General features: G+C 43.6%; 3 protein-coding genes and 2 long non-coding RNA genes across 19 annotated transcripts; 2 read left to right on the top strand and 3 right to left on the bottom strand.

The window, feature by feature from the left end:
• Positions 2,402 to 53,345, top strand: RP1L1 (RP1 like 1). Its single transcript, XM_021073064.1, has 5 exons — positions 2,402 to 3,019; positions 7,449 to 7,590; positions 9,564 to 15,001; positions 28,222 to 28,321; positions 53,221 to 53,345. Exons 1-5 carry the CDS (start codon positions 2,411 to 2,413, stop codon positions 53,343 to 53,345), a joined length of 6,414 nt encoding a protein of 2,137 aa, XP_020928723.1. The 5' UTR covers positions 2,402 to 2,410.
• PRSS55 (protease, serine 55) lies at positions 65,761 to 76,058 on the bottom strand. Of its 2 annotated transcripts, XM_021072645.1 has the most exons (4): positions 74,891 to 76,058; positions 74,565 to 74,724; positions 72,467 to 72,609; positions 65,761 to 66,347 (listed from the first exon to the last, which is right to left on the bottom strand). In XM_021072645.1, the coding sequence occupies exons 2-4, from the start codon at positions 74,704 to 74,706 to the stop codon at positions 66,027 to 66,029; spliced, it is 606 nt and encodes a 201-aa protein (XP_020928304.1). In that variant the 5' UTR covers positions 74,707 to 74,724; positions 74,891 to 76,058; the 3' UTR covers positions 65,761 to 66,026. The 2 variants fall into 2 exon arrangements, with proteins under 2 accessions (XP_020928304.1, XP_020928303.1); XM_021072644.1 differs by having other exon boundaries at positions 74,565 to 76,058.
• On the bottom strand, positions 124,718 to 508,901 carry MSRA (methionine sulfoxide reductase A). Of its 12 annotated transcripts, XM_021072637.1 has the most exons (9): positions 464,700 to 467,099; positions 463,712 to 463,786; positions 461,376 to 461,484; positions 458,815 to 458,876; positions 351,717 to 351,785; positions 316,192 to 316,311; positions 257,446 to 257,550; positions 231,860 to 231,966; positions 124,718 to 125,490 (listed from the first exon to the last, which is right to left on the bottom strand). In XM_021072637.1, the coding sequence occupies exons 3-9, from the start codon at positions 461,471 to 461,473 to the stop codon at positions 125,326 to 125,328; spliced, it is 726 nt and encodes a 241-aa protein (XP_020928296.1). In that variant the 5' UTR covers positions 461,474 to 461,484; positions 463,712 to 463,786; positions 464,700 to 467,099; the 3' UTR covers positions 124,718 to 125,325. The 12 variants fall into 12 exon arrangements, with proteins under 12 accessions (XP_020928296.1, XP_020928290.1, XP_020928299.1 ...); XM_021072631.1 differs by lacking the exons at positions 463,712 to 463,786; positions 464,700 to 467,099 and adding an exon at positions 507,776 to 508,514; XM_021072640.1 differs by lacking the exon at positions 461,376 to 461,484 and having other exon boundaries at positions 464,700 to 466,730.
• On the bottom strand, positions 445,624 to 452,918 carry LOC110256635. Its single transcript, XR_002338417.1, has 2 exons — positions 451,198 to 452,918; positions 445,624 to 450,036 (listed from the first exon to the last, which is right to left on the bottom strand). It is a non-coding gene; the product is annotated as an uncharacterized LOC110256635 (long non-coding RNA).
• Positions 506,597 to 553,028, top strand: LOC106505903. 3 transcript variants are annotated; one of them, XR_002338414.1, is made up of 4 exons: positions 506,597 to 507,512; positions 524,844 to 524,900; positions 544,475 to 544,580; positions 551,783 to 553,028. It is a non-coding gene; the product is annotated as an uncharacterized LOC106505903 (long non-coding RNA). The 3 variants fall into 3 exon arrangements; XR_002338416.1 differs by lacking the exon at positions 506,597 to 507,512 and adding an exon at positions 516,270 to 516,414; XR_002338415.1 differs by lacking the exon at positions 524,844 to 524,900.

Genomic DNA, 576,716 nt, shown 5'->3' with positions numbered 1-576,716 from the left:
CATAGTGACCCAGAGTGACCCTGTTGGAGGACGCAGTGACCTTCAAGGGCTCTGTAACCCTGGAGGACACAGTGACATTGGGGTATATGGTGATGCTGGGTGACACGGTGATTATGAGGACATAGTGACAATAAAGGACACAACGACATTGGGAGACATGGTGACGCTGTGAGGCACAGCGACATTGGGGGACAAGGTGACACAGTGATGCTAGGAACATGGTGACTCTAGGGGATACTGTGACCCTTTTCTCCTCTTAGTCCCTCAACGAAGGCCAAGAAGGAAGCTCATTGTCACAAGTGAAATTAAAAATCAAGTGGGAAGAAAGTTAGTCCTCTGGGAAGGCACGCCCAAGTGACAGCGTGTGGCAGCTGCAGGATGTTAGCGGGAGGGCTGAGAAAGTAGCTTATGGGGATTAGTTGAGAGGGAGGAGGCTGAGGAAGCTAATTATAAAGTTTGTGCCAGAGATGAGAGAAGATTATAGGGCCTCTTTGTGCAACAAGATTTTGAAAATGAGAGAATTCTTTCCCTGAAGATGAATGGGACTAAACAGTGAGTAGAGGTAAACCAGCAGATGTGGGTGCTGGCTGTGCAGGTGAGCGGGGACTGAGGGCTGTAGCCGGTCACTAGAGTGTGCGTGGTGACACAGTCCTGCTTGGTCTGAACCCTGTGTAGTCAGGGAAAGTGCCTCGGCAGCTGCCTGGCAGGCCTGGGCTCTGCTGGGTGGCTCTGTGAAGTGTGTCATTAGTCATCGGAATCTCTTGGGTCCCTGTTCTGTCCCCAGCAGGGGGCTGGGCACCCTGGGGAGTATGGGTTCTGTGCCCTATGTCTTGGGTAGTTGGGCAAGAAGGACACAGGCCAAGGTTGTGGGAAATGTCCAGGAACTGTGCTAAAAATGGGGGTTGCCCTGTGCCGGGGGGCTGGGGAAGGTTCCCCTAAGGAGGAAAGCCAAGGCAGGGTGCAGAGGATGGAGGCTGCCCTGCAGGGAGCCTCCAAGTCAGGCCGCCTGGTCAGAGTGGAGGATCCTGCAGGAGAGAGGCAGGAGCAGAAGCAGCGGGGCAGGGAGGCAGGAGAAAACTGGGTCATGGCGTAAAGGCCTGGGCTTTTTTTTTTTTTTTTTTTTTTTTTTTCAGTGGCCGCACTTGAGGCATATGAAGTTCCCAATCTAGGGGTTGAATCCAACTGCGGCTGCCAGCCTATGTCACAGCCACAGCAACGCCAGATTTGAGATGCACCTGCAACCTACACCCCAGCTCATGGCAATGCTGGATCCTTAACCCACTGAGTAGGCCAGGGATGGAACCCACATCCTAGGGATACGAGTCAGGTTCGTAACCTGCTGAGCCACAACGGGAACTCCCAAGACCTGAGCTTTTTCCATGGACACTGCAAACCACATGAAGGGCTTGGAGCATAGGAAATGACTGGTGAGAACTGGGTTTCTGGACAACCTGGCCAACAGGTGCACAGAACAGAGTCCCACACAGTGACCTGGGCAGGAAGAGCCTGCTGCAGGTTTTGCAAGAGCCCCAATGCGACCCCTCCATGGTGGGAATGTAAGTGAAGAGTTGGAACAAATGGCCTTGACCCTACCCGTCTGGCCTGTGGTCCTATCTCCCAAGTCAGGGGCAGCAGGCTGTGGTACTCACCCACAGGGTTCATTGCACAGCTTCCAAAGACTCTGGAGGGATGCAGGAAAGGGCATCATTTTCCTATTAAGGCAAATCACCCCATGTAATGGAGAGAATGCAGAGCATGAAGTGGTGGCATCCTTGATTCTCCTTGTCTGTACTCCACCCTGAGGGCTTTGGGACTTGGGACTCTGCTTCACCCTCCCAGGTGGCAGCTGGAGGATGTGAGTGCAGAGAGTTGGGACCTGCCCCTGCCCGCCCCCCAACACACATGAGACTTTGAGAGAATGTGCAGGATGCCCGGGTCTCCTGATTACTTGCCCAGTATACTCAGGTCCCTTTATTCAGCCACCTCTTTAGGACATAAACGTTACACTATTCAAAGGAGTGCAAGGTGGTAGAAGAGGGTATGAGGAATAGCAAGAAGAAGGGAAGGAATGAAGGTGTACTGATGCATAAATTCTCCTCTGTATGCATGAATGCATCGAATTGTAACCGCTACGCAGGCAGGTATGGCTGCATTTTACCAAAACGCTGACTACGTTATGAACCTCCTGGGTCACACAGGCAGGGAGTGTTGGGGGGATGGGATTTGAACACAGATCTTCCGATGCCCAAACTTTGGCGATTAACCTGCCTCTCCAAGGTTGAGAGGAGCAGATGTGGGGTGGGAGGGAGCAGCTCTGTAACAGGCGAGAGGAAACACACAGTGCCAGGTTGCTGTCGTGTCTGAATTTCCTCTTCCTCTGATCCATTTCAGCGGCCTGGCCCTCAGCACCATGAGCAGCACCCCGAGGGATGCCCAGGCCCCCAGCCACCGTGAGTGCCTCCTGCCTTCTGTGGCCCGGGCCCCCTCTGTTACCCAGGTCCCGCCGGCCAAGAAGATAACCTTCCTCAAGCGAGGGGATCCCCGGTTTGCTGGGGTTCGCCTGGCCGTCCACCAGCGCGCCTTCAGGAGCTTTGGGGCACTGATGGATGAGCTCTCTCAGCGTGTGCCGCTCTCTTTTGGGGTGCGCTCCGTCACCACGCCCAGGGGCCTGCACGGCCTCAGTGCCCTGGAGCAGCTGCAGGATGGTGGCTGCTACCTCTGCTCGGATAAGAGGCCCCCCACGACCCCCAGCGGGCCATGCTGGCCACGGGGAAGAAGCCCTTCTGCCTCACATTCGCAGAATTTTGAAGGCCGCTGTGAGGGTCCAGGAACACCCTCTTCCTGCAAAAGTCTCAAAACCCCGCGGAGGATAACACTGGTTAAGAACGGGGACCCTCGGGTCCAGCAGACAGTGGTGCTCAGCCACAGAAACATGAGGAACCTGACAGCTTTTCTCAGCAGAGCCTCGGATCTTCTGCACTTTCCCGTGAAGCAGGTGTACACAACCAGTGGGAGAAAGGTAAGATGAGGGATAGGTCAATTCCTTAAAAACTTCTCTGGACCACAGCTCCAAACATATAGCCGGAACCAGGAAGTTATTCCTTAAAAAGAGGCACGGATTGTCCTGCTACTAATTAAAGGTGAATAAAGGAGTTCCCTAGTAGCCTAGTGGTTAAGGATCTGGTGTTGTCACTGCTGTGGCTCAAGTTCGATCCCTGGCCCCGGAAGCTTCTGCCTGACCATGGGTGTGGCAAAAAAAAGAAAAAAAAAAAAAGAAAAAAGGTGATAGAGTGGAGACATTCAGTTAATAGAATGAGCAACTGCTTTTCATATATATATATTTTTTTCTTTTTTTTTTTTTTGTCTTTTTAGGGCTGTTCCTGTGGCATATGGAGGTTCCCAGGCTAGGGGTCTAATTGGAGCTGTGGCCGCTGTCCTATGCCTGAGCCACAGCAATGCCAGATCCAAGCTGCGTCTTTGACCTACACCACAGCTCACGGCAATGCCGGATCCTTAACCCACTGAGCAAGGCCAGGGATTGAACCCGCAACCTCATGGTTCCTAGTCGGATTCATTAACCACTGAGCCATGATGGGAACTCTGCTTTTCATATTTTTATCTACCATTTAATAAGCTCTTGGTCTATACCTTTCACACCTCGATTATTTTTTTATCCAGTCCACTTTACAATCTATTTCAGTGAGAGTTCAGTGTAGGAAAGAGAAAAGACTAGAAGTGCCTTAAGTAGAAAGCAATTTAATGCAAGGCATTGGGTGGGTGGAGGGGTGCTTACAAGTCTTTGGAAAACTTGGGAGAGGGTGAACTCCAAGCTGGGTCTGAAGAATGGCACCTAGCATCCTGCAGAAAGCTGCAACCTCTGCTTGAAGCTGCTGTGATTACTGAGCTGGGGACTCCTTCTCCGTGGTGGAACCCTAGCTTCTAAAGCTAGATCAGTATGCCACAGCTGCACCTTGATACCCAGGAGCACAGGCCACTGCTGACCTAGGGCCATCACCTCCCCGTACCCCTCACTTGCTTCCCAGCCACAACCATCAGAAGCAAGATGAGTTGGTGTCTACCTCGCTGTCTTCTCAGTCTTGACCCATTTGATGGAGACTCTGCTCAGCAGATTGCAGTTCTCATTCTCACTATAAGAGTCCATCATGGCAGCTATTGATGGTCAAAGTCCAGCTCTCAGTTAGCATTGCACCCTATTTTCAGAGGTGATCAGTCAAGAATCTGTGGCATTACTTTGTGTCATGCGCTCCCAGGGTCCCATTGTCACCAAGACACTGTGACAATGTGCCTTCAAACCTAGCCAGCTCTGATAACTAATCCTTGAGATGTCTATTGCCTGCAATCACCTCTGATACCATACCCTGTACCGCTCTTAGTTCAGTGCAAAAAAAAAAAAAAAAAAAAAAAAAAAAAACAAAAAAAACCCAGAAACCTCTCTAGGAACCTTGAGGATCAATGAATTACACACAAGAATTTTGTGCTTAAAGACTCATTGAAAGGCTGGAGGAGCATGGGCTGGGTTCCTGGAAATGATTCTCAGAACATCACAGAGCTGGCCTGTCTGGGTAGATACCTCTGACCCAATCAGGATTGTGGTTCCCTGGAGGATGTCACTAATGATTGTGCTCAGTACCATCCACTGTTGCTGTGATCCAGAGTGAGGAAGCTTACACAGGAAGCTGGATCACTGAGTGTGGCTGGAACACTGAGTGTGGCTTCTGCCATTTCGGTTGCTCCTGCCTCTTTGCACCTTTGACCTTTTTTTGCTGGTGGCAGCAGTCAGAAGCAAAAGGAAGATGGCCTCTGCTTTGCTATCATTTTTCGTATCTTGTTTAAGTGACTAACTGGTGGAACCTGTTTTACATTTATCACTCTAGCTGCAAGAGAGTCCAGGAAATGTGTTCAGAGCTTTCTAAGTTCTGCAGTGTTGGAAAGTGAGCAGGACAGAGGTTGACTAAGCTAGGGAGGGCATAGCATTGACCAGAAACACTCACCAGGCAGTTAATATTAGTACCCCCTTTGGATAGATAAGAAGATTGAAGGAGGTGTGGGAGGTGAATGGATTGGGAGTTTGGGGTTAGCAGAGGCAAACTATTATATACAGAATGGATAAACAAGATCCTACTGTATAGCACAGGGAACTATATTCAATATCCCATGATAAACCATAATGGAAAATAATATGAAAAAGAATGTATATATATGAATAATTGAATCAGTTTGCTGTCCAGTAGAAATTAATACAATATTGTAAATCAACTATACATCAATAAAATAAATTTTAGCAAAAGAAAATTGAGGCACAGAGGTTAAGTAATTTGTTCATGACTGCAAAGCTGGCAAATGATAGAGGCAGTATTAGTGATTTCATAGTGGTGATGCAAGAAGCCTTCTAAATGATGGTGCATTTACTATATACCAGCGTATGCTCCCTGCAGAGTATACAGACAAATGAAACTAGGTGCCTACCCTCAATTAACTACCTTTTAGTGAATTTGGTGAGAGGGGAAAAAGCAGGTCCAAAATAAGTTAATTGGAGAAAATATTATTAGACTTTTTTTTTTTTTTTTTTTTTTTTTTTTTGCTCTTTTTAGGGCCACACCCTTAGCATATGGAAGCTCTTAAGCTAGGGGTTTGAATTGAAGCTACAGCTGCCAGCCTATGCCACAGTCACAGCAACACCCCATCCGAGCCATGTCTGTGACCTACACCACAGGTCATAGCAACACCGGATCCTTAACCCACTGCAACCTAGTCAGGTTCGTTAACCACTGAGCCATGAAGGGAACTCCTTATTAGACTAATTTCATATAGACTTACTGCAGAGCTATTAGAATTTCTGTAAATAAAACAATTTCATTGCTCCCCAGGAAAAGCTATGTCATGATTATCAGTTTGAAAGTCCTTTGCTGGATGAACACTGTTGTTATTGATCTTTTTCTTTCTTTCTTTCCTTCTTTCTTTCTTTCTTTTTTTTCCCCATGGATCCTAGACTTCTTTCTAGGAAGGGCACACTAGCCCTCAATTCTTTTTTCTTCCCTGGAAAGTTCTGGTTTCCTAGAAGCATGGCTATATTTATAAGCTGATAGACTTGGGTCATGTTTGTATTTTTGTGGTAGGATAGAGATCTAAATCAGAAATAAATGACCTAGTAGTTTGAAACAAACCTCTAATTAACCAGGTTGCAAGATCTGATGTCCTGCAAGTGTGCGTGTCATTTTGAGGGGAGAGGATGCACATGTTCTCTTTTCTTCATTTCCTTGTTAAAGAGCACACCCTTTTCATTTGAGAAACTGACAAAGAACTGATTCTGTCCTTTAAAGATGCTGTGAAATCCCCCAACACTGCTAACTACAATGTAATGCTCTACATTATGCAAACCCTCTGATAGGCAGGGGACCTCAGGGCCAGGTGAGATTTTCTGAAAAGCGGGGAGCTCCGTCCGACCTGGAATGCAATCCAGCACTGATAGTGCCCATTCAGCTCCCAGCCCAACCTCCTGCTGGTGGGTGTTGAGGGAGGTGGGAGGAGGATGACGCAAGTTTTGGGGTGGGAGCCTCAAGAACCATGGGAGGAGCTTGGAAGGGAAACGTCGTCTGTGCCTTGTCCTCTGCTCCACCGGGGACAGAGGTAGAGGCCCTGGGCTTGGATTAGTCCGGGAAGCACAGATCAGATCCAAGAGAGGACTCTGCCTACAAAAAGGCTGAGATGGTGAACCAAATCTCCACACAGGAGCCGGAGGGCCTTCTGTTACGGTTGATTTAAAACATAACATGGTCCGGAGTTCCTTGGTGGCCTAGAGGATAAGGATTCTGCGCTGTCACTGCTGTGGCTCAGATTTGATCCCCTGGCTTGGGAACTTCCACATGCCATGGGAGCGGCCAAAAAAAAAAAAAAAAAAAAAAGAATAAAGAAGGCAGTTCTTTAGGATTTCCCTGGTGGCTCAGCAGGTTAAAGATCTGGCATTGTCACCGCTATGGATCAGGTCACTACTGTGACTTGATTCAGTGTCTGGCCCAGAAATTTCTACATACCGTGAGCATAGCCAATAAAAAAAATAAATACAAAAACAAATACATAAATAAAATATATCCTAGATGGAGGAAGTATGGGTGGAGAAGCAAGTCAAAGGCTTCTGGAAGTCTTTTGCACCTAAGGTATCCAGAATAATGTCTACACCACAAGCCTCCTACCGGGTGGAGGAAAGGGTGTGGGTAGAGAGGAAGATGATGGCAGTGTGACCCCAGCCAGTTATGGAGGTGCGATGAGGAATGTCTGGGATTTTCCCTTTGGGTCAGAAATCTGGGATGAGATGAGCAAATATCAGGAAAGGGACCAGAGAGAATGGATTCAACCTCTACCTGCATCTCTTTGGGTGGAAGGGTGTTCCTGCAGGCCAGGCCTCCTGACCCCACCCTCTCCTTCCCCAGGTGGACACGCTGAAGGCTCTGCTGCGAAGCCCCTCGGTGCTGGTATGCGCGAGTCACGAGCCCTTCAGAACTCTGGCAATGGAAGATGTCCGAAGAAATGGAATGGAAACTCTATCTGGGCAGATTTTAAGGAACAAAAACGGTGAGTAGGTTTGGGAGTGTCCCAAATCTTATTTGCACTGGAGGGTGGCTCAATAGGGCTGGACAGAGCTCCTCTCTAGATAATTTAGAAAACTTGCCTTTGGCCCCAAGTCTTGGGCATCCCAGTTGTTTGAGGATCTCTCTTGCCTTTTCCTCCCCTCATCACCATCACCCTTAAATGGGCTGGATATTACCTGGGGTACGAGAGAGAGGAGTCTGGTATTTAAAGAGAACGAGGATTAGGAGATCCTGAATGCTAAGCTTCTAGGACCACAGTGGATATGACATTACGGAGGCAGTAGCCATGGGTATATGATATTTGCATCTTTCAAGAGTCATGACTCTCTCAGGCAAGAGTGGAGACAAAACAGACCAAAATAAATAACCATCTATCATCCACCCATCCATCTATATAGTCAACCATACATTCATTCCAAAAAGCCTTGGTGCTAGAAGTAGCCTTGGCTATTCTTAAAAAACACATTATTGCAGTTCCCTGGTGGTGCAGTAGGTTAAGGATCCAGGATTGTCACTGCTGTGGCTCTAGCGACTGCTATGGCACAGGTTCGAGCCCTGGCCCAGGAACTTCTTTGTGCCATGGGGGAAGTAAAAAAAAAAACAACAAAAAAACCCACATTATTTTAAAAGCATGATTAACAAATACAGAGTAAAAGTTTCAGCTAAATCTTTGGTATGACAAGGGGCAAATTTGGGGAAGTAAACAAAATGATAACCTTTGTGAAAAGCAATTAAGAGAATGATGATGGCTTCAGTGATTGCCACAAGTCTGGTACTAAGGATGGAAAGACCCATCAGCCACAGCCCCTCTTCTGCAGGAGCCCCCAGGCTCACTTGGTGTCTGCGGAAAAGCGGGGCTTGGAAAACCTTCTTCTGCCCAGTTGGACTTGAGGCATCTGCTCTTTTGCTGGCACAGCCTTAACCTGTGCCAGTCCCACCCTCTTGCCAAGCATTAGCGCAGGAGATGAAATGAGAAAGTCCTGAGGGTTCCCGTCTTTCTTGAGGTCATGTCATTCTACCCCCAGTGACTCCCTCTTCTTCTCTTTTCCATGGCTGCTATATAGGGACCTACTATTGTATATCCAGGTCCTTCTTTGCAAGCATTTATCAACCCCAAAGCTTGATGAGTGTTAAGATGATAAATCACCACTGATAATTGCAAAGCATTTTACAGTTTCCAATCAGGTGTGCATGCAGCAGCATATTGATTTTTGCTTCTGTGCTGGGAGTGGGAGTGAGCAGGGCTAGGAGTTGGCTCTGGGCACTTTTGCTCTGCAGCCAACTCTGCTGTTTATGGAGAACCTACTTTGTGCCAGCAACTCTGCAAGAAGTTTTTTTTTTTTTTTTTTTTTCTCTTTAGGGCTACACCTGCGGCATATGGAAGTCCCAGGCTAGGGGTCCAATCAGAGCTACAGCTGCCAGGCCATGTCACAGCAACAGCCACGCAGATCCGAGCTTTGTCTATGACCTACGCTGCAGCTCGTGGCAAAGCCGGATCCTTTACCCGACTGAGTGAGGCCAGGGATTGAATCCGCATCCTCATGGATACCAGTCAGGTTTTTAACATGCTAAGCCATAAGGGCACTCCCTGCAGGAAGTTTTATATGCACTGCCTTGCATCCTCAAAACAAACCTCCCAGGTAGATAGCATTACTCTTACTTTACAGCTCGAGAAAGAGGCTCTGGTAAAGACTACACCGTTAGGAAGTGGCAGGGTTCACAGTGAATTCAGACTTCAGGTCCATCTCACTAGGCTATGCTGGTTCGCACCCTGGCAGCTCTGTGAATATGAATTCTAGAATGGTTTCTGTCCTCCCTACTGGTTTTGGAGGTGGCAGGCATGTACAGATTGTGACAGGCTTGTGACCCACCTTGATCCTTCTGCACCGAAGCTCCTCCCACCCTAGCAGCTCACTCTCTCCCTCTTTTCTCTTGCTCGTCATCGTTGTGCACCAGGGAGCTGGGGGCCCAAGGCCAAGCAGAGCGTGATCCACGAGCGGTCCAGGCCGGCCAGCAGGCCCAGGCAGTTTTCCCTGCTGTCAGAGAGGTCTGGGCTCAGCGACCCCTCGGTGTCCCTGCCTCCTGACTGCATGGACCCTGTTCCTGACAGGCACCCTCAGGACATGCCTGTCCACCTCAGCCCATTGGTGGCCGGTGATGACTTTGAGAAGAATGTCCGCATGAACGAGGATGGCAGCCTGTCTGTGGAGATGAAAGTCCGTTTCCACCTGTTGGGGGAGGACCCGCTGCTGTGGTCCAGGAGGGTCAGGGCGACCAGCACCCTCTCGGTGGCCGGTGGGGAGCGCCCCGTCCTGGGGGAGGCAGAACCCCTTGGTCATGTGTGGAAGGGCCACTCTGGGGACCCTTCAGAGCCTGGGGCACAGGGACTGGGGTCCTGCCAGGCAGGAGGCGTGGGGGCCTTTGACCGAGGCCGGTGGCAGCAGGGCTCTGGATATGAGATCTGGATGAATCCCCTGTTTACCTCCCAGGGGGAGCGGGCGGCCTCTCCGAGGAGGTCTGGACAGACCCACCACGCCTGCTCCAGGGTTCCCCGGAGCCAGGGGGCCATCATCAGGAAAAGAAGGAGCAGGGATAGTGTCAGCCCTGCCTCCAGTGACAGACCCCCCGAGGGCTCTGAACCAAATTCTTCCTGCTGCTCTAGGTCCCTGGAGGATGGCGTCAGCAACTATGGCCCACATCTGGCCTCCAGGGCTGGTGAGGGCACAGGCCAGGGTGCCACACCGTGTGGCAGGGAGCACCATCACTGCCTGAACCCTGGGGCCTGTGGCCTGGCAGATGCTCCTCCTGACACCTGGATGAGCGCTGGGTCTCATGAGGAGTCCAGTGAAAGGGGTGAGCCACCCCAGGCCTCCCCCAGCAAGAGTAGCAGGGCCACGACTTCCTGGGGGGCCACCCAGCCGGGAGGCCCTGGTTCCCTCACCCTCACCGTGAGCCCCTCATCTTTAAGGAATGAGGATGCAGAGGCAGAGGAGAGTGGGCCGGGCACCCAGGACAGGAGCGGGTCTGGGGTGAGTTTGTCCTTGTCTCCAGGCCCAGCTAGCTCTGGGGACAGGGCAGGTGGCCGGTCCCCAGCTTCTGCCCGCGCCTCAACCCTGGGTGGGAGCAGAAAGCAGGAGGGCAGAGCAGGCGCCCTGTCCTCACCCAGCATTTCTGGTCTCAGCCAAAGGGCCCAGAGGGGCCGCCCCAAGCAGCGCCACCACCCAAAAGACCCCCAGTGCCCACTGGACTCTCCTGTGTCCAGGCCGGTGCCAAGGCCGCCCAGCAGAGCCAGGGCCTGTCCAGAAGGCCCAGCCCCTGGCCTTTCTGGAAGCCCCAGTAGTGCCAGGAAGCCAGGTTCCTGGTTCTCTGCCTCTCTTCACTCCCAGGACGCGCGGGGGCTCAGCAGCATTGCCATTACCCCCGTGAGCAATTCTGACAGCACTCCCAATCTCTACTCCCCAAACTCACCCTCCGCTGAGACTGAAGGGGGCCCTGGGTTCCAGGCGTGCTCACCGGCTCCCACACCTTCAAACACATCCGGCTCTTTCAACTCCCACACTGAACAGGCAGAGGGTGACAGTCCCAAGCCTCCCTGGCCCTTGGTCCTGCCAGTTGAGAGGCCTGAGGGAGGGAGGCTGGGATCACACCGAGGCAGCTGCTGTTCACAGCTAAGCACGTGGTCACTGGCCCACAGGTCCCCTGGGAAAACACAAGCGCTGCCGGCCTCTCGGCCTGGGGGCTGCCAGGGGCCCTCCTCCAGGGCCTGCCTGGCGTGCAGTAGGTTCTGTCCCATGCCCCCCATGCCACGGCCTTCTGGCAAGAGGCATCCTCCCCGTGGCCACAGCCAGAGCGAGGGCAACCCCAGTGCTGATGGAGGGGTGGGCGGGGAAGGGGAGGGGGAGGAAAAGCTGGACGTGTGTCACTCTCAGGCCCCCAGCTCTCAGGAAGGGCCCTCAGGGGAAGCAGTCAGAGCCGTGAGAAGGGGCAGCCCCTGCCGAGGTCCCAGGCTCAGAAAGTTCCAGGGGCAGGATGCGGATGGAGGGGAGGGCCTGGAGGAGCAGGCGGAGGATGGTGGCATGATGCTGGGTGCCCTGCCCCGAGCCTCCCCGGAAGCTGTGGTCCGGGCCTGGCTGAGCAACATCCCAGAGGAGCCCCTGAAATATGAGATGGTGGATGAGGGCGAGGATGTGGCTGGGCTGGACCCTGAAGGCCTCGAGGGGGACCCAGTTTCCACACGCTCCCCAGATGACCTGGAAAGTTCAATTCAGGCCAGACAGCCATCCCTGGCAGAGGCCACCAGTGAGAAAGCAGAACCAGATGGAGTGCTCCCGGTGCCTGGCAGTGCCAGCCCCACATCAGGAACAGGCCTTCCTGGCAGCAAAGTCTCAGAAGCCCCTCCAGAGGCTGAAACAGGAAAAGGGGCAGCTGTGGACCATGGGATGGGCCAGGGCAGGCTTCCCAGCACAATCTCTGCCTCCGTACAGATCGTAAAGGTGCTGAAGGGCTCTGAGCAGGGCCGGCCCAGCAGCCTCCCTGAAGTGTCCAGCTCAGAGGGCAGGAGGCTTGGCCGCTCGGCCCTGGCCCTCATCACCTGTCTTGCCAGGCTCCACTTCTTTGATGATGACCTTGGGTCTTCCACTGGCCAAGTGAGGTTCCTGGACTCTCCCCGGTACCAAGAGCTCCTGAGCACCTTCCAGGCCTTATGGCCGGGGAGTGGGCTTGGGCACAGGGACCTGGTCTCTGGCCTCCAGGAGCTCGGCTGGTGCCAGGCCCTGAGGGACCTCAGATCACACGCTGCAACTGAGGACTTCACGCCAACGTCCTCCTCTGGTGTGGATGTTGGCAGTGGCTCTGGAGGCTCAGGGGAGGGCAGTGGACCCTGTGCTGTGGACTGTGCCCTGGTCCCTGAGAGGATGGAGCTGCCCTTAAATGTCTCCTGCCAGAGGCCTGATTCTGGAACCTCCGTTAACCCAGAGGTTCCAGGAGACCATCAGCCGAGTGGCTCTTGTGACACCAGTGAGGATGGGGCAGAAAGGAACAGCGGGGAGCAGACATTGGGCAGTGACCTGGCTGGAGGAGCTGAAAACATAATGAAAGAAGAGGGGGTACAGTTAGAGGAAATACAAGAAGAAAAAGAAAGAGCGGAACTGCAAGAAGAGGCTGCCAAAGGGTGTCCAGAAGAGGGAGGATCTGTGGGAAAAGAACTGCCAGGGGCGGGCTCTCAGAATGGGGCGGGGGCTCAGGAAGATGCCATCCTGCAGGAAAAGGAGGCAGGAGGCCTTGTCTCGGCCACGCTGAGCCCTCCAGGGAGGAGAGAGAGCCCGACAGAGCCCCCTGGGAGCCTCGGTGAGAGGAACTCGGACGCCAGTGGGAGTCAAAGTGGACCCAAAGCTGAGCCTGCTTTGGAGAAGTTGCCCAGAGCAGCAGAGACAGGCGGTGGGCAAACCCAGGCCAAGCTCCACCAGGGGGCTGGCGAGAGGGGCACGTCCACAGCCCGCCGAGGGTCTCTAGGACCTGACGCCCTCTGGGTGTCCAGGCTGCTGAAGAAGATGGAGAAGGCCTTCCTGGACCATCTCGCCAGTGCTACGGCTGAGCTCCGAGCCCGCTGGGGCCTGCAGAGCAACGACCTGCTGGACCAGATGGTGGCCGAGCTGCAGCAGGACATGGGCCGGCGGCTCCAGGACAGCACCGAGAGGGAGCTTCACAAGATCCAGAGCTGGGCCGGGGGCACGGCCCTGGGGCTGCCCAGAGAAGCCCTCCGCTGGGAGGCATCCCTGCAGACAGAGCAGCGCAGATGGCGCCTCCGGGGCCTGCACAACCTCTCTGCCTTCTCGGAGCAGATGCAAGGCTGGGGTCCTCTGTCCTTCTCCCTGGAGGATGTGCCAACCTTCAGAGGGGCCCTGGGGACCCAACTTGGGGAGGAGGCCGAGGGGGAAGAGTTCTGCCCCTGCGAGGCCTGCATGAGGAAGAAAGCAGTTCCTGTGTCCCCAAGGGAGGCGGTGGCGGCCAGCAGCGCACCCATCAGAGAGGCCTTCGACCTGCAGCAGATTCTGCAGAAGAGGAAAGCAGGGTGTGCTGACGGGGGGACAGCAGAGGTGGCTCCTGCCAAGAGAGGGATGGAGCCCCTTCGGAGGGACCCCTCAGGGATGGACACTGTCCAGGGATCAGGCCAGGGCCCTGGGGCAGAGGAGGGGGACAAGGGTGAGGGCAGCCAGACCCTTGGCAGAGACGAAGGTGCCCGGAAAGCAGAGGAGGCAGCTACTCAGGAGAGGGGAGGGGAAACAGAGCCCTGTGTGGGCAGCGACCCGGAGCAGGGCGTCGGGAAGGAGGAAGAAAACACGGACAGGGGCTCTGGGGCTGAGGACACTCAGGAGGGCAAAACCTCAGGAGGAGGTGATCGTGGTCCAGGAGAACAGGATGCTGGTGCCTGCACCTCAGAGGCCCAGGAAGCTGAAGGGGAGGAAGAGCCAGAGTCAGGACGAAGTCAAGGGGAGAGAGAAGGGGGTGCTCGGGCTGGACAGTCAGGTGAAGCTTCTGGAAGTAGCAGCCCAGACCCAGAGGGGAGGCCCGTGCTGTCCCCAGCCCCAGAGGCAGACACTCCCTGCCAGAGGTCAGGCCCAAAGTCAGGCCTCTCCTCCTGCAGCACGGCATCTCTGGAAACCTGCTCCCAGCTCTCTCAGAAAGGCTCTGAGGACGAGTCTTCAAGCAGACACACCAGGAACATGGAAGATGAGTCCAAGGACATCCCTGATCCAGAGAAAAAAGTCACAGGCGTGCATACAGAAAGCTCCACTTCTGAGCAAGAAGGGACCCCCTTGGGCTTAAGGACCCGAGAGATAGAGACAGAGGAAGACCAGGCTCCAGAGCAGGAGGAAGAGGAAGACCAGGCTCCAGAGCAGGGAGCAGAGGGAAACCAAGCTCCAGAGCAGGAGGAAGAGGAAGACCAGGCTCCAGAGCAGGAAGAAGAGGAAGACCAGGCTCCAGAGCAGGGAACAGAGGAAGACCAGGCTCCAGAGCAGGAAGAAGAGGAAGACCAGGCTCCAGAACAGGGAGCAGAGGAAGACCAGGCTCCAGAACAGGGAGCAGAGGAAGACCAGGCTCCAGAACAGGGAGCAGAGGAAGACCAGGCTCCTGAGCAGGGAGCAGAGGAAGACCAGGCTCCAGAACAGGGAGCAGAGGAAGACCAGGCTCCAGAACAGGGAGCAGAGGAAGACCAGGCTTCAGAGCAGGGAGCAGAGGAAGACCAGGCTCCAGAACAGGAAGAAGAGGAAGACCAGGCTCCAGAGCAGGAAGAAGAGGAAGACCAGGCTCCAGAACAGGGAGCAGAGGAAGACCAGGCTCCAGAGCAGGAGGAGGAAGACCAGGCTCCAGAACAGGAAGAAGAGGAAGACCAGGCTCCAGAGCAGGAGGAAGAGGAAGACCAGGCTCCAGAGCAGGAGGAAGAGGAAGACCAGGCTCCAGAGCAGGAAGAAGAGGAAGACCAGGCTCCAGAGCAGGAGGAAGAGGAAAGCCAGGCTCCAGAGCAGGAGGAGGAAGACCAGGCTCCAGAACAGGGAGCAGAGGAAGACCAGGCTCCAGAGCAGGAGGAAGAGGAAAGCCAGGCTCCAGAGCAGGAGGAGGAAGACCAGGCTCCAGAGCAGGGGGCAGAAGAAGGCTCTGACTTAGAAGCCAAGAAAGTAGTGCAAAGTCTCACTTCCACCGAAACTAGTTTTAAAACCCCCCCCAAGGACAGGACTGATGGCTTTGGCCAGGACGACTTAGATTTCTAGAGATCCAGCTGCGAGATGGTCCTGAGTCTGGAGCTTAGCCCCCTGGAGATGCACAAAGGACAGGGGCAAAGATCAAGGACTTGCCAAGGACACAGCCATCCCACACTGCTCGGGTTCTGAATTCTGGGGCTTCCGAGACCCCCAAGGCCCATCCACCCACTGCGTGAGGGAGGGTCATCTCCAATCTGCCCTGTTTCTGGTGGTCCACTCCCCCTCGGTTTGCCTGCTGAGCTGACGATGGACTGACTGGCCACGGTCCAGGAGAGGTTTTGCTTGTGTTTGGATTTTGCCAGCAAGGGTTTCCTTCATTCTCCTGCCTATCGATCTCCAGCTATTTTTCTCCTTGGCTTGTCTTGGCACTGACCTCGCTCGACTTTGAAGTGCTTTTTTCTAGTCTTGACTATATTTGGTGACTCTGCAGATATGAACACTTAGGAGAAGAGGATAAATTCAGGGTCATTGGACAAAGTTTGTTTTCAGCCCCAAACTCCAAGTGTCTTTCCTTAATTCACATTTTTGTTTTGTAATGGAAAAAATTGGAAAAAGAAAGAAGGTACAACAGTCACTCACAATTCCATCCCTCAGGGATAGCTTGTGTCAGCTGTTTGATGTATTTCCTTCCCATTATTTTTCTAATTATTTGGTAGCTGTGCCATCCTTATAGACTTTTCTAACTTAATATTATAATTTGTTTTATTTAATCTCAAAATCTTCATAGCTTATTTTAAAATGTTTGAATAATATTTTTAATTCCTGAATAATGTATTTTGAGACTATAAAATGCTTTTTTAACCTTATCCCTATTGTTGACCATTTAGATGGTTTCTGTTATTTTTTCTTATATATACAGTTTTCCCCTGAACTGCAGATGAATATCTTAAAGATTTTCAGGCACGGGATGACTGGGTCTAAGGATATAAACTGTTTTAAGGCTCTTGATAGCTTGCTGCTAAATTGTTTTTCTAAAAGTCTGTATTAAATTAGATCACCTGGCTCACCACATTCTCATATTTGGTAGAGTCATTAAAAATGAGAAATCTTAGGGAGTTCCCTGTTGGCTCAGTGGGTTAAGGATCTGGTGTTGTCACTGCTGTGGCATTGGTTTGCTCCTTGGCCCAGGAAATTTTGCATGCCTTGGGAGAGGCAAAAAAAGAGAGAGAGAGAGAGAGATCTTTTGCTAATTTTATGGGCAAAAATAGTACCTCATTTTGACATGTTAGTTATATTTGATTGCTAATGAGATTAAATAGCTTTCTGGTTTTTTTAAAAAAACTATTTGCATATAAATTATGCATGTATGTCTTTTTTCCATCTTTTAACTAAGACAGTCTGTGCTGCAGAACAGGTACTGTTCACCGGTTTTTAAAATGTCAATGTTAATAATAAAAAATAAATAAAATAAATTAACAAAAGAAAACGAAGCAAATGTTGGGTGTAAGCTGTGTCCTCATGCCCAAGGTCATCTGCTCTGCTCTGTTTCTGAGTGTTGGAGATGTTCTTAAAAAATTTGACATATTTTTAAAATTTCTGTGGAGGTGAGTTTTCAAAGTTTTCATATTGAAAATATATATGAAAAAGAGTATATGTATACGTGTATAACTGAGTTACTTTGCTGTATACCAGAAACTAAGACAACATTGTACATCAACTATACTTCAATTTTTAAAAATAAATAAAACAAAATTTTTAAAATATGTAAAATATGTATATGTGCAAAAGTATATATATATATATGTGTGTGTGTATGTATATATAAGTGTGTATGTATGTGTGTGTGTGTGTGTGTGTATACTTGTATCTTAACCAGAAGCCCCAAATGACGCAGATTGCATTCTGAGCTTGGTTTAGATATGGTGATATGCGGGCTTATCCAGAACTAGTCACTATTAGTTGACAAGGAGCATCCACTGTGTACCTCTTCTGTGACCTGAGGCCCTCGGTCATTTCCTAAGAGATGTTCTAACCCGTTTGCTTTATCACCTGCTACGTCTCCAAATGACAGAGACAGCTACCCCTAGGACCTACTGAGATGGCACATCCCTAAAGTGGCATGTCCATCTCTGGTTGAGAGAATGCAATGGAAAGAGCATGGGAACAAAGACTTGGAATTGGATGACCAGGCTCAAGTCGCAGTCATACTACCTCAGTTTCAACATCTGTGAAATGGACCGAGTAATATTTTTCTCACTGCATTGTTGAAAAGTAGATGCAATAACATACGAAAACCCCTTACGCGTATGTTGGGAAAATGTCAGTGTTTTAATTAGAACTGCTAAGTTTTCAACAACCATTATATGTCAGATATTGTATGAAACATACATGACCTCATTTGATCTCAGCGTGTCTGTGAAGTGAACAAGTTGACAGTTATTGCCATTTCACATATGAAGTAACCAAGATAAACTTGTCTAAGCTCACACAGCTAGTTCATGGCAAAGTCAGGATTTAAACTCAGGTATTTCAGACCTGAAAGTCCACAACTTTTTCCATTGTATCATGTTTTCTTCATTTGATTCAGGCCCCCTAAATAAATCACTTAACTAAGGGTGATCAAAACTTTGAATGGATTTACTGCAAAATAGTTGACTTATTAAATCAGGTGGGATTTCTTGTTCAACTGATTGCATCATGTCCTTAGTGATGTTCTCCTTAGGTAGATGCTGGGAACTCAGGATATCCTGGTTTTTTAAAGCTAAGAGTTGACTTCCCATCATGGCGCATCAGAAGCAAATCTGACTAGTATCCATGAGGATGGGAGTTCAAGCCCCGTCCTTGCTCAGTGGGTTAAGGATCCCGTGTTGCCATGAGTTGTGGTGTAGGTTGCAGATGCAGCTAGGATGCCCTGTTGCTATGGCTGTGGCGAAGGCCGGTGGCTGTAGCTCCAATTTGACCCCTAGCCTGGGAACTTCCATATGCCACACATGTGGCCCTAAAAAGCAATAAATAAATAAGTAATAAATATTAAAAAAATTTTTTTTTAATTGCTGTTAATGGAAAATTGTGATTTCTTCTGACTTGGAGGTGAAGTGTTTCAGGGCCATCAGCTAAGGTGGAGCTTTGGATGTCTATTCCCCACCCCTCTTCTTTGTAGCAACCGTACTGCATGGCAGGGCAGAGGCATCAACATTTTCCAGGTGACAAGATACCCATCTTGAAAAAGTGAATTGCCTGACTCACATAGCTGGCTATGCTGAGACCTGACACCAGGTTTTTCTCTGTCTCTGACTTCATATTCCCCTGTCCCCGAGCTAAGAGGCCCTGCAGAGCAATGCAATGAACACCAACCTCGTAACCCAGCCCCTGCCCCCCTGCACGGCCACCAGCCTCCCCTCACCGGCTTCCAGCACCCAAGTTGGACCCTGAGACCGAGGGGCTGCCTCCAGAAGGGCTTTCTAACATGTCCGGGGAAAAAGGAAGCTGTCCTTGGTCTGCAAACTCTCAATACAACTATAGCTTGGACGGGCACGTGTCCTGAGAGGTTTCCAAACAAATCAGGCTGGGGAGGTGGTTTTCCTTCACTTGAAGGACCATGGAACCTACCTAGAGATCATCATTAAAATGGACAATTCCTGGATTCCCTGCTGGCCCAGTGTTGTCACTGTTGTGGCTCAGCGTCTATCCCCAGCCCGGGAACTTCCTCATGTTGCTGGTGCAGCACCCCCCCCAAAAATGGATGGTTCCACTTGGGATATTCAGATTCCGTGTGTCTGACAGGGGTCCAGGAAATGCATTTTAATAAGCTCCTGGGAGTGCACCCATGCATGGTCTCCCCCTAAAGTTGCCTGGATTGTATGGCTGGACCAACCCATCAGGACTAGGGGTCCTCAGGGAGGCTGAGCACATTTCACCAGCCCTGCCAGAGCCCTGGGCACACACGCGCACATATACACACACACACACACACACCTCCCTGCCTACTGTCAGCAGCCTCATTAGCTAGTCTCCTGGAGGGACAGTGTGGGTGAGTCAGAGCCCACCTTTCTCCGTCCCCTCTCCTGAGAGGCAGTGGGGACAGGTGAGGAGATTTCCTCCACAGGCCCCCAGAGGCATGGGGGGCGGTAACCCTGGCTGTCTGTGGGACTCACCTGGGGCAGATGCACACCTGGGCTGCAGGGGCCCCCGGCTCACGCTCACTCTCACTCAGCTGCCAAGTGGCCCCAGCTTGGTTAAATGTTCAGACCTGGCAGGGGGCACTGTCACAACCCAAGGCATTCAGTTTGTTGAGGAGAAGACCGACTGAAGCCCCCACAGGTCAGGGGAAGGCCTCGCCCCCACCACTGCTGCCCCCCCATCTCAACTCACTGCCACCGCCCCGCCCAGAAATCACTGCTAGGGGCCAATTTTCCAAACACTGGGGCCTAGCTTGGTCATTGTCTCCCAAGATGGTGGTGGCCCAGGGACCTAATGATGTTCCCGACCCAGGGACAGTGTCACCTCCCCATGCCCCTCACCAACCCAGCTCTGGCTCCTCATCCTTGGCCTGAGCATTACACCAGAAATGCCGGTATCTTCTCATGCTCAGCCCAGTGCTTGCCTCCTTCCTTCACCTCCCTGGAGGCCCTCACCTGCTCTTGCTGTGTCTGCTCCTATTCTGGTCTGGTGACTCCCCATGACAACCTCTGACCCCCTATTGGACTGCTGATGTGCTTCTATGTGGTACGTCAGCACTTGAATCTTTGTCACAACCCTGCAAGGTTGTCGTATCACCACTTCAGAGGTGAGTTGCTCAAGGACATGTGGCTGATAGATGCTGAAGCCATGATTTGAATTCAAACCTGACTCCCCTAGGCCTGGGCTCCCTCTCCCATGCAGCCAGGCCCTGGGCCCCAGGCTCTGAGAGACCCCTCTCTTCCCTCCCCTTGGAGCCCCACTGCCAGAGCCAGCCAGGGTGGCTGCCCTCCAAGGGCTCCACCTCTGCCCGCCTTGCTGTCCTGCCCTTGGCCTTCTGGGCCTTCCAGGTTTACACCTCGTCCTAGCCAGTGTCTCTGCACCCCAGGACCCACCCTCCTTGGCAGCATCCCTGGTTCTACTCCCTCTCCTCCAACACCACTGGTCTCTTCCTGATCAAAAATGGGGAACGTGTGGTTTTCCAACTGCAGGCAGCCTGGGGAAAGCACTGAAGGTTTTGTTTGTTACCACAACTGGCACCGCCAGTTATGTGTGCAGTGCGGGGGCCAGCATGAACGCCCTGCACATTGAAGGCCAGTTCCTCACAAGGATGGGTGGTCCCACCCCAGATGCCATGGACATTACCACTGCTGCATGTTACTGCTGAAGAGACCCAAATTCGGGAATGTAGTGGCTTCCCCAGAGGCACAAGCACAGGCCTGGAGAAGACAAGCATCCTTCCCTTTCCACCGCATGGCCTCCCAACATTCCAGGCTGACTCGGGAGCACCCTGCCTCCAGGTGAAGGGATGAACTGGGGGACCTCAGAACTCCAGCCTCACTCCAGTTCAGGGAAACGTCAAAGCTGGGATGCACTGCCTGCCACGTGCAATGGATGGAGGGTAGGTGGTGACTCATTTTCTTGGAAAAGGCTGAGCCCTGCTGCATCCTATTTCGCTCTAACCCAATGTGGTGAGCTTCTCTTTGTCCTTGAGAGACAGGCCTCAACAGGACAGGCAGCCCCAGAAAAGAACCAGGGGCCAAGAGATGTCTTTGCCAAGGTCTTCTGTTCCTCTGTTCCGCCATCCAGGAGCAATGGTCTCCCTTCCCCGCTTTGACCACAGTCTCCCAAGCACACCTCACCTTCCCAAAGGCATATCAGAATCAGAGCCAACAACAGGTTCTGAACGTAAGGGATGAGGGTGAGGAGAGGAAACACCTGCAGGATAAACTGGCCTGTTCCCTCCCGGGTCCAGGGCTCTTCAGCTCGGCTATGAAGCTGGCCTTAGAGACAGAAATTATAACTTACACCGAGAGGTTCCCTGCCATCATACGTCATGACAGCAAAGGCTCATTGTTTCACTGTGATAGGATTCCCTCAAATTACCTGGACCCACATTTTGGGGCATGCTACACCCCAAGACTGGTGACACTTTCGTTCTGTGTCAGCTGCTGAGGATACAGAGATGAAAGTACCGCCTCCATGAACGCCACTCCTAGACCTGCTGTGGTCCCTCCCTGGGATCATCGGTCAGCGGTGCTGCCCTCCTGGCGGACAAGTGAAACAGCAGTGTTCCTGCTCATGTGCCCACCCATGGCAGTGACAACAGGAAACCCAGATGGTGGCTGAGAAAACTGGAAGATGGTTGTGGAGGTGGTCCCAGCAGCAACCACACAGCAAAAAGGCTGGTGTTCGCAGTTTTTTGTTTTGTTTTGTTTTGTTTCTTTTTTTAGGGCTACACCCGCGGCATATGGAGGTTCCCAGGCTAGGTGTCTAATCGGAAGTGTAGCTGCTGGCCACAGCCACAGCAACACAGGACCTGAGCTACGTCTGTGCCCTTCACCACAGCTCACAACACCACCAGATTACTGACCCACTGACCCACTGAGCGAGGCCAGGGATTGAACCCTCATCCTCATGGATACTAGTCAGATTCATTTCCGCTGAGCCACAGCAGGAACTTCCTGTACACATATTTTTATATAGCCCTTACCTAAACCTGTATGAATTAACTGAAATTCACCCTTCCTTTCCCCCATTCCAATTACACACCCAGGAAAAACATCCTGTAAAAAGAAGGAAGGGGCAGAGGAAAGGAAGGACAATTACCCCAAACTTCGACTTAGATTTGCCTAGACTCTTCAGCAAAGAGGCCAGGGATCAAACCCGTGTCCTCAAGGATGCTAGTTAGATTCGTTAACCACTGAGCCACCGTGGGAACTCCTATGTTAGTTATTTTGACAGGAGCAGTGGCAGACTGGGTCTTCTCCAGGCAGAAAGGATGGGAGCCAGGATGCGGCACGTTTGTCCCGAGCTGAGGCTGGGGGTCAGAAGACTGTCAAATGGGAGTGACACCAATTAAGAGAACCAGCATCAGGCGGTGTCTGTGGGTAGTGGATGGAGGGCAGGGAGGATACTGAGAGTTCCAGAAATGCTGCCTAGTTGACCAGCGGGCTCTGATGACTCCCAGGCCAGTGACCTGGGAGACACTTGTTCCGAAAGGCAGAAGTGTTTTCTTAGAATGGAAGAGGGTGGGAGTGGGCATCTTGGGACCTCCTTAGGGACTTCCAAAGAAGGATGGTGGGACTTCGGCCAGTGTGAGGGCTCAAGGAAGGCCAGGCCTCAGCCAGCCCTGCTGTCTGCACCAGGGTGGCCCTGGCTCCAAGGCCCAACCAGCCACCAGGTCCCCAAATCAGAGACTCAGGAAGGGGTGGCTGAGAATCTAAGAAAGGTGAGGGCTGCTGTAGGGAGGGGAGCTGCTCGACGAGGCAGAGAGAAGGCAGGACTGCTGGGACCCCTGTGATCCTGGGGGAGGGGATCCAGGCCACCACAGGGGATGTGGACTTCTCCAGTCTGTGTTCCCACCTGAAGCCATGCACTGAGAAGGTCAAGATGGCCCTCCTCTCTGCACTTGGTCCCTGGACGTGGCGCTGTCCCTAACCAACAGCAGGGTGACCTGGAGCACTGGAGGGTCATTCTTGGAGGTCCTCAAGCCTCCAGACCTCCCCTCCAGCTCCAAGAGCCAAAGATTCAACCATGACAAAGGAGCCCAAAGGAGAAGGGATGACTTTCCATCTTACCCAGAGCCACTTGGCTTTGGTGACTGGTGACAGTGAACCAGGGGAAAGGCACTACTGTTTTCAGAGTCTCTGCGTCCTAGAAGCAAGAAAGAGACTTGGACCTGGAGGACCTACCCCTTGCTCCTCCAGGGCTCTGCCATTTATACCTGCGTCTCTGGAGCCATAAGAGCACAGAGGTCCAGCGAGGTCTCACCCTGGCCTGAGATCACACAGCAAGTCAGTACAAAGCCAGGCCTGGAAGCTGGGCTCTCAGATTCACAGGCCTGAGTTGGCTCCACAGCCCCGGGAGCCCCCCAACTGTTCGCGTGGACGGTGAGCCGGGCAGGGAGGGCGTCATCGCAGCCTAATTAGAAGCTGTAGAGGAGCCAGAACATGGGGGTCGTGCTCGCAGATTAGCCCCCCTCCATAGATCATAGGCATGCCAAGGACATAATAAATAATCTGCCCAAAGGTTTTAAAGGTAAAAATCAGCAAACCATTAATAACGTCCCGGGCACCATACATCACGCTGAAATCTTCCCATTACGCCGCTCCCAGAGCCGATCGCATTTTCTAGGCGGGTTTTTTTCCCCCTCCCTCTCCAGTGTATTCTGCTGCACCTCTGAAGCCCCTCCCCTGCAGCCCGTGGGCCAGGAGGGAGGGGAGCGTGACCTTCCTGTTCAGGATTCCCCACCCCAGGTCCTTGCAGGCGTGTGGGTGGGGGCAGCCCTTCCTTGGGATCCTGTGTTTCTGTGTTTCTGCTCCACTTGTTCTTCCTTTTAACAGAAGGGGTGGAGCTCGCCTACCCCCAGCTCTAAGTAGGAATAACCCTTTGCCCTCTCTCTCTGAAAGGCCAAGGATGCTTATTTAATTGATGCAACGGGGATCACTTTAAATAAGAGAAGTGCTGACCTCGCACTTTCCAAGCCCTGATGTCCTACGCTCTGTGGCCAGGGGCAGGGAGCTCCGGGGCCCAGGTGCCAAAATTTGGGTGCTTTGGACCTGCTTTATAATTTGAGGGTTACCTGTGGTATCAGGAGCTGTAAGGAGGCAAATTTGGAAGAAAGAAGCCGGGCCGGCAGCCTGATGGCCTGATGGTTGAGGCACGGGGATGTGGCCACAACGCGGTGGAGAGTCAGGCGACGCGTCTAGCGTTGGTTGTGTCCCCTCCCTTTGGCCTCAGCTTCCTCAGCTGAGTTAGAAGAGGCAGCTCTCGGCAGTGGCTGTGTGCTGCCCTCCATGAGTTCTTTGAACGGCTTGAGGTTGAGTGGTTCCCCAAAGTCTGTTCTCCAAAACAGAGACATGGTTTCCTGGATGTAGGATGTACCTGGAAAGCACAGGAGGACCTGGCTCCTTGTTGCCTCCTGGGAAGGTTCCCCCAATGGGACCACTGGAGGGAGGGGTGCTCTTGGGCTGCGTGGGGAAGTGGCTCCTGCCTGGCTCTTTGGTCATGAGCTGAGCTGAACTGGTGACTTGAGAGCAGCCCCGTCCCTCCTCTGGGCCCATGTCTTCATCTGCAACGTCCCTGGAGACCCTCCCAGCTCTGACCGCCCCCCCCCCCACTGGTCATTCTGCAAAGCTCTGCAGCAGTGGGGGCTAGGGACTGCGGACCCCCAGCCTCGGCTGTTTTTGACCTTGGCTAAGACATACACCTCTCCCTGGCTCAGAGGTCTGTCCCTGTCCCCCTCAATTCCACAAAGTGGACCACCAGACCCCCCCACCCCACCCCCACCACCATGAGGGGCATATTTCACAAAGCACAGCCTGGTTCCTTAGGCCTTCAGAACCAGGCCCAATGAAGCAGCAACACAAGGTCTGCTGTATCTCTTTGACGGATGGGGAACGGAGATGGGCCGGTGAACAGGAGGATGGAGAAATCCTCCAGCAAAAGGCCACTTGTGGAGAGAAGCTCAGGGTGGGACGGCCAGGAGCAGGGTTTGAGGGCCACAGGAGATGGATGGCTGTTAGGCAAAGACAGCCCCTCTCCATGAAGGACGTTAAGGAGATGAAGTCCCTTTCCCTAGAATAGCTCGAGGTTGGCTACAAACCCTGCACACTGAGAGCAGCTCTCAGCTGGAACCACATTTTACAAGACTCGGATTCCCCAGGTCTGGTGAGTAACATTCCAAGTCGATTCTAGGGGTAACTTGAGGCTGGGCCCCAGCTGTCAAAAAGGAGGCTTGGCCCCATGACCGGCCCCTTCCAGCCCTGGCGGGCACTCCTGCAAGACCAGCAGTCCCTGTAGCTGAAGGGACTTCCGAGAACAGACCATTTCAGTCACCTGTGTCCCAAAGGGTGCCTCCTCCACCCAGCACAGGGTCCCCGAGGTCACATCGGTTGATCCTGTTGGCAGAATCCTCTGTCAAGTCTCCCTTTGTATCCGCAGTGTGCCCATCTGCTGCACCCTGTTTACCAATTGTGTGTTCTGGGCAAGTTACCAATGTCTCTGAGCCTCAGTTTACCCATCTATCAAATGGGTATAGTGCCCATCTGCTAAGTGGCTAGGAGAATGAAATGGTGTGATAACTGTGGGCGTGCCATAGTGAGTATTTAATAAATGAGTTATTCTTGGGACAAGCTGGAACTTAGCTGTTTTAGGGGGTACAGAAGCCTACTGGGGTTCAGCTGGAGGAGAGAAAGCACATTCCCACTGGAGGGGAGTAAGTTGGAGAAGGTTTCCCAAAAGAAACAGCATTTGACCAAGCACTTTGACAAAAGAGCAGGGCTTGGGTGGGAGGACTTGGGAGCTGGGATGAGGGCTCCCCACCCAGGGGAGGGGACGGAATGGTCAAAGCCTGGAGGGAGATTGACCATCACAGAGGGTCCAGTTTGACCATCACAGGCCCATGGGGGAGGGCTTGGCATGAGAGCCTGGATCCCTGGCTCCGAAAGGCCTGGTCCATCTGTCACCCCAGGCTAAGCTCTGCTGCTGAGACGTCGGCTCTGATGATGGAATGCACTTTGCCTGCCAGCCATCCCAAGAGACCCTGGCCCCCCTCGGTTCCCATCACCGTGACAGACCTCTGGCCCCCTCTCAGGCCTTGATGGATGGCCCCCACGCTGGATTTCATACATCTCCGTCTTCTCCAGGAGCTGTGACACAAGTAATTGGTGTCACCTCTGTTGACTGCATGCCAAATGCTGACAAAACAGTCCCTAACAGGGCGCTCCGGGGCGCTGCCCTTGATTGTGTAGGCGAAGGAATGGCCAGGGACTGACCCAGCACGGCCCTGAGCTCTCAGAGGTGACCCAGGGAGAGACAGCGGGCTCCATGACCAGTGGGGGCCAGTGAAAGGTGTCCCAGCCCCAACCTGGATGACGTGCTGGGGTGGCACAGTGTTAGGGATCCATGTTCGCCCCCAAGGCTGCACTGGCGGCTGACATACAGCTCTCTGGTCACTGCCATCTTCATACTCCTGGGTGGCAGATAGAGGGGGGAACAGGACTCTGGAGGAGGGGCCCTGCCTCCCTCCTCCCAGCAAAGATGCTGCCCTTCCCCAACACAGGTGATGAGTCTAAGGTTAAATGAGTCTCATCTGTAAACACAGGCCTTGGCGAGGGGAGGTGTTGGGGGCTGCGCTTAGGTGGGAAAAAGCCAGGTCAGCTTCTCAGGACCAGGCAGACCTTGCATCAGGCCAGGCCCCATCTGGCAGCGCTGGGGCCTTGGCCTTTCTCACCTCCAGGGCAGAGAGAGGGAGGGGCCTCCCAAAGGTCTCATCCTTCCCAGGAGGCTGCGGCCCCACCCAGGCACGGCACGCGGCTCAGCAGAGGCCTGTGTGAACCCGGAACTCGCTCTCCTGGGAGTGGCCCAGAGAACACCTGGCTACCGGCCCTCACCAGGGTTCGACCTAGAGAGTCTCGGCTAGTAGGGGGCTACAGGGGTGGAGGGGCATATGTCCACTTCTCTCCATCTTCTAGAACCTGCCCTTTATGTCTTTTGTCTTTTTTTTTAGGGCCGCACCCGCGGCATATGGAGGTTCCCAGGCTAGGGGTCTAATCAGAGCTGTAGCCGCCGGCCTACACCACAGCCACAGCAACGCAGGATCCAAGCCAGGTCTGCAACCTACACCACAGCTCATGGCAATGCCAGATCCTTAACCCACTGAGCAAGGCCAGGGATCAAACCCGAAACCTCATGGTTCCTAGGTGGATTCGTTTCCACTGAGCCATGACGGGAACTCCGAACCTGCCCTTTAGAATTTTGCCTTCAAATTCAGCTAAAATAGTAGGCAGCAGGGGCCTGGGACATGTCGGCGGCCTCCTTGAGGGCCTTTCATGACTGGCCCCTACTGCACCTTGGAAGGAGTTCTGGGACACAGGGTCCTTGAGCCCAGGAAGCTTCTAGGGACTTGCTCTGCGTTCTCTTTGTGAGGACTTTGGAAAGGCTTGGTCTTTGTTTTAGTATCAGAAATAACATTTTGGTGGTTTTGTTTGGTTTTTGCTCCTCCCCAACAACCTGTGACGGGCCGTGTTTCTCCTTTGTGGTAGCATCTGCGTCCTTTGGCTGCGTGGGGACCGCACAGCAAGCACTGCTGGGTCCTCCCCCTCTCTCCTAGCTCCATTTTTTTTTGGGGGGGGGGCTGTGCCTGCAGTATGTGGAATTTCCCAGGACAGGGATAGAACCTGCACCATAGCAGTGACAACACTGGGTCCTTCACCCACTGAGCCACCAGGGAACTCCCTCTCCTGACTCCACGAAACCTCCCTGCCCTGACTTTTTCCCTCAACTTCCCTTATTTCACTTTAACCTGTGACGTTGTCTGTATCTTAAAGGTTGTAAGTCCTTCTCAGTGTGAGGTGGGGCTAAGCAGTGACGAAATAGACTCAGGACCCCTGGTCTGGATTTAGGAAAGAAACAATATTCCTCCAGGCTCATCATTCATCCCCAGAGCTGCCCCTCCTGTGGTCTCCAGTTCTGACTTGGGGAGATGTGGGTTTTACAGTCTACTCCCTTCGCTCCACACCTACTACACACCGTGGGCCATAGACAAAATGGCGATGGCACCCAGGCCATCTCGGTGGCCACTCCTGGCTAAGGGCAGAGGCAGCCCTGCTCAGGATGGCCTGGGCAGCACCCCCAGGGTCTCAGCCACAGAGATAGCTCAGTCTAAATCTCAGCCAAGCCTCAACGTATTTGTCTATCTGCCACCCCCTGGCGGGTCTTCCTGTCATTGGCAGGCCTGCCTGGGTGTCCTGCCTGTGCAGGGGGGTGGTGTCGATGACCACCACTGCCCCCCCCCGCCCCCGCTGGGTGTGGGACAGACCAGAGAGCTGGAGAGTGAGTTAGAAGTCAAAGGCCTCCTGGGGTCAGCGCCGAGGTCATCCCAGGAGCCACTCTCCTCGTCCCAGCTGCATGATGCTGGCTCTGCAGCCCAGGAAATTGTGGAAGTCCCCTTCCTGGGTTAATGGTTGGCGTCTGTGCCTGCCCCTGCCCCACCCCTAGAGAGGGAGGGGTCTCTTGGGTGCAGGAGAGCAGAAGAGATGCCAAAGCTGCACCCCCTCCCCCCCAGCTCCTTCCCAGGGCCCTGGGCTCCCCCCACCATCCCAGCCACACAGCAGTCTCCAGCCTGGCCCCTGGGACCTGCAGATCCTTCCTCCATCCCGCCTGGCCTGGGAGAGTCCCCACGGCCAGTGCATTGTCCCACTCCTACCACTTTTCCTCTGCTGCATTGTTCCTGTTATCAGCATCCTACATGCCACAGCGGCTGCACAGGAAAGCTCGACTGCTGCTGAGGCCACGGCTGGGGCCGGCGGCCGGGGCCCAGGTGTCTTGCTGGTGGGGCCGCCTGTGTGGTCATGTCTCCCAGGCTTGTTCTGGAGACTGTCGGGGGTTGCATGGCATGTGGCCCTGCTCTCCTTGGGGTGATCTTGCTCCTTGGTGCTTGGGGGGAGGGGTGGGGGACTCTGAACCCAGCCCCCCTTTCCTGCTGTGATATCTGGAGGCTCACGCAGCTCCTCCAAGTCTCTCCATCAAGGCCAATACCCCTCACAGTCAGAATCTCCACGTCTCAGTTTCCTTCTCTTTAGGTGCAAGCCTGCCTGTTTTACTGACAGGACCAAATAAAGGAAAGGAAAGTGTGTGGAGTGAGCGGTTTAGATGAGAGGAGGTGTAATGAAGTGGATCCCATCCAGAGTTTGGGGGAAGACGGGGCTGGCGGAAGGAAGTAGGAATCCTGCTTTTGGACTACACTGGGCTGAGCATTCTAGGTGTCTCGGGAGAGAAAGGACACCCAATTTGATTTGAATTTCAAAGAATGATTTGTAAAATATAAGTATGTCCCGTGCAGTATTTGGGATATACTTATACTAAAAGATTATGCTTCATGTATCTGAAATCCAAGTTGAATTGATCGTCCTGGCACCCCTACATAAGACTGCCTTGGGGGTCCAGAATGCTGCAGGGAGGTCTTTGGGATGTTCAACAGGATTGGGAATGGGGAGGCAGGGGTCCTTCCTGGATCTTTCTCAATCCCTAGAGTTTCTCTGTAATACCTTTTCCAGAATCCTGTAGGAGACCTGCCGCTGGATGTAGCTCTCCATGGCACAGGAATGCCAGGAATGCCCCGAGCCTGAGGCCCCCAGAACAGCCCAAACCAGACATTTGGGCTCAGGGTTCTTTGCAGTCTCCTCTGGTGGAGCCACCTCATCTGGGGATGTGGGTACAGACCGGGAATCCAGCCTGGTAATCTGAGTGGACCAAGGTAAGGGCCCTGGCAGCACAACCAACTTTGTTCCCACTAGCGGGGACACCTCGCCCTCTGCTGGCCAGTGCTGGTATGACAGGGCGTCTCTTCCAGGGCTGGGAGCATTCCCAGACAAGCCACTTTCTCGGTTTTATCTTCCACTCTTCCTTACCTGCTCTGTTAGACTTGGGATTGTGGCCTTTCTGTAAAGAAAGATTCACCTTTACGAATCTATGTTGTTGAAAGACTGTGTTTATTTTGCACTTACCAAGCAGAAACTTGGGGAAAAGAAGATGTAATGTTCCCTAATTTTGCCTTCCGGAAGAACTGGAGTCAGAAACTTCTAGAAACAAAAAAGTCCTCAAGAGTCTGTGAGGTAATGTCTCTCAGAGTCATTAATAGCAGTGGGAGCAACAGGACGGGATGACCATGCTGAAGAGCCTCCCAGCTCCTCCCAGCTCCTCCCAGCCATAGCACTTTCGACGCCATTTTCATTCACTGAAGTAGGAGCACAATTCTAAAGTCTCCGGCTTGTATGTTCACTCTTTGCTCTTCCCTTTTATTGACATGGATACTTATATGATTCCTGTGACTCCCCTGTTTTAGCTCAAGACACCTCCAAGGGACCAGAGATCTCAGGACAGAATTCTCTACATGGTATTCAACAAGCCAGTAACGCCATTCCTACAGATAATAGCCAGTGAGTGTTATGAGAGGGGTGTGTTAACCCCAGCCAGGGAGTACTTTTACTTCAGCTACTGAGTACAGGACAATGTAGATACTTGTTCGTCATCAAGGTATTTATAATCCAAATGAGAAAGTGACATCTTTGTAAGCATGAGCTTATAGCAGCTGCAAGAATTTATGACATATGAGCAGGGAAGACCCAGGTTTCGTGGGGACCTTAACAATTTGGGGGCTTCTTCAAAAATAGGACAGAAATCTCAAATGCATGGGAGTGCCCGTCATGGCTCAGCAGTAACAAATCTGATGAGTATCCATGAGGATGCAGGTTTGATTTCTGGCCCCGCTTAATGAGTCAGGGATCCCGTGATGCTGTGAGCTAAGGTGTAGGTTGCAGACGCAGCAGGGATCCCAAGTTGCTGTGGCTGTGTTGTAGCCCGGCAGCTGTAGCCCCAATTTGACCCCTAGCCTGGGAACTTCTATATGCCATGGGTGCAGCCCTAAAAAGCAAAAGAAGAAGAAGATTGCAAATGCATAATTTGGCTCATAAATGAGTATTTCTTCAGAATGAGAAAATTAATTAACAAATTTCATATTTTAATAGGTTTTTTTTTTGAGCCCTTCTAGATTCACAGCAGAATAGAGAAGAAAGTACAAGGATTTCCCATGTATCCTCTGTCCCTACACATGCTTACCCTCCCTCGCCATCAACACGCCCCACAACAGTGGTACTTTTGTTACAACTGGAGAACCCTCAGTGCCTCATCATCATCATCACAGTTGACACTGGGGCTCAGCCTTGATGTTGTACCTTCTGTGGGTTTAGACAACTGTACAATGACATGTATCCATCATTACAGTGTCCTAGAGTAGTTTCACTGCCCTAAAATCCTCTGTGTTTCACCTGTTCGTCCCTCCCTTCCCAGGCCTCTGGTGACCACTGATCTTTTTACTTTCTTCATAGTTTTGCCCAAGGAGTGAACTTTTAAAAGATAAAAAACACGATTGTCAGGAAACCAGAACAGTGATAGGCAAGCTTTCGGCTCTGCATATTTGTGTGTCCTCTGCTTGGGGCATAACTCTGGTGCTGGGAGCCCTCAGACATGTCTCCACTGAGGCACAACCTCTGGCCTTGCATCTTCATCTGGTGGCACTGGTGGGTCACTGGGATGTGCCTGGAAGCCATTTCTACACCGGGACAGTTGGCCATGTTTAACTGCACAGAAGCAGCTAAAGTGTGTGTGTGGGCGGGGGGGTGGCTAGTATGATGGAGGGAAAGTCAGAGTGGAAACAGACAATAGTCTTCACCAATCTGTGATTAAAATAGCTTACTTTGGCAAACTTCACAAACCCATATACTGTTTGGATCTAGGTGGCTAGGGCACTTGCTAGCCATGAGGGGCCTGGAGGCTTAACCTTTATTGGCTCCAAGGTAAACCTCCCACTGTGTAGAGACCAAGGCCAAATCTCAAAACAAATAACATCAAGGTTATCCACAAATGTGGCTAATACTTTGAGAATACCACTGGGGACATCTGGTTATTTTCAGCATTTAAAGTGTCTTGAAGGCATTTTTCTAAGAGTGATTTTGATTTTTGCCTGTATTCTGTAGGAACCAGGCTCCTCACTGATAAGCCCAATAGACAATCAAACGCTCCTTATTTACCATTTAGGTTAAACTTAATCTGCAATGTTCCAATCAGTCCCAATTTTTGCTGTCCCATCCCTACCCTGCAGCCCACCCCAAGGATGTTACCATGGTAGTGAATGCTGGGCAAAAAAGAATAATAGAGGGAAGGCATCTTGGGGAAGCAATTCATTCTCCAGCAATATGAACACGAGGTTCAAAGTCAGTGGAAGAGAACAAGAGGAAATGGAACACAATGGGTGCAGGTTGGTTAAAGGGCTTCTCGACAAGGAGGTCGGCTCCAGGGGACTGAGTCCTGAGTAAGACAAGGAGCTCTTTGTGAACTTACGACCTCCTCCTTTGGTGGGCTGGTTTGGACATGGTTTGGAGGCGACAGGAGAGGCAGCTAGATGACCACACTCAGGGCATCAGAATTTTTTCTCTTGTCCAAGGCTTGTGCTTGGATTTTTGGCAGACAGCGCCCTCTACCGCTAAAGAGCTTTCCTGACAGCTCACCCTACAATGGGAGGCTCTGTCTCCAGGGTACCCCCAACTGGGGAGTGGAACAAGGAGGGAAGGATGCTTTGATCCATAAGACACCAAGAGCCTTCAAAGTGGTTTTACTTTCAGATTTAGATTCGAGTATGGGGTGGAGATTGGACTGCGTGGCCCTTAGAACTCTATCGGTACCAAGATACAAGAATATTCACGTTTGGAGTTCCCGTCGAGGTTCAGAGGTTAACGAACCTGACTAGTATCCATGAGGATGTAGGTTCGATCCCTGGCCTTGTTCAGTGGATTAAGGGTCTGGCGTTGCTGTGAGCTGTGGTGGGGGTTGCAGATGTGGCTCAGATCCCACGTTGCTGTTGCTGTGGCTACGGCGTAGGCTGATAGCTTCAGCTCCAATTTGACCCCTAGCATGGGAACCCCATATGCAGCCCTAAAAAGACAAAAAAAAAAAAATTCACATTTGAGCAATCTGCAAAACACAAATTTTCTGCCTCTTAGGATCTGATGGAGTGGCTGGTGTTTTTATCTTACCAGATCAGTTCTTTGCAAGCAGAAAGGAAGACTTCTGTAAATTCTACCCACCCTCCCACCCACCCCAGAGCTCCAATTTTATTTAATTTAAGAGAAGTCAAGACCATTGACTGGTGTGTTTGATGTAACTTGGACTATCTTCCCAGGAAACTTGAACTTTCTTCTAAAGATGTTTGGAGGGGGCAGTGTGCGTGATGATCTAGAATAACCCAGGCGCAGCCATCTGAGAGCAAGTCTCAGGTCCAGTCTCTGGCACCTTGGCTTGCTGGGGCTGGGGCCCCCAATTCCCTCTCCCTGGGCTTCGAGGGGAATGCTCACTCTCCCCGCTGCCCCTCCCTGGGGGCTGGGGGGTGGATCAGCAGCCTCCCCTGGTGCTCTTCCGTGGAGGACCGGCTGCTTGACCCCAGGCACTTTGCCTGACTTTCTGGTCCTCATTCTCATCTCCTATCAGGTGAAGACATGGATGAACTCGATGATGTCTACAGTATCTGGCAGCCCCTCTGGACCCCACAACCCTACCTCCCTCTCCCTTAAGCTGCCACCGGGCCCCTCTGGGGAGATCAGTTGCACCGTGAAGCCAAGCGAGGGTCCTGGCAGGGTTTGTTTAGTGCAGAGCCTCCATACACCCAGGCACCTCCTGGCTGCTCATGCAGCCTGTGCTTTAACATTGGAATCCAGGGTCCACCTAGCCCTTCCCAGGATGAGAAGGAGCGACATGAGGGAAAACTGTCCCGCTCTGTGGAGGGGAGGTCCACAGTGCACGCACGCGCTTCCCCACCAGGGATCCCTTGACAAGTTGGCTCACTGGTTGCTTTGGTTACATCAGGCAAAATGCTTCCGATCCTCTGTGTTCATATCTTCAAAGTTTAAAGATAACCGGGAGACCCAACCTGAAGGGACCCAGGGTTGTTCTCCATCTAGAACTGCATCCCAAGGGACTGTGAGCTCACAGGGTCCTTGCAAGTTCAAGGGGGCCCTGACCCCACCAGGAACTTGGCTGAGGCGGCCTATGCCCTCCAGGAGCTCCCAGCCAGGATCTAAACACATGATTCTCTGCTGTGCCAAGTCTCTTCTATGAAGGAGGCAAGTCTCCATGGAGACATCAGGCTCCATCTGATTTTTTTTCCTCTGTGCTCCTTGGCAGCTGAGGACCAGAGGGGAAACTGATAAAATCGAAAATGAATCCCTGATACTCAACTAGGTGCCTAGAGGGGTTCTTGAAAACTCCTGTGGGCATGGGAACCCTCTCAGAAGATGACAAATAGTAGTGGCACACAGCAACAGGGCCTAGTGCCTCACTTTGATCTTCCATTTCCTCCATAGGGGTCTTGGCGCCCGGGTCAACGCTGACTTGAGCATTTGTTCTACTGTTTGTGCCTCACTGTGAAAACACAAACGCCAATTTCCTTCTGAATGCAAGGCACCAGGAGAACCAGGGGGAAGCTCTCCAGGGACAAGGTCCTGTGTCTCCCCTCCCCCTCCCCACCAACTTGAGTAAGCTTATGCCTGGGGAATCTTGGCACCCTGATCTGTGTTGAGGTCCAGGTGGAGAACTTGGAAAGTGAAAAGCCAAGCTTAGTATCCTGTGCATGCAGTCGAGCACTCACGTGCGTGCGCATGCACGCACGCGCGCGCTCGGACACACACACACACACACACACACACACACACACTCCACTCTGACTGTAAATACAGGATTCGGCCTATACCAGAAACAATAAGAGCTGGATTCAATGAGGTTTCCCCGGCAAATGGAGTGTTTAGGGTTTTGTTGGGATTCTATTGTGTAGATGGGAGTTTCTTAACACAGTAAGACAGCAAGCAGCTTCCTGTTATGGAAACAGCCAAACCCTGACATTCAGAAAGTCAATCTATACAGCAACTGGATAAACAACCCAGATAATGATCAGCCATCATCGGCACAATAGCCAAAATGGGATTGCTTGGAGAAAAGAGGCTGGCGCCGACCCAAGCAATACACACACACGAACACAAGCCATCTCCTGCTGAAAGAGCCCTGTTCACCGTGCCCCAGGCTTATGCACGGCGCCCAGTACTCAGACAGACCCAATGCTATTTATAGGCTGCTTTTTGACAGCCATGTGGCTGGCGCCTTGAGGGACCCTGTGAAGGCCTTCTGGGTGCCTCCCCAGGACAGGTGTCCCCTGACTTTGCGGGCACTGAGACAGTGTCTGCTCCTGTCCCATCACTCGTGGGAGTGAGGGTGTCCAAGCCCGTGCTCGAACCCGAGTCTTCATTCACCCATCTGTAAACGGGGCCATTTCAGCAATGAGTTCAGACTTCTCTGTTTCCTTTGAAGGCTGCACGAGGACCTTCTTATTGCAGAAGCAGGGGCAGCAAACATGGCTGCTATATGCTATCTGAGCACTGGAGTTCCTGCTGAGGCACAACCGATCACTGGCATTTCTGAAGCCCTGGGACACAGGTTCGGTCCTGGGCCCGGCCCAGTGGGTTAAGGGGATCCAGCGTTGCTGCGGTTGTGGTGTAGGTCGCAACTGCAGCTTGGATCTGATCCCTGGCCAGAGAACTTCCATATGCTTTGGGGTGGCAAAAAAGAAATAAGAGAAGTCTGCGTGCATGGGGCTCAGCCCCAGAAGCAATTGCCATCCGCTGCCCGCCTCCTCTATCACTGAGGGGACCCTCCCCCTCAGTCCTTATACTACCCGTGTCCAACTAGTTCACTTGCCCTGGGCATCATCAGACTAACACAGGGAATGACTGGTCCTCTGACTAGGAGCGCTGGTGGTCACCCAGTGTCCTGACCTGGAAGGACTGCCTCTTTTACAGCCAACTTCTTTCTGAAGGAACATGTCCACCAGGTGACTCCATCCTTTGGGTTAAACTAAAAGGTGGGGTGCACAGCGAGTGGGGACACTGCATCGGGAGCCCCCATCAGTGTAGACAAGGCCTGAGAGGAAGACCTGGGGCCATGATAGTACCCATGGCTTTCTCCCATGCCCTCATCTCATTATTCGGGAAGAGAGAGCTGCTCAGACAGGCCTGGAGGTCAGAGGGTGGCGTGAGGCACTGCCAGGGCCTGGGGTGGACACACCAGTGTCAGGAGGGACAGGGAGGGCTAGTCTGGGGTGACAGGGACTCTTAGAATTAGTGGGACAGAGGGGCGGACAAAATGAATCAATCTCTTGCCTGTAGCATTAGATTCTGAGATCTAAGAACAAAGGAATTATTTTTGGAGGGTTTTTTTTTTGTTTTTTTGTTTGTTTGTTTTTTCTTTTTAGGCCTGCACACATGGCATATGGAAGTTCTCAGGCTAGGGGTCTAATTGGAGCTGCAGGTGCCGGCCTACACCACAACCACAGCAACGCCAGATCCAAACCACATTTACCACAGCTCACAGCAGTGCCAGATGCTTAACCCACCGAGTAAGACTGGGAATCGAACCTGCATCCTCACTGATACTTGTCGGGTTTGTAACCCACTGAGCTACAATGAGACCTCCACATTTAGAGTTTTCGAAGGGCAATTACATACTTTTCAGAGCTGGCAAGGAACGTAGAGATCATTCCAGGCCAAAAACAGAGCCTGAGAGAGAGGAAGTGTCTTGGCCAAGGCCGTGAACATGTAGAGGGCAGAGCTGGAGTGAGAACCCGGGCTTCCCAAGCAGGTCCCGCTTCTACCAAACCCCCAAGTCCATCCCAGGGAGACAGTTTCCTGCCTGCAAGTGGCAGGAGGGATGCCCGGCTTCCTGGTCGCGCCCCCCAGTGCCCTGCCCCTGTGACCTGCAGCTCCCCTTCCCTGCACCCAGGGAGGGCAGGGGCACAAGGTCAAAGGCCAAAGAGAATCTTCAGGCTGAGAAAAATCCATCCTAGACCTCAAAGAGCACAGCACCTCCCATTTCTACAACGCTTTGCCGCATATAAAGCCTTTTCATGTCTGTAACCCATTTAACCATAATCCTACATTCAGAGGATCCCCTTGTCCCATTTTACATGAAAGAAACTAATGCCCATGGGGCTGGGAACCTTGCTCAGGACCATGGGCCCCAAGGGTCCTGTCATCAGGGTTCAGCAAACTCTTTGCCCCAAACCTAAGGCTGTTTCTGTTTATCTCCCCAAAGCTGAACCCACAAAGCCCCCACCTGAACACCACACGGATCCAGTGACACCAGGGAAGAGGGTTATCTCGTCTGCTTCTACGCATTACAACTGGTCGTTTTGACCACGGATACCACCGTTCAGCGGCTGTGGGCTCAGACTGGAATCTGGGTGTCTGTGGATCAAAGTCCTTGGGAGTCAAAGAAAATCTGTGCTGCCTCCAGCCTCCAACGTGGGGAGTCTGGCATGACCCACGATGGCCCGCATTGCTCCACGGTGATGCATCCACTGCCTTCGATGCTTTGGAATAATAAAGAAGCGGCCTGAGCCTCTGGCCAGAAGAAAAGGAAACCGCTCTGTCCACCTCCCCACCCCCCAAACCCAGATTATTTGCTGGACCACAGCTTCCAGCCCCTCGTTGACCACAACCAGCCCTGCAACTTGGAGGTTCTACCCTGGATGTGGGCATCCCAGCCTTAGTCTTTCTCTCTCCTTACAGGGCGTGGGACCAGGGCAGCATCTGGCCCCTATGCCTGTGCCATCCTCCTTGCTCTGCTGACCACACAATTTGGATCCTGGTTTTCTGTGTGGCCTGCAATTTCCTCTGTGGTGTTGGTGGCAGGTGTGTAAATCCAGTGCCCCCTGTTGAGGCAGCTGGGTGTCTTCATGTGCGTCTCCTAAGAGCCCCAAGAAGGCGGGTGAATGGCTATCATGCACAGCAGCACAGTGCACAGTGAAAGCTCACGCAGGCTTCGTGTTGCCCCGACTCCATAGCGAATCAGTGGAGGGATCCGAATGGAAGCCGAGCTCTGCGTTGCTGGAGCCCAGGCCCGGGATCTTTCTAACACACTGTGTGACTGATCCCAGGGTTTTAGGCCCGGCCTGGACTTGACCTGAGGAAGTCCCTGCTCTTCCAGGTGAGCCAGACTTCTGACGTGGCTTCTTCCCCACTGCTGGCCCTTGGAATGACCAGCCCCTGACTCATGGGATCCCCTTGCTCACTCCTCTTGACCATCCTTGCGTGTGCTCAGGGCCACGACTTTCGGTGACTGCGCCTGCCTTTCTCAGCTTTCCTTGGCATTGACAATGTGGAGGGAATCATGAGAAAAAATTCCAGTCAGGGCAAGCCAAGTGATACCAAGACACCTGTAGAGAGGCCTGAACCTGAGCTTATGCTGCCAGGCTCCCAGTTCTCGCTGCTGAGATGGAACCTCCCAGGGCAGGCACAGGTGGGCCTTTGTCTTGCCGAAACCACAGCATGACCTGCAGTGATGTGAGATCACTTCCAACGCAGGCCAAGAGGCAGGTGCAGGAGGCCTCCTTGTCCCTTGATCTTTCCGTGGTTCCCTTTGGCCACAGAAGAGTCCTGCCCATGTGGTGATCAAGGCCTCTGTGATCTGACTCCCCCAGGCCCTCCGACTGCGGGTGAGGCTGCAGTTCCCCTCCAGCAGCCCTCCTCCATCCTGGCCCCTCTCTCCTTTTCTTTGAATCTTCTTCACCCTCCCAGGCCTAATGCACAGGATGGCTTCTTGTGACCCTGCTTTGAAAATGGGGAAATGGGCCAATTCGATCCCTAGCCTGGGAATGTCCATATGCCACACGTTCGGCCCTAAAAAGACCAAAAAAAAAAAAAAAAAGAAAGAAAGAAGAAAGAAAGAAAAGGAATTCCTGTCATGGCTCACTGCAAACTAATTCAACTAGTAGTAGTACCCATGAGGATGCAGGTTCAATCCCTGGCCTCGATCAGTGGGTTAAGGATCCGGCATTGCCATGAGCTGTGGTGTATGTAGGTCGCAGACGTGGCTCGGATCCCGCATTGCTGTGTCTGTGCTGTAGGCCGGCGGCTACAGCTCCAATTTGACGCCTTGCCTGGGAACTTCCATATGCCATGGGTGTGGCCCTAAAAAGACAAAAAAAGAAAATGGGGGGAGGGTCAGTAGGATTAAATAATTTGCTTAATGTTACGCCACTTGAGTAGTGAAATAGGGATTTCAAACCAATATTCTCAGGCTCCAAAATCAAGGCTCTTTCTCCTAAGCCCTACCTCCCAGTGAGGGAAGCGTGGTTTGACAAGTACGGGAGGGTGGGGGAGGGGAGATGGAGCTCATGATTTCCCCTCCCCCACCTGCTCCAGGGCAGGAGATGCAGGATGGATGGGAACAGGGTCATTGATGATGCCAGCAGGTGCCTTTGCTGTCTTCACTGCTGACCGTAGCGGTGTTTATTGAGACCCTGTGATCTATCCATCACTCCCCGGGATCTTCATCCCACCTCACAAGGTAGGAATTGCTACCTCCGTGTCAGAAGAAGCCTGTGCTTAGACATCCTGCTCAAACTGGGCATTTCCCTACTGGGTCTCCTAACAACTGAGTGGGATGTGGGCACTTATTTCTATGTGACCATTGGCAAATTGGGGCTCAGAGAATTCTAGCCACTGGCTGTGGTGCGTGGTGAAGCTGGGAGAGTCAGGCCTGATAGCTGCCCCCATGGGGCTACCCTTCCTGGTTGAGGGAGGATGAAATGGACCCTCCGATGGGAGCCCAGCCCTGACCTGACACATCAGAACTGCAGCTTCCATGTGACCTGAGTGGGTTTCCACTGTCTGGCTGAGGCGGGGGAGGAGGGGGAGGCGAGGAAGGCGTGGGTCCAATTACAGGAGTACAGACTTCTGGAGGAGAGTCTTGAGAGGAGCTGCAGCTGGAGGTCTGGGTGGGCCCGGGGACCCCGTGTCTGGGGCCTGGGGATATGGAACAGACTGGAGGAGAGAGGCTGGCGGGGAAGATGGGTTTCCTGCTCTACTGGGAAGCTTCATCTGGCTCGGATCCCAGGCTTAGCAAGTGAAAGCCGGGGCCCTGACTGGACCTTGGGCTAGATCTTGGGCTTTGAAGCCTCCAGAATAGTGAGAAATAAATGGGTTTCTGAAGCCCCCAGGCCCACGGTGACCTGCTACAGCAACACGAACTGCCTGGGAGCCCAGGCTTCTTCTGTCTGTTTCCTCCTTCCCCCGCCCCTGAGGCAGCAAAGTCATGGTCTTTCGGTGGCCAGATTCCTCCTTCCAAGTCCATTCCATGACTAAATTTTCAGCCCTGGGAATGGCTGTTTTGTCGCTGGTTCAGCCACCTCACGGCCCTGGCAGCAACCACAAGCCAATTCAGAAACCCAGGTGCAAAATTACTTCTGCCTGAACCCCTTGTGACCCCAACCCACTAGTTCCAACCCGCCAATTTCCACCCCCCCCCCCGCCCCCTGCCATGCCACACCCTTCCAGAAAAGCAGGTTCCTCAGAAAGAGACCCATGGCCAAATCTAAGTCCCCAGCCCAGGAGAGAGGGGCGGGGAGGAGGGTGGGGTGGTTCTGGCTTGTGCATATAGAGCTTTCTGGAAAGTGAGAGTGGGAGCCCAGTCTGGAAATTGCAAAACTGCAGGTGAGGTGGTTTGGCTGGAGGAAGCGTGAGGGAGGCAGCGCCTTGGGAGATGGGAGGAGCTGGGGTGGGAAGCGGGGACGGAGCCCAGACTGTGTCACACCAGAGTCTGGCCTCTTTTCCTACCTACCTCTCCTCTGCCCTGTGCCTGGTGGCCCTGCACCCATGGCCTGTGTGCAGCTGAAGGCTAGAAAAACTCCAGCAGAGGCCCTGGGCCCACTTAGCTTCCCAAGGAGGTGGAGGAGGACCAGGGCCCCGGATTTGTTTTAAGAAAAGCTAAAGTCTAAAAAAAAAGGAGTTCCCGTCATGGCTTAGCAGTTAGCAAACCAGACTAGCAACCATGAGGACACAGGTTCAATCCCTGGTCTCACTCAATGGGTTAAGGATCCAGCGTTGCCATGAACTGTGGTATAGGTCACAGACAAGGCTTGGATCCTGAGTTGCTGTGGCTGTGGTGTAGGCCAGTGCCTACAGCTCCAATTGAACCCCTAGCCTGGGAACCTCCATATGCCACGGGTGTGGTCCTAAAAAGACAAGAGGAAGGAAGGAAGGAAGGAAAAAAGAAGAAAGGAAGAAAGGAAAGAAAGGAAAGAAAGAAAGAAAGAAAAGCTAAAGTCATCCAGTCCTGGGCTGGTTTCAGAGGCCCACAGATTTCCTCAGTTTGCACAATAATACTGTGATGCTGCCATGGTTGACAGTGCTTTGCAGACCTGAATGTCTTGGTTGAGGAAAGAAAAGATGGCCTCTGCCATTACTAGTTATAAGAACTTTGATGCACATACGACCCATGCACTCCTGTGAGCCCCTCTGCTGTTACCTGCCCATTACATACACCCTTCGTACAGCATTATTATAGTTACTAGACCCCAAATTAGACGTAAGGTACAAAAGCATCGAGCTCTGCATTCTCTTCGAAGCTGCTTCTCCGTGTATCGCCAATATCACCCTGCCCATTCTCACCAAAGTCATCCTTGCCCAGGGAATTGAAAATGCACATTATCTTGAATACTGTGATGCATGACTCTAATTATTGATACCCGAAGGCCTTAGGTGACTGATGATTAAGATATCAATCAGACACCTGAACTGACCATGGTCACAACGTGCTCTCCAAACACTGGCGACTGAGGGACTGCTCTGCTCCCAGTCCGTGCTTCATCCACATTTCCTGCTTGGCTCGCCCATCTGTCCTGCAGGTGGAACCAGGAATTGGAAGGATTGGGGGTTTCCAGCTGGAGTGTCTTCCTCTGGCCTCAGGGATGCTGCCCGGCTAACATGTTCTAAGGCCCATGGGGTCAGCTGTCCATGGATTCCAGGCAACGTCCATCCCCTGGAGTTGGGCCATCCTAGCAGGCTTCCTGGAGGAGGTGGGCCTTCCTACTGGTGGTGGGGGAGAAGTGCCCGATTCCCTGCACAGGGTCAGGGCCATGGCCGGTCCATGATTTCTTTTCCATTGGAAGGTGTGTGTTGTAAACCATCTACTGTGTAAAGAGCCAAGTCATTGATGATGTGCTTGTACCTCAAGAGATTACACACCCTGCATTTCAGAACGATAAGACCCCTCCTTGCTGTGGCTGTATCTCTATGAACCTGTCCCATTAAGATGGTTAAAGCTGCATCTCTATGAATCTGTTCCATTAAGATGGTTAAAGTGCCGGCCTGGGGGCTTCCTCAGCCCCCGGGGTCAGGCAGGTGGGTATTCTGTGGTCCGAGCTGTGCAGGAACACACCTACTCCACTGTCCCCCCTTACACCAGGCTGACCTCAGTCATCAGTGACCAACCCCCCGACCCCCTAGCCCCCCAGGTTGTGTGGGCCTCTTCCCGTCTTACAACGTGACCTCGGATAGCAGTGGATGCCCTAGGAGGACAGCGTGTTCCAGCCAGCCTTCTCGTTTGGCAGCTAAGGGACAAGCCAGGGGAGAGGGTGACATGCTCAAGGTCACAGGGCAAGTGAGTGGCCTGGAGTCACCTGCCTCCAGCTGTTTCCATGGGCCTGTGCCTTGGGTTGACGTTTCCCTGTCTGTCCTCACGAATGGGGGTCCGTCTCATCGTCTACCCCCCATCCTCCCTGCTGCTGGGACTTCCCAGCTTCTGGCCCATGTCCCTTGCCACATCTCTCATCCCTCTTGGAACTACATATCTCCACCGGCCCTGGGGTCCCGCTCATAACTTCACTGCCCCCTTCTCCTCTTTGTCACCCCTCTCCCTCTCCGTTACTCTAAAGCCAAGCCCACAGCGCTGGACCCGGTCACCCGATCCCAGGAGTCCAGGCCCGAGGTGGCCCCAGTGGGTGCGCGAGGTCAGGGGAGGGGAGTGGGGGTGGGGTCTCTCTGGGGAAGATTTGGCCCCCGAGGCCATCCCTGCCCCCGAATGAATAGAAGTCCGGCGGAAACACCTGGTGGTAACGGAAATCCAGGACAACTTTTATTATGCCTGTTCACAGGTCCATTCAGACTGCATTGGGGGCTTCCTATTTCCTCTGCTGGCACTTCACACTCATTCACAACAAGAAAAGCCATTGTGCTCCTGAGTTATGGGCCCAGCGTCCCCATGGGGCGGGCATTAAACACACTGGCCCGGAGGCTTATTTTTAAAATTGTACTCCCTGCTGAATTGCAGCTTCTTATTTTTTCCTCCTCCCACAAAGAAAATTCTGGAGGGTAGTGTTTCTCTCTACCACAAAGGTGAACAATAACTCTGAAATCCATGTCTGAGTCTTTTCGGAGATGATTCTATAGGATCCAATTCACTGGAAAGCCTCCCCCCTGGGCTAGATTCTAACCCAGTTTTGCCCACACATTGGCTGCTTGGCCCTGGGTGAGAGACTTTACCCAACGCTTCAGCTCCCAGCTGTCAAATGAGGGAGTGGGCCACACGCAGGCAATACCAGGCCTTGCTTGACTGCCCTTTGCAGATACTGCTTTTTGCACAAATTGAAGTTTGGTGGCAAACCCGTGTCGAGCAAGTCTTAAGGGCACCATTTTTTCCAGCAGCCTCTGCTCGCTTGGAGTCTCTGTGTCACATTCGGTAATTGTCACAATACTTCAAATGCTTGGTCATTATTATATCTCTGATGATGATCTGTGACCAGACGTCTCTGATGTTCCAATTACAACAACATTACCACTCACGAAGACTCAGATGATAGCATTTTTATCAAGAAAGCATTTTAAACTAAGGTATGACTTTTTTTTTTCAGACATAATGCTATTGCACACTTATAGACCACAATATAGTATAAACATAATTTCTATGCACACTGGAAAACCAAAAGAATTGCATGACTTGATTTATTGTGATATTGGTCTTATTGTTGGAGTCTGGAACCAAACCCACATCTCTGAGATGTGTCTGTACTTAGTGTGAGTGTTGCAGGAGTGAATGCGTGTGGGGTGGACACACGGGGACAGAGAGGGTGAGAAGCAGGACGAGGGGTGATTCTCAGCCTCTGAGCTGCTGTGTGCAGATCCCAGGGGAGGGGAATTTTCTGTGAGACTGGAGGACCTTTGGGGGCCATGGGTTCTGAGGAGGGTCCAGGTGAGCTGTCTCTGCCTTTCGAGTTCTGATTTGGGATTTTGCTAGTTTGGGGGCTACTGGGATCAGAAAGTGGGAAAGACAGCAGGTTGGTGACCTCGACTTCGTGTCGACCCCAGACTTCGGAGGGTTTGAATAAGAGGCAGCCTTGAGGTGGGACAGATGAGCAAAGAGATTTCTAGAGACAGGGAGGGGGAGGTGGAGTTGGAAGGTCCTGACTCTAAGCCTCAGGGCCGCTGTGAGGGCCCCTGGGTGGAGGAGCAGGGTGGGGGGCACTGCCACACCCACTTAACTGTGCCCTGTGTTTTACACCCCTTGGCTCACCTATCATGGCCAAAGCTCCCCATTTACATCGCAGGATGTCAGGGGTCAGAGACTTAAGTTCCACATTGCTGAGTGGCTGAGCCAGGATCCCAGCCCTGGTCCCACTACTCCCACACCCCACAGCCAGCATTCCACAGCCAGACTGCGCCGGGGGAATGGTCTGTACCCCACTGCCAGAGGCCACTGTGAGAACCACACAGAGGAACTCATGGGAGTGTGTCTTTGGGCTTGAGAGCAGCGTGCCGTGTGTTAAGGGTTTCTCAGGACACCTCGTGTTGATCCTGGGCAGAAGATACCCCCTCTCTTCAAATCTTAGAGAAAAGCAAACAGATCCACATGGAGCCAGGAGGAAACCTTTGAAGAAGAGATGGGGAGCAGTGGGTGTCCCCACTTGCTCCTGGGTAAGACCAGATGCTTGCTGTGCTGGGACCAATGAACCCTATGGCCTGAATGGCAGCCTCCACATTCCTGCTGAGCTCAAGCCTTTTTCTCACCTCATCCAGGGCACTCAGCCACTTGCAATGCATGAGGACACAGACACACAGGCACACACATGCATGCCCACACACAACAGACACACAGGCAAAAACATACATGTACCCCAATGTTCACTGCACCACTATTTACAACAGCCAAGACATGGAAACAACATGAATGTCCATTGACAGAGGAATGGATATAGAAGATGTGGTAGGAGTTCCCGTCTGGCTTAGTGGTTAACACATCCGACTAGGAACCATGAAGTTGTGGGTTCGATTCCTGGCCTTGCTCAGTGAGTTAAGGATCCGGCATTGCCTTGAGCTGTGGTGTAGGTCGTAGACGTGGCTCGATCCTGCATTGCTGTGGCTCTGGCGCAGGCCGGTGGCTACAGCTCCGATTCAACCCCTAGCCTGGGAACCTCCATATGCCTCGGGAGCGGGCCTAGAAATGGCAAAAAGACAAAAAAAAAAAAAAAAGACGATGTGGTACATGTTTACAATGGACTACTACTCAGCCATAAAAATAAATGAAATAACGTCATTTGCAGCAACACAGAAGGATCTAGAGATTACCATACTGAGTGAAGTTAGTCAAATGGTAAAAGACGATCATATGGTATCACTTACATATGGAGTCTTACAAAAGGATACTTATTTACAGAACAGAAACAGACTCACAGACTTTGAAAATACACTTATGGTTACCAAAGGGGACAGGTAGAGCAGGAGAAGGATGGCCTGGGCATTTGGGACCAACACATGTACACAGAGCTACACTGAATGGTTGGCCGGCAGGGACCTCATGCATAGTACAGGGAACTCTACCCAGTATTCTGTGATAATCTATGCGGGTAAAGAATCTGAAAGAGAATGGATGCGTGCACATGTTTAACTAAATCACGTATAACTGAATCACTGCTGTACAGCAGAACGGATCACAGCATTGTAATCAGCTGTACTTCAGTAAAGCTTTTAAAAGTGAAAAAAACCATGCATTGCATATACCAGGAAGTTTGGGGGCAAGAGGCAGGCTCCCCATCTTGGCTTTCTCAGAAGGGCTTGGGCTTACTCTACCCTTTGTGTGGTCCCTGTGGGTCAGAATTTACAGTCTTTCTGGGCGCAAAGAACCCCCTAGATGTCCCAATGCCATGCATCCCTCCTTGGCTGCAGCTCTTCTCTCAAAGCACTAAGCATTTCCCCAAAGTGGACCTGACCTCCATTCAGCCCACTTCTGTCACTGTCCCGGTCACCATTGCTTTTGTACACAGGCCTGACTGAGACCCTGACCAAAAGGCCATGGTGGTCAGGGTGGGCTTCAGGCTACCCCAGAGCCCAACAGGTTATACATCAAAGAGACATCTTGGTGGGGGCATGGCTCTCCAGACACCAGTTCTCATCCCGTTCTTCCATTTCCCATCCCGCCATCTTTCCTCTCTATTTGTTCTTCTATGTCCTTAGCTGATTGATTATTCACAGGATCAGTGACTTTTTTTTATTTCTTTTTACTTTTTAGGGCCACACTCGTGGCAATTGGAGGTTCCCAGGCTAGGAGTCAAATCAGAGCTGTAGCCACTGGCCTATGCCACAGCCACAGCAATGCATGATCCAAGCCACTTCTGCGACCTACACCACAGCTCACGGCAACACCAGATCCTTAACCTACTCAGAGAGGCCAGGGACTGAACCTGCAACTTCATGGTTCCTAGTAGGATTCATTTATGCTGCACCACGATGGGAACTCCTCCTGGCGTGACCTTAGAGAAGGCCTACTCCAAACCCCCACAATGGGCTGCATTGTGTCCCCCCCGTAAATCCATATTCTGAAGCCTAACACCCCGGACCCCAGAATGTGACTCTATTTGGAGACCGGGCCCTTCAAGAGGTGGTTGCGTTAAAAAAAGTCTTTAGGGGAGTTCCCGTCATGGCACAGTGGTTAACAAATCCGACTAGGAACCATGAGGTTGTGGGTTCGGTCCCTGCCCTTGCTCAGTGGGTTAACGATCCGGCGTTGCCGTGAGCTGTGGTGTAGGTTGCAGACGCGGCTCGGATCCCGAGTTGCTGTGGCTCTGGCGTAGGCCGGAGTCTACAGCTCCGATTCGACCCCTAGCCTGGGAACCTCCATATGCCATGGGAGCAGCCCAAGAAATGGCAAAAAGACAAAAAAAAAAAAAAAAGTCTTTAGACTGGGTCCTCATTCCATATGACAGTGTCCTTATAAGGAGAGGAGATTAGGACATGGACACACAGAGGGAAGACCGCGTGAGGACATGGGGAGAAGGTGGTCGTTTACACGCCAAGGGGAGAGGCCCCAGGAGAAACCAACCCTGCTGACACCCTGACCTCGACCCCCACCCTCCAGAGAGGTGGGAGGAAGCACTTCGGCTGTTGACCCTCCCAAGTCTGCGTCACAGCAGCCTGAGCAGATGGACACATGCCCAATGCATGGATGAGGCGCTGCCGACCATGTGAGGAGCCGGGGCTGCCAGGTGTGTGCTCAGGCGTGGGGATGCTCTGGGCTCCGAGAGGGCAGGGCCACTGTCTTTCTTGCATTCTGTCATGGTCCCCAAATGCATGAGCAGGAGTGAGGACTTCCCCTCCAAGCACAGGGTAGAGACCTGAGGGTCGGACTCTCTGGGACAAGATCCATCTGTGGGGCAAATTCTACAACCAAGGGGCTGTGGTGGCTGCAGAGGCAGGAGCCTCTCAGAGCCCTTAGGACCAGTTGGGGCAGGTTCCCCGGGGGCCAGTGAGCAGTTAAAAAGTTAGACCGGGGCCTTGGAGAGGCACAGGGTCTGGGGTGGGGGGCGGTTGGTAGGAGGTGACAATTTAGGACAGGGAGATGGTTCCAGAGCAGGGAACCAGCTGGGAGTACCTGCAGTCTGCAATTTCCTAAGCTGCAGCCGAGGATGAGAGGAGAGAAGGAGGGCGGTATGAGGGACCAGATCACGGAAGACGGGGTTCTAGAGATGCAAGGAGGACCAAGCAGAGCGGGAGGGAGACACCAAGAGTCCTCCAAGCTTTGATCTCTGTGTGGAAGGAGCTTGAAGCTCCCATGGGATCGCCCCTGTCTGTAAGCTTTGCCCTAGGAAGGAGAAGCCTCATCTTGAACTTCTGGAGTCCAGAGCCCTGGGTTCCAGTCCCGGCTCTGCCCTGGGCTCCCTGAGCTGGTCCCAGAGTGAGCCTTGGCTTCCAAACCGTGACACTTGACATCAGTGGTACCCAGGCACCTTCTGCCAGCCCTACATCCAGGCACTGTTTTTTTTTTGTTTGTTTTTTTGCTGCACTCACAGCGTATGTAAGTTCCCAGGCCAGGGACTGAATCTGAGCCAGAGCTGCAACCTAAGTCACAGCTGCAGCAACCCTGGATCCTTAAGCTGCTGCACTGGGCCAGGGATGGAACCAGCACCTCCAAAGAGACAAGCCGGATCATTATCTCACAGTGCCACAGCGGGAACTCACAGCACCGCTTTTAGAGGGGGGCTCTCAGCTTTGCCAGGGCCACATCTTCCACCTCCAAGATGGGGAGCATCCTTTATTGACGTGACCTAGGCTTTTAGTAGCTTCTATCCTGGTCCCAATTCTGCCCTTTTAGTTACTCAGAGTAAACCTTGCCCTCGGCTCCAGACAGGGCGCCATAAACCAGGGAACCCCTGTCCTGGCGCCTAGGTCGTCTCTAGGCCAGAATTCCCCCATCCACTTAACTGCCCTGCTCCCAGCCCTGCATCCAGGCACTGGTCCTCTCCTGCATGCCCTCTGGTTTGTCACTGCTCCTTTGAAAACATATCCTGCAGCTGGTGAGATATCAGCCTTTGGAGGGGACTCCCCAGCCCCCACCACCCCATGCTATTGCTCTGCAGCCTCTCCCCACATCCCAGCATCTAAATCTGCTTTTCTCCCAAGCCCTTCCTGGGACCCTGGGTTTCCATCCCCAGCAGATAGATGAATACACCCCCAGGATGGGGCCTGTTGCTGTTGCAGAGCCCGTTCTCCCACTAGGCTAAGGGTTAACAGAGTGGGAGTCTGCGAGGCCAGGGTAGGAAGCTGGCTCCAAGAAAGGGGAAGGATATCTTGCCTTTTATCCGGGTTACAATGCTGAAAGTGAGCCAGCTGGGGGAGGGGCTGGAGGCCGAAAAACAACCACCCCCAAATGAAATTCTGAATGGGCGGACTCCACACAATGTGTTAAGGTTGTGGGGGGGAGGGGAGGGGGGGCTGTTGACAAGCAGCAAGGTCAGGGTCGCCGCCACTGCAAGTAAACAAGGGCTCACAATGCCCTTCTTTCCTCCAGAGCCGCTCCTCTCCTGGTCGGGTCCCCTGGGTCCCCGGCCTGCGCTGTCCCTCATCCTTGCCGGAGTCTGTCACTGCAAAGCCACTGCTACTTCCTCAGGGAAAAGCCCGGCCTTTTGTGAGCCCCGCTTCCTCCTCCTGTGGGAACCACTTCTGGGCCTGTGACAGCTGCTTCGAGGCTTCTTTCTCAGGGGCCGAGGTGGGAAGGAGGAGGGGTGCTGGTGACAGGGCAGGGGGGCTGCGACCTGTCCGGGCTGGGATTGTCATCACGGGGCCTGGGGAGAGAACAATGGGGGGAGCCTGCCCCCCCCAAGCCCGAGGGGTCGGTGCAAGCGCCGCTTCCTCTTCCCACAAGGCTGCTCCTTTGTGTGTGTGTTTATTGGGGGGTCAGGGGAATTCTTTTGTTTGCTTTTGTTTCCCTTTTTTTTTTTTTTGGTTTGCCCTTTGGATAGCCCCTGGCTGGGGAGTGTGGAGGGGGGTGACACCCAGGGGGGGCCTGGGGAGCTCCCTGAAGGAGAGGGGGTTCGCCTGGGAATGGGGCAGCCTTGGGATGTGGGGAAGGCAGGGGAGCCTGGTGAGGAGAGGAGGGTGGGATGCTGGGGTGAAGCTGGGAATTTCTGCTGGGCAGATGCAGCCTCTGGGCTGTACATGCTGTATGTGCTGTCCTTTGGATAGTGAACCTGAGCCCCTGGGCATGGGCCACACATGGGGCCACATGTGCACTTGCTGAGCAGGAAGAGGGTGTGAGGCCAAGAGCTCTGTCTTGGGGGGACCACAGTCCGTGGTGACCCAGAGGCTTTTTGTCTGCCTTCCAGAAATGGGTCCCAGGAAGCCCCGGTGACCTCCTCGTGCCATCACTGCCCTGTCTGCTCCCCATGGCTGGTGCCGATCTGGTGGGTACATCTAGGTCACCCAAGGGAGCCCAGAGAAGCCGCATCCCTCAGGAGAGAAACTGCCTTGACTATGGTTCCCTGCAGGAGCTCCAGGGTGGGGCTCAGGACCCTAGAGAGACCCCCAGCCTCAGGGGAGGGGTGGCAAGGGTCACAGGGACAAGGGTCCCCACTGCAGGAGTCACAGGGACAAGCACCTTGGCCACAAGCTCGGCCTGACTTGACCCAGGACAAAGCATTCTGCAATCATTTGTTTGCTCCCTAAAAGGATGATGTGGGGACTTCTCCCCAATCACCGGGCCTCTGGGCCACTGCAGGATCAGGAGACACTGTTCCATCGTCTTGGCTGTTCCCTTCAGCCCTTCTTGCTGGTACCTAGGTCAGCACTGTGGGGTTATGTGTATTTCCCCGTCTTAAAACAAGATGACCGAGGCAAACACCTGGCAGGAAAGGTTGTTCTCAATCCTCTGGGACACGTGACCCCATGAACACCTCCAGTGCGGTACTCCTGTTACTGCATCCACCCACCCATGATGCTGCCAGGGTCTCTCCTACCAGACGTTGAGCTGCCTCAAAATAATAAGAGTGCACTGCCTGTCATGTTTCCCACTGCAGAGCAAAGCACTCAGCACTGATCCAAATCAGTTAACAAAACCAATGAGTGAGGGAGTGCCTGCATTTTAAAGCCAGGGGTGTTTCTGTCTCTCAAAGTCTTGTGAGGAAAGCGAACAAATGAAAAGGAGCTCAGTAAGAAGTCCCGTGTGCAGGATTGCTTCCTGTGCCTTTTGACCTTCAGCGATGAAGCATGACCTTTACTGCTTGTTGAGCACAGACTGCTTTTAAAGGATATCCTTCCACTGCCCTCTCAGAAGGATGGGGGAAATTGGATGGTGCTCAAAGCCCACCACTTTCAGGACCTTCTGCTCATGCTTTGAAGAAAGAAGACAGTAAGGGACCAGTGGCAGCAGGGGGGACTTTCAGAACAGTCCTGGAGGGAGGCTGGTCCATGTTGGCTGATGGGGCAGGAGAAAGTCTCAGGGGAAGTAGCCCATTTAGAGTCATCCAAAAGTGAGAGAAGGTAGGATGACTGAGCAAACACCCTGCCCTCAAGCCCTCCTTCCATGCCATGCAAATGTGCGCATACTCATCACCACCCCCAAACATGCATGCATACACACGCACATGCAAACATATGCACACACAGCACATACACATACACATATGCACACAAAAACACACATATGACTCTCTTGGGAAGTAGATCATGTGGTAGACACAGGTATTAAACGGAGGGCTGCTTCTTCAGAAGAGATTAATACAGAAAAAGCAACAACAACAAGATGCAATATATTGCCCAGGGTAAGAGGAATTTAGATATAGCAGAGTTGTCATCAAATAGCCTCAGGAACAGGCTGGGTGGAGAAACTGTAGATAATCCTGATTCAGAAGTGGAAAGGTAGAGGATAGGTCCCTGCACCCCGACTTTCTCCAAAAAGACCAACAAAGAGGCTCCAATTAAGGGAATCTTGGAATCTATATCTGTTTTGGAAGTCCCAGGACATTCTAGAATCTTTGCTATTTAAGCCAAAACAGACAGATGCCACCAGGTGGCGCCAAACAAGAGCCTGTGCTGGGACAGACAGCCTGGGATCCAAAGCTCTCCCATTTGTTCATCCATTTTGTAACACCTCAAATTTGCATTTTAGGGGCTTGGGTTTCTCAGCATCCCTCACCCCTGCTTATGGCCCCATGGCAGGGTTTTCCTGTAGTGATTCTCTATAGGATAATGGTTCTCTTCGGGTATCTGAATTGCCTTGTGGTTTTTAAAGTGTTTGCATTACTGCACTGCAGCAGGACTGACAGCTAAGCAGGAAGGGGTCATTATTTCCAGCTTGCAGAGAAGAAAATCGTGGTTTAGAGAAGTTAGAGAGGGGAGCAGCTGGCTGTGTTTCAACTGTTTCATGGCCCCAGGCATTCTATCTTCCTCCTCTTTATTGCCCAGAGATATAGTTACACTGTGTAAAGGCCCTGAGTCCTGGGTTTCCAGAGATCCGGGGGTGAAAAAGTGTGTCCCTGCTGTCAGGGAGTTTGGGGGCTGATCACCTCTCTGTGCCTCCTTACACTACTGCTGTGATAGCACAAACAGCTGCCTCCTTCTCCAGGCTGCAGCCACTCCTCACCGTCCTGTCCCAGACCCTCACCTGGCTGAGCCAGCCACAGCAGGAGCTACAGAATCAGCCTGAACACACTCCTGAAGCACATTTCTTCTACTTCAAAACACAAAAGATGTATTATGCAACAGAATGCAAAAAGGCACTGAATTTAAAACAAAACAAAACAAAGCCTGAGGCTTCAAAACTCCCTCATACATGTGGAGCCCTCTGCGTCCAGACCCCTGGACTGGTCTGCTGGGTCCCCTGTGCCCACATGTTGTGCTTCAGCCTCTGCCTTTCTCTCCCTTTTGGCGAAAGGACTTGGGCAGGGACGTGCTGGATTTTCAAGGCTCCCTGAGTTTATTGCAGCCCTGGTTCCACCCACAGGGCATCCTAAAAGGTCCATGCTGATGTCACTGGTTAGGAAACTCCTGGAAGATACTAGAAAGGGACTCAGAGCAAGGAAACTCACACCAGGAGGCTCCGGCTGGCATTTCTAGGGCTTCCACTAAACAGCTGGAGGGTTGACCTCCGACCTGACTTTCCAACCTTAGAAAGAGGGGCTTCCCTCAGATCCACCTGGCTCAACAACTGCCGCATCTGGCAGAGTTTGGTGAGCTTCTGTGCCACCCCAGAGTTCAGGGATGCCAGACCCAGACTCTGCCCTGACCCTGTCTCACCCTCCCTCACACTGGAAATCCCAGCAGCATGGATTCCTTCTCCGTTCCCCCAGCTCCTGGCTCATGCAGGCCTCTCTCTTCTCCCTCCTAGACAGTCTCCGCAGTCTCATACTGGGCCCCTGGGCCCTGGTGCTGCCTCTCCTCCACCACTTTCCACACGGTAGTTCCTGGGTGTGATCTTCTCACTCCTGCTCAAGACCATTCAATGGTTCCCCACTGCTGCTTCGGAGGCCTTTGGGGTCCTAAAGCACAGGCCCACCTGGACGCTCCCCCACCCAGTCTTCTGCTCGGCTTTAGGCCCCGCCTCCGTGGAGGCCCCGCCTCCGTGGAGGCCCCGCCTCCGTGGAGGCCCCGCCTCCGTGGAGGCCCCGCCTCCGTGGAGGCCCCGCCTCCGTGGAGGCCCCGCCTCCGTGCCCTCATAAGGTGATGTCATCCTCTACTCACTTCCCTTTCTCTTCCTCCAGACCAGCACTTAACAAATGTTTTCTATAAATGGCCACACAGTATATACTCTAGGATTGTGGGTCATTTAGTCTGATGCGGCTACTCAACGCTGCTTTATGGCACAAAGCAGCCATGTATAATATGTACACAATTGAGTGTCTGCTCCAATAAAATTTATCTGCAAGGAGTTCCCGTCATGATTCAGTGGTTAGCAAACCCAACCAGTATCTGTGAGGACACTGGTTCAATCCCTGGCCTCGCTCACTGGGTTAAGGATCCTGTGTTGCCTTGAGCTGTGGTGTAGGTGGCAGATGGCTCAGGATCCCACATTGCTGTGGCTATGGCTGTGGCATAGACTGGAAGCTATAGCTATGATTCGACCCCTAGCCTGGGAACCTCCATATGCTGAGGGTGCGACCCTAAAAAGACAAAACAAAACAAAATAAACTTGATCTACAAAAACAGGCAGCAGACTGGAATCCGGGGGAAGGCACTTTGCAGCTCGCTCTGTGAATGAACTGTCTCATGGATTCCTGGGTCCCCAGCACACTGCCTGGAATGTTTAGATGATTCATAAACGTTTTGAATAAGTGTAGGACCAGGAGGGCTGTGTGTAGGGGTCAGTGGGGGGAAACGTGTTTTTTTGTGGTCTCACACTCTGGCACGGTGAGCAGGCTCAGGAGGTGGGGCTCCACTCTGTGCTGCCAAACCAGGGCTTCTGCCTCCAACAGCAGCACCCTCCAGCCGGCTCAGGAGGAAGCCCAGGATTTGCAGATTAGTGCTGTGTGAGCCGTAGGGCCTGGTTCACCAGGGAGGGGGGGAAGCCCCCAAAGTGACCCAGCTTACAGAGCGAGGGGAAGCACTTGCCAGCTCCCAGTACTGAGTAGAGCTCCGTGGGGGCCAGGATCCCTCAAGAATATCTGTTGGCTAAGACTGCTCTGAGTGAGTCCTCCTTCGAAGGCCAACCTGGGGATGGCAGCCATTGGGAGCATGGGGAAATACAGTGGTTCTGGAAAGCTCCAACCAGTCATCAGACGAGGAACCTCATCTTCCTTCTCACGCTTCAAGGCTGTTTCTGCTGCTCCCCTGGCCTTCCTGCACCCCAGCCTGTCCAAGCACTCATTTGAAGAAAGAATGAACTTTCTTCCCAGACACTCTGTAGACTTTTTGCCTGAAGTTATGCTGCCACCTCGTGGCGATATTTGGGAATTGCATCCCCATCCTTGCCAATCCCACTAAGCCTGAGGGCTGAGGTCCTGCACTTCCAAAAGTCCTCCGGAAGAAACCTAATGGAGTTTTCCTCATGTTGCAAAACTCTGTGAAGCTCGACTTGTAAAGACACCTGATAACATCTATGGTGCCCGTTTCCCGTAGAGCAACATGGTTTTTGTCCCTCTGCCTCCTTCTCCCCTGCCCCCCAGCCTTCCCACCCTCGCCCCTTTCCTTCCTTCCCTTCACTGGTCGGTGGGTCTTGACCTTCATATTCATCTGTTTGTTCATTGTGTCTGTCCCTGCCCTAGAACCTAGGCTTTCTGAGGGCATGCAGTCCTAACCCTCACCCTCACCCTCACTGTTCTGCACCCCACCCCCATCCCCTGTGGAAGAGGCTCACACACAAAAAGTCTCCCAGAAAATATTTGATGATCTCTATGTGACCCGGACCTCAGGTTTTTTTTAACCTGTAAATGAGGGACTTAGACTAGATCCAAACACAAGACTTAAAGGGAGGGTTCGGTTTCCGGCACCTGTACCAACTAGTTGTGTGACTTTGCTCAAATTGCTTTAACCTTTCGGCAACTTCATCCTCATCTCATAAATAATGCAGAAGATCAGGTAATTTCTAATTCAGATCCAGCTCTGATATCCTCTTTTTGTAAAAAAAAAAAAAAAAGTAAGCAATTATATACTTATAGAAAAGTAGGGAGTACAGTTACATAATAAAGCTTTTCCTTCCTGGTCATTTGAGAGCAAGTTGCTGACCTGATTTTCCATCAGTGCGGGTGTGTCTACAAGCAAGGACATTGTCCTCTATAACCAGGAGGGTAACACTGATTCATTACCACCATCATAATCCTCAGACCCCGATGAGGTTTTACCACTGATCCCAATAATGTCTTTCATAGCGAAAGGATCCCTTCACAACGACATGCTGCCCCGAGTTGTCCTTCTGCTTTGTGTTCTTCTGGCTGGGGCAGTTCCTCCATTTTCCCTCCATCTCCATGACTTTGATACTTTTGAAGATTATGGTGCAGCTATTCTGTAGGTTTGTTGAGGCCGAGGGACCCCTCGTTGGACCCTGACCTGCCGTGATGACCATCCTGCCCCATGGGCACGCTGTTGTCCCATCCAGGCTCTGAGCGCCCTTCCTGCCCCACATGGGCTCTAAGACCTCTCGCCAGGCTGCCCTTCTAGTGAACACCCTCCTCGCCATCCCCAAGCAGCCCTGAGACCCCACCGCTCCCCTGTCCCTGAATTGAGGACATGACAGTGCTCCAGGCCACATCAGAGATTTGGGGTAGAATTGGCCAGGAGGAGAGGGAAGAGATGGGAAAGCATCAGCTTAAGACTTCCGTCTTGAGTGTGTCCCTGGATGTGAAAGGTGCCTGCCGAGCAGGGCTCAATAGGAGGAGAGGGGCCAGGAGGCCCCAGGACTTGAGCAGGGGCTGTTGTGGTGTCAGGAAGAGGAAAACTAGCAGCTGAGGGCGCTGGGATGGGTTTGGCACATTCCACGTTTCCGCCTTGGGGTCCGCAAAGAGATCCCACAAGAGCAGGAGGGGAACAGGTCTTGCTCTAGGAGGCATCTCCCCTGGCGGTGTGTTCTGAGTGACAGCGAGGTGTGAATTGTGAGAGAATAAATAGGGATGTGACAGAGAGCTGGCAGGTGTAGCTTGGGGAAGCCAAATCTCTGTGGGGCAGGAAGCAAGGGACGCAGGGCACACACAGCTGTCTGGGTGGCCCTGGGAGCCACTCCGTTGTGGGTGTGAGAGCCAGAGGGAGCCCCATGCAGCTCAGCCTGGGGCCTCTTCTTCCGGTCAAAGCTGTGCAAAGTTGAGAAGGGCTGCCAGTGGGTGGTGAGTTCCCTGTCTTTTGTGGCATTCGAGTTGAACAGAGAACTTCAAGGAGGCTCAAGTCCAGACCAGGGAGGGGTGGGGAGGAGTGGGAACTTGTTGGGGGCCCACCTCAAAACTGAGGGCTTGTCACTCAACTTTTTTTCTTCCACATGCCTGTTCCCAGAGCCAGGAATCTAACACTTGCCACAGCTGTAACCAGAGCCACAGCCATGACAATGCCAGATCTTTAACCTGCTGAGCCATGAGGGAACTCCTTGTCACTCAGCTTCGCCCCCTAACGGTACTGGGTTCTCCTGAGTGTTACCTGTGCCATCACAGCCCGGTGTTGGCCTAGGCCATCCACGGGGCAGTCCCCCATTTCACAGGCTGAACCTGGGGCACAAGGGCTCATGCTCTTGGTGCTGAGCCCTGAGCCTTGGTCCAGATGATTTTGGACCTGAACTTGCACAGCTGTCTAGGCTGACTCAGGACAGGGGAGCCCAGGCCTGGCCTGTCCCCTTGGTGTGGGCGACACGGATCTGGTTCTGCTCTCGCAAGCGCAGAGGGAGGCTGCCACTCCTCTCCTTGTCTGTTCCGGCAGCTGCCCACACAGCATCTGAGCCCCTGGGTGATCTGGGGACAGCACTTTGGAAGGATGTTCCACAGGGTGGGGGTGGGACACGGGTAGAGGATGGTCCTTCCTGTACTCAAGCAGAGAGACAAAAGCCAGGGGCCAAAGACAGAAAACGCCTCTTCCTGGGCCTGTTCTGATGTAAAACTGCAGAATTAAACAGGCACTTTGCACCCCCGGAGCCATGATGCCCAATTAAGCTGTTCTGGGGCCTGAGGGCATTTAGGCATTTTGTGAGTTTTTATTGCTCAAGACAATGAATAATACATAAGTCTGTACAGTCTCAATTCAAATGATGACTCATGAGTCACACCAAAGGCTTCACGCCAGCCCAACCCATATTCCAGTGTGATCCTCCTAGACTTTAGAAAGCCAGGAACCCCCTGTGGTTGATTAAAGTTTGGAGCTTTTAGGGAAATATTTCTCAAAGTGTGGAACACGGGCCACCTCTGGTCTGTACACTGCTTGCTCCTGGCCCATGAAGAGCTGAGGACAGAAATGGAGAGGAAATGCTTAGAAACCCTCAGAGCAATTTAAAGAAATGATTTTATGTGGGTTGCATCTAACAATAAAAGTTTGAGCTTGTATTTTATATGTTCATTTTTTGTTCATTTTTCCAGTAATTTAATTTGATTGTATTTTATGAAAGTCATGGTTTGGGATAAGTTAGAAATTTAAAACATGAGCCCTTTAATGAATCTGACTAGGAACCATGGAGTTGCAGGTTCAGTCCCTGGCCTTGCTCAGTGGGTTGAGGATCCCGCGTTGCCGTGAGCTGTAGTGTAGGTCGCAGACGTGGCTCTGATCTGGCATTGCTGTGGCTGTGGCATAGGCCAGCAGCCACAGCTCCGATTAGACCCCTAGCCTGGGAACCTCCATATGCCCGTAGGAGTGGCCCTAGAAAAGGCAAAAAGACAAAAAGACAAAAAAAAAAAAAAATGAGCCCACAAACTCCATCCTCCGAGGGTCTGAGTTGCGTGGGTCAAGGCCATGGCCTGTCCTGCTCACCTCCCTGAGTCTGCAGAACACAGACCAGCCCCCTGACCTTGATGTCGGTTCACTGCAGAGTGAAAGGCAGTGGTTCAAGCCCACCTAGGACACTTCGTTCACTGCAGGACTCTGGCTATGTGACTTGTTAGCTGGTGACCAAAGCTGACCTCTTGGAGCCACAATGTCCCCTGGAATCTTGCAGACCAGTGACCAAATTGGAGTGCCTGAACTCAAACACTGACTTTGCCAGGAAGTCACTGGGTGCCCTTGAGAAAGTCACTTCCCTCTTAAGTGTCAGGTTTTTCATCATTTTAAGGGCCCTACGGTTCCTTCATTATGGGCTCCAACATAGGCTCTGGGAACCACTGAGATGCCCATTTCACAACAGCGAACTCAAAGCCAGACTTCTAACCCAGCTGTTGTAGCACATGGAAGACAATTTCTTAATCTAGACACAGAAGAGCCACCGGCATCCAACACTCGCATTTTCTTACACCTCTACTAAGGTTTAATTTACTACAACAGGCTACACGTAATTGATGTGTCAACTGTGGTGAGGTTTGTTTTTTGTTTTTTGCTGTTTTTTTTTTTTTTTTTCCTTTTTGGCCGTTCCCTTGGCATGTGGGATTTCCTGAGCCAGGGATAAAATCTGCGCCACAGCAGTAAACAGAACCATGATAGTGACAATGCCAGATCCTTAACCAGCTGAACCATGTGGGAACTCCGACTGTGGTGAGTTTTGACATATGCCTTCGCTTGTCATTGCAACCAAAATACTGAACATTTCCATCACTTCTGCAAATGTTCTTGGTTCCCTTTAAAATCACTTTTACCTTTACCTCTGACCCTAGACAACCACTGATCTGCTTTCTGTCCCTAGATAGATGACTTGACATTTTCTATAATTTTATATAAATAGAATCATATAGTATGGACTTTTGTGAGTCTTTTTTTACTCAGCATAATAATTTTGAGATTTATCCCCATGGTTGCATGTATTAGCAGTTTGCTCCTTTTTATTGCTGAATAGTATTCTGCTGTATAGACATACCACAGCATTTTTATCCATTCAATGGTTGATGATAAACGTTTGGGTTGTTTCTAGCTTTTGCTATTATAAATAAGGCTGCTATAAATGCTCATACGGAAAGTCTTTGTGTGAATATGTGCTTTCATTTCTCTTGGATAAATACATAGGAATTGAATGGCCAGGCCAGAAGGTAAGTATATGTAAAACTTTTAAAGAAATTACCAAACTCTTTTCTTAATAGGTTGCACCATTTTTCAAATCCATCAGCCTTGAATGAGAAATCCAGTTTCTCTATATCCTTGTCAACACTTGGTACTGCCAGTCTTAAATTTTAGGTGTTCTAAGTGAATGCATAGTGGTATTTCACTGTGGTTTTAATTTGCATTTCTCTGATGACTAGAAAAGTTGAGCATCTTTTCATGTGCCTAGTGATTGCTCACAAATCATCTTTTGTGAAGTGTCTGTTAAGTCTTCTGCCTGTTTTTAAATTAATTGAATTGCAAGAATTCTTCATATATTCTGGATAAAAGTCCTTTATTTTCTCCCAGCCCCGAAATGTGGTCTTCAGTTTTATGACTACATACAATTTCAAGGAATTTTACAACCCTCTAAAAGGTCATCCATGAGCCTAAGTCTTAGTCATGGCCACTGAGGAAGAGCATTTGCTTTCAGGTTTCATGCCTGGCTAAAAGAAAATGATGCTGGTGCCAATGGCAGAAATAGGCTCATTGAAAATGGAGCACATTTTATGAGTAAGATAGTGTATATGGTCTAAAACCAGTTGAGTTTTCAGAGTTGGGATTAAAGGTTCAGACCAACTGAGTTTTCAGAGGTGGGAGTAAAGATAAATAAAAAGGTTTAGCAGAAAGTAAATAAACGAGATTTCTTCTTTCTTTCTTTCTTTTTTTTTTTGTTTTTTTGTTTTTTTTGTTTTTTTTAGGGCCAAGGCATATGGAGGTTTCCAGGCTAGGGGTTGACTCAGAGCTGTAGCTGCTAATCACAGCCACAGCAATGCCAGATCCGAGCTGCATCTATAACCTACACCACAGCTCACAGCAAAACCAAATCCTTAACCTACTGAGCTAGGCCAGGGATTGAGCCTGTGTCCTCATGGATGCTAGTCAGATTCATTTCTGCTGAGCCATAACAGGAACTCCGATAAATGAGATTTCCACTGTCCTTATCTAGTGTCCAGAGAAACTATAGCCAAAGGAATGGGCTTGGTGGATCCATCACAGAAGCCCTGGTTGACTCTGTTGAGAGAAATGCCAGGCAGATTGTTAGAGGTGGGAGGTTGGGTGAATCCTGGCTGAAGGCAGTACACTGAATGAGCCCTCAGCTGTGTATCTAGAGAGGACCAAAAAAACAACAAGAGATGGAGGACTGAAGAATGAGGGAGTGAACAGACCAATCTGATGGAGAGAGGACGAAGAGGCGACATCGGTGGAGGACTGACCAAGTGCCTGCATCGCTGTATTTGGCTATTGTGACATTGGCCAGGGACATGTGTATAAAAGTGGACTTGAAGGAGGTGAACGAATCTCCAGTGATATGCATAAGAAAGGGGGTGCAGATTCTCAGGAGGAGAAGTGGGTGGGTAAGGGCGTTTGCCTATGGGAGAGGCAAGAATGGGGTGGAAGACCAGGCAGGCTGAGAATTCCAAAAGGAGGAGGGATGAATTTGAGCAGCCACTATGAAATGTGCATGGGGGAAAGAGAGCAGTTACAGGAGGACTTGTGGGCATTTTCATGTGGATCCAGTGCCCCCTTCTGCCTTCAACATCTACTAAAGACCTCTGACGCACCTCAGAGTTTCTGAAGTCAGATCTGTACTTATCCTGAATGCTACAGCAGCTGCGACTGGCCTCAAGGCAGCCCTATTTTGTTTGGGTCACATAAAGCTTTGATGGCGAGGAGCTTGGAGACATTGTCTGTCTCCTTTTTTGTTTAGTAGGTGTTAGCACTTCCTGTGTTCTCGGTGTCAGTTAAGTGTTATTGCAAGAAGCCTGTCATCACGGCTTGCCTGTAGGATGAGCATAGGGGAACCAGAGATCTCTAAAGGCAGCACTGAGCACTGGCCTCCAGCTTAGATGCCTGCTCCTCACTTTCATCCTTTCTTCTCCATGTGACCACACGCCCTTTCTTAGGTAGCTTATTCCGTCCTCTCACTGCCCACATGTTTCCTTCCATATCCATCACTCTATTCACTCCACCAATCCTAGCAAACCATTTCCATTGTTAACTTTGCTCTAGGAGATGACTGCAGCCTGCAAACCGCCTACGGCACAGAGACTTCTGGAGTGCTGTCGGAAGTGTAGAATGTTAGCAACACCCAATACTGGGCTTCCCTTCTGTGAGATTTGTCACACTGTCATTACCTGTCCAACGCTGGCTTCCTTCCCACCATGCAAGCTCCAGAGAGGCATTCCCCACGCCCTCTTTGATTAGAACTATCTGCCTGTATGTGGGTGCTTACTAAGTGTGTGTTGACTGAATGACTTATTGATTGACAGCATCTATGTTCCCGGAGGAAGAGCCTCAGTTTAGAGAGGAAGGGGGAGCCTCCTCCCGCCTCCCATCCTCTGCCAGGATCAGGGATAAAGAGCTGACGTGCTGCCTCTACATTCTTTGCAAATGGAAAATCATGGGTTTTCACTCTGCAAGTCTCTCTAGAGAGTCCTTTTACCAGCGAGGACCCAGTTTAAACAAGTTTAACCAAATTCATCAAAAAGGGAGGGATGCCTGAGCCCAGGAATCAGACCTATGGGCCATTGTCCTTGCCATGGACAGTGTCCAGAGGCAGGGTGGCCCAATGGCCCATCCACTGCCATCTAGATCAGACCCGCTGAAGGTGGATATAGCCTGATCACCTCAGAGCATGTGACCTTGGGCCAGTCCCTCCATGCCTTTGGGCCTTGGTTTCTCCCATCTGTGAACAAGGCCCAACCGTAGGACTTCACAGAGTCATTCTGAGGATTGATGGGGATCTTAATATATGTAAGAGTATTTAAAAGCCTGGTTGGGGGAGTTCCTGTTGTGGCTCAGTGGAAACAAACCTGACTGGTATCCATGAGGATGCAGGTTTGACCTCTGGCCTCGCTCAGTGGGTTAAGGATCTGGTGTTGCTCTGGCTGTGGTGTAGGCTGACAGCTGCAGCTCCAATTCGACCCCTAGCCTGGGAACTTCCATATGCCATGGGTGTGGTTCTAAAAAAAAAAAAAGTAAAAGTGTGGTTGGTATATAGGAAGCATTATGCATGCACAGCCATAATTAACAAAGAGGTCTGCACAGTGTTTCCGGTGCCGGCTCAGAGCCGCACCACTGAGACTGGAGGCCATGGAATCTGAGACTTTCTTGACTTTAGCAGCAAGGGAGCAGCTGAATTAGAACCACTGGGGCTCCTAAGGTACCAGATGGGCTTGGTGGGACATGCCTACCCCCAACCTGACTCAGCACCATTCACTCTGAACGCTTTCTCTTCTCTGAGCCTTGGTTTCCTCATCTGAGCAATGGAAGTGGCCCTCTTGCCCTGCCACCTCTACAGGCAGCAGGGGTGGGTGAGAAGGTGCTTTTCAACAAGAGGAATACAAGGTTTCACAATTATTTTCCGAACAAGTGCCATGTGTTGGGGGGAGCAGGGGATGCCGACAGTTCTGAGTTGGAAATGCTCCTCCTGCAAGAAATTACCGAGATCTGCTTCTTAGGAAAGCAGGTAACCTCGAGTGGCGGCCAATAGTCCACTTCATTGGCTCCATCTGCGGCGGCAGAGCGCCCAGGCCCGCAACACCGACGCGGGGGCAGCCGGGAAGAGGTGGGACATCTGCTGGGGGGCGGAAGCGGATGCGGCATTTATAGTCAGAAAGCAGTGTCAGGGTTTGCGCTTTCTTTTCTAAATTCGGCATGTTTGGGGAGAGAACTAGAAGGAGGAATACTGATTTCCCCCCAGGAGAGGAGATGGCAGGGACGGCAGGATACATGGAAGCTTCCTCCTGGCGCCCCATCCTTCACAGCCTCCCAGACTCTGGCTCACCTGTCACTTTCTGGGTCACCCTCCCGACCAAAACAAAGATGCTGCCAACGTTCAAGATTATGGTGCATGTCTCAGAAGGAGTTATTCCCCCACATCTGTAATGGCGTCTCTGCAATAAGAGAGGCGCAGACTCCAACACGGTTCTTTGCGAGGCGTGGATACTGGGGTGCGGTTTTCCCAGGGGGGCTGATGGCCACATCTGTGCTATGAGGGGCAGCAGAGGCTGGACCAGGGCAGGGCAGTCCCCCTGCCTGCTCATTGGGACACACAGTCCAGCAGATAAGAGGCCTGGGAGAGAGAGAGAGAGAGAGAGAGAGAGAAAGGGGGTGGGGTAGGGGGAAGGGCAAGAACAGTGCTTCCACCCAAGGCTGGCAGGGGCCCTAGAACAGGACTGGCCTGGCTATCAGGAGCCAGGTCTCTGAAGTTCACCTCTGACAACACCTTCCTGGTCTGAGAAAGCCACACCACTGATCTCGTCCTTAGATAAGTGAAGGGAGCTTACCCCAAGGTCCCTCAGTGTTGCACTATTCATATCCAGGCTGGAAAAGTCTTTGTTGGGGCAGGTGTCCTACGCATAGTGATTTATTTAGCAGCGTCCCCGGCGTCTATCCCTCAGGTAGATGCCAGTGGTACTGCCAATCCGGTTCCCAGCTGGGACAACTAAAAAGATCTCCAGACTCTGCCTAGTATGTCCTGAATCTAGGGACCAGGGTGGGGGAGACTGGGGCAAATCTGGGTTGAGAATTCACAAAAATAATTTCTATTTGGGAATTACCCCTAGTGGGACAATGAACCTTTAGCATTTTATCAACAGATACGCAAATCCAGATTCTATGAATAATTCTGAGATTTCTCTCTCTCTCTTTTCTTTTCTTTTTTCTTTTTTTTTTTTTTTTTGGTCTTTTGTCTTTTTATGGATGCACTCACGGCATATGGAGGTTCCCAGGCTAGGGGTCTAAGTGGAGCTACAGCTGCTGGCCTACACCACAGCTCACTGCAATGCTGGATCCTTAACACACTGAGCGAGGCCAGGGATCTAACACGCAATCTCGTGGTTCCTAGTCGGATTCATTTCTGCTGTGCCACAACAGGAACTCCTGAGATTTCTTTTGACCTTAATTCTGCAGGGTGAGAGGCAAAATGGTAAGAGGTTTGGCCCTAGGTCAAACAGCCAGCTTATTCGAAAAGAGGCTGAGCCGGCTGGCCACCCACCATGACATAAGGTTACACCTACCCATCAGTGGAGTGTCTGCTGAGGTTTGTGGTTGTCTTTTGTTCTCTTTTCTCTTTTTTATACTGACCAATATTTTGGAATTAACAGAAAAACCATCGTAAAACTCATGAAAATTGGATGTTAATTCTGGTAAACTGAGGCACAGGAAAGGAAACCACTTAAATAATCCTGGTCAGAACTAGCCTACTGGTGTCCCTGCCTCCAGCGCCGTGTGGCAGCAGCTCTGTTCCCAGAGTTCAAAGCCAAGCATTCGGGGCTCCCTGTCCAGTTAGCTCCCAGTCTAGAGCTGTGGTTCCAGGCCGGGAAGGCAGGCCACTGGCGTCTCTCGTTCTCCCAGCCCCGTATCACAGCATCTTTAAGTAGATGTGACTGAGAGACTCGTCTGTCCCCCAGCCAGTCCCCACTCACAGGATGGAATCTCTCCTCCAGGTGTGGAGGCTGAGAAGACGGGGACCCAAGTGCATCCAGCCCTCTGGCCTTGGCCTCTGTTGGATTCCCTGGGCTCCCACCAAAGATGCAGCGGCTATTTAGGAAGAGCCAAGCTTTGAAGAGGAGCTTAGACTCTTCCATGACTTACCGGCTGGATGGTGCTTCTTCAGAAAAAGATTCGTAGTTCTCTCTTTTCCTATTCTATCCCTATCCCTCCAGTGGGCTTAAAACAACAATCTCTGGACATCATTTCTTTTATTTATTTATTTATTTTTTTTTTAGGGCTGCACCTGTGGCATATGGAGGTTCCCAGGCTAGGGGTCTAATTGGAGCTGTAGCTGCCGGCCTACATTATAGCCACAGCAATGCTGAATCTGAGCCATTTCTACACCACAGCTCATGGCAATGCTGGATCCTTAACCCACTGAGTGAGGCCAGGGATCGAACCTGCATCTTCATGCATACTAGTCGGGTTCGTTACCACTGAGCCATAATGGGAACTCCTGGACATCATTTCTTCAGGAGCTCCTGAGAGCCTGGGATTTGGCTGACTAGGAGGTCGGCCAGCCAGAATGTTCACCATCAAAGGGCATTTCCAGTCCCTAGTCCCTTTTCTCTGTCCACAGCACCCTAATTTCTATGTCAGGCATCACCAACACCCACTATCAGTGCACAGAGTTCTGGGTGGCTGGCCCTTGGCTGGCTCCTAGAGTGGGCATGCGACTTGGGCCAAGCCCAGGAGAGTGCTACTGTTGGCCACAGTGACTGTAGCAGCAGTGGGCCATGGCCTATGTGTCAAGAGAGTGAAACCATAGACTTTTGCTGAAATTATCAGGATTAAGTCTCTTTCTACTGAGGCTGCTAAGCTGGTAGGATGCAAACTGAAGTTACTAGTGCTCATTATGGCCACTGCTTAGAAGTCCTTTTGGGGAAACAGTTTCTGTTAACATCTGCTGAACTCCTGGATTCAGCCATGCCTGCAGCCAACTTACCATTCCAGTTTTTTTTTTTTTTTCCCTGTCATGTACCTCTATAAACAACCCTTTTGGCTTTAGATGGTTTGAGTTCAGTACCTCACCTGCAATGCAGAGCGTCCCTAAAGGGACTTAAAGCCCAGTCCCTAAACCATGGCTCCAGCCTGCCTGACTTCTGGTTCTTTCTGTTATTGGCTTCAGTTCTAGCCTTTAGCTCTAATCTGTAGTCAGTGTCTCTGCTGGTGGCTCATTCTCACACACCTTCCTTGGTTACAGAATAGCATCTGTTTTATTATCCGTAGAAAATGGCCTTTAACAGCATGGAGAGCAGAAGGCAGAGCTGGAGCCAGAATCTGGGGCTCTCTGGCTCTAGGAATTGTGAGGCCCGGGAGCTCTTTGGTTTCTCTTTAAGAGAGACTCTTATTTTCTTGACACTATAGGGTCTTCCCTCCATCTCAGTCACGTTCTTGATCCAGACTGTATAGTTTTCCAGTGAAGTGTATATTCCCGGGGTGTTCTTCTGCCCACAGCTCCTCCCCCAGCTGATGATGCCGACCTGGTACCATCTCTTGTCAGATTGCGTGGTACAGGCTAGAGGCCCCCCGCTGTCACCCTGTGGACAGAGAACACAGAGCAGTAGTGAGTCCCATTTTATTTATTTTTTTCCCTTTTCAGCCACACCCATGGCATATGGAATTTCCCAGGGCAGGGGTGGAATTGGATCCGCGCTGTGATGTACACCACAGCTGTGGCAGTGCCAGATCCTTAACCCACTGTGCAGGGCTGGGGATTGAACTGGTAAGCCACAGAGCCAAGCTATATCATTAACCAACTGTGCCACAGTGGGAACTCCCGAGAGTCCCATTCCAAACTGTCCCTTTGAGGCAGAGCCCAGCTCATTAGTAGAAGAGGGTCCATCAATCTCCCCACTCCAGACCATGGAGGGGCATGGCGTCATTGCCAATCCGTGCCCATCCATCCTGGCCCCATGGTGGGGGCGTGTGCCCCCCTCTGTCAGTCTGGCTCTGGGAATCTTAGCATGCAGGGTAGAGGGTGGGCTGTGGATGGGACTGGACTGGAGAGGGAGGAGGAGGGGGAGGGTTTGGTGGGAAAATAACTCCCTAAGCATCGAGGAGAGAGGGAGCCAGAACACAGGGAAAGTACTGCTTAGAGGAAAGGGCTGACCAGCTTTGGGGTCTTAAATCAGAAGGGACAGAGCTGTAAAGGGAAGGAATAAACACAGGATATAAGGGGTGCTGTTAGGGTTGTGGATGTGAATTGGGTCTCCCTTGATTTCTTCCTGAGAGTGAGAAAGAAGGATTCCATTTTCATTTCTTTGGTGTGGGTGTTTGCAGTGGGGTAGTGAGCTAAGCTTTTCTGAATGTGTGTCCCCCTCCAGGGTTGAATCACACGGGCCTACGACATATATATATATATATATATATATATATATATATGTATATATATATATATATATATGTATATATATATATATATATATGTATTTTTTTTTGTCTTTTTAGGGCCCCACCCACAGCATATGGAGGCTCTCAGGCTAGGGGTCGAATCAGAGCTGCAGTTGCCGGCCTACACCACAGCCATAGCAACATGGGATCTGAGCCATGTCTGCAACCTACACCGCAGCTCACAGCAACACCAGATCCTTAGCTCACTGAGCGAGGCCAGAGGTGGAACCTGCATCCTCATGGATACTAGTTGGGTTTGCTACCACTAAGCCACAACAGGAACACCTAAATTATTTTTATTATTATTATTATTTTTTTTTGTCTTTTTGCCTTTTCTAGGGCTGCTCCCGCAGCATATGGAGGTTCCCAGGCTAGGGGTCTAATCGGAGCTGTAGCCACCGGCCTACACCAGAGACAGAGCAACTCGGGATCCAAGCTGTGTCTATGACCTACACCACAGCTCACAGCAACGCCGGATCCTTAACCCACCGAGCAAGGCCAGGGATCGAACCTGAAACCCCATGGTTCCTAGTCAGATTCGTCAACCACTGAGCCACGACGGGAACTCCTAAATTATTTTTTTAAGTTGAACATTTTTTTTTGTCCTATAACATTAAGGGATTACAAAGAGGAAGAGTGCTAGAAAAAGTAAACCACCAAGTTCCATTGTGTTTAATTTTAATTTGTATTTTAAGCACAGCATAATCGTATTGCCGTTACTTTGAACATATTTAAGTGTTTTTTATCATAAAATTACAATTTTCCTTAATTATGTGATTATGTGTTATTTTCAAGTTTGCTACATTTAAAAGTGTGATTTTATTTTTAAGGGCAATTATTTTTAAACCCTAGGGGACTTTCTGCCTGGCTTATCTGTTTTCAATGTGATGATAATGTTATATAATTTCAGAAAAATGTCCTTGACTGGATCACTGTCAGCTTATTCTTAGCAATAGAAAGCTTTCTAAACAGAGAGCAAAGCTTTTCACTTCACGATTTTTTAAAAGGCTTAAAATGATAACAGCACATTTATTTATAGCACTCTTAAGTAATAGATGATTAATTTTAGAAGCTTTCATTAAAGTACATTTTGATAGGGGAGGGATTGGAGCAAAAATACTAAACTCCAGATGGTAGATCCAGCCATTGAAGCAAAAGGTACAGAAAATGTCCTCCAAGATGTCACTGGGTTATTTCAAATGTTGCCGCAATTGGCTTTGGCCATTTGAATAGGGACTGGTGTTGAATCAAAGAGATTGAAAGGACAGGTGTAAATACTGATGGGGCCTGATTCTTATATTCTTGGGTGAGCAGCAGGGGGGTGACAGCCTGGGACAACAGCAAGTCCCCATGCATGGCACAGCCTCCCTTACTGACCTTGCTCTGCTTGCTTCTCCACGCTCTTCCTTTGATACCTCTGGCTTCTGAAATATTCAAAGTTCCCTGAACCACAGTTTCCCCCAAAGTATCTCTGGAACGCCCTCTCTTTACAAGCCTACTATTAAATATCGTTTCCCCGTTTCTTTCTTTCTTTCTTTTTTTTTTTTTTTTTGGTCTTTTTAGGGCTGCATCTGTAGCATACGGAGGTTCTCAGGCTAGGGCTAGAATTGGAATTAAGCTGCAGGCCTACACCACAGCCACAGCAACGCCAGATCCGAAATGCGTCTGTGACCAACTGCAGCTCGAGGCAACACCAGAACCCACATCCCCATGGATACTGGTCAGGTTTGTTCCCACTGAGCCACAATGGGAACTCCTGTTTCCCCTTTTCAATTGATATTGGATCCCTGTCTCCTGCTCCAGTATGAACTGGTTGATCCCTAGGTCTGCGGCGTGGCTACGATCCGAGAGATTTTCACTTAACTGTTGTTATTGAAAAGCTTTCTCCCTCTCCCCCCTTTTTTGGCTGCCCCACTGGCATATGGAGTTCCTGGGGCCAGGGATCAGATCTGAGCCCCTAAGCCGCAGCTGCGGCAATGCTAGATCCTTAACCCACTGTGCCAGTCTGGGGATCGAACCTGCGTCCCAGCACCCCCAAGATGCCGCTGATACCATTGCACCACAGCAGGAACTCCTCTCTTTTCTAACTTTGATATCATTGTAGATTGATGTGTAGTTGTAAGAACTAATATAGGGAAATCCCATGTGCCCTTTACATATTTCCCCCAATAATACCATCTTGCAGAATTACATATATTATAGTAGTACCGCCAGGATATTAACATTGATACAATCAACACACAGAACATGTCCATCATGACAAGGATCCCTCATTCATGCTGCCCCTTTATGCTACATCCACTTCCCCCCAAGCCCTCCTTAAGCCCTGGCAACCACTAACCCTGTTCTCCCTTTCTATAATGTCAAGAATGTTATGTAAATGGAGTCATAGAGGGTGGGACCTTTGGGAGTTGGCTTATTTCACACAGCAGACGGCTCTGGACACAGCCACGTTTTTGCAAGGATCAACAGTTTGCTTCTTATCACAGCAGCATGGTATTGCCTCCTGTGGATGTACCGCAGTGTATTTAACTATCTGTGTCTTGAAGGTTATTTATTTCCAATTTTGGTCTACTGTGAGTAAATCTGCTGTAAACACTTCTGTACAGGGTTTTGTGTGAACCCAAGCCTTCGTTTCTCTGGAATAAATGCCTAAGAGTAGTATGTGCTAGGTTAGGGCACATTCAATTTTTAAAGAAACTAGAAAATTGTTTTCCAGAGTGATTAGACTTTTAAACTCCCCCCAGCAATGTATGAGTGACCCAGTCTCTCCGTGTTCTTGTCAGCATTTGGTGTTGTCACCATTTTTTTTTAAGCCATTCTGAGAAGTGTGTAGTGATATCTGATTATGGTTTTAATTTGCATTTGCTTGATGGCAAATGATGTTGACATCTTTTCATTTTCTTATTTTCCATCTGTATGTCCTTTTCAGTGAAATGTCTGTTCTTATCTTTTGCCCATTTTTGAATTTGATAGTTCGTTTTTCTATGTTGAGTTTGAGAGTTATTTATACATTCTGTGTACAGCTCCTTGGTTGGATATATCTCCTAATCAGTAACTTGTCTTTTCATCCTCTTAATATGGCCTTTCACACAGGAAAACTTTTTAATTTAGAAGAGGGCCAGTTGATCAATTTTTCCTTTTTTAAAAAAATTTTTTATGGTCACACCTGTAGCATATGCAAGTTCCTGGGCTAGGGACCAAATCTGAGCCACAGCTGTGACCTACACCACAGCTGTGGTAACTGGGTCTTTTAACACACTGTCCTGGGTGGCGAATCAAACCTGTGCCACTGCAGTCATATTCTTAACAACCCACGGCACCACAATGGAAACTCTGATCAATTTTTCCTTTTATGAGTTATGTTTTTGGTGTTATTCTATGTCCCAGAGGCTTTCTATGTTTGTTTTTTTCTTAAAAATTTTCAGGAGTTCCCGTCGTGGCACAGTGGTTAACGAATCCGACTAGGAACCATGAGGTTGCGGGTTCGGTCCCTGCCCTTGCTCAGTGGGTTAACGATCCGGCGTTGCTGTGAGCTGTGGTGTAGGTTGCAGACGCGGCTCGGATCCCGCGTTGCTGTGGCTCTGGCGTAGGCCGATGGCTACAGCTCTGATTCAACCCCTGGCCTGGGAACTTCCATATGCCATAGGAGCAGCCCAAGAAATAGCAACAACAACAACAATAACAACAACAACAACAAAAAAGACCAAAAAAAAAATTTTCAGAGTTTTACATCTTAAGGATGTGATCCATTTTGAGTTAATTTTGTTTGTTTGTTTGTTTTGTCTTTTTAGAACCTCACCCACAGCATATGGAGGGTCCCAGGCTAGGGGTGGAACTGGAGCTGTAGCTGCCAGCCTACACCGCAGCCACAGCAACACCAGATCCGAGCTGAGTCTGCGACCTACACAACAGCTCATGGCAACGCTGGATCTTTAACCCACTGAGAGAGACTAGGGATAGAACCTATGTCCTCATGGATACCAGTCAGAATAGTTTCCAAGGAGCCATGACGGGAACTCCAAGTTTTGTTTTGTTTTATTTTTCTTCCTAGGGCCGTACCTGCAGCACATGGAAGTAGCTAGGCTAGGGGGCTGATTGGAGCCTATGCCACAGCCACGGCGACACTGGATCCTTAATCCACTGAGGGAGGCCAGGGATGGAACTGCATCCTCACAGAGACTACATTGGGTCCTTAACTTGCTCAGCCACAACAGGAACTCCTGGAATCCACTCTTTCTTACTTCACAGCCCTTCCATAAGACAGTCTTCTCATCTCTCTGCAGAACGTTTAACACCTGCACTTACAGTTTTGCAACAATGACCATATCCACTGCCCAGCCAATGAGTAGGACTAAGGGGGCTCAACAGAGTGGTCTCCCTCAGGGTGGGTCCCTGCCATCCTTAGAGTCAGAGGAAGCTAATTTATGAGGACCCCCCCCCATGCCTATTTTTTCTAGCATCAATCAAAAAATGCTTTCCTTTAAAAATTTTTTGTGTTCATTTTATTATTATTATTTTTATTAATCTTTTTAGGGCCACACTGCAGCATATGGAGGTTCCCAGGCTAGGGGTGGAATTGGAGCCGCAGCGAAGCAGGATGCGAGCTCCATCTGACACCTACACCACAGCTCACAGCAACGCACTTAACTCACTGAGCGAGGCCAGGGATCGAACCCATGTCTTCATGGATGCTGGTCAGGTTCGTTAACCACTGAGCTATGACGGGAAAGCCTGTGTTCATTTTATTAAAGAGAACTTAAGCTACCAGACTTTGGCTCAATGAAACTCATATGCACACTGCAGTGCATTATGGTTGTTTACCCAACTGCCTGCCCCGGAGACCATGGGCTCCTTCAGGCGAGAAACCGTGTCTCATCAATGGTTGCATCCCCAGGACTTAGTATATTCAACACAGGCAGCTAATATTAGTGAAGTAAAACAATTCCTTGCATGCATCTCAAAACCTCCTTGGCTTTGTGTTTTTTAAAAGTCTCAGGCATGAAAAAAGTCTTGGGGTCCTCCTTGGAGAAACCAGAAGTATTTATGTAGGGTCGCGTATGGACTCCCAGGCCTGTGCGGACTCCCAAGGACCTGACAGGAAGTATTCCTGAGACTGTATTTCTATTCCCATGTCTGATCCTGCTTCCTGCCCATTTTGCTAACTCTTATTGTCCATTCCCAGTGGAGAGAGGACACCTTTGCGCTGGCAGCTCCAAGAGGATGGAGGCCCGTAGGGGTAGGGAGGGGGATACACCCAACTTACCTGGCAGGCATCATAGCTCTCGTTCTGGTAACCAGCACACAGCATATTTTTGGTAAGTTTTGGAAATTGCTTTAAACACTTTCCCCAGTCCACAATGGTCATGGGCACTTTCATCAGCTCAGTTTCCATGGGCTCTTTGGTACCTGAGCCACAGAGAAAGCCCATTAGAAAAGTCACTGAACAGCAACCCCAGTGCCAATAATGCAACTGTGTGTGCCCTAGGCCACCTGGCCCATACCTGAGTCCCATGCTTGTGTCCCGCCAGCCACTCATCCATTTTTCTCCACATCCTAACAGAATCTCACCCCCACTTCCTTCTAGTAATCCCTTGTAGTTTACTCACTCCACCACCCCAGGCTCTTCCAAACAAGTCCCCATCTACTTGAATTATCCTTCCCATTCAAAATCACAGTCCTGCCTCCAAGACTTCCAACTTAGAGTTCCTGCTGTGGCTCAGTGGTACCGAACCCCACTAGTATTCATGAGGATGCGGGTTCAATCCTTAGCCTTCCTCAGTGGGTTAAGGATCCAGCATTGCTAGGGCTGTGGGGTAGGCTGGCAGCTGCAGCTCCAATTTAACCCCTAGCCTGGGAACTTCCATATCCTGCAGGTGTGGCCCTAAATTAAAAAAAAAAAAAGACAGCTTTCAACTTGACTCCTATAGTCCTACAGACTTGACTTCTTGGAACCTGCTATGGCTCACTTCTCAGCACAATCCTGCCCCTTCAGCATACTCGCCTATCACTACTTTCTATTAGGCAAGGAGGACACCTCTAATGTAGGGCTGCAGAAACGGGGTTTGCCATCCCAGTGAAAAAGCTTCTGGTCCCCCAGACAAAGGTAGGTTGGCTGAGAGTCCTTACAGGAGTGTCTGCCAAGGGCTCTGCTGGACTGCCAGCTTCCAGGAATTTGTCTGGACTTCTCTCTGTCTCATTAACTCTGACTACCCCGAGATTTCAAAAGCCTTCTCCTTACTGAGTATTTGTAATCTTGCAGGCACCCATCTGCCTCTTCCTTACTTCTAAATTTTGAGTCGTGCCCGGAGCCCTGAACTGGTGTAACATCAGCTGCCTCCTAGTTACCAAACTTCTGAAACACCTGTCATCTTTCAGACCCCAGCTCATTGCAAAGCATCTCTAAGGACCAAGAGTCTTGTTCAGGCCTGAGCTAGTGCTGTGCTGTTCCCATCCCTCCCCTACTTATATGCTCTTGGTTTTGTTGAGTTTTCTTTGGGGACAGTCCAGCGGGGCTTTCAGAATCCCTTTATGTCCTGGGACAGTTCCTCCTATTTTGGCCAAGTGACAACGTAACAACAAGTAACAACAGATTCATTTCTAAGAACGGCTGGGCACCACTCCAGGACCATCAAAAGCCTAGGCCAGGGCAGGCATCTTCAATGCCTCTAGGGACCAGGTGGGAAACATCAATGTGTGAAGCAGGGAGATATGACAGGATAGAGGAGAGAGCCCCTGGCAAACTGGAGCATTTAAATTCAATTAAACAAATAAGACTGCTTTGTGCAGGCAGGATAGGACCACACCCAGGGCCTGGCTCACACACCTGGCATCTAGGCTCGGGGCCTTGCGGGGGATGTTTCCTTGGCACCTGGAAGAGGCTGAGATCTGGCCTTGTTGAGTTTCTTCTCCTTCTTCTTCTTCTTCTTCTTCTTCTTCTTCTTCTTCTTCTTTTTTTTTTTTTGCTTTTTAGGGCCGTACCCTTGGCATATGGAGGTTCCCAGGCCAGGGGTCAAATCAGAGCTACAGCTTCCAGCCTACGCCACAGCCACAGCACTCGGAATCCAAGCCTCATCTACAGCTCACAGCAACACTGGATCCTTAACCCACTGAGCAAGGGCAGGGATCAAACCTGCAACCTTATGGTTCCTAGTTGGATTTGTGTCCACTGCACCATAGCGGGAACTCTAGGCCTCGGTGAGTTTCTGGTGTGCAGGGATTTGTTCTAATGCAAGCCCCCTCACCCTGCTCCTTCCTCACCCTCTCCCCCCTCCCTCTCCTTTAGGTTTACTGGTCCATCTTCAGATGCCCTTGCTGTGGCTCTTCCCCCAGCTGCTCCCAGGAGATGCCGACCAGTTACGTACCAGTTTTGATCTGCCCCCATCCTGTCACCCAGCATTGGTGCCACGTGGAGGGGCCGGGCTGCTTGGGCATGCAGATGGGTTTTTTCAGGTTGTTGAACGCGATGGGCGTGTCCAGCAGGAGCAGGGCGATATCATTGTTCATGTTGCTTCTTTGAAAGTCCTTGTGAAGAATTATCCGAGTGACTCCCTTTATATCCAGGGATGGGCTGATTAAGCTATTGGTTCCCAAGACGACTCTCAGTTCTCTTAGCCTCAGGGCAGAGGAAGAGGAGAAAATAGGAGGGAAAGTGACAAGGCAAATAGATTTGGTTGTGCCCCCCACTAACCTCAATCCCATGTAGTTCAGGGGCCTTTCAGACTTGTCCAACTGGGGCTGTTGCTCAGAGGATGTGAGAATTTGAAAAAAGATAGAGAACGGGGGTGAAACAGCCAGTGTGGCTGAATACAGCACCAGCATCGTCCCAGGGACATAAATGAGATGCTCCAGCCTCATGGGGCAAAGGCAGGACTTAGCTTTTGGCCCCCAAAGAGCCTACTTGGCACAGATCAAACTAGCCTTCAGATAGATAAGGATTATTATATCAATTTGTCTACCAGCAACTTAGAAATTCTGGAACAGAATTTTTTTTTTTTTTTTTTTTGCAACACACACAACTGACCAAAGTTTAATATTCAGAATATATAAAGTGATCCTATAAAACGAATTTATTTGTAGAATAAAAAAAAAACTTGAACATACACTTCAAAAGAGAAAATATACTAATACACTTGAAAATATGCACTTAGCAGCAGTAACAAAAAGTGCACATAACACTACAATTATAATCATCTTTCATGCCTACCAGAAAAGCAACAATTAAAAATTCTGAAAAGTAGCAGGGATTGGTGATGATTTTAACACTTATACACCACCGGTGGAAATCTAAATTGGTGCGATCCCTTTGGAAAATAGTTTGGCATTTTCTAATGAACTTGAAGACACACAAGCCCTGTGATTCCACATCTCTCCTAGGAATAAACTCTTGTACACATGCACCAGAAGACCCGTGCAAGAATCAGGAACCGAATTTCATCTAGACCTGCCACTGAAGAAGCAGAAAGAAACTTCAGTAATAATTCAGGACTTTCCCTCCAGGCAGAATGGCCAGGAACTTTCCAACAGCCAATCCTTAAATATCGCATGGGAGCAGATGCATCAAGGCTCCTACGCCCCGGGAAAACTTTCCCCAGGCTTTTGATTAATTCTTTAAAGTTCCTCTTTCTGTGTATCTTCAAACTTTCTTGAGGTGAAGTAGCAGAAAGCACAAGTGCTGGAACTGGATTTAAATCCTCTTTCTGTCTAGTAGACGTGTACTTTGGGGGAGTCACCCAAACTTATTGGACTTCACTTTCCTTTTCTTTCTTTATTTTTAAAAATTTTATTATTTTGGGTGGGGGGGGCACACCTGCAGCATATGGAGGTTCCTAGGCTTGGGGTCTAATTGGAGCTACAGCCACCCACCTATGCCACAGCCACAGCAACGCTGGATCCAAGCCACATCTGCAACCTACACCACAGCTCATGGCCACGCTGGATCCTTAACCCACTGAGTGAGGCCAGGGATCGAACCCACAACCTCATGGTTCCTAGTCGAATTCGTTTCCACTGTGCCACGATGGGAACTCCTCCTTCTCCTTAAAATAAGTGTACTCAGGAGTTCCCATTGTGGCTCGGCAGATTAAGAACCCAACTGGTATTCATGAGAATGTGGGTTCGATCCCTGGCCTCACTCAGTAGGTTAAGTTGGTTGCCCTGAGCTGTGGTGTAAATCACAGAAGAGTCTGGGATCCTGCAATGCTGTGGCTGTGGCTTAGGCCTGAAGCAACCTCTGATTTGACCCTTAGCCTAGGAACTTCCATATGCCTTCCATAGGGCCCTAAAAATAAAAATAAATAAATAAATACATAATAAAATAAGGGTGTTCATTTTACTGGCCTCAGGGTCATTGTCTGATTAAATAAGTTAATGCAGGTAGTTTCTTAGCAGGTCACTGGCATAGAATTAGTCATCAGTAAATTCTCTACTTTCTTCCAGTCTCCTGGAGTGCAGAGAAAACTCTACAAGGAGCAAGGAAGTCTGGTGTCAGACAGCCCAGGAGCCCAGACTTCCAGAGTCAGGAGGACTTCCTCCTGGAAGGACTTGAGTGTCCGAGGAGAGAGGGACAGACCGAGCCACAGAGGCTCCTGGACAGGACAGTGTGTGACCTCAGGGAAGCCATAGTTACTGATGCTGGCTGACAACCAGGAGGGCATAGCTGAGCCAGCCTTGGGTTTACAGCCTCCTCATCCCCAGGGGTGGGGGGTGGGGATGGGTGACCCAGGAATGACCAGCCCTAGGAGTACCCTCGGCAGCCTGGTCCGGCTGAGCGTGGGGGTCCCCTGCCCACCCCCCCCATTCCTGCCCCGTCAGAAGCAACAAGGACACGGGTTCTTGGTACTTACACAATCTCCTCAGACAACAAGCAGTGAGCCGCGGAGATAATCCACCACTCGCTGATGATGGCGCCACCACAGAAATGTTCATTTCCTGCCTGAATACTCACCTGCCATGGAAACTCACCCACCTCAGCCTCCGTGCCCCCTATAATTCTGGAATATTGAGCTCCTCCCTCAAAAAGCGGTCTTTCACCACATTCTGGTAGAAGGGAAGAGAAAGGAAGAGAAAAGATACAAAACTCAGTCAATATCCATAGGAGGCCTTGAAGTAGCTATCATTATACCCATTCTAGGGATGGAGAAGCTGAGACCACCCACTGAAACACCCTTAGGAACACGAGTAAGCCAACAGATGCTTCATATTTGTTGCAGAGTCTGAGACGTGGGTCAGAAGGGTTGGCTCTCTCTCTTCCAGACAGGCTAGTCATTTCCCTGAGTTTGTTTCTGTTTTCATCCAAGAGAAATCAGAGGAAAAGACTTGCCCAGGGCCAGAATAATTGTTTGGCAGAATAATGCCCTCCCACCAAAAGACGTCCATGTCCCAAGGGACTATACCCTGGAACTTGTGACTATGTTACTATACAAGGCAAAGGGACTTTGGAGATGGAATTAAGGTGACTAATCAACTGAATTTAAAAGGGGGAGATTAGCCCAGTAATTTGAGCAGGCCCAATGTCATCACATGGGTCCTTAAACACGGTGAAGGGAGGCAGAAGAAGAGAGATGCGGCTACAAAAGAAAGGCACCAGGAGAGGCAGTGTTGCCAGCTTTGAAGACGGAGGGGCCACAAGCCAAGGTATATGATGACTTTTTTTTTTTTTTTTTTTTTTTTTGGTCTTTTTGTCTTTGTTGTTGTTGTTGTTGCTATTTCTTGGGCTGCTCCTGCAGCATATGGAGGTTCCCAGGCTAGGGGTCAAATCGGAGCTGTAGCCACCAGCCTACACCAGAGCCACAGCAACGTGGGATCCGAGCCGCGTCTGCAACCTACACCACAGCTCACGGCAACGCCGGATCGTTAACCCACTGAGCAAGGGCAGGGACCGAACCCGCAACCTCATGGTTCCTAGTCGGATTCGTTAACCACTGCGCCACAAACAGGAACTCCTATGATGACTTTTTTAAGCTAGAAAAGGCAGGGCAACAGACTCCCTTCTGGAGCCTTCTCCAATAGGGAACGCAGTCCTGCTGACCCTTGATCTTAGCCCAGGGAGACCCAGGTTAGAGTTCTTTCCTGTAGAACTGTAAGAAGAGAAATTCTTGTTGTTCAAGCCACTAAGTTCGTGGTAGTTTGTTACAGCAGCAAGAGCAAACAATGCACACAGGAAACCAGAAGGGTGGCTGGGAAAGGGCTGGAACCTCCTGGAAGCCCTGAGTTATTCTAGGTTAGAATATTCTGCTCCAGGCCAAGCACTGCTGTAGCCTGGGAGCAAAAACCACAGCTGCCCGTGGGGAAGAGAAACTTGCTTTCTGGACAGAGTCCAGACCCAGCCCCTCATCCCCAGGAAGAGGAGCACACAAGTATTTGCTGACTTGCTTGTGTTTCTTATGTTCTGGAACAAGCAGTGAGTTTGAATTCAAAGAGCTTAAGAACCACCCTCCCCTTTCTTGATGCTTCTTTTCCAACTATCCACTCAGAGGTTTTAAGGACCTTGTAGTATGGGTGGGAGGAACCCAGTGGTGGTATTTTTGGTTTAAAAATAAAATGGAGTGGTGTTCCTGTCGTGGCACAGCAGAAACGAATCCGACTAGGAACCATGAGGTTGCGGGTTCAACCCCTGGCCTTGCTCAGTGGGTGAAGGATTTGGCATTGCTGTGAGCTGTGGTGTAGGTCGCAGACGCAGCTCGGATCCAGCGTTGCTGTGGCTGCGATGTAGGCCGGCGGCTACAGCTCCAATTGGACCCCTCGCCTGGAAACTTCCATATGCCTCAGATGCAGGCCTAAAAAGATAATCAATCAATCAATAGAATTTAAAAAAAAAAAAAAAAAAAAAGGAGTGAAAATGTATTGGTATGTGTCCATAGCCTTCCACTGGCTGTTAGAAACACACAAAGGCTTTTCCCAGGACTTTTAGGTCTGCAGTTTCTCCTTTATTTATCAAACTTAAATATGTGTTTACCACGTGTCAGGCACCGTTACAAGCTCTAGGGTCCTACTGCCCAAGTCTAAATCCTGGATCTGTGGCTTATTTGCTGAATGACTTGGGAAAAATGACTTACTCTTGCTTTTCCTCCTTTTCTTCATTCCCCAAACAGACATAAGCTAATACCTACCCTATAAAATAGGTTGCTTTTTTTTTCAATTTTTTGGGGTTTGTTTTTGTGTTTTGTTTTTTGGCTCTGCCCATGGCATGAGGAAGTTCCCAGGGCAGCGATCAAACCTGAGCCACAGCAGCGACCCAAGGCACAGTAGTGACCATGCTGGATCCTTAACCCACTGAGCCACCAGAGAACTCCTACCCTATAAAACAGATGTACTGATTAAATGTGATAATGGGTGCTGAAGTGCCCAACACAGTGCTTGGCACAGAGTAAATCCTCAAGCCAGGTTAGCTGTCACCTTGTACCAAAGGCCCCCTTTCCTTGATCTTGAGAGCCCACACCTCTGATGTGGATTGATGCAGACTTACAGACGAACGCTATGAAACCCTAAGCCATGATGGAGGCAGTGCCAAAATGGTGAGACGAGATTCGGGCTGTCAGTGGTGTTTGGACCCGCTCACAGGCAGGCAAGCTCTGCTGATTTTCTCCCCACACCACCCACTGCCCCCTATTCACCCAGTGTAGCCAAGGCCAGGCCAGAATGAAGCCAGGGATACAGGAGACCATGTGCAGACCGGGAAATGCAGCACTAGAGTCACACTGGGGCCAATCCCAGCTCTACCTTTTCTGTGCTGTGTGACCCTGGACCAATCTCCAACCTCCCTGAGGCTCAGAGTTCCTCATGCACCTGTAGGGTTGAGAGTGGAGAGCCCAACGTGATAGTGTGGGCATTGAACTGGGGAAAGCACTTGACTCCTAATAGCTTCCTTCTGACCTCAGCCACACTCCCCCACCCCCCTGGAGAGAAATAACCAATCAGGAGCTTTGAGGAGCCCCACCTGCCTGCACACAGGGGTGTGCCCAGCCTCTGCTCTGCACCTGCAGCTCCTGGAGTCCACCCCTGTTCCTCTGATGCATCAAAGAATCAGGCTGATGCTCAGCTCCTTCTGGGCCTGTGTTTCTGGGCCCCCCATCATTCATTCAGGGGTAAAGTCTTGGATTTCAAAACCCGAAACTTAAGGTCAGCCAGGTTGAATTTGAGGGTGGGGCCAAGAGAAGGAGGAAGGGAAGTGGGAGGTGGTTTCCAGGGGGGCGGCATGGAAACCTGAAGCTCCTGCTCTTGTGAGCCCACCTTTCAGCAGCCAACAAGCTAACCCATGAGCTGGTCCACTGCCTCTCTCCCTCGGCCCCTAATGCTCACCACAGAAGGGATGGGAGGGAGTGAGCAGGGCTGCCTGAGGGCCTGGCCCTGCCTGGAGAGCTGCTCTGGCCTCGGACTGGCGTCCACGTACCAAGATGTGGGTCCTCGGCCTGGGCCATGAGCAGCAAAAGTGACCACAGAAGCATGGCCCTCATCCTGCTCATCATGGCTGCTGGCCTGGGAGGTCACGGAGGCCGGGGCTGAGGGGAATGATGCTGGCTGGCTGAGGAGGCCTCCCCCCTCACCAGCCAGTCCCGCCAGCGATGTCACAATGGGCTGTGGTCTGAGAACTTGGGTGGAGTCATGTAGGCTTCTCTTCTGGCTGGTTTGCATCCCAGAGGGGCCTCAGCCTTGCGGCCCTTGCGGCCTTCTTGTCAGAGCTTCCCTTTCCACCGGCCTGGGCATGACCGCGCTTCACGAGTCCTCTAGTGGGCATCTTGCTGTGCCTCTGTCATACCTAGTGGTTTTTATCCTCAAATGCCTCCTCTTCCATGAAGCCTACACTGGCAAGGGTCCTCTGTGGCTGGGGGAGGTGGGGGTGGGTGAGGAGGGGGTTGCTGCCCAGCTGGACCCTTGGGAATGGGGAGGCACCCCGGGAGGCCTGGAGGCCTGGAGGCCTCTGCACCTGGAAAGGCTGCGGTCCGCATGCTCACGTCATTCTCTGCTCAGGCCTCTGACCTGGGCTTCGGGCTTGGACCCGTAGGCTGGGTTCAGGGGTCCTGGCTCCGCCCCCCTTCCCGACTCTGCCTGGAAGGTGACAATCCCTGCTCCCACTGCTTCGGGTTTATTCCACCTGGCCCCCAGATCTTCAGGGAGGTCCCCGCCCATTTCTAAAGATGGAAAGATCAGACTTGGAGGTGGATCACCCAGCCCGTCTCTGCTCACATCAGCCCCTCAGACTTCGCTATTTTTCCCGCACTTTTAGCCCCCCGACTTGGGTGGACATTGACTTGGGTGGGCTCCACCCAAGCATTCTCAGTACGGTCTTCCTGCCCCTGGCCAGGCCCAATGATTGGACATGAATCAGGTGCTAAGGAAGTTCCCAAAGTGACCGCTGGTCATTTCCTAGACTAGCTGTGTCTGCTTTCAGCCCCTCGGTTTTCTCATCTGCAAAAAAGGGGTAATAACATTCAGAGGAAATTGATGAGGCTCAAAACAAGATCATTTGACTTGGGTTGGGGACCTTCTTTACTACCCCAAGGGCATGGCTTCAGCTACTTTCTGGGAGGAGAAATTATTTTGTCCCCAGGACCTGGCCCCCTGAAGGCAGCCGTTTGACAGCGTCAAGGCATGGCCCCCCTGCCCCGGGGGTGGGCCGAAGCCTGTTGTGCAGTGGTCCCCACCTGTTCCAAATGATATCTCATCCACCATGGCCTTGATCAAAGGCTAAGCCTTTCTTTACCTGCTTTTGGTAAAGGTCCCAAAGCACACCGGATCACCTGACCCCAGTCTTGCCCCGGGAAGCTCTGGATTTTCCCTCTGTTCTTCCTTTGGACTCATCCCTTGCTTGTGCCTAGACCTGCTACCCACAACCAATACTGGTGGTTTCTCCTTTGCTTGGGTTCTAGGGGTGGGCTATGCATGGAGGAGCCTGGACCCCATGTTTCACTGAGAGGTTGGCAGATGACAGTTAATCTCACTGGCGGGGCAGCAGAAATGACAGGCACACCCACTCTAAACTGCTGCTCATTTTCTTTTTTCTTTATTTTTTTAAGGCTGCACCTGCAGCATATGGAGGTTCCCAGGTTAACGGTCAAATTGGAGCTACAGCTGTCAGCCTATACCACAGCCACAGCCACACCAGATCCGAGCCTTCTACCTACACTGCAGCTCATGGCAATGCCGGATCCTTAACCCACTGAGCAGGGCCAGGGATCGAACTCACATCCTCGTGGTTACTAGTTGGGTTTGTTACTGCTGAGCCACAATGGGAACTCCTCATTTTCTATTTTCTTTGGAAGTATCTGGACAAAAATCACAGCTTATCTTGAGGAAGTCCCATTTCTTCTGGGTCTGCATCCCTCTTAGTAACAAGACTTGAGCCCTAGCTCCTGTGAAACACTCATCCACTGCCCAGCATTTTTTTGGCTAAGCTTCTACATGATACCAATGGACTGAACTGGTAGAGGGACAGACCTGTGGGGACAGAGCCACCATGCACAGCCACAACCTCAGGGGGCGACATTCCTGTAGATGTCCGTGAGAAATGCTTCCCTGGAACTGGGCAAACCTGGCCCCAGTGTGGAGAGAGACTTCAGGAATGTAAGGAATCTATGGAAATCCAAAGAGGAAAGCAAGTTCATGGTGACATAGGGTGGCCCAGGGACACTGTCTGGCTGACACTTCTGAGTTCCTCAGGGTGACATTATCCAGGTGACTTTATTTTCCACAGTCCTGGCCAGCTGATCTCTAATTGTGTTTTTTTGTTTGTTTGGTCTTTTTGCCATTTCTTGGTCTGCTCCCTCGCATATGGAGGTTCCCAGGCTAGAGATCGAATCAGAGCTGTAGTCGCCAGCCTACACCAGAGCCATAGCAATGCGGGATCCAAGCCACATCTGTGACCTACACCACAGCTCACGGCAATGCCAGACCCTTAACCCACTGAACAAGGCCAGGGATCGAACCCGCAACCTCATGGTTCCTAGTTGGATTCATTAACCACTGAGCCACGACAGGAACTCCAGATCTCTAATTTTGATATACAGCCTGTAGAGTTTGTTGGGTGCAGATCTGGGTTGCCAGATTTAGCAAATAAAAATATAGGTTGCCTACATAATCTTTAAGTTCAGATAAAGAACATATGTTTTTAGTACCAAGTACCCCATGCAACATTTGGAACATTCTTTTTTTTTTTTTTTTTTTTTTTTTTTTTTTTTTTTTTTCTTTTCTTTTTACAGTTGTACCTGTGGTATATGAAAGTTCTCTGGCAGGGGGTCAAACTGGAACAGCAGCTAAGGCCACAGCCACTGGTGTGGCAACATCAGCTCTGAGCTACATCTGTGACCTATGCTGCAGCTTGTGGCAATGCTGGATCCTTAACCCACTGAGCGAGACCAGGGATCAAACCCACATCTTCATGGAGACAAGTCAGGTCCTTAACCCAATGAGCCATAATGGGAACACATCTTAAGCAATTTTTTTTTTTTTGGCCATACCCTCCGCATGTTGCAGTTCCTTGGGCCAGGGATTGAACACGTGCCACAGCAGTGACTAGAGCCACTAGGCCACCAGGGAGCTCCATTTGGGACATTCTTTTTTTTTTTTTTTTTTTTTAGGGCCACACCTGTAGCATGTGGAGGTTCCCAGGCTAGGGGTTGAATTGGAGCTGCAGCAGTCAGCTTATACCACAGCCACAGCAACGTAGGATCTGAGCCGTGTCTGTGACCTACACCACAGCTCACAGCAATGTTAGATCCTTAACCCACTGAACGAGGCCAGGGATTGAACCCACAACCTATGGATAATAGTCGGATTCGTTTCCTCTGTGCCATGACGGGAACTCCAAAAAAATAGTCATTTTTTTAAATCTGAAATTCAAGTGTACCTGGTGTCCTGTATTTTCTCTGGCATCTCTAGTTGATTTCCAGCTTCAGCCTTCAGATGCTGATCCAGTGGGTTGGGGAGGGGAGGGAGCCAGGTCTCAGCAGTTTAACAGCTGCTTCCAGATCATTCTGGAGCACCTTGAGAAATATCACTTATGCCAAGGGTAGAGGGTTTCTGGGATCCCTGGGAAGCTGGAGATTGGAGTCTGACTGAATCCAGGAAATCTGGAGCCAAGAGAATGACTGGCCACCTGCTAGGTTCTGGAAAGGGTGCTAATGTGGCCGGACTGCCCTGAACCCCCAGAGTTTGTGCATTTGGGCTGCACAGGGGAGAAGGCGCTGGTGGTATCTGAGGATCCACCCTTGGGACTTCCTGGAGAAGGCAGGGAGAGCTCAGAAGCAAGAGGCTGGGGAAGTGTGCACAGGCCTGGGGAGTGCAAGAGAAAGAGGCCAGCAGGGAACTGTGGCAGGGCCCTTGAAGACGCCACCCCAGGGGTCAACCAGAAATGCCCCCCGAGGCCCAGAGCACAGGAAGCTGAGGGTGGGGCCAGCTCACCTTTCCCTGACCCTGCCCTTGACTTTGAGCCCTGGCAGGACTGTTGCACTTGTTCAAACATGACGATTGCATTTCCATCGCATTCCTCTTGCCTTCACAGCAGTGGGAAAGGTTAGGCTTCCCTAAAAATTTCATAATTTCTACATTTAGAGCAGTTTGCTGAGCAGCAACCTTGGGAAACTGACTAAATCTTCCAAGCATGCCCGGGCAAGTCACCCAGCTCAGGGAGACAGCCTCCTGGTACCACTGTGTGACCACCCATCCCACCCCCCAGTGCTCCCGACAGATATGCCCTGTGACCATAACTCTTCCTGCCGAGCCAAAAACTGGCTTCAGAACCTCTTCCAACATTGGCATTTACGCAGCTGTTTCCAGGCAGTCAGACAAAGCCTACCGGCCTCATTGGACTAGGACCTTATGGCTGCAAGGGCCTCACCAACATCTGCACGACAGCCAGACCTTTTGTCGGATACATTTGGCCACCTTTCATGTTCACACAGGGACTTGCTGCTCCTGAAAGTTGTCCCTCTGTTTCTACAGCGCTGCATTATTTAGGAGGTGGTCTCTGTGTGGGTTCTGGCGTCAGACATACCTAGCTTCAATTCTGCTTCTAGAAAGGACCTTGGGAAAGTTATTACCCTTTCAGAGTTTCCCTTATCTCTACACAGGGGATATTATTATACAACAGGTGTTATTCTCTTTCTTTTTTCTTCCTTCCCTCCTTTCTTTTTAGGACCGTGCCTGCGGCATATGGAAGTTCCCAGGCTAAGGGGTTGAATCAGACTAGTAGCTGCCGGCCTATGCCATGGCAGCACTGTCTCCGAGGCAAAGCCGGATCCTTAACCCACTGGGTGAGTCAGGGATCAAGCCCCCATCCTCACAGTCACTATTTCATGTTCTTAACCTGCTGAGCCACCAAGTTGTATCATTATACAACAGTTGTACCATTATACAACAATCGGGGTTGCTGTGCGGATTGGCCATCATCACAGTGTGTCTTAGCTCTGGTTGCTACACCAGCCCTGCTCTAAGGATTGGGAAATGGGAGTAAATAAAAAAGAAACTATTCGAATTCCCATCATGACACAGGGGAAAAAAATCCAACGAGTATCCATGAGGATGCAGGTTCAATCCCTGTCCCTGCTCAGTGGTTCTGGGATCTGGCGTTGCAATGGCTGTGGTGTAGGCCGGCGGCTACAGCTCTGATTCAACCCCTAGCCTGGGAACCTCCATATGCCATACGGCCCTAAAAAGACAAAAAGAAGGAAAGAAAGAAGGAAAGGAAGGAAGGAAGGAAGGAAGGAAGGAAGGAAGGAAGAGAAAGAAAGAAACTATATTTCCTCCCTAAGGTTATAGTCTAGTGGTTAAACTCTAAATCCTGAAGGTATAGACTACATCAGATGATGCTAAGTGCTACGGAAAAAAACAAGCAGGGAACAGGCATAGGAAGTGCAGGTTAGGGAGGCCACAGGTGTGGTTTTTAACAGAGTGACTAGGGAGGTCTCACGGACAAGGGACAAGGTGACAGAAAAGCCCTGAGGGAAGAAGGGAACAAGCCTTGCAGCTAACTTGGGAACCTTGTGATATTATGATAAAATGAGGAATATATGTTTTGATCTTTATCCAGATCTACGGCCAGAGCTTTTAAACCCTTTGTAGTTTCCTAAATGATAAGAATAGGAACATCTGCGCTTTTATATATATATATATATATAAATATATATACACATATTTTTTTTTTTCCTGGCTCCTGAAACAGCTCTGAAAAGATAAAGGTGGAAAGAGCATCTTTTGTTGTTCAAAACAAGCCCCTTTCAACTCCACCTGAGTTTGTGTTAACGAGGTGACTTTGGAAAACTCCAAGGACAGGGCCCTCTTGCCAGGAGCACCAGCTGCCTGATGAGAGGGTTGGAACTTTCAGCCTTACTCCTGACCTCTGAGGAGGGAAGAGGGGCTGGAGCAATGTGTGAGTCAGTCTTGCCCATGTGATGAAGCCTTTGTATAAACCCCAGCTGAAGGGGTTCTGCGCGCGGCCGGGTTGGTGAACCCACGGAAGTTCTGGAGGGGGGTGCACCCAGGGAGAGACTGCAGCTGGGCCCCCAGCCCCTACATTGTATCCCATGCATCTTTTCCTTTTGCCTTTTCCTGAGTTGTATCATTTTAATACATTACTAATAGTAAGTAAAGCAGTTTCCTGTACTCTGTGAGCAGTTCTAGCAAGTTATCAAACCTGAGGAGGGGGTTGAGGGAACCCCCAGTTTATAACCAGTTGGTTAGAAGCACAGACAACCTCGACTTGCAATTGGCACTGAAGTGGGGATAGTCTTGTGGGACTGAACCCTTAACCTGTGGGGTCGGCAATAACTCCTGGCAGTTAAGTGTTAGAACTGGGTTTAACTGTAGGATACACAGGAGTTCCTGTTGTGGCTCAGCAGTTTACAAACTTGACTGGTATCCATGAGGACAAAGGTTCAATCCCTGGCCTTGCTCAGTGGGTTAAAGGATCTGATGGTGCCTTGAGCTGTGGTGTAGGTTGCAGATATGGCTCGGATCCTGTGTTGCTGTGGCTGTAGCGTAGGCTGGAGCTGTAGCTCCAATTCAACCCCTAGCCTGGGGACCTCCATATGCTGCGGGTGCGGCTCTAAAAACCAAATAACAACAACAAAACACCCAACTGCAGAACGCCCCATCAATGTCCACTGAAACTTGGAGAAGTGCTTGGTATGGAAAAACCCACACATCAGGTATCAGAAGTTTTATAAGACTATAGGGAAACAGGAGTTTCCCCTGTACACATGGATTACAGCTGTGTCAGGTTGAGGATACATGAATCACTGGATGCTCCATTCCGTCCTTCTTTGAATAACAAAGACTGTGGTTGCGAATGCCAGGAAAACGGGGTGGTGACTGTAGGGTAAGGGAATCTGAGTAGAGGGAGGGCATTTCGTGGCTGTGGTTTATTTAGAGGGTTTTAGGGTGGGGAGGATGCAAACAGAGATGGGAGGAAGATGACCATGGGGGAGAGCAGGCAAGGGATAGATCAGTTCCTGAGGCTGTGGGCGGAGTGAGAGAATCAGAGGCCACGGGGAGGGATCACCTCGAATCAGGAGGCATCCCTCCTCTTTGGAACATTCTGGGACCATACTCCACATCAACACCCTCTCTTGGTTTTCCACCAGTGCTTCTGGCCATTGCCAGCCTCCTTTTCCAGCTCGGCTCCCTCTAAGTGGCTGGAAACGCTGTTGTTCTTACAGGCTGAGTTCCCCAAGGCCCTCTCTGCTTTTCTTGCCACACATTCTCTGTGGGCAATCTCCTCCACTCCTGTGATTTCAGCAGGTGGATGGCTTTCCAAGGCAGCCTTCCACCCCTGAACTTTCAGACCCGTACTTAAATCTGCCCGCTCATCCTGTATGGCTTAGTAATCATAGTACCTCTATGTGCAACTTCTTCGGTCTCTCAATTACATCCATTTCTCTGTAATTCCACTGTTACAAGCTAAATTGTGCCTCCCTTAAAATTCATATGTCAAGGAGCTCCTGCTGCAGTGCAATGGAATCATTGGCATCTTGGGAGTGCCTGGACTCGGGTTTGATACCCGGCCTGGCACAGTGGGTTAAGGATCCGGTGTTGCCGCAACTGCGGCTTAGGTCACAACTGCAGCTTGGATCTGATCCCTCGCCTGGGAGCTCCATATGCCACACGGTGGTCAAAAATGGGAAAAAAAAAAAAAAAAAAGTTGAAATCCCAGCTCCCAGGACTCCAGACTATAATCCAATCTGGAGATAGGGTCTTTAAGAGTTGATTCAGTTAAGGAGTTCCCTGGTGGCTCAGTGGGTTAAGGATCTGGTATTAACACTACTATGATGTGGATTGAATCTCTGGCCTTGGAAACTTTCACATGCTGCCAGTGCAAGAAAAAAAAATGATTAAGATAAAATGAGGTCTTCAGAGTGGGGCCCTAATCCAAGACTGGTCCCCTTATAAAAAGAAGAGACCTGGGTGTACACCTTGCATGGAGACATGACCACGTGAAGAGGCAGCAAGAGCATGGCCATCTGCAAGCCAAGGGGAGAACCTGCAACAGATCTTTCCTTTATGGCCCTTGGAGGGAAACCAACTCCGTAGGCACCTTGATCTTAGGCTTCTCAGCCTCCAGACCTGGGAAATTTGTGAAGCCACCTAGGCTGTGGTCCTTCGTTACGGCAGCCTTGACAAACTGCCCCCTCTGTGTCCTACTTCGGGCCATCACCGTCTTTCGTCTGTATTACTGGAGCCACCTCCTAAATGACAGTCTCTCTCTTCTAGTTTTATCCTCTCTAAAATAATCTCCCAGAGTAATCTTTTAATGCACATGTGTCTAAGCCACCCGCTTTTATGCCACCGCTCTCTCTGTTCACCTCACAATAAAGGGTTCCAAATGTCCTAACAAGTCACAGCAGGCTTTGAGATCTGGTTCCAGAATATGAAAACTCACCCAAAGACCCAAAGCTCTTTAATGCCCAAGCAGCGGCTAGAACACACGGCCCTTCAAGGGGCTCAGGGTCCTGGGTGGGAAGAGTGGGTGGACAAGGGTGCCCAATATGGCATGACTTTTGTCTCCACGGCAAAGAGAACACAGAAGAAGGAACACAAAGGGAAACTTGGGCTGTGCAGATGCCACTAAGCCAGGCTGCTCTGCATCCCCTGAGTCTCCCTAACCCCAGGCTTACTGTGATGTCACTCAGGACTGGCTCTGCCATGCATTTGTGATGGTCCCCACTGAAGCAGCTGCAGCTGGCCTTTTGTCAGCTTGGGCAGGAGGCCCAGGTTGGGCAATTCTGGACTGGGATGAAAAGAAAATGCTCCAACTTCTAATTCCACTGCTCGTGGCACTTGAGGGATGTGCCCAGGAAGCTCCAGGTCTGTGCCAGGCTGAGCCAGAGCAGAGGAGGGGGCAGGCCTGTAACCTGTTAGCTGGCTCCTGCAGAGTTGATGGAGAGGCCTGAGGGGGTGCGGAGTTAGAGCAAGTGGCTCAGAAAGGAGGAGATTACCACTGATTAGTCAAAGTAGATGTATGGGGCTCAGTGAACATGGCATTTAAAATAGCCCCCCAGGGCCTGGACCCTGCATTCTGGAAGCAAAGGGAACTTGGAATTACAACCAGCAAATGCCTTTGCTTGTCCAGTCTCCACTGCCTTCTTTGTAAACATGCCGAGGATCTTTCTGGGCCCAACACTCTGCGAGAAGCAACAGAATTTTGGTGGAATAAGGGCTCTGCTCATTTAACTCCCCTTATTAACTAGGTAATCTCATAAAGTGGGAAAAGTTAAAAGGGCTATTGTAAGAGTGAAGGAATTACTATGGCAGTTTCCGAAGTACATTCTATTAGAAACTGCGCAGAGAAAAACCCTAAGGTTAAACAAAATTTGGAAATGCTCCATGCAATACTTTTCTCTGGGATACAGTGGACATGCACATATTAAAGGTTTCAAGAAATCTCACAGTCAAAAAATGGTTTAATTTTATTTAACTTGGTATTTCTTTTCTTTTTTTTTTTTTTTTTTTTTTTTGTTGTTGTTGTTGCTATTTCTTGGGCCGCTCCTGCGGCATATGGAGGTTCCCAGGCTAGGGGTTGAATCGGAGCTGTAGCCGCCGGCCTACACCAGAGCCACAGCAACGCGGGATCCGAGCCGCGTCTGCAACCTACACCACAGCTCACGGCAACGCCGGATCGTTAATCCACTGAGCAAGGGCAGGGACCGAACCCGCAACCTCATGGTTCCTAGTCGGATTCGTTAACCACTGCGCCACGACGGGAACTCCTAACTTGGTATTTCTGAAATGTACCTGCCCACAAGACTACCAGTTACCCCCACTTCCAGCCTTATAACATTTTTTTTTTTTTCGGTCTTTTTTTGGTATTTCTTGGGCCGCTCCCGCGGCATATGGAGGTTCCCAGGCTAGGGGTCGAATCGGAGCTGTAGCCACCGGCCTACGTCAGAGCCACAGCAACGCAGGATCCGAGCCGCGTCTGCAACCTACACACAGCTCACGGCAACACCGGATCCTTAACCCACTGAGCAAGGGCAGGGACCGAACCCGCAACCTCATGGTTCCTAGTCGGATTCGTTAACCACTGCACCACGATGGGAACTCCTTTATAACATTTTCTATTTATCCTTTTGAAAATTTCCTGTTCCCATGGTTTTCCCATTATTCCTATCTCTGTGGATTTCATAACTTGATTTGCAGACATTTTTGATTTTTTTTTTCTTTTTAGGGCTGCAGGTACAGCGTATGGAAGTTCCCAGGCTAGGGGTAGAATCAGAGCTATAGCTGCCGGCCTACACCAGAGCCACAGCAATGCCAGACCCGAACTGCGTCTGCGACCTCCACCACAGCTCACGGTAATGCTGGGTCCTTAACCCATGATCAAGGCCAGGGATCAAACTCGTATCTTCATGGATACTAGTCAGGTTCATTACTTAAAAAAAAAAAAAAAAAAAGAAGAAGACTACCTGTTACTTATTATCCATATGCTTATCTTAAAGTTAAAAATATACTCCAAAAATGTTTTCTTCTTCACCTTTGTCCATCAATTCCACGATACTCAAATTGTCATACGTCATGTGTGAACTTGTGCACCATATATGATTGCCTAGTCTATTACAGCAGTTCTTGAGGAGATGCAATCTGTGGTACTATTCCTCATGTACACTTGCAGCCTGGTTGACTTCTGATGCGCATTTACTCTTAGGAATCCATGAAGGCCCTCACCATCAGTGGGCCCTGGAGTCCACCTCCCCACTCCGCAAGGCTTCCAGAAACACGGCCCGGCCTATAGGATGACTCTCCACAAATTATTCCCACAAATTCCCTTCTCTTCCTACATATTGGCCTAATATCTCTTCCTCGACATTAGCTCTTCATTATCTTTGCTGTCTGGTGATTACAAGCAAGTGATATTATGACACTTTGTAGTTATCCCTGGCCAATTTTCTAGGCCATCTATACTGGTTTTAGTTTTTCAATACAGTTAGGTGTCTCTATTTTCCCTCCATCTCTGTTAATTCCTTTTCATTTCATTCTTCCTTCTTATTTCATAGTTTTCCCTGTTTTCTCCAATGTCCTTGCTTGATGCAGGTCTAATCTGTTTCTCCCCTCCTGGTAATTAGCTAAACAAACCAAAAAAATGTATATTTTGTACATTTTGTTTCTCTTCACTAGAAACTCACTGCTGTCTTTCCCTTTAAATATAAGCTTTATATTTGTAATCTTTTCTCTTTATCCGGGTGCTGGATGTTGATCATTTATAGTATCTATTCAGTCTGCCTGAGGAGAGTGGTGAGGGAGTTGGGATCACGGCCAGGCAAGATCTGGGAATATTTTAGTGGAAAGCTTCCCCTCTGAAGGGGGCCAGAGCAGAAGGTGAAGTTCCATCAGCTTGAATAAAATCTTTTCATGTGTAGGTAAGGGTATCCTTGGATTTCAGGAAGTTCTCTCCTTTGTTGTAATCTTCTTGCAACTCCATGCCTTTTTGACTTCCTAAATTGAAACATACTTTCTTCTGCAAAGAGAGCTCTAGTCTCTGCTGTGAAGTCGCCCCTGACTTTAAGAAGCCATGTGCAAGTGTGGGGGTGGGGAAAGTATCAAGGGATTGATGGTTCTCTCTAGCTTGTTCTGAGAGAGGTCAAGTGCTTCAAAGAAGGAACCTCTCTGTCCGTCCCTTCTCCCACCTGGGCCACAGGCTCCTGTTCTCTGAGCTGTGTGTCGTAGTGGGACCCTACGGTTTTTTTTTTTTTTTTTTAACAGTATTCTGCACCGCAAGGAATGCTAGAATAGGATGTGTATATTATTTCTCAGTGTCTTCTTTCTTCTAATAAAATTATAAGGCCGTCGTCTGAAAATCTTCAAAGTTTGCTACTTGAGTGCAGTTTTTTCTAGTTTTATTATAATGATTTTTTCCCTTTATTTATTTATATAAAAGTCCTGGCATTCCCATCATGGTGCAGTGGAAATGAATCCGACTAGGTTGCAGGTTTGATCCCTGTCCTTGCTCAGTGGGTCAAGGATCTGGCATGGCCGCGAGCTGTGGTTGCAGACGGGGCTCGGATCTGGCGTTGTTGTGGCTGTGGTGCAGGCCGTCGGCTACAGCTCTGATTAGACTCCTAGCCTGGGAACCTCTGTATGCTGCTGGTGCGGCCCTAAAAAGACAAAACGACAAAAAAATAAATTAAAGAAAAAGTTCTTCCACCAACGTTGGGGAAGGACTCCTCTGCCACATTTGGTCTTTTTGGTCTTTTTAGGGCTGCACCTGAGGCATATGGAGGTTCCCAGGCTAGTGGCTGAATAGGAGCTGCAGCTGCCAGCCTACACCATAGCCATAGCATCGCTGAATCCTAGACACATCTGTGACCTACACTGCAGCTCACGGCAATGCCAGATCCTTAACCCACTGAGCTAGGGATCGAACCTGAGTCCTCATGAATATTAGTTGGATTCATTTCTGCTGAACCATGATGGGAACACCAACCCTGGGGTATTTTTGGAGTCCTCTTGACCCTTTGTAGCTACTCCTCTGTTAAGGTTTAAAATTGTTGATATTTGACTTTCCCTGTTCGAACCCTGCCTGGTTTCTGTTTCCTGAATGGACACTGCACATCTTTGCACTTCTCTGCTGCCACCCTGACACCTTTAGAGCTTCCTCTGGATCTGCACCCTGACTTCTCCAGATCTCACAGCTGTTCTTGAATGTAAGGGACAGACATTAAAGGAGGTGTCATTTGCTGGTGTTGTCTGAGATCTGCCCCCCCTGCCCCAGCTCACTTTGCTCAAGCCCCATCACCACCTTCGCTGGGAAGACACTTGGAAGAGAGATGTGAAGGATTTCTCTGTGCGTCTCAGGCACAAATGGTGCTTTCTGTTCCCTTTCAGATGAAGCTCAATGTGGCTACAGACCTGAGTTTTCAAACTCATCACTGTTACAAGTTCATGAACTATTTGAAGTCCAGGAAGGTGAGTTCCCATGGCAAGTGAGTATCCAGATCTCACAGAAACACCTCTGTGGAGGCTCAATCATACATCGGTGGTGGGTTCTGACGGCTGCACATTGCTTCCCAAGAACCCTGTAAGTTTCTGAGGCATTGTTTTACTTTACAGCAGGTTTCCTCAATGTAGTGTCTGGGCTGGGTAGCTTAGGGGGTGAATGCACAAGGCTTGTGAAACCATAGGTTCTACACCAAGTTTGTTCCCATTGGCTTTGTACCAAGAAGTATTTGCTCTCTTTCCTAAGTCATCCATATCCAAAGGTTGGCTGCAAGTTGTGGCCATGTATTAGAAAATGAGTAGACGTTTTCTCTTTCCCTGCTTGCCATCTGTGTAGACAACACAATGTATTCATTCAGTGTACACAAATGGGCTACCATGTGCTATTCTTTTTTTTTTTTTTTTTTTTTTTTTTTTTTGTCTTTTCAGGGCCATACCCGTGGCATATGGAGGTTCCCAGGCTAGGGGTGGAATCGGAGCTGTAGCCGCCAGATCTGAGTTGTAGCAATGCCAGATCTGAGCTGTGTCTGTGACCTACACCGCAGCTCATGGCAACGCCAGATCCTTAACCCACTGAGTGAGGCCAGGGATTGAATCTGTGTTCTTGTGGATACTAGTCAGATTCGTTCCCACTGAGCCACGATGGGAATTCCACCATGTGCTATTCTAGGTGATGGCAATAGAGTGGTTGACAAGACAGTCAAGATCCCTGTTGCCAAGAAGCTCACAGTCTATTCTCTTGGGTGGATTCATCCTACCACCGTTCAGTAGGGAAGTCTCCCTGGGCTGACTATTCATTAGATCAGGGTTCTGCCTGGGTTTAGACCCCTGACACCTGCCACTCTGATCCTGCCACTCGTAGGCCACTGCATACCCAATGCTTTGGCCTTCTCAGTATTCAGCTGTAAACTCTACTATATGTCTATAAACAAGAAATACAGCGTAACTATGATTATAGTTTGGAGTTATTATATTCATTCTCTAGATTAGACATGACATTGGGAACTATCACAGTGGTCATGGGATCCAGGAAATTCAACGATGTCCACTCGGAGAGAAAACAAGTGCAGAAGATAATTATTCACAAAGATTATAAGCCATCTCACCTGGACAGTGATCTCTCCCTGCTCCTGCTTGCCACACCAGTACAATTCACGAACTTCAAAATGCCCATCTGCCTGCAGAAGAAGGAGAAAATCTGGGACCGGTGCTGGATGACAGAGTGGGTGACGGTTCCTACACATGGTATGTGCCTTCCTTCCAGAACCCACAGAGTGCCCACACTTAGGTTCCCCAGGGCTAGATAACATGATGCTTTGGGAGACTTGGGTCTGGATTCTGGCCTCACTACACTAGCTTTGAGATTCTGACCTAGCTCCCTCACCTTCCCTCATCAGGAGAATGACAGTCATGCTGTCCTCAGATAAGGTTTGTGGATTAAATTAAATGAGATGATACACGTGAGGTCTCTAGCAGAAGCCTGGAACACAGAAGAATCTCAAAACCTGAGAGTGAGGCTAATTTTTTTGGAGGTCAGACTGTAGAAAGTTTGGATTCTTCCTTCCCGGGCTGTTTTACAATTGCATCTCCACAGCTGTTTATCCTAGGATGAAGCTTGAGGGGACGACCATCCTGACATAACTCTAAGACAATGATTCCCCAAGCACAGTCATCCACTCCTTTCCCAAAGTCAGGCTGGGTGGACAGGGATGGTGGAAGTGTGATGGGGAGAAAGCCAGAAGCTTCTCTAGGCTCAAGGTGTTCCCTTCCCATAGGATGGCACTTCTGGGTGTGCCATTTTCCTGGTTTCTCCATTGTCCTGGCAGCGAATGATTCAGAAGTGGGGCTGTTCTGAACCTCTGCACAGAGACAAAACATGGCTGTGAGAGATGATGGGGTCATGGAGAAAGCTCATTCCAGGTTCACCTGGCAGGAGCTGGGGTAAGGGTTTCGTTGGCTGCTTCCAGAGGGGGCAAGCCTCCCAAAGGGGAATAGAGAAATAAGCAGAGATGAAGGAACCACTTATTGGAGATGCTGGAGAGGAGACTGAGCTGGGTGTGGCATCAGGGCAACTCCAAGGCCTTCCTAGCCTGTGAGTCTGTTATTTGCTGAGTGTTTGCATCTTTCAGGAGCTTCCACCCTGACCAGGTGCGGGCCCGTCACTCTCAGCGCTCGGTCCAGTGCTCATTCTCACACTAGCTTCCTCACTTTGCCAGACCAATATGACAACTTAACCATATACCTGCAGAAGCTGAGAGTGGTGCAGATTACTTGGAGAGAATGCAGCCAGAGGGTAGACCAGCTCTCCAGGAACATGCTTTGTGCATGGAAAGAGCCAGGAACCAGAGGCAGTTGCCAGGTAGCCAGCCCTTGCCTTGGCCCCATCCCCCACATGCTCCACCAATTTCCAGGTTCCCAGGAGGGAACCCAGGAGGGAAGGCCCTTGCCCACACCACCAGGACCCTCTCACCCTGCCCTCTGGCTAGACGTGCTGTTGATCTCTGCAGACTGTTCTTTCTCTCTTTTCTCATTCTCAGGGAGACAGTGGGGCACCTATGGTCTGTACTGTCCATGGAAACCAGAGGCTCTTCCAAGTGGGTGTCTTCAGTTGGGGCATAAGATCTGGCTTCAGGGGGAGGCCTGGTATGTTTGTGTCTGTGGCTCAATTTCTCCCATGGATCCAGGAAGAGACAGAAAAGGAGGGGAAAGCCTATACCATCTCAGAAGCCCGGAGACACTCCCTGCCTTCTTTGCGGTTCCCCTTATGGTTAGGCTTGGGGTCTCAACTGCTGCTGACCCTCCTTCATGTCTACTGCTGATAACGCAGGTCACTAAGCATCGGACCCACACTCTCTTCTCCTCCTTCTCCTTTCTCCCTGCCATCCTTACATAAGCATTTATAGGGCATTGACTAAGGTTAGCCCCTATGCCAGATCCTGGAAGATAGACATGGATTCACTTTTCCCACATCTCACAGTCTAATAAAGGAAGATTAAACACAGCACTGAAAAGAGATACAAGGAGTGCTGGGGGTGGGGGCCAGAGGAAGAGACAGTGACCTTGACAAGGAGGTCAGGAAGGCTTCAAGGCAGCATTGGAAAACTGACTTTGAGAAGTTACTTCCAGGAGGAGTTCCCATCATGACTCAGTGGAAACAACTCTGACTAGTATCCATGAGGACGCAGGTTTGATCCCTGGCCTCGCTCAGGGGGTTAAGGATTCAGCATTGCCGTGAGCCAGATGTGGTTTGGATCTGGCATTGCTGTGGCTCTGGCGTACGCCAGTAGCTGTAGCTCTGACTGGACTCCTAGCCTGGGAACCTCCATATGCCTCAGGTGCAGCCCTAAAAAGCAACCCCCCCCAAAAAAAAGAAAGAAGTCACTTCCAGTTTCCGGACCTTGGTTTCTTCATCTATGAAGGAGATCTGATCGCAGGGACCTGAAGGTCTTTTGTTACTCTGATTTCCTGTGTTGCTCAGTAACTTCTTGGATTTTGCTCATGGCTCAAGATATTACCAAGCTGATGAACAGCTCCAATCCCACCAGCTCAATGCAGAACATGGACCCAAAGACAGGCAGCTTTAATCAACTGGGCCATTCAGAAAGGAAAGTCTGTGGTGGACTTGAGATCAGGGGTTTCTTGTTCTGTTTGGAGTTGAAAGTGGAAGATTATGACTTGGGACTTAGAGACTACATTTGTCTTCCTCCCCCCTCAATAAATCCAGACAGCATTAGGATAATGAGATGGCTTGGAGGAAGCCAAACATCTGCCCTTTCGTACAGTGGGCAACTGAGTGAGGGCCACTGTTGGTGGCCAAAGCCCTGTCACCAAGAAAAAAGGGTACAAATTCAAGGACAAATAAGCAGGAAGGTCCTTTTGCAGAGAGCAAACAGAATAGCTTGGGTGGCTAGACCAAAATACAAAGGATATGAATTTGTTTTTAGACAACTGCGGCACAATATTTAAAGATAAGTGCTCTCAAGTGCAGGCAGAGGCTAATGGCAGGGCCTTTTCTGGGTCCTTTCTCAGCTGCATGTGTCCGGCAGAGGGATGATGAGAACTAGAGGATGCAGAGGAGATAATCAACTGCATGCAGCCCCACACAGGAGTCTGTGAAGAGGAAAACATTCATTCAGATACCCTGTGACCACTGAAGGTGTAGCAGGCCCTGCAAGGCCACAGGAATGTCGATGCTACAGGTGGTTCAAGTCTTCAATGTGTCTGTCAGAACTGAGCTTAGGCATCTTCTCACAAGGTCCACTAGTGATTAACTTCATGGCATGTTATATGTTTGGATTTTCCTGAGAAATAGAAAAATGGAACCAATGGCGTGCAGATTAGATCAACAGACAGAGAGACATGTGATCGATATGGAGGAAGGGAGGGAGAGGGAGAGATTTAGGGATTTATTTTTAAAAATGTGGCTCACTGAATTGTGGATGCTGGGAAATCTGAACTCTATAGGCCAGACCCAGGGAAGAATTGATATTCTTGAATCTGAAGATGGTTTGCAGGTAGAATTCCTTCTTTTTCAGAGGAAATTCTGAAGAAAAAAAAAGAAGGTAAAAGGCTGGAATTGCCCTATGTCACTAAAACACTACTCTTTATTTCTTCATTTATTTATTTATTTTTTGCTTTTTATGGCCACAACCGTAGCATACAGAGGTTCCCAGGCTAAAGGTCCAGTTGGAGCTGCAGCTACTGGTCTACACCATAGCCACAGCAACACCGGATCCGAGCTGCATCTGTGACCTACACCACAGCTCATGGCAACGCCAGATCCTTAACCCACTGAGCAAGGCTAAGGATCGAACCTGTGTCCTCATGGATACTAGTTGGGTTTGTAACTCAGTGAGCCATAACAGGAACTACAATACCATTCTTCTTGATATCCTTTATCCTACAGGTGGACAGACTTGTGGTTTCTTTTCTCTCATGCTGTTAAGAGAGGCTTCTTTGTTTTTCCAGACCTCCTGAGCTATTTTGTTTTCCTTCTTTTGTTCTTTAATGCCTTCCTCTTGGTTAATTGAGTCTTTTTTATGATTCCATTGTATCCTCTTTCTTGGCTTACTAGCTATAATCAACACTAGCACCACCCTCAGAGACTTGATATTAGGTTGGACATTCCTGTCACATCCTTCTTCAGTTTACTGGCATGGCCCCTGGGGAAAAAAAAATCCAGATGAGTCAGGGCAGACGATGATGTACCAACACACATTTTACCAACTGGTAGCCCTTATGTGGCAGCATTATTGCAGTGCATACTCTGGCACATGGTATGCAGCTCTTGACCCGGAAAATGCATTCTTTTCCATTTCCTCTAAGAAAGATCAAAATTGGTTTGCATTGACCTGGAAATATATGGTAGTCCACATCCACTGCTTTGCCCCCAGGACTGAGTTAACCGCCTTGTTCTCTGTCACAATATAGATTACATAAGTCTACTGTATGAATGTCATCATGCTTCTCAGACTGGGCAATAGGAAGTGGGTATCTTGAATGCCCTGAAGGACTAATCATTGCAGAATTTGGAAGACAAGCATACAAAGATTCAGAGGCAGGACATCTTGGTAAAACTTTTAGAGGTCCAATGATCGGCATGGTGAGATCAGTGAACCTCATGAACATCAGCTCACTGCCTCACTTTTGTTGCATTATAACCAGTTGGCCAGAAGTTGTGCCGAATGGAAAACCATATGATGAATATAACCGGGCATAAGTAAGCTATGTGTGGTGGGGTGGTGGAAGCCTTGTAGGCAAAGCAGACACATCCACGTACAGAATAAATATCTATTACTATGATGAAAAATGACTGCCACTCCACAAAGGCAGAGGTCAAGCATAATTAACCTTCCATGAGGTGGCTTATGTGTCATGTCGTCAGCCTGCAGATGACGACCAGTATTTAGTTCTCAGATGCTGATGCTCCTTATAGAAACGTATTTTTCTTTTTTTGGTCTTTTATTTTTTAGGGCTGCTCCTGTGGCATATGGAGGTTCCCAGGCTAGGGGTTGAAACAGAGCTGCAGCTGCCAGCCTACACCACAGCCATAGCAATGCAGGATCCGCACTGTGTCTGCAAACTACACCACAGCTCACAGCAATGCTGGATCCTTAACCCACTGAGTAAGGCCAGGGATTGAACCCAAGTCTTCATGAATAATTGTTACACTGAGCCATGACAGACACTCAAGAAATGTGTACTTCAATACCTAATTTAACATGGTCCTCAGGATTCACTTAAGGGATGGAGTTAGTGGATGGGTTAGCAGGTCACATTTAATAAACCCATTTTGACATTCCTTTCTAAGACTTGGTGTGCCTTCTTTTTTTACACTGTACAAAAGAATTCCACTTAATGTAGGCCACTTTTGGTCCAGGGTTTTAGTCTGTCAACTAAACAAGGAGAGCCATTTCTAGCTGCTCCAGATAACTCATTTGAAATAGATTTTCTCTCACTCAGATTGATAAATTTGGCCCAATCACATTTTACTTTATCCTTTGCCTAACTCTCTTAGAATCTCTTCTTGAACATAATCCTCAGGCATCTACAAATACACATCAGTAGAGTGTTGCAGTTTTTTAATGTGTATAGTATCTTCTCCTGGGTCAGATTTGAACTGATCCCCTATAAAGTCTGTTGAGATGACTGTTCCTGTGGTTCCAACCTTCATGATAAGGTGGTAGGGGTGGGTCATGAGGAGAATCAGCATCTCCTGGGAAAGCGATCATTTCAGTGACATCATTACAAAGTCTTCAAGGAAGAGGAGACCTGCCTCCCCAGAAGGGGGTAGAATGGCTGCATGGAATAGGAAAGGAAGCTCAGTGGGATTTGATATTTTAAAGTACACTAATTCTGGAGTTCCCGCTGTGGCTTAATGGGTTAAGAACCCAACCAGTATCCACGAGGATGCAGATTTGATCCCTGGCCTTGCTCAGTAGGTTAAGGATCCAGTGTGGCCACATCTGAAGATGTGACTCAGATCCAGTGTTGCCGTGGCTGTGGTGTAGGTTGGCAGCTGCAGCTTCAATTTGACCCCTAGCTTGGGAACTTCCATATGCTGCAGGTGTAGCTGTAAAAACAGTTAAAGAAAAAATATTAAAAAATAAAGTACACTAATTCATCTTAATCCTCCCAAATATTCCACTGCAGTTTTCTTGGTCACCTTTTTCTCCAATTAATCACCTTTCATGTAAGCATCTAAAGAAATTGTGAATTCAAGTTATGTTCTCATTCTGCTACTGCAGGACCAAATCTGGGTCGGATTTTTGATACAACAAGTAAGAGATTCTTTTAGGGCAGTTGTAGAAACCTCTCTGGCTTTTGGATAATGCCTTTGAGTTGAAAATGTAAAACCCCAATATTGTCGTTGCTTTTTTTCCCTGTAAACTTTCCATTACATTTGGTAATGGTAGTCCTTGTACTTATCTCTTCCACCAGAAAATTCTATTGCAAAACCCACTTGTTCTCCTTTAATAGGATTCCAGGAATGACAGGTAATAATTTGAGAAACTGTTTTGACATGGCATACCACGGTCTCCCAGAATCCCATTTTCCACCAGTGACGAGGTCATTATTGCCTTCAAATCAAATCAGGCCTGACAAGAAATCTTAGGTACCTATCTTTGCAGTTGCATTTCCTGAAATCACATTCAACACCAAATACTATATCAGTCAGGATTCTATCAGGAAAATAGAAAATACTCTGTGGATCTCAAGCTGAAAGGGATTTACTACACACAGATGGATGCTTCCAGAACCATTAAAGGGGCCTACGTGCCAAGACCAAGAAAAACGGTTGCTTGCTTTCAGAAGCTTAGTAAGCTTCAGAAATCACAGGAACTCACTGCCAAGAATCTTATTATGCTCTTCAGCATTAGCATAACAATGTGCCAGAGGATTCAAAGTTAATAGCAAAACCTCACCACTGTCTTGTGCTGAAATCTACATGCCTCTGTACAGCTCCCAGTCTCCCGCCTCTTAAAACTTGCCTGAGGATCTAAATTTGAAGCCTGCTGGGTCTCTGGGAAATGTGACCAGCTTTCAGCATCTACAAATCATAGGACAGTTTAGAAAGGCAGAGATGGGGCTAAATATCAAGTTACAATATCTGGCATCTTGATAAAAGTGGAAAACAGAAAGAACAAGTCCCTCAAATAGTCGCTATGAGGGTTAAATAGCTTGCAAAGTCCTAAACACTGTATATTATATGTGCATAATTTAAGTGCTTGACATTTGATGTTGCTGAGTCATCTACTTCGAAAGATGTCCATCCTGCACAAGCATATTCCTAGCCGTAAGATAAGCTACTAGCGCAACGACCAGATAAGGAATTAGGCTTGTGATGGTCCACCCCCTCTCCCCACCCCCCAGGGAGGTCCCTCTCCCAGAAAGCCCCGGGTAACCTACAGATCTGCTTGAATGACCAGCTTCTCCCTTCCTGCACCCTAATTCTTGGTGTTATGCTTTATTTTTATTTATTTACTTATTTTTAAAGATTTTTTAATTTTTTCCATTATAGTTGGTTTACATTGTTCTGTCGGTATTATGCTTTAAGTTAGTCAATAAACATCAACCTTACAAATGCTTTCTCAGGTCAGTCTCCCAAGGCAGAAATAAAAGCAAAAATAAACCAATGGGACCTAATCAAATTGACAAGCTTTTGCACAGCAAAGGAAACCATAAAAACAAACAAACAAACAACCTATAGAATGGGAGAAAATAGTTTCAAAACGATTCAACTGACAAGGGTTTAATCTCTAAAATATGCAAACAACTTATACAACTCAACAGCAAAAAACCCAACAACCCAACTAAAAAATGGGCAAAAGTCCTGAATAGACATTTCTCCAAAGAAGATATACAGATGGCCAAAAGCACATGAAAAAATGCTCATCATCACTGATTATTAGAAAAATGCAAATCAAAACTACTATGAGGTACCACTTCACACCAGTCAGAATAGCCATCATTAATAATAAATGCTGGTCCACCAACAACAAATACTGGAGAGGGTGTAGAGAAAAGGGAATCCTCCTACACTGTTGGTGGGAATGTAAATTGGTACAACCACTATGGAAAACAGTATGGAGGTTCCTCAGAAAACTAAATATAGAACTACCATAGGACCCAGAACTCCTACTCCTGGGCACATATCCAGACAAAACTTTCCTTGAAAAAGACACATGCACCCGTATGTTCATTGCAGCACTATTCACAATAGCCAAGACATGGAAACAACCTAAATGTCCACTGACAGACGAATGGATTAAGAAGATGTGGTACATATACACAGTGGAATACTACTCAGCCACAAAAAGAACAAAATAATGCCAGCTATAATGGAAAAAATAAAAATCATTTAAAAAAATTAAAAAATAGGGAGTTCCCGTCATGGTGCAGTGGTTAACGAATCCGACTAGGAACCATGAGGTTGCGGGTTCGGTCCCTGCCCTTGCTCAGTGGGCTAACGATCCGGCGTTGCCGTGAGCTGTGGTGTAGGTTGCAGACGTGGCTCGGATCCCGCGTGGCTGTGGCTCTGGCATAGGCCGGAGTCTACAGCTCCGATTCAACCCCTAGCCTGGGAACCTCCATATGCCGCAGGAGCGGCCCAAGAAATAGCAACAATAACAACAACAGCAACAACAACAAAAGACAAAAAAAAAAAAAAAAAAAAAAAAAAAAATTAAAAAATAGTCAATAAAGAAGGAACCCGGGAAACCCTAGCCACCGCAACTTCAACTCTAATAAAAGCAGGTCCAGGGTCTGTTTCCTTTCTGTCTCTCTCTCCCTGCACCCTGGCTATGGCCCTCCAGCCACGCTGTGTACCCTCCAGGACCTGTGAGTGATAAATCTTGTTTCTCAAAGTTACCTGATGGTTTTTGCTGAAGTTCATCCTGCAATCACAGTAACAACCACAAGGGCTAGCCCAGCCATAATTCTTGGGGGGAGATGTCTGCAGGAGCCTGGCTACAAGTAAAATGGTCCAGGGGAGTGCCCCACATTCCTAGCGGATGGCATCACTAGCAGCAGGCTGGGACCAAGACAACATGATGACAAGCCTTACTGGGTAGCTTGCTACCTTTATCTGCCCCCAAATAAGATCCAGCTCGCAGCTTTCCATGTTATTTTCTGGGAAGGAGCCTCAGACGATCCTGGGCGGTTATTTTCCACTTGTCCCCATTTCACCACTACAAATCCACTGACTGTCCTTCCCCAAGTCCTAGGAGGCTGGCTCCTAAAGACTGGTCTTCTGAGGGATCCTAAATGTCACTTGGCTCAATGGTGGGGACACTGACAGGCACAGAGCAGGAAGTCCTTTCCCGTTGAGGCCACAGTACTGCCAGTGGGAAGGTCTTTCCTTGACCCAGTTCCTGTGGCATCTCTCCACACCTGCCGTGCACACTGGATTCCAGCAACTATGCTTTCTCCCGTGGTCCCTGTGGCTGATGGCTATCTTTAGTCTCTGGAATGCCCTCCTTCCCTGGGTCACTCTATGATGCCCACGGCTCTCTGTCTCTTCATGAAAGTACATTTATGTCAACTTTCTTTTTTTTTTGTCTTTGCCTTTTCTAGGGCCGCTCCTACGGGCACATGGAGGGTCCCAGGCGAGGGGTCGAATCGGAGCTATAGCTGATGGCCTATGCCAGAGCCACAGCAACACAAGATCCGAGCTGCGTCTGCGACCTACACCACAGCTCACGGCAACGCCAGATCCTTAACCCACTGAGCAAGGCCAGGGATTGAACCCGAAACCTCATGGTTCTTTTTCAGATTCGTTAACCACTGTGCCACAACGGGAACTCCATATGTCAACTTTCTGAGTGGAGTTCTACTTCTTTCTGGGACCCTTGAGGACTGCTCTGCTCAGTCACCTTCCTAAACAAACAGCCTGAGCCGAGGTTTCCCAACCATCAGACTCCTTTTTTTTTTGTTTTGTTTTTTAGAGCCACCCCCGAGGCATATGGAAATTCCCAGGCTAGGCATTGAATCAGAGCTGCAGCTGCTGGCCAACACCAGAGCCAGGGCAGCGGAGGATCCAAGCTGCATCTGTGACCTATACCACGGCTCACAGCAATGCCGGATCCCTGATCCACTGAGCCAGGCCAGGGATCAAACCCTCGTCCTGATGGATGCTAGTCAGATTCATTTCTACTGCACCACAACTGGAAGTCCCCATCAATCTCCTTGAGGCCACCTCAGAGGGCTGGATGGAAATTCAGAAAGTTAGGACTGGGTTCAGCACAAGGTCAGGCCACAGATTGATGCTAAGACTAGACCTGCCCCTCTTGGCAGACCTGACGACCTCACCTCCAAGAGCCCGAAGCTGTCAGCAAACAGCGGTTCTCTTCCCGAGACACACAAGGTCCCACCTCGCACCCCTGCCCAAAATGGAACAGGGTAAAAGCCGGGTCGCGTCTCTGTAGCCTTGTGCTCAGATGCCGCGAGCCGCCTGTACCAGGAAAGAATTAGGGCACAGCTGAAATCCAAAAGGGAAAGGAAACGGCTGAGATCCACGGGGAACAATGTCTGCTTCTTAATCCGTCTCCTGCCCCAAATAGCTCCGCTCTCCTCCCCCGGTGGTGTTTACGGCTATTTCTTTCCCGGGCAGCAGATGCCACCAGGCCTTAAACTAGGTCACAGAGGGCAGCCGGGAGTCGACCAGGACCCCAGGCCACATCCTCCTGTGACCTCACTGGCCCGGCTCCGGGCCTGGAGTGGCAGAGCCCAGACCTGGGCGGCCCCCTGGGTCCTGGCAGGGTCCTTGCTGCCCAGAACCACAGTGAGCAAGTGGGGATCCCCATCCAGCCTGCGACTGGGTGGAGGGGCCAGCACTGGGCATCTGTGGCCCTCCCTGCCCCGTCCCCCGACCCGCGGCAGCCCCGCCCAAGTTCCCTCAGGGACCATCCTCCCCAGGGCCGCCAGGGAGCCCCAGCCCTGCTGCTTCCCCAGGAAAGGGGGCGGTTTCACACAGACCCACAGGGCCTGACCCAGGGCTCCAGACACAAGCACAGGGGTGATGGGGGCCGGGCCAGACACGGTGTAGAGGATGGAGCATCAATTACAGTCAGAAACAAATCCGGATTTCAAACCCCAGCCCCTGAGGCACAGGAAGGGAGGTGCCTGCCCAGAAAAACCCCAATGGGAAGTGGCCAAGCCCAGGCCCCAAGGACCCCTGCACACCCCAGCCACCTGCCTGTCTGCATCCCTACCTCCTGAGGCCCATCCTTCCCGGGATCCCTGCGCACCGCGTCCTGATGGCGCTTTTCTCTCCACAGGTTCTGTCTGAGCACAGCTTTGGCCTCATCACCACCAAGATGAGCAGGGCTCTGTGGGGCTCCTGGGCACAAAAGTCTTTGTCCCCTATAGCTTTTTAGGAAATAGACCTCATTTAGCCTCCAGGATCTTCCCTGAGTTGCAAAGGGCAGGTGCAAACAGTTGATCATCAGGGAAGGGAGGGGATGCAGAGACCCAGGAGGAGCAGTCAAGAGACAATAATGCAGCCTTGGGGCAGGGTCCCGGTTCCTCCTCAAGGAATATACATAACAATATCGTGAGTGCTTCTCCAGCACTAAAACCTCCAACAAATGGGAGATGTTAATGAAGCAGTCTTCACTCTGGAAAGGAGAAGGACCACCAGAACTAGTCCTGGGACCGCTTAACACCAGCTTGGAAAAACAGTACAAGCTTGCCTCTACCCTGATCCTTATCTGTGGCCCTGTTTTCCACTCCCAAACTGTAAAACCACTTCCTATTCTCTCAAGGGAGGGCAGTCTTTAGGGCATTAGCCTGCTGTGACCCTCCTTTGCCTGGCAAAGCAATAAAGCTATTTCTTTTCTCTTTCACCCAAAACTGTCTCTGCATTCGTATTCACCACCGGTGGACAGAGACGAGTTTGGGTAACATCAGCAGTCCCTGAGCAAGAATCCAGGGGGGTACTGTGGCCTCGGGAGCACTGGCATGGCCTATCCGCTATGTATTGATTATGAATTTGGAATTCACACGTTGGAGCCCCAACCCCTAGTGGACTGTATTTGTATTTGGGCCACTGAGGAAGAAATTAAGGTTAAATAAGGTCATAAGGGTGGGGCCCTGATCCTATAGGATTAGTGTGTGTGGTCTCTCTCTCTCTCCAGGAACCCACCCTGAGGCCACGTGAGGACACTGAGAAGGCAGCACCTGCAAACCAGGAGGAGGGGCCTCACCAGGAACAGGATAGGCCACCACGTTGATCTTGGACTTCCAGCCTCCAGAACTGTGAGAAAATAAATTTCTATTGTGTAGACTCTCAGTCCGTGGTACTTTGTTAGGGCAGCCTGAGCAGACAAAGCCAGAATTAAAAAGGAATTTCTCCCCACGTGGTCAGCCTTGAGGGCACAAGAAAAACACTTTCAACAAATGAGCCATTTTTCTGTGGATTCGAGGTGGCTTGCTTTCTTTCTGTCTTCTTAGGGCCATACCTGCGGCATATGGAAGTTCCCAGGCTAGGGGTCTAACTTGAGCTGCAGCTTCTGGTCTACAGTACCACCTGAGCAAGGCAGGATCCAAGCCACATCTGTGGCCTACATAACAACACAGCTCACGGCAACACCAGATCCTTAACCCACTAAGCAAGGCCAGAGATCAAATCCACATCTTCACGGCCACTAGCTGTGTTCTTAACCTGCTGACCCACAACGGGAACTCTTCTGGGTAGTTTTTGAAGTGCACAAAACACAAAACCATGTTTAAAAAAATCTGTTTTTTGAGATAAAACTTAAATTTAGTAAGTTATATTTTGTATGGTGTACGGTTCTAGTAATTCTAACAAGCATAGACAGCTGTGTAAACACCACCATATTTAAGACATAGAACCCTTCGCCACCCTAGAAAGTTCCCTGGTACCCCTGGTAACCCATCCCCTTCCCTAGACCCCAGCCCTTGGCTACAACTGTTGTGCTTTCTGTGCCTGTCTGTGCATCATACAGAAGGTGGCAGTTGTGCACAGCTTCAGCCACTTGGCAAAAGGCATTCCAGCCCCAGGCTGTGGCTTGAGTCAGTGGTTTAGTCCTTTTTATGACTGAGGATTATTGCTATTGTCTGGATGGACCACCGGTTATCCATTCATCTGATGGGCATGTAGGGTGTTAGCTTTTATCACTTATGGATAAAGACACCATAAACTTTGGGTACAGGTCTTGGTGTGGACATGTGTCTTCAGGCAATGATGTTTTGATAAAAATGTGAATTCATCCACATATGTGCTGACAAACTTGGGGATTCTTTGGGGTCTGGATGAAGCTCATGTCTATGCTGTGCTCTCCTGTTCAGAACTCTGGGGCCAGCTCTGGAAGCCATGTAGTTAAGCCAGGTGACATTGGGAAATCTTTACCTATGCCCTTGTTCCACCTCATATGAACATGTGCCTTCCTGTGCCCCCAGATTTGCACACACTTAGAACTGCAATGAAATGTTTTACTCTATTGAGCTCAAATTGTGCTATTTTCCAAAGAATAAGAAGATAAAGAGGTAAGGAGGCTTTGGCTCCCATTTCAGGCCCCCTTTTGGCAGAGAAAAGATAGGAGTTAGGCCAATGAATTCTAACGCTTTGCTTACAGCTATGAGAAGTGGAGTAAATGCTTGTTATGTTAAAACTCTACATCCAATAACAGGAACTAACTTCCTAAGATTTCATCTGCTTTTCGCTTATTCTGATGGGATACTCCCAAGAGTTTTTAAGATAAATTTTAAAGTCTTAAAACAGCTAGGGAAAGAAAAGTTCCCGTAGTCATTTTTCCCTAAAATGGAAATCCATTATGTATAGAATTTTGGAAAATATTTACACTTCCAGCTCTTGCCAGTCTTTAGTAATAATGTTTGTTCCCCCTACACCCGCCACATGCTTGGTGATTTCTCAGGAGTATTATTCAGTAGCTGGAGAGTGGGGAAGACTGTATTCGGATTCTAGCTTTCTTCAATAAGTTGACCCCTGTCTACTGCTCAACCTTGCACATTATTCCAGCTCACATTTTGGTTCAAACCATTTGAATGTTCAATGTTAACAATGTTAGACTTTGGTTATAGCCAATAGCAATAGCCAATGTTAGACTATTTGTGAGCTACTAAAATGGCAAGTCTATACGGTTTAACTTAAAACTTCCTACAGTTCCCATACCTTTGCACACATTTTCTGCCCACCTAGAAGGCCACATAGGTTTCCTAGGTGAAAAAGTACCATAAATTGGGTGATTAGTACAACAGAAGTTTATTGTCTGGAGCTCTGGAGATCAGAAGGTCAAAATCAAGGTGTCCGCAGGGCCACACCCCCTCTGGAGGTACCAGGGAGGCACCTGCTCCAGACTTCTCTCCCTTATGGCAGCAAAACCCCAGTCTGCCCATGGCATTACTCCTGTGTGGGTCTGTGTATCCATATTCCCTGTCTTATAAAGACACCAGTCACAATGGATTCGGGGCCACCCTGCTCCAGGATGACTTCATCTTAGCTAATGACATCAGCAATGACCCTGTTTACAAATAAGGTCATATTCTGAGGGTACTGAGGTTAAGACTTCAACAGGTGGATTTGAGGAGGGCACCATTCAACCTCCGACAAGTGCCCTCCTGTGCCTCCTTAAGGCCAATTCTCTTTGTGGTTTGCCTCAGCCCAGACAGAGCTTCTTTCCCCTAGAGAATCTTCCCAAATGGCCTCTTTCCCCACCCACCACATTCCCATGCTCCTCCTGGACTGGCTCAGGTGCCCCTTGGCAGCTCCCAGTGATACCTTTGTTCACTGTTTTAAGGTTGAGGCTTTGCTCCCACGTCTCTCAGATGGGTGTCAGCTTCTAGGAGACAGAGACCAAACGTTGTTCACCTTGCCATCATTCTCCAAGCCTGGCATATACAAAGTTCTCCACAAAGTGCTAGCTAACCAGGTAGAGAAAAAAATGAATGGCATCAACAAAAGCCACCCATAGATCAAAAGCTGATCTATGAATGGATTTTGTACTTTAGGCATGTCTCGTTCAGAGCAACAGCTAGTCAAAGTGCCTTCCTTTGCTGGAAGACAGGAAATTAGTAGAGAAGTAAAATCATGAGCTTGCCATGTCCTGAATACACACATTATCTCATTAATCCAACAATATATTGATGTAGGTTTTATTATTATCCCCATTTTACAGATGAGTAATCAGAGACTCAAAGTTCAGTAGCTCCCCTAAGGTCCCACTGGTGATGTGAGCTCTCTTCTGTAGGGGCCTGTGCACCTCTGCTGTATCACCTGAACTGTTTGGACGAACCGCCTGATCCCTTCTCCTGGGGAATGCTTTCAGCTCTTTTGTCCTGATGCATTAATGAATCTGAGATGCCCTGGGTTTTAGCCCAGCTGGTATGGAGTTGTCCCACTCTATTGCTTTTGTCTCTCCCCACCCCCCGGTGCCATATCCCAGAGGACCAGCTCATGGAAATCCTCAGGAGGTCCTGGGTCTAGGATCCCCCTGGCTGCCTTGTCTGCGCCGTGCTGGCTCCGCCCAGTCAGTGTCCTCTTGTGACCTGGGCAGTCAGGCTGGGCTGTGAGATAGCAGGCACAGGGGGCGAAGCCCTGACTCCGCCCCTCTGAATTGAACATGCCCAGTCTCACCTCAAGCCCCTCCATCGGTGAGTAAAGACCAGGGTCAATGACGGGATGGAGGGATGGAAGAGCCATGCTTCTGCTGCGGGTGGCTCTGCTGCTGCCCTGGCCGCACAGCTGCCTGGCATGTAGGTCTCTCGTGGTGTTCTCGGGCCCCGCCTCCCCAGGGCTCTCGTTCCTCGCTGGACAGAAGGATCACTTGAGGAGCTTGTTTGGAAAGCAAGTTCTAGGATGCTGATTCTAGAGTTCAGGGTGGGGTCTGAGGAACCATACTTCTAATAAGGCCCTTCCGGTGAATCTGATGCCTGGACCAGACTTTCAGATCATTGCTCCCCAAACACCCTCAAATTTAAAGTTACGTATGGAGCAGCCTGGTGTGTGTGTGTGTGTGTGTGTGTGTGTGTGTGTGTGTGTGTGTGTGTGTGTGTGTAGCATCTATCAATGCCTTGGATAGACTCTCTAAACCTATTTGACGTCAACCTTAGAGAAAACTCATCCAAACCACATACCATCATTTTAGCCAAATGAGATTAGCAAAGAATGAGCAGCAGATGTTGCTGAAATACAGACATACTGTGCAAGCTCTAAGCAAGATGCATGGACAACTGGGCTTTAGAACAAGACCCATCTGGCTGGAAACTCCCCATCCTCTTCTCATAAGCTGAATGGTCTCGAACAATCACATGATCTCTCCAAGATTGTTTCTCTACCTGTGAAATGGGGACGGCAAAACATAGCTTAGAAGTTTGCCTGCATGATTACATGTCTTTACACACACACTGCAGAGGCGGCTAATAGGAAGTGCTCAGCAAATGGCTGTTATTATATAGCAAAAAAGATTAATATACTGGGGCTTTTTTTTTTTTTTTTGGTCTTTTTGTCTTTTTGCTTTTTCTTGAGCCACATATGCAGCATGTGGAGGTTCCCAGGCTAGGGGTCTAATCGGAGCTGTAGCCACCAGCCCACACCACAGCCACAGCAACACGGCATCCGAGCCTCGTCTGCGACCAACACCACAGCTCACAGCAATGCCAGATCCTTAAACCACTGAGCAGGGCCAGGGAACGAACCCGCAACCTCATGGTTCCTAGTCGGATTCATTAACCACTGCACCACGACGGGAACTCCGGGGCTTTTAAATTATTAACCCGTTTGACTCTTAATCATTGGTAGTTTTGTTTAAATGTTCACAAGTTATGATTATTTTAAGTATTTTAAACAAATTTCCCAGAGATCCAACATTGCTTTAGTGTACATTAATGCCAGCATTCCCTTGTTGGTTCTGAAAATTCCACACTTGCATGTGAGATTGGGCTGCAGTTCATGGCAAGGTGTGGTGGTCCCCTGGGAAGGCCAAAGCATGTCTGCCATGACAGGAGCAGTGGAGAGAGGCAGATGCTCTTGGGTATCGGCTGCTTAATATCTCTTTGCAACTTCAAATGAGAGGACATCTCTATGGGCTACTTACTCTCCCCCAATCCCAGGCTTCCTGATTTAGGAACTTGAAGGACAGCTGCCTCCAGGGGTGTGGAGGAAAAGGCATTTTTGAACTGAAGTTCCTCAATTCCCTGATCACCTATACAGTCATTGCTGGGATATCACCATTGACATTAGGTCTTTGTCACTCATCCATATCTATCCATTTATTCAATAAACATTAGAGTTCCTATTGTGGCTCAGTGGAAATGAACTTGACTAATATCCATGAGGATGTGGGTTCGATCCCTGGGCTTGCTCAGTGGGTTAAGGATCTGGCGTTGCTGTGAACTGTGGTGGAGGTTAGCCCATGTTGCTGTGGCTGTGGTGTAGGCCGACAGTTGCAGCTCCAATTAGACCCCTAGCCTGGGGACTTCCATGTGCCACACCTGCAGCCCTTAAAAAAAAGCAAAACAAAACAATATATATATTTTGGGTTTCTACCACACATCAGTCTCTAAGGTGGGTGATGATGAGATAAAAATTAGCCAGACATTATTCCTGCTCTCAGAGACTGCAGTTTAACAGGGGAAATAGACTCAAAGTTTTTTATGTTCAATTACTGTTGTGAGTGTTCTGAGAGGAAGGTAGGGCCATCAAATAAGAAACTTATACTCAGGGTAGCTTATATAATCTTGAAAGGCAAGGAAGATTTCTTTCTTTTTTCTTTTTCTTTTTTTTTTTTTGCTTTTTAGGGCTGTGCCTGAGGCATATGAAAGTGCTAGGGCTGGAATTGGAGCAGCAGCTGCCGGCTTACACCACAGCCGCAGCAATGCAGGATCTGAGCTACATCTGTGACCTACACCGCAGCTCATGACAACACTGGATCCCTAACTCACTGAATGAGGCCAGGGATTGAACCGGCCTTCTCGTGGATACTAGTTGGGCTCACTACCACTAAGCCACAACGGGAACTCCAAGGAAGGTGTCTAAGAAGACTTTGTATTGAGCTAAGATGTGAGGGACACACAGGAATTAAACAGGCAAAGAGGAATCGAGACAGAGAAGGGAGGAGCCTGTCTTTCTGGCAGGATCATGGGGAAGAGCCCCAAGACAGGAAGGAACAGGGCACTTCCAGGGAGCTGAGGGGCCAGGGAAGTCAGAGGAGGAACCCCAAAGGCAGAGATAAGTGGAAGCAAAGGTGGTGACTAGGGGTGTGGTGATGTGCACCGGTGTCAATCAAATGTGTAGTGATGAGGGGTGTGAGTGATGGTGATGTGCTGGGGACACACATGGTGGTGGGGTTGTGTGCCGGTGGGGTTGTTGGCAATGGTGATATGTGCTGACGGTACCATGTGGCTGGTGGTAACAGGTGGTGTAGCGATGATTTAAATAGATATATATATATACCTTTCAAATTATATTCTTCTGTGAAATTTTTTGAATGTCATTGACCTTTCTCTCCACCTAGAAGTGTGGTTAACATTTAAAAGGCAGTTTGCTCAGTGGTTATGAGAACAGATTCTGGAGCCAGACTGCCTAGGTTCAAATCTTAGCTCAGTCATTTATCAGCTGTTTGTTCTTGGCCCAGATGTCCTAACCTTAAACTTACCTTCGTTATCTCCCTTTTAAAATGAGATGATGATAATTTCAACTATCTCATGGGGTTTGTATGAGAATTAAATTAATTTAGACAAAACAGAATGGTGCCTGGCAAATAGAAAGCACTCGACTTTTTAAATTCCCTGATGTCAATTTTTCTCACTACTCAAATGATATTGGAAAACCATCAGAAGCTGTCAAAACAATCCTATCACATAGGAGATGCCAAAATTTTTATTTCTTTCAAGGTGCGATTGGGATCATCTTTAGATAAAATTGGATGAAAGATGGTGCCGCTAATCATAAGAGAAAATGCAAGAAAGGGAAGTTCCTGTTGTGGCTCAGCGGTAACAAACTAGGATCCATGAGGATTGGGTTCAATCCATGGCCTTGCTTAGTGGGTTAAGGATTCAGCATTGCTGTGAGCTGTGGTGTGGTCACAGATGTGGCTCAGATCTGGTGTTGCTGTGGCTGTGGTGTAGGCCAGTAGCTATAGCTCTGATTTGACCCCTAGCCTGGGAACCTCCAAAAAAAAAGGAAAAGAAAGAAAAAAGAAAAGGCAGGAAAGGAGGGGCTGATCACTTTCCCTTGGGCTTCCTTACTGAGGTACAAGAGTGAGATCCCACCCCCAAGGCTTGTGGTCGTGTGCCCCTGCCCACAGGCCCTCAAAAGGGAACCCTCCAAGAAACACAGCTGTGGTGAAGGCACTAGCCATGGCGCTCCATAAGCACAGTCTCACAATTGCGCTGCCCTTGGTGGGCATGGAGGGTACCATTTTTGTTTGATGGATTTCCCACCTGGTACTAACCTGGCTAAGCTGATGCTGTCTGTGTGCTGGGGGCTGAGGAGAAGGCATCGTACTGAAGTTTCTTTCAAGCCAACCAGCCCTGACCATCGGGCCCTGGGTCTTTCCTCCTGCTTCCTTCTTTCCGCTCTTAGTGAAATGTGGCCAAAGAATAAAAAACAGTTCTGAGAAGTCAGACACTTCGGCTATCATAGGCGGGGTACCTGCAGACATCATAGATTTCCCATGGCTGGTGCGTATCCTTGACAAAGGGCAACATCTCTGTGGAGGATCAATCCTCAGTGAGTGGTGGATTCTAACTGCATCCCATTGCTTCAAACACAAAAATACGTAAGTGTTGCAGACAGAATTTTTTTCAAACCAGTGTGGTAGACTATTTGCCCCTACATGTTTATTATTCACATTCATCAGCCATAAAACAAAATACCAGGAGGGAGATGCCTGTGTGGTTAAATATCACACTTTGCAGGTGGAAAGAAGCTGTTCACCTCCTAAGATATTGCACATCTTGTGTGGGATCCAAGCTGCGGAGCAAATGCTCCTCGGACTTCTCAGCATTTTACTAAGTGCGGGTAGCCCTCCTGGTCCATCTATGCTTCTGGAGAGCCCTTTCCTAAGCATTTGCTCCCACTCCGGGGTGGAGAGGTGGGGTTGACAGTGACCACAGAGTGGGGGTATCTAGAATGATTAAGCCCTGAGGGCAACGCACCCAGGCTGGCCTCGTGGCAGAAAGTCCAGTCTGAGCCCAGTCCACAAAATTGCATTTTTTTTTCTTTTTGGGGCCACATGCGAGGCATATAGAAGTTCCCAGTCTGGGGGCTGAATCAGAGCTAGAGCCGCAGCTGCTGGCCTATGCCACGGCTACAGCAACGCCGGATCCTTAACCCACTGAGCCAGGCCAGGGATTGAACCCACATCCCCACGGATACTAGGCAGGTTTGTTACGGCTGAGCCACAATGAGAACGCCCCCAAATAGTATTTTTGTGAAACTTTTCACGTGTCTGTGATATAGCCAGTCTGCCTTTTCTTCCAAATCAAGGTCAGTCCCTCATTTACTTCCCAGACATTTGTTAATGAAATTTACAAGTGAATTGGTCCAAGTAAGAGGCCCTTAGGGCCGAAAGCTGGGTGGCCAGAGGGCAGGCCTGGCACTGGAGTCAGCCTCCTCCTCCCTGGCTCTGTGCCAAGTGCAGACCCCAGATTGCCCCCCACCACTCCCACCTCCATGAGCCCTCAGGCTCACACTCTCAGTTATTTTCTCCTAAGGCTCACCTTGCATCCTTCAACCACTTGCCTTTTTTTTCTCTTTCTTTTGTTTTGGAATAAGATCTACCTTGGAGGTCACAGATGGTGAAGGAAATCTTGACACCAAGAACTTGACGAAGATAAAAGTGGACAAGCTAATCACTCACCAGGATTTTGACAGCTGGTTCTTCACCAATGACATCGCTTTGCTCTTGCTCAAATCCCCATTGAACCTGGGTGTCGAGAAGGTACCCATCTGCCTTTCAGAGGTCACTGACATGAAGAGATGGAGAAACTGCTGGGTGACTGGCTGGGGCACCACCAGTGAGTTCCTCTAGCCCAACCCAGTGTAGGGGAAGGGGGGGAGGCCGGGGGAGGGGGCGGCAGGGAGAGGCACCCAGGCTGAGCCTTGCAATGAGAAGCAAACTCTGGAGACTCTACTGGCCCTAAGAAGTCTGCCTGGTGGATATGGGGACTGCCCGTTCTCACGGAAGGTCCTACCATGAACCTGCTCCTCAGTTCACATAGAAGCCATCCTTCCTGGTTCATGGAGGCTAAAATCATACCATATTGTGAAACAGAGACCCTCAACAGGGCCTCAGGGAAATCCCAGGCAGAAAGGCTTGGAGCCTGGGGGTGGGGGGGTGGTGACATGGAGGAATTTTGAAGGACATACCGATGGGCAAAGGGGCGGGCAAAATGGACTGAGCTCCAGGAAGTCCAGGCTGAGACCAGCCAGAGCAGCTCTGCTCCAACTGAGGGGGCCAGTTCTGCTTCCCTGTGATAAAGGACTCTGTGGCCAAAATATATGAAAACCCCAGATCCTGGCCAAGGAGGAGGGGATCAACTGAATATAAATTTTTCCTTCTAGAGTCAACCTGTAACCTATTCCTGCCACTTTGCCCGGCCAACCCACTAAATGGTGTCATTCCATTTTTCTTCTGTGAATGCACATTCCCCATAATCAGCAGAGCAGGAAACAACATATTCCACTCAGTGTTGCTCTTCCTAGGAGGCCCCCAGATGGCTCTCCATGGATTCCTACATGGTCCCAAAGCTCAGAGCTGTGTTAGAATTCCTCCATGGGAGTTACCCTTACAAGCTTTTTGAGATCTTCAAAAAAGGTCACCTTCTTTTTCTTTCTTTCTTTCTTTTTTTTTGTCCTTTTAGGGTTGCACCAACAGCATATGGAAGTTCCTGGGCTAGGGGTTAAATTGGAGATGCAGCTGCTAGTCTATGGCACAGCTATAGCAATGTCAGATCCTTAACCCACTGAGCAAGGCCAGAGATCAAACCTGAATCCTCAGGAATACTGGCCAGGTTCTTAACCCACTGAACCACAGTGGGGACTTAAAAAAAAAAAAAAAAAAAAGAGGCCAGTTTCTTTCTTTCTTTCTTTTTCTTTTTTTCTTTTCTTTCTTTCTTTTTTTTTTTTTAATCTTTTTGCCTTTTCTAGGGCTGCTCCCGCAGCATATGGAGGTTCCCAGGCTAGGGGTCGAATCGGAGCTGTAGCCGCCGGCCTACACCAGAGCCACAGCAACGTGAGATCTGAGCCACATCTGCAATCTACACCACAGCTCACAGCAACACCAGATCCTTAACCCACTGAGCAAGGACAGGGATCGAACCTGCTACCTCATGGTTCGTAGTCGGATTCATTAACCACTGAGCCACAACAGGAACTCCAAAAAGAGGTCACCTGCTTAACTTAGAGTTCCTCAGGTTTCCTATATTCACATATTCACTGAAACGCCTTTATTTATTTATTTATTTATTTATTTACTGTCTTTTTGTCTTTTGAGGGCCGCACCCACAGCCTATGGAGGTTCCCAGGCTAGGGATCTGATCGGAGCTACAGATGCCCACCTAGGCCACAGCCACAGCAACATCAGATCTGAGCCTTGTCTGTGACCCACACCACAGCTCATGGCAACACCGGATCCTTAACCCACTGAGCGAGACCAGGGATTGAACCCGAAACCTTATGGTTCCTAGTCGGATTTGTTTCTGCTGTGCCGCGACAGGAACTCTGAGATTCTTTTATGATCCAGGCAGTGTTCTAGGTCCTGGGAATGTGGCAATGTGCTGAGAGGAAGATGTCCTCATCTTCAGGAGCGAAGTTTCTAGGACTTGGGCTCACCTAGAGCCCATGGGCCGTGACCTGACATGATTCAAGCCCATCTTTTTGTGCTATGGGTCCCAGGACAGAACTTATCATCTTGAGTTCTCTACATCCTTATGGATTTGAGTGAAACACATTGTTGGGACCCTAGCTGGAACCTGGCACCTTCTGCAGGGCAAGAAGATGGTTCACGGAGGCTAAAATCCAGTAGAGACCTAGTCCTGGGTCTTCATTCAGAGAGGGTGGGCTCAAGGGTCCCCTGGACCCTCCTCCTCTCCCAGGCCAAAGCTGGGTTGTTTCCTGGGCCATAGGGCATTTCCCTTGTTGTTGAGGTGAAAAGCCATGATGTGTGTGGGTGCTTGACCTCAATCCAAAGAGACCCCGTTGAGCTCAGGGTCCTCTCCCTCTCCACTTCTTCTTTGGCTCAGTTCCTAAGCGAAGTGCAGATGCAGTGCTACAGAAAGTCAACATCCAGCTGATCGACTGGGAGACGTGCTTCCACATGGTGCCCATGCTCACCAAGAATATGCTATGTGCTGGCGACCTTCGAGGTGGGAAAGACGCCTGCCAGGTAAGCAGCTTCTCCACGGCTTGGAGATGGGCTGCCCCAGAAAGTTGGCCAGCTTTGCCAGCATAGGTGGGTCCCTTCTTTCTCCTCTGGATAGGAGATGGATTAAAGTTGCAGAAGCGTGTTCTTTCAGAGGCCAGGAAGTCTGCAGTCAAGGCATCGGCAGGGTTAGGCTGCCTCTGGAGGTCCCAGGGAAGGGTGTTTCTTTGCCTTTTCTGGTTTCAGGTGGCTGAGGGCAATCCCGGGCATTCCTGAGCCTGTGGCTGCATCACTCCCGTCTCTGCCTCCAGCTTGTCCCTTGTGTGCGTGGGTCTCCTCTGCTTTCTCTTCTTACAGGGATATTGGTTGTTAGATTAAGACCCACTCTAATCCAGCAGAACTTCATCTCAATTGAATTAATTATATATGCCCAGATCCTATGTCCAAATAAGGTCAAATTCTGAGGCTCCAGTGGGACAGGAACTTGGGAGGGATGCTCTGTAACCAAGGGGACGCTGTGCAGGGTAGTGGTTAGGGCTCCAGGCTCCCTTAGCCTCCCTCTCAGCTCCTCTACTTACTGCCTGGACCTCCCTCTGTGACTGTGCCTTTTCAGATTTCCTCATCTGTAAAACAAGAATACTAAGGGCTGTTGTGAAGATAAAGTGAGTCAATCACAAAAGCATTTATGGGAGCTTACATCATAGCTCAGTGGAAATGAATCTGACTAGTATCCATGAGGACGCAGGTTCAATCCCTGGCCTTGCTCAGTGGGTTAAGCATCCAGTGCTGCCATGAGCTGTGGTGTACGTTGCAGATGAGGCTCGGATCTGTCATTGCTGTGGCTGTGGATCAGGTTGGAGGTATCAGCTCCACTTGGACCCCTAGCCTGGGAACCTCCATATGCCACAGGTATGGCCCTAAAAAGACCAAAAAAAAAAAAAAAATCACAAAAGCATTTAGAAGAACATAGAGCAGATGAAGGTCATGGTAAACATTATGAATATTGTTTTCTCCATCACCATCTCTCCCATCATCATTTGTTCAGGGCTCAATAGCATATAAAGTGCTTCCACACATACATCAAAGGAATGTGAACTAGGAAACAGTTCTATTTCAGGGGGGAAAATGAGGACCAGGAAAGCTGACCGTCTTGCGGAAGACACAGCAACGAGGTAAATTATAAACCCAGAGTCCCAACCCAGGCACACTGACTTCAGGTGGGGAAAGCTTCTTTTGGGCTCCAGATCCAGCAGCCCAGCATGGCCAGGCCCAGCTCTGCCTGGTTCGACAACCACAACAATGATCACCACTGAGTACAGGCTTGCCATATGTCAGGGCCAGGCATAGGGTTTTGTCATGTCCTTCCCTTCACACAGCGGTCCTGCAGGAGAGGTACAATTATCTCCACCAGCATCAAAATGAAATTTAAGTTCTTTTTTTTGTTTGTTTGTTTTTTGTTTTTTGCGTTTTCTAGGGCCGCTCTCACGGCATATGGAGATTCCCAGGCCAGGGGTCCAATTGGAGCGGCAGCTACCCACCTAGGCCAGAGCCACAGCAACGCGGGATCCGAGCCACGTCTGCAACCTACACCACAGCTCAGGGCAACACCAGATCCTTAACCCACTGAGCGAGGCCAGGGATTGAACCCGCAACCTCATGGTTCCTAGTCGGATTCATTAACCATTACACCACGATGGGAACTCCGAAATTTAAGTTCTTAACTGCACATCTTTCACCTAGATCCCCTCATCTCTACAGAAGTGAGTATCATTTTTTTTTTTTTTTTTTTTTTTTTTTTTTTTTAGGGCTGCATCCACGGCATGTGGAGGTTTCCAGGATAGGGGTCGAATTGGAGCTTCAGCTGCTGGCCTATGCCTCAGCCACAGCAACGCCAGATCTGAGCTGCGTCTTCCACCTACACCAGAGCTCACAGCCATGCTGGACTGCTGACCCACTGAGCGAGGCCAGGGATCGAACCTGAATCCTCATGGATACTAGTCAGAATCATTTCCACTGCACCATGATGGGAACTCCTAATTCTTCATTTTAAAGACAGATCTTGGGAATTCCCAATGACTTTAAAGAAATGGTTAAAGAACCCTTTTGGTTCCAACTAAGTTGAGAGGCACAGCGATTTGTTCATGATAACAATCTGGCTGAAAAAAAAAAAAAATCACGTAAACCCATATATCCTATTGGAGGGGATGTTGTTTAACTGTTTTGTATTTGGATTTTTGGTGTATCATTGAATGATGCTTCTTTTCGACTTATTTGTATGTCAATATTTTCAAAAGTAAATCTTTGTAAGCTGTGAGCTATGGGCCACCTGATCCTATGTCTGTACCATAACAATGATGTGTACACATTGGCATTGGATGTGGAGAGTTCCATTTGACTAGGGAGTTGCCTTTGCTTGGTTGGAATTGGAAATGGTGTTTATTTCACTTATTTATTCGAGTGCATGGTAAAGAGAGTTCCAGGGATATAGATGGGTGCACAGTGAAGAGGAATTTTACCTCTTATAATTGTTCTTTTGTTCATTCCCCAGAGAACCCACTGCTTCAATGTAACTGTATCCCACCTGAAATATTCTTCTCAGACCCAATCATGTGTGTGCGCACACTTACATATTACATTAACTTATTTACATAATTATGCATATTATTCATGTTCTTTTTCCGTATCTCAGTTTTCTTTTTTTTTTTTTCCTTTGAGGGGCATACCTGTGGCATATGGAAGTTCCCAGGCTAGGGGTCCCATCAGAGCTGTAGCCACTGGCCTACGCCACAGCCACAGCAACACCAGATCTGAGCCACATTAGTGGCCTACACCACAGCTCACGGCAATGCTGGATCCTTAACCCAATGAGCGAGGCCAGGGATCAAATCCACATCCTTGTGGATACTAGTCGGGTTTGTTACTGCTGAGCCACAACGGGAACTCCTATATCTCAGCTTTATGATTTTTTAAATGAAGATACATTATCCTTTAACAGAAAGTTTTAGATGGTCCAAAAAATTTGGGGGGCATGAAATGTAGTATATTCCTTATTCTCATGTAAGTGATGTCAGCCCACTTGTGCTTATTTGCCAGTCTCTTTCAAGACATTATAAAATTTGTAAATTGTTTAAAATTTGATGTTTTAAACCACAACCTAACATTTTGACACAACTTTTGTATTTTCTGCTCCTGTATATACAGTTTGTATGCCTGCTGTCTTCAACCAACGACCTATTATAAAGCATAATGGATTTGGGGGTTTGGTTTTTCCTTTTTGCTATTGTGACTGATACAGAAAGAGCAAAATGATAGCTTTCTGGGAAAATTGGACGAGTTCTGAAAAACAACAAAAGTGCTTAGAGGCAAAATGGATTAGAAAACCAGTCGGTGGTACATCAAAATGAATGCATAGGACTTTGCTGCTGCTGCTGCTGTTGATGACGGATATTTATTTTTGACCAAATTGTCATTCATCACCATTGCTTTTGACCAAATAGTTTGCTCTCTCTTCTGACAATCAGAGAGCTGGGGGCACAGTCATGAATTTGGAGAGCCTAATCAAAATTAAAAACACCCACTCATCAAAAGATGCCATAGGGGCTTTGCACCTTGTGCTGGGTGCTCACACCTCTCTAGGCTATAAGAGCGACTTGCTACTGTCCCTTCCACTCCCAAACAACTTTTCTCTCCTAGGGTGACAGTGGGGGGCCACTGGTTTGCCAGAAAAAAACCAACAAAATCGTATGGTACCAGCTGGGTATTGTCAGCTGGGGAGTGGGCTGTGGCCAGGAGAAAAGGCCTGGAGTGTACACGAAGATGTCTAGTTATCTGCTATGGATTGAGAAGGAGACTGCACTGTCAAAAAGGCCATACAAGCATGAGCCAGACTCCGGGTACAGTTTGCTTCTATCGCCCTGGGCCATCTTATTACTGTATTTTGTGATGCTTCTATGCTGCCTGTGATTAAATACTGTATTGCCTCAAACCAAGTGTCCTTCTCAGTTTGTGGAGTCAGGTTAAGAATGGGGTGCAGCTTTTGAGGAGGAATTCTCACATGATGAGCCATGCTTGAAATAATCACATACCTATAGGAGTGCTTCAAATATACCTGGGACCCACTTGAAGGCCTATGGTTCTCTGGGGACATGGAGGCAGGTTACCAACTTCAGCTTGCAGCCTCTCCAAAGGTTTCACTGGAGCATCTTTTTATGGGGAGGGCAGGCCAAGGATCTCTGAAACAGAAAGCCTGTTCTTCCCACTCTCACAAGCAGGTATGTTCCACAGCTTCTCTCATTTTCCATTTCTTTGGCTCCTGTAATGAGAAAAATTCCAACTTCCTCCTTTCCCTTCATTTGCAGCTCATCCCTGAGACCCACAGACTTGGTCTCCAGAAAGGTCCTTGTTCTTGGTCCTCCTTTGATTCTACCTGGTTCAGAGCTCTAGTACATGCTGCTTTTGGCTCTCAGAGATCATGAGTCACAATGCTGAGAGATTCAAGATCAGGAAGTCACTGAAGTAGAGATGTCCTCGCGATGAGGTGGCAAAAAAACACACAGCTTACTGGATTGGTTGGTTTTTGTTGTTGAGTTGTATGAGTTTGTATGTTTTGGAAATCAAGCCCTCGTTGGCCCAATCAAAAAATGGGCAGAACACCTAAACAGACATTTCTCCAGAGAAGACATGCAGATGGCCAGTAGGCACATGAAAAGACACTCAACGTCACTTATTATTAGAGAAATGCAAATCATACCTACAATGAGTTATCACCTCACACGCTGATCAGAATAGCCATCATTAAAAAGTCTACAAATAACAAATGTTGGATAATATGTGGAGAAAAGGGAACCCTCCTACACTGTTGGTGGGAATGAGAATTGGTGCAGCCACTGTGGACAACAGTATGGACGTTCCTTTAAACTAAAGGCAGAGTTACCATGTGATCCAGCAATCCCACTCCTGGGCACATATCCAGAGAAAACTCTTAATTCAAAAACATACATGCACCCCAGTGTTCATAGCAGTGAGGCAGAATATTAACTTAGTGTAGGAACATGGGCTTTGATGCATTCTTTGATATGGCCATTGACTAACATTTGCGGCTTAAGGGCTCCAGGGAGTAACATCCCTACAGGCATTGTTTATTATAGGGAGTATACCAATGTCCAGATGGACATTAATCCCCAATCCCCTGTGACTCAGTTTATGGGAAGAAAAGGGCAAAGAAACTCTGAGACTTATGTGACATATCCACCCCTAAGACCCAACTGGACAAGGACCCATATAGGTAATTGAACAAGGCCAACGGGAGAAAACTATATCTTTCTGGACCCCACATTTGTCCCCCCCCATCTTTAAGGGATAAAAACCCCTATAGGACAATGGAGAAAGGGGGCTCTTCTCCCCCCTCCCAGCAGCACTGGGAACTGTCTTCTTTCCTTCAATAAAAACTTTGCTTGCTTACTGCCTGAGTGTTCGCAGAGTTCATTCTTCAACTGCCACGAACAAGGACCCAGATTCCGGTATCATCTTTCCGGTATCATCAGCACTATTCACAACAGCCAAGACATGGGCACAACCTAAATCTTCATCATACAGAGGAATGGATAAAGAGGAATGTGGTACATAAACACAATGGAATATTACTCAGCCATAAAAAGAATGAAATCATGCCATTTGCAGCAACATGGATGGACCTAGAGATTATCATACTAAGTGAAGTAAGTCAGAAAGAGAAGGACAAATACCATATGATATCACTTATGGGTGGAATCTTAAAAAAATGATACAAGGGAAGTTATTTATAAAACAGAAACAGAGCTGCAGACATAGCAAACAAACTTATAATTACCAAAGGTGGAAGGGTGGGAAGGACAAAAATAACATTTTTAATCCGATTAACTTGTCCTTAGAAGAATCTGCCTACCTCTTCCTACCTCTCTGAGACATTTCTCTCCACTTCCTTATTCACACTCTTCCAGCCCCACTAGTCTTTCTGTTTCTCAAACACTGAAAACTCCCCCCTGTCTTGGGCCATTTTTACGTCCTAGTTCTTCTATTTGGAAAGCTTTTCCTTCGTGCAACCACTGTGGGGAAGCTGACAGTGATCAGGCCTATCTACCCCACTTCTGTAATCTCCAGGATGCCAAGAGGGCAAAGAAATGCACTCTATCCAGGGCAAACAGTGTCTTATTTCTTCATCCGTCTCCTGCCTCCAGAGCTCTGCTCTCCTGCCCCATGTTTCCATTTCTCTTCTGCATCATTCAGATCATTCCCTTCTGAGCTTACACCTCACAGAGGCCTCTCCTGAGCAACGCAGCTAAAACAGCTCTGAACACAATTCCACAGCCCCACACACGACTTAGGAGCTTCTCCTATTTGCCATCTTCATCTCATTTCTCAGAACCACTAATTATCTTATTTATCCCTGGGTTTACCTGTTTATTGTGTCTGTCCCCCACCCCTTGTCTTGCATATAAAGTGTCCTAAAGGTGGGGATTACAGGTGTCTGTTCTCCATGTGGAATGGTCCCTGATGTGATGGCTGTAATAGGCGCGTGGGAAACAGCTATTATTCCTAAAGTTCCAAGGAGCTAGATGTGTATGTGTTTTCCAAAGATTTCAATCAGATTTTCCATTTGGGGGGAAATGATTCTTAGGCTTTTTTACCCCCTAAGCTCTTTGAGAGCTCTAAATTTATCTTACAGTACTTAGAAATACCCTACCTAAACAAGTAAAAGACAGATGAGACCTCAGTTTGTATGATTAGACTGTAGATTTTTATTAGAACAAGCATCTCTCATAGCTGTAAGCAAAGGGTTAAAATTTGTCAAGCTAACACATCTTTTCTCTGCCATGAGGAGAAATGAAAAAAGGGAGAAAGCCCCTTACATATGAATAGGATCAGTACAGCAAAGTATTTCAGGGAATCATCCATTGCAGCGATAAATGTTTGCAAATTTTAAGGCACTGGAGGGCAGGAAGGCAGAACTCGGCTAAAGGATGCCCCATCCGGCCAGCGACCTCCCAGCTTGGTTCCACAGCATCTGTGGCAGGCACCCAGGCAAAAGAAGGGTGGACTGACTATTCATTTTCCTCATTCCGACATCACATGATCCAAAACATTTCACAGCTCCACTCCCACCAAAAGTTATTGGAAGAGAAATGATAGGTTATCAATTTGCCACCGCCTTTCATGAAATCATACCTCAATAAAGCAGATTTTTATGGCTGCCTTTGTGTACTTCACAAAGCCCCCCTCCGCACAAAACTGCCCAATTTGTTGGAAGCGGTTTTTTGTTTTGTTTTGTTTTGTTTTGTTTTGTTTTTGCCGTGACTTCAAGAGCTGATGATGTGGGGAGAAATTATTTTCTAATTCCCAGTGGGCAGGCCACGCCAGTGCCCCCGAGGCCGCAGTACCCATCTGGGTTCTTGCTCAGGTACTGCTGGTGGTAATCCTCCGCGTAGTAGAAAGGCTGTCCCTCCCGGATGTCGGTGGTGATGAGGCCGAAGCCGTGCTCAGACAGAACCTGTGGAGAGAAAAGCGCCATCAGGACGCGGTGCGCAGGGATCCCGGGAAACACTTGGGACGGGGGGCGGCAGTCGGGATGCAGGCAGGCAGGTGGCTGGGGATGTGCTGGGGTCCTTGGGGCCTGGGCTTGGCCGCTTCCCACTGGGGTTTTTCTGGGCAGGCGCCTCCCTTCCTGTGCCTCAGGGGTTTGAAATCCGGATTTGTTTCTGGCTGTAATTGATGCTCCATCCTCTACACCGTGTCTGGCCCGGCCCCCATCACCCCTGTGCTTGTGTCTGGAGCCCTGGGTCAGGCCCTGTGGGTCTGTGTGAAACCGCCCCCTTTCCTGGGGAAGCAGCAGGGCTGGGGCTCCCTGGCGGCCCTGGGGAGGATGGTCCCTGAGGGAACTTGGGCGGGGCTGCCGCGGGTCGGGGGACGGGGCAGGGAGGGCCACAGATGCCCAGTGCTGGCCCCTCCACCCAGTCGCAGGCTGGATGGGGATCCCCACTTGCTCACTGTGGTTCTGGGCAGCAAGGACCCTGCCAGGACCCAGGGGGCCGCCCAGGTCTGGGCTCTGCCACTCCAGGCCCGGAGCCGGGCCAGTGAGGTCACAGGAGGATGTGGCCTGGGGTCCTGGTCGACTCCCGGCTGCCCTCTGTGACCTAGTTTAAGGCCTGGTGGCATCTGCTGCCCGGGAAAGAAATAGCCGTAAACACCACCGGGGGAGGAGAGCGGAGCTATTTGGGGCAGGAGACGGATTAAGAAGCAGACATTGTTCCCCGTGGATCTCAGCCGTTTCCTTTCCCTTTTGGATTTCAGCTGTGCCCTAATTCTTTCCTGGTACAGGCGGCTCGCGGCATCTGAGCACAAGGCTACAGAGACGCGACCCGGCTTTTACCTGTTCCATTTTGGGCAGGGGTGCGAAGCAGAGCCCCAGCTTGTGTCTTCGTGAGGGAACTGACCAGTCTTTGAGCATCAATGGTCCATTTAGGATGAAGTTCTCAAATCTGCAGTCCAGGGAATCCAATTTCATATTCAGCATGAGTCGCTGCCACAGTTTTTTCCTGAGAACCTTCATATTTTCCCCAAATCTGCTTCCAGTCCTCTGAGGCAGAATGAGGCCGACTGAGGATCTGAGCTGAGGGCTGTACAGGATGGGACCCTCACTGAGGTGGGTGGGCTGGACCCCTAGCTCAGAGCTAGCCAGTTAGTTTCTTTCTTTCTTTCTTTTTTTTTTTTCTTTTTAGGGCCACACCTGCGGCATATGGAGGTTCTCAGGCTAGGGGTCGAATCAGACCTGTAGCTGCCGGCCTACACCACAGCCACAACAACACAGGATCTGAGCCGCGTCTGCGACCTACACCACAGTTCACTGCAATGCTGGATCCTTAACCCAATGAGCAAGGCCAGGGATTGAACCCATGTCCTCATGGATACTAGTTGGGTTCGTTAACCACTGAGCCATGATGGGAACTTCCAGCCAGTTTCTTTACAGGGGTTTGAAATGAGAACAAGGAGCTATTCTGACCTCAGGTTTGACAATTTTTTGTAAAGGAGCAATCATCAAAGGATTAGCAAATACCACAGTCTTTGTTAATTTCAGCCTCACAACAGCCATCTGAAGGGATTACTATTATTTTCATCTGTATTTAAAAGTGTGTGTCCCACACTGCATCTTGACCCCTGACATTTTCAGCTGGCCCTGCTATGGCATGGGCTGCAAGCCGGGAAACTATTCCCCACATCCTTCTGCCAGCTGCAGCCCAGTTTAGATCCCACCAATGGGAGAAGCTCATGTGGTGCTGGCAGGTGAATCCAAGGAGAAGACAGGTGCCACTGTGAGGGTGGGCACAGGCTTCCGCAGAGAGCAGGCCTGGGACTCTGCCAGCCCCTCCTGAGAATTGCAATTAAAGACATAGCAATGATTTTTAGCAATTTCTATTAACTTCTTGGCATCCTGAAATCCAGTGGTGCTGTTCCCTGGCCTTCACTCCACACAGCCTGTAAAACGATTCTGGAAGCACCAAATTCCCTTTGCAAAACTTGCCCTGCTGGAAATACCAAGAACACTTTCCATCTCTGTGACTGAATGCTAGTGAACACAGCGTTAGTTCATACACATCCTCTCTTCCTGCCACCTCCTCACTGCCTGCCCGGTCTTCTCTTCCTCCCAAATGGCCATCCTCCTGGTATAAATAAGGACAGCCTTCTGGAGGCACTGGAAGTCAGAGCCGCTGTCTGCAGAAGCTTCTTTTCCCAAGACCGGGAGGCAGGCACCAGTGAACTCTACTACCTGGCTCCCCTCCCCCTCTCCTGCCAGATCTCACCCACCCCTGCCCAGGACCACCCCAGGGTAGCATCCTTCCCTGGAGGAAGGCAGGCCTGGGGAGAGGGCAGTACCAGGCTCCGCCACAAGATGGCAAACGCTTCACCTTAATTTTCGAGGAAAGAATATAAACAGACATGAAAACGCCCAGGAGACAGAGCCACATGCGGCCCTCCTGCACCTCTCACTAGGCTAGGCTGGGACATTCTGGCCACGTCTGCTCTGTGGGGGATGTCACCCCCATGCTGAGGCCTTACTGAGTACAGGGCTGTCCTCAACTCTCACTCTGAAACTGGGGAGAGGGGACAAAAGCCCACAAAAGAAACTGGATGTAAAATAGAGGCCGTGGGAAAATGAAAAACCCTATCTGGCTTGTATATCTCTCCTTCCTGGAGCCCAGGCCCTCTGCTTCCTCCCTGGCATCCTTAGGAGAGCAAGTCATACCCCCAGCCCCTCCCAGGGTCTGCTTCCTGGGAGGGGCACACACCCACCCACCCACCCTGAAGCTCAGCCAAAGCCAGTGCCCAAGTCAGCAGTTTCACTCCATTGGCAGCTTCTGGCTGACCAGATTGCCATCAATCAAAACTTCTGGGAAAGGATATAGTGACTGGCATGGCTTTTAAATAAAACCACTAAAAAGAAAAACACCATTTCTTCTGAGCTGAGCAGGGGCACACGCATGTCTGATGCGGCATCACGCAACTGAAGCTTCAGCCCCAAGGAGGAGGGGGACAGGCTGCCTGCCTCAAACACCAGAGAGGACCCTGGGGCAATCGGAGCTCCAGGCTCTGGAGCCATGGAATGCCCCACCCCTACCCCGAGTCCATCAGTGACCTAGGAGGGTGAGATCACGGGACCATGACGTGACATGGACAAGGAGGGTACTCAACAAGGCCGAAGCCTTCATGAGGCCCAGTCAGAGCTGCACTGACCCTTCCCAGATCTGTGAGGCTAAGGGAGGCAAAGGAGACAAAGAGGTGACACGATTAGGTCTGATTTGGTCCAATTACCAAATGTGCTTATGCAAATAGTGGCCTCTGGATGGAATGATTCTGGCTTTTCAGAAGGGCTGTGGCACCCCTGTGCCGTGTCCTTCCCCAGACTCTGCAGCTGTGTCGAGCTGTTAATGGCTTTCATTATCTAGTCCTCTGTGTCCCCCTCATCTGTAAGGTAAATCACAAGTGTCTTCTAACTGGCAAGGAGGTTCCTCTTCGTTTGCAACACAAAGTGGTGAGACTACTGCTGAGTTCTGTCTGCAGGGAAGGGAAGAGGAAAGGAGCTCGGTTTGGCTCCTAAGCATCCAAAGCTTTACCTCTTGTCTTCTGGGTGTGGACAGGGGGCCAGCAGCTGGTTAGAGATGCAAAATCTGGCCTCCTCCCCAGACCTACTGAATCAGACTCTATGGTTTAAAATCCTCTCCAGGTGAGCCATATGCATGCTGGAATTTGAGCAGCTCTACTCTGGTGGATAAGCGTGGTGAACGGCATTCATGGTCACCAATGGCCCTTGCCCTCCCTCTTGATGTCAGGTTGCCCATGAGACATGCTCTGGTCCCTGGGTTGCAAGTGGAAAGGATCAATGTCATTTCTGGGCAGAAGCTTCCCAGCACCAACATGGGCTTCGTACTTTCCCCTCTGCCACAGTGGCCACCACTCTCCTGCTGGCCCTGGGTTTGAAGGCAGTGATGATATGGAGCAGAGTCCCCACAGAGAATATTTTCTTTCGTTCTTTTTTTGTCTTTTTGCCATTTCTTGGGCCACTCCTGCAGCATATGGAGATTCCCAGTCTAGGGGTCAAATTGGAGCTGTAGCTGCCAGCCTACGCCAGAGCCGCAGCAATGTGGGATCCAGGCCGCATCTGCGACCTACCCCACAGCTCATGGCAACGCTGGATCCTTAACCCACTGAGCAAGGTCAGGGATCAAACCCACAACCTCATGGCTCCTAGTCGGATTCATTAACCACTGAGCCACAACGGGAACTCCACACAGAGAATATTTTATTTCCTCTGTTATAGACCTTGGTTTTCCCTGGTTTGGGATGTGATGCTAAAAGATCCTGGAAGATAGGCACAGCTCATGTGAGCCAGCCACAAGATTTCCCTGCAAATAATTTTGTTTAACTCTGACTTCACTTAATTAGCTTCAGCGATCATGGTGGGGCATTTGCTATGCCTTTGGACTATGCTATGCATTAGGAATTGAGAGGCCGAGGTCCCTGGTGACTCAGAAGGTTAAGGATCTGTTGTCACTGCTGTGGCTTGGGTCACTGCTGTGGTGCAAGCTTGATCCCTGCGCCAGGAACTTCTGTGTGCCATGTGCATGCCCCATCCTCCCAAAAAGGGAATAGAGAAGTGAACAATTCCTGACCTGAAGGAGCTCTCTCTAGAGCAGGAATAATGATGGGCATATGAGCAGTTACACCCTAAGTACCTACTACTATGTAGCAGGTGCTGGCCAGGCAGGACCAAGGAAGAAAAGTTCCCTGCAGTCAAGGAGTTTATGGTTTAGATGCAGAGTCAGGTTACATGAGAAGGATGAGGGTACAGAATAATGGCCAACATGCGACAAAATGGGAGTCGTGTCCACAGGTTGGAGAGTGAAGAGGACCACTGTCCACCCTCAGGAGGTCTGAATTCTGCTAGAGGAGTCAGGTCATACATGCACGTGAAGCCAGAGGGAATATGCTGGAATCCTGGAGGTGCAGAGTCCATTGAGGTCACAGAGGAAAGACCCACCAGTCCAACTGGGAAGGTGTTGGGGGGGGACCCTGAGGTGGAAATCATATGATGGACAGTGGTGAGGACAGTCGATGGCCCTGCTCCAGGCACACGGAGGGAGGGGGCCATGAGGCACAGGTGAAGGGTGCCGAAGGGCCTGGACAGGGCCGTGGGGGAAGCTGAATAGCAGGATGAGATGAAAGCAGATGGGGGAGAGGCCTTTGAGGCACCAAGTTTATGGTACCTTTTTCTTTCTTTCTTTTTTTTTTTTGTCTTTTTGTCTTTTTGTCTGCTGTTGTTGTTGCTATTTCTTGGGCCACTCCCGCGGCATATGGAGGTTCCCAGGCTAGGGGTTGAATCGGAGCTGTAGACTCCGGCCTATGCCAGAGCCACAGCAACGCGGGATCCGAGCCACGTCTGCAACCTACACCACAGCTCGCGGCAACGCCGGATCGTTAACCCACTGAGCAAGGGCAGGGATCGAACCCGCAACCTCATGGTTCCTAGTCGGATTCGTTAACCACTGCGCCACGACGGGAACTCCTATGGTACCTTTTTCTGTTTCGCTCCTATTTAAGGTAACCCAGCTCCACGCTCTCTGTTCATTCACTGCCCTTGATCACAGGGACGCATGGGACATTCTATGGGATTAAAGGGACCACTGGACCCAGACAGAAAGATGCCTCTGCAGTTCCCCTGCTTGTCTGCAGGCATGTCTTTAGGACAAACTGAGCCAGGTGAGGACGTGGGGGAAGGAGATGGCTGTGGTTCCTTTTCCCATGACTTAGTTGTCACCCTTCATTTCCCCATACCTTCCAAATTCCATGGGTGCAAGAGTCCTTTCCTGCCTCTCTACCTCATGCCTTGAAAGGCGGTGTCCCCACTACTGTATATAAAATAGGTAACCAACAAAGATCTACAGTACAGCATAGGGAACTCTGCTCAATACTTTGTAATAACCCACAAGGGAAGAGAATCTGAAGAATATTTTTTTTGTCTTTTTATCTTTGTTGTTGTTGTTGTTGTTGCTATTTCTTGGGCCGCTCCCGCGGCATATGGAGGTTCCCAGGCCAGGGGTCGAATCGGAGCTGTAGCCACCGGCCTACGCCAGAGCCACAGCAAAGCGGGATCCGAGCCGTGTCTGCAACCTACCCCACAGCTCACGGCAACGCCGGATCGTTAACCCACTGAGCAAGGGCAGGGACCGAACCCGCAACCTCATGGTTCCTAGTCGGATTCGTTAACCACTGCGCCACGACGGGAACTCCAAGAATATGTTTTTATATATCTGAATCACCGAGCTGTATACCTGAAACTAAAGCAATACTGTAAATCAACTATACTTACGTTAAACAATAAAGAGAGTTCCTGTGGTGGCTCAGTGGTAGTGAACCCGACTAGTATCCAAGAGGACACCAGTTTGATCCTTGGCCTCATTCAGTGGGTTAAGTATCTGGCGTTGCCATGAGCTGTGGTATAGGTCGCAGACGTGGCTTGGATCTGGTGTTGCTGTGGCTGTGGTACAGGCAGCAGCTGCAGCTCCGATTCGACCCCTAGTCTGGGAACTTCCATATGCCTCAGGTATGGCACAGAGAGAGAGAGAGAGAGAGAGAGAGAGAGAGAGAGAGAGAAAAGAAAGGTGGAGCCCCATCAGGCTGGGCTGGGTAGCAGCCCTGGCCTGGAAAGAGAGAAGCCGAGTGGGCCACTCCAGCTGCAGGCCAGGGGTAGCTCAGAGCTGCACGCTAAACTGTGCCACTGCATACTTGCTCTGGCTTATGCAGTGCCTCCTCCGCCCTTGAGGTGACTGACATCAATCATACATTCAAGGACCAGCAGTTCCTTTGAGGTCTGCTGGCTTTGAAAAGGAATTCAGACGACTTTTCCTATATGAGTTTTCCTTTCATGGCTTTTAGTTTTATAGGAAATGGATCTCTCTCCCTCTCTCTCTCTCACCATTTTCTCTGAATGTATCTCTAAGGGGTTATAATCTGCTTTTTCATATCTGAAATCAATTAACGACAACCTCTGTTTTTGTTATATCCTTAGCGTTTAGTATACAAAAGAATCCACTTGTCACTTTTCAAGGAAGCCAAGGACACTGGCTTTCACCCTGTGGATGAAATGCAGAATTCATTCAAAGGAAAGATCCTTCATTCTGAAAGGTTGAGTAGAAAAGAACTTAAAGCAAAATGCCAGCTGCTTAACTTTAGAACATTGAGTTTTAGCAAGGCAAAGGAACTTTTCTGAATACCACCATTTCTCATTTATGTATGAATTTCAGAGATTCAGAGCCAGCCACAGGAAAGGAAATTTGTCCCAGTTTGAACTGCAGATAGCATGGCCGTCCCGATTTGCCCAGGACTGGGGCTTCTCAGGATGCAGGACAGTCAGTGCTAAAACTAGGAAAATCTGGGGTCAGCTGGGCTGGCCGCTCACTGTATCTGTAGAACAGGTAAAGAATTTGTGCAGGTTATACCACAAGCACAGGGCACTTGTTTCATCCATCTGGGCCTCAGTTTCCCCACTTGTAAAATGTGAGGATTAAACTTGGAGGTCACCTTCCTGTTACCCCTGTTCTGTCTTTGAGATGTGTATACCACAGCCTTTTCTTTCTTTTTTTTCTTTTCACTTTTTAGGGCCACACCCACAGCATATGGAAGTTCCCAGGCTAGGGGATGAATCAGAGCTGCAGCTGCTGGCCTATGCCACAGCCACAGCAAATGTGGGATCTAAGCCGCCTCTTCCACCTATATTACAGCTCACAGCAGCGCTGGATCCCGAACCCTCTGATCGAGGCCAGGGATTGAACCCACATCATTATGGATACTAGTCAGATTTGTTTCCTCTGTGCCACAGTGGTAACTCCCTACCAGAGCCTTTTCTGAACTGTACTTCTTTTCTTTAGAGAACTATTCTATTGAGATGTAGTTCACATACCATAAAATTTGGCCTTTTGAAGTTTCTACTTCAGTGGTTTTCAGCATAGTCTCAAAGCTGTGCAACCATCACCTCTTTTTTCATTTCCATTCCTCAGACTGGATAATCCCAGTTAACTGACTTTCATTTGCTCACTCTTTGTTCTGCCAACTCAGCCCCTTTAGTGATTTTTTTCCCATTTAAGTTATCATACCTTTGGACTTTTATTTAGTTCTCCAATTTCTATTTAGTTCTCTCTTTTTATAATTTCTTTCTTTTTTTTTTTGTGTCTTTTGTCTTTTTGTTGTTGTTGTTGTTGTTGTTGCTATTTCTTGGGTCGCTCCCGCGGCATATGGAGGTTCCCAGGTTAGGGGTTGAATCGGAGCTGTAGCCACCGGCCTACGCCAGAGCCACAGCAACGCGGGATCCGAGCCGCGTCTGCAACCTACACCACAGCTCACGGCAACGCGGGATCCTTAACCCACTGAGCAAGGGCAGGGACCGAACCCGCAACCTCATGGTTCCTAGTCGGATTCGTTAACCACTGCGCCACGACGGGAACTCCTCTTTTTATAATTTCTATCTCCCTATGATGTCTTTCTTTGGTGAGGACTGTTCTCATATTTTCCTTTCATTCTTTTTTTTTTTTTTACGTTTCAGGAAAGGTTGATTTTTTTTTATAATGATTTTTATTTTTTCCATCATAGCTGATTTATAGGGTTCTGTCATTTTTCTACTGCACAGCAAGGTGACCCAGTCACACATACCTATATACATTCTTTTTTCTCACATTATCATGCTCCATAACAAGTGACAAGACATAGTTCCCAGTGCTTTAGAGCAGAATCCCATTGCTTATCCATTCCAAAAGCAATAGTTTGCATCTATTAACCCCAAATTCCCAGTCTTTCCCACTCCCTTCTCCTCCCTCTTGGCAACCACAAGTCTGCTCTCCAAGTCCATGATTTTCTTTTCCGTGGAAAGGTTCATTTGTGCCATATATTAGATTCCAGATTTAAGTGATATCATATGGTATTTGTCTTTCTCTTTCTGACTTACTTCACTTAGTATGAGAGTCTCTAGTTCCATCCATGTTGCTGCAAATGGCATTATTTTGTTCTATCCTTTCATTCTCTAGTCATGGTTTCCTTTAGTTCTTTGACCATATTTGTAATAGTTGACTTAAAGTCTTTGTCTAGTAAAGCTTACTTTCATGTTTGTTTGTCTCATAATTTTTTCTTGAAAACTGGGCATTTTAAATAATACAGTGGTAACTCTGATCAGACTATCCTCCCCTGCGCTTTGTTGCTGCTGTTGATTTGTTCAGTGACTTCTTGGTCAATTTCTGTAAAGTTTGTGCTCCCTGTCATGTGTGCCACTGAAGTCTCTGCTTAGTTGGCAAATAATCAGCTAATGATTGGTTCACAGGGTCCCTTAAACACCATGAAGCAATGAGAGACTTCCCCCTTTGGCCCTGTGGGTGTGTTGGAGGAAGCACAGCTTCTGTGCTTTAGAAGTTTTCAACTCTGCCTTTTCTCTCTATTTGTGCAGGGCCCTCAGGTCAGCCAGGGGTGAGAGAGCAGGGCCTTCTTAGGTATATTCATACCACGGTCTGGACATCCATTCACCAACTAGAGGACATCCGGGTTGTTTCCAGTTTGTGGCTCTCATGAATGAAGCTGCTCTAAACATTTGAGTATACGGTTTTCTATGGACGTAAGTCTTAATTCTCTTAGGTTAAAAACTAATAGGTTTCCAAATAGGTTGTACCAGTTTGCATTCCTACCAGCAATGCTTGAAAACCCTTACTGCTCTGCATCTTGCCAGCATCTGGTATTGCCATCATTTTTAAATTTAGCCATTCTAACCCATGTGTGGTAGTTTTTCAGTATGGTTGTAGTTGGCATTTCCCTAATGACTAATAATGTTAAGCATCTTTTAATGTTCTTATTTGTCTTCTGTATTTTTTCTGTGGTGAAGTGTCTGTTCAAATCCAAGTCTTTTACTCATTTTTAAATTGATTTTTTAATTATTATCGCTGAGTTTGGGAATTCTTTATATATTCCAAAGTTGCATTTTGATTTCAAATGGACAACCCCTGCCCTAAAACTCTGGTATATGCCCACTGAGCATCTTGGCTCTACCTCTGCAATGTGATGTTTTAATATTTTATACTGTATATGATATCTATATCTCTCTACATAAACACACACACACACACACACACACACACACACACCTCCTTAAGCGATTTTCTTTTTCACTTTAGTTCAAGAAACACTTATTGTGTCCCTGTGAAGGTATTGTTCAAGGTATCAAGGAACCGGAATTGACTAGCGTGGGGCCCCAGCAATTGAGGAACTTTCATTGTTCAGAAATGTGGTCTTAAGTTGGATTAAATTAAGAAATACATAAGAATGACTGCATGTAATACATCGGCTTTTTGTGTGTGAAAGTAGTTATTTGTTCAAACAGCTGAAACATGTTCATTATGACTTTGGAAAGCCCATTAATTATCATTAGAAAAATCGTTTCTTTATTCATAGTCAGAAATATTCCTCAATAAAGCCCCTTGCCTAAAGGAGCATAGATTCTGAAAGAATGCCGTTTGCATTAAAAGATTCCTGCGGCAATTTTGAACACTCCTGCATTCTGAGCTCATGAAGTGTGATGAAAGCCAAGGCATGTTCTCTTCAAAGACAATGCACACCCACTCTGCACATCTTAGCACACACCCTTTCCCTGCCGAGAAGTCCTGTCCACAGAACAGCTCAGAAAAATGTTCCATGTAACTGCTGTATGACAACTGCGCTGCAGAACTGCTGGAAGAATCTTCCCGAATGCAGAGAAAATGAACTTTCAACAGTAACTTAAAAAGCGATTGCAATTTCTTAAAATCCTCTTCCACTGAGTTTAAAAAATGAGACTAGGCAACTTTATTGTTTTTTTATTCACTGATTAAGACAATAAAAGTTGTGCTCATTTCAGTATTAAGAAATTAAAACCTCCCTTGAGATTTTCTCTGCCCTGGAGTAGGTTACATCTGTCAATTGCAAACAGGCTGGCCAGCTTGCAAGCAGAAATTCTCCCTGGGGCTGCAATATGTATAACCTCACACTGCATTGTCTGGGGCTAAAAATGAAATGATTGGAATTTTTTTATTATCAAAGAAAACTAAAAATAGGACTGTGAAATAAAATGAAAGCTCTAAGAGGAAACACATTTAAGATATATGTTGCTTTAATGCTTTCGCTTCTAGCCTCACATGGTAGAGAATATATGATGATGCTAAAGAAAGAAAGAGAAGAAGCTTTTGTTGGTTTCCTCTAAGGCTTAAAGATGACACAGTGCAAGGAAATGGGAGGATGACCCCCAAGAGGCTGTCTCCTGTGATCCTGTCAGCGTGTGGTCTAGAAGCTCTAGTTGACGAGACTGCATTGCTTTCTAGTTTGAGGCAACCGCATCCCAACTTCTAAGCTGGCATCACTGAAGGACCCTTGCCTCTTCAGTTCTTCTAATTGCTAATACAACCACAAAGGAACAAATAAATCCCAAGTGGAGATAAGACAGAGGGGTCTGGATTAATGAAGACTCACTATTCAGGCTGTTTAAGCTTCTTAGCAATGAAGTACAGTTGGGTTTTTTTTTTTTTTTTTTGACAAAAGAAAGGAAGGGAGAGAAGGAGGGAGAAAAGACATGGGAATGGAAAAATGAAGGAATCTGAAATAGGCTATCGGAGTCCTTTGCCAAAGCATAATTTTACTTTTCTTCAAGGCTCAGAACCAGTGGAAGAACTGGAACTCCCTCCAGACAAGATGGCAGGAACATAAGCTAATTATACAACTTAAATGTGGTAACGCCACCACGTAACCGGCATACTTTCCGGTTAAGGCGACATGAGCCCGTGTTACCTGGAGGTAAGACAATGGCGCCGTATAGTTAAAGCAGCACTTTGTATTCCTAAGTATCAAAAATTGCTTATATAACATCTCCGGGCTTCTCAAATAGGTCATGTTTGTATAGACATTAATGACATGAGGGGCCTAAATTCTACTCCTGGCTCTACCAAACCACATGACCTTGAGGCTTGGCCATCTCATCTAAAATGGCGTTAAGTCATCTCCCTCTCAGCGCTGTTTTGAGGAACAGATGAGATTACATATGTGAAACAACATACTTCATTCCAGTAGCAAGGCTCATACTGTGTAAGTTCTTTTTGAAGATGTTATGGTCTTTTTTGAGCCCCTGCATTGTCCCACTGAGGGAAGTGGCACTCTGAGATTGTGTCCAGAGGTGTCCAGAGAAGGTGGGAAAACCAGTCTACTAACTGGAGCCTCATTTCACCCTTTCCTGTTTTTCCAGACACATCTAACAAGCGACTTTGTGTTTTACATGCCACGCAGATTTTGGAGACAGCCCTGGACCAGACTCTGAGCCACAGTGCTGGGGCTCAGCCCACACATGAAGGATGAATGTCCCTGTTGCTCAGTGGCGCAGGGCACTGGCAGCCCATCGGGAGAACATGGACAGAGGCCTCGGGGGACAATCTCTTTCCCTTTGATGGACTCTAGGAAGAAATCCTGATTTATGCCTATGGAGACACCAGTGAAAATCTCATGTTTCTGGCAGACTGGAAGTAGAATGTGTAGGGTGGGGAGAGAGGTGAAGAGTTGCTGAGAGCTGACATCCTTGAGCCCTTGAGCCCTTACTCCATGCCAGGTACCACCCAGCATGCGTTACATATGCTGGCCTCATAGTGGCCCCTCTGACTCATCACAAAGAGGGGGAGGTGGGATTTGAACCCAGGCAGCCCCACTCCTGAGCCCCTGTTCTGATCCACTGCTGTTGCTGCCTTCTTAACTAAAAAGTATTTCAGGTCCACTGTGTGGCAATATATCTGGCCCAGGGTAGAATATTAACACGATCCGCTTTTAATATGATGGAAGAAATTAACTTCGTCTAAAGCCTTGATGTTGTGTTTATTACATATTCCCCCCACCCCCCTGCTTTTTTTGGCTGCAGCTGTGGTGTGCAGAAGTTCCTGGGCCAGGGATTGAACCCATGGCCCAGGGATATGACCCAAGCCACGGCAGTGAGAACGCTGGATCCTTAACCTGCTGAGCCATCAGGGAAGTCTTTACATCTTCCCCTTTGACTATCACTATGAAGATGTAAATTAAGACTGGTCCAAGTGAATGATCCCAAGAACCTCAGTTTTTGTACTTCTCCCAGAGATATGACCGTTTATCTCTGGCTTTTATTCCTACCATTAAACTAGTTCCCTGCTTATGATGACACAGATTTTCTGCTGTGCTGCTGATCTCAGGATTACCCCTGAAACAAAATGAGAATCTGGTGTAGAAGCTTGTCAGTGTGTCCACTGCTTTATAGAAAGAATTTTTAATTTATTGACTCTTCTTTGCAGTCCTATCAATCCACTCAAAGAACCTCTGCATTGCTAGAGTAGCTTAAAGATTTAAGTGGTCCTCGACAAAACTCGCAGAGTGGATATCAGATCAGGATTCAGGATGCAATCATCCTAGGATGCAAAGTAGGCATTAAAATAGAAAGGTAATGAGCAAGTAAGACTTTTGATAACAATACGAACTACCTTACATTCCAGGTACTGTGCTGTTTAGACCAAGGATGACTCACTCTCTTCCTTCCGTCCTTCCTCCCTCCCTTCCTCCCTTCCCTCCTTCCTTCTTCCCTCCCTTTCTCTTTCTTTCTTCCTTTCTCTCTCTCTTTTCCCTCCCTTCCTTTCTTCTTCCTCCCTCCCTTCCTCCCTTCCCTCCTTCCTCTCTCCTTCCGTCCCTTCCTTCCTTCAGCCACACCAGTGGCATATGGAGGTTCCCAGGCTAGGGGGCAAATTAGAGCTGAATGCTGGCCTATGCCACAGCCACTGCAATGCCAGATCCGGGCTGCATCTTCGACCTATGCGGTGGCTTCAGAAACGCCAGATCCTTAACCCACTGAGTAAGGTCAGGGATCGAACCCACATCCTCACGGAGACTACATCGGGTCTTAACCCCCTGAGCCACAAGGGAACTCCTCACTCTCCATATTTCTATTCCCTACCATTTCCTTGGATCCAGACCCTTCTTTTTACTTGCTTACTGACTCCTGCCTCTTGCCCTCCCAGAGCTTCAGACATAGCTCAGCCAAAATGGAGCCATTCTTCTTCCTCTCCCAAAGCTGTTTCTTCTTCTGCTCCCTCTTTTGGTACCCGACACAATCAGCCACCTACTCCCCAACTTACACATTTCACTGCTGTTGTCAACTCTCTCCTCTCTGATGTCTCATAGCAAATCATATTCATCAAGCAAATCTTGACACTTGGACCTGAATGGGTGACGAGTCCACTCCATCCTCACTGGCACTTCCCAGGCTTGGCCACTGCCAACCTTGGCCTGAAGTGTTGCCATGGCCCCCATCTGGGTCCACTGATTCATGTCATGACCCTCGGATGCATCCCTCACTGACTGAGCGCCCAGGGGAGCTGATGAAAGGCTGGCTATGAGGGTATGGGGGTGTTCCGTCAACCTCCACATTGCGAAATACATATCACAGTCACAAAGGACACAAAGAAAATGTCACACCTGACAAGGTAAGACTCAAGGCATCCACAGCATGAACCTCACCTTGGTTCCCTGAACTGGATGTATTTCAAGGAGTTCTCAGTTGGCCACAAACGTAGGTCCAAAGGAGATGTTTTAAATAAATATTTCCCGTGTGCAAATCAAGGAACAAGCACACAGCAGGGGAGACACAGCTCAAATGTACAAGAATAACCCCTTTTTTTGTTTGGGAGTAGGCTGTGGCTTAAATTATGCTGAGAGGGCAAAGTGGGTGTCTTGAAGATAAGTCAGCAAAGTATAGCGGCCAGCACGGAGGAGATGCACCAACTCAGCCCAGGCTGCACTCTCTGACGTTCTTGAGCTAAGTTCTTGGGCATCAAGTGCCTTCCTGCTCTTGGGCATCACCATGCCACCTCCCTTTCCTGTGTCTTCACCCCCTGTTGGGACACCCCGCTTAGCTGCACCACCTGGCCAAGTCACTCTCCTGTCTGTAACTCAACTCCCTCATTTCTAAAATAAAAGTGACAATATCACTTCATAAAGGTGTTGGTTGAAAATTCACAAAATTCTTTTTAAGAGGCTCTTATTCTAACTTTCCAGATGGATAACAGGGGCTCAGAGAGGTTAAGGATCTTGTCCAGGATCACACAGCTAACAAGCTGCCATGACTGTTGGGTACCACACTTGGCCTTTCGGCTCCTCTGGCTGAGCACGTACACTGCTTTTCTCCTGCTCCTGTTGGACATAAAGGGATGAGGCCTGTTTCTAGTTCCAGCCTGGCCCGTGGGCACCAGGCTGTTCCCGTCACTTCACAAAAAATTGGATACAGTGAAAACCACTAACATTTCTCCTCCATGATATGAAAAGGCAGGGAACATGGTGCTTGGTTCCTATTGTCTTATTTTGATTCTATTCAGTTCACTAAAAATGCACTCACTGCAGAGAGTCTTGCCTGTGGATAATACTGTGAATAGCTCCTCTGTCACCCTTTTGTCCCTTATGATCCATCACGTATGTATATGTGTGTGTGCGTGTGTGTGTGTGTGCGCGCACCTGTGTGCATTTTGCTTAGAGTCACCTTTAAATCTTGCCACTCCACCCCCATTCACATCATTTACTCCAATGCTTTGATCAGCATCAGGTAGTAAAAGTCTGCTCTAAAATAGTTATGGATATTGGGTCCTTAGGGGTCCAAGTTTCGGGGAAAGAAAAGTGACAGCTGAGGTGTCAGGGTGAAAAGAAGAAAGAAATGTGGGGTATGGAGCTCACATTTTTATTCTCTCTCTCTCTTTAAGAATCTGGCGCAGAGAGCTCACCTCCTTCCTGCCAGGGATGGAACAGTAGTGACTTGGCAACAGTCTCAAGCCAGATGTCACCCTCATCTGGTTGCCTTGGCTGGTTAGCTATTTGGAAAGAGCAGCCCAAACACGGCACAGGCGGCTCCTGCGAAGCTGTGGGCAGCAACACAGGGGGATGGCCCAGCAAGGCCCTGGTCCTCGGGGTGGGGGACAGGCCAGTCAGCAGGCAGCTCTCTGCTCAGGTGCCAAGGGGCCCTCGGAAGCACCCACCGCTCATTCCCCTCAGCTCCCTCTTGAGGGTGAGCCCCCAGCACCGGGCACAGATGGGTGCTGCTGTTTTACAAAGATGAGGCTCCCAGTGCATTTGGGATCCCCATGGGGGTCCCATCCTCTCCAGGACCACACTCCAGGATGCAGATGGAGGGAGCAAAGCAGGGCGCAGCCTCTGCTCTGGAGTGGGGCCCTGCAGCTCGGCCTTCGTGAGCCTCATCCAAGCTGAGCCCAAAGCCTCGAGGGGCGCCTGGGGAAGCAGGCAGAATCCTAGGCAAACACACCAGCAAGGAGACGCGTGACTGCAGGACAGAGTAGGGAGAAGGCTGTGGCTGGGAGCAGCCATGTGCCACCTCCAGTTAGGGGGCCAAACACTGAGGGGTCTCAGATGGAGGGGGGAGGCCCCAGGGACCAAGCGTGTCCTCTGGAATGATCCTTCTGCCATCACCTGAAACTCAAGGCAGGCCCTTAGAACAAAGCCGTGCGCTCAGACGTGTGTTTGTACACACATCAGTGTGTGATGGGAGGGCGGCATGTGGTGAGCCCTGCCAACAAGCCCATTTTGGTCACCATCTGCCGTGGAGAGCCCGAGCACCTGTCGGAAACAGCTGCTGCCGGCAGATCGTAGGTGAGGGAGGGAAGCAGCCCCGCCCCAATGGCCTGTGGCAGGAGCGCCAGTCCTGCCCCCGCAGCAATGCCAACGTTTCACTTTGAAGCCCATCCTGACTCAGGGAGGGGGTATGAGATCCCACACTGTTATAACCTCCTCACGGGAAGCGTGAGAGGAACATCAATGTCCTTGGCTCCCTGGCACCAGGCGTGACGGTGACTTGTGGGAGGCCAAGGAGAAACGCATTCAGGATTCCTGCGGGGCAGAGAAAACGTTGCGGGCAACTCTGCTCTGGAGCTGTGAGCCCAGAGGCCCCCTGGCCACTCTTGGTGGAGGAAGACAGCAACTTTCCTGGCCCCAGTAGCCGAGAGATGTCCTCTCTGTGTAAGGGGCCTGAGGGGGGCTGAGGGTAGCTGACAGCTAGAATGAGTATCAAAGAGTGACACGCCCAGGATGCGTCCTCTGAAACATCTTCTTTTTTCCTTTTTTTTTTTTTTTTTTTTTTTTTTTGGTCTTTTTGCCATTTCTAGGGCCGCTCCCATGGCATATGGAGGTTCTCAGGCTAGGGGTTTAATAGGAGCTACAGCTGCCGGCCTATGCCAGAGCCACAGCAACGCCGGATCCGAGCCATGTCTGCGACCTACACCACAGCTCATGGCAACGCCGGATGGTTAACCCACTGAGCAAGGGCAGGGATCGAACCCGAAACCTCATGGTTCCTAGTCGCATTTGTTAACCACTGCGTCACGATGGGAACTCCTCATTTTTTTTAAAAAGTTGCCTAATTGGCTTTATTACAGAGTTAACCTTACTTTTTTTTTTAGAGCCACACTCTGGACACATGGAACTCCCCAGGCTAGGGGTTGAATCGGAGCTATAGCTGCCTGCCTACACCACAGCCACAGCAACGTGGGGATCTGAGACATGTCTGGGACCTACACCACAGCTCATGGCAATGCTGGATCCTTAACTCACTGAGCAAGGCCAGGGCTAGAACCTGCATCCTCATGGATACTAGTTAGGTTCATTACCATTGAACCATGACCGTAACTCCCTGAAACATTTTCTTTCAGGTAAACAAAATTAACTTACAAAATTAATTTAGTAAATGACACTAAAACCTTTAATGTTATCAGTTTTTATGAAAAAGCTTTCCAGAGTGAGTTAGGTACTTCCCTGCCCACAGGGTTTTCAGTGGGTCTATCATTTATTTATAGCTTGTTACTTGGATCGTAAGCCTGTGGAATCGAGTAAGGCCTCACCCTACCTCCTCACACAGCACAGTGGGACTTCTTGTTGGCTGGTTGACCTCATTTTTCTCCTGGGGTGTCACACAGAGAGGCACCTTGCTCCAGGAGTTGTCACGTCTGCTCCTCCTGGGCTGCTGGCTGGTGTTTCTTTCTGCTCAGGCTGCCAAGCTTCCAGAACCTTCTCTGGTGCCTTTGGAGGGCCTTCTTCAAACCAGTCCTGAGACATTGGAATTAGGAGCTTCTAATGTGCAGGGGCTGGTAGACAAGGATCTCCAGCTTTATTTGGATGCAGGCCTAACCCCAGAGCCACGTGGGGCAGGGGCCCTGGCTTGAGTAGAGCGACTTGGTGGCTTATTTTTTAGTTGCTCAGAAGCTGTTCTCTCTTCCGGTAAACCAGCCCGTTACTTGGGGGGCACATGCTCTGTCTGTGGGTTCAGTGATCAAGGATGTGGTAGGGGTCTCCCTGCTTCCCAGAAACAAACTCTTCCAAATGGCAAACTCTTCCACAGGCTCACCCCCAGTGTCAGGGCCATGCGGTGCAGGGAAAACCCAACTCTATGTTTAAACCTCAAGTCTGGAGAATTCCCCACGGACTCCACATTGTGAAGCAAAGTAACTACAAATACCACCCCAAACTAACACTCTATTACTCTTTTGAAAATAGTCTGGTGACCCACAACTAAGTCCTTTGTGAAAGGGGCACCTCCTGACACAGTGTGACCACACCTCTGTGGTGATGCTGCTGCTGTGGCTGGTGCTCCTTCACCACCTCTCTGCCCATGCTCCCCGACACCCTCCACCCTCCACCCCATGAGCGAGACTCCCTCTTTGGAAAAGATGGTTTGGTGCCTAGGCTTCCAGCTGCCTCCACATGTGGGACGGTACATGAGGGCGACCTGACAGCTTGTTCTCTGCCATGATGACCGACTTGGAGCTCTCCCTCCTGGGGAAGCCTGTGGGGCAGCGGAGGCTGTGAACAAGGAAGAGAGCAGCTGGCTGCACAGAGGATGCAACCCCACTGATGCTCCCTTGGCATGAGGAGCCTGGAAGGGCTCTCTCCCCCGTCCAGTCAGGAGCTGGGATGACAGCCAGGACCCTCCAGGAAAGGCCACCCCTCTAGGGCTTCCTAGTGGGAACAGCTCCTTCTCAGCCCACTGTGCAGGCATGGTGGGCGTGAACCCACTGCACAGCCCTGGGAAAAGGGGACTGCACAGGGAGTGGGCAGAAGCCCTGAGCCACACCATAGCTCAGACTTCACTCAGACCAAAGCCAAGAGCCTCCAAAATTCAGGGGCTGTTCTACTTTCCTTTTTTTTTTTTTTTGATATACATAGCATTTATCATTTTGAGCATTTTAAAATGTGCAATGCAATACCTTAAGTATACATTGTACTTAACATGTTATCTTAAGTACATTCACATTGTTGTTTAACCATCACCTCTAGCCATTTCCATGACCTTTTCATCTTCCCAAGCAGAAACTCTGTACCCTTAAACAACAGCTCCCCATTTCCCCTGATAACCTCTGTTACACTTTCTGTCTCCATTAATTTGTCTATTTTGGCTCAGAGAAGTGGAATCATGCACTGCATTATTTCATTTAACACAATGTCTAGTTTATTTCACTCAGCATAATGTTTTCAAGGTTCATCCATATTGTAGCACGTGTTAGAATTTCACTCCTTTTTAAGGCAAAGTAATATTCCATTGTGTGTGAGAATGTGTGTGTATCATATTTTGTTTATTGATCTATTGATGGAAACGAGTTGTTTCCACTTTTTGGTTGTTTATGAATAATGCTGCTATGAACCTGTGTGCTCAAACATCTGTCTGAGTCACTGCTTTCATTCTTTTGGGCATATATTTAGGAGTGGAATTTCTGGATCATATGGTACATTTAACATAGTGTTGGGGGTATAGTGGTGAGCATAGCTGCCTTCCATGTGGTACATTTAACTTTTTGAGGAACTACCAAACTGTTTTCTGAAGTGGCTGCACCATTTTGCATTTCTAGCAGCAATGAATGAGGGTTCCAATTTCTCCACACCTTCATCAATAAATGCTATTTTCTGATTTTTTGATAATATTCATCCTGATGGGTGTGAAGTGGTTTCTGGCTTTGGTTTTCATGTGCATTTCCCTAATGGCTAATGAAGTTGAACATTCTTTCATATGCTTATTGGCCATTTGTATATCTTCTTGGGAGAAATGTCTATCCAAGTTCTTTGCCCATTTTTTAATTGAGTTGTTTTATTGTTGTAGAAATTGAAAATATATATATTTGGATATTAATCCCTTACAAGATATACAATGCAGATAGGCTTTCCCATTCTGTAGGCTGTCTTTTCACTTTCTTGCTTGTGTTTTTTGGTGAACAAAAGTTTTAAATTTTGATGAATTCCAATTTATTTATTTTTCTTTTGTTGCCTGTGCTTTTGTTGCTATAGCCAAGAAATCATTACCAAATCCAATGCAGATCTGCATTAAATCACTGCAGATTCAATGAAGATTTTCCTCTCTGTTTTCTTCTAAGAGTTTTATAGTTTTAGCTCTGAAAGTCAGGCCTTTGATTCATTTTGAGTTAATTTTTATGTACAGTGAAAGGGAACATCATCCTTTTGTCCTTGCATTCAGTCAAAACCCAGTTTTCCCAGCCCCATTTGCTGAAAAGAATGTCCTTTCCCCATTGAATGGTCTTGACACTCTTGTCAAAAATCAATTGACCATGTATGTGAGGGTTCAGCCCTCCTCTTTAATACTGTCCCTTCCCATTTTCTTTCTGCCACCACATGTGTAACGTGGCTCCCCTGAAAGGTTGACAACCGCCCATCCCCTCCGTTTTCCAACCAGATCATTAATGCCTCTGGCGACAGCCCCCAAAGCAGGTGCACCACTGAGTCAGCACAGACCAACATAATTCCCTCTGTTCTCCCACATCTGTTCCCACTCCGTTTTTCCTGTCTCAGGTCCAGTGCCAGCCTCACAGGGAAAATTGTAATGTTAGCTCTCTCCAGCCTTCATTCACTCATTGTTTATAACCCACCACCCCCAGACTGGATAGGTAGTAAGTCCTCTTAATCTTATTTCTGATTTTTTCCCCCTTAAATCTATCTCTTCCATTCTTTCCACCACTGTCTTACTCCAGGCTCTCTTTCTTTTTTCTCCTGTAACCCATCTCCCGATCCCCACTTCCACCCAGGTCCAGCCTAGCCCCCACACTTCCTCCAGGGTGATCAAGTAACAACCTGGCTGACTTGGTCTCTGCTGCTTAGGGGTTCCTCAAAGATGCCCCATTTCTGGAAAGGCAGCACAGCACTCCTCCACCCTAACACACCCTCACACACACACACACACACACACACACACACACACACACACACCCACCCGCATCAGATGCACTGGAAATGCTGTTGGTCCCTAAATATCCTGTTCTAATCCTCATGCTTTTGATTGTTCCTTTCCTCCTGTCACAAGAGTCCTTGCTCCCTTTGTCCACTTTATTGTTCCAAAGCATCTCAAATATCGCCTCCTTTGTGAGAAGTTCCCCCGAGACCAAGTGAGGCAGAACTTCATTCATGTGTGTTGCACGTCCCTTGTGGTTTTTTAGCTACAACAATGTGGGGAATAATCCACGCTCCTTCCACCACCATCGCCAACTCCACAACAATTTACTGCAGGCTTGTCCTGTTCCAACACTGCAGGGTCACCTGTAGACCACTTCGCTTGGTAATGCCATCCTCGTTTGCCCTCCTGTCCATTTCTCCCCGGGACAGTGAGGGACTGTCCTCTGTTCACCTTTGCAGCTGGCACCCAGCAGGTGCTAACACTTATCGGCTAAATAAAGGCATGACTTCAAGTGCCTGCTTTAAAGTTCCGCAGCCCTTGGAAAATTCCACCGCTTGGGCAGCTGCTCACGTCCTCTGTGCAAATAGGCAGTTTATCAATCCCAGGGTTGGCAGCAGATCTGCTGAGCCGAACCCAGTCCTCGGGCCTTCTCCCAGAGCCGTCCCTCCACGCGGCTGAAGCCACATCCGGCTCTCTCGACAGGGGCTTCTGCCAGGGAACGGGGACAGGCTCCAGGCAGCCCCACCATTTCCAACGCTATTTGAAAAGCAAATTCAGAAGCAATGGTGGTATTTTCCCCCTTAAGAACAAGATGACTCCTTTGATATAATAAGGTTAAAAAAGAAAGGAAAAACCTCATCCTGCTTTTCCTTTCAGCTGAATTGGAGAAAAAAAAAAAAAATCCCTAAATCTCCCAGTTCCAGCTGGCAGACCGCTGGACGCTCGGCTTCCGAGAAGAAGGGGAGCGGAAAGATCAGCCCTCAGCAGCTGAGAACTTATTTTTGGCTGAACAGCTGGTGGAGGACTTGCTGGCAGCAGGCAACGTCTCCCTGCACCATGCGCAGAGGCACCAGCGCCTTCCCGGCAAAACCCTGTCTGGGCCCGGGCACCTGGCTCGCTCCTTCACTGTCAAGTTGGACCCTCTCAGGGAGGAGGCAACCCCGGTGACCAAGGGACCCTTCTGGGAGAAAAGGGGGCTCGGCCCCCAACAAGAAGGCTCAGGAGGAACTTCACTGCTGGCCTCAAAGGAAGCCCTCTTTTGGAAAAGGGAGAATACCAGCTCTGTCCTGCTCTAAATCTGAGACCAGCACCAGCAGGTGGGATCCCAGAAAGGCTGGATGTAGCCACTTCGTCACCAAGAAAACCAACCCTCAGACAGAGGTCTCTGCTGGTGGAATGGAGGCCCCAGAACCATTCGAATAGAGGCTGGCCATTTGCCAGACATTTTATAAGAGGGGTCTCTGGACGGAATGAAAGGAATTTAGCTTCCTAAAGCTAGGAAGGCCAGTGGAGTCCCGTTAGGAGTTGAGGACAATTATCACCATGGACAGGCAACTGGACAGGGGATCCCAACATTTTAATAGACTCCACAGTGGATTTCTACACAAAATTACAAATTTGTTGATTTTCTCTGATTAAATCCCCAGAGTAATAGCCAATCATCTTTCCTTTATGCTGCATCCACACTACTTTTTGTAACATGAATGTTACAGCCTGAGTTCAAGGCTTCCCACATCAACGAGAGAGAACAGAGGAGTTCTGTGCACTTCTCTTCACCAAGCTGCCATAGGGGCTCACTTCTTTACCTCTGCTTTTGTCATTTTTTGGTAACTTAGAACAACAGGAATAAAAAGTCCTAAAGAGGAGTTCCTGTCGTGGCGCAGTGGAAATGAATCCAACTAGGAACCATGAGGTTGCGGGTTTGATCCCTGGCCTCACTCAGTGGGTTAAGGATCCAGTGTTGCTGTGAGCTGTAGTGTAGGTTGCAGACACGGCTCAGATCCCGAGTTGCTGTAGCTGTGGTGTAGGCTAGCGGATACAGCTCCGATTAGACCCCTAGCCTGGGAACCTCCATATGCCGTGAGTGCAGCCCTAAAAGGACAAAAGACAAAAAAGGAAAGTCCTAAAGACTATTATGAGAAAACAAAATGCTCTTCAAAGAAAGCTTTGGTATTTATATTTCAATCCAGCTATCAAGTATTTCAAAAACATCTTTGTGTTCAAGGTTGAATAACGGAAATCTAAAGCAAGAGAACATGAAGTCGGTAGAAGAAAAAAATAATTTTCACTAGCAGAGAGGTCTCCAATTCAAACTCAGAGTTCACCTGTTATGTGCCTGGCCCTATCTGAGTTACCGTCATGGATGGAGACATGGGAACAATGGGGCCCTGCCCTCCAGGCACATGGCACACACACTCCATGGGGGCTCACCCCAGGGCTCCCCCAACCTGGGCTGTTCTCACCTCTGCCCACACCCCACACCCAGCCCCAGGGACTCTCTGCAGGTCAAAGGTTTGTCCTCTGGCTCCTTTACATTTGTTAACTCCCACAAAGTACCAGCGTCACTGTTAAGGCCTTGGAGGAGTAGGACTCAAAGGGAAGTAGCTTCTAAAAATGTATCCATTTGCAACAACAACAACAAAAAAATGGAGTTCCCATCGTGGCTCAGTGGCAAAGAATCCGACTAGGAACCGTGAGGTTACAGGTTCGATCCCCGGCCTTGCTCAGTGGCTCAAGGATCCGGCATTGCCATGAGCGGTGGTATAGGTTGCAGATGCGGCTTGGATCCGGTGTTGCTGTGGCTGTGGTGTAGGCCAATGGCTACATCTCTGATTAGACCCCTAGCCTGAGAACCTCCATATGCTGTGGGTTCATCCCTAAAAAAAAGACAAAAAGACAAAAAAAAAAAAAAAAAAAAAAAACTGTGTTCATTTGTTTGTTTATACTTTATTCCCCAGGCAGTAGAGGTGGCTGAGAAAAATAAAACAGGACCAGAGAAAACAGACATTCTAAGGGATGGTCAAGCCAGGAGACAAGGGTAGAACATTCACATGCATGTCCCAGTGTCCTATGTAGTTGGGAAAGTGGGACCACAAATTTGACTCCATGGATTAACAGGACACAGTCTCCAAGTGCTGGGAATGGAGGGCAACCCTTATACCAATTTTAGAAGCACAAAAGCATAGAAGCTGACACACAGCAGATGCTCGAAGCCTTCACTGGATGCCCACTGGGCGCATCAGAACACAAGGTCAGGTCTCAGAGCACACCCAGCTGAATAACCGCGAGGGTAAGGGAAGGCTTTGCCCAAGAAGTCTTCCCTGTTGGGCTACTTCGATGGGGATACTGCCCAAAGCTGCCAAGCCAGGCATCACTGCTGCCAGGGCACTAGAACAGAAGCGGTACTATAAAGAAAAAAGGCCACACAATTCCTCAAGCAATGGTGACCCCACTAAACAGGGAATGCTGGCATCATAGGTGCTGAAACCTCAGGTTCAGAGCCAGACCTCAGACTCACAATTCCCTTGGCTTGGGGAGTTTCATTCACTTCACAACCTGGAGCTTCTACCTGGGGGTACTGGTCCGGAAACATTTCTTTTTTTTGTCTTTTGTCTTTTTGTTGTTGTTGTTGTTGTTGCTATTTCTTGGGCCGCTCCCGCGGCATATGGAGGTTCCCAGGCTAGGGGTCTAATCGGAGCTGTAGCCGCCGGCCTACGCCAGAGCCACAGCAACGCAGGATCCGAGCCGTGGCTGCAACCTACACCACAGCTCACGGCAACGCCGGATCCTTAGCCCACTGAGCAAGGGCAGGGACCGAACCCGCAACCTCATGGTTCCTAGTTGGATTCGTTAACCACTGCGCCACGACGGGAACTCCCGGAAACATTTCTAATGGCAGTTCCTCTGGGTAAAGAGACAAGGTCACTCAATCTCCATCCATCTAGGAAGTTATAATCCTCAAATTATCTTCAACCCATATCTGAAGTCCTTCACTCTAGGGAATGTGAAATGACCGATAGCCATTCCCAAAAGGTTTAACAGCCGGACACTCTTTTAGGGGATCACAATGTGAGTTCTCAGTACATAATCTTCAAAAACTAATCCCATTTCACTAGAACGCTTATCTGGTTTTCCTCCAAATAGTATTTTCCTTTAGTGATACTGCCTCTTATCACACTGAAGCTCCAAATATAGGAACATGAGACGTTATTGAAATGTTACGTCTTCTTCCATCTTCTTTCAGAGCCCTTGCTCCTCAGTGTGAGAGAGAAAGGCTATGGGGAGGGAACACACCCAAGGTGGAGGAGCAGATGCGACAGAAGAACAGGCAGCCCTGGCCAAGTGCATGAGTGGTCTCCTCCAGGAGGCCCGGTCCTTGTACCAAGGACAGAGACCTTCGTTAACACCACCACGCCTGCTAGTCCCTGTAATTCAACTGCTACTGGCCCCAGTGAGCCAGCGGAAAAACCAACACCCTGCAGGAGAAGAAGGTAGGGGATCAGGCCTCTCAGGGGGAGACCCAGCCTGGGGGGTGAAAGGTTGCTGTTAAGGGCTTTCGCAGGAGCAGTGGTACACGTGGGCTATTGCGACGGAAACCGCAATACAAAGTGGACAAGACATCGCCCACTTGACCTTGACCCCACCTGGAGGGCCACGTGAAAACAGCAGAAACAGGAATCTTGGCGAAATGAGGTTTCTGATTCCAGCTATTTCGGGGAAGGGGTGGTGCGTGTGGAGCACCACGTCAGTTTCACTCAGGATGCTTTGCGTCTGAGACCCATAGAAGACATGGCATCTGCAAACCCAAGCCTCTGGCATTTGGGGAGATGCAAAGCAAAAAGAAGCTGAAAACCACTCTCAGAAGTAGGCAAATTCATTTTTCACTGAATCGAGGAGGGATTCAAATTGTCCTCTGCCAAAAGGTTATTATATAGCCAGGGTGGATGCAGGGTCAGCGGCCATGCAGACATTCTCAACATTTCATTAAAAATGGAGAGGTGGCAGCAATAACCCCTCACCCCAGCTGAGATGCTATTCGCACCCTGCCAAAACTCCTGCACCAGCCTTCATGTTGGCCTTAGCATCTAGCATCTGCTTCCTCTGCTCCATTCACCTCCCCACTGTAGGAACAGCTTTTCTAAACACATCCATGGTCATGTCATTCCCCTGCTCAAAAATATGGTTAAATGTTTCCTTCACATTTGGCCTCAATCAAACTTTACCATTTCAATCCTTCCACTGCCCATCACCATGCGACATACACCCTGTGGTTCTGCCCCAGTGAACATACTGTTTCCCAGAATCACACCTGTTTAGTTTCTTTTTCTTCCTGAAATTTGCATGCATGCATGTGGGGGCACGGGCACAAACAGACACATACACTTCCAAGTCTGGTTAAAAATCCTACTCATCTTTCAAGGCACATTTCTCAATAGAAGCATCCTCTGGAAAGCCTTCCTAGTTTTCCAGAGTTAGAAGTCAATGCTCCCTTAGGATTGTTCTTATAGCATCCTGAGCTTACCCTTGATGACACACTTATCACGTTGTTCTAGGTGGCTGTATGTGTGTTAATTTCTACCACTTTGATTGTAAGCCAGCTTGGTGGCAGAGATTGAGCTGAAATCATTTTTCTTGGTCCCACCACCCTCCTCCCACACATCCCAGGCCTAAAGGCAGTGTCTTAATAAAGACAGTAGATATTCAGCCCATGGATGAACTGAATTGAGTGTGTGACTGCGGACCATTGATTTACAATCGATAAGTTTGGATAATATTGGAAGGGGTCTGGATCTGATTCCAACGAATAACCACTACAGTATTGGATGGACATTGGACAAGCGAACTCACTTTTGTACCTCAGTACACATTACTTAGAAAGTAAGAGAATGCCATTTGAAAGAAAGAGGTCCTGGAGTTCCTGTCGTGGCGCAGTGGTTAACGAATCCCACTAGGAACCATGAGGTTGCGGGTTCGATCCCTGCCCTTGCTCAGTGGGTTAACGATCCGGCGTTGCCGTGAGCTGTGGTGTAGGTTGCAGACGCGACTCGGATCCCGAGTTGCTGTGGCTCTGGCGTAGGCCGGTGGCTACAGCTCCAATTTGACCCCTAGCCTGGGAACCTCCATATGCCCCGAGAGCGGCCCAAGAAATAGCAAAAAGACAAAAAAAAAAAAAAAGAAAGAAAGAAAGCGGTCCTAGTTTGTTATTGAGAGCAATGGGAGGTGTGGAGAATGAGCTGGCTGTAGAATCGGCTCTGTCTCCTAGCAGCTGTGACCTTGAGTAAATCCCACAGCCCTTCTGAGACTTGGTTTCCCCATCCATAAAATGGATGCGAGAATTCTAATGGGGCTGCTCAGGGACTTGATGAGACGATATTTATAAAAGGGATTTAAGAACTAAAAATGTGCTATTCAAACGAGGAAACTTACATAACATTTTGTAAATCCTACTGTGATAAGCAAAACTTTGTAGTTAATATAACGTTAATCCCCCTTTTTGGCCAGGGTGAAGAAGAGATGGGATAGGAAGGGTAGGGAGCTCTATTTATGGTTTAACATCCTTGTGTGGTAAAAGGAGTCTGAAACTTTGAGATGGCGTCTTTGAAAATACACACTATCATCTTTGGGGACCACAGGGTTCTGGATCTCAAAAATAGAGATACATAATGTTAACTTTAGTCTCTCTACAATAAAAGCATTGAACGGTCTCTTTTGGTTTTGGAAAGGTCAACAAGAAGACTCAAGGTAACAAGGAAGATAAAGAGACTGATAAAATATTTAAATGTTATTATAAATACACAAGATGCAGATGCCATCTAGCTAATCGTTGATATCAACTCCCTAGAAACCCAATGCTAACACTGGATGGGCTGTCTTACGGTCTCTCCCATCTGCTGTTGACCTTACTATGGATGGCAGAAAGCTGACCCCACACCAGACTGGTGGGCCAGCTGTGTGGCCATGTATACATCATGCTGCTTATAGACCACAGACCCACCCCTGGGGCATCTTCATGCCAGCCCAGTGCATGTAAACATCTGAAGCCTGCATAGTAATGATGTAGAAAGGCACATGTGATGCCCAGTGGCCAATCCCATCTTGATTTGCTGCTACTGGTGTGCTCACCTATCAGCCTTGTCACTGCCCATGCGTGCTACCCATGTGCTAACCAGACAGCTAAAGATTCATGCTGCTGATGCAGGTCATAAACCATGTAGGACAACTGCATGCTAGCCAGTCACAGCACTGTTCATACAGCACCCGGGACTGTGTCATGTGCCCTGGTGACCTTGTGTCAGGCACAGAATTATTGTGCCTAGAACTTCTGCCTAGACCACAGGCCCATTTTCATGCAAAGCTAAGAAGTGCCTCTCAGCTATATGGCAGGATTTGCTGTAATAACTTTGGATTCAAGACTGAAAACTCTATCACATCAAGTTCAATGGAAAAATAATGTGTAAATGTGCCCAACCAATGGCAAAGACACAAACATCAAGCTGGCATCGCATCTGCTCTAAAAGAAGGAGGGGCTTTCCGTCCCCCACCCCCATTCTCCCGGACTCAGGGGTAGCTATGGGTGGTTGACATCAGTTCCATTCCCACAGGACAGCTCAGGGCTCAGAAGCTGCAGAACGTTTCTTCCGTATGGGAAGGTTCCTCTGAGGCTGGCTCATTCGACCTGCCTAACGTCACTGATGAAGAGAGGAGGTCAAGGGGCACAGTGATAGCCGTGGGCCATGTTTGACATGTATTCGCAGTGACATACTTAACCACCACACTGATTTTTAATTACAGGGTACCCTTGGCTACTGAGCATATTCACTGATAACAAAAAGAGCATCATGGCCAGACCCAGAGAGAAGGGGAGGAAGCAGAGGCTGAGAGTAGAACATGCTGCTCAGGACCCACAGCAAGTTGGAGGTGGGAGGGTCCAGCAGGGAGGGACCCTGGCTGGACTCCGGGAACGGCTCTGACCCTGACCAGCCACATGGTCACCAGGAAGCCTCCTTCCCTCTCTGGCTGACCACTTCCTGGACTGTAAACAGAAGGAGTCGGCCTCTACGATCCCTTCTAATGTTCACAATTCTGATGGTTTCAGAGGGTATCAGCATCATTTAATGCGGAAGGAAGCCCTGGCACGCAGAATGCTGAAATTTATAAGGGAAGGAGACAGATGTTGGTCCACTGAACTCTGGCCAGTGCAGACGGACACCTTCATCCCCCTCCCTCATCCTGATGACCTCAGGCAACTGACATCACCACACAGGAAGACCGAGGACCTTCTGTTGCAAAGCAGCGGAGGACTTTGTCATATGGAAGCTCCCAGGCTAGGGGCTGAATCAGAGCTGCATCTGCAACCTACACCACAGCTCACTTAACCCACAGAGCGAGGCCAGGGATTGAACCCGCATCCTCATGGATACTAGCTGGGTTTGTAACCTGCTGAGCCACAACAGGAACTCTCCCATTCGCCTTATTTTCTGAGCCCTCTACGTTCATGCGGTGAGTTCTTTTAAACACCAAAGTCTGAAAACTAAGCCTAAAACACCAAGTTTTAGAAAGGCAGAAAACTGTTTCAGACGTTTCTATAGATCAGGAAATGTTCACTGCATGATTAGCACTGTGGCAAAGCGAGGCCAGCGACCCAAGGCCTTAGTAAGTGGAACGCAGTATTTTAAAGATGTTACCATCTGCCCATTCGCTGCTCCATCACCTCCTTTTACGTGGGACAAATGAAGCCACAGAAAAAAGAGGCCGTGACCCAACTCTCCTTGGACTCTAGGGCAGGGCAGGCTGGGAGGGCGGCTGACAGACGTGTTAGGTGTAGCTGGTTGGAAGGAGGACAGACTTGTAAATCTGGCTCATGGGGGCATCAGATGGCAGGAGGTGTGACACTGGGAATCACCATTTCTTCTGTCCTCAGCATCCTCGTCTCTGTCACATCACTGCTGGCTTTACGCGACCTCTAGCAAATCCTCCTGGACTCCTTCATTGGATTTACTACTAGCACAATGTTCACAGAATTCTCAGTGGGCGCTACAAAATACTTTAATAGAGTTTTCATTAAAGATATGATTTGGGTTTAATTGCCCAGAATGCCACAGGGCCAGTCTAAAAAATGACGCCCATTTTCAGAAGAAGAAGCTAGAGCTTAAGTTGCCAAGAGCATAAACCCTGCTACGTGTCAGAGCAGGACTAGAATCCAGGTTTCCTTCTGTCTCAACAGTGATGGATAAACCTCTTTTCTAACCAATTACACTGGGTTGAATTACAGATGATTTAAAAGCTGAAGGGGGCAATAAAAGTCAAGGCAAAATGAGGTGAATATTTTTATAAAAATTGACTCCTGTGGAGTCAGAATATTGATAAGTAAGTTCAAGGACTACTTTCTCCTGTTTTTGCTTTTTGAAGCCTCAAAACATGAGCTACATTTAAGAATGGGTAGAATTCACCTTTAAAAACAGGACTTTGCGTTTTTTGTTGTTGTTGTTGTTTGTTTGTTTGTCTTTTGCTATTATAGGGCTGCACCTGAGGCATATGGAGATTCCCAGGCTGGGGCGGAATTGGGACTGTAGCCGCCCGCCTACACCACAGCCACAGCAATGCCAGATCTGAACCATGTCTGCGACCTACATCAGAGCTCATGGCAACACGGGATCCTTAACCTGCTGAGCTAGGCCAGGGATCAAACCCACATCCTCATGGATCCTAGTCAGGTTTGTTAACTGCTGACCCACAAAGGGAACTCCCTCGTGTTGTTTTTAAATCATCATTTTATACCCTTCATTTCTTCCTCTTTAAAATGGAGTTAATGCATGTCCATACCTCTCAGGAGAAGCAAGTAAGAGAAAATGTACAAAGACAATACAAGCACTATAGTTCACTAGACAAATGGAAGGTGGCATTATATTGTTGTAATTATTACTCTGCTTTGATAAATATCTAAGGTTTTCTGAATCATCAGATGACAATAATGAGGTGTATAGGATGCTTTTAACTAGCAGTGTCATGCCACTACAGTGCCTCCAGGGATGTCACTGGCCTTCTGGGGGTGGGTGGGAGAGAAGCAGGAGCTGGGCTGAGAGACCCAGAGGGCAAGGAGCCGAGCAGAGGAGCCTGAGCAGAGCTGACAGCTCACCAGGCTGGCCCCCTGCTCATCTGCCCTGCATGGACCCATTAGCCAGATAACCGCCAGGCTCCAGATTTTGCACAAGGAAACAATAGGGTGCCAACATATGATCGAACAAGGACCAATCTCCACTCAACATGGACATACTCCCTCCCTGCAGAGGCCTGTGTTCTCTCACAGCAAGACCCCAGTGGGCATGACAGCCAACTCAGGCACAGACAGACTCTGGGAAATTTTGAAAGTGGCCCAGCCGGGAACCATGGACTACAGAAACCAGAGGGACTGGATCTAAGCAGGGGACACAGCAGAGGTGGCACCTGAGCTGGGCCTGCGACGGGAAGGATGAGGAGAGCAGAGTATGGAGCCGGTGTGGGAGGGTTGGACGCCCAGACTGTTAATATGTGCACGGGGGTGGCTAGTGAATGACCTTGAACTTCAGGCAAAATTTCAAAATGGTCTTGAACTTCCAGTGGTTGTGGGCAATGGAAACCACTCAAGTCTTCTGAAAAAAGATTTCTGGAAAGAAAAAGTCCTCTGAAAACAGAGTGAAGTGTCAGGATGTAGAGGAGGGTGGATCTGGCCCCTGAGCCTGATGACTGGGGAAAGGCAAGGCGGGCAGAAGCGGGTGGGCAGGGTCTGCAGGGCAGAAGGCGGGAAGCAGGAGGAGAAAGACATTCAGGGGGGATATCCGTCAGGGGGCCTTCTAACCATTCCCACCTCTTAGCAAAAGGAAAAATGTGATTACTGAAGCAGTAAAAAGATAGATGCAACTGGATGGGAAAACACAAACAATAATAAGTTAATTTGGGGAGTTCCCATTGTGGTTCAGTGGTAATGAACCCACTAGTATCCATGAGGACGAGGGCTCGATCCCTGGCCTGGATCAGCGGGTTAAGGATCTGGCATTGCCTTGAGCTGTGGTGTAGGCTGCAGATGTGGCTTAGATCCCATGTTGCTGTGGCTGTATCACAGGCTGGCAACTAGGGCTCCGATTCAACCCCTAGCCTGGGAACTTTCATATGCCGTGGGTGTGGCCGTAAAATAATAATAATAATGATAATAAATTAATTTCATGGGTGTTTAGAGCATAACAGCTACTTTTAAAAATACTGTAAAGGGAACTGGATACTTTTTACCTTTTTTTTTTTTTTTTTTTTTTAACCCTTCCACTACAATTGTACTGTCTCCTCTCAAGGTGCCTCAAACATAACCTAATATATTTCTGGAACAAGAATATCGCTCCTCAATTTAGAAGACTATTCCAGTAGATCTCAAGCCTGGTGACACATTTAGTCACCTGGGGAACTCTTTAAACTACAAATCTCAGGGTCCTTTCCCTCAGAGAAACACAGATTGGGTGGTCAGGGTGGGGCAGGTATTAAAATTGAATACACTGCTGGTGTCTAAGGTAGCACCCTAGTTCATTGGTTCTCAACTGGAGACAAGCTCCCCCTGGGGGACATTTGGTGATGTCTGGGGACATTTTTGGTTGACATAGCTGGAGCTGGGTGGTGGGGGACTGAGCTGCTGGCATCTAGTGGGGTCAACCTGGGAAACTCTGAAACATCCTACAATGCACAGGCCAGGCCCTCACCTCCCCAAGAGAGAGTTACCCCACCCCAAATGTCAATGTTGGTTGAGAAGCTCTGCTCTGATTAAGTATGATATTGAGGATGTGTTATGTGTGTCATCTGGAGCTTCATGGAGTGGAAAGAAGCCAGGATTCTGAGCTCTCAGCAGGTTCTTTTTATTATTATTATTATTATTAAATTTTTTGCTTTTTATGGCCACACTCTAGGCATACGGCGGTTCCCAGACCAGGGGTGGAATCGGAGTTGCAGCTGCCAGCCTACACCACAGCCACAACAACTTGGGATCTGAGCCTCATCTGCGAGCTAAACCACAGCTCAAAACAACATCGGATACTTAACCCACTGAGCGAGGCCAGGCATTGAACCAGTGTCCTTATGGATGTTAGTCAGGTTCATTAACCACTGAGCCACAATGAGAACTCCTCTCAGCAGGTCCTTGAAGCCTCAGTTTTATCAACAGAAAACTGGCAGACATACTCTCCCAATGTAGAGTGTTTTCGAAGCTAACATGACACCTACTCATGCATTTTCTCGTCTTGATCTGCTTTCTCGAACATTATAGAGATTTTTCAGACATCTAGACTCTTCGGGGGTGGGGAGGGGTGGGTCAAAGTAATGACAAGTCACATGGAGCAGTGCAATCCTCCTTTCCCGCAGCTGTTGGAAATTCTAGAAATGCAGAAGCTCAGGCTCTACCCCAGGCCTGATGAATCAGAACCCACATTCCAGGTGATTCGCAGGCATACCCACACTGCCCCAGCTTCTGCATGGCAGCTTACCACATCCCTCTTCTGCAAACTGAAGGCCTTAAAGAGTAATAATAATAATAAACTCTCCTCAAAGGGTTAGACCTTCCTCTTCTCTGGAGAAGGGATCTAACACAGTTTAGAGATCTAAAGCCAAATGCAATCATTCACCCCACATTTTGGGAAACAGGACCACGTGTGCATGTTATGTTGAACCAGTGGTCTTCCAAGTGTGATCCCAGGGTCAACAGTCACCAGGGAACTTGTTAGCCAGGCACATTTTAGGGCGTGGCCCCAGTCCTACTGACACAGAAACTCTAAATGCCCAAGCCCCTAGTGTGTTTTGTTTTGTTGTTGTCTTTTGTTTTATTTGTTTTGCTTTTTTAGGGCCGCACCTGCAGCATATAGAAGTTCCCAGACTAAGGGTCAAATCAGAGCTGCAGCTGCCGGCCTACACCCCAACCATAGCAATGTGGGATCCAAGCTGTGTCTGCGCCCTACACCACAGCTCAAGGCAACGCTGGATCCCTATCCACTGAGCAAGGCCAGGGATAGAACCTACGTCCTCATGGATACTAGTTGGATTCATTTTGGCTGTCCCACAATGGGCACTCTGCCCCTAGTGTGTTTTAACCAGCTCTTTGGGTGCTTGTGATCCACCCTGGAGTATGGAAGCGTCTGGAGCAGACCACAGCCTTTTCCAAGACAGATGAGAATGACATAGCTTTTGATCCTGTGTGGCACCACTTTTGAGAATCTTTCCTAAGGAAATGGCCTTTCCTCTGCTCTTGGACAGCTCTGTCAATAACATTCTAATGAGCACAATGAACATCATCTTACAAAACCGTTTTTCTTTCCTGCTTCAGGTAAATCTGTTTCACCACCACCACCCTCCCCGCCCCGTTTCCTCAGCTGCCTTTAACATCTTCCTAGAGTCTGATCAGAGAAAAGTAATTTGGTGTGAAAATCACCTGAGACAGTGGAAATGTCTGGAATCAGACAGACCTAGACTGTCTCCTCTACTTTGGGGAGTTACTGCACCTGTCTGAGCTCTGGCTTCCCCATTTATAAACTGGAGATGGTATTACCCATAGAACATCAGAGAACTAAAGGAAACTCAATGTGTACGAGTTTATCATTACTTTTAATCAGTAGGCAGCAATACAGACACCTACACTGGAATGATGCCCACATTCTGAAGTGTTCAGAGGGACTGACATGAGACACCGTCCATCCCCCCCACCCTCCCTGAAATCCCCAGGGACAGTGCCCTAAGGAATGGGTTATGGAGGGAAGGATACCCCAGAGAGCCACCCTTCCTCTCCTGGTCTCCACAACACAGCCTTATCTTCCCCTATCACTATTTCCTCTGTCACCTTTGCAAGCTCCTCTTCTTTTGCTCTCTCTGCAATTGCTGATGTTCAGTCCTTGACCTGATTTTATAGGACACCTTCCCCTGAGTGAGGGATAAAATTGACAATTCACTCCCTTGGCTGCAGAAACCATTTAACCAGTCTTTACATGCCAACAATGTATCTCCTCCACCTGCACCTGCAGCTGCAAACTTTCACTCCACTGCCTCTGCATTGTCCAGTGAGACCCTCAGAGGCCACGTGGCCCACACCGATGGTCCCTTTCTCTGAGCATCAGCACCCCGCCCTGACCTCCTGAGAAGGGCATAATCTTTTAAAATCACAGACCTGATCAACTCACTCCCCTGCCCCCACCCACCCCAAATCATAAAGGTCAGACCTACGCTCTCACATCCTTCCCTCTGGCCCACACCCTGGGCACAGCCTCCATGGCCATGTGCCATCCACGGTTCTAACAGATTCTCTCCTTGACCAAACTCTATTCGGGCTCCTCTGAACTCTCCTCAACCAGGCCTGACTTCAGGGCCTCTGTGTTTGTCTCTGTATCGTCCAGGTGTAGTAAGAATCCTGCTAAGTCACTTTACCAAGAGCCCCCTCCTCTGTTTCTGGTCAACCTGGCTAACTGATGGGCCCCGTGATATCTGATCACCCTGGCTGCCTTCAGCAAGACTTCTGTTACATTGCTCTACTCCTGATGCGTCCCCTTAGGAGCTGCTCCTTGCCTGGAACTGCCCCTTGTCCCTTGTGTTTGGAGCTGAGCTCCCCTCTCTCTTCTTCTGCAGAAGCCCACAGTAGGAGCCCCCCCCCCGAATAACATCTTCCTTATTGTCTTTAACAAGGGTCACATTTATTTTTTAACAGTTCCCCAAGTAAGACACAAATGCAAGTCCTTCTTCGTAGCAGATCTCAATGCTGGCTGCATCCTGGAAACATCTGGAGCCCTCTTTAACCCCCCCCCCCCCCACCAAACTCTTTATGTCTGGGTCCCACCTCAGACTGAAGTTCAACATCAGAATAGGGTTGGGGAGTGGGCAGGAGGAGTATTTTTAATGCCACACGTGACCCCAGTGAGCAGCCGGAGTTGAGACCCTCTGACCTGTCTGTCCTTCCCTTCCCATTTGGACGAAGAGAGCAGTTCTGCTGGGGCTGTCTTGAGAGGCTCCGTACTGACAGCCGCCAGGGTGACCACTACACTCTACTGTCCTTATTCAAAGAGCATGAGCTCTGGATTTTCAATCTTGGGACTCCCAGAATTGGCAGGTGCCTGGCAGTGTTTCTCAGCTGATCCTTAGGGGTCAGAGCAAGTCGGCTGGGATAGAGGGAGATTCTCCAAGATCAAGGCAGCCACGGCTACTTTTCCCTATCCATAAGGGCACAGAAGGTGTGTCACATAGTTCTCCAGGGTGACGCAGCCCTATATGTCAGGGACATCCTAATTTTAAGGTACAAGCTCTGGGCACATAGCCGTCCTAAAACTGGCAGGTAAATGTCACAATTAACATTTTTATCATAGAGCTTCACGGATCAAGGGTGGTCTAGAGTCACTGATCTGGGGTGGACCTCAGCTCTGGGGGCATCTGTCATGGGACTGTGGTCACACCCCCCTGCCCTGAGCCCCTGGGAGAAAAGCAGACATGGGCAGATGAAGAAGGTCTCTAAAGTTCTTTCCATCTCTAACACCCTGCAACGTCCTGACCAACAAAATAGACATGCTTTGCCTTTAGCTGTGGTCAAATGAAGCGGAAGTCACTAAGATGAGGGTGACAGGAAGGAGGAAGGCAGCCAGCCAGGCTCAGAAGCAGCCTCCAATTTTACAACCCATCACTGGGCTTTGTCTGCAAAGACTGTTGAAAGAAGGAGACAGGGTTCAGAGTGGCCAGAAGAGTAATTCCAATTGCGCTTCCCAGAAAGATGTACTTTCTATTCCTTTTGACTTCAAGGCATCTGATATGGCTTCCAAAACATTTTTACAAATGTCAAATTCACTGTCAACTCTAAACCACCTGGAAAAAACAAAAAACAAACAAAAAAAAAAACCAACAACTGACAGGCAGCTAAATGAAGGAGCTATAATTTTGCTGAAGTGTTCCAGGGACCTTTTAAGCCACAAGAACCTAAATGAAATTGTTTCAGTCGAGCCCAGAAGCTGCCAGAATAAGAAGAAACCACAAAACACACACACACACACACACACACACACACACACTGAACTAAGCTGCTAAGAAGGTAGAGATTAATGTTTTCACCATTAAAAAAAAAAAAGCTGTAACTGTCTGAAGAGAGATATATCAATTAGCTTAAATGATTGTTTCACAGCATATGTACATTATATCACCATCAAATTATACAGTTTAAATAGGTACCAGTCTTTATTTTATTTTATTTTTTATTTTTTTGCTCTTCAGAGCCACACCCAAGGCATATGGAGGTTCCCAGGCTAGGGGTCGAATCGGAGCTATAGCTGCTGGCCTACACCATAGCCACAGCAACTCAGGATCCAAGCTGCGTCTTCGACCTACACCACAGCTCACGGCAATACTGGATCCTTAATCCACTGAGAGAGGCCAGGGGTCAACCCTGCATCCTCATGGATACTAGACAGGTTCTTAACCCACTAAGGCACAACAGGAACTTCCAGGTACCATTCTTAATTGTCTTAATATACCTCATTGGTTTTTTTTGTTAATTTGTTATTTATTTATTTATTTGTCTTTTTGCCTTTTCTAGGGCCGCACCCGTGGCATATGGAGGTTCCCAGGCTAGGGGTCTAATCGGAGCTGTAGCCACCGGCCTACGCCAGAGCCACAGCAACTCGGGATCCGAGCAGCATCTGTGACCTACACCACAGCTCACGGCAACACCGGATCCTTAACCCACTGAGCAAGAGCAGGGATCAAACCCAAAACCTCATGATTCCTAGTTGGATTCGTTATCCACTGAGCCACGACGGGAACTCCCAATTTGTTTTTTAAAGGAAGCAGTGGAGATGAGCTGGAGCCTCCTCTCATCACAGGCCCTCAGTCACCCAGTTGCCCACAGCTCACACCTGAGATCCTGCTGACGCCTGAACCCTGCCCTCCGCCTCACCCTCCTTGCTCATCAGCGCCCTTCCCAGACTGTCCTGCCTGCCAGCAATTGGCCCTGTGGACCTGAGCAAATCACCAGGCCTCAAGTGTTCCACCTGGAAGGTCAGGTAGCTGAACAAGTGTTCTTTCTCAGATGCTTCCCTAGGTCCAGGAACAAAGAGAAGACCTAGGAATTCCCTTCTCCCATCCAGCCTCCAGAAGACGGGAATTTCACTTGTGGGAGCGACTACGAGGGAGCCAGTGGGCCATGTGGAGATGGGGATGGATGGCAAGTCAGGACGAGACCTCATCAGCCAGGGCTTCCTGGGACTCCAGGCTCACTCTCAGCTGGCTGGAGGCAGAGCTGGGCCTCTTCCAAGCATGGCCTTGTCCTTTCACAACCAGGCCAGTGCATCCACCAAAGAGAAGGGTCCAGGAATGGTATCTTGGCCCTTGAAGGAACTTCAGTCCCCTCAAGACCTCTGCCACCTGGTAAATCTGCAAGCAGGGCTGAGGTGTCTGCCACGGGAAGCTATAGCTAGTGGACCCCAAAGGCCTCGAGGCCAGATTTTCATGAGCTGCTCTGGCAAAGCCCTTTCCTGGCACCCACCTTTACTGCTCTGGTCAGGTCTCCAAATGAGAGGCAGGTGGAGAATGACAGCCTCTGGTCATTTTGCAAATAGGGCATGCAAGGTGCACCTCCCTCCCGGGTCAAGCTGAGCCTGCCCAGCCGCTGCTCCTGATGGGCTCCGGCACAAAGAGCAGTTCAAGGGAGATTCTGGTGACAAGTATCTCCTCAAAACCAGTTTGGGTCAGGGGGTATCGTTCAAGGTCATAGCCCTGGACTCTCATCCTAAGGACCTGAGAGAACCACAGTGGTGAGAGGAGGGGACGCCTATGGCAAGAGCCTGAAGAAGCAGCTGGAGGCAGGGCAGGAGGTGGCCCCATCTGCTGAAGCAAAAATAAAGACCACAGCCAAGTAACATACAACAGTCCTTACCCCAGTCAATGGGCACTGGTCACCTAACCTCACTGCACCTCAGTTTCCTCTCCTGTAGAATGGGCAGGAAGGCCCCACACCACACCAGGAAATGGCTTAACACAACCATTCACAAATCACATTCTCCCTCTCCAGTCACCTACTCATGATCTGTACCCTGCAAGTTGGCCCTTGGGGGTACCTAGCCCCTAGGGTCACCACCGTGACAGTGCCTGAGGTGGGGCAGAGAGCAGACCACTCCTGACTTTCTCAACCCCCAGGTAATGGTCCTGACTTCAAATCTCTAAGGAAAAGCCAAGGTCTCCTCAGCTTCCTGAGGCTCTGCCCAGCCTCTGCTCTGACACTGGGATGGGACAGAATCTAGCACCCCAGCCACTGCAGGAAGGCTGCAGCAAGGGCGCCCCTGGTGGTTAAATCCAGCAACTGCAGAGAGAGGGTCAGAACCCAGAGCCCCACCACAGGGACCGCAGGGGAGGGGAGAGTGTGGTGCCTGTTCCACCTCCACCCTCTAGGCCTCTTGGGGGCTGCCACCAACATGAAGGGTGGTGGAAACTCCCTGGGGAGGCACCAGCATGACAGACCCAGTTCCAGGATCTAAGCCTCACAGCCTCCTTCCTCCCAGCTCTTCTCCCGAAATGTTCCAAGGCTTCTGCTCCTCAGGCCACTCCTTCCTGAGGCTTTGGGAATGAGCCCTAAACAAAAAACCTCATGGCAACTTAGTGTGAAACAGCTAGAGAAGGGAGGGAAGAGACTGATTTATGTTAGGAAGAGGGTGGATAGGAGAGAAAAGGAAGGAGGGAGAAAAATAACGAAATCAAGGTCAAGCTAAAAAGATGAGCACAGGCAAGTGGGAGCTGAGAGGGAAGGAGGACAGAGGTGGAAAGGCTGAGTGAAGGAGACACTTAAAGGAAACCCACTGGGGAAGATGCTGCCCAAATGCCTTTTAGGAGCCATGGGAGATCCAGATATAGAACAGCCACCCATCTATCCCTTCTTCCATCCATCCATCCATCCATCCATCCATCCATCCATCCATCCATCCATCCTCCCACCCACACATCTGTCCATCCATTCACCCCCCCACCCATCCATCCATCCACCCACCTATCCATCCACACATCTACCCACCCATCCATCCATTCATCCATTCACTCATCCATCCATCCACCCATCCATCTACCCATGTATCCGTCCGTCCATCCATCCATCCAAAAAAAATTTACCAAGAACCTATTGTGTGTCAAGCAGCTTATGGGTTTCTGGAAACACAGAGATGAAAAAAACATAGTCCTGAATCTAGAAAAAGAACGGGATGTAAGCTAAATGTAAGTGCACTTTCCTACCCTGAACTATCCCTAGAAGGGTCCAGAAACCAGGACATTTCACCAGTTATGGGCTAATCAGGAAAATTGTACAGGAAAGGTGGCCACACCATCAGCATCCTTCATAGGTCCATTGGGATACTTTTTTTTTTTTTTTTTGGCTTTTTAGGGCTGTACCCATAGCATATGGAAGTTCCCAGGTTAGGGGAGGTGAATCAGAGCTACAGCTGCTGGCCACAGCCACAGCCACAGCCACTCAGGATCTGAGCTGCATCTGTGACCGACACTACAGGTCATGGCAACGCCAGACCCCCAACCCACTGAGTGAGGCCAGGGATCGAACCTGCATCCTCATAGATACTACTTGGATTCTTTTCTGTTAAGTCACGATGGGAACTCCCTCTGGCATACTCTTAAAGAAGGAAGTTTCAAAACTGAACTGTCGCAGTGCTCTCAATGGGAAGTGAGGGCCAGCACCCTGAGGCTCCAGCACCCTCTCTGGCTGCCCACCCAGAGGCCAGCCCTCCTCCTCACCCAGTGACCTGGAAAAGTTTTAGCAGGAGGAGATCCTTTTGGTTGAGTCTTAAATCAAGAGTAGGAGGTACCACCTCACACTGGTCAGAATAACCATTAATTACCAAAAAGTCTACAAACAATAAATGCTGGAGAGGGTATGGAGAAAAGGGAACCCTTCTACACTGCTGGTGGAAGTGTAAGTTTGTACAATCACTACGGAGAAAAGTACGGAGTTTCCTTGAAAAACTAAAAATAGGAGTTTCTATTGTGGCTCAGCAGGTTAAGAACCCAACAGAGTGTCTGGCATTGCCGCAAGATGTGGCACAGGTTGCAGATGTGGCTCGGATCTGGTGTTGCTGTGGCTGTGGTGTAGGCTGGAAGCTGCAGCTCCAATATGACCCCTAGCCTGGGAACCTCCCTATTCTGCAGATGCTGCCCTAAAAAGAAAACAAACAAACAAGCAAAAACCCCAAAAAACTGAAAATAGAGCTAGCATACATCGATCCCATTCTTGGGCATATATCCCGAGAAGAACATAATTCAAAAAGATACCAGCACCCCTATATTCATAGCAACACAATTTACAATAGCCAAGGCATGGATAGAGCCTAAATGTCTATTGACAGAGGAATGGATAAAGAATATGTTGTACATATACACAATAGAATACTACTCAGACATAAAAAGAATGAAATGTCATTTGCAGCAATATGGATGGGCCTAAAGATTTTTTTTTTTTTTTTTTTTTTTTTTTTTTTTTTGCCATTTCTTGGGCCGCTCCCACAGCAGGTGGAGGTTCCCAGGCTAGGGGTCTAATCGGAGCCGTAGCCACCAGCCTATGCCAGAGCCACAGCAACACGGAATCCGAGCCGCGTCTGCAACCTACACCACAGCTCACGGCAACGCTGGATCCTTAACCCACTGAGCAAGGCCAGGGATCAAACCCGAAACCTCGTGGTTCCTAGTTGGATTCGTTAACCACCCCGCCACTACGGGAACTCCTAAAGCTTCTTATACTAAGTGAAGTAAGTACACAGAGAAAGACAAATATCATATAATACCATTTATATGTGGAATAAAATAATGATACAAATGAATTTATGTACAAAACAGAAGCAGTCTCTGTTTCTGTTATTCTTTGTTTAAGCACACAAACTTAAGGTTATCAAAGGGGAAAGGTGGCAGGGGAGGAATAGATTATACACACTCCCGTATATAAAATAGATAATCACCAAAGATCTACCGTAAAGCACAGGAACTCTACTCAATATTTTGTAATAACCTATATGGGAAAAGAATCTGAAAAAGAACAGATATATGTATATTTATAATTGAATCACATTGCTACACACCTGAAACTAACACAACATTGTAAATCAACTATACTCCAATATAAAGTAATTAATTATTTTTTTATAAAAAAAGAGTAGGAATCATCCATGGATAAAGAGGAAGAGACATTCTGGGCAGGGAAACAGCTTGTGAAAAGGCCACAAAGCCAAACCAAACCCAAACCCAAACCCTCGCTCAGGGAAGAGCGAGCATGGCTCATGCAGGTGTGGCTGGAACATGCAGGGCATGTGAGGTAGGTGACGTTGCAGAGAGGAAGCACGGTCAGGGCTGAAAAGAGCACCCTGTCATTTACTCTCCCTGGAGCTCCTCTCCCCACTGTCCCCACTGTACACGAGCGCTTCTAGGGTAGGTGTCTGCTCCAGCTCATCACAGCCCCACCCTCTTCCAGGGTCTGGCCCAACCAACATGCTTTTTACCAGCCTGCCCCTTCCAGACATCTGAGTCAAGTTTGTGATCCAAGAGGTAAATAAGGAAGACCCTGGATTGCCAGGTCATAAAGAGCAGCATGGAGCCCTGACAGGGCATAAGCGTGGATTGCCACTAACAGGAGGGACAATGGTATACAAGATGCCTTTTGGGTTATCCTTAGCCCATATCCAGGGATTTACCCTAACAAAATCATTCCAAAAGAGACAGCGTTATTTGTGACCAACCATGATCAGTGGTCTTCCCAAAACAAAGGGGCCACCACTAGGGGCCGTGCTGGTCAAGCTGTATGTCTCCGGGCTGAGCCAGGCTGGGGGAAGGAAGGAGACAAGAGGTGCACAGGTGTGTGGGGTGGGGGAGGTGGAGGCAGCACGAGCAAGGAGGAGGGGCCTTCCTGCTGGGGACCAGGATGCTCAGGAAATGACCGACAGCAGGCCTGGCACAGAGCAAGGCCACCGGGCATCCAGCCCATCGGGGCAGGGGAGGCTCCCATCCCACCCCCACCCTGAGCCCCCCTCTGCAGACGCCACCTGCAAGCGAGATGAGAAGATGCTCAGTTAACAAATCTCGGCAGACGGGGATGTTTCAGCCGTGACGCATCACTGCAGATTTAGTATCTGTTCAGGGTGGGGTGTGGGGGGGTGGTTTATTTTTTCCACTAAGTAGTCTTTTTCAGATAACCTCATGTTGAGAACTTACAGGGAGGTTGGACATTGGGCTGACAAGGGGTCACGTGGGACATCCAAGAAGCTGACCTTGCCCTGGACAGGCAGGCGACTTCTCCAATAGTGAAAAGTGGCAAGTCGCCAAATGTCTAGGGACAGGGCGGTCAAGCGTGTAAAGCCAGTCACGGGAGGGAAGTGTTTTGCAGTCATTGAAAATGACAAGTATGCAGGTGATGAAGCAATGGGGGAAAAGCACTAATAATGTTAAGTGAAAAAAGTACAACAAAAAGAAGTCTCTATACAATGCTTTCGTGTAAAAAATATGTGTCCAGATGGCCAGAGACCAGGATCCAGCCCAGAAAGATGAGAGCAGTGACTGTGATGGGGCAGGGGGGCTACAGTGTTTTTCAAAGTATCTTTCTTGCTGTAGCCTTGCCTTATAATGAAAAAAAAGTTTTACATGAGAGAGAGAGAGAGAGAGAGAGAGAGACAATGGTTCTCAAACTATGGAGCTGCCTGCCTCCTACCTTAACCAGTTGCAGGGCTTGTTAAACAGCTTACTGGGCCCACCCCAAAGGTTTCTGAGTCAGTAGGTCTGGGGTGGGACCCAAGAATTTGCATTTTCAACAAGTTCCCAGATGATGCTGGTGCCACTGGGCCCACACTTTGAGAATCATGGGGCTGGTGCATGGCCTCTATGAAGGTATGATCTTGACGTTGAGGAGGATGTCAGGAGCCCAGGCAGCGAGGTTCCAGCTGGCCCAGGAGATGGTGCCAGTCTATGTTCTGATGGATGCAGGGGCCTGGTCACTTCCATGCTGTTTACCGTCAGGGTCACCAACTCACCAAGGTCACTGAGGTTGCCACCCTGGCTCACAGAGACTATTATGGGGGGTAGTGGCTACCAGCACCCCGAGTGTCTGGAATCTCTCACTGGGCAGCTGTTCTTCCACATCTGCTCTTAGCATCCCTGTGGTCCCCAAGAATCCAGATATGAAGGGGAGAACCACAGAGACCCATGGGTAAACTAAACCTACTGTTGGCTTTCATAGGTGAAGAAACCAAAGCCCTGAGGGAAGCCACACAGCTGGCTCCTGGCAGAGTGGAGACTACAACCCAGGGCTCCCAGCTCCCGGGCCCCAGCTCTTCCTCTCAGGAGCAAGCAGAACCCCTCTATCAATATTCAGTCACCGACAAAGACATCAGCTGGCCTGGCCTTTCAGTCTGAGCAGGTGTTGCTGATGAAAGCTTGTGCACGGGACCAGCACTCGGAGCCCAGCGGTCACATGAGTGCCCCCGCCACCCGGGGTTCAAGGCGAGACCCTCCTGGACCACTGGCCCCTGTGCTGCTGAGAAACTTCATCCTGGCAGGCCAGGGGTCTGTGCAAAGCAGGTCCCAGCTGGCTGGCCCTGGGAGACTCGGCCCCTCCTAGACAGCGCCTGCACATCCATGACCCTCCTTTGAAAAACTGTTTTGCCTGCAGGAGTTTGCCCTGTGAACTTGCCATAATTAAAGCCGCATGGAGAGACCCAGCAGAGGTTCAAATCTGATTTCAAAGCCGGCAATCAGCCCAGCGTTCTGAAAGAAACACGCTGCCTACGGTCCCCAGCTCTGGTTCACTGGCTCCCAGCCGTTTCCATGAGACATTTTGGGGCTACATCTTGCTGGGCAGATGCAAACCCAAAAGGCTGGAAGTGCAGAGTGCACTTCTGGCTAAAAATTTCTACACTCCTTACCTCATGCACCCAGATGCCCGTTCTCACCCAGCCAAAGGACATTGCTCCAGAGAAGTGCTGCCCACTGACAGAGCCAGTTACTGCTACTTTAAGAAACAAAGACTCAACATCTGCAATGGAAAGAGATGGCTACTAGCAATCTGAAAGGATCTGATTCCTCATAGGTCAAACTGTGCTTCAAAGCAGAGGCCTCACATAGATTCTGGCAGAAATCTCCTTAAAGGGGATTCAGGCCACCTTGTGGTTTGGGATTCTGCCAGTCAAGAATGTCAAATGTAATTAATGTAAAATCATGCAGGCAAACTGGCTTGGTTTTTTTCCCCTCTGGTTGGGTCCACCTGTGACTTACTCCCCCCAAATCCTTGTGATCATTACTGTCAGTATGATGGATCACGGGGGTCCTTCCACACGGCTGCATATAACGTGAACCACCATCATCAGTTAGGCCCTAACTTCACAGGCCCATTTTACAGATGAGGAGCCTGCGTCATGTTCAGGAAGTGTGACCATTCACTCAAAGCCTCGCAATGAGTGATTCTTAGACCCCCTTTTGCCGCTCTTGAGCCCCACCCTCCTCTGCTTCTTTAAAAAAATAGGATTTCCCTGGGGTTTGAGGTGCTTAATCACAGCTAGTATTTATCAAGCACATGCTACATCTCAGGCACGATTCTACGATTTACACGGGATAACTTATTCATTATTTACCAAACCCTTGGAGGCAGGGACCCTCATTATCTTCATTCTCCAGATTGGTTAAATGAAGCAGGTGGAGAGGGAATGTGCCGTGCTGAAGAGTAAGCAGGAGAGCAGAGATTCAAGCCTAGGCAAAGTGGCAGCAGAGCCTATGACACTGACATTGTGCCTCTATTTAGGCACTGTTTTAATCTGTACTTGACTGCACATGGAGGTGCAGTTCTGAGGACACCTTGCAGCGAAGCAATCCCAGTGGTTTTTGCTGTTCCTGGTTGGATTGCAGAAGCAAAGGCTATGAGGATCCATTCTCAAAAAGCATCAGCGTCCCAAGAAATACGTCATCTCATATGTACGTGCTGCACTAATGTTGGCCAAATGATTCAGTTAAAGGAATAGATGGTCCATCCACAAAGCAACAAGGAGATGCTCAGACTGTCAGGCACGCCAGTTGGCAACCCAGAAAGGGAAGTAATTAACAGAACCTGAACAGAAGGTTCCAGGGGGCCACAGTCTTTCCAAGGCCCTTCAGAAGAAAGTCCTTAATCGGATGGGGGAGGGGCACCATTATCAAGTAGGAAGCCACGTTAGTAACCATCTCATTGGAAAATCCACAGAGAAACCGCCAATCCAATTCAGATTTTATTGACCTAATAATTCCATGCCAGTGCAAAGAAGGGAGGGGTCTGCAGAGTGGCAAAATCGGGTCAGTTATAAGGACAGGAGTGATGATGATGGGCATTTGTACCACATCCTGCAACTTGGCTTTGGCCTCTCCAGATGGTTGGTGGTCTTTGCAGGGTGGCAGGCACCTGCAGAGTGTACCCGAGCATGTCCCCCTGCTCCCATTAGTGATGTGGTCCCCTGTAGGCAAAGAGACTGATGCAAGCATGGCGTGGGGAAAAGGGACCCATCTCCCATTAACCCTCGACTCCCCGCTGATGCTCGGCCATCAAGATCCTATGCCTGCCCCTGGTCCCTGCCTCTCCAAACTCAGTCTGTTCCTACCGAGGCATCCATAGAACATCATCCCACTAGGCATTAAGAGAGAAACATGAGCATATGGATTCAGTTCTGCAAGTACCCTTGTGGTAGTGCCGCAGCTATGACTCCTTTATCCACCCCAGGCGTCCAAGCTGTGGTGCCCGGTGCCAATAACTCCTGCTCAGGTTACATCTAACAAAGTCAGATTGCAGCAGAGCTGATGCTGGCCTTGTTTTTTCTAAATGTACTGGGGATGAGGAGGAGGGAAGATGCCAGAAAGAGAGAGAGGCAGGAAGAGGAGGAGCAGATATGTGTCTGTACAAGCCAATTGCAAAAGACTCTTATCTATTCAAACGTACAAGAGACTGAAAGGCAAAACTGAAGGGAAAATGGAAACTAAATGGTTAAGCTCTCTGAATCTTTAAAGCAAAGACCCTTGACCCAGCCAGCTATATCTGTGTGAGTGTTTTCTTCCAGCATACAATGGGAAGAACACAGAGAGACCTACGCTGTAGTTTTACTTGTCATTTGCTAGGTATAAGGCCTTGGCAGGTTATACAATATCTCTGAGACTTAATTTACTGATCTGGAAGTCAGACTCAGAACACCTTCCTCACAGAATTCCATGAGGCACACCTGGAAGGTACCCAGGATTGGCCTAATCAGTGATTCCCCTTATCTCTAACTTAGCACCAGGGCCATGTAGGGCCTCCCCACTCCCACCAAGACAGCCAATAGATCTCATCGCACAAGGCCCTGGATTCAGGAGAATCATGATTTTCCCCTGAACTTTCTCTATCCATAATCCTCAAATTATATTCTGTGAGTTCACTTCTGCACTTTTTGTTATAAACTCTACAGGCAAAGCGTTCTGGGACCAAAAGGATCCTAGGAATTTGGCCTGGAGAACAAAAGCCCATCAGCTCACCGCACTGAACAGAAGGAGGCTTGACTCCTCCATCAATCAGCCAGCCAGCAGGGGAAAAGGTCTCCACGGGTGTCCCAGTGCTTGCGTGTAAGCCAGGAACGGGCTGTTCAGTGGCCGGGGGAGGGCAAGCCCCAGCTCAGGATGCTGAGCACGGCAGTGACTCACACGCCTGCCTTCCAGTCGGGTTCTTGGGCTTCTCCTGGATTCCGGAAGCCAGTGGCCATGACGTGGACCCCACAGGCGAGGTGTGGCTGCAGTGGTTTTTACATCCTCCCCCTTCTCAGGTCCTTGCATCTGCTCAAAACCCTCCAGAGGCTGCATGGCCCAGCCCATCACGTCCAAGTCCTTCATCCCACCCTGAGGTCCTGCCATAACCTGGCCCTTCCTCACGGCTTCCCACTTCATCCCCACAGCATTCCCCGACCCTGCCCCACACACACCTGCTCTCTCACCTGGTGTCCCCACAGTTCCACAAACCGCATGTGTCCAGCCGCTGCACCTGCAATCATCCTGGCTTCCTTCCCAGAGCATCCTACCCCCTCTCTCTCCCCTGAAAGGTCACTCTTGACCTTGGTCAATGGCGAGCTCCGGCTCTGCTTCTTCCATGAAACCCACAAAGGCAGCAGCACAGTGTCCTGTGAGAGCATAGCCACACAGGCTACCTGGTTACTGTGAACAGCTTACTAACCTCTCCAGTCCTTAGCGGACTGTCTGGAAAAGGACAATACTCATAGCAAGGGTCTCATGGGCCAGATGGGGGAAGAAATAAAACTGTGCGTGTAAACACTCAGCACACGGCTTGGCACACAGTCAGACCCTTAGAGGAAAGCTTATGTTTAACCTTATTGGAATTTCTAAACCACAGAGAGTTGTCCACTCAAATTTTAAACTCACAAAAATTTTCATTATGAGCCCTGACTATTCCAGCCTTCTCTGGCCAGTCCCTGTAGGGCCAGCAGTCTGTTGCGCATCATTCAGTTTTAGTCACTGTGGTTTTTCATATCTTTGCTCTGTCCGATTGTTCACATCCACGGAGACCCAGGTGGGCGTGGATCCATGTGGCCTGGAACAGGCTGTGTAGGTCAGATGCTCTGAGATTCAGCTACATTATCTGGAAATAGGGAAAACGGCACTTGCCCTACTTACCTCGTAACACTATCGTAGGGAGCAAAATAAAATACACTGGTACCTGTGCAGGCATCTTCTAACTGCAGAGCACCACAGATGCATAAGGAATCTGTTTATCTTATTTGCAAGCACGGTGAAAATAATCTCCATGGAGTTCACTTAGAAAATGACTCTAAACACTTTCAGCTCAATGAGGCCTGTGATTGTAATAGTCTATTTCTTAATTCTTAATTGGACCCCTCCGGCTCATGTGGCAGCCGCTGCCCAGCAGGGCCAGCGACACCCAGTGAGAAGGCCTGGAGCTGCACTGGAGGTGAAAGGTGGCGGGGCCCACAGCCTGGGTGAGAAGAGCTTGCAGCGTCCTCCAGAGCAGAGAACCAGAGGCATCCAAGCAAACAAAGAAGCGCATGGTAGAGGAAAAGGGGGCTTGCAGAGGAGAGGGAGGCTGGTGAATTGTGCACAGCCCCTCGCACACCATGCTAAGCAGCCCATGCTCTGCACTGGCCAGGGGACCCATCTCCTCTCCCCAATTCCCAACTGGGGCGGATATGGCTCTTTGCTGCTGTGTACTTTTGTCCAGGCAAAAAGCTGAGAATGAGACAAACAACCGTGCCATTCCCAGTGCAGGGACCATGTTGGGAAGGGCTGTGTCACATTCACAATTTTGCATTCATCATGGTCAGAGACATTGGGAAAGCTGAGGTTTGAGGGCCGATGATGCTCTTTCAGAGTCCAGCATGAAGAAGAGTCACTGAAGTCATAAAGCTGCACTTCCTCACTCTCAAATCTGCACCACCTCTAAAGGCTGAGGTGGCAAATGACCTCTTTTTTTTTTTTTTTTTTTTTGCTATTTTAGGGCCATGCCTGAGGCAAACGGAGGTTACCAGACTAGGGGTTGAATTGGAGTTTGTAGCTGTTGGCCTACACTACAGCCACAGTCACAGCCACAGCAATGCGGCATCAGAGCCACGTCTACGACCTACACCACAGCTTGTGGCAAAGCCAGATCCTTAACCCACTGAGCAAGGCCAGGGATCAAACCTTCATCCTCATGGATCCTACTCAGGTTCGCTAACTGCTGAGCCACGAAGGGAACTCCCAAATGACCTCTTTTTTGATGTTCAAGTTCTTTCTGGTATTTATCTCTTTCCTGATTTTGTTCCAAAATAATACACCCTAAAATAATCGATAAACTGAGTTTTATCAATCACCTCTCAGGACAGAGAGAGCTCTGTTTCATAATTGGGGTGGCAGAGACAGTGCAATGGGTGAGAGTGGCGTGGCCACATCCCTGGGGGATTGTTTGTAGAATCATGGAGAGGAGATTCGAATCATACCTAGGACATGTGTTCTAAAGACTAGCTGGTGTGTGTGCACATGTACAGGTATGTGACAGCAGTCTTAGAACAAAATGCAGGTGCCTTTCTTTCTCCATGGCCAGGAGAACAGATCCACGCACCAACCCACAGGCTGACCCACAAGACCTCGTGGTATGAGGACATCTGTAATATATTTCCCCCTTCTTGCTGTTGATTGTGACAAGCAGTGCCATTCCCCTGATATCCAGGTATATTTCAGGGACTGGAGATGGTAGGTGAAGAGGAAAAGGACTCAGGACAAGGGAGAGGCACTTACAAGTCATCACAATGTGGGCCCCTCCAGGCTATGGGCCAAGCCATCCTTCTCTGTGTTGACAGAGCAGGTGATGGGGTGGTTATTCTTACCGGAATTATTGTTGGGTAAATAACTGACTTAATGAGAACTGACATTTCATTAAAAGAAGAGTATATTTAACAGCTTCAGTGTGAAATCCCCTTCCTTAGAAACCTCAGACATTGGCCGATCCTCTGCCTAACTTGCTCTGTCTTGACTGGCCACATGGACGCTTTGCTGCCATATATAACAGAATCAAAGAATTCCATCATAAGAACAGTTCTTATCTTCTCTTGGGGAGCATTGCCAGAGAAGAAGGAGCATGAACATTAGAGCCAGAAAATCTATATTTACCTCCTGGCTTTGCCACTGATGGGCCATGTGATCTTGGGCAAGTCATTTGATTTCTGTGAACATAATGGTTTCCTCAGCTGTAAAACAAAGGTACCAATTATCTAATAGCAGATGGTGAAGATGACCTGCGAGAGTATTTTGAAGCTGCAGAATGTGCTATGAATGTTGGTTGTTATTAAACCAAAAAGCAAAAATAATGACAAAACAAAATTTTATAACGGTTTCCCTGCTGACCTTTACTGAAGACTCAACATCAGGTTTCTTCTTCAACAAGAACAGATATATGTGCCAAACAGCCAACAAAAATGAGATGATGGAACTTTGCCTGGGTGGATACTCCAGTATGAACTCATGGTTCCATAGCCACTTAGGTGAATGTGTGAATGGCTGTTCCTCCTGTATCTACTATAAGTTATAAGGATGATTTTAAACCTGGAAAACTGATGGTTAATTCTCATTTACATACTTTTCTTCCTATGACTGTTTTTTAAAAACATGTCTAATGGGCTCTAGTTAACTTGAAGAAATGATCGAGCTATCAATATTGCACAAATAGGATGATTACTGATGACCATTATCTAGCACATATTAATAGTTATTTTAATCTAGGTCCCATTTTTAATAACAGTTTTCATTCTAAACCAAACTTTGGTTTGGTTATACTGTAAATTCCTGTAATTCTTTTCATGGCCTTAATTTCAGACGGACTTTGAGAACACGAAGCACCACAAATCAAGGCAAGCAAAGGTCAAAAGATGAGCCCCCACTGTAGTGCAGTGGGGTTAATGATCTGGCTCATCTCTGTGGAGGCCAGTTTGCTGTAGCTCTGGCATAGGTCTCAGATTGGATCCCTGGCCTGGAAACTTCCATATGCCATGGAAGCGGCTGAAAAAGAAAGTAAAAAGACTACCCTGCCTCTTAATTGCATCTGACAGTAATTTATACCCTGTACATAAAGGGGTCTCCATAGGTGGCATTGGGTTTGCTGTAAATATATTTAGTTTTGAAATTAGTGTCCACTCATTTCTTTAGGTACTTGGCCTGCAATTAAGGCACCCCACCATCAGGTGGCAGGAGTGTCATAATCATGTTGTATCCAGGTAAGACTGTCTACAATAGCTTATTTCTTAGCTGAGAGGGAGAACCCTATTTTCTTCCTCAAAAAAAATTATGAAAAGATCTACATTTAAACAGTATTTAAAAGACCACTTTCATTTTTAATATTTAAGATAAAGTAGTATAAAACCATTGTACTCTTTACCTTAAGTATTCATCTTTAATTACTCAGTCACTACTTAATATAACTGTTTCTCCTCCAGAACGGAATGCAGAGTTCATCCTAAGCTCACTAAGAATCCTGAGCTTGGATTCTGACACTTGCCCTTTTGGCTTCTGAAGTTCACGCCCGCTGTTTCCGCACACCTGGGGGGGGTGCGGTCACTGGGCACAGCTGTGTCTGTCCTATAACCACAAGAATTCTGCCATCTGACTATGCTGTTCAGAGACAACTAGAGGGGAAGCCTTGCATCACTTTCCTGGCTATCAGATCAGCTGGAAGGCCCTTCAGAGTTGACGGTCCCGTCTCCCAGGCAGAGGGGAAAAGCGGCTACAGACAGGTACAAGCACCTGTGAGCAGCAAACACCACATATCTTTTCACTAAATGGAAGAAAGCCATGTTCTGCTCTTTCTTAGGGGAGAAACATGCCTCCCGCCCAAGGGAATCTTGAGATATCAGTGCATTTAAATATAAGCTCTCTCTCTTTGTGGTTCCCTTAGTAACAACTCTCACTCAGGGTCAGATTCAAACTGTCTCACAATTGCTTTAGAAAAGAGCTTTTATCTTTTATCACAAAACAGTGCATCTTGCAAATAGCATTTGTGCAGATAGCTAGGCAGAGTTTCAAATGCCCATCTAGATGGTTCCATCCCCAGAAGGCATTGTGGGTAAGACCCAGTTACAGTGGCTTTGGCCCCAAGTGGTACCTCTCTAGCCCTCTGCTGAGCGGGACCTACAACCTTGCCCCAGGACCCCTGCAGACCAACACTGACAGTCCATGGCTCACTTGTTCCCCTTCCGATTTCATAAAGGGAAACGCCTTTTAGGAAATAAAATGATACTATGGTATTTAGGTCTCGTTTTTAAGTTTTAAGGTTCCAAGGGTTTTGTTTTGTTTTGTTTTGTTTTGTTTTTTGTTTTTTGTCTTTTTGTCTTTTTGCTTTTTCTAGGGCTGTTCCTTTGGCATATGGAGGTTCCCAGGCTAGGGGTCTAATTGGAGCTGTAGCCACTGCGCTATGCCGGAGCCACAGCAACACAGCATCCGAGGCTCGTCTGCGACCAACACCACAGCTCACAGCAACGCTGGATCCTTAACCCACTGAGCAAGGCCAGGGATCAAACCCGAAACCTCATGGTTCCTAGTGGGATTCGTTAACCACTGCGCCACGATGGGAACTCTAAATTTCAAGTTTTTTAAAAAAATCAAATAATAGTGTTGCATTTAGATCTTGTTTTTAAATTTTAAGTTTTTTTTTTTTTTAAATTGGGATTTTTCTGATTAGACTTTCAAGGCAGGGATTGGGGAAGAGGCCTTAAAATGACTCATTCTGTAAAAAGGAGTTAAGACTATTTTAAGCTTTAAGAATGTATCATCATAATCACCATTGTTTTATGTACTAAACTAAGAGTACAGGACTAATTTGGGAGTCAGAATGGATGTTTTAGGGCATACTTGTACCAAGCTCCATATCAGTGAGGCTTCCTCTCTATGGCTTCGTGACTAGCTGTCATTCTGCTGCTGCCTGGTTGTCCTGGGCAGGGTGTTTGCTCCTTTGCAGGACAGGGAATTCTACTGATGGGCAGCTCCAAGCACTTGGAGATCCTTCCTGATGCTCCTGATCCCTGGAGTAGGCACACTCTTTTCTCCCCTCCAAGGACAGCCAACCATAGCCTTCACACATCACTTGGGTGTGTTCTTCTCAGCCTAAATGGAGCCACTTTCTCAAACCCTCCTCACAAGGCTCCTCTCATCTCAGTTACCCTCCTCCAGGCTGCTGTCCCCAGTATTCCCCAGGTTCCCTGGTGTTCAGAAGCTCCGTGAGGCCTGGGCACAGCCAGATTCAGAGCATCGGGCTCATCCAACAGGCCGCTCTTGGTTCCCTGCTGCCTCTGACACGTGCTCGAGGTGCGACTCGGGGAAAACTAACACCTCTGTGCCGACAGTGGCTTCTCAGGGTTATTATTAACAAACTAAATTAAATGACACTAGATAAGAACATATATCAGGTATCTAGCACAGTGACCAGCCCATGAATACTCTCGGCAACACGTAGCTAGTAACAACAATGCTAATTGGAATACAACAAGATTGGAAGAATTCAGGTAAATCAAGAGCAGCTTTCACAGAAGAGATACTGGGGGTCTGGGTCTAGTGGTCAGTATGGTCAGTTAAGTCCCCCATTATCTTGGCAATGCACTGACTCACTGGCTAAGTGAGCATGAATGTGAACACAGTGATGGTGCTCGGGACCCAAAAGATGGGGAGATGCCTCCGATCACAAGGAGCCCAACAGGAAGGGCAGCTGGTCCCAGCACCAGAGACGGGCTTGTGGGGCAGATATGTCAGAGCAACAGGTGGGGCAGGGCTGTGGGAACATGGAAGATGGGTCCAGGGTCTGGCCAGGCTTGAGAAAAGGTTTTCAGGAGGAGATGCCACCACCTGACCCCAAATCAAACCCACCCACAGCTGCGACCACAGGTCTCACCTCTGACGTTCACATCAAGACCAGATGAGTGGGCAGCTCGCCTTAGCCCCGGGATATCTCAGGTCGGCCCCAGGAGAATTCCATAGGGGCAGCACCAGCTGGCTCAGGGCCCACCCAGTCTCTGCCCAGCCCAGGGTCAAGGTCCAGCCCTCCTCGCTGGCAGGCCCACGGCATGGGGCGCCAAACTGTAGGCAGGTGGCTTTGGTATAAATTTAGAGCCCTTTGCTTCCTCTGCCCACTCATAACTTCACACATTTCCCCAAGCTGCCTTCGCCTGGAACAGCTTCCCTAAAAGAAACATGAAACCTCTTTTCCTTTTTTCTCTCTCTAAAAAAAAATATTTTTTGAGTCCATATGCTCTGGAAGCCACCCAGATTCAATGGCCACTCTGTCACAAGGCCACCACTACAGGATGCCAGGGACTGCCCAGACCTATCCTTCTCTCCTGTCTGTCCTGAAGCAGCAGGGGAATGAGGCAGGAAAGGTTTGCTCCAGTCAGATAAAAGGAACAAAAAGGGGTGGAGGGAATCCCACCTCTGCACTGATGAGGGGGTCAAGGCATGGGGGGCGGGGTGGGAGGACACACCTGGGAGCGTGGAGTCCTGGGTTCACCACTAACCAGCCCCTGACCCTGGCCCAGGCATTCTGGCGTCCTGCATCTTAGCTTTCTCATCTGAAAGCCCAACAAGAGGGCAGGACGGGTCTTCCTTTCCTCCAGCGGGGGGTCATGAAGACATCCATCTCCCTGAGATGGGGACTAGCACCACAGCCCTGATCCATGGAGTTAGGCAAGTAAAAAGTTAACGCTCCCAGTCTATAAGTAGTTCCTGCTGTTGCAGATAAAATTAAATGGCATGGCTATTTTGGTGGAAAATCAGGTAAAAATGCTGAAAAATAAACTCTCTATCAAATGCCAGCGGCCCCCCCCCAACTCCCCACCGTGTTCTTTTTTTATGCCCATTTGGTATTTGTTTTTAATTCTGGCTGATTGTCAACTTTAAAACCTGATGCACAGAGTGGCTTGCTATTCCGGAGGCGTTATTTTAAGATGAAACAATGTAAATTCTGACTTTGGATGGCAGATGGCTGGCAGTTCACTGTTTGGCAAACCAACTGGTATGGTATGTTGGAAATTCAGAGCAGCGGGTATGCAGTTCAATTTGAAACCACCACAGATGCTTGGAGGGAGCGGGGGAGGGGTGCAAGCTGGTCAGGAAATTAAGAACAGTACTCTGAGCTCAGAGGGGAAAAAAGATGATAATTAGCTGAAAGTTTGCTGCTTCCAGTATCTACTTTTTCTTTTTTTCTTTCTTTCTTCTTTTTTTGGTTGCTTCTTAGAAAACCAGGAAGGTCCTTAGAAGCCGGCCCAGCGAGAAGCTTCTAATTTTGCTCCACTGCTGTCTGTTTGGCAAAGCTCAGCCTCCATGAGGAATTCAAAGGTGAGGGAAAAGCAGATAAAGAGAAGCTCAAACATGTTCCTTCACAGAGGTGCCAAGAGCAATGTTACATAAGCAGCCCGCCTCTAAGCTGAGTTTTAAGACAGGCTCGATGAATGATGTTCCGCGAAGGAAGGACTAGGATGCACAGTTAGGAAAGACCCACACGCTAAATGGACAACACAAGGTTTCTACATCCAGGGAACTTCCCCAAACAAAGTCGGAGGGATGGAGGGTCTACAGGGCACTTGGATTAGATTCTAGGTGGTATGGATTGTGTCCTGGGTGCCTGTCCTCAGAGGCTCTGAACTCTGCCCAGAGTCCCCCACCAACAAAGGTCTATTCGAAGTCAGGGAAGACACAGGGCACTTTTCAAGAAGGCCCCTCAGGCTGCAAACCTCAAACTGTCAAAAGTCCAGTCCAGTGGAATGTCAACACAAGGTATTAGAACAAGAACTATTGGGCGGGGCCGGGGGGGGGTTTAATGTGTGAACGGAACTATTTCTCATTTCCTCTGAATTTGTACAATGGCTGGAAGGTAAGCAGGGAAGTATCTGTTAAGTGGCCCACAATTCTCTTGTGGGGTTCCGGGTGCCTACAGTGGACAGGCCACCCCAGCCGAGGAACCCGGATGAGGTCCGCCAGGTAAGATCCTGAGACTTGACAGTAACCCTCAAACCACTCTTGCACTAAGGCTCCCCTGGGGCAGGCAGAGGAGCTTGCTTTGATGACCCTGAAAGGCAGCAAAGATCCTGCTTTGGGTGTCTATGGATGACAACTACTAACTCCAGAGCACCAGTCTCAGCAACTGTGAATCACTCAAAGGGGGCGGGGATAATCTGGTCACTAGACTGCAAGCAGGTGTTTTGGCCAGAACGCCAGCTCATTAAAATTCCAATTTATAACTTAATTACTCATCTGGACCTTCAGTAATGAGCAAAGGGTCTCTGGGTTTTAAAATGAAAATACTGCTATGAGCCCGTGTGTACCATTTCTCCAGCAGAGCATCGCCAGGAAGAGGTCTGGGGCTGGTGGGCACTGCTCCCTGCCTCCCCTCTCACACAAACTTGAATGGATGAGGGTGTGTGTTCTTGCTGTCAGCAGCCATGGACCACCTGCAAGCTCTAGGCACCGGGGGACAAGAAGATGCATCAGACGCGGATCCTGCCCTCAAGAACTTTCCATCTAAGGGGATTAATAAGGAGTGAATGTACATCATCACAGTTGTGGGAGGGCCTGGAGGACAGAGAGATAAAGAACCAAGGGATTTGGAGTTCCTAGTTTCCTGAGGAGACATACTGTTCCCTTCTGGAAGAGAGGTCCTGACACAAGAGACTGATAGATTCCTCTAATGCTTTACATTGGCCACGTGGGTCAATGGGAGGTGTGGGGGGGACAAAGGCTCTCAAGCCTCTCCCTCCATTGTGGCCCAGAGAATTAAGCTGGACTTGGCCATGTTCCCAGTTTCTCCGGAGAACTGGTTCAAATCCCTGAGAAGGGGCTTTATCAGGATGGATTCCCCAGCTTGGAAATAAATCCGGAACTGTGGTGCTTTGAATACAGAATTACCTGGAAGACAAAGAAATCTAAGGAAGACGGATGCAGATGATAGGAGACCGGACATTTCTGGGCGGGAAATACTGTGCTTGTTAGATCACCAACCACAAAATGTGAACCACACCAGTGAAAGAGGCTGGCGAGGGTCCCTGAATACATTTCTTGTGAGTGCTCTTAACACCAAATGGATCAAAAAAAAATTTTTTTCCCCCAAGATGCCGCAAAAAAACAGCATGTCCTTCTGTTGTTTCAAAAATGACATTTAAGCAGCAGTGAAGCTGAGTGTACTGGGGTGGGGGAGGGGGTAGTGGCTGGGACAGAAGAACAAAAGATCTAGGGGCCAGGAAGGGTGGGGGTCTGTCAGGACAGCCTAGGTTGGTGGAGGCAACTGTGTTTGAACATGGAACAGGAGGGAAAAGCAAGGCTAGGAGGCCAGGAGGGGGATCAGCCTGGCATGCAGGAGTTTGATTTTCCAGCCTCTCAAGCAACATTTTGCACAAAGGTCCCATCTGAGACCACTCTCCCCTTGGGACACGTGGTGGGGGAGGAGACAGAAGGGGCTTCTCTGAGTCTAAGGGGCCTGGACTGCTTGACTAGGAGTCGTGTCTATAAAAAAAAAAAAAGCCCATCTTGTGTATGAAGAGGAAACAGTTGAGGTATGAAAAACTCAGAAATGGGAGTGGGGCCGAGAGATGTCGCAGTGACCCTTCCCCCCACCACATTGTTAAAGAGCCACACCCACGTGTTTGGCTTGGGTTATCTTTGCTTATGGACCACTGAGGGTGGGTATTTCTGGTTTGTTTTAGTGGCCCTAGATATATTTGTATAGAGAAACACATCCTGGACAGTGCAGAAGGAAACAGGGATGGGAAACATTTTTCAAATTACCAAAGTTGTAACCACTTCACATTTTGTGGTTGGTGATATAACAAGCACAGTATTTCCCCCCCATGGGGGGCAGGGAGGGGTGAGAACAAATATCACAAAGTATTTTGGCAAGAGGTCATTGGCAAGAGGTCACATTTTCATTGGGAGGAGAGCTCCCAAATCAGACCTTACCTACATTGTGTCAGGTACCAAGTGCTTTATACACATAGTATTATTAAAATTAATCTTGTGGCAACAAAATGATAGAGGGATTTTTTATACCCATTTTATAGGTGAATAAACTAAGGCTCAGGGAGGTTACCTAGCTTGTCTAAAGCTCACATTAACTTAGGAAAAAGCTGGATGGGATCGCTAGGCTCTCTCACTCCAAGTTTAAGGTTCTCCCTCTGTTTCCTTACAAATGAAAGATTCTGACACAGTGAAACAAAGACACAGGCAACGAGGGAAAGAAAAACCCTCTATCGCATGTGAAGGAAATCAATTCCCTTCCCAGGAAATAAAAGGGAGGCAGTGGGAAGAAAAGCAAAAGAAAAAAACACAGCTACGCCTTGAAAGATGACAGTGTGATGTTAAAAAGTTGAAATTTTTAAGACAGATAAATTAGGGAGACGTTTTTCAAATTACCAAAGTTGTAACCACTTCACAAAGTGGTTTTCTGAAGAGTTACTTCAAGTAGATGGCTTCCTATGTACATTAAAGCTAAGTGCCAAATAAAAATCTTTCACATGTAACTTTTGAGAAAGACAGGTTGGGCTCCTGAGAAGATAGAAAAACTATGAGTCCTCAAGTGTGTCTCTCAGCAGCGGTTCTGCACCCAGTTTCCAGTCTTCAGGAACCCTAATAAAAAGCACAGGCTTTTGTACCCGCAGCATTGAGTCTATATGGTCTGGCAGTGCTGGGGGCTTCAAAGGGCAAGGTACCTATTTCACAGTTGTGCCCACAGCCACAATCAGCAAACTGTAGTAACAGCCTGAAAAGCTGTAAGAAAAGACACAGAACCACAAGTCCCAAGTACAAGTCTCTCAGACAAAAGTTTAATGAACTTTAGAAAGAGACCCCAGAGTCTTTCTGCCAAACGGAAGCACGGCATCATTAAGAGGAATCATGACAGCTAGGGCAGTCGTTGACCTGGGTTAAATCTTCCCCAAAGCATTGCATCTCAAAACGCTTGTTATCTCAGAGAAGGTTGCACTCTCTCTTGCAATTACATCTCCAAGAAACAATATTCTTCTCCTCATTAAATGTTTCAGAGGGTGGCCCTGCTGAAGGTGTAGGATCTTAACCCAGACCATGGAGCCTAAGAGGACAAAGGCAGAGGCCACCAAGGAGTTGCCCAACTCTATTAGGTGGGGTGAGGCTCTTTATTGGGTTGAAAACAGCTTTAATTAGGAGCTTAGGCAAAGAAGCAGATAAGTCATCGCTATATAAAGTGCTTTAATAGACAAAGGCACCAGGAGTCACAAGCTTGCCCAATCACTTTCCATGCTGGTCGTGGTTCAAAGTGGCAGGCTGTGAACTCCAAAAGCCAATTCAACATTTGCAACTCATTATCTCCATGTAACTGGCAGCAGAAAGACACTGTCCTCCCACTAGAGGGTGACCTCTTCCAGCACCAGGACCAGACCCTCTGTGCCTGGCATCCCAAGGAACAGTAGGTCTCTTTGGAAACAGGATGAGTTACCAAAAGTACTGTTTGTGGGATAGGGTTCCGATCCCGAGGTAGGCAGTTTCACTTCATTCCACAACATTTATCAAGTCCATGTTATACATGAACAGTGAAGTGCTGCTGGAGAGTCAACCATGAGCCTGGCCTTCCACCAGCTTAAAATCCTGCTGGGGGATTCCAGGAGGAGAGCAGTAGCAATGATATCTTCCCAGTGCCCCCACAGAATACAAACAAACAGGAGTTCCCGTCGTGGCTCAGTGGTTAACGGTTAACGAATACGACTAGGAACCATGAGGTTTCAGGTTTGATCCCTGGCCTTGCTCAGTGGGTTAAGGATCCAGCGTTGCTGTGAGCTGTGGTGCAGGTTGCAGACGTGGCTTGGATCCTGCGTTGCTGTGGCTCTGGCGTAGGCCGGCAGCTACAGCTCCGATTCGATCCCTAGCCTGGGAACCTCCTTATGCCGCGGGAGTGGCCCAAGAAAAGGCAAAAAAAGACAAAAAAAAAAAAAAAAGAATACAAACAAGAAACAGAGAAACTAAATGCAGAATCAAAAATGCACAGACAATGCTTATAACAAAACCAAGTGACAAAGTATTCCCATGAAGTCCCAAAATACAAGTCAATGGACAAAACCACCAATAGCCACAAGGCACGTGAATTATTGGAATTTGTGCTGAAGAAAGCAGAGGGAGGCAACAGGGCATCTGATGGACCTGAGACACAAAAGCATCCAACAAGAATCCACTGGAAAGCACAGACACTTGAGAACAGCAGCTAAAATTGGGAGCATTTTGTTCACTCTAACAGTAGGAGTATGGAAGGATCAGTGTTTGAACATCTGAAGTGAAGAGGCTGGAGCTGCCTGACCCCTATGAACTGTCAATGAGCTCCTCCAGTGAGCCCACTACCGGGAGTGAAATCAAAATCAAGCAGATAGAAGGTAGAGACATAAAGGAAAGATGTGATCCAGATAAAAGTATAGGAGGGGAGGGGAAACAGGAAACCTCAGAAAGAAAGCCACCATATTTTCTTTTAACATCAGGTGAAACAACAGAAGAAGGAATACTGTTAAGTAAGAAAAGCTAAATAAACCGATCTTCCTTCTAAAAATGTAGGAAAGGCAAATTTACCTAAGAATTCACTCTTTGCAAAAGAGCCCCCATATGAGGTCTCTCTCCTCTTTGAGGAAGAGCCCCTCTGTTGTGGTAGGCATGCAGGTAGCATTTTATACAAAGTTACTATTAAAAAAAATTAGGAACAAAAGAGTAACTCCTCAGAGAATAAAGGCATGTCAGGGAGATGGGCTCAGAAAGCTATCAAAACTATAGTACATTATTTCAAATTCAGCTAAAGACCTTAAGAAAATGACATAAGATCTGAAATAACATTTAAAAATTATTTTAGAAATGAAAACTCGGAGTCCCCGTCATGGCTCAGTGGTTAATGAATCTGACTAGGAACCATGAGGTTGCGCGTTCGATCCCTGGCCTTGCTCAGTGGGTTAAGGATCTGGTGTTGCCGTGAGCTGTGGTGTAGGTTGCAGACGTGGCTCGGATCCCGCGTTGCTGTGGCTCTGGTGTAGGCTGGCGACTACAGCTCCGATTCAACCCCTAGCCTGGGAACCTCCATATGCCGTGTGAGTGGCCCTAGAATGGCAAAAAGACCAAAAAAAAAAAAAAAAAAAAAAAAAAAAAAGAAATGAAAACTCATCTGGAAGGAACACAAAACTAACATATAAAACAAGTGATGCCTTAAGGTAGATGAAAAATAAAAAGGATAAATTTTTAAAACTCAGAAATATCTGAAGGGAAAGATCAAAAAGGATCTCAAGAAAGGGACAAATATTGAAGGCAGGACAAGAAAATCCAACTAGTGGAAAATAGATATCAGTCTCTGAAAAAGCAAACCAAGGCAAGGGAACAGAAACATATTAAAATGTTTGACCAGGACAATGTTCCTGAGTTTTTTTTTTTTTTTAAAGATTTGAAACTGCAACCTAAAAGAGCACATCACATACTTGAAACTCTCAACCCAGAACTATCAACATCAAGACAAGACCTAGTAAAATCACTGGACTTTAAAGAAAAATAGCTTTATAATACATAACTTATAAGGGAAAGAAAATTAGATTATCACATGCTTTTTGAAAACAAGACTTTATGCTAGAAGAAACTATTATTTTATTTTTAATACCCATATTTATGATATTTAAAGAACAAAAATGAGTTCAAGATTTTATATCCTGCAAAACTGACTTCATGTACAAAGCGCACAAACCCCTATCAACATGCAAGAATTTAGAAAATACGGTTACTAAGAAATGCTTACTAAGGAATCTACTGAAGAATTAGCTTCAGGCAACGAACATGACTAAATGGGTATCAATATAGGATAATTAATGAGTGTTAAATATATAGCTACCTATGGAACTAAAACTAAATGACGATTAAAATGGACAGATTAAAGGAGTCCTCATTGTGGCTCAGCAAGTTAAGGACCCAATGTAGTCCTGGTGAGGATTCGGGTTCAATCCCTAATCTCGCTTAGTGGGTTAAGGATCTGGCATTGCTGCAAGCTGCGGCATAGGTTGCAGATGTGGCTTGGATCCGGTATTGTTGTGGCTGTAGTGTAGGTCAGTAGCTGTAGCTCTGATTCTACCCCCAGCCCAGGAACTTCCATATATATGCTGCTGTTATAGCCATAAAAAGAAAAAAAAATTAAGAGAAAGAGATGACAGTATACCTAGGCTATACGATCTGATAACACAAATACAACCAGAAAAAATTGGGCAGCATGGAAAAGAAAACAGAGATTTTAAAATGTAGCTGTTTTTAATAATCATGATTGATGATGGTAGTGTTGTTAGTATTGTTATTATTGTTATTCTGAGACTTTTGTGATAATTATGGGATGTTATAATTCTAACTCTGTGTTTTTAAGAAACAGGATTCTTGGTTTGGAATAGAAGAGATACAAATGAAACATAAAGGCAGTTAAGTAAAAACTCCATAGTTTTGAAACTGAGTCTTAAATAGTTTGAACTCACAAAATATTTGTTCCCATAACCTCCCCCCTCCCCCGCCACATATTACACCTTGGTCTGCTGAAAATGCTAGAAACAAGGACCAGCCCAGAAGGAATAAACATCCAAAGTATCCCGACTGTGGTGCTGAAATACTTTTTCCCATTAAAAGGAACCAGGCTTCTTGCAGAAATGGCTGATTCCAAGTCTGGGGCAGGACATACACAACATGAGCCTGGAGCATCTTCACATATCAGATAGTAAAGAAGGTCAGAAACCTCCTGAGGTCACCTCAAAGGAGCCAAAGTGAAGACATTCCAGCTGGCGTGGATTGAAACCCATCACATACGTGTAAATCCATGATTTCATAACACTATTTAAAAAGAACTGATGGATTACATCTTAAGGATGACAGGAAACCAATTTATTATTTTGAAGATGGGAAGCACCGAATATTTCTTCTGGCTTTCCTGTAAGAACTGCACCACTGGGTAACCAAGTGGTAGACAAATGGAAGCTTATCCTTAAGAAATTATCCCATCTAATAAATGAAAACAAAATTATGGAATGAGAATTATACCATTCTGTGGCCCTCAGTGAAGTGGTGGGTCTGGACACTGAGCACCACAGAGTGTAAATATGAAAGAGCAGAAACCACACGTGCTGTGCTTCCTAATGTGTCCAGTCTCTATGGCACATCACTCTGCCAAAGAGACTGGACCTGAGTCTGATCGAACCTCTGGAAGCAGCTGCCAAGGTGCAGGGAATATAAAAGACAGAGGGACATATCCAACAGCACTGCTAGTACAGAAGCTTGTGAAACCCAAAGATGTAAAATGCCTGGGTCCTTCCCCAGAAAAGTGTGAGGAAAAGAAAAGGATGGATAGAGGGTATGCTACAGCTTTTTTTTCTTTCTTTCTTTCTTTCTTTCTTTTCTTTTTCTTTTTTTTTTTGCTTTTTAGGGCCACACCTGCGGCATATGGAAGTTCCCAGGCTAGGGGTCGAATCGGAGCTACAGCTACCAGCCTACACACAGCCACAGCAACTCCAGATCTGAGCTGCGTCTGCGACCTACACCACAGGTCATGGCAACACCAGATCCTTAACCCACTGAGTGAGGCCAGGGATCAAACCCCATCCTCATGAATCCTAGTCAGGTTCGTTAACTGCTGAGCCACGAAGGGAACTCCCAGATGCTGCAGCTTTTAAAAGAGACTTTGACTTTTTTTTTTTTTTTTTTTAATGGGCAAGACTACAAAACAGCAGTGAGGACTGTGGAAAACATTATGGAGGTTTCTCAAAAAACTAAAAAGAACTACCATGTGATCCAGCAGTTCCAATGCTGAGTCTATATCATAAAAACACAAAAACATGAATTCAAAAGGATATATACACCTTAATGTTAATAGCAACATTATTTCCAATTGCCAAGATATGGAAGCAACCTAAGTGTCCATCAACAGATGAATGGGTTAAAAAGATGTGGTGTATATATACATACATATATATATATATATATATATATATTATTCAGCCATAAAAAGAATAAAGTTTTGCCATTTGCAACAACACGGATGGACCTGGAGGATATTATCCTATGTGAAATTAGTCAGACAGAGAAGGACAAATACTATATGACACCACTTATATGCGGAATCTAAAAAATACAACAAATTAGGGAATATACCAAAAAAGAGATAGACTCACAGATACAGAGACCAAACTAGTGGTACTAATGGTTACCAGGGGATTAAAACTACTATACAAACTACTACTGTAAATACTATACCAACTACCATGTATAAAATAAACTACAAGCAGAGTTCCTGCTGTGGTGCAATGGCATTGGTGATGTCTCTGTAGCACCAGGACACAGGTTCAATCCCTGGCCTGGTATAGTGGGTTAAAAGATCTGGCATTGTCACTGTTGCAGCTGTGGCGAAGGTAGCAGTTATGGCTCAGATCTGATCTCTGGCCTGGGAATTCCATATGGTGCAGGGTGGTCAAAAAAGAAAAAACAAAATAAAATAAAATAAGCTACAAGGATATATTGTACAACAGAGGGAATACAGCCAATATTTTTATAATAACTATAAATGGAGTATAACCTTTAAAAATTGTGCATCACCATACTGTACACCTGAAATTTATATATTATACAGCAACTATCCTTCAATTAAAAAATATATGCTAAAAAATAGCAGTGAGAAATGCACACTAAGGTGCAAGAGAGTGATTACCATAAAAATTGCAAAGAGTGAGGGGCTCTGATTGTTATGGACAATGGAGGGGATTTTCAGGTGGCTGGCAAAGTTTTATGGGAACAAGAGTGTTTACCTTACAAAAATTCATGAGGCTATAGACTTATTTAGTATTGCTCTCTGTATCTTTTTTAAAAAATTGAAATATAGCTGATTTATAATGTTCTGATAGTTTCAGGTATATATAGCAAAGTGATTCAGTTATACATACCCATAAATCTATTTTTTAAAGATTCTTTTTCCTTATAGGTTATTATAAAATATTGAGTATAGTTCCCTGTGGTATACAGTTGGCCCTATATCTGTTTTGTTTTACAATAGAAAGATGAAGACACATTTTAAAAAATTCCAACAGTGATTTAAAGGATGTTCAGAATGCTCTAGACCCTAGATAAAAACAAGAGATAAGGCTGCCAACTAAAGAGTTAACAGTAGTGAATGTCCAGACTTCCTGACACACCAGCCACTCACAGCTGAGACCACCCAGATAAATTAAGGAGCTTCATGTCAACAGCTCAGCAGTCTGGGCTGCTGGCCCCACCCTGACCATTGTGAACCGGTCCTTTCTTCAAAATCCAGTTCTAGCATGGCTTCCCAGCTTTCCCGTTTGCCATACCCCAGTTCTTATGGAGAAAGGCCAGGCCCTGTCATTTCTAAATATCTAAGATCTTGGGTTTCCATGACTGTTGGCTTTACCAGATACAGGCCATCTGCTGCCTAGACCTCTGACTACTGCCCATTTCTGGAAGTCCTCACCCAGGACCACCACTTGTCCACCCTCTGAAGGCACCCATCAGGAGTCTGAAGCTGGCCACTAGCCAGCAAACTTGCAGATGCTGCCTCTTTCCAAAAGTTATCCTGATAACCCCGAGAGGGACTGTCCTGCTTCAGCCCAGGCCCTTCTGCTGTCACTTATGTTCTGAAGACTTCATCCATTCGGTAAACTTATCCAGCTTTGCTGCACTATCTTTCTCATGCCACCCAAGCCAGCTTTTTCCATCCCTTACACATGACTCATAATCAAAGGCTCATACATCTGCAGTTCTGGAAATGTCCTCAGACAGATCATCCTTTTTTTTTTACAGATCATCTTTTTAAAATTACTTCACTTGCTTTTGTTAGGAAACTGAGCATCAAAGGCAAGTTTGGCAGATTCTACATCTATCAGTGATAAGGCTTGTACCAGAACCAGGAGTCCCCAACAGTGACTTTCTCACCCCTCCCTCTTCATCCATTCTTGGCCATTACCTCTTTTCAAATGTGCATTAATACTCAGCACTTCCATGCAAGTGCCATTAGCTGTGAGCCAGGAACAATGCTGGGTAGGCAGAGGTGGTGCTGGGGGCTGGGTGGGTAGATCAGTGCTGTAACTTGATGAACAAGGTACACACAGTCCTGCCCTAACACAAATAAGATTTACAGGCAGGATTATAAACAAGAAGTCAGCATAAAGCAGGCTAAATGCTGACAATGACTCTCTCATTGGCTGAACTCTACTCAGACTCCCCTGAACTCTTTTTCAACTAGGCCTGACTTTTGGACATCTGTGTTCACTTCTGCATCGTCCAGTTTTGGCAAGAATCCTGCTAAATCAGTTTAACAGAACCTCCCAGCCTCAAAATGTGATCACCCTCCATATCTGATGAGGTTCCTCATTCCCCTCTATCCCTAGGTGATGATGTCTGATCACCTGTCTTGCCTTCAGCCAGAATCCTGTTAGGTTGGTTTAGCCAGAATCCCCATGCACCTGATGTTATCTCAGGGATTTTTCCATCCTGACTATAAATCCCCGTTTTCCCAGGCTGTATTTAGAGTTAGGTTCAAGCTCTTTCTCCCCTAAGGCAAGACCTCATTGCAGTGGTCTCTATACTTTCACCATGGCCTCTTGAATAGTTTTCCTTATCACCTTCAACAATTGTCATGAGTCCTCTTTTCTGTAACAGTGCCATCGTGCAGAAAGGACATGATGCTGTTGACACACCCGTGTCAAAAACTATGAAAGTCTGAATGCCCATTTATGCAGCAATTCCCCTTCCAGGAACTAACCCCAGGGAAGTAATCATGGATGCAGGACAAGATTTCACTACAAGTATGCTCCCAACAGCAATGTTTATGATTGTGAATCATCAGAAACACAAATAGCAAACAATACTGGATTGGCTGTATAAATTGTGGTATATCCATTCAGTGGAAACTATACAGCAAAAAAAAAAAAAAATCATATAGGAAAATAATATGGTAATGATATGAAAAGAAAATTTATTCATGAAATGAATTTTCATGATTATTGAAAACAAGTATAACAAAATAGAATGCATGCTAAGATTTTATTGAATAGAATATACACCAAATTGTCTTAAAATATGATTATTAAAGGTAACTTTTATTCTCTTTTTAGCTTATCTGTGTTTTCCACCATAAACATACATTAGCTGTGTAGTAAAAAATTAAAGCAAAATTTTCTTCCTCCAGAAAATTTGAAAACTCATCTGACCCTTTCGCTTACTCATTCTCACTGTGTTCTCTCAAATTTGTGATCTACAGTTGGATTTTGCAAAGAACATGGATTTCACCAACTTGGATATCAAGTCCAAAGCAAATACATTATAATTCAATTAATGTCTTAATGTCTTAACAAGACCTTGAGCTAGCTTCCCTGAATTTTAGAAGATGAGTTTTTCTAAATATAAGAATCTTTATTCAGGACTTAAAAAAAAAACCAAAAAAACCTCTTTTGCTAACCAAAGATATGCAAAACAAAATAAAGTGCTGTTTTATGCTTATTATATCAGCAAACATTAAAAATGATACCCAGGGCTGGTAAGGCTGTACTGAGAAGCATTGCAATAGCAGTGCACTGAGTGATATGTACTTCTAAAAGTTAAATTGAAAAAAGAATTAGTTTTGATTTTCTTCACCATTAATAAGGTTGTTTGCATCCATCTTTAAAGTCCTTTGTCTCATCATTTTTCTTTCTAATTTTTGAAATGCAGTTTCCTAAGACACATCACAAGCTGTGGGAAAATAGCTGCTTATTTATTTCTTTTTATTATTGCCCTGTGTGGAATTCAAAAGAATTCTCCAAATGGAACTCTGTCACCTGCTTGGCATCTTAGAACAGAGAAGGGTGAGCAATGACAGATGCAGAAAATGAGAGAGGAATAGTCACTAGTCCTATCTCTGGATGGGCAGCCCCTCTTGTTAATCTTATTCAGTCAAACATGCACGGGTGTCTTAAAGAGACCTGCAGAGCTAGAAAGATGGTACTTAGGAGAGCATTAAAGAATAGACGCTACCCAGAAAATTGCTTCTTATCACAGCAGAGCTGGCCATACTCTGCAGGAGACACTGACCACTCCTTTTAATACACAGACCCCAGTTTCCATCACGGGAAACACGTGTGGGAGGAAAGTGTTCTCCAAACCCTTCATTCAGGGATCTGAATGAAGTTAGTAACAAATCAGCAGAGCAATTTATTTCCTTAACTGATATTTTTGTGAGCAATCTTAAACAGAAAGCTGGCTGCTGCTGATGGCTTTTTATTAGCAAGATTGCAAGAAGCACGCACTCTCTCCTCCAGAAATGGGCTAGTTGCAAAGGGCAGGACTCCCAACTACCTGGAGCATCACTGAGCTTCCGCATTCTTTGTTTTGGGGTGAGAACGTGTGTGAGTGTGAGCGCATGCGCAGCCTAGTTCTGGCCCAAATTGGAGGACGGACGCTGATGCTATCACTCTCCTTTCCCCCAAGCCAAAGGAAGGCAAGGATGGTAAGGATTCTGACTGCAGAAGCACCCCCCCCCCCAAAGGCAGCTCAGATGGGCAATGAAGAGCAAGCGATGTGGCTTGATATACTCCAAGGCGGAACTGATTTTTAAAATAAAAGCAAAGATAGTCGAGCCCCTATTCTCCCCCTGGTTGTTGACTCTCCAAAACACTGGGTCTGGCGCGGGTTCTGATCCCTGGAGTTTGATGCACGTTTGATTCACAGACTGCTGCATGTCTGCACCAGATGGCCTCGAGTTAATGAACACAAACTCATCCTTTTTGCTCACCAGGGAAATGTGCAGCTCAATCTGATTTGTACTCTCCAACTAAAAATATTTGAGTATTTTTAGGGAGCATTTTACTGAGACAAAATGGCACTTCAGGAAAGCTTTAAAAGAACAGAGTCTAACCAGCAAATTGCAACTGCAATCTTCTACATGTTAATAAGCCAGCTCTCAGATCAGTCTTGGACCAAAATTAAAGTAATATGCTATGAATTGTCCAGGAATGACAGCCCCACCCTGGCCTTCCACCCCTTTCCCCTTCTCCAACCTCTCTGCCCTGCCCCAAGGGTTCACAATGGTGGAATTCATTGTAAACACAGAATTTTCTCATTTACATACTAGAAAAACATTTGTCATAGGGTACACACAAACACATAAACACACATACACACACACACACAGAATCTTACATGTTCTTTCAATCCATAAGTTCTTATACATAAGAACAATTTTAGGATTCAGAAAAAAAATTATTAAATTAACTCTATAAGACCTCTATCTTGTCCAACTGGGGCAGAACTTGGCTCAACTGAGTATTTTCCTAGTCATCACCACCAGCAAACAAAATAGCAGACTCCTAATAATGAATTAGGAAACAGGCAGCTGTTCTGCATAGTTCCCTTTCTACCTTCTCTAAACTCCCATATTTCCTATTTTACTAAATCTTAGCAATTCGGCTCACGAACATTAAAGTCATAGCTTCCCAAGTCAATTCAGTTCTTGTCTGTCTCCCAGAAAAGCCCCAAAGCCACACGAATCAGGTTCTTTTCTCTTGAACTGTGACCATCCATCCAGGGTCCAGACAAATTCCTTATAGCCTTAAAACCTGGGTCTCACCTGGGAGCTGGTTAAAAATGCCCAGTCTCAGGCCCCATCCCAAGCCTACTGAACTCAAGTATTCATTTATTTACCAAGATCCCCAGGTTATTGCCACATAGGTGAAAGCTTGAGAAGCACGTGCTTAGAGTCATCTGATCAGGGATAACAATATTAAGAGTCCAGATTGCAAGTGTTCTTTCAGGTTGTACTGTCTTAATGAGGGAAGTAGTTTAATCATCTAGAACTCTTCCTTACAAAGAATTTTACAAGTACAAGGTTTGAACAGAAACCTTTGACTTTTTCATAGTGATCATCTTTACTAATAAGGCTCTCTGCTGTTTAGAAGAGGAAAAAAAATCATTCATTACAAAGTGTTCTCAGTACAGATTAGCACAGGGAGGAAAAGTGTACTGTTTTCCACTCGAAAGGATGAGCAGGGAAATAGGGTGTCACTATGAAGAGAGAAACTTCCAGCGAAGCATTTCCAGTTGTCTCTGGCAAGATGTCTTCTGACTCACAGCCTTCTCCTGCCTAGGCAGCTTAAATGAGGTTCTCTTTCCAGCCATTTCTTGAGCAGCTGCATAGAATTAACAGGGAATAATAGCTTTGTGCCATGGTTTAAAAATCACACTCTGTCACCTTATCAGAAGCTGCCATCAGGAGGGGCCCTGAGAAGGCTTCTGTGGGCTCCAGAAGCTCCCACTGAACCTTCCCTTGCTAGGCTGACTGCAACAAATGCTAAGAAAGTCTGAAATGATCTTTGGAACAGGAGAGATCCAGAGAAAGCACACGCAAGGGAAGCCTGTTGCTGTGGAGGTGGAGGCAGTGGCTGCTGTGGAGGTGGGCACTGCTATGGGCTGAGTTGCTGGGGGCTTGGTCTTGGTGCTGCTAAGCCCAGGGGCTCTGCCAGCCATGGTAAAGGCCATCCTGCCAAGGCCAGAACAATGGAGGAACTAGTTACAAGCCCACTCAGCTCTGGACCCAAAAATATGACCCCTACAAACTTGAGAGCCACTTTCTGGTTTGGGGTCAAGCACCGTGGCTGCTGCTGATTTCTAATTCAGTGAAAATTGTGGAGGTTTAGGACTGATTTAACTGAGAAATTCACCCTGACAATAGAATCACAGGATGTCAGAGCAGAAAGGGCTTTCTATGAACTTCTTATCTAGGGGTTTCAGATTCAAATGTCTTCAGAAGGCAGGAAGGATGGTACATGAGTTAAGTGAGAAGAACAACACTATCCAATTCTGTAACCACTGGACACAGGAAGCAACTGAATACTTAGTCTGTGACTAGTTTGAATTGGGAGGGGCTGTAATGTAGCAAAGGCAAAGTTTTTCAAAGGTATAGAAGATGAAAAAAATGTAAATCACTCATTAGTAAGTTTTAGATTAATTATGTGTGGAAAACATTTTGGATGTGTTGGGTTAAGTCAATGATTAAAATTAATTTCACCGGTATCTTTACAATGTTTTCAGTGTGGATGCTAGAAAACTTTAAATTACATATGTGACTTAGATTTGTGATTTACATTATGTTTCTATGGGAAAGTGCTGGGCTGGAGCAAGGTGGAGGAATGGAAGCCCTGGCAAACTACAAAGCAGATGCCTTTTGAAAAGCATTAATATTCAAGCTTAGCAAAAAACAAGAAAGAAAAGAAAACTAGAGACCAAATTTCACTCACAAGTCACTGATTGGTGACTAATGATATTTTTTAAAAAGGAAAGGAAGGACCCCAAGCACACAGCTAGGTAACAAAGTCTAAAATGAAAAGCTGTGTCTCCGGTTTTCCTGTAGAGGCTCCACAAAGTCAAAACCTTAAAAGACAACTTGAAGGGAACCTGGGACCCTCCTTTAGTCCCTTTACTTGTCTGCGATTTGCATCTGTAAAATGAGGGGTGCTACTGGAGTTCCCTGGTGGCTCAGTGGGTTAAGGATCCAGCGTTGTCAGTACTATGGCTTCGGTCACTGTTGTGGTACAGGTTTGATCCCTGACCCAGGGAACTTCCGCATGCTGTGGGCAAGGCAAAAAAAAAAAAAAAAAAAAAAAAAAAGGGATGCTATGGTCTGAATGCCCCCGCCACCCCAATTCATATGTTGGAAACCTAACCCCAGAGGTGACGGTCTTAGGAGGTGGGGCCTCTGGAAAGTGATTTGAAATGTGATTGGTGCCCTTCCAGAAGAAGGCTGGCAGGGCTCCCTTACCCCTTTCGCCATGTGAGGACACAAGGAGTAGTTGGCCACCTGTAAGGGGACCCCAGGGGAGCCTGGCCATGTTGGCCATTGATTTCGGACTTCCAGCCTCAGCAGAGCTATGAAAAATAAATGTCTGTGGTTGGTAAGCCATCCAGCCTGTAGCGGCCCAAACAGACTAAGACAAGGGGGTGATCTGAGAAGGGCCTTGATCCCCCAGGCTCTCATATCATAGCTTTAACAGGCATCACACAGAACACTCAGGAGTGGGCGGCCACAGACACTGAGGGCAGTGGGGCTTAAGGGCCAAATGCACAGCAACTCAGAGACAGCATTTCTCTAAGAACCAAATAGTCCCAATCTTGTATTAGTCCAATTTTATTAAGTAAAATTGGATTTCCAGGATATGTTAGGCCCTGTGCTAGGCATAGCATGGTAGGAGCTTACGAAAGCAACTAAGGCAAGGCCTCCTTATCTTTGAAGAGTCAGAGGGAAAGAGAGAGACACATGTGCAAGGTACATTGCCAAGGTCATGGGTACAAATGTTAGCAAATGAGAGGAGGCCACGTGGTGGCAAAAGATAAGGCAACACCAAAGGGAGTCAGCAGTGGTATCATTGAAGAGTCTTTAATTAAATCTTGAAGACTGAAAAAATATGGAGAAGGGGTAAAGATATTCTAGGTAGAGGGAAGAGTATGTATAAAGGTATATGATGATGCAAGCAAGGAGAACAGGAATGAGCACAGCAAATCAGAGAAACACTTTATTGCATCAGAAGCATATATTGTGCATGTTACTAGAACCATTTGAAATGGCTGCCTTGCAACTTGCAACAGTAAAGGTGACTCTGCCAGCAGTGTGAAGGTTGATGCCACCAAAAGCAATTTCTAAATATAAATATCAATAATTTAAGCAATAAACATATTCTGTTTTATTTGTATTGTTTTAATTTGTGATTATCATGTATAATTTTCATTATCTAATCATGTTTTTAAAGCTAATAGATATATTGCATATGACTATTCAGATTTTGCATGCATTCTTTTTGCTCCATTTTCTTAGGCTGGCATTCTACAAAGTGCTGGCATTCCCTACATTAGATGCAGCAATCCAAGAACCTAAATACCAAGTTAGCAAGCTTTTTTTCAGACAGTGTCAGCTGCAGGGCACCCATTTCCTTCTTTTCCACTGTGTTGGCCTCTTGGTATGCTCATCTCTGCTTTAGCAAGCCTTTTCTTCCCCAATACCTCTCAGATCCCAGCTACCCATTGGTCCCAAATTCTGCCAACCTGTCTTTCCCAGACAACATAAAACTGCAACATGTTAATGAGTAAGGAAATGAATATTTAAAAATTTTTTTTTCTTTTGTCCTTGTAGGGCCATACCCACAGCATATGGAGGTTCCCAGGCGAGGGGTCGAATCAGAGCTGTAGCCACTGGCCTATGTCATAGCCACGGCAACACCAGATCCAAGCTGCATCTTTGACCTATACACAGCTCATGGCAACGCCAGATCCTTAACTCACTGAGCGAGGCCAGGGATCGAACCCTTGTCCTCATGGATAATAGTTAGATTTGTTTCTGCTGAGCCATGATGGGAACTGCAGGAAATTAATATCTCAGATGCTTTGGTAGTATGAACTGAAGTTCTACTAAAGAGAAGCCCATTACCTCTGGATACAACTTGGGAAATAGGCATTTGGCTATGTGGCTGGTACAGACCTCAAAAGGAGAAATCTTGGGAGTTCCCATTATGGTGCAGGAGAAACAAATCCAACTAGAATCCATGAAGATGTGGGTTTGATCCCTGGCCTTGCTCAGTGGGTTGGGGGATCCGGCATTGCTGTGAACTGTGGTGCAGGTTGCAGACACAACTCAGATCCAGCATTGCCGTGGCTGAGGTGTAGGCTGGCAGCTGCAGCTCCAATTTGACCCCTAGCCTGGGAACCTCCATATGCCATGGGTGCAGCCCTAAAAAAACAAAAGAGAAAAAGGAGAAATCTCCTGGGAAGAGAGCTATAGCACTTATTCCAAATACAAAGCAAAGCACTACCAAAGGAAGGATTAAGTAAATGCTGATAGTTCATATACATAATTACTCTGATGCTATATCTACATGATTCCATGATTTCCAAGAAACTCTCAACTGCATAACAATCCCAAATCAATCTAAGGATGAACTATTTTATGTAAAGGCTATTCTAGATGAACAGACCAGCTCCATCATGCATTCATTCATTCCTCCATTCAACAAATATTGATTTTGTGCTAACTCTCTATAGAAGGCAAGGACCAGCCAAGGTGGGTGTTTCAATAAGTTTAACCCAGTAAGAGAAAATATCTGCTTTGATAATTGAAATATAGGGCAGGATCTAGAACTGCCATGAGAAGGGTTCAGTCATTCACTTAGGCAGGAATGATGGTAAAGGCAGCTTAGAGTAGGGAAGGGGAAGGTGTGTCCTAAAAATGATCTTTAGGACCAGTTAATTAGAGAATCAGGTATGTGTCAAGGAGCAGTGAACACTCAGGTGAACAGAATCATAAAGGAGCATCTTGTACAGAGAGCTCTGACTGCTAGGCTATGAAGTGTGAGGCAGCAGAAGGGTTCTCTACAAGGGAGAAGCATAACCAAAGTGGGACCTTGGAAAAATATGAAGGATGGATTGGAGAGAGTGAGACTGGACCAAGGACCAGTAGGAGGATGAGGTAACAGTACAAGCCAGAATAAGGCTTGAGATTGGAATGAAAAGGAATGGACAGAATGTTAAAGAGATAGAAGATAAAGATGAAGAAGACCCACCAGTGACTGAGTGACTATAGGGACAAGGGAGAGTTTTATGGGAGAATGGTGGGAATTAATAAATTCCCAGGAGGAACTGGCATGGAAGAAAAATCAAAGGTTTGATTTGTGATGCAAGCAGGGTATCCAGTTGAAAAGGTTCATAAAACAGTGGGAAAAGTGGACCAGAAGGTAGGAAGTGGGAGATAAATTGGGCTGTATTCAACATCCATCAATTGTTTGAGTAACATTTATATTTACTATAAGCTGACTGGGTACCAGACATCACTTGAGGGACTGGAGATACAGTGATGAATGAGACAGAACCCCTGCCATAAAGGAGTTTTTGGATTGAAAGAGAAAAAAAAAAACAGTAATCATGGTAATAAAAAGGGGATATGTTATGAAGAAAATGCAGTGCTAGGAAAACACCCTGGGTGGGGACTTAAGCCAGAATTATAAAGCCAGGAAAGGGGTTGTGAAGAAAGAGAACAAGGAACAGCTTCCCAGCACCTTCAGTTGGGGGAATGGAGAAATACTGGAATGGACACAGATACACAATGTCCAGACTCTCTGTAAAAAGAGAACTCTGGTCCACAACCTGCAGCAAGCAGCCCAGGAAGTCAAATGATAGCCCCCGCAGCAAACGGCCCCAAAGAGCCAGGACTCGGTTAATAACTGATAGCTTAACTAATTTTTGCTCCCACTTCCAACTGGGGACCAGCCAGGGAAAGCCAAATATGCCTCCTACCTAAGGACATAGGACACCCACTTCTAATTAGCCCATAGGCAGCATCCCCAGCCCAACAGCCTCTAGGCAGGGCACATCCTAGCCTTCCTTTTTTCCATTCTAAAACCTTCCCACTCCTGCTTGCTTTGAGTCTCTGCCAAACACAAGAGATACTGGCCGACCCCCTCATGACAGTAAGTTCTGAAGGAAGAGCCATTGCTCATTCACATTTGGCAGTCTTCCTTTATTTCCATGGCAGCATATAATTGCACAGGGCTGGAATGCTGCAGATATATGTTGGGATGGAGGGTGAGCAGAATTAGGAAGGGGGGTTTGGGCTAAGGAAAGTGGAAAGTCAGCAGCCATATGACGGATGACCTTTAAAGCCAAGGGAAGGAATATAAGGTTTATGCTGAGTGTAAAGTCATCCATGCAGAGGTGAGAGCTGCTTCTGAATCTTTAGTCCCATTTTTTCAGGACTAGTCTTCAGAGAATAAAAATCAGAGGGTAGGGACAAAAGCCTTTATTGAGGCAAGAGCCAAAGTTCCTCAGTCTCTGTCCACCATATAAGAAGTAAGGGGTCCATGGATGCCTTGATCCCCTTAGGGGACCCTGTAAATTTGGGACATTGAGTAAGAGGTGATACTGGAGCTGCCTTAATACACACATGTAGAACCAAACACAGTACAACAAGCCAGGCAAATGAACAAAACACATGAAAGATAGGAGAGAATGGCTGGATTAGGACCCTGTATCAGAGTAGGGTAAATAAAAACTTGAATTAGCTAAATGCTTCCATTTTGAACAAAGGCTCCAACCCAGAGGTGGCTCTGACTTTTTGGTCCTCTCCTATTATGCTTAACTTTTTGCAAGCACACCTTAACTTGCCAAACTTCTATAGAGTGAACTTAAAGAGAAAATGGAACTCTGGATAAGGTGCTTCTGTTGATTCTGCTGTATTTTAATAAATTCATCACAAGTTTTTTGAAAAGACATTTATCAGAATTCTCCATAAATATTATTTGTAATATCAATTACATCTGTATAGCTCTCCACCATTTTCAAGATCCTTCCAAGTACATTTGAGTTCCTCGTTGTAAGGGAGATGGAAAAGGGAGTGTGCGTGTGTGTGTGTGTGTGTGTGTGTGTGTGTGTGTGTGTGTGTATGTTTGTTAATAGGTGGGCCCATGGATCACTTGGTCCAAGACTTTCCCTTCACTCCTGAGGAAAATGACTAAGGGGAAGGGAGTAGACTGCACACTAATAGCCTCGATGACTCAAGCCTGCTGACACCCACCCTCCTGGGCAGCCCCCTCCCACACCAACTTTGGGCTTGAACAGGTGACATCCTTTAGTCAATGGAAAATCAACGAAGTCAGCAAAGGCTTGGTTAGCACCTGAGCACCAGGGCTTAGCATGCGGCCACCACCCTGTGAGGCAGCCCAACCCAGGCTAACCTCCTGGAAGAGGAAAGTCCCTATAAAGAGAAAGAGGTCCAGGAAGTTCCCATCGTGGCTCAGCAGAAATGAATTTGACTAGTAACCATGAGGATGCGGGTTCAATCCCTGGCCTTGCTCACTGAGTTAGGATCTGGCATTGCCGTGAGCTGTGGTTTAGGTCACAGATGAGACTTGAATCGTGCGTTACTGTGGCTGTGGCATAGGCCAGTGACTACAGCTCCAATTGGACCCCTAGCCTGAGAACCTCCATAGGCCATGGGCGTAACTCTAAAAAAAAAAAAAAAAAAAAAAAAAAAAAGAGAGAGAGAGAGAGAGATAAAAAGGTCCAAATATCCCAGCTACCTTGGCTGAGAGCAGCCACCAACTAAATACAGTCACATGAGTAAGCCCAGGTAAAAATCCACAGAAAGATCCAGCCAAACCACAGAATCACGAGAAACAGAAAATCATTTTTGCTTTAGACTACCAAGTTTGGGGTGGTTTGTTATACAGTAGTAGATAACCGATACACTAAGGAGAAAGAAGATGGTCTGTGGCAATCATTCACAGGCCCAAAGATGGACCTGGGGTCACTGAAGTCCACCACCTCACACAGGAGTGGAGAATATATTGCTGAATTGAGCTTCCCTGCCTTGGAAACCTGAGATTCCAAGTTCTAGATTCTTTCAAAATCACTGCCCTCAGCTTATCCAGCTGGTTAATGATGTTTGATTTGGTTCTCATTTTAGGCAACTTCCTCCTCCCTGCAAAGCCACTGGGCATGGCTGGCTTTGCATTCTTAAGGATGGAGGGAATCAGCCACTACTTTCTAGCCCAGCATTAGAGGGGACAGCTGGTGAGACATTTTTGTACAGATGGGATGAATGTCGACCAGAGAGACAAAGGCAGGGCCTCGATCACACAGCTGTAGGTACAAGGGACAGGATGAGAACCCAGGTCCTCTCATCCAAAGCCAACAGCTTTTAGGTGATACAAGCTCCTTTCTTAGAAAGAGGGAGAAGAAGCTCCAAACCCGTGGCTTCGAGGTAGTTTCAGGCATGATGCTGCCATTTGAGACCCCAGAGTGTTCTCTCTTCAAAGACCTCTGGGTGACAAACAGAGCCACAAGAGGTGTCTCCCAGAGAGACACTCAGCAAGACTGAGGATGAATTAATTTCTTCATTCATTACTGATTCCACATATGTGCTGAACAGGGTCTGAGATAGCAGGGTGATGACTTGTACATCATCTTATTTGGTTGGATCCATCAAACTAGTTGACGATTATCACTTTAAAATCTCTGTCTTTTATTGTTTGCTTGTTAGCAAAGTCCTCAAATACATATACAGTGTTTAAAAACAATATTAGATTTTTTCATCAGAAATTTGTTGGCTTGTATGTGAGGATGACCAAGGACCCCCGCCCCCCACCCTCCAACTCCCCAAAAAACAAAGCATTGCATTTACCTTCGTCAAATAAGGAGAACTGTGTCACCTAACATCACCGAGCTCTCCCATGAACGGATGAGTAGACAATTAAAGAGTGGTTTGGGAATGCCTCTTGTAAAGTGGATGGTGCTACAGAAATACACATTCCACTTAGGGGGAAAAAGAAAAAGAAAAACATATGCTACGAACAAATTAAATCATCATAAATCATGCTTCAGTTTATTCGACTGTAATAATACTATGTGTTGGCTCATTATCAGGGTTCCTACCACCTTGAAAACACTGATCACGCCTGCGTAACGTACAGCATGGGCTGTTGGGTCTGACATGTAAACTAATTGCATCCGATTTTAGCTCTGCCTTCAGCCTGGAGGGAAGACATAGGGACGGCATTCACCACGAAGCCTGGAATCCCCCTGCTTTTGCTCAGCTGCTGAGCCAGCCTGAGTGTTGTCGGAAAGAAGAGCCACTGAGACCAGGGCTGGGGGAAAGCTTCAGGGATTCCTAGTGGTGAGGGCTGCTATGCTGTTACAAATGCACACCTCCAAGAGGTCATTGTTTTGAAGCTCAAAGAGGAATATAAAAGTGATTAAAAAGTCAGGGGGTTCTATCAGAGTGTCATTATAGCTAATATTTATTGGATGCTTGCACAAGATACTAGTGTCTTTCTGTATATTATCTCGTTTAATTTTCTCAGCAAGCCTATGAGGTAAGTATTTTCACTATCCACATCTTATATGTGAGAACACTGAGGCCGGAGAAGCCAAGAAGCCAAGGTCACAAGCAGCACAGCTGGGACTGGAACCCAGCCATGTTTCTCTCGAGCCTGGGCCTTCAGCCACTAGACTGAGACACAGGGCAAGCCCAGTGGTACGAAGCTCTCAGCTATAAAATCAGTTTGGCAACGATGCTTCTCAAAGATGCCTTTCCAGCTGTGTCAGTAAGCAGTTCAATGATTGCTGCTTGGATTCCGTGTTTCTCGGAGACAGATCAACATGGCAGGACATAACCTGAGTATTCACCTCAACAGTTCAGGGTGACCTATGGACCCCTGGGCGACCCCGAGATTTCTTCCAGGGTCCACAAAGCCAAAACCATTATCATGATAATACTCAGATACAGTGCCTTCTTTCACTCTCATTCTCTCCCAGTGAAGGTGGAATTTTCCAAAAGCTCATGGCACATGACATCATTGCTCTGATGGCTAATGGAATATGTGCTTGTGTTTTAAAAATCTCACTTTTAATTTTGAATATGGTAAGTACTAACAGATAGAACCATCAAAAGCAGAAGGTCACTGGGGTCCTTAATAATTTTTAAGAGTTTAAAGGGATCTTGAGGCCGAAAGTCCCTGCCTATAAGACCAACGGAAACGAAATCACCTAAAATCTCAAATGCTGGAGAGCAGAACTTAAGAGCAAAAAGATCCATTTGCTTTTGCACAGCTGATTATGAACAAGTCATTCTTAATTCCTTGAGCTGGGTAGATCCGACTCGCACAGCACAGGAGGCTAACAGCAGGACAGAAGGCTGTGTGATGACAGCTGTGAGCTGTGAGCCCAGCACGCGGGGGCGTAGCTTGCGTCAGGGGAGAAAATGTACTCGTGCAACGTGAGTTGTCCCTCAGCTGGCGACTGTCCTGGTCCATGCCTTTCTCATCAACAGCTGAGTGTTCACTGTTGCATCTCTTGAGCATGTCATTTGCCTTTGAATGCTGACTGCTCAAGACTTCAGGGTAAACTGAGGACCATAGGCTGGGGAGAGGGTAGATGAAGAAGAGGGAAGACCAGCCCTCCTGCAAACTAGGGCCTGGTAGGGTCATGTCATCTCATTTATTCTACACAATAATCTTCCCAGGTACAAATGATTACGTCCCTTTTGGAGATTAGGAAATTGAAGCTGACCATTCAAACACCCAAGACTAAGCCCTAAGTGTGCAAACAAAAGACCAAGGACACCTGAGACTAAGGGCTCATCCACTGCAGAGACATTCCCATAGCTGGAAGCCCATCAGAATCACCTGGGGAGTTTTAAATTTTCCTGCCTCCCTCCCATTGGCCCCCACCTCTCTAGAAGATTTTAATTCAATAGGTCTGGGTGGGACTCCAGAATTCATAGAACCCTACAAATGGTCAACTTCTAGCTTGGCTTTTATATTTCATTTCATTTCATTTTAATTTTATTTTGGCTGTGCCCATGGCATGCAGAAGTTCCCGAGCCAGGGATCAAACCTGCGCCACAGCAGTGTTAACTCCAATAGGCCTTAACCTGCTGGGCCACCAGAGAACTCTTAGCGTGGCTTTTAAACAGCTATAACCTTAGTTGGATAAGTCATTTCACATCTGAAAAACTTTTCCACACCAGCACTGCTAGCTGGCTTTCTTTGCAGGGCCATTTTTTCCCCTCTGGAGGAAGTAGTATTTTTATTATATCATGAGCATTGCTCTCTAGCTGATGCTAACTGGAGAATGCGCCAAAAGATGCAGCCAAGCTGATGCGGAATGCTCCTCCAAGCTCTGAGCAGTCATGCGTCCATGCTTTTAGGTCTTGATTCACGTGGGTTTCTGCCACATCCTCTCCCTGCAACATGTAGGTCCTTGGTAATACTTTTGAATTTAATTGCAGTGTGATTGTATATAAACCTAAGAACCCTGTGAAGTGGGTTTAATAGTTCTCAGTGTGATGGCTCACAGTTTTTCCATGGTCAATAGAATTGGGACACAAATCCTTTTCAATCACCATACTCTAGCTCAACAACCTCATGACATTGACCTGGGAACAGCTGGGTACTGTGAGGTCCGCTCAAAAGGACTGGGGGATGCACAGAGCTCTGCTGGGATGGAGAAGCTGTGGCTCATTGGTCTCTGGGAGTCACATGTTGCCTCCTCTGTTGTTTCTTTCCCAGCCTGTGACACCAGCAACTGCACTGGAGGTTCTCACTCCACACCAACAGGTAATGGCCGTGTTGACAGGGGCTGTTGCCCAGGGAGCACACTGCCTCGGAGGTCCATCTGAAGTTGAACAGAGTAGAGGCCTGGGTGGAACAGGGCCTGAGGACACAATAGGAGGGTAGGCCACAAAGGTCCCTGTGTTTTCTCTTTTTAAGTTATCAGACAAGCTGCAGTGACAACCCCTTTACTTTATAGGGGAAAAAAATCTGACAGCCATGAACAGGGCAGGTGCTGAGTATATTTTGCTCGTGTTATATATATTGACTTCTAAATGGACCCCAACATAAAAGTGACCAATGTAGGATCTATTTTTTTATTTTTTTATTACTCAAAGAATTTACTACATTTATACTTGTACAATGATCATCACAATCCAATTTTATAGGATTTCCATCCCACAACCCCAGCACATATCCCCACCCCCCAAACTGTCTCCTTTGGAAACCATAAGTTTGTGTGAGTCAATATCTGCTCTGCAAAGAAGTTCATTCTGTCCTTTTTTCAGATTCCACATGTCAGTGAAAGCATTTGATGTTGGTGTTTCTTTATCTGACTCACTTCACTTAGCATGATAATTTCTAGGTCCATCCATGTTGCTAAAAATGCTAGTATTTTGTGCCTTTTAATGGCTGAGTAATGTTCCATTGGGTATATGTACCACATCTTCTTGATCCACTCCTCAGTCGAGGGACATTTAGGTTGTTTCCATGTCTTGGCTATTGAAAATAGTGCTACAATGAACATCAGAGTACATGTGTTTTTGCGAGTCATGGGTTTCTCTGGATAGATGCCCAGGAGTGGGATTGCTGGATCAAATGGTAGCTCTATGTTTAGTTTTCTGAGGAATCTCCATACTGTTTTCCATGGTGGTTGCACCAATTTACAATCCCACCAACAGTGTACTAGTGTTCCTTTTTCTCCACACCCTCTCCGGCACGTATTGTTTGTAGACGTTCTGATGATGGCCCTTCTGGCTGGTGTAAGGTGGTACCTCAGAGTGGTTTTGATTTGCATTTCTCTAATCATGAGTAATGTTGAACATCTTTTCATGTGTTTTTTGGCCATCCATATGTCTTCTTTGGAGAACTGTCTGTTTAGATCTTATGCCCATTTTTTGATGGGCTTGTTTGTTTTTTTGGTATTGAGCTGCAGAGGGTGTTCATAAATTTTGGTGATTAATCCCTTGTCAGTCGATTCATTTGCAAGGATTTTCTCCCATTCTGTGGGTTGTCTTTTCATTTTGTTTAGGGTTTCCTTTGCTGTGCAGAAACTTTGAAGTTTGAGTAGGTCCCATTTGTTTATTTTTGTTTTTGTTGTCAATACTCTGATAGGTGGATCTGAGAAGATGTTGCTGTCATTTATGTCAGAGAGGGTTTGGCCTATGTTTTCCTCTAAGAGTTTTATAGTGTCTGGTCTTATATCTAGGGCTTTGATCCATTTGGAGTTTATTTTTGTGTATGGTATTAGGGAGTGTTCTAATTTCATTCTTTTCCATGTGGCTGTCCAGTTTTCCCAGCACCACTTAACTGAACAAACTGTCCGTTCTCCATTGTATATTCTTGCCTCCTTTGTCATAGATTAGTTGGCTGTAGGTGTGTGGGTTGAATTCTGGACTTTCTATCCTGTTCCGCTGATCTATAGTTCTTTGTTCCAGTACCATATGGTTTTGATGACTGTTGCTTTGTAGTAGAGTCTGAAGTCAGGGAGCCTGATTCCTCCAGCTCCATTTTTCTTTTTCAGGATGTCTTTGGCTATTCTGGCTCTTTTGTGCTTCCAAACAAACTTTAAAATATTTTGTTTGCGTTTTGTGAAAAATGTCCTTGGTAATTTGATAGGGATTGCATTGAATCTATATATTGCCTTAGGTAGTATAGTCATTTTGATAATGTTAACTCTCCCAATCCAAGAGCATGGTATGTCTTTCCATCTATTTGTGTCATCTTTGATTTCTTTCATCAGTGTCTTATAATTTTCAGAGTACAGGTCTTTGGCTCTTGAGGTAGGTTTACTCCTAGGTATTTTATTCTTTTGGATGTGATGGTAAACGGGATTGCTTCCCTAATTTCTCTTTCTGATCTTTCATTGTTAGTGTACAGAAATGCTGTCAATTTCTGTGTATTAATTTTGTATTCTGCGACTTTGCCAAATTCGTGGATGAGCTCTGTTTTCCAGTAGAGTCTTTAGGATTCTCTAGGTATAGGATCATGTCATCTGCAAATAGGGATAGTTTTACTTCTTCCTTTCCAATATGGATTCCTTTTATCTCGTTTACTTCTCTGATTGCTGTGGCTGGGACTTCCAAAACTATGTTGAAGAGTAGTGGCAAGAGTGGACATCCTTGTCTTGTTCCTGATCTCAGCAGGAATTCTTTCAGCTTTTCACCATTGAGAATGATGTTAGCTGTGGGTTTGTCATATATGGCCTTTATTACATTGAGGTAGGTTCCTGTATGCCCACTTTCTGAAGGGTTTTTAATCAGAAATGGGTGTCGGATTTTGTCAAAGGTTTTTTCTGCCTCTATTAAGAGGATCATATGGTTTTTATTCTTCAGTTTGTTGATGTGGTGTATCACACTGATTGATTTGTGGATATTGAAGACTTCTTGCATCCCTGGGATAAATCCCACTTGATCATGATGTACAATCCTTTTAATGTATTGTTGGATGCGGTTTGCTAGTATTTTGTTGAGGATTTTTGCATCAATGTTCCTCAGTGAAATTGGCCTGTCGTTTTCTTTCTTTCTTTTTTTTTTTTTTTGTTATCTCTGTCTGGTTTTGGTATCAGGGTGATGGTGGCCTCACAGAATGAGTTTGGGAGTGGCCCTTCCTCTGCGATCTTTTGGAATAGTTTCAGAAGGAGATGTATTAGCTCTTCTCTAAATGTTTGATAGAATTCGCCTATGAAGCCATCTGGTCCTGGACTTTTCTTTGTTGGAAATTTTTTAATCAGTTTCAATTTCAGTTCTTGTGATTGGTCCATTCATCTTTTCTATTTCATCTTGGTTTAGTCTTGGAAGATCGTACATTCTAAGAATTTGTCCATTTCTTCTAGGTTTTCCTTTTTATTGGCATATAGTTGCATGTCTCTCATGATCTTTGTGTTTCTGCGATGTCTGTGATTGCTTCTCCTTTTTCATTTCAAATTTTATTGACAAAATTTTTTGCTTGATAAGTCTGGCTAAGGATTTATCAATTTTATCAATCTTTTCAAAGAACCAACTTTTCCTTGATCTCTTCTATGGTTTTCTTGGTTTCTAGTTCATTGATTTCTGCTCTGATCTTTATGATTTCTTTCCTTCTACTAACTGTAGTTCTTGTCTGTTCTTCTCTCTTGAGCTGCTTTAGATGTAAAGTTAGCTTGTTTATTTGAGCTTTTTCTTGTTTCCTGATGTGGGCTGGTATTGCTATAGGCTTTCCTCTTAGAACGGCTTTTGCTGCATCCCATAGGTTTTGGAGTGTCGTATCTTTGTTGTCATTTGTTGCTAGGTATTTTTTAATTTCCTCTTTGATTTCTTCAGTGATCCATTGGTTGTTTAGTAGCATGTTGTTGAGTCTCCACGTGTTTGCGTTTTTTGCAGTTTTTTTCTTATTGTTGATTTCCAGTCGTATAGCTCTGTGGTCGGAAAAGATGCTTGATGTGATTTCAATTTTCTTAAAGTTACCAAGGTTTGATTTGTAGCCCAGGATGTGATCAACCTTAGAGAATGTTCCATGTGCACTTGAGAAGAATGTGTATTCTGTTGCTTTTGGATGGAATGTCCTATAAATATCTATTAAGTCCATCTGGTCTAATGCTTCATTCAGGGCCTGTGTTTCCTTATTGATTTGCTGTCTGGATGATCTATCCATTGCTACAAGTGGAGTGTTAAAGTTCCCCACTATTATTGTGTTATTGTCGATTTCTCCTTTTAAGGTTGTTAGCAGTTGCCTTATATATGGTGGTGAACCTATGTTGGGTGCGTAGAAATTTAAAATTGTTCTATCTTCTTGGATTGATCCTTTGATCATTAGGTAGTGACCTTCCTTGTCCCTTAAAATAGTCTTCCTTTTAAAGTCTATTTTGTCTGATATGAGTTTTGCTACTCCAGCTTTCTTTTGATTCCCATTTACATAAAATATTTTCTTCCATCCTCTCACTCTCAATTTGTATGTGTCCCTAGAAGTGAAGTGGGTCTCTTGAAGACAGCATATACGGGCCTTATTTTTGCATCCATTCAGCCAGTCTATATCTTTTGGTTGGGGTGTTTAGTCCATTAACATGTAAGGTAATTATTGATATGTATGTTCTTATTGCCATTTTATTAATTGCTTTGGGTATGTTTTTGTTGCTCTTTTTTCTTCCCATCTTCTCTTGTTCTCTCCTCTTCTAGTTTGATGACTATCTTTAGTGTTGTATTTGAGTTGATTTTTCTTATTTATTTGTGTATCAATTGTAGATTTTTGGTTTGCAGTTATTCTGAAGTTTGGATATAAGAGTCTATAGATATACAATATTGTTTTAAGTTACTGGTCTCTTAATTGCAAGTGCATCTCCAGTGTCCTGCATTTGTACCCTCCTCATTCTTTCTGATTTTGGTGTCATAATTGTGTGTGGATGATTTTGTATCTTTACTGTATATATACCTTTACTGGTGAGCCTTGTCATTTGCGGTATTTTTGTTTCTAGTTGTGGCCTTTTCTTTTCTGTCTAGAGAAGTTCCTTTAGTATTTGTCGTAAGGCTGGTTTAGTGGTGCTGAATTCTCTTAACTTTTGCTTATCTGTGAAGGTTTTGCTTTCTCCTTCGAATATGAATGAGAGCCTTGCTGGGTAACATAATCTCGGTTGGAGGTTTTTTCCTTTCATCACTTTAAGTATATCATGCCATTCCCTTCTGGCCTGCAGAGTTTCTGCTGAAAAATCTTCCGATAACCTTATTGGGGTTCCCTTGTATGTTACTTGTTTCTTTTCCCTAGCTGCTTTCAAGATTTTCTCTTTGTCTTTAATTTTGGTCAGTTTGATTAACATGTGTCTCGGGGTGTTCCTCCTTGGGTTTATTTTATATGGTACTTGTTGTGCTTCCTGGATTTGGGTGAGTAGTTCCTTTCCCATGTTAGAGAAATTTTCAGCTATTATCTCTTGGAATATTTTTTCTGTCCCCTTCTCTCTCTCTCTCTTCTCTTTCTGGCACCCCTATAATACAGATGTTGTGTGTTTCACGTTGTCCCAGAGTTCTCTGAGACTCTCTTCATTTGTTTTCAAACTTTTTTCTCTTTTCTGTTCCACATCCATAATTTCCACTAATCTGTCCTCCACCTTGCTTATTCGTTCTTCTGCCTCCTGTATTCTGCTGTTAGCTGCTTCTAGTGAATTTTTTATTTCAGTTATTGTACTTTGCATCTCTTCTTGTTTCAGTTTTATATCTTGTATCTCTTTGCTCAGTGTTTCCTGTAAGTTATCCATCTTTGCCTCCAGTTTATTTCCAATGTCTTGCATCATCTTTGGCATCAACAGTCTATAGTCTTTTTCCTGGAGGCTGAGAATCTCCTGGTCACTTAGCTGTTTTTCTGGGGTTTTTTCTTTCCCCCTCATCTGAGTTATAGTTCTCTGTCTTTTCATTTTTATAGGTTTTTGGTGTGGTGACCTTTTTACAGATAATAGAGTTGTAGCCTCTCTTACTTCTGGTGTCTGCCCCCCTTGTGGCTGAGGTTGGTAATGGGGGCTTGCTGTAGGCTTCCTGATGGGAGGGACTGATGCCTGCCCACTGGTAGGTGGAGCTGATTCTAATCCCTCTGGTGGATGGGGCTTTGTCTCTGGGTGAGATTAGAGGCAGCTGTATGCCTGGGGGGTCTTTAGGTAGCCTGTTTAGTGAGGGGTGGGGCTGTGATCCCACCTGGATTGTTGTTTGGCCTGGGGTTTCTCAGCACTGATGGGTGGGGCCAGATTTTCTCAAAATGGCCACCTTCAGAGAAAGGCACACTCCTGAATATTCCCGAGAGCTTTGCTCCCAATGTCCTTCCCCCACGACAAGCCACATTCATCCCTGTTTTCCCAGGAGGTCCTCCAAGAACTGCAGTCAGGTTTGACCCAGATTGCTATGGAGACTTTACTTTGCCCTGAGACCCAGTGTACATTAAAGTCTGTGTGCGCCTTTTAAGAATGGGGTCTCCATTTCCCCCAGCCCCGTGGAGCTCCTGTGCACAAGCCCCACTGACCTTCAATGCCAGATTTCTGGGGGCTCTTTCTCCCAGTGCCAGATCCCCACACGTGGGAGTCTGATGTGGGGCTCAGAACTCTCACTTCTATAGGCGAGTCTCTATGAAACAGTTACTTTCCAGACTGTGGGGTTTCCCACCTGGGAGCTATGGGGTTGCTTATATCACGTAATCACCCCTCCAACCTCCTAATGAGGCCTCCTCTTTGACTTCTGGGGTAGGATATCTTTTTGAAAGTTTCCAGTCCATTTGGTTGAAGATTGCTCAGCATTTGGTTGTAAATTTTGTTGTTTTTAGGAGAGAAGTTGAGCTCCAGTCCCTCTATTTCCCCAATGTAGGATCTAAATCATAAATTATGGCCATTCATGGTACAAACTCAACTCTGATCAAACGGATGAGTTGCCCTCTTAAGAAGTTATTCAGCCAAGAATGGTACAGAAAAGGGCCTGCCTACAGATTCAAAGAAAGGGACAGTAATGGAAGAACTTTACAAACTAAAAGTGAAATGTGGCATAGGAGTGAGGGTCCATGAGTTATGATTTTCATGCTAAAGCTCAGGGTCCACCTGGGCAATTAGGGATGAAAGGCAGATGAAGTAAATTTTCATGTGTAAGCCACTCTCAACTGTACCTCTGCAACTAAGTCATCACAGCATAAAAAACAAGATAATTGGGAGTTCCCGTTGTGGTGCAGTGGTTAACGAATCCGACTAGGAACCGTGAGGTTGCAGGTTCGATCCCTGGCCTTGCTCAGTGGGTCAAGGATCCGGCATTGCTGTGAGCTGTGGTGTAGGTTGCAGACGTGGCTCGGATCCCACGTTGCTGTGGCTGTGGTGTAGGCTGGCAGTTACAGTTCCAATTTGTCCCCTAGCCTGGGAACCTCCATATGCCACGGGAGTGGCCCTAGAAAAAGCAAAAAGACAAAACAAACAAACAAACAAACAAACAAAACAAAGTAAGAAGCCCAGTGAAGGAAAAAGTAGAAAAGAATAAAATGTCACCTTTGCCATCAGTTAGAAAATGCAGCTTGACTTCCAGGACCCAGAGGTGGGTTCTCTCTTGAGCTCCACAACCCCGATCCCGCTAATGCCTGATGTTCATAAACTGTTTTCTATTTTTTATTTATCTTTATTTATTTTTTTGTCTTTTAAGGGCTGTACCCAAGGCATATGGAGGTTCCCAGGCTAGGGGTCTAATCAGAGCTGTAGCCACCAGCCTACACCATGGCCATAGCAATGCCAGATCCCAGATCGCAGCCGCATCTGTGACCTACACCTTAACTCACAGCAATGCTGGATCCTTAACCCACAGAGTGAGGCCGGGGATCGAACCTGCAACCTCATGGTTCCTAGTCAGATTCGTTTCTGCTGCACCACGATGGGGACTCCAGAGACCGTTTTTTAGATGACAATCCTCTTCACACTTACAGACTCCTGGATCCTCAAAGCCCACAGTGTGATCAAGCAGGGCAAGGATTACTAGCTCCATTTTTCAGATTAGGAAATTACTTTTTAAAAGTCATGAGTAGCTGAAGCACCACAAAACCCCATCGGATGGTGTTAGAAGCTTTGAGTCCAGAGGCAGTACCTCTCAGACAGTCTTTATCTGTGGGCCATCTTTCCAGTGTTTTCTCAATCCTAAAATAAGTAGTTTTTCTTTCTCCCAGAACACAATGACTCTGGCCCACCTTTCACTTTCTGCTGTATTTCTGGATCTAGGTCTATGTTCCTAAGTTCCTTTTTCACACACCATGGACATACAATGGCCTGGATTTCCTTTCTTAGTCCCATCCGATCCCTCACACACCCAATTTATCTAAGGATACCTTTTCTTCTTCTGCTCTCTGAATATCTCTTCTGTTCATTTACTTTTTATCAACCCCCCAAGCCCTGATTTCTAGGCTCCTAACTTACCTCTCTACTTTCACATCCTATTAGTCTTGCATCAGAAACACAAAGCCGAGCTGTCATAACAAAGAATGTGTACATTTTTTAGGACCGCTTTAAAAACTGCTTTAGCAGGAAGAAGGGCACTTTGCTGAATACTAACAATGCTTTAATAACATTTCCTATCACAAGTACTAGGGTGCTAAACTCTGTGGATTCCTGAAACCACACAAAGCCCTTTGAGTGAACATGTACAAAAATACTAAATTAGTGTTTCATTCAACTAAGTGTCTCTGGCACAAACAATGATACCCCTGAAACCAGGTTCCCTTTTCCTCCCACAATTATTTTTCTTTCCTACTGAATATTGCTATTTCAAAATACAGCGTTTGTATTGGTAAACGTGGTTCTAAACGTGTAAAGCAATCCTCATGGCACAAAGCGTCTGGTGCTCTCCTTAAGGAAACAAGAATGTCTAAATAAAATACACATTAGATCTATATGCAGAGGATTGGCACATTGCGTTTAATGCCCAGGAAGAAACTGATGTTCTATAAAACATGCAAAGAACATAAGGTGCAAAGAGTTTAGCGTTTGGATTACAAACAAATGCTGTCCTTTAAATGTCTCCTGGTATACAGCAGGTGCCTGATAAATCTTTCTTAGAAAACATCAAGCTCTAACCCCAATCCATATTCTCTCACCATCTTTATGTCACACAGTCTGAGAATTAGTGAGGAAATTAAGGGTCATTTTATACAATCATTAATCCACATTGCATGGCTAAATAATGTTGAACAAAATATCTTAGAGGAATTTCTCCAGAGAGGAGTCTAAAATTGCAGATAAGAAAATGGGAAAAAAGGAAACCTGACATTTTTGCAACATAGACTAGGCAGTGGGAGTGATGGTGACCAATGGTCCCTAGTAAATCATGACCACAGACCCTGAAGTCTTCTCACCAATTCAGGGAGTTTAGACTGACTTCTTTTGCAGGTGTTTAAATGGACAGATACCAAGAATTCCTCTGGCTTTTACTTGTTTAACTTTCTCTCAGTAAAAGTAACTGTTAAACCTGTTTCTCACTACAATTTTTTTTTTGTCTTTTTTTAGGGCCATACCCACGGCAGCAGCATATGGAAGTTCCCAGGTGAGGGGTCTAATTTGAGCTGTAGCCGCCGGCCTATGCCACAGCCACATCAACACCAGATCCGAGCTGCTTCTGCAACCTACACCACAGCTCACCACAACACCAGATCCTTAACCCACTGAGCAAAGCCAGGGATCAAACCCACATCCTCATGGATACCAGTTGGGTTCGTTAACCATTGAGCCATGATGGGAACTCCATTGCTACATTTTTTTTTTTCTTATGGTCTCATAAATACTCATCAAAGATGGTAATTGGAGGATTAGTGGTGAACGCGAGGAGTAAGTGGAAAGTGTAATTGGAAAAAAGTTGCTTGTAGGTTTCTTAGGCCAAAATCTACCCCCTTATATCTTTACTCTGTAGACTAAATCCTATCTTTGAGGGCAAAACATCACTCCTGGTAACTTTGCCACTCAAGTTTTGATACAAGCATCGTTTGAATTGCAATGTGAAATATTCTTGCCACTAAACCAAATTCCTTTGAATGATTGCTAAGGTCCCATCTCCAGAAATGCAAAGGCTCTAAATTTTGCTTCATTTTCCCTACGTGGGTGCTGTACCCAGCCTAAGAGGGAGAAAAGGAAGGAGCTCTGTTTGCTGGTAGGTTTAATAACCTCTAGCAACTGAGTAAGCTTTTGTGGACTCCCTGCCTCATTTTCACCTGATGCCGTGTTTGTTCACCTGGCTGACCTGCTCAGCACATGGACAGTGAGACTAGCACGTGAATCACTGGCAAGGGTGGCAGTCTTGGTTTTGCCAAGTTGTGGAAGCGATCGCCCTCTTATAATCATACACAAAGACAGCTAAGAGACAGGACATTGTCCTCCTGTTCCTTAGTTCTTTCAAAGACTTAGGAGTAAATCCTCAAACTTCTAGATTCAGGCCAAAAGGAATGAGCAAAGATGGCAGAGAGGCAGACATTTATAACACAGACCTTTTCTGTCATGATTTTGTGGGACATTCCTATTCCGGTAAAGTCTAAATCACCCCCAAATAAATAAGGGACCAAAATAAGTCTGAGAGGGAAGTAGAGGGGACAATCATCTTTAACTTTGTCACTGCTTCTGACACAAACCCCCTCCTTGTCACCAGCTGGGAGTTTTTTGCTCAATGAAAAGTCCATGCATATGCTGCTTCGGTCAGATTACAACCAGAAGCAGCTGCCACAGAACGAGAAAATTCCTCAAGCCATTAGTCTTTGATCTTGGCAAATTAAACGCGAGTGACACATTCTTATCAAGTGTAAAAACAGGCCTGACAAAGCATGAGTAGAGATGGGTGGGCTGGTTTCATCCTAGGCTACCTTTCCCAAATATAAATCTGTGGGAGCATTAAATTGTTAAATGTCCAGGAACCCATGTAGCAGAGGGAGAGAACGGCAAAAGCATCTTTGGAAGCAAAGAGCTGAAGTGTGCATTCTGGGCTCACCCATTCACAAATTGTGTGACCTTGGACGCTACCAGCTTCTGTCTCCTATAAAGCAGGGACCACATATGGGAAGAGCAGATGAGAGAGTATTGGTGAAATTCCCTTCTGCAGCCTCGGCTGTGCTAACTGGTGCTGTCAGTGTTGGCCCAGGGGGCAAGGTCACCAGCCAGAGCCAATTTCCAACTGATGTGGGGCTCTGGAGGCTGAAGACCACGATGTGACTTGTGCACAGGACACTCCATCTCTCATCGGTGGGAACCTAAAGTTCGCCTAGTGAAGGGTGGCAGTGAGGGGCGGGGAGCCCAAGAGGCAGCTGGGGGTCAGCCAGTGAGGCTTCCACCTGGCCCAGTGCAAGATCGGACATGGGGGACATCAACTCACTCAGCTGTGAGGGAAGGATACGAGTAAGCGACAGCTATGATTCCAATCACATCATGAAATTCAGAGGGGAATCCAACAAGAGGGAAATGATTTTAAAAACAATCAAGTTCAGGTGCAGATTTCAAAATGGAATGCTGTCCTCTTCTTATTTTAGAGTGACAGGGTAATGGTCAAGGTAAATGGAATCTGATAGAGGCTTTTATTCCGACAGCTTAAGGCAGGCCCAGGCCCTCTCGCTGTGGGGATGGCTGGGAGTCGAAAGGGTCATCCTCCGAATTTCAATCCAGACACTACAAAAGAAAAGAGAGCTCAGAGGAGTTCAAGGTGAAGGAAAAAGCAGCCCACGTTTCCTTACGCGCTCTGCTTTTGTCCTTCACACACTTCACACTTGAGGGAGAAACTAATGACATTGACCTCGGGGGCCCCCATTCCGCCTGGCGGTGTCCGCAGCTGTGGCGGGCGGTCCCTGCGGGCCTCTGCCCACTGCAGCATGCTCCGTTAATGTGGCCAAGCCAGCAGCTGACTGAAAACAGTGGCAGGCGGGCACTAGGCACATGACCCCTGACACTGTGGGCCTTTTTTTCCTCTTCTCTGCTAGCAGCCAATGGGTGGGCTCTCTTCACCGGCTGCCATGGCAACGAGAAGACGGCTCTGCAGTGCCCAGAACAGATGTCACATGAGCTAAGATGAATGTGGTGAGGGTGGGGAGCCTGTGGTGGGGGTGAAGGGGGGAACACATTTGGAGTTAAATGGTCCCACCAGAGGGAGTCAGGCATATTTTGAAGTAAGTGCAAAGCGGTAACATCTATTTTCTTTTTCTCCTTGTCCTTTAAGTTCTAAACACACGTGCACACACACACATGTCCTTTCATCTCTGCTGCTGAGGTGCTGGCGGGCTCTCTGGCTTTCATGGTAAACATGAAAGCTCTGATTTCTTGAAGCCTGAAATGAACATCGCCTGCACTGCAGACACGCAAGCATTCTGCAGCCATTTAGGACCAGGCTGGGAAGCTCCGTGGAGGTGAACTGGAGACACTCAGAACCACACGGAGCTGAGACAAAATCCACAGGAATTTCAAAGGCAGGTGACAAACCCTGTTTCACTCCAGTTGTTACTGAAATGGAAGGGCTCTTACTTCCTTCCCCTTCTCCTCCCCCAGGGTAGTTTCTCTGATCAGACCACTCACTCCTAAGGCTATTTTATATAGACTAAACCGGGGCAAGGTTTATAAATCTACCTGCTTGAGCAAACAAAGACTCTTTTGTTGTCTCTAAAATAGATCCTATCCCAGCTGAAATATTGTATTAAAAATGTTTCCACCACCTTGCCTTTACCTTCCGCTGGAATGAACAAGTAGAGCATGTGCGCACAAGCACACCATAAACCTATACATCAGTTGGTAAGATGAGAGTGATATTAGGGCAGGCAGGCACTAGACACCAAAGACCTCTTCTCCTCCCCGCCTGCAGCCAATAGGCAGGACCCAAATCCTGTCCCCATTATCAGACCACATGAATGAGGGAGGCAGGAGGGACAACACACAGGCCCTGTCCTCAGCCGACAGACAAAATGCATTGAATGTGTCAGAGCACAGGAAAATTATTTGCTTAGAATTATTTGGCACTTGTGCTTAATCCTGTGCCTGCTTTGTGCACAGTGCCACGTGGAGTGCTGCAAACGATGCACTGCTAAGGGAGGCCCTGCTAAAGCAAGAAGGGGAAACACACGGAAACTCTTACAATGGGTCAGATGAAGGATGTAATGAGTGTGGTGAGCAAAGCACGATGCAAACACGGAGGAAGGCAGGCTCGGAAAGGAGTCCCAGGCATGGGGAGATGAGGGCACCTATTCTGTGACAGATACCTGACATCATATCATGTAAGAAGTAGCTGTTATTATCCTATTTAACAAATCAGGAACCCCGGGCTTGGAGTGGTTAACAGTCTGAGGTTACACCACAAGTGAGTAGCAGAGCCACTGCTCCCCAAGTCCCCCCCACATCCACAGGGGGCCAGCCGTGTGCCTCATCATTGCAAAGAACACAGCTGTGTGTGGCACCATCTGATCTTTACCTAAGCAGTAACGTCCAGGAAATCATGGGCTTCAAACACTCACTGCATTTTCCCGCAGACATCAAAATATAAACACGTAACTATTAAAATTTAAAATATCTATCTGGATATACCCTAAAGTCATCTTGGGGACCGCAAGGGGTACAGATATCATACACAAGGAGCCACTGCATTTTCTCAAGCTGGCCTTGAAAGATGAGGAGTATGATCCAAGGAGAATCTGAATTCACTCAAATGTCACCCTATGTGGGTCAGGGTTATTTTGTATGTATACCTCCCCCAGATGAAACTGTCTCCTTGGTTCTCACCAGAACGTTTTCTCCTATCATTATTCCGGCCAGTAAGTGGAATCCTAGGGTGCCTGCAGTGCACTTGGATGAAAAGCAGTGAACGTGAATCAAAGACCGATGGCCCAGCAATGATGCCCCGTTGTCTGCGTCGCTTCTGGAAGCTGCCAAGGCCAGCAGAACTCCACCCCAGGGATGCACTTCCCTGCTGCTGCAGCAACAGACTACAACCACCAGAGGGCAGTCACACAAACCAGATTTTTTTCATTTGGACCCAAATGTGGATGCACACAGTTTAATAATATGTAAAGCCCATTATTACAAGCTTCTTCTCTCCCTACCCCCTATTAATGAACAAATGCCCAGGGGTAATGCAGATATTTCTAAATACAGTGCAAGAAAGGGCAATCTGTACTCATACACAGGGAGTCTAACACACAGTAATAAGTGGAAATGAAAATAATCACCCAGATGCAACCAAACCATTAAGGCTAAAGATTTATCTGTCTATATGGCTGCGGACATAGAAATATAGATGCCTGCCTCCCAGAAATGGGCATTTTAAAAACATTTACTTTACAAGTTCTTATTTAGAGTTTATAATAACATCTGCAATGATAATCACAAAGCTATAAGAGGAGTATAAGAGGAATTTCATCTTTATTGCTGGGCAGACAAAGGGGGGTTTTCTCTTTGACTAAAGTAAGTGAATGAATTATTCAGAGATTTTCCATGGATGTTTAAAATCATAACTCCATACTTTAAACAATAGTATACGTTAAAAAAAAAAAAAAAGAAGAAGAAGAAGTGGAAGAGCTGGCTAATCCTCAGACCATAAAATATCAGCTGACATCTACTCAGGGTGCTTTGGCACAAATAAATGATTTTTGGTGTTGGTGAAAGCAGAGTTTTTAGTGCTGTCGCTGGTTTTGTCTTCAGAGCAGAGAACAGAATAGACTGATAAGGGATATTTCTTGAATGCAACCTACCCATTTCCCTGCAAACAAAGACATGGGAATAACCCTGCCATTTCCTCTCTTCACAACAGAAAGAAAGGTTTCCTGATCCCGTATTTCCACAATGGTTTGAGACTGGAGGGCCTCCGGAAAAGCAGGATGAAGTCATTGTCAACAGCCTTGTCTCTCGAGTCACCCCCATTAAACCGTGATATTTGTAAAATGCTTGACAGATGACCAAGTACCTCCACGCAGCATGTGAGGACAGCATATGGAATTCGGAGTCAGAGGACTCAACTGTCTAAATGTATCAACTGGGTCACCTTGGGGACGCAAATGAAGCCCTTGGAGCTTCAGTTTCTTCCTAAGGCATGTAGGGGGACAGATCCTGAACTACCCCCAAGTGTAGGGTGAGGGTCACTACTCACACGATATGGGACAAAGCACTAGACACTGTCAAGATTTGTAAAACCTTTTGTTGTTTTTATCTTCCCGCACTTTACACATGGAGAAGTAGGTCACGGTCAGTAAGGGCAAAGCAGGACCCCAGCCAGATGCTCTCACCAAGAGGCCCTGGTTCTCTCCACCCTCCCTGGTATCTTAGTTGGTCTGGGCTATCATAACAAAGCATCACAGACTGGGCGGCTGCAAATGAAAGACCACTGTTTCTCACCATTCTGGAGGCAGGAATGTGTCAGCAGGGTAGGTTTCATTGTGAGGACTTGTCTCATGACTTAGAGACGGCCACCATCTCATTGTGTGCTCACCTGATCTCTTCTCTGTGTGCTTGTGGGCTGGTGTGTGGGGTAGAGAGCGCGAGGGGGAGGGGGAGGGGTGGGGGAGGGAGAGGGAGAGCAAGCACTCTGGTGTCTCCTCTTACAAGGGCACTGGTCCCATCATGGGGGCTCCATCCTTATGACTTAATCTAGCTCTATTCACCTCCCAAAGACCCCACCTCCAAAAACCATCACATTGAGAGTTAAGCCTTCAGAGTTCCCCAGTTGTGGCACAGGGGAAACAAATTCGACTAGCATCCATGAGGATGCAAGTTCAATCCCTGGCCTCCCTCGGTGGTTGCAGATCTGCCACTGCCATGAGCTGTGGTGTAGATCACAGACACGGCTCAGATCCTGCATTGCTGTGGCTGTGGCATAGGCCAGCAGTTCCAGCTCTGATTCGACCCCTAGCCTGGGAACCTCCATATGTCGTGAGTGTGGCCCTAAAAAGCAAAAAAACAAAACAAAACAAAACAAAACAAAAGAGAGAGAGAGAGACAGAAGTCTTCAACAAAGACAAATATTCAGTCCATACATAAGAAGGGGTAACAGTGGGTTTCTTTATTCTGCTACTTCTTTTCAGTTCAGGCCAACACCTCTTTGCTGACAATCTTGGGGAAAACAAGGATGAGTAGGAGTGCCCCGAACAGATCACTTAACATCAGAACAGTTCCCAGCAAATGGTCTACAGGAAAGAACACTGGTGACACATGGGCTTCTGTGACCATGTGGAACACAGTTTATTACAAGAAACTTGGCGAGATTCTTCAGATAGCTGTGCTTGAAACAGCTGTAATGTGAGTCTGGCAACTAATCAGTACGTAATTAATATTTGATAAGGTAATTGATGTATTAATTTACTGAGGCAGGTTGGGGGAAGGTAAGGAAGGAAGGACATTTTCAAGCCTATAGATGCTTACAAGTAAACACAAAGGCTCTGTACCTCCTGGTAGGGGACAACCCAGTCTAGTTACATTATGATGATTATAGCATAACTGGATATTTATTGGTGTATTTAATTTCTCTTGATTGGGTTGGGATAATTAGATCTACTTTCTCAACTGGAAAACTGAAAGGGCTTGACTTCAATTAACGCATGTTGGGCAGCTACTATATGCGAGCTATAATAGGTATATCTATATATATGTATAAAACAAGAGGTATCATATATATATATACACACACAAATATATATAATTTTATTTAATTCTTATGACAGAACTATGAGGAAATTTTGCCATACATACTCAGACAACTTAAAAATGAAGACCAGAAGTAGAAGTCAGGGACCTACAGTTAGTAAGTGACTAAGAGAGTACTGGACATCTTCACCAACCATTCAAACATTATTTTGACTTCTAACACCCACAACTAATTTTCTCCCCCAAATCTAGCCCTTAGGATTTTTCTCCTGTTGTGTTTTGGTATGCCACTTTATTTTGGTAAGCAGTGTGGGAGGAAGTTGGAGCTCTTTTGAAGATAGAGGTGTTTGAAAGGGGGTAAGTGTATGCAAATTTATACCTTCCTTCAAAACTAGACAAGGACCCCAGGACAGAAGAGAGCAAGTCCCATCCTCTATGGGGAACTGGGCGAGTTTTGTGTGTGGCCCTGGGATCCAGAGGAAGGGACAGATGGGTGCCCCCTCGGGGAGCGGCCCAGGAAAGAAGAGCTCCTAGTCCCATTTGAGGCTGGACATATGACCGTGATAGGATGGAAATCAGGCCTGGGGACTTCCGTAGGCTGAATAATGGTGTCCCCTTCCCCATACCCGCCTAGAACACGGAGCGTTACTTTATATGGCAAAGACCTAAGGGCTGTATTAAATGAAGGATTGTGAGGTGGGGCTTATCTTGGATTATTCAATGGCCCTCAGTGTAACCACATGTGTCCTTGTAAGAGAGAGGCAGAGGGAAATTAGACACCTAGGCTTGGAAGGAAGTGGCCACCTGCCAAGGAATGTCAGCAGCCAGTAATCAAATTAAATAATCAAAGTTAAAGCAATTCTAAAAAGAAAAATACTTATTGTAACCCAATCATTGCACACTGTTTTTTATCTTCCCTTTGGGTACTTTTCTTTAAAATGACACTGTATAGAATATAGATGACAGATGACACATTGCTAGATAATTGACATTTAAGATAAAATGTGGTAAATGGTTAGAGAGTATAGCTCTGCCGACGATATGGATGGATGGATGGGTAAACGGGGGGATGGATGAACAAAGATGCTGAGAGACAGAGACAGACATTCGGGTACTGTCTTACATTTGACACATGTGGGTAATTTAACATTCACCCAAAAAGCTTATCCAGATGAAAGGTGGTGCTGACTGTTCATGAAGCTTTGAGGTACTGGGAGGAAAGCACATGTGGCTGCCACAATCTTTAGATTTATAAATTCTCTATCATATTTCAGGAAATATAGACTATTGGTGATCAACAGATTTAATTCCTAAATGAGGAATAGTCGCATTTTTAGGACATAAGAATAGGGAGTGAACAACCCCTCTCCCTGCCAGAGGCCACGATTCAGTTTGGAATGCTAGAAAATTTTTGTCATCACAAATTCACTGGAAAGGTCAACTGCTTACATTTAATGCTCCAAAAACAATTAATGATACACCAGTTATCTCCTCCAATTAATACCATAGACAAATAATTCCACCATGAAACTCAGAGGAATGATGAAAATACTTAAAAAAAAAAAAAGATTATGAAGCTCTTGACCAAAGACAAGAACACCCCAATTGTGTGCAAAGGCTGCAGCTCACCAAAAACATGAAGCAGCTGTTAAATCCTGTGAATGGAATCCTGCCCTCTCAAGGTCAAGGAACCCAGTGTGAAGTTGAAGTTTCCCTCCGGTCCTCTTTGGTACAACGCTCCAGCCTTCGAGTGGAAGGCTGATCTGAGTGGAAATTAGCAAACGTCTTCAGTCTTTCTTCCTTTTCCAGAGTTGTTGGTGAGCCTGGTATCTCCAACCCAGCCAACTTTGCAGAAAACCACAGTTTAGATGGAAAATCACTTTGGGTTTCTGGCTCATCAGCAGTACGGCACATCTAATTAGCTCAACAATTGGTCCCTGTGATAAAATCAGCTAATTTTATGTTCAAATGGCTGCTCCGTGGTAAGCAGTACTGTCACTCTCTACTTCACGTAGCACAAAGAAGTTGCTGAAGAAGCTGGTTACTGGGGGGTCACTGGGGGAAAACTAGCGAAGACTATTAAATAAGTAACCTCAGCCAATGTTAGAGTTAGTGCAGAGGGGTCCCACCAGTGCTCAAACACTATGAATTCCCAGAAGTGCAAATTCTTTAAGGAGAAAACAGTACATATAAAACGCATGGAGTCATCTGCAGAACCACCCCACTCTCAGAGATAAACCTAAATGTTTGTGAGGAGATGGATTCCAGAGTTCTAGACCCCCACCCAATGTGGTTAAGAATGACTCACCCAGATTAAAGACCCTTGCTGCTTCAGGAATCTGTTCAAGATTACCCTGGATAGAAAACCCAGGAAGCCAATTCCAGGAGTCACCTCCTGAGCTTCCTCCTCTCCTTCACTCACCTATGAAGGCAACTTGTGACTTCTGAGATGCTCTCCCTACTTAGTGGGATCTAGTAAAAAACTACATTACTCTAATGTAAATGTAAAAACACAGATCAACTTCTTTTTGTGTGTGTCTTTTTAGGGCCCCACCTACAGCGTATGGAGATTCCCAGCCTAGGGGTCAAATAGAAGCTGTAGCTGCTGGCTTAGACCACAGCCACAACAATGCCGGATCCTTAACCCACCAAGCAAGGTCAGGGATTGAACCTGCATCCTCATGGATACTAGTTGGGTTCGTGAACCACTGAGTCATGACGGGAACACTAGATCAATTTCTTATGGTGTAAAACCCAATTATATCACCTCTTACCAGTACTACTAATTATTGATTTCTTTTGGATGTGCCTGTATGTGTGCATGTGTACCTATTTATCAATTACTCCAATGGAATGGACAGTTAGAAATTCAAACAAGCTTCAAAACTTGAAACAAGAGATACATGAGTGCATAAAATTTTTCATAAAGATACAGAGAGAGAGGAGTTCCTTGGTGGCCTAACAGTTAAGGGATGCAGTGTTGTCACTGCTGTGGCTCAGGTCACAGCTGTGGTCTGGATTCAGTCCCTGGCTTGGGAACTTCTGTGTGCTGTGGACCCAGCCAAAAAAAAAAAAAAAAAAAAAGAGGGAGAGATACATACACACCTATATCTATACTATCCATTATATCATTATATCTATTTTGTATATAGATCAATACATTCAGAGATACAGAAATGGCTTCATTTATATGAAGTACTTAAAACACTAATTAGCATGTAGTACATACTTGATAGTGTTGCTGTTCCATTATTACCAGTGTCACTATTATATATACACACATCTAACTGTATATTATGTAACTATATGATTGTAGCAAGACGCCTGCTAAAATTGGACTACTGCTTTTTATTTCCTGCTCTAACAGAGGAGCCATAAAGTCACTAAATCGTAGTAAATCATCTTTCAGTGTAGTCAGCTGCCTGGGTGGGGATGGGCAGGGGACCCTCTGCATCAGCCACCTCTCGTGCACCAGCTCTGATCCCCTTGGCCTCACCTTTCTCCCCCCTGACCCTGAGGCACTGCCTGCTCTGCAGAGCCTCTGACTAGCTTTGTGCAGCTTCTCACCTCACACCCCTGCCCTGTGCCTCTTGTCTCCTACCCTGGGGACACAATGTCCTAAGCTAACACGTGTGCAACCCAGAAGTGCAGGGTGAACCCTTGGGAGTGACATCCAACAGATGGATGCATCCCTTCTTCCCCCAGAAGGACGAGTCATCTCATAAGGACCAAACACCCCATCGTCAAGAGGAGGGGCCACCTAACATCGGTTCTCCCCCCCTTTTCTCTTCCACCCAGGTCCTCCCCTCCTGCTCCAGGGCTTCATACACCCCAGTAAGTCCTCACAGTTAAGTCTTTGTCATGGGCTCTGCTTTCCCTGGGACCCACACTAAGACAAAGATCACAGTGGCCACCTGGGTGCAGGCGTAGGTAGCCCTGCCACTCCCTAGCAGAGGAGACAAAACGAGATGCTTTGTTTCATCCTGAAAAGGGAAACAGCTTGATCTCTCATGGTGAAGATCAGAAAAAGGGGACAGAGACAGTCATTCCTGCTGCTCAAGGTGGGACAGAAGGATAAATCCTGACCCAAGGCTTCAGGTAGGGGCTCCTGGGCAGTGGTTATGTCAGGGATGGAGTGAGTTCCCTGCACTTGACTGAGCTCAGCCAAGGGCTGTGGCTGTCAGTACTCAGCTCTTTTCGGTAGTGGCTGGAGGAAGAGTACCTGACCCTCATGCTGTGCATGTCCAGAGAGGAGAGGAGACCAGCTCCTCAGGCAGAACTGCTGATGGCTGTGAGGACAGGTGCTCACGGCAGCCCTGAGCTCTCGCAGTGAGCCCACATGGGAGCAGAAGGTTTGGAGCCCTGAGTCTCCCCACTGGGGGCCATACTGACTCCCCTGCCCCCTGCAACACCCCACCCCCCTTATACTGCTGTGCTGCCAGGCAGCATGGGCCTCATGTGCCTCTTTAGATACACAATAAAACAAAATATTTGGTTCCTAAGTCGCATGAGCCACGCTTCAAGTGCTCAACAGCCGTATGTGGCTCGCGGCTGCTACCAGACACTGCAGGAGAGACCACTGCTGTTGGGCAGAGAGTTGTATGGAGGCCATGGGCTAGAATCAAGACTCTCTGGGTTTTACTCAGTTTGCCAGAAGAGAAATATTGCACTTTCTACTTACCTATCAGCAGAATCCAGGGCCAGTTTTCTTTATGTATAAAGAGATGTGACAGTGATTGTACTCTGAGTTGTTGATAAAGCAGTTATATGTGGTTATGTTAACAGCAATGCACGCTGGGGGCACAGAAGACTCCAATCTTTATTTTAAAAATAGACCCTACTTTTAAAAGTCAAGCAAAAAATATGTATACATGTATATGTAGGAATATATTTAATTCCCATATGCTTAGGTATAGAATACCCAAGAAGCACTTGGTTAGAACAACTGTCTAGAATATAAGATTAACATTCCTTAAATCTAGAAAAATAATGAAGAGACTATTAAAAGAATATTTAACATATGGAGTTCCCATCGTGGCACAGTGGTTAATGAATCCGACTAGGAACCATGAGATTGCAGGTTCAATCCCTGTCCTTGCTCAGTGGGTTAATGATCCGGCATTGCCGTGAGCTGTGGTGTAGGTTGCAGACATGGCTCAGATCCCGAGTTGCTGTGGCTCTGGCGTAGGCTGGCGGCTACAGCTCCGATTGGACCCCTAGCCTGGGAACCCTCATATGCCACAGGAGCAGCCCAAGAAATAGCAAAAAAAAAAAAAAAAGAATATTTAATATCTAAATTTTAATTCATATGTGTATCAGTGTCTAACATCAATGTGGGTCCACTCAAATTGAAGGATAGGAAGCTATGTTGGGGTGGAAACCAGCAAATCAGGTGTAAGTTAGCCTCTTCATCATCACACGGAAGACACCAACTTTTGAACTTAAAATCTTCATTATGAACACCTGAATATCAACTCATTTTGAGATATTCTGGAGGGAAATTAATATCCTTCCAGAGTCTCTTAGTATTACTGTTCATTCTTAAGAGGCTGTGAATCCTTACAATAGGAAATCAATGTATAGCACTAATCATAGGTAACTTTTAGTATTAATTACTAACACAGCCTTTACAATTAAATATCGTGGGATTAAACCAAATAGAACTAACTTTTAAGTTTTTGCTTGGGGGTGATTTTCTATCAATCCTGCCACAGTGTCCTGTATGGTATGGGCACTTCCTTACCCATCTCTCAAATGTTGGTGTTCCTTGGGTCCTAGGTCTCCTTTTATCACTCATCATTTTTCCTAAGTGATCAAATCAGCAACTAAGGCTTCATTTACCAAATATAAGTTGACAATCCCCAGAGTAAAAGGGCTACTATTTGTTGAGCACTTACTATGTGCCAGGCCCTATGCTTTACAAGTATTAACCCAGTTAGTAGTCACAACAACCCTCAACAACCCTCCCTGAAAGGTGGGGACAGTCCCCGTCTCCTCCTAACAGCCAAGTGAATGCACATATCAGGGGTACCTTAAACTCCACATATCCAAATTTAACTTACTGTCTCCATAAATATGCCTCTGGTCCTCCAGATCTTCATATAAAACACCACTAGCCAGAAACCTGAAAGTCACCCTGGACTCCTCCGCTCATCTATTCATTACTTCCAATCTAAGTCTGAGTTTCTATTAGTTCAACTTTCGAAACATCCCTTCATTCCATTCATACTTCCACCATCATAGACAAAGCTCCCATTGCTTCTGGCTTGGAGTCTTGTGACAGAGGTCTCTCCTCCTTATGTGTCTGCCTGGAGTGAATATGATATGTGGCTTTCTTAGTTTCAGGCATTTGATACAAAGTTATGCGGCTGACATACCAAGTGAAGCAATTCAAGGCTGGAGGCTGCATGCTTAACTGCCAGCAGGTAAGTCCACCACTATCATAAAAGTCATCATAAAAAGAGATATGAGAAAGGATAATTTATACTTAAAAGCTTTTTAGAATGGAAATATAACTAGACTCAAATGACTTCAAAACATTTATATTCTTGAAGTTTCTGCAAAGCAGCTCAGCTGGGTGCCTCTGGTTTGAGGCCCATTCTAAGGCTGCAATCAAACTGTCACACTGGGGCTGCAGTCTCATCTGAAAGCATGACTGGGGTTTAGGGGCTTCCAGGCTTGCTCATGTGGTTCTTGGAAGCCTTCATCCCCTGCCATGTGAGCCTTTACACGGGGCTGCCTCACAGCATGGCAGCTGGCTTTCCCCAGAGCAAATGAGAAAGGGCCCCCAGGGTGGAAGCCACAATCTTGTGGTAAACTCATCTCATAAATAACATCCCATCACTTCTGTCATTCACTGGAGTCAGTAAACCCAACCCACACTCAAAGAGAGGGATTCCATGTGGGCAGAGCCATTGAGGGCCACCTGGAAGGTTCTTACTGCTATCACCCAAGCAGACATCACAGCCTCGGAGGGAGGGGGACATGCTGAGGAGTAACTGGGGTCCCATCAGTGACTCTGTTAGCTCTCTCTGCTTTTCAGGGTTGAACTGACCCAGAGTTGCACGTCCTGATACTTTTCCTCAGTAGATAGGCTCTTGCCCCTACTTCCTCCTCTCTGCCACTTCTGCAACCATGGGGACAGGTGGAGAATCCAGACATTCCTCGGAACTACTGCATAGCAGACTTTTTATGTAATTCTAAAACAGATCAGCCTTACAGTAGCTCCTGGCCCTATTGTTAAATGTGGAACCAAATCAGACAATATAAAGAAAATTACCATTGAAACTATCACAAAGTTGCAAAATTTAAGGCAATGCAAGTTATTTTTAAAAGAACTAAATCTCTATTAAAGAAGATTTTAAAAATAGGATACAAGTTAATGGTGAAAATAATTATTTCATGATGTAATGTCTATATTTCTGAGGACTATTTTTTATTATAATTCAATCTATTGTTACCAGCAACGGACAGAGCATTCTCTGTTGAATCATGCATCCCCAAAAAGATATGTTGGAATCCCAACTGCCAGGCCCTCAGAATGTGACCTTATTTGGAGTTAGGGTTTTTACAGAGGTAACTGAGTTCAATGTGGCCATTAGGTTAAGGCCCTAACCCAATATGACTGGAGTTGTCATAAAAGGGGTTAATTTGGACACAGAAACAGGTGCTGGGAGAGGGCAGGTAATGAGAAGACGCAGGGAAGGACAGCTGTCTGCAAGCCACGGAGAGGCCTGGGGCAAGGCCTTCCCTCACAGCCTCAGAAGGAACCAGTCCTGCCAACACTGCAATTTTAAATTCAGAGGCATCAGAAGAACTGTGAGACAATAGATTTCTGTGGTTTAAGCCCCCCAGTCTGCAGTATTTTGTATGGTAGCCTGAGCAGCTTGACACGGAGAGAAGAAAGAAAAAAGAGAGAGACTGGGAGAGAGAGAGAGAAATTATACGTTAAGCTATATATTCATCCGGACAAGTTAATTTTAAAGAGAAATAATTAAGGGCCTACTCTTAAAATCTTATTTTAGCACGTCTATGGAGCAGAAGGGCTGACAGAAATTTCCAAAACCTGCACAAACAGGATGCAGTGCCAGGTGCCGAGAACCAGCCTCTTCCTCCACAGATGGGACCTGGGAGGGAGAGGGGACCCTACCTTCTGGTAGTCCTCTTTGGACCTCAGGGCTGCCTCCATGTGCTCCGCGGAGGTTGGGTAGATGGCAGAGCGGTACTGAGAACCGTGGTCCTGGCCTTGGCGCAAGCCTGGGAAGATAGAAAGCAGAGAGGATTACTGGGGTGGCTTGGGCAATGAGGCCAGTGTCACATGTGCTACTTGCTGCCAAGCGCTTGTTTTAATTTCATCTCAACACCACTCGCAAACAAGCATACACGGTATCTGTTCTGCTTTGCCCATTTTAATTATAACAAATATTCTCTGAACTTAATTTTTTTTTTCGACAGCCACGCTTGTGGCATATGTAAGTGGCATATGTAATTTGTGGGGGTTAGGGGGTTGAACTGGAGCTGTAGCTGGGGTCTATGCCATAGCCACAGCAACGCTTGATCCTAAACCCACTGAGCAAGGTCTGGGATTGAACCCTACATCCTCACAGAGACAATGTAGGGTCCTTAACCTGCAGAGCCACAATGGGAACTCCCAAAAATAAATTTATCACAGATCTTACATCAGAGTAGACGCTCTACAAATACGCATTTTTCTATGCAGATATGTAAGTCATAACCATTTATCACTTGCAAGGCACTGTGATATACACTGTTTCCTTGGATCCTAATGAGACACCCTGTGTGGCAGGTATTACCGTCCCTCACTTGGCAGATAAGGAAATGAAATCTTATATGGAGAAGTGCCTGGCAGAGTGCTTTGCCCATAGGAGATGCCTAATAAATGACAAAATGATTGATGCCTCAATCATTTAAAGAGTTTGTCTACGACCATGCACCCAATCAAAGGAAAACCTGGCACTTCAATCAGCCCAGCACATGCTCCACCCCATCACAGTGGCTGAAGTGTAGATGGTGGTCAACTTCTTTTTCTTTCTTTCTTTCTTTCTTTTTTTTTTTTTTTTTGTCTTTTTGTCTTTTCAGAGCCACACTTGTTCCCAGCCCAGGGGTCTAATCGGAGCTGTAGCTGCTGGCCTACACCACAGCCAGAGCAACGCAGGATCCTAGCCGCGTCTGCCACCTACACCACAGCTCACCACAATGCCGGATCCTTAACTCACTGAGCAAGGACAGGGATCGAACCTGCCACCTCATGGTTCCTAGTTGGATTCGTTCCCGCTGCGCCATAATGGGAACTCCGATGGTGGTCAATTTCTAACCGAATGATACAAGTCCCCAAGTTAAACAGCCACAGGCCTCCATAGGACCCCTAGAGACCACCATGCTGCTGTAAAATGAACTTCACACATTTGCTGCATCATTCGTAGATTAGTTTCTGTTTTAACAAGTGCCCCCAAACTCTTTCAATAGAAGATGCAACTTTCCAAAATAAACAGTTCCTTACTTTCAAGCCCCCAGCTTAGCCTACTTCCTAGAAATCACACTCTCCCACCTTCAGAGTCCTAATCTCTCCTGGATGGACAGTGTCACATGGAGACCAGCACCTAATCAGTAGCTTAAAGAGCCGATACCAATAATGACATCAAAATATTAACTTAATATATAATAAAAATAAACCAGCCTATGCCTTTAATAAGCACTGTATAATGATATCCACTTCAGTGCTTTGTAAGTTAGATATTAATTTAAGTATTACAGTAGTAGTACTATAGTATACAGTGTGTATTACTATACTGTATTGTTTACAGTATATGATATGCAAGTATTACTATAGGTATTATTTATTAAGCTCTTAATATTTGATGAATACTTTTCCAGATGCTGCAGATACAGCAAAGAATGAAAGAAAGCTTTGCCTTCACAGAGTTCACATTCTAGTGGAGTATGAGAGGTTGGATAAATACACATTCCAGAATGTTTTTCTTCAATTTCCCTTCTTCCCTTACAAGTAGGGCTTTTCTGGTGTGACTACTTTCCATTCTTTCATCCTAACATTCACTTTCATAAGGACACAAAGGTAGCGTTACTGTTCCTTTTGAAACACTCTCCATGAAGAAAAATATATTACCAGATGGCTGATTTTCGGTAAAATTGGACCCCTTTCCTTTCAGCACAAGATGCAGAAAAGCAGGGTCTCCATGCACAGCTGCTTAAATCTATTTAAGTATTCTTTCTCTTAAAAGAGAAATTTGTATGTGAGTAAAAGAGAACCTGCAGGTATGACCTATTTATATTTTCAACAAGTTTTGCTAAGATTTCATATATCTTATATGCTTAAGATAATGAATATCTGTGTGTTTAGATGGAGGTCTTTGAATTATCACAAGATCATGGAACATTGTTGCTTATGGATAGAAACTTGCTTTTTAGAAAACAGAGTGGGAATAATTAAGAATCACTCCAAGGATATGGTTTAACAGTGGGCTCTTGCACTGATCATATTTTCACAAATCATCTGATAGAAGCAGTGCATAATGAAACCCCTTAAGTTTACATCCATTTTTAGAGCTGCTCTTGTGGTGACATGACAACCTAAGGGATAGAAACATCTGGAAGATTTCATAAAATTGGGTGGCTGGGCAGAAAAGAACCACATGGCTGTCATTTGGGCAAGTACTAAGGTAATGACTTTCTATAAAAATAATCTGTAGAATACTTATACAATTAAGAGTTTATAATTGCAATCCAGGATAGGGATTTATGGTCCCTTCCTTGAAGCCACGATCCCTTGGTTTCACATTCTAACTTGATCATCTGTTCACTGTCACACTATAATACTGACATGGCTCTTGCCACTGTTGCCTTTGTCTTTCTGTGAAGATCTGGGCTGTCCCCAACACACTGGGGACAGTTTTATTTTTTATTTTATTTAAAAAAATTTCCCTCCCTTAGCATAAGGGCTCTATTTTTTTTTTTACTTTATAATGATTTTTATTGACAGAACACTGTAAACCAGCTATAATGGAAAAAATAAAAATCATTATGGGGACAACTTTAAAGAGGAGTAACTTTATGAGCTTTATCTGAAGCTCTGCCCCAGACTCACTGCATCTTTCTCTTTGCATGAACCCAAACTAACCATCTCTTGGAAAGATGGGAGTTATTTACACAGTTACAGCTACATCTGTGTGCAGAATTCATTAATATTTGAATGTACAGCCCTGATCTAATCAAAACCCTCCTTGGATGTTCTAATTAAACTAAAAGCTCCTTGTGTCAGAAACAATATACACTCTCCGTGGTCACTCTGGCTAAAACTCTGATGGCCAGGAAGGAGGATGAGAATGTGCTAAAGAAATACAGTATGAGGAAGGAAGAGAAAACACCAAAGCCTTTGTATGTGGATTTCTTTAACTCCTAGGTGATACTGGACAAGGTGTTAAATCTCCAATCTACTCAAGGATATTATCATTTTGATTGCTTTTTTTCCATCATAGTTCATCCTGAGGAGAAGGTGTAATATTGTTAACCAAAACCATACATATATGTCCACATATGTGGGGGTGTATTCAATGAATTACAATGCATGTACCTTTTGGTTCATTAATGAAAGGGCTTCTTTAATAGATAGAAGCTTCAAATTTGAAAACATGTGGTTCACTGGGAAAGATGATTTCATGCTCAACAGACTGAAAAACCTATTGCATATATGGATCTTCTGTTCTTGTTATTTTCAATATGTTGCATTCACAGATGTTTAGCATCACTAAAGTTTTCACCCTTTCTTTCAGCCTCCATTTGTTTATATAACAAAAGCAAGAGTCATTCATATGAGAGGAAAACCTGTTCACTAAGTCTCTTATAAGAAGCCTACAACTTAGAGCTGCAAGACCTTGTTTTTAAGTCTGATTCTGCCACTGACATGTTTTATGAAAATTATCTCATCTTTCTGAGCTTCGAACCTCTTCTGTAGAACAAGGATTATAAAGGTTTAATGTATAGGTTTGTTGTGAGGGGTGGCTTGTCTTTCATTCCCTTAACAGTGACTTCCAAAGAGTGTCAATTTTTATGAAGTGCAAGTATATCAATGTTTTCTTTGATGGGTCACAGTTTTGGTGCTGTATCTAAGAAATCTTTACCTAACCCAAGTTACAAAGATTTTTCTCCTGTATTTACCTGTAGAAGTTTTATAGTTTTCAGTTTTAAGTTGAAAGCTATGGTTCACTTTATGTTTTGTATATGGTGTGAGGTATGGATCAAGGTTGCTTTGGTTTTATTGTTGTGGTGGTTTGTTGTCTGCACGTGGATATACAATTGTTCCAGCTCCATGTTTGGAAAACATCCTTTTTCCACTTTGCAGTGTCTCCTCTCAGACTTTGTGCCACTTTTGCCAAGCATTTTACAGTGTTAACAGTGTCTTCCTTCCTTAAATGCTTGCCCTTTGGCCTTGTAGCATTGCACCCACTGCAGACTTTCCTTATTTCTTGACCATTTTATGTCTATTTGCTTTTCCATTTCCCCCCTCACCCATCTTACTACAGATGTTCCTGGATTCAGCCTTTGATTGTCATCTTCTTTTCCATGTGTCCTCCAAAGGAAGGAAACATTTTCTTTTCTATGCTGAGAACTCACAAAGTCTGAATTTGTGATTCAAGTTCTCTTCCAGGCATCAGTCATGTTGAGCCACATTCCTGTTAGGCATTTACATATCTAGACTCCATCATCCCTCAGTTCTCACCCTGACCTCATTATCTTTCATTGCCCTCTATCTTTCTCATCTCTATCCATTGACTGGATCATTCTTCTAGCAACATAAGCTTTCATTTTTGTAATAATCCACATTTCATTTGAGTCTCCTTTATACCTTAAGGCAGGCAGTCATCCGGCTTTACCTTTGTTTTCTGTAAAATCCTTCAGTAATGTTCTTCTTTCCCTTTCCACAGTCTCTACTCTGATCAAGAGTCAACACCTCATGATGTGTGATGATAAATCCAGGATGAGCACCTAGATCTTCTGCAGAGCCCTAATTCAGGGCTGCTTAACAAATGCTTCCTGGTTGTTTCTGGTTGTGGAGGTTTAATAAATAAACTAGTAGTTCCTTGCAATAGTGGGTCATTTCACTACATAATTCTATCACTGCTGCCAGTGCTGCAAGTCTAATACTTCTCTCCTCTTCCCATGAATAAAGCCCAAGGACATCATTTCTCAGATTTTCCATTCTCAGAGCAAAGTGAATGTAATGCAGAAAGGTGACGGAGGCCTCCTATAAAGCATACTCAGTTTCATATTTCTCACATTAGACTTACAGTTTCAACTTGTTTCTTATTCCTTTAAACTTTTGAAAGTCAATACGTTAATCAGTTACTCTCCATATCAATATTCACTAAATATACCCTTGAAAACTAAAGTGAAGGCAAGTAAAGTAAAATTTCCTTCAAACTATCCATTGGATTTGGAATATAAATATGTTCCATTCCTGATTTGTTAATCTAGGCACCCCAGGAAACTACATTGAAATGTGGAGTTCCATGGGATTTAGGTTAAGTATAAACCTCAGTCATTCTCTTGCTTAACAGGAGGGGAATCATCAGCAAGGGAAAGTGTTAACAAGGTCATTTGAGGTAGGCAAGAGTATCTGAGCTATTTTGAAGAGGTAAGAAAAAGCTAAGAAATTAATTAATATACTTGAAATGAAATATAAGTGATTTTGAAGACACTGTTGGGCAATTCACTGTTAAAATAAAAGGATGACTACCAAGGATTCTCTATGGGTTTTTTTTTTTTAACCTTGGCACTACTGACACCTTAGCCTGGATAATTTTTTTGTTGTGAGGGGCACTCCTACACATTGCAGGATGCATAGCAGTATCCCTAAATTTTATCCACTGATGCCAGCAGAGTCCACCCAGTTGTGACAACCAAAAATATCTCTGTACACTGGCAAATGCCCTCTAGGGGGCAAAACTGAGAGCCACTACTGTACATTAATGAACTATATCTTCTGACATAATCACTTATAAAGCCTACATATTCAAACAGCTAAATGAAGCAACATAGAAAAAAATAAAACCTCTAGGATGTGTGGAAACCAGTAATTATAAAAGAGCATCAGAGGTCTTTGGTATTCATGTTTTCATTTGCATCTGTGAATTTCAGAGGTTACCAGTATGGTTTTACTTTTCTACCCCCAAATTTAAAATAGAGATTTTCATTAGGGAAAACAATACTTTTTTTTTTTTTATCGGTTAAATAGCACTTTAAGTTAGACATTTAAAGTCCACAAGGAAGACAACATTACCAATTTTCAGTGAATAAGCACAATTTGAAATAAACACATGTACAGTCTGAAAGAAATAAAGTTCTCAACTATATGGAGAAAGCCAGAAAAGAGTATTTTTCCCTTCTTATTTATACCTCAGGACAGAAAAAAAGAAGCATTAAAATTGTTATCACTATGTGTTTCCTGGTAACTAAACCATCTTATCATATCTCTCAGAAAGTCTCATATCTCTTAAAACTTGGTACAGCCTCATCTCTCCATACCACTTAGCCACTGCAATCAGTTTAACAAACACAAGAGTGGTTTAAACAAGATATGGGAGTTCCCATCATGGCTCAGCAGAAGGGAATCTGACTAGTATCCATGAGGGCGCAGGTTCCATCCCTGGCTTCACCCAGTGGGTTAAGGATCCAGCATTGCTGTGAGCTGTGGTAGCTGTGCTGAAGGTCACAGATGCGGCTTGGATCTGGCATTGCTGTAGCTATGGCATAGGGTGGATAGCAGAGCTCACCTGGGAACTTGCAACCTCCATATGCCTCAGGTGTGGCCCTCAAAAGACGAAAAAAAAAAAAAAGTGGTTTAAACAAGATAGAATTATATTTCTTTTTCACTTTTCCTGAAAGGTATGGAGGGAGGTGGTCAAGTGGTGGCAGGGAGGTGCCATGCTCACCAGGGATTTCTTCTTTCCACTCAACTATCCTTAGCAGATGGCTCTCATTCCCAGGGACGTAAGATACCTTCTGGTGCTACAACCATCATATCCAAGTTGTAGACTAGTAAAAGGAAAAATAGAAGGACACATCCTCCTACTTTTTCTGTCCTGAGAGAGCTTCAGGTCCACACCACACATTCCATCATACACCTGCCACTCACTGAAATGAGTCACATGACCACACCTTCAGAATTCCCTCTCCCCACTCCACCATGGAGCAGGCCAAGGTCAGGCTACTGAGGCCACATCCCTGCTCAGTGTCTTCTCCTTCCCTAACTTAACCCTTAACTAAGCCTTACAGGTCCTTTTCTTTTTCCTCAATAAGTCACATGTACTAAATGTCTGTCTCAGGTTCTGTATCTAGGGAAACTAACTTGACTTCAAGCTATTCATGTGGTTTTGCTCCCATTCAAGCCATCTGACCTCACATCTCTAGGGTGATGTTGTTTCTTACATTCCATCACTTTAGTCATTTAGTTTTCTGGATAAACTCATATTAGATACGTTTATTAAAGTACTATTAGACAAGTTTATTAAATTGCTAAATATTCAGAGATCAAACTTCTTGTGGTCAGTATCTGGCTTACCCATTCGGAGGGAAACCACACTCAGAGAAAGACCACTGGCCTACATACTGCACTGTCACACTCAGGATGGTACATCTACACTGTATTATTTCATTCTCTTTGTGAGATTCACATAAGGAGAGGCTTAGCTGCTATAAATCTATGTACTAGATTTTTGAACACTTCGGCTTGCTTCTTCAAAATTTTTATCAATGAAACAACCAATGAAGGACTCAGAACTTCAAACAATCCAAATACATAAACAGAGTCAGTCCCTCTACTCCATTCTTCTTAAACAGCCCCTGCCTCCACAGAGATGGCAGAGGAAGACCACCACAGATTAATGGCACTGGGGGAACAGCCTATTCAAGTGCTGTTTCAAGGATGGCTTCCTGGGAGTTTCCGTTGTGGCACAGCAGAAACGAACCCGACTAGAATCCATTAAGACTTGGGTTCAATCCCCGGCCTCACTCAGTGGGTTAAGAATCTGGCGCTGCTGTGAGCTATGATGTAGACCATCAGCTGCAGCTCTGATTCAACCCCTAGTGGCCCTAAAAAGCAAAAAGCAAAAAAAAAAAAAAAAGATTGCTTCCTGCATCCTGTTGGAGAGTAGGGCCTCCATGGGAAAAAGCATCATAAGGCCTTAAAGTCCTCCAACAGGCAGATGAGCCTTCATTCCTCAGATGAGAGATGGCACTTCTTATTATCACCCATGTGACTCTTCCTGACACACCTGACCTTTATGTCGGGTGTCTGAGACAAGTTTTGTTTTTTTTTTTTTTTTTTTTTTTTATGTCCATACCTGCAGCTTATGGAAGTTCCCAGGCTAAGGGTTGAATCGGAGACACAGCTGCAAGCCTACACCATAGCGTGTGGCAATGCCGAACCCTTAACCCATATCCTTGTGGACACTATGCTGGGTTCTCAACTCCTGAGCCACAAAGGGAACTCCAAGACAAATGGTATTAATATGGGATAATCTCACTTTACCTGACTGAAAAATTAATTTTGTCTACTTTAAATAATGTCTCATTTCAAATTTAAAACACCGAGTAAATGGATGGATAGCCTTTGTCGCATGAAAAGAAGGAAGGGAAGAAGGAAAAGGGAAGGAAAGGAAGGAAGGAGGAAAGAAAGATGAATAAATATATTATCTATTTCTTTAGCTACCTCTTTTCTCATATGGAGTGTGAAAATACCTCCCAAAGGAAAAAAGTGGGGTGAAGAAACTATGATGAATGGTCCACCAATTCGGATTTAAAACAATTCCAGTGGCCCACATAAACCTCTTTCTAAGAAGACCCTAAGTCCTGTCAGTTAAGAAAATCTAATTGATCATTTTAATGTCTGATATCTGATCATTACACGTAATACAGTTCTCCTAGTTAAAATTACACACGTATGTGCTGATTAAACAAAACATACCTTAAGTATAAGTCATTAGTGTTTGATTTAATCCTGATGATTATTAGCCAAAAAATCCTAGCGCCCTTGCTGTATGCCACTGTCTTTTTTAAAATTTTATTTTTATTGGAGTATTGTTGATTTGCAGTTCAATTTCTGCTGCATTTTATTTTACTTATGTTATTCATCCAATTCTCCAGGTACATGGAGTATTATTATCAAACCCACTTCTCCGAAGACAAGACTGACACTCAGAGAAAAGTCAAGCATCCAACCAAGGTCAGTGCTAGATCTGGAACTACATAGCCTGTGCTCTTAACTACTACCAACTCAGTCTGTAAATAATATATCATTTAAGTAAACAAGTAAAGCAGAATGTAGTAAACTATGAAAGGTATTAAATGGTTCCCTTCTAATAGGAAGAAATACTCTTTGTTCCCTACTGTTTCCACAACATTCTATGTTTTAATGTAATGCATCTAAAAAGAGGCAGAAGAAAATTGCTATATAGCAAAGGTGCCACATATTCACTCTGTACTTAAAAGGAAGGGTTTGATTTTCAGTACTGAAAAAATACTACTTCTATAGTCATAAATAAATTATTTTGAAAAGACGTGGTGATTTCTTCCTAAAAGGCAAAAAAAAAAGTTATCTTAGTATGGATTTTTCTTATAAAAAAGACAAATTCCATTTACGGTTGGCTAAAAGAAATATTTTAAATTATGACAACTTTCTTAGAATGACTAGGACTCCATATCCATTCATGCTATCATCTCCTAAGTTGGACCAAATAATGAGTCTTGAAATGTTCAAATTATGAAAGCATATGAAAAATTTCAAAATATTATAATTTCAATATCATTATTTCTTATCCAAATCTTAAAAGTTTTATAGCAATGAGTCAGCCAAAGTACTCCTCTACAGAATATTAGGCATGTAAATGAGATTTATAAGATGGTTACATTTAGATTGGTACCAAAGTACACATGTACACACACATTCACAAAACTAGTCTTTCATCGCGAGCATTGTTGATATTGGCAGGAGTAGCAATCAATATAGTAATCTTTGTAATTTCTAGATCTGATTACAGAAAGGTATGTAAATATATAAAGGTACATAAAACATAAATGCACAGTTTATTAAAGTATTCACATTAATATCATACTGTGTCTATGCTGCAATGTATAATTATACTTATTTATTATAAAGTGAATACTCTTATAACTTTTGCTTATGTCAAGAAACAGAGCATTGGGAGTTCCCATGTGGCACAGCAGGTTAAGGATTTGGCATTGTCACTGCAGTGGCTTGGGTCACTGCTGTGGTGAGCGGGTTTGATCCTTGCTACTTCCACATACCAGGGGTGCGACCAAAACATAAAAAAAAAAAAGAAAGAAAAAACCCACTGACCCCTGAGACCTTCCATGCATCCCTACCTACTGATGACAATACCTTTCCTCTATCCAGTAGTAATCAACTGTTTTTGTTAGTAATCAACTTGTTTTTGAAACTTATATAAATGAAGTTATATTGTAGTTTTAACTTACTGTAGTTTCACTTACTGTTATGTTCATGACAGTCTTATATTTTCTTCATTTTCATTGCTTTGTAATATCCTTGTGTATGAATACACCACAACTGGTTTATCCATTCTACTGCTGATGAGCATTATAGCTTAGGGCTTCTAGGTACTTTCTCAACCAGAATTCTATTACATATATGTATGAATTTCTCCTGAGTACATACCTATAAATAAAATGGCTTGTTGGGTTTGCATGGCCTCAAGTTAACTAGATGTCGAACCATTTTTCAGTGTAGGTGTCTCAATTTATAAACCCACATCAATGCATGAGAGTTGTTCAGAGCTCTAAATATTTGCCAATTCATTAAAGTTTGTTAATGTCAGACCATTCTACTTTCTGTCAGTATGCTTGGCATGTAATGGAATCTCACTTGATTTGCATTATCTTGATTATTAATGACACGGATTATCATTTCACATTTTCTCCCTCACCACTATTCAAGTCCTTTGCCCATTTTCCATTCAGTGGTCCACCTTTAAAAAAATCTAATGGAAATATTTTTAAAATCTACTTTTATATATCTTGGATACTAATACTTTCTAAAACATAACATTTCTATCCTTACATTTTCTTTCTCTCTCTTTTTTTTTGTCTTTATTAGGGCTGCACCCACGGCATATAGAAGGTCCCAGGCTAGGGGGTGAATCAGACCTGCAGCTGCAAGCCTATACCACAGTCACAGCAACACCAGATCCCAGCCACATCTGTGACCTACACCACAGCTCATGGCAACATGGAATCCTTAAGCCGCTGAGCAAGGCCAGTGATGGAACCTGCGTCCTCTTGGATATTGGTTGGGTTCATTGACCACTGAGCCAGAAAGAGAACTCCTATCCTTACATTTTACATGTGTTTTGATGAACCAAAGTAGTTAAATTTATCAAATAGTTTCCTTTATGATTAGTGCTTTTTGTATCTTGTACGACGAAATGCTTCTCAAGCCCAAGATCATAATGATATTCTCTACCTGAAGTTTTGTAGTTTTGCTTTCACATTCAGGTCTGTAATCTACATGGAATTGACTTTGTTTTTTTCACACTTCACACAGTATTTTAGATTTTCTTTTTTTAATTAATTTTTATTGAAGTATAGTTGAATTTATAATATATTAAATTTCAAGTATATGGCATGATTCATATGTTTACAGATTATACCTCATTTAAAGGTATTACAAAATAATGACTACATTTCCCTGTGCTGTACAGCATGTCCTTATTGCTTATTTATTTTATACATGGTAGTTTGTACCTCTTAATCCTCTACCCCTATCTTGCCCCTCCTCTCTCTCCTCTCCACAAACAAATTAGTTTGTTCTTTATATCTGTGAATCTGTTTCTGTTAACAGAGTATTTGTCTTTCTCTGTCGGACTTATTTCACGAAGCATAATACCCTTTAGGTCTATCCACATTGTTGCAAATGACTTAGTAACAGCATTTAATAATGGTAATATTATAGCTGAGTAATAATCCATTTCATACACACACACAGACACACACACAGACACACACACACACACAGACACACACACACACACACACACACACACACCAATCTTTGTTCATTCATCTGCTGATGGACACTTGGGTTGCTTCCATATCTTGGCTATTGTAAATAGTGCTGCTGTGAGCACTGAGGTGCATGTGTATCTTTTTGAGTTAGTGTTCTCATTTTTTTCAGATACATATCCAAGAGTGGACTTGCTGGATCATATATGGTAGTTTGTTTTTTGTTTTTTTTTTTTTTTTGCTTTGTAGGGCTGCACTCATGGCATATGGAGGCTCCCAGGCCAGGGGTCAAATCGGAGCTACAGCTGCCAGCCACAGCCATAGCCATAGCAATGTAGTATCTGAGCCACGTCTGTGACCTATACCACAGCTCATGACAACACTAGATCCTTAACCCACTGAGCAAGGCCAGGGATCAAACCCACAACCTCATGGTTTCTAGTTGGATTCATTTCTGCTGCGCCACAATGGGAACTCCTAAAAGTTAATTTCGTAATCACACAAAATCCAGTTAGTAAACAGGAGTTGGGAACAGTTCTGCTTTATGAACTCTTCAGCGATCCAGGCTAATGGAAACTAAACCAGCTTCAATATGCTACTACAAAGGTTTCCCATGGGATTCACATTCATCTGGCAGACAAGTGAAGAGAAAGCTCAGAGATCATGCAGGACTGTTTATTAGCCAGTCTGGAAGGATCATATGTCATTTCTGCCCAAATTCCATTGGCCTAAATTCAGTCATGCGGCTACACAAGGGAGGATGGGAAATGTTGCCCTGGTGAAGTAGGTAAACTATTATTTGGCTGCACCTGTGGCATATGGACTTTCCCGGGCCAGGAGTAAAATCTAAGCCACAGCTGCGACTTACACCACTGCTGTGGCAATGCTGGGTCCTTAAACCACTGCCCCACAGCAGGAACTCCTGCCATATTTTTAATCATTATACATTTTTTTCTTTCTTTGACTTAGTATGAGCCAGGACCCCCAGTATAATGCTGATTAGTATTACCATAGTTTCTCATTGTTTCACTGTTAAGTATGACGTTTGCTGTAGGCTTTTTGTACATATTCTTTATTAGATTAAGAAAATCATCTTTTAAGAGTTCCCTGGTGGCTCAAAGCATCTTTTAACAGTTCCCTTGTGGCTCAACAGGTTAAGGATCTGGGGTTGTCACTGCTGCGGTGGGCATCCAATCCCTAACCCAGGAACTTTCACACGCTGAGGGCCTGGCCAAATTTAAAAAATAAAACAAACACACAAAGAACCCTGCAAGCTTCCTTCCTTACTTAAAATAATCTTTTACAATTTTAATCATTTATGAATTGTGAACTGTATTAAGTACTTTTTTCCGTATGTATTTTGATAGTCATCATTTTCTTCTTTTAATTTGCTAAAGTGGTGAATTACATTGGCTGATATAAAAATGCTAAGCCAAACTTGCATTCTTTGGAGGGGCCTAAAGTGTGCATGATATTTTATACTTCTAATATACCACTAAATTCAGTTTGCTAATATTATGTTTAAGATTTCTGCATAGGAGTTCCTGTCATGGCTCCTGTCATGGTTAATGAACCCAGCTAGCATCCATGAGGACATGGGTTCAATCCCTGGCTTCGTTCAGTGGGTTAAGAATCCTGAGTTGCTGTGAGCTGTGGTGTAGGTCACTGACATGTCTCAGATCTGGCATTGCTGTGGCTATGGCATAGACTGGCAGCTACAGTTCTGATTCAACCCCTAGCCTGGGAACCTCCATATGCCATGAGTGTGGCCCTAAAAGGACAAAAAAAAAAAAAAAGATTTCTGCATATATGTCCTTAAGATTGAACTATAATAATATCCTTTTCTCACATTTTCAGGTTTTAGTATCAAAAGAATCAGTTTTAGTATTATCCAAGAACCATAAGATGAATTGCATCTTTGTTTAACCTCCGGAAGAATTTGTGGGAGACTAAAATTATTTCTTCCTTAAATGTTGGTAGAACTCATTGATGACGCTATCTGAATTTGGTGAGCTATTTTTATTAGAAGCTTTTAAAATACTGATTCAGGGAGTTCCTGTGTGGCCCAGTGGGTTAAGGATCTGCCATTGTCAAGGCAGTGGGCTCAGGTTGCTGCTATGGCACAGGTTTGACCCCTGGCCCAGGAACTTTTCTATGCCACAGGTGCAGCCTAAATATGTATATATATTCAGCTTTCTAAGTTTCTTAATGATTATAGGTCTGTTCAGTTTTGTTATATTTGTAAGTAATCTGTCTTATCTAACTTTCAAGTTATTTACATAAAGTTGCCTATCTGTAGTGACAACCTATTTTTTCTTCCTGATATTGGGTATTAGTACCTTCTCATTTTCTCCTTGATCAATTTACCAATGTTTTATCAACTTGATTAGTCATTTTGAAATGCTGACCTTTGGCTTCGTTGATCCTCTCTGTTACTTTTTACTTTCTATTTCATTTTCTTCTTTAGAATTTCTTCTTCATTGCTTAGTTTGTTGTTGATTTTCTAAGTTCTTGAGATGGATGCTGAGCTCTGTCTTTCTCTTCCTCTAACATATGAATTTAAGGCTCTATATTTCCCTCTAAGAACAGCTTTAGCTATGCCCTATAAGTTTTGATGTGTTGTATTGTAATTACCAGTCCATTCAAAGTATTTTCTTATTTCCATTACAGCTTATCCTTGAGCAGTAAGATAATTAGAAAATTTCTTCTAACACAGAGGATTTTCTACATATCTTTTTGCTACTGATTTCCAGCAGAATTGCGTTATGGTAAGAGAAACATAATCTCTATGATTTCAGTCCTTTTGCAAAATATTGAGACTTTATGGCCTGGCATATGTTCCATGTGTGATTAAGAAGGTATAGGGTATAGTGTTTTGTATATGTCCATTAGGTAGAGTGCTTTAATTGCATTGGCTATACTCTCTATATCCTTAATAAGGCCCTCAAGACTCAACTCTTCTGGGATTAGAAAATTCCTTAGAGCAAAGATATTTCAGTCTCCTGCTTATCTGTCTGGATTCCAGTGTTCCCCTCAAATTTAACATGGCAATTCCTAACCATTTTGTTGGTTCTTTGATGTGATGCTTTTGATATGTTTTTATATCTTACCCAACATTTTGATGAGAAAGTTGATCTGAATAACCTAGCCTGCCATTACTGAAACATGGAAATTCTAATTTCTGCCAATGATATCCACTCTGATTTTTTTCTCTAATCTAATTTAATACCCTTTTATGTAAAGTAATTCTTCTGGCTTCATTACTTCTTATTGATTTTATATTATTTCAGGAATTGATCAGCAAAGTTTAAATGACCTAACCACTCCCACCTAAAATATGTGGAATTCTTCCTGGCTGAAAGTTTTCAAAAGTCTATTTGAACTTACTGACCCATCACATCTTTCAAAAGAAATTCTTGGATACCTACCCTTTGTACAGGCTGCCAAAAGATATTAGCATTTCTAACTTCTGCTACTACACTACCCATTACAAACGAATTTTGATTATAGCCTTTAAAAAAGCCTATTTTGACTTATTCATCTTGAAAATCCTTAATAGGATTACAAAATTGTAATGAAGGAGTTTCCATCGTGGTGCAGCGGAAATGAATCCAACTAGGAACCATGAGGTTGTGAGTTCGATCCCTGGCCTCAATCAGTGGGTTAAGGATCTGGCATTGCTGTGAGCTACGGTGTAAGTCGTAGATGCGACTCGGATCCTGAGTTGGATCCCTAGCCTGGGACTCTCCATATGCTGTGGGTGTGGCCCTAAAAAGCAAAAAAAAAAAAAAACCAAACCCAACTGTAATGAGAAGGATAAACAAAAGGTTCTACTGTATAGCATAGGGAACTATATTTATTACCCTATGATAAACCATAATGGAAAAGAATATTTTTAAAAGAATGTACATGTATGTATACTGAATCACTTTGCTGTGCAGCAGAAATTAACACAACACTGTAAATCAACTATATTTCACTTAAAATAAAATAAAATTATAATAGGTATTACAAGGAGCTTGTGAGGACAGAAACTCATCATTGGCTAATGCCCTGCTGTTTCCAGTAACTGTGTGGTTGTGTTTTCTGTTGGCTGATAGCATTTTGTAACAAGGTAGGACCATGTACCATACAATGGAAAGAACATAAGGTTTGAAATTGAACCCCTAGGTCCAAATCCAAGCCATGACACATAAAGTACTAACTGGCTCACGGCAAATCACTTCCCCTCTCTGAGCCTGTCTGTCCATCTGTAAAATGGGTCTAAGACCACCTACTCATAGGTTGCTCTAAGGATCAAACAGGACCATGTGCACCTAAGAACCTAGCAGCCCAGCTCAGAGTAAACACTCTGTTGGTCTTTCATTGAGTCTGGAGGCACCAAACCCTTAAAGCACTAGAAAGGCAGAGGGAAAATGTTAACTATAAGCTCTATAAGTATTACATGAGAGAGGGATTTGAAAGTGCAAATAGCACATTTGCAAATAGCAAAGATACTGTGTACATGTATGATAATGTTATGCAAGGAAAAGTACGGCTGAAAGAACAATTAATAAGGAAAAATATCAGTTAAATTCTTTGTTTCTTTTTTTTCTGTTTCTGAAATTCTTAAAAGAATGAAATCCTTTTCAGAATTCATAATGCCGGGGTTTGGGGTCGTTTTTGCATTTTGTATGTGTGCAGCTGTTCCTCTACTATAAGTATGCACATCTGCTCATTAGCAATACAATATAATTCCCACTGTCTAATTATTTGCAGATGATAGATTCCTTGTACATGGGCTAAAAAAAGGAGAGTCCTTCAAAACTGGTGACTTATTTTAAAAAAAAAAACTAACTTAAAGGGGTCAGCACAATGAAGTTCAGATATTAATGTGGCAAGTTCAAATAGATGAACACCAGCGCTTAATTGCCAGCTTGATGAGAAACAGAAGGCAAAGAGGATTTTTCTCTCTCCAGTTAATGTTCCCCAGTAGACAGCCTGGGGGGCTGGATTCTCTACAGTGCACCTGGAAAGGGACTCTGAAGCAAACCCGCTGAAGGTGGAGTGGACCAGCCCCATCCCTGATTCTTGGGGGCCTCATGGGAACCACACACCTCAAGTGATACTGCACAGTGAGTGTGGGTGTGGGGGGGTGGGGGGGGTCCACAGGCACTGAATGCAGAAAAGTGCTTGAGGTCTCCGGTTCCAACCACGGACTGAGGAACCACATTGACTCCCTTCTCTTAGCTCTGAGGGCAAGGCAACAAGCCAGGGTGTGTGGCCCTGAGGCTCCATGAAACCCAACCCCAGAGACAGTGTGGCCCATGGAGCCAGATGAAGCTATTGAGGACAACTGGGAGCTCCCTCTGGGAGGCAAAGGGGTGCCAAGCAATTGACTGAACATAAAGGGTATGAACCAAGCACAGGAAATGATCAAGGGTATTCAGAACATGAGATGGCAGAAAATGACAGAGAAAAAATGGAGAAATGCTGGGGTTCAAGAGAGAGCAAGACAAGCAAATGGGAGCTGGTGAACTGGCTCTTATAGGCCAGGGTGAAGATGGTGGCTGTTATACACGACATGCTTATGCTGTGCCTGGCACTGGGCTCTGACAACAGACCACGCTCCTCCATCCATCCTGATACACATTGATGGGACTGGAACCATTTTACAGATGGGAAAACTGAGATCCATTCACTCATTTGTTCAATGAGGAAATACTTCACACGAAGCTTATTTTCTAGGAGAGGAGACAGTTAATAAATGAGTGAAGAGACAAATCATTCCACCATGTGATATGTTAGGAAGAAAGGAGAGTATGGTGATGGCAGAACCCAGAAGGAGGGCTGGCCTTTAGTTGGGGGTGTTGGGGGTGGTGGTCAGGGATAAGCTCTCTGAGGATGGGACTATTTAAGCTGAAGGAAAGGAAGGCACCAGTCATGCCAGGAGCTGTGGGCAGGTGGAGCAGTACATACAGGCCCTAGAGCGAGAAAGCACTTGTGTCTTCTGGGAATGGAGTGCATGGAGGCTCCAGTAAAGAAGTGCCGGGAAGGGGTGTGGGGAGGAGGAAGAGCAGCAGGGCCTGAGGTTGGAGAAGGAGGCCCTGACCAGCTGACCCCAGGCCAGGCTGGCCATTGTAAAGAGCCTGCGCATCATCCCAAGGAAAATAGGCAACCGGCCAAGCGATTTATGCAGGAGAGGGACATACTTTTGTTTTGTGTTTTTGACAGGTCATTGTGGGCACTGGACTGGAAGGGCAAGGCCAGTGAGGAGGCTACTGTGGCAGCCGGATGAGAGATAATGAGAGCTGGGACCCGGTGGTCAGGCAGAGATGGAGAAATGAGATGGTGGGTGAGGTAACTTCCCCAGGCCACAAGGCTTGTGCGTGGCAGCCTGGTTAAAACCACATCCTCTAACCCTAGAGTCTATACTCTTAACAGATTTGATTAAAGATGTTTTAATTAAGTGAACATTTTAATTAAGACCTTTAGAGGAATTACTGGGAGTTCATCACCAGCTTATAGTGGAAGGCTATTTTAGTAAGGATTAGTTCAGCTGCTATAGGAAGAAAAAAAAAAAAAGGCCTAAAATGAATCAAAATAACAGTAGCTTAAAGAAGACAGCATTTGCATAGAGAGTTCGGCCTGGGATAGAGACTCTGGGATCTTCTGTCCTGCAGCATCTCTGTCACAAGGATAAGGCCCTCATCCCTGTGGTCCAATATGACTCATCAGCGCCCCCACAAGCAACTTGTGGGAAGCAAAAAGAGGAGAAGGCCCTTCCTCTAATGCACCCAATCTGGAGGTGGACACCATCCCTGGTGCTTGTGCCCTGGAGTCAGAATTTGAACACATGGCTATACTGGGCCATAAGGAATCTGGGAAATTTAGTCTTTACTGGTGGCTGTATATCCAGGTGACATTTCAATCCTTCAGAAGTGGGGAGACTGATATTGGGGTCAGCCCGCAGTCTCAGCCAGAAGGCCCCTGTTCCTGACCTGCACTGGAGCAGCTCCCCACCTGTGCCACAGTCCCTGGGAAGGAGCGGAGCTACTACAGGAATCCGCAACTCCCACCGTGTAGCAGGCACAGCCTGGAGGCTGGCAAATGCATTATGCATGTGAGCATTTCCATTTTCCAGAAGTACATGATATTGTGCTGGTTAATAACATAGATATTCAATTTAAAGTGTGGCTAAATTTGTAGTAGCATTTTCATATATTTGCTTTAAAAAGGTTACAAAGGGCACAACTGTATCTCATGGGGGATTCTGGAAAACATTTATCCTTAGAAGAGGTCCTCCTAGTCGGGAAACATGGACCTCTCTGGTATAGGGGAAAGAAAACAGACTTGGGCTTTAGACAGAGCTGCATCCAAATATTGCCATTACGGTCAAGCAAGACAGTCAGTCTTTTGGAATCTCATTTCTTCTCTTCTCTTCAATGAGCCCCAGTCCATAGGGTTATGGTAAGGGTTAAATGAAACGATGGACAGAGAGCATCTACACTAAGACTGGCCCATAAAAGGTGCTTCATAAATCCTCTTTCTCAGGATCAAGGGGAGTGAAGCAGGTTGGAATTAAGAAGTCAGATTTATGGCGAGATGAAGCTGTCTCTACATTGTGCATTTGTGTACTTGCCACTTAGCCCAAGGTACAGGGTCTGTGCCCTGCATCCTCATGCAGGAATAGGAGGAGTGAAATGACGGAATTTGTGCACAGAGCATGCTAGGTCCAGGAATCCAGAGCAAGCATGAGATTGTGTCACCAGCAAACCTAAGGAGCTTTCTATTCACCCACTCATCACCATCACCACCAGCAGTTTCATCCCAGAATGAGAATGCAAACAGTGCTGAAACCTTTCCAACTAACAGGAAGTACAAAAAAAACCTTTGTGGGTAGAAAGCAAACACTTTAGTAGGGGCAAGTATTTTCTCACAGAAAGCAAGGACATAAAAATCTATAAACCCAGTGAAACTGTATTATTGTGTTGAAAAAGACACAACTACAATGCTGCCACTTTCATGGTTCTTGACCATTTTCAAGTTATCTTCACATGATTTCATTTAGTTCTTATGGCAACCCAAGAAGTACACAGGACAGAAACTATTATCTCTTTTTTGTAGATGGGAAAAAGGAGATTCTGATTGAGTAAGTGTCTTGGCCAAGGTCATGAGATTGAGAGGAGACGCAGCTGGAACCAGAGCCAATGTGGCTCTGCCATGTTGTCTGGAGACCGGGGGAGTGTGGGGGTCACATGGTCAGGAAGAAGCATGCTCTCCTTAGGAGGCTGGAGGAACAGTATCTGTCCCATGAGTAAAATAAGGCCAGAACAGGACAGTGGTATCTGAAGGCTTTGGCAAAAGTAGAGGTTTTGAGGTAAATCAAGAGGAAAACCTATTCCATTCACTGGCCAAGCATGTGTAAACTTCACCTGAAGCTAAATGCATGGAGTAGCTCTCTCTCAGGACTCACTGCTTATGGGCTGTGGAATTACAGGTCTCTACCCCTCTATCTTGAAAAGCCCACACCTTTTGATAGCTCTTAGTAACTTTGCTCCCTCCAAAATGGTGGACCAGTGAGTTCCCATTGTGGCGCAGTGGAAATGGATCTGACTATTATCCATGAGGATGTGGATTTGATCCCTGGCCTCACTCAGAGGATCGGCGATCTGGCATTGCCGTGAGCTGTGGTGTAGGTTGCACACGTGGCTCGGATCTGGCATTGCTGTGGCTGTGACGTAGGCCAGCAGCTACAGCTCTGATTTGACCCCTAGTCTGGGAACCTCCATATGCTTCAGGTACAACTCTAAAAAGCAAACAAACGAATGGAAAAAAAAAAAAATGTGGACCATAGGAATTTCCTCCTTCCCACTGGGACAGATACCATGAGAGAGCTGCATTAATACCTTGAAGCAGTGAAGAACATGTAGGATTTTCTCTGTCTAGTCTATGCTGTGAAGAGCTGATTTCATTGAAAGGGGACTTAAAATCTTGCTGTTTATACTATAATAGGCCCTTGTCATTAGCAAGAACCCCCCACACTTGGTAATATCATCCTAGGATACTGCCTCTCCCACAGAGGTAAATTATCACTAAAAATTGTAAGTGGCCCCTGAGAATCCTTAATGACTTTATAAAAAAAGGCAGTAAAGCCTTTCAACATGCTAATTAAAATACATTTCTCTTGATCTCATTGCTGCGGAGAATCATGTGTGGGGAGCATATCATCCCATCAAAGAGCAATGCCTTCTCAACTTTGACTGAGGTTGTGTCTTTTTGTTGATAAGTAATTCTGGTACAGGTAAGAGCTTTCTCCACAAAAGTTTAGGAATCACTACTCTTGTTTCTGAAAGGAACCTAGACTAGGCTTTTGCTTCACAGACCAGGATCTCTGCCAAATCAAACATGCTACTATCCTTAGAAACGTCCATTTTCGGAGTGAGAGCCATCATCCTTACACGCCTCTATTTCCCTCATCTGCTCTACTGAGTGCTTTGCTTTCTGGGCCACCTTCCACTGCGAAGTGTGACAAGAGTCACCGTGTGACTTCAGGGAGAGAATTAACAAGTTGTGGTCGGGAGTTCCTGTCGTGGCGCAGTGGTTAACGAATCCGACTAGGAACCATGAGGTTGCGGGTTCGATCCCTGCCCTTGCTCAGTGGGTTAACGATTCGGCGTTGCCGTGAGCTGTGGTGTAGGTTGCAGACGCGGCTTGGATCCCGCGTTGCTGTGGCTCTGGCGTAGGCCGGTGGCTACAGCTCTGATTCGACCCCTAGCCTGGGAACCTCCATATGCCGCGGGAGCGGCCCAAGAAATAGCAACAACAACAACAAAAGACAAAAGACAAAAAGACAAAAGACAAAAAAAAAAAAAAAAAAAAAAAAAAAAAAAGAAGTTGTGGTCAGCTGGCCGAGTTCACCTACAGCCCAGCTATCTCCTACTGCATGCCCGTCCTCTGGAGAGTGGACTGCAAATCCCTACTTCAGAAAAATTACACATGAGTACACTTTTAGACCTTCAGAGTTCTCTGGGAATATTAAATCCATTGATACCAGCAGGGTTCTTCTGAACTAACATTTTTGCTTTTTTAATGTCCCAGGGTTAACATATATTTAATGATTCCAGGTTAACATTTTGGTCTGTGGCCTTATGCACATTTATCTGAATGCTCATTTGATCTAAACTTATCGGGATTAAACTATTTTCATCCTATAAGAATATATTTTCCCTGTAAGTCTTAACCCAAATACTGGCTACTTCTGTTTGTTCCTGACCACGTAGTGACTTAGCACCACTTAGTAGACTACCTGGAAAAAAGAGAAGATACAAGATAAACTCCATTAATAAATGCTTGCCTTTCAACAATAGTTTAGAAATACTGAGAAGGTATTCGCTATGTTCTCAGGCCATATATCCCAAATCCTAAATCCTAATTCTGAATTCTGAATTACTGAGGAACTCCAATCAAACCAACAGGTCTTGAAGAAGCACTTCAGTGTCCTCCACATGATGTCTGAGAGTCTAGGGTAAAGCTATTAACCAAAGGGCTTTGGACCTTGGACTTAAGGAGCCCAGTGAACATAGTTAACTAACAGTTAGTGAATATAATAAGGGAGCTTGCTCGTTAATTGAATAAGCAGATTAGTTAGGGGTTTTGTTGTTGTTGCAAGTAACAGAAAGCCAACAAATGGAGCTCAAGTTTTAAAAAGGAAGGGAATACCTCCTAGCTCTCATAGCTTGAAGAGTTCAAAAGAGAGTTCTCAGAAATGAAGACCTCCAAGAATGAGGAGTCTCAGGTCCTCAGAGCTTTCTGAGGTTTTCTCCTCCCATCTCTCATCTCTCAGGGTTTTATCTTCCTCCCTTGCTTCTCCGGTGGATCTTCATTCCACATCCAGAGCACCTCCACCTTGGCATCCTCAGCAAAGTGAGAGCATACAACAATCCCAGGGGAGGACTCTGATTGGTTCTGCCTGGGTCACATGCCTGTTCTTTAGATCAAACACTGTGGACAACAGGGTCAGCCTGGGTCATATGATCACGCTGTTGGCCTCATTTTCCAGAAGCGTCAGAGGAAATAAACCCTACCAGGCAGAGAAAGATTGTTACCATGGCCCATTACCAAAAAAGTAATTCTAATAATACTGTGGGAAGATAAAATATCTTGTGATTTAATATATGTGACTGTATAAATTGCAGTAAGCCCTATTCTAAGCAGGAACAAACATATGCCAGGGTAGAAAAACTCTCCTCCATATGTAATGTGTCCAAAATATCAATGTAAAAAAAATGGGTCACTCAACATTCAAATCCCATTGTCTGTGAACCCCATTATTAGCAATCTCATCTTTTGACTTAAAGAACCAAAGTTGAAGTTTAATCAGAGGATCTCTGAAGTCTCTTCCAGTCTGTGAGCCTATTAACACTGTTTTATAAAAAGAAATAGCTCTGGAAGAAGAGTATATCAACCTATTACATTATTGAATAGTGTTATGGGTTAAACTGTGTCTCACCTCTTCCCACAAATGACATGTTGAAGCCTAACCTCCAGGACTTTAGAATGTAACTTAATTTGGAGATAGAATCTTTAAAGATTAAGATTAAATGAGGTCATTTGGGTGGGTCCTAATCCAATGTGACTGGTATTATCTTATAAGAAGAGGAGAATAGGACACACACAAAGGGAAGACTGCCAAAGGAAAAGACAGCAGCCTACAAGACAAGGTGAAATCAACCCTGCCAACACTCCCAGACTCCAGCACTGTGGGAAAATAAATTTCTGTTGTTTAAGCCAACCAATTTGTGTACTTTATTACGGCAGCCCAAACAAATTAACACAGGTAATAAAGCAAGAATTTCCAAGAGGACTGAGGCAAAGGTGGGACACATCTGACCCATGAGATGGGGAGAACAAGAGGTTCTCCTAAAGTTCTTTTGAAGGTGGAATTCCCCTTGAGATTTATGGGCCAGAACTGGTGACCTAATAACAGAGGTGAACCAGTAAATATGTGATAAAATGGGTACGAAGTTAAGAGAAGTTAAGAAGACAAGTGGATGACAGACTTACCCTCTTTGGGATTTGGCAGGGGCCAAGCATGAAGTGGTTCTATCAGGATATGGCATTAAGGGTGGCCAGGCCTGTGGACCTGCAGGGAGCCTGTCTCCTTCATGACCTCAGGCTTACTTGGGCGCCTGAGAGGTGTCTCCACTTAGAATTTTGGTGCTCTCAGTATCCCACCCTGACCCTTGGCTTTGAGAGCCAAGGGGCTGAATGGATGCTCCATCTGGATCAAAGGCTTCCCAGCATGAGTTCCTGGCCATCACCACCCTTAGTTATGATGCTCACCAGTTAGTTTCCCACTGAGCCACACCTGTTTAAGCCATTAGGCCTGCCATTCTCTTATGACGTCAGTCCGTCCAGTCGTCCAAATGGAGGTGACAACTGAAAATTCCGATGAGACTATTCTTGCCCTTATCAGTCCTCTACCCCTGCCTCCTGCTCCCACCTCAGTGCTCCCCCACCAGGAACTCATCCCACCCATGTCAATCCAGACATCACTGTCCTGAAGAGCCTGCTCCTGGCCTCCTTCCCAGCCCTCACTCTCCTTGCTGGATTTGCCTGGATCCTGGACCTGCCTTACCCTGGCTCAGGGATCATTTTGCTGTTCTGGACTTAGCTCTGACCTTTGCCCTCTGGCAAATCACCCTGGCATTAGATGTAATTGGATCTCAGGATTCACCAGCCTGTGCTGCTGGGATCTTGGTAAGGTCCCACCGCAAAGCACAATGCACATTTGGAAAAATTGTGCTATTCATCAGGAAATAGCCAATAAGGCATATCCACTACTCCAAAACCTGACACAAGAGGGAAGATATTTTTGCTAAATAGACCAATTGTTAAATGAACAGGGTTTGTGAAAATCACTTTGAATATATAGAACTTTTCAGTTCGTGAGCCTCATCATATCAGATCATCACACTGGCAAAGCAGTGCTTGTAAGGTTGTTAAGATGAAATCTGGAAATCGCTCCATTATTGACTATTACAATATTTACCAACATGGGGTTTTTGCATGTGTGTGAATTCAAATAAAACTCCTGGCCACCATTGTTTACAGCCCAAATATATTAATATCTCTATATAATAAATTCCAAAGAAGAGAAATGAAATATTTAAATAACCCAAGCATTGTGGATCCACTGAATACTGCATTTTACCTTTATGTTCTGTCTCTTTTTAAATCACCCACAGACATTTAAAAGGGGGAAAAAAACCCTGATAACGTCAAAAGATGAGAAAGGCTAAATTCAGGGAAATAAAGGAACCATAAATCAGGAAAACTTTGGAGCTGCTAGAAAGACACTTTAATTTTGTAGACAAAAGACTGCATTAAGGAGGAATAATGCAATAATCAAAGGTGAACGAATCTCTATTGTCTGGCGTCTTTCTCTGTGGGAATTTTCCCACCCCTGACAGCTGTAAAGGGGGGAGGGGCGCAGACTGCGGCTGTGCCTTTATTCTCTCACCCTCTTTCTCCCCAGCCCCTCCCCTTCTCCGTCAATAAATGTCTGCAATCATATTCTTGAGCTCCTGTGTGATTTCAAGGTTCATCTCTTCCATGCAGTTCAAACACTAATTATCCCAGCTGTAATTAGTAAGATAATTAAATACTGGCTCACTCATCTACCTTGGGTCGGGTCATGATTCTCCCAGAAGACCTTGAGCAGTTCCTCAAAGCTGATGTGTTCTGGCTGGTACACCACTCGGACTACTTCTGCATGGCCAGTTCTTCCTTGAAAGAAACAGAACGTACAGCCCACATTTACTGACAACATCAATTTATGACAAGTTATTTGTTTCCAAAAAAAAAAAAACAAACACTGGACAAAGGCTGAAATTCTCCCCTCTGAAGGCAGGGTGGGAGCACAATTGTACTCTAATGGCATCATCCTAAGTCTCTGTCGCTGGTTCTTTTTTTCCATAAAAGCATACATGCTTCCTGAGGGTGATGGTTTCTCTTCATTGTGCTCTAGTTTATTTTCTTTTAATTTCATGAGAAAATAAACTCGGGTTTTCCTTTTTCTAATCTCACTCTTATGAAACCTCATGGATCCAACCTGACATGGTGCTAGAGATCTGAAGTTTTGCAAACGAGAACGAGCCAATTTATTTTTATCATCAACCCTCGCTGTATCGTAGTAAGCTCAGCCACGCTACAGAGGGAGATGGTGCCAGATAGAGAAACCCGTGAAAAAGCAGACTTATGACTTGTTCACATTAGATAAATTCGTTAATGGAGAAATGTCTTTGCTGTGTTATTAACTCTGAGGCAAGGGTCAGGTTCACATAGCTGGTAGGGTGATAAGTGTTTTCTCAGCCTGATTCGTCTCTGCGGTAAACAACTACTGTAGCAAATGCTCCCCTGTAGTCCCCACTGTCAGCATACCCCCTTCTCAAAGGTGGTCCCCAAGGTTCCATGGATCAGAGAACCAAGTCTTTGCAGGGCCACTTCTACCTATGGAATTCATGCCCTCTCTTATTTTACAGTGTTAGAACATGGTAAATAATAGACCATTCGTTGACTGTTGCCTTGGCCTCTGGTAGGTAATCTAGGTGATATCTGATAAGAGTGTCCTTATTTAGAGAGGGACCACCACACCCACAGGGTGGAGGCTGGCCACACTGAATCTTAAGGTAGGGTTGCCAACAGTGTTAGAAGAGGGGCTGCTATGCCAGAAAGACCAACCAGAGTGGGGGCTTTGGGTATCCAGTGACCTAGAGACTGAGTCCAGCCACGTGGGCAATTAATCAATGATACCTATGTAATGAAGCTCCAAGAAAAACTCTGGACACCAAAGCTTGTGTGAGCTTCCTGGTTGGCAATACTCTTTGCAAACTGCCACACAAAGATGCCAGGAGGATAACACATCCTGACAGTGTGGGAGATGACACAGAAGCTTTGCACTGGTACCCTTCCAGACTCTGCCCTATGTGTCTCTTCCTTTAGCTGACTTTGACCTATATCCTTTTCCTGTAACTGATTATAACTATGAGAGTAACACCTCTGTGAGTTCTGTGCGTCCTTCTAACAAATTATCAAATCTTGCAACAGTTTGGGGAATCCTCTGAACTTGCATTTTAGTTTGCAAAAGTGCCTTCCCTTATGGTGGTAATTGCACCTTAATTCTTATAACCCTCCAATGGTATATGCAGGGAAAGTAGAAATCCTCATTTTACAAAAGGGGAAACAGGTACATATAAGTTAGATTTGCCCAAGGTCACAGAGACAGTAAATTTCTGAATCATAACCTGAAAAAACATCTTCTAATTTCTCGTCCAGGATTCTGTCCAATATATCAAAGTAAGGAGAGCAAAGTGAACATGAATCCAGAAAAGGAAAGAAATCTATTATCTTCAGTATTTTAAAATATTTAAATAGTTTTCCGATTGTAGAAGCAATACTTTTCAAACAATATGAAGCTTGGAAAATGTACAGATGTATAAAAAAGAAAATAGAAATCACCTATACTCCTACTACACAAGTACTATCTATATTTTTACATTTCTCCCTAGATATGTACCAGATACAAACACACACACACACACACACACACACACACACACACACACACACACACTATGGCGTACAATTTGTTTTACTGTAATCACAGCATTACGCTTTTTCCTCTCACCAGCATATTATGAATGTTTTCCCGTATCACTGAAATTTTTAGGAAATACCATTTATAATGACTATATAATATCCCAAAGATGGTGGCCTCATTACTGATTCAGTCACTACCTGTCATTGGGCATTTAGCGTGAATCCTATTTCTATCCATGAATGCAAATATTATTCTATACTTCTGAGGATGCCTCAAGCCTTAGTTATATAAATGGAATTTCTAAATCAAAGTTTGTAAACATTTTAAAGTTTCTTGATAGCTGGTGTCAAATCAGTATTCACTGAAGTTGACCCAATTTTCTCTCCCCAATGGCAGCATATCTGAGGGCCAGCCTCAGTCACCATTACAGTGTTTTTAATCCCCACCAATTTATAGAGGATAGTGTCCTATCACCCTATTTTTAATAAGTTTAATTATTAGTGAGGTAAAAATTCATGCTTATTAATAATTTCAATTTTTATTTGCTCATTTTTGTTATGTCCTTTTTATGTTGGGTTATTAACATTTTATTCTTAATTGGTCCATCTACATAATTTTATGTCAAATACTACAGGCGTATAAGTTAGCATCTAAACAGAGTTTATGCTAACAGACATGAAAAGAATGATGGGGGATTATGGGAAAAAGATTTATTAAGTATAACAGTCATGTTAGTATAAAATCACTTTTGACCTACTTTAAAATCTTATTATTTTGTGTTTTGAAATGTTTAAATGAATATTTAACTACATAACTAGTAAAACTCTCTATTAAAAATGACAATGTGTTACAAATATGACAAAATATATTTGATAAGAAAAGCACAGAAATCACACTGGAAATATAGGCAAAAGATGTAAATAGGCAATACACATTGGAAAAAAATAAGTGCCAATCAAGATATGAAAAATGTTCAACATTTTCAGTGATCAAATAAAAGCAAACAAATGCATAGCGAAATATTAACATACAATTTCTTACACATTTCATTTAGTAAAACTCCTTAAAATTATGCCTCATGCTGATCAGGAGACCACCCTTACTTGGGTGAGGACAGTGAAAGTAATGGCATTTTTGAAATCCCACTGGCATGAGAAGCAAGAGCACCGACGATTAAGATTAATTCACCTTGTTTAAGTGACTCAGGAAATCAACCTCAAAGATATAAATCCCAAAACATAGAAAAGACATACACAAGCACAAAAATTCATCCCATTATTACTACAATGGTGGAGTACTGTAAGAAATCTAAAAGTCAACAAAAAAGAAACAAATTATGGTACAGCCCTGTATAACCATTAATTACGAGGCCAAACCCTGGTAAGGAGCTGTTACTACTTACTGAACACTAATAATATGGCAGGCACTTAACCTACTGGATGTTCTTTAATGCTCATAATTTTTTTTCCAATTTTTCTCTACTGAGGTAAGATACACACAACATAAAATTTACCATCTTAACCATTTTTAAGCGTGCAGCTCAGTGGCATTGAGTACAGTCACACTGTTGTGCTACCATCACCATCATCAGATCATCTCTAGAACATTTTTAATCTTGCAAAGCTGAAACTTCACATCCATTAAACACTAACTTCCCAATTCTCTCCTCCCCCAGCTCCAGCAACCGCCATTCTACCTCTGTCTCTGAATTTGACTCCCCTGGGTCCCGCATGTAAGTGGAATCATATTGCATTTGTCCTTTTGTGACTAGCTTATTTCACTCAGCAGAATGCCCATCCATGGCGAAGTATGTGTCCAGATTTCCTTCTTTTTTAAGGCTGAATAATATTCCATTTTATGGCCGTGCCACTTTGGCGCATCCATTTATCTGTCAATGGACGCTTGGGCTGCTTCTACCTTTTGGCTGTTGTAAATAATGTTGCTATGAACATGGGCACCCAGATATTGATCCCTACAATTTTACAAGAGAGATGTCATCCCCATTTTATAGATGAGGGAATCAAGGCTGCTCCACAGGTTTTCTCACATAACATCCCACAGCTGCTAAGTGACAGGATCCAGTGAAGAGTTAATCAGCTTTCAGCTGGAGGTGGAAGTGCGGGCTTATTCTATGACCCCAAGCCGCGCTCCTGAGTGTGGACACCTGAAGGCATCGAGTGACAGCAAATGTCACATAGGCAGTGGCCCAGATGAGAAATCACAGTTGTAGGAGTAACTGACATTCAGGCTGTCAAGACTATTTTCCAAGATTAGGCTCTTTTTTCATGGTTGCAACATGGGATCAGGAAAGAGTTCTACTTGCTGGCAAACACTCTCAGACATAACCTGCGCACTGACACTATTTGTGGAGAGGTTTAAAGAAGCATAGTTGTTTAAAAGAAACTATTACCATTAAAATTCAGGCTCCATCTGCACGGACAAACAGTGTGGAGAAGCCCTTGTCAAACTCACCTTTCAGTTTCTTTATTTTATTTCTCCAAAGTACAAAAGCCTGTATAAAAATACACAGTGCAAATGATCAAAAGGATTAAGGGGCCAGGAACCACTAAATGCCCACGCCTTCAGGAACTCACCAATGTGCTAGGCTAATTTGATCCCCGAGACCAATGTGCAAATAGTTTCTGGTGCTTCTAGAGATAAAAGGCTGTATCTGAAAAATACTTTGAGCTGTTTCTTCACCTAACAGCATGATAGATGTGATGCAAACGTGCCTGTAAACAATCCACAGCAGCATTACAGGTGCTTTAACATTGTCACTCAAAAATACCTTGAAAGGAAACATGAGGAGGATGACTGTCTCCTCTGAGCAGTCATCTTCCCCTGTGTGGCTCTGCCCCGCGACACCCAAAGGGAGGTGAGTGGCCGCAGAGGCGGGGGGGCTTGGGCAGCCATTCCTTACAGGACGCAACGTCCCAGAACAGACACACGGAAGTGTTCTGGGGGCACAAAGACCGCACGTCTGGAGTCAGCTAGAGCTCTGTGGAGGCCAAATCATCCACAGAGCCAGGTGTTTTGAAAGAGAATCCCAAGATAAATCAGCCAATTCTTCCAGTCCTATGTGACAGCTTCCTATCCCAAGGGGAAATGGGATCTTCGGCTCCCGCAGGTTAGCAGGGTTTGCTTTCACTACCATGGGGTTGGTGAGAAGAAAAAGCAGGGAGGTGGCCTACTCAGTAGGTGAGACCAGAAAGGAGGCAGCGAGCTGGTGAAACACGAAGGAAGGGGGACGCAGTGTTGTGCCCCGGTGAAGAGCACACACTCCGAAGCCAGGCTGCCTGGGTGCCATTCTGCCTCTGCTACCTGGCAGCTGCTCGGCCTGGGCAGGGCCAGGGAGAGGGGAAAAGCTGGATCAACTCACAGCTCCCCGGCCAGGAGCCAGGCCTTACTAGGGGCCCACACCCACTATGGAAGGCGCTTTGTTGACTTCACCACTCTATGCCTCAGTTTCCTCATCTGCAAAATGGAAAGTTAGAATAGAGCCTGGCACACAGGACATTTAGTCTAACCTCTGTGTCTTATTATAAGCTGAATTCTAAGAAGTCTCCGCACAGCTGTGACAGAATGGGGAAAGACTGGAATTAAAGTCACAAGAAGTAACTTAAACCATAGTTCTAGTAAGTAACACTTTTTTGACGGTGATCCTGGCTCTCCTACTATTTTAGATGAGAATAAACATGATGTCTGTGACAGGAGAGTCATAAAGAGTAAATGAGGTCATATGTGGGAAAATACTGGGAAAGACGCTGGCTCTCTATACACAAATGTGAGGCTTCTATTCTTATCACCCTTTTGTGTTTTCTGACCACATAGAGACCTCTCCTAAACAAACAAACAAACAAAAAATTAAACTGCATGAGAAACCCACATCTCCATAATTGGATAATTCTGACTGTATTCATCCAGTCGACTCATAGAAATATTGGTTGATGTCTACAAGAACTGACCCACGTGCTGAGGTGCTGTCCTGGCCAGTACCTTCTGGCCCCAATGGGGACTGCAGTCCAGCCTTCACCCACACCATGTCAGGACCCAGATTCTCACTCTTTTGATGAAGTGTAGGGTGGTGTAGGAGGACTGTGTTTTTCAAGTGTGATACCCCACTTTAGAATCAGAAATAAAAAGGTAGGGGTTTAATGAGACAATGTTAAAAAAAAAAAAAAGGTTAAAAAAAAATTCAGGTTAAAAAAAAAAAAACAACCTCCAGGAGTTCCTGTTGTGGCTCTGTGGGTTAGTGTTTGTGAGGATGCAGGTTTGATCCCTGGCCTTGCCCAGTGGGTTAAGGATCTGGCGTTGCCACAAGCTGCAGTGTAGGTCACAGATGCAACTCAGATCCGGTGCTACCATGGCTATGGTGTAGGCGTCAGCTGCAGCTCTGATTCGACTCATAGCCCGGGAGTGCATATGCTGTGGATGCGGCTGTAAAAAGAAGAAGAAGAAGAAAAAAAAGAAACCTCCAGAAGCAGGGCTCCAGGAACAGAGTCTGAGACTGGAATCTTTTCTCCTGGGAGAAGCAGTGTCCCATATCACTGTGCCTGTCAATGCTTTCCTTCTGACAGGAACCTTTGTCCATCAGAGTCGGGGTGGTCATTTACATGGTGCAGAGCTGCCTGAACTGAGACAAGCAGAAGCCCCCGCTGCCCCCTGGGCTGGGGGAGTAGGAGGCTGCCTCTCTCTGGCCAGAGCTGAATGACTGCAGGTTGGCAGGCAGCAGGGAGGGGTAGTCAGAGTCACCCTGCCAGCGTACTGAGAGAGACTGGAAGCAAGGGTTACACTTCAAACTCTCTCTAGAACCGGCGGCCCCTCGCTAATGGGCAAATCAGATGCTCAGGAAATGGCCATAGGGGAAGGAGTAGGGCCACCGACACCAAAGGAAGCTTGAGTCTGTGAGGGGCACTGAGTGGAGGCTCATGTAGACTGACCAGGAGGGAATCCTAGGGTGACCCGGCTAAGAGCTCTGCACAGTCCCAGCCTGTGAGGAAAAGAGTGGAAGCAGATGGAGAGTATACCCATGGCTCCTGCTAAGAAGGGGCATGGTGCAGGGGGAAGCACTGTAGATAGGATCCCATCAGATCAACTGTGCTTAGATTCATGATCATGGACTGAGCCAGGTCTCCTGAGGTCCCTCACTTGGTCATTGTGATGAAGAGAGATGATGTACGTAGTAGATAGGGTCCAGCAATGAGCACATAGAAGAGATTCAAAAAATGACCTTTCTGGAGTCCTTTGGTGGCTCAGTGGGTTAATGATCCGGTGTTGTCACTGCTGTGGTGCAGCTTTGATTTCTAGCCCCAGACCTTCCACATGCCACAGAGGGGCCACCTCCCAAAATGACCTTTCTCCTCCAAGTACCACTGACCCAACACCCCTGGACTCTTCCTGCAGTGGGATAAGTCACACACAGTGTAACACTTGGGTGCTGTTTTCACGTGCTTGCTTGGTCTTCCCACTTACAAACTGGGCTCCTTGAGAAGAGGAACTGGGACAGTGGCTTTTCTCTGACATCCCTCAGGACCAGACACATGATGTGACATTAACAAACACATTCAGAACCGGGAGAGGGGTCTTTGTGCTGAATGTTTCTGCCACTTACTTAGCCTTCATCTGGATGAGCGTCCATGTCAGCTCCAGCCCTGCTCACCTGCCAGAGGACCAGTCCCCTAAATGGAATCATATCTACATGCTCTGCTCTGCTCTATCCCTAACTATTGAATTCTGTGCAAACCTTACCAACCATCTTCAAACAGACGCAGCTACTACCTGGAGAAAGGGATAAGACACAATTAATGCAACTTGAACACCTTACTAGGTGGGTCAACATGATGTTTTATTTCCTCATTAATTAATAAATATTTCCTGAATATCTACTAAGTTCCAGGTACTGGGCCAAGTGCTGGGGGTTCAATGGTGGCAAACGTTAACACAGTGGTAACAAAAGACTCTTGCCATGCAGGCACTGCTTACAGTCTGAGTCCAGGTAAAGAACTTCTCTTTAGAGGAAAAGGACCTGAGCTATTTTATTTATCCTACAGGCAAGATGGAGGGGAGAAGTGAGCTATAGATATTTTTTTTGTTGTTGTTAAATAATAACCATTCTTTAATTCCCCTCATCTTTCCCAGCCAACAAGACCAATCCAAACCATTAAACCAAATCAAAAAGCGCACAGAAGGATCCAGGTGTTTGAAGGGAAAAGGAGAGCAATGGATGGCTAATACCTCCCATTCCTACACAAGATTCAAACCATTACTTTCCTCTTGCTAATTAACAACAAAGAGGTAAGATGTCAGCTCAGTTTCATCTCCATCTCCTGCAGATAGAAAATGTGATTTCCAACAATGTACTCATTATAAAAAAATCCTAATACATCAAAATTGGATGCCCTGTGGAGTTCATTATAGGATTTGAGGAGTGTCTATACTGTCATTTTATCTTGGCTTTTTTTCTTTTGTCTCATCAGTCACTTAAAGTGTCCAAAGAGAAATGTAAGCTTTAAAAAGCATCCTATTGATTGAAAAGCAGGGGGAAAAATACTGTTACAGCAATTGTAATTTTTTTGGGGTCCACGGGGAGACATGGTGGGGGATGTATAATCCTTCAGAGATTATTCTCTCAGAGTGCTATAAACACAGTTGAGTACTTTATACAGAAAATTCCTCAGAAAAACAATATACTCCAACCATTAATTCTTCATGCTCTGGGAGGTTTCTCACTGCTACAAGCTAACTAGGAGGTAACTAGTCTAGGAGTGAGCAGCTTACTAGTTTCTGTATCCAATCTGCTGATTAGAGAGGCTGGCCTCCCCACCCTTGGAACAATTTTTTTCAGATCATGGAGTGTATGAAAGGACCTGTGTGGGCGGGCTGATTGATGCCCATTTCCTAGACTAGAACCACCTCGCACCTTACCTGCCCGAGATAGGCAGGCACTACGAGACGTCAGCAAAACTAACCCGCCAAGTGGAGAGTAGGGTATCCTTGTAGCCAAGGGGACAAACATATATTCCTTAAATGGCCTGATTAATATTAAAAATGATACTGCACACTGAGAAACCATGGCCCCTTGATGCTGCTAAATTATACCACAAAGTCCAAAATGAGGCCTGCTTGTACCTTGTTATTAGGGGGGCTACACAAAAGAGTGGTTCACAAGCCTATGCCTTAGAACCACTTGTGGAACTTTTGGAAAACTACCCTCACACCTCCCACTCCACCCCATGTTGGAATTTTGATACAGGAGGTCTGTATCTGGCTTGGGCATGTGTATCCTCACAAAGTTTGACAGGCACTTCTGATGGACATCTGAGAAAGAGAACCATGAATTTGGGCATTTGATATATGTGGCTATACTGAGGGAAAGGAAACCAGACAGGAGATTTTGTTCTAACAAAGTCTCAGAATGGTAAGAGACACAAAAGGTGACCTGGCCAAGTGCTACATTATGTTTTACCCCATTGCAACTGCCAAAAGACCATTTCAAGGGACAGGTGCACACTACTGCACAAAGTAGTAATAGGTCCAAACAGACCTTCACCACGCCAAGCCAGAAGTTTTCAAACATTCAGGATCTAGGTTAATACAAACAAAACAATATGACTGCTCTCCAGGAAAAGATAGGGTATTGGGGGTAAGCTGCCAGGGGCAAGTTTTTTTTTTTTTTTTTTTATATTTATTGCACATCAAAGACCTTAAAATGATGTAAATCTTAAATAGATGACCGACAACCCCATTTCTTTTTTTGGTCTTTTTGCTATTTCTTTGGGCCGCTTCTGCGGCATATGGAGGTTCCCAGGCTAGGGGTCCAACCGGAGCTGCAGCCACCGACCTACACCAGAGCCACAGCAGCGCGGGATCCGAGCCGCGTCCGCAACCTACACCACAGCTCACAGCAACGCCGGATCGTTAACCCACTGAGCAAGGGCAGGGACCGAACCCGCAACCTCATGGTTCCTAGTCGGATTCGTTAACCACTGCACCACGACGGGAACTCCGGGGCAAGTTTTTTTAAAAGCACATTTGGCGTTGCGATGGCTGTGGTGTAGGTTGGCAGCTATGGCTCTGATTTGACCCCTAGCCTGGGAACATCCATATTCTGTGGGTGCACCCTTAAAAAGACAAAAACAAAGAAAGAAAAACACAGGGTTGAGGATAACAAGTAAATGATGGATGCCTATGGTTACCTGAACATCCAAATTCAGTTGGAATTTGAACGCTATTGGAAATCTTTTAGCCTAGATGAGCAGGTCTTTGGTGACAGCCAGTAATTAATTTAGGAGCCCAGAAATATGCCCTGAGAAACAAACTAAATGGTTTCAACAATGAAGTACTAAGATGCTGTGGCAAGGGCACCGACAGTGCAGTCAGACTATTTGATTTAAATGAATTACTTAATTTCTTGGTGTCTCAGGCTCCTCACCAGCAAAGTAGTCACAGTTAAGCCAAAAAGGCACACTAGAAGGACCGCATTGCGTTGGGTGCGCGCGCGCACACACACACACACACACACTCACACACACACAGGATTTGTTAACCATAAAGTGCTCCAGTACTTAGTTTCCTCTTCTCATTCTCTCCATCCCATCCTAGCAAGGCAGTAACTCAATAAACACGAGCCTGAGGCATGGCTCCCCGCACAGAACTAATCCAAAGACGTGATACAGAGCCTGCTCTTGGGGAACTCACACAAATGTTAACACAAGATAGAAGGTATGTGGTGCCATTAGACAGGGACAGGTAAGCCTGCCAAGATTGGAAGGGAAGAGAACAGGGAAGGTCTCATAGAGAAGGTACGGATGAAAGAGACATTGAAAACAGGGAGAAATTTAGACAGAGAGAGCCACGTAGGAGGGTCAGACGATGAAAATGACAAGCACCATGGCACAGAGAAGGGAAACCACAAATGGTTCGGGGTTGACTCATTCCCACCATTTCTTTAGGCAACATGGCACTGATGCCCAGAGCACCAGGACACCCGTTGCTCTCTCCCATACACCTGCGCCCTTCTGCTCCACCCATTAAGAGATACATTTATCAAGTTAGTTGCATTTTTTCCCAAACCAGTTTAGACCAATTGAACCTTACACTGTAATTACAAAATTTCATTAACATCACACACAGAAGAAAAGAGACCAGTTTCTGTTAAGAATTAAGTTGAACACTTTAGGAAACTGAATAAAAGGAAGTTGTTCGAAAACATTATCAGATTAGATGTGAGCACAACTATTATATAAGATTGAGAAGGGTGGTTTCAGGGGCAGAGGGAAGTGAGGAATGGGGAGGTGTTTAATGAGTACAGAGTTTTAGTTTCGCAAGATGAAAAGAGTCCTGAGAGGGATGGTGGTGATGGTGGCACAACAATGTGGTTGAACTTAATACTGCTGAAATGTACACTTAGAAATGGTTCAGTTGGTAAGTGTTATGTTATGTATATTTTACCATAATTAAAGAGAAAAAGAAAAAAAAAAAGATTGGGAAGGAAAACATTAAAATCCAGATAAGTGCTCAGATGGATTCACACATGTCTTCAAGTTCTCTCTCGATTTTAAAGGAGGCAAAATTAGAAAACATTGATAATAATCACAGTGTCAAACACTTAGAGCTTACTGTGTCTGAGGCACAGTTCTAAGTGATTTACAATATAAATTATGTAATCCTTCTGACAAGCCAATAAGGGAGTACTATTAATATACCCATGTTGAAGATGAGGACTGGTAGGCACAGGGAGGTTAAACGGCACCACCAAGATCACAACACCACAACAGGCAGAGTCAGATCACAGACTAAAGAGTTTAGCCCCAGAATGGGCACTCTTACCCCACCCCCACTGCTTGGGGAAGGAAGACAAGCAGGCACTTCTGAGAGAGAAGCCAGCGCCAAAGGAAAGACATTGACCCCAGATCCAAAGTTGACACAAGAAAGTTCATTCAGCTAAGAAAAAATTTAAGGTTTCTGCAAATCTTTTTTTTTTTTTAAAAAATGACTCACCCTCCATTTAATCAATTTTCCTAGTGAACTAATTATCATCCAAGACAAATGATGCACAAAACATTTCTACTATAGTTATAGTCATTCTAGTCATTCATTTTTTGGGGGGGTCTTTTTAGGTCCCCCCCCCCCATGGCATATGGAAGTTCCCAGGCTAGAGGTTGAATCAGAGCTGCAGTTGCCAGCCTACACCACAGCCACAGCAATGCAGGATCCTTAACTCACTGACGAAGGCCAGGGCTCGAACCTGCATCCTCAAAGATGCTAGCCAGATTCATTTCCACTGAGCCATAACAGGAACATAACAGGAACCTTCTACTATAGTCATTCTAACTGGAGCCTAGGATGCTATTGACACCCAGGAGGCACACGGTCATAATCCACATGAATGGATGGCTTCAGCGTCCAAGTACCACTTGAGCCCAGAAAGCCTCCTGACAAACACAGAATCAGCTGGTACTGATGTGCTGTTTTTATGTGACAAAGTGTAGGATTCCTTGTGTGTCACTGGAACCTAAGAGAATGTTTGGATACATCTCACATGGTTCTCTGGAATGGAAGCTCCCTGTAAGAAACCTCTACCAAGCAAAGAGAAAGTAGGAATGTGTGTAGGGGTGTGTGTGTGTGTGGGGGGGTGCATCTGTGTGTATGCACACGTGAGCACAAGCACTCATGCAATAAATAAGGTGAATATGTGTACATCTACACATACGTGCACATACAGGACATGTATCGGCATCTCTCATTTCAACTGGCTGGGCTTCCAAGGAAGTCTGCTGGACTAGGTTTAAGGAAGTTCCTGGAACTAAGAATGGGATTTTCCCTCGTTTTGTCTACAAAGCCATCTGCATGCAAGCTCTATGCATTTTCTCTCTGACCTCAATTTTGTGTGTGTGTGGGGGGGGAGCGGGGGGAAGTTAATCAAATTAAATCCAAGTCTTTTCCTCAACGAACTAAAGAGGAGTTGATGAGATCTATGGAGGTAATCTGCTTTTCCATATATTTTTGATGGGGAACCCTGAACTCCAGGATCAAGAGTACAAATTTTGTGACAAGACAAAGTGAGTTGCTAAAGCTTCATTATTTCAAGATAAACTTAGCAGCCTTGTGTGGGCTATTTTGGTGGTGACGCTGTCTGGAGGCAGAGACAGTGGCTGAAAGAGCATTGTTAGTCTTCTGGGTTTACTTTTATCCACCTTCCTCATCATTTACTGATCAGAGAACATCCTAGAACAAGCTGAAGGCTTTGCATCAAGCGGTAGCACCATGGCTGATTCACATCATGAGGACACAACTGGGCTGTGGAGACGACTGGGCTGGACACCAACAGGGCACAGAATGGACACCTAGCCCTCAAGTGGCTGGAAAATATGAGCTCCTCTAGGTTTGGTAGTATCGAAAACGTCAGGGTACATGAATTTTATAGTTTTCACTTTGGTGGCTATCCATATGTAGGTCAGTACAAATTATATTCCTTGACCACCCAAGTAACAAATGAAAATAAGTTCAAAGTGACTTTCAAAATATAAATTTCAAGCTGCAGATACATCAATAACTATTTCTGTACTCTCTTCGCTATCCTAGCCCTTCTGCAAATTAGGGATAATTGTACTTGCCAGACACTTACTTCAGAGGTTGGTGAGAGATGATGTTTGTAAAGCTTGTTGGTTTTTGTGGATGAAAGGTTTTTGATTAGTACAAATTATAAATTATTATTATTCATTAGAAAGAACAAATGAATTATTTCATCTCCTAATGCATCTCTGACATCCACATGCTGTCATACACAAGAGGACAGTCTTGGAGAACATACCCTGTTCACAGCACTGCTATTAAACAAAACTCCATCCCTCTACCTTAAAAAGAACACTTCAGAGCAGCCTGAAAAACCTGAAAAGTCAGTCCTGGATTTCTTTGTCCCTTTATCTAAAAGCAGGAAAAAATATAATTAGAAACGTGGATAAGAAGCCTTGGCCATTGTGCTTGGTTATAAGCTTCAGATGTTTGGATCCCAGCTCGATAATGGCCATCTTCTTGATCAGCGCCCCTTTACAAAGCAGGCTCCTACTTCACAGACAGGGTGGGGTCAGAGTTTCTGGTGCAGAGAATAAAGTAAAATCCTCCATGGAGGAGCCACTCCATACAATCCAGTCATTGTGTAGATTTGATACCATTTTCCCCGAGGCATATGCCAGAAATTGTCTCTTAAAGACCATTCTTATCTATAGCATTTTCTAAGGTATGCTATATATAGTCTACTTGATCCTACATTCACTGTTTCAAGTCTCAGCTTTCTCAAAATTGTATAGTCTAAGCCTTTGTGCTAGTTACTTAGCACCGACAGTTTCTCAAGGTTGCACCGACTCCGACTGTTAGCATACAATAATCTATGGGGGGTGGAAACTGGAAAATTGTGTTCATGTCAATGTTCTCCGCTAATTTTCATCAAGTTGATCCTTTCTGATAAATAAGTTACACTTTGTTATTCAACATTTCCAAGGAGAGAGGAGAGGAAGAAGAGAAGGAAGAGGAGTGGGGAGAGATGAAGGGGAAGGAGAGGACATAAGAACTGGCACATACAAATTTAAATTAAGTAGTTTAGAGCTATTACAATGTATTGCTGATTTCAGTAGAAAATGCTTTCTTCTTTGGTACAAGTTTTATTGAGATAAAAATCCACATACTTTTCCATTCAACCATTTAAAATATACAGTTCAATGGGTTTTAGTATATTCACAGAGTTGGGCAACCATCACCACAATCGATTTTATTTTATTTTTAAATTTTTATTTTTATTTATTTTTTTGCTTTTTAGAGCTGCATCTGTGGCAAATGGAGGTTCCCAAGGCTAGGGGTCAAATCAGAGCTGCAGCTGAAGGGCCTACACCACAGCCACAGCAGTGCAGTATCTGAGCCGCGTCTGCAACTTACACCACAGCTCGTGGCAATGCCAGATCCTTAACCCACTGAGTGAGGCCAGGGATCAAACCCGCAACCTCATGGTTCCTAGTAGAATGTTTCCACTGTACCACAAAGGGAACTCCACCACAATCAATTTTAAAACATTGTCATGACTCCAGAAAGAAACTCCATACCCTTTAACTTTTATCCTCCCAACCCTGCATCCCCTCCATTCCTGTCTATTCCTGTCTCTCTAGATTTCAATATTATGCACACTTGAAACACATGGAGTCATAACCTATATGGTCTTTTGTGACCAGCTTCTCTCATTTGGGGTAATGTTTTCAAGGTCAACTATGTTGTTAAATATATCAATAATTCATTCATTTTATTGCCAAATAATATTCCATTATATATATTATATATATCACATTTTATTTACACATTCATCAACTGATAGATGTAGGAGTTGTTTTGCTGCTATGAACATTCCAATAAATTTCTTAGAAAATATAACTTTCCAAAACTGACCCACAAAGAAAGAAAAAGGCTGAATTATCTTTCAATAACCATTTCAAAACCTGGATTGTTAGTTTTAAAAAAAACTTCCCCAAAGGAAACTGTTACCTAGAAGACTTTACAGGTAAATCTCACAGAATTGCCAAGAAATAGGAGTTCCCGTCGTGGCAGAGTGGTTAACGAATCCGACTAGGAACCATGAGGTTGCGGGTTCGGTCCCTGCCCTTGCTCAGTGGGTTAACGATCTGGCGTTGCCGTGAGCTGTGGTGTAGGTCGCAGACACGGCTCGGATCCCCTGTTGCTGTGGCTCTGGTGTAGGCCGGTGGCTACAGTCCGATTCGACCCCTAGCCTGGGAACCTCCACATGCCATGGGAGCGGCCCAAGAAATAGCAAAAAGACAAAAAAAAAAAAAAAAAAAAAAGAATTGCCAAGAAATAGATTATCCAAATCTTTTACAAACTCTTAAAATAATAGAAAAAGGGAGAACACTGCCCAACACACTCTGTGAGGTTGATATAACTTGATACTAAAATCAGACAAGGACAGCTATTGAAAAACAGAAAATTATAGGCCAATATCATTCATGACCTAAGATGCAAATGCCAAACCAAAATTAACAACAAAGTGAATTCAACAATGTATTTAAAAGCCCAAATTTGGAGTTCCATTGTGGTGCAATGGAAATGAATCCGACTAGTATCCATGAAGATGTGGGTTTGATCCCCGGCCTCACTCAGTGGGTCAGGGATCCAGCGTTGCCATGAGATTTGGCACACGTGACAGAAGCGGCTTGGATCCCACGTTGCTGTGGCTGTGGTGTAGGCCGGCAGCTGTAGCTCCAATTCAACCCCTAGCCTAGGAACTTCCATATGCCTCAGGTGCGGCCCTAAAAGCAAAAAAATAAATAAAATAAAAAAATTTTAAATGAATAAAAGCTAAAACTTCATGGTTAACTTAGGTTTATCTCAAAATGTAATCAAGATCACGACCAGGAATTTTTCATGTAAGTTCAGCAAAGGGCTAAGAATAGCCAAGACTCTCCTCAAAAATTAGTTGAAAAGGCTTGTCTTAATAATTAATAATAAAGTCAGTGCACTGGTGCAGTGATAGAAAAATAGAGCCAAGGCACCAAACAATGAGCCTAGAAAGAGACCCAGGCAAGTAAGAAAACTTAAGATATGACAGAAGTTACACTATAGATCACCTGGTTATTCATAAAGACAAAAATAAAATCATACCCTTATATGATAAACAGATATAAATCTATGTGCATTAAAACTTTTAATATAAAAGACAAAACTCCTTTATTGTCTTTTAGAAACCAGTAGAAAGGAAGATAATTTGTGATCCTAGGTTGATCTACACAAGATACAACATGCAGAAACCATAACAAAAAAGATTAATAAATTCACTAAAATTAAGAACTTCTCATCAGAAAACACAATAAAGAGTTTTAAAAAAGAAAAGCCATCAAGACAAGGAAAACATTTGATATACGTGTAACTGTCAAAGGATCAGCATCCAGAATATATAAGGAATTCCTCAAAATCAAGAAGGAGAAAGACGAAAATCTCAATAGGATAATTAGCAAAAGATCTGAATAGACATTTCACAGAAGGGAGATACAAACAGTCAACAAACATATGAAAATTACCTCTATCGCATCAGTAATCAAGAAAATGTAAATTAATATCACAAGATGCTATTTCATACCCTATTTACACCTTGAAATAGGCCCATCCTACCTTGGAAATCAAAAATCTATAATTCAAAATTCCAGAAGAAGCCTACAGAGACTCTTACACACAGATATCCAGAGACATGCAAGGACGTACAAAGCAGCACTGACTCTAATAGACAAAGAATATAAACAACCCAATGCCCACCTATAGAAAAATGAAAAAGTAAATTGCAGCATGGCCATACAATGACATATCATCAGCAGAAAAACAGTGATGAACTACAGATGCATGGTTCAATATAGATGAATCTCAAGAACAAATTCTTTTGTCCTTTTTTTTTTTTTTTTTGTATTTTTAGGGCTGCAACTGCAGCATATGGAGACTCCCAGGCTAGGGGTCGAACTGGAGCTAGTTTCCAGTCTATGCCACAGCCACAGCAATGAGGGATCCAAGCCATGTCTGCGACCCTCACCACAGCTCATGGCAATGCTGGATCCTTAACCCACTAAGTGAGGCCAGGGATCAAACCCACAACCTCTTGGTTCCTAGATGGAGGCATTTCTACTGCACCACGACAGGAACTCCAGGAACAAATTATTGATTGAGAAAAATAATTCATTCAAGAATCCATACAGTATGACGCTACTTATAAAATGGTCCCAAAAGACAAAACTAAACAATATATTGCTTTGGGATACACAATCTTGTGGGAAAACTACCAAGAAAAGCAAAGGAACAATAAACACCACTGTTTAGACAGTGGACAATGCTGGGAAGAAGGTCTGGGGATGCAGTGGGCGTGGGGGTGGGGGCAGCCAAGGGTGTCCCACATTATTGGTAAAGTCGTAGTTCTTAAGTTGAGTGATGGGTTCCTTTTATAATTAGGCTTCATAATTTAAATTCACTTTATATAACCCCCTTCATAATCAAATATTTAATTTTATTTAAAAAGGTATACCTGGAGTTCCCGCTGTGGTAGAGTAGGTTAAGAATTCGACTGCAGCAGCTTGTGTTGCTGTGGAGGTGCGGGTTGGATCCTTCAAGTACAGTGGCTTAAAGGATCCAGCATTGCCGCAGCTGTGGCATAGATTGTAGCTGCAGCTTGGATTCAATCTCTGGCCCAGGACTTCCATATGCCATGGGTGTGGCCATAAAAATTTTAAAAATAAATATTAAATGAAAAGGAATACCTATAGCGTCCCTAGACCATTCGTCTTATATCTGTTTTTTATTAAAAGAAACTATGGATATTAACCTTTAGTTTTCATTTAAGAGCTAGTTATTCCAAACACCTCTCCTAGGCATTTAGCTTTAATTATACATACAAGTACATAAGTTAATTACCAGTCTACTAATTTTTTTTAAGTTATACTGTGTCAATCTAGAACTGAAAATAATCATTTTCATTACAGAGGCCATGATTCAAACCTCTTTTTCCCTATTCTATCAAAAGCTACCCTCCAGAAGCCTTGTAAATAATAAAACCCAAAAGGTGGTTTGGAGGTGGTTCAATGGCTCTTGGAGGGTCTCTGCTAGGAAGTTAAATATGATTGCTTTTTGCCTTTTGTAGTTTAAACCACCCAGTCTATGGGCTTTGTTATGGCAGCTCTAGGAAACTAATATGTCCGCTTTCTGGGGTTACCTCTATATGTGGTAGATGGAAACTGAAGTTTCTTTTTCTCACTGGGTAATTTTGTGGATTTCTGGAGATCCTCTCTCTGAGAACCTCTGGCCACTGTTCCCTGGAGGTGGGAAGGGCCTCTCCCCTACCTGTTCCTGCTAGCTGCTTACAACTGCCCTCCCTGCTCCCTAACCTCTGGGCTACCAGTGATCTGCCCCATAAATTTTCTCCATGGGAGACACCAGCCCCTCCACGGGGTCCTCATGGGAGAGACCCTTTGTAAAAGATCCCAGGCTGCCTCCTTAGCACCAGGTCCAATTCTGTACAACACACACATTTGCACCACCATGGAAGAAGAACAACTAAACCCCAGGCTGCCAGCCAGGCAAGCTCCTGCTACAGCCTTATTAGCCTTTATCCTCCATGGGCAGGAATTATACACCAAGCGATTCATTTCCCAGATTGCAGGGGTAGATGTTAAATTTTCCAGGCACTCTCCATGAGGCCTCCTTCTCTTGGATTGAGGTAACAAGTATCCATTTTACTGGCTCTCCTGAGGTACTAGGAGAGGAAGGATGCCTCATGCTCCAGCAAAATCTCCCAAGAAATCCTCTCTCTTAACTCTTCAAACCTAACACTATATAAAGCATTTTACAATTTCCTAGACTGTCTAATGCTGGTATAAAGCATTTTAAAATTTCCTAGAATGTCCTATAGAGAATGGTCTAACCCCCCCCCCACAGAATGGGGGGCTTGGCACTGCCCCCATTGTTCTAGGTTATGGGGCTCTGCTGACTTTGGAGAGTAGAACTTAATACCCAGTTCCACATCATTTTCCTGCTGCTTACTTCTCTAGATGATATTGTAGCAGGGAAGAATAAATCTGACTCCATAATAGATTTGTTTCTTTTATTTTAGCCTTTGTATTTTATTGCTTCGGCTACCAGTTAAAAATGTTGCAGAGTCCCTGCCATGGTGAAGTGGGTTAAGGATCTGGCATTATCTCTGAAGTAGTTCAGGTTACTGCTGAGGGGTGGGTTCGCTTCCTGGCCCAGTGCAGTGGGTTAGGGATCCAGCATTGTGGTAGCCATGGCACAAGTCACAGCTGTGGCTCAGATCAAGCCCTGGCCAGGAACTTCCATATGCTGTGGGTACAGCCAAAAAAAAGTTTCCTGTAGCCTGAAATATACATGGCTGTTTACACCCATACAACCCTAAATGCACACAATCTCATCTGAAATATACATGATAGCCCATTTTCAAGGTTCTTCCCTTTAAAGACATAGCACTTTTCTATTCACATAAAGATAAGAAGTTGCAGGACAGAGAATAGCACTTGTCTTGTTAGAGGTTAACAGGAACATCCGTGCAAGAACAAAGGATTCCAAAACCAAGAAGTCCGTAGCAACCAACTACCCTCTCTCCCCATTTAGTATACAAGAAACCTGAAATCTAACAGGTAGAATGGTTCTTTGGGAAACCAGTCCACCATCTACTCAGTATGCTGGCTTTCAAAAATATTGGTATTCCTTGTCCCAACAACTTGTCTCTTGATTTATTGGCCCGTGGTGTGGCAAGCAGTATGAGCTTGGACTCAGTAACAATATGGAGGACTCTATCAGTAGAAGTGGCTGAGGAGAAGCCAGCTACAGGCTGATGAAGCCCATGCCAGGCTAGCTCTCCATATCTTCTCACTCTCTGCCGCTTTAGCCACCCTTCCGTTTGGCTGGATGATTTATCCCCAGAGAGTGTAACTATTCCCTACTCCTACGTAACAAGGTAGAGGAATTATCCTGTTTCTTGAAGGGAGAAATTTTAGATGAATCTTAGAGGCCAAGGTCGGTGGAGCCTTGGACTTGTTGGTAGGAGACCTTGGGACCCAATCTTCTTAAGGCCAGGGGCTGATTGCATTTTGCCTTTGAACCCCAAGCATCTAAGTTCTCTGCCTCCCAGGCACAGATGATCAATGAATAGTCCTTAAACTGAGTCTAAACACATAGGCCTTTGAGAGCCTCACTATGGTGGGGTCCATGGAGAAACTCAGGACAACTGAAGACAAGTGATGAATTTTTATTATCCTTTTGACTATTTTAAAACACAGTTTAGTATCTGTGGGGAATTCTTGAATGCCAGAGTATTACATTTATGCTGTGTGTTAGTCACACAATTTTTTCTCAGCCTTTCCTTCCTGCCAGCCTTTCCCTCCCCTTCTTCTCCAGAACCATCCTCTCCTAACACTCTCCTCCTGCACATTTGGGAACTTCAGTCTGGACTCACCTTCCTTTCTAGCCTCTTAATCTGTACAGTGTCACTTCCTGCATGACCCCTTTCTGATTCCCAGCCAGAAACCACCTCTTCCTCCTCTGAATTTTCAGAGCTCCCCACCTGGATCTGCTCTGGGGCCCTGAGTACTTTCTACCTTAAATTAGGATTATATTTTCTGCTCTACTAGATTATGAGTTTCTTGAATTATAAACTATTATATCTCATAAACCTTGGTACCCCTCATAGCACCCACACTGACAAATACCATAGAATGGCACTCAACAGTGTTGAAAGAATTTTTGCAGAACGTGTGTGTTTTAACAATGCACATAATTGTTCAGTGATGGGAAAGACTGACACAGAAGGTTAACTCATATGAGTTATAGGTTTGATTTATTGGTTTGGATTTATAATTGTTTTGCAGTAAAATACAGTGGTAAATTTTAATGGGTTTTTCAGAAATAACACAAAGAAATACTTAGAAACATTTTTTAATCTGCTATTCCCCCATTAGCCAATCATATCTGATACCAAGTTTACAATAACAAGCAAGAGAAATTTGATTACCTTATGGCAATTCTTTTTGTGTTAGCCCAGCCTTTATGATGACAAAGGTTTTGTCTTGTTTTTATTTTGTGTTTACTTTTGTAAGGTAATCAAATGGAAAGTCTAAATATCTATACAGCTGCTTGTTTATTCTTATTGCAAAGTCTCAGGAAGCACACTTTTTGTCCAAATTGATGTCCCTAAGTATTAAAATCCTGCTACATTCTTAAAGTTCTTTTTTTTTTTTTTTTCTTTCTTAGGGCTGCACCCATGGCATATGGATGTTCCCAGGCTAGGGGTCAAATTGGAGCTACAGCTGTCAGCCTATGCCACAGCCTCAGCAACACAGGATCAGAGCTGAGTCTGCAACCTACACCATAGCTCATGGCAACACCAGATCTTTAACCCATTGAGCGAGGCCAGGGATCGAACCTGCATCCTCGTGGATCCTAGTCAGGTTTGTTATGCGCTGAGCTGCCAAGATGACTCCAAAGTTCTATTTTTTTAATGGAGATTATTTTTAGATAAATACTTTCAAATGAAACAGGATTAAGGAATAAGAACTTTAGGAGTTCCCGTCGTGGTGCAGTGGTTGACAAATCCGACTAGGAACCATGAGCTTGCAGGTTCAATCCCTGGCCTTGCTCAGTGTGTTAAGGATCTGGTGTTGCCGTGAGCTGTGGTGTAGGTCACAGATGCAGCTCGGATCCTGCGTTGCTGTGGCTGTGGTGTAGGCTGGCGGCTAGAGCTCCGATTAGACCCCTAGCCTGGGAACCTCCACATGCCACGGGAAGCGACCCTAGAAAAGGCAAAAAGACAATTAAAAAAAAAAAATAACTTTGACTAACGTGTGTATGCAATAAAAATCATAGGGAGGAACACATCTGGAGTTTTAAACACACACCAATAACCACCCAGTTAAATATTATAATCCTAAACTTGCACTTAGATCATATTTTATGGTTAGCCAAGCACTATCCCATGGTATCGCATATGCTGTTGGTGGTCTAGCCAACAGCTATCAACCTCTCACCTTTTTCTTGCTTACTGAATACCAAGTCAGTTAAGGAGTTAGGTAGTTGGACAGCCATATGCAGCCTGGGCCCCTGTGACTTAACAGGTATAAGTTTTGACTGATCTAATTCTTTATGGCTATCGCACTCCTCTTTTTAGTAACTGGTCTAGGCCCAGGCACGTGAGGAGATTTAAGGGGATGTCTTCTGAAGGACTTCTAGGAAACTCTTAAAGGACACAGAGATGGAGGCTTAACCCCCTTTTCTTGACACTGGATCTTGAAGTTGAGGACTTGATGTCTGAAATTGTGGTAGCTACCCAGGGCCAAGGAGGGCTGCTGCCAAAGCTGAGAATGGCAAAGTGGAAAGATGGGAAGAACCTGAATTCTTGATGATTTTTTTTTTTGAACCACTGATTTAATTACCCTGGGACTTCTTGACTTCTAGTTATGTGAAAGAGTACATATTCCTATTTTTAAGCCAATTTTAGTTAAGATTTCTGTTACTTGCCACCAAAGTACCCTAGATAATCTACATATTGGATCTCATTAAATTCTTCACAACAATGGTGTGAAACAGGCATTTTATAAATGAAGCAAACAAAATAGCAAAAAAGTTAAATTTCTGTGCCAAGGTCACATGTCTATAAATGGCATAACTGGATCTGAAATCAGGTCTGATTCCAAATTTGGTGTTTCTTCCCATGAAACCTGATGACACACACAAAAAAGCCTAGAGCAAGAAAACATACTGTCAAATCATCCTGACATTCTTAACAAGTCTAATGCAACTGTGCCATCGTGGAAATAGACTAGCCACTGAGAGCAAAATTCTAGTTCTGTCAAAGACTCTGGGATTATGGCTAAATTACTTAACATTTCTCAATTAGGAGACTTATAGTCTTCAACTCTATAATTTAAAACAAGAGAATTCAAGACAAGTCCCAAAATATTAAGTGCTGACCATTTGTCCACCACTATGTGGCATTGTGGAAGATACACAATAAACCAAATACTAGCCTGTCCTTAAGGAAAGGAACTTGTTCACCTGAGAATCTGAGTTACAGATGGTACTCAAAATAGCTAAGGAAGCACACTAAGGATTATGTCATATATTAGGCTATATGTCAATGAAAGCATAACCAATGCTAAATACAGCATGAGCCTCAAAAGTAGTATGCATGCCACGTTCATCCCATGTTCAGGTGTCACACATCACTCAGTAGCCAGCAAAATAACTCTCATGTCTCCTATGTACTAAGTTCAACATGAAATTGTTAAATCAAACCCTTTTTAAAAATAAAAAATGGCAATTTTGTGTGTTTCAACCCTGCTAGACTCAGAGATACAACAAAAAATAGAAAGCATTTGATGCAGTGGGAGAGTCAGAGACGTAAACTCAGTAACAATACAGTGGACAGAGTAGGGTAAGAGCACACAGGGGAGGCACTGAGCCAAAACCTGTGGAATCAGGGAATGTTGCTCAAAAGAGGAGATGCCTCAACTGAATTCTCAGCAGGAATTAGCTTTGATATGACTGATTTGCTCTTAACTTTTTATTGAAATATAGTTGATTTACAATGTGTTAATTTCTACGATAGTGAAATGATTCAATTACGCATATACATATATAAATCTTTTTAAATGTTCTTTTCTTATTTCTTTTTTGCTTTTTTTTAGGGCCACACCCATGGCATATGGAAGTTGCCAGGGTAGGGGTCAAATCAGAGCTCCAGCTGCCAGCCTGCACCATAGCCACAGCAATGCAGGATCCAAGCTGCGTCTGTGACCTACACCACAGCTCACAGCAACCCCAGATTGCCGACCCATGGAGCAAGGCCAGGGATCCAAACTGCATTCTCGTGGATACTAGTTGGATTCATTTCCGCTGTACCACAATGGGAATTCCTATATTCTTTTCCATTGTGCTTTATCACAGGATATTGAATATAGTTCCCTGTGGTACACACTAGGACTTTGTCATTTACCCATTCTCTATATAACAGTTTGCAAATGCTAGCCCCAAACTCCCATTCCATCCCTCTCCCAAGCCCTCTACCCCCTGGCAACCACAAGTCTGCTTTCTAGGTCTGAGAGTCTGTTTCTATTTCATGAAAGTTCCTTCGTGTTATATGACTAATTTCTTAAACCTCTGAAGATGTGTACTTCTAAATGAATGCTCATAGGGGATGGCAGAGCCGCAACAAGACAGGAAGTGGCTTGGCTCCCTGAATCGCCACTTGAGGAGAGCTTCCCACTCACCAGGAAAGTGCACGGCAGGAACAAGAAGTCAGTCTGCACTATTTGAGCCATCGTACATCTTGGGGTCTATTTGTTATGGCCAGTAGGTCCCACCCTAGAGATGGTGGCATAACCAGACCCAGAAGCAGGTGTGCTGTGAAACACCTCTGGGGCTCTGCTCACATCTTCTGATTAAGGCGCTGCCCCCTGCTATACCTGGTTTGCAGACCTCAACTCCCTCAGCCTATGGCACTACAACAAAGCATTCTGGGAAGTGAGATCTAAAGAATAAGCAAATGAATGACTCAACTGATAGTCAAGTATTTAACAAGATGGTGAACATCTGGGTATTAAGAGATATCCACATATTGGGCAAAACTTGAGGAGGAAATGGAAAACGGTTTTAGACCTTGTCCCTGGTATAATATGTATTACTCCCTGATATGGGTGTGTATACATATAACTGAATCAGTTTGCTACACAGCTAAAACAAACACAACGTTGTAAATCAATAGAAAAAAAGAGTTCTCAGAGCTCTCTTGTGGTGCAGCAGGTTAAGGATCCAGTATCATTACTAGTTTGGCTCAGGTCACTGCTGTGACTTGGGTTTGATCCCTGGTCCAGGAACTTCTGCATGCTGGGAGCACAGCCAAAAAAAAAAGAGTTCTTCTTGCAAACAAAATTTATATCAATAAGTAGCCAAAGAAGTATAAATGAGGAGTTCCTGCTGTGGTGCAGTAGGTTAAGGATCTGGTGGTGTCACTGCAGCGGCTCAGGTCGAACCTGTGGCTTGGATTCAATTCCTGTCCCAGGAACTTCCATTTGCCATGGGTGCAGCCAAAAAATAAGTATAAGTGACATGACCATTTATAAGAAAGATGTCTCTAAGCATTAAACCCTCTTACAGTAAAGTTTTTTAAATTAAGGCTATTTGAGACCTCTATCTTTGAATGAAACAGGACCGAGGAACAAGACCCTTGATGTATGTGTGTAAGAAATGAAAACCATATGGAAAGAGCACACAGAGGGGCTTCGATACAATTAAAAGTACATGCAACAATACTATGTTATTTGAGGGTGTCTGACTTCCAGAAATTACCAGATTTGACCCAAATATGAGGATGTTCTGCCATTCACACTTTACACTTTGTAAAGGGGGAAAGTAAGACTACACTGGAATCAGACTCAGTATATCCTAGTTTTTAAATGTGGTAAGAAACCTTAGAAATAATACTCTATAATGTAATAGGACTAGACAGGATTTTAGAAAGCTTCATCCTCAAATTTCCTAAAATTACACATGAGGACACTTAGGCACAGGGAGGTTAGTCACTTTTCCAACATAAAACATGCTGCTCCAATTGACATATTTTTGGTGAGAAAAAAAAAGATAGAGTGACTCCAGGTCTGCTGACTCCCAGCCCTGGGTTCCTTGGTCCTGATTGTAAAGAAGGAAGATCAAAATTAACCTGAGAAAAATGCTTGAACTATACTTTCAATTAGCTAAATTATATCAAGGAGACAAGAAATGCGACCTAGAATTAGTACTGTCTTAAACCAAGACATATTTTATAAGAATAATTTCATTGAGCTTATAAAAATTATTAAAGACATTTTAAAAATATTGCCCTTATTTCTCCTATCACCCACCACTGTTATTATTATAAAAATCTAGGTCTCAAGTAATGAGGTACATACTTTGTTATTTAGCAAAGCTAGCGGATTATTTTTAATCATCATACTGGTTATACACTTTCAATTACACAGAGAAAAAAAATCAAATCCCTTTTAATTCTACGTTTCTTAACCCTGAAGGATATTTCTTCCAGATTTCACCAGCTGATTCGACTCAGATGAAAAAAAGATCCTTCCTTTATTACTTAAAGGGAGCTGTAAATCAAATGTAGACCTCAGGGGCATGGAGACAAAGGGAAAGAAGGAGGGAGGACTCATTTGCTTATTAAGTTTCTATAAAAAAAATTAAGAATAACAGGCAGAGCTAAATCTACCCACAACTAAAGCCTTGTATCAGTTGCTACTGAAACATTAAAGACTTTTCTTCCAGACAAATTGCAATCAACCTAACTTTCCGTTGTCTCACATACATACATGCTGCTCCAATTGACGAGATGTTATTAATAAAGGAAGAGATGGCTACAAATTAAAGCAAGCCCTGCTTAATCACATTAATCCAGAGCAAGTCAAAGGCTTCAATTTTCGAAATAATTTTGGGCTTAATGCCTTAGAGATGGGCAGACTGCTCCATTGAGGCAGCAGCTGGTCCAATTTAAGCTGCATTGTGAGGCCGGAATTGTCAGGTCCTTACAGAAACAAGGAAGCCTGACAGTTTTCAGGATGCAACCAAAACTGCTGAGACAAAGGAAATCGCAAGAAATTGAAAGGGCCCTGTAACAATTACAAGGCAGCCCACTGTTGGTGGATTGTATGTGATTAACTGACTCTCACTGTCGGGATGGGGTGGCAAGCACTCACTGCGACGGTGCTCCCAGCCACTGAGCCCCCAACAGCTGCTGCAGGGAGCAGTCAGGAGCCGCTGGTTTGGGTTACAGATTAGAAAAAGGCCCATCCGTAAGCACCGTGATGGAGGCCACCTTACACATGTTTCTGCCTCTTCCATAGACAAGGGACAGAGGGATTGGAGAGGTCCCAACGAAGAAACACTCACTCCCAGAGCAACTGACGGCCAGAAGGGGCTAAACCCTGAGAACAGATTTTCAGTAGGGGGATTTCGATTTCCTGAGCAATTATCTGAATGGTTTTCTATGCAACAAAACTAAAAAGTAAGTCAAAATCAAACAAATGAACAAAACCTAAGTTCTGGGTTGTGAATCAAGAGAACTAATGTCTAATCCCAGATGTACAACCCTGACTCTGTGAAGTTGGGTAATTCGTTTCATTCGTTGGGCCCTACTTTCTTCATGAATCAAACCAAGGTTCCAGCTCTATGTTGTTACACAGCTTGCGAACAACGGAGCTGACCAATTCTAAATTTCCCACAGAAAATTTGCTCACATACACACACTGTGTTAGGAGATACCATTGCACGGTAGTAGCAGGGACTCTGGAATCAAAATGCCTGGCTTTGAGTACTAGTTCCATCCCTTACTACTCACTGCTATCATTGCTACTACTCATTTCACCACTGAGCAATGAAGAGTTCAAGTAATGCTTTTCCTAACAAGGAAATGCTTTTCTTCATTTCATTTGTTGTAGCTTTCCAACACTTTAAAAGTTCCACGTATCAGAAAAGAAAACATCCAATTTCAATATCAGAAAACACATCCAATTTCAATATTAGAAAAGAAAACACATCCGATTTCAATTTCAAACAGTAAAATCATGCCATTCACTCACTCTCTCATACCGGACTTGAACAAAGGAAATAAGGCCTGGGGGACATCAATGACCTGGGTCCTAGCGCAGCTCCTCTGCTTAGACAATTGTAGGCCACATTTCTGAAACTTCAATGTGGAATTACCCGGCAGTCACTTAGTTTATTGTACATTACACTGTGTTTTCTCATGTTAGTGCTTGGATTGTATGTGGCTTTATTCAGTCTCTTTGCTGATACTACCCCTATATTTTGGCACGAAATTTTTAGAAAAAGAAGAGCTAGAATAGAAAAAGAAGCTAACAAAAATTACCCTCATACTTAAACCAAATGAAAATAATGCACATGAGTATAATGTCGATTAATTCCAATATTAATGTAACAGTCCTAAGAAGCCAACCAATACATGCTGGTCCAAATAATATGTTTTAAATGAGTGAAATAACTTCACTGAGTTTTAAAGCACCTCAACAGAGGATGGATGGATAATGCAGAGGGAGATAAATGGGGGAACTGATGGACAGACATAAAGGCACACCTTACTTTAGGAAATAGGTATTCCTGAAAAGTCCATGGCTTCTCCAGATTGGATAAACCTTGGAGACGGTTAGGCTCTACCTCCCATCCTGGTGGAACCCCCACAACTTGACAGAGAATCACTCCAGCCTGTGTTTCATCCGTCAGGATAACTGTACCATTTGGAGATAAACATCTAAGTTCTTCAGGGAATCTGACAACATCTGCCTTCCTATACCTTTCTCTCTGAGCAACACACAATAATTACTTTCTCTTTCATGGGCAGTTCTTTGTTTGAAAGCAACTGACATGCTCCCCATCCCCCCCCCCCGCCCCGCCCCAAGCCTTTGACTTGGCTTTCAGAATTTAACAATAGTTAGAAGGCTTCTAGATTTAACAGAAGTAGCAGTTATTAAGTCATTGCTTTTCGGCTCCAAATCCACCCCTCTTCCAGCTTTGTGATAATGGAAGTGGACCTTGTAAATATCCTCCTTTGCCAGATGCCATGATGTTAAGCCTCGTCCCTAGAGAGCACAAGAGGGACACTAGCAGAGGGAGACATTCCTCTCCCAGGTTCCCCTAGCTTCTTTCAGGTTCCCCAGGGTACTGCTCTCTCAAGCCCTCACCTCCTGCCAGGCAGCTTCCTCTCATAAGCCTCACACAGGCTCATCCACAATGGGAAGCTGCTAAGTCTAGCTGTTGGCTCCAAGATACTGTCAGCCCCCAATTCTCTTTATCAGGTTGTGCTTAAAGTAATTTCAATCATTCATGTTATCTGCAAAGGAACCCTAATTTATACAGTTTTATTATCTACTTCAGTTCAGTTCACAGTAATATAACCTTGTCTATTGATTTATTGAAAAATTGTGATATAGTTATACAGGAAGAATGAGGAAGATGATTGGAAGTAGAAGGTGGTATAAGAAGGCTCTTTCCATCTATTATTGATGATTATAAGTATCATTGTTAGGATCACTATAATTAAAAGTTACATGATTCTTACAACATATCAAGCACTCTACATTTAGTAACATTTAGTCCCTACAAAAATGTTGTGAGATACAACAATATTATTTTCCTCCTTTCATAAAATTTGAAATTGTGGTACTGAAAAATTAGATAACTTGTCCAACACTGTAAAACTACTAAGTGGGTAGAATTAATGTCTAAAATGGTTAAATTTAAAAACAGCAGTATTGGAGTTCCTGTCGTGGTGCAGTGGTTGACGAATCCGACTAGGAACCATGAGGTTGCGGGTTCGGTCCCTGCCCTTGCTCAGTGGGTTAACGATCCGGCGTTGCTGTGGGCTGTGGTGTAGGTTGCAGACACGGCTCGGATCCCGCGTTGCTGTGGCTGTGGCGTAGGCCGGCGGCTACAGCTCCGATTAGACCCCTAGCCCGGGAACCTCCATATGCCGTGGAAGTGGCCCAAGAAATAGCAAAAAGACAAAAAAAAATAAATAAAAATAAAAAATAAATAAAAACAGCAGTATTAAGTGGGCAATAATACTATTATCTTATAAAACAATGTACATGCCTTAATTAAAAAATACTTTATTACTAAAAATGCTAACCATCATCTGACCTTTCAGATGATCTTTTTTTTTTTTTTTTTTTTTCCAACCACACCTGCGGCATATGGAAGTTCCCAGGCCAAGGATTGCATCCTAGCCACACCTGTGACTGACACCACAGCTGCAGCAACACCGGATTCTTAGCCCACTGCACCACAGCAGGAACTCCAAGTCATAATCTTTTTGCTGGTGGAGGGTCTTGCCTCAATGTTGAAGGCTGCTGACTGATCAGGGTGGTGGTTGCTAAAGATGGGAGTGGCTGCTGCAATTTCTTAAAATAAGATAACAATGAGGTCTGCCTCATCAGTTGCCTCTTCCTTTCACTTGAACACTTAGAAGCCATTGTAAAGTTATCAATCTGCCTAATTTCAATATTGTTACATCTCAGCAAATAGAGAGACCCAAGGAGCGGGAGAGAGACAGGGATTGGATGGATTGTGAAGCAATCAGAACACACTCATTTATTGATTAAATTTGTCACCTTGTATGCACACCATTCATGGTGCCCCAATCAATTACAATAGTAGCATCAAAGATCACTGATCACAGATCACCATAGGAAATATAATAATAATAATAATGAAAAAGTTTGAAATACTGCAAGAATTACCAAAATGTGACAGGGAGGCACAAAGTGAGCAAAAGCTGTTGGAAGAATGGTACCAAGAGATGCAACTCGATGCAGTTGCTACATTTTATTTGTAAAAAAATGCAGAATCTGTGATGCACAATAAAGCAAAGTACAATAAAGTAAGGTATATCTGTATAAATGTACCATTTTATCCTAGGTAGTAGAAGAAAGAGCCAAAATAAAGTACAGACTTCTGGGGAGCAGGATTTAATGTAGTAGTAGAATACGGAAGAAGAATATTGCTTTGATTTAGCTTTATTTTAGTATGTTATTTTTACTCTTAGCCATGTACCTATACAATTTGATAAAATAATTAACTCACTTAGACTAAACCAAAATGCAAATAGATTCTCTTAAGTAGTAACTTGGCCATATCTATAATTTCAAATCTGTACATGAATTGTTTTTATTTTAAGAATGAACTTGATAACTTTATTTCGCTTTCATTTGATCTACTTTTGAATAGACCATCCTGGTTATTTATATCAACCCTGAAACCCATCTTCTTCCTAGAGTTATATTTATATTTTGAACATTAAAATTTGATACTTTCTAATTTGTAGAGTTTCTCCTAAATCTACTGCACTTACAATCATTCATGCATTCATTCACTCAGCATTTATTTGCTACCATTGGAAGACAAATAGGACACAGCTTTTTCATTAAGGAATTTACAGACTAGAATAAAATACAACTTGTAAATCTATAATAGACATATGGAGGCTTTACTATGGCAGTTGTAACTGGGCAAGTCTTAAGGCATGAATAAGTGTGATAGTTAATTTTATGTGTCAACTTGAACGGATCACAGGGTACCCATGTTTATTGCTTCAAACATGATTCTGGGTATATCCATAAGGGTGTTTAGGGATGATGTTAAGATTTGAATCAGTAGACTGGATTGCCCTCTCTAATGTGTGTTGGCCTCAACCAAAAGGCTAAGGAAGAGAGAACTCCTCCTACCTGACTGCCTTCAAGCTGGGACTTGAAGAATGTTTACACCTTCCTTTTGGGTCTCAAGTCTGCTGGCTCTTGGACTACAGCTCACATTATCAGCTTTCCTGGGTCTCCAGTTCACCAATTGCAGATCTTAGGACTAATCAGCCTTCATAATCCTATGAGCCAATTCCCTACAATACATACCTTAGAAGATGATAGATAGATAGATAGATTGATAGAGATATAAATAGGTAGGTAGGTATATCACCATCTTATTGGTTCTTTCTCTGGGGAACCCGATAAATACATTAAGCTTTTGTGAAGTACAATGTGAAGAAAATAATTTCAGATAGAGGAAGCACACAAAGTTTCAGAGCCATGAAATGATTCCGCAGGCTTGGCTGGAAAGTAGAAGAAACTGAAGGAAAAAAATGGTTAAGTTGTGAGGATTTAGAAAAAGACAACTCATGGAAATTAAATAAACATTTAATGGAATTCCATCGTAAACCATTTTATAAAAGAAACAATCCTCTTTGTAATGTAAATAGATAGTTGATGTATCTGAATTTTTTAACGGAGATAAAACCATTTTTAATTGAATTTATGGGCAGGTGTTTCTTGCATGTGAAATACACAGTAATATATTCCTAAAATTATGTGTCTATTTACTTATATTTTATATTCTGCATAATTCCTAGAGAGATGGTTATAAAGAATTTTTATGATGAAAGTTTTCAAACATACACAAAAGCAAAAATACTAGTAAAATAAATCCCACCTACCACCTATCCTGCTGATGTAAAAATTACCATTTTAACATATTTACTTCAATTTCTTTTTTCTTTCTTTTCTTCCTTTTCTTTGTAGTTTGTTAAAGCAAATTTCTCACATCATTTCACATCTAAATACTTTCATCTACATTTTTGTTCATAACTGCAATACTATTATCTCATCCAATAAAATTAACAGTCACCCTTAGCATCATCTCATTCCCAGTCCACTTTCACATTTCCCTGACTACTGCCAAAAAACTCTTTTGGGTTGATCTGTTTTATTTTCAAATCAATTTCCATCCATGATCCACACATCATATTTGATCACATCATCATGTATCTTAACTGTTATGTAATCAACAATGCTTTTGTAACTTATGGGCATACTGGTCAGTCGTCCTCAGCATATCCTACATTCCAGATTTGCCTTATTGCTTCCTCATGGTATATGTCATGCAAGGTGGATACTGTATCTAAGGTTTTGGCTTTACTTTGGTTCAACTATTTTAGCAAGAATTCTTCAAGATGGTCCTGTGTATTTCATCTTGCATCAAATCAGGAGATGTAAAATGTGCGGCTATTCTACTCTGAGTGATGCTAAGAATGATTAGTGGATTTGGGTGGTGACAGCCATCTAACCTATTCCCTGCTGGGGACATTTATCTTAATGATTTCAGCAGGGTGAACACTGCCTAAAGAAACTGCAGGCAAGAAATTATCACAACCTTATAAATCAACTATATTTCAATAAAATTAAAAAAAAAAAGAAAGAAGCTACAGGCAGACTTTGGAGATACTGCAGGTTCAGATGCAAACCATTGCAATAATGTGAATATTGCATTAAAGTGAGTAATTTTTTTGGTTTTCCAGCATATATATATGAAATAGGTCACTAAAATTGACATACAATTCATTGCCCCTTTTTAAAATGCACATGAAAAAGTTAAGCACTCTGAAAACTATCACCACAACATAGACAATGAACATAGTTCAGAATCACTCCCAAATGTTTCCCCATTCACCTCTTCAATTCTTCCCTCTTACCCCTCACTGGGCCCATCCCCATGCAACCAGATTACTTTATATTTTCTAGAATTTATTTATTTAATTTTGGCCATACCTGTGGCATACAGAAGGTCCTGGGCCAGGGATCAAACCTGTACCACAGCAATAACCAGAGCCACAGGAGTAACACCACCAGATCCTTTACCTGCAAAGCCACCAGGGAACTCCTTGTTTTAACTTTTTTTTTTTTTTGTCTTTTTGCTATTTCTTGGGCCGCTTCCACGGCATATGGAGGTTCCCAGGCTAGGGGTCGAATCGGAGCTGTAGCCACTGGCCTACGCCAGAGCCACAGCAACGCGGAATCCTAGCCACGTCTGCAACCTACACCACAGCTCATGGCAACGCCGGATCCTCAACCCACTGAGCAAGGGCAGGGACCGAACCTGCAACCTCATGGTTCCTAGTCGGATTCGTTAACCACTGCGCCACGACGGGAACTCCTGTTTTAACTTTTTAAAAATACTTGTACATGAATTGAATCATACAGTGTGGACTCTTTTTTTCCAGTTTCTTACACTCAGCATAGTTGAGTGAACATAACTCAGCATCCATGTTGTTGTGTGTATCAGTGATTTATTCCTTTTTATTGCTGAATGGATGTACCACAATTTGTTTACACATTCACCTTTTATGGACATTTGAGTTGTTCTCATTTGAGACTATTGTGAATGAAGCTGCTGTAAACATTCCTGTATGGGTTATTGTAGAAACATAAATTTTCATTTCTCTTGGGTGATTACCCAGGAGTGAGACTGCTGGTTCATAATATAAATGTACATTAAACATTATGAGAAACTTCTAAATGCCTTTCCAAAGTGTTGTGTTATTTACATTCCCACAGCAATGTAAGAAGAGTTCCAGTTGCTCTGTGTCCTCACTATTACTTGGTATTGTCAGTATTTTAACTTAATCATTCTAATAGGTTATAATAGCTCAGTGTAGTTGTAATTCATATTTCCCTGATGACTAATGATGTTGAGAATCATTGGATGTTTTCTTTGGTGACATGTCTATTCAAATCTTTTGCCTACTTTTTAAAAAGTTTTTTCTTTCCTTTTTATTGAGTTTTGAGTTCTTTATACACAAACTTTTATTCTACGGACTATATATAAAAAAAGGAGAGAGCTCATAAATGAGCTATTTACTGCTCTAGGCAGCTCGGGGTTCAAAAATAAAATAAAACCCTTTTCTTTGGATGAAATGAGATCTCTGCCAACTCAATGTTTCTGTGATGGTGAAGCTAAGCAATGCGGAAAGACGCCTGGCTTTCTATGATGTTTGGATGCCCTTCTCTTGCTGCATAGATTCCCATACTGCAGTACATTCACCCTGGCTTAACAATTCTTTCTGTTTGAATAAAAAGCCCAAAGATCATGGAATCAAGCTTTCTTAATTTATTCACAGAATCACATATGAATGAGCTAATGATATGCACTGTGTTGATACTCCGTAAACACACTCATAAAATCAGAGAATTTGAGACACACCAACCCATAGGACACTCGATTCCCCTGTGTACAGCATCCCTCACCATTTGCATGTGGAATTAAGTTGATCTGACAAGGTTTGAGTGACCCTATGCTAGTCCCTGGTGCCTATCCCCTTCCTCTTCTATAAATCCATAGGAAAATCTGGGTGTGATGGGCATCAAACTACCAGTCTTCAGTTAGAAAAATTCTCTTTATTGTTTTGTTTGTTTGGCCAAGCCCTCAGCATGTAGAAGTTACAGAGCTGGGAATCAAATCCATGCCACAGCAGTGACCTGAGCTGCTGCAGTAACAACTCTGGATCCTTAACCTGTTGTGCCATCTTTATTATTTTTTTATAAATAAACTTGGGCTAAAATTTCTATTACATGTGTAAAGCAACACAAAGATGATGCATTATTTTTCTATGTATGTTCTTCAAAAGAAAAAAAAGGAGACATACTCGTCTTGTCTATGGAAAACAAATAGAAATGTGGGCCTCTACCAAAGGATCATGTTGCTTTTACATAGAATTTTGCAGCTCAGTGAATTACATTGAAGCAAAAATAACTATTGATGGGCAGATGTTTATTTATTACAGTGGAATCTGCTGTATAAGTAAGACTTGCAAAGAAAGATACAGGATAAAACACATTTTTCTGATAATATCTAATTAAAGACAGACCAAACCTCCAATGTGAAACTTGAATGAATTTTCCACTTCACACAATAATATGTTACTCCTATAGAAATAAAAAAAAATTTTCCCCTTCCCTGTTCGAACAATACTCTACATATCTGTCTTCTTTCACACGCATAACAAATCCACAAGGTGGCTGACAGGATAATTTTTCTACCATCACATAGAGAACAAGCAGGAGTAGCAAGGCTGATGGCCAAGTCTTCTGCCTCCAAATCCCATGCTTTTGTCACTGTGCCCCTGGTTTCTCATAGGCAACACTTCACTGTTGTCCACACAAGTCTATGCCTGATGCATCCAAAAAACTCAAAGCATTGGCATTGCTGTTCCAGCTTTACAAAAGTGATCTTATAATCACTGGTAACATATTTCTTTTTTCATAAATGGTTATGTAAAATGATATATTTCTGATTCTGCTCTAAGTTCTATTTCTTTAAGAAAAGACGTTTCTCTGAGCCTTATTTTCCCACTGAAAAATATTTGACAAAGGGATATCTTACAATGAAACCATTTAAATGATGAAAAACCAAGAATGGCTCACTCTGTGGTATCATTTCTTTGAGCACAATTGTTTGAGCACAATTGTTTGGATGAATTCTACTCTTTCCCATTATCTGAACACAATGTGGGGCAGCAAATTGCATTTTGTGGTAACAATGTATCTACATTGGCTAGAACTCTATTTTCAGCTGCCAATAAAGGCGCTAGAGAAGCATTCAAACCTGGAGACAAATGACTGTGTGAGGAAACACAGAGCACCTGTGGATGGGTGTGGGGTTTGCTTTCTCTATTTTGTGCCACTGTGTTCCAAGCTGCATCTTTTCCAGAAAGCCAAAGATAAGGGTCTGGAGAGGTGGGTGCTATAAAGTTGTGTGGTAACAAAAATAAGTTAAATTGTACCTGATTCCCAGAGGACAACATGAAATACTTAAACAGGTTATCTCATGGAGGTGTCTGGACATCCATTTAATGGTTTAGTGTGACCTGTTGGGAAGATCAGCCCATTGTCTTGCTCAGAAGGAATCCTGGGTCACAGACCCATAGTGACAGCCCATGATGATGAAAGGAAAACTCGTGGCCTTAAAATTTTTGAAGGTGGGGTTATTTTTTTAAATTCTTTATGATGCAGAACTTGTCTGCACATGGACTTAATTATTTAACAGCGATTTGTAGAGATCTTACTATTTGCTGGGCATTGTTCTAGATGATGAGGCTACAGTAGTGAATAAGACAGCTGCCGAGGTAGACGGTAAACAAATAATTTGTCAGAAAAGAGAAGGATGGTGCTGCAAGAATGTACAATGGGGGAGGGGGGCTAACCTAATCTAGGGAGTTGGGGGGTGACATCTGTGTCTAAATGGAAGGCACAGATGAGTAAGGACTGGAATGAAGGAATACTGCCTCCCCTTGTCTCTCCTACTCTTTTTTAGAGACCATTTTCAACAATATACTCTCTACCCAATAAAAGTCTTGAGTGCCAATAAAAGCTATTTTGTTGGATGAGAATGAAGTATTTCCATTTTGTTTAAAAATGAATAAGTGAATTGCTTGTTGTAGTTGGAGCAGTGGGCCACAAGTACTCATATACATGTCTATCTCCTCCGCTAGGCTATGAACTCCTTTAATACAAGGAATGTTCTGCTCATCTTCATATTTATCCACCGAGCTGCTTATTCATCAGACATTTATGAAATGGCACTTGGGTTATAAAGATAAATTAGAGGTCTTGGCCCTGAAGAAACTCCTGCTCCAGACAAGGAGAAAAAACAATCACTGTGATAGAGTAAGTGCAATGAGGGAAATTTGCAAAGGTGAACAGGGAGATGAAGGGAGCACTGGTGATGGGGTCAGGGAAGGTCCCTGGAAGGGAGAAGGCCAGTTCTCACAGTGCCTCCAGATACATATGTGCAAATAATTTTTTTGTGTATGAAAGTATGAAAGAATGCATTGGCCCCACCCACCAACAGTAATTCTGTACATGTAGAGAGCACATTCTCCCTATTTGGCAGAAAAGGAAACTGATATTGGGAGATGCCAAATGCCTTACTATGCTGCTGGTCCCCCAGTACATGTAAGGGACAATCAGAACACAAAACTCCGTCTGCTGACCTGTATCCCAATGTCCCTTTCTGTATACTGCCACTGCTTTTCAGAAAGAAAGCACACCCTTCGGCCAAGAGTGCAGGATACTAGGAAGGCAGGATACCAGGGTCCATAAAGAATCCCCAGGAGTGAAATGACCAACTTCAATCCTAGACACCAGTGTCATGGAACCTGAGTCATACACTTACATGCTATAGACAGCAGCATGGTGCAAAGACCTCCCCCCCCCACCACATAATTACATGACAGCACAGAGAAAAACCCCTGACATCCCTACACAGCCCTACTCAGTCTCCAAATCAACTCCTTCCCTATCTACAAGCTGCTTTCTTCAGCCACTGTGGCCTCTCCTCTTACAGGGCCTTCACAGTAAGAACCTAAACAAATTTCTCTTTGGGCTCTTCTTAGCAACAACAGAGAGAGTGCCCCATATTGTTGGGACATAATTATGTGATTAAGCCCTGCATCCTCTCCAGGAATTCTAAAGTGCCATAATCACCACAACAGGAGGGGCAGGGGGTAAACAATGTGCAATCACTGCTGTTGTCAAGGTCTTAAGGTTGAGTTCAGGACTGTGTTGGTCCCCATTAAAGGGGAAGGGGCTTACTTCCTACTCCAACTATGTTTGTATCAAGAAATACCACTAACCATAATCAAGAATATAATCAAGAATATAACAAAACACTGATTGCCCTTAATGACCTTATTATTCTTTCATTAAATGTATTATGAAAACTGGGCAATGTATTTTAGTGGGGTATTTTTTGAGTGACGTACATATTTAATATATGGTTAACCTTTGCATTTAAACATGATGGTACTGGTAGAATATTCCTATAACCACGTGTGGATAAAGAGACCACATGCCTCTTACTACATTGCACTTATGTCAAAAGACTGGGGGGTTCTTGACCCATAAACAAAAATTAAAAAAATGGACCTAAATATACACATCAAACTATACAACTTCTAGAAAAAAATAGGAGAAACTTTGTGAATTGGGGTTAAGCAAAGATTTCTTAGATATGCCATCATATCTAACAGAAAGATCCATAAAAGAATAAATGGATAGATTGGGCATCATCAAAATTTTAAACTTCTACTCTTCAAAAGATACTGTTAAAAAATGCAAAGGCTCTCATTGTTAAAAAAAGAAAAAGTGTGTTGGGGGAAATAACAATAAAAAACAAATTTAAAAAAATGCAGTAGTTCCTGTCATGGCTTAGTGGTTAATGAATCCGACTAGGAACCATGAGGTTGTGGGTTTGATCTGGCTTTGCCATGAGCTATGGTGTAGGTCTCAGACACGGCTCTGACCCTGAGTTGCCGTATCTGTGGCTTAGGCTGGAGGAGACAGCTTCGATAGATTCCTAGCCTAGGAATCTCCATATTGCTGCGGAAGTGGCCCTAGAAAAGGCAAAAAGACAAAAACAAACAAACAAGCCACAAAGGCAAGCCACAGACTCGAAGATATTTGCAAATATATATAACTCTCAAAATTCTAAAATAAGAAAACAATCCAATAAAAATGCACAAAAAGATCTGAAAAGACTTTTACAAAAGATGTACAGGTGCCAAATAAGCACCTTAAAAAAATACTCAATATCATTTAGTCGTTAGAGAAATGCAAGTGAGAAGCACAAAGCTGTATCACTACACAGCTATTAGAATGGTTCAAATTGAAGAGCCTGTCCACATCAAGCGTTGGTGAAAATGTGGAGGAAGTGGAGCTCTCATACACAACAGAAGGAGTGTAAAATGGTACAAAAGCTTTGAAAAACAACTTGGCAATGTCTTAAAAAGCTAAACATAGACCTACCATATGACTGAATCATCCAATTTCTAGGTGTTCATCTAAAAGAAATGAATGTATATGTCCATATAAAGACTTGGACATGAATGTTTATGGCAGCATTATTTAGAACAACAAACTGAAAACAATCCAAATATTAACTAACACATGAATTGATGGTATATCTACACGATGGAATACTATTCAGCAATACAAAGGAACAAACTATTGATAAATACAAGAATGGATGACTCTCAAAACAATTATGTTGAATGAAGAAAGCCAGACATGTATGCTAATCATATATGTATGATTCCATGTAAAATTCTATAAGAGACAAATTTATCTAGAAATCTGATAAAGCAGATCAGAGGTTGCCTGGGCGTAGGGGGTTGGAGAGCCGGTGGCAGGGGATGAAGGGGGGATGAGGAAGGCAGGAGAGAGCAATTACAAAGGTGCATGAGAGAACTTTGAGGGTGATGAATATGCTGAATATTAATTGTTAGGATGGTTTTTATGGTGTCTACAAATGTTAAAACTTATCGAATTATATACTTTAAGTATGTGTATACTCCTATATATCAATTATACCTCAGTAGGGCTGTTTCTAAAAAAATTAGTATTAAAAAAAGACAAAGGTCCTGACCTAGTCCCTGCTATAGGCCAGCTGACAGTGGTAAGTCATTAGCCTTCTTGAGTTTTCATTTCCCACTGTGCAAATAGAGAAGATTCCAAAAGCCTTTCCAGCTCTGTCCATTTGGCTGAGCCGTGGGTCACTTGTTCCAGTGATCATCACAGTTTGTGATGACTTGAGATCTTTCAGTCAGCCTGAAGACCAGGCTTACAGGGATTGCCCCAAGCTGATGGCTGCCTAGAAGGCCTCAGTGACATCCCTGTCCTGCCTGACTCACCAACCAGTGGTTGGCATCTCGTCTGCACTGTGTTTCTTCCAGGAGCCAAGAATTAACCTTGACTCCACGTGGCTGCTCCAGACCAGCCTGTGCCCTTTGCCTCGCTCTTCTCTCCCCACCATTTGGTGTTTGGCCAAGTTCTCCTACAGCCAGCCACTTGGCATCTGAGCATCTGGTCTGACTCTGGAATATGGGTTGGCCTCTCCTACATGCAGGACTTAAATGGGTAAACACCAACAGGATACTCAGACATCAAATCAGCCACCTGTGAAAAGTGAGCAATAGCCAGCCCTTAATGCTCTTGCTTTCCTGAATCAAAGGCAAGACCCTCAATTTGTCATGACCTCATCCTAGAGGCCACTCCTGACCACCTGACTCCCACTACTCTGGCTCTAGTAGCCTCCACACACTCAGAGATGGGTTTAAAGCTCCTTCTCCATCTGAGGGCAGACTTAATCCCTACTCCCCTGCATCTGGCTCTCACTTCAATCCCTTCAACACACTGGCCTATCTACCTATGTAACCAATTCTACTCTGGCCTCTCACTTTATTCCCAGGTTATCTCCTTGGACTTGATAAACAGGATTGCACCCCTGGCCCATTTATCAAGGCGAAAGTTTTCTCATTGATTAGGCATCTAAACTCAATGATGATGTACTCCAGAAGGTATCCTTCACCCCACCTGCCCTTCTCCCTTTTCACCTTTGGCACTTCAGTCATGCCCTTATGTATGCCCTCCTGTTCACTCCTGCTTGTCCAAGCAACTCAGGCCCAGCCCGACTGCCAGATCCCTGCTGTACCCACCTGGGCCCAGCCTGCAGCAGCTTTGCCTAACAACTCCAGTTTTATTCCAAACAGCCAGAGTTTCAACAAATGAGTTGAAACATATCTGGAAACAGTACAGAAAAGAAAACTTTGAAAGAGATTCAATGCTGAGCTTCTGGGGGGAAAAAACCCTTACAAATCAAAAACATAATATTTAAAATTAGGTGCATGCAATTTATAACGTTTTCATACAATGATAAAATTTTTGGACAATTATGGAAATGGCATACTATTACACAAGGTGACCTGCCACAGGCTAATAGCTGCAGTTCTCATAAGCTAGTGGAGATGAGGGAAGCCCAGTTTAGCAGCAACTTAATGGCACAGGTGGAGTTTGAGGGCAAACAGTATACTCAAGGTACGGGTATAGTTTGAAGATAAATTTTAACAGAGGACTGGCTTCTAGTAGAGTAGCTTTTTTTGTCAAAACTTTGAAGTTATCCCTAAGTATGAAGTCTATTTTCTAACAAAGTAATGGCGTTAAGTTCACACTCATACTGCTCACTGCACAACAGGCCAATAAATCAAGAGATGAGTTAGTTGTTGGGGAAAGGAACAGTGAAAATATTTGGAAAGCCAGAAGACTGAGAAGATGGTGGACTAATGTCCCAAAGAAGCTTCTTGACTGAATTAGAATTCAGGCTTTTTTTTATACTAAAAGTAGAGACAGTAAAGTCAAACATTTCCTGGTTCTGGTCAGCCTCCAGAAGGGATGTGCTAATTTCTTCCTTTCTGCAGTCATTCATAGGTCAGGATGTTTCCCGTGAGCTAAACAAAGGTATTTTAGCTTAATACTCATTACCTGGGAGGCAGGGTTCTCAGAGATGGGCCATTATGTATAATTTAAGCTTATAGGCAATATAAGCTTATTAGTTCTTAACTTGCATTAGAATCCAAAGGTTCTTCCCTATTACAATAGATATACACCTTCAAAAAAACCAAAAACTAACCTCTCCTGCCTTGCCACTGTATCTGGCACGGGGACTTATCCAGAGTAAGTAGTAAGTTTGTAAAAGCTTTCAATGGCGATCCTAACATGAATGTGTGTACCTTCTAGATGTATATAAAGTATTAAATGTGTATCAGCTTAAACACATGTTAATTCATTCATTTTACCAGCAAATGGAAAGGGTATCAGTACCATCAGAGTTGACTATAGTTTCTGTGATACACTATTAAAGTGACCTAAAATGTAGCCAGATAGAATTATTTTTGTTTTATACTCATAATATTTTGTTTCTAAATGAAGTCTTCATCTTTTATACATTTTATACCGTATTTTGAAAACTGAACCACAGTATATAATTACTTTCAAGAAAGTTATTTTCTGCTTTGTGCTTAGAGTAAAAATTCATTGTTAAGAAAATGTATTTCAAATATATTTTTGCATATATATCAAAAAATCAGTATTATTTCCCCTTCCAGTGCTCTGAATGTCATATGATTACAACATTCGGAAGTGATATAATAAGGTCAGGTCTTGCAAAGATGAATGAAAGACAGAAAGTCCTCTTACGAAAGACGTCTTTTAAATTCACACAGATGATAGCATTTCCTTTATTCTTACTGAATATAAGTTGTCTTTCTTCCCACCAGTGCAAATGGCTGCTCACTTCCCTTTCAGATCACGGGCACCCTGGTGGTACCTTTGCCCAGGTATGGTGTCATTGGGTCAACTTGATGCGTCCTTGGACTTTCTAGCAGGCATGAGGTCCCTGGGTATCCAATTTATGCAATGAATCATCCATCTGTTGCCCTAACTCCAGGCGATGTGGCCAGCCCATCTGTGCCTGTCGACACCACGAGCTGCTTTGCTAATCTGCCTGTGCTGCTAGAGCTGAGAGGTTTTTCCCCTCACCTCTCCTCCCCTCCTCTAAGGAGTAAAGGAAACTTCACTGGTTCTCTATTCCTGGGTTACCTGCAGCTTTTTCACTCTGCTTTCATCACTAACCAGGATCCTGTGAGCTATACACAGTGGCACTGTGACACCCTGGCCCAGGCATGGTGGCACTATGTAGTTTTTGCTTGTTTGTCATGTGTGAGTCTTCACTCAGAAGTGGAGCTTTTATTATGCTGCAACTGGCCCAAATTACAGAGTGAGCCTCATTCGTCAATGACTCACCACGCAGTCACCAATTTCTTCCATTTCTGGAAGACTCTGACAGATCCTACAGACACCGTGTCCACTTCATCTTGGCAGTGTTTGTCTCCAGTCCATATTTAGAAACAAACTGATAGACCCAAATTGTAGTTTTCTTTTCTGAAACTTCCATATCTTACAGAATCTTAGGGAACCAGGCCCTGGCCCCCTTTCTAGAGTATCTCTGTTGGGGTTATCTGAGTATAACAAGCAGAACCATGAGCACAGAGCCACCCATCCATGAGGAAGGGGTGAGGCAGGCAGAGCCAGCCCTCCGCAAGGGCCTCCAGGTGAGGGTGAGGCAGACAGAGCCTAACACACCAATGTGAGGAACACCAGTGAGCAAATCAACAAATCCAAAGAGACAACCCCAGGAGATCAGCAGTCACAATTTGCAAAATAAAAGAATCGAAGATAAGACATACTCTGTGTGATACTACAATGGTGAATATATGTCTTTATACATTTCTCTAAACTCAGAACAGACAATACCCAGAGTAAACCCTAAGGTAAAGTATAGACGCTGGGTGATAATGATGAGTAGGTTGACCAACTGTAACAAATGTACCACTCTGGTGGGGGATAGTAATAATGGGGGAAGCCATGGGATAGGGGTAGAGGGTATATGGGAAATCTTTGTACTTTCATCTTTTTTGCTTTGTTTAGTTTTGTTTTCACTTTTTTTTGGGGGGGGGGGGGGGGGGGCTGTGCCTACAACACAGAGAATTTCCCTGGCCAGAGATGGAATCCTCACAACAGCAGTGACTCAAGCCACTGCAGTGACAATGCCAGATCCTTAACCTGCTGGGACACAAGAGAACTCCTGGACCTTCATCTTAATTCTTCTGTGAACCTGAAACTTCTCTTAAAAAACAAAGCTTATTAATTAAAAATGTTGCTGAAGAGCCAAAAACATATAGCTTCTTCCCATGTTGACCCCACCCCCAGTCCCAGGATGGATACGGCTTAGCCATTTTATAACCTGTCTCTCCAAAGTGGACAGATGGTTGTCCCTAGAGCATTTTCAAACTACCAAACAAAACCCAACAAGCCTTAAACAAGGTGATAGATTTTTTTTTTTTTCTTGTGCACAAATATACAGAGGTTCAGGCACCTATGATTTTTGTCAACCCACCCTTCCGCGGTAAGGCAGGTCTGAGAATAGGAGCCCATATACGACCATAGCCAACAGTTCCTTACCTCCAGGACTGAGGAAGGGAGGGAAGGCTTTAAAATAAATATACTCAAGGTGCCAAAGCTGAAACTGAAAACAGAAGAAGACAAATGACCAAAAAAACCTGGATGCTCTGGGCCTCTGCTGGGAGACACAGAACTCAGGCAAAAACACCTATGCTTAAGGCTCCTAGGTATATCTCAGGCCTGGGTACATCTCTGAGAAGGGAGAGGATAAAAGGCCCCCTTCTTATGCCTTCCAGCACTTTATCTCTGGATGGCTTCCCTTCCAATCCTGAGGAATTCTGTAACTTCCAGTCTGCAGCCTTAAAGCAGGCACGACTGTGGCAATGTGGTTGAGGAGAGGAGGTTTTCTCTCCCAGTGCGCGATGTGGTTAGGGAGGTCTCCTCTCCCAGTGCATGATATGGCTGGAGGAGTCTTCTCCCCCAGTGCACGATGTGGTTGGGGAGATCTTCTCCTTTAGTAGATGATGTATCTGGGAAGCTCTCCTCATTTTCATCATGTGTTTCAGCCTAGAGTGAAACTGAGCCTGGTCCTCAGCTGCTTTTTAGACTTAACCCCAAGGAAACACCTCTTTGGCCTGAAGAAAAAGGACAGTATGGGGGGAGCCCCCTCTACTAATCAGAGTATTTGTTTTAATATTAGACTTCTGAGCAAAATCTTTATCTGAAGAAAGTATTCTAATGCCTACTAGAAATTTCAAAAATCACTGAAACAGATGACCTCAAAATCCATCCAACAAAAAGAAAAAGAAATCCTCATTTCTATGGATCAGGTTCATATAAATAATTCCAGAGAACCAAACATTTTTTTATGAACCAAATTCTAGTTTATTCTTACAAGAACTTCATCACTTAATCTCATATCATTTAAAGAAATGGAAATCATGGATTTGGAGAATAGACTTGTGGTTGACAAGGGGGAGGGAGTGGGATGGATTGGGAGCGCGGGGTTAATAGATGCAGACTACTGCCTTTGGACTGGATTGGCAATGAGATCCTGCTGCGTAGCACTGGGAACTATGTCTAGTCACTTATGATGGAGCATGATAATGTGAGAAAAAAGAATATATACATGTATGTATGTGTAACTGGGTCACCATGCTGTACAGTAGAAAAAAAAAATAATGTATTGGGGAAATTTAAAAAAAAAAACAGTAAAAAAAAAAATTTTTAAAAAAGTGTCTTCAAGTTCTCACCATAGTGCAGTGGAAACAAATCCAACTAGGAACCATGAGGCTGTGGGTTCAATCCCTGGCCTCGCTCAGTGGGTTAAGAATCTGGCATTGCCATGAGCTGTGGTATAGGTAGCAGACGCGGCTCAGATCTGGCATCACTGTAGCTGTGGCATCACTGTAGCTGTGGCATATCCAATTAGACCTCTAGCCTGGGAACTTCCATGTGCCATGGGTGCGGCCCTAAAAGGACCAAAAAAAAAAAAAAAGTATCCTAAAATGCTCAACAAAGGCATATAAAAAGGCATTTATTATAAATGGATAAAGAAAAAGCTTAGAAAGAGACGGTCTGAAATACGAACCCTGTTTTCTTCAAAAGAAATACCATCAGAAGAGGAGTTCCTATTGTGGCTCAGTGGGTTACAAACCCAAATAGTATCTCTGAGGATGCAGGTTTGATCCCTGGCCTTGCTCAGTGGATTAAGGATCCGGCATTGTGGTGGCTGTGGCATAGGCCGGCAGCTGCAGCTCCAATTTGACCCCTAGCCTTCTATATGCAACAGGTGGGACCCTAAAAAAAAGCAAAAAATAAAAAAATTTAAATAAAAAAAACAAAAGAAATACCATCAAAAGAGACAGTCAGGATCTCTAACTAGCCTGTGACACTCAGAGCAACTTTCTGCTCTGGAGGGCTTTGTATCTTTGTAAGCCAGAATGACAACACTGCCCTGCTTAGTTCACAGCCCTGTGACAAAGCTCAGCCTCTAGAAATGTTTCATAGATTTTATAAACCAGTAATTAATATAATACTATTACAATAATACCTGTTGAGAGTTTTATGTTCTAAATTGTTCTAAACCTTAGATGGGCACTAAGTTAAGTCACTAGTTCTTGCAATAGTTCTAAAAGAACTATTATAATAATAACAGTACTGGGGTAGAAAATCATCCTTAACTAGTGAAAAGAATAAGAAAAAGAGAGAAGGGGGAGGGGGAGTGGGAAGTGGGGAGAGAATATGACAGAACAGAAGAGGAGGGAGACAAATACAAATAAGAGAGTCTGACCTCATTGTGGGTAAGCATCCTCCTCGGAAAGCTTTGCCACTGAGACCGGACGCTGGCTCCCAGGTGCACAGATTGAAGATGCTTAGATCAGCTCTGTCCCTCGGCGCTCCTGACAGACTCCGCAATTCCACGCATCAGAGGCCAGGATTTATTAAGCAAAGCCTGGCCCAGATGAGGGGACTCAGTGGCCCGTGACTGATTCGCGCATGCTGATGAGGCCCCAGCACATCCAAGACAGGCCAGCACCCAACAGCGACCTCTCCCGAAGCTGCTACCTTCCTACCAGGTGATCTGCTCGCGTGATGGGTGCCCATGTTTTCATACAAGTCCCTCTTGCTGCAGTTTCAACTTGGCGGATGGGGCAGTAATTGGCCCAGATATTTATTTTTAATGTAACTTAGGCAAAAAAAAAAAAAAAAAAAAAGGAAAAAGAAACCTCATTCTCAGGCTCTAAAAATTGTCAGTCATTATGAAGTAATTAAGTCCCAGAGTATCACATAAAATTCCTAGAGAAGTCAACCCCCCTGTAAGGTTATCTTCCTCATATTACATAACGGCTCCATTATATGTGATTTGAAAATATCAGTGCGGGCACATTCATCAATTGCTCTTGCAATTATGTCTTAAGAACTGCTAGCTATAGCACATTCCTCTTCATCTTCCTCCTAAATCTTTGAAAATAAAACCTCAAAACAATGAAAGAACAACCTATTTCCAGTGCTGGGTGTGTATAAAGAATGCTTTTATTATTGTTCATTTTCATTTAATTTATTTTCCATTTAAGTGGCCTACACAAATTTTACCATCAGATATGCTGAAATACTGACACATTAAACTACTTAAAGTCTATTGGTCTGATGACCTTTGCCCACCACACCTGTTCTCAGCAGTGAATGAAGCTGCTCAAGGACAGAGGGGATGGAACAGCCAAACAAGCTGGAGAAAATGAAAACATTAAGGACATGTGAAGAATATACTGAACATGCAATATCTTCAGAGAATCCACAGTCCTCTCCTTAAATGACAAAAAACAGACAATGACATATAGAAGTCTTTGGTCAATAAACCCAAGAAGGAAGGAAGGACATGCCATGTCCTTTACCGCTTGAGGAGGGAGGTCTTTTGCTGACTCAGGTTTTGGTGCTCCCCAGCTTTCAGCCCTTTGAAACTACAAGAATATCTTCCTCCTCCTCCTCTAGGATGTCTAATGCTAGACTGAATCCTTTTAACAAACTGGAAATCGCTCCAACAAAGGGCACTTATGTCTATTTTGTTTCAACTTTGGGAACTTTAGACAAAGTTAGCATGGTGGTCCCATGGCTGTGTGAGCAGGAAATACCATGCGACTTTGTCAAGCCTCTGCATAAGAGCCCCCAGTACAGGTTCTGGTTCTGGAGTCCATGCATGAAGGATGTATCATTAGGATCAAAAGAGTTCAGTAATAAACCCATGGGACCTAATCAAACTGAAAAGCTTTTGCACAGCAAAGGAAACCCAAAAGAAAACAAAAAGACAACTTACAGAATGGGAGAAAATAGTTTCAAATGATACAACCGACAAGGGCTTAATCTCTAGAATATATAAACAACTTATACAACCCAACAGCAAAAAAACCAATCAATCAATGGGAAAATGGGCAAAAGACCTGAATAGACATTTCTCCAAGGAAGATATACAGATGGCCAGCAAACACATGAAAAAATGCTCAACATCGCTGATTATAAGAGAAATGCAAATCAAAACTACCATGAGATACCACCTCACACCAGTCAGAATGGCCATCATTAATAAATCCACAAATAACAAGTGCCGGAGGGGCTGTGGAGAAAAGGGAACCCTCCTGCCCTGTTGATGGGAGTGTAAGCTGGTACAGCCACTATGGAGAACAGTAGGGAGGTACCTTAGAAATCTATCCATAGAACTTCCATATGACCCTGCAATCCCACTCTTGGGCATCTATCCGGACAAAACTCTACTTAAAAGAGACACACGCACCCGTATGTTCATTGCAGCACTAGTCACAACAGCCAGGACATGGAAACAACCCAAATGTCCATCAACAGATGATTGGATTAGGAAGATGTAGTATCTATACACAATGGAATACTACTCAGCCATAAAAAGAATGACATAATGCCATTTGCAGCAACATGGATGGAACTAGAGAATCTCATCCTGAGTGAAATGAGCCAGAAAGACAAAGACAAATACCATATGATATCACTTATAACTGGAATCTAATATCCAGCACAAATGAACATCTCCTCAGAAAAGAAAATCATGGACTTGGAGAAAAGACTTGTGGCTGCCTGACAGGAGGGGGAGGGAGTGGGAGGGATCGGGAGCTTGGGCTTATCAGACACAACTTAGAATAGATTTACAAGGAGATCCTGCTGAATAGCATTGAGAACTTTGTCTAGATACTCATGTTGCAACAGGACAAAGGGTGGGGGGAAAAGTGTAATTGTAATGTATACATGTAAGGATAACCTGACCCCCTTGCTGTACAGTGGGAAAATAAAAAAATTATAAAAAAAAAGAAAAGATCTAAGAGAAATACATGTTGTCAATCTATATCTAAATTGTGGGATTGTGACAGACATACATTTAAAATGTCACTCTTTTTTGAATTTAAAAATAAAAGTGAATTGCAGTCTTAAAAAAAAAAAAGGAGTTCAGTAATATTGCATCAATGTGTCTTTCCTTTATCACAATGTTATCTCCCGTACAGGCTGAAAATCAGAAGTAGATGGGAGCAAGACGTCACTCAGATCTTCAGGATATGCTTGGTGGACAAATCAGTTTGCAGACTGTTCCTTACTCTGCAGGCCCCATGGGGCCACAGCCCAAGGTGGAAACCAGATTTGCAGAAGCTTTGAAAGAGGGCAAGGTAGCAACACTGACTGAATGATTCCCTTTCTCGTTCCAAGGTCAAGGGAAATGAGAGATGCCAGAGCCCTGGCTAACAAGACAGGCTCCAGCAGGCTCTTCTATCACACCCTTAGCCCTGCCCCAGGCTGTAACAGACACCACTGATTGCTGTCTAGCAGACATAGGAACTGTCTAGTAATAAAAAAAAAAAAAAATCCAGCTTAACTGAAATAACCAGGACCTAATTGACAAATACTGATCTCCTGAAGTCTTAACATTTCAAACTCAATAACCACCTCCACTTTGAATCCTTGATCCCCAACTTCACTTAAAAGGGCATGATGGACACAGATTGCAATTTCCTTTTAGGATTCTAGCCTTTTAGGATCTAGGAAGACAAATGTTTAACCCTTCTTCTCAAGTCTAACTCCCAAATCACTCTCTCAGCCTCGGTTTCTTTATCTGAAAAAGAAAGTAGTCTCAGTGGTCTTCAAACATTTTCAAGAATTTTTAAAAATTGAAATATAAGTCAAGATCACAATATGTAACATAGAAGGGTGAATGAGTTTTGTAAACAACTTAAATGTTCATTTACTTTGGTTTTTTGTCTTTCTTTCCTTCCTTCCTTCCTTCCTTCCTTCCTTCCTTCCTTTCTTCCTTTTTTCCTTCTTTCCTTCCTTCCTTCCTTCCTTCCTTCCTTCCTTCTTTCTTTCTTTCTTTCTTTCTTTCTTTCTTTCTTTCTTTCTTTCTTTCTTTCTTTCGTCTTTTTAGGGGCACACTCATGGCATATAGAAGTTCCCAGGCTAGGGGTCAAATCGGAGCTATGGCTGCCAGCCACAGCCTCAGCCACAGCAATGCCAGATCCAAGCTACATCTGCGACCTGCATCATAGGTCATGGCAATGCTGGATCCTTAACCCACTGAGCAAGGCCAGGTATAAACCCTTGTCCTCATGGATACTAGTAGAGTTCTTAACCCACTGAGCCACAGAGGGAATTCCAAATCTTCGTTATTTAGTTAAAACACCTCATGATTGGCGGAACCCCTGCAGCATCTTCCTGGAGTCCACTTTGAAAGCCACTAGACCAGAAAATGATTAAGAGCTTTCTAGAACTGAAATGGCATGACCTCCCCATGACCTGTGCCCCGGGACTCCTGATGTCAGCCTCTTAGAAAGGTGTCCTTGTCAAAAAGCCAAACTTTTCCTTGTGGTAATTGAGGCTTGGAAAATAAACAAAACCAGCAGGGTACTCATGACCTATATTTTGTCCTTTCAGGTAATGGATCCATTCACTGAACTAATCCATCTTCAATGGCCAAATGGATAGGTTGGGTGGAGGAGCTGTCTTTCATCCTAAGGCTTAAAATAGGAGTTATAGGACCTCTGACCTCAAGGCTTACTTTCCTCCTGGTTGTTTATGAGAGGTAAGCATTTTCATCCTGCTTACTACAAGTTCAAGGTTAATTTTAAGTCTAATACAAGAGGAGCAAAAAGTGATCAAATTACTTATAGCAAGAACTGAACACCAGAATTCTTGCATCTTCAGGGATATGTCAATAACTTAGTAATTTACCTTGACTGACATTGAAAAGAGTACAATAAGACTTACTATGCACTAAAGAGATTTAATGTAGTCTGCAAGGAATTTAGAAAGTGTTTTACATTGCTTGATAAAATCTGCTAATAACAGAACTCATCACTACTCAGAAAAAGAATGGGGTCATTAATCTCATGCAAGATACATAGACATGTACATCCACCCAAACACTTCAGAAATTAAGTCAAACTAAAAAAAGTATCTTGAGGGTTTTTTTTATATATATTAGTGGAGAAATTATTCAATGCTTTGTTAGAGCTCTTAAGCATGGAGGAAAGAAGGGTTTACATTTGGAGAGGGGTGTGGATATGACCTACTAAGAACACGGATGAGGAAACGAAGAAAAGGGATTCTGTTTGTTTTGTTGCTGTTACTGTTGTGTGGTTTTTTGGGTTTTTTTATTTTGCTTTTTGTTTTTTTTTTGTTTTTTGTTTTTGCTTTTTAGAGCCACAGGTGTGGCATATGTAAGTTCCCAGGCTAGGGGTCAAATCAGAGCTATAGCTGCCAGCCACAGCCACAGTCACCATAACTCGGAATCCGAGTTTGCATCTGCAACCTATACCACAGCTCACAGCAATAACAGATCCTTAACCCACTGAGCAAGGCCAGGGATCGAACCTGGGCTCTCATGGATACTAGTCAGGTTCGTTTCCCCTGTGCCACAACAGGAACTCCTGGGTCCTTATTTGTTGTGCCATGCACATGTTACGTGGGCTGTGCTCAGCCCCCTCCCTGCCCCCGCCCCCCACCCCCAGCCCCCAGTGATGCTTCCTGACCCAATACTTTTATCCTGAATATGCCCAAGGGCTAGAGTGGTAGGGAGTGTATGTCCTGGATTTCTTAGGATACTTCCAATATGAACTAATTTTCTTTTCAAATAAGAACCTCACCACAACTCTATTGACTTCATAATGCTGCACTGCCCCCATTTTAAATAAGAGGCAACTAAGTCCAGGGAGTGAAAAGGCCTTGGTTAGGATGCCACCAGAAAGTGACACGAGCCTCCCACTCTCTGCCCCTCCCAAGCCCAGGCTCCTGCTCAGGACCTCTACTGAACATGTTGCATGAAAATCCGCCAGGGTATTCTGTTGATAAAGAAAAGCGTCTGAGCCTCAGATTTTCTGCATGATTGTATGAATCTCACTTCTGAGAAAAAGTTGCACAGTCCCTTTCATGCTTCTGGTTTTGGTGCCACTTGGCTGTGCAGATTTCTAAAAGCTTTTGAATAGACTAATAAACATGGAATTGTTCTGAACATCTGTAAGCAAAATACGAAAAGAATGAACATCCTGGGTTTTCTTGCCAGAAATGGGGTTATTTGTGTATTAGGCTAATGCACTGAAATTAACCCAGAATGCTTATCCATTGCAGAATGTCTTTTCATATTTTCATCTGTGTAGTCGTTATTATAAAATGTAAGAATAATTCTCTATCAGGGTATTCAAGAAACTGAATAGCTCAATTACTTCTAAAATCAACGTAGTAAAGCAAGAGCATGCCAGTTAATCAGTTGGTTTGCATAACAAATATGTGGTGTGTGTGAATGTGTGTGTGTGTGTGTGTGTGTGTGTGTGTATGTAGCCAGGGTCAGCACAACTCTTTAAAAACGTGAAAGATCAAGATTCCATTTGATTAGAGAGAAAGAATTCTGGAAGACAAGTACTAGCATTATTCAACTTTCTATCCTGTACAACCTTCCCCTGGTACCTAATACAATGTCTTGTATATGGTACAGTCCCAATAAATGGTGAATTTAATTCATTCCAGAAAGCCTACATGAAATTTAGTCTCCTCATGGCTGTTCCATCCCAGGTTTCTATGGGTACTCCAGTGCCAGGCATACACTGAGCTGTTAAGGAAAACCAAAGGAATGAGTGGTTCCTTGGAAATCATTTTAGGAACAGGACGATGGCAACTGAGACTTAAACAACTTCTCAACACATCTCTTGGAGACAGATCTTGGAGACAATAGGAAATAGCTGCCAAATGGTGGCTGTGAGCAATGCCAGCAGCCTCCAAGCTGAGACTGTGTTCTTGGTGCAGCAGCTTGTCTTGGGCTGCTCTCAGAGGATGCAGAGTCCAGGCCTAAAAGATCTGGGAGATGCATGTTTCTCAGTCTGTGAGCTTCTGTGTTAACTGATGAATATGAGGAAAGGAAGTTGAAGTGTTTATTATAGGAAGATGATCACCTTTTTAAACAGGTTTAAATGAAATGATGGACAAGTGTGAGGGATGGGGAGTCTCCAGGGAAGTGCAAGGAGGCCATCACAGCCCTTGGAAACTCATGGCAGTCGGGCCTCTGACTCTCAGCTTTGAAGGCCAAATTCCATGTTTATCATTTAATTTAACCCAAGGTTAATTCAATATGGAAAGAATGACCTGTGTAGAATAAACTCACAGTAGACTGAGATATACATCTCAGAACAGCATTTAATTGAACTTGAAATGAGAATTAGGACTGTCTGGCTGACTGACCTTGTCTTTCATTGTCTTCCTGTAAATAATCTCCACAGGAGGACAAAGGATGGATTGTGCATCAGAACAAGAGGCGTTAGTGACAGAATCTAAGTGTCATGGTGTCAGACTCTGGGAGTCTGTCCAGCAGCCAAACCTTACAGAGCAATCCACAGAGCACCAGCAGGACCACCCCTTTCCCCGGCTGGCCTGGCTGACCAGCCTCCCTGCTAAGATTCTCTTCTTTTCCTTTTACATATGTCAGGACAGTCCATCAGCTTACTCTGAGGTCCTAAAACCCAGAAACCAAGTTCTCTTCTAAGTGAGTGCCTGTCTCAGCTCTGATGCATTACAGCCTAACTTGCTACTTCACTCTAAAGGGCAGCTTTGCAAATGTTTGAGGAACTGTTTTCCCTTTGTGTCGTCTTCTACATGTGTCAGGCTCAAGTCTCACAGAGATCACCCAGCATGTAACAGACCCACTGGTGGGCCATTAATGACTCTGTTTACGGGACAGAGTCAACTCTATCCAAGTGTCACTGTGGGGTCACCTCCTCTCCTGGCTGTTACTAGAAGCCATATCTCTTCTCTACGTGCCTAATCACAACCCCAGCTCACGTTTCAGAATCATTGGCCCATCGGTAGCCACACAGAAACATCATTTAGACATTAACATGCATCCTGTCTGGATACATACCTGCTTTCACACTCAGATACACACCCATTTGCTCATTTATCCCCTAAGGTTGTGTATACCCACTAGCAAGCAGGCATGACCAAATTCAGCCCATGATTCTGGTTCTATGGCTTATGATCACTCATCTGTGCCCCTAGACAATATTTATGGACGCTCCGACACAAGCTCTGACTTGTGGAAGTATCTCCCAAATGACTGGCTGGAGTAGAAGGGAGTGATAAAGCTAGTCTAGTGGTTTTGAGAACCTCTTCCTGAGTGCTAGCCCTATAATTCTGGCACCTCTCCCCCAAGAAATTCAGTGGTACCTTAGGCTCAGAGGTCCTGCCCTATAAGGGAAGAAATTTGGCACAGGTCTAGGACCTTAGGCTTCTTTTCTGGAAGGAAAGAAGGGAGGGATGAAGGCCTTTACAAAAGAGTCCTGATTCTGACCAAGTTTTTACAAGCTTAATTGAAAACACAAGAGTAAGCAGTTTTAAAATTAATGCAAATACTGGCACACAGACTAGTGTTTCTCTCACAGGAAACCTCAGCAATTATTACACATCTTAGCACAGCCTGGGTTTTTCCTTCTTACAAGGCAGACTCCTCCAGAGTTGACTTGTTCAACAAGGCTTTGAGCACCGGAGGTCCCAGCAGGGAGGCCCAACCAGTATAACCTGCTCTCTGTCTCCCCTATCCCTCTCCTCGGTCAAAAATCTTTAATTAGCTGGTTATCATAATTACTCTAGCTAGGGACCTTGTTTGTTCTCCTTCCCCGCTATTTCCAGGGATCTGAAGGCTCCACCACTTCTGTGCCAGAGAGACCTTTCTATCACAGTTTCTCTCTGCCTTTTTGCTTTTCTCTTTCATGATCAGAACAAAAAAAGCCTGGGGAAAGAAATCATCTCTCCTTCTTTGTCTGGATAAGACCCTGCAACTATCTTTTTCCAATCAGGAACAAGTTTCCATGACAACAAGTTTCCGATGCCACCGCTAACCTAGCAGGTAGTGTTCACATCAAATAGAGTTCTTTACCAACCTCGTGGTTTCTGTATTTCACCATTGCTACAGGCCTCTAATGCACCAGATGTCTGCATGAACTGTATCTTAAGAGGGTTCAGTACTTTATCCTTCTAAACATCAGAAAGACCCCCCCCCAAAAAAAACTGCTCAGTATTTTTCTTTACAATAACCATGACAAAGCACACCAACAGATTCAAAAGTATATGAAAGATAAGGTGTGGAGGAGGGTAGCAGGAAAAGATGAATGGAGAATGGCTGGGACGTGGTGACAGTTGGGTGACTTACACCATGGTCAATGGCATATGTTTTAAGCTGACAGTTAATGAAGTCGAGAGATAGGATTTGGGTTAAGTTATTTATCCTCTCTGAGCCTCAACACTCCCTCTGTGAAAGACAGAAAGTGAGATACTACATGGAACTGTTTGGGAGATTAGATGGAAAAAAAGCAAAGATGAAAAACGTGCCTAGTACATAGTAGGAGTTCAGCAAAAGCCAACTATACTGTTCTTGTTAAGGTGAAGAGTTGAATTGGAGACAGTCTGAGCAAACAAGAAATCACAATATTCTAATTGATGATTAACATTTTGCTGGTGGAGAGTAACAGCATAAGCAGTAGATACCTGGAGGTTTTCTTAGCAACCTTTTCTCTTAGGCTATTAAGTCATGTCTGCAATTATAGGAAGGAGTCTATTCATCTCCATTCCTGAGACTTAAGAGGATACACCTGGGCAATCTCCAGGGTTCATCTGAATCTATTTATAGCTCTGCATAAGCATTTGTTTAATTTTGAAACAGAAGTAAAGAAAAAAATAGATTAACATATTGAAGTATTTGTTCGATATTTCACATTCTCAACACCAATCAGAATATTTCGATTCTTCTCCAGAAGCAAAAAAAAAAAAGTATATTTTAAGATATTTTCATTGCACAGTTCAAATTTCATTTCAAAATCAGAATTCACATTGAAGCAAACAAATCAACATGCTCATTATTGAACAAACTCCCATAGTGCGATTCCTCCCCCACCTTCACTCATAGCATCCTCAAAGAGACGAGAGGACCCTCCACAAATAACACCAAAACAAACCTTAATTTTTAAACAATAAAACTCTTTATATATTTTTAAAATGCCGTTTCTGTCAATATGGTGGACTATATATCTAGATAAACTCTCTATATTAAGAACTCTTAAGATAGTGAATAAAATATTCTTTTAAAAAATGTCTTTGATATACACACTACTATATATAAAATAGACAGGTAACAAGAACCTACTGTATTGCATAAGGAAATCTACTTAAGACTGGGTTAATAATCTATATGGGAAAAGAATCTGAAAAGGAATGGATGTATGAACATGTATAGCTAATACACTTTGCTATACACCTGAACCTAACCCATCTTTGTAAGTTGACTATGCTCCAATAAAATCTATTTTAAAAATGTGTTTTATAGTATGGATGTGCCTCAAAAAATTAAAAACAGATCCAACAATCTCTCTTCTGGGTTTATATACCCTCCAAAAATCTGTATCTTAAAGGGATGTTTGCACTCTCATGTTCACTGTGGCATTATTCACGAAGGCCAAGACATGGAAACAACCTAAGTGTCCATCGATGAAGGGATAAAGAAGATGTGGCATATCTACAAAGGAATATTATTCAGCCTAAAAAATGAAGGAAATCCTGCTATTTGCAGCAACATGGATAAACCTGTAGGACACTATGCTAAGCGAAATAAGCTAGACACGGAAAAAAATATGCATGATCTCACTTGTGTGTGGAATCTAAAAAAGTCGAACTCAGAAGCAGAGAGGAGAATGTCGGTTTCCAGGGAAATGAGGAGATGTTGGTCAAAGGGGACAAACTTTCATTTACATAAGATGAATTAGTTCTAGAGATATAATACAGCATGGTGGCCGTACTTAATAATAACGTATTATATACTTGGAATTTGCTAAGAACGTAGATCAAAGGTGCTCTCATCACAAAAAAAAAAGTGAGGAGATGGGTATGTTAATTAGTTTGACTGTAAGTAATCATTTCACTATGTGGATCAAAGCATCATGTTGTACACCTTAAATACGCACCATTTTTATTTAAAAAATTTTAAAAAGTCTTTAAAAGAGAAAAAGAAGGTGATTTAAATGCTCTTGGAGCTAGCAGAAGGTAAAGGCAATCCTTGAAGCGCCAGAAACAAAAAGCAAAACAAATTCCAGTGATATTGTCTGGCATTCGAGCTAGAATTTGCCACAGATGTGTCTGCCTGTCCTGGTCAGTGAACACTTTTCTGTAAAGGGCCAGATTATAAATATTTGAGGTTTCACAGGTCATATAGTCTCTGTTGCATCCACTCAACCTCTGCCATGGTAAAGGCATTCACAGATAACATAAATAAACAGTCATGGCTATGCTTCAAACAAGCAGCAAGCAGAACTTAGTTTGCCAATCCCTTCGTGATAGCCTGATTTTTAATGTTTTTCCCTCAAAGTCTGGTACATGACATATATCTGTCCCAGGCGATAGAGAGTTGCAGTGATGGTCCCAATTTCTTCACATCTCCCTGTACACCTGCCTTTGCGTAATCCCTCCCACACAGACTCTGGGCTAGACCACGTGACCTACTTTGGCCTGTGACACAGACTTGAATGGTGCTAGCAGAAGGGTGCTTGTCCTCTCTCAGGGCTCCTATCTTGGCATCCACCACTACATGAATTTGCCCAGGCCAGTGTGCTAAAGACAAAGGCCATCCTTGCCATGACCCCAGGCAAGAGGAAGTGACAGCCAGCAGCGATTGCCAGATGTATGAACAAAGCCACCAAAGACCACCTAGCCCTTGGGCAACCCCTCAGCTAACTGGAGTCACATGAATGAATTTAGATGAAACCAGCAGAAGACCCCACGAAGCTAAGCTCAGTCTAAACTACTGACCCCCACAATCATATGGTATCAAATGAGTGTTTTAGCAATTAAGTTTTGAGATGATTGTTCCGCAACAAAATCTAAATGACACATTCCATAGGAAGTCTATTATCTTCTAAAAATATAAATTGAAAGGCCAGAGAATACATTTTTAGAAATGGTCAAGAGAAAACTGAGGAAACACAAAAAAATTTTATTTCTACTTTAAAGATCCTGTCACCTGTCAGCAGGGACAAGTCCCATCTTTGTTCCTTATATGAGGGAGCAAATTCTTCCTACCTGAGCAGACTTCTTTATAGGTAGGATTGGGAGTGTAGCCCCCTGCAAAACCAGCTTGAGTTGAATATACTCCTTTCAGGGTCCAGAATTTCCTTTCAGCTCCCCAGAAACAGCCCATGCCTAAGAAAAACATGAAACTCATTAGTCCTACATAAAAAACCAAGGTGGTCATTGCATATCAGAAGCCTTGTTTAACCAGAAAAGCGATCATTCCTGTCATTTGGTAATCAAAAGTGACTAAGATTTTATCTTTTAAAGAAGTAGAGTTTCTAACATCTAAAAAGAATTTTAAGGTTATTTTCATAGAATGCATCTGCTTTAATTGTGCAGAAACTTAGAAAGGCTCAAATTTTAATGGACTCAGTAAAGCTATACCTTTTGAAATAACACAGCAAAAAGATAACTGCATTTGATGAAGGATTTCCACACTCAGTTCATTATGGACATATCAAAACAGTGAAGTAGTCAGACAGTGAGACACCAACATCATATGCTATCACTTACATGCGGAATCTAAAAAAAAAAACACAATGAACTTTGCAGAACAGAAACTGACTCACAGACTTTGAAAAACTTATGGTTTCCAAAGGAGAAAGGTTGCGGGGGTGGGGGTTTGGGATGGAAATGCTACAAAATTCGGTTGTGGTGATCATTGCACAACTATAAATGTAATAAAAATCATTGAATCATTTTAAAAAGTTGTAGGAATAGCAGAAATTTATTTATTTAATGTCATGCTTTCTTAAAAAATTCTAACAAAGGAATGTAACACTAAATTACTGATTTAAATGGGAAAATGTCCCCAAATCAAAGAAGACTGACCTGGTATTTGATTAACAAGTTCACATATGTGTTCAGTGTAAGAATTTTTTAAAGTCATTAGAAACTTTCACTTGATATATTACTGCTCACCAAAAAACCATTTTTCTGAATTCAATGACTGAATATAATGAATAAGAAGTGTTTCCTGGTGACCTAGCAGCTTAAGATTCAGCCTTGTCACAGCCGTGGTTTGGGTTCAATTCCTGGCCCAGGATCTTCCACATGCTACGGGCATGGCAAAAAAAAAAAAAGAAAAAGAAAGAAAGAAAGAAAAAGCTAGATAGAGAAAGAGACAGGGGAAGGCAGGGAAAAGGGGAACAGCAAATAAAGAAATTCACAAAAATAGCATTTCATTCAACTAACAAACATTGTGCTCATACCAGTTATTTGATTCTTTTGACTGTATTACAAAAACTAAGGCCTAGCTCGCAAGAATGCACATGCTCACACACACACCTCAAATGCTACATTACATTTCCTGGGCTCCAAATAAAGAAACTTTATTTTCTACTATGATTTTCTAAACTGTCCACAACTGCTAGTCTGTGGCCAGTTTCTAGATGTAAAAAGATTACTACCTCACTCAAGTTTTATATGGCTTTATTAAGTCATATATAATTAGGATCTTGGGTAGAACAACAGTTGGCAAATTAATACATGCCATCTACTTCAAGAATCACTAGAGTTGCTAGATTTGATGACAAAGCTAAAGGAAAAATTAGAAGTTTACTGAAATTCTTGACACTTGTTAATATTCCATGTTAAAAATTCAGAGCAAAAACAACCAAAAAGAAATGTGCATCATATTATATATTCTACAAAAAGATATTTGCTCAGATGTGATGGGATGCATACTAACCAAAAATAGGTTAACAGTTAAAAAATATGACAGAACCAAATGATGAAATTTAATGCAGTATAAAAATTACTGTTGTGTTAACAATGCAATATGGAAATATGTACATAATTATATCATAATTACCTAAGGCTAAATTTAAAAGGGAAAAACACAATTATATGCACAGTTTTATTGCAACTATGAGAAAATATTCATACAACAATAGACTAGAAGGAATATATAAAAGCATAATCATGATTGTACCACAGTGGTAAGAATATACAAATACTTTTTTCATTTTTCAGGTTTTTATGTAATAGGTTCATATTACTCTAAAAACAAAAAATGCAGGCGTTCCTGCTGTGGCGCAGTGGGTTAAGGACCTGGCACTGGCACTGCTGCGGCATAGGTTGCAGCTGTGGCCCGGATTCAATCCCTGGTTTGGGAACTCCCATATACTGCAGGTGCAGCCAAAACAACGACAAAAAGCAAACAAACAAAAAGAAAACAAAAAAGTACTTTTTTACAAAGGAAAGCAAAAATTCAAAGAAAAATATAAGTAAATGCATTGTTTGAGATAGACAGCTAAATACCATTTTTCCTATTTACAAGTGAATTGTTTGCTGCTAGCAAATATAATTAAATTTTACTGAATTTTTTTCTTTTTCTTTTTACAATGGCACCTGCAGCATATGGAAGTTCCCAGGCCAGAGGTCAAATTGGAGCTGCAGCTGCAGGATTATGCCACAGCCACAGCAACACCAGCTCTGAGCTGCATCTGTGACCTGCACCACAGCTGTGGCAACACCGGATCCTTAACCCATTGAGCAAGGCCAGGGATCAAACCTGCATCTTCACAGAGACAATGTCAGATCCTTAACCTGCTGAGCCACAACAGAAACTCCTTACTGAATATTTATAAAAATTAACTACCTCAAGTCTCTGGAACAAGAATTCACTCTTAAGTTTACTTCACTCCTTTCCTGGGGTGAGAGAATTATATAAGTCAGGGTTCTCCAGAGGAAGAAAAAAAAAAAACCAACAGGATTTATGCAGGTTTATAGAGAAAGATTTATTATGAGGAATTGGCTCCCACAATTATGAAGGCTGAGAAGTCCTATGATCTACAGTCTGCAAGCTGGAGACCCAGGAAAGGCAGTACTATAATTCTAGTCCAAACCTGAAAGTCTGAGAGCCAGGGGAGCCAATGATGTGAATCCCAGTCTACTCTGAAGGCCTGATAACAAGGAGCACTTATGGGCAAGGGCAGGAGGAGGTGGGTGTCCCAGCTCAAACAGAAAGAGTGAATTCACCCTCCCTCTGCCGTTCTGTTCTGTCCACTCCCTCAGTGGACTGGCTGGTGCCCACCTGCACTGGTGAGGGTGAGCTTTACTCAGTCTATGAATTCAAATGCTAATCTCTTCCAAAAACACCCTCACAGACACATCCAGAAATGATTCTTTTACCAGCTACCTGGGCATCCTTTAACTAGGTCAAGCTGACACGTGGCATTAGCTATCACAGGAAAGATGACAGGGAATCTCTGAAGAACGACAGGTTTAAAAAAGGAGCTGGGCAGCATTCCTGAACAGAAAAGGCCACAAAGGCATCCAGGAGCTATGCAGTGGGCCAAGCTGAAAGCACCTTAGTGCCTGAAGTTCATAAGTCTACAGGGTTCACTGAATAAAATATTTCTATATCTCACAGTGACTAACAGTGATGGTACCAAAGAGTACCACGCACTTTCAGGATTCTATGCACACGCTACATAAAGGGCTATTTTAGCAGCCAGCCTACCCTGACCATGGTCTACAGTTCCACACAGATGGCCCCAGAATCTGTATCCTCTACGTCTTCACTACATCCTCATGATGCAGATTGTAAAATGTAAAATGACAAACAAAAATTTGCTGCAAGTAGAGAGATATTTAATCCCCTCTTATGATTAATAGGGATCAAGAAAAGACCCCTGATAGCAGGGAGAACAAACCAGCTCCAGCTGGGCAAAGGTCTCCAATGGGGACCATATATGGCTGAAATAATACCTCAGGGGCCTGCTATGTGATCAATGTCAAAATTTTTAGAAAAGTACTTAACCTAGGCTAGGAGTTGCTATAAGAATAAAACTCCCCCTTGAAGCAATCTGGTGTTTTAGCCAGTGATTTCCAGTATAACTTAAGCAGCATTCTATTATTTGGCTTTGAGTGAGAGAGAGACAGAGTCAGAGAGCAAGAGAGAGAGAGAGTGAGAGTGTGAGTGTGTGTGTGTTTAAACAAAGAAAGGGCTGTTTATGGTAGAATTTCTTGGAATTTACAGTAGTCTAGTAAATAACATGAATATCATCAAAGAATATGTAGTATGTGCTATTTTATTTTAAATAGTTTCTATTTTTAACCTCTTATTTATAAAGTAAAACAGTAAGGCCACATTACCCAATGCATTATTATTGCATGAACATTCTAGTAACCATCACCCAGGTCAAGATTTAGGATTTGCCACCCACCTTAGAAATCCTTCTGTGCATCACATCCCAAACATAACCCCTTCCTCCCGCTAAAACTAACCACTGTCTGACTTTTAAAGTATTCCCTTCCTTGTTTCATTATATTTTTATCACTCAAGATATCCATCCTCATACTATAGTTTGGTCTTGCTTGTTTTTAAAAATTTCGTGTCTTTAAAATTTTTTCAAGTGATAGGTTCCCTCTCCATTCTTTTTCTTTTTACTTATCTATTAAAGAAAATATGAGCTACTTGACCTGCAGAATTTAGCACAGTATGGATTTTGCCAACTGCATTCTCATGGTGCAATTCAACTTGTTCCTCTGTCTTCAATATTTCCTGCAAATGTGCTGCTGGATCCAGAGGCACAATCAGACTTAGATTTCATCCTTTGGCAAAGCTATAAATGGTAATATGCTATTTTTTAACATTTTTTTCCAGGTTTATTGATATATAATTGACATTATGATATCATGTAAGTTTAAGGTATAAGGGTCATAATATATTTGACATACATACATACTGTGAAATAATTACAACAAATAGGTTGGTGAACACATCCATCACATTTTTTTGTAGCAGGAACATTTTTATTTTATTTTATTTTTTTGTCTTTTGTCTTTTTAGGGCCACACCTGTGGTATATGGAGGTTCCCAGGCTAGGGATCGAATGAGAGCTGTAGCTGCCAGCCTACACCATGGCCACAGCCATGTGGGATCCGAGTCATGTCTACAACCTACACCACAGCTCAAGGCAATGCCGGATACTTAACTCACTGAGTAAGGTCAGGGATCGAACCTGCATCCTCACGGATACTAGTAAGGTTCGTTAACCACTGAGCCACAATGGAAACTCCTACAGCGAGAACATTTAAAATCTACTATCTTAGCAACTTTCAATTATAAAGTACAGTATTATTAACTATACTCACCATCATGAAAAGTAGATTCCCAGAACTTACTTATAATTGGATGTTTGGACCCTTTAACCAGTACTTCCTCATTTTCCCCATCCTCAACCCCTAGAAACCACCACTCTACTCTGATTCTATGAATTTAGCTCTTTTTTTTTTTTGTATTTCAATAGAAATAAAATTATACAGTATTTGTCTTTCTCTGACATTTCACTCAGGATAATGCCCTAAAGGTCCATCCATGTTGTCACAAAAGGCAAAATTCCTTTGTTTTTTATGGTTGAATAATGTTATATGTGTGTGTGTGTGTGTGTGTACATATAATGTACAAATATATAAATACATAAATATATCAATAGCACACCATCTTTATCCATAAATCTACTGATAGCCACTTAGATTATTTCCATCTCCTGGCTGTGGTGATCAATGGTGAACAATGCTGGAATGAACATGGGACTGGAGATATCTCTTCAAGATAATGATTTTATTTCCTTTGGATATATACCCAGAAGTGGGATTGCCTGATTATATGGTAGTTCTAATTTTTGATGAATCTCCATACTGTTTTCCGTAGTAGCTGTATCAATTTACATTCCTGCCAACAATGCACTAGGGTGCCCCTTTCTCCACATCCCTGCCAACCCTTGTTACTTTTTGTCTTTTTGGCAATAGCCATTCTAACATGTGAAGTGATATTTCATTGTGGGTTTGATTTGCATTTCCCTAATAATTAGTGATGTTGAGTATCTTTTCGTGTACTTGTTGGTCATTTGTATGTCTTCTTTAGAAAAATGTCTACTCAGGTCCTCCATCCATTTTTAATCAGATTGCCTCGGGTTAGTCCAGGCGTTGAATTGTATGAGTGCCTTAATACATTCTGGATGTTAACTCCTTATCTGATAAATATGGTTTGCAAATATTTTTATTTAATGTGGTGTACTCCATTTACCTATTTGCATTTGTTGCCCCATCTTGCACTGAGAGATAAATCCGGCTTGATCATGGTGTATGATTCTTCTAATGTGCTGTTAAATTTGGTTTGCTAATACTTTGTTGAGAATTTTTACATCTATATTATTGAGTGATACTGGCCTACAGTTTCCTTCTCTTGTAGCATCTTTATCAGGGTAATGCTCGTCTCATAAAATTAGTTTGGGAATGTTCCCTTCTCTCCAGTTTTTGGGAAGAGTTTGAGAAGGATTTGTGTTTCTTGTTATTTAAATGTTTGATAGAATTTGCCAGGGAAGCCATCTGGTCTTGGGTCTTTTTGAGGGGGACTTTTTTTTATTACAATCTCAATCTCCTTAATTATTATTAGTTTGTTCAGATTTCCTATTTCTTCATGATTCGTTTTTGGTAGGTTGTATGTTTCTAGGCATTTATCCATTTTTTCAAGGTTATCCAATTTGTTGGTGTATAATTTTTCAAAGCAGTATTTTATTATCTTTTGTATTTCTCTGGTATCAGATGTAATGTTTCCTCTTTCATCTATAATTTTGTCTATTTGAGCCCTCTCTCCTTTATTCTTGGTTAGTCTAGCTAAAGGTTTGCCAGTTTTATCTTTTTCAAAAAACTAACTCTTAGTTTCATTGATTTTTTTTCTGTTGTCTTTCTAGTCTCAGTTTCACTTATATCTACTCTGATCTTTATTATTTCCTTCATTCTGATAACTTTGGGCTTAGTTTGTTTTTTGTCTAAATTATTAAGGTGTAAAGTAAGTATGTTTATTTGAGATCTTTATTTTTCCTTAATGTTGACATTTATGACTACAAACTTCCCACTTGGAATTTTTTTGACTGCATCCTATAAGTTTTGGTATTTGTGCTTTTATTTTCATTTGTCTTAAAATACTTTCTTGATTCCCCTTTTGATTTCTTCTTTAACTCAGCAGTGTATCACTTCTTTTTCACATACTTTTGAATTTTTCAGTTTTCCTCCTGTTATTTATTTCTACTTTCATACTATTGTGTTTGGAAAAGATACTACATATGCTTTCAGTTGTCTTAAATTTGTCAAGGCTTGCTTTGTGGCCCAACATATGATCTAGCCTGGAGAATGTTCCATGGGTGCTTGCAAAGAATTTGTATTATGGTGCTATTGGATGGCATATTCTGTGTATGTCTTTCAGGTATATTTAGTTTGTACTGTTATTCAGATTTACTGTTTCCTTACTAAGTTTCTGTCTGGATGATCTACACAATGTTAAACCAGGGGTACTGAAGTCTCCTACTATTACTTTATTGCTATCTTACCTTATTTCTCCTTTCAGTTCTGTTAAATTTGCTTTAAATATTTAGATGTTCCAATATTGGATATACATTTTTTTGTTATATCCTCTTGAAATAATCCCTTTGTAACTACGTAGTGACCATCTTTGTCTCTTGCGGCCAATTCTGAATGAAAGTCTGTTTTATCCAAGTATAGTCACTTCTGCTATCTTTTGGTTATCATCTGCATAGAATATATTTTTCCATTCCTTAACTTTCTACATTAGTGTATGTATTTAAAGCTAATATGAGTCTCTTGTAGGCAGATAACGTTGAATCTTGTTTTTCTTTTTAATCTACTCAGTCACTTTGTGTTTTTGAAAATTTAGTTCATTTATGTTTAAAGTAATTACTGATAGGCAAAAACTTAATATTGCCATTTTGTTCATTATTTTCTGATTGGCTTTTTGCTTTTTTAGTTCCTTTCTTCCTTCCCTTTCTTACTACATACCTTTATAATTTGTCTTTTGTAATGGTATGCTTTAATACTTTTATCCTCTGTGTGACTACTACAGATTTTTTTTTCTTATTGGTTACCATAAGGCTTACATTAAACATCTTTGATATAACAACAGTTTCCTTGTGGTGCAGCAAGTTAAGGATCCAGCATTATCACTGCATGGCCTAGCTTACTGCTGTGGTGCAGGTTTGATCCCTGGCCCTGAGAACTTCTACATGCCATGAGTGCAGTCAAAAAAAAACAAAACAAAACTATAACAGTCTATTTTAAGCTGAGAATAACCTGCCTTCAATTATACACAAAAACTCTATACTTTCACTTCACCTTCCCACACATTTTCTGCTATTGATGTCACAGTTTACATCTTTTTATATTGTTCATCTGTTAATAAGTTACTATAGCAACAGTTGTTTTAATATTACCTAAAGTTGTTTTATACTAGAGTGAAAGTGATTTACACACCTCCATTACAGAATTAAGGTATTCTGCATTCAGCTACATTTCTACCTTTACCAATAAGTTTTATGCTTTTATTTGTATTGTTACTTAGCATCCTTTCATTTCAACTTGAAGAACTCTCTTAAGATTTCTTGTAAGGCATCTATAGATGATGAATTTCTATGGCTTTCATTTTCCTGGGAATATTTTTTAACTCTTCTTTATTTCTAAAGGACAGTTTTGCTTGGTATAATAGTCTTACTTGGCAGTTTTTCCTTCCAGCACATTGAATATATCATCCCACTGACTTTTGGTATGATAGGTTTCTGCAGAGAAATCCACAGATATCATAGAGGTTCCCTTGTACATAACAAGTCATTTTCCTCTTGCTGTTTTCAAAATTCTATCCCTGTCTTCAACTTTTAACATTTTAATTATAATGTGTCTCAGAGTAATTTTCTTTAGGTTGATCCCGCTTGGGATCCTTTGGACTTCCTTGGATGTCATTGTCACTCCCAAAATTTGAGAAGTTTTCAGCTATTATTTCTTTAAATAATCTTTCTGCTCCTTTCCCTCTCTATTCTTCCTTCTGGAAATCTCATGATTAGAATTTTCATTCACTTGAGGGTATCGCATAATTCACATAAGCTTTCTTCTTTTTTATTTTTGTTCCTCTAATTTCAAATGCTTTCTCTTTGAGTTTGCTGATTCTTTCTTTTACATGAAGAAGTTGCTGAAGTTCTCTACTGAATTTCCTAGTACTGTTGTCATAATCTTAAGCTCCAAGATTTGTTTAGTTCTTTTGATGGTTTTATTTCTTCATAAACTTTTCACTTTGTTCATGCATTATTTTCTTGATTTTGTTTGGTTGTCTGTGTTCTCTTGCATTTAATTCAATTTCTTTAAAGATTATTTTAAATTCTTTGTCAACAAATTGTAGATCTCCATTTCTTTGCAGCTGGAGCTGTTTTAGTTTCCTTTGGTGGTGTCAAATGTGCCCGGTTCTTCATGATGTATTACCCTTGCACTGCTGTCTACGCATTTGAAGGAGAAAACACCTTTTCCAATCTTTATAAATAGTTTCTATGTTCTTTGATCAGAAAGTGCATAATATCTTATTTTCTCTTTTTGTGATGTTAGCATCCACTGATGCTCAACACTTACATGTGTTAATTCCTTGTCAGTTGAAAAATGGCGATCTTCAATTCTATCACTTCTTTTTCAAATTCCTTATTTGAAATGCCTTTATAATGAAAACTTTACCCTCAAATATTATTTTGATACTCAGTGGTCCAGTTGATAAAAGGGAAATGGAAGACAAATACTGAATGATGTCTATTTATTTAGAAGCCTTCAAGATGATAAACTTACCCACTCCAAGGTTGATCAAATGACTTTTAAAATATCATTATAGACACATTTATTTTATTTTATATGTTTCACCCTTTCAATTACCCCCACTCATGTAAGCTCTACCTGTCATATCTTTGACCAAGGACAGCCTCTTCAAATTGTCTCCTGACAATCTGTCTCCCTTTGTTTTTTTTTTTTTTTTTTTTTTTTTTTGTCTTTTTGCCTTTTCTTGAGCTGCTCCCACAGCATATGGAGGTTCCCAGGCTTGGGGTCCAATGGGAGCTGTAGCCACTGGCCTATGCCAGAGCCACAGCAACTCGGGGTCCAAGCTGCATTTGCAACCTACACCACAGCTCACAGCAATGCCGGATCCTTAACCCACTGAGCAAGGCCAGGAATTGAACCCACAACCTCATGGTTCCTAGTCGGATTTGTGAACCACTGCGCCACAACAGGAACTCCATCCTTGAAAAATTCTTAATGGTCTCTTATTGCTTCCTTGCTATCTGGTATGACAAGATGTTTCAGTCTTGTATATTTCCTACCCTAGATCTGTAATCAGACATTTCTCCAAGAAGCCTGTTTCTTTAAATAAGAAATGGTACTTAAATACCATGACCTGGACATAGCGATGCTTATTGCAGAGTGCCCAGCCATGAGATCATGTAGCTGAAATTGACCATCAAATTCTAAGTCTTATCAGACTCATTAAATCATAATGTCAAAGGAGTGCAACAATGACCTACCACAAGATAGAAGCTGTACATCTGGAATCTAAAATTAGCATGACCAGTCTTATGTGAATAGGTAGCCAGACTCCCACAGCATCCAGGAGTGCACCAACACCACTCCCTCAGTCACCCTTATGGATATATGGGGATTGGTATACAACCAGCTGAAAAACAAGCAAAAGGCAGGATTTTGATTTATAAATGGTTGGCTTACTATGTACAGGTGCAAGCCAAGAATACATAGAAGCCACACTGCGGTCTCACTCAGGACTGGCCATCAAAGACAGCAATAAAGGAAAAACCTCCCAACTGGTGGCCTTCAAACAGTACACATGGTACCTACTTCATGTGGAAGGAAAGTATCCAACTTTAGAACATCTATGAATTCAAACACAGTAGCAAATCGCTTACTGGCTAGCAAGAATCCAGAAAGAAAAAAGACTGAAAAATCAGGAACAAGGAAATCTGAGGTAGAAGCATGTGGATGAACAAGTATGTGGAGTACGTGATATAAAGATATTTTCATCACATTTAATGCCAGCCAGAGGGCATCCACCAAGAAAGAGGTACTAAACAACAAAGATGAAAGTAACCTGGCCAGTGGACATAAGTCAGGCAGTTTCACTGGCCATAGCAGTACCGGCAAGAAGGACACAGGAACAAAGTGGCCACAGTGGCAGAAATGGACTCAACGGGGGTCCTACTATGGACTCCCACTTACCAAGTTTTATCCACGATTACCATGATAAAACGTCCAGCTTGTCACAAAAGAAATCATCCCCAAGTACCTGATACAGCACCATTTCTAAAGGGGAACAACAAATCACCAGGTGGCAAGAGAGAAATCTTGTATTCTTTCCATGCTGAAAGGGCTAGTGGTTTGTTCTCACAGTAACATGCATATTCCAAGTATGGTTTTCATTTTCCTGCCCTCAAAATCTCAGCTACTGTTCCATATAACACTGTGTCAGACCAGAAGACCCAATTTTCAGCACAAAAGATGCAGCAACACACCCATGGCGACAGTTTCCACCTATCTTATTATATACCACACCATCCAGAAGCTGCCATTCTGATAAAGCACTGGAATAGCCCAGAGGTACAGCTGCAGCACCAGTTCAGAGACAGTTCTCTTTGAGGATACACTGTTATCTTTCAGAACACTAAATATGCACTGAACCAGTGACACCAAAGTAACTGTGTCCAGCAAAAGAAGAGTACATGTATTAGGAAAAAAGAGGTGGAAATAGAATTGGCTCCACATGCCATTATTCCTAATGACCCACTAGGGGACTTCTTGTCCCACAACTCTTGGCTCTGTAGAGTTAGAGGTCCTGGGCCCCAAAAGGGTACAGATTCATCAGGTGCTCCAGCAAGAGTCCATTGAATTATATGTTATAGCTCTTGCCTAGGTACTATAGGCTACTTATGTCCAGGGCAGGCAGGCTGAAAGAGCCTGCCAGGTGGAACTGACCCACAAGCAGTGTAGGAGATCTCTCTTGGGCCTTGCAAATTACCAGTAAGGCTAAGCATCTTTTCATACTGTATATTGACCATTCATGTTTGATCTTTTGTAAATTGCTTTTGTCCATTTTTCTATTAGGTTATTACATTTTCTTACTAATTTGTTAGTTTTTTATTTTTCAGAATTTTAATATTTTTGTCAGTTTTATGTTTATAGATACCATCTTGTATCTGATTGGCCTTTTACAAAACTTCATTTATGATGCCTATTGTCAAACAGATATTTTAAATTTTAATTGTGGTTAAATTTCTCTATATTTTCTTTTAGAACTTGTGTTGTTTGTCTATAATGCATAAGAACTCCTATGCACTGAAAGCTAATATCCTAAAGTTTTGACCTTCATTTTTGGTTGCTAATCCACTTGAAAATAATTTGTTGTGTAGAGTTTGATGTAGGGATTCAATTTAACTTTTATCTATATAGATAACCAAGTATCCAAAATAAATTATTATTTATTAAATGATCTATTCTTCCCCCCACTTATCTCTAATGTCATCTCTATCCTATATCATGAGTGATCCTGTTTCTGAGCTATTATGTTCCATTCATTTGTCTGTTCCTGCAGCAATAACATACTGCTCTTCATTCATTTATTCAGCAAATATTTATTCATTGCTTACCATGTGCCAAGAAGTGTTCTTGGTATTTGGAACACATGGTTGAACAAAACAAAGATCTTAACACTCTAGTGGGAAAAGACAGACAATATACACTAAAAATAATAAATAAGCACATGATATAGCAAGTTAGAAGATATAAGGAGCTATTTTTTTAAAAAAGAAAAGAAAAGTAGAACTGGGTCAGATGGAAAAGGAGTGCTAAGGAAGGTGCAATGTTAAATAAGGCTTCAGGGTGGAACTCAAAGAGATGGTGACTTCAACAAAGACTTAAAGGCAGTGAGGGAGTCATCCATTCAGTTATCTTGGGTATGAGGTGTTCTGGGTAGAGAAAAACATCACTACAAAGGCACCAAAAACATGTCTTCTATGTTTAAGTGGCAGCAGAGAGGCCAGCATGGCTTGGGTGGGGTGAGCAAGAGAAAGTGGTAGGACAAAAGCTAAGTAAGCCAGATCCCACAGGACCTTGGAGACTACTGCAAGGACTTTGGATTCTACTGAGTGGAAGGGAGAGCCACAGTTGAGTTTTGAGCGGGAGAGGGGATGACATAACTAATGTTTTACAATGATCACTATGGGTATTCTATGCTGAGAATAGACTTGAACGGACCAAGCACAAAGGCAGGGAATGGTTAGGAAATTACTGCTGTAATCCAAGTGAGAGATAAATGGTGGGTTAGATCAGGGGTAGCAGAGGAAGTCATGCACCATAATCACATTTGGGATACACTTCTTAGAGTTCAAAGGATTTCCTGACAGTTTGGAAGCAGGGTTTGAGAGAAAGAGAGTCAAGGATGATTTTAAGATTGTTGATTTGAGTGGAGAACTGTGTGGGTGGAGCAGGTGTGTAGGCAAAGTTCAGGGATTGTAATCACTTCTCCTCCAACTCCTTTAAAGTTTGATCATTCAAGCTCATAAAGTCTGTAAGATGCACATTTACATTTTCCCTTTCACACTTGTAAAGCAGGCCTTTTCTATATAGTTCAAAACACATATCTATTTGAAAACGGCTCTTAATCCGTGTGTCTACCCCGTGACTATTCACTGAGGAAAGCTTTAGAAAGACATATTTCTGACTCCCTTTTGGGTATCTCCACCTGGAAGGCTTCCTGACACCTTGAATTCAAAATATCTAATACCTAATTGACCATGTCCACCTTTGGAAACCCCACCTACCCACCTCAAATAATTTCAGGTACCACCTTCTCTCTAAGTCTTTCCAGAATGCCATTCAGGCACAAAGTATCTCTTCTTGGAGCCCCAAGGAATGTCCAAGCCTCTTCACTCAGCCATTTATATGGTCTGCACTATGGGTGACTGTTCACTTCTGTGTTGTAACACCTCCTTGAGCTGTGAACTAAGAACACAGCCCGCCTCTCTGGACCTGGTTTTCCATCACCTGTCATGGCACCTTGCATGTATTAGGCTGCTTGATGGCAGGTGGGGGGCAGGGAATCTAACGGACTGAATTAGAATTCTTTGAAAATTCATTGGACTATCTTTTATAATTATGGTGGACTTTATAGTGGATGCTAAAAACCATAGATAGCACCAGCTTATAGAGAGCTCAGATCTTCCATTGAGGCTTCTTGAGTGGAAACTCAGTGGTTATCTGGAGGGAAAATGTAGTGCAGAACAAAGAGAGAAAAAAGTTGTCATTTCACTTGTCTCTTTGCTCTACCAAATTCCTGGGTTATTGAGGACATGGATTCAGAAACCCTGAACAGGGCCTGTTTCAGCCACACCTCTGTGCTGAGACACTTACCACCTGTGTGGCCTATATTCTTTCCTTCTTTTTTTTTTAATTGAAGTATAGCTGCTATACAACATTATTTAAGTTGTAGGTATACAATATTGTGATTCATAATTTTTTAAAGGTTATATGACATTTACAGTTATTAAAAAATATTGGCTATATTCCCTATGTTGTTGACCTATACCCTTTAAGTCTTAGTTTCTTCATCTATAAACTAGGAATAGAAATAATACTAATTACAGAGTCATTCAAAGGATTTCATGTAAAACACAGAAAAAGTGTCAAGCATACAGTAGGTACTCAATAAGTGTTTATCTCCATCTCTTGTCTCCATTTCCCTGCTTGCACTCCTTCCCCCTCCCAACATACATGTGCACACACTCAACACTCCCTCTTGCAGTCCACCCAAGGTCAGAGGTGCTTCACTGGCCACCCTTGGTCTCTGAGACATCACACTGTCCTGCGGGAGAACTTGAGAGCCAACCCCTCCATCCTCAGATGAAACCAAGTGCCTTGTGTTCTCACACTCAGCCTCTCTGGCTGCTGCCAGAGTTCTCCGAATTCCCCTGAGCCAGTTTCTCCACTTCCTGAGCATACAGCTCTCTGGTTACCGCTCAACTCAGACATTCCTCCTCCAAAAGCTACTTTTCAACCCAACGTTTTTTCAAAAGCTTACCAGTTCTTTTCATCTCTGTCTTCTCACTGGCTCCTTCCTGCCTAATGCCACCAGCCAGGTCTTTGTCACCCCAGTCCCATAAAGAGGGCCACCCTCAACTAGAGACACTGATAACTGTGTGCCTCCTAGCCACTCATGCGGATGTTTTAGGCCTGAAAAATGAGTTGAACTAAATTACTTCTAACATCCAGCTTGGTCAGTGAATGGTCGGATGGCTCTCTGGAGAGAATAATGAGAATTGAAATCTGTTTTCCTCTTTTATTCTTCTCCTCAATTTTAAATGGACTTTGTGACGGTGACCCATGAGCAAATAAAATGTTTCCTACAAACAGTATATAACTTGGTATCCTTTTTGTTACGTGATAAGAAGAAAAAGGAAGAAAAGGAAGGGAAGGGAAAGGTACAAGGGTTTACATTTATCAAGCACCACTATAAGCCCCACATCATATGAATATCTTTGCACACATGGAATCCCTCTCATAAACCCTACAAGGAAGGTGGTATTCGCCCCACTTTAAGGAGAGAAAACGGAAATTCAGAGAGGTTAGGTCACTTGCCCAAAGACAAAGAACCAAGTCAGAGCTAGGATTCTGATCCAGGCATGCCTGAGATTCAAAGCCAATGTTCTTTCCACTATGCCACACTGCCTCCCTAGAAACAACTTCGGAAACTGGTCTGTGTATAAAGCTGTGGACCAGCCTGAGTTAAGACCCTCCCTGTTACAGATACAGGGTTTGACGGGTAGTTCTGTTGTATCATGTTATCCATTACAGAGAATTCAGTGGCATCTGGCAAATAAAGGCAGTTCAGGTGGATCTCATGAAAACAGCATGATTTTACGGAGCACTCCACTGGAGTTACATTTTCTGTAATGGGAATTTGCTGGATATAAATAAAGTGTACAGAGCCTCAACAGCAAAGGTGCAACACACTACCCCCAACACATTCCCAAGGCGTTCCTTTCCATGGCTCCCTGTCCTCTTTCCAGGCACAGGGTATCCAGAGGGATTCAGATGGTATCCCCTGGTGATGTCATATCTGGTCCAGATGGGAGCCCCTACTAGGGCAAGTGACTAAAACCCAAATTCCATGCACAATCAGACAGGTGTGAGCCCTTTATCAGAAGGAGGAAACTGGGCAGAGATGGGGAATATCCTTGGCAAAATTCTAGAAAGGCAACTCAGTAGATCTGAGACAGGCAAAAGGCAGCCAGGCTTTGGTCACAGACACGCATTCACAGACCCTGGCTGGGTGTGACTTGGGGCAAATCGCTGCTGGTCAGCAGTCAGGAGAGAAGGGGGCAGGAGGAGGGGGATTTGGAGATAGTTTTCAGCTCTAAAATGCCATCACTCTCTCCCTAAACAAGATGAATACAGGTGGTATCCCTCTGGTGATGTCATATCTGGTCCAGATGGGAGCCCCTACTAGGGCAAGAGACTAAAACCCAAATTCCAGGCACAATCAGACAGGTGGTAGAAAGGTAAGTGAAGTCTCAGTATATTTCCTATGTTAGCTTTACTTTTTAGCAAACCTACATCATATTAAATAATTCAAAAAGATGCTTTCCTTATTGTTACTCTTACTTGAAGACTACAAAATTTAAAATATCTGCTGCTAGAAAAGAAACCATAGAGCAATCAGAATTTGATATTTTCCATATTTGGTAACAAATTAATTACCTTTTGCCCACAACAATTCCTAATACTACTTTCATTTTATTAAGTATTCTTTGCAGTCTCTTCCTGAATTTAAAACATGCCACATAGACATGTCCACTCCATATACCACAGTACTGTGATTAATAGTTCCAAGTTCTTTATACACTTTGCTGTGTTTCACCCTCTACCCTGGGAACAGCCTCTGAAGTGTACCAGGTTTTTGGTCACCAAGAAGATTCAAGAACCAGAATTCCAAGGTTGAAAGGGACTTGACCTCTCATTGCTCTTAAAAGCCCTGCTAATATTAAAACATCCCTTAGCATCACAGCAGACAGCTGTCCAGTCCAAGCTTAAATTCCCATTAGCCTTGAAGCTGTCCAGTCCATCTCTGCAGATCTAATGACAGTTAGGAAGCTATTTCCTACATTGAGCCAAAACCCTGGAATATTCCCTTCTTTACTCTGATCCTCTCTTTGGAGGACAGATAGGACAAATTTAGCCCCTCTTCCTCATGGCAACCTATCAGCCCTTTGACCATCTGAAGACAGTTCTGGTAACTCCATGGACTCCTCTTGTCTAAGCTGAATACATGTTCCTTCATCTGCTCCAAATTAAACATATTTCTGAATCCACTCACCACCTGCTCTCCTCAGAGTGGGCGCCAGGGTGTCTGTACTCCTGCAAGGACAGTGGAATCATAACCACCAACCAGGCCTCAGCTGATGAAGCAGTGGGTCCCCTGGACAGGATGACCATTGGCCTTGCCAGCACTGGGAAAGCCCAGGCTTTACAAAACCCACTCACTGGAAGCCACATGGTTCTCTAAGCTACTAGAAAGCCAGTGATTGCTAGCTGGACTAGAGGCTAATCAATGATTAATAGGCAGTAACACCTCAATTCAGTAAAACCAAACTCTTCCTGAGAACGTAAACACAAGGCTGAAGATGAAGCCAGGTAGGAGTGAGCTGTGTGTTTTACCAGGGCCTGAAAAATACGGTCAACAGCTTGACTGGGGCAAGAAAGAAAAGTCTTTTTTTAAAAGTAGCCTTCAGCTTTTCTAGGAAGCATCCTTTAGTATTTTCCTACTTCCTAGATATATCTGGTCAAGTACTCTAAGGTACTTGCAATTTTCTCTTCCCTTCTAGATTGAGCAAGAGATTGATGGAATTTCAGTGAACAAATGACCATGATATTTGCCAGTGGGTGTTGACTAACACAGCAGAACACTTTCAGCTCCAGCTGAATTCTAAGAGAAAATATAGGACATGTGGAGGTGGAAAAGAAATCCCAGATGAAGAAATCTTCTGGAAACGTCCCCAAAATAATCTGAAACCATTATGTACGATGTGACCCTCTTATCTTTTCTGAGAAGCAGAAAAATGTTAGAGGGAAGCTAAGGTCAGCCTGGATTATTCCATTTCATCAAGAAGGAATGGTATGGCAGTTAGTGAAAACCAAGGCTTTTGTTGTAACAGTTTTGAAACTGAGGTCTGACAAGACAACTGGTTTGAGATATACTGAGTGTTTCCAGCAAATCAAGCAGCACCTGACCACTTGTGACCTGGTAAGGTACCTTTTGCTCTAGAAACAAGGGTGACAAAAAAAAAAAAAAAAAACTAAACTAAGGAGTGGAGATGTCTTTTCTAAAACAAAGATTTTCCAGCAAAAGAATGATGTGATCATATATCTGTACTTTGAGAAGCACTTATGTCAGAGTTGTTATCCAATCTTTTAGAAAGATGATGACAGATTGGCAGAGGGACTCTCAGAACTGTCCATTGGGCTACATGCCATTGTCACCAGTCTGGTCCAGGCCACCATCATCTCTTACCCTTTAAAGAGCATCTCTGCCTTGAAGAAAGGGAGCCAATTTTCTTTTCTTTTTTTGGTCATGATTGAGGCTGTGGTTTAAATGAGCAAAGCAGGGTGAAAGAAAAGGAGGTAACACAGCTTTTGGGAAGGGGATAAAGAGAAAGAATGTGCAATGGCTTCAAAAAGTTTCTAATCTGGTCTTTTCAAATCTTATCTCACATACTTCTAATCCATTCTTCACACTGAAGTCTGAGTGATCTTTCTAAAATCCAAACATGATCCTATCATTTCTATGGTTCCTTTTGCTCTTAAAATATAATTTCCTTAATCTGGCTAACTGGGTGGCTAGGAAGATTTAGCAGAAGAAAGAAATTACCAACTGTTGAGTGCCTATTATATGGCCAGCACCACCCTAGAAAATGTACATCGTCTATTCCACTGAGACCTTCCTTCGAGAAAGTTACCATTATTTTCATGTAATAAATGATGATGCAGACTGTAATGATTTGCTAGTGAAAAGTAGAGCTATGGTTTCAACACAGGTCTGAGTCCATCTTAACACATCATCACCATTGAACCAGTGGAGAAGGAACAATATCTTCTAAAAGGAATTGGGGTGGAAAGTGGAAGTAGAGGTGCTTTGAGCAAAATGGACCTTCCCTGTTTTATAGTCATCTATGTTTATTCAATCTTCATGCCTACTTAAAACTCTTTATTCCTTAGTCCTTATTTGATCTCTGCCTTTGACCCTCCAGATTGGCGTTCATCCTAACTCCCAATAATATTTCATCAAGTTTATGGTTATTATTGCTAAAATATCTATCTCTGCCCAATATCTCTCTCTAGACTCCTTCTGACACTCCAATTACACATATTAGACCAACTGACAATGTCTCATAATTACCAAAGCTCTCTTCATTTAAAAAAAAATATTTTTCCCTTTCTAAAAAAATATTTTTTTCTCCCTTTTTTAAAAAAATATTTTTTCTATTCAAATAGAGATTGGATAATTTCTATTTGATGGCCTTCCAGTTTACTGATCCCTTCTAATGTAAGGTCCAATTTTCTGTTAAGATCATCCAGTAACAATTTTTTAAATTTCAGATACTGTATTTTTCAGTCTTAGAAATTCCATTTCATTTTTTTACATCTTACATTTCTTGGTTGATATACTCTATTAACCCATTTCATCTTTTCTCATAATTGTTTAATGTATTTATAATATCTGTTTTAAGTCCCTGTCTGCTAATTTCACCATCTGACTCATCTCTGGGCCTACACCTACTGACTTTTTCCTATTTATTTATTATTATTATTATTTTTCTTTTTGGCCACCATGCAGCATATAGAGTTCCCAGGCCAGGGATCAGATATGAACTGCAGTTGTGACCTACACCACAACAGAGATGCCACTGGTCCCACTGCATCACACAGTGGGAACTCTTTTTTCCTTTAACAATTAATCATTTTGTTGTTATTTCTTTGCATCTGATAATTTTATTGTATACTAAACATTGTGGATGGCATGTGCTAGATTTTGTGACCTTTCTCCAAAAATACTGAGTTTTGTCTGAAACTAGTGGGTCATCTTGATCTTGTGGAGGCTTAGTTTTAGATTTTATAAGAATGGGTTTATTTTGCTTTTTCTCCTAAGTCCAAGGATGTAATCCTTCATCATTTACACCTAAGACTTGGTCTTCCTAGAGGTTCAAGGAAAATCCTGAAGTTTTTTCTAAGTCACTCTAATTTAGCAGGACTTGAACCCAATTCTCTTGCAAAACTAAGCAGCTGCTGAAACCTTAGCCTTCCAGCAGCTGCTGTCTGCTGGCGTCCTTGAAATCCCAGCCTGTACGTGCATGATAGATAGAAAAAGGTCATCATGTAGAAAGGCATTCAAGTCAGTGGACTGCCCAGGGGGCTTTAGGGGAGATTGGAGATGTGGCTTAAAAATAAATAAATAAAATGTTTTTTCCCACAAAAGAAAAAGCACTGATTCCTGAGTAAGCATGATTCTGGAAGGTCACACTTGTTCACGATAAGGTCTACCATGAACAATCATTTAATTCTTTCCATATTATTATGAGTCTTAGGATCACAGTTGAGACTTGGAAGGATATATGATGGGACGTACATCAGACGGACATCCATCTCCATCTCACAAGCACCACTGTTGGTCCCAATGTTACTGGCTCAACAAGGAAACTTGGTCATGGTCAACTATGATCCCTTGTCTACCTCCTGGGGCACTGATGACACATGGATGATGAAAGCTGTTTTGTGTAATAGCTCCTGGTGTATATTGACACCTGGAGTTTTGCGATCCCCACCATACACAAGAACATAGGAAAACATCACAGGGTCTTTGATCAATGTTAGTGCTACGTTGGCCAAAGGCACACCGAACTAAATGACTGTTTCTCAGCATGAATCAAACATGTCACTCCAACTGAATCCCAATTCCTAGGGTTTCAGTGATAACATTTCCAGTTATTCCTGGGAAAAACAGAACTGGCATTGTTTGATTTTAATTGCCTCAAAAAAAACTATACCTTGCATATAGTAGTCTCTTATGATCCTTTGTATTTCTGTGATGTCCGTTGTTCCCTCTCCTTTTTCATTTCTAATTTTATTGATTTGAGTCCTCTCTCTTTTTTTCGTGAGAAGTCTGGCTAAGGGTTTATCAATTTTGTTGATCTTTTCAAAGAACCAGCTTTTCGTTTCATTGATCATTTCTATAGTTTTCTTCATTTCTAGTTCATTGATTTCTGTTCTGATCTTTATGATTTCTTTCCTTCTACTAACTTTAGGTCTTGTCTGTTCTTCTCTCTCAAGCTGCTCTAGATGTAAAGGTACCTTGTTTATTTGAGCTTTTTCTTGTTTCCTGATGTGGGCTTGTATTGCTATAAATTTTCCTCTTAGAACGGCTTTTGCTGCATCCCATAGGTCGTATCTTTGTTGTCATTTGATGCTAGGTATTTTTAAATTTCCTCTTTGATTTCTTCAGTGACCCATTGGTTTTTTAGTAGCATGTTGTGAGTCTCCACGTGTTTGCATTCTTTTGCAGTTTTTTTTCTTGTTGTTGATTTCTAGTCATATAGCATTGTGGTAAAAGATGCTTGATATGATTTCAACTTTCTTATACTGACGTTGGATTTGTAGCCCAGGATGTGATCAATCTTAGAGAATGTTCCATGTGCACTTGAGAAGAATGTGTATTCTGTTGCTTTTGGATGGAATGTCCTATAAATACCTATTAAGTCCATCTGGTTTAATGCTACATTCAGGGCCTGTGTTTCCTTATTGATTTTCTGTCTGGATGATCAACTATATGCCAATAAAATGGAAAACCTAGAAGAAATGGACAAATTCTTACAAAAGTACAATCTTCCAAGACTAAACCAAGATGAAATAGAAAAGATGAATGGACCAATCACAAGAACTGAAATTGAAACTGTGATTAAAAAACTTCCAACAAACGAAAGTCCAGGACCAGATGGTTTCACAGACGAATTCTATCAAACATTTAGAGAAGGAGTTCCCGTCATGGCGCAGTGGTTAACAAATCCGACTAGGAACCATGAGGTTGCGGGTTCGGTCCCTGCCCTTGCTCAGAGGGTTAACAATCTGGCGTTGCCATGAGCTGTGGTGTAGGTTGCAGACACGTCTTGGATCCACCGTTGCTGTGGCTGTGGCGTAGGCTGGTGGCTACAGTCTGATTCGACCCCTAGCCTGGGAACATCCATATGCCGCGGGAGCAGCCCAAGAAATAGCAAAAAGACAAAAACAAAAAACAAACAAACAAACAAAAATTTAGAGAAGAGTTAACACCTCTCCTTCTGAAACTATTTCAAAAATTGCAGAGGAAGGGATGCTCCCAAACTGATTCTATGAGACCACCATCACCCTGATACCAAAACCAGACAAAGATACCAAAAAAAAGGCCAATTTCACTGATGAACATTGATGCAAAAAATCCTCAACAAAATACTAGCAAACCGCATCCAACAATATATTAGAAGGATTGTGCATCATGATCAAGTGGGATTTATCCCAGAGATGCAAGGGTTCTTCAATATCCGCAAATCCATCAGTATGATACACCACATTAACAAACTGAAGAGTAAAAACCATATGATCCTCTCAAAAGAAGCAGAAAAAGCCTTTGACAAAATCCAACACCCATTTCTGATAAAAACCTTTCAGAAAGTGGGCATACGGGAACCTACCTCAATGTAATAAAGGCCATATATGACAAACCCACAGCTAACATCATTCTCAATGGCGAAAAGCTGAAAGAATTCCTGCTGAGATCAGGAACAAGGCAAGGATGTCCACTCTCGCCACTACTCTTCAACATGGTTTTGGAAGTCCAAGCCACAGCAATCAGAGAAGTAAACGAGATAAAAGGAATCCAAATTGGAAAGGAAGAAGTAAAACTATCCCTATTTGCAGATGACATGATCCTATACCTAGAGAATCCTAAAGACTCTACTGGAAAACTGTTAGAGCTCATCCACGAATTTGGCAAAGTCGCAGAATACAAAATTAATACACAGAAATTGACAGCATTTCTATATACTAACAATGAAAGATCAGAAAGAGAAATTAGGGAAGCAATCCCGTTTACCATCACATCCAAAAGAATAAAATACCTAGGAGTAAACCTACCTCAAGAGCCAAAGACCTGTACTCTGAAAATTATAAGACACTGATGAAAGAAATCAAAGATGACACAAATAGATGGAAAGATATACCATGCTCTTGGATTGGGAGAGTTAACATTATGAAAATGACTATACTACCTAAGGCAATATACAGATTCAATGCAATCCCTATCAAATTACCAAGGACATTTTTCACAGAACGCAAACAAAATATTTTAAAGTTTGTCTGGAAGCACAAAAGACCCAGAATAGCCAAAGACATCCTGAGAAAGAAAAATGGAGCTGGAGGAATCAGGCTCCCTGACTTCAGACTCTACTACTAAGCAATAGTCATCAGAACCATATGGTACTGGCACAAAGACAGAACTATAGATCAGTGGAACAGGATAGAAAGCCCAGAATTCAACCCACACATCTACAGCCAACTAATCTATGACAAGGGAGGCAAGAATATACAATGGAGAATGGACAGTTTGTTCAGTTAAGTGGTGCTGGGAAAACTGGACAGCCACATGGAAAAGAATGAAATTAGAACACTCCCTAATACCATACACAAAAATAAACTCCAAATGGATCAAAGCCCTAGATACAAGACCAGACACTATAAAACTCTTAGAGGAAAACATAGGCCAAACCCTCTCTGACATAAATGACAGCAATATCTTCTCAGATCCACCTATCAGAGTACTGACAACAAAAACAAAAATAAACAAATAGGACCTACTCAAACTTCAAAGTTTCTGCACAGCAAAGGAAACTCTAAACAACACAAAAAGACAACCCACAGAGTGGGAAAAAAATCTTTGCAAGTGAATCAACGGACAAGACATTAATCTCCAAAATTTACAAACACCTCCTGCGGTTCCATACCAAAAAAACAAATAAGCCCATCAAAAAATGGGCACAAGATCTAAACAGACAATTCTCCAAAGAAGACATATGGATGGCCAAAAAACACATGAAAAGATGTTCAACATCACTCATTATTAGAGAAATGCAAATCAAAACCACTCTGAGGTACCACCTTACACCAGCCAGAAGGGCCATCATCAAAACGTCTACAAACAATACATGTTGGAGAGGGTGTGGAGAAAAAGGAACACTAGTACACTGTTGGTGGGATTGTAAACTGGTGCAACCACTGTGGAAAGCAGTATGGAGATTCCTCAGAAAACTAAACATAGAGCTACCATTTGATCCAGCAATCCCACTCCTGGGCATCTATCCAGAGAAAACCATGACTCGCAAAGACACATGTACTCTGATGTTCATTGCAGCACTATTTTCAATAGCCAAGACATGGGAACAACCTAAATGTCCCTCGACAGAGGAGTGGATCAAGAAGATGTGGTACATATACACAATGGAATATCACTCAGCCATTAAAAAGAATGAAATACTGGAATTTTTAGCAACATGGATGGACCTAGAAATTATCATGCTAAGTGAAGTCAGCCATACATTGAGACACCAACATGAAATGCTTTCACTGACATGTGGAATCTGAAAAAAAGACAGACTGAACTTCTTTGCAGAACAGATGCTGACTCACAGACATTGAAAAACTTATGGTCTCCGGAGGAGACAATTTGGGGGGTAGGGAGATGTGCTTGGGTTGTGGGATGTAAATCCTGTGAAATTGGATTGTTATGATCATTATACAGCTACAGATGTGATTAAAAAAAAACACTATACCTTGTATTGGATGTAAGAAATTTCATTCATAGGTATTACTTTACTTTTATTTACTTTATTTATACACAGCATCATTCCAAAAGAATAATTTGAGACAATTTACAAAAAAAATACAAGGGATAATGAATAATACAAATAAAAGGAGATTTTTAAAAAGTGAGTCAGTAAATAGCTCCCCTTTATTAATCCCAAAATGCTTGGTAGTGAGAGCCACTTATAGTTTTACCTACTCTGTCAATAAAAACTGGAAAGCAGAGAAAATGCACTTTGATAAATATGTCTCCTGCTACCCTCCAATGCATTCACGGTATTAAGCCAAAGCATGAAAAAGAGCTCCAGGTGAAAGGGCCCAGCTGTTAGTCTCTGCAGTGGGCAGCATTCCTGGGGAGGCTTTGTCACTTCTTGGCTGCTGATCCCGTTTCATCATTTTGATTTTCGGAAGGTAGCCCACGTCTAGGAGCAACGTGGCTCCCAGCCCTCCAGCCCTCTCTGGAGTTCCCTTTTCAACCTGGGCTGCCAAGGTTGAGGACTGGGACATGTACGGGATGTCTGGGATAAGAACAGGAGAAAAGATAGCTGATGCTAGAGACATAACCTTCTGCCACCTGACTATGTGCCTGTTTCTTTGTTTTACCCAAATCTGTTAAAACAATCTGTCTACTGTGATTATATTTTCAAGTGTTTGACCAAATGGTTACAAATTTCAAAAACTTGATGAAATGAAAATGGTCATTCAGTCAAATTAAAGAGGTTTCTGCCACCTGTCAAATCATTTTGGACTTAATCAACTATACTTATACATGCTTCTGACCCAGGAACATACATTCAACCCATGCTCAGATACACGGAGCAAAGAGATTAAACACAGGAAAAAGTGAAGCAGCCTTCCTAATCAACAGGAGGTCAAGGTAACCAAAGAGCTGATAAAGAGAAAATTCTTTTTATAGAAACATTCCAGTTCATAAATAAAGGGAAATGCAAGAATTAAAACATCACCATCTTGCAGCTTCTAATAAAATAACAGATGAATGCAATGATCATTGGTCTGATAATTCCACCAAAAGAGAAAGAACCAGTTATTAAAGGCTCCTGAATGGCTTACACACCCCACCTATGGATTCTGATCTCTAATTTGCACTTTGTAGAAAATACAGAGGCCTTTCAAGCATGATCATTCAGTCTAGACAGGAGGAGACGGTACAGAATAAATGATCTAATTTCTTGAACAAATAAATTATAAAGAAAGAGAGAGATATGAACTTAGAGATTAAAAGAGACTAAACATTTATATCAACCAATTGTAGTATATGGACTCTATTTAGATCTTGATTCAAATAGATAGTTTGAAAAAACATTTATGAGACAACAGCAGAAATATGGACTCTCAGGATATTTGATGATATTCAGGATTTTTCTAGGTCTGATAATGGCATTGTGGTATGTTTTCCTAAAAATTGCTTTTAAAAAGAGAAATGTACCAAAATATTCACAAGTGAATTGATAGGATATCTGAGGTTGGCTTTGAAATAACCTGGGAGGAGAGAGAGCGAGTGGAAACAGAGATGAAAAGCATTAGCCCTAAGTGATAACTGCTGAAGCAGAGTTAGTGAGGCTTCATTATATTAGTATATTTTTATATATGGTTGATATTTTTGATAACAAAGAATGAAAAAAATAATATATTTTTAAAACTCCACTGAAAGAAATAATATTGATAGAAAAATCTCTAAAAAGTTATCTAGCCCATCAATTGTTTTTCTACACAACACAAATGCCTTCTTTCTGGGTTAAGCCAGAGCCCACCTGAGAGGCACACTGGTGGGCCGCATGGACTGCTCCTGGTGGATGTCAGGAGCCCAAAGAGAAGAGCAGTGTGACCAACAGCTCGTGACTTCCTCTCAATGCCCCACTGAGGGGCTGTCACCAGTTTCTGCTGACTGCCTTACATCACAGTGTCCTCCTGCTAAGTACCCTTGAAAGAAATTTCATTCTGGTTCTGGAATCAAGAAATCTCATGATTCCCTCCAATCATGTAGATTTGCAGTATCATTAAGTAAAACTGAAACCCATCACCACATTAGGATAGCTATTAACAAAAATAACAAGAGTTGGCAAGGATGTGGAGAAACTGGAACCCTGTGCTTTGCTGATGGGAATGTAAAATGGCTCAGCCTTTGTGGAAAATGGTTTGGCAGTTCCTCAAAAAAAGGAAATACAGAATTACCATACGATCCAACAATTCCACTTTTTAGGTATATTTGCCAAAAGAACTGAAAGCAGGGTTTAAAAGAGATATTTGTACACCCATGTTCACTGAAATATTATTTACAACAGCCAAAATGTAGGAGTTCCTGTTGTGGCTCAGTGGGTTAAAAAGCCAACCAGTATCCATGAAGCTGTGGGTTCAATCTCTGGCCTCACTCAGCGGGTTAAGGAGCCAGTGTTGCTACAAGCTGTGGAATAGGTCGCAGATGCAGCTTGGATCTAGCATGGCTATGGCTGTGGCTGTGGCTGTGGCTGTGGCGCAGGCCAGCAGCTGCAGCTCCAATTCGACCCCTAGCCTGGGAACTCCCATATGTCACCACAGGTGCAACTCCCCCCACCCCCAAATAAAAACACAAAATGTGGAAGCAGCCCAACTGTCGCTTGACAGATGAATGGATAAACAAAATGCAGTCTGTGCATTCAATGGAATATTACTCAGCCTTTATTACTCAGCCTTAAAAAGAAAGGAAATTCTGACACATGCCACAACTTGGGTGAACCTCGAGGCCATTATGCTAAGTTAAAAAAGCCAGTCACAAAAGGGCAATTACTGTAGAGTCCCACTTTCACTTTTATGAAGGACCTATAATAGTAGCACTCATAGAGAAGGAAAGTAGAATAGTGGTTGCAGGGGCTGTGGGGAGGGAAGCGGAATGTTATCATTTAGTGGGTACAGAATTTCAGTTTGGAAAGACAAGTTCTGGATGGTGGTGATGGTTGCACAACAACGTGAATCTACTAAATGACCTGGAACCATACACTTAAAAATGGTAAATTTCATATTATGTACATTTTACAATTATTAAAAAAACTGAAACCAATCATACAAATAATTGATCTTCATGCTGCTACTAGGATACATAGAACCAAATTTTTGGACAATTTTTATAAATTATATAGTATTATATAGTATGACCTCTTTGTATATTTAACTTCTAATATTTTTTGGTCTAATATTTGCCTAATTCTAACGTATGTTATCTTACCATGTCTTGTATATATTTTAATTTTCTTTTACTTCATTTTATAGCAAGGCCTAAGATAAACAGTTGGGACGAATAAGAGCAATAGAGAGAATATTCTGTCTTATTTTATCTGCAACAAGGGCTTGGTATTTTTCTTAAAGATGCTAGTTGAGTTAAACTGAATAATAATGAACTTTAGTTTTTGGTGTTCTCTGTATCTATGTTTCTCTTCTTCAAAAAGTTAATTAACAGAGAAGCAGTAGAAATATAATTGATTGTTTCCCCTGTACATCCTATTGAGTATATTTCATCCGTAGAAATTTCAAAAAAATTTGCCACATTTGCAAATTAAATTAACCTTTCTCATTTTCAAAACTTCTTTTTAAAAAAGCCAGTCAATTGGATGATCATTGTATAGGAGCAATAATAGTGAAAAAATGAGCCACAACTGATCGATCATATAGTTGAGGCCAAAAGAGAAGCAGTGGCATTTTCTGAGATCTCTGTACAGATTCAAAGGGAAGCCATCTAACTTAGACTAGCAATGAGAATGGGCCTAATAGGAAATTTAATAAGGGCTGCCCAGTACCTGGCCAATAGCAGATTAGTTCTCAACTAATGCTGTCCATTGTCCTTCAAAATCCCTGAGCAAATGGACCCATTGGGTATCACGCAGGAGATATCAGGGATCAATTGGAGGTGACTAATGTTGTGGTCACTGGCCAGGGGTGAGAAAGGGGAGCGCAGGGGCCCACAGGGAGCATCTCGCTGGCTGTTCCCCACCTCCTCTAGGCATTAACTCCTGACATCCTGCCAACAGCCTCATGATGTAGGTATTCTTCCCCTCATTTTCCAGATGAAGAATGGGGCTCAGGGAGGGTAAGAAACTTGTCTAGAGTCGTACACCAGGGTCTACCTGACTCCAATGACTTCTGTGAATTCTGAACTCTCTGGGAACTTCTCTACAACTCTGGGGGTGGGGGACAGGAGGGTGTGCTTGCTTTCTGCTTCTCATATGCCTTCCTCGGGGTTGAGGTTAATGGATACGTGATGTCTAGAGAAGTCCAGAGTTACGTTATCAAACACTATCTGATCCATGCCTTCCTACTAGGGCTGCAGCTCCTTTCTCCAGGCCCAGAAACCCAGCGGCCACCCTCTCCCCTGCCCACCCCCAGACACCTTCTCCACCAGCACACCTGTGCTCTCCTGCACCGCGACCATCCCAGGCAATGCCACACAAACCCAGAGGAATTTTCAGCACAGGCTATGAATAGGCTCTTCCCCTTTGCCCATTTCATCAGATCTTTCCGCACTCAAAAAGAAAATGAAAACCAAGATCATCACACACAAGAAAAAGATACATAAAATAAAATGCGTCTTAAAACATGTCTCCAGAGGACCAGTGACTGTCCCTTCAAGGTGCTTCAGATTACCGTGACAGGAAGACCTATTTTTGTTTCGCTAAGCGCCTCCTCAGTTAAGAAGTTCGTACCAGTCAGCAGCCTGCTGTTCTAACAGTCTTGTGAATTTAGATTGTTTAGTTAATTATAAACACATATTTCAAAGTCATTCTTTCTGGCCTTTTTCCTAGAATGAGTGACTGCCGCTCCCCAGCTCACAGAATGGTCTTCAGTAGTTTTCAGTCAAGGTTCAGGGAGAAATATGCCACACCGGGATTTGATTATTTACCAACATAATGTTGGATCCCAGCCAATGAGACACCAATATATTTTCCTTTGAAGTCTGACATATTGCCTGCTGCTTTCAATGCTGTTTTCTTGGCTGGCAGACAAAATAACTGTGGCTGTTTCAAAAATCACCTCTAATTCAAGTTGGGGGGGAGGAATGTCTTATGATGGGTTCATCTTACAGGCACTGATCTCATTCTCTTTAGGGTACAGAAGATGAGATCCTCGGGGTGGGGCTCTTTATGGGCCTCTGCCAGCCACCGGCCCCTGGTCTGGGATCAGTCCCTCCACACAGCTACCCAGGAAAGAGTCGAGCAAATTCTTGGCACCTTGGCTGAAAACAGAGATGTGTAACAAGATCATCAGCACGTTTTCATGATGTCTTGGACTGTCTTTTTCTCCCTTTTATTTTTATTTGAAGAGCCCTAAGAGAACCTGACATACAGAACACGTTTTACAGTGGTTTGAGTTCCCAGAGCTACTGCTGTCAGACTAGCCTAAAAACCCAATAACCCAAGGAATTTGCTGAGGTACTTCTGCTGCTGTTGCTTGCTATCTGTCCAAATTCCTGACCACTAATATTTCTCACTGCAGAATTTTACCTCTCACCAAACAGTCTGATTAATAGGATCAAAGAATTTAGAGTCAAGGAGTTCCTGCTGTGGCACAGGGAAACTAATCCGACTAGGAACCATGAGGTTGCAGATTCGATCCCTGGCCTCACTCAATGGATTAAGGATCCAGTGTTGCCGTGAGCTGTGGTGTATGTAGGTTGCAGATGCAGCTCGGATCCTGCGTTGCTGTGGCTATGGTATAGGCCAGCAGCTACAGCTCCAATTTGACCCCTAGCCAGGAACCTCCATATGCCACGGGTGCGGGCAAAAAAAAAAAAAAAAAAAAAAAAAAAAAAAAAAGTCGGAAGTAATTTTTTTCAAAAAGATTTAACACTCTGAAACAAAGAAAATTCTCATTAATTGGGAAGAAAGGATCTTAAAACCTATTTATTTCCACTTCCCCAAATGAGTAGGAATGATCTTTCATTTGAATACTTCTAGTGATAGGGAGTTCATTACCCTACATCATTGGAGAGTGTTAGTACAACATTCAAACTGCAAGAGTATAATCAGATAATTCCCTCTCTCTTATTGAAGTGCTATGAGGTGAGTGTGATAAATATGAATTAACTTTTCATGTCAAGTCATTCAGAAAGAACATTACTGAATAAAATCTTGGATATTAGTATAACTACCGGTGTTGGTGTTATATGGCACTTTATGCACTGCAGTTTTTTTCATTTGTTTATTTCGTTTAATATATCTAAGCTCTTATTTTTCTCTTTTTTTGAGATCAAAGTTCTTTTATTAATTTTTTTCCAGTAAAGAGACCCATACATTTTCAAGGTAATTTCCCCAAACGTATTTGATGATGGAAACTTCCTTTTGCTCAGCCTCTATTAACATACTACAAATCTATCATTCTGAGTAATAATTCACACTTTGTAACAATTTAAAGTTTGCCTACCATTAAGTGTCCATCCAAAAACCACCAAAAATGAAACTGTGGCAAGGTAATTAACTGCTTTTTTAGCTTGCTCAATGGGCCAGGGATTGAACCTGCACCACAGCAGTGACCCAAGCTGCTGCAGGACAATGCCAGATCCTTAATCCTCTGAGCCACCAGGAAATAGCCTGATGTTTATTCTTGGCTAAGCTCATTATTTTTCAACTTCAACTTTACTCAATGTGTATTTATTATTCTTGGCACAATGTAATATACCCTCTTATATACACAGTGACATTACATCCTGGTTGCCTGAAATCCTTCAGGTGTGTACCTCATTATTTTAGCATAATTTTTAATAGCGCCCTCTTCACTCTCAAAATTATCCTAGTTTGGAGAATAAGTCAAGTACTGAGCTTTAAAGTTTTAAAAAATTGTATTTCAGGGAGTTCCCTGACAGCCTAGCAGTTAAAGACTTGGCATGGTCACCGCTGTGGCTCAGGTTCAAACCCTGACCCAGGAACTTCCACATGCCGTTGGCATGGCCAAATAAATAAATAAATAAAAATTTTAAGTAAAAAATTGTACTTCATTTTTTTCTAACTGTGCTAAAAATCTTTACAAATTAAGACTAGAATCCCAACCTCTAACTTCTCTGCACTCTTGTCAATGAATACATTTCTACTTTATTTTGAAATAATAAACCTTCTTGACTATGGAGTACTTTCAATAAAATGAATAGCTGCCCCAGGCTGAAGAATGACCTCCACAGAGATGCCAGAGCCCGGACTCTCCACATAGATGGAGGGGCCCTCTGCCAACGGGGTGTCACTTTCATTAAGTTATCGAGAGCTGGAGAGAACCTTTCTAAGTCAGGCACAGCAGGCTGGCAAGTGGCACGTGGATGTCCTCGTGCCTGAGAAAGCATTCCCTCTACTGGACCACATTCCTTTCATCTTTGGATGCCTCAGTTTCTCGGTCTCTAAAAGAACACAGTGATGCCCACTTCACAGGGATGTTGTGGGATTAAAGGGATGATAGCCACAGGGCACACAGCCACTGGGAACAAAGACATTCAGTAATTGCAAAATGTTCGGTTCCGCTTCTCCGAACTGTGAGAAAGGGGCTCCCACTGACTTGAAAGGGAGCATCACACACAGACGAGGAAAAGCCCACTGGGAGACCGGGCCTATTACCTTCATTATCATTGTCCTAAAGTGCAGAGGAGAGAGAGAGCAACACAAAAGCTAGAGACCTGCGATCACAGAAAAATAAGACAAGGATAAAACTAACTGGGCCACAAAAGAAAATCTGAAAAAAATGAATGTCCTGTTTTAAAAATAATCGTGAAGATTATATGCCAGAAATAGCTTTGAAAGAAACATTTGTATATTCTCTGGTCACTTGATAAAATAACACATTCATATATTTTTCAGAACGGGGCCTACCACTGACCCTCACTCTACCCTTCCTTACATCATCCACCCCAAGTTCAATGTGAATGGCAGTAATTCAGTGGCCACTTTCAGAATGGATTCAATTTGAAAGTTTCTATTTAGATAGCATTCTGTAAAATAAATTCAAATGATTACCCAATAGAGATAATGAAATTGAAACTGGTGATATTCTTCTGGCACAAAATGCTAAGGCCTCTGAGGCTGAAGAATGAGTATGGACAAGTAGAAAGGGCCACTGTTGCTTTGGTGAACTTGCAGCCAAGTTGATGTAATACATTCTTCTGCACATTAATACCTGCCACTAAAATCAAATGAGGAAAAGAGAAAAAAAAAAAAAAGATAAATAGTAGGAGGTGTCACTCTGAGCAGTATTTTCCGAGCAAAAGCTGTGTCTCAAGAGCCCTTCAGAGCACTCTGGGAATGCACAGAAATTCACAAATCAATTTGCTAAATTGGCTCAGCTGGAAATCATGCTTTTGTGCATGGATCTAGCTGAAAGGCATTTCCGACTGAACCAGACTCTCCCAGGACTCCTGCAACCACAGCCAAGAATCAGGGGTCCTGTCAAAAGAGTATGGACCTCTGATCAGTTAGACCTGGGCTCCGATTCGAACTCCACCATCTCCTTGGCCGAGAGACTTAAGATAAATCATATGAGCTCGCTGAGAAGGGGATGACATAACCCTAGGTTTACAAGGTGCTAGCAGGATTAAATGCCCAAGATATGTCAAAGAGCTGTACTTAGTTTGACTTTTTCAGTATAGCTATAAACGACCTGAATGACAAAAGTCCACTCCAAAACCCCCCTCCCTCACTCCACTGCAGGCCAGGCAGACAAGCAATATCAAGGGAGAACAGTTTTTAAAACATGAATATAAAATGTTTGCATGCACTTAACCAAAGCAGGGGCTTTAATTTAAGTATCTGGAAGAGCCAAACTGCAGTTCTAATAATGTAAAAATCCTGAGATGTCAAGAAAGAGTCTGCTTTATAAACTGTATAATTCTGCACTGGTAGAAATTAGACACATAACTCAGTTTCTTTTAAAACCACACCCCTTGGGCCATTCACTGTAGGCTTTCCAGGGCTGCCTGCTGCCGAGTATGGAAGACACAGAAGCAAGCGTGGGGTCTTGGAGTACCCAAACAGCCTTCCCGTTCTCAGGTGAGAAAACTGGGGCTTGGAGCCCCGAGCTGCTTGCCCAAAGTCAAACAATGAAGACCTTGGGATAGGATTTTTAGGAAAGCCACTCTAAACCAAACCTTTGGCAAAATAATAGTAATATAATCTTGCCACAGAGCTTTATTCACAACTATTTCCAATTCTGTGGCAAACAATATAATCAGCCTGTCCAGCTCTAAGATCAGTCTTTTGGGAAGGCTTTCCTCCAATATCACAACAAGGAGAAACCTGCTAAGACGAGAGAGTTTTATTTTATGTTTCCCAGTATGACATGGAACCTAATTTCTAACATGCTGGGGGTTGCGGTTGACAAATCTGAAAAACAAACAAAAGTCATCAAAAGAACCCACCGGACACTGATGTGACACTTGCTGTCCTCTGGTAGCAGACACTGTGCTAGGCCTACAACTTAGGTAAAATGGCAGCATCTGCACAGAATTTCTCAAGGGAAAATTAACAAATCAAATAAGACATCTTACACTGACTACTATGCTTTTCGCTACAAAAACCAAATTCTCCATTTAAATTTCCGAGCATGATAATTTCTAATCACTGATAAGTACATTTTAAAAGGTGATAGCCCATACAGAGCAAGATTTACAAACACCTAAGCAGAAGCAGGTCTCTGTTTCATAACTCTCCAACTGTTAATCATCAGTGATGACTAACTCTGGGATTAGGGAAGTATTTTATCCTAAATATGCTAATTTAGAGACAGTGTTGTCAGAAGGCTAATTTCTGGCTCAAAGATACTTCAACGCTTAAAGTAGTTGTACATCAGAAGTCCTTATAGATTTCCATCAGGACTTGGGGAGAATAGATGCCGGAGGGGGGCAGGAAGTCAAGAGAATTCAGGTTTTCAGGACAAAAGAGGTCGTAGACTGTTTAAAGGCTAAGAGGAAGGAACCAGAAGAAACAAAGAGTGGAAAATCCAGAGGACTGAAGAGGAATTTCTGAAAGGGTGATAAGGGCCCAGGGCACTGCTGGAAAGAAGGGGTGGGAGAGGTGGGGAGAGAAGAAGGGGATGCAAGGAAGGAAAGGGATGGAGGAGAAGTAGGGGAGAGAGGGAGGGAGCGAGGCAGGCAAAGACAGTGCCAAATGCAGAGACAATCTTGAAGGGATTTCAGGTCACACTGGATATGAAGGTGAGGAACTCATGAATTTAAAAAGATTTCTTCACCAAAAGGTTTGAAATGTAACAGAGGTGCTGTGCTCAGCCACATAATTATATATGATAAATATATACTCAAGGATTAAATGCATTTTAATTGATGCTCTTGCCTAAGGAATATGCTCAATTCATAATGAAGGGGAAAGAAACCATTCAAATTGATTGATTACTGATTTTTGTGGAACAGCATCTCAAAACATTTGACTCTCAGCTTTAATATATATTTTCGTGTGTGTGTGTGTGTGTGTGTGTAAAAAATCTCTCCTAGGAAAGAAACACTCAAACCATAAATTATCAGGTTAATTCAGTGTGGACGTAAGAAACAACAAATACACAGTTTGATGTTTGAGTTGCAAAGTGAGAAAGGAAGGCACTATATAAATTCTATAGAATAAGCCTTTCTGATCCCAGAAATACTAAGAACTTGATAGGTTTTTGAATGCAATGACTTATAAATATCTAGAGGAGCCCAGATTTTGAAGCCCTGAGGACACTTGCTAAAACTCAGAAATTTGGCACTAGTCTTTGCACACAATTTGGGTTTTCTTTCAGAGTTGATATCTTACCAAATAGAGCCATCTGTGTTCCCTCTGGGAAAGGTTCAACTGTTCTGTTGCCATTGACGTGATGCTTGGCTAGAAAAAAAAAGAGAGAGAGAGAGAGAAAGAAAGAAATGCAAGTTAAGTGTAAAGTTCTACACACATACTAACACATGTCATTAAATGTGTCAGAGAGCCTATTTCTCATTTTTTAGTTAGAAATGGCACCAAAGTTCACCCTTGTAAGAGAGTTGCAACAATTTTGTTTTTAAACGAGTTATAAAAGATCCTAGAGATGGTCTAGCTCAGGCATGTCATTTTACAAGTGAATGCACCCAGGCCTCAAGTGTGTGTAGTCGTGCAGCTGGGGGTGGCAGAGCCAGCCAGGCTGGAAGCTCCCAACCCCCAGCCAGAGGGTCCCTTCCTCACAAGGCCAGGCCTAGAGAACAAGGGGAACTTGAGCTTCCAGGGTGAACTGGGGTGGCTTCCAGTGAAGGCTCCTGATGATCAGAAATACACTGCATATAAAGACAACAGTAGAGCAATTTTTCAAGAATCAGAATAGCAGAAGACATCACTTCACTACAAGCCAAGCACCATTCCAGGAGCCAGAGACACTTGCCGTCTTAAGGACCTGACAGACATTCATTCCAGTGCTTCTTCCTACTCTTCACCCTAGTTCCCTCCACCAATCATCCCTCCCCCCACCTCTCCCCAGTGCATATCAAAGACTCAGAAATAAAAAGTGATGGGAGTTGCCGTCATGGCGCAGTGGTTAACGAATCCAACTAGGAACCTTGAGGTTGTGGGTTCGGTCCCTGCCCTTGCTCAGTGGGTTAACGATCCGGCGTTGCTGTGAGCTGTGGTGCACGTCGCAGACGTGGCTTGGATCCCGCGTTGCTGTGGCTCTGGTGTAGGCCGGTGGCTACAGCTCCGATTAGACCCCTAGCCTGGGAACCTCCATACACTACAGGAATGGCCCAAGAAATAGCAAAAAGACAAAAAAAAAAAAAGTGACAAGCTTATGGGTTTCCAGCATTAACATATTCTCATAACCTCTAAACTGCAACCTGTTAGAGAAGATCTGGGTATGGTCCATCTATGCATAGTCTAATATCCTCAGCAGTTTTGGAATAGGGATATTTATGTTGAAAATACATGAAAGAAATGGCTAAAACACTTTGATACTGCATCATGGTGCACATATATTTTGAGCTAATGATTCACATTATATTTATTGAGCTTTGGCACAGAGCCCACCCAACACCAAAGCTAGGCTCTGGGGGATTTAGGGGAAAGGATGACATGGTTCTTGCCCTTGAGGAATGTACAGTTATCTTCAAGAGGTAAGGATTTCAAAAGCAAACTTCACCAGAAAGCTTCCAATTTGTGTGCTAAATCTTGGAGTGGGGACAAAAGGTATCAAAAGAGTGTGCTGCAGAGGGATAGCCAGCTTCAAGGCATAGCCAGGGATCTGCAAGCAGCATTGAGTCTAAAAGGAAAGGCAGAAGGTAAGGGAGCCACTTGAGTGAGAGCCGGGAGTAGGTGCAACCAAGGCATTGCCCTGGGCCAGAGCAGAGTCTAGTCTGGGTTCAGTAGAGGTGACATGTTGAGAAGCAATGGCACTTAAGGATGGATTCATAGGCAGGGATCAGGTCATGGAAAGTCTTGAGAACCCCATCCAAACCCTAGGCAGCCTCTGCAGCACCATAGCAAGTCTCTTAGAATCTGAAGGCTTACAAGGCTCAGTCTAGTTTAAGACAATCCTTTCGGGATACCATTGGTTTAGCAGCTTCCGTTGGTTCCTAAGTAACTGCATCACTATCTGAAGAAAAGAAAATCTGGGAGAAGGGGAGGAGCCAGGCTGAACCAAAGAACGAGCCTTACAGCCTCCAGGCACCATCTGGCTCCAACAGCAGATGCAGGAGGAAAGGTCATAGGTGGCCTCAGGACCTTGGACAGCATTCACACATGCTTAGGGCCATGGTTGCTGAATCTATGGAGGTCACAGTTCTGTTCTATGGTTAGGACTCCAGAGCCCCTGACAGAGGTTTTAAAACATCTGCCTTTACACATATCAAGAGCTATAATCCCATTCAAACACTAACCCACTAATGTCACTCATAAGAATTTAACCTAAGGAAAAATGCAAGAGAAAAAGATGAGGTGGTAGATATTACAATATTTATTAAAGTAATAATAAAATTCTAATAATAAAATCTTTAAATGAACTAAAAATCCAAAACCAGAGAAAGAGCTTAGAAAAGTATAATTTGTGATTTATCACAAGCATGGAATATCATGCAACATTTTAAATATAGAATTTGAGAGCTACTAGAAAAGCAAAAAATATTTGGGATAACAGTAAGTGAAAACAATCCTATCACATGCTGGATGGAGACTGTAATGACAACTAACTAAAATATGAATGCTTATGGGAAAAGACTGGCAGAGAAATATGCAAAAGGAAAAACAGCTAGGGAGATTATGCAAGATATTTATCTCTATCAATTTTCTTTGTCATTGTCAGATTCTTTTCTAGATGAAAATATGCTTGTTTGGATTTTTAAAAGTCAACAAAATTATAGATTTCTAAATTGTTTTTCTGCAGTACTTAGTTTCCCAAGAAAGTCCATCAAGGCTTATAGACAGCCCAGCCAAAACACTATGCATTTACCATGAAGACTGTGGTTTATCTGATGTCTCCTCTGGAGAAGCCCAAAAGCACTTCCCATTCAGGATGACCTTCCACTCCAAACTTGACCCCCTCTCCTGGTACCCCTAACTCAGAGAATAGGACCACCTCCCTCCTACTTTCTTTCTTTCCTTTTTCTTTCTTTCTTTTTTTTTTCTTTCAATTTTCGGGGCTACACTCATGGCATATGGAAGTTCCCAGCCTAGGGGTTGAATCAGAGCTACAGCCACAGCCACACAGGATCCAAGTTGGGTCTGTGACCTATACCACAGCTCATGGCAATGCTGGATCCTCACTGAGCAAGGCCAGGGATTGAACCTGAGTCCTCATGGATACTTGTTGGGTTCATTTCCATTGAGCCGTGACAGGAGCTCCCTCCTCCTACTTTCTAGGCATCCTTGCCTATTCTTTCTCTCACTACCTCCATCTAATCTGTCACCATATCTGGCTAATTTTGCCTTCCAGACATCTTTAGAATCCTCCTTCTTCCTCCCATCACCACCCAAGCCACCCTAGTCCCAATTCTTGCAGCCTCTCTGCCTGGACTCCTACAAAGAAGACCTCTAGCTCTTCTATATCCTCTCTCCTATTCATTCTTCCCAGTGTCATCACAATTATCCTTTAACTCGGATTATGTGACAAAGTCCCCACCCTCTCCCCCACTTTCCATGACTTTCCACTGTTCTTAGGCTAAAGTCAAAACTCTTTAATGCAGTCTTCAAAAACACACACGGTCAGGCCACCTTGGTACTTCATTCCCTCTACTACAGTCAGAGCTGCATCTTACACTTAGTCATTATCGCAATGAGTAGACTACAAGCTCAGGGAAGGCAAGGCTCATAGCCATTTTGGTTCACCATTTCCATAGTTCTAACACATTGCAGGACCCAGCATAGGTGCTCAATAAATAACTGTTAAATTAATGAAGGAAAACAAACCACTAAAAAGTTTCTCTTTAGGCTTTATGAAAGATCTATCACATGGTATACTAAACATTTCTCTCTTTTTCATATGTACATGTATCACTTACATAAAAATGATCATTGAAAATGGCCACTCAGAAGAAGTCTCCCCAGCCAGGTGGCCTGGAGACCAAGGAACTCTTCTGTTCCAGTCCCTAAATGTCATCCCTTTTCTCTTCCCATTCCCCTACCTTCAACTGGGAAGGCAGAGGTGGAAAGACTGAAACTCTATCTGGAGAGGAAGGAGGAAGTTTACATGTAATTCTCTCCTTACTGCTAAGGTTCCCCGGGATTCTGTCTTATCTTCTATTCTAGAGCCCAAGGCCCAGAGACAACAAAGTCTGTAAACTTGATTCTGAATTTTCTTCTGAACCACAGCTGAGCCTTACATCAGTCCCTGGACAGTAAAGACACAGCATTAGCCAGTGAGAAATAGCACAGCATACACATCTAAGGACAGGGGCTCTGGGACAAAACTGCCTGACCCTGAATCTCAGCTCCCCCACTCCCTATCTGTACAACCTTGGCTTATGAATAGAAACTTTGTGCCTAAGTTTCCCTGTCTGAAGTGTTTCCTTATTGTAAGTTTCCTCATTATAGGTGGCTTTGAGAATTAAATGAGTTAACATATGTAAAGCATTTAGAGGAGTGTCTGGCACACAGTACATAACACTTAGCTGACAGGCTAGTATTATCATCTATATGTGAACTTTGTTTTTCATACGATTGGAGTCAAGAATGGCAAATACATGGCACATATTTACCTATCCTCCACTTCTGCGTCCATGGCAGACATCATTCATCAATCACAGCATATTTTCACGATCCCTGAATATGACCACAAAATCTTTTCTTGTCTTAGTATCCCATAAAATCTCTTATTTCTTAGGGCAGGCCTATGTGATGAAACTGTTCTGCCATTCCTGGTCTAAGCGAATAAAGAGAAAGATGGTACAAAGAAAGAAGCCGTTTTCCTTTTTGTTTCTACATGATACATTGCAATTTTTTAAAAAGGCCCTTTGAAAATCTCCAAAACTCTATATAGCTTTATGGATAAAAGAATGGAGGGATATCTGTGTGTTCTCTCTAAGGAGAGAACAGGGAGTTGTTAAAAACCAAGTGATGGCACTTTTAGTCCTATAAACGGAGGGCATTTTCCCATTGAAACTGCTGAGGCAAGTACTTGGGGACCAAAGAACCACAGATCCTTTAAACATATCCTATAGATCAAAGACAACTTGTGGGAGTGGAGGGCTAACCTGGGAACTTAACCAGTATTTATAATTTTTTTTTTCCAAAATTGGTGGCACATTTCATCACAGAAGCAAGCAAACTAACTAAACAGAAAAATCACTCATTGATTGGGCACTAACTATTGATTACCAACAGAGCATGAAACAGAGACAGGAGGGGGTCTGTGACAGGGACATCTGTTGCCAGGCCGCAGCAGGGCGGATGCCTCTGATCTGGCTGGGTAGGCTCTGTGGCGGCACGTTCCAAAGCCCTACGCTCCAGGAGGATAGCCCCTGCTGATCGCCATGACGTGTCCTCAGTCAAGGGCATATAAGGACGAGGAATAGATTTTCATTTATCTTGAAAGCCCAGTGCTCGAAGAGCAGCAGGGTTAATTAGAGCAAGATTGGGTCAAAGTCAATGACTGGAGAGATTCTGAAGGGGATTTGGGGAGGCACGTTCAAAAGCTTTAGAAGATGATAAAAACACTGTTTTTTCTTTTGTTTGGTGAATGTCTAATGCACTTCAGACTTTATGACTGTTTCTTCCTTGAGAAATAAACAATAAAACTGTTTGATAATGTACCTGCAATAACAAAAATGCAGACATGAGCCAACCAGGGATTAGTACCATATCCTGTGCTCAAGCTGACGTAACTAAAATTCCTATGTTCTGGGTGGTGGGAGGTAGAGGGGGACACGGAGGTAAATGGCAGGGGAGTGAGGGACTGGAGTGGGGGACCCAGATCCTCAGGATTCTCCTGTAGGCCCAAGCCCATCCAGTTTGGGTGACCATCGCAGTGCCACCAAACTGGAGATTCCAGAAGCTGCTGCTACTGTCCTAGGAGTCTTGGTCCAGCACTGGACCCATAATCATCCCAGGGCAACAGCTGTGGATCAGGTAAAAGCCTCAGAGCTGCAGGCCAGTTAGCGGTGCCAGCCCCTCCCTGTCCTGTTACCCCACAAAACCCAACCCATACTTGTCCAACCATTCACACCATTATGGAGCTTATCAGAGGTGACTATGTTCATTTAGGACTGGAGTAGAATGCATTTGTTTTACTAATATGGCAACACAAATCTGTCAAGCCCCAAACAGCATGGTCTCACAGTCCCTCCCATTATCTGTTTCCTTGTGGCTCTTTCTTCAGGCCCCCAGTTCCTGGTATGTCAAGGACAATTCAGACTGGAGCTAAGTCGGGCTCACATCTGGTCCGCAAGCCCAAGCCTTGGACCAGGTTCTCCCACCTCCAGCAGAGGAGACTGTGATCACACTGACTAAGTATCCTAGGCCCTGGGCCTGCCAAGGTGGCCTCCACGGAGCTTGAGGGGTGACTTGATGACTGCGAGAGCTGACTTACAACGAAAAGGGAGCAGGAATCCTGAGGATGCAGCTGTGGGATAGATGCACTGGGAGAGGACAAGTGATGATGCTTTGGGTCCCCTATGCCCAGGCACACTGTGCTTATCATGTTTCTGTCCCTTATGGTGCCTATAACTATGACTATGGTGTTTTAAGGGGAACATCAACCCACAGCTTTCCCTGTATATGAGGAGTAGATGGGGAGCTATGCAGCGGTGGGCAAGTTACTAGAAAGGCACTGCTCAGCCAGAGGGCCGACCTCTGCTCTCCACCCATTCTGTGTCCGAGGACATTCAAGTCTTTTTCTTCCCAATTGGTGAGGTGCACCACTAGAGGCAGATGGAATCTGTGGCCAGGAAAGCTTGGAGAGGAGTCACCATTAAGGATAATGGGAGGAATGAGACAAAGGTCCCCAGCTGCTGTGGGCACCCAGAGGCGAGCTCGTCCCTCAACACTTCTTGGGAGAAGAGAGCCATCCTGCACTGCCTTCCTCAGAAGGTGAGCAGGGACTGACCATGTACCTAAGTGGGGGCTGCCCTAAAAACAAAGACTCATGACAAAAATAAATAAATAAATAAAGCAGAGAAATCAGATAAGAACAGCATAAGACTGTAGCGCTAAAAATAAAAAGTTCATCTGTCATTGAGGATTTTATCCTTATGTTCTGGCTGCTGCCCTTTCTTCCGGTTAATCCCCTCTCCCTTTGCTCCAGGGGCAGCAAACCAAAGACACATCTCCTGGCCAGTAAAGAGGCTGGTGGCCAGGCTCAAGAGCCCTGCATCTCCCGGGGTCCCTCGCAGCACAGCCCCAATGGCACAGTGATGGGACAAAACAGGGCAGAGGAAGGCTGAGCACAACCCCACCAAGGACATGTTTGCTGAGGCATCAGCTGACACTTAAGGTAAGGTCTTCAGCTCATACCCACTAACAATGTGTGTTCAGTGCATGCCAGGGACTAGCTACTGCAGGAAGGAAGATAAACTTCATAGACCTTACACTCAAGGGTACCCATTTAATCAACAAATTTATTGACAGAAATCCCAAGGGGAGATTTCTAGCCAAAAGAGTGAGCTGAGATGGGAATGTGTTTTAAAAATAAAGCACTATGCAAAGGAAACCAAAAAGAAAACAAAAAGACAACTTTCAAAATGGGAGAAAATAGTTTCAAATGATGCAACCGACAAGGGCTTAATCTCTAGAATATATAAACAACTTATACAACCCAACAGCAAAAAAACCAACCAGTCAACGGAAAAATGGGCAAAAGACCTGAATAGACATTTCTCCAAGGAAGATATACAGATGGCCAACAAACACATGAAAAAATGCTCAACATCGCTGATTATAAGAGAAATGCAAATCAAAACTACCATGAGATACCACCTCACACCAGTCAGAATGGCCATCATTAATAAATCCACAAATAACAAGTGCCGGAGGGGCTGTGGAGAAAAGGGAACCCTCCTGCCCTGTTGGTGGGAATGTAAGCTGGTACAGCCACTATGGAGAACAGTTTGGAGACACCTTAGAAATCTATACATAGAACTTCCATATGACCCCGCAATCCCACTCTTGGGCATCTATCCGGACAAAACTCTACTTAAAAGAGACACATGCACCCGTATGTTCATTGCAGCACTAGTCACAATAGCCAGGACATGGAAACAACCCAAATGTCCATCAACAGTTGATTGGATTCGGAAGATGTGGTATATATACACAATGGAATACTACTCAGTCATAAAAAAGAACAAAATAATGCCATTTGCGGCAACATGGATGGAACTAGAGAATCTCATACTGAGTGAAATAAGCCAGAAAGACAAAGACAAATACCATATGATATCACTTATAACTGGAATCTAATATCCAGCACAAATGAACATCTCCTCAGAAAAGAAAATCATGGACTTGGAGAAGAGACTTGTGGCTGCCTGATGGGAGGGAGAGGGAGTGGGAGGGATCAGGAGCTTGGGCTTATCAGACACAACCTAGAATAGATTTACAAGGAGATCCTGCTGAGTAGCATTGAGAACTTTGTCTAAATACTCATGTTGCAACAGAACAAAGGGTGGGGAAAAAAATGTAATTGTAATGTATATATGTAAGGATAACTTGATCCCCTTGCTGTACAGTGGGAAAATAAAAAAATAAAATAAAATAAAATAAAATAAAGGTCAAAGTGTGTAACGTGAAAAAAAATAAATTAAAAAAATAAAAATAAAGCACTTATGCAAGTAGAGGGCATTTTTTATTTTTCATGATATGCCTCCTCTGTTTTCTGAGATCTGCTCAGGGCAAAGACCACAAATGTAACTCTAAACCCAGAACAGCAATCCCAAGTACATAAGCCCTTAGATACCAGCCCTCTTCTTTCCAAGAAAAACTGGCTCAGAATGATGCTACAGTGTCCTTGTGTCCCCTGAGGTCACAAGATGGCCTGGGAAAGCAGAGTGACCACAGGATGCCCCCAAGAAGAGGGCAAGAAGTAGGCTGAATGCCCTCTACCATTGGAATTATTTCTGCACACTCCCTAAGCAGGCTTCCGTGATCCTACACAAGATAGTGATTCTATTGCCAGAGAGTAAATGGAGAATGATAGGAAGACAGATTAGACATTTTAAGAATTAAAATAGAAATAATAAACACATGAATAGATGCTCAACCACATAATGAGACACTATTTTTAATTTGTGAAAATGTACAAACTTACAAAACCAATAGTGAGTAGTAAGGAGGGTGTAGCGAGATGGGCTTTTTCATATATTGTTCATGGAGGTGGGAATACTGCAGTCCATGTGAAAAGCAGTCTGGCAATATGCATTACAAGTACCAAAAGCATTTTAAGGTCCTGACCCAATAACTCCAAGTATAGGTACCTACCTTAGGAAACAAACAGAACTGAGACAGAGGTTTCCAGAGATGTTTACAGTAGAATTTTTGTAATAGTGAAAAACTATTTAAAAAAAAAAAAAACCTAAATGGCCCAACAAAAGGGGAATAATGAAGTAAACTGTGACACAGCCTCAGATGGAATACTACATATTAAAAGTACGATCATAGTTTTTCATGTCATCAGGAAATAGTAATAGCATACAATCCAGTGGGGAATAGAAAGAAAAAAAGAAGAAGAAATCTAGATCCTATCAGATACATTTTCAAGTTGTACAACTCTAAACATTTTCCAGTGAGTCCTATTTGAGGAGGAGAAAGAGCAAGGAAAATTCTTTTGAATGAAAGTAACTGATGAGCAGGTCATTTCTTGTTTAATCGCATAAGGACTCTTTTCTTCCCAGGGTTCTGAGTACCTTGTGCTCTCACTTGCTCTGAAGACCCTGCCCCCTGGGTGATGAGCACTGGGACTTCCAGACCAACTCAACCCAGTGCACAGCTGGCCGATGAAATCCCCTCTAATGAGGGCCATTGTCCCCAAGGCGTGCAGGGCTCCCAAGCTTGTCAACTCATAGGCAGGCATGGGAGGATGGAGGAAGCAAGGCTGAGAGAGGGACTTGGGGGCTTATCTATTCCAGTAAGTCAAGGTGCAGGGATCCCTATTCTGTCCAAACAACATCACAGTTCAGGAAACAGTGACTGAACACTGGTCACATGCCAGGCACTGGGCTTACTGTTGGTGATACAGATAGTGAGATAACACCTGCTTTCTCTTCAGCTTTCGCTGACCAGCAACGTCCCTCCCCACTTGTACCTCTGACCAGGTACATTTGCTCCTGCCTCAGCGGCACTGCCTACAGCTCTTAAAGACCCTGTTAACCCACGATTATCAGACTGGCATGAGTTCCCAATTCACCACATTATCCCAAGGAAAAGCATTCCATAATTGCTCATTTCAGTTTTAGAAGAATTCCACTTTCACTTGTGCAATACTGTTATCAATTACCACATTTAGGAACCGTATCTAACTTAGGCATCTGTGAGAAGCATAAAATATTAATTGATGGAAAATTTCCACCTGACTTTTATGAAATCTCCCCAAGCCCCCTTTAACACGTGTGATTCCGATTGACTACCAAAATAGATAATCTTGGGAGGAAGAATTCCACTTAAAACAAGGTGATGATAAAGATTAAAAATCTATATGTCAGCTTGGTGAATGTGACATCCTCGTGAATAGCTGTGTTTGAAGACAGTTATATTAAAAAATGTGGCTATAAAACAAAGATATCTAAGGTTTGTTTCCTATTGATCCTAAAACATATTTTAGATTTCGAAGATGACTGTTAAACGTCATTTAGAAAGGATCACACAGAAATCATACTTTTTAGTATTGTTTTGAATAATGCTGCCCTTCAAAGACTTGTAGGGTGTCCCTGGCTCACATTGCTTGCATCTCCTCCACGTATGAAACAATGTCACCTGCTACAGCGTCTGTCTGTGTCAGTTCTCCACTTAAGATAATCAGTGTTGCGCAGAGCAGCCAAGTCCTGTGATGTAATTAAGTCAGGAGCCCCAGAGGTATTTCCTCATCCCATCATCAGAGTCCAGCATCACTTGGGAGCCTCTGCGAATGTGTCTAAAACCACTGAACCTGCTCTTACAAATGGTTCTGTCCCCAACCTGGAGAGGAGGCAGCACATGGCCAAGCACCATAGCAAGCAGCGGTCTGCCTCCTCCTTCCTTGTGACCGTGCCAGTGGCCTCCAGCAGGAAGCGCATTGCCCCTCCATGGCACAGCATCTGCCTGCAGGCTGCAAGATACACTGTCTGCTGTCAGGCAGCCACTGACAGGCAGGGAAGGTCCAATGACTCCCCCTGCCCCCACCTTCTGTGACAGTGATAAATGACCGGGCCCTCTGCTCAGCTGAGCCAGCCAGGCCAGACCTCCCATTGCAATCTGTTCCAGACCGACACCCACTTTTCCCCTCTAACGTCCCCCTTACCACACCAAGCAGGCCTGCGCCAGGGTGAGGCCAGACCTATCTGCTTTCTTGTGGCTATTCTTTCATGCAAATATATTATGACTTTATTTCTAAATGGAAGCTCCCTAATCAAAAAAATGCAATATGTTGTCACAAACCTTACAGGGAACTTGTCTCAGTTATCTTTTGACATTAGAAATGAAGACACAGCTAAATATGGGATTTAATTAGAAAAAAAGGAGGAATAGTCATGGATATAAACATAGATGTCAACTTGGCTTCCATTTAAATCAATATGCTTTCAGTTTATTAAATTATTACTGTTGTTGGAGGTAAGAAGAAGGAGACAAAAGAGCCAAGGGGGAGTAAAATGTTGATAAGGAGATGGAACATTAACACTGACCATGAGGAAGATTCAACACAGATGAGCTCCTACAATATTTTGCTCATGTACAAAGATAGCTGTTGCAGGATTGTTTGTAAAGAGACTGGCACCAATGTTTTGCATAAAATCGCCTGTAATGTGGAATAATATGTACCCATTATAAAGAATGAGGTAACTCTATAGGTAAAGACATGGAACCATCCACAAGGTGCACTATTAATTGGAGGAAATCTACAGGCAAGATAATGTGTATACTACGCTACAATTTTTTTTAATATGCTATCTTTACCTTTTGAATTTTGTTCCATTTGATGCATTACTTTCTTGAAAATGGAAATTAAGCATATTTTAAATGTCCCCAGTCTTTGTTACCCCGTGATTACCTCTGCAGCCCGAGAGCCCCTTCCCTGGCCATGCTAAGACCAGGTAGGGGGCCCCTGAACTCAGACCAGCCAGATGCTTACATTGTATCCAGGCTCAGGACCAAGAGGAAGGCAATCTCACTAGTTTATCATAGCAGCAGAAATGCTACCAGGCTTTAAAGTTCTGGGTAGTTTATAGTGTCCTAACAGGCCCCACTTCCTCCCTGAAAGGGGTGCACATCCTCCAAAGCAACATGTTAAATGTCCTCCTTTCAAAAGGGAAAGGATTTTAAGGGGATTGGCCGTTTCAAATTTTAGATGGAATTAAAATGTTATTTTCCTAAAAATAAAAGGTGTTTCTGATTTATCTTTATTTGAGAGGAGAGGAAGTGGGGGAAAAGGGGGGGGAGGGGAGGAGCAAGTGCTACATCAGTGAGTCCTTTGCCTTCTGGAATTTGGGACATACTTTAATCATTTCTCTGTCCCTCCTGTCTTTCAACCTTTCTATTTCTCTTTTCCTTGTAATTTTTCTCCACAACAGAAGACATGGGTATTTTAAAATCTATTTTAGATTGACTGAACAGAAATTAGGCTCACTAGTCATCATTTTTAAAGCAGTTGAAACATTCTATATTTCCCTCAAAAAAAAAAAAAGATAAATCTTCCAAAAAGCCAGTAACATGTTTTTAAATCCATCTCATACTAGAGCAACAGCACAGGTAGTTGATTCACTTTGAAAATGTCCCCCAAGGACCTGTGGCCCAAGACAGCAGGTTGGTCACGAGGCCGATTAATGGACCTCCTATAACCTAGTGCATATTCATATTAGGAAATATGATGGATAAAATCTTCAACTGCAGCTCTACAAATGACACAGAAAGGCATTTTGTGATGTTCTTTATTCTTGTCTACCATGAAAAAGTGACACAAAACTGAGTATCTTAATTCAGGGAGAGTCAGTGGAGACAGGTGTGGCTCTTCGAACATGCTTTTGGACACCTGACTTAATGAAGGGGTAGAGACCAGAGGCTGCACAGCAAAGCTTACTGGATTATCTTCTTTGAATATGTGCTCAAGCAGACCCTTGGACATTCAAGGGATGGGCTGATTCCTGGACAAATTCCCTAACAACTGACTAGAGCTCTGTTGAATGAAATGAGTCATATCTGAAAATATCAAGCACGCAGGAGGCCAAGGCAAGCAGCTGGAAGGCCATCAGCTTCCTTAGAGATATGGGGTATGGGGGTACAAGCACGCCAAGAACTTTTCTCATTTTAGTACATTCTCAAGCACTAAGTCTGAGCGAGTGATTTTGGAAGTACCTGATTAAGACCCTAGAATTCTACAAAAGGACATGACTGTGACCTGGTACAGCTCAACTATAAAGGGACGACAGTGCAGGCCCTGCAGAAATCTGATTTTACGTAAAATTATGCCTTGATAGGTCTGCCAGACTCTTGGTGCTAAGAGTAAATTACAGTCATCTCTATTTTCTGTCACTTTATCTTCCCCAAAGGCTGATAGCTCAAAATGTAAACTATAGTGCAGAAGGTAGCTGGAGAGGAGCTAATGCAGTACAGGCAAGTACCCAACTTTAACACAAGTCACATTTCAAAAGCATGTTTAAGAGATGGATGTCTGGGATACAGAATCCATTTTCTCATGAATGTGCTGCTATAAATGGTGGTGAGCTAGCTCACAAGGGCCTACTCAACCTATAATGAGTCTCAAATGGAACTCTTTCTAGGATTCTAACCACCATTCACGAGATAACTGTCTCACTGTGAAAACATATGCCAAGCTCTACCCTACAACACCAAGAACACACCCCTTCACACAGTTTTACAAGCTGCAACTGGAGAAAAGGAAACATTTCTCTACTTTCCCAACCTTCCCAGCTACTAACTTGACCATAGAGTAAAATCTCCACTTTACTCACAACTGTAGAAAGGAGGTTTCCATCCAAAAAGAGGAGAAAATCCCTTGTTGCATAATAACCACTGTTCAAATGACAAGTACCTTTTAAATTTAGTGGTCCTACTGTAGGTGAGAATGTGAAGCTGGGTAGTTCTGGCTTAGGGTCTCCCGCAGGCTGGAATCAAGGTGCTGGCTGGAGCTGCAAGCCTCATCCTAAGGCTCAACTGGGAAGGAATTGCTCTCAAGTTCATTTGTTGGCAGGCGTTAATGAGCTTGAACACAGATAAAGTTTTGCCTTCAGAAGATGCAGCACAATTGACACCTTGATTCCAGCCTCCTGAGACCTGGATCCAGTGCCACTCCCTAAGCCACGCCCAGATTCCCACCCCACCCCCCAAAAAACTGTGAGGAAATAAAAGACTGTTCTTTTAAGCTGCTAAATTTTGGGGTCATTGATTATATAGCAGTAGATAACTATATTCACACGTTCTAATAAAGGAGAAATAACAATTTTTAGCTAAGGACGACTACTGACATAAGTCAGGAAATCAAGCTATCTTTAATAGAGCTGTATAGAACTTAGAGTATATTTTATAAAAGAAAAAGGTATTTCCAGTTTAACTGATTTACAAATAAACCCCTGGAACATGATCCATTTCTAAGTTGTAGACTACAGGTATGTAATTTATTGTAATTTATTTTTTCCACCAACTTTGTTCCCTAGTGTGCTGGGATTGCTAACACAGGCATTCCTGAACCACTAAAGTCTAGGAATACTGTATAAAACACCAGAGTAAGGCTTTCTGCACTTCTGCAATAATTCTGGCAGTTTTTATTCATTTACATTATCCAGGGGATTGTTAGTTGCTTTTCCTGCTGTTTTGTTTGGGGAAGTTATATCTTTGCCTCACAGGGCTTACAATAACAATGAAGAAAAATGTTTTTCCAAAATTCCCGGGGAAACTGAATTTAAATTCATGCCAAAGGCCTTAACTGCAATGTAGAAAATCTTCTGTATTTTGAGGAATTCTGTTTGTTTGATGTTGCTGTTTGGTTGAGTTGGGGGGCTTTTTTCTTCAACAAGATGGAAGTAAGAAGACAGGTAAATCAATTACATCCATAGTGGTACCTATAAGAAACATAGTTTTCCCACTTTTCAGTGGGAATCAAAATCAAATTTAAAAATCAAAATTGTTGCTGGTATTAAGCTAGATTTTTTATTAGCCTGGAGACTTTGTCCACACCAGCTTAAGGTCATAGTACCTCTACTTTAAGCAGCCAAACAGTAGGATCATATAATATTCTGTGCTTTACCATTCCCTTAGACATTCCAAACATCTCTGCTAACCACCATAAGACACTAGAAGGGTCAAGTTTGAGGTGGTCATTTCAGTGATGTAGGAAATCATGGTCCTGGCTTAACTTCATGGTCTTCGACTGCTTAACTTCAGTTCTCACAGAAATATCACTCGCCACATTCTAGTCTCCCCACCCGACCCTCTAGTTAAATCTCAGATTAAATCATATGGGGAGTGGGGTGAATGAGGGTAGAACAGAAGTACCAGTTGAATACACAGCAATGACTCCTACCCTTCTTGAAAATAAGGAAAAACACCAGAGACCACAAAAAAAGTTTCAACCCAAATAGTGCTTATAAGAAATGCCCGTGTAGCAGTCTGGGTCCAATCAGGAGATGGAAACCACACAGTAGGTGAAACAGGGGAAGTCCAACACAAAGAATATTAACCGTGATTAAAAAGTAACTATACGATCTATGGAAATTCTATGTTTCCCAAGGACTGAGGGTATCTAAGGAAGGACAGACTTGGAAGGACTCAGCTGCTCCTTGGAAAATGTGTAGTTAAGCCACTGGATAACGGAGAAGTTCATTGGGAAAGCAATAAAAAATCTTCCAGAACATGGTATGAGATCCAGACATCCAGGAGACCTTTAAAAGATCTTCAGGAACTCTAAGAGTTCATGGATAGCACAGGGGCTCTGGTTTCCTTGTCAAGAGGGCTGCAGAGAAGTTATCACCACGCCAAGGCTGTAAGGTCGCAGAGGGACTGAGTTCTGGGCTGGTGGCTGGGGCAGGCTCCACTGGAGGCCCGGCCCCCACACAGCCAACCTCAGCCATACTTGCAACTTCAGGAGAGGCTCCTCCTCTCTCAAAGTCTCCCCAGCACCCTCTACTGAGACAGCATGCTCACAGTAGACACCATGCTCACAGTAGAGGAAAAATAATATAGAAATTTCTTTATCACAGAGCATATTCAGAATGATGTATTCACAGCTGAAAGGCAATAAATTAGTCATACACCTTGAAAGCCACAAGTTGCCAAAAACCGACAAAAGAAATGTAAAAATCTGAAATGGAAAACTCCAGGCTCATATAGTTTCACTGGGAAATTCTAGAAACATTGAAGGAGGAGATGATATCAATCTCTCTCTTTCTCTCTCTCTCTTTTTTTTTTTTTACTTTTCTAGGGCCGTACCTGTGGCATATGGAGGTTCCCAGGCTAGGGGTCAAATTGGAGCTGTAGCCGCTATAGCCACCGGCCTACACCAGAGCCACAGCAACGCGGGATCTGAGCTGCGTCTGTGACCTACACTATAGCTCACGGCAACACCAGATCCTTAACCCACTGAGGCCAGGAATCGAACCCGCAACCTCACGGTTCCTAGTCGGATTTGTTAACCACTGAGCCACGACAGGAACTCCTCAATCTCAAGTAAATTCCTTCAAAGAGAGAAGAGAAGGGAACTTTCCCAGCTGATTTTATGAGACCAACATTACCGTGATGCCAAAACCAGACAAAGATGCAGAAAACTCTAGACAAATCTCCCTTATGAACATGGGCACAAAAATAATAAGTACTTCACTGTGTTTGAAAGTTACTGAGAGAGTAAATTTTAAAAGTGCTCATTATAAGGAAAAAAAAACTAGCTAGGTGAGATGAATGTTAACTAAACATCACAATTATTTTTCAATATATACATACATCAAATCTGTATGTTGTATACTTAAACTCATACAATATTATGAGTCAGTTATATTCAATAAAACTAGAAAAAGTAAATAAAATAGCCAAAACTTTTCTTTTTTTTTTTTTTTTTGTCTTTTTAGGGCCGCATCTGCAATATATGGAGATTACCAGAATAGTGGTCAAATGGGAGCTGTAGCCGCTGGTCTACACCACAGCCACAGCAACACCAGATCTGAGCCACATCTGCAAGCTATACCATGAAACTCACGGCAATGCCAGATCCTTAACCCACTGAGTGAGGCCGGGGATCAAACCTGCGTCCTCATGGATCCTAGTCAGATTTAGTTCTGCTGTGCCACAACAGGAACTTCTAAAAGTTTTGAAATATAATTTGGAGGACTTCTACTGCCTGATTTCAAAACTTATTATGAGGTAATTGTAATCAAGGCAGTGTGGTGTTGGAACAAAGACGGTCCTATAAATGAGTGGAACAGAAGAAAGAGTATGAACTGACTTTTGACAAAGGTGCTAAGGTAATTCAATCAGGAAAGGATAGTCTTTTCAACAAATGATGCTAGATTCCAGGTTCACAAGGATGGTTCAACATACATGAATCAATCAACATCTTACACCACATTAACAAAAGAAACATCAAAAAGCACATGATCATCTCAATAGATGCAGAAAAGGCATTTGAATAAATCCATCATCCATTTATGATCAAAACTCTTACCAAAGTGGGTATAGAGGGAACATACCTTAGCATAATAAAAGCCATTTATGACAAACCCATAGCAAATATAATATTCAATAAAGAAAAGCTAAAAGCCTTCCCATCTGGAATAAGACAATGATGCCCACTCTCACCACTTTTATTCAACATAGTATTGGAAGTCCTAGCCACAATAATCTGACAAACAAAAGAAATAAAAGGTATCCAAATTAGAAGAGAAGAGGTAAAATTGTCACTGTATGCAAATGAGATTATACTATATATAGAAAATCACAAGAACTCCACACAAAAACTATTGGAACTGATCAAAAAATTCAGCAAAGCAGCAGGACACAAGCTTAATGTTCAGAAATTGGTCGCATTTCTGTACACCAACAATGAAATATTAGAAAAGGAATATAAAAATACAATACCTTTTAAAGTCACACCCAAAAAAACAAAATACCTGGGAATAAACAGGACCAAGGAGGTGAAAGACTTATATGCTGAGACCTACAAAACGTTAATCAAAAAAATTAAAGAGAATTCAAAGAAATGGAAAGATATACCATGCTCCTGGGTTGGAAAAATGAATATCTTTAAAATGGCCATACTACCCAAAGCAATCTATAGAGTCAATGCAATCCCTATCAAATTAGCCATGACATTTTTCACAGAACTTGAACAAACATCCAAAAATTTATATGGAACCATAAAAGACCCAGAATTGCCAAAGCAATCCTGAGGAACAAAAACCAAGCAGGAAGTATAACTCTCCCAGACTTCAGGCAATTATTACAGAGCCATGGTCATCAAGACAGTGTGGTAGTGGTACCAAAACAGACATACAGACCAATGGAACAGAATAGAGAACCCAGAAATAAACCCATACACCTATGGTCAATTAATCTTTGACAGAGGAAGCAAGAATATAAAATGGGAAAGGACAGTCTTTTCAGCAAGTGATGCTGGGAAAACTGGACAGCCACATGTAAATCAATGAAACTAGAACACACTCTCACACCATGCCCCAAAATAAACTCAAAATGGCTTAAAGACTTAAATGTCAGACAAGACACCATCAAACGCCTAGAAGGGAACATAGGCAAAACATTATCTGACATCAACCTTACAAATGTTTTCTCAGGTCAGTCTCCCCAGGCGACAGAAATAAAAGCAAAAATAAACCAGTGGGACCTAATCAAACTGACAAGCTTTTGCACAGCAAAGAAAACCATTAAAAAAAAAAAGACAACCTACAGAATGGGAGAAAGTAGTTTCAAGCAAAGCAACTGACAAGGGCTTAACCTGTAAGATATACTAACAACTTATACAACACAACAGGAAAAAAGCCAAAGAGCCAATTGAAAAATGGGCAAAAGACCTGAATAGACATTTCCCCAAAGAAGATATACAGATGGCCATCAAACACATGAAAAAATGCTCAACATCCCTGATTATTAGAGAAATGCAAATCAAAACTACTATGAGGTATACCAGTCAGAATGCCCATCATTAATAAGTCCACAAATAACAAATGCTGGAAAGGGTTCGGAGAAAAGGAAACCCTCCTACACTGTTGGTGGGAATGTAAATTGGTACAACCACTATGGAAAACAGTATGGAGGTACCTCAGAAAACTAAATATAGAACTACCATATAACCTAGCAATCCCACTCTTGGGCATATATCTGGACAAAACTTTCCTTGAAAAAGACACATGTACCCCATATGTTCATTACAGCACTATTCACAATAGCCAAGACATGCAAACAACCTAAATGTCCATTGGCAGATGAATGGATTAAGAAGATGTGGTACATATACATGATGGAATACTACTTAGCCATAAAAAAGAACAAAATAATGCCATTTTCAACGACATGGATAGAACTAGAGACTCTCATTCTAAGTGAACTAAGTCAGAAAGAGAAAGACAAATATCATACGATATCACTTATATCTGGCGTCTAACAAATGGCACAAATAAATCTATCCACAGAAAAGAAACTCATGGACTTGGAGAACAGACTTGTGGTTGCCAAGGGGGATGGGGAGGGAGTGGGATGGACTGGGAATTTGGTGTTAATCCACACAAACTATTGCTACTGGAGTAGATAAGCAATGAGATCCTGCTGTAGAGAACAGAGAACTATATATAGTCACTGGTGATGGAACATTATGGACGATAATGTGAGAAAAAGAATGTATATATATGTACGTGTGACTGGGTTACTTTTCTGTACAGTAGAAAACTGATAGAACACTGTAAACCAACTATAATGGAAAAAAATAAAAATCACTTAAAAAATGGTTCTAGGACAACTTGACATCTGCATGGGACAAAACAAACCTCAGCACTTACCTTACACAACATGCTGTGGCATAAGCAGGCAGCTGCAGTTCCGATTCGACTCCTAGCCTGGGAACTTACATATGCCACAGGTGCGGCTATAAAGGGGGGGGGGTTGTATCACTCAAAAATAGAATAAGTATTTTTTAAATTTTGAGAGAAATCCTAAACATATCAATATTCTCCTATTGTTTGGAAAGGAAATTTAGAAATAATAAAAGCTTGTAAAGCAATTTTCTTCCCCAGAATATGTGTTTCGAATTTTCAGAGTACCAACCCATTCAAGTTAAATTCCGTGTCTTTGCAGCCTATATGTATAATCATCTCAAAGGATTGAATTATTGATAGTTCCATTTATTTAGTACAAAAGAACTACTGTAGAACTACCTCTGAAGAAACAAATGACCAGAGTGTAAGTTCCACACTGACAGGTAACAAGATGTGTATCTAAAAAACACCTGAAGGACCTTTTAAGCTTAATTTAAATTAATAATAGAAAACAACTTACTACTTGCTAGTAACACAGTATAATCAAAACATTTGGAGAAAGAAATACAGAAGTATAAGTTTTGCCTTCTTATTATAATGAATAATCTACTTATTTTTTAAAAATTTCTCAGACTACCAGGCTCTAATTTGTACAGAAATACATTAAATAAACATTCCTTTGGGCTGTGGAATGGGTTTTTTTGGGGAGGGGGTTGTTTTTTGTTTTATTTTGTTTTTGTTTCATCTTTTGTTGCACCAACAGCATATGGAAATTCCAGGCCAGGGATCAAGCCTGAGCTGCAGCTGTGACCTACACCACAGCTGCAGCAATGCTGTGTCCTTAACTTGATGCACCACAGCAGGAACTCGTGTGGAATGGTCTTTTGTGGGCTGAATGCACAAGTCAAGCCCCTCCACAGTATCCTAGGTGCAGCATTCCTAGTAAGTACGCCACAGGGCTGTGAGAGGGGGTGGAAGACAGCTTGGGTACTAGGGAGAAGCAAATTCCTCATTAAGTCTCCATTTCCTTTCCTATGCTTCTTTCCAAATTCCACAAATAGGCATAACATTTTACAGAAGTTTTTACTCTGTACCCAAGAGTAGGTAAAAGCAAACCTTTCAGGAAACCCCAGAGATCACCAACCAAGTTTCAGGTATTGCTTGGTCACTGCTGGTCATGTGGAAGCCAAACATGGAGCAGGCCCAATCATATGTCTTCACGGCCAGAAGAAGAAAGCCAGCAGCTGACCGCACCCTTTGCTGAAGCTCTCACATTAAAAAAGGATTCCAAAGCACTTGTCTGTGACATAATGGCAGTTGCCCATGTCTTGAGAATCCAGTTGAGATGAAAAATAGAGCTAAAGTTAAAATTCAATGCAAGTCCCTACTGAAAGAAACACTTCATGAAATTGTTCAGAAACAAAAGCAATCCTGCCAGCACTAAAAAGCATGAATTTACAAGATCAACAATCACAATGGCTGATGACAGCTCACACAAAAAGATCTAAGCCTGGTATTTTTTATAAAAACCAAAGCAAGACCTTTTTCTCTATATAGAGCTCAAAGATAAGTGACATGTAGGATTTAAATCTAACATTTTCACCGAGGAAACAATAAGAGCACAGCAGGACTGACCTTATTTTACATGGAGGCAGCAATCCCCCTGGCGTCACCTCTCCCACCCCATCACCATCATAGCCACCACCGCCCAAAAATCCCTTTAGGAGGTGACAAAGCCCTTCACCTGAAGTTAAAGGCTTACGCTGTCAGTGCTTCTGGGAGAACGGACACAGTGACAATTTTACCGAAATGTTAACATTTCTACCCAATTAGTTCCAGAACAGGGGTTAGCAAACCAAGGCCTGCCAGCCAAAGCCTACCATATGGTGCTGGGTGACCCATGAGCCAAGAGTAGTTTTTATATTTTTTTTAATGATTGAAAAACAATCATAAGGAAAAAAAAAAAATTTGTGACACAAGCAAATTACATGAAATTCAAAACTGAATGTCTCTAAATAAAAGTTTTATTGGCACAGGACCACACTCATTCATCTCTTTATTGTCTATGGCTGTTTTCACTCTGCAATAGCAGAGTTGAGTAGGTGTGACAGGGACTGTAAGGGCCTGAAGAGACCATAACATTTACTATCCTCACCTTCATGGGAAAGTTGACCACTGCCCTAGAGCAAAGCTCTGAGATGCAGAGCATCGGAGGACCAGATGTGAGGGCCTGGTCTTTACCTTTCTTTAGTGAAGAGGTAGAAATACAGGAAGAGGGCTACCTGATGAAGGGCCAGGAGCACAAAAGTCAGCCTCGCCCCTGTGTCAAGGCTGGTACAGGATATATCACGAGGAAGGGGACACCAGGAGGGCACAAGTGTAGTAAATGTGGAAGAGTTATGGCTGAAGGACTCGTTCCCCACCAGAACTGCGCCTCTGAGCAGGTCACATAACCCCTCTGAGTTTCAGTTTCCTTATATGGGGAGAAAAAAAAAAAAGAGTGGAAATAACGTCTAGAATTGTCAGGGGATGATTCACATGAAAGTGCCTGGTCCATGTGTTAGGTTGCCTTGAAAGATGAGTAGGTTTCTGCAAGAGGAAGACAGGGGAAGAGAGAACACAGAACTCAAAGGTCCAGAGGAGGAGGTGAGCGGTCAGTTCGGGTCCTCATCTAGGGGTCAGGGGAAAGGTCACAACAGCTGAAGCAGAAAAAGCAATCGGGCCAGATCTTGATGAAAAAGGTACCACATACGACTCTCTTCACTCTCCCTTTGGTTACTTCTCTTCCTTCTCTGTTCATGTCCCTCTTTCTAATAACTCCCAAAGATATTCTGGAGTGTTCTTCTGCCCATCAGAAGCCCCAAGGGTTAAACTGTGTCCACAGCTCATTCCCTCAATGGCATGTGCAGAGCATCTATTTTGAGCAGAAACAGGCTTTCCAGCTTTACCCCGACCCACTCCTCATCAGCCCATCTGACCTATTTGCCCCCATGCTTAGGTAGAGTCTTCAGGGGATACCCTAGATCCACAGCTGGTAGCATGTTCCAGCTGCTGAGTGAGAACTAAATGAGATTCCTGGGACTCTGAGTAATTTATAATGAATTCTAATAACTGGCAGGCCCCAGTCATGATGCATACTGATGAACTCGTCCTTGCAGCCAGCTGTCCCCCCTCAATCACCAATTGTCCACAGGGGGATTCCCATTCACTAAGGGCACAGCCAATCTCCAGAGATGAGAGAAGGGCAGGGGCCATGCAGAAAAGAACAGCAGCCCTTTAGCCTTCAGGTAGAGGATTTCCAGGTAGTCGGGAATATTGGCAAAAAGCAGAAGGCACAAGGGAAGAAGAGTCAAAAACCAGGTCTTAGCCCTGCCATAAAAATCATAAAGCTACGTATGCAAACTATTATTCTCATGTTTTATTCAACATCGTTTAATGTCTTTCCCTCGATTCAGCCTTGCTTTCTCTTCTTTCACAGGCTGAGTAATAAAATCCAGCTATTTTCTGAGCACAGAATTTGGAGTGGGAAGACCAAATCTTGGCTGCATACAGTTAGTAGTTGTATGGCCTACAGCTGTGTGTCCTTTAATACATCACCTAACTTTTCTGAATCTAGATCTCTTCATCCATCAAATTCGGGTCATGCCTGCTCTACCTTCTTCTAAAAGAACTGGCAAGGAAAGTATTTTTAAAAAGCCCTAGAATCCAATGTAAACCAGGTCATTTAATCCCAGCCTGGAGAGAGAAGGGGGCTTTTCTGCTATGTTCACTGAATATAATGCAGTAACCAAACCTTCCACATCTAGAGGAAATGTACTTATCAAAGTGGACTGTCCCCAGGAACAGGAAACCGATTCCTTCGACTGCAGGGAAAGAGGTTTGGAGTCTATACATTTCTAAGGAGGGAGTGGAGGGATCTAGAGGTTGGGAGTTATTTCAGAGAGCAGTGAGGGAACAAACTCCACCACCAGCACCAAACACCAACAACACTACCAATTCCAACAGCACCAGGCTCAGCTCTGCCTCCTCGGATGTCACACGTCTTCCTCTCCATTGAGCAGAAAAGACACAAAGCCTCTATATCTATGCCTGAGCTTCTGCCAAAATAGAAAAATCAAAGAAAAAAAAATCCCTGCTATGGACTGGCCTGGCACCTTCTCTCTGTGCATCAGCACTGGTGTTTTACTCAATCTGAACTTCTATATCTTAAACCATTTCAGCCTTGACTGCTGTTGCTTCAAGCTCCCAGACTTTGGTCTGCCATGATTCATGCTTCAATAGATGCCCAAGTTGCTCTGACTTCACTGTAGGATTCTGCCTCTCAGCAGTAGATCCCAGGGAGCACCACAGCCATTTTCTGAACCTCCCACTTCCTGACCGATCACTCACACTTGGCCCTATAAGTTCCAGGTGACATGCTGTCTTCTGTTAGTTCTCAGGCACTCCCAGTCCTGAGCAGAACTAACCTGTCCCTATTGCCTCCTACATATTAATGTGACAACAGTCTAAAATGACACACTCACAGCCAGGACTCAAGGCCAACACACAGTGCCAAGTCTAGAGAGCCAAGCAGAATCTAGAGTGAAGAGCAAACACAGTTAAGATTCAAGATAGACTATAGTGTTGGGCATTCTTAACATGGTGTCTATAGCATTTGACAAGACTATAAGGGAAATGTTTAAAACAGATGAGATGGCTAATTGGATCACAGAGAATGTTGTTTCAAACACTCACTCTAAATTATATTATGTACTTTAAACACACGTTGATGTAAAGGGGGAGGGAAAAGGCACAGAAAACAGAGGATTTAAGCTAGGTAAGCTTAGGCAGAGCATCTATGCCTTCAGTTTCAAACAAAGCCCAAGAGGGGCCATTTACCTCCCGTTCAGATCCAGGCCAGGGTCACCTTGTAGTGGCAGAGCATTTTAAATGTGCAGAAGAATAAAATTCCTTGAGGCTGAAAATGCACACTTAAAACCACTGTCTGCCAGCTTGTGGCAGGCTAAATACAGCCTACTTATATTTCACTGGGTTAAAAGTTAGAAGTCTCAGCTCAGCCTTAGACTAGCTATGGCCTTGGGTAAGTCACCTCACCACTTCGGAGTTTTAAGTTCCTCGTCTATAAAAAAATGAGGGTCCAGGATGATCACTAAGGTCCTTTCTGCTCGAATATATTGAGTGAAACCATGATACCCAGCTATGGCAAGCAGCCTCTAGAATGACCCTCAAACATTGCCACCTCTTAATATTCATGGCTTTGTGTAATTCTTCCTCCTTGAGTAACTTGCTTCTAACTAACTGAACATGGCAACACTGAGAAGACGTCACTTCTGTGATTAAGTTACAAATCACAATCTTACAAAAGACTATGATTCCTGTCTTGCTGGTAGTCCCTCTATTGCATGTTTGGATGGAGCCACCTGCCAGGATGGAGAGATGTACACAGCAAAGAACAGAGGGTGGCCTCCAAGCAACATCTAGCAAAAGACTGAGGCCCTCAGCCCAACAATCCTTGAGGAAGTGGATCCTGCCAACCAAGAGGTGTGTGAGCTTGGAGGCCAATCCTTCCCCAGTTGAAGATAAGACATTAATTAACTCATCTTCAGCTAAGACCTCAATCTTGGCCAATATCTTGAGTGAAGCCTTGTGAGATACTCTGAAGCAAAAGATGCAGCAAAGCTGTGTCTACATTCCTGACCCACAGAAACTATGTGATAATAGATGTGTGTTATTCTAAGCCACTACATTTTGGAATAATCTATTACATACCAATAGGTAACTAATACCCACAGCTTTGTTTGTATCCACGGTCTTGACAGGCGTACCTCTCTCACTCTGGATGTTCTTATGGAATCCTATACATCATATTAAGGATCACCTGGTATTGGGGTCAACAACCAGGAAATGTGACTTAGCTGGCACAGCTAGGTAAATAAGCCAGGCAAGTCACAAAAGCCTCTCTATCACCTCGCTGTCTACTCCTCAGTCTCAAAAAATCTGGGGTGGCAGCTGAGAAAAGAACCATAAAGTTGTAAATGGGGTCATATACTAAGAGACTGCATCTCCTCTCCCCATACAACCTTGTATTTCACCTACATATCCATATTTTGAAGAGAAGAGAAAGTATTTTTTATATTAATCTCCCCTACCTACTCCTTTGTACCAATCACACTGTCAGACCACAGAAGAAAGGCCACTCCCATGCAGAAGCATGACCCATGGGATAGAAGCAAGGCGTCCAAGGCACTGATGCTCTAGAGAGACTACATCAGCCTGACATCAGGAAGTCCCACTGGCTTAATGACCACATCTCATCAGCTCCATCACTACCTAACTAGTCCATCTAATTTCCTCTGCTAGTAAAACACCTACCAATTCCACTCTTGCTCCCTCTGTGGGCTTCCTGACTCCAGTCTGTTCTCTACTGAGCAATCTCAGTAGTTTTTATAGACTAAATGTATATGTCTTCTCCATATTCATATGTTGAGGCCTTAATCCCCAAAGGGTTGTCATTTGGAGGTGGGGTCATTGGGAGGTAACTAGGTTTAGATGAGGTCATGAGGGTGGGGTCCCCATGATGGGATTAGTGTCCTTGTAAGAAGAGGAAGAACCCAGGGCTCACTCTCTCTCTTCCCAGTGAAAAGATAATAAGGTGGCTGTCTGCAAGCCAGGAAGAGATCCTCACCAGGAACTGAATCTACCTACATCTGATTTTGCACTTCCCATCCTACAGAAAGGTAAGAAAAAAAAATCTGTTATTTGATCCACCCAGTCCATGGTATTTGTTACAGCAGCCCAAACTGACTAACACAGTAACTATCTTAAATGTAAATACAATCATAATATCATTTACTTATGGAACATAATAGAGTTATTAGCTAACAACAATATACACATATATCAAATCAACACATTATACATCTTAAACTCATACAATGTTATCACAGTTTGGTGGTTTTTTTTTTTTTTTTTGCTTTTGCTTTTCAGGGCTGCACCTGCAGTATATGGAGATTCCCAGGCTAGGGGTCCAATCAGAGCTACAGCCACTGGCCTATGCCACAGCCACAGCAACATGAGATCCAAGCAGTATCTGTGACCTAAACAACAACTCATGGCAATACTAGATCCTTAATCCACTGAGTGAGGCCAGCGATCGATCCTGCAACCTCATGGTTCCTAGTTGGATTTGTTTCCAATGTGCAACCACCGGAACTCCATCACAGTTTTTTTTAAATGTAAACACAATTATATCATCTCCAGCTTCAAAGTTTCTAGAAGCTTTTCATCACATCTAGGATACATTCCAAAGTCTTTACCTGCATCCAAAGATCCCCCTAGAATCTGTCCAGGACTGGTTTCCAGCATCATTTCTTCCCCAAGGCTCACTCCTCCCCAACCACAGTGCAGGCTATCTTTTGAACATGTCAAGATTGTTACCCTCACAAGGTCTTTCCATGAACATCCTTCCTGCAGATATCTGCTTGACTCACTCATTTCATTTGGGTTTCTACTCAAACACAGCCTCTACAGAGAGACCTCCCTCCACCAGTCTTTCTACAGGAGCATGTCCTCTGCTCTTCACTCACACCTCCTCCTGCTTTATTTAACTTTGTAACATGTAACTATACAAACTTATATATTTGCTCACTGTTTATGTTTTGCCCTCCTCCCATCCACATGCAAGTTTACTGGAAGTGTAGATACTATCTATATTGTTCTCACTTATCCCCAAGTGCCTAGGACAGCACTTACTGCTCAATAAATATTTATTGGATTAACTGTGCGTTTAATAGGGAGGCCCATAGAGGAAGACTAGCATGGAGAGATATCAAGGTAGGTCATCAATGAGATCAAGTTCAGGAAGTCCGCTAAGGAGAAGGGATGTAGCAGGCTTAAAAATCCAGCAATTTTTGGAAATGTTAAGGAAGTACACAGAGCAAGTTAGCACAGCTCTTGATCGAGTATCTTCTGAAAACATTTGGTTTCCTGTCCATTCCTGCACTACAATCAAGGGAAGGAAGCTACAAAATAATTTCAAGCAGCATCTGATACCAAACAAACAAGTAAATTAAATGTATACAACTTAGGGGTTCATATTTCTTCATGTAGAAACCTTTACTTGGGAGAAGAGGGGCAGGGAACTTGGCAGGCATGGCCAGGTACCAGGCTTTACCATCAATACCTCATGCCAACCCACAAAGTCAGCATCATCTCCATTTCATACATGAGAAAACTAGCCCAACTGGGATTCAAAACCAAGACTTAAACCCAGGTGTGTTCAACTCCAAAGTCCATTTTACTAACTAAAATGTCCCATCAGTTGGTGGTATATTCAGGCCTGGACTAGAAAACAGGAATGTTTACACAGAAGAAAGTGAGACAAGATCATGTCAGAAATGGCAGAAAGCATCCATTCAACAAAAATAGATACATTTCAAGAAAAAACCTTCTTTCTTTTCAGAATGATTGAAATGCCCAGATGCAGCAAGCATTATAATTATAAATGAAAGACTAGGAGAGTTGAAGGTAACCACAGACCCCACACAATCCTACCCCTTTACCAGAAAGGCAAAGAGACCATCTCCCAGAGCCCAGTCCCACAATTAGAGAAATGGAACCCCTTGGCTTCTGTCCAGTGTACAGATCCAAATACTTGCAGCTGCTATAAGAAACTTGATTGATGAAAACTTAAAATATTGCTATATTTTTTTAAATAGATGATGGTCCTCTCTTATCACCACATTACTATACAGGCAAAAATAATAATAATTTTATAAAGATAAAAATACTATAGAAGCAAAAATAATTATGAAAGTAATTTTTTCCAATTATCCAAAGATACCGCTGAGTTGAGAGGGCAGCCAAGACAAAGGATGGGGCACAGACTCACCACAGTCATCAAAGTGAACCAGATGCAGCCAAAGGGAAGCTTGGGGTGGAGAAGGTGCTTTAACTCCTCTCTCTCTCTCTCTCTTTTTTTTTTTTTTTGCTTTTTAGGGCTGTGCCTGTGGCATATGGAGATTCCCAGGCTAGGGGTCTAATCAGAGCTACAGCTGCCAGCCTTTGCCACAGCAATGTCAGATCTGAGCCGCATCTGAGACAGACACAACGGCCCACAGCAACAACACCAGATCCTTAACCCAATGAGTGAGGCCAGGGATTGAACCCGCAACCTGATGGTTCCTAGATGGATTCGTTTCCACTGAGCCACAATGGTAACTCCTATTTTAACTCTTTCCAACACTCCTGAATCCCATAGGACATCCAGAACCTTGCAACCAAATATAAGTACTAAGACACATGTCATTCTAGTAAAAACAGAAAACAGAATTACCAGGAAACAAAAGACTTAATGGAGGAATCTCTTCAGTGGGCAATAGGTCTGAGCTTTAGGTCCAGATCCTGGTGGCATCTTGTTCTTAAATCACAGATGGCAGTAAACTCCCCTGCCTTTTTATACAGTAGAACATCCCATAGCATCTCAATTTAGTTCCAACCCTTGATAAAATCAAGAGCTTCCAATCTTCAACATAACAGTCTTCTGATGCATCTGGACTACTTTGAATTTCAACTGAAGAAACAAAACCTGAGTTACCAGAATGACCACCATTGCCATCAATGTCTAAACAGAGTGAATATATGCTTTTTTTCATTTTTCTTAGACAAAATATGCCTATCATGTCTTCATTGCTGTACTCCGAACTCTGGTGGTTCCTGTGATACCAAATTAGCAATCATGCAGCTAACAAGTTGTTTAAATTACTTTCCTGCTTGGAATATTATTGTTGAACAGCTAAGATCCATTTCATTTTTACTGTCAGAGTGTGTTAAACTAAGTGAAATCTATCAGGAAGTGTACACACCCCTGAGTCTTCTAAGTTTCACACTTCTAGCTCAAGGACAATGCAGACATTTAAAATGCCATGGATAATTAGCCAGCCTCTTTACAAATAAGACTGCTTGCTCTGATAGAATCACAAAGTTTGCCAGTCTCAGGAATAGATGTACTCATTAGCAGGTAATCAGACGTGAAATATTTATGTTGCTGGAATATAAGAAATGGGTGAAGTGGTGATAAGGATGCAGGCCCAGAGGTGAGGAGACCCAGGTTTTGGACCTGGTTTAAGTGATTCTGGAGAAGTCTCTTTGCCTCCTTATCTCTGTCTTCTCAACTGGGGACCCAAGAGACTAGTTCTTAAAAATCCTCATCTGCCTCAGCTATACACAAATTCCTCATATGAGAAAGATACTGTGCAGGTAACATGAATTTTCAAGAAAGTATCCAAGTAGCCATAGCTTTTCTTCTTTCCAAGCCCAGTTTTCAGAAATTTCAGAGCTGTTCATAGATTACTGCTGATGTAAGATATTACTGCTGATATTATTGCAAATACCAGATATAAGCTGAGAACTTTGTTACCAAAAAAGACGTCAAATTTCCCTAATGGAACACACTGTATTGCCAAAACACGTGGCAAATACCCATAAGCAATTTTTAAATCAATGCTGGTATATATATATCACAGTGCACCGTTATTTCTACAGCCATTAGAGTAAATACTAAAATGTGACCATTTTCTCCCATTGCTAGAAATTGCAAAGCAGTATGCACCTAACAACCTTACTGAACTCAAAAAAACACTTATCAACAAAAAGTATCAAAATTCAAGAATAAAAAGAAAAGTACACAAGACACAAATACGTATAAGAACCTTAAGTTCAGAGTTTTATCCCCCACTATATCCATCAGAGTACCTTGCCACTGATAACAGGTTGAGCTGTTGAAGGAAATAATAATTTAGAGTCATGGGATCCAAAGCAATTCCTCACCAGTGAATCAGGATCAGCCTTTGTCTTTGAATGCCATGAAGGGTTTTCAGAACCAGAAGGGGTAGCATTTTACCAGCACCAAGTTCTTCAACAGCAATAATGACACTACTCAGGACATCTGCCATATGCAAAGAGGCATAGATCCCAGTGAAGCAAAGAGAAAAGCAGCACATGATAAACTGGACGAGTCTGCAAAACCATTTCTCACCCTAAGGTCTTTGTTGAGAAACAAGAGTGCCTTCAAGACCCTGCTTCATTTATGAAATATGGTGAGGTTACAGACCCCATTAACAAGTCTCCAGACAAGACTCTATTCTAAGAGAGGGAGCTCAATTATGTGGGGCCATATCCCAGTCAACAAGAAGGATACAGGTTAGTGGAAATAACATGAAAACGCAGCTGCTGGGCTGGTCCAAAGACCCTGTGAAAACATCCTTCTCAAAGTGAAGGCAGGACCCTTGGGCAAGGGTTAGATTCTGCCTCCACCCCTGCTGCAGCGTTAATGACACATGACCTCAGGTGAGCCATTTAACTTCACTGAGCTGGCCTACAGGTCTGCAAAATGAAGGGGGTGGATGACTAAGTATCTGTCACCGAAGTTTCTTAAGTCAGATTTCTTCCATCTTTCTTCACATGAAAAAGAGAAAGTAGAAATCAGGATTTGTGGAAATGCTAGTTTTCCACAGCTGAAATAAGAGATGGGCTAATGATACAAGCATGAGCATTCAGGTATGGGAACTCCTATCTTGGTTAGTTGGCTCAAGTCAAGCCTTGTGCCTCTGGGAAGGCCTCCAGGCACCACCTGGGAGCCTCCATGCCTGCTTCCCCTCCACCCTGTGTGTTCCTGGGTCCTTGGGAACTGAGGCCTTCTGCTTCCTGGAACCAGCTCGCCCCAGGGGCACTGCTCACCAGGGCTGCTTCTCCACGGAGGCTTGATCTGTGATGAACAAATGCTTCTGATTTTAGAAAGGACATATTTGTGAACTTTTCCACAGGCAGGCTTCTTCTGAAACTTCAGTTCTCATCCTGAATTTTAAAACCATAATGTGACATTTTAACATATGGCAAAGAGAGATGAATTTGAGATCGTTTCAAACTGCTTAAAAGATCTGCATTAAACACAGATTTCCATTATTATAGATCTAATAAGTCCTATTCTCATCTGGGCTATCAGCAACAGAGTAAGTAATTACCATTCAACTTGGGCCGTTCCAGTCCATTAGCCCAAAACTGATGACTCAGGCAAAGATATACGTGAAGAACAAAATGCTGATAAGAGATAAGATGGAAGGGAAGAGATGCTGCTGCCTTACCTCATTCTGCTACATCAATTTTAAGAACTGAATCAAATATAAATAAACTTGATAGAGTGATAAGTCCAGAAGTAAATATTAAAAATATAAAACAGAATTGTAGCTACCTCAATTAAAGGGAAAAGCAAAATGCCTCCTTGAATACATCATGGGTTTGAAGGACCTTCAGTCCTCATCTACAATGCTTACCTAAGTTATAAGGAATGGTGCCAAACATCTTCAACATCAAAAGCTGAAACAGTCAGAGATTCGCTCAACAAGGTTGTTCAATAAATCAGGCCCCACCTGAGATGCTAGGGATAAAAACATTAATGAGTCATTCTGCCTACCAGCCAGAAGTTTTAGGACTATTAGGGACATAGATCAGTACATCAATTATTATAACACAATATGATGCGCATTTGAGAGAAACATGTACAGGCTGAAACCAGACTGTATCAGAACATTACTAAAGCATCTAACCCAGAACAGATGGGGTCATGGAAGGATCCTGGAAGGAATGTTTGCCACAGGTGAGTCTTGAAAGGGAGAGACATTAAGCCAGGTAAAGAAAGGGGTTACCAACATTGCAGGTAGAAGGTAGTGCACAGTGATGAGACAGTGTGGAGGGCGGTTCATCAGTGAAGGGAGAGGAACGATTAGAAACAGCGGACATCTACTAGTCTGGGGATGCTAATACTGCAAAAACCAGAAAACAGAAGAAAATGCTATTTAAAGAGGTGAAGGTGATGAGTTTGTTTTTTGACACAAGTCACAGAAATTAAGAACTGGAAGAGATCTCAAAGGTCACTTAATTGGACACCTCCATTGAGATGTCTTGAGTACTCCATACTGAGTCTCAGGTGACAGTGGGGCAGCCAGTGGGAACGTCCAATAAGCAATGCAAATTGGGAGCAGGATTAAATGGGAGGTCAAGCATACAGACAGGGATTTGAGAGTATGTGGCCGCAAAAGTAATAACGGAAGCTAGGGCCACTAATAACAGCACGGTGTGCATAGAGCGAGTGGGGGACTGGAGGCGGAGGGAGGAGGGAGGAGGGAGCTGAAAGAGAGAAATGCAGGTTAGAGTCTGAGTTCAAGAAAGGGGAGAAGTTCAAGAGCTGGTGAGGTGTCTGGAGAAGAAGCAGTCAGGGAGGAAGAGAATCAAGATGAGGTCATAAGGAAGACGAGGCAACACATGGCTGCATGAACTCTGAACTCATTCGTTGCTACTGGTCACTCTGGGTTTCCTCCATCCTGGGTCCTCTCTGAGTCATTCCTTCTCCCGCGCATATGCCCCATGCACCACTGGGGACCCCTTGGCCCACTTCCCTTTCCTAGCTGCCACCATAAGCCCCTCCATCTGTGTTCCCTCACCTCTCCTCTCTTAAAAGTTGAACACAAGCTCCCCACTTCCACCGCTCCACACCTTCAATAATATATCCTTTAACAAGTACCCAACATGCAGAGGGCTCTGGCTGCCTCTAACTCCCTTCGCCAAAAGGCCCCATGACCATTGGGCTTGGTGTCGTCCATCTTAACACCTGTTCTGGAAATCTGCCCAGGCCAATCCTCTCTGGTTTGAATGTTGAGCCCAGATGATCAAACCCACAGCACCCACAGACAACGAGCTCGGTTCCTCAGTTTTCTGTGCAGTCCAGGTGTGCTTCTTTCCACAGCAGACAAAAGCTGCCTCCTGTGAGTTAGATGGAAATGCAGTTATTTGCAAATGCAAATGCCTAAGATGGGACAGACTAGGAACACAGATGACTGCAGGAAAAACTAAAAGAGTGACAAGAAAACAGTGACAAAGAAGGGGCTGCAGATTGAGTTAATCAAGGCAGGATTTGGAAGACAGCATCTTGAAAAGTTGAGCCTGGCTGCAAGCCCAGAAGAGACAAGCGGAAAGATTCCTGGGCATGGGGCCCGAGGAGGGCTCGGTTTGAGGTGTCAGGGAGATGCCTGGAGAGCAGTTGTAGTCTCCATTTGTGGGCAATGCCTGGAACCAGTCAGAGGGGGGCTGATTCTTGCAAGCTCAGGGATGGAGAGAGAGACCACTTGGTCCAGCACAGAAGCAAGATGACACTGACTACCGACAATGGCCCCTTTCTTTGCTGGACCAAGTTAAACTATGATAGTGGCCATTTCAACATGTTTAATCAATACCCTCAGATTCTTCATCAGAGTGACATCCTGATTTCAAAGTAACTGAGTGTGACATTGCTGGTACCATTTTTAATCTCCCACAGGCAGAGAACAAAGATGACATACAGCCATGCACAGAGAACCTTTGGCTTGGAGGTGCCCTGGTATTTAACTAACTGGCTTCTCTCTGAAAAGCTGAAAACCACATACACACATGAACCAAAAGTACTAAGATTTTAAATAAAACACTTTGTATCAGGGAAGACTATGAATAGAAAAAGGGCTCATAAGGGACAGTTTGCTGGGAGAAAAAAGTTAACTCTCCCTCCACGCTCATCTATTTGCATAAGTAGTGAGCTTTTTTAAAAGGCCTTTCTATATGCTTTATTTCTGCCTAGAATGTTCTTCTTTCTCCTTGCTCTCTCCCCTTCACCTTCCAAACTCTTTAGAGACCCAACTCAAATGTCAGCTCCCTTTACTCCTATCTTTGTTGTGGTAATTTCCACTTGGTATTCTATTTATAATTAGCTGTTCAGTCTGTCCCCTTCTCACACATAACCTCGAGAATCTTTTATTCATCTCTGTAACACAGCAACTATGCCTGGCACAGGAGATTGGTGGTTGATATATATGGCCTGATTAATGAGCAAAGAGATAGGTGCTTGACACGTATGGCCTGGTTAATGAGCAAAAGATCCCACTTTAGGAGTGCAGACCTCCAGAGTCTCTTGCTGCTTAATTTCTTTGCCTCTGTATAGAACACAGCTCTAGTCTTCCAAGGCTCCTTGGTGTCCCCTCTCTGGTGAACCAGTTCTTCCTGTCAAGTAACACTTTGGCCCTAGCTTCTCTTCCAGAAGTTCATTCCAACTTCCATTCCTAAAATCAAGCTGGACTTTTTTTTTTTTTTTTGCTTCCTTAGCTTGAGTTTTAATCCATCCTCTATTCCCTCCACCACCAAGTTCTTTAATTGCCACATTCCCTAGCCCCTGCCTCTCGGTTAATATTTTACCATCCAACCAGTGATCCAAGCTACAAGCTTCATGTCATTCTTGTCTCTTCTCTCCTTCCCTACCCTAAATTCCATCAAATAACCAAAATTGGACTCTTCTGCTGAAACTTCAGAGTCCACCCCAGAAATGAGCCCAGCAGCTGTGTCTTTCCAACTAACCCAACTTCTTGCCTATTCTGTCCCTCCAAACTCAACCAGCACTTTCTAAGTGCTCCTAAAATGTCATTCCTTTGTTATGCTGAAACACATGGCTCCCTTAGTAGCCCAGCCACCCCTCCTCCCTAAATCCCACTACCTTTGTCCCTGTCATCTCCTTCTTAGACACCAGCATGGAAAGAATGTGTGTCCATAGCTCTGCCATGTTTCCATACCCCTGATCCCACCCACCTCGGAGGGTAGTCTCTAGCCCAGGTGGAAATCTGGGGGGGGGGGGCATTTCTTAGTTTATTTGTTTCTACTATTCTACTATAATCATTATATATAAGCTATTACCTATACACCCCATCTCAGAAACTAAATTCCTCTGATTCTATCACCTACTTTAGACTTCAGATACTGTATTGTCTCTTCTAATAAAAATCACATCAACACCTGATAACATTATAAAAGAAATGCTTTGGCAAATCTAAACAGCAGATGTAATACTTTCTGATTTGAAGTATTTGGTAACAGAACTATAATAACTATTATAATGATTGATTCTTTGCACAAATTCTACTACAAGCTAAACAAATTGCTAAGACATTTTTAAGATGATTTTAAAAGTGTTTTCACATGGTTGAGCTGATGATTTAGCTTTTTCCAGTAATATAATCTTTATTTAATTAACTGGGTGATTCCATATCAGTAGTTTGCTGTTGCTGCCAGTGCTATCAAATTGCAGCAATTTAGTCACTAGGGGGAAGAACAACACTGACAAATTAAAAAGTATATTTCCTCTTACAGTTTTGCTCATTAATAACAGTTACTTGATGTCTTATCAACAAAGATATAAGGCCCTTGTTTTCTTTCAAAGAAACTAGAGGGGTAAAAGTTGATAAGAATTCTTGTTACAAACACAAGGTAATGTAGAGAACTGCTCATTTTCTTAAAGTTCTATTTTCAAAAACTAAGGTTTAAATTAGAATGATGCTTATAAAGTGTTAGCTCTGGCACTTTTCTTTCAGGGCTTGGAGAAGAAGGAGAAGAGAACAAGGAACACACTGGGCAGGGGAGTGGGGAGATGGGGGGAATATGCCTGCACTGGACCCTAGAAGAGAAAGATCAAATATTTTTAAAATAAGTTAAAAATGACTCCCAATTAGCAGCTTTTTCTAACTAGACTACATCTGGTCCAGCTTTTCTTTTACTACCCTTCAGCAGAATGTTAAAGATATCAGAGGAAAGTCAGTCGGGAGGCTGCAACCTCGCCATCGAGATGCCTAAAGTAAAAGTAACAGAAAACCTCCCTAGATGCTAGGACCAAACAGCCAGCATCATTCTTTTTTTTTTTTTTTTTTTTTTTTTTAATAATCTGGCTAGAATCTTAGCCATTGTTGACTTTATTTATTTATTCATTCATTCATTCATTCATTCATAGCATCATTCTTACTGGTGAATAATTTCCCCCTAAGATCTAGAATCAGGTGAGGCTAACCACTCTGGCTACCTACCATTTCTATTCAGCATAATGCTGGAAGTCCTAGCCTGTGCGATAAGGTAAGAAAAGGAAGTAAAATGCCTGTAGATTGGCGAGGAAACAATCAAACTGTTGTTATTCACAGAAGATAGGATGGACTATATAGAAAAATACCAAAGAATGGGCAAATATTTAGTAGAACCAATAAGTGAGTTTAATAGGCCCCAGGATGCAAAGTCAATATGTTAAAATCAAGTTCACTTTTTTTTTTTTGGCCATGCCCAAGGCATGTAGAAGTTCCTGGGCCAGGGATTGAACCCAAGACACAGCAGTGACAATGCCAAATTCTTAACCCACTGAGCCACCAGGGAACTCCAAAATCAAGTAAATTTTTATGCACTAACAATTATCAGTTAAAAATTAAAAATTTTTAAGGTATCATTTATAATAGCATCAAAAAAAGTGAAATAATTAAGAATAAGTATGTGCAAGATTTGTCTTCATTTTCTTAATTTCTTTTGAAGAACATCTACAGTGCGCTTTGAGTTTTTTAAATAGTTTTTGGGTTTTGCGCACTATCTAAAAATTATTTGCCTAACTCAAGGTCACAACAAATTTCTCCAAGGTTTTCTTCAAGAAATGTGATGGTTTTATGTTTTATATTTAGTTTTATGATTCATTTTGAGTTATTTTCATATAGGATAGTTCTGAATTAAGCATACTCTCATAAACTGAAGTGGCACTAACACAGGAAACTGAGAAATGGACAAAAATCAGAGGGTAGACACACAGCCAAATCGATCTTTCTGCTAACCTCCCTTGGTTGAAGCAAAGAGCTGTGATTTACATAGTAATGCAGGTTGATGAATATGATAAGGTATTTGCCAGTTTTCCTACTGTATAAATTCTTTCATTGGACAATTAGACTAATAAAGAAGTGAGGGAATACATCAGTCCCTAGCGACTGCCACACAGACTCAGGATCCCACTACCGTCTTCGCTACATCACTTTGAAGCCCTAGTAGGTTGTTATGGCTGATGTCTCAATTTGAGCATCTGGATAAGAAAGCTATCTCCTGCCAGCAAGAGAGAAGGTTATGAGAAAAATTACACAAATGCAAAAGTACTTACAACATTCCCTTTATTAGCTTACACCTCACATCCTTCCCATACCACACAGCCATTAATAACAAATAATTTGTGCATCCTTTGATCGTGAATATCTATACATGCCTTGAAGTCAATTAGTGTTTCCTCTGACTAGAAACAATAAAGCAGATGTACTGATACATACTTAGCATAGGCAAGCTGTCATGCTCTTCTAAATTTACAATTTATTCAAGCAAAGCTCGGGTTATCACTTTGCAGGTATGTGGAAGAAAGTATTCCCACATGGGTGGGAGGCTGGACTGAGTGCGCTTGAGGCCCCTCGAGTCTTTGGAAATAGACCCGTGTCCCATCCCAGCTGAGCCACTTCCTACCTATGTGTCACTGGCAAGTTGCTTCACTTCTCTGAGTTTCATTTTCCTACTTGTCAATGAACAAAACATACTTTATCATACAATGTTTTTTTTTTTTTCTCTCTAGGTTTGAATGGCACTGTTTAGATAGTCAATGCTGGTTTTCTCCTCCCTACTTTCCAACAGTCACATTCATGCTCTGGAATTTTCTTAAAATAATTAATAATTATTAATAATTTTCTTAAAAGTTATTTTTGTGCCAAGCTGCAATGTTCTTACATTGGGGTGGAGAGAGAAGCAATGTGTATGCCTAAAACCTACTCAGTGACACCTGCACTGGCTGGAATAACATCACCCCAGTGATGTGGATGGACCAGAATATAAATCTATGTATGTTGGTATTATTTGCCAAACTGAGAATCCCACCCATAAAATCACATGAATATAAAGAACCATGAGTATTAATAATAATAAAAGTACTAAGAGCAGTAGCTATAAATATGTACCTGACACTGTTTTGAGCATTTTATATATATTAACAAACCTGATCTTCACAATGAGTCTATGAAGTAGGTACTTTTATTATCCTCATTTTGCAGATAGGAAAACCAAGGCCTGAGGAGCATAAGGGTCCAGCAAGTCACAAAGATAAGATTAAACCAAACTACAGGTGGATTCCAGACTTCCTACTGCATCCCAAAGATCAGAAAAGAAAGGAGCTATCTTCTGGTCAAGAAGGGGCATTGCCAAGTTCTGTTCCTGGCCACCCGTGTGCCTGTTCTTTATGCCCAGCTTTCTTAAACAATCTCAGAGGACACTGGAGGCTCTTCTCAGGCACTGGCAATAGTTTTTTCCTTGGGGGATGGAGTAGTTCCATGGGGATCCATAATTATTCACCAAATTTCATGTACTCTTTGTTTGTGTATCTCACAATAAGAGAAAGTGGATCAGTAGCCATGCAAGGTCCCAACTAGGGAGGCTTTGGACTTTGCCAAGGCTCCATGCTCAGCTGTCACTGACCCCCACCTAGGACACAACACCAAGGTTGGGGAACAGACAAGTGAAGGGTGCTGCCCGCGCTGTGTACTCTGCATTTGCATGCGAGAATCACTAGAGCACAAGCTCAGCTAATCTCCTGGCTGCATGACTGTTATTATCATGCAGCGCACACATGCATATTCATCCAGATTTAAAGGGAAGAAATAAGCCTCCCTCATGGCACTGCTGATAAACAACCTCCCCAAAATCTTTCTCCCTGTACTCAAATGAAACACATTTTGAAGGCTTGTCATACTTAAAAGTGATTTACCCATAAGCCTTTTATATGTTAATAATATTGCATGTTGAATATTTCATTCCAAAGATCATTATTTGGTTGGTTTCCACGTGATGTTCAGCACAATAGAAATGGACATAGCGATATCGGGTGCCTTTGGACACCAATCTCCATGTTAACGCTCACGTCGCTGGCCTCCAAACACGATGAACACAGCTGCAGCGGGAGCCCAGCCGTGTTTGTCAAGTCTGCTTATTTCCAGACAAAACATTTTAATTCTTGTGTGGAGGGGGGGCTTAAGGGCAAGGGCAATGCTGGAAAGGATGGAGAGGAAAGGAGCAGAAAGGGGAGAATGGAAAAGGCATGATAACCCAGAGTTAAGGAACTGGGCTCTGCCGCTCTAGTCTAGTGATTATGAGGCTGACTTCTCTGGATGACCCGGTCCTCTTCACATAGGTCAGGTGGACACAGCCAAGGCTGCTCAGCCTTAGAGCATGCAAGATTGATCCAGTCCCTCCTGCAGAGGGTCTGATTTAATTGGGGGAGGGAGACTGGGAGCAACACGGACACTAGTCCCCGGTGACCCTCACATGCATCCAGGCTTCGATTTGAGACTAAGTCCCTGGGTTATGCAGATGTCTGAGATCCAGACAGGCCAAGGAGCGTGCATGAGGGCTGCTTACAGACTCCGGGAAATGGGCTGAACCTATCCTTCAGCTAGGGCTCAGCTGAGATGGCAAAAAGAGCATCCAGCTCTGAAGGAGACTGACCAGGGACAATAAAGGAGTCCAGAGGATAAAACATACATCCCCCAGCTCAGAGGATGCAAGCTGAAGAATGAGGCCAGGTCTCCTGTCAGGTAACTCTCCAACATCCAAACACACATTCACACACAAACCACACACACAGATGCACACACTCCCGCATGCACACGCCATTATGGTAAAATGCATCTCCTGTACAATTCCACCTATGACAGATAGTTTCATTAATTAATAACATCCCAAGTTCATTCTCCCTTGCAACTTAAGTAACCAAACCCTCCAAAATGTCTAAAAAATCGTACAGCCACCACCACCAAGTTACCCGCCTTAGGCCCCCCTCCCCCCAGTTCCTTGCCTTGGCTCCTCTGAGTGTTGACAGGATCACCTCTGCTTCCTCAGATCCTGCCAGTCCCAGGTTCCCTCACTTCCTGGGGGTCTATCCCATGCCACCTTCTCATGTCTTAGGCAATGCAGCACAGAGCTTTATGTGTGCCCACAGACCAGCCCTGGAATCTCCACCAAGTCACCTAGTTCCTCTGAGCATTGGTTGCTTCATTTGTAAAAGGGGGATGATGATGGTACCTATTCCCAGAGTTGTTTTGGGAATTAGATAACCCAATACATTTTTAACACTGTTAAAAAAAATACTATATATACTTCAATACAATTTTTTTTTTGTCTTTTTGTTGTTGTTGTTGTTGTTGTTGTTGTTGTTGTTGTTGTTGCTATTTCTTGGGCCGCTCCCGCGGCATATGGAGGTTCCCAGGCCAGGGGTCGAATCGGAGCTGTAGCCACCAGCCTACGCCAGAGCCACAGCAACGCGGGATCCGAGCCGTGTCTGCGACCTACACCACAGCTCACGGCAACGCCGGATCGTTAACCCACTGAGCAAGGGCAGGGACCGAACCCGCAACCTCATGGTTCCTAGTCGGATTCGTTAACCACTGCGCCACGACGGGAACTCCCAATACAATTTTTTAAAATGAAAAAAAGAAAAGAAAAACTTATAATGGTGTTTAGTACATGGTAATCACTCAGTAAATGCTAGCAAATATTTAAACTCCCCCTCATCCCAATGCCTCCAATTTATAGATGAGGACACTAAGTTTCAGGTTCCTGTGACAATGCTTTCATATGGACTGTCACACTTACCAGACTGTGCGTCCTGAATGAGGGTTAGAAAGTGGACTCAGCCTGCAAACACCGAAAGAGCTTTGAAAGGGTCATCAGGAAACTGAAGCCACCTGAACACAAACTGCCCCTCATCTCCTGGCAAATAATCCACGTTGTATACTTGGTGCTGCTCCCAACCTCCACCCAGGTCTCACCCCTTGCCTGTCTTCAGGCTGGCTTTGCCAGTGAACAGTTTAAATCCCTGGCCGAAAATCTTGTTTGAAATTAGTTCAAAGGTTCTGCTCTGGTGTGAGATTGGGTTTTTAATTGCAAATCCAGTTTACAAACAAAACTAAGTGCTTAAGGAGTTGTCCCCTTGCGACCCAGTGGGTTAAGGATCCAGCATTATCACTGCAGCGGCTCAGGGTTGCTGCTGTGGCACAGGTTCAGTCCCCAGCCCAGGAACTTCCACATGCTGTGGGCACAGCCAAAAATAAATAAGTGCTTAAGCCAGAGAAAGTGGGTATGTAGTGGGTATATTATTATTAGAAAGAGACCTGTTGGATCTAAGTTTAATGCAAAACAAAATCTATTACATTCTAATGATATTGAGTCTAATTAGAAGCCAGTAACTCAAGAAGTTTAAACGCAAAAACAAGATCAGCTACATTCCCCTGAGATCCTGATTTAATTGGTCGAGGAGGGAGCCCAGGCATTGGCATTTTTTAAAAGTTCCTTGTGTGATTTTTATGTGTAGCCAGGGTTGAAAGTCACTGTTCTAAGGTAAGGGAAACATATTTTTTAAAGTAATTCTGGGTTCCGGTATCACATTCTGTTTTCAAATATATTACCTAATTAACTTTAGAAACAACATTCTATTACAATCTGGGTACAAGTATGCAGTCCTAAGGGTTTTTCCATTCTCTGTGCCATGGGATTGCTTACTAAATATTTTACCTCTTCTTTGGCCTTGGGTTGGTGAGTCCTAAAGAAGAGGGGCAGGGTCAGACTCAGGAGAACATAAAACTTCTATGAAGCCAGAAGCCAACCAGGGCCATCCCTTCGATGGCCCTGAACAGCAGTGAGACGAGGAACATGGACCCGTAGCCAAGATTCGGCATCAGGTGCCACATGCACTGAAGCCCCAAAGGGGGTTTTCCACCAGGAAGTGTTTATTAGGAACATTCTAATCAAGAAACAAGGTCACGAACGCTAGGACTAGGATTACAGTAAACTGTGAGTGATCATAATTCAGGATGCATGAGAAAGTTATCTTCTAGCCCTTTGACTTATTTGCACTTTATGTCCAGTTAAAAGTACTACCCTGTGGTCTAAGTTTAGCTGTGCTAAGTATGTGGTTCTAAGAAGAAAAGCATGATTTCTTAAGAAAAGAATATTCATGTGGGGAAAACACTTAAGGACCTAAAGAATCAAGTATAAGACAGACAGAGAACAATTTCCTTTTCTATTTCCCTTCTTGAGAGGATCTAGCCCTCTGAGTCTCCTTGTGGGTTCAGAACACAAGGAAGCAGAAAGGTTAGTTCTGTAAAATATCTTGAGGGTTCAGATTTAAACAAGAAGCTGACAACTCCCACCGAAGGCAGACCGGCCAGGGGTGCCAGGTCATGGCAGTCCCCACCTACCTCCAGTCCCCACGGGCTATCTGTCGCCACACGGGCATCCAGTGTTTATCTCAATTGGGCTCGTGCCCCCACAGAGTTCCTGCCCAGCCCACCTTCCCTCTTGACAATGCCTCCACTCCCATATTACCCATCCTGAGTTTTGCTCTGGGTCCTTCGACCTCAGCGTGTACTAGGATGGGACAGAATTCTGTTTCTACACACTGCCATGCTGATTTCACACTTAATCTTCCAACTTCCAGATATTTACTGGCTTTATCTGATTTCTAGTGTGGTGCTGAAACGGGAATTTGTCTCTCCAACTCCATAAGGCATTAACACCTCACCCCCCAAGGTAAGGGGCAGAAGAACCAAGGGGCAGAAGATTTAAGGATCATCAGGCTCATGACATTTTCATTGGAACAAGCATTTGCAGTTCTTAAAAGGATACCAAGCAGTTTCCTACAGCTGGCCTCACTTCCTTCTCCCAGTAGCCTTGTAAAGTGGGCATTGTTACACCTAAGAGAAAATTGAGACTGGGTTGGAGAGGTTCAATAACAACTGAAGATCTACCCTCAGGTCTTAGCACACCAGTCTCCCGGTTCTAAGGCACCATGACACTCTGAGCATTCTCATTACACACACCTCGGCCGTGGGAGGAGAGTGAGAGCTCCAGTCAGGGTGCCTGCCCTTGAATCCTGGTTCCCAACCTGTGTGACCTTGGGAAATCCACTCCACCTCTCTGAGCCTCCCTTCCCCATCTATAAACAGGAATGATGTTAGTACCTACCTATAGAGAGCTGTGAGATACATGGATTGTATATAAAAGTGCTTAGCACAGTGTCTGAAACAGGATACTCTGTCAATAACTATGAGCCACTCTTGCTGCTATTACTGCATTTACTTTATGGGTGCATCTGTATACACATACTCGCACACAGGCTCCCAGCCAGGCTCTCTGGAGATCTCTCTTTCCCCTTGTGCTACTGTCATTTATAAGTGGCCCCTGACTGAGGGGTTGCTGAATTCTGTATGCCTTCTTTATGTTTCTTCAGAAGCCCCTGTGCCCCAGCCCCCTAAATCCCACCTCCAGGTCACTGCCTTCCGTCTCCCACCCCTTCTCCAAGGTCTCCATGGAAAGAAGGGCAGGGTACAACAACGAAGTAACAGGAACATCCTGCAGCCAATGAGATGCCAACAGCACCAAGAAGCAGCTCTTCCTGGAGCAACGGAAGGGATAGGAATCGATTACTCACATGCTAGGCTATACCTTGTATTCTGAACCCACCAGAGAGATGAAGGCTGCCGGGTCCAGGTCTGGGAGGTATAAAAGGAATGTTTTTTTAGTCTGTTTTATCTTGAACTTGGTACGTAAGGCCAACCATCCTCCTGACAGACTGCCCCTTCCAATCGCCCCTTCGCCACAGGTGGACAAGGCCTGCAGTAAAGCCCTCTGCCCGCTTCTGTGAGAGCTGGCCATTGGCAGCTGCCAGTCCCTCCATCCAGCACTCCCCTGATCCAGCAGCAGGCACATCACAGCAGAACCTGGGCCTGCACAGAAAGCAAAAACCTATGAATTAAAGAAGAAGCAACATGGACACTGCTGGGTGTTAAATACCGTAATGATAGAAGGATGCACTCAAGATCACACCACACCCACAAAGCCTCAATTCTGCCAGCACCCTTTCCAAAAATGTGAAATGAATAAGCGCTGTGGCTCAGAGCTATAGAATTCAGGCACGGTTCCGTGGCAGACCACTTCTCTGTCTGGAGGTGGAGCTCCGTATAGCTGCTCTCAGCACACTCTCTGCATAATCCTCACTGGAGTTACCAGTGAGTAACTCCTAACGAGTGGTGTGTCCCCATTTTCAAGATGCAGAGCCTGAGGCTTAGAGAAATTGGGTGACTTCCCCAGGAGCCTGTTTCTTGTTGGAAGGGGCCTTGGAGAGCTGCCTGTCCAGTGCCCACACTTCCCGAGACGCAAAAATCTGGACCTTATGTTAGCAAGACCCCCAGATTCCAAGCTCAGTCCCCCATCTTCTCAGGAGAACATCGTGCTCCTCATTCACCTGGTCTTTATCAAAAAGCATTTTTACTATCAGCAGTTTGTTGATATCATGTCAAGCTCTCCCGGGAGACCAAAGCACATTCCAAAATTGTTTCCTAAAAGGACGGCTTTATTTTTTTTTTTCTCTTCTTCAAACAAACCAATTTAAAGCTGCACAAAACCTGCCCTACTTAGAGCTTCTGCAAAAGGTTCAGCTTTTGCACATGGTAAATCAAGTTCAGCATTACTTGGGGACTCATCACCCCAAGTAGCTAATGAAGACAATCCATCAGAGCTGTGGCCATTCCTGCCCAAGGAAATAGCAAAAAAACAGCCGGGGGTCGGGTGGGGGAGCCACCAGGAATTAAATGGGGAAACAGATGATATTTAATTATATAAATATTCTCAGCAATGCTCTGAGGAATGGAATTATTGGCTTGCTGGGCAGCCCCTCACTGAATCAGGCGGCAGAGGAAATTTATACCACAGAATTCATGTTTTCATTAGGATTCACACAGCCTGTGTTTAGAGAGTAGGTGTCTGGAAGCTTGATGATATTTCATGTTCATAATCTGATGCCGTAATATGATGGCGTGGAAAAGAGAAGGGAGGCGCCTCCCTTACTCATTTGATATTTACATTTTATGAGTGTTATTATTTGACATAATTGCATACAAAGAATTAGCAATGTTAATTAATGCTGCACTAATGCAGTCATAATTACTTCCATTTATTCCAGACCGTAAGTGAATTTATGAATTTATTTATTTGGAATTCAAGTGACTTCTTGGATTCACATCTTTAACAACTAAAATATTTGCCCATCCCCTCTAACTAACCCTGCACAGGAAAAAGAAGGTCTAGAATTGTAGCTAAAAACGACCTTCTCTGGCTGAATTCATGAAGTAAGAAAACAAAGCCATTTTAAGGATTAGCCATTGATTCGCCCCACTATATTTCAAGTCACCCATTGGGTTTGTTTGATACAATTTGTATTCCATTTCCACTGTAACAAAGCTGAATTAAGTGGCCCAAAAAAGAATTTCAAATGGACTACTTTGCACATTTTCAATTGACAAAAGTGCAAAGAATGAAAAGAAAAGCAGTTGATTCCAGTGCCCTGCTCAGCATTACAGTGACTAGTGTTAAAGGGTTTTAAAAGATTTCAAGTCATATAGGTTTCTTTATGGGGAAAACCAAGGCTAACTTTGTAAGCAATTTCTGCCAAATTTAACACTGAAATGCCTATTAAGAATTAATATCCCGGAGTTCTCGTCATGGCTCAGCAGTTAACAAACCTGACTAGTATCCATGAGGACACAGGTTCAATCCCTTGGCCTTGCTCAATGGGTTAAGGATCCAGCATTGCTGCAGATGTGATGTAGGCTGGTAGCTACAGCTCTGATTCGACTCCTAGCTTGGGAACTTCCATATGCCATGGGTGCAGTCCTAAAAAGAAAAAAAAAAAAAAAAGGAATTAATATCCCCAAATTAGGAATGTATCTCCTAAAAAAAATTAAAGGATTTAGAGGCAGTTTTCTATCTGTATACCTCTTCTTAAAATACAGTCCACGCATCATTTAAATCCAAACAGCATGTTCACAAGACTTTTTCTGGAAAGAAGATTTTTAAGAGAGAATTCCAATCAAATTCTGCTTCACAAGAGGCAGCCTCTTTCCCCACCGCACACACAAACACACACATCTACTTACTAGAAAGCTTTGACAGAGATGTTACCCTGGAACACATGTCAATAAGTTGAAGAAAAGGCAGTTCTTTCACTGTATTCTCTAATGAGTGAGAACAGTGCTTCTATGCATTTTTTAAAAGAAAAAAACTCAGTAGGCTCTAGAAATGAGTTGTGTACAGTCCATCCCCATACACCCCAGAACAGAGGGTTTGGAGCCCATTCCCTGGTTCTGGCATCTGAGACCTAGAAAGGATGTAGAGGTCATTGATCCCACTTGACCCCATGCCAGCCTGAAACTGTCTCTGACCCTGGAGTCATAGCAGGAGGGAAAGGACTAAAGAGCTGACCTTGTCCTCCAACGCCCCTTTCCTGCAGGGAGCATGTTCCATGTGGGACTGACAGACTCCCCTGCCCGCAGGGCTGGGATTGTGCACACATTTCTATCTCCAGCTCAAAGCTTCCCTTGAGTTTCTCATCCCTGTGGGCTGACTACTCAGTCCACAGCCCTGGCTCAGCATCCTCACCCCTCACGGACATCGGAAACTTCCCAGGTCTGCCCTTCCACCCAAACCTCCACCCAGCCCAGCAGCCATCCTTCCTTATCAACACCACCACCCTCCTTTCCCTGGCTCAGGCTACCAACCAGGGGATGTCCTTGACGCCTCCTTTGGGTCTCAACCCCACAACCAATCTATTAGAAAATCCTGTCAGCTATACCTTCACGATAAATCCAGGATCTAACCAGTACTCACCCAGCTGCCCAAGCCACCATCACCTCTCACCAGGTTCACTGCCCTAGTCTCCCAGCTGGATACTTGATACCACCTCTGCCATCTCCAGCTCAGTAAATTCTCAATACAATAGCCAGGGTGGTATTTGAAGCCATTAAGTCACATTGTGTCACTCCTCTGATCAAATCCTCCAGCAAGTTCCTATCTCAGAGTAGAAGGCAAAATCCTTACAACAGCCTTTGATCGCCTACATAATCCAGCCCCCACCCAACTCCTTGTACCTCTTCTCAAACTCATATCCCATGACTCTTCCTTTCCCTCATTCTCTCCAGCCACACTGGCCTTCTGACAGTTCCCTGAATACACCAGGCACAATCCTGCCACAGGACCTTTGCACTGACCATATCTATGACTCAAACGAGCTTCTTCCACATACCCACATGACAATCTCCCCTATTACCTCTAGCCTTTGCTGAAATGCTTCATCTTTTCATCTGGCTGTCCTATTTAAGACTGTATTACCACCCCACCACACCACAGTCCCACCCTTACAGTTTGAGGTTTTCCTTGTTTTAATACCTTTTAACATAATATATAATTTACCTAATATTTATAGTCTCCTGCTCCCCTCCGCAACTGAATATAAAATCCATGATGGCAGGATTTTTTATCTTTTGTTCCCTGCTGGATTCCCCAGTACCTACAACAGTACCTGGGACATAGGAGACACTTGATAAATGTCAATTCAATGAATGAATGAGTTTTGATAGACATCGTGTTACCAAACCATAACTGCATCTCTCCCTCCTCCCTCTCCTCTTCTCTTTCTCCCTCCCTCCCACAAGCACACTTGTAGAGCCCTGAGGCAGGCATCCTGTCCTTGTCATCCCCCAGCACCAAGTACTGAGGCCTTGCTTTCCTTTCCACACCTCCCTTCCTTGAGGGCAGGGGAAGGGTCCCACACCTTCAGCTTCCCCTGCACTTCCTTAACCATAGAGCAGATGCACCACAAATTTTGTCAAATTCATTTGAAATGTTCCAGGCAGATAAATATTTTTGGAGTAGAAAAAAGAAATCTATTTTATATTTCAAACCAAATGTACATAAACTGATAAGTGGATAAACAAAATGTGGTCCATTGGAGCTCCCGCTGTAGCTCAGTGGGTTAAGAACCTGGCTATTATTCAAGAGGATGTGGGTTCTATCCCTGACCTCACTCAGTGGGTCAAAGACCCGGTGTTGCTGTGAGCTATGGGAAAGTTCGCAGAAAGGGCTCAGATCCAGCGTTCCCATGGCTATGGCGTAGACTGGCAGCTGCAGCTCCGATTCAACCCCTAGCCTGAGAACTTCCATATGCCGTGGGTGCAGCCCTAAAAAGACAAAAGAAAAAAAAAAACAGGGTCCATTCACACAAAGGAATATTATTCAGCAATAAAAAGGAGTGAAGTACTAATATATGCTACAACATGGACAAGCCCTGAAAATTTGTGCTAAGTGAAAGAAGCTAAAATACCACATATTATATGATTTCATTTATATGAAATGTCCACAGCAAACAAATCCATAGAAGCAGAAAGTGGGCTGGAGATTGCCTAGGGCTGGAGGTCTGCCAGGAAATGAGGAATGACTGGTACAGGGTTTCTTTTGGGGGTGATGAAAATGTTCTAAAATTACTGTGGTGATGGTTGCACAACCATATGACTATACTGAAAACCACTGCACTGTACACTTTAAATAGGTGAATTGTATGGTATATGAATTATATCTCAATAAAGCTGTTATTAAGAGGGAGGGAGGGAGAGAGAAAGAAAGACTTAACCAATTGCAATGTATGAACCCTTCTTCAGATCCTGATTTGAACAAAGTACAAGTGAGGGAAATCTGACACTGACTCCAATGGTTGATAATATTAGAGAATTACTATTAAATTTTTTAAGTTAAAAAAAGCCTACTCTGTAAGAACTTTTACCTAGCCTTACAATTAAGTGGGAACTTCATGTGATACCTCACAGGCCCCTCATAACCTGGCCCTGCCTCTCTCTGCAGCCATCTCTCATCACCCCTCTCCCAAGCCCACCTTATCAGGCCTGCCCCCAAACCTTATTTCTGCTTCAGCGAGCTTTTTAAACATTCCTTGAAAGTGTCATGCTATCTTAATTTCTTGAACCAACTGAGATATCGGCTAGACAAACCAATGATTATATATAAAAAGATGAAGGCCCCCATTAGCAGCAGAACTGGAACTAGAGCCAGGATTCCTTAATCCCAGTACAATTCCACTGCCATCTCTGCTTACATATAGATTCACATATTCACAGAAATATTATCTTGATCTTTACTACCATGAAGTTCCTCAAAATATGTCATCACTTTGGAAATCATTTGAAGTCGTTTATTTTCAGATATAGACAACATGACATTATAAGATGAATACGTTAAAAAAAAGAGTAAGACAGATTTGCGTTTAAATCTCAACTCTACAACTTATTCACCATGTGACCTTGTGAAAGGCACTGAACATCCTCAGCCTGTTTCCTCATGATAACACGGAGATAAAGAATGGAGATAACAGGAGTAAAAAAAATAGCACATTTCCAAGCACACAGTGGGCACTCAATAAATGATAGATGGCATCATTACTAATTCCTTTGTTACTTTCCCCTATAATATATTGGGGGAAATGTAAAAATCCATTTTAAACTAATACATAAAGAATCTTCTAATTTATAAGGAACTAAGTTTATTGACAGAGAAAATGAAGAAAATAAGCACAACTGCATTACTGGAAAATTCCACTCCATTACCAACTGCTGAACAGAAATGTAGCAGCAGTTACAGTTTCCACAGTGGGGGCACTGGAGAAAGATTAGACTTGTCTTATTGGAAATTATTTCCCAGAACTATCTAACTGTGTTTCTATGCGGAAAAAAAATACTAATGGGGTATCCTTTTTCACTTATTTTAAATTATTTTTTATTTTGAAAATTTTCAAACCTACAGAAATGCTAAAACAATAGTACACTAAATAGTCATACACTCCTCACTCAGATTCATCAGCTATTAACATCCTCCTTTCCTCCCTCACCCTACCGGCCCCACCTCTCTGAATCTCTCTGTCTCTATCATTCTCTCTGTTTGTCTTTCTTGTCTGTCTGTCTGTCTCTCTCTCTATATATATATATATAGAGAGAGAGAGATACATATATATGTGTGTATACATATATATATATATGTATCTTTCTTGATCTCTCTCTATATCTCTGTCTCTGTCCCTCTGATATGAATCTATACATGTTTCTTTTGCGAAACTATCCAAAACTAGGCTTAAGACATCATGAAATATCATCCTATTTACTTCAGCGGGCATCCTTCAAGAACAAAGACATTCTCCCATCTAACCACATCCTTTTAAAAAGTGAATCTTAACTCGCTATCATCATCCAGCATAAAGTTCATACTCAAATTTACCCAATTGTCTCAAAAATGTCCATGATAGCTATTTTGCTTGTTTTTATCCAGAATCCAACCAAGTTTCATTCATTGCAACTGGCAATTATTTCTCTTTAGTCTTCCTAATCTGAAACAGCCCAGGCACTTCCCTTTGCCCTTCATGACATTAAATCATTAAAGGGGTCCAGGCCAACCTTGGGGAAGTCGTGTACCCCTTACCACCACATCAGGGCTCTCACTCCTCCTGATGTCAAGCCTGACCACCTGCTTAAGGTGCTGACAACCTATCTTTCCACTTCAAAGGCACTTTGTTCTCCGAAGTAGTCTGTGGAGGACATGGGAACCTTCTGTTCTTCAACATCAACAACCCTTCTTCCCAAAGTGTTAGCATCCATCCTGAGCCAATGATGACATGGGTGTCACAAAATGATGATTTTTTAAAATTCCATAATTCCTTCTATATTTGTTATCTAACCTTCCTAAGCAGAGCATCTCCTTACTCCCACCCTCCTGCTCCTCTCTCATCACTGCCAACTCAAGGGGGTTTTTTAAATTTTAATGTTGTGTAATCTATGATCATCAAAAAAATTTTTGGTACTCCGATGGTCCCAACTCTGGCCCCTGAGAGTCCCTTTCAGCTGGTCCCTTATCATGACCTCAGTAGTCTTTCAGCACTTCCTTGCTTCTAACACAACCAAAGAGCTCAGGCTCACAGTCTCTGCAGTGGTTTCTTTTAATGGAATATGGATTTTAGAAACCAAGATCTGGACGTTAGAGGTGCTCATTACTACTAGTATGACATGACTTCTAAGTTCTTTCAGTAGCTACAGCCATGTGTATGTGTTTGTGTGTGTGTGTGTGTGTGTGTGTGTGTCTGTCTGTCTGTCTGTCTGTCTGTCTGTCTGTCTGTCTAACATGAATTCCTACTGATATTTTCAACTCAAATCCAAAACCAGGACACCCTTCCTTATATTCCCCCTTTTCCATATTTGCGTCCCTCCCTCACCTGCAGTAGAAATTCCGGTTTCCAACAATATATTTACTCTCTCCTCAATAGACAAATAGTAGCTTTAGAATTTCATCACCAGTATCCCTACCAACAGAAGTCTTTTTGTCATTAAATTATATCTAGTGAGGGTATAATTCTTTAAATATAGGATTCTTTAGCAAGCTGATAATTTAAAAAAATCTTTTTAGAAATTAGCTTTTGCATTAAATTTTACAGTACCTGTGATATTTAAATAGGTAATGGTAAGCTTTTGTGAGTCAATGTTACAGAGCTTTTAAAGACCATGGTTCCAATCTCCAGTGAAACAACAGATTACTATTTCCAAGAAAAAAATAAAAATCCTTTTCAATACATAAGTAGTCAAGATGACCTTCAAACAATTAATGTCTGACCCATGCTTTAACAACCTTTCACAAGAAATAAGTGAAACTTCTATTTAGAATGGAAGTTTATTCTTCCTATAAAACACAAATGCAGCATTGAGGTTTACATCTTATTGAAGCAGATTTTGGTAGCATCTTGGTACCTAGTACTTTTAATTGGGTGGTCACATCAATTGTGACCTTGGGTAAGACAGCTTACTCCTCTGCAAAGCTGGAAAGCAGGTGTCCCCACCCATACAGATTTAATTAGTGAGTGGGTTCTAACCATTTCTCATTTCTCAAGAATATCAGGTCTTATGCCTCCTTGCATTCTACTTTGGACAAACAAAACCTATAATATATGTTGAGGGTCCCAGACTATTATTTTCTCTCCTCTATGACTATCTCTGAAAGTACAGATTCCTTAACCCCAAACCGCAGTAGTTCTGATTTAAACTTTGACTACAGGGCACTGACTACCCACATACACCATTGCTGTGTTCCTCCTATACTATGTTAAACATTATTTTCCATTAGTAATATCAACACGAAGCATCCTAAAATCTCGATCCTAAATAAGACGAATATTGGATTGCAATTGACAGTACAAGATTCAAAAACCAATTTCATGCCCTTCCTCGAATTTTTTCTAAGTCTGTTCCGCTTGCTTATTCCAGAAGCACATTTAGTAACAACAACACCACAGTCTCCATTACAGAAAATCAGCCAGTGCATTTAGCGTGCTTCTCTGGCAGACAAGATCCTCACTGATGCTACTGGCTGCTATCACTCTGGGAAGTGACCAACATCAAAACCCTAACTTTCAGCCACAAAAAAAAAAAAAAAAAAAAAAAAAAACCATCACTAAATGTCTACCCAACTGTATGTCTTGTGCCTTAAAAATGGAAAAAGAGACTGAAGGCTGAAGCAGAAGAAAGATACTGGTGTATATTCTCCAAGGGTAAAGAAGACTAAATGTGAGGGAGTGAAGACTGATTGGGTAAACGAAGAGGGGAAAGCCTGAATGAGCTATTAGGAGGGAAATGAAGGTGGAAGATGGGGTGAAAAGAATCATTTCACTGGAAGAAAGATCTGTCTTCTTTCCTCATCTCATGGCTCATTGGTGTTTCCGTCCCAGACAACAGTCCAGTCATGCCACCTTCTCAGGCTTTTCCTCCAGTCCTGAATAAAATGTTAAGCTCTTTTTTTTCAATTGTGGTAAAATATTTATAACACAAAATGCATCATCTAAACTACTTTTAAGTGTGCAGTGCAGTGGCCATTAACTACATTCACACTGTCGTGCAGCCATCACCACCAGAACTTTCTCATCTTTACAAAAGGAAACTCTGTACCCAATGAACAATAACGCTCATTCCTCCCTCCTCCCAGCCCCTGGCAATCCCCACTCTACTTTCTGTCTCTGTGAATTTGACTCCTCATTATAAAATAGAATCATCCAGAATTTAGCCTTCTGTGACTGGCTTAGGTCACTCAGCCTAATGTCCTTAAGGTTCATCAATGTTATAGCCTGGGTCAGAATTTCCTTCCTTTTAGATATAGGTGGCCAACAAGCACGTGAAACATGCTTAACATCCCTGATTACTATAGAAATGCAAATCAAAATTACCATGAGATACCACCTCATACCAGTCAGAATGCCCATCATTAATAAATCCACAAATAACAAGTGCTGGAGGGTTGTGGAGAAAAGGGAACCCTCCTGCACTGTTGGTGGGAATGTAAGCTGGTACAGCCACTATGGAGAACAGTAGGGAGGTACCTTAGAAATCTATACATAGGACTACCATATGACCCAGCAGTCCCACTCTTGGGCATATATCCGGACAAAACTTTCCTTGAAAAAGACACATGCACCTTCACGTTCATTGCAGCACTATTCACAACAGCCAGGACATGGAAACAACCCAAATGTCCATCGACAGATGATTAGATTAGGAAGATATGGTATATAGACACAATGGAATACTACTCAGCCATAAAAAAGAACAAAATAATGCCATTTGCAGCAACATGGATGGAACTAGAGACTGTCATACTGAGTGAAATAAGTCAGAAAGAGAAAGACACATACCATATGATATCACTTATAACTGGAATCTAATATACAGCACAAATGAACGTTTCCACAGAAAAGAAAATCATAGACTTGGAGAATAGACTTGTGGCTACCTGGCAGGGGAGGGAGGGAGTAGGAGAGATCAGGAGCTTGGGGTTAACGGATGCAAACTACTGCTCTTGGAATGGATTTACAATGAGATCCTGCTGTGTAGCATTGAGAACTATGTCTAGATACTTACATCGCAACACAACAATGGGAGGAAAAGTATGTATACATGTATGTGTAACTTGGTCCCCATGCTGTACAGTGGAAAAAAATAATAAATAAAAAATGCTGTATAAAACTCTAAAACACAACCCCCCATCCAAAAAAAAAAAATTTCCTTCCTTTTTAAGACTGAATAATATTCCATCGTATGTACAGACCACATTTTGTTTATCTGTTCCTCTGTCAAGGACACCCGGGTGTTTCCACCTTTGGCTGCAGTGAATAATGCTGCTATGAACAGGGGTGTCAGGCTCCTCCAACTCATTTCTAACACCCTCCTTTAGCATGTACAGACAGCATGTGCTCTTTATGAATTTTTAAGACACTTCTGTACTCAGCAAGAGATCCACAGAGTCTGAAAAACTGAAGAGAAATATTTGTTTTGATGACTCCTCAATCCACTCAGATATCCAGTCACTGATTTAGCTGATGTTTCTAAATATCCAGCCTAGGATAAGTCTGCCCTAGAATTCTTTACAGCCTCGTGATTCAAATCCAGTGACTCATCTTCCTGACAAGATGAGGAATTGGGCAAAAAGAAAGTGACACACACTAGTTCTTGGTCTTAAAAATACCTCTTTATTACACCTCCCTTCTGAGTCATAAAAACAAACTCCTTCTCCAATAGATTTTACATTTGACATATTTATACTTTTATGATTCAATCCAATTTTATTTTTTATTTCCATATACATATGAATGCATATATGCTTACGTGTGTGTATGTATCTATATAACATTTTATACCCCTATTTATTTACACAGAGTTCTATTCTTCTTCTATCCTTTTCAAGCTGAAGCCCAATGTGCTGAATTTCTGAGGGGATTTTGTACTTCAATACACAAAAAAGAATGCTCACAATTTAACTGCACATAATAAAATTGCCAGTGCGGTTAAGAGAGCCATGTTTCAGAGTGGAAGGATGTACATGTGAAAATAAAGAACTATGATAGAAGCACCCTCAGTTTTCTTTAAATAAAGCATAGTTTCACAATAAATTGGTCATAAGAAACTGAGGAAATAAGGATCAAGGCATGGGACAGCAGTGCTGTGCCGTTGGGTAACACATTTTAAGTCAGATAAAAAGGCCAGGTAACCTTTTAAATGACCTCACCCCTGACTTCAGGGCTTCTCATCAAGTGGCACGTGCAGAAAAACTAAGATTGATATAATCATCTTCCCTGTGGAACGAGCTCATCACTGCCTTCTCCAAGGACTGTAAGCTCTGTCCAAACTTGTGTCCCAATCTAATTCTTCCTTGTGCTAGAATATTCTCCACCCTCAACCTCTTCCTGTCAAAATCCTTTCCATCCACTAAGCCTCCGCCCTGAGGCCCTTCCTGACACCCCTACAGGCAGGCCTGCAGGATTCCTCCCACCTCTAATCTTCCCCTGGCCCCCAATGGGGACAGAGGGCACGTGATGACTTGCAGCCACGTCTTGTCCCCTAGCCCTCCAAAGACACAGGCGAATACCCAGCCCAGGCTCCCTGCCGTCACCTAACCAGCACAGTCAGGGTCAGGCATCTGCATGAACCTGTCTGTTGCACACCTCACCTGTCTACGAAATGAAGAGCTCTCAGTCTGTGCTACCCACTCGGTGGATTCGTGGGACAGCTGAAATGATGCTCTCTAGAGACACAACTGACAGTGTAGTGCAGTGATGACAGGGTGCTGGCACTAAAGAGAAGAGAGTTGTGTTTTTCAAACCCTATAAGCTTTTTATGCAGTGGCTTCAGAGTAGAGGAGAGAATAGGCTGGCTTTTTTGATATGTCAAATTACCAAGCCAGACACAAACACAAACTCACAGATATCCGTCAATCAAACTAGTCCATAATTGATATGTGAGGCTGTTTGTTGTTGTTGTTGTTTGTTTCTGGAGACTTGAGGTCATATATTAACACATTAATTGAAATTTTGGTCATAATTAACATGTATTAAGCTGTTGATTACATGGTTGCATTTTGAAATTTTTAATTGGTTTGTTTCAATTGATAAAAGGTAATTTGTTTGGGGATGATGTTTAGAATTCTGTATTTAATTATCATTGAATAGATAATTAATATAGTGTAGCAACAGTAAACAATGACTATGGTAATTATCACTGAAGTGCACATATTTGTACAAATATGACAGACTGATTTTCTCTCGAAAGTTGCTTTGGTCTTTGCTCTGAGCTGGTTGCACTGTTTCACTTCCTTCACAGATGTAATTAGCAACATCTCTGACTGTGTCATCCACTTGCTTGAATTTGAAAAGAGCTTTGAGAAGCCTAAGGACAGAGGACATCCTAAAAGCCGCATCAGGCACCATTTTCCCCTATTCACAGATTACTTGCTCAGAAAGCTTTTCTGCACTTCAGCTGGCTCTCAACATTCCCACAGTATCAAATTGAACTTTTTTTATTAAAGCATTCCTGTATCATTAGGGTGTTCTTTTCCCCAGCTCAGCAGAGTAATCAGAGTCTAAGAGTGGGAAAGCCTCCCGTAGTGGTTTAACTACATTCAGTAGCAAAACATAGCACTTACCAATGGGCTAAGTAAATTGACAGATGAAGGTGGCAAACAACTCAGTGTGTTTTTTTAAACTGCTCTCCTCACCAAAAAAAAATATATATATATCCCGACTCATGAAAAACAATCAGAATACTATGGGCTTGGAGTTCCCGTCGTGGCACAGTGGTTAACAAATCCGACTAGGAACCATGAGGTTGCGGGTTCGATCCCTGGCCTTGCTCAGTGGGTTAAGGATCTGGTGTTGCCGTTAGCTGTGGTGTAAGTCACAGAGGCGGCTCGGGTCCCTCGTTGCTGTGGCTGTGGCGTAGTCTGGTGGCTACAGCTCTGATTAGACTCCTAGCCTGGGAACCTCCATATGCCATGGGAATTGGCCCTAGAAAAGGCAAAAAGACAAAAAAAAAAAAAAAAAAAGGAATACTGTGGGCTCAGTTTTAACATCCTATCTATCCATCAACAAAATTGCTGTTACAGACTGAGGTCTCCTTCGAGAGGCCGGCCTATCACCTTCACCCACTGGGTTCTAGAAATAGCTGGTACGTCCCAGGAATGTGGTAGCCTGGGGCTCCCCCATCTCATGAGCACTAAAGAGGCTGGTCCTGTATCTTCCAAAGGGCAGCCAGATGCTACCAGAGACCCTGCACTGAGCTTGCCCCTGGGGACCATCTCTCTGCCCTCCTTTCTCCCCTCTCTTAGCACAGGGTGGGAACCTAAAGGCGGCTGCAGTGGAAGAAACGAATGATTCCATTAACTGGTACCCACCAGCGTTCAATCATCATCCTCCTCAGGGCAGAGGAGGGTGGCCTGCCCTCTCCCTGACCAAAGCACCTCAGGCTGCACACAACACACGTTTTAGGGACCCCCCTCACCCGGCACTCACTGCTTCTACAACATAAAAATAAAACAAATGAGCATGCATGAGTAAACTCTTAAGAAATTTTGAGATTGGGGGGAAGGGAACATGATTGGCCAGAATGAAGAGTGAACCATGGCAAATACTGGGGGCAGTGGGGAGCGGGGATGAGAGGAAGGGAGTCCATATTTCTTTCTTAATTTTCATGAAAAGGAGTTAAATCTAGAGATCAATAATATCATCTGAAAATCAAGAAGACAAAACAAAAATATGGCTATCTGATACCATTCCACGATGCATTCCAATTTAGATTTTAGAGCTAGAATATACTTTTTAATATTTCCCAAACTTCTCTAAAAATATAAAATAGCTTATCCAAATAATTATCTTGCATATATGAACAAACCCAGTTTAACAGAGGAGCATTTTGCCAGCCTTAAGTGATGCAAGCTGCACAAATGTGATTTCACTTGTGTCTCAAAACAGTCCTGCAAAGGAAGGAGAACAGGTGTTGTGATTCCATTACAGAGATGTGGAAAGTGAGGCCGAGTGATCTGTCAGTAGCCACACACCCAAGATTGATGATCCCACCCCCAGTACTTTTTAGAGAATTCCTTTTCCCATGACACAAAGATATCGCAACCCCCATGCTAAAAACTGAATGGCCTCCCCAAATTCACACGTAGAAGCCCTAGTCCCCGTGTGATGGCGTTAGTTGGTAAGGTGTTTGGGAAGCAATTAGGTTTAGATGAGGTCATGGGGGTGGGTGCCCAGGATGGGAGAAGTGTCTTCACCAGAAGAGGAGACCAGAGTTCACACTCTGCTCCGTGTGAGGAGACAGTGAAAAGGCAGCCGTCTGCAAACCAGAAGAGGACCCTCACCAAAAACCAGACCATACCAGCACCCTGACCTTGGACTTCCCAACCTCCAGACCTCCAGTCTGTCGTTTAAGCCTCCCAGCCTATGTTAGTTTTTTATGGCAGCTCAAGCCGACTGGAACAACGTGTCTGTGACTCAGTGAATGAAGCCAAACAACATGCTCTAAGGTGGCGCTTCCCAAATTTCTATCATTTCACTACCACCTCCATAATTTCTTCCAGCTGTAATATTATTTACATAACGTCTTTTATGTAAACCACGTTTGAGATGTATATGCATTTAACTTCCAAAGAGAACTCTATACCACCACCAGAAACGGAAAGCCAGTCCCGCTGAGCACAAACAGAGGGCAGCTACATCACAAACACAACATCATTAAAATGTTGGCTTACCCAAGGTGTTTGAGCCTTCCTCTCTTTTCATTAAAAAAGGGGGGGGGAATTAGAGGGTTTAGAGAGGTGGTGATGGAGCAGCGAAGGTGAGACCTCCTTCCATGAAGCAGAGGGACCAAAGGAGACCTGGGGTCTACGAGGGCAGGCGGGACTGAATGTGGTGTCAACAAGCTACCCTGACAAACGCACTCAGGGATCCCCATTCCTCACTGCCTAAGTCCCCTCTCTCTGAGACCCACTCTCATGTTTCTCCTTTCTCCACCTAGAACTCATTACTTTTTAAATACATAAATTCCTACTCTTAATTTTTAAAGCAACATTTTTCACTTCTGAATAGAAACAAACTCTTCAGCCCTGACCCTCCAAATTAAAATGGGGTGAGTTTCACTAGGGGGTAAGTTTTCACTTCCTTTTTCATGGACCCGAGGCCACTTCATTTAAGGAGGCTCATCCCATCCCTGTGTCCTCAGAAATAAATCTGTAACTTTGATTCTAAAAAGACTTCCTCTTTCAAGCCTCATGGGAAAAAATAGAATGCGCTGCAAACTAAAAAGATTTATTTCTCTCCACTTCCACCCTGGATCTTGGCTTCCCTGGGGTTAGATCTGATGTCACCCTAGGGTCACTCACACAGCCCTCCCTGGCAGCTTCTATCACAGTGTCTGCAGTGACAGTCACTTTGCAATGTGGCAGAACTGACAGGTAATGGTAGCAACACTTCAGGTAATGGGGAAACTTACTCCCTTTTCCAATTCCTCCAAAGCTATTTTTCATCTATTTGGAGCTGAGCAACGTGGACAGGCACTGGGGACAACTGCTGGGGTCAGGAATCTCTTCTCTGCCCCTCTGGCTCCTGGGGGTCGGGGGACAGAAAATTCCCAAGAGTAGCAATCCAGAGAGACAGGGCCCTGTTCATTTTATCTTCCTTCCTCTGCACACAGTGATGCTGAGTGAGTGAGCAGATCCCCCAGGCAGCACTGGCTTCCTTGCACTGAGCCTGTACCTGCCTGACACCTGAGGGCCCTTCCTGTCAAGGTCCTTTCAGCATCGGTGGCCACACTGTTCCTTTTGCCAGTGTCAGTGCAGTTCCGGGAATCAAGGTGAGGCAGCTGTCCAGGATGGCCCCCAGCAGCCCCTGGTTCTCATGCCTCCTGCAGCACCCTGCCCCCTGCCGCCACCCCCTGCCCTTGCATCACAGTTGGTCTGTGCAAAACAATGGCATCCTGCAGAAACAGTGGGATGTCACTTCCAAGACCAGGTCACTAAAGACACTGTGACTTACTTCTGGTCGTTCAGTCACTTGCTGGATGATGAGCCACTGGCTCTGTGGGCAGCCAGCTGCCATGCTGGGAGGACACTCGGGAAGGCAATGGTGAGGCCCAAGTGAGGAGGTCCTCCTGCCCAGCCAGGTGCTCCAGTCTGCAGACCCCCAGCTCTCTGTGACCAGTCTCTTCTCTGGGATCCCAGTCACATTTCCAACTCTTTATGGAACATTTGTTTGTGGATGGACTGCTGTTCCCTCAAGCCCAGCACATGCTAAGCTGTGCGTGCCCTCTCTTGCAAACCAGCCCTTCTCTGCACCTCCACCTCCACCTCTTTGTCTGGCCTGCCCCCGCCTTTCTGCCCCCATTCCTCAGAGCCTCTCCCACTTGCCCCACGTCCAGGCAACCCCTAGGCTTGCCTCCGCTCTTGTCCCATCCTCTCCATTCTCACTGCCACCGCCCCTCATATGCACTGGATGAGGGCCACTATGCCTCTCTGCTGGCAACCTACTCAGCTAGCTTCCCAACCTCCAGAAACCACCCTTCACATATCTGTGTGTGGCTTTTTAAAGAATAGTCTAAGGGCTCCAAGGTTCTACTTTAAAACTGTCAATGGTTCCTTTTGGCTGGCAGAATCACAAACCTTTCAGCAGGACCTGTGAGGCTCTCCAAGATAAAACCCACCCATCCTTCCAGCCTGTACCCCCTCCATCTACCCTATGCCACAGCCCAGGGGACCTGGCACAATGCAGTCATCTGAGGACCTGTCACAGATCAGGGCCATGCCTGAGTTTCTGATCTCCTTGGTCTGGAATGGGAACCAGGCTACAGTAATTTTTTACAATAAATTTAACGAAGTAGAATTCACATACTATACAACTGATCCACTTAAAGTACACAGTTCAATGTGGTTTTTTTTTGGGGGGGGTTGTTTGTTTGTTTGTTGTTTTTTGACAGGAAAGTAGGATTTATTGGTGAGTGTTAAGGAAGGGACAACCGCCAAGGCTCTCATGAGTACAGGGCCCGCCATTTGTCCCGGAGGCCACAATTAGGGATGTATTTGACCCTACAGCCATCCGGGATAAGCTGGTTTTCTGCCACCATGTTTTCAAATTCATCTGCATTGAACTTAGTAAATCTCCACTTCTTGGAGATGTGGATCTTCTGGCAGCCAAGGAACTTGAACTTGGCCCTGCACAGTGCCTCAATCACACGCTCCTTGTTCTGCAGCTTGGTGTGGATGGACATTATGATTTGGCCAATGTGGACCCAGGCCACCGGTGCCCTGGGGCTTTCCAAAGGCACCACACATACCTGTCTGGAGCCTGGACTGGGGACAGCATGCCAGTCATGAATGTCCACTGAAAAGGGCTGTCTCCAAGGTCCCTTAGGGCAACCTATACAGGCAACAGGCTGCATACACTACCGAGGAGGCTGCTACTTGCAGCAACTGCACCCAGGGCCCCGACGGGGAAAAGAGCACAGTCAGCTTAATCGACTGCAAACACAGTTCAATGTTTTTTAGTATATCCACAGAGTTGTGCAACCATCACCATATTCAATTTTAGGACGTTTTCATGACCCCAAAAAGAACTTGCATATCCATTAGTAATCACTCCCCATCTTTCCCCAGCTCCCTCCTCATCCTAGGAGCATCTGATCTACTTTCTATACTACTTTCTATAATATCAAACAGTAGTAATTTTTTTACATACATATGTATTCTTTTCCAGATTATTTTTCATTACAGGTCATTACAAGATATTGAATATAGTTCCCTGTGCCATACAGTAGATTCTTGTTTATATATTTTATATATAGTAAAGTGTATCTGTCAATCCCAAACTCCTAATTTATCCCTGGCCCTTCTTTCCCCTCTAGTAACCAAAAATTTGTTTTCTTTTTCTTTTCTTCCTCTTTCTTTCTTTCTTTCTTTTTTTTTTTTTTTTTTTTTTTTTTTGGTCTTTTTAGGGCTGCATCTGCGGCATATAGAAGTTCCCAGGCTAGGGGTCAAACTGGAGCTGGAGCTGCCAGCCTACACCATAGCCACAGCAACGCCAGATCCAAGCCATGTCTGCGACCTACACCACAGCTCACAGCAATGCTAGATCCTTGACCCGCTGAGCAAGGCCAGGGATAGAACTCGCATCCTCACGGATACTAGTCAGGTTTGTTACCCCTGAGCCACAACAGCAGAAACTCCCATAAATTTGTTTTCTATGTCTGTCTAGTTCTGTTTGTAATTAAGTTCATTTGTATCACTTTGTTTAGATTCCACGAAGAAGTGACATCATATGGTATTTGGCTTTCTCCATCTGACTGACTCAGTACGAGAATCTCTAGGTCCATCCCACGTTCAGGCAGCAGTCATTCTTACTACTGGTTCTCCGGTGACGCAAAAGCACAGCCAAGATGGGAACCTCTGGACAAACCAAACCTCTCACCAGTTTATGTGTTTCACTCTGCTTGAGATGTTTTCCTTCCATTTCTCTATTTTAAATTCCCCCCCGCCCCCGCACTTCTAACACAACCTCCTCCATTAAAACGTCACTGATTCCCCCTCTTCCTCAATTTACTTTTGCATCGCCAGAACAGCTGAGTAGCATAGCAAACCTCGGTTCTTCCTCTCCTGCCTCACTATTCTTGGCTCTGCTAGAGCTACGTGGCCAAAGTGTTCTCTTCATCTAGACCACATGTTTGAGAACTGCAGGAACCATTTCTAATCCACCTCTGAATCCCATAGCACGGTGTCTTGCACTGGGTAGTTACTTAAAACACATAATCCAAATAAATAAAAATATGGTCTGTCTACAAATGTTCTCCACTGTTTCAAGATTTCATATTGGGAGTTGCCGCTGTGGTGTAGCCGTTGAAGGATCCAAGCTGCAACTGCAGCTCGGATTCAGTCCCTGGCCTGGGAACTTCCATATGCCGCAAATGAGGCCAAAAAATAAAAATTTCAAATGGAAGGACATGCTCTTCCTTCTCCCACCACACTAAATCTTTCCCTTTAATTACAGTAATAATGAAACAATGGTGTTTGTGTGTGTGTGTGTGTGATTCTTTTTGTACTTTTTAAAGTATTGGTGATTTACAATGTTGTGCCAATTTCTGCTCTACAGCAAAGTGACCCAGCATACATATATACATACTTTTTCTCATATCATATTTTAACCCAAGAGATTGGACACAGTTCCCTGTACTGTTACAGCAGGGCCTCATTGCCCATCCATTCTAAACATAATAGTTTGCATCTACTAACCCAAACTCCTTGTCCATCCCCCTCCCTCCCACCCCGGGTGTGTGTAATTTTTAAATCTGCATCACGGTAAGTAGGGACAGTGATAATAAACACATCCAGTTTTTAATCTACCATCATGAGGCACTACTCGTTAAAACATTTCAGGGAAACCACACGCAAAGCACTCTGTCTTAAATAAAAGATTTTGAAAACGAACAGGCCACGTGTTCACATCATCAGAATGTATAAACGACGAGTACAGCAAGGGCACTGGCCCTGCAGATTGGGTGATCATAGGCATGCATCTTCAGAGGATGCGTGTGCATAGAACGTGGCAGTATGAAATGCATTATGCAGGAAACAAGCAAAACAAAAAATCAAGACAGTGCATTCTTCAGCTAAAACACTAGCTGACTCAATAATCTAGACGCTGCCTTAAAATGGATTAAATACACTTGAAAATCACACAGGGCAATTTCACAGAGAACCTTATCCAACCCAAATGTCTTATTTCATCCTTGATCAGTTGGCCTTTCTTTTCCAAGGAGATCTTTTTCGCGTTAACTATTTTGTGTGTATTGTTTGCTTTGATAAGGAGAAGCCCCCTTCAGTGTGGAAAAGGGGGCTCGGACTGGACCTTTCTTCCCATACACTGTCTGCCCTGCCTCTGTCACTGGAGTTTTGACTCAGCTCCGTCAGTGAAAAATTAGACTTCATTTCAGTATGCTAATCGCAATCTCTCCAAAACAATGTAATCAAGGCCTCATGTGCACCTATAATTTCATCCTTGACATAAGCCTGACAGCTATTTATTGTCTGAAAGGGAAAGGGGGAGGGGGGAGGGGACGTCTATATGCCCCCCTCCCCCAAAACAAACCCAGCAGCTTTATGTTTGAAGGCAGAGTCTTTGCAAAGTCCAAACAAATGGCAATAATCATGGGGTTTTCATATGTCTTGTCTTAAGCAATCAAGGCAGAGGGTTAACAGAGAAGCACATTCAGATGCGCCAACTCCCAAAGTGCCCACCTCTGATGAGCCAGCTGTGAGCCGCAATTGTCACATTATAATTTAGGCAAAGGGGGAAAAAAAAAAGGCATCAGAATACACACTGGATCAACATAATTATTCACAGCAGGATGCTGCAGAATTAATTTAGCCAATCAGAATTATACTTGGGGGTTGGGCACATTGCAGAGATGAAGGAGAGAAAGCAGGGCAGGGGAGGCGGGGGATGAGTGGAGAGGGGGAGGGGAGTGCTGTTTTCAACACCTTACTAATATTTGGATGATCCGATCTGGAATATATTTTGAATACACGTAAGAGCAACGTTGTTTCTTTTTCCATTATGTACAAACACCTATTCAGCACTCAGGCACGCCAGTCACTAGTCAGAACATCCTTATGATGAGCTGATTTACCATGTGAGCGGATTTAATCCTCCTGACCGTGAGGTAGGTACTATTATTGCCCTCCTTTCACACAAGGAAGCTTAGACAGGTTAAAAAGCTTGCCGAGGCCACACAGCTAGTGAGAGAGTCAGAAACAGAATCCCGGCAGACTGGCTCCAGAGGCTACATATTCACCAGCACAGTTTAAAGGGTCTTGCCCCTAAACAAATTGATCAGCAATCAGAAGGCACACCATGGTTGGTGAGGGCCCTGAAACCAGAACACTGGCAGCCCCAATTCCTGCAAGCTGACTTTCCTGGAGACGGTGGCCATCTGGCCCGCCTAAATCGGGCACAGTACTTTAGGACTGCCAACCTCCCAGTCCAGATAATGTCATCGCCCAACTCTCCAAAGTGGGGAGAACAGAGGTCAGTCCGCAGCCCCATGGGGCTGTCTGGGGTTTGCAACAGAACAGCCACAGCCAGGGGGGTGGCAGCTTGGCCACCCTGTCCTGACGCAGTTTTCCTAGAGAAAGGAAGCAGCCAGGACTCCAGAAAATCGATGGGAAAAGGGAAAGCGGGCTGCTCCAAGAATAAGAGCTAAATGCCTGACAACGTGCAAACACAGGAAAAGGGCTGAAGAAGTCAATGGTCACCCTGAAACAACTTCCTGCCTGGGTCTGTATCTGCAGGTTTGCAATGACATGAAATGGTGCTCGCCTTTCCTGCCGGCACAGGGACGTTTAAGTGAAAGGCGCCGTCTTCCTCCACTACTTGGCATTCTGTCATGAGGGCAGATAGCAGTGGAGCCAAGAGGAGCCTTGATTTCTTTGTAAAAGTTAGACTTCAGCTGGCATTCACGGCTTCGGGTAATGGGGGAAATGACAGGGAGTGGCCCAGGGTTTTATGTGTGGCAATAATGTTTGATCTATGCCATTGTCAATGAGAACTGTGATTTAATCCATAAGGATATAGAGCCTTGTGATGAAAGGGGAATAACGACAAATCCTGATTAACAATCACTGCTACACTAAAGCAGGTTTCCATAGTAACAGGGCCGAAATTATACAACAAACTGTGATGCCATACCAGGCAAATTACTCCATGAAGGGGCCCTTTTCTGAAAGCATTTGGCTTTCTGTGTTCCCTTAAAATTAAGATGCAGGCATCTTACTTTCAACTTGTATTAGCTTTCCTCTCTTTTTTTTAAACACTCCCTCTTCAGTTGGACTCCAATAATATGAGGGATATATATGTACGCACAGGAGATGCAGCAAAAAAAAAAAAAAATTAGGCACATGTCAGTCCCTCTCTCCCCTGAAAGGATGGGACAAAACAAAATGATAGCAAAAGGAATCTTCCTTTCATGTCATTTTTTTTTTTTGATTAAAATAATGCTTAGTTCCTCAATTTGGGGCGGAGGGAGTTTAAGCATGTCCCAGTACAAAATTCACCTTTCCCTCCAAATAACCAAGTTCTCTGAATTTGCAGGAGAGAGGAGCAAAATAAAACGGCAGAGCTAGGGTCCGGAAAGGGAAGGTATTTCCTTTGTTCCCAATGATGTTTAATTTTCGATTAAGAAAGGTAAGAACAGAGACTTTAAATAATGCTGCTTCCCCCCACCTACTCACAATAATTTCAAAAACTGTGATAGCAAAATTCACAGTGGTCCATATCGCTTTAAGACTTCTGGCTATTACTGCCACTGACTTTGGCGGTGAACCTCCATAAAACAGATCGTATCAAACTGCCGAGGAAAAAGCTACCGCATTAAAACATCATGCTCAATATCCTCTTTCGACTGCAGAGGAATAAAAAACGGAGACATTAAAAAATAAACAGAGAAATCATCATCCTAAACATCCTCTTAAAAGGGGTGAAAGGCTGAAACAGGGTTAAGGAAATGTAAACACTACAGAAACCTAACAGTCCTCCTGCCGAAGCCGCAGCGGAAACAGAGCTTCACCTTCTTCAGAAATGCTGCCACTCTAGAAGAAAACACATTTTCCTCGCGATGTAGCCAAGGGTTTCATTTTTAAATCACTGAAGGGCAGTGTGGCCTCGCGGACAGAACCTGGATTTAGGAGCAGAAGCTGGGTACCAGCTCTATCACTCGCCAGCTGGGAGCCTTGGTCAAGTCACTTGGCCCTCAGGTCATGGTTTCCTCATCAATAAAATGGAACCAACAACGTCGACCTTGCTTAGCTCAAGAAGTTTCTGAGATAACTAGTAAACGCTGCATGTAAATACATCCTGAAAATCATCAGAGTGTCTACTGTTAAATAACTGCTAAATGTTGTGATTCGATTATTCAACACCTATTGAGTGTGTACCACACATCGCGCACAACACAACCAGGAGAATCCTTCCAGCACACCATTTTCATCTGGTGAAGAAAAAAAACAAAACAACAAAAAACGCTGCCAAATTTGTCTCGAGAAAATTCAATCACTTTAAGTTTACACCAGATCAAGACAGGCAAACAATTTTTTAATTTTTTTTTAACTTATAAAGCAGGCACGTGCCAAGACGTGACTCCTTTCCCCGTCCCCATCTATTCGTAAACCTTGAAGAGGTGCTGACCACTTTGAAATCATGGTACAAACTATGTGCCTGGCACAAGTGAGAAGATCGGGGTGTTATTCCACGAGAGCCTAGCTCGAAGCTTCCTGAGTATTCTCTGAGGTGCTTTTTTTGCTGCTGCCGTTTCCAAGCCTGCACTTGTTTGCATCTGCGGGAAGGGCCAGGGCACAGACATGTGATGTCTAGGCCTATGTGAGTGTCACTGCATGCCTCTGTGTGTGGATTCTCCTTTGCGTACACAGCCCTTTCTGCAGCCAGACTCCCTGGGGCCAAACCTTGGCTCCTCCAAGTACCAGCTGTGTAGGTCCCGAAACCTCTTTGTGCCTCAGTTTCCTCACCTTTGAAATGGGAACAACAGCAGTAGCATGTACCTCCAAGGATGTGAGGCCATTCAGAGGAAGGCAAAGAGAACAAGGCTTGGTGCAGAGTAGGAGCTCAGTAATGTTAGCTCTCACTTCTGTGGGTGTTCATAACCCAAGGGTCTAGCCGGTGGCCAGCAGGTAACAGGATGATGTCCTAGTGTTTTGTTTTGTTGGACGTGAGTCTCTTTAGGCGGGGCAGGTGCTCCACAACTCCCCACATTTGCCACATCCGCCACTGTGTTACATTATTCCCTGTCCAGCCCCCAAGACAGCCTCCCAAGTTTGTCAGCCCTGCACATGCCCCGTCCCTTCACCTCCCCGTGTCTTGGTCACTTTGCCTCCGACTCTCCCTCTAAGTCTTCATTTTTACCTGTATGTGTGTGTGTGTTTCTCTCTGTGAGCTCTCCCTTTCCCCTTTATTTTCATCTTCAATCTCTCAGTTTTTATCTCTAGCATGTGTTAAATAGAGTTTTACGTTCCCCGTTCTTGTTTTTAAGGCAGGGAAGTAGAAAACATTTCTCTCTTAAAGAAATTAAGTTGCTCTTTACTTAGTAGGCTTTGATTCATTCGTCCTATGGAGTCTTAGGGTAGAAAACAAGTGTCCTCTACCTCTGCCACAAGAAAATCTGAATTATAAAACTGATGTATTGAAAAATTATACGTATTACAGAAAAGTCACTTAGGGGCTTTTGGCTTGTTTTGTTGTTGCTGTTTATAATACTGCACTCTTAGGACCCTGACACATGAATGTATTACAGATCATGAAGGAATAAAGCTGATAAAGGCAAAACTAAACATTTGGGGAAACTACCTCAAATCTAAAAATGAATCAAAAACAAAAATAGAAAAATCTTTGAAAACCATGCAAATAAATAGAAAAATGCAGGCACTTTACATGACTTTCAGGAACACAGCCTCTTTCTTCCTCTTACAACGAGGACACATTTATGAATGCCAATGTCATTTCCAGACTTAAAAATAACATTTTTAAAACAAAAAGTATGTAGACTATTGTTTTATCATCTAATATTCAGATCAGTTTTTTTTATTCACAGATTACATGCTCTTAAAATATATTAGCAAATCTGATCCCATTAGTATCATGTTTTCAGATTCTTTCTGAGAAAATTTCAAAAGTGGGAAATTCATGAAATGCTAAGAAACTGAAACCTACATGTTCTTCAGTATCATCTTCTCAAATGTATGAAAGGCATAGGACTCATTCTGAAAGAAGAGCTCAGTGAAAACCTTCAAAATAACAGAATCTTGGATCTCAAAAGAACAGAGTGGCCTAAGGCACCACTGGTCCCTGACTAGCTATGCTTATCCTCTGCGCTCTTCCAGAGATGGGGGTTCTGGGACCATGAGGCCATCTGCTGCTGGTGACTAGCTCTGTTGTTGTCGTGACTTTGCTGCTGCTGCTACTGCTGTCAGATTGAACCCCAATCTCCTTCACTAAATGTTCCACTCTTGGGGCTGAATTCTGTGCTAGCATCATTGCCTTGGGATAGGTGTGTTTTCTGCAAAATAGTTTTTCCCCACATACCGTTGTGAAATAGATCAGTGGTGAGCAACCTCTCTTTCCAAGAATGATTCAGGAGGGGGAAAATGTCTTTAGAACCTTTTATTCTATTCAGAATGCAAATAGCTTAATTTAGTCCCATGGGGAAATATACAATATTCTTACAATTCAGATTATGTACTATATTGAATGAAAGACTGTCACTGAAGAAATTGACATACTTGAGAAGTAGAAACATGAAAGCAGCCTTCTCGTTTCTCTCCTGAAAAAGGAACAAAGGCTGTATCTTGAAAACTCATGGCTGCGTGTGTTCCCTTGGCCACAGAATGCACAGAATACTCATCGCTGAAGCTACAGCAAGTTTAAGCATAGCTGTCTTCTCATTCTTCCTTTGCTGTGACATCCACACCCTGTCCTAAGGATCCCAAGCCTTCAGGCTGCAAGCCCCTCCCTCCTTACCCAGCATCTTGTGCCTTTACTGAAACCAGCTCACACCAGTGAATGAACTCTCAGAGAAACCTTCATTTTTTAAATCATTTCCTTCTATCTCGAGATGAAGGGCTGTATCCCACCGCCCTAGTGAACATCCTCAGTTTACCATCAAGCACAGAACCAAACATTCTAGAAAGAGTTTCACCAGTTCAAAGAAACCCGGACTTTTATTTCATCCATAGACAACCCCCCAGTTCTGTGGCATGAGCCCTATACTAAGAGTCAGAAGAACTACATTCCAAACCCTGCTGCCTTACCTATTAGCTGTGTGGCCTTGGACCTGTTACTAACCTCTCTGATCCCCGATTTCTTTTTATGAAAAACAGAGACAATGGGGATACGAATGCCTTTGTTGTCTGTCCTCCAGAGTCAAATAAAATGATGTATAAAGGCAAGCCTGGAAAATTATAACCCTTATGCTTATTTAAGGAGTTGCTATTCTAGGTAATGAGCGTGCTGGTACAATGGCTTTCAAGTTTGAGGAGGAGATCACCTAAGCAAGAGAGAAACAGAGCAGGCTGAGCTGCCCAGTCCCAGGGCTCCTCACACCTTCCCAATCACCACGCAGTGTGGTCAACTGTTGCAAACACAGGGTTCCAAGATTTCCATTGAGAAAAGAGTGTTCCCACTTAATAAATGATTGAAAATGGTATTCCTTGATGGAGCAGTGGGTTAAGGATCCAGCATTGTCATTGCTGTGGCTCAGGTCACTGTTGTGGCATGGGTTCCATACCCAGCCTGGGAACTTCCACATGCCATGGGTATGGCCAAAAAAAAAAAAAAAAAAGAAAAAAGAAAAAAAACTGAAAACCACTGAACTGTGTTACCTCCAATAACACATGACTAATTCCTATTAAGCTTATGGTCAATTCTTTCTAATGGCTTAACTCATTTATGATGAGATGTGTTTTGACTGAATTCTTTCATTTCTTGATATACCACAATCCTCTTATGATGAAACAGACACAGAATAAAAAAAAAATGAATGCCAATTCCAAGTGTGTATATATAAGAAGGCAGTTAACTTCCCAGTGTCGAAAGGATCTTTCAGGTGATTGCCCTGAAAAAGAGCAAGCACCTTTAAGTTCCTCAATTAAAGAAAACTACATTGTGATGATGGTTGTACAACTATAAATATAAAATTCACTGAATTATTTAAAAAACTATAAAAATCTCTTTACATGCAAACTGGAAAACCAATTTTTAAAATACTTTTGAGAATTTTAGGCAGAATATAGGCAGAAACGCTTGAGTTCCCATTGTGGCTCAGCGGGTTATGAGCCCGATTAGGATCCTTGAGGATGCAGGTTTGATCCCTGGCCCTGCTCACTGGGTTAAGGATCCAGTGTTGCCCTGAGCTGTGGAATAGGTCGCAGATGCATCTTGGATCTTGCATTGCTGTGGCTGTGGTACAGGCCGGTAGCTGCAACCTGATTCAACCCCTAGCCTGGGAACTTCCATATGCCGCAGGTGCAGCCCTAAAATGTGGAAGGAAAAAAAAGAGGCAGAAATGCTATTTTCTAAAGCTGGTGTCAAAATGAAGAAGACACCACTAGTGATTTACTGAGTTCCCCAGAATCCCAGGAAAGAGGACATGTTTTGTTGTTTGTTAACTGTATGCCGTCTTCAGTGTACAGCGGGGATTTGAGACAGAAGCAGATTTTCTCTCAGGCCAACACACACACAGGCTCCTCACCTGCACACCGTCCCTGCCGCTTGCACTCCCAGAAGTGCACACACAGGCCCTGCTCTGCCCTAGCCCTCCCTTCTTCACCTGACAGTTACCTGACATCCTCCCTCACCTCTACCCAGGATGCCTAATTCTTCTCCCCATCACCCTTCTCTGCTCCACAGAACAACCTGCTGCCTACACCCAGGTGCCTGGTATAAGCAACAGCAGGTAGTTTCCTTCTAAGTTAGAGATGATGCTTGCAAGATTAGCTCTAATGGCCTATAATGGAAAAGCGAGAATTGGCAGAGGAAGGCTGAGCAGGTGTCACAGAAGCCGCGCAGGCCTGCGCCCCAGCCTCACGCTCAGCACCATCTCAACTGTGACCCCAGGCACATCTCCTCACCTCTCGGGGCCCCACTTCTGTAAGATGAGGCAGAGCACCACCCAAGCCCTGGGGAACCTTCTGGCTCTTCAGTTCTGGGATTATTAGATAAAACATTTAAGAACTTTTCTTTCCTGCATGGTTAGTTATACATTTGTGGAAAAAATCCCACAGACTTTTCTGCCTGTGAAGCATCAGATATCTCCCCAGAATATTCTTGACCTCTGTCTGCCAGGTGGGGATACACAAACACGTGCTATGTGAACCACATGAAACTGCCAGTATTTCCTTCTTTATGCGCACAAAACGGCAATTTAGTATGGTTCAATCTAAATCATTTTAGCATAGGGCACACAAATATGGGGAACATTGCTGTCATTCTTATATTCAGCGGCTGTGCGTTTTATATGCTGGGATCATGAACCATATGTCCATCTTATCATAGTATAAACTGAAGTGTGCTTATGTATACCAAACTCCTAATACAGTGAGCAACGTGGGTTTGAACTGTGTGGGTCCTCTTACATGTGGACTTTTTCCACTAAATACAAACCTGTGCTTTGTATACAAAGCACTATACAATCTGTGGTTGGCTGGTTGGCTGAATCCACAGATGTGGAAACTGCAGATCCAGAGGGCCGACTGCGGAGATATACAGGGATATTTACCTGCGAGGAGGGTCAGTGTTCCTGACCCCACGCTGCCCAAGGGTTAACTGGATTATACCCAGCACGTTTGTCATATCTCAATATTACTAATGTAATCATGAATATCACCCACGGGGATTGCTTTGACTGTTTTTCCCCACAAGAAAATCACTTCTTCCTATCTGGTATTTTAAGGGTCCAAAAAAGCATTTTGGGTAGAATGGAACCAGGAAAAAAAAAAAAAATCACATCGCGTAAACTGTGGAGTTTGTTCTGTCAGGCTAAAGATTTCGGCTTCAATGGTAAAAACACAGAATGATTTCTTCCTCATCACTTTGCCTCTCTCTGAAGGTAAGCAACCCCCAGGGATGGAAATTGTCTCCACTGAGGGCTTAGCATGAGAGGCAGGTGCCTCTGCAGGTATAATGATCTAGGGACTTTTAAAAAAGAAAAACAGAATTGTTTATTAAAAGAGTAAAACAGAAACACGAATGGTAGAGAGTTCTAATATGGAGATGTCCATTTCATTAGTCTCTGCCTGTTAAAATTCCTACTCCATTTTCCTCTTTACCTTAAAGTAAAGCCTGGGTCAGACGTTACATGAAATTTAAATATAATGTTGAGATTTATACATTTACATTCCTCAGCTGGTTCCCTTAGCAACAGCTCTATCTTTTATAGCCTACCTTGGATACAGAATATTCCAGCAAGAGTTCTTTGGGACTGATTTCTTAGAAAGCCTCCACTGTAGTCAGAACACAGCTTGCAAAAACATTTGAACGGACAATGTAATGACATTTTTAAACAAAAATTAAAGTGGGTTCATCATAGACATATGTCAACCAAACACTTGGTTTCATTGCTCTGTTTTGCCACAGGAAAAGCCTTTTCTCAACACTCCACTCAGCCCTTGCTGAAGCAGACGGCCGTCTCTGTACCTCCAGCGTCAGAGCTCTAACCCAGCAGAGTGTGCCACTGGGTCTGGATTGCTTGCTGTCCAGGAAATGACCATGGGTCATGGATGAATTCAGACCTGAGACCATGCAGAACATGAGACTCTTAGAAAAGGGTCCTTGAAATCTTTGAGTCCATTTCTGCTTTGTAAGTTCTTTTGCATCATTTTTCATTAGACTGCACATATTAGTGACCTCATATGACATTTGTCTCTCTGTCTGACATGTCACTTAGTATAATAATTTCTAGGTCCATTCATATTGTTTCAAATGGCATTATTTTATTCTTTTTTATGGCTGAGTAATAATTCCATTGCATATATGTACCACACCTTATTAATCCATTCACCTGTCGATGGATATTTAGGTTGCTTCCATGTCTTGACGAGTATAAATAGTCAGGTAGTAAACATAGAGATGCATGTATCCTGAATAATGGTTTTCTCTGGATATATGCCCAGGAGTGGGATTGCTGGACCATATGGTAATTCTACACTTAGTTTTTTTAAGGAACCTATTGCACAGGGTAACCTACTCAATACTGTGTAATAACCTATATGGGAAAAGAATCTGAAAAGGAATGGATATGTGTATAACTGATTTCCTTTGCTGTACATCTGAAACTAACACAACTCTGTAAGTCAACTATACTCCAATAAAATTTATAAAAACAGGAGTTCCCATCGTGGCACAGCAGAAATGAATCTGACTAGGAACCATGAGGTTGCAGGCTCAATCCCTGGCCTTGCTCAGTGGGTTAAGGATCCAGCATTGCCGTGAGCTGTGGTGTAGGTCACAGACGTGGCTCAGATCTGGCATTGCTGTGGCTCTGGCATAGGCCAGCGGCTACAGCTCCGATTAGACCCCTAATCTGGGAACCTCCATATGCCGCAGGTGTGGCCCGAAAAAGACAAAAGACAAAAGACCAAAAAAAAAAAATTATAAAAACAAAAACCCTACAGAACCTAAAAGAAAGAAAGAAAAAAAAAAAAGAAAAAGAAAAGGGTCCTCTAGCCAGGGCAAGCCCTAAGAGTAACTTGGTGTGTGTTACACTGTCACCTGCCTTTGAGAGCAACACCAGCACAGGCATCAATAAAAATTCCCTTTCTGTACCAACTAGCTGGGCATGAAAAGAACTTATCTTCAGTTTGGATGCTGACTACACAGAAGTGCAACACTGGAAAACTTTAAAGGTTGTATTTGTTTTCCAACTGGTGAATACCAGGAAGCGATAAGCTTGTCTTTTTCTGGTTTTCCTTTTTTTTTTTTTTTTTTTTTTTTGTCTTTTTTGCCATTTCTTGGGCCGCTCCCACAGCATATGGAGGTTCCCAGGCTAGGGGTCCAATCAGAGCTGTAGCCACCGGCCTACACCAGAGCCACAGCAACTCGGGATCCGAGCCGCATCTGCAACCTATACCACAGCTCACGGCAACGCCAGATCTTAACCCACTGAGCAAGGCCAGGGATTGAACCCGCAACCTCATCGTTCCTAATTGGATCCGTTGACCACTGAGCCACGACGGGAACTCCTTTCTGGTTTTCTTATATGGTGATAGCTACAGATTTACACTTAGGAGTCTGTGACACTCATACCTGCAACAGAACAATGGGAAGAGAGAGACAGCACAAGAGTGAATGCAGGAAACCAGATGGCGTGGGAAAGACATCTTAAAATTTACCATCACATAACGCTCTCTCCAGACAGGATCCAAAAAGGTGGATTTATGGGAGCAGGATACATATCCTCAGCCTCAAAGAATCACGATAACAACAATCATGACCACTTCTTGAGCATTCACCATGTGCCAGACTGGGTGCTTTGTCATTCATGTCAATTTTCTCACTGAAGCCTAATGATAATCCTGTGACTTAGGTATTTTTTCCAACTTTTGGGATAATAAAACGAAGGCTTGCATAGGTTCAGGCTTGAAGGGCTGTCCGGCTAGTACGCAGCGAAGCCCAGACCTGACCTAGGCTGGTTGACCCTAGTACAGTCTGTCCCTAACACATCTTTCCTGGAGGGTCAGGGTCATGTCCATGGCCAGGACCGTGGCACTGAAGCAAGAACAACACAGGGCCTGGCTGTGGACCAAGTGCCTCCCTGAGTGAGTGGGGAGTCCTGGAGCCAGAGCACATTTCTAAAACATGTCAATACAACGAATCTTACAGAGTGGTCATAAGGCCCCAAAGAGCCAGGATAGAATGTACGGCACTTAGCCCCAGGCAGCTGGTGCCCAATCAACAGTAACCCCTCCAACCACCCTCACTGCCCCCCACACAGTCCGTGAAAAACAAGATTCAAAATGTAGATCTTGCTGACATGGACCCAGGGACCACAGGCATCTTCCCAGAACATCCACGCCCAATATGGCTTTGTTTCCTGAGAGCTAGACGGTTCTGCTCTTTTAAAAGGCACTCTTGCAGGACACAGCCCTGAGGCAGGATTTCATACTGCGCCAGTTATGAGTAAAGTATGATGTAAGTGAGGCCAGGTATGCTGTGGAGCCTTTCAGCACCCTAGCCCACATGGGAGGCAGTACATGGCCAAGGTCTTGCTCCCCTAAGTGTGGGATCCATCCAGACTGAAAGTCAGAAGACAGGCCTTAGTGGACTGACTCTGCCACTATCTACTCTATGACTCTGGGTAAACCACTTAAATAACCTTTCTGACCCCAGCACGGTATCTGACACACAACCAGCACTCGGTAAGCAGTAGTAGTATGCTTATTCCTAGCACTTATCTTGCAGGATGTGGTTGGGCTTTTAAATGCCTGGGAAGTTCCTTGCAGGGATGTGCCAGCAGGGCAGGCTGGGCTGGAGTGAGCTGGGCAGCAGGAACTTCTAACTCAATCTATTGGAACAGCAGCCCTCAGACATGAGTGCGGGGCTCACTGGCTGGCAGAATGCTCTTCACACTCGGGTGGGTTATACAACCTACACCACGACAGCCACACCCTGGGCTTTGGGGCAGGAGGCCCACCTAGAGCCAAAGATGCTCCAGAGAACCCAGTGACAAAAATGTCAGACAGTGGCCTGGGAAGTCTGTGCAGGCGCCTGATCCGAGTCACCAGCATCAGATAAGCAGTCTGAGGCCCAGATTTACTTGTGAGGGAGGAGATTTCACTTCCTCAGGTAAATTCCCTATTTCCAGAACAATCGGGACCAATGTCACTTCACCAAAAAGCACTGCTCATGTAAACTAAAAAGAGCAATCAACCCTGAGAATTTTATTGGCAAGGTGAGAATAATTCCACTTTCTCTGAACCCTGGCAGAACACAACGTGTGCCAATCTCCCCATCCTCCCTTTATTCATCAACTAAGAGACCAAAAAACTCAATAAAAAATCATATAAAAGACTTATAAACAGCATTCAGATCTTCTTTACCAGTCATTTGCTCTCATTTAGTGTAACTGGTTTTCCCATTAAAAGAAAATTAGATAAAATATGAGATGTTATTGTAGTTGCTTAAGAGGAGACTGGGGGATTACACCTCTTAGAAAAGTAATTTCCCTGTCCCTCCTGCTCTGGCCTCCCAGCATTGTGTCCCAGCTCAGTGACACACACAGCAAGGGTCTCCAGTAGCTGGCGGGGCCGACGCTGGCCCTGGCGGGGAGGGATGGCAGGATCTCAGGGATTTTCTAATCAATGACGTGCAGAGGGGCTCCTGGGCACTGGAATTCTTAACAAGCTCCACAGGAATTTCTATGGCACATGAAAACGTGAGGCCCAGAACTCCAAATCATTCATTAATAACAGCAAGTATGGGCTCCTTCTCTGAATGGTCACAAATGCATACCAGGCCCCTCTCACCCTTCACTCTCCCCCACTGCACCCCACCTCTGCCCTAACCCTTGCAATGCTCTTCCACCGGTCGGGGTGCCCTCCCTTACAAGCCCCTCTTTCTCTCTGCAAGCTAATTACTACCTGCCCAAATCTTACATATGCTTGAAAACAGTTAAATACCATTTCCACTCTTTCCTCTTTGTCACTTTCTTTGATCCTATCAGCCAGAAGTAATTTCTTCTGTGGCTAAATTTCCATTTAATTTGTGCTTTATTTGCATCATTATCGCCTTCTACCTTGAACAGTAGATCTTAACAACGCAGGCATTGCTCCCCCGTTAGATGGCAAGCTTCTGGAGAGAGAATCCACAAAGGGTTCACCTTTGTATCCACGGAACCCAGCACATGATAGGTGCTCTATTATTATAGAGAGAAAGAAACAAAAGAACAAAGGAAGGAAGGAGAACGGGTGTCCTTTCGGCTAACTTTTATAGTTCTGCAGTTTGCAAAAACAAGCTGAGTTTGCTCCACAGACCATTAACATTTCCATATACACACTCAGCCTGCTAATAAAGGCACACTGAGGATTCTTAAAGGCCTTCTAAGAAGGGTTTTATATCCTGGCTTTAGCATCGCTGGCATCTGTGGCATCTAAAACCTGAGAACGCTATTCCTCTGAGGTGTCATTAGCTTTCTGTGTGCCTTCAAAGGCTCAAAAACAATTTCCTGGACTCCTATAAGAATGCCAGTTTCTTTCCAGCCACTGCAAAATATATCTTAGCTACCACTGGAATTGTCCTTTGCTTTCTATGCCTTCAAAAGCACTGTGAGAGATGTAGCCCTGTGCTATTATTGGCACTGTCGGTTTCCCTGTCATATCAAAAGAGCCCTCCGAAGTTTCTTTGTGTGTGCAGTCTCTATGTGTGCACGGTGACGTTAAGACAAATTTTCTGGTGAAATGCCTTGTCCACAAGTCTACCCAATTTTTACCTAATGGCTTCCCAAGGAAAGAATGTCTTGGGTGGGGGGTGGGGGGGATCCAAACAGTAACACCTCTTATTTCACCATTACGCACATTAAGAGAACAGGGATAGCAATGCCTTTAAATCTGAAATAATATTCCCATATAGGTCAGATTTTAACACCTCTGGAATTTCACAGCAGCAGTTAAGATGCAGTCACTATTGTCACCAAGTAATACCGCCAGTCAAGGCATAGGCTCTCTTACTTCCCCTGAAAACTTGTTATTCTTTGTGACAGAATTATAGGTAGTCTCAAGTTCACAAAGTCGTCGAGGAATCGTCCACTCTGTAAATGCACCATGTTTGTCAAAGGGCTTAACGGTCACAATTGGGGCAGGATGGTTCTCGGTTATGGGGGGCAGGGGGGTGGGGGGGCTGTCCTGCCCTCTGCTGAGTCTCCTGCATCCCTGATAACCCCAGTAGCCATCCATGGTCATTGTGATTGCCAGAAATGCAACTCCCAACATCATCCACCCTCTCCTGAGGGAGGTGAATGTTGCTGGAGTGTGGACCACTAAGGGCACACACATTTGACAGTCCACACCGCTACTACATATTCTATGCCATGGCTTAGTTAGATGTATGTATGTATCCCTAGAGGGACGATGAAATAAAGAAAAGGGAGACATGGAGAGGCGAAGGGACATTTGTCACCACTGTGAGCTAGCCAGGTACGTGCTGCCTTCATAGCTAAAGGCAGGTTTGGACATGGATCTAACTCAGCCATTTATAAATACAGAGTGTCTTTACTTTTTTTCTTAATAACTGATATCTCCACTTTTTTTGAGCTTCCTGGGACTCAAGGATGGGGGAATATGGAGAGAAAACCTAAAATCCTCAACTAATGGCCCTTCTGCCCCTTCCGAAGCACAAACGCCCACTTCTCTGTTCTAGTTTTGTTATTAAAACCAGGGTTCTGGAGTTTCCTTGTGGTGCAGTGGGTTAAGAATCTGGCATTGGCTGCTGTGGCACCAGTTCGATCCCTGGCCAGGGAACTTCTGCATGCCATGGGCATGGCCAAAAAAAAAAAAAAAACACCAAAAAACAAAAACAGACAAACAAACAAAAACAAAAACAGGCTTCCTTCTCCCAACTAGTCTTTCTCCTTCTCTTCCTCAAAGTCCTCTTTCTTGGTCTTCTCGGTTCCCCTGGACCTAGGGCTGAGGGGCCGGGCAAATGCTTGAGGACAAAAGTAGGAAAATCACTGTTGTGAGTTACTGTCACAGCAATTTCTTCACCTCCCCATTTTACACATATATTATTTCATTTAATTTTCTCAACAACCCTGAAAGGTGTATACTTCAATTCTCTTAAGACCAAATAAGTTTTCCTAGGAGGCGGAGCCAATTTGTTCATGCCACCGCTATGCCTGGCTTCTCTTTACATCTCTGCTTCTCCAATACCACACCAAACCACTATTACCACTGATAACAAGATTAACAATAACACCAAGGAGTATCCGCACAGGAAAGAACCTGCAAGCCAATTCGTGTCCGGTTGTCTAAAGATACAGCCTCCGGCAGCCAGAATTTAGAGGAACAGAATGTTCTGGCTGATGGAACCCAATTCCAACCAAATTAGCCACAAAATCCCTCTGTTTGTGCAGAATAGAACTGGGATACAGTCTTCTCTCCTCAAGGGACTTAAATCTTGTGAGAAAATTAAGACTTAGAAAAAAGCACATGGTATACACTGTTGTTGCCTAAGAAGGGCTGACAGTAAGGGCATTTAGAAGTTTACCAAGGAGACTTGACTGTCTTTCTCAAATCCTATCCTGGAAAAAAAATAATTTAAACATAATTAGCATAACAAGCTTTTGATATGAGTCACTACAACATGCCTACTGCACAGTAAACATTTAGTATTTGTTGGATGAATAAATGTGAAGAACAATACCTCTGATGAAAAGGAAGAGTTGGATAGCAAAGAACTTTTCAGCGGTTCTTTAGCTCTAACAAAAGGAAAATGATACAATATAGCAACCCCTACGCATTCTGGAGACTGACCTAAATTTGGAGTATCAGCAGGGGCAGAATGTCCCTCAGAAAATGGATTTGTTCAGACAATAAACCCAAGCGGAGAGGTGAATGCTGAGTAGCTGGTTTTCAAGGCTCAGCTACCAGCTAAGGAAGCCATGCCAGCCTCAACAGCAATGCCTTAAAAGAATTATAAATTAATATGAGTCGCAGATGAATATACTAAAAGATAGTAAAAATCAGAAATGTCAAGTCCAGTAAGGCCACATGATCTTAAATATGTTTATGTTGGGGTTTTACTATCTTTAGAATTAAAATAGAAATTTCTTAAAGATTTCCTGAGGAATGCATCAAGAAGGGGAGCGCATTTGCTTTCCTCCTCTCTCCCACCCCGCCCCCGCACCACCATCCACAGAAGCATCCATAACTCACTCCCGTTGGAAGAACGCTGCCCGACATGAAAAACTAGGCTGGCAGCACACCCTGCAAAGAGAATTCATTCTACAAGCGGGCCATAAAAAAATCCATTCCTCCTGAATGGATTAAATGGATTTTTAAAAATCTGAAATTAAGTAAGATTTAAATTTCTACAACATCATAAAGACAAGAAGGTAACGGCTTTCGTATCTGAATTTCTCTTATTCAAACTCCAACATTCTTAAATTATGTATCTCCTCCACTTAACAACAACCTTTTGAATTTTAACCAAGTTAGCTGAGATACTTGCTAATTTACTCAATCCTCTTTTATCAATAAATATAATAAGTGTTCTTAACCCTAGCATCAAATACTCACTGATTGTTTTAATGATAAATATTAAGCTTCAGGAAGGCTTTCTGAGAATATCATTTAATATGTCACCCTCTGTTGATTCCTTCCAGGTGACATCTAGTGATATCTACTCTGATAAACAAATTTACCCTATAAAATGATTACTAAACACAAGTATAAACTCTAATCCAAATTCAAAAAGGGGGGTTGGTTATCCAGTGAAATGTGGTATGTGTGTATGTATCTGTGCATGTGCGTGTGCAAAGGAATATCATTCAGCCTTAAAATGGAAAAAAATTCTGATATATCCTATCACATGGATGAACCTTGAGGACATTATGCTAAATGAAATAAATAAATTAGACACAAAAGGACAAACACTGTATGATTCTACCTAGAAGAGTCAAATTCCTAGAGACAAAGTATCATGGGGGTTATCGGAGCTTTGGGAGGGGGAAAATGGGGAGTTATTGTTTAATAGATATAACTTCTATCTGGGATGATGAAAAGTTCTAGAAATGGATAGTGATGATAATTGTACAGCATTGTGAATATACTTAATGCCACTGAATTGTACACTTAAAATGGTTAAAATAGTAAATTTTATATTATGTACATTTTACCTCAATAAAAGAGTAGGTTGATGATGGCCATTCAGACTGGTATGAGGTGGTATCTCGTGGTAGTTTTGATTTGCATTTCTCTAATAATCAGGGATGTTGAGCATTTTTTCATGTGCTTGTTGGCCATCTGTATATCTTCCTTGGAGAATGGTCTATTCAGGTCTTTGGCCCATTTTTCAATTAGGTTGTTGGCTTTTTTGCTGTTGAGTTGTATAAGTTGCTTGTTTATTCTAGAGATTAAGCCCTTGTCAGTTGCATCATTTGAAATTATTTTCTCCTATTCTGCAAGTTGTCTTTTTGTTTTCTTTTTGGTTTCCTTTATGATGGAGCATGATAATGTGAATAAATAGAATGTGTACATGTGTACCATGCTGTACAGTAGAAAAAAAATTGTATTGTGGAAATAACAATTAAAAAATAAAATAAAGTAGATTGTCCTGTCCAAAAAAAAAAAAGAGTAGCTTACACAAATCAAAGATAATTACAAAAAAGTCAGTTTTTCCTTCCCCCACCATCATGCCATATACATATATAATTTGTTTATAAAACAAGCCAAGCACTGTAAAGAGAAGAAACAAACTGGAACACAGTCCCTAATTTAAGAAACTTGAGGTGTTAAAAAAAAAAACTAGACAATCACAACAGATATCCTACAGAGCACTCTGGGATTTACAAACTGAGAGTGACTAAGAACACAACAGTATGAATTCTAGATCAGTATCTGGAAGTCACATTCACCAAAATATCATCTGCAGTTATCTACAGGGGATTGGATTTTTCAGTGATTTTTACTTTTTCACATTTTGGGATACTGTTTGACTTCATTCATCATAAGCATGCATCGTTTAAAAAATCGATGCAGTTACTTAGAAAAAGTAACTAAAACATTGGGAGTCCATTTGGCTTCAGCAATTTTGACCTAAGACATACCTCCACACACCAAACAGTATTTGTTAATTTATTAATTACAGGAACCTTGGATTCTTATCTAGGGGACAGTCTTCCACATACAGTATGGAAGTAGCGTGATTTGCAGGATTTTCCTTTCTTTCCTTTTAAAGATGGATAAATACAGAACCTTCCTCCAAAATCTGGCCAAGTTCTGTAGGAAACCTGACCCTTCGATTAATCTCAAATCATAAAAGTTGTGGCAAAGAACTTTTGAAGAGAATGATGGTTGTCTAACTACAAAATGGCCAAAAGGCTCTAGCAGCCTAATAGAGGATGAGACATTGCAGTGAATAATAACACATACTGGTATCAATCTCTGTGAATGAACTTCTGGTCATCGTTAAATTATGGCAGAGGTTAAGATACTACATCATCTATTATAAAATAGATGATTCACCTTGGTGAACGAGTTGATATTCTGAACAGCCAAAAATGTTTAGGAGGAAGGACTTTCATTAGTCTTTCAGATGACTACGAAGCCCACAGAATGTATCTATCATTCAGTGTCACTTAATGGCTCCCCCTTGGCCTTCAGGACCAAGTTTAAGCTCATTAGCCTAGTAGTTGAGGTTCTTCATGACCTGGCCCTGAATGTTCCCAGCCTCATGTCCCACCACACTCCCCAGGCTACTTCTCTCTGGCAACAGCCAGCAGGTCCAGACTGACCCCTCCTTCCTCAATATGGCCCTACTTCTCTCCCTGCTCCTTCTGCCTCGCTAACTCCTTACTCCCCTTCAAGGCTCAGGACAAGGGTTGGACTGTCCAGGTTCACTTTTCTATTAAAACTGTGCCTCCCTGCTCCTGGCCCCACCACACCATCCATCCACCCTGTGAGGAGCTCCCAAAGCTTTATTCACCCAGATGTCCCAGTATCCTGGGCCACACATGGAGTAAGCACATGGTAAATATCTGAACGAATGAGTGATACCATTAACTAATGACTTTCCATGTGAAGGGGATTGACAGCTCCCACAGAGTCAGGTTTTCTAACAAGCTGTCCCCGAGCAGTACCAGATCCAGGTTTCAAAAGGCCAGCTATCTTCCCACATCAGGAGTCAGCCCAGGGACCCACTGCATGCTCTCCCCTGGCAAGTACTTAAAGTGTAACCAGAAAAGGAAGGGTGTTCAACCTGCATCTGAGGAAGCAGGAAAGAGTGGGGATGTCTCCCACGCACCCAAAGGCCTGAGGGCCTAGCCCCAGAAGACAGACCCAGCCAGAAAGCCATCCTCTGAACGCCAAAGGAAAAACCTAGCTGCCTTACACCCCCTAAATGTTCTGGCACAACTGCTGGCCTTATCATCAAGATTCTAAAGGGCTATCAAACCAGATCTTCTGAAATCACTAAAGACCAACGAATACATAGCAACCAGTGGTTCTTCAAGTAGATGGAAACGGCGACTTGCATCAAAGCCTTCATTCGAATTTTATGCTTTCTTTCAATCTTACAATTTAATATCTCTATTTAATCATAAAGTGAATTATCTTCCAAAATAATAAATGTTCACTACCTTTCTAAATAATAAAATACATTTTCCCAGCACATAAACCAAGAGCTTTATTTTTATGCTAGAGCTGATGTGAAATTACATATCATGAATTATTCATGCCATCCAATTTAATTCAATTATTTTTACTGAATTCATATCTAATCCATAAAAATGTTTAACTCAACCAAAAAAAAAAATCATCTCTGCACCCTTGAATAATAGATTTCTTGCAAAATTTCAGGAATGGTAAGTGGATATTTGGTTTGAAATGGCAAGACATATTATAATTGTAATGATGAAAGTAATTTTAATTATTTAACCATACATTCTGTTCTATTTACTGACTGATGTCCTATAAAGGAAAACTTATTTAATATCAAAGTAGAGCTGCAAGAGCAAGAAGTGAGCCTTAGCTCCAAATATGGCACCAAAGTCACTTTTAGATTTTCTATAAGATTCCTACATATAACAGGTAGACACCTCCTCAAAGGGAGGAGATACTTTCCCAATTAAAAGCATAAATGTTGCATTTAGAGAGGAAGAAATCTGATTTGTCACATGGAAATCAGACATAAAACCATCATTCCCCTCCTTTTTGCAAACAAAAAGCCCTTTGAGGTTCACACCTCTTACCTGCTGACCTCCTAGGAACTGTTACCATTTTTGTCAATAGCTTTGCCAACTGTTTCCCCATCCACTCCTCCATCCCTAATCCTGGCATCATTTGAGGTGTTCTTGATGTTCCCAAAGATAGCACCAGAACTCCTTTGCCTCTAAGTTTCTAGTGGTCTTCAGTTCTACTGGCCTTCACCAATCACTTCACTTACACCACCCACACCCACAGCCACACCCAAGCCAGAAACCCCTCCATCCCGGCAATCCCAATGCCAGTGAAGCATTCTCAGCAGCCTCACAGAACTTTCCCTCCCATCATACTTGCTGTCTAACCTCATCAAGCCTTCAGAGAGTTCCCATAGTGGTGGTAACCAACCTGACTGGTATCCATGAGAACGCGGGTTCGATGCCTGGCCTTGCTCAGTGGGTTAAGGATCCAGCATTGCCATGAGCTGAGAGGTGCAGGTCGCAGACACAGCTCGGATCCCGCATTGCTGTGGCTGTGGTGTAGCTCCGATTCGACCTCTAGCCTAGGAACTTCCATACGCCACAGGTGGGGCCCTAAAACACAAAAAATTAAAAAAAAAAAAAAAAGACTTCCAAACCGTTGGCTCCAGTGTGTTCTCTGAATACACTTCATTAAGATTGTAAGCAGCTCCTTGGCCCCTTTTCTGATTGTTCATCCATGTTTTCCTTAGACCTTAACAAAAAGATGAGATCATTATAAAATATATCTATGAAACCTGGCTCCTGATTTCTGCTTTTCTAAGTATACACAACGCCTTACCTAACCTGTTGATTCCTTTCCTGGATTAGAAGGAATAAGAAAGAAGAATTAAGTAGTTAAAGAATGACTGACTCTCTATCCCCAGCTTCTCCTTAGCAAATGTGCAGGTGGACCACACAGGCAAGAGCAAACCCGATTGCAGGTGGACCATGGGAGCAAGACAGCCACTCAAGGAAGATGGGGAGGCATCAGCCCTCATGCAATGGAAAGATGATGAAGAAGCTGACCTCCTGCCTTAGTGACTAAGTGAGATTGTTTCCCCCTTGTCCCTTTAAAAATTGTCATGGCTGAGCAGAATCTTCAGAGTTGGTCTCTGAACATAAGTCCACCTGCTCCCTAGGTTGCCACCTTTTCCGAATGAAGCATCTTTCTCCTCTATTGAAGCTTACCCCTCAATTCACTGGCTATTGAGCAGTGAGTGGCTGAACCTGAATTTGGTTACAAGACTATACATCACATTTCATCATTTAAATCACTTTTTTTAACAGCTCATAAAGTGTGTCTTTAATGTACACCTATTACACTCGGCACTCATAATGAACAAGTCCCAGCAGCTCATGCTCTTCTCCACTGGTTCTCACAAACCATGCCTCTCTGGACAGGGGACATCGGTGCTTCAGTTGAACCTTTGTACCTTTCTCTTTGGTTTCCTTCTTTTTACGGCCATTTTCCTTCAAGCACTTCACGAAGCTACCTGGGCTCTGAGGGTGCATAATATGCTCAAATGTACATTAACATCTTGGCAATGACCTTGTCCTTACATGTCTGTTTACACCAACAGCATGCTGGGTACACTGCAGACGCTAGTTTTGCCGTGGTAATAGCTGCGGGCCAGTTCTTTTCGAACACTGTCATTCCCTTTCCTGTAGATGCATGTGTGTGCTGCCAAAGGGACAACGCCACTTTTTCTGAAAGGCCTAGAGAACACAGAGCGAGTGCCCCTCCTCTCTCCCTTTGTGGACATCATTTTGGCAAGTTACCTGAAGATGGCAGCTCCCAACAAAAGGCTTTTTATTTTTTTAAGGGCCGCGCCCATGGCATATGGAAGTTCCCAGGCTAGGGGTCAATTCCGAGCTATAGCTGCCAGCCTACACCACAGCTCATGGCAACATAGGATCCCTAACCCACTGAGCACAGCCAGGGAATGAGCCCATGTCTTCCTGGATACTAGTCAGGTTCATTACTGCTGAGCCACAACAGGAACTCCCCAATGAAACACTTGAATCGCTCTTTGCCCCAATCTCCAGCCCTCTTTTCCCTTTAAACTTCTGCCACAACTGCCCCACAAAATCCCACACCTGGATGGCTCCAAGCATCTATTTTTTCCACTTCTACACCAGCCTGCTGGGTACTGCTGAAGGAGATCATGTGGTCATTTAGGTAGTTCCACGACAAAGTGATGGTCTCCAGCCTCAGGCAGACCATCAGTGCACCTTCCTATGTGTCCACAGTGAGCTAGCTCCCTCTCCCATGGTCCACATTACCTATTTCAAGCCTTCTTCACCCTCCTCATGCCCCTACCCCCTCATTTACTGTCCATTCCTAACTCACGGAAAAATCCAGAAACCATCAGCAAGGTACTGTCAGAATCGTACCCACCATCAACAAACTCATCTGTGTCAAGATCATCCTCATTGCCAGGTTCAGGAGATGAGGTACCATTTTATCCATATCTATTTCAATGGCATTTTTTAAAATAAATTTCATTGGAGCGTAGTTGACTTAGAAAGTTATGTTAGTTTCAGGTGTAGGGCAAAGTAAATCAGTTAAACATATACATGTATCCATTCTTTTTCAGACTCTTTTCCCATATGGGTTATTATACAGTACTGAGCAGATTTCCCTGTGCTACATGTATGTACATGTTTTATACACAGTAGTGTGTATGTCAACCCCAACCCCCTAATTTACCCCCCCCAACACAATTCCTCTTACATAACCATAAATTTGATTTCAAAGAGTCTGCTTCTGTTTTGTAGGTTCTTTTACAGAAGATCCTTTTATACTGTATTTATTAGATTCCACATATTAGTGATCTCATATGATATTTGTCTTTCTCTGACTTACTTCACTAGTATGATAATTTCTAGGTCCATTCTCTGGCATTTTTTTAAGTGACTAGTTTTTATTAAGTTTTTCCAAAATGTTTGACTTAATTTTAATGCAAACTAAAGTTTTTTTTTTTGCACTTATACTTTGTTGATTTGCCTAATATATAATTTGTGTAAACGTAGTAACAAGCACAAGTGACATAAAAAGGTTTGGGAACAAACACACTGGGCTCTTGGTAAAGCAAACAAATTACAGAAGTGTACAGACATAGGAGGTCTAAACCTACTAGCTGAAAGCACTCAGTCTAACAACACATCAGCCACAATAATTTAGCAAAGAATAAGGCTTACAAATTAATAGAGAGTCTTTTTGATGAAATTCAGTCAAGAGAGCTTCTACTGGCCTGTTTTATATTTGTCATGATTTATTTATGCAATTTGTTTACATGTTCATCTCTCCTACTATAGTCTAACTCCCTGAAGAAAGGTTCTATGCCTTCTCATTTTGGTGTCCTGAGATTTAGCATGGTTCCAAGAAAATTATAGATGTTGAGCGAATGTTTTAAATTGAATTGAACTGAACTGAACTGAGGTAGTACTGACTAAAACATATAAGCATCCAAAAAGTCGTGAATGCATTTCTTTTTTTCTTTTCTTTTTTGACTTTTGTCTTTTTAGGGCCTCACCTCTTGCATACGGAGGTTCCCAGGCTAGGGGTGGAATCAGAGCTGTAGCTGCCAGCCTGCACCACAGCCACAGCAACACAGGTTCTGAGCCGCATCTGCAACCTACACCACAGCTCACAGCATACGCCGGATCCTTAACCCAGTCAGCAAGGCCAGGGATTGAGCCCACATCCTCATGGATACTAGTTGGATCAGTTAACCTCTGAGCCATGACAGGAACTCCCTGTAAATGCATTTCTGATGTGACTGAGCTATAAATAGAGAAATAGGTCCTCAATACCTGATGTCACCCCTATCTATACATTCCACAGAGCTAGGGTCAGAAACCAACTGGCAGATTACAGGCCTTAGACAGTGGGGCATCTCTTCCAATTGACAGAGAAAGATCTCCCTGCTCACCCACTGAAAACCCATCTCCTTCCTATTTGGTACAATTAACAATTTCAACGTGTCAACAATTTCAATATGAACAGAGCCCTCAATGTTACTGAATATTATTTTCACTTTTGGTCAGTATGTTCCTCTGCCGGATAGTGTTTGCTCTTGCAGAACCACTCTCCACTCTTCTCTAACCTGTTTGTGTCCTGTACCAACTCCATGTCAATGCGCTCCCTTGATCCCTGGCTTCTAGTTGAGTTGGCCAATGGGAGATGTTTCTGGGGGATCGGACAGCATAAAGACTGCCTGGGGGTGTACTCCCCTGGCTCTCTCTCCCTGCCAGGTCAGAATTTGGCAATGGCTGTGTTCCTCTCCTGAAGGGCATGTTCCTGTAGGATGATGCTCTCTAATAACCCCAATTCCCACCCTCTTAATTGCTCCTTCCTCTTGCCCCTTTGGGCCTAGGAGCAGAGTACTCTACCATCCTTTGTTGGTTTCTTTTAATCACTCTACCCACACATTTGTAAATGGTACCTTTATTCAACTTTATCCAACTATCTGCCTTGAATGTAATTCTGCCAGGACTCTGACCAAGACAGTCCCTTTGTCCACTACACAGAGAGAGAATTCCAAGACTCTACTGTTTGTTCTTGGTACTCTACTCAAGGCTCAAATGCTGGCAAGTCCTCCCCTAACCACATCTCCTTTCCTACCCTAAGGCTATATTCTTCACTGACAACCTAGTACTCGCCAAGAATTAAGCACAAGCCTCTATTAGAGCATGCAACACTTTTTTTTCACACATTTTTTTTTGTGTTTTGCTTTTGTTTTTTCATCTTTTTAGGGCCACATTCACGGCATATGGAAGTTCCCAGGCTGGGGGTCTAATTGGAGTTGTAGCTGCTGGCCTATGCCACAGCCACAGCAGTGCCGGATACTTTAACCCACTGAGTGAGGCCAAGGATTGAACCTGCATCCTCATGGATACTAGTCAGGTTCGTTACCGCTGAGCCACAAGGGGAACTCCTTCACACATTTCTGTGAAAAGTTTTCTCTCCAAAAGGGCAAGGCTATGTATTAATCATCTCAGTAACCCAAGTGCTTAACCAGAGAACCAAACACATATAAAAATACCTTGCCATGCCTGCTTTTCCATGCTGGGGTAACTCCACACACCAATCATTCAGCCCCCTGCAAACCACCCCTAAGTATAGGATTAGCCACCATTCTCTGAGGTTGCAACAGATGGCACATTGGCCAAAGGGCCTGCATTCCCTTCTCTAGATGCAAAGGAAGGTGACCAGTGAAAACTTAAATAACAGGCTCCAATGGTGTCCTGTCATCATCTTGTTCATCAGAAATCTTTTTCCTTCAATAGACACCCATTCATATTTTATTATGAAGACAAGTATTTTATGGACAAATTATAGAGCAATATTAAAGCACACACGAAATAGCATCCAGGATAATGGATCTCCAAGGAGTTAATAGCTGTAATTCATTATCTGCCCTTAGAGCACTTGTGTTCATAGTCATAAACTAGGGACTACAAGGAAGCAGAATGAGAGCCTACACAAATGTGCAAGAGCTACCATAAAGCACACTCCAAGACCTCCACACTCACAGGGGACTCCAGAGGTCTGAAAACAGGGGATTCGCCTCAAAGGTCTCTGGAACCTGCCTTCAGATGCTGAGGTTCTCCTGGAGGGGGCCTGGAAAGCCAAGGATCATTGCCTTCTGCTAGTCTAGGCACCAATGATTTCTACCCAAAGTGATCCTACATCCCAGATGTTCTAGCACATCTGGGAGAGAGAGGGTAATCTGATAAGGTTGTCACAGAAGAGGAAGAGAGGAGCTGATTTTAAAGAATGTGTAGAGGTTGGGAGTTCCTGTCGTGGCGCAGTGGTTAACGAATCCGACTAGGAACCATGAGGTTGCGGGTTCAATCCCTGGCCTTGCTCAGTGGGTTAAGGATCTGGCGTTGCCATGAGCTGTGGTGTAGACTGCAGACGCGGCTTGGATCCTGTGTTGCTGTGGCTCTGGCATAGGCCAGAGGCTACAGCTCCAATTAGCCTCCATGTGCCGCAGGAAGCGGCCCTAGAAAAGGAAAAAAGCCAAAAAAAAAAAAAAAAAAAAAAAAGAATGTGTAGACGTTACCAGCTGGTGAAAATTTAAAAAGGGCAGGATAAGCAAAGAAAATAGAAGGTGCAAAGGCACAAAGGTAGGAAAGAGCATGGGATCTGGGGAAAGGGCTGAAAGATCATGCACCGAGTATAGGGGAGGAATGGTGGGGAGTGAGGATATCAGGACGGCCTGCAGGGAGGTTGTAAAGAAATCTGAGTACTCAGTGAAGAGTCTGGACTTTATTGTCCCACAGGGAAAAGAGACAGTCACTGAAGGTCTTTGAAAAGAGAAGAGATGGTAAGGCCTATAGGATTTCCTCAGTGAGATTAGAAGCCACTTGATACATTTTCTATGATGATTTATGTCATCCAGGGTCCTTTAAACATTGTTGGGCCCAGGATTTCCATGGCTTTGTTTCCCCCTCGCATCGCATGTTCCAGAGTTCGCTCCATACAGCTAACACTCAGTCTGTGTTTGCTGAATAAATGAATAAAAGAGTCATTATTTCTAAAGTCTTTCTGATAATCAAGGAGGTAGAGCCGTGACTGATTATACCTGCCAAGGCTATATAGGCCAAGAAATAAAAACATGACTCCAATGCAGGAGTGAGGAATAAGAAAAGCTAAAGGTAAAGCTCAAATCTGCCAACCAACTTAGCCCAGGGGGACAGTTAAAACCCAGTAAAAATAAAATCACCAGAAACTTTCACTAAAATCCTGTAAACACCTTTGATTTGGTGTCTGCATCTTTCCTGACTGATGAAAATTAAACATCTCCTCAGAGTGATGAAGTGCTTGCATGTTTCTGTTTATGTTCAGCCTTTGGTAGTTCCTGATCAAGATGAAATGTTACATTTGTGTTAATTCAAGCAAGTCGGGACCCAGGATTTTTCTTTATCATGGCAATCAGAGATTCATTCATGACTGAAAATGAGAGGAAATTTAGGTTTTCTCTGACAAGATTTCTAACTGGTTTATCAGAGCAAAGAGAGTCCAAGGTATCAAAAATTTAAATATTTTAATACTAGCAAGTATCATTTGCAGCTATCACCAAAAAGCCTGAAATGTATTTGCTCGATCTTAAGATAACTTGGCAAGCACAGGTACTGATTTTATTCACATCAGCTCTATCAAATTACTGGACTATCCATATACACAAACCACTTTACTGGATTAATAAAAGGCATGATCCTAATAACTGAGATTCACTGTAATACCCAGAATATAGAGACTCACACGAACAGCAAGCCAGTCTCATGTCCATTCCCAAGGAGAAGAGCGATGAGTTCACACACAGAGGATACTTCAATGTCCAGGCCACTGGGGAAGATCACCAGGCAGACCCAGCCCAAGTGAAAGCGGGGGATTTTCCAGGCTATCTTGGGGGCTCCTACTTAGGGCTCTCTCCTCAATTCCCTGGCAGCTCAACCCTTAAATGCCCAGTGCTCTCTCTGGGCCCACGGAGCCCTCTTCTCCATACTCCTCTAGACGTGCCCCGCCCATGTCCCATCCTTTGTTACTGGCACTTTCCTTGAAAACCACTTTGGGAAATCAATTGCCAACAAAGGAAGAATGCCAAGTCCTAGAGAGAAATCTGTGTTCTAAAAGAGGACTCCTGGAAAGCCTAAGACAAAGAAATAATTGTCGGAGTTTCTGTTGTGGCTCAGTGGACATGAATCTGACTAGTATCCATGAGCATGTGGGCTTGATCCTTGGCCTCTTGCAGTGGGTCAGGGATCCAGCATAGCCATGAGCTGTGGTGTAGGTCACAGACGTGTCTTGGTGTCTTGGATCTGGTATTGCTATGGCTGTGGCATAGGCTGGCACCTGCAGCTCTAATTCGACCCCTAGCCTGGGAACTTCCATATGCCCTGGGTGCAGCCCTAAAAAGCAAAAAAAAAAAAAAGAAAGAAAAGAAAGAAAAAAGCAAAAAAAAAAAAAAAAAAGAAGAAGAAGAAGAAGAAGAAGAAGAAGAAGAAGAAAGAAAGAATTGTCCAAGATACAATTTCAAGCATTACTCAGGCAGAGTTTTGGGGGGCAGGTATGCATTTTCAGAGCCCTTCATATTATTTCGTGAAGTAAATGAACTAACTATTTTGCCAATGTCCAAGCCTTTGCCTCACATACAGCCCAAACAAAACTTAATCATTTTTTAAATCTAAGATGCCTAGCACCACTTGTTCTAGGCTTCTGTGACAGCCTAGACTTATAATAGTTGCATGTTATCACACTGTATCAAAATTATGTGTTTACTTATCTGGCCTCTAACTCCCAACAACCTGTAGATGCAGGGACTACAGCTTTGATCTCTGTACACTAGAGCCTAGCACAGTACTCCGTGTACAGTAAGTGCTCAGTAACTGCTTGTCAAATGAATATATTTTTACTCAGTATGTGAAATTAGTGGGGTTCCCCTGTGGCTCAGTGAGAACAAACTCGTCTAGTATCCATAAGGATGCAAGTTCGATCCCTGGCCTCACTTAGTGGGTTAAGGATCTGGTGTTGCCATGAGTGGTGGTGTAGGTTGCAGACATGGCTCAGATCCCACGTTGCTGTGGCTGTGGTGTAGACCGGCAGCTGTAGCTCCAATTCAAACCCTAGCCTGGGAACTTCCATATGCCACAGGTGCAACTCTAAAAAGACCAAAAAAGAGTGAAATTAGTGAACTAATATTTGGTGCATTAATACTATAATCTAACTTAGGTTTGAATGTTATTGGTTGCAAGGATGGTTCTTTCCTTCTTGGATGCACAGCTTTAAGCTATGTGCCATGGCAGCAAAGGGCAAGGCTACCACCTCATCATCACTGAGTCACAGCAGCTCCAGGTAGGAATTGACACCTCCTTGTCACCATGGGTTATAGATTAAAGAAAGGTGCAGGATCTCTGGGAACTATAGCTATTCTGGCCCTACTGTCTCATCACAGCTTCATTTTTTTTTTTAAATCAGTGTCTTCATTGTTATAAAAATTGATAACTTGGTATTTTTGCATGTTTTCTACTTATTAGCTCATTAATTAAAGAGTCATTGAGTTTCAGGTATGTTCTGTTCTAACTGTTATAAATGCTGGGGAAACAGCAGTGACTAAGACAAAGTTCCTGCCTCTCTGGGACGAGTCCAGAATCTTCAAATTCATCATGCAGATCTGTGAGGCCTCCTTAACCATGAAATTGAAGTTCTGTCTACCCAAAAACTGAATAATCAAACACAGCTTCTGGTATTAATCTTCGGGAAAATTCAGTAATGTTTCAGATTACTCCTTCCATCAAATCAAATCTGATTAGTCACTGCACTCATTTCCTAGGACTGTGGTAACAAACTACCATCGTGTGATGGTTTAAACACAGGAATTTATTCTCTCACAGTTCTGGAGAACAGAAACCCAAAATCAAGGTATCAGCAGGGCCATTCTCTCCCTGAAAACTGTAGGAAAGAATCCTTCCTTTGCAGTTTCCTAGTTTCTGGTGGCCTCCAGCAATTCTTGGTGTTCCCCAGTTTACAGCTGCATCACACCAATCTCCACCTTCACGTCTTCGTGACCTTCTCCACTGGCCTCCCTTCAGTGTGTCTCTGCCTGGTCCACCTTCTCTGTGTATCCTCACATAGCCCTCTTTCCTGTGCATCCTGACATGACCTTCTTCCTTGTATCTCTGCTCTCCCTACCATTCCACAAAATCTAACCCCCCACAACTGCCTAAGTCTCCCTTCTAATGTTCTGTGGACACAGGGATCCTCATACATATTTACTCTAGCACTAATTTATTTTGCTATGCTGTGTGAGATGGGGACATTACTTTTTTAATATAGTCACCCCAACACCATTTATAAAATTAACCATCCTTTCACTTCTGATGATACAATGTCATCTTTGTCTTACAATAAATTCCCATGTGAACTTGGCTCTTCTCTTCTTTTCCACCTATCCATTGGCTTTTTCGAATGCTAAGACCACACTGCTCACTAACTTTACAATATGTTTTAGTATCTGGTATATATGTTCTCATCATTTTTGTTCTTTTTTTTCTTCAAATATATTTTTTTCCTCCAAATACATCCCAGGCATTCATATGCATTTATAGTTCCAGTTGAAATTTGTAACTATTTTAGCAAAAAGTGTTCATTGGCAATTTTGCTGGAGTTACATTTCACTTACATGTAATATTTCTGAGATCAATACTGAGCCCTTTGTTAATATAAGGCCTCCTTTACACCCTTTAGTGTAGTGAGGGGTGAAGTTATGGTATCCCTCCCATGGGTCCTGCACATTTCTGTATTTCACTGCATGACCCATCACTTCAATCATCCATTTGTCTTCATTCTCAAACATATAACCTTTTTTTTCACCACTGAGTCTTCTAGAAAAAGCCCAACCATGGGTCAAGCCAAGTGCTCACTTGAAAGGAAATATCACTTCACACCCACTAGGATGGCTATAATAACAGAGACTGACAGTAACAAGTGTTGGCAAAGATGTAGGGAAATTGGAATACTCACATGTTACTGGTGGAAATGCAAAATGGTGCAGTTTATATGGTCCTCAAGAACTTCACAGGTTTCCATATGGCCTAGCAATTCTACTCCTACGTATAGTCCGAAGATAATTGAAAATATATATGTCCATGTAACAGCTTGTCCATGAATCTTTGCAGTAGCACTATTCATAATAGCCAAATAGTAAGAACAAACCAAATGTCCATTAACTGATGAATGGATAAACTGTGGTATATCCATTCAATGGAATGTGATCCAGCCATAAAAAGGAATGATGTACTGATGCATGCTGCAAAGTGGACAAACCTTGAAAACATTATGCTAAGCAAAATACCAGATACCAGATGCCAAGGGCCACTTACTTTATGACTCCATTTAAATGAAAAGTCCATAATAGATATATCCAAAGACATAGGAAGATTAGTATTTCCAAGGCAAGGGGGAGGAGAGAAAGAGAAGTGATGGCTAAAGGGGTACACAGTTTCTTTCTGGGATAATAAAAATGTGACTATGCTAAAAGTCACTGCATTATATACTATAAAGTGGAGACTTTTTTAATATGTGAGTTACATCTCAACAAAAAATAATTTTTAAAAATGTGCATATACATGGGCAGTGAAGCACTTCTGGGGAGAATCACCGAAACGCACAGATTGTTGCCACTATAAATTCATGAGCTTCCACCTTTAACTGAGCACTGCGTTAACTTCCGTGTTTTCCTATAGTCAGTTCTCTCTTCTTAATGGCCTGTGCACTACTTAACTCAAGCCTCCAATCCTTCCACCTCCCATTCGCTCTAAGCAGATAAATCATTACAAAGTAGAAGACTTTCCCACTTCTCTTCACCAAGCCTATACACTTCACTGTCAGCACCAGTTCTCTCTTCCAGCCCTCGCATTACAGGGTACAGCTATTTCTGCTTCTCTTTCAGGCTAATCCCTGTGCTCTGTATCCCAGTACTCCTTCTGCTCTTCAGTATCTTCTCTTCAACCTGTCTCTCAGCACTTAAATCAGTTCAGGTCTATCCCACAAAACACACACCAAAAAAAAACAGTAATGTCATCAAGAAGGAGACACAGGTTGTTCCCGTTGTAGCTCTGTGATGACAAACTCGACTAGTATCCATGGAGGCACGGGTTCGGTCCCTGGCCCCTCAACTCAGTGGTTAAGGATCTGGCATCACCATGAGCTATGGTGTAGGTCACAGACTTGGCTGATCCCACATTGCAGTGGCTGTGGCAAAGGCTGGCAGCTGCAGCTCTGATTAGACCCCTGGTCTGGGAACCTCCATATGCCACACATGCAGCCCTAAAAAAAAGCAAAACAAAAAAGAAGGAGACATGGGTTGTTCCCAACTTCAGTCCCCCTCACAAAAAGACCGACTAGCAACTAACCATAGACAAGACACCATTATGAAACTCTCAGAACCCAGGGATGAGGCTGAAGCACCCTCCTGGACCAAGAAGGACCACATTAGAAGGGCAGGAGGAGCAGTTACACTCGGACCTCATCGCCCCTCCCCCAGGCGGCACAGCACCTCACCCAGAGGGCTCCCTAGGCCTGCAGTTTCTTCAGGGGGATAATGAGAGCCCAAGGTGGACATCCAGCTCCCGCAGCATTGGCAGACACATCTTGGGAGGCCCAATTGGGTCTCATCTTATGGGGGATCATTCAGATAATCTGTAAGGCTCAACAGCTAGAGATCAAATAGAGACAGAGAAGGGGGCGACACCAACAACAACCAGGCTCCCAAGATCACATTCCTGCTCACAGAGGTACCCGCACAGACATCCCAGCCAGTGGCCCTGCCCATCTTCAGGGCTGAGCCAGTGGCCCCATCTGGCTAGGGAGCTTGTTCGCAGCTGTACCTGATTTGGGTCACCAGACAATAAGCAGCACTCAACCTTTACAATTTGCAATGATACATTACACAGACACAGACACATACGTAATGGATATTTGGTCTAACCTCTCACTATATTGAGGACAGAAATCTGGTTATTTTGCTCTCCACTATACCCAGTGTACCCCCAGTGCTGACACATGGTAAATACTCAAAAAATACCTGTTTAAGGAATATTATTTTGAAGTAAACCAAGTGCAGCTGAATCCACATGAGGCAACTATTTGACAGGAGGTAGCTTAGCCTCAGACAGCTTGGAGACTTGACCTATTACTAGAGGTTTGAGAGACCCACATGCTATAGTCACCCAAGTGCAGTAGTTAGGTAGGGACCCAACAGGGACCAAATCATGTCATACATAAGTGGGTGCATACAGAGGGACATCTTTCAAAGATGTGAAAGGCTGCCAAGTGTCGGAATTAGGTTCTGTTCCGTGTGACCCCAAGAGGAAAAAGGAGGACCAGCAAATGGAAGTACAGGAATCAAGATCACCACAGCACAGCCCAACAGAACAACCAAAGAGCGCATGGGCCAGCCAGCCTGGGAGAAAGTGGGATCTGCAGTGTGAAAACCAAGATAGTCCCTTGACACAGATTCCACAAAGGCAGTGGAAGGATCAGAGCAGTGATTTCACTGGATAATATTTCAGTTATCATCCAAACATGAGCGGCCATTAAAAATTTACAGAAAGCAGAGACTCTTCGACTCCACTCATCAGACAATGACATGAGTAAGAAGTGTCAGCTCTCATTCACACTGGCTCTCTTAACTACACTGCTCACCTCACTTCCCACCAGAAGTTAGAATGACTTCTTTGAATCACTTTTGGCTCCAGACACCCCTTGATATGAATCTTGGTGGGCAGTAAAATAGGAGAGAGACCGGAGAGCGAGCCACGCATCTGGATAATGCATATCCTTGAAAAACTCACCCAGCACTAATTAAGAACTGAGTAAAATAAAACCTCACCCCTTTCACCTAATATAAAAGCAGCTCCAAGTCTTTGCCTGGCTGCTGGTGCAGGCAGCCTCCTGCTTCTTAGAGAAGCCTGCTTCTATTAGAATCTGAAGAAAAAATATACTGAAATATGCCAAATCTTGTTTGCTTCAAACCCAGCTTCCAGTGGATATTAGCTACATAATTGTGATGGGGCTAAAGAGAGCAATGAGGGGCAACCAATATGAGCCCCACGGGAGGCAACGTCAGAGCCCTGGGCAGGAGCTCAGTAGAGTCTGTTGAACTCAGGCCAGCTTCACATCTGAGAGCTGGGAACAAACTAAAATCTAGCATCTTGAGAATGAGAGATAATATAACCTGCTAGGGGTGAGTGTGATATAAAGAATGGACCTATGTATATGTTGAAGCCAGAAATTGTGACCGTCAATGGTGAAACCCGGAGCTACATAAGGTCACATTCAGACTGGTTGGGGGCTGCACGCTACACGTGATCACTATCCTGGACAAATCAACTGTCAACAAAATAAGATATCAAATGAACTTCATGAAATCGGTGACATCGACTTCTTATTAAAATTCACTATAATATCCTCTGACCTTTCAGAGACTAACTATTGCCTCAAAAACAGGATGATATATTTTTTAAGTGTATAAGTTCAGACACCAAAAGTACATCATGAGAAAAAAGAAAGCTAAAATGTGCTCCAGACATTAATTTAAATAATGTTAGAATTGAGCACTTGAGAGAAAAGGGTTAAAACTGATTTCTCATCTCATGTCAAATGTGGCCCCTTTGCCAAAGTATTTATTTTAAAGGCAGGCACTATATGCATTTTGTCTCCTGGTCTTAATTTGTGTTTTGCTATGCTCAACAATTTTAATGCCAAGAGGAAGAAACTAAATGGAGAAGGGAATGTACTGGTCTGAACCTGGAGAGTTGATCTAATTGAACTGAAAAAATAAAAACCCTTCTCCATCTGTTCAGTACACCTGCTGATGGAGCGCTAGCACAGGTAGGGAGGAAATCCATTGGAGACCAGTTATAAATAGATTTTTATTTCATCTGCTAAAAGCTTGGCAGCCGAGGTGGGAGGCTGCCTGCACCAGCAGCCAGGCAAAGACTTGGAGCTGCTTTTATATTAGGTGAAAGGGGTGAGGAGACAGAAACCTAAGAAAACAAAGTGAAGTCAATTTCCCAATACCTCGTTTGACAACCAACCAACAGTTGTGAAGTCTGTTTAAAACGTGTCGGGCATTTCTGCTAAGAGCTGGAGATATACAAAGATCAATCTCCCCCCTTCATGGGGACCACACAGAGTCTGACTGGAAAGACATGTTCACTCATCACTTACACAGCAAAGTTTGTGTGTTCCAACTTCCCTTGCAGCACCTATAAAACTGAATCAAGTGTGAGGAGAGGGCTTGTAAGAGGATAATGCCAACTTTACTGCTGTGCCATATCGTTCTGAGGATGAGGTCAACAGAAACCCAAAATGTCCCAAAAGGTCAATCAGAATCAAATGTTTTTGTGGAAAAGAAAAAGCCAGCAGGCATAATCCATGGACTATCAGAAGGGCCAGGAGGGGCAAGAAGTGTCCTCGTCCCTCCTCCCAGGTGGAAGTCAGAGACAGGAACTCCTCCACATGTCCCCTTCAGCCTCTAGGGTGGCACCTCACACCTGGAGGGAGGGCAGCAGGCAGCAGTCAAGTCGAATGAACTGAGAGCAAAGGAGGTGACAAGAACCTTGCTCTTTGAATACAGATGGAATCAACAGATGTCTCAAGACAGGCCTGATGTGATTATTTGGATCAGGCACGCAAGAGCAAAATGCCAAAGATTATGTTCCAAATAGGACCCTGGAGAAGAGGACGGGGCAGGGGAGGAGGAGAACAGGAGTATCTTTATTTCTCTGGGGGAAGAGCAGGCTTAGGGGAAACTTCCACATTAAGGATACTATTAAGAAGATAATGACCTGCTATTCTGTCACCACCAAGGACAACAAGAGAAATGGGATTGAACTGTGGCAAGGGAAAACTGGGTTAAATATGAGGAAGACATTCCTGACAGCAGAGGTTATTAAACACAGAAAAGGGAAACTAGAGGCGAATAGGAAGGCTCTCTGGAGGTCTTTAAAAAAGTAGAATGGCTTGGCAACTATCTGGGGGTAATTTAGGTACAGTTCTGCCCTCTCCTCTGGCCTTTATCAGTGCTCTAATGCATCCCCTGGCCCGGACAAGACACATTCACCATGGTAAACTACCGACACACTCCGTTCAATAATGAGCTCTCCAAAGAAGAATAAGCATTAAGAAAATGGCAAAAGCTCTCTTGGAAGTAAAACTCATTTTTCTTTATTTAAACTGCATGTTGTGTTTTTATGGCTTTCTTTCTTTTTTTTCTTTCCCTAACACTTATATCCAGAAATAGCCAAACAAAGCTCAGCTACACGCATCTGCAATTCCAAAGCATTACAAGGATTTCAGGTGTAAGACTAAGTGTGGAGAAGGTTCTGAATCAGAGACAAGGAAGGATAATGCATCATGCATCTCCATCCTAGGTGCTGATGAGCCTGGGAAACTACTGCCCAGAGATTCTAGGGTCTGCTTCTCAGGAGGCTAAGAAATTAAGTGACCTCTAAGATTCTATAATTCTGGCAGCTGTTTATCTTACGGGTCTATACTCAGTGTCATATTTTGAAAATGCAGAAGTTTGCATTCCAAGAGGTCCATGTTCTTTAAAGTACATGAATATTATTCTCCCTTTATGTGAGGAGGGAAAGAAAGCTTATTTTTATGGCCACACCCATGGCATATGGAAGTCCCCAGGCTAGGGGTTGAATTGGAGCTACAGCTGCTGGCCTACACCACAGCCACAGCAATGTGGGATCCAAGCCATGTCTGCGACCTATACCACAGCTCATGGCAATGCTAGATCCCAGACCCACTGAGCAAGGCCAGGGATCGAACCCACAACTTCATGGATACTAGTCAGATTTGTTTCCACTGCGCCACAATGGGAACTCCCAAAGAAAGTTTTTGGGACCCTCTTCTCCTGTCATAGCCATCATTACACTTGATTGAATCTGCTTCTTTGTGCTCTTTCTTCAGTGCTATACTACAGGCTCCATGAAGGCATAGGGTGTTTATGTTTTATCCATTACCATGTCCTCACTGCTTAGCTATAATAGACACTCATATTAAATGAATGATGAATTGAGTGCTTGAATGAATGAATGAATGAATGGCAGGGATTAACCTAAAACACAGTCCCAAGTGGTGTACGGAATGGTTACTATAATAATAGCAACCTACTCTTCTCCCAGTGACCCCCCATCAAAGAGGGACGATAGAGGGAGAGAGAATTGGATGAAGGCAGTCAAAAGGTACAAACTTTCAGTTATAAGCAGGTACTAGGGGTGTGATGTACAACATGATAAATATAAATAACACTGCCATATGTTTTATATGAAAGTTGTTAAGAGAATAAATCTTAAGAGTTCTTATCACAAGGGGAAAACATTTTTTTCTGTTTCTTTAATGCTGTATCTATATGAGATTGTGGATGTTCACTCAACTTATTGTGAACAAAATTTCATAATGTATGTAAGTCATATTCCCATGCACTTTAAACTTATACAGTGCCGCGTGTCATTTATATCTTAATAAAACTGGAAGGGGAAAAAAAAAAAGGCAAGGCTGCAAAATCCAGGGAGGTTTGCCTTACACGCTGGATCTGCAAGTCCAATCTCCCAGCGTTTAACTTCTACCTAGAAATTTACCCTCAGTTATGACAAACTATCATCGGAAAGGCAGTGGTGCCAGGTGGCCTGAACAGCCAAGTTTCCTCTGGAAGCCTACTTTCACACTCAGATTTTAAAACGGATACATAATATCCAAAGCATTCCATACGAATGGCAAGGAGCAGAAAAAGGAGCCGGCCGGCCAGTGTGCTGCACATCCAACATCCAGCATCCGCCCCCAGTCCTCCCTGTTTCTGTATCTTCTGTGTGTTCTTTTGTTTTGCAAAGTGATTTGGGAGATTAGGTGGGTTTTGTTTAGGCGGGATAGCTGCAGAAAGTTGGTGAATAAGTGCTACTTGATTGCACCACAAAAGATACACAAGGAGTCTCAGCCACAGCTCAGTCCCACTTGCCCCAACAGTTTGAATTTCTCAATTAAGTTATTTTGTTAGCAAGAGGACTGGTTAGGGAAAGGAGAAAGTGCTTATTGCACCGAGATTATTCACTGTATAGAAATCCCTGTAATCAGATCAACAGAACATTCTTTCTAAGCCCCTGAGAGCTCCTCTTTGGTGCTGCTGCTAGTACAACAGGAATGTGCCCATCTTACTGAAGTGCTTAGGAAGCTCTGCAAACAGCAAAATAAAACTTCCCAACAGTCATTTATTCAATAACTGGTGCTCAGGAACTAGCACTCCGTCCAAAGAGTTCCACTAACCAAAAATCTATATAGAAAATAAGAAGCCTTGTTCTCTAATTATTAATTGTTAATTAAGGGGATAAAATTTTGGTACATTCAGAGAAATATTAGTCCCGTTAGCCCTTTCTGCCACGTCCAAAAGCATGGGTTGTAAATATTATCATTTAAGTCATATTTGAAAATGAAAACTGAAAGTACTTTGATTTTTTTGAACACACACCATGGTTTATTTCAAAAGATCACCATAAGGAAAATGAAAAAACAAACCAAAGATTGAGAAGGACTGGTATATATTTTGTTACATAGAACTGGTATACACTAAAGGACTGGTATATATTTTGTTACATAGAATGTACCCCAAAAAGGCATATGAAATATACTACAAATTAATAAAATAACTCTAAAGAAAATTATATAAAGGGTATGAATAAAGAATGTACAGAAAAGGAAATCTAAACTATCGGCATAAAAAGATACTTGATCTTGGTAAATAGTCAGGAACACAAGCAAAAATAACAGCAAAATAATTTCTCGTACATTAGATTGATAACATTTTCAAAGTCTAATACCACCAAGCATTGGTTAAGGTATAGAAGATATAGAGATATGGGAACTTTGGTGCCCTCATGCAGGAATGTTAACTGGTACAAATGCTTTGAAGAATAATTTGGCGATACTGAGTAAAGCTGACATATTTGACAATGAAGCCCCATTTCTAGGTAATTGTCCTAAAAATCATAAATATGAGTAGAAGCCATGCACAAGTTGGTCACTACAGCACAGTCAGCACAAGGCAAAAATTAAATGTCCTTCAACAGAAGAATGGATAAACTAAAATGAAACACTCTGCAGCATCAGACCTACATTAGCAACATGGATAAATCTCAAAAATGCCTAATCTCATTAGCAAGAGAATAACAACAGTATAAAATCATTTATATACACTTTAAGTTATGTAAAATGATGGTTACATTGTTATGGATATATATATATATATATATCAACATATATTTCTTATACATTATTTAGTATGTATGTAATACCACAAAAATGTGCATGGAAATATTCTAAACCAATTTTAGGGATAAGGCTTTAGTTATATCCCTAATGTTTTATTCTCTTTTAAAAACATCTGAAGTAAATAAATATGGCATTTGCTAATTCTGGATAAAGAGTATATGGGTATTCATTCCTTTTACTTAATACTTAACTACTTGTTTGAAAGGTTTTCATAACTAAAACTTTCTAAAGCATTTAAAAAACATACATATAACCCATAGTCTACTGGCATACAGAACTTTTTCAAATCATATAGAATCAGGTATATTATCTTTATCCATCATAGTCAAATGCTTGAAGTAGCCTGACTAGATAATTACCTCTCATATTTGTGTAATATCTATCAGTTAAATTGCTTTCAGGCATACTGCCTCATCTAATACTCTTAACAACATTTTGGTTTAGGTATTGAGACATCCATTTTTCTGAGAGGAAAAGTCAACATTTAGAGTTCTGGAGATTTTCCCCAAATCATCTACTGAATAAGCGATCTATTACTGGGGTTCAGTACGGTCATTACGATGCCTCAGATGACCATTAAGAACCCTGAGAATCTATAATTCTAAAGACATATGCATCATCCTCAAGATCTGTGTTACTGACCTGAAATCACAGGTGTTAGTAAATGAAATGAAACACTTTATCACTGAAATTGTTTAAGCCACCAGTCAGATCCATTTATTCTGACTATTTTTAATATACTGACCTCTTCTAAAAATAACTTAGAAGTCTGATAAAATCTAACATGTCATTAATGGGGAAAATGGAAATCTTGGACAGACAGGCAAGGCTCTTCTTTTATCTTTTTTTTTTTTTTCTAGCCACGCTCACAGCATGTATAAGTTTCTGGGCCAGGAATCCAACCTATGCCACAGCAGTGACCAGAGCCACATTAATAACAATGCCAGATCCTTAACCCACTGTGCTGCCAAAAAAAAAAAAAAAAAAACCCTAAGGCTCTAATTTCAAAAATAAATTTTCAGAGTTAACAAAGTTGACTCTACCTTGCTTCTTCACTCAGAATCTTTTATTCAATGTGCTCATGGTAAACACATACTAATCTTAGGGAAGCTAGTGATTAGAGAAGGATCATTCCCTAATTTGAGAACTTAAATATCATTAAATAAGTTGTCAAACACAAGCAGTGCCAACAATATCAGCTAAATATAAGGAATGCACAGATCATGGACTACTGAGGCTATTTCATCAAATATAAAATTTACAATATAAATAACATATCACCTAGAGGAACCTGAACTTCACACTCACCAGCAGTAACAAAGCACCCCTATCACTCCAGGCCGTAAATAAAGGCCAATGAAGACTACCCACACCTTGTAGTATGAGGGAGTGCCTCCTCTTCCCTGCTGGCAGGGAGTCAGAGGAGTTCTAGTAAAATAGAAGATTTAAATAAGATCCATAGTCTCATAATACCCCAAACATCCAGGATATAATCACAATCCACCCCTCAAACCAAGAACAAGGCAAATCTCAATTCAAACAAGAATAGAATGATCCCAACACCAAGATGACACAGATGCTGGAATTATCTAACAAGGATTTTAAAGCAGTCATCATAAAACTGTTTCAACAAACAATAAACACACATTAAACAAATGAAAAATTTAAAGTCTTGGCAATGAAACAGCAGATAAAATACAAATTAAAACTCAGTAGGTTGGCTCAATAGCAGAATAGAATGACACAGGAAAGAACCAGTGAACCTGAAAATAGGAACAATATAAACTACCCAATAAGAACAATAAAGAAAAAACAGACTTAAAAAAATTATCAGTGTCAAACAGACAAAAAAATTACCAGGACTACAACAACAACAAAAAAATCTATCATTCATATCAACCAAGTCCTGGAAGGAAAGGAGAAAAAAAGGCCTAAAAATGGGCTCAGAGAAATTATGGCTGAAGACCACAAATGTGGCAAAAGACATAAACCTACATATTCAAGAAAATGAGTGAAACTTAGGATAAATCCAATGAAATCCATGCCAAGATACAACATAATCAAACTCTTGGACAACTAAAGACAAAGAGAAAGACTGTGAAAGTAGTGAGAGGGAAACATCTTACCTAGAAGGGAAAACAATTAGAAAGACAGCAGTTTCACATCAGAAACTACAGAGGCTGACGGAAATGGCATAAAATTTTTTTAAATGCTGGGGGAAAGCTATCAGCCAAGAATTCTATATCCAGCAAAAATATCCCTCAGGAAAAAAGGAACATCAAGACATTCTCGGATGAAGGAAGACTAAGAGACTTATCACCAGCAGACCTGCCCTAAACGAATGGCTAAAGGAAGTTCACTAAACAAATGATAAGAATGTGGATTCCCTTGTGGCACAGTGGGTTAAGGATCCAGTGTTGTCAATGAAGCAACTCAGCTTACTGTTGTGGCATGGATTCAATCCCTGGCCAGGAGCTTCCATATGCCACAGGCATAACCAAAAAAAAAAAAAAAAAAAGAATGCAATGACAAGGTCCTACTGTACAGCACAGGGAACTACATTCAATTACCTTGTAATAACCTATGAAACATGAAAATATGAAAAGGAATATATATTTTTTATATATCTGAATTGTTGTATACATGAAATTAATACATTGTAAATCAATCATACTTCAATTTCAAAAAAAAAAGAAATAGTAAGAATGCTAAGAAACCACTTTGTGTTAAAAATGATATATGACAATTATACTCCATTCAAATACTGTTATGTGAGTATTGCCCTGATTAAGACACCTTGAGAAACTCTATACTACAAAATAATTTTACAGAGATGAATGCAGTATTTGGGTTATTTCCACAAAAAGTAGACATCATGAGCTCTTAGTCAAGTCTGCAACCTCCTTCTTTATTATACCATTATCTATGCTGGAAACTCTAATTCAACTTACAGCCTTTCAGTTTACAATAAGCCCTTCAAAAATGGAACCTGCTGTGAGTGCTAATACTGCCTACTGACCCAGAAATTCCACACGGGAATATACTCAAAAGAATTGAAAGCAGAGACTCACACAGGCATTTGTACACCCACTCAAAGCTGCACCCACTCCAAGTAGCACTTCAATAGCCAAAAGATGGAAACAACCCAAATGACCATCAAGAGACAAACAGGCAAATAGAATATGGTATATATACACAGGAATATTATTCAGCCTTAAAAAGGAATCATATTCTGACATGTGCAACAGCATGAATGAATTTTAAGGCCATCACATTAAGTGAAATATCCAGTCACAAAAGTATGAATACAGTATGATAGTACTTACATGCAGTAACTAAAGTAGTCAAATTCATGGAGACAAAAAGTAAAATGGAGGTTTCCAGGGACCTAGGGGGAGGGAGAACAGAATGCTGTTGCTTAATAGGTATAGAATCTCAGAATTTAGTTTTGCAGGATAAGAATATTTCTGTGGATCGATTATAGTGATGACAGCACTACAAACAAATGAATGTACTTAATTGCCACTGAACTGAACACTTAAAGATGGTTAAGGCAGTAAATTTACATCATGTATTTTTACCACAATTTTTAACAATAAAAATATCAAGCATTTACTGAGCACTATGTACCAGAGCTTTGCATGTAGTTCCTTATCTCTCCTCCCAACAATTTTTGAGGAGAGTAGCATGACCCCATCCCATTTCATTCATGAAGAAACTGAGTTCATATAACTTGATCAAAAGAAAAAATGGAATCAAAATTCAACTGAGGCTGGTGAGACTCTGAAGCCCTTTCCCTCTAAGCCACAGAGATAAGGGACTGTTTGTTTCAGAGGCATCAGAATAAAGCACCCCTGAGTCTTTGAGAACAATTTGATCTTCTCATGGAGAAAATCATTTACAGTAGCTAAGGTAGAAAGAGATATAAATGGCATTGATATATGGGATGAAAAGGATGGCATTACTATAGATGGGCTAATTCTTCAAAATCCAAACTATAATACCAAAATATTTTCCATAAAACCTTAAGATCCATACACTAGGAATATTCTGATTATACAGGACCAAGAGATTTTTACTATAAAGCAAAAGAGAACACAGAACACAAACAGGTAAACGTTTTCCCTTTCTACAGTTGCTTTTAGACACAACCAATGACCAAACTCAGTCAAGTCAGCCTGCCTACGCCACTGTACACAATGGTCCTGACTCTCCTGGGCCTTAAACACCCCTAGAGAAAGACCTAGAAAAATGTCATTCAACATGAACTGGCCTCAAAAACCCTTTATAATATCTCACCATACCCTCAAAGCAGGTTGTTTCTGACATTACAATCTAACCCCAAGACCCCACATATACCCTCATGCATCTAGTGAAATTGCCAACAGGACTGAAGCCAGCCCCTGAGCAGTGCCCTCAGCCTTCTTCCCACACTCATAAGAGAGACCTAAGCTTATTAAACAACCATTGGTCTGCCCTATGCTTGTGCCGAACCACCAAGGCCTAAGGTACAGTTCTGGGATTCTCGGGAGAAACTAAGAGTGAGAGAATGAGAGACAATAGAGGGCTGATTGGAGGGAATGGATGGTTGGGGCCATTGTGACCAGTCAAGTCTTTGTTTTGTACTGTCTCCAATGGCAAGTTCTAACTTGGTCACAAAGAATGTGGACCTACACTTCACCCCCTCTAAACCCATAACTAGCATCACAAACTCAAGATAAAGCAACCATGAGGGGGGAAAAAATCTTTCAATCAAATAAAACTCAAGAAGATAATAAACTGGTTCACAACTTGGTTTATGCCTTCGATGAATCTTTGTTGAGCTGCCATTACGTACTGACTCCTGTGTTAGGCGTTTTTGCCAGGATTAAATGAGATAATGGGTGAGAGCATTTGGTTAACTGGGAAGAGATACACATTTGTCAATTATTCTGATCCTTTCTCTCCCCACAACTAGACCCCTTATTCCTAATGGGCAGAAATAATATCTTTGTATCTCCTATGGGCTACATGGTGCCTGGCACAGAGCAGGCCCTCTGGCAATATCTGCTGAATTGCTTCAGCAGTGCATACCCGCAGCTGAAACATTTCTAACCTCCATTCCATTGGACACCAGCCCTGACATAGGCTGTGGCCACAGCAGCCTCCAAGCTCACCTCCCTGGCTCACGTGACTTTTATCTCCTCTTCAGAATATGAACCTATACCTTCTTTTTATATTGGAGACCAACTATATGGCATAAAGTTAGACCACTAAGTTAAAAGCTCACATATGTCTAAAGTCAAGAGATGTTTTATGCCTATGAGTCTTCAAATTAGTGAACAAAGCTAAAGAAAAAAAAAAAAAAAAACACTGGAGAACAGAGAAGGTGAACTGACTGATCCATTTAAAATACCCTGCCCTCTAGCAAACTTACTTTCTAAAGACCATGCTGGCTAATGGATGTGGGGTTGGCGTCTTCTTTCTTTCTCTCTCTGTCTCTCTCTGTCTGTCTCTCTCTCTCTCTCTCTCTCACACACACACACACACAAACACACACAGGAAAGGAAAAAAAATCCCTCATAAAGAACACACTGTTTTTTACATTGCAGTCACATCTTCAAATGTCCGATGACACCTGCTTGAATATATGTAAAATCTAGCATGCGAGCAGTAGTTCAATTCCCTATTTAATTTCTTCCTCTCAACATTTGAATTATTGATTTTACACATCCATCAGAAGACTTGAACAACTGAAGATTTTTGGTCAATAAGTTGCAGAAACCTAAATAATGGTAAAATAAAATTCTCACAGCTATAGAGTGACACAGCTACCTATCACTAATCGTCTGATTGTTTTTAAACAACACTCTATAATACGTAAATTGTGCAACAAAAGTTAACATACTTTAAACTATTGAAGTCTTTCTCATTACAGTAGTGCTCTTTTCTCTCCAGGCTTTGTGGTTCTGTTTTATATCTATTCCCTCTTTCATCCATGGACATGGCTTCCTTCCCTGTTACCCAAAATCAATAAAATATTAGCATACTTGAGTGGGTACTCAATAAACATTTGTTCGATAGATGAATAAATGAGAGAATAATTATAAAATGTTGGACTAAAGTCCCCTGAGAGATCTGCATTAGTTTACAGCATTATGTGCTTGTATTTTCAGGTATATATGTCTAAATAGGACTTAATAATGGGCATTAATACTAAATGTTAGTTAAATATTAATCTTTTTCTGTCAATCACTCTACTTCAAAATATGATATAATGCAAATTATAATAATTTTGCTGAGAGAGTTCATTTACAATTATATCACTAGTATTTCATACACCTTAAAATAAGAATTGACCTATTAATACTAAAAAAGAAATAATTCATAACCTAAATGTCAAATGTGTTTGTAAAATAAAAAGGTCTACAACCAAAGAAGAATGCATTATGTCAAACCTAAATGTATGTGTTTGACAATGTAATCAACACCATTTCTTAAACATACCTTTTTAAAAAAGGTTGTACAAATAGTCTCTACTACATCTGGTTAATAAGAAGCATCTTAATACAGGGCTTTTTTCATTTTAAGTTATGTAACAAGTAGGCCAGAGAGAATATATTAGTAAGAACTTCATTTGGTATCATAGCTAATATTTACTATCAAACTTTAATAAGTACTATAAAATGTAACTTCACCAGCATCAAAAAATTTAATATATTAAGGTATGTTCTGATATCTCTGTGTTTTAATTCACTTATTTTGTATGATATTGTCAGAAAATAACTGGACATAAAGTAATCTGGATATAAGTTTGTTCTTACTGAGTTCGCCGGAAAGATGTCATAAAATAAGCTAGCAAATAATTCTTTTAACTTTAAGGGGAAATAATCTTAAATAAACTAAAGGCGTGATGCATTTAGCAAACCTAAATGACAAGAGGTTATGTCAACTGTTCAAGAGGCAAATGAAAGTAAATATAAATCGGTAATAAGACGGTCAGTATTAAAACGTGGCTGTAATTTAACTTATTTACTGAACTTTCCTTTTGTTTCCCATACCGTTGGTTTTCAGTGTAGGCATGAATGATCCTGTGATCAGTTCAAAAGGGAAGACCGTAGCCACGCAAACACCCCTTCCAGTGCTTATCAACATGTCTTTTATGTCTTGGCGTCCATCTTAGGAGTACCAGCGAGGTGGTGTATAAAGAAGCTTAGAAAACAAAGGTTGTCCTTTTGGCAACCCTCATGAACATTAAGTGATTTCATTTTATTGAAGATCAAAATGTTGATTAGTGGGAAAAAAAAAAAAAAGTTGAAGGAACCACTTAAACTGAACTATGCAAACACCTGTATTAGATTTTACATATTTTTAAACTGTATTTGTATACCAAATGCCATTCTCAGAATTGCTGATGTGTCATGATAAGACTATAAAAACTATTTTGAACCATTGATTATTTGAGGCGCGCAACGACATGAAGCTATAAACAACAACAAAAAAAATGTTTTATCAAAGGATTCACAAATGCATGATCACATACTCAAAACAAAAGCATAGATCCTGGAGCAGTCTTTAACACTGTCTAAAATGATTAGTACTTAAGTGAACATATACGATTTTCCTGTATTCTTTTAATACATACAGTTAAAAAGAAAATTTATTATTACAGGAAGTCAAACTCTTATCTTTAGAAATAGAATACTCACTGACAAGGAGGGTGGTCGATAAAAATACGTGCCTTACAGTTAACCCCTCCTATAATAAGGCTGATTTTTAAGAGCAGAACTATCACAATCCAACCATAACCAGGCCTAATAGAAAGTATTTATTGTTAAGAAATTAGATATAAAGTATATATCTAAGTGAAACACAAGGCAGTAGTGAAAAGAAAATCGATGAACTTTCTAGGTTTTCCTTCTACCTAAAACACTGTGAGAGAGCCAGGCTATAGTATTCATTTAATTATACAATCTAATCAACTAAAAACAATAGAATTTTTTTCCAAGTATTTCAAACACAGCTCACTACTTCTTATCCAAAAGATTTAAATTCTCTTCTCTGCCATTCCCAGCCATTTCTGCCAACATCATAAAAATTACCTTTTATCATTTCCTTCTCACAATGAGAATTCCCTAATCGCACACATCTTTTAGACACAGACACCTCCCCACCCACCTCCCCACCCACCTCCAAAAACTGGTTCAGAGCAAAGACACACACAAAAATAATGACCAAGCTCACATTTCTTGTTTGCCCTTCAAGCGAAGTCTGGTGTCTTCAGCTTGCCTTTCTGGTCTTCTGTGTTGTCACTCATTGCTGGGGGATGTAGTTTAGGACAGCATGAAGCAGCAGAAATAAAAGCTGTTGCTTTAAGAAAACGTTTTCTTAAACACATGGATAAAACAACTTTTACTCTGACTTCCTGGCTGGGTTGCATAAAATCTTAGAAAGGCTCCTTGAAAAGTGAATGTCTACAAATGGGAAAAAAAATAAATAAAATAAAATCTAAAAACTTACGTTCTGAACACATTCCGAAGGATGTCTGATTTGATTTGAAAGCAGGTTTGTATTGATGAACAAAGTTTATTTTTGCAGAAAATTAATATTCTAATTAGAAATTTGCCTTGCCATCTTCTACATTGTCAGTCCTGTCTCTCATAGAATAATCATACATGCAAAAAAATCAAATACAGTATTTCCCAAATGCATGGACACTGTGGAAGCTTCATTTTGAAAAAGGCTTTTATTTCCCTGAATACTGGTGACTAAACGTCATTGTATGTACCAACACTTTCAAATAGCCCAAGAGACTTAAAAAGCCTTCTAAGTTTGAAAACCAAAAAGTTCTGAGTTTTCTGTACCCCAGGACGGTTTTCTTTCCTGAAGCTCAAGCCGAGAAAGCAGACAAAAGAAGCTGATTTGACTGAGCTGTGCCAAGTCTTGCCTTTTTTTCTTTCCTCAGCTCTCCCTCTGCCTCTCTCTCTCTCTCTCTCCCTTCCCTCTCTCTCTCTTTCTCTCTCTCACTCTTTTGCTCCCAGTATGGCAACCTTCCGAGCAGTCTTGGCGGAGGTCCAGCCTGTGCCAGCCTGTCTGAATTCTTGTCTCCAAAAGATGTCCTTTGCGGATCAATTAATACATTTGAAAACAGGAAACTGGTACGGTACCCAAATCCTGGCACCAACAGCATCGACTTCTGCCAAATTACCTTACAGATTTCATGGTATCCTACCTTTCATCATCATTACTAACATGTTCCCGGAGCAATAATGGAGTACTAGAAGCCATTCACTGCTCAGCGATAAGGAATCTGTTCCCTAGAAATGTCCATATGCGACATATGCACAACCTGCAGTAAATCAAAATTCTCCTGTGAGAAGAGACGTATGTAACTTTAATAAGCACCACATACTGTATTTCTTTTTATGAGACTTGCTTTTCCTTGCCCTGATGCAAAGAATCATGGGAGAACAGAAAGGAAGAATGCAGATTAAAATTAAAACTGTATGCCCAAATAAGTCATGCTTTATCCTAAGGGAAAAGAATTGAGTTCTGATTGATCAAAATAGTTAGCAATTCCTACTTTCAAGAAAACTCTAATATAAACTGTAGCTATCCAAAATTTTACTGGAGATAAAGGGGGGAAAGAATTCTTTTCAGAACACAAATATTAATTAAAAGGGAAAAAAAGACTTAGAGTGGAATGAGTAAAATTAAGTATCTTTTCATATTTTGAACTTCAAGTTTCAACATAGCCACTTGATTACTAAATTCATACTAGGGCAACTGAATAAGCATAAATAAAAACTGCCTATTTTTATTTATAGTATGCACATCTTTTGAAGCAAATCAGCCAGTCTGTACTTCACACATGTACCTGTCCTTTGCAGATTAAGTAATACATTTGTAAACAGGAAACTGTGGCGTGGTACCCAAATCCTGGCACCAATAGCATCAACTTACACCAAATCATTTTCTCACATTTTATTTAAAAAATCATTTTATCTCTGATGTTTGAAAATACAGAATAGCCAAATGCTAAAAGTACCATAGTTTCATAGAAAGAACCCAGAATAGTAGGTTCTGGTCCTTGGCTCCATCCTTCTAATTTAATATGACCTCAGGATCTCAAACTGCTTAAGCTATATAATCCTTAGTTTGCTCTTCTATCAAATATATAAATCAGTGACTTCCTCCTCTATGTTCCCAAAATACTCTGTTTATAGTTAGTATATCTTCATTTTAAGTATACAGTAATTTGTTGAGTATCTATCAACCAAATGTGTCATCCTTGTAGGCAGGACCATGTGTTACTTATCTAAGAAAACTAACAGCCTTGCATGGAGCCTTTCATATACAGGTGCTCAAGAAATATATTATGTGAATGAATTATGGGGACTGAACACATAAACATCACTCTAAAGTTTTGTATAACTAATAGTGAAAAATAAAACTGTACACTACTAAATCATAAAGTTGTCAGACAAGAGAAACTACAGAAATATCATAAGGATCAAACTAAAAAACTAACAAAAAATGCTCTATGCTGTTTTCAAACAAGAACAATGAATCATGGGCAGGGTGTCAGTGCGTTTGCAATTTCTAATCAAACTGTTGAAAGCTAAAGACAAAGAAAGAATCTTGAAAACAGCAGAAGTGACTCCTCAAGTACAAGGAAGCCTCCATAAGATTAACTGCTGACTGCTCACTGCAAACCATGGAGGCCAGAAGGCAGTGGGATGACACCTTGAAAGTGCTGAAAGAGAAAAAAAGAAATCTACCAAAAAATTCTGTGTCAGCAAAACTCTCCTCTAAATAGCAAGGAAACATTAAGACACTTCCAGCTAAACAAAAATAAAGTTTATCACTAGCAGATCTGCCTTACAAGAATACTAATGGAACTTTCCCTCCAGGCTGAAATGAAAGAAAACTAGACAGTAACTCAAAACTACGTGAAGAAATAAAGAACACAAGTAAAGTAATCACAAAAGCAAATGTAAAGATACTATAAAAGCATTTTTGTTTGCGACTCTTTTTCTTGAAAGACAATGGCATAAAGCAATAATTATAAATCTATGTTGACAGGCACATAATAGATGAAGATATAATTTGTAATGATAAAGAAGGGATGGAACAGAGTTCTATAGGAGCAATTTTCTGTATACTATTGAAATTAAGTTGGTATTAATCTGAATTATATTGTAATAAATTAAAGTGTTAACTGTATCTCCCCAGAGCTAAGAAAATCACTAAGAAAAAAAAAATCACTTAAAAAAAAAGGAATTAAATGTAACCAAAGAAAAATATTTAACACAAAAAAGGCAGTAATGGAAGAACAGAGAAACAAAAATGACAGACATAGAAAACAGCAAAATGGTGAAAGTTAATCAAACCTTATCAATATTTACATTAAACATAAGTGAACTAAATAAAGACTCCGACTGGAAGACAGAGATTGGCAGAATGAATAAAAATAAATGATCTAATTATATGGTGTCTACAAGAGATACACTTTAGATTCAAGGAAACAAATACATTGAAAGTAAAAGGCTTTTAAAAATATATACCACACAAACAGCAATCAAAAGAGAGCTGGAAGAGTTCCCATCGTGGCTCAGAGGTTGAAAAATCCAACTAGGAACCATGAGGTTGCGGGTTTGATCCCTGGCCTTGCTCAGTGGGTTAAGGATCCGGCATTGCCATGAGCGGCGGTGTAGATTGCAGACACAACTCGGATCCTGCGTTGCTGTGGTCCTGGTGTAGGCTGGCGGCTACAGCTCCAATTCAACCCCTAGCCTGGGAACCTCCATATGCTGTGGGAGCAGCCCTAGAAATGGAAAAAAAAAAAAGAGAGAGAGAGAGAGCTGGAATATTATATTAACATCAGACAGAATAAAGGTTAAGACAAAAATTAGTACTAGAGACAAATAAGGACAATTTATAATGGTAAAAGGTTCATATTCATCAAGAAGATACAACCATTATAATTATGTATACATATAACAAAGGAGGCCCAAAATATATGGAGCAAAAAAAAAGGGGGGAATAACTGAAGGAAGAAATGGACAATTCAACAAATAGATAATTCTCCAAAAACCGTTGGAGACTTCAGCACTCCACTTTCAATAGTGAATAGAACTAGATAGGCATCAAGCAAAATAGAAGATTTAAACAACACTATAAAGCAACTAGGCCTAACAGACATCAGTAGAATACTGCCCTCAACAGTAGCAGAATGCACATTCTTCTCAAGTGTATACAGAACATTCTCCAGGTCAGACAATACATTAGGCCATAAAACAGTCCTCAATAAGTTTAAAGGGATTGAAATCATATAAAGTATTTCTCCAACCACAAAGATTAAAGTAGAAACCAGAGTACCTGCTGTGGTGCAGTGGATTAATGATCTAGTGTGCCCACAGCTGTGGCATAGGTCACAGATGCAGCTCAGATTCAATCGCTGGTCCTCCATTCCTGGCCCTGGAACTTTCATATGCCACAGGTATGGCCAAAAATGGAAAGGAAAGAAAAAGAGAGAGAGAAAGAAAGTAGAAACCAACAATAGGAAAAAAGATTGGGGAAAATCACAAATATGTGGAAAGTAAATAATGCTCCTAACCCATGAGGAATAAAGACTAGAGTGGATATAAATAAAACAGTGAACAGAAAAACAACACAGAAAATCAGAAAAAAAATATTGCAAGAGAACTACAAACCAATACTCCTTATGAATACAGATGCAAAAATTTTGATTAAAATTAAAACAAATTGAGTGTAGCAACACATAAAAAAGATTATAAATCATGACTAAGTGGGATTTATCCCAGGGATACAAGGTTGGTTCAACATAGAAAAATCAGTCAATGTAATAGTTGACAAATCCCAACACCTTTAATGATTAGAAACCTTTATCTACATAAAGAAAGGAAGAGCACTGAAGAAGGAATAGGTAAAGGCAAAAATAAAACTTTGATTTTCCATATTTTTAATTAATTTAATAGGTAACAGAATATAAAAAATGTACTTGAATATATGCACTTATGTATATATATTATATATATGCTTCTGTATAAGAGAAATGAATGACTATAATGATATAAGGGACAGGAAGAAAGAATTAGGATTATTTTGTTATTATAAGGTACTCACCCATGAAAGTACTACTCATGAAGGAGTATAATGCTATTTGAAAGTGGATTTGGATTAGCTGTATAACTGATACACTGAGAGAGGCAAGAAAATGCAATCAATAAAATATTCAATTAAAACCACAAAAGTCGGGGAAAATGTGGAAGACAAGGAGTTCCTGCCATGGTGCAATGGGTTAAGAATGTGACTGCAGCAGCTTAGGTCACTGCACAGCTGCAGGTTCAATCTCCAGCCTGGTGCAGTGGATTAAAGGATCCAGCATTGCTGCAGCTGTGGCTTGGATCACAGCTGCGGCTCAGATTCTATCCCTTTGCATATGCCACAGTCATAAAAAAAAGCAGAAGACAAAAATAAGAAGACAAAACAATGCAACAAATAGAAAACAGTAACAAACATGGTAGATATTTATCCACCTATATCAATAATCACTTTGAACATCAATAGCCTACATGTACCAATTAAGACAGAAATTGACGAAGTGGATAAAAACATGTCTACACAAAACTTTACATAAATGTTCACAATAACATTTCTCATAACAGCCAAAAAGTGAAAACAATCCAAGTGTCTATTAACTGTTTAATTGGTAAACAAAATGTATTCCAGCCATACAATGGAATACTATCCAGTAATAAAAGGAATTAAGCACTTTGACATGCTTTAACATGGATGATCTTTGAAAAAATTATGCTAAGGAAAGAAGCCAGACACAAAAAATCCATATACTACATGTTTCTATTTATATGAAAGCTCCAGAGTCGGCAAATCCATAGATACAAGACCAATGGTTGCCAGGGGCTGGGCAGAGAGAAGAATAGGGAGTGACTGCCAATGGGTAAGAGATTTTCTCTTGGACTGATAAAAATGTAGTGGAATTAGGGGTGACAGTTGCACAATTTGGTTTTTGCTTTTATTTGCTTACTTTCTAATCTTTGTCAAAATAAGCCCTTACAAGTGCAATTACTTCAAAGCATCTTTTTAAAATTTTTATTAGGTTATAGTTGATTTACGATGTTGCATTAGTTTCAGGTGTACAACAAAATGCATATACATAGATCCATTCTTTTTCAGATTCTTTTCCCATATAGGTTATTACAGAGTATTGAGTAGATTTCCCTGTGCTATACAGTAGATCCTTGTTACTTATCTATTTTGTATATAGTAATATGTATATGTTAATCCCAAACTCCTAATTTATCCCTCCCTCTCCAGCATTTCTGAGTGTTATAAATGATTACACCCCAAGGTAAACCCACAAAATCCCTTTTAGCCTTTTATATAGAAGAAATACTATACATTAGCTGAAACCTTGTCCATAAGAATCTGCCTCAGGAATCTACCCAGCAAATTCTAGTGCCTAACTCTGTTTTCATGTCTCTGCTCTCTCAGTCAACTCCAGCATTTCTGGTTCCATCCAAACACCACACCCTTCTGCTCACTCCCTTGCTTCGGGCTCCACAGATAGCTCCTGCTCTCCTGCTCTCCACGTCCTCCGTGTAGCAACCAGTCACTCTGTCTTCCCTCCCTAACTGCCAGACCCTAGTGGATTCAAAATTATGATGGCCAGCCTCTTCTACATATTAGCAAATCTTCTCTTGCTATGACATCCCTGCTCTTCACATGCGCTCTGATCCCAAGGCCTTCTCAGTGCTAACACTTATGTTTTTGGGGGGAGTTGGGGCGGGGGACTGCGCACCCATGGTATATGGAGGTTTCCAGGCCAGGGGTCAAATTGGAGCTGCAGATGCTGGCCTATGTGCCACAGCCACAGCAATGCCAGATCCAACCCACATCTGCAACCTACACCACAGCTCATGACAACGCTGGATCATTTACCCACTGATCGAGGCCAGGTATCAAAACTGCATCCTCATGGATGCTAGTCAGATTCATTTCTGCTGAGCCATGACGGGAACCCCTTGATCTGACTCAACCCTTAAATCCCTGCCTCTCTTCTACCTCCCCATGTTTTCCTCTCCAGCCACCCACTTGGACTGGACACCACCTTCTGCACCCATACAGGACACTGTCCATGAGACTGTAAATTCACAAATATGAGGCATTTTCCTTCCAGTGTGTACTGTTTATCTGATACACTGGTGGCCCTCAAATCTACTGACTGAAGCTCCCAGACAGAAAATACAGTCAGGAGGGACTGATTCTCACAAGTTTAAGTTAGTGGTTGCAGAGAACAGCACGGTTAAGTCTTTCTATGGACTTGGCAGAAGTCTACTGAGGGGAACAAAAGAAACAGGGCGTCAAAAATGCACAGACTTCCTCTAAGCCTGTGGTTTTGCAAACTTCTGGGGATCCTGGGAGATGCTGCAGGGCCTTCACGGAGGACAAAAAAAAGATAAGCAGGCAAGGTTCTAGGACATCACCCCTGCCTCAACCAGAGTAGTTACATTTTCTCAATTTGTGTGAATGGGGTTCACACAAGAATTTAACAAAAATAAATTTTTTTTCAGAATTCCCGTTGTGGCTCAGTGGATTAAGGACCCAATGTTTCTATGAGGATTCAGGTTCAATCCCTGGCCTCACTCAGCGGGTTAAGGATCTGGCATTGCTGTGAGCTGTGGTGTAGGCTTGGATGCGGCTTGGATCTGGAGTTGCTGTGGCTCTGGCGTAGGCTGGCAGTTATAGCTCCAAGCAGACCTCTAGCCTAGGAAGCTCCATACTGCAGATGTGGCCCTAAAAAAAGACAAAAAGACAAAAAAAAAAAAAAAAAAAAGGTTTGAAAAATTTTAAGACAATCTAGGAAGGCATACCCTAATAAGCTAAACTAATAATAACTTCTGAGGTTGTAGCCCTCTCAGAATGTTTACAACATGAGCTAATGTTGTCATCTGAGATTTAAGACAGTCATGGAGAGCTACTGCTTAAACATATCAGGATTATATCCACCTTGTCCACAAGATAGAAGCAGAGTTCTTGGACTATTTCCCTACTCTCTTTTTCTCCCTAGATTTAGATCTTTAGATCTATAATCTGAAATCCAAAGAGCTTGAATCTAGTGTCTTTTCCAGCTATTGCTAAGCCTTGAATACAGCCATCCACTCAAGGATAATCCTCTCAAGCATTATCTGAACAATGACTGTGTGCCAGGTGGTATCCTCATGGGGCAAGTCTGTAAACAGATCACTACAATTTCAGCTATGTTATTATTTAAATATTTCCCCAAATCCTAACCCTTCCATGTTCCTTCCTGGTGCCATAAAATTAAAAATAACATTGCCTTTCCGGAGACGGGATTAAGATGGTGGAATAGAAGGACTGGAGCTCAACTTCTCTCCTAAAAACAACAAAATTCACAACTAAAGACTGAGCAATCTCCACCCAAATGGACCAGAAACCCATACCCTACTCCAGAAGAAAAAGAGGAGGCCACATCCACAGGTAGGAGGGGTGATTTCGTGATATAAACAACCCCATACCTCCCGGATAGAAGCTCCACAGGCTGAAAACTAACTGGCTCACAGAGACTCACCTACAGGAGTGAGAGTTCTGACCCCCACATCAAACCCTCACGTGTGGGGATCTGTCACTGGGAGAAAGAGCCCCTGGAGCATCTGGCATTGAAGGCCAGTGGGGCTTGTGGGCAGGAGCTCCACAGGGCTGGGAGAAACGGAGACCCCATTCTTAAAAGGCGCACACAGACTTTCACGTGCACTAGGTCCCAGGGCAGAGTGAGGTCTCCGTAGGAACCTGGGTCAAACCTGACTGCAGTTCTTGGAGGACATCATGGGAAAACAGGGGTGAATGTGGCTTGTTGTGAGGGAAGGACATTGAAGGCAAAGCTCTCGGGAATATTCAGCAGTTGCCTTTCTCTGGAGGTGGCCATTTTGGGAAAATCTGGCCCCACCCATCAGTCAGTGCTGAGAAGCCCCAGGGCAAACAACAATCCAGGTGGGATTACAGCCCCACCCCTCAGTTAACAGGCTACCTAAAGAGCCACAGGCACACAGCAGCCCCTAATCGCATCCTGAGACTAAGCCCTACCCAACAGAGGGATTAGAATCAGCTCCACCTACCAGTGGGCAGGCATCAGTCCCTCCCATCAGGAAGCCTACAGCAAGCCCCCATTACCAACCTCAGCCACAAGGGGGGCAGACACCAGAAGTAAGAGAGGCTACAGCTCTATTATCTATAAAAAGGTCACCACACCAAAAACCTATAAAAATGAAAAGACAGAGAACTATAACTCAGATGAGGGAGAAAGGAAAAACCCCAGAAAATCAACTAAGCAATGAGGAGATTCTCAGCCTCCAGGAAAAAGACTATAGACTGTTGATGCTGAAGATGATGCAAGACATTGGAAATCAACTGGAGGCAAAGATGGATAACTTACAGGAAACACTAACCAAAGAGATACAAGATATAAAACTTAAACAAGAAGAGATGCAAAATACAATAACTGAAATAAAAAACTCACTAGAAGCAGCTAACAGCAGAATACAGGAGGCAGAAGAACAAATAAGCGAGGTGGAGGACAGATTAGAAGAAATTACAGATGCAGAACAGAAAAGAGAAAAAAGATTGAAAAAAAATGAAGAGAGTCTCAGGGAACTCTGGGACAATGTTAAATGCACCAACATCTGTATTATAGGGGTGCCAGAAGGAGAAGAGAGAGAGAAGGGGACAGAAAAAATATTCCAAGAGATAATAGCCAAAAATTTCCCTAACATGGGAAAGGAACCACTCACTCAAATCCAGGAGGCACAACGAGTACCATATAAAATAAACCCAAGGAGGAACACATCCAGACACATAATAATAAAACTGACCAAAATTAAAGACAAAGAGAAAATCTTGAAAGCAGCTAGGGAAAAGAAACAAGTAACATACAAGGGAACCCCAATTATCGGCAGATTTTTCAGCAGAAACTCTGCAGTCCAGAAGGGAATGGCATGATATACTTAACGTGATGAAAGGAAAAAACCTCCAACCAAGAATACTCTACCCAGCAAGGCTCTCATTCAGATTTGAAGGAGAAATAAAAACCTTCTCAGATAAGCAAAAGCTGAGAGAATTCAGCAACACTAAACCAGCTTTACAACAAATACTAAAGGAACTTCTCTAGGCAGGAAAGAAAAGATCAGCAACAGGAAACAAAAATTCCACAAATGACAAGGCTCACCAGTAAAGGTATATATGTACAGTAAAGATACGAAATCATCCATGCACAATTATACCGTCAAAATCAGAAATCATGAGAAGAGGTGGGTACAAATGCGGGACACTGGAGATGAACTTGCAATTAAGAGAACAACTTAAAACAATCTCATATACATATAGACTCTTACATCAAAACTTCAGAATAACTGCAAACCAAAAATCTACAATTGATACACAAACAAGGAATCTCTGGAGAAGAAATATATCTCAGTAAATAAGTGCATAATCCACCATGAAGGGGGTCATTTGACATCGTTCTTGGAATGCTGAAGTCTTCTTAGATCTGATTCTGATTTCCTCTCCATCAAAGAACTTATGATAATTATAATTAAATAATGCCACTGTACAATTAAATAATACGGTTCTACAATTGTATTATTAATAACCATTTCTCTCCATAGTACAATGTAAAGTCTATAATGTCTTGTTTATCACATCACCTAGAATGGTGTAATGCCTTTATTGAAGAATCAATGAGATGGAAAAAATTGTGAGGATATATTTATATAGTTACACTGTTTTTTAACCAACTTATGCATTTTATATTTTACTTATTTTCAGAGGGTGTATTATTTTTGTTATGCTTACCAGTTAAGTTATTCTTTTTACTATGCTATATAAAATATTTAATGGTATATAAGGCTTTCTTCTTTATAAATTTTAGTTGCATAATATAACAATTTAATATAATGCTAATTTTTAAAGAAAAATTGAAATGTAATAGATAAAACTAAGTAGTAAAGATGAAAGCCATAAAATTGGGATAAAGTATAGAATAAATTTCCTCTTTGTCTCAGCATATTTTCCATTCCACTTCTCCAGTGGGAGTCACTTAATCTGTTTCTTAAGATCCATGTTATAATAATCTGTGTGATTGTAATTGTGTGTAAATGTATGTATTTTATTCTGTAAAAAAAATAAAATAAAATAAAATAAAATAAAATAAAATAAAATAAAATAAAAATAAAAATAACATTGCCTTTCCACAAGTTAGAATGTGGAATCATGATGGCCATCCTTCACTAAGGCCAATCCAAATTACATTCATGATCTCCTCTCTCTTATTTCTCCTCTCTCTTCTCTGACATTACACACTTAGTCAACAACTGCATTCACTGATTAATTAAGTCAGTACTGGAGTTCTCCTGTGGTACAGCAGGTTAAAGCCATGGTGGCGTCACTGCATCAGCTTGGGTCACTGCTGTGGCAAGGGTTTGATCCCTCGCCCAGGAACTGCCATATATCACGAGTATAAACAAACGAACAAAGTCAGTATATACGAGCACTTGCTTCTGCACAAGATATGAGGTTAGAAACCACAATGGACACAAAAATGAAATAAAAGGTAATCTTGCATTAATAATAATCATCATCATAATAAGCACTTTCACATTCCTTAGTTCATTCACTTTCCATCCAATGGAGGAAGACGGGTGTTATTTTACTTTATAGATGAGGAATCTGATGTCAGAAGAAGTTATGTGACTTGACCAGACCATCAAACACATATCTAGAGTACAGGAAACTGAAGCAACTACTCCAGGTCCCATTGTTGAAGGAATTCAGGAAGACAGAATGAACACAGGTGGCCCCAGACACCCCACTACCTACTTAACAATGACTCCGAGTGGTTAGCAGGCCTCAAACCCAACTTGGCTAAACCAAAAGTCTTGATTTTTCTCAAAAAAAAAAAAAAAAATTCATTATTCTCTCAGCTTCCCTTAAATGGTAACACCAAACACCCAGTTGCTCAACCTGAAAATCCAAGTGTCATCTTTGATTCATCCTTCATCACTCACTAGAAAGGCTAAAAGGTAAAAGATAACATCAGGTGCTGGTAAGGATGCTGGAAACCATCCCCTCATACACTATGGTGGGAATGTTAAAATGAAAAATGGTAAACAGCTTGTCAGTTTCTTTAAAAGTTCAACTTATACTCACCATAGGAACCAATAATTTCCACCCCTCAGTCTATCTGTGAGAAAACACGTCCACACAAAGACCTACACATGTACATTCACTGGAGAACTTTTCTTAATAGCCCCAAACTGGACACAATCCAAAAGTCAATCATGTGGGGAACGGATAAACAAAATGTGGCCTACCTTTCACTACAACACAGTAAAAGGATGCAAGTTGCTAATACATGAAACAATACAAAGAACCTCAGAAACACAGTGCTAAGGGAAAGAAGCCAGACAGAAAAGACTACATGTTGCACTATTCCATGTCTACAAATACATTTAAAAAGATAAAACTACAGAAACAGAAAGCAGATTATTTATGTCCAGGGGTGAGGTGGGAGAAGGACTGATGGCTGATGAGCAGGAGAGAATATTGGGGGTTGATGAAAGTGTTTTCAACTGAAATGCACTGATGGTTTCATAACTGTATCAATTTATTTAAAAAATCATCAACCCATATGCTCAGAATGGATGAATTTTATGGTATATAAATGAAACCTCAATACAGACACACAACATAATTAAAGTATTTAGAACACTAATTCATCCAAGATACTGTTAATAGGCCCCAAAGGGCAGATTAACTAAAACACTGTCCCCACACTGAAAGATCTTCCAGCCCCTTTCTTACAGTTGCAAAAATAGGACATGTATATGAAATGACAGCTATCTCATAGGAAAAAATGACTGCCAAATAAATGGAACAGGTAATGAATGTGATAAAGTCCGGAGGAAGAAGAGTGACCAGGAGTAAGGTGTTGAGGAGGCCTTACAGAGGAGCTTGGTCTTAACTTTTTTTTTTTGGCCGTGCCAGTGGCATCCTGGGCCAGGGGTCAAACCCACTGATGACCACAGCAGTGACACAGGCCGCTATAGTGACAATGCCAGATCCTTAACCCGCTGCTCCACAAGGGAACTTCTAACTAACCTTTTAAGGATGAATGATAATCAGAAAAGTGGAAACTAGTGGGTAGTCTTGAGAAAAAACCCAAAGGCAAGAAAGGGCAAAACACATCAGCCATCAGCGGGGCAGTTTGGCTAAAACTGAGACCCACAAGGAGAGCAGAAAGGGTCCATTCTGTTTGTTTGTTTTTGTTTGTTTGTTTGTTTGTTTGTTTGTTTTATGGAGGTTCCCAGGCTAGGGGTCAAATCGGAGCTACAGCTGCCGGCCTACACCATGGCCACAGCAATGCAGGATCCGAGCCGTGTCTGCAACCCACACCACAACTCACGGCAATGCTGGATCCTTAACCCACTGAGCAAGGGCAGGGACCGAACCCTCATCCTTATGGATACTAGTCAGATTAGTTGCCACTGTGCCACAATGGGAACTCCAGAAAGGGTCCTGGTAACCACAAAAGCCCAAAGCCTGTACCTTCTCCTGGGGTTTCCTCAAACCTCAGACATCCAAGCACTATACTTATGGGTTTTGCCATATTTAAAATTACAGCATGATTTGTTTACTATTGGCTTAACAGTCTTTAAACTCACTTTTTCACATAGATTCTTTTCTCAAGGAGACTTTATAATACAATTGCACAATGAAAACCAGCATTTTATTTGTCAGAAATAGAAAATACTGTAAAAAATGGATGTTATTAAGAGAAGCCTGAAGCTGTCTCTGTCTTAATAGAGATAGAGGCCTAATAGCTGGAGGTCTATCTCTATTAAGAAGAAAGATTAACAAGTGTTGGAGAAAGGTTAAAAAAACATTCAACATTCAAGCACCAAACTGACACTTTCACCTTGATATAATCAGAAGAGCTGAAAGACAGTTGAAACAAGCAATAGTTTTCTGCCATATCCTTGAACCATCTAATATCATCCTGTGTTAGAAGTCCCCACACTGTGCAAATTGTAAATCCTAATAGGAGGAGCTGGGGGGGGGTGATAATAATAATTAATATTTATTTAGCATTTACTCTGTATAAGACACTGTTCTAAACATTTCTCTTTTATTTCATTTAATCCTCATAATAATAATACCACCTCATAAGTGTATAATCAACCTAGTTTTCAGGCAATGAATATGAGACACACAGTTTAACTAACTTGTCCAAGGTCATACTTGCCCAAGGTTGTATAGTTAATAAAAGGCAGGGCTAGAACTGAACCCAGGCATCCTGTCTCCAGTATCTGAACTGAACTTCTATGATGGAACTGATTCTCATGTGAAATGATATTTCAGGAAGATTTATCTGGCTATTTATCTCCTGAACTAAAGGAGAGAAAGGCCAGAAGACTATTGCAATGCCCCAGGCATCATAGGCCAGCTGGGCCTGGAGGGTTCACTGCCATTTGCAGTGGGCAGTAGAGGGCAGCAGAGAGCTGTGGAGCAAGAGCTGGGTCCCTGTCCAGACTTCCGGCCATCAGCTTCCGGTGGAGAAGAGGGACCAGGCTAAGGTCCAAGTCAGAGCTGCAAAGCCTATACTAGAAGGAGAAGGGCTAGGAACATCACCTGTCCTTGAGTGGTGGGGGGAGTCGTTATTGGACATGGAATGAGTCGAGAGAGAAGGCAGAGGTACTTAAGGAAGAGTGTCTTGGCACACCCTGGAGGCCACCCAAGACCCTCTCACACTTAGACATTGCACAAGTTCTTCCACATTTCACTTCCAAATGTAATAGTGACATCATGACCTCTTTTTTTATTCATAAACGGATTTCAGGTCTTTCAAGAGCAAGAATGTGGCTGTACCTTGGCCTAAACTTCCTTTTTTAGATTCAAAATATGCACTTAGGACTGGTATCTAGTTCTCAAAGTGTTTTAAAATTAAAATTAAGAAGCACATTCAAATAGCATTTCCACGCTTCTGACAGGTCTGAAACATCTTGAATACAGACACCAATCATCCACAGACATCAAAATTGTTTTACTACCTTAAATCTTCCAAAATCATTGTTTGAAAAAAAAATAAGATAGCGATAAAACTGACAGAGTAAGAAAAAAGAAAACCTCCTCAAAGAAAATTTCCTATGCACATGGAAAAAGAAAGACTCAAGAAATTAAGAACAAAAATAATTGATCTGGACTCCCAATTTCATGCTAAACTCAGGCTTCATTAAATAAGTAGAAAACTTAGGCATTATAGGTTTGTGATTTACTCTTGGAAAAATGTGATTTATTATTTCCCAGGAGAAAAGCTTTAAGAGCATCAATAGATTTCTCTGGATATCAAATACTTCTCCATTATTGTGAGTAAATTATATTTAGATCAAAATCAGATGGATTAAATTTCCCTTAAAACACCCAAGAGATTTAGAAAATACAAGGAAGCATGGTCACATACCCCAAAACAATATTTATCCTCATACTTCCATCGAAATATCTCCCCATTAGGATAATTAGCCAGAGAACAAAACTAACCTGAGTTTTCGATGTACTAAGTTCAAAATAACTTGGTAAAATTAAATCATCACCTACTGGTGCTAAAATCAAATTCATAATCTTTGGCGCATATATCCATGGAAATATGCCTTTACATTTTTATTTTTAATCTGGAGAAAAAGGTATCTGAATTAGTGATATGTTGGACAGGAGTCTAAACTTTATTTAACTATTGCGTACACAACAAAGAATGTAAATAACATTAAGCACCTCAAAATTCTTGATAAACTCATCCCCTCATCAGTGCCACAAGGTTCGTGGCTTAACTATTCTCATCTGTGTTATTTTTGTCTTCCTGACTAAACTATAAACTCCTTAAGAGAGGAGATTATTAATTTTTAAATCATCCATTAGTATCATGCTGACCCATCTATTTGTTCTGTAAATATTTACTGAATACCTACTATGTTCAAAGAACCCTGGTAGGTGCCATGGGGATAAGGTAATGAAGCAGAAATGAAACCAAGCAGGACTCTGTGGGGTTCCTGGGCACACAAGCCTTTCTGTGTTCCCCATTTCTTATTTTTTAGCTTCAGCGTCTATGCCCTTCCTGCGTTCCAAAGGGCAGATTCAAACAGTTGCTAATCAGGGAAGGGAGGGGATACAGAGACTAGGGAGGAACCATGAAGAAATAACAGTGCAGCCTTGGGGCAGGATCCTGGTTCTTCTTCAAGGAATATACATAACTACATCTTCAAGTTCTTCTGCAGAACTAAAACCCCCAACAAATGAAAACCAGAGAGGAGAACCATTAGAACCAGCACCGGGACCATTAAACACCAACTCTGAAGAAGAATAAAATCTTGCATCTACACCAGTCCTTAACTGTGGCCCTATTTTCTACTCCCAAACTATAAAAACACCTCCTATTCTCTTCCTAAGGGGGACACAGTCTTCAGGGCATTAGCCTGCTGTGGCCTCCTTTGCCTGGCAAAGTGATTTTTTTCTCCTCCACCCAAAACTGTCTCCACATTTCTATGTGGCACCAGTGGACAAAGACCAAGTTTCAGCAACTCATCCTTTCCTTCAAAGACATTACTGTCGGAGGCGGCGAGGTGAGGGGTGACTGGAGGCTGATAAAATGTATACATAGACTAAGGGGTCTGCAAATACCCCTCTGTGGGAAGAAGGGCCCCCTAAGCCCAATCACTCACTACCATCCCACCTCCCATCTCAAACCTACTGAAGTCTGGCATCCAGTTCAAGCTCCAATATTACAAAATTTAATTCTAGGTCAAATTAGGAAAAGTCATTGATCTCTGAGAAAACAACTTGATAGGGTTTTTGAAATGGAAGATGAGGCCCTTAGAGCTGGATGTTAGCGAGAACTCATGTCACAGAGAAGTGCATCTGTGAAAAAAGATTTGTATTTTCTGAGAAGGAGGCTGAAAGACAAGGAATGAGAGGAACTGAAGAGGTGCAGGATGGGCCTGTGTCAGGAAGGGCAACGGAGGGCTGGCCAAAGGCGCTGGCAAGCAGGAAAGCAAGCAGGTTTTCACTTCTCTGTTGTGTTCCATGCAGTCGGGCCCTCCTCTGGCACTCCTGCACCAATCTTCAGGAAAATCCAAGACATTCTCACCTGTATTATGTGGGGTTTGGCAACGCAATGCTAAAGGGGTCAATTCGTTGTGAAAGAGAGAGGATCTGGGGATGCAGGAACCAGGAGGCAAAGGTAACCAAGAGAACACAACTGTCCCATACATACACCCTCTAGAATTTAGAGCCATCTTTTTCTTTTTTTTTTTTTTTTTTTTTTTTTTTTTTGGTCTTTTTAGGGCCTCACCTTTGGCATATGGAGGTTTCCAGGCTAGAGGTCAAATCAGAGCTGTAGCCACCAGCCTATGCCAGAGCCATAGCAATATCAGATCTGAGCTGCGTCTATGACCTACATCATGGCTCACAGCAACACCGGATCCTTAACCCACTGAGCAAGGCCAGGGATCAAACCTGCATCTTCATGGATACTAGTCAGATTCATTTCCACTGTGCCACAATGAGAACTCCTAGAATTCAGAGGAATCTTAAGGATGGGTTTGGACTTCTGTGCTTTGGAACTGGGGCTTGAGCCAAGAGCTGGAAACCCCAAATGGCAAATAGGTTATACAGTCTAGGTGAGGTTCAGATCACCAAAGGGGTGCTGGCAGCTTCAAAGGAGGGCATCTACACCTAGTCTCATCCAGACTGGCCCCAATGATGCTTCCTGTTCAACCCCATCCTGACAGAGACCTGGGACTAGCCTCAGGCCAGATCTGTGCACAGCCCTAACTGGGTCTCCCGCCTCCTGCCGTGTTGACCTGGCCCTATCCTACCCCAGCACCACTTCTGCTTCCATCTGTGCTGTGCATTTCCCCAGAACCCACCCTCAAACTGCCTCTCCATTCCATAACTACTCCTCTTTCTAGGACTAGGATTGGTCACAGGGACAATGCAGAAAAACTAGTCATGTTATCAGGGGAAGACTAATGTTTGGAAGGGGAAGCTGTAGACTGTAGACAAATTTCACATTTAAGAGAGGGCATTGCAGACTGGTACAGAACCAACAATCTGAAAAGAACAAGGTCCACGTGTAGTCCGTATGGGAAGAAATTGCTCACCGAGGAAGCTACAGTGTGCTTCTACCTCTAAGTTGCCTGTGGGTTTGCTTCAACTGTTCTTTCAAATATTCAAATATGGGGGGAAAGGAGGTCTCTAAGAATTTTCAAGAAGAAAACCACTTATTTTTTTCATCTGAAAGAAGCTGCCCACCAAGATAAAATAAGGAAGGATAAAGTGAGTTCCTAGGCAGAGCAATGGATTCACAGTTGCCAAAGTAACTTCCTCCAGATTGAGAAAGAGGCTATCAGGAAAAGTTGTAACTATATTTGCAATCATGTTGCATGCCTCTCTTTGCTTTCCCTTTCTCTGCCTTTTCCTCAAGGGGGAAAAAGAACAGAAGGGGGGGGAGCAAGGGAAACCATGCAAGAAAGATGCAGGACTCAGAGCTGGAATTAATAAGCTTCTGAGGAAGGAGATTAATTCTGAAGGGAAGAGAGGAAACGTAAGCATAATACAGAGAAATCACTTTAAATTATTGCAGAAATAGAAAAGAATCTTCAGGGACTTTGCTTTCAAATACTTTTTACAGATAAGCCATTAGGTGGCCAGAGAAAGTAAATAAATTACATAAAGTTGCACGGCAAGTTAGTGGCACAGCCCAAACCCAGAAAGCATGAGCCCACCTTCAGTAGTCATTCCATGGGGCCACAGTGGTTTCTCACCTTGGTTTTGATGAGTAGAACAAGAGTGGCCATAGGAGAAAACCTTTAGCGACTCATGGGAGTTGCTATATAAGTCATGAATCCTGTGATTACTAACTTCTGAAATGCCAAAAATGGAAGACTAGTAAGAGTTTTCCTTGAAGGAGGGGAGGAAAAAAAGGTCAAGCTTTTATGATGCAACACTTGATAATAGTTGGGTTTAACAACAAAGCCATTAGTTTATACCAGGAGCTTGTTTATCTGTAAATGTCATCTCTTCTAAGAGAAATGCTAAACTGGTGGTGCTACTTTAATAAAGAGCTTTATTTTTCTAGGAAAAAAAAAAAAAAACATAAGAACTAGACCATATTGCTCAGCCAGGTTCTACCTCTCACCTGGTTCTTGCAACCTAAATGTGTATGTGCCACATGCCCAGAGGGAAATGCTCAAGGTCTAGGTGAGGCAGTGGAAAAATAAGTCTACAGCCTCCCAGGGCACTATGGGCTCCATGACTATACAGTTTACAGCTCCTGCCCCTAGAAGAGAGGCACCCAAACCCTGAGAGGGTAGGATCCCAACCCAGGAAATCAGCAGGACCAAGGCAGTCACAATAGACAGTCTAGCTCTCGAAGGAGCTCTGTGAGGAGGGCTAAAGCAGCTCTGAGGCAAGGGTGCCAGGAGGACAATCCTGTTGAGCATTAAGCTCACCCACCCCATGGCTCTCCCCCAGGGCAACAGGTGTATGTAGCATATGCCTATATAAACTGCCCGTGCACAGCATCTCTCATATCCCAGCTTCCAGTCCCATCTCCAACACAGCTTATTATACTCAATGTCAAGCTGGCTGACAAGAGGAAGAGGAGAAAGAAGGAGGAGGGAAGGAGGGAGGGAGAAAAAAAAGGAAAAGGGGGAGTGGGAGGGGAGAGACAAAAAGGAAGTTTTGAAACTGCAGAGACATCTTCATTGAACTCACCTCAGTTACAAAATACTTAACTGGGAAGGAGTAACTAAATCTTCCAACATTGGCTTTGTCTTAGTTTTAAATCAAAAAAATATATATATATATTTTGTGTGTTTCATTTCCTGTGCCACTGTTCTTGACAAAAATTGATCAGGCTTACATCCCCAAACCTTCAAAGAATCAAAGTGAAAAACTTAGTAACAGCACAGGGCAAATACAATGTCCAAAGTAGATATAGCTTGGTACATACAAATCACAGTGTAACAGTATACAGAGCATTAGGGAGGATTAACATATTACTGAAGATGGATAAATGGGACCAATGGACAACACTGTCTTGCTAAAAGAACAATAAGAAGTTGCCATAACCCAGACCCCATGTGGTACCGATGATATCCAAAAGAACAGGATGGTAAGAAACCCATTAACAGACAAGTTGTCAAAAAGCTCAAAAGGGGAGAGAGGAGGAGAGAAAAAGAGGGGGAAAGAGTGAAGGATCAAAGGACAGAGAGAGGGAGGGAGGAAGGAAGGAAAATAACCATGAATTCAAAAAGCAAAAGAGGGAGTTCCTGCTATGGCACAGTGGGTTAAGAATCTGACTGCAGCAGCTCAAGTTTCTGTGGAGGCATGAGTTCAATCCCCAACCCAGTTCAGTGTGTTAAAGGATCCAGCCTTGCCACAGCTGTGGCTCAGTCCATCCCTGGCCCAGCAACTTCCATATCCCATGGGTGTGGTCATTAAATAAATAAATAAATATATAATTAAAAAAATAAAAAAGCAAAAGAGGATGATGGGTAGTCATGATGATAAGAATCCACATGCAAAATGACAAAGTAGTGCAAATTTAAATGGACAGCTTTTCTCTAACATCCCCCATATCTTCTCCCTCCAGAGTATGTATATTTCCATGACACTCCAATCTTTAAAATCTATCTCCCTTTTAGAGTTCCCCGGTGGCCTAGCAGTTAAGGATCCTGCATTTTTACTGCTGTGGCGCAGATTCGAGCCCTGGCCAGGGAACTTTTGCATGTCGCAGGTGCAGACAAAATACAAACAAACCAAAAAACCACCTCCCTTTTGAACTTACCTATTGCCCTATTTCCTTTCTGTTCCAGCCAACCTTGTTGAAAGAGACAGAATTCATTCTGGTCTGCACTTCCTGACCACCTAACCCACGGTCACTGAATTCTGCCCTCCCACCCCTATGCCCAACAAAGCCAGTAGTTCAGCAAATTATCCCTGCCTTCTCCATATTCTCTCCCCTCTTGGTTCCTTGATTCTCTTTTCTTTTCTTTCTTTCTTTTTCTTTTTCTTTTTCTTTTTTTTTTATAAAGCCACAGCCCAGGGGTCAAATTGGAGCTGCAGCTGCCAGCCTACACCACAGCCACAGCAACTCGGGATCTGAGCTGCATCTACAACCTACACTACAAGCTCACAGCAATACCGGATCCTTAACCCACTGAGCAAGGCCAGGGATTGAACCCACAGCCTCATGGATACTAGTAGAGTTCATTACCACTGAGCCACAATGGGAACTTCTCCTTTCTCTTTTCTAATGCCCTTTTCCTTAGTGGTTCTTCTTCCACTACTCTTAAGTGTTGGGATTCCAAATGCCATGCCCAGACCCTCTTCTATCTCCTGATGCTACACACTTCATGTGTGGGAGACAACCTGGGGAGGCAGTGGACTCTGGAGGATGGAATCCAGAGCTGGGAACACCCTGGATGGCCACAACCACAGCCACCACTGCAGGCTTCACAAACACCGCAATAAAACCCTCACAGTACACCAGAAATTAACCCAACATTGTGAATCAGCTCTACTTCAATTTAAAAAAAAAAAAAAAAAAGTAGTTCTCATTGTGGCTCAGCAGTAACAAACCCGACTAGTGTCCATGAGGATGCGGGTTCAATCCCTAGCCTCACTTAGTGGGTTAAGGATCTGGCATTGCTGTGGCTGTGGTATAGGCCTGCGTCTACAGCTCTGATTTGACCCTAGCCTGGGAACTTCCCTATGCCGCAGGTGTGGCCCTAAAAAGCAAAATAAACAAACAAACAAACAAACAAACAAATCACTCAGGCTTTGCTGGAACTCTTCTGACAGGGAGCTCATGGACCACAAAGCAGTTCCTCTGTGAGAAACTGGAGTTGGCAATCAGGAAGGACACATCTCTGGGAAGCGGAGGGATGGAGGCTGAGGATATGCACACCCATGCTGTGGACTCTGGAGGATGGAACCCAGAGCTGGGCACACCCCAGAATCCTATGAGAGACCCTGTTTCCCCAAGAAGTGAGAGGAATATGGGCTTAAGTAACAACTGTTCTCCCTGCCAGGTGGATCCAGGGCCAATCCTCCCGAAAGGAAGGGTGGCTCAGGAAGGGAAATGAGTTTGAGGTCATGATGAGGCTGTGGCTAGGTTGCCTCCCTGCCCCACACCTGGCTCTTTTGCTGAGTGTGCTGATAAGAAAGCCACCAGCCAATTTCACAGAGCAGGGGAAACAGCGTACAGCAGTCCCCTGGACTAAATGCCCCCATTGGGCACATCACGCTGCAGAAGGAACATTCTGTGCATCTGCCAGGAGATGGGCATCACTGAGGCTCTTTCTCCATGATCTCATCTATTTCCAGAAATAGCCACTGGAGGCAGGTGCCACTGTTTCCGTTTTACAAATGAGAAAACTGAGGCAAATTTGTTCAAGGTCACACAGCTGCTAAGCCCCTGAAGTGAAGTTCAGAGTCACTGTCCAAACATGAAACGCCTGTGCTTTCCACCCAACGAACCTGATCCTCACTGAGGAATACATTTCTGAATGCTGCCTTTTTATAGTTAGGCAGCAAACATATGCCTATGGTCAGGAAAGGTCCTGTTGAGAGAGATAATAAACAGGCAGTCATTTCCCAGCACCATACACTGCAGCATAAATGTGTTTCCATATCTTGGTATTAAGTCAAGAGAGGAGAGTGGTGCCCTCGGGAGAAAAATATTAATGAGGCTAAAGGAATGCAGGAAACCCAATAAATCCAGAAACAAATATTGCTATGTGATCTCGGTAGTAGTTATGCTGGTACCGATAACCGGGCAAAAGTTCTTGGTGGAACTTGTTAAATCATTAAATCATCTCTTGATTCTAGAACATAAAACAAGGTCTTTTTTATGTAAACACAATCCTGAGGAACCTGCAGATAGCTGTGGATTTTTTAAGGTATTTTCTTCTGCCACACTGGGAAGCATTTCCTGAACTCACCAACATTTTTACGTATTTGCAGAAAGACTTCTCCACAAATCATAAATATTAAACACAAATTGCGATGTAGCAGCTAAGAATTCAGATCTCCTCTAACAACTATTTGGAAAGTCAGCCATTGGGTTCACACAAGCAGTCATAATCAAATTTCTAATGATGGAGAGTTTGTGCTGAAAGCTAAGTTAAAAACAGAACAGCCATTTATTGAGATTCCGTAATATTAATATCTACTGACCTACAACATACTGAAAGGATTTTATTGAACAGACAACTTCCAACTTAATACTACACAGAATTATTAGCTCAATCATTCTTTCATTCATTTAACTAATAATTATAGTGTAACATAAACATGCATAGGCATAGAGCTCATACAAATAAGTAAATTACTTAAATTTGTATATTAGTTATACAAATAACTAAATAAACATTTACTAAACTTAAAATGCAGTTATAGAGAAAAATATATATGTATATTAAAGGTAAATTGCTATTATAAAGTTAAACAATAATGAGACAACAATAAAGATGCCTTCAAATAACAGGAGTGCATACTCAACAAGGAGTAAAGAAAAAGATGCTAAAAGTTCTATGGTTGGGGTTAGTAGGTGCAAAATATTACATTTAGAATAGATAGACAGCAAGGTCCTGCTGTACAGCACAGGGAACTATATCCAATCTCTTGAGATAGACCATGATGAAAAATAATATAAGAAAAAGAACAGGTCACTTTGCTGTACAGCAGAAATTGACAAAACATTGTAAATCAAATATATTTTAATTTAAAAAAAATTTTAAGTTCTACGTGGTGAGGGTCAAATGGTTTGGAACATTAGAGAAGATAGAGCTGAAGGAGGAGGTGGTAATGGGTAAAAAGCTTGGTGAAGAGAAGAAAAAGAGATGTTATTGGTCAAGGCATGTTCTAGAGAGAGTAAGTTAGAGCAAAATGTGTATGCAAAGAAGCAGAACATAATACCTCTACCAATTAATAATCTGTAAGCACAAAACTACAATGCATTACCTTCCAGTGATCAGAGGAGCATATTCACTTATTTCCTAAAGTTAAAGCCATCTTTATCCAGGTTTTTTTTTTTTTTTTTTCCCCCCACAGTAGTGGTATGTAAAAGGTCCTGGGCCAGGGATTGAACCCTCACACAGCGACCCTAGCCACTACAGTGACAACACCAGGTCCTTAACCCACTGAGCCACACAGGAACAGCCCCAAACCATATTTTTTTATTTTAGGGTCGCACCCGTGTCGTATGGAGATTCCCAGGCTAGGGGTCGAATCAGAGCTGTAGCTGCCAGCCTACACCATAGCCACAGCAACATGGAATCCAAGCTGCATCTTCGACCTACGCCACAGCTCACAGCAATGCCAGATCCTTAACCCACTGAGCGAAGCCAGGGATCAAACTTGTGTCCTCATGGATGCTAGTCAGGTTCATTTGCACTGAGCCACGACAGGAACTCCAGGGCCCTCTTTTTTTTTTTTTTTTTTTTTTTTTTTTTTTGTCTTTTTGCCTTTTCTAGGGCCGCTCCCACGGCATATGGAGGTTCCCAGGCTAGGGGTCCAATAGGAGCTGTAGCCACCAGCCTACACCAGAGCCACAGCAATGTGGGATCCGAGCCATGTCTGCAACCTACACCACTACACCACAGCTCACGGCAATGCCGGATCCTTAACACACGGAGCAAGGCCAGGGATCAAACCCAAAACCTCATGGTTCCTAGTTGGATTCATTAACCACTGCACCATGACGGGAACTCCCAGGGCCCTCATTTTTAATCAAAGTAACAAACTTGTCAAATCTTTAAAACTCCCTTAGGAAAACAAAACACAATAAATATGAATCCACAGTGTAAAGAGTTGTTGAGTTTTAGCATGCCACACTCCACTGGACCCTTTAGATCTCAAGTCAAGTATCATCCCATGATGTAAACATTCTGAAACACAGCAATGCAGATGATGGACAGTAAGTCAAGGAAACAGGGAGGGAAGATGAGTCAGAGCAATGCATGTAATCTGTTCAGGTAGACAGATGGTCAAGGCAAAGAGTTAACAGTTGTTACCAGGCTAAGACTTACCCAACATATTACTGCTGATAGAAACAGACATGTGAGAGTAGAAAAGGCATTTGGAAATCAGGTAGATCTACAGATATCCACACTCTGCTTTTTTTTTGAGGTGGACACTGCCAACAATTCAGGGTCTATGTCTCAGGCAATTGAAGATGCATGTGTAGAGTGATTAAGAGTTTGCAATCGGGAGTTCCCTTGTGGCTTAATGAGTTAAGGATCTGGCATTGTCACTGCTGTGGCACAGGTTTGATCTCTGGCCCTGGCACCTCTGTTCAGGCACAGCCAAAAAAAAAAAAAAAAAAAAAAAAAACAGTTTGCAAACATTTTACAATATCAAGAGATCGGAGGAACTCTGATAGGGAAAAAGGAAGGCAAACCAAAGACAAATTTCATGAAACTACAGCAGCAGTCAGAGAACCTTTTCTATAAAATACCAGATAGTAGATATTTTAGGCTTTGAAGGTCACATGTACTCAATTCTCATGTTGTGCTGTGAAAATAGGCATAGATAGATAGGACATGAACCAATAAGCATGGCTGTGTCACAATAAAACTTTATTTACAAAACAGTGGAGGACCCATTCATAATAAAACTCTCAGAAAGTTAGGAAGAGAGGGGAGTTATCTCACCTCAATAAAGAGCATCTGCAAAAGATCCACAGTTAACATCACACATTACAATGAAAGATAGAAGGCTTTTCCCTTAAGATTTAGAACAAGAGATTTCAACAAATGGTGCTTTAGCAATTGCATATCCAGAGGCCGAAAAGAAAAAAATGAACCTTAAACTTTACTCAAAAGTTTTGCCAAACCTTAAACAAAAGTTAACTTAAAAAAGGATCGCAGACTGAAATGTAAAATATAAAACTTATAGACAAAATAGGATAAAATCTTTGTGATCAAGGCTAGGCAAAGAGTTTTTAGGCTTAACACAAAAAGCACAATCCATAAAAGGAAGAAATGATAAACTAGAACTCATCAGAATTGAAAACTTTACCCTGCAAAGACTCTATTAAGAAAATTAAAAAACAACTACAGAAAAAAATATATATATATAGGTTAGGAGAAAATATTTGCAAGCCACATGTCTGACAAAGAACTAATATTAGAACATATAAAGAACTTACAAAACTGAACAGTGATATAACATATAATCCAAATAGAAATGTCTAACATTTTACCAAAGACATTTCACTGAAGAGGATATACAAATGACATGAAGGCACATGAAAAGGTGTTTGATATAATTAGCCATTTGGGAAATAAATATTTAAACCATGATGAGATATCACCACACACCTACAGAGTGGCTAAAATAAATACTAACAACATCAAATGCTGGTGAGGATGCAGAAACTGAATCACTCAGTTATTGCTGGTGACAGTATTTTGCACTCTGAAAAATACTCGGGCACTTTCTTATAAAACTAAACATGCAACTACTATATGATCCAGCAACTGCACTCTTGGGCCTTGATCCCAGAGAAATGAAAACTGTTCACATAAAAACCTGTATACCAATGTTCATAACAGATTTATTCATAATAGCCAAAAATTGCAAACAATCCAGATGTCTTTCGATGGGTGAAAGGTTATACAAATTGTGGTACATCCATACCTTGGGATACTGCTCTGCAATAAAAAAAGAACAAAGTATTGACAGGTACAACAACTTCAATGACTCTCCAAGGAATTACTGCAACTGAAAAAAGCCAATCCCGATAGGTTATGTGCTAAATGATTCTATTTATACAACATTCTTCAAACAATAAAATTATAGAAGTGGAGACTAGTTTATTGGTTACCAGGTATTAGGGATGGGCATGGGGTGAGGAAGGTGGTGGTGATGGCTATAAAAGGACAACCCAGGGTACTCTTGTGGTGATAGAACTGTTCTGTATATTGACTATCACTATCAATATCCTAATTATATACAACAAATTTCAAAGATGTCACCATTGGAGAAATTGCACAAAAGGTACACAAAATCTCTCTGTATTATTTTTTATTACTGCATGTGAATCTACAATTACCTCAAAATAAAAAGTTTAATTTAAAAAAAAAAGACTATAGGCCAAGTTTGGCCCACAGGCCATATTCTGCCAACCGCTGGTTTACAGTAAACAGTGCTAAAAGTTTGTAGTCCAGTTCATTAAATGTAACCAGGTCATGACTCTAGATGTAAGTTGACCTTTAGGTTCTCAGAACACAAAATTCCAAAACATGGCTGCCATGCTGTATCTAGAATACAAACAAAATTGTACAAGCAAGCATCAATGACCCACTGGATGTTTATACTGCATGGATAGAGGGTAAAAAACTGCATACCTGGACCTGATTTCCCCCCAAAGTATGCATCATCACAGAATCTACATTCTTTCCATTTTCCATTCTGATACAAACTCTTTACTTAGGTTGATTTTGAGTCATTGCATAACCTGGCACCAACTTTATCTCCTTTGGCTAGATTTACAAAGAAGGTACTTATATGTGCTTACAATATGGAAACCAAATACCATGATTAATAAAGATTATCTATAGCACTACTGGAGCGAAACACTTAATAAGTGATAAAGAAATAAGCTTTATTTATTTTAGTAAACTGTGGTACATACATACCATGTGCTATTTTGCAGTCATTAAAGACATACTGACTTTCAGCAAACTAGGGATAGAGGGGAACTTCCTCAATCTGATAAAGAACATGCACAAAAAACCCACAGCTAACATGTCAATTATTGGTAAGAACCTAGATTCTTTCCCACTAAGATCAGGAATAAGGCAAGGATGTTTCCTTTCAACACGTCTACTCAACATCATACTAGAAGTATTAGCTAAGAATGCAATAAAGAAAAGGAAATAAAAATTATACAAATTGAGGAAAAAAGAAACAAAAAATGTCTTTGTTTGCAGATGGCATGATTGTCTATGTAGAAAATCCCAATCAATCAACAACAACAAAGACCTCCTAGAATTAATAAGCAATTATAGCAAGGTTATAGGATATAAGCTTAATACACAATGTTAGACTTTTCTTATGATTGGAACCTGAAAATTAAAAAGCATATCATTTACATTAGCACCAAAAGAAATTCAGTATTGAGGTATAAATCTAGCAAAATATTGTAAGATCTAAATCAAAGAATATCTAGATAAATGCAGAGATTTTCTAGGCACGTGGATAGAAAGACTCTATATTGTCAAGACTTCAGATCTTCCCAATTTGATCGATACATTCAACACTATCCCAATCAAAATCCCAGCAAGTTATTTTGTTTCTATTAACAAAATGATTCTAAAGCTTATATGAAGAAGCAAAAGAGCCAGAGCTGCCAACACAATACTGAAGAAGAACAAAGATAGAAGACTGATGCTACCCAACTTCGAGAATTACTATAAAACTATCGTAATCATGACAGTGTGGCACTGGTGAAAGAATAAACAAATGGATGTTCAAAACAGAATTGAGATCCTAGAAACAGACACACACAAACGGAGCCAATGATCTTTCACAAAGGAAGAAAACCAATGCAATGGAAAAAAGACAGTCTTCTCAAAATGGTGCTAGAACAACTAGACAGTCACAGGCAAAAGGCAAAGGAGAGAGGGACAGAGGAGAGAGGGAGTCTAGACGAGACCTTACTCTTTCACAAAAATTAACTCAAATTTTAAAAAGGAAACCTAGGAGTTCCCATCGTGGCGCAGCAGAAACAAATCCAACTAGGAACCATGAGGTTTCGTGTTCAATCCCTGGCCTCGCTCAGTGGGTTAAGGATCCAGCGTTGCTGTGAGCTGTGGTGTAGGTTACAGTCACAGCTTGGACGTGGCGTTGCTGTGACTGTGGTATAGGCTGGCAGCTACAGCTCCAATTGGACCCCTAGCCTTGTAACCTCCACATGCTTCGGGTGTGGCCCTAAAAAGACAAAAAAATAATAAAATAAAATAGAATAAAAATAAAAAATAAAAAGCAAACCTATAAAGCTTCCAGAAACTAACACAGGAGAAAATACCAGTGACCTCTGATTTGGCAATGATTTTTCAGATATTAAACCAAAAATGTGACCCATGGGGAAAAAAGTGATAGTCTAGGCTTCATTAAAATTAAAAACATCCGTTCTGCAAAAGACACTGTCAAGAGTATAAGAAGACAGGGCACAATCTGGGAGAAAGTATTTGCAAAATACATATCTGAAAAGGGACTCATCCAAAATATAAAAAGAACTCTTAAAACTCAACAAGAAAACAAAAAATCCAATTAAAAAATGTACAGAAGACACAGACACTTCACAAAAGAAGATACACAGATAAGCACATGATATGATGTCCATCACACGTCATTCGGGAACGGCAAAATAAAACAATGAGGAGTTCCCGTAGTGGCTCAGCAGAAACAAATTAGACTAGTAACCATGAGGTTGCCAGTTCAATCCCTGGCCTTGCTCAGTGGGCTAAGGATCCAGTGTTGCAGGGAGCTGTGGTGTAGGTCACAGACATGGCTCAGATCTTGCATCGCTGTGGCCATGGTGTAGACTGGCAGCTGCAGCTCCAATTTGACCCCTATCCTGGAAACTTCCATATGCCACAGGCGCAACCCTAAAAAGTAAAAGAAAAAGAGAGAGAGAGATACCATTTTGTATCTACTAGAATAGCCAAAATCTAAAACACCAACAAAACCAAATTCTGACAAGGATGAGTCAACAGGAACTCATTCACTGCTGGTGGGAAGGTGAAATGCTACAGCCACTTTGGAACACAGTTGGGCAGTTTCTTATAAAACTAAAAATACTCTCACCATATGATCCAGCAGTAGTGCTCCATGGTATTTGCCCATAGAAGCTGAAAACTATGTCTACTACACCAGAACCTGTATAAGAATATTTACAGTGAATTTATTCATAACTGACAAAACTTGAAAGCAACCAAGATGTTTTTCAATAGGTAAATGGATAAACAAAGTATGATAAATCCATACAATGGAATATTATTTAGCACCAAAAAGAAATGAGCTATCAAGATATGGAGGAACCCTAAGATTCTGATGTTGCCATGAGCTGTGGTGTAGGTCTCAGATGCAGCTCGGATCTGGCATTGCTGTGGCTGTGGTGTAGGCCAGCGGCTACAACTCCAATTTGACCCCTAGCCTGGGAACTTCCATATGCCGTGGGTGCATCCCTAAAAAGCACACACACACACACACACACACACACAAAGATATGGAGGAACCTTAAATGCCTACTGCTAAGTGAAAGAAGCCAATGTGAAAAGGCTACATACTATATGATTCCAACTATATGATATTTTTGAGAAGGCAAAATTATGGAGACAATAACAAGATCTGTGGTTGCCAAGGGTTAGGGGGTGGGGGAGAGATGAGAGGTAGAGCACAGGGGATTTTTAGGGCAGTGACACTGTTCCGTTTGATACTGTAATGGTGGATGCATGTCATTACACATTTGTCAAAACTCATAGAATATACAACACAAAGAATGAACCCTAATAGAAAGTATACAGTAATGTATAGTTTTTAATAATAAAGTTAATGATAATGTATTGATATCAGCTTATCAATTTTAACATTATCACACGAAGGCAAAATGTTAGTAACAGGAAACTTGGGGGTCGGGAGGGGGCATGTATATATGGAACTCTGTACTTTCCACTCAATTTTTCTGAAAACCTAAAACTGCTCCAAAAAATTAAGTCTATTAACATTATTAAAAGAATCTGTTATGATATTGGCTGACTTGGAGCTATTTCCATAATGTACTACTAAGTGAGAATAGTGAGATGCAGAGAATATAAGTTGATCCATTTTTATAAAACACCAACAATAAATAACATGAGTGTTTACATATGATTTTATGGATATGGAGAAAGGCATTGAAGAATGCTCTAGGTTTTAGACAGTAGTTATTAGTTGGGAAGTTGGAGAAGAGGATGAAAATGATGAAAAAATATCTTACAGATGAAACTTTGAACAAAAATATGAATAAAACTTTAAGATTTGAGTTACAAAGGCCCTAAAGCAGAGAGGACATCTCAGCATAGGCTGGATAGGACCAGGGAGAAGAGCTTATTACCAGATTCACTGGGAAGAGAAACTAGAGGCCAAGAGCAAAGACCATTTGGTTCCTTTCTAAAGTAGTAAACAATAGAGAATGCTCATTTTTTAATGATATCAGTCTTTGTCAACCATCCTACAAGTTCCAAAGCAAACATATATAGAAAATGGAGCCTAGGCTTCAGCTCCTTAATGAATCTCCCTATTCTGGAAAAAAAAAAAAAAAAAAAAGGTCAAGTTTTTAACAAATCAAACTAGTTAAATCTTAAGTTCCATCATATTCACAGAAATCCCTTGGTTCCTATCTTGCCCCTGGAAATCCATATTTAAATTTATATAGCTTATTCCTATATGTTTCCCCAAAACTATTGCAGCAAACAAATATATAATCCTCACCATCGAACTCTTAATTTTCACCAGAAAATAATTACTCCTTTTTATTGCACTTATCAAAATAAACCCACAGAGCTTCTTGGGTATAAGCATAATCCCAAAGAAGAAAACAAAATTGTTTTTTAATTTCTGAAAATGAAAGTTATCTGCAAGGGGCTTATCCAACCTCTTTTACATGCAGAGGCAGTAGATGCAGTGTCTCCTCTTGGAGGGATGCGGTTTCCCAGCAACCTGCCTGTGGTTGTCAGGGAGAGGCCCTGGTGAGCTAGGGATCGGAGCTGTTATCAGCCCCTATGCAGCCTCTGTGGGGGGAGCAGGCAGCTCAGTGAGGCTGCTTCGTTTCAGTGCACACAGCTCTGTGTGCGAGGAATGCTAAGTGGTGGGCCAGGAACCCCAGGGACCATCAGGAGTTGCTGCATTGGGCTTCCTGCTAGGTGACGTAGCTCTTCACGAATTGGTTCTTAAGACGAGATAAGGAAATGGAGGTTTGCAGCCATGCAGTATTTTCTCTGGGGCTCGATTTGAAAGCTGGCTGTTCCATTCTGCAAAGCCTAACGTGGTTTTCTCTTCAGCTGCTAACTACAGTACATTCCAGGTTTTTTTTTTTTTTTTTCCTTGAGGTTTCATTTGCTCCAGCTGGAAAGCTCTGAATTCCCTCACAGTATTTCAATTTCATGACTCTCGCCTTCTGGGCAAAATCTGTTAAAATATCAAAATTTTTTCAGTTGGCCAAAGAATAACGTTTGGCCCCCTGTGAACAATGCTTTTTAATTTTTCACATTATGTTTGACCTAAGAAAACTATAAAGTACCTAACAGTAAACTATATTATTTAAAAAAAAAAAAAGGTGAAATATGAAAAAGTTCCAGAGGAAAATTCAACACTAATGTGATTACCTTACCATGGTAACACCTTCTAAAGAATTCATTTTATGTACATGCGCTGGGAAGATATTCAATGTTTCTGAATTTTATTCTTCATTTTTTTAAATGTAGTAATAATATACTCATCAAAACACACTGTAACTGCATTTCTTCCAGTTTCACCAATACTAGTCTTTACTGTATTATAACACAAATTTAATACACTTATGCAACAAGCTAGTGGATCAAAAATATATCCTGCTGAGAAATTCTGTAGATATGCTCACATGAAATGGTACAAAAGTCCTACAGAAATATAAGGAACCATCTCTTTCTCTATGAAGGGCACTAGCCTTAGCCACCATTTCATAAGAGACTCAGCTTACAGAAGAGGACCCAGCTGATTCAGAGGCTGTGGCATTCTCTGGTTAAGGTAAAATCAAGCGTTTGGCAATGTTTAAAAATAAAAAACAACAGGACCCAAATGAAGTGGCTTATGCTAAGCCCCACGTCACCAAGCCAAGATTTACCTCAGCTGCAGTTTGGGCTCTCCCAGAAATGAAGTCTTAAACCAGTGCTCGCCTGATGAGCACTAGTTGGGTAACCTGCCTGAGAGACATTCTGCCATCCCCTAGAGGAAAGCATCCTTGTAATAACCAACCCACTATTTTGCCTAGTATATTCTTTGTTCCTATTTCCTCCTGCCTATAAAAACCTTTCATGGCTCAACGGTAACAAACCCGATTAGTATGCATGAGGATACAGGTTTGATCCCTGGCCTCGCCCAGTGGGTTAAGGATCCGGTGTTGCCTTAAGCTGTGGTGTAGGTCAAAGACATGGCTCAGATCCCGCATTGCTGTGGCTGTGGTGTAGGCCAGAAGCTGCTGTTCTGATTAGACCCCTAGCCTGGGAACTTCCATATGCTGGGGGTGCAGCCCTCAAGAGACAAAAAAAAAGAAATCTTTCTTTTTGTACAGATCCCTGTAGCTCCTTTTATCTGCTAGATGGGATGCTGCCTGATTTGAATCAATTTTTGCTCAAATAAACTCTTAAAAATTTGAATATGCCTCAGTTTATTTTAACAGCATCATAACCAAAGTAGCCAAGTATTTCACCAAAGGTGAGGAACGTTTTTGAGAGGACATTCAGGGATGTTATTGGAAGACCAAGCAGCTTAGCTTGGCCATTGTCATCCAAGAGCTCTGGCCATGCACACAGGGCACTGTGACCAGACTAGGACTTCAGAGGGAAAACAGCAATCATTGCGCTCCATATATATTTAGCCTTAAAAAAGCCCAGGAATATTGAGATGGGCTGTAAATAAAAGCACAAATATCCTGGAGGAAGATTCTAAGAGCAGGAGTCAACCTCAGCGTTGAAAGTAGAGATCGGGAACACTGAGATTAGCAGCAAGTTAAAGAAAGTTTCTAACTCCAAGATGAAGAGAGTAGAGTCATCAGACAGATCACATGGGGTTACCACTATTTTCTCAGCAGTTACAGAAAGAAATTAGGTTTAAACAGATGCCTCATAGTGGTGCTCATGATAGACTGGGAAGAGTGGAAGCAGTGGCCAAGGAGAGTGTGATGGTTAGTTTTCCGTGGCAACTTGACTGAGCTAAGGGATGCCCAGATAGCTGATGAATTTTTACTTCTGATTGTGTCTGTGATGGTGCTTCCAGAAGAGCTGGTTATTTAGATTGGGACACTGAGTAAAGAAGATGGCCTTACCAATATGAGGGGGCTCACCCAATCTGATCAGATCGGAATAGAAAGGTGAAGGAAGGGTGCATCTGCTCTCTCTGCTTGAGTGGGACGTCTGTCTTCTCCTGCCCTCAGACACTCCTGATTCTGGTTCTTAGGACTCAGACTGGCTCACCTGGTTCTCATCTTTCAGGCTTGGACTAAATTACATCACCGGCTATCCTGAGCGTCCAGCTGACAGATGGCAGATCTTACACTTCTCAGCCTCCACTATCATGTCAGCCAATCTCTCACAGCAAATCTCTGTGTGTGTGTGTGTGTGTGTGTGTGTATTTCTGTTTCTTTGGAAACCACTAATACAGAAGGCAAGGAACAATCCAGGCTTATTGGAGGAGGGCAATATTGTATACAGAGGCAAGGATCAAAGATGAATGTGGCTAGGAGTTCCCATCATGGCTCAGTGGTTAATGAACCCAACTAGTATCCATGAGGTCACAGGTTCGATCTCTGGCCTCACTCAATGGGTTAAGAATCCGGTGTTTCCGTGAGCTGTGGTGTAGGGCGCAGTCGATGTTCGGATCCCCAGTTGCTGTGGCTATTGTGTGGGCCTGCAGTTTTACTGTCAACGTACTGTGTTCCAGGCACAAAGAATAAGACAGAATCCTGCTCTCAAGTAGTTTGCACTCTAGTGCTAACTTCTCACTAAACATCATGATGCTCTCTAACAAACGAGATTAATAATGGAAGAAAGATGAAAGAGTAGGATATAGAAGAATCACAACTTTCCTTCATCACACACTGATGTCCTCAAATATCTTTTGCAGAATTCAGTCTTTCGTACAGCACCAGAGTTTGGCGATTTGGACTGGTACAGGATGGCAGAGCCAGCCAGCTGTGGTAGCATGGGAAAGGGCCTGGCCGTCTGCCAAGGCAGCAGGGGTGACAGCCATTAGGGCACTGGGGCCTGTGAAGGGGCCAGACCAAGCTCAGCAAAGAGGCATCGGCTCAGGCCCCAGCTGAGGGCCTGGAAGCTCCTGGCTCTCTTGGCACCCATATCCTAGGCTGATGTCTCCTCACCCAATCAGCTTGCCATTCCTCACCTCAGCTGCCCTCACTCTCCTCCCTCCCCCAGCCAACACAGGGACTCCCTGAGTCCCCCTGAACTGGAGGGCAGCAGGCCAGGGCCGCCCCCACCCCAGGCTGTACCAAGCATGACACCTCTTGCCCTACCACTGCCACCGGTTCCTAGCATGTCACTGCTCAGAGATGTGAGGACAAGGGGCTCCCCATCATTCATCCTGGCCAAGAGAAAAGCTTACCACTGTCACAGGCATGATGGAGAGGAAAGTCTGACATCAGCACAAATCTATCACCACTAGTGGAAGCACAGAGTATGTGCCCCAAAGATGGAACATGTTGTGTTTCATTATTAGATTTTCTGTGTCACAGAATGGTTACATAAAAAGACCACCTTTTTGGTCTTTGTTGTCACATTAAACACACTTTGCCCAATATCCACAAAACATTATTGAGTGTCTGATGCAGGCAGTGCCCTTTGTGAGGTGCTATAGACTACAGGATAAAACAAGTATCAAACATGGCCTAGCCCCTCCCTCTAAACAGTGAAACATGGTGCCCCCCTCTGGACAGCCATACTCTGGGGAGCTCATACTCGTATGGGGAGATAAGACATAGATTTGATATCCTGGGTAGCAAAAAAGCACCTAAGTAACAAATGGAAGATCTGATAAGAAGATTCATAAAGTGGTAGGCACATAATTATTTATCTAATAGAAAAGAAAGGGGTCACTTAGGTTGGAGAGGAAAGGGATGGATTTATAGGAGAAATGGAATTCTAGCAGGGCAAGTTTTAAGGAAAAGTATCTTACAGATAAATGGAAAACACAATGTTTTACCTAAGCAGGCTTTTAATAAACACTTAATAAAGAACTAAATGAAAAGATTGGAATGTGGAACCCACTTGGGTAAAAATCACATGAGCATTTCCAGAGGCAAAACACTAAAACACATGCCAGCCAGAATTTGAGGTTCTATAGTGGCACACCGGGAAGAAAAGCTGGAATGGTAAGGATCAGATCCTGGGAGGTATGGAATATCCTATTCCAAGGATTTCAGAGAAGTACTAAGGATTCTGAAACAGAGGATAAAATAAAGAGCTTTAGACAGGATGCAGAGGAGAGATAATAGCTCTGTGTCCTACAATTTAGAAATTAATCACACATTGGGGAAAATTTTTCTAAAAGGAAAATTGTTTTCTATCATTTTCTTTTAAAAGTCTACGTACATCACTCAAAATAAAAGAAATACACATAATGCCTTCTACATAATAGTGGAAGGAATTTGTCCCCAAAGATCTTTTCTTTGTATAAATGATGCCACCACAATTGACGCTTCAATAAAAATGAATATTTATGAAATGTAAAATGACTTGGATTAACTTATTTCAATTTCACCCTCTAAATTTAGATTTTTAAATCATGCCAAAATGTGGATTTTGATTACAAAAGCAAGTTGGGGAAGAAAAAAAGACTTTGACAAGAAAAAGAGAGTAAAATTTAAAAAGAACTTGAAACAGGGATGACAAAAGATGATAGAAAGCTGGTCAATTAGGCTAAAAACAGCAGAAAGAGATCATCTTCAAAGTAGAGTTACTTAATTCAATAACACAGTCACATTACAAAAGTCGAAAGTTATAAAAAAAAGCACAGCGTCAAGTCTCCCAGCTCTGTCTCCCCTCCACCATCAGTTCACTGCGTAGTCCTCTTCCCAGCCATTAGTTTCTTAGCTGTCCTTGGAAGTTTCTTTGTGCATACATATGATTATTTCCCTCCCTGTTCACACAAGAGTTAAGGAAATGTATAACGCTGTTCTGACCTTGCACTTTTCACTTAACACTATATCTTGGCAATCTCGCCATACCCATTCATATAGATTTCCCATGTTCTTTTATACAGCTGCATATTCCATTGTGAGGAGGAACCATAATTTATTTAACTAGCCCCTATTGATGGGCATTTGGGTTGTTTCCAATCTTTGACTACTGCAAACAAAGCTGCAGTGAATAACCTGGTACAGTCATCATTTGGCATGAGTGCAAGTGTATCTGTAGGATAAATTCCCAGAAACTGAATTCCTAGGTCAAAAGGTATATGCATTTAAATTTTTGATAGATATTGCCAAATTGCCTTCCATAAGAGTTGAGCCAATTTACATTCTTGCCAGCAATGTACGAGAGTGCCTTTTTCCTTAAGGATTTACCAACAAAGTGTATCATCAAAGTTCTGGATTTTTGCCAATCTGAAGAGTGAAAAATGGGACGCACATTCTCATTATGAGTGAAGTTGAGCATCTTTTTATACATTCTAGAGTCAATTATACCACCTTTTCTGTAACTGCTCATAACCTTTGTCTATTTCTCTAACGGTTCTTGGTGTTTTCTTATCTTCTAGGAACGTCTTACATTTTAGGGAGATCAATCCTTCACCTATGATATGAGTTGCAAATATTTACCCCACTTTATCTTTTGAATTTGCTGATGGTAATTTTTGCCTTGAAGATGATTTTTATTTTGTTGTGATTAAATTTATCAATCTTTTAAGTCTTCTGCTTTTTATAAGTCATTAGAAAGACTTTCCTTTCCCTTGCTCATATTTAAATTGTTTCATTTTTTTCCATTCAACTAAAGAGAAAAACAGTACATGTAGAAGTTAAGGTCACAAACTCTGAAGGCAAACTGTCTATATTCATATCCCAGACCCACCACTTATTAGCTATATAACCTTGCATAAATCACCTAACCTCTACAGGCCTCAGCTTCCACACCTAAAAGCAGGGATAATAATAGTTACTACTTCCTTGGGTTACTATGAGGATTAACTGTACTAGTAAATGTAAAGCAATTACCATGGTATCTGGCATATGGTAAGCACTCTATAAGCAAGAGCTATTATCAACATGTATGTTTTGTAACAAATCCAAGACCAACTTTGTTTTTGTTTTTGTCTTTTTGCTATTTCTTGGGCCGCTCCCACGGCACATGGAGGTTCCAGGCTAGGGGTCGAATCGGAGCTATAGCTGCCAGCCTATGCCAGAGCCACAGCAACGTGGGATCTGAGCCACGTCGGCGACCTACACCACAGTTCACGGCAACGCCGGATTGTTAACCCACTGAGCAAGGGCAGGGATCGAACCCGCAACCTCATGGTTCCTAGTCGGATTCATTAACCACTGCGCCACGACGGGAACTCCCCAACTTTGTTTTTGTTTGGGGGTTTTGAGTGTTTGTGTGTTTTGGGGCTTTTTCCATATGGTTATCCTGTTACCCCAAAAACCATTATTGAATAGTTCACCTTTTCCCTACTGATTTGAGATATCAAATCATATTTTACATTCTCATACATATTTAAGAATTTCTGCTCTTTCTATTCTGTTTACCGACCTTACTATTCATACATCAGTCCAACACTGCTTAAATTATTAAGCCTCACTTTTACTATCTGGCAGGGCTAGCTGTTCCTGTTTGCTCCTTTTACAGTTACCATAACTATTCCTGTTTGTGTTTCCAAATGAATTTTTTTACTTAGTGTGTCCAGTTCTAGACTAAAATAAAAATATCATTAGTATTCTTCTTGAAATGATACTATCTTTATAAATTAACTTAGGGAGAACTGACATATGTTTCCTGCTCAGTCTTCCTAGCCAAGAAACTGGTATGTCTTGCCATTTGTTCAAGTCTTCTTTTGTATCCCTCGGTGTGTTTTAAAGTCTTCCCCACATAGGTCGTCCATATTTCTTGACAAGTTTATTCCTAAATTTTAACTTTTTGGTTGCTATTGTAAGTGGGTGTTTTCTTCCAATATATTTTCTAACAAGCTTTTAATACAGAATAAACAGCTGTCTGGTAAGCATATACCCTGATACCTTATTAGATTCTTTTGGATTTTCCAGGTATATAATCTTATCATCTGTAAATGATGTTAGTTTTACCTTCTCTTTTTCAAGCTGTACATCTCTAATTTCTTTCACTTGTGTGAGTGCACTGACTAGCACCTACAAAGCAATGTTAAATAATAACCAATCACCCAAAGCAGGCCTGGTCATACTCTGATCCACTCTAGGCAGCCCTGGAAGAATTAAACATTAAAGAATTTTAAAGGTTTGGATCTTGCCTTTTTGAAAAGAAGACCACAGTTTATAAACAGATGGAAATTGTCTTAAGAACATAAAAAATGTAATATAAAAGCTACAATGAAGACTCTTAAGAAGAAAAGCACTTAGTAATAGTGCACACCTGCTACTAGGCTGAGCAAGAGTAATCACCTCCACATTCTTTCTTAATTGGGACTTTAATGGAAATCTCTAATATTTCTTCATTAAGCATGATGTTGGCCTTTGGACTGGGATAGATATATTTTATCACTTTAAGGAAGTAATCACCTTTGAATGTTATCAAAAATGGTTGTTTGGAGCTCCCACAGTGGCTCAGTGGTTAACGAATCCGACTAGGAACCATGAGGTTGTGGGTTCGATCCCTGCCCTTGCTCAGTGGGTTAAGGATCCAGCGTTGCCGTGAGCTGTGGTGTAGGTTGCAGACGCGGCTCAGATCCTGCGTTGCTGTGGCTCTGGCAGCTACAGCTCCGATTAGACCCCTAGCCTAGGAGCCTCCATATGCCGTGGGAGTGGCCCTAGAAAAGGCAAAAAGGCAAAAAAAGAAAAAAAAAAAAAAAAAAAAGGTTGTTAAATTTGGTCAAACAACTTTACAGCATCTAGGGAAATAGTTATTCACCCTTTTCCTTAGACCAAATGATGGATCATATCGATAGATTTCTGAATACTGACCAATTTTTGCATTCTGGGACTAAATCCCATTGCTGGATTTTGTTTACTAATATTTATTTAGCAGTTCTACATCAATATTCATAAGTGAGAATAGTCTGTTGTTTTCTTTTTAGTACAACCTTCATCAGGTTTGGTTTCAATATTCTACTTGCTTCATGAAAAGAATTCGACAAGTGGTTCACTTTAAATACATACTATTGAATTATCTACTCTTTAAATATTTAGACGTCTTCTGTAAAATTGTCTGGACATAATGCTTTGAAAGGAGGCAATTCTTTGACAACTTTATTTCTTCTGGAAAAACCAATCTGTTTAGATTTTCTGTCTTTCTGGGGTTAGTTTGGGTCAGTAATATTTTCCTAAAAGTTATCTATTCCATCCAAGTGTTCAAATTTATTTTCAAAGAGTTGAAGAAATAGTCTCTTACGACTCTTTAAATTTTGTACTTTCATTGTTTCCTCTTCTAATTTATTTCATGTATTTGTACTTTCTTCCTTTTTTCCTTTATTAGATAGCTAATAGCTAACAGTTGCCATTCAATTTTCTTTTTTCAAAGAGCCACCTTTTGGATTACGCATATTATTCTCCTGTTTTTCTGCTTAAATTTATAGTTCTTCAAAAAGTAAACTTTTAGCAAGTATTCTACACCTCTTCCTCTCCCCAAAAAGGCACCACAGTAATAAATACAGTGAACACTATCTAAGAATATAGCGACAAGAAAGATAGATTAAATCGGAGCTGTCAACATTATCTTGGATGATATCTCCAAATCCCAAACATTGGATCAAAAAAAAGGTTATCAATGTTTCCAATAGGAAAAATACCATGCCATATAAAATAAAAGCTGGACTTTTACAATTAATTCACTGGAAATAAGATTGGCTTTAACTATAATAAATGTAGATTTTAACAACATAGGAGGCAGGCACTATGAGGTTTTAATTATAGGATTTTCACCTGTCTATCTCTAGCAATTAATTGCCCACCAATTCAGTTCAACAAGCATGAATTCCCTTTTCCCCTCAGTCCCAAAGTTCTCTGACTATTGTTTTGTAGCCAGGCACTGAAACAGAGCAAGACCACTGCCACATAATAAGACCAGCAAATTCCTGTGAGCTCTGCCAGCTAGCCAGTGGTGTCTCGAACCTACCACTAGTCTGAAAAGAGTGTGCTCCAAATGAGGCAGTCTAGTCCAAGTTTAAATTTTAACCAATTGCCCAAAGTAGGCCTATTCATGTTTCGATCCACTTTAGGTAGCCTGGGAGAAAGTAAACATGAAAGAAGTTTGAGGGAGTTCCCTTCATGGCTCAGCGGTTAACCAGCCGGACTAGTATCCATAAGGACATGACTTCGATCCCAGGCCTCATTCAGTGGGTTAAGGACCTGGTGTTGCCGTGAGCTGTGGTGTAGATCACAGATTCAGCTCAGACCCCACACTGCTGTGGCTGGGGCGCAGGCTGGCAGCTGTAGCTCCAATTTGACCCCTGGCCTGGGAACTTTCATATGCCTTGGGTGCAGCTCTAAAAAAGCAAAAAAAAAAAGAAAAAAGTTTGAAGGATTGAATCTTACCTTCTTGCAAAGAAGAAATCTACTAATAGCCTGTAATTCATAAGAAGGTGTATATTTCCTTAAGAATATCAAAAAAGGTAGGATTAAAGCTAAGATGATAACACTTCACACCAAATGTATGTGATAATAGTGCACACTTGGTACTAGGCAGTGCCAAAGACAGTAACAGACAGGCTTTGTCTTCTAAAATCCAAGGTGATGCTTTTATCACAAAACTTTTAGGAGTCGGGGTACAAGTAACAGCAGACACAGAGATAATATAGAGAAGTGAAGAGCGAGTTCTTCAATCTGTTAAACGAGACTGGAGGCTGCTGTAGAAATGAATTAAATTTGCAAAACAATATTAAGTCCATAAGCTTTCATCTTACGGCCACTGAAACCCAAGAAAGAAGTAACACTGCCCATTTCTGGGGCCAGTCAGAACCTTCGAATCTTGTCAAGGCAGCAGTACAGGGGTGGAAAGAGAAAAGCCACAATCTAAAATTTCCTTATTTGAGGAAGTGGGAAAGTTACAACAGCTAAACAAAAAAGACATGCGCACTGAAGGACTAGTCCTACACCAAAAAAAAAGAAAAAGAAAAAAGGCAGTTTACTACTCCAGATACAGCAGGGCATGCGAGGCTATATGAAAAGGCAAAAGAGCCTAGAAGAGAATCAGGTCCTAAGGTTTTGCAGTGAGAGTCATTAGGTGGATATAAAAAGAAAATTTGTTGGCTCTTTTCTGTCATACTGGTTGATCTTTCACCAAGTGTCATTTCTACACTGGGGGATTAGCTGACTGGGAAGACTTTGGTTAAGATAAAGCAGAATTAAATTCTGGTCAATCTTGATCTTGAACCGGTTGGAAAAATCTAATCAGGAGATTCTGATTTGTTTGTTTGCTTTTAAATGTCTGGGAGGACATACCAAAGACACTATAATGTGCAAAGAGGAAATTTTGTACAAATTAGGGAAGTTCAGCATTGAAAAAGCATTGCCTTTAAACATCAATTTATGAATCCAGGTTTGTAAAGAGCATTCTCTTTCAAGATCAGTAAAGTTTAGATAGTGGCGTTATACAGTTTAGATACAGATATTTATACAGATATATTTATTAATCAGTGGTTAACGAATCCAAGTAGGAACCTAATCTGGATTTTTTTTTTTTTTTTTTTGGAAACTCACTCTGAATTTGAGTCAAAAATAAAATAAGCTTTTTAAAGTTGTGGATGAGTTGGAGGTCAAGTGATAGGGGACACAGGAACTGCTGATGTAGGTGAATGAGAAACATGACACACAATGTCAGTTTTCAAACTGTCTCAAATCCAAAAACCTCTTCCTTTTCCATTCTCACACTGAGTATTATCTATGATATGCAGACCCTCACAACAACCTCCTCCTACACACATACACTCAACAATTCTTTAAGGAAAAGAAAAATGGAAGAATTCATAGGAAATTTTTAACTTCAGAATTTATCTTGGCATTGAGACATCTGTAAAAGATTAATCACCACTACATCTTCCAACCACTCTAAAGCAGTGGTTTACTAACTACCCAGGGCATTAGTACAACAAGAAAGGTTTATTTAAAACATATTGTTGGGGCGTTCTCTTGTGGCTCAGCAGGTTAAGGATCCGTCATTGTTGCTGTGGCTCAAGTCAAAGGTGTGGCATGGGTTCAGTCCCTGGCCTCAAAAATTCTGGGCCAAAATAGAAAAATAATAATAATGAGTAAAACTTATTGTTGGGACCACACTTTGTGAAAACCACTGCACCATGACAATCCTACACAAAGTATGGTCCTCAGGTTGGTGGACACATGCTGTCTGTGACCTTCTACAGGGCTGAGCCAGAAACTTAGTTCTGTTAAACTTTTACAGTAGTTGAACATTACTGGGCATATAAACATGTGATCGTTTTTCTAACATTTCATTTTTATTATAGTTTATATATTATAATTTCTATATTTTCCAAAAGTATTGGGATGACATTTGGAAAATTATTTGGAAGTTTGGGAAGCACAGCTCTTCTGCATGACTGACACACACACAGAGGCACACAGCTCTTCTGCATGACTCTCACACACACACACACACAAACACACACACACACACACACACACACGCAGACCCCGGAGCACAGGGCCAAGGGCAGCTCCTGCCCACTGGGGGAAACAGGGCAGTCCTGGAGGATAATGGCAACCTGAGGGTGTTTCCTGCAACCCGAACACTAGAGTGAGATACAATTTCAAAACTGCAGTTTTCATCGTTCCATTGCTTCCAGGGACAACACAACACCGCATCACTGGTGTAAGTGGCCCTCATTCCAGCGGCTGATGCAAAAAAGAAAAGAGACTCACACCGGTGAGAAACGGCAGAAATCGGGTCAGCACTTTCCCCGCCCAAAGTCTGCGGCCTAGGTGAGTTATACCAACAAACTGGATTCCGTCAGTGGTCTGTGCTCTTTTAGGTGGAGGTGACAAACTAAACAAAGAGGATCGACCCCGCGCCCCTCCCCGGCCGGCGCCCTTCGCGCCTGCGCAGACCCACACCCCCACACCCCTCCACACACCCCCCTCTGCTGACCTTCCAGAGGCCGGCCCAGGACTCCCTTACGGCGGGCCTGGTGCGCGTGCGCGGCGGCGGCGACGACTGCGCCCTCGGTGCTTGCCCGCTTCCTTACCCTCTACGGCCATCGGCTCCTTCCGGCCTGGCAAGGCCTCCTGGGGGCGGACAATCCGGGAAGCGGAGTCACCCATTCTCCGGATAGGAAAGACACTGTGGAAGAGCTGGTTGGCCCTCCTGATGGCCAAGAACATGGGCGGGCGGATGACCGAGGGGCTCCCGGGCGGGTTGGCGCGGTCAGGTCCCTAGGCGCCGCTGCGGAGTCTGGCTGCTGGCGCAGGACGTGCGGCGGGAGGGCTCAGGTCAGCGGGGAACCAGCGCCGCGGGTCAGGCAGCTGCCGGTCAATCACGGTTGCAGTCTCAACCGCGGGCTGGGCGTGCCAGGACAGGGGACGTTTTATCGCCCTGAGCGGCCGCCCGGGGCTGAGAGACACGAGCAAGTTTTCGTTAACTCCTCTCAGTACAAAGTTCCTGAGCAGAGCACAGAAGTTGCAATTGCGGCACAAAGTACGTGAGGCGGCAAGGGCCAAAAAAATAGTGCCGGCTTTTGACTTTAAAGTTCAGCCCGGTTTCACAACCTCCCTAGCAATTGCTCACGAAGTCCGGTAACATGTACCACGACCTCCCTTATGAGCTAGAATGTATGTCTGTTTCCATGGGAACCATTATGATAATAAATTCTCAAAAAGATGAGTATTTATCCAAAATGAAAATTAAGCACAATTTTCAAAAAGCTCAGAGTACGGAAGATAATTAAATATAATATTATATATGTATATATATGCACATATAAATAATACACTGATAAACCCATTCTGGGGGTGAGGGGAATAGAGGAGCAAGGCACTGATACCCCATTAACGTAGTTTAGGTGAACTTTTTGATGCTGTCGGATCATTTTTGGTTCTCAAATCGTAGGAGATAACATTTGTCCCTGTGACAAATTTTCAACCCCAAAAAATAAGGTGGGTGGTGGCAGATGGGTGACTTGAGAGTTCCATATGTGAAATTTTGGTTTTACACGAATGTTCTGCCAAAATGGGCGGATAGTCTCATGAAGGAAGGAACTTCAGATTAGCACCCACAGAAATGAGAAGGCTTGGACCCAGCCTCCCCCGTGGATTCAGTTACTGCTCTGTTTTCATGTGGTATGGACTGTTAACCTGAAGAGGACGGGAGGATTAGCCCTACTATATCTAGAATATGGCAGATGTGTAACATTAAAATTGGGAGTTCCCGTTGTGGTTCAGCGGGTTACAAGCCTGGTTAGTATCCAAGAAGATGCGGCTTAAAGATCCGGCCTTGCCGTGAGCTATGGCGCCTAGGTCGCAGACACAGCTGGGATCTGGCGTTCCTGTGGCTGTGGCAAAAGCCAGTACTTCTATATGCTGCAGGCACGGCCTTAAAAAGCGAAAAAGAAAAGAAAATGTAAAGTGTTTGTTTTGTAATGTAGATTCTAGCTGGGCAGCGTGCCTCAGTTTTTATTTCTGCTTTGGTTTTGCTCTGAGATTATACGAAGAAGGTTCCACAGGCCTTTCCTGAAAGCACTACCTTGTATGTAGGGGGTGTCCCTTCTAGATGATAAGATCATTCTTCTATCAAAGGAAGTTTTTTTTTTTTTCCTTTTCTTTTTTCTTTTTCATTTCTGTCTTTTAATACATACTTACTTGCCTTTTCTATTCTGTGGTTCATTTATGAAATTAAGAACTAAAGAATTTTTTGGAGTCCTTGTATGGCACGGAGGATTAAGGGTCTGCCATTGTCAATGCAGTGGCTGGGGTCACTGCTGTGGTGCAGATTCAATCCCTGGTCACCCAGGCAGCCAAAAATAAAAAAGAACTGAAGAATTTTTCATGTCAAGGAGAGATATTTATATAATGTTAAGTGAGAAAGCACACAAAGCTACAGTGTGTGTGTGTAGTATGCACAATACATATAAAATGCATACACCTCCCCTTGCACACCCACGGAGAAAAGGCTGGAAAAAATTGAAACAGTGTTGGCAGTTTTGCTGTTTTCAGGTTCATGGTTGACTGGTTTTCACTTTCTTTAAACTTCTGATTTAAAATGTTATACATTGCTACAGTGTTCTCAAGTGTTCCAATGGCTGTGTTACTTTTATTATTATTTAAAAAATAAACATTTTAGAAGAAAAAAAAACTTTTTTTTTCATAAAACAGGTGTTTCTTATCTCCTTTACCAGAATAGTTGAGAGAAAAGTTACACTGAGGTTGGTTGGTTGGTTGGTTGATTTGTTGAGGAAAGAATTAATATTCCTGTTTCAATGATGCCATTTTCACCACGAGAGTTTCCTTTTCTTTGGACTCCTAATCCCTTCTGAGCTCCTCCACACTGAGAGAGTCTTTTTTTTTTTTTTTTGTCCATATTCCCCACTGGGCACACACTGCTTTGATGTGTTATTTTTGTGATTATGCTCTGCTTTTCCAACAAATTCTAACAATGTATGCTCTTTAGGATGCAGTCTAAGCATCCTCTTTGATATAACAAAGACCCAAAATACAGCAGTTTAGACAAAATAGAAGTTTATTTCTTCTTATGTAACAATCTAGAAATAGGTAGTTCAGCTCAGAGTAGGACCTTTCTTCTGTAACAGCTCACACTGAATTGGCTCAAATTAAGTGTTCAGTGATTATGTATTTGGTTTAATTGGGTCAAAACCTTGACTTAGAATAGCAAAAGTTTCTTTTCCATGTGTTCAAGAATGGCTTTGCCAGAGTTTCCTTATGGCTCAGCAGGTTAAGGACCTGGCATTGTCACTGCTGTGGTCACCGTCATTGCTGTGGTGCAGGTTCAGTCCCTGGCCTGGGAACTTCCACATGCCCCAGGTTAGGGGTGCGGGGAAGAATGGCTCTACCTTGCCCCTTGGAGGAAAGAATACTTAATGCTCTATTCCAAAAGTAGCTTTTGTTGGAATACAGATTAGGTTGCTGTATCCCAAAGATACTGCATGTGAAACGAGATAGTTTGGGGGGTTTTTTCCTCTCATATGCTAAGAGGTAGGTGGTCTAGGACCCAGAGGGCAGCACTGTCCTCATACATAACTGCTATCCCAGAACCTGCCATCACATCTGTATCTTAGCCTAGCAGAAAGGAAAGGGGTGCACATGTCAGTACTCCTAGGAGTGGGTCCCAGAGGTAGCATACGTCATTTCTATTCATTCCATTGACCTGATAGAGACACGGCCACATCCGACTGTCAGGAAGGTGGGAGATGTTCTCTAACTAGGCAACTGTGGATCCAGCTAACACTTGACAGTTCAAATAATAAAGGAAGAAGATAAGGATGTACTTTGGTGGACAATTCTATTATAGTCCACTAGTCTGGCTACCCAAATTTGCCTGTCTGTCTGTCTATCTATCTATCTGTCTATCTATCTATACACTTCCTTCTTCTAACATATAGAACACACCCTATTTTAAAAGGCAAGAAGCCAGAGTCCCAAGCAGTACTGCATCCAGTTTAAAGTCCACAATCTGAAGATGATGTGTGGTCCTTTACAAGTCTAGCTATAACTCCTCATGATCCAGTGATCTATAAACTTAAAAATGAGATGACTGTTCTCTTCTCCCACTTCGTTCCCCACATACCTAGTATACAGTGATGAAGTAGGAATAGGAAAATCAATTTGGAAAAAAAAAAAAAAAAGGTGGCGGGAAGAATAGTCCACAGTCTAATCAAATGTTGCAAAAGGGAAATTTCAAAGATTGCCCCGATGGTGGAGTAAATTCTTGGTTGGGCTTCAGTTGTGCTTACTAGAAGGAACACCTTGTTTCTTGCACCTGCAGGTACTGGCTTTACCCGCTCGGAGGTTCTTAGCCATGATTCTCCATAATTATATCTGAAGGGTATATTGAAGAGTATAAACTCCTGGGAAGCTGCACATCTTTTTATGTCCAGTTTCTTACTGGTGCACTTTTGAGGGACTATGAGTTACTTCAGGTCAAGTATACACAGTTATTGGCAAACTAAATGGGTAGCTTCTCTGTCAGTTCCTTTCTTTTCTTTCTTTCTTTCTTTCTTTCTTTTTTTTTTTTTTTTTTTTCTTCTTCTTCATACAATCACACCTGCAGCATATGGAAGTTCCCAGGCTAGGAACTTCCATATGCCAGAGCTGCATCTGCAACCTACACCACAGCCACAACAATGCCAGATCCTCAACCCACTGAGCAAGGCTAGGGATCAAACCCACATCTTCATGGATACTAGTCGGGTTCATAACCTGCTGAGCCACAATGAGAACTCTCTGTCAATTCCATTTTAAAGATACTGAAGTACAAACACTATGGAAAACATTATGGAGGTACCTCAGAAAACTAAATATAGAACTACCACATGACCCAGAAATCCCACTCCTGGGCATATATCTGGACAAAATTTTCCTTAAAAAGATACACGAACCCATATGTTCACTGAGGCACTATTTACAATAGTCAAAACATGGAAACAACCTAAACATCCATCGACAGATGAATCGATTAAGATATGGTATACTACTCAGCCATTAAAAAGAACAAAATAATGTCATTTGCAGCAACATGGATGGAACTAGAGACTCTCATACTAAGTGAAAGAGAAAGACATACTAGTCAGAAAGAGAAAGACAAATACCATATGATGTCACTTATATCTGGAATCTAATATATGGCACAAATGAACCTTTCCACAGAAAAGAAACTCATGGACTTGGAGAAGAGACTTGTGGTTGCCAGGGGGGACGGGGAGGAAGTGGGATGGACTGGGAATCTGGGGTTAATAGATGCAAACTATTGCATTTGGAGTGGATAAGCAATGAGATTCTACTGTATAGCACTGGAAACTATATCTATATCCTCTTGTGATGGAACATGATGAAAGGATAACATGAGAAAAAGAATGTGTGTGTGTGTGTGAGAGAGAGAGAGAGAGAGAGATAGCACTCGCACACACCTAGGTCACTTTGCTGTAGAGTAGAAAATTGACAGAACACTCTAAACCACCTACAATGGAAAAAATAAAAATCATTAAAATAAAAAAATAAAAGATACTGAATAGATTTCTGGTGTATCTGTCCCTTTTACAATTCCTTGTACAATTACCCACAGCTATAGATTTCAACTAGTCATATTTCTAATGCATAACTACTCTGTTTACTTACAAAGCTCTGTGTTTGCCCTATTTATTCTTTGTCTATTGACCTAGTAGTAGGAGTTCCTTTGTGATGCAGCACATTAAGGATCTGGTGCTGTCACTGCAGCTTGCGTCAGTGCTGTGGCACAGGTTTGATCCCTGACCTGGGAGCTTCCACATGTCATGGGCGTAGCCAAAAAAATTTCAAATAACAAAAATAAATAAAATATTAAAAAAAATTAACAACTTAATAGCAATGCCCTTGCGGCCAGCCAGAACAGCAGGTTTGGTTGGGAAGGCAATCCCTTTAATGATCTCACTGCCTGCCTGGCTTCCAACGTCCAGCAGACAACACATTGCTAATGGCCCTTGAGAAGGGCCTTGGGCCACAGTTTTATCTCCTGCTCTTGGGAGTATAATAGGTTTTGGCTTTATCAAAACTAGAAGGCCCTGAATAACCACTCTCAGTCAATTTGCATTGCCGACTGCAGGCAGAGAACTCCAATCTCAGCAGAGCTTTATTCCTTCCATCTCTGTTAACAAAAAATAAATAAATAAAAAGGCTATCTTTTACCTCAGTTCATCTTTCATAGAAGATTTTGCTAAAGGAGGAGGGAAACAATACTCTCTCATAGGTCAGAGAATCATCTTTCTGATCATTTTCCCAACAGCAACAGATTCAAAGAGCATGTGGTCTGCCTTCTGAATTATTGAGTTGATGATTCAGATTTTTTTGTTTTGTTTTTGGTTGTACCCATAGCATGCAAAAGTTCTGAGGCCAAGGATGGAACCCCTGCCACAGCAATGACCCAAGCCACTGAACTGACAACGCTGGATCCTTAACCCACTGAGCCACAGGGGAAATCCCTGAGTTAACAATTTTATCAAATGTTTAGTAGCAGCATAAAACTGTTTGCCAGCTTTCCAGTATGTAATATCTGTGTCCTTATTGTCTGCCGCCCGCCCGTTAAACCAATGCCACATAGTTTAATATTATGAAGTCTACAGAAAAGCTGCTAGAATATGTTGGTTTAGCAACATTACAGGATACCAGATCTATATACAAAAATCTGTTGTAGGAGTTTCAGTCGTGGCTCAGGGGGAACCAATCTGACTAGTATCCATGAGGATGCAGCTTCGATCCCTGGCCTCAGCAGTGGGTTAAAGATCCAGTGTTGCTGTGAGCTGTGGTGTAGGTGATAAACACGGCTTGGATCCTGTGGTGCTGTGGCTGAGGTGTAGGCAGACAGTTACGGCTCCAATTCGACCCCCAACCTGGGAACCTCGATATGCCATGGGTGTGGCCCTAAAAAGACCAAAAAAAAAAAAAAAAACTATTGTATTTCTATATATTAGAGAAAAAAGGAAATTGGAATTCTAAAAGTACCATTTACAGTAGCATCCCAGATTTCCCATTGTGGCTCGGTGGGTTAAGAACCTGACATACTGTCCATGAGGATGCAGGTTCAATAGATTTACCTGCAAGCTGCAGTGTAGTTCACAGATGCAGCTCAGATCTGGCATTACTGTGGCTGTGATGTAGACTGTCAGTTGTAGCTCTGATATGACCCCTAGGCTGGAACTTCCATATGCTGCAGGTGCAGCCATTAAAAAGGGGAAAAAAATAGCATCCTCCAAAATTAAATATTTAGGGATAATTCTGACTAAAGGTGTGTTAGTCCTATACATCAAAAACTATAAAACATTGCTAAGAGAAATCTTTAAAAACCTAAACAAATGAAGAGATATGCCAGTTCATGAATCAGAAGATTCAATATTCTCAATATTGCCAAGACACCATTTCTCTTCAAATTGGTGGGATTCTACAAATTCCCAGTGAAAACTGGTTACAATGAAGGAGTCAGTTTCCACCCCAGGCCAGCCATGCTCACAATCATACCTGCATTCCCAGCCAGGTCATCTCCATTTGGAGGCCTCCTTGAGAAGATACTTTTTCTCCCTCTCTCTCCATGCCCCCTTTCCCCCATGAAAGAGCAGGAGCATTTTGTTCTGGGCTGCTCAGCAATGATTCAACCTCCGTTATGCTGCATGTTATCTGAATGACCCTTGCACCCAGTGTCATTCCACAGAGAAAATGAAAGCAAACACTTTCAAACACTTTGGCGGTTTCCTTAGTTAAGTACTCATCTGACACATGACACAACGCTTTCATATAAAAGCATGTGTACTCAAATATTCACAGCAGTATTTTTACAATAGCCCAAAGCTGGAAACAACCCAAATGATTATTAACAGGTGTTTACCCATTGGCAAACAAACTATAGTATATCCTTATAATGGAATACTGCTCATCAGTGAAAAAGAATGAACAATACACTCAACAACACAGATGATTTCATCATGCTGAGTGAAAGGAGCCAAACTAAAAAGAGCATATATATTGTGAGATTCCATTTTTTTTAAATCCTAGAAAATGCAAACTACTCTGTAGTTACAGATTAACAAATTATATGCACTTTTTAATATTATGTTTCTGCTATATGGGTGGAGTGAATAGATTGACACTTAAGCCCTGATCCACCTCCCAAACTGGCCCTACTCTTCAGAAAGCAGACATGAAGGTCATGAGGCACAAGACAGTCAAGCTTTGCTAAAACTAGTATTGAAGTCAGGAGGGTGGACCACTATTGACTGTGGTGGATGAGAAACTAGAATAAGGGTAGCCTAGGGACTCTGGACATCTGAGGTGGGAACCTCCCTCCAGCTTTATTCCCACTATTTATACCAACTGGAATGCCTGCCTGATTCTCTCTGGTTTTCTGACCTTGTTCTTCACCATTCAATTCTATCTTCATCTTCTCAGTAAAACCTTCCCTGATTTCACAAGGAAGCAGTGCTTATTTGTTGAGCTGGGTTATCCCACAGCACTCACCGTTTACATCACTCAGGTAGAACGTAGCCTGTTCTTCTTTGTGTTCTTAGGGAGTTCCCATCATGGCTCAGCAGTAACAAAACTGACTAGTATCCTTGAGGAAGCAGATTCAATCCCCAGCCTCGCTCAGTTGCCGTGAGCTATGGTGTAGGTCCCAGACGTGGCTCAGATCTCGTGTTGCTGTGACTGTGGCGTAGGCTGGTAGCTGTGGCTCCAATTCGACCCCTAGCCTAGGAACTTCCATAGGCTGCAGGTTCGGCCCTAAAAAGCAAAAAGTCCTATCTTGCGTTGTTAGTTATCTGAAAAGATATACAAATTATTATGGAGGTTTAAAATTTGTTCACAAACTCTTCAAAAGTCAGAGCCTAATTTCCTTCCTCTGACATTTTGGTGGGACTTGGATAGAATATTCTGTCCAACAGATAATATTATTCTGCCTTGGATAGAATAAGACAGAAGTGATGGTGTGTGACCTCTGAGACCAAGCCATCAGAGGCAATGCAGCCTCCTTCTTGCTGGCTTTTGGATCACTCCCTCTGGAGGAAGCCAGCTGTCATATCATGAAGATCTTCAATCAGCCCAGTGGAGACACCCAGCATGATGAGGAGGAAGGGAGGTCTCCTGTCAACAGATGAGTGAGCAACCTTGGAAGCATCTTCTCCAGTGAAACTTTCAGGTATTATCTTATCTGCAGCCTTGTAAGACACCCTGACTCAGCTAATTTACTTCCAAATTCCTGACCCACAGAAATTATGAGATTTAAAAATTTGTTTTTTCTGGAGTTCCCACTGTGGTGCAGCAGCTTAAAGGATCCAGTGTTGTCTCTGCAGCAGCTCAGGTTGCTGCTAAGGCACAGGTTCCATCTCCAGCACGGCACAGTGGGTTGAGGGTTCAGTGTTGTCACAACTGTGGTGTAGGTTGCACCTATGGTTTGATTCAGTCCCTAGCCTAGGAACTTCCACATGCTGCAAGTATGGCAAAAAAAAAAAAAAAAAAAAAAAATTTGTGTTCTTTCTTTCTTTCTTTCTTTCTTTCTTTCTTTCTTTCTTTCTTTCTTTCTTTGCTTTTCAGGACCATACACACAGGCATATGGAAGTTTCTAGGCTAGGGGTCGAATTGGAGCTATAGCTGCCGGCCTATGCCATAGCCACAGCAATGCCAGATCTGAGCCACATCTGCAACCTACACCACAGGCTGATGGCAACAGTGAGTCCTGAGCGAGGCTAGGGATTAAACCAGTATTTTCATGGATACTAGTCAAACTTGTTTCCACTGCACTACAATGGGAACTCCCTTGTTGTTTCTTTTAAACTATTTTTTAAATTCTTGGTGACATAAGGAGACAACATTCTTGAAAAACAAGGCTATCAGAGTTAGAAGAGTTGTCTTGGAACTCCCACAACTGACTTTACATCATAAGAACCAAATTATGGAAGGTTAACCTTAAAATAAACCCCAGACTAGGAAGGGTAAAGAGCATGACATAAGACAAAAGAGATCAAACATCTTTCTCACATTCTCCCACCCTGGGATGAATTTGGGGATGGAATCTTAGAAAGTTCAGGGAAGAACCTGAAGATTTAGGAACTAGTGCTTCACTTCCTGGGACATATCCTAGGACAGTGACTCATGGGTGCATAAAGAAGTCAGCCTAATAGAAAAAAAAATCTATGGTTACCAAAGGAGAAAGAGGGTGGAGGAAGGATAAACTAAGAGTTTGGGATTAGCAGATACACATTACTATATACAAAATAGATAAACAAGGACCTGCTGTAGTGCACAGGGAACTATATTCAATATCCTGTAATGAAGCTGAGCAAGGTCCTGTGGGACTCCTAGGTGCAAAAGTCTTTCTGTGTCACCCATTTCTGGTTTTTAGGAAATAAGCCTCTTTCAACCTCCATGACCTTCCCTGAGTTCCAAAGGGTTGGTTCAAACAGTTTCGAATCTGGGAAGGGAGGGGATGATGCAGGGACCAGGAAGGAGCAGTCAAGAAACAATAGTATAGCCTTAGGGCAGGGTCCTGGTTCCCCCTCAAGGGATACACATGGCAGTATCTTTGAGTTCTTCTGCAGAACTAAAACCCCAAACAAATGGAAGGTGTTAACTACCTGATAAAACATTCTTCATTCCAGAAAGAAGGAGGCCCACCAGAACCCATCCTAGAGCCACTAAACACCAGCTTCAAGAAGAATGCAAGCTTTCATCTACCCTGACCCTTACCTGTGGCCCTATTTTCCCCTCCACAACTATAACACCACATCCTAATCTCTCCCAAAGGAAGACACAGTCTTTAGGGCATTAGGAGGCAAGGGCCTCCTTTGCCTGGCAAAACAATAAAACTATCTTTTTTCTCCTTTGCCCAAAAATCTGTCTCCACATTTCTATCCAGCACCAGTGACCAGAGGCCAAGCTTTGGCAATAGTAATAAACCATAGTGGGAAAGAATATGAAAAAGGATATGTATACATATGCATAAAGGAGTCACTTTGGTGTACACCAGAAACTTATACAACATTGTAAATCAACTATGCTTCCATTAAAAAGAAGAAGGAGTTCCCATTGTGGCATAGCAGAAACAAACCTGACTAGTATCCATGAGAACGGGGGTTCAAACCCTGGCCTCGCTCAGTGGGTTAAGGATCCAGCATTGCTGTGAGTTGTGGTGTAGGTCGCAGATGTGGATGCAGCTCAGATCCTGAGTTGCTATGGCTGTGGCATAGGCTGGCAGCTGTAGCTCTGATTTGACCCTAGCCTGGGAACTTTCATATGCCACGTGTGAGGCCCTAAAAAGACCAAAAAGAAAAAAGAAAGACAGGGGAGTTCCCGTCGTGGCGCAGTGGTTAACAAATCCGACTAGGAACCATGAGGTTGCGGGTTCGATCCCTGCCCTTGCTCAGTGGGTTAACGATCCGGCGTTGCCGTGAGCTGTGGTGTAGGTTGCAGACGCGGCTCGGATCCCAAGTTGCTGTGGCTCTGGCGTAGGCTGACGGCCACAGCTCCGATTAGACCCCTACCCTGGGAACCTCCATATGCCGCAGGAGCGGCCCAAGAAATAGCAAAAAAAAAAAAAAGAAAAAAGAAAAAAGAAAGACAGAAAAGAAAAAGAAAGAAATCAATTTAGTGGATTGGATCAATGTGTTTTGTAAATGACTTGGAATAGACCAGAAGATTTTGAAATGTATTCACAGGTAGGAAGGATATATATAATTTCAGAAGATTTGCATTTCTGTTACATATACATGTGTGCATTGTACATGCATTCTGTCTAGCCATAAAATATATCTCTCAGTGTAGCTTCTGGTCAAAAACAGTGTGAAAGCCAAGCTCTAGATAGACTGTGAATCTCCCAGAAGACTCTTGCATTCAGCAGGACGTGCAATGTGTTGTGTAGGCTGAGGAGCAGTGGCAGAGGAGGCCGAGGTTGGTGGGCATGAGGGCAACATCCCTGGATCCTGAGCAATCACAGTGTTGAGTGTGGAGAAAGCAGGAGAACATCCCCAAGCTCCCAAAGTGGGTGGGGGTGTGGAAAAGACTGAGAGAACAGGGGACAAGAACAGGCTGGAATTAGACTAAGGAGACCTAAGTGCTGAGACATGGGACCAGATGCAGCAGCAAAGTCCTCAGTCATCCATCAGGAGTGGAGCCAACTTGATGCCAAACAGACGGAGCGGCAGCAGCTCTGTGTCAGCAGGACAGGGGCTCTGTGGCCAGGTGGCCCAGCAACACTGATACACATCCTTTGAGGACAGGGGCCAAGGTGCATAGACACCTCAGTGGAGACCATGAGACCAGGAGCACACGCGGCCCTCCTAGTACCCAGATGCCATATTTTTCTTTTTTTTTTTTTCTTTTCAGGGCTACACCCATGGTATATGGAAGTTCCCGGGCTAGGGGTCAAATTGGGGTTTCAGCTAAGGCCTACACCACAGCTTACAGCAACACCAGATCGTTAACCCACTGAGTGAGGATCAGCCACATCTTCATGGATACCAGTCAGGTTCTTAACCTACTAAGCCACAGAGGAACTCTCCCAGAAGCCATCTTGAAAGAAGAAAAGAGTAGGGAAAACCCTGGAGAGGATCCCCAAAAGACTGAGCAGTTACCCGAATAGTCTATTTAAAACCAAAAGATATGGAAAAGACACTTTTATTTGGCAAATCAAATGTTTTCCTCCATCATTAGAAATGATGAGAACAGGATGAGAGCAGTTATTGAAAACATGACCTAAACATTTTTTCGTACATCTGAGTCATGTTTATTTTTTATTTTTTGTCTTTTCTAGGGCCACATCCGAGGCATATGGAGGTTCCCAGGCTAGGGGTCTAATCCGAGCTATAGCTGACGGCCTACACCACAACTCACGCCAGATGCGAGCCACGCCTGTGACCTACACCACAGCTCACGGCCAATGCCAAATCCTTAACCCACTGAGCAAGGCCAGGGATTGAACCGGCAACTTCATGGTTCCTAGTGGATTCGTTAACCACTGAGCCACAACAGAAACTCCTGAATCATGTTGTTTAAATTTTGGCCATGTTACTCGTGTTTATCAAAGCAGACAGAAGGGCTAGCTACACGGCCTCAGAGTCAGGGTTTCTACCTGCTTTCTAGGATATCACTTACACCTATGAAATCTTGTATGGTTCCAATCTACTGCTAAATGGCAAAATTCAAGACAAAATGTAATGTAATAAGTTTTTCGCGAAGCTCGCTCCATATATTCAATTTGAAAAGCTATCTTTTATTCTACAATAATATACTCTCAGAGTTCCCCTTGTTAAGAACCTGACTAGTATCAATGAGAACGCAGGATCAATCCCTGGCCTTGCTCCATAGGTTAAGAAACAGGCATTGCTGCAAGCTTCGGCGTAAGTCACAGATGTGGCTCAGATCCAGTGTTACTGTGGCCATGGTGTAGGCTGGCAGCTGCAGCTCCAATGCAACCTGTGGTCTGGGAACTTCCATATGCCAGAACCATAAAAAGAAATAATAATAGCATATTCTGACATTTCTGGTGTTGAAATGTCCTTCCTTCTCATGTGGTGGTAATGAGAGGTGGCAGTTGTTCCTCTCAAACCCTCATCAGGCAAAATCAAAAATGGAAATAGATGGTCCAACTCTACCAGCCCCTGAAAGCCAAGTACCACTAAGGTAGTGTGTGCAATAGTCCCTGACATAGAATAGTCTTTCCATCAATAGAAATTCCCATCCTCCCTCGTCCAGCCGTTATCACCCGGCTTTATAGAGATCAGCCCCTAGCAAGCAGCTTTTGCTCTCTTCCCACCGGCTCCATCTTCTCCCCTCTCACCTTTCCTAACCACACATTGTTCCAAGCCTCTTCTCCACAGGGAGACTAGAGAGGGTGAAAGACACGACTTAAGGCCCCAGAGAGAAGGCCAGGATCCTCTTCCCTCCTCCTACCCTTGGAGTCACCTGGGATGGGGTCTTAGAAACATCTGTGGGGACTGGAAGAATCTGAGGATTTGGGAACAAGTGCTCAATAGAGAGGTGAGCAAACAAGGTGTCTCCCCAGAGAGTGTATCAAATCGTGTCACCCCTCAATGTCTAAGCTCCACCCTAATGCTAAATTATATACATCACTGATAAATGAGCCTAATTACATACTGAAAACTCTATAGAAACTTCAGTACCAAATTATTTTGCCAATTAATTCTCTTTCACAAAAGCCTCTATGTGCCAGGGTTCCTTAAAAAAAAAAAAAAAAAACCCTAAGGAAGAAAAACATATTCCCTGAAAAGTCAGAAATACATGAATACGACATTTTCAGTTAGTAGGAAATGAGAAATGAATTGTTACACAAGGTAAGTGTGACATTTAGCTAAGTTATTGAGAACATACCTGCCTCTCAGTTACAGATGTTAAGTGACTTTTTGATGTGTTGCTTTCAATGTGCTTTTTGCATGGCCCCTACATGCAGATTCTGTTGAAATCCTCATCTGTTTAGTAAATACCACCAAATTCATGACATATGCAAGACACCAACCGGATGACATATAGGGAAGAATCAGGCCTTTCCTAGACTCCAAGGGCCACAGTGCGGTGGAGAGATGCCCAAGCCCCAGTCTCAGCACCACATGGCAGACAAGAGCTCCTCACTCCACCCCACAGCAGATCCCTGGACTAAGGGCTGCTGGGGTTTTGGAGGACAACAGACCCTCAGCTTCTGGGGCTATAGGCAATGGATATGGGAGGCCACACACCAGCCCTGAAGAAAGAGCTGTCACAGGCATGGATGATGAACTCAAGAAGAAATGGCGCCAAAGGTGAGGTTTTTGTCCCCCTAGGAGGCATTTCAGCTCCTGTCTCTATTCTTTATTAAGCCTAGAGCAACTGCAGGGATGCCCTGGCAGACTCAAACTGAGATAAGGTTTTTTGGCCTTTTTATAAAAATCTACTTAATTTGGCAGAGACACCCTTATAAATGAATAAATAGAAAGCTTAATGTGACACTTTACATTTGCATACTTCAAACCACTTGGCCTTATTCATGGTCTACCTGTAGGAGCTATAGAGCATCTTAAGCATGTTAATTCATTGCATAGTTTATTTTACTGAATTTTAAGAGGAAAATAGAAACAACAATGATAACAATAGGTTGGAGTTTCCACTGTGGCGCAGCAGGTTAAGGACCAGGTGTGGTCATTGATGTGGCATGGGGTTTGATCCCTGGCCAGGGAATTTCTTTCTTTCTTTCTTTCTTTTTTTTTTTTTTTTGCTTTTTAGGGCCACGCCCGAGGCACATGGAGGTTCCCAGGCTAGAGGTCCAATCAGAGCTATAGCTGACAGCCTATGCCACAGCCACAGCAACACAGGGTCCACGCCGTGTCTGTGACCTGCACCATAGCTCACGGCAACACCAGATCTTTACCCCACCGAGAGAGGCCAGGGATCAAACCCAAAACCTCATGGTTCCTTGTCGGGTTCGTTTCTGTTGCACCACAATGGGAACTCCGTTGGCCTGGGAATTTCCACATGCCAAGGACATGACCAACAGAATCAAAAACAAAACAAAATAAAAATCTGAATTCTGGAATCTAGAGAATTCAAAAACTCTCTTTCCATCATTTTGTGGAATTATAATTGGAAATTTTAAAACACATTTTTTTAAGTAGTCCGCATGTGGAGTTCCCATCATGGCTCAGTGATAGTGAACCCAACTAGGATCCATGAGGACTTGGGTTCAATCCCTGACCTCACTCAGTGGGTTAAGGATCCAGCCTTAGTGTGAGCTATGGTGTAGGTTGCAGATGTGGCATGGATCCAGTGTTGCTGTGGCTGTGGTGTAGGCCAGCAGCTGCAGCTCCAATTCGACCCCTAGCCTGGGAACTTCCATATGCCTCAGGTGCAGCCCTCAAAAAGCAAAAATAAATTAATTAATAAAAATAAAAAGGGAGTTCCCGTCGTGGCGCAGTGGTTAACGAATCCGACTAGGAACCATGAGGTTGCGGGTTCGGTCCCTACCCTTGCTCAGTGGGTTAACGATCCGGCGTTGCCGTGAGCTGTGGTGTAGGTTGCAGACGCGGCTCGGATCCCGCGTTGCTGTGGCTCTGGCGTAGGCTGGTGGCTACAGCTCCGATTCGACCCCTAGCCTGGGAACCTCCATATGCTGCGGGAGCGGCCCAAGAAATAGCAACAACAACAACAACAAAAGACAAAAACAAACAAACAAAAAAAAACCAAAAAAAAATAAATGAAAAGAACTCCACATGTGTTTGTTGTATATCAAATTACGTTAAGCCTTGTTTTTCAGTAATTCAGCTTCCTAGACCAAGCACATCTTGAAGAGGACCAAAAGTTGCAGAGGGGAGGAAGTACTTAAAGCACCAGCCCAATGGTTGAAACCAGAAAATGAAAACCCCATGGGGGGAACCTTCAATTTTGAGTGACAGCAGCGCTCAGGACAACATGGGCAGCAACAAGCTGAGTGCTTGGAAACCAGAAAGAGGCAAAGATACTATATGAGAATATGCAGGGTCTGTGACTCACACTTCCCCAAGCCAAGATGGTCTTTGGAAGCATCCAATAAGAGATGGCTTTGAGCTATGTCCCTGGCGGGGTGTCAGGCGATTTGTGAGCTCACCTCAGCTGTCACCAGTGACCTCCCCCTCTGCCACCACAGATGCCACTCTCCTGCTGCCACCACCAGAGTATCTGACACTGCCAAACCCATGCTGCTGCCACTCCCTAGGGTTCAGGGGTCACCTTGTTTTAATTAGATTCTCCCATGGGTAGCCTGATGCACTTCAGCTCTGAACTGTGCCCCTCCTTTAAGGCATTCAGGATCAGAACCCTTGGGTTGGGTCAAAGAACAATTCAGGAACAGGGTTTGGTACTGCACAGACTTCAGCATGTAAAAAGTGGTAAGAACTTTTTTTAAAAGTGTTTTTAATTAAAATATTGTTGATTTACAGTGTTGGGTCTATTTCTGCTGTACAGCAAAATGACCCAGTCAAAATGACCCAGTATGTATATATATACATACATTCTTTTCCTCATACTATCTTCCATCACGTTCTATCACAAGAGATTGGTGCTATGCAGTAGGACCTTATTGTTTATCCATTCTAAATGTGATAGTTTTCACCTACTCACTCCAAACTCCAGTCCATCCCACTCCCTCCTACTTCCCCTTGGCAACCATAAGTCTGTTCTCCATGTCTATGAGTCTGTTTTTGTTCTCTAGATAGCTTCATGTGTCACATTTTAGATTCCACATACAAGTGATATCATGTGGTATCTGTCTTTCTCTTTCTGACTTATTTCACTTAGTATGAGAATCTCTAGTTGCATCCATGTTGCTGCAAATGACATTATTTCATTCTCTTTTACTGCCGAGTAGTATTCCATTGTGTATGTATACCACATCTTCTTAATCCATTCATCTGTCTATGGACATTTAGGTTGTTTCCATATCTTGGATATTATGAATCGTGCTGCTATAAACATAGGGATGCATGTATCTTTTTGAATTTTAGTTTTGTCTGGATATATGCCCAGGAGTGGGTTATTGCTGGATCAGTGGTAGTTCTACAGAAGCAGTAAGTAATTAATAAGTGTTCATTTTCACTCTCCTGCCTACAGCTAACAATTCAGCAGTGCCCTCAAACCAAAACACTTCCAGCTCTGCCCCACTGCCTGGTGAGTACCCTACACTTCCAAAGGTGGGACAGCTTTTGACAGTCCTTTCTCAGTCTTTCTGGAGTAGACCCCAGTGCATGTTAGTTTCCCCAAAGAATGATCTCATCACCATGAATCTTTCCTCCAAGTAATTGAAACATATTTGGGGATAATAATAGTAGCACCGAAATTACAGGGTTTTTTTAAAAAAAAAACTTTTGCTTTTTTTTTTTTCTTGGTGATGATGATGTAAGTTAATATAGGAAAAGTGCTAGAATCATGTCTGATTGTAGGAAACCCTCCTCAATAAGTATTAGCTATGATTATTGTATACACTCATCTGTGTAATAGTTTGAAATCTGTCTCCTTCACTAGATAGTGAGCTCTAGGAAGGTAGACATTGCATCCATTTTTTTGCTCTTTATTGTGTCCCAGGTGCCTACTCAGTGTCAGGGACACAGTAAGCATTCAGCCAATATTTGTAGAATGAATGCCTGAATCAGTCACAGCATCTCTTGGCCAACTGCACAATTCCCTCCAAAAGTCTCTCCTACCACTTCTCCTCAATGTCTGATGGGTTCTGATGCAAATAGGATTTACCTCTTATTTTGTTTCCTAGGTGTTCTCCAGTTAGTATGTAAATTAGACTCCTTCATAAACACACACACACACACACACACACACACACACACACACACACACACACACCAGAATCCCCCAAAGGATGCAGGTAGAATGGTTTTTTATTTGTTTTTATTCGTTTTAATAACTTTACCAAGAAAGGATTGGTGTCCAAAAGCTGTACATAGTTAATGGATAAATTTGATGAGTTTGGACACATGCAAACACTTGTGAAACCAGCACTGCAATGAAGGTAACAGACATATCCATCACCTCCAAAAATCTCTTGTATGCCTTTGATTTGTTGACTTTTGTTGCTTTTGTGCACTAAGAATACTTAAGAGATCTACCCTCTTAATACGTTTTTGAGCACAAACAGTATTGTTAGCTATAGGCATTGTGTTGTACGGCAGATTTCTAGAACTTATTCCTCTTGCATAACTGAAACTTTATATCCATTGAACAACACCTCCTCATTTCCCCCACCTCTCAGCCCCCGAAAATCCCCATTCTATTCTGTTTCTTTGAGTTTGACTCTTTTAGGTACTTCATACAAGTGGAATCGTGCAATATTTGTCCATGACTGAGTTATTTAATTTCGCCTCATGTTCTATAGGCTCATCCAAGTTGTAGCAAATGAAAGGATTTCTCTCTTTATAAAGGCTGGATAATATTCTATTGTATATATATGCCATGTTTTCTTTATCAATTTATCCACTGATGGGCATAAGGTTGTTTCCACATCTCCTTAGAATATTTTTTAAGATTTTATTTTATTTTATTTTTAGCGCTGCACCTGCAACATATGGAAGTTTCCAGGCTAGTGGTCAAATCAGAGCTGCAGCTGGCAGCCTACGGCCACAGCCATGGCAAAGCTGGATCCATAACCCACTGAGTGAAGTCAGGGATCCAACCTGCATCCTCATGGATACTGGTCAGGTTCTTAACCCCCTAAGCCACAATGGGAACTCCAAGATTTTTTTTTCCTGGTTTTTAGGGCCGAACTCCCAGCATATGGAGGATCCTAGACTAGGAGTCTAATCAACCTACACCACAGCCACAGCAACACCAGATCTGAGCCGCATCTTCTACCTACACCATAGCTCATGGCAACGCCAGAACCTTAACCCACTGAGTGAGGCCAGGGATTAAACCTGCAACCTCATGTTTCCTAGTCGGACTTATTTCCACTGCACCATGATGGGAACTCCCAAGATTTCATGTTTTAAGATTGGTTTTAGGTTTACAACAAAACTAAGAGAACAGTACAGAGATTTTTCCATATGTTCTCTGTACCCATACATGCATGGCCTGCTCTCCTATATCAACATGACTCTCCAGAATGGTGTGTTTATGCACCAAGGATTTTTATGTTAGCACATCATAATCACGCAAAGTCCATAATTTACCTTAGGGTTCAGTCTCGGTGGTGTACATTCTATGGATGTGAACAAATGTGTAATGACATATATCTATGGTTATAAGACCATATGGGGTATTTTCACTGACCTAAAAATCCTCTGTGGCCTGCCCTTTTAGCCTCCCCCAATCCTGATTCTCCAGGATGTTTTTTAAGAACACTTTGTCAGAGTTTGAGTTGTGGCTCAGTGGTCAAGAACCCACCTAGTATCCATGAGGACGTGGGTTCGAACCCTGGCCTTGCTCAGTAGGCTAAGGATCCAGTGTTTCTCTGAGCTGCAGTGTAGGTCACAGTCACAGCTTGGATCTGGCGTTGCTGTGGCTGTGGTATATGTCTCAGCTGCAGCTCGGATTCGACCCTTAGTCTGGGAATTTCTATGTGCTGCGGGTGCAGCTCTAAAGAGACAAAAAAGAAAAAAAGAAAAAAAAAGGAAGAATTCTGTAATACGTCAACATCATCTTTCTTCTCTAAGTGCAAAGATTATGTGACCGTGAAACAAGATAATCCAAGTGAAAATACTTAATATAGTGCCGAATGCCTAACAGCTGTTATTTATTATTTTGTCTTTGTTATAAGACAGGACAAGCCCAGAGGCTGGACTGCCATTGTAAAGACCATAAACATTTGATGATTCAATAAACAAATGGCCAAGTGAATGAATACAAAAGAAGAGTGCTGTGTTATAATACTAGTTTTGGATTAACTTGGTCTGTGGCCTTTGACAAGTTATATAATGTCTCTTAGTTTTTGCCAATCATGAAGTTGAAGGGGGAGGGGAGAGAAGTCACCACTTCTCTAAAAGAGTCACCAACCTTTCAGGCTGAGAGGGCATTTGGCAGACCTGTTCTTTGGTGGGTATTTCATCGAGTTCACCCAGAGTCTAAAGGTGACCTGGTTTGATGAACTAGATTGCCTGGTTCTTAGTCCAAAAAACAACACCTCCAGTCACAAAGAGTCTCAGTAAGTGTATGTTCAATAAAGGAATAGTGAACAGTATAGTGTTATGTAATTTAAAGCTGATTTAGGGAGTTCCCATTGTGGCTCAGCAGTAACCAACCTGACTAGTATCCATGAGGACACGGGTTCCATCCCTGGCCTTGCTCAGTGGGTTAAAGGATACAGCGTTGCTGTGAGCTGCAATGTAGGTCGAATATGAGGCTCGGATCCCCCATTGCTATGCCTTTGGCATAGGCCGGTAGCTACAGCTCCAATTGGACCTCTAGCCTGGGAACTTCCATATGCTGTGGGTGTGGCCCTAAAAAGCAAAAAATAATAGTAATAATAATAAAGCTGATTTACATAGGGTTGTTTCTTTTTTTGCTTTTTATAAAAGCAACTTTTGAAAATTCTTTTTTAATTTTTTTTTCTTTGTCTTTTTTTTTCTTTTTTTTTGGCTGCATCTGTGGCATATGGAAGTTCCCAGGCCGGGGATCAAACCGGAACCATGGCAGCAACCTGAACCACTGCAGTGACAACTCTGGATCCTTAACCTCATGTGCCACAGGGGGACTCCTCTATCATTTTTTTTAAGATTCCACATGTAAGTGATATTATATGATATTTGTCTTTCCCTGTCTGACTTACTGCGCTTAGTATGATAACCTCTAGGTACATCCATGTTGTACACAGGTTTTTTTTAAGCTTATCATAAAAATTATTTATTTAACTATTAGTTATTAATGATAATTCAGTTAACTACTTATATGACAATGATTCAATCAGTTGAACCTATCTTTCTTAGAGACACTTTGGACCCAGTTTACAGTATATTTTTCATTTCAACATGTTATTTTAACAAAATACAGTTATTTTTGGAGTTTCATTATCTTTAAGCACATGTGTGTTAAGGGGGGAGATTTTTAAAAATCTTGGTGAATATGCACCAGTTTGTTAACAGTAGTTATCTCTAGATGGTAAAAATATAGGCAATTTTCTTTTGGTCTCCATTCCTTCTTTTATGGTGTGTGTACTTTTCTATTCAGAAAAAAATAATGAAGCTGCTTTGTGGAGTTCTCTTGTGGCACAGCAGGTTAAAAATCCAGTTTTGTCTTGGGAGTTCCCGTCGTGGCTCAGTGGTTAAGGAATCCGACTAGAGACCATGAAGTTGCAGGTTCGATCCCTGACCTTGCTCAGTGGCTTAAGGATCTGGCGTTGCCGTGAGCTGTGGTATAGGTTGCAGATGTGGCTCGAATCTCTCATTGCTGTGGCTCTGGCCGGTGGCTCCAGCTCCGATTCAACCCCTAGCCTGGGAACCTCCATATGTCTTGGGATTGGCCCAAGAAATGGCAAAAAGACAAAAAAAAAAAAAAAAAAAAAAAATCCAGTTTTGTCTTGGTGGCTTGGGTAGCTGCTGTGGCTCAGGTTCAATCCCTGGCCCAGGATCTTACACATGCTATGGGTGCAGCCAAACAAACAAACAAACAAACAAACAAAATTTGGTTTTAATTCATTTATTGAATGGTCTGAACTTAGGGAATATAAACGAAGTTAACTTTTTTTGCTTCCTAATTGTAAAAGTAATATAGTTCCTTGAAGAAAACTGAAGTGTAAAGGAGAAAACATAGACTACCTCATAATGTATTAACCCATGTCTTCCTTCCCAGGACTGTCTGATGTCTGCAGGGTTCCCTGAGCTATCTGTTCATTTCCAATTATTAAAACCTCGGTGCAGCTTGGTCCATACTTGGAGACCTCACTCATACTGGCTTTAATACTCCCTCCCTTTCCCCTTCTCAGCCCAGAACAAATCCATCCTCCCTCCCAAAGGCATGAAGAGGGGGGAGAAAACCATTTGTCATTAATCTATCTTCTTCCTTCTTCTGGGATCAAGCTCTCTTAGGGTTGGAGGGTGGGAGGAAGGATGGAGGAAATGAGGCACGCTGTGCTCAAGTGGATGACGGGTGTGTTTATCCCCAGGTTTCTCTACCAGCTTCTCAGGTTCATACCAACCGGCAAGGAAGCCTCAGGTGGCAATGTCATTGGAAGTGTTCTCCCAGTGTGGCATCTTGTGTGGGAGCTCCACAGCTAGGAATGGCCTCCAGCTCCTGGCCCATAGGGTACAGCCCTTGCTGTATGGCTGCTAGGACTCCCCAGGCCCTAGGAACCCTTCTGAGTGTTGTAAGGGTGAGTTGAATCAAGCTAAGCTGTCTAGAAAGGTATTCTTTTGTTCCGGAGAGGTTCATCCATTCTCTATTTGCTAAAGAGAGGGACCACTCCTCTCTTGACCCTGCCTTCACTCCATTCTCTTTTTCCCTACAGGGAAAAGTACAGGCCAGGTCTACAGGGACAGGGTGTTAGTGGCATCTCCCCAGGGCAAAGTGCTGATGGTCTCTTTAGCTTTGTGGGAGGGCTAGTGGAGTCCTCCCCGTGGGACAGACTATTCCAGACTCTGATGCGTCTCCCCCTCCCCTCATCATCCTTCTGCTTATCCTCTGGGGAGGTCTGGCCATCCTTAATAAGCTCTGGGTGAGCAGTCACACCTCAGCTATTGGAAGATCTCTTTCAACCACAAGGTTCTGATGGTTCTCAGTCCTAAGCTTTGAATAGTCTTTGCCAACTCCAGAGAAACCAGTGAGATTTCCTCAACATCCAGTTATATATGTGTCACGTTTCAAGTCACAGGAAAAAGAACAAAAGAAAATACAGACATACCTCGTTTTACCATTCTTCACTTTACTGCACTTCACAGATACTGCACTTTTTTTTTTTTTTTTTTTTTTACAAATGGAAGGCTTGTGACAATCCTGCATCAAACAGCATTTGCTCCACTTTGTAGATCTGTGTCACCTTTTGGTAATTCTCACAATATTTAAAAGTCTTTCATTATTATTATGTTTGTTCTGGTGATCTTTGATCAGTGAGCTCCGTGATCAGTGTGTAATTGTTTGGGGGTGCCACAAATTGTGCCTTAATCAACTTAATCAATTATTGAAATGACGACAAAGGATTTAGAATATGACATAAACTTAGTTGTTAAAGAGGCAGCTGGGTTCGAGAGTACTGACTCCAATTTTGTAAGAACTTCTGTGGGTAAAATGCTATGAAATAGCATTGAATGCTATAGAGAAAGCCTTTTGAAAGGAAGAGTCAATCAATGCAACAAACTTCACTATTGCCTTTTTTAAAAATTATCTTTTTATGGCCACATCTGTCACATATAGAAGCTTTTGGGCTAGGGGGTCAAATAAGAACTGCAGGTGAAGTCTACACCACAGCCACGGCAATGCCAGATCAGAGCCACATCTGCAACCTACACTGCAGCTTGAGGCAACTCCAGATCCCATGATATATGGAGGTTCCCAGGCTAGTGGTTGAATTGGAGCTGGAGCTACCGGCCTACGCCAGAGCCACAGCAACGCGGGATCCAAGCCCAGTCCACAACCTACACCACAGCTCATGGCAATGCCGGATCCTTAACCCATTGAGCAAGGCCAGGGATCAAACCCATATCTTCACAGAGACTATGTTGGATTCCTAACCTGCTGAGGCAGAACAGGAACTCCTCCAATGTTGTCTTATTTCAAGAAATTGCCACAGCCACCCTAACTTTCAACAACCACTACCCTGATCAGTCAGCAGCCTTTAATATCAAGGCAAGCCCCTTCATCAGCAAAAAGGTTATGACTCACTGAAGGCTCAGGAGATGGTTATCATTTTGCAGCAATAAACTATTTTGAGTGTGTGTGGCATGCAGAATTTGCCAGGTTAGGGATTAAACTTGCCCCATAATGAGAGCCATAGCAGTGGCAATGCAAGATCCTTAACCTGCTGAACCACCAGGGAACTCCTAAAGTGTTTTTAAAATTAATGTACATTGTCTTTTAGACATAATGTTATTGCACCCTTAATAGACTACAGTAGAGTGTAGACATAACTTTTAAATGCACTGGGAAACCAAAAAAAAAAAAAAAATCTACGTGGCTTATTTTATCACAGTATCTGCTTTATTGCAATGGTTTGGAACAAACCTGAAATATCGCTGATGTGTACCTATGGCCCAAATGCCAACAACGGTTTTTTTCTCTGTGATGGGACTGTGAGTTATTTTTATTTTTTCTTTTACATTTTTCTATTTTTTTTTTTTTTTTTTTTTTTTGTCTTTTGTCTTTTGTCGTTGTTGTTGCTATTTCTTGGGCCACCCCTGTGGCATATGGAGGTTCCCAGGCTAGGGGTTGAATCAGAGCTGTAGCCACCGGCCTACGCCAGAGCCACAGCAACGCGGGATCCGAGCCGCGTCTGCAACCTACACCACAGCTCACGGCAACGCCGGATCGTTAACCCACTGAACAAGGGCAGGGATCGAACTCGCAACCTCATGGTTCCTAGTCGGATTCGTTAACCACTGCGCCACGACGGGAACTCCCATTTTCTATTTTTAAATTTACTAGTGTGTATATGCATCACTTTTTTCTCTTTTCTTTTTTTTTTTTTTTTTTTGTCTTTTGTCTTTTGTCTTTTTAGGGCCACACCTGCAGCATATGGAGGTTCCCAGGCTAGGGATTGAATCAGACCTGTAGCCATTGGCCTACACCACAGCCACCGCAACGTGGGATATGAGCCATGTCTGTGACCTACACCACAGCTCATGCAAAGCCTGATCCTTACTTAACCCACTGAGCGAAACCACATTTTCATGGATCCTAGTCAGGTTCGTTAACCGCTGAGCCACGAAGGAAAGTCCTGTATCACTTTTGTAATCAGAAAGTAAAGAGTTTATTTAACAAAAAATGATTAGTGCAAAGACAAATTATAGACGGGGAAAAAAGAAAGAGGAAGTAGGAGTTCCCATCTTGGCTCAGTGGTTAACAAACCTGACTAATAACCATGAGGTTCCAGGTTCGATCCCTGGCCCTGAGCTGAGCTGTGGTGTAGGTAGCAGACGCGGCTCATATCCCACGTTGCGGTGGCTGTGGTGTAGGCCAATGGCTACAGGTCTGATTCAATCCCTAGCCTGGGAACCTCCATATGCTGCAGGAGCGGCCCTAAAAAGACAAAAAAAAAAAAAAAAAAAAAAAAAAAAAAGGAGTTCCCGTCATGGCGCAGTGGTTAACGAATCCGACTAGGAACCATGAGGTTGCGGGTTCGATCCCTGCCCTTGCTCAGTGGGTTAACCATCCGGTGTTGCTGTGAGCTGTGGTGTAGGTCGCAGACGCGGCTCGGATCCTGCGTTGCTGTGGCTCTGGTGTAGGCTGGCAGCTACAGTTCAGATTCGACCCCTAGCCTTGGAACCTCCATATGCCGTGAGAGCAGCCCAAGAAATGGCAAAAAGACAAAAAAAAAAAAAAAAAAAAAAAAAAAAAGGAAAAGAAAGAAAGAGGAAGTAAGCTATCTTAATCAGTTCAACCTTTTCTTTTAATCTCAAATGCTGGATTACCTTATTAAGTTAACATTGTTATTTCCTTTGGTTTATTCGTAACTTGAATTGGAAGATAAAATTACTTTATGGAAGAAAAAAAATGTTCTTTCTGCACCTTCAGAAGAAATCAGCGCTTTGAACAGTTAATTGTCCAATTTTAGGTTATGTTCGAAAGGGAATGGTTCCCTATTTATTGGGTTTCTTTTATTCAATTCTCAGTAGCAAATAAATATTTCCTTTTAATTTTTTTTTGCAAATAAATATTTTAACAGTGCCAACCAATCATTTTAAGATGCGTTGTACCCTTGGAAATCTCTCCTGAATACCTTTATACCTTCCTCAGCTTTTGTTCAGAAGTTTAAAAGTGTTCTGACATGGAATATTTCTGCAAAGCCTTTTTAATATATATTTTTAAAAGCAAGTATTTAAAATATTTTAATATATTTAATATTTTAAAAAGCAGGCATTGTAGATTGACATAATTTTAAAATATTCTCAAAAGGTTAGCTATCTCAATGTTAGTATAAATAGAAACTAAGATCCCTAATTCATGACTCCATCTTTGAGCTATGCTACCTTCAAAGTGCCTACCTAGTAGTATATTTTTCTAATAAATGAATGGAATTTTCTTTAATTAGGCTTATATTTCATTCCTTACATTCTGCAATTATAAATAAACATGTGCTGGTTCCAAAATTTTTATACAGTATGGGGCATCTAGACTATAAAATAAAAGAGCAACCCGAACTATCCTACTGTTGGTATACCCCCTCCCAGATCTTTTTATATGTAGGTTTATTTTTAAATTGCCTCATTAAAATGTTTTAATCTACTTTAACAATTTCAGCTCTGGTTTTCATATACCATATGGAATATATTTTGATGTAGAAATACTATGGTCATCCAAAGTTTGGCTTTGCTTTGTTTTGTTTTGTCTTTTGCCTCTTCTGCCTTCAGACAATATGCAAAAACGTTCTAGGTCACAATCATTTTCTGCCAGCATGTCCCCTTGAAACTGTCACCAGCACTGGTGCACACAGAGAAAAAACACCAATCTTTACCTCTGGTCTCCTGGATGTTTTCCATGTTGAGTAAGCAATGTTTCGTGCAGCATATGCTTCAATAAGCCTCTCAGGTTCAATTAGGACTTAGGCACTCAATAAATATTTGTGGAACTGAACTAAATTTCAGTAATTATTCTGTAATTCTTAAGCACATAGACAATGGCAGGATGATGCAGAGTTAAGTGTTTTTCATGCTGAAGTTTGCAAAACCTCTACAAACCCACTACTGAAATCAGATGACACTGGTAAGTGGGGGGTTGTTGGTTATTTGGGGTTCACTATGGAGAGTCTTTTAAGTTCCCTCTAATCATGCTTTACTTGGTCTTGGATTTCTCAGCAAAAATCTCGATTGGAAATAAACTCATTTCCTTAAGCCATCTGGTGGCTTTCACTTGTAACTACAACATCAAACTAATGGCCAAAGGGAACTCCTGCATACCTCGACACCTGCAAACACTGTCATTTTCTTCCTGTCTCTTGTGAGGTGTGTCATGATGATCTGATATCTAAGTAACGTATGTGTATTAAAAACCTGAGAGAAATTATCATGATTTTCACCCCAGGGCCACCTTAATATCAAGAGCAACATAATGAAAACTATGGGGGATGGAGGAAGAGAAACTATATTATTTTATTTAAATTATATAATAAGACTGCTTTATCAAGCACCTACTAAGTACTAGGCATTGTGCCTAGGCTAAAACAACCGATGCAATTCCTATTTTCTCAGGGAATACTGGCAAAGTGACATGCCATCAAATACAACGTGCAAGTGTTAAAATAGACACGCTGAAGTGGAGACAAGGACAACAATCCCTGTGTGTCTCTATCCCACACTGGACACCAGGAAATGGGCACTCTTCCTTCCTAGAACAGATAAGAAACCAGAAAATAAAATCCAAATCATTTCAGAATCAGCTCAAAATAATGATCAAAATGATGGAGCTGTACATTTCCTATGTAGCTTTGTCTCTTACCTTTGGCAAAAGCCAAGAATATTCATATCTTTGTGTCATGCCTGACCCTTAAGGCCATGTTGCCCTGAGCTGGATCACAACAAGGACTCAGGGACCTCAGCCTTAGTAGATAAGCTCCCAGATGCTCATCTAAATTGGCCAAATGCCCCCTCCACACCCGGCCTTCCATAGGACAGCAAAGAGGAGTTAGAGTGTGCGTTCCAGGGCATGAGTACGGCCCCTCTAGTTCTGTCTCATTATCCGCAAAGAGCAAATTGTTAATGGAGCACTTTCTGCCTTGAAAGATCAGAGGTTCCTGTGAGGTTATGAAGTTTGGGTGGAATGTACAAGAGTGGATGGGGATTTATAGAGGAGTACAAGGCCCAGACCATTCCATTTAAGGGGTACCTGTGCAAAGGTGCAAAGTATTTTTTAAAAAAGGCATATAAAGGACCTGCGGTTACTGCAAGTAATTTGGGGTTGCCCAAAGGGACGCTGTGAACTGGGAGTGGTGATAGCTGCAGCTGGACAGGAAGAAAGTACCGGCTACCAGGTAGCACAGTGCATGCCCAGGAGACGGTTCATGGTCTACAGAAAACTCATTATGGGGCCACTGTAGGGTTTTATGATTATTATTATTTTGCTGAGCCCATCTGGAGCACAATGAAGTTCCTGGGCCAGGGATCAAACTCCTGCCACACTTGGGACCTGAGCCACAGCTATGGCAATGCACCCACGGCAGTTAAGGCTGCTCCACAAGGGAACTGAAGGGTTTTAGTAGGGCAATGACATAATCATTTGCATTTTAAGGAGACCATCCCGGAAGCGAGATTGAAATTAGGTTGAAAGGACTCACGAAAAGAACTAAGAGGCCTGTTAGGTGACTGTTAATCTATTCCGGGCAAAACATTATGAGGGTTTCCAGATGAAGTTTAGCGGCAATAAAGGTGGAAAAGCAAAGATGAATTTGAGAAATATTTAGCAGGTGGAATAAATAGGTCTTGTGACTTAAATAAAAGAGATTAAATAGTTGAGGGAGTTTAGGAGGATTCCCAGATTTCTGGCTTATAAACTGATGTTCCATAGGCAGCAGGATGTACAGATCTGAAATACGATGAGATGTCAGGGCTGGAGATAAATATTTGGAACTGATCAGCATCAATGCTAAGGAAAAGGGAGAGATTATCCCTGACCACAGATAATCTTGCCTTTATATCTCTCTGTAAATTCCACCTTCTGCCTAAACTTCATAGCCTCTCAGCAACCTCCTCTGACTTTCCAAGGCAGAAAGTGTTCCAATAACACTTTGTTATTGGGGGATGGAGGGGGGTGGGAAACGAGATAGAGCCTGACCAAGATAGTATGATACCCACCCTCAGAAGAGATGTGTTAATAATTGTCAAGTGGTGAGTGTGCATTCTAATATACACCTAAGTAGACACAGATAATCTGGCAGGCTGAATAGGAGGAAGCCAACCTAGAGTTTTCTGCAGACCAGTGCCTAGAAATGAGATTGGGGTCGAGTGGACGGGAGATCCAGAGCAAGGCAAAGATCTGGTTTCATGAGATGTTGTGGATAGCTCTAAAAATAAGTGTTTCCACCAAGTGTGTGTCTCGCCCCATTAATATCCTATACCAGAAGTCAAAGGACTGAGTTACCCTTGTCCAAAGCAAGCTGTCACTTCTTATCTTCAGCCTTGATTGGAGCATTGAACCCTGGATCCGACCAGCGCAAGAGATGGAAAGTGAGGAGGAATGAAGCGGCCAGTATGGAGCCATGAAAAATGCACCACTGTCATTTCCCGGCTATCTCATTCTGAGGGGAAATTCCAGTCAAGGTCACTCTGGGGAAATATCAACATTATGCATCTACTGGAACTTTAAATTAAAAAAGCTACCTACTTCTTTAGAGGGGGGAATTGTTTCCCTTTTATCAATAAGTCAATTTCCCCCCCTCTTGTCTTTAAAAGAAATACATTCTCGTTAATATGAAAATGAGTAGCCAGAAATGATGAAGGGTGTTTATGGACTCAGTTCTAGTGATTCACTCAGTCTGTCTGTTAATCTAAGTATCAATAATACACTTATTTTTTCAATCATTTAAATGCTCTCAATATGCATCTGTTCTTGGAACCAATCAGAACATCTTAGCATTATAAGGGACGCACTAATGGAAAGATACAAAACCCCTTTATTAATATTAAAAGCTCCATGTCACTTTCAGGCAATCAGTAGGGACCATCCTAAAGAAAGGTATGATGTCCACACAAGTATAGAATTGGAATGAATTTGACCCTTGTGGGGGGAAAAAAAATCTCAGTCCAACCGGAACAGACTATGGTTCACTTTTCCCTTATGCCTGTTTCACCACATTTCTGCTCAAACATTGATTATTGTATTTATTAAACCCTGGGTGGTCAGATAAACAAAAGGTAGAGATTTCTCAATGAAACAAAGCACTTTCTATAAAATATTTTGACCTTTAATGAGGTAAGTATTCTTTTGTTGGTACTCTTTTTCAAAGTTGTTTTGGTTTCTTCTTATTCATGCTTTTTTTTTTTTTTTTTTTTTTTTAGGGCCACACCGGCAGCACATGGGGGTTCCCAAGCTAGGGGTCCAATCAGAGCTGTACCCATTGGCCTATGCCAGAGCCACGGCAATGCGGGATCTAACCCGTGTCTGCAACCTACACCACAGCTCATGGCAACACAGGATCCTTCACCCACTGAGCAAGGCCAGGGATTGAACCCACAACCTCACAGTTCCTAGTGGGATTCGTTAACCACTGAGCCATGATGGGAACTCCCTATTCATTTTTGCTGATAGAGTTTAAATGAGTTTGTCAATTGCTTCCCCAAATCCTTTGGGGTTTTGATTGGAATCTTTTGATTTCTTTGTTGTAAGCTAGAGAAAACAAACATCTTTAGTCTTTCTATCCATGAAAGTGATATATCTCTCCATTTCTTCTTCTTTTTTGGCGGGTGGGGGTGGGCAGGCCTGTGGTATATGGAAGTTCTGGGGCCAGGAGTTGAACCCATGCCACAGCAGTGACCAAAGCTGCTGCAGTGACAATGTCAGATACTTAACCCCCTGTGCCACAGGAGAATTCCTATTATAGGATTTTATTTTATTTTATTTTATTTTATTTTATTTTATTTTAGGGCTTACACCACAGCCACAGCAACACAAGATCTGAGCCTCGTCTGCAACCTGCACCACAGCTCACGGCAATGCCAGATCCTTAACCCACTTAGGGAGGCCAGGGATCGATCAGTACGTCCTCGTGGATGCTAGTCAGATTCGTTTCCACTGAGCCATGATGGGAACTCCTAGCATTTTCTTTATGTGGGTCTACTAATTAAGTTCATTCATTATTATTTTACGACAGCTTTGCTCTACTTAAAATGTGTCCAGAAGTACAAGCCAGAGTGTCATATTTACCAGGACACTTTAAGAACTGAAGCATTTCTTTTATAGTACTTTAAGAAATCACATTAAATAGAAAAAAAATACAGGAGTCATCTTTTGTTATGAAGAAATGGCTTGAATTATAAATTGTATTTTGATTGCATTATGGAAATACCTACAAAATCACAGGGTGACCATAGCAAATGCAGTTTTTGCAGAGCACAGGATGTCAGATCAATCTGTTTTCTTTTAGAACAGGAGAGATGACTTTTAGATAAGAGTAAAGAATTATGTGTGAAGCATCTGGATTTGGGGAAGTCTTTATTCTCTTTTTGTTTTGTTTTTTAGGGCTACACCTGGAGCATATGAAAGTTCCCAGGCTAGCTGCTGGCCTAAACCACAGCTCACAGCAACGCCAGATCCCCAACCCACTGAGCAAGGCCAGGGATCGAACCTGCATCCAAATGAATCATTTCCTCTGCACTGCAATGGGAACACCGGGAAGTCTTTATTCTTAATGAATATGATTCTGTCACAAACAATGTAGTAAACCTAGTCTGTAGTAAACCAGCACTAGTCTGGTGCTGTCTCTGATTTTGGAGAACTCGCACTTGAAAAGGAGCTATCTGTTTAACTCTATGTTTATTTATTAAATTAAAAGGCAACAGCCTTGTGGCAAATATACATTCTTACAGGACAATTCAAATAAATTTTCCCAAAGTTGCTATAGATCACAGAGAAACAAACAAAGTAATCCTTTCAGTCTAGTTGTTTAGACAGCATTCCCATGCCTAAATTCCCAATGTACACTGTTGATATTAGGCAACAGGACAATGTCAGCTTGAGAACAAAGGGAGGACAGTGATTGTATAACTTCATGATTCTGTAAATCCTGCTGTTCCTATCCCCACCAGTTTGTTTAGTGTCTTAGTAACTCATGGAAGCCCAAATTCAAAGAGAGATAGAAGGCAGGAGTTGTTCCTGGGTGAGCATTAAGACCCTGGCAACATACTAATCACTCCTCTAGTTTTAAAGGTTTGAAGAGATGACTATCATAGAAAGCAACAGAAACTGATGAAGATGCAGGGCCACTGGAACTCCTGTACATTGCTGGTAGGGATGCAAAATAGTACAACTGCTCCAGATAGCAAAGCAGGGGAGTTCCTGCAATAGCACAGTGGGTTAAGGATCCAACTGCAGCAGCTTGGGTCACTGCAGATGTGTGGGTTTGATCCCTGGCTTGTTGCAGTAGGTTAAGGAGCTGTGACACGGATTCAATCCCTGGCCTGGGAACATCCATATGCCATGGGTATGGCCATAAAATTAAAAAAAAAAATAATACAGCAAAGCAGAACATTAAGCCAAGAACAGGGTTTTTCTGAGGGCCAATACTCATAGTGCATACCCATGAAATTTCCTGGTATTTACCCAACAGAAATGAAAACATATCCACAAAAGGACATGTACCTGAATATATGTATCTGTATTATTCATAACATTCACCAGAGTGGAAGCAACCCAAATATCCACCAACTGATACATGGATTAAATACACTGTGATACATCCATAAAATGGACTAATACTTAGAAATAAAAAAGGAAATATTATTAAATCATAAAACATGGATGCGTCTCAAAAAGTTTCTACTAAGTAGTTCCTGTAGTGGTACAGCAGAAACAAGTCCAGCTAGTATCCGTGAGGATGCAGGTTCAATTCCTGGCCTCACTCAGTGGTTTGGGGATCCGGCCTTGCTGTGTACTGTGGTGTAGGTCAGAGACACAACTAGGATCCCTCACTGCTGTGGCCGTGGTGTAGGCTGGTAGCTGTAGTTCCAATTTGACCCCTAGCCTGGGAATTATCATATGCTGTGGGTGTGGCCCTAAAAAGTCAAAAAAAAAAGTTTCAACTAATAAAATAAATGAGACACAAAATTAAATACTGTATGATTTTAATTACACAAAATTCTAGAAAAGGTAAATTATTGTGATGGAAAGCATGGTTGCCTTTGGCCAGGGATTGAGGAAGGGGCTTGACCATAAAGCAGCAAGAAGAATCATTTTGGGATGATGAAAATGCTGTATATCTTGGGGGACTGTTACTGTATGTAAGTTATACTTCAGTGAACCTAGGAGAAAAAAATTGAATAGCAACAAAAAGCTGAGTATATATACAGAGTTAAGTGTGAATCACATTAATCTAAAACATCAAAATGTACATAAATAGGAGTAAATCTACCTAAGGAGGTTAGAGACTTCTATTCAGACAACAAGTCACTGATGAAAGAAACAAAAAGATGGAAAGATGTACTGTGTTCATGGATTGGAAGATTTAATATTGTTAAAATGACCATACTACCCAAGACAATCTACAGAGTCAATGAAATTCCAACCAAAATACTCAGGGCATTTTTTCACAGAACTGGAAAAAAATTTTTTTAAATTTGTATGGAAATACAAAAGACCCCAAATAGCCAAAATAATCTTGAGGGAAAAGAATGGAGCTGAAGGAATCAGGCTCCCAGACTTCAGACTATACTACAAAGCCACAGTAATCAAAACACTATGGTATTGGCACAAAAATAGACACACAGACCAATGGAACAGGATAGAAAGCCCAGAAATAAACCCACGTATCTTTTTTTTTTTTTTCCTGTCTTTTGTCTTTATAGGGCTCCACCCATGGCATATGGAGGTTCCCAGGCTAGGGGTCTAATCAGAGCTGTTGCTGCCGGCCTATGCCACAGCCACAGCCACAGCAATGCCAGATCCTTAACCCACTGAGTGAGGCCAGGGATCAAACCCGCTACATTGTGGTTCCTAGTCAGATTTATTTCTGCTGCACCATGATGGGAACTCCTAAACCCACGTATCTATGGTTAATTTATCTATGACAAGGGAGGCAAGAATATACAATGGAGGAAAGACAGTTTCTTCAATACGTGGTTCTGGGAAAACTGGACAGCTAAATGTAAAAAATTAAATTAGAACATTCTCTAACACCAAACACAAAAATAAACCCCAAATGGACCTAAATGTAAGACCAGAAATAGTGTCTCTTGGATCTGTCTCCTAAAGCAAAGTAAATAAAAGCAAAAATAAGCAAATGAGACCTAATTAAACTTAAAAGCTTTTGCAAAGGAAATCAATGGAACAAAAAGACAACCTACTAAAAGGGAGAAAATATTTGCAAATCACATGACCAATAAGGTGTTAATATCCACAAATATGAAGATCTCATACAACTCAACATCAAAAAAACAAAGTTCTGTGGTGTTCCAGTTGTGGCTCAGCAGGTTAAGAACCCAACAGAGCATCCATGAGTGTGCAGGTTTGATCCCCGTCCTCTCTTGGTGGGTTAAGGATCTGGCATTGCCACAAGCTGCTATGTAGGTCGCAGATGTGGCTCAGATCCAGTGTTGCTGGGGCAGTGGTAAGCCAGTGGCCTCCACTCTGATTCCACCCCTAATTCAGGAACATCCATTTGCCACAGGTGCAGCCATGAAAAGAAAAAAAAAAAAATTCTAGCCTCTGGAACTGTGTGTTTTGAAGCCATCAAACTTGTAATTGGTCACAGCAATACTAGGGAACTAATCCAGCCCACTAGACTGTAAGCTTCTGGAAGACAGGCCAGGCCTTGCTTACTTTTCCCTTTTAATGTCTGTCTCCTAGCAGGTGCTACAGAGGAAGTGAACCACCCCTCCTCCTCAAATGCCCAGAGTTGTGCCCTTGCCCTGTGTTAGCTCTGCAGCTCTTTTGACACCTTGCTGCAGGGTGGGCCTTGGTGCCATCCCTCTGGAAAAATTTGATGTCTTTGACTCCCTGTCCTATGTCTGTGTTGTATTCTTTTTTTGGCTGCGCCTGTGGCACATTAAGGTTCCTGGGCCAGGGATAGAACTCATGCTGCAGCAGTGACCTGAGCTACAGGAGTGACAAAGCTAGATCCTTAACCTGCTGCACCACCAGGGAAATTCTGTGTTATATTCTTTTTTTTTTTTTTATGATTTTTATGGTCATGCCTGCGACATACGCAAGTTCCCAGGGTAGGGGTCAAATGGGAGCTGCAGCTGAGGCATAGACCACAGCCACAGCAACACCAAGTCCTTAACCCAGTGAGCAAGTCTAGGGATTGAGCCTGTATCCTCAGGGAGACAACATTAGGTTCTTAACCCACTGAGCCACAAAAGGAACTTCTTGTGTTATATTCTTGAAGCCCACTTGGGAGCTTCATTGAGGTTTGAATTGTTAGTAACATCGATCTTCGTCAGTCACATTCAGTATGCAAATCAGTGCGACATCTTTCTGGGCTCCCAGCATATCTGGGCAATCTTCTGTCCTGGCTCTGCTACAGACAACTAAAGGGATCAGCTTGTGCCTCTGTCATCCTGCAAGACTGAGGACTCTAGTGGGGGCGGTGATCTTACTTATTTCTGAACCTTTCGTACTAGTGTCTGGTACATAATAGGATTCCTGTGCAAAAACTGAACATACCTGGCTCTTTTAGAATTTAACTACAGGTTCAAGAAAATTTCTGAATGATCCGTAGCATTCCATTCCTCAGTCAGATCAACACTTAAAGAAGTGTCTTAAAGAAGATTCTGCAGGTCCATGGTATTTTATAAACACACCATGCTCACAGAGGGGCTGGAAAGCTGGCCTGACTCATTTCCTCACAGTTTATTATGCAGAAAAACATAAGCCTTCTGTTTTCCTGGGCTGTTAACTTGGCACCTCATTTCATATATAAAACTTGTGTTAAGAGATACTATCGCTATGATTTAATCAGCCATAGATGATCAAAACTACTTCCTGGTAGCAGGAACTCTCAAGCGCTCATGCTCCGTGAAGAATGACTTCATAGGCCAGGTGAGAGATGGGTTGTCCCATCCTTAATTCTCAAAATAACTCGATGAAGCTGGTACAAGACCCACCTCAAAGTTGGTGAAATTGAGACTCCAAAAGGGTGAGTGACAAGCCTGAGACCAAACAGCTGATGAGGGACAGAGCTCAATGTCTCTGACTTAAAGCCATGGGTTTTTTGAAAAACACCATTCGGACTCTTCAATGAGAGAATTGGGGGCAAAGATTTAAATTTTTTTTTCTTTTTAAAGCTGCACCCATAGCATATGGAAGTTCCCAGGCTAGGGTTTGAATTGGAGCTGCAGCTGCCAGCCTATGCCACGGCCACAGCAACACCAGATCCAAGCTGTGTCTATGACATTTGCTGCATCTTGCCGCAATACCAGATGCATTAACCCACAGAACGAGGCCAGGGAATGAATCTACATCCTCATGGATACTAGTCGGATCCTTTTCATTTTTCTTTCTTTTTCTTTTTTTTTTTTTTTTGTCTTTTTAGGGCTGCACCCACGGCATATGGAGGCTCCCAGGCTAGGGGTTGAATCGGGGCTGCAGCTGCTGTCCTACATCACAGCTCATGGCAACACCGGATCTTTAACCCACTGAGTGAGGCCAGGGATAGAACCTGTGTCCTCATGGATACTAGTCAGATTCCTTTTCTCTGAGCCATGGCAGGAACTCCCACTGGTTGGATTCTTAACCGACTGAGACACAATGGAAAGTACGGCAAATATTTTTTCATCGAAGTTTAGTTAATTTAAAATGTCATGTTAGTTTCAAAATTGATAGAATTTTTAGAACAATGAATTATCTTTCATAAGAAGACTCGGAATCACGTGTTCAAATAGGTGATGCTTTTCACAGCCATCCCTTAGCGGTTCTGATGATTTGTTGTTCTTTGTTTCATTTCTTAGAAGAGTCAAGTCTTCAGAGCCTGGTGTACATTCTTTTAACTATTACTTTTGGTGGCAAATCTTCAACTCTGAAGTCTTTCTGAGCAGAACGTGAAGAATAAGGCAGGTAATGAAACCGGGCACTAATGCTTTAGGTCAGAATATGGTTGGCCATAAAGATACAGGATAGATTTTTGTGTGAATCTGGAAACAGTATTGACAAGTTTCCTCACTCGATTTTGAGCCAGGCAGAAATGGTCTGAAATGTGTTTCACCCTTTACTAGTTGATCTTGAGCAAGTGGCTTGACCTCGCTGAGCCTGTCTCTTTTTAAGTAAAATCAGATCAGTGCAGTTAAAATGAGAAAACACATATAGAGCAGTCATACAGACCCACTGCTTACCAAAATAACCATCATTACTACTGATCAGAAAAGACTTCTCTAAAAAGGCTTTGAATAATAATAGTGTCATTTACTATTATAATAACATCATATTTTATTATAATCATAGTAAAGGCTACATGTAGCTTTGAGAACATTCGTCTAAGTGTGTAAGCGTTGGTACCTGTTACATATGTCCAGGGACAGGACAAGCAGTTGAAAGTGAGTGCTTCGGTGTCTTGTGCCTTCCTGTGGGTTGAATGTATCCCACACTCTGCATGAGGTAGGCTCTTATAATAATTGCAACAATAAAATAATGCCATAGTCAAGATCTGATCATTCCTTACCTGTTTATTACTGTTCTGTAGTACAAGTCTCCAGGAAAAAAGGGGGGAGAGAGAGAAGTGGGCTTCTATCAGAATTTTAAAAATCTGTCTTTAAAGACTGGTAGGTAACGGAGCATGGCCTTCTTCCCTGAGTGGAGCTGACTCTGCACCTCAAATGATTGGTTAAATATTTATTGCAGAATTTAATGCAGTCAGCTGGCTGACTGGGATTCATATCCTAAGAGAATTTTTTTCAAGCAGAATATATTTCTTTTTATTCCACTAGAAATAGATGTGCCTTGTAGAAAAACTAGAAATTGTTGACAAGCAGAAATAATGCTTAAATCACATAATTCTGCCACCCAGGGATAAAAACTGTTAATATTTGGTGAACATTCATTCAAGTGTCGCTGCCTATTTATCTATTTTTTATGCAAATTAGACCACATTATACATGCAATAGTATAAGATGGTTTATTAACCAAGCAATACCATGAATATCTCTCTGGGTCAATAAATGCATTCATAGAGTGCAGTTTTCACCAAATGCTGCACCGTATTCCACCTAAAGAACAACCTATACTTATCAAATGCTGCCCTGTTGAAACCTTGAGTTGTTTCAAAATCATATTTTTGCTCTAAGAAATGATGCTATGATGACATCATGCTGGGAGCAGTGTGTTTAGTGAGAAGAGGACAAGCAAGGACAGAGTGGCCCTGAGGACAAGGATGAAATGGAGCCCAAAGGATAAGAAAGAGCAGCCAGAAAACAAAAGGGAGAATCCTGGTGACCGGGTGCTGGGAGGAAAGGGAAGAAAGGGCAATCAAAAAAGCAACTAAATGTGGAGTTCCCGTCATGGCTCAGTAGTTAACGAATCCGACTAGGAACCATGAGGTTGAGGGTTTGATCCCTGGCCTCGCTCAGTGGGTTAAGGATCCGGTGTTGCCATGAGCTATGGTGTAGGTTGCAGACACGGCTAGGATCTGGCGTTGCTATGGCTGTGGTGTAGGCTGGCAGCAACAGCTCCAATTAGACCCCTAGCCTGGAAACCTCCATATGCCTCAGATGCAGCCCTAAAAGGAGAAAAGCAACTAATCGAGAGGGAGGGGTGTAAACAGAGTCAGCGGAGGAGAGAATTCACAAAGAAGACAGAGGCTTCTCAATACTTCACTATTTGCCATAACATCAGTTAATGGGCATCCATGGATTCTATTGGATGTTCTACAAAATTCGTAAATGCAACTTCACAAAATTATTGCACGAAGCCTCACAAAATGCAGCCAAGACTGAGCCACTTCACCCTTCAGTGGAGGTGGCATTCATGAAGTTGACTCTACCGCCTGAAGATGCTTTCTGGAAACTCAAACATTTTTTGGTCCATGTCACCAAGTGCTATGCTGTCCATGTAACCAAGTGCTATGTCTCAAGCAATAGGTCCTTTTTCTGGTGTTAGAGATGGGCGTGGTGCCCAAGTGACAGACTTGGGCGAGGCCCGTAGCATCTACACAACCTCTGGGGTCACCCAGCACAATTGACCACAATTTCCACTGTCCCTGGGGCTGCACCTTTACTGTTGGCCTCCTTTCTTTCGTTAGGGGAGTTTTTCCCCTTGATATAGTTAATATTATCCATTGGAACTAATATTAAAAAAAGAATGTGTATGTGTGTGTGACTGAGTCACTTTGCTATATAGCAGAAATTGACACAACATTATAAATCAACTATATTTTGATTAAAAATTTTAAGAAATACATCTAATATTATCCATTGAAAATTATTGATCAGTTTGGTCATGTCATGTATAAATATTAGAAGTAACAAACGGCAAATAAAACTCTCTCCAAAATGTGCGCAATGTACAACCATAGACCTGATATTAACACTGATACTAGATACTATCTCTTAAAATTAACCTACATCTTTTTTTTTTTTTTTTGGTCTTTTTAGGGCCGCACCTGTGGCATATGGAGGTTCCCAGGCTAGGGGTCGAATCAGAGCTACAGCTGCTGGCCTACACCACAGCCACAGCAATGCAGGATCCAAGCCGCATCTGCAACCTAAACCACAGCTCACAGCAATGCCAGATCTTTAACCCACTGAGCAAGGCCATGGATCAAACCCGCGTCCTCATGGTTCCTAGTCAGGTTTGTTAACCACTGAGCCACAATGAGAAGTCCTAACCTAAACTTTAACACTGTTTTCAACCTGGCAGAAGAGTTAATTAATTCAAATCAGGTTAGATTCCTCCCTATAAAGGCTGATGCTTTATGGCTTCCCAGTTGGGGCTGAGGGTGGTGACTTCAAATGGTATTTGGCTAAGGTGACCAACCTATCCCTGGGTTTTCCTAGGAGATTTATGGTTTTGGTTTCCTGGGACAGTCCAGTGCCAGGCAAACTAGAACAGCCAGTCACTATTGCTGAGGTTCCAGTTAATTCCAACCTCCCTCTACCAAACTCTATCCAGAGGCCTTTTTATTCCAGATTCTGTAATTCATTAATTGTGAGTGACTTGTTACAGAAGGAATTATATGCAATTTGTTAACAGTTAATATTTGCAACAAAATTATTAAAAATATATAGAAAAAATTATAAAGAATGGCACAACTCCTTGGGGTTCTGGTATTAACCACACCCTACACAGTGACTGATAGATCTCATAACCAGGAGTAATGGGAAATGGGAAATGTCCCTCTTCTTAATCCAGTCTAGATCCTTTTTTTTTTTTTTTTGGCCATGCCATTTTTGGCCTGTGGAAGTTCCCAGGCCAGGGAATCCAGCCCATGCCACAGCAGCCACCCGAGTCACAGTAGCGACAACGTCATATCCTTAACCCACTGAGCCACCAGGGAACCCCTAAGTCCTCTTCTCATATCACACAGAGTTAGTGGCATATCTGACCCCTCTTCATCCATCCATCCAACATGTAAATAAAGTACCTAATATGTGCCTGGCGATGTGCTGGGTTCTAGGAATACGGCAGAAAACAAAAGACACATGCCGCCCTGGTGGAATTTACACAATGGTGAAGTAGATCAATATTAATCAAATCATCTCACAAACAAATATATCTTTGTTAATTGTAATGAGTGCAGTGCAGAAATCCAGAGTACAATGGCAGAATAGAGCAGGAGAAGCTGCTTAAGAGTCAGAATTAGCTTCTCCTAGGAAGACACATGTAAACCAGCCATGATGAATGAGTAGAGATACAAATTAAAACTCCCACCAGACCAAAAAAATTACAAGTCAGATGATACCAAGTGCTCACAAAGATGTGATGCAGAAGGAACTCTTGTTTACTGCCGGTGAGGGTGTATATCCATTGCTTCCAAATCCTCTGAGAACCACATCCTCTTTCCCTACTCTGCTCTCTGTTGGGGTGTGGAGTCTGCAAAATGCATTTCCCAGGATCCTTTGCTGCTGGCTTCCCCTGAGGCTTCACCAGTGCAAGTTGCTGGTGGAGAAGAGAGGGTGGAGGGGGAAGGGAGTTTTCTGGCTCTGGTGTTGGCCCTTGGTGGCAATTATTGATGAAGCGGCCGTGGTAGTTATGGGGAGGTGATCGGGATAGCAGCAGCCTGGGAGAGGCAGTGCCACTTTCAGCAGTTCCAGCTGTGCTCCAGATATTGCCTCTTCTTTGGTGGGTCCAGAACCAAGTGCAATAATGTCTCGCCGCCCAGCACTGGCTTGTAGGTGGAGCTCCAGGGCACTGCACCTTCAGATCTCTGGGTATCACTGATTCTTCCCTTTGGTCCTCCAGTCCCACCTCCTTCCTTTCTCTCTTCCACCCCTCCCAATGCCTGTGAAACCAATTCCTTTTAATAACATCCCAGTTTGAAATACCTGGAGTGGTTTCTGTTTTCCTAACTAGGCCCTAATCATTCCAACCCTTTTTTCTTCTCATAACTTGTTATTTTGAAAATTTTCAAACATATGTAAATGGTCCACCAACATTCTGCTATGTTTGCTTCCTCCCCTCCTCCATTCTCTCTCTTTCACTCTTTTTCTCTCTTCTCTCTGTCTCTCTCCAGATATACACTGTTTTGCTGAGGCATTTGAAAATGAACTATAGGAGTTCCTGTTGTGGCTCAGTGAGTTACAAACCTAACTAGTATCCACAAGGATGCACGTTCTATCCCTGGCCCCACTCAGTGGGTTGAGGATCTGGCGTTGCCATGAGCTGTGAGCTGTGGCGTAGGTCACAGATGTGGCTCAGATCTGGAGCTGCTGTGGCTGCAGCCTGCAGCTGCAGCTCAGATTCAACCTCTAGCCTGGGAACATCCATATACCACAGGTGCAGCCCTAAAAAGCCAAAAGAAAAAAAGAAAGAAAAAAGAAAATGAACTATAAATATCTTGTCACTTCACTCTTAAATGCCCTTAAGAAAGAATAAGGACAGGACATGTTCTAACGTAACTCTAATACCATTCATATTTTTTTAATTAACACTAATCACAGTATCACCCACTGTTCATTCCACATTCAAATTTTCCCAATTGTCCCATATATGTCTTTTGCATTTTTTCCCTAGTTCAAGATTCATGTATTGTGTCTGGGTTTTATGTTGGCTCAATCAGTTTTGAAACCAATTTGGCATTATCTTATAGAAATTCTTGCACAAATTCACCACGAAATATGTACAAAATATTCATAGCCATATAGTTCTTAAGAGGGAAAAAAACTAGAAACAACCCATCCGAGGGTAAGAGGAAGAAATTAAAGGAGTCGTCAATGACTCCAAGTCTGGCTTGGGTGTCTAGGTGATAGAGGTGTCTTGCTGCCAGCTTTCCCGCAGGTCCCGTAATAGACCATTTGCTTTCTGGTTTCAAAGTGCTCCTAGCTGCTGTCCACAACTGCTCAAAATTCACTCTACCTGTTTCGTGCCTCAAAAACATTAAGAGCATTTTTATTGCTCTAGTGATTTCTGCCCCTGTTTGCCTTTCACAAAACCAAGAAATGTAGGAAATACTAAGGAGGCAATTCCCCTTCAATGCCAAAGGACTCTATTACCAGCCCTCACTCTGCAGAGCCTCTGTGTGTCCTCAGATGGGGTAATGGCCTTTAATCCTGAGTTCAGCCTGAAATACTCCCCTACCACGCAGCAGTCATTTTTCCTAAGATTAAGCCCTGTCTCCACCATGAAACAGCCCTCCCTCACCACCCTCACCCTTTCCCTCACTGTAGCTAGAGTTAAAAGCAGCCACCTGCTGCCCCAGGGGTTTTAACTGCTTTACTGTCTCATGCCTTCTTCCCTGTGTGTCTTCCATATGCAGTGGTGAAATGTTTGCTTAATATTTAGATCTATATGCTTATCCACAGTAAAATGAATATGAATGGCTTGAGCCATCTAATATTGAATACTCTAGCTTATTATGTGCCACCTCCATAGGTCATTTTGCTCTTCAGGCTGGTCAAGCCTGAAGCATTAATGGGGAGAAAATACACTGATGAATACCTATGAGAAACTGCTTAAGGAAACTAAACCATACAGAAGATTTCAACCATGACAGCTCATACATCACCTTGTAAGAGGTGATCATCATATCGTTCTTGAAAACAGTTCTCCATTAACTTGCTTGCACTATATACAGCATCTTTGATAATATCTACTGAAGTCAGAAGGTAGAGATTATGCTTTGTGCTCTGAAATTGACTCTTATAGCAAAACAAAACAAAAACTATAAATAAAAGTAAAACTTAGTCAACTGGTATACTCCTTGATGAGCATCAACTCTATTTAAAAAGTTACATGTATGACTGGGTCACTATGCCATACAGCAGAAATTGATACAACACTGTAAATCAACTATACACAAAATAAATAAATAAGCAAAATTAATTAATTAAAATTAAAATTTTTTTAAAGTCAAAAGAAAAAAACTTACACTGAACTCTTGGTCAAGGGTCCCCAAGTATTTTCTCATCCTAAAAGTCTTTCAAGATCATCATAGGCTTCTTGGAACAACACAATTTGCTGCTAGGCTCATATCAAACTTTTGAGGAAAGCAGTGGTCGATCCTTTTCCAGTCATGCAAAGAAGTATGAATGGCCTGATCTAGCCCTTTTATACCCAGCACATGTGATAGCATGAAGATAGTCAACTGCTTGCTGATTAAAGGCTTTTGTTAGTAAGAGGAGAGGAGAGCCTTGTATGCCAAGGGTTTTATTCTTTTTGGTTTCTTGAGACACATGTTGCTATGGTGACATCAGGGGTGATCAGTAATCTCATTCACAGTCATATTTCCCCCACCCTCCATTATAAAACTCTTGACCCCTCTCAAAACCTCCTTTCTAGGGATTTCCAGGGGTCTCAAATATGCTAATAAGCAAATTCCCCATACCAATGGGATTGCTACCATGTTCATGCTTTCTGATCCAGTAGATATACCTGCTTCCCAGACCTAGCTACTTACAAGCCCACATGAAGCTAGTATCTCCCTACTGCCTCTTCCCCTGGGGCTCACTAAGAGTTTTGGTCATCAATACCACATGTACTAGCTCCTGATGCTCATAAAATGGCAGCCCTGCCCCCACTATTGGTCCTACAGTGTTAGAGGACTTACTTTGGCATAGAGCTTACAGTGAAGACCTTCCCCGTCTTCTTATTTCTGCTCCTTCTCTCCTTAGGACTCAGAGTACAAAGGAGCTGAGCTGGAAAACCACTCCCAAGAGCAAGGTCCAACAGTGCCCAGAAGCTTCCCAGCACTCTGAATGCTAAAGTATTATTCTAAGGCCCAGCCAGTGTGCCTGCCTTCCTTTAGGAAGTGCTCCTTCCTAAGAGCATATTAAGGCTCTTTTTCTGAAGCCTAAGAAAAATCGGTCAAAAAATCAAGAAAATGGGATTTCTCCTGTGAGAATTGATGTTTGGCAATCATCAGACAAGCAGTGCCGGTTTGAAGCAATCTCTCGATACCAAGTTAAAAGCAAGAGCAGGAAGTGCTGCCAGATGGAGGCCATGCTAAGGTTGACATTTCTGGGAACTTGGACAGGATGTGCAGGAGGAAAGTGGTCACAAATGTCATCAGTCTGCTCATAGTTGCCCTATTATAAGTATGTGCTCATGGGGCCAGTCTGCTGCTAATGGTAAATCATTTGCAAACAAAATGAGTATTACTAAGTTTGAATACATTATATAAACTCCATGAGTGATATTCTAAGAAATAAGAGTTGGAAGCAAAATAAGTCCTTAAATTAGCTATGCCAACATGTAATCTGTGTAGTACTGTTAAATTTACTAGGATATCCAAATATTACATTATTTGAATACTGCTCAATAAGGCTTACTGGTGTTTTCCAGGGTTTGAGTATTCTCTATAGACTTTCGTTTCTTATAAATAGTTTATCAGAAAAAAATGCAAAGAGAATAAGATGTAAAAACTGTCAGAGTTCTTTTACTATGAGGTGTGTTAAGGATCTGGCATTGTCACTGAAGCAGCTTGAGTCACTGCTGTGGCTCAGGTTCAGTCCCTGTTCTGGGAACTTCCACATGCCATGGGTGCAGGCAAAAAAACTGTCATAGATTGATTCAAAATGGACTTAGAAATAAATCTCAAATCTGAATTAGCAAGAGAAATATTGATTTCAATAGCAAAATCAAAATAGGAAAAAGCAAAAAATATTTGTATTGTTAAAAAAGGAAATGAGTTGAAATACAGCAATATGAACCTTGGTATTCAACTTGAAGATGATTTTGGATGCACTCTTAACAATTCTACCAATACCAATGCAAATTTAAAGAAATGTCTCTACATTCAAAATGTTTGTCAGAAAAAGAGCTCAAAATTGCTGTTATTACTATTATTATTACTACTATTACTATTATTACATTATTATTATTTTGCTCTTTAGGGCTACACCCAGAGCATATGGAAGTTCCCAGGCTAGGGGTTGAATCAGAGTTGCAGCTACTGACCTATGCCACAGCCATACAATGCCAAATCCAATCCACTTCTGTGACCTACACCAGAGCTCACAGTAACACCAGATCCTTACCCAAGTGAGCAAGGCCAGGGATTGAACCCACATCCTCACAGATACTAGTCAGGTTTGTTTCTGCTGAGTCACAACAGGAATACCTCAAAATTATTTGACAGGACAATTAATGCTTGATGTGCTTTAAATTTTTCATTTGAGAATGACAACTTTTAATATTAAATATTTGTGGTATCTTTCAAATTTTGAAATTATTTTATTTGACCTTTATTTGGTGCCAAAATTCCTTCCTTTTAGCATTTTTTAAAATATCAAGTGTTTAAATAAACATCATTTTTGCATGGTATTGAAATGTATACTTTTTTCATGATATATCAGTTAATATAAACCAGGCATTTATTACATAGGGTAGATTTTTTTGATAGAAGACCTTTGATAGAACACTATCACAGAAAAATCATTCACTACTTATGGTCACATTACTTTATTTTATTTTATTTATTTATTTTGTCTTTTTGCCATTTCTAGGACCGCTCCCTCGGCATATGGAGGTTCCCAGGCTAGGGATCTAATCAGAGCTGGAGCTGCCGGCCTACACCACAGCTCACAGCAACGTGGGATCCGAGCCATGTCTGCAACCTACACCACAGCTCACAGCAACACCAGATCCTTAACCTACTGAGCAAGGCCAGGGATGGAACCCGAAACCTCATGGTTCCTAGTCAGATTCGCTAACCACTGAGCCACGGCAGGAACTCCTGGTCACATTATTTTAAAATTCATGAATAAAATAATATAAAAATTACAGTATAAGTTATGACTTTGGGGATTCCTGGGGATTCCCAGGGATTCCAATTCTCATTATTAAATCCTGAATATTAACATCGGTCATCAGTTGGAAATTCTATTTCCTGCCCATTTAAAAAATTAAAATTGCATATATTTACAGTGTATGATATGATGATTTGATATACATACATAGCAAAATGATTTAATAATCTAATAAACATCTAATTAATGTCTTCTCATTTCATTGCCATTTTGTGTGTATAATGAGAGTACTTGAAATCTATTCTCTTAGCGAATTTACAGTATTTGATAAGTGTTATTAACTATAGTCACCTTGCTATTTATTATATCTCTAGCGTTATCCTACTCAACTGGAACTTTGTACCCTTTGACCAACATCTCCCCTTCTCCCTCAACCTCCCTGCCCCTGGTAACCACTATTCTATTTTCTACTTCTACGTATTTGACTTTTTTAGATTCCACATGTAAGTGAGATCAAGCAGGCATTTTTCCTTTCTCTATCTTGTTTATTTCATTTTCATTCACTCCCATTTCATTCATGTCACAAGTGGCATGATCTCCTTTTTTTTTTTTTTTTTTTTTTTGGCCAAACCCACAGCATATGGAAGTTCCTGGGCCAAGGATAGAACCTGATGCACGGCATCGGCCACTGCAGTGATAACACCAAATCCTTAACTCACTGTGCCACAAGAGAACTCCTTTTTTAAGGCTAAATAATATTATGTTATATATACCACAATTTATTTGTTCACCCATCTACAGATACATAGATTGTTTCCATATCTTGGCTTTTGTGAATGATGTGGCAATAAACATGAGAGCACAGAGATCTCTTACAGGTACTGATTTCATTTCCGTTAAGCGTATAGCATATACCCAGAAGAGAGATTGCTAGATTGTATGATAGCTCTATTTTTAGGTTTTTTAAGAACCTCCATGCTGTTTTCCATAATGGCTATACCAGTTTACATTCCCACCAACAGTGTTCAAGGGTTCTCTCTTTTCTACATCCTTGTCAACAGTTGTTATCTCTTGTCTTTTTGATAATAGCTAGCCTAACACATGCAAGGTGATATCTCACTTTGGCTTTCATTTGAACTTCTCTTATGATTAGTGGTTTTTGAGCATCTTTTCATGTACCTGTTAGGCATTTGTATTTCTTTTTTGGGAAAATATCTACTCAGATCCTTTGCCCATTTTTAAACTGGGTTTTTTTTGGGGGGGGGTACTGAATTGTATGAGTACCTTCTATATTTTGGATATTAACCCCTTATTAAATACATGTTTTTCCTGCCAATATATTAATGACATTCAATACACCAGAAGGCCTGCACAAAAGTCTAAGTTATTGGTTCAGTTGATTTTTGTTTGCATGTGGGTAAAAACATAGACAGACCTTGGTCTTACAAGATACTGCATGTTTGAGGAATTCACTAGAATTGAGAAATTACTTTCTGGAAACTAGAATTTGTAGGAAATCTTTCAAGTGGTCAAATATCAGTGCTACCTAGTAATTTTATAAAACATATTATATATCAACATTTTTTGGAAGAAGGTAACATTTTCTGATCTTTTTTTTTTTTAATAGTTCAAGAAGTTTTACTTGAATGTAAAAGTAAATGATGGACGGGCTTCCTCCATCATGATAAGGTCTCATGGAAAGCAACATGGAATCTGCTAGGAGAGGCACATTCTTTTTTGCAGATGAAGGCATTGTTTAGAAAATAATCTCATTCAACTTCAAAACACATTTCCTCGGAGTTCCCATCATGGCTCAGCAGGTTACAAACCTGACTAATATCCAAGAGGATGTGAGTTTGATCCCTGGCCTTGATCAGTGGGTTAAGGATCTGGTGTTGCTATGAGCTGTGGTGTAGGCCAACAGCTACAGCTCCAATTTGACCCCTAGCCTGGGAACTACCGTATGCCACAGGTGCAGCCCTAAAAAGCAAAACAAAAACAAAAACAAAAAACCCTCCCCAAAAAAACCAAACCAAACAAACACACACATATTTCCTCAAAAAAAAGTAATATAAAAGATTATTTCATAGTGTGGATGAGTCCACTCGGTAAACCCATGTAAGTGTTTGGGGTGATACTAAGTCAATATTTGTCAATGTCCACTGCAATTTATCATGACTTTATTGGGCTCCATCCCCCCCATTCCTAGTAGAAACTTAATAAAAGCAATTAAATGCTCTATAATAAATATTGAAGAAGAATTTTTCTCTACATTCAAATGTATTTCCATCTCTAATTAGGGCAAAATTTCTATAATGGGTAAAACATTATCTTAACCCAGATTCCCTAGAAATCAGAGCCTGAGGCAATGATTGGATCCTGATGCTTCACTTGGCAGGTTCCATCCCAGAACAGGAAGAGTGAGAGAAAAGGGATGTGAGGCTGGGATGAATGGGCAGCCTTGCAAAATCCTTCTTATTATAGCAGTGGCCACCGTTTTCTAACAAGTTGTGACTAAAGCAGCCAAATCATTAACTCTCCAAAATTACCAGAAGGAACAGGCCATCTTAATTTTTTAATCAAAATGAGAGACTTCAATAAAACATTCAATGCTTTTTCTAGTAGAAAGCAGTAATATATTCAAATAGGCACTATATGCTTTAGTGAATAATTTACGTATTGCACTGGTATAAGTGATTATCTTACTATCGCTTGCTGAGAAACGGCAACAATTATTCATGTATTAGTGTACTGAGTATTAAGATTGTGGAGCAACTTCAATCAAGTCAAAAGAAGAAATGAAAAAAAAATAGAAGCTATCATGTTCTTTACCAAAAAAAAAAAAAAAAAAAAACCCTAGAATTTACAGAATCCAAAGTGAAGCCCTATACAAAAAAACAAACTAAAAAAGCAAAACTGTCCTGCACTGTTGGTGGGACTGTAAGCTGGTACAGCCACTATGGAGAACAGTAGGGAGGTACCTTAGAAATCTATACATAGAACTACCATATGACCCAGCAATTCCACTCTTGGGCATATATCCGGACAAAACTTTCCTTGAAAAAGACACATGCACCCGCACGTTCATTGCAGCACTATTCACAATAGCCAAGACATGGAAACACCCCAAATGTCCATCGACAGATGATTAGATTAGGAAGATGTGGTATATAGACACAATGGAATACTACTCAGCCATAAAAAAGAACAAAATAAAGCCATTTGCAGCAACATGGATGGAACTAGAGACTCTCATACTGAGTGAAATAAGTCAGAAAGAGAAAGACACATACCATATGATATCACTTATAACTGGAATCTAATACACAGCACAAATGAACGTTTCCACAGAAAAGAAAATCATAGACTTGGAGAATAGACTTGTGGCTGCCTGGCAGGGGAGGGAGGGAGTGGGAGGGATCAGGAGCTTGGGGTTAACGGATGCAAACTATTGCTCTTGGAATGGATTTACAATGAGATCCTGCTGTGTAGCATTGAGAACTATTTCTCGATACTTACATCGCAACACAACAATGGGAGGAAAAGTATGTATACATGTATGTGTAACTTGGTCCCCATGCTGTACAGTGGAAAAAAAATAAATAAAAATTAAAAATAAATAAATGATAAAAAAAATAAAAAAAGAAAGAAAAGCAAAATTGGCTATAATACCAAACATTTACGTGGCTATGATGAATATCAACTTTATACAATTATTGGTTTCTTCAGTTCAGCTGCTACTTTGAAGATCGGTGTGGGAGGGGAGAATCATGTGAATTGAATAAAACACATTTAAAATGATCAAAGATGGGAGACCAGGGCAAGTTACTGTATAGCAGCAAACAAGAAAATAACAAACCAAGGCACTGTTTTATTTATATGATTTATCAGGGGATTTAGTAGAGCCCTACAAAGTCTATTTAATTAGGCTCATTTATGTGATTGCAAGATAAATAAGGATTGTTTCATGCTGTTTTATGTTATTTTTTCTTCCGCTTTCTCTATCCTTTAGCAGGCTCTACTTTTGGAAGGCCCTGTGCTATTTTTCTTATGTCTCATGTTTTATATCCTCTTAATTGCATTTTATTATTTCTCCATGTGGACAAGCTCTTTTGAATCCTATCAACATTAATTTCACTGCCTTTGTAGGAGTCACTGAGTTGGTGGGGAGGAGGAAGTTAACAAAGCTGGTCCCTTTCCTCTAGGTATTTACTATCTAAAATGAACAAATACTTAGAGGATAGAACCAAACCTATTTAGCTTGCTGACAGTTCCTGCTAACTGGGTACTGGTACAGGATGTTAAACACAAAGTCATTTGGCCCCTCTTCCCGAGCCTTCTCACCCCCACCCCAGAAAGATTCCCTAAACAGTAAAACAGATAAACTGTGGTATAGAGTCCTACCAAGGAAAACCACAAGGCAATGAGACTGAACATCTACACTTACATTCAACAATACTGGAACTCCCAGTGTAGCTCAGGGGTAACGAGCCTGACTAGTATCCATGAGATTGCAGGTTCAATCCCTGGCCCTGCTCAGTGGGTTAAGGATCCGGCATTGCCGTGAGCTGTGATGTAGGCCTGCAGCTGCAGCTCCAATTCCACCCCAAGTCTGGGAACATCCACATTCCGTGGGTGCAGCCCTAAAAAACAACAGCAAAAAAAAAAAGCTAAGACTGAATCTTACACTCATAATATTGAATGAAAGTAGGTAGACATTGAACAGTGCATGCTATATAATTCATGTATATAATGCACAAAAGCAGGTAGAACCAAGCTATGTTGTTGGACATCAGTGGTTACTCGGGGAGGGTAGGTTGAGAGGAGCAAGGACTGGTAAGGAGCATGAGGGTGTCCTGGGGGTGCTGGCAATGTTCTCTCTCCATCTGAGTACTAGTTAAACAGGTGTGTTCAATTTGTGAAAATTCATTGATCTGTGTGCTTACAACAGATGCCCTTTCCTCTACGTGTATTATACCTCAACAGAAGGTTTTTAAACATATCAAATTGTGCCCTGCAATACAAAGTTTTCATAATGTTGATGATAATTTAGCTCTAAGTTTTCCTGTTTTATAGAAACGGGCAAGAGTAATACTTCTTCATGACCCATCTCGAAGAGAGAGGCATTACTTTGTTCAAAAATGCCTAAAAGGGTCTTCATATGCAAGTCCCCTTCACCTGTGGGAGGAAGGAGGAATTCATGCAACGCAATTGATCAGGTTTTTTTTCTCCTTTGCCCATTCCAACTGATAGGCTAGAAACCACAGGAAATTAAGTTAAAAATAACTAAAACAGTCAGTTCCTTTTTAAAGGCAGCAAAGAGCATGGAAGCTAATGAGAACCCCAAGTAGGGTACTAGCTGAATGAAGTAAATATGTTTTATATTATTTCTATTTGACAATGAAGAAAAAACTCTCTTTAAAAAACACTCACATCCTCTAGGCTAACACCCATAAAGCAAGAGATCTAATGGAAGCACCGCTAAGTGGGTAATGAACAACTTGTGAACACAAAAAAGACAATGGAGTATCTTGTTGAATGCACCTACACAAAAGAAATATACATGGAGTCAACTGGCCAAATGAGGCTTTTTAAAAAATAGTTCCCTTAAGGAACAAAACAGCAAAAAGGGAAATCAATTGCATTTTATAAGTTAGAAGAGTGTATTCTCTAGTTTAAGATCTGTATTTAATTGTTAGGATTGAGAATCTTTGCACTTTCCTGCCACATATATCTATCGTATTCAGTATATTAGCATAATTTATTTAAACACAAGCCTATGTATCCAAATTGCAAAAGCATAAGAAGAATGTTGAATTCTATAGACCAAAAGTAAGCATCTTAAAACCTGAGTAGATATATACTAAATCATGGCATGACAGATATAAAATGAATCCATAGTCTATCCTTGATTTCAAACAAGGACTTATGAAAATGGGTTCAGAATATAAAATTATGGAAAACATTACAGCACATCAAAGCAAAGCAAGTTTAATTAGGCTTAGTTTGATAATTGCTGAAAACAAAGACCCTGCCTCTTAGCATGGCTGGTGTAAAAAAAATCCAGCAGTAAATCCAGTTGATCCAAATTAAAACCGCCCTATCTACCATCCCACATGAATCCTTTTATCTGAAGTCTACAGAGAACAAAGAATTACAATTCAGCTCAGAATTACAGAGGGCTGGTCGTTTTTTTCATCAGGGTTTGCTTGAGCTAAAACCTGACTATGTATGTTTCATTTCTCTGTTTTAAAAACGTAACATATAAGGATTTTAAAGTAAAAGCCAAGAGACAACTAATACTAGCAAAAGCCAGGAGCAGATCAATGTATTTTTTAGAGTGTTTGGATCCACAGAATCTATTTCCACTTTCCCTACGTAGAAGTCATAGGGGGACAAAATTCATCATCTTGCAGCCATATTCCTTAAACTATTGATTCCCTAGGTGGGAAGTGAGAAATGAACCTCTCAGGAGAATTCTAAAATCTCCCCCAAACTTAAATAGATTAGGAATGTCATGAGATTCATTGTGTCAAGGCATTATTGCTGTGCTAACTTTTCCAAGTGGAAAATGTAACGGGAAATCAGGAAGCCTGAAAAGTCAGAGGTGGAGATGGAATGCTGTCAGATCTCCTGCTTCCCTGCCTGGTTTATACCCAGACCATCACCCAGGTATCCTCTCAGTGTTCCTGACACCAGTCTCCTCCAGACACCTATGTGCCACACTCTCACCCAAATTACAGCTCTAAAAAATATGATCATGCTCTCTGCCCACTTATAAAAGTCCACTGAAATTTTAAAAATTTCATCCTCACATGAAAAACATTCAACCTAACTAACCATAGAAATGCTAATTAAAAGAGCCATTACAGGAGTTCTCTTGTGGCACTGTGGGTCAAGGATTCTGAGTTGTCACTGCAGGGGCTTGGGTCACTGATGTGGCTCAGGATCAATCCCTGGCCCAACAACTTTAACATGCTGCAGGTGCAGCCAAAACCCTACAGCAATTACATATTTTTTCTCACATGGGCACAGATGTCAAACAAAAAAAATGATTGGTGTTGGCAAGACAGTTATGGAAGAGGCAATTCTAGAGATACTTCTAGTGAAGCATCAATTTGGCTATAGAGAAACATGCACATTGAAAAAAAAATCATGTGGGAGTTCCCGTCGAGGCGCAGTGGTTAACAAATCCGACTAGGAACCATGAGGTTGCGGGTTCGATCCCTGCCCTTGTTCAGTGGGTTAAGGATCTGGTGTTGCCAGGAGCTGTGGTGTAGGTCACAGATGCAGCTTGGATCCCAAGTTGCTATGGCTCTTGCATAGGCTGGCAGCTACAGCTCCGATTAGACCCCTAGCCTGGGAACCTCCATATGCCACGGGAGCGGCCCAAGAAATGGCAAAAAAGACACACACACACAAAAAAGACAAAAAAAAGAAAAAAATCATGTGCTTTGACCCTACTTCTGAGATTTTATCCTAGGAAGTAATCAAAGTTGTGAACAAAGGTTTATGTAGAACAGTGATAGCAGGTTAATCACCACCCTTAGCAGAAATGATGTTAAAGGTCAACATTAAGAAAATGGCAACCAGAAGGCCACCTCTGGGCAGACCAGACACCTCCTCAGGCCATAGACTAACAAGGCCATAGATTGAGTGACCTATAAACAACAGAAATTTATTTCTCACAGTTCTGGAGGCCAGGGAGTCCAAGATCAAGGTGCCAGTAGATTCAGTGTCTGATGAGGGTCCTCTTCCTTCTTCACAATCAACCATCTTCTCACTGTATCCGCACATGATGGAAGGGACTAGAGATTTCTCTTGAGGTCTCTCTCTCTATCTTTTTTTTCCTTTTTAAGACCTGTGGCATATGGAAGTTCCAGGGTTAGGGGTTCAATCAGAGATGCAGCTGCTGGCCTATACCACAGCCACAGCAACACCAGATGTGAGCCACATATGCAGCCTACACCACAGCTTGCAGCAATGCTGGATCCATCTCACTGAGAGAGGTCAGGGATCAAACCCACATCCTCATGGATACTAGTCCCATTCTTAACACATTGATTCACAATGGGAACTTCCTGGGGTCTCTTTTATAAAGGGCATTAGCTCTGCTCATGAGGGCTCCACTCTTGTGACCTAATCACCTCCCCAAGGCCCCAACTACTAATACCATCACATTGAGGGTTAGGATTTCAGCATATGAATTTCAGGGGTCACTAACATTCTGTCTATAGCAACCCTGTAGGGAAGAACTCTGAGGATATGAAATTCTAAAGCTATAATTAGCTGTGCATATATTGGCTAGTCTCCAGAATAAGAAAAGAAGTGAAGCTGGTGGGGTTAAAGCTACGAGTGCATGAGTAGTTGAGGAGGAGGAAGTTGTCTCAATTTGCAATGCCCTGCAAAGTTGTTGATGCTGCATCCAAAAAAAATTTACTTCTAAGAATATACGTAAATAACAAAGAATAAAAGGTAACAAAGAATTCAAGTAGCATAGAATATACAAAGATAAGGTGAAATTTTAACCCAAACACCACTACATAAAATAAATATTATTATTAATATTAAAGTGCCCATCAGGGAAAAGAATCTGAATATGCTTGTATTTCTTGCATCAAATTTGCATGATTATGCATTGATTCTTCATAATTTCTCATTTGTAGAATTGATTTGTGTTGACCATAAACTGTAAATAAAAGAAATAAATGTGTGAAATTAAAAAAAAAGGAATATAGGAGTTCCCACTGTGGTGCAACAGTATTGGTGATGTCTCTGCAGCACCAGGAAGCAGGTTTGATTCTTGGCCTGGCACAGTCAGTTAAAGGATCCAGCATTGCCACAGCTGTGGAATAGGTCACAAGTGTGGCTCAGATACGATCCCTGGCCTGGGAATTTAATATGCTATTGGACAGCTGGGAAAAAAAAAAGAATCTGAAAAAAGGATATAATATCTAGATCTAGATCTAGATCTATCTGAATCAATTTGCTGTACACCTGAGACTAACACAACATTGTAAATCAACTACACTTCAATAAAAAATAAAAAGATAAAGCACACATCATTCCAGGCAACACTCCATCTTTTTTTCCTTTGGTTTTTTTTGTTTTTTTTGTTTTTTTGTTTTTTTTTTTTGTCTTTTGTCTTTTTGTTGTTGCTATTTCTTGGGCCGCTCCCACGGCATATGGAGGTTCCCAGGCTAGGGGTTAAATCGGAGCTGTAGCCACCGGCCTACGCCAGAGCCACAGCAACGCAGGATCCGAGCCGCGTCTGCAACCTACACCACAGCTCATGGCAACACCGGATTGTTAACCCACTGAGCAAGGGGCAGGGACCGAACCCGCAATCTCATGGTTCCTAGTCGGATTCATTAACCACTGCGCCATGACGGGAACTCCAACACTCCATCTTATGTAAAGATAAACTAAATAGGAGAAATACTTTTATAAAAATAGGATCATAATATAACTTCCATTCTTATTAAAAAGCTTTACATTTAATTTTAATTTTATAGAAGGAGTAGAAAATAATGTGACACTTAAGGAATTGCTGAAGTCTAGATAAATATTTTTCACCACTAGGTATATTTTATGAAATTATAAGAAAAAAGTTTAAGGAAAAAAGAGGTTGGAATCATTTCATTTAAGATATTGCTTTGGACAATAGCAATACCATATGTAATGAGAAGTAAGGAAAATAGCATTCTCATATTTCCTTTCATTTTTTATTTTTGTTAGGTATATTATTCTTCTTTTCCAGTAGAAGTATATATATTTTGTTCTGCCACCATAATTCTCACAGTGGTTTGATCTTAGTTCCACAACTTCGTTAAAAAGTAAGGGAATGGTAAATATAAGATTCAAGAGAGTTACTTTCTGTTTCAGGAAGAAAGGGAGTAGTATCAAGGAGATAAATAACTTCAATCATGTGGGTGCTATGTTCATGATTATTCATATGTTTATTTCCAGTCTGTTTACACAACTGGAACTGTATCATATTTAAAGTTTGATACTATCTTCAAAATGCTGAAAGAAAAATAATTGCCAATTGAGGACTCCATACCCAGCAAAACTATCTTTCAAAAATGAAAGTGAAATAAAGACATTCTCAAAAAACTGAAGTATAATACTTCATAGCAGCAGTGCTTTACTAAAGGGACTCCTAAAATATGTATTTTAGAAAGAAAGAAAATAACCTCAGAAGGGAGGTTTGAGATGTAAGAAGGAAACAAAAAAAGGAGGAAACTGATAAACACAGGGGCAAGTCCAAGTTAGTAATTTCTGTTGAAAATGAGGGAACTCTTTCCAATTTATTCCATGAGGCTAGTATGACTCTGGCTGTATAAAAAATAAAATTATAAGCCAGACTCATTCAAGAATATAGATGCAAATATCCTGAAAAAAATTACCAAACTAAATTTAGTTTATAAAGAAATCACATATCATGATCAAATTTAGCTTATCTCGGGAACGTAAAGACATTTAACACAGACAAATATAAAAACATAATCCTCTACATTAAGAAATCAAAGGAGAAAAATCACATAATTATTTCACAGGTGCAGAAAAAGAACTGGATGGAATTTAACACTCGTTCAGCCAGCTGCTTATTACCTCTCTAACCCTGTCTTCTGCTCTGCTTTCCTTGCTCATTCACCCTCAGGCATGCCATCTCCTTTCTTTTTCTTAAATAAGCCATGCCACCTCCTACCTCAGTCTTTGCACCTGCTACTCCCTCTGCCTGGAATGCTTTCTATGTAATTATATATATAGCTCGCTTCTTTACCTCCTTCAAGTATTCACTCAACATCACCTTTTCGATGAGGCCTTCCCTCCTCACCCTATTTAAAACTACATCCCTCAACCCCCACACTGTTTTCCCCTTCTTTGCCTTGGTTTTCCCCAGAGAATTTATTAACTTCTAGCACACCAGCAAAGACTTTTTTTATTTGTTGTATTTTCCTCCATGATTCTGCAAGCTCCTTGAGGGCATCCCTAATGGTTAGACTTAGCCATCCTGCTCACTTCACTCTCTCTCCATTTCCCTGATCCCAGTAATAGAAAGTGTAAAGACATTCCCTCAATTCAACTGTCTCCAGATTTGAGTATATTTCAATTTACTGCACCATCTTTGGGAGGATGTATAGAGATGTCCCTGGCATCTGTGGGAAATTGGTTCTAGGACCGTCAAGGGTAACAAAATCTCAGGATGCTTAAATCCGTTACATAAAACAGCATAGTATTTGCATATAACCTGCACACATCCCCTTGTAAACTTTATTTATTTATTTATTTATTTAGATTTTTTTAGGGCTGCACCTGTGGCATATGGAAGTTCCCAGGTTAGGGGTAAAATTGGAGCTGCAGCTGTGGGCCTATGCCACAGCCACAGCAATGCAGGATCCAAGCTACATCTGTGACCTACCCAACAGCTCGCAGCAATGCCAGATCCTTAACCCACTGAGCGAGCAGGGATACAATCACATCCTCATGGATAGTAGTTGGATTTGTAACCCATTGAGCCACAATGACAACTCCTATCCTCTTGTACATTTTAAATTAGATTATTTATAATACCTAATTCAATATAAATGCTTTATAAATATAAATTAAATTTCTAACTCAAGAAACTCCCTTTATTAGGGACAAAGGCAGGCACATTTCTGAATCATACATTGTCAAGGTTGAGACCAAAGTGGAATCAGAGTTATTAAGTCATTCATTCTTAACAATAACAACAATAGAGTGGCTTCTAGATCTAAAGTAGTAAGTGTTGTCTGTGGAGCTTCTCTGAGAAGTCCACTCAATCCATTTTATAATGGCTCTTAAGGGTCATTATTTAGACTCCTGTGTTGATCTGACCCAACTTTGAATGTCCTGGTATTAGAAGCATCTGGAGTTAGAAGACCTTGAATTAATCAGTTAGAATTTACTGACCACCTACTATATGCCCCACTTTGCACTCAGTGCTATAGAGACGAATAAAAAGTCTCTGCCTTCAGAGTATTGACAATAAAAAGAAAAATAAACAAATGGAATCTAATCAAACTTCAGAGTTTCTGCACAGCAAAGGAAACCTAAACAACACAAAAAGACAACCCGCAGAATGGGAGAAAATCTTTGCAAGTGAATCGACTGACCAGAGATTCATCTCCAAAATTTATAAACAACTTCTACAGCTCCATACCAAAAAAACAAACAACTCCATCAATAAATGGGCAGAAGATCTAAACAGACAATTCTTCAAAGAAGACATACAGATGGCCAAGAAACACATGAAAAGATGTTCAACATCACTCATTATTAGAGAGATGCAAATCAAAACCACTCTGAGGTACCACCTTACACCAGCCAGAATAGCCATCATCAAAAAGTCTACAAACAATAAGTGCTGGAGAGGGTGTGGAGAAAAAGGAACACCAGTACACTGTTGGAGGGATTGTAAATTGGTGCAACCACTGTGGAAAGCAGTATGGAGATTCCTCAGAAAACTAAACATAGAACTACCATTTGATCCAGTAATCCCACTCCTGGGCATCTATCCAGAGAAAACCATGACTCGCAAAGACACGTACTCCAATGTTCATTGCAGCACTATTTACAATAGCCAAGACATGGAAACAACCTAAATGTCCATCGACAGAGGAGTGGATCCAGAAGATGTGGTACATATACACAATGGAATATTACTCAGACATTAAAAAGAACGAAATACCAGCATTTTTTGCAACATGGATGGACCTAGAAATTATCATGCTAAGTGAAGTCAGCCATACATTGAGACACCAACATCAAATGCTTTCACTGACATGTGGAATCTGAAAAAAGGACAGACTGAACTTCTTTGCAGAACAGATGCTGACTCACAGACATTGAAAAACTTATGGTCTCCAGAGGAGACAGTTTGGGGGGGTGGGGGGATGTGCCTGGGCCGTGGGATGGAAATCCTGTGAAATCAGATTGTTATGATCATTATACAACTACAGATGTGATAAATTCATTTGAGTGATAAAAAAAATGGAAAAAAAAAGTCTCTGCCTTCCCAAAACACATGGGTTGTAGAGATAAGATGTGTCGTAACAGTATAGTGTAACAGTACAAAACAGGGGGTAAGTGTTCCACTCTGGGCTCCAACTCTAAAGGTTTGATTAGATCTATTAAGTCCATGGGGAAGATCACAAGGGGTCATTTTGTCCAACTTCTCACACTGAAGCACTCATCATAAATGCCTATTTGTTGAGCAACCATTACTGATCATTAACTGATAACTGCAAGTGACACTTAAAATGAAAAATTATTAAGCTCTTTGTGTGTAAGAGATTTTTGAACTACTATTAGTCAACTGGCTCTCTCTCAGAAGCACATAAAACTGCCATTTTCCATCACACTGAGTCAACCACAGGCTCTTTGACACCGCCTTGACTCAAAATTAGGGGAACAAAAATTAGTTTATGTTGAGCAAGAGGTAGGATACACTCATCTCTGTTACTATCGTAATTTCTCTAAAACTTAATGGATACTTGTCACTCATGACTCAAAATCATTATTTCTTAATTTTGGCTTAGGTGGCAATCCAATACAAAAGGAAGCATGGGAGTTCCCACTGTGGTGCAGCAGGTTAAGGGTCCAGCAGTGTCTCTACAGAGGCTCAGGTCACAGGTTCAAATCCTGGCCCAGCACAGTGTGTTAAGGATCCTGCTTTGCAGCAGTTGCAGTGTGGTTTGCAGCTACGGATAGGATTCAGTCTCTGGCTCAGAAACTCACATATGCTGTGGGTGTGTCCAAAAAAATTTTTTTTAATTTTAAATAAAAGGAAGTATGCAACTAGTCCTGGGTTCCAAATCCAGTTGTGCCATTTTCTAGCTCCATGATCTACATAGAAAGTTCTCATCCACAAAATGCTGTGGAGGTTGTTGTGAGGATGAATGTGATGGTGCAGGAAAGCACCAGGCACATAGCCCTGCTCAGTAACTGTGCTTCCCTTCTCTTTGGGAGAGGGTCTATACATTTATGGCCTTATTGGGGCCCCCACATTTCAGTATTCTAAGATTTCATCCATTGTATGTCTACTAAATCTTTGATGAGTCCAAGATTGTGTGGTGCTCTAAAAGGCAGAAAGAGTAATGAGATTAATGAGGACTCCATGAAGGATATGAAAACCAGAGTTACATCTTTTTTTTTTTTTTTCCAGAGTTCCATCTTAACAAATACTCAGGCTTTGGACAAGCTGCAAACACAGGAAAAGATAAGACAGAGGTGGGGTCTACAGGAAGCAGGAGCCAACGTGACAACAATCTGACTCTGACAAGAAGGAAAGCAAAGAAATATTTTTAGGGAAACACTTTTTTTTTAAATTTCTTTTAAGGGCCACACTTGTGGCATACGAAAGCTCCCAGGCTAGGGGTAGAATCAGAGTTGCAGCTGCTGGGCTATGCCACACAGCAACATGCAACCTACGCTGCAACACCAGGTCCTTAACCCACTGAGCAAGGCCAGAATTGAACTGTCATTCTCATGGATACGAATCGCATGCTGAGCCACAACAGGAACTCCCACACCAAGAACTTTTATGAGCTCATTTGGGCAAATCATGGCATTTAATCCTCCTAACAAACCTATTAAACAGATTTATTTATTGGTTCCTCAGTTATTTATTGATTGCTACAATTTGGGGTTGAGGGTGGGGAGGAGTTAGGAAAAGTTAAGAAACTTGCTATAGTTAGCACGCGGTAGAGCTAGAATTCACACCCTGAGCTGCTTGCCCCAAGCCTTGGTTTTTCCAGCTTCAAGTTGCTGCCTCCACAAGGGGAGCAGAGTGTAGATAACTAGAATGAAGATATATTATTAAGGACTGAAAGCCAGCTCCATAAGTTTAGAATCGTTACAATGGGCAGTTAGAAGCTCTTGAAATGTCCAGACAAACAGTAGCGGGTTATTCTATTGCTCTGTTATTGAATTATAAATACACTAGCCATCCAGGTATAGGTATATCACTTATCAATGATTAAATACATTGTAAGAGGAGTCCTCTGATGGCCTGGCAGTTAAGGATTTTCACTGATGTGGCTCCGGTCACTGCTGTAGCGCAGGTTTAATCTCTAGCCCGGGAATTTCCACATGCCATAGGTGTGGCCAAATAAATAGTAAGATATAGTTTTGGTTTATCCAGATTAAAGAAGACATGACAACTAAATGCAATAACCAATCCTATACTGGATCTCATACTGACAGAAAAAGAAGGAAAAGAAATGCATTAAAAGGGATATTATTGGAGTTCCCGTCATGATTCAGTGGTTGACGAATTCAACTAGGAACCATGAGGTTGCAGGTTCGATCCCTGGCCTTGTTCAGTGGGTTAAGGATCCAGCATTGCTGTGAGGTGTGGTGTAGGTTGCAGATGTGGCTCAGATCCTGTATTACTGTGGCTCTGGCGTAAACCGGCAGCTACAGCTCTGATTTGACCCCTAGCCTGGGAACCTCCATATGCTGTGGGAGTGGCCCAAGAAATGGCAAAAAGACAAAAAATAAATAAATAAATAAATAAAAATAAAATGAAATAAAAAGGATATTATTGAGTTGACAGACACAATTGAAATCAGGATACTAGATTACATAAAAGTATTCTATCAATCTTAAATTTGCTGAATTTGATAATCGTATTATGGGAAGATAAGAGAATATCCTTACTCTTAGGAAATCCAAATTAAAATAGTGAAGGGCAAGATCTTGGATTTATACCACTCACTCTCAAATATATATGTATATAAATATATAAAATATATAAAATATAAGTATATAATATTATATAAATACATACATATATTCAGGTTTTCTTTGTATTATTTCTATTCTTAAAACTTTTCTTCAGGAGCTCTCCTATGGTGCAGCAGGTTAAGGATACGACATTATCACTGCAGTGGCTGAGGTCACTGTAATGGTGATAGGTTCAATCCCTGACCTGGGAACCACATGCCTTGAGAGTGGAAAAAAAAAAAAGCTTTTCTTCAGATTTTCAGTTATTTCCAAAAGAGTCATATTTTAACACTTTCATTTTTATGATTTAGGAATTAGTAAAGGCCTAAAGGAAAATTACTTTTTTGAAACAAAAATTTGGCATAAAAAAATTTCTCTTTAAAAAATCAAAAATTAAAATCTTTTTTCTTTCTTTTCTATTTTTTATTGAAGTATAGTTCATTTACAATGTTGTGTTAATTTCTTACTGTATAGCAAGCATATTGATTCAATTATATACCTGTATACATTCTTTTTAAACATTCTTTTCCATTATGGTTTATCACAGGGTATTGAATATAATTCTGTGTGCTATATATTAGGACCTTGTTGTTTAGTCATTCTTTTTAAAAAAAATCAAATTTAATTTATTCAGAATGTAGGAAGAAGAAAAGCTAATGAACATCTCATGTGTTTTAGGCCCTTTACAAATTTTTTCATTAAATCCTCAAAACAGGTTTTCAAATGATGAAACTGAGCTCAAAGAATTCAAAGTTCCTAAGGTAAGTGATGGAACTGGATTTGAATCCAGGTCTACCCAATATCTATAGTGCCAAATCAAACTTTAATCAGTAAATATTTATAAGGTATGAAAATATCACAACCATATCATTATATATAAAATAAAATGCATTCATAAGAAATACATTTGATTCTAAAGAAATACTAGTTCATATCCACCCTTTTCCTGGATCATCCTAAAAGCTTAGTTTGGGTTATTTGTCATTAACTGCATTGTTTCATACATCTCTTCTGAAGCTTTAGTGAGTGAGAGGAATCACCAACAAAGAAAGCTGAATCATGAAGCAAAGAAAGGGGATGCTACAGCAGAAACTACTGGCCAGAACCATCACCGGACCACACCTGCTCACCCCACCATTTAGGTTGATTTTCACTCTACACATGCTCGTGTATGTGCCTGTGCATGAACATACACACCTCCCATAAGCGCTTGTAGCTAGCCCCTTCCTCCCTACTCACAAAGCTATACACTCCCTTCTCAGGATGCAGTCCCTCCCTTCTTGTCCCTTTTGCCACATCAACCCCTGTTATCAGGGAAGGACCACAGGTGCTCAAGGCCAACAGCAAAACAGGACCACCTAGAAAGCACAGGGAACTAAATCCAATCTCTTGGGATAGAACATGATGGAAGATAGCATGAGAAAAAGAATGTTATATATGCATGACTGGATAACTTTGCTCTGCAGCAGAAATTGGCACGACATTGTAAATAAACTATAATTAAAAAAAAAAAAAACAGGACCACCAGTGTGCTATCTCCATGGGTTTGTATTTCCACAGGTTAATTTCACTCAACAGTGTGTTTCACTGATTTGACTTCCTTTGTCACATCTCTATTGTGATTCCAGGTAGACCTAAATGACGTTAATCCAGGCTAAGAATCAGGAGGGGGAGATCATATAGAATGGAATTTAATGTAAGAAGAGGTGTCGGTTATCACAGACTTGTTCATCTGGTCCCCGTCCTGGTGTCATTTGACATTTTTCTAATACCCGTTTTGATTCCAAATTCTGAGCTTCCCTCTCCTTTCTTCTAGCTTTTAAGTCAAACAGATTTTTTCTCAGCAAAATAACCCTTTGGTTACTACCAGGGACAGACTGGTATGTGGGCTACAACAGATGTAAAAGACAAGTTCAGTGTCAAGATAAAATGTTATCTAATGCAGTGTTTCCTCTCAAGTGCCATTTATCATCCTTTAGATGTTGAACTCCTTGTAAAAATATTAGATTCTCCTTTTTCACAGGCCCTGTTTTTTATTTTACCCTTGATTCAGGACAGGCTTCAAAATTGGATTGACTTGTTTCATTTCTGCTTGCAAATTCACTTTCTTGACTTCTAATTCTAATTTTTCCCCTTTGCCTTGAAATTCAATTTATATTCTAACACTTTGAAAAACAATGTCAGTGAGAACTTGGCACTTTCATGGAAGCTGTTGGTTCCAAAATGCCTTTTAGCACCTCCACATCAGTGCAGGCTCCATGGGTAGACCTCCATCGTAAGAAAACTGAAGGTGACTACAAAGTCACCCGGTGTGTGCCTGGGCTGTGGCAATACCTCTGATGTCATGAAGGCTTTGCTGTGATTGAGCAAATAGACCCAGTTGCTTTAAAAGCTATGCAGTCTATGATGATAGACTATTAAAGCACAAAGCCCTTGGTGGTAGCTGATTTTATGGTGGTACAATTGGAAAAAGGAGCATTAGTCACAGAGCATGATCCCCGACAGTGGTCCTCAGGTCCTGACCCATAGCAGATGCCAGGTCATGTCACAGTAGCCTGTCCAAAGAGGTTGCCAAAGCCAGGTCTTCCTGAGGTAAGAATCAGAAACACCAATGTAGGAGTTCTCGTCATGGCGCAGCAGAAACGAATCCGACTAGGAACCATGAGGTTGTGGGTTTTATCCCTGGCCTCGCTCAGTGAGTTAAAGATCTGGTATTGCCATGAGCTATGTTGTAGATCACAGACGCAGCTCAGATATGGCGTTGCTATGGCTGCGGCATAGGCCAGCAGCTGCAGCTCCAATTTGACCCCTAGCCTGGGAACCTCCATATGCCATGGGGGTGGCCCTAAAAAGACAAAAGACACAAAAAGAAAAAGAAATACCAATATAACCAATAGACATCAGAGATCAGGGGAAGGCTCACTAGCTATGCAGTAGATCTGAAAAGCAAGCTAGATGGTGGAAGAGGCAAATTCTTGAAATGAGCTAATGTCCTCTACAGGTTCCCTTCTTCTTGCAAAAGCTTGCAAGAGGCAGAGTTCAGGGACCTTTCAGCCTGACACCTGTGCTGAAGAAGCCTACAAACAGGCACCGCCATGTGGTTTCCCCACCTGAAATTAATCACTGGCTCCCCATACACCCACAGCCCTTTGTTACCTCATTTACAGCTCTTGAAATAATGGATGTGGAAGTGCTCTGTAAACTGAAAATCACTGTACAAATGTCAGGCATTGGGGGCTTAGCAGGGGAGCAATAGATAATGCATTTCTTCCATTCCTGTGTCAGTAGGGACCCAATGGAGAGAGACCGGGGGGAGTCAGCCAGACGGAGATCAACTCACCAGACTTATTACTGATAACAGCTGGTTCAGATTCAGGGCCACAATGAACTTCCTCATCCTTCACCCCAGAATTAAACTTACCTACTCAGTCAGAGCTGCTCTGCGTGCATGTTGAAACAGGCTAACCATGGCACCCAAGCCAATCAGAGGAGTCTTTCCTTCTCCCCTGAGAAGGTAAGGGGGAGGGAGCAGGGCAAGGAGAGGCCCTCTGCATAGCAAAACAAAGAGAGAAACAGAAAGTCTGTTCACCATAAAGGACTTTCTGTGCTTCATGCTTCAGTCACTTACGTATATTCTGCCGACTGTGGGCTAGATGCTGGGGATATAGAAATCAATGAGACCCCAGAGTTTCTAATCTAGTGGAAACTATTCACAATCCAATGTGATAGCCATACATTAGGAAGGGCAGAGGTCATTCTTCTTGTGTGAACTGGGGTGGGTTTCATAGAGCAGGTGATAAGTGAATTGGCTTTTGGAGTATGTGTAGGAGTTCACCAGATGGAGAAGAGAAGGCAGAGAATTACTCCCAGCAGAAGAAGCAGCAGGGCAAAGACAGGAAAGTCCAAACTCTTTATGGAATCAAATGAGGCGCAAATAAACACACAAATGTCTTCAAGAGTATGAAGCTATCTATGTACTATCACATCTTTTCTATATGCCAAGGTTGAAGGCAAAATTCAGATTACTATCCATGCTTTTTATCTCAAAATAAAACATTATTTTTTCTTTCTAATCCTATTTAACGTATATAATGAAAATTTGGGGATTTTTCTTTTGTTTTTTTTTCTAAAAATGTCCCAAAAGTTTCTTGAAGAAGACACAAACTTTATGAACTGAGACACAGGTGGTTCAGTTTTAGAGCTGTTTACCAAAAGATACACTTCAAAAGACAATAGAAAATAAGAGGGGATACCACTATTTATTCATTTCTATTGGAACAGTAAAGGAAATTTACATAGTCTACAGCAATATTTATTAAAATCTACTTTCTTATCCTATCTACTTCTTGACTACTTCAAATCTGGCCAGAAGCTCTCTCAACAGCCCACTCTAAAACAAACAAATCTTTCTTCAGATAAGGTAAGGGAATACCACCACGTTAATCATTTGTGTTTTTTGTCTATACACACACACACACACACACACATATATATATATAGACACACACATACACATACATAAACACACCTATATACGTACATATATACACATATGATATGTGATATATACTATGTTGCTATGTAGGTGAGGATACAAATTCCCATTCAGTATGTAAAGAATTCATTGGTATTCAAGAACAAAATCTACATCCAAACATATTTCCTAAGGCTCTCTACACACTGAAAATCAAAATATTTTGGTTTCTTCCTCCAAGTTTAAAATTTTAGGATCCTCTTATAGGCAGCAATCATAATTTTGTTTTTGAATAGCTTCCTTTGTCCTAGGAAATGGAATTGCATCCGTCATCCAAACTTTTTCAAATAAGCTTTCTCCCAAGTCTGAGGACAGTCCTTGCCTTTGAACTCTAAGATGTCAGGATCACTTTCTCCAACTGTTCTCATCACATCTACTTCACCAGACACTATTCCTGATTTCAAGGGTGCACCAGGGCATGTGCCCTTCACCAGCCTCTGTCCTCTTCCTGGTCCCCACCTAGCCTTGCTAATCTGCTCAAGGGTTACATTTAACCCTAAAGTCTCATCTGGGTTTCTCAACATCATTCTCAACAAATAACAATCAGATCTCTTGACCAGAATATTTCTAAATGTCCTTTCATTCCCACCCTACACATGGCTGTGCTTCTGTTCCCATGGGCCCATTATTCTGGTACGGTTATGACTAAGAGCACTGAATTACTTAGGAAAAAATATCTGTTACAAAATAACAGGGAGATAATACATTTAATATAGCAAAAGATACTACAAAAAATTAACATCCTCAACTGACAAGCAGATAAACAATTAACCAAAATTAAATACAAATAATTACCAAACTCAGGTGAAATCTTCACCTTTTCAAGTAAGCAAAGCATACAAACTGAAACAATGATAAGATGAAATTTGATAACAAAGATATTTAAAATATGATATCCAATGCTGTCAAAGGTTTAGGAAGATAGATATTCTGGTAAATTGGTATAATCTTTGATGAAAGCAATATCAGTATTTGCTTTCAAATTTAAGTGTCTCTTGTAAAGATAAAATGGGAATAAAAATATACAAACAAGGATACTCAGCATTTTTTGTATACTCAGCATTATTTGTAGTAGCAAGAAAATTAGAGATATCCTTAATGTCTATTTTTAGGTCATTAAATAAATTATTTTATGATGCCAATAAAGATTTTAATGCACAAGAAAATATTTATGTTATGTATTCACGTATAAATACATATGTGTGTAATACATACATGTGCATGTGTAGTTATGGAGAAACAAGTAGATATGCAATGAAAAAGAATAAAGGGAAATACACTAAAACATTAACAATGACTGAGTTTAAGTGATGGAACCAAGCTTGATCTAGTATTTTACCCAACTTTTCTATGCTATTCAATTTTTTCTAAAAAGAATGTGTTATAGCTATAATAAGGGCAGAAACTTTTTAAAGATATTTGAATTGATAATCAAGAGACCTGGTTTTAGTCCAAGAACTACCACTAAAAATCTACTGAGCTTTGGATAATTCACATCATCTCTCTGAACCTAGTTTTTCAAATCTGAAAGTGAGGATTTTCAGTGTCTCTACTTGACAAAACCAAACTGGTTCTTAAAATTCTTTTCCCTGCAAGTTCCCAGCTGGGGCAGATCTGCAGAATTGGAAGGGTGGCAGTAAAGTAACTGTCCCATTTGTTCCAATGCTCGGCAGGTCAGTGCAGGGGACCAGACAGCTTGTCTCCTGGATCAGCTTGTTGGTGTGAGCAGAGGTCAGTCCTGAAGCTTCTCTGCCTTCCTTCCTTCAGATCCTCATTCAGCTTCTGCATGTCCTGCACTAGGTGTGCATTGACCTCTGTGATGAAGGGCATCAGCTTCTTCAGTGGGCCATCCACATCATCAAGGTCAAAGGCAGCAAGAACAGACACAGGTTTTAGTACATTTTCTTGGACTCTAGCTCATGCTTTCTTGATTCCATCTTGTCCTGACTCTCCCTTTCTTTACACGTATCTCCCTTGCCACCCTGCAGAATTCAAATCCCAGGATCAAACACAAAGACAACAGCCATAGAGAGAATTTTTAGTCACCTCCCACAGTAGGGTGAGGTCACATTCCTATAACAAATAAATGAAAACCTAGTGGTCATGCTTCTTGGAATTAATGCTGACTCATACAGAAAGTAAGAGGTGGGTGAGATTTATTTATTGACGTCCAAGCTTCCCTCCAGCCCTAGAGGATCCTAAAGTAACTCATAATACTTCCATAACCAACTGAAAATCCAGAGCATCATCTCTGTGCAAAATTAACATCAACATAAAGCTGGACATTTCAGGATGAGATACCAAGATCTTGTGGAAAAGATGGTAAAATAATTTCAAAGGTATAAACTCACAAGGACCAAGAACAGAGCAACAGTAGGTGCAGAGTTTTAATAAATTGCTGGAAGACATAAATCAGCTGGAAGAATGTTGACCAGGAACAGGAAACAAAGGAAGCACCCACCTAGAATACGAATGAAAGGACCTGGGGGACCTGGGAGACTGGGTCCTGAGGCAGCAGGTGACATGGGCACAGGGATGAGAAGCAGTACTAAGACTCCAGGAGCAAGTGAG

The sequence above is a fragment of the Sus scrofa genome, chromosome 14, assembly GCF_000003025.6.
Source record: "Sus scrofa isolate TJ Tabasco breed Duroc chromosome 14, Sscrofa11.1, whole genome shotgun sequence".
NCBI classification, from domain to species: domain Eukaryota; kingdom Metazoa; phylum Chordata; class Mammalia; order Artiodactyla; family Suidae; genus Sus; species Sus scrofa.
This window is presented reverse-complemented; position numbering and strand designations above follow the sequence as displayed.

Bases quoted from the DNA above. Each gene is read 5' to 3' on its own strand.
- RP1L1 (XM_021073064.1), top strand. From the start codon at position 2,411: ATGAGCAGCACCCCGAGGGATGCCCAGGCCCCCAGCCACCGTGAGTGC. The intron at 7,591-9,563 runs GTGAGTAGGTTT...GTTGTGCACCAG, and splicing joins GATTTTAAGGAACAAAAACG to GGAGCTGGGGGCCCAAGGCC. The intron at 28,322-53,220 runs GTGAGTTAGAAG...GCTCGGCTTTAG, and splicing joins ACAGACCAGAGAGCTGGAGA to GCCCCGCCTCCGTGGAGGCC.
- PRSS55 (XM_021072644.1), bottom strand. From the start codon at position 75,057: ATGAGGCTGGAGCATCTCATTTATGTCCCTGGGACGATGCTGGTGCTG. The intron at 72,610-74,564 runs GTACGTAACTGG...TCTGTGGCTCAG, and splicing joins ATGGGGGCAGATCAAAACTG to GTACCAAAGAGCCCATGGAA. The intron at 66,348-72,466 runs GTAAGTTGGGTG...CTCTGTCCACAG, and splicing joins AGAGCTATGATGCCTGCCAG to GGTGACAGCGGGGGGCCTCT.
- MSRA (XM_021072631.1), bottom strand. From the start codon at position 507,911: ATGTTCTTGGCCATCAGGAGGGCCAACCAGCTCTTCCACAGTGTCTTT. The intron at 458,877-461,375 runs GTATGTTAACTT...CCCTCCCCCTAG, and splicing joins AAAGACTTCAATAGTTTAAA to GTCCCTGGAAACCTCCATTT. The intron at 316,312-351,716 runs GTAAGATATCAA...TGTTTTTCTTAG, and splicing joins AACACAGATGGCTCTATTTG to GCATGGGCTGTTTCTGGGGA.